Source organism: Pelophylax lessonae, assembly GCF_965119305.1.
Source record: "Pelophylax lessonae genome assembly, chromosome: 2".
NCBI lineage: Eukaryota > Metazoa > Chordata > Amphibia > Anura > Ranidae > Pelophylax > Pelophylax lessonae.
The window spans coordinates 603,842,450-604,404,970 of NC_138769.1; the positions used below are offsets into that span (position 1 = coordinate 603,842,450).

The 562,521-nt window shown below is 43.1% G+C and overlaps 1 protein-coding gene across 4 annotated transcripts; it reads left to right on the forward strand.

Annotated features, from left to right (window-relative positions):
* The first annotated feature begins 254,494 nt into the window (after positions 1 to 254,494).
* RARG (retinoic acid receptor gamma) lies at positions 254,495 to 484,822 on the forward strand. Of its 4 annotated transcripts, none has more exons than XM_082245813.1 (9): positions 254,495 to 254,851; positions 464,630 to 464,778; positions 471,289 to 471,430; positions 476,775 to 476,801; positions 476,928 to 477,091; positions 477,305 to 477,481; positions 481,244 to 481,448; positions 482,540 to 482,698; positions 483,989 to 484,822. In XM_082245813.1, the coding sequence occupies exons 1-9, from the start codon at positions 254,659 to 254,661 to the stop codon at positions 484,177 to 484,179; spliced, it is 1,407 nt and encodes a 468-aa protein (XP_082101939.1). In that variant the 5' UTR covers positions 254,495 to 254,658; the 3' UTR covers positions 484,180 to 484,822. The 4 variants fall into 4 exon arrangements, with proteins under 4 accessions (XP_082101939.1, XP_082101940.1, XP_082101941.1 ...); XM_082245815.1 differs by lacking the exon at positions 254,495 to 254,851 and adding an exon at positions 411,487 to 411,823; XM_082245814.1 differs by lacking the exon at positions 476,775 to 476,801.
* Positions 484,823 to 562,521: the final 77,699 nt, after the last annotated feature.

The window sequence follows — 562,521 nt, forward strand, 5'->3', positions numbered from 1 at the left end:
CATGCATAGTCTTAGCCCCCAAGTGCATAACTTTACATTTATCAACATTAAACCTCATTTGCCACATAGTTGCCCAATGAAACAGTGCATTGAGGTCAGCTTGTAAATTGGAGACATCCTGTAAAGAAGTTATTCCACTGCAAAGCTTGGTGTCATCTACAAAGACTGAAATGGTACTTTTAATCCCAGACCCTATATCATTTATAAAGATATTAAAAAGTAAGGGTCCCAACACTGAACCTTGGGGTACACCACTGATGACTTTAGACCATTCAGAGTAAGAATCACTAACCACTACTCTCTGAATTCTATCTTCAAGCCAATTTTCTAAATTCTATCTTTACGCCAAATTTCTATCCAATTACAGACCGATCTTTCCAAGCCAGTAGACTTTACCTTAAACATTAGCTGTGTGTGGGAAACTGTGTCAAACGCTTTTGCAAAATCCAAGTATACTACGTCCACAGCCACACCTCTGTCCAAGGTTTTACTTAAGCCCCGTACACACGTACTGATCGTCGGCCGAACGATCGGCCGTCTTTTGTCCAGGGCTGTCGTGTCTGTTGAAAACTGCAAAAGACTGCACACTAATTTTGTCGGCCAACAACAGTCGACTGCAGAAGTGATTTCATGTGATGGTTAACTTTCCTTGTCTTTTTTCTTTTCTGAGCATGCCCAGTCTTGCTAATCTGCTGTCTGTCGGCCGAAATCTGTACTGACTGGCGAACAATCGGCCGTTCTGGTGTTGGCCAACAAAAATTTTAATGCCTGCACGACAGATTCTGTTCGGCCGAAAATGCGCTGTCGGCTGTCGGAAGCATCATACTAACAAGCCTACAATCGGCCAATCGGTCGTCGGCCAAATATTTACGGCCAACAATCGGTACGTGTGTACGGGGCTTAACCTCCCCATAAAAAGAAATCAGGTTTGTTTGACAACTTCTGTCTTTCATGAATCCATGCTGTCTGTTGCTTAAAATATTTTTTTCCAGCAAGAACTCATCTATGTGGTCTTTTATTAAACTCTCTAATATCTTCCTGACTATAGAAGTTAAACTAACAGGTCTATAGTTACTTGACAAAGACGTTGATCCCTTTTTAAATATAAGCACCACATTGGCCCTACGCCAATCTAGTGGTACTATTCCAGTCCTTAACGAGTCCCTAAAAATTAGAAACAAAGGCTTATAAATTACAGCGATCAATTCTTTTAGGATGCATGGGTGGATGCCATCTGGTCCAGGCGCTTTATCCACCCTTATGCTGTCTAAATATTTCTGAACCATATCACTTTTGAGCCATTGTGGATCATTTGGGGCTTTGTAAATACTGTCCTCATTATGGTCATGAGCTCCCCCATACTCCTTTGTACAGTGCCTTGTGAAAGTATTCGGCCCCCTTGAACTTTTCGACCTTTTGCCACATTTCAGGCTTCAAACTTAAAGATATAAAACTGTAATTTTTTTGTGAAGAATCAACAACAAGTGGGACACAATCATGAAGTGTAACGAAATTTATTGGATATTTCAAACTTTTTTAACAAATAAAAAACTGAAAAATTGGGCGTGCAAAATTATTCAGCCCCCTTAAGTTAATACTTTGTAGCGCCACCTTTTGCTGCGATTACAGCTGTTAGTCGCTTGGGGTATGTCTCTATCAGTTTTGCACATCGAGAGACTGAAATTTTTGCCCATTCCTCCTTGCAAAACAGCTCAAACTCAGTTAGGTTGGATGGAGAGCGTTTGTGAACAGCAGTTTTCAGTTCTTTCCACAGATTCTCAATTGGATTCAGGTCTGGACTTTGACTTGGCCATTCTAACACCTGGATATGTTTATTTGTGTACCATTCCATTGTAGATTTTGCTTTATGTTTTGGATCATTGTCTTGTTGGAAGACAAATCTCTGTCCCAGTCTCAGGTCTTTTGCAGACTCCATCAGGTTTTCTTCCAGAATGGTCCTGTATTTGGTTCCATCCATCTTCCCATCAATTTTAACCATCTTCCCTGTCCCTGCTGAAGAAAAGCAGGCCCAAACCATGATATTGCCACCACCATGTTTGACAGTGGGGATGGATTGGACTTGATTAGGAAAGCCACACACCTGTCTATATAAGACCTTCCAGATCACAATGCATGTCAGAGCAAATGAGAATCATGAGGTCAAAAGAACTGCCTGAAGAGCTCAGAGACAGAATTGTGGCAAGGCACAGATCTGGCCAAGGTTACAAAAAGATTTCTGCCGCACTTAAGGTTCCTAAGAGCACAGTGGCCTCCATAATCCTCAAATGGAAGACGTTTGGGATGACCAGAACCCTTCCTAGAGCTGGCCGTCCGGCCAAACTGAGCTATCGGGGGAGAAGAGCCTTGGTGAGAGAGGTAAAGAAGAACCCAAAGATCACTGTGGCTGAGCTCCAGAGATGCAGTCAGGAGATGGGAGAAAGTTGTAGAAAGTCAACCATCACTGCAGCCCTCCACCAGTCGGGGCTTTATGGCAGAGTGGCCCGACGGAAGCCTCTCCTCAGTGTAAGACACATGAAAGCCCGCATGGAGTTTGCTAAAAAACACCTGAAGGACTCCAAGATGGTGAGAAATAAGATTCTCTGGTCTGATGAGATCAAAATAGAACTTTTTGGCCTTAATTCTAAGCGGTATGTGTAGAGAAAACCAGGCACTGCTCATTACCTGTCCAATACAGTCCCAACAGTGAAGCATGGTGGTGGCAGCATCATGCTGTGGGGGTGTTTTTCAGCTGCAGGGACAGGACAACTGGTTGCAATCGAGGGAAAGATGAATGCGGCCAAGTACAGGGATATCCTGGACAAAAACCTTCTCCAGAGTGCTCTGGACCTCAGACTGGGCCGAAGGTTTACCTTCCAACAAGACAATGACCCTAAGCACACAGCTAAAATAACGAAGGAGTGGCTTCACAAAAACTCCGTGACTGTTCTTGAATGGCCCAGCCAGAGCCCTGACTTAAACCCAATTGAGCATCTCTGGAGAGACCTAAAAATGGCTGTCCACCAACGTTTACCATCCAACCTGACAGAACTGGAGAGGATCTGCAAGGAGGAATGGCAGAGGATCCCCAAATCCAGGTGTGAAAGACTTGTTGCATCTTTCCCAAAAAGACTCCTGGCTGTATTAGATCAAAAGGGGGCTTCTACTAAATACTGAGCAAAGGGTCTGAATACACCTCCGCTGACACCCGCTGCCATCCGCATCCGATCCTGTGCTGAAATCTGGACGGATGGAAACCCTATTTTTCCATCCGTTCAGTAATCGGAGCGGAGCGGATCTGATGAGAGCGGACAAGCGGTCCGCTCTCCTCCGATCCCCCATAGAGGGCAGCGGGTGCTGAGACACCTCCCTCTCCGCTCTGCAAGCGGAGACGGAGCTGTCATCCGCCCGGCTCAGCGGGGATCGCGGATCGATCCCCGCTGAGCAACACGGATCCGCCTGCGGAGGCGGACCGTGTGAAAAAAGCCTTATATCTTTATGTTTGAAGCCTGAAATGTGGCAAAAGGTCGAAAAGTTCAAGGGGGCCGAATACTTTCGCAAGGCACTGTATATACAGAGCTGAAGAAAGTATTTAATACATTTGCCTTCTCTTTGTCCCCAGTCACCCACTCCTGATTATTTTGTAAACGGCCTACATGCTCAGACCTAACCTTTTTACTGTTAATATATTTGAAGAATTTTTTGGGGTTTGTCTTTTGCAATCTGTCATTCATTTTGGATTTTTGCGTCCCTGATTTCCTTTTTACATATTCTGTTATGTTCTTTGTAACAATTAAACAATAATAGTGTTCCCTCATTTTTATATTTTTTAAAAGCTCTTTTCTTTTTATCTATAGCTTTTTTAACTTTTGCCGTGAGCCACATAGGTTTTATGTTTAGCCTTTTAAACTTATTACCCATGGGAAAAGATGGGGGGAGAGCTATGGCAGAGAATAAAAAGGTTCCCATGTTACAAACAACCATTGGAAATGGTACTATTTGTACCAAATAAAAAAATATGCAAAATAAGTGTGCAAAATGGTACAATTAAATAAAGTGTTTGTTGACCAATGCCAGAAGTCTGCCAAGCAAAATAGGTTAGTTGGAAGCTCTGGTGCACAAGGAGAACAATGATTTAATTGGTATTGCTAAATCTTGGCTTCATTCTTCACATGACTGGGCTAATAATATTTCTGGGTATGCTCTCTTTTGGAAAGACAAGGTAAAACGGAGGGGTGGTGGTGTCTGTTGTGGTGTCTGAGAAGTGATTTCAAAGTGAGTGTGAAAGAGGACCTAGTTGATGGAGAGTGTGATGAGTCTGAAGAAGTATGGGTGGAAATGTACATGGGTGGGCGTAATACAGTGGTTCTCAACCTTCCTAATGCCGCGACCCTTTAATACAGTTCCTCATGTTGTGGTGAACCCCAACCATAAAATTATCTTTGTTGGTACTTCATAACTGTAATTTTGCTACTGTTATGAATCGTAACGTAAATATCTGTTATGCATGATGTAGTTTCATTGTTACAAATGCAGGGGCTGCGGGCATGGTACAGGAGATGCAGGGACTGCGGGCATGGTGCAGGAGATGCAGGGGCCGTGGGCATGGTGCAGGAGATGCAGGGGCCGTGGGCATGGTGCAGGAGATGCAGGGGCCATGGGCACGGTACAGGAGATGCAGAGGCTACAGGCATGATGCAGGGGCTGCGGGCATGGTGCAGGAGATGCAGGGGCTGCAGGAGATGCAGGGGCTGCAGGCATGGTGCAGGAGATGCAGATGCTGTGGGCATGGTGCAGGAGATGCAGGGGCTGCGGGCATGGTGCAGGAGATGCAGGGACCGTGGGAATGGTGCAGGAGATGCAGGGGCTGTGGACATGGTGCAGGAGATGCAGGGGCTGCAGGCATGGTGCTGGAGAGTCAGAGGCTGTGGGCATGATGCAGGTACTGTGGGCATGGTGCAGGAGATGCAGGGGCTGCGGGCATGGTGCAGGAGTTGCAGGGGCCGCGGGCATGGTGCAGGAGATGCAGGGACTGCAGGCATGGTGTAGGGCTGTGGGCATGATGCAGGTCTGTGGGAATGGTACATGCAGAGCTGTGGGCATGGTACAGAAGAGGCACTGCTGCAGGCATAGTACAGGAGATGCAGTGCTGTGGGCATGGTACAGGAGATTCTCCTGGAGAATATCCTGTACCATGCCCGCAGCACTGCATCTCCTGAGGAGATGAAGGAACAGTATCGTTGTTTAATTGTTACCAAGAATATAACAGAATATGTAAAAAGGAAATCAAGGATGCAAAAATTTAAAATGAAGGACAGATAGCAAAAGATAGTAGGACAAACCCCCCAAAATTCTTCAAGTATATTAATAGTAAAAAAAGGACAGGATTGAGCATGTAGGCCCTTTACAAAATAATCAGGAGTGGGTGACTGGGGACAAATAGAAGGCACATTTTTTAAATACTTTCTTCAGCTCTGTGTATACAAAGGAGCATGGGGGAGCTCAAGGCCATAATGAGGATGGTATTGACACAGCCCCAAATGATCCACAATGGCTCAAAAGTGATATGGTCCAGAAATATTTAGACAGAATAAAGGTGGATAAAGCACCTGGACCAGATGGCATCCACCCACGCTTCCTAAAATAATTGAGCGCTGTCATTTCAAAGCCTTTGCTTCTAATTTTTAGGGACTCTTTAAGGACTGAAATAGTACCATTGGATTGGCGCAGGGCCAATGTGGTGCTTATATTTAAAAAGGGATCAAAGTCTTTGCCAAGTAACTATAGACCTGGTATTTTTGCTTCTATAGTCGGGAAGATACTGTAGAGTTTAATGAAAGACCACATAGATGAGTTCTTGCTGGAAAAAAATATTTTAAGCAACAAACAGCATGGATTCATGAGAGACAGAAGATGTCAAACAAACCTGATTTCTTTTATAAGTAAAACCTTGGACAGAGGGGTGGCTGTGGACGTAGTATACTTGGATTTTGCAAAAGCGTTTGACACAGTTCCCCATACATGACTAAGATGTAAGGTAAAGTCTACAGGCTTGGAAAGATCAGTTTGTAAATGGATGAAAAACTGGCTAAAAGATAGAATTCAGAGAGTAGTGGTTAATGATTCTTACTCTGAATGGTCTAAAGGTTATCTGTGTATCTGTGGTGTACCACAAGGTCCAGTGTTGGGACCCTTACTTTTTAATACCTTTATAAATGATATAGGGTCTGGGATTAAAAGTAGCATTTCAGTCTTTGTAGATGACACCAAGCTTTGCAGTGGAATAACTTCCTTACAGGATGTCTCCAATTTACAAGCTGACCTCAATGCACTGTTTCATTGGGCAACTATGTGGCAAATGAGGTTTAATGCTGATAAATGTAAAGTTATGCACTTGGGGGCTAAGAATGTGCATGCATCATACATACTAGGGGGAGTATAACTGGGGGAATCCATAGCGGAGAAGGATCTGGGTATTCTGGTAGATCATAAGCTTAATAATAGCATGCAATGCCAAAGCAAGTAAAGTCCTTTCTTGTATTAACAGAGACATGGACTCCAGAGAGAGAGATATCATTTTCCCTTTTCAAATCATTAGTAAGACCTCATCTGGAATATGCAGTTCAGTTTTAGGCACCAGTTCTTAAAAAGGATATTAGGGAACTGGAGAAGGGCAACCAAACTGATAAGAGGCATGGAGGAGCTCAGCTATGAGAAAAGATTAGAGGAACTGAATTTATTCTCTATTGAGAAGAGGAGATAAAGGGGGGGGGGGTGGGGGGGGGATATGATCAACATGTATAAATACATGTGTGAAAGGAAATAGGTGCGCGAACCTAAAAACAGATGAAAGTGGGGTGAAAGCAGCACTGCAAGACAAATTAAATATGAAAAAATAGTAATGTATGTAACATAAATTACCAAAGTGCGCTAAACAATATAATGAGAACAAAGGTTCATAGGTGATGTCTGTGATGACACCAATTAAACATGTACATTCAATTTCAAAAAGTGCAAAACTGTAAAAAAGTCTTTCAATTCAGAAGATGGGGAGTGAAGGTAAGGGAGTGTTGGGAGGTGGGTGGGGCCTCGTCCCAAAATAGTGATCCAAAGTGATTCTCAATAACTTGTATACACAAGTGAACACCCAGTGATAGGAGTGGACTCTTACCACAATGTGGAGAGATGTGAGCATGTACTGTGTTTGGTCCAGAAGTCCCAACTGATAGGCTGAAAGAGATGGTTCTCGGAATAGACCGGATCAATCAGCTGCTTCCAAAGTGGGGGGGATCTGTAGGCTTCCAATCAGGGGATAATGCCAAAAAGAGATCGTACCCAAAGAAGAGGAGAGGACTATAGTGTATTACCTTCGGTTTATTTATAAATTAGGTGAAGAAACACTTACATAATCCAGACGAAAAAACAGCATATACAGGATGGTCGCGGATGTCTGCAGTACGATCCGGGACCTATGACAGCACGGCTAGCTCCCCCCGACGCGTTTCCACTGGAGCTCCAGTCCCAGAAGCCGACTTATCAGTGGAAACGCGTCGGGGGGAGCTAGCCGTGCTGTCATAGGTCCCGGATCGTACTGCAGACATCCGCGACCATCCTGTATATGCTGTTTTTTCGTCTGGATTATGTAAGTGTTTCTTCACCTAATTTATAAATAAACCGAAGGTAATACACTATAGTCCTCTCCTCTTCTTTGGGTACGATCTCTTGTTGGCATTATCCTCTGATTGGAAGCCTACAGATCCCCCCCACTTTGGAAGCAGCTGATTGATCCGGTCTATTCCGAGAACCATCTCTTTCAGCCATCAGTTGGGACTTCTGGACCAAACACAGTACATGCTCACATCTCTCCACATTGTGGTAAGAGTCCACTCCTATCACTGGGTGTTCACTTGTGTATACAAGTTATTGAGAATCACTTTGGATCACTATTTTGGGACGAGGCCCCACCCACCTCCCAACACTCCCTAACCTTCACTCCATCTTCTGAATTGAAAGACTTTTTTACAGTTTTGCACTTTTTGGAATTGAATGTACATGTTTAATTGGTGTCATCACAGACATCACCTATGAACCTTTGTTCTCATTATATTGTTTAGCGCACTTTGGTAATTTATGTTACATACATTACTATTTTTTCATGTATAAATACATAAGGGGTCCATATGGTGAACTTGGCGTTGAGGTTTTTACTTTAAGGTCATCACAGAAGACAATGGGGCACTCTTTATCTCTAGAGGAAAATAAATGTTGTCTCCAAATACGGAAAGGTTTCTTCACTGTAAGAGCTGTGAAAATGTGAAATAGACTCTCTCCAGAGGTGGTTCTGGCTAGCTCACTAGATTGCTTTAAAAAAGGCCTAGATTCTTTCCTGGGTGTACTTAATATAACTGGGTACTAATATTTATAGGTAAAGTTGATCCAGGGAAAATCTGATTGCCTCTCGGGGGATCAGAAAATAATTTTTTACACCTGCTGTGGCAAATTGGATCATGGTTTGCTGGAGTTTTTCGTCTTCCTCTGGATTAACTGTGGGTATAGGATTGTATGGTTGTGTTTTCTTTAATGTTTTTTGTATTTTATTGGTATAGATTACTGATCCTTTTTTTTTTGTATTGGCTGCAAGTAGGTTTCACAGTCTGTGTACAGTTTTTTTTTCCTGGTATCTTTTGCCCTAATCACTCTCTCTGAGTTTTCAAGTTTCAGTTAACTCTGTTCAAATGTACCTGGCACCCAATTTTTCATGCCCCACAAAAAGTCAAGGACCAAACCATTTAATGTCAGCCCACCAAGCCACTTGGGGGTCTCTAAGTGCCTCTAGGGGGTGAGTGGTTGCTACAACTGTGTTCTTAAGTGTTTCATTTTTATTTATTTTTTTTAAGTCATGTCCAGAGAAGGGCAACTAAACTAATTAGGGGATTGGAGGACCTTAATTATGAAGAGCGTCTACAATCGCTTAATTTATTCTCCCTGGAGAAGAGACGCCTGAGAGGGGACATGATAGCAATTTACAAATACCTCAATGGTGATCTCAGCATAGAAAAAAAACTATTCAGTCGCAAGGATTGCATGAGGACGCGAGGACATACAATGCGATTAGAGGAGATGCGTTTTAACCGCAACGCAGGGGGTTCTTTACTGTTATGGCTACAAGATTGTGGAATTCTCTACCACAAGAGGTAGTTTCTGCAGGAAGTATGGCTACTTTCAAAAGACTCTTAGACGTACATCTTAAGGATCAGAACAGAACATTAGGGGGTATGAGAGATGATTACGGCCACACACATCTACACAGGTTGAACTGGATGGACTATAGTCTTTATTCAACCTCAACTACTATGTAACTATGTAAAGCAAAACGAAACCTTCCTATCCTTTACAGCTGAGAACGTTGCCATCTTAGCAACTAGTTAGCTCTCCAGTCGCCATAGTGCTGAACATGTGATCAGCTATGACACCAGCCACTTGAGGGCTTAAAAGTCTGGTTGAGAGCTGACATAAGCACACTGTCAACCTGACTGTGTGCCTTGCATTTAACTATTTTGGGAAACAGGTAAAATAGCGGGTTTAGTATATGTTTTAAAGGAGAACTAAATGCTGCAAAATACTTATCTCCACTTTCCAGCAAAGCAATGTTTTTGGGTCTCTTGATTGGCCAACGGGGATGGTGCGATCCCACACATGCATGTCAATCCAGCACAGCTGGAGTGTGCCAAAAATGCATGCTAAGCTGTGCACGCACATCTCAGTGTACATTCAAAATAGGAATGCAAGCAGGCAGGTAAGTGTTCCTTTCTGCAGAAGAGGCATGCTATGTCTATTCTGCAATAAAGAGCTGCCTGTTAGTAAGTTTTTACATTTTAGGTCTAGTTCCTCTTTAAAGTGTATCTACGATCAAGGTTTAGAATCATATATTCATTTCTACAATCAATTTACATTTTTTTCTATTCTACTCCAATTTCTCTAAATGATCTTGAAGTTTGAAAACTTTTTTTGGTGAGGAATCCCATTAATTTACTATCTTGAATGCAGTGACATATGTGAATATCCACTGCTGTGTCACACACTGCAGAGCCTGCCTTCTGAACTACAGAAGGTTTAAGAGGCATAGCCAGCACAGGAAACATACCATGTCATATCTGTTTGCTGGCAGCAAGGTACCATGGGCAATGTAATCCTTAGCGATCGAACGTAAACCAAAAGCATGAACAGAGGAGAAAGTGCAAGCATGCAGAGAATCCAGGAAGTTGATGGGCAGCAGACAGGTAGCACTCAAACAATAGAAAAACATTTTTCAGATAGGCTTATAATGGATTGTCAAATACAGTATAACTATTATTTGTATTGCTATTGCAATGCTGATGTTATAAAATGAAAGTGTATGCTGTGACTTCACCTTTAACCAGTTCTGGACCAGAAGGATTTGCTCCCTTAAAGACCAGGCCATTTTTTGCGATTCGGCACTGCGTTACTTTAACGGTAACCAATTGCGTGGTTGTGCAACGCTGTTAAAAAATAAAATTGATGTCCTTTTTTGCCCACAAATAGAGCTTTCTTTTGGTGGTATTTGATCACCTGTGCGATTTTTTTTTTTTTTTTGTGCTATAAACAAAAAATAGCGACAATTCTGAAAAAAAAAAAAAAAAAAAACAATATTTTTCACATTCTGCTATAGGACATTCCCAAATAAAATTAAAAATCTAAATTTTTCATCCTTTTAGGCCAATTTGTATTCTACTGCATATTTTTTGGTAAAAAAAAAATCGCAGTAAGCGTATTTTGATTGGTTTGTGCAAAAGTTATCTCGTCTACAAACTAGGGGAAAGATTTATGTAATTTTTTTTTCTCTTTTAGTAGTAATGGCGGCGATCTGAGATTATTAGCGGGACTGTGACATTGCGGCGGACAGATCGGACCCCTAACTGACATTTTTGACACTTTTGGGGGGACCAGTGACATTACTACAGTAATCAGTGCTAAAAATATACACTGTTACTGTAATAATGACATTGGCAGGGAAGGGGTTAACACAATGGTGAGCAAAGGGTTAAGTGTGAGCCTAGGGTAGTGTTTTCTAACTGTATGGGGGATGGGCTTGTAAAATGACCACATGGACCTGTGATCCTATATAGAAGGAACACAGGCGCTCTATGATCATTTCAGAGAGAACGGTCTGCTGTGTTTACAACAGCTGACCGTCCTTGTCTCTCAGCGGGGATCGATCGCGGGTGCCCAGCGGCAATCGCGGCCGCTGGCCCCGTGCATCTGCATCCCCGCTACCTAGTGGGGGCGGGAGCGCGCGCTCGCCCCCCCAGGACCATGTGTGCGACGGATGTACATAGGTTTGCACAGGAGAGGCTGCCGCCCTTCTCTCTCAGTGGGGAGCGATCTCGGGTGCCTGGCAGCAATCGGTGCTGTGCGCTCTCATCCCCCAGCACCACTACCGTGAACCAACGTACCCATACGCCGATTTACGTAGCCGAGCCAGACTGCTGCAGTATACAGTATATACGGCAGGCGGCCGGCAAGTGGTTAAAGAAGCTGTACTTCTATTGATCACAGGAGTGCAGTCCGTTCTGCACTCCTATGACCCATTGTCACAGACCCAGTCCAGGCTCTGAAAAGATCCCGATCAAATAATCAGGATCCACCCAGATACCTGGCCTGTCAGCTGGCTCAGCCTCTCAGCACCTCGCTGAGAGGCTGAGCCAGCTGCTCCCTCCCCCCTCCACAACCCAGCATGAGCCCTGGAGGGGCAGAGCATAGAGCTGGTGAATAATAGTCACCAGCACTCTGCAGCCTGAAGACTGAGAGCTGAGTGATCACCGGTGTTTGATTACTCAGTCTAGAGCCAGCGGGGGACAGATGCAGCATCAGATGCTGAATCCAGCTAGGTGAGTATTTTTTCTTTTTATTTCACAAATCCTATACTTTTTTTAAAGGAGCATTCAGTTCAATCTTCTATGCCTTCATAGTTATCATACTCTTTTATAAATCTAGAAGATGATAGTGGCATTGGTGAATTGTGGGTAGACGAATGCCTTATTCAGTGCATTATAAACAAATACTATTTTAACACTTTTTTGTCATTCTTTTCTTATCCTCGGTGCTGCGGATTTCCTGCCTTCTCTTTCAGCCACTTCCTGTCTACAGGCACACACTCCAGTATGAGGTTTACATCATGGCTCTGGTCCTAATAGTGACAATGGTGGATCATGCCCACGCAATGTGTTTGTCAAGGCTGCTTGAACACTCATGACAGTGTGACAATGCTGTAACACAATTGGGAGACAGTTGTCACCCTATAATAGACAGTGCCTGAAAATGAATTTCATGGCAAGATTACCAGACATTTTGTTAACGAAAGCTGCATATTTTTACAAAGAGACTGAAAACTGATTTAACGTGAACATATTATAGCTTGTTTTATTTTAGATGGACTTTAAGTTTTCAAATTTTATGTTAAAATGTTAAAATGATGTCAGTGGAATAAGCTGAACCCCCCTCTAGCACCTTGGAAATTTATATTTGGTTTATAACTCCGCTTATAGGTGTTTAATTGGTTTTTACCCCGACTGAACATACTGTAGCACCCCTTTGAACATTTTATAGGTCCTTCTGATGTTGGACTGGCGCTAGTCAAGGGGGTCTATTTTTTCCAGAACATCCTCCCATTTGAGAGCTCTGCTCTGGCTCCAACAGTGTCTGCATGAGTCACAGCGCTGGTACTTGGCTAGCGATTAAAGGAGCATTAGTCCTGCCCATCACACCAGTCTCACCCTCCCAGGCAATAGCAGTCACCAGGAGCCGAACTGCCTCTAGCACCTCTTCACTGGAGGAGAACCAAGCTGAAGGGGAGGGAGGCTAGGAATAAGCATAGCTCTCCTTGCACATAATGGGCAAGATTCATAAAACATTTTAAAAGTTAAATAAACAAAGTACTTATTTAAAACGTTTTCTTCCAAATATTCCGAAGCATTGTCCCTCTGATCTCTGTTTGCTTTTTAGTGCGCACAGCAGGTTGGTTTGTAAACATTAAAATCATTTTGAAATGGAGGAACTGGTTTTGCTTAGGCAGGGACGTTGAGTAATGGCCAGGCAAATAAAGTTTAAGAAGGTTCTTGCTAAAAGCGCTGATTGCCACGGCCTTCCTAACACCTTATGTCTCACCTCGAGCGAATAGAGCATTGGAGGGTAAGAAACACACAGGCGCCATTCAGCTGAAACTAGTTACAGATGTGTCTGCTATGGGGGATTTCCCCACCCGCTCACACAGCAGGAAATCTGAAGGGGGCCTTCTTTAGCTGGAAAATGGTGTACAGAGTATGCCATTATAATAACCCTTTGCTGCCAGAACAGCCTGTGGCAGCAAAGAGGTTAAAATAACATGCCAGACACTAAACACACTGGTAATGTGCAGGTACTAAATCCCCAGTCATAGTGAGCGTAATCTGGTTTATTCATAAATGTGGTGTACACAGCAGCTGTAATAAGCCCTTTTAAAAATCCACATAAATTTCTGTTTGTCTTGCTGAAGAGCTAAGTGTTTTCCTGCATCGTTTTCCAGTGTGCTTTTGGTTATTTTTTTCTATAATGCCTTTTTATGTCTATATAGAGGATGTACCTGGATCTTTATAAAATCTGAAACTTTATGTTAACCATGGCACATGCGGGGCTTTGCTTTCCTGTATCAGAAGATACTTTCAGTTTTCCGTTTTTAGTCATCTAAAGCCGGGTTCATACATGTGCAGCCGCAGGTTCCTGCTTTGGGTCTTGTGCGTGTCTGTTCACCGGTTTAGGTGCAAATCAGATCCAAATTTGTGCCTGAATTCGCACCTGAACCGGACCCAAACATGCACAGGACACTTTTGATATCCGCGGCCGCCCCAGACCTATGTGACCCAGCTCCATTGAAAGCCAGTCACACTCGCATGTCATGAGAAATTGGATGAAAAGAAACCTGCATCCAATTTGCATGTATGTGAACCTAGCCTGAAAGATTCTCAACCCTTATCTTCAATTCAATTATTCCATGAAAGTAGTGTCAGATGTAGGTGTTGTCTTGTGTTCTATGTCACCCCATTTTGCATCTTTTCTGAGAGCGCCGTTCCATGGCTTCTGGGTCTTTTTTTACCCATCACAGTTTTGGGTGTCTGAAATATATTAGTTGTTCCCATATATCTTGGTTCCTTCCTTATAATCTAAAACAGGGGTCTTCAAACCTTCTAATCAAAGGGCCACTCTGGCTAGGTGGAGTAGAAAATGCCCCAACATCACTGCCCCTTAATGGGTATTAATGGAAGACTAGTGCCCAATTGATGGTGTCACTAAGGGGAATGGTGCCCCATCATCGGTGTTAGTTGGTAAAATAGTGCCCCAAGGGCCACATCAATGGGCCACATCTGGACCCTGGGTAGTAGTTTGGAGACCACTGATCTAAAGCAGGGTTTTTAAACCTTTTTTCTGTCAAGGCACCCTTTAGAATTGGGCACAATCCCAGGACACATCAGTCTGAGGGCTCGTTCACACCAAGAGGTGCGTCCGAGTACATGCTTTTTGCGCGTTTTCGCACGTGGCATTTTTTTAAGGCCGCGAACCTTATTGGATTTGCTAGATGCGTAGGTGTGTCATTAAGAAATAATGGCACCCACATGCGACTGCAAAAGGCAGCACATTTTTGTGCGGTACAGAAAAATGTGCGATTTCGCACTTATTATTTCACTGCGCCTGGTGTGAACAAGCCCTATAAAATGTAGTTCAGTGATCTTAGGTTGTAACTCCTCCAAATTCCCCCTTCTAGCACAGATCCCCCACCAAATCCCCCCTCCTAGCAACCCCCCCCCCCCCATTCCTCCTTCTAGCAAAAATCCCCTCAAATCCCCCCATCTAGGACAAATCCCCCACCAAATTCCCCCTCCTAGCACAACCCCTCCCAAATTCCTCCTCCTAGCACAAACCCCCTCCTAACACAACCCCCCAATTCCTCCTCCTAGCATAAACCCCCCAACTATCACAACCCCCACCACCCCCTCTCTAAATCCCCCCTCCTAGCACAAATGTATGCTGTGCTTAACTCCCAAGCAGTGTTTGGGCTGTGTGTGTTAATACCCATGCAGTGTGACTCTTAGAGGAGAGAGAGAACACTGCAGCTATGTGCATTATAGCAGGCAAAGCAGAAACTTGTAGTGTCTTTAAAGAGGTAATAATGTCTCTCTAAAAAAATATATATATATATTTTTGTTTATCTGTAAAGTAAATGCATAATGTGCTAGTATGCAACGTGTTCCGAGTCTGCGACTCCGGCTGTGCTACTGGCCGGAGCCGCATGATGTCACTCCCTCACATGCGCACAGGAGCCACCCGTCACAGCACAGGGCTCTGAAGAAATGGCACGTGCGGCCGTTCCTTCAGAGCGCATGACATCATCGGCTACGTGCAATGTAAATATCTCCTAAACGGTACAAGTTTAGGAGATGTTTACATTACCTATAGGTAAGCCTTATTATAGGCTTACCTATAGGTAGAAATAGTACAGGGGGAGTTACAACCACTTTAAGAACCAAAGACGTCATCGGTTGGTAGGACCCAGGCGGGTGGCCTGCACAAGCTTTCTGCTTTGCCGGCAATAGTACAGGTGGCTGCAGGAAGGAAGAGAGAGCCGTGCAAGCTGTGCTCTCTCTCTATTCGCAGAATCGTACTGCGCGAGAGTTAACACAGAGTAGCGCTCAGGCCGGGATGCACCCCTGAGGACTCTTATCGGCACCCCAGGGTGCTGCGGCACCTGGTTGAAAAACCCTGATCTAAAGTGAACCCATGCTTTGACCATGCAGAAAAAAGTAACAAGTTTATTTAATACCCTCTTCCCCAGAACATACTTACATTTTCTTCATTCCCCTTTCCCTCTATTCACCTGCCAGAAGCAAGAAAAGGGCCCACTATGTAGCTCACATAGGGCTATGGACTGTTCCCATGTGACAGGGCTGGTGCTGGGCACAATGCCGGTACATAAAGTATGTCACATTTCCCTGGAGCCAGGTATTTTTTTGCTCCCAGCAGCTGAGAAACTAGTGGGGAGCAAGGGAAATGTTAGTATGTGCAGCTAGGATCTAGCTAACCTAACTCTGGGCTATTTTTTTTTTTATTGCTTTTTTCATGGTCCCTCTGGAGAATTGAAAAAAAAAAAAAAAAAAAACAGCTCACACACTAGAGTCACTTTCAGTCCGTTTTGGCACATAATGTACTTAGTTTTCCAGGGCTGCTAGGTTTTGGGTCCCTCTAATCAGCCAGGATACATGCATTTTCCAACTTGCATCCATAGACAGAAAACCAGTCCTTGGGTTTGTTTTTATGTTTTATTGAGAACTGGGAAAAAAACCTGGATAGGGAAAATTGATTATTTTCTTCTCTATATACTGTTTGCAGGAAAGAAAAAAATATTCCCAGACTGTAATACCTCTGTAATAATTTCAGTCCTTACAGGATAAGTAGTCAATATTCTAATGGTTTGCAGGAGCTCTATGTTCACAGTTTCAAAGTGTCCCAGACCAAGGGTTTTAGGTAAGCTGTGACACTGTCCCTTTAAAGGCTGGCTGAATATTGCATCCAGCTGCCTTCTCCCTTAGTTGGCTCTGGAGGGTGATAAATAGAGGTACTCACACTGTCCCTTTATCTCCTGCTGCTTTGGCTTAGACTGCTGTGCAGACCTTCTGCTGTACAGGTCCTCCCATGCTAGACAGGGTGTCTTCTGGATTCTGGATTTCCTTCCTTAGCCTCAACCTGGAGGCAGAATTTTCCAGCCCCAGGGTCCCCTCCCAGGCCTCATGATCCTCAGCTCAGTACTCCATCCTCCAACCAGCCACAAGAACAACTCCAACTGGCTAGGCTCTTCAATATTTAAGGGCCATCTCCCTACATTCTGGGCCATCCTTGCCCAGAGATTGGCAGAGATCCCTTTAATATTCAGGCTGCCAACTCCGTACACCCTCCCACTAAGTTCTGGAACTTTACAGAAACTCCCAGAACCCAGGGTGAGATACTAGAGGCTCAGATTGCAGAACCTGCCAGCTGACCTAAATCTGAACCCACAGTAATTACCCAGACTCACTTAAACTACTGCAAGTCTAATAAATTTTTCTACCAACTTTGTACACTAGAGGGTGCTACATATTGATGTAGAGGCTAGTGCTGAGATGAGGATAACCAAGCATGTGATAATGCCAGCCTGAAGACTTTGGAAAAAGGTAAGTATGAAAAAGTTTGGCAAAACATACTGCTGGAGAGCCCTACTAAGGGGAAGGGGGGAAGGGGTGGTTGAGCCTGAGAATAGGCTTTAATGGGAAAACCCCTTTAATGGCTGTAGCAAGGGATCTCAGAGTCAGAGATCGCACCACCGGAGTCCCTGAAACATAGAAGAAAGTGTCTAACCATCTACCAAAACCATAGTATCTGACCCTTTAATTTGCACACCATCAATCAACACCCTGTCTAGTCTATTGTATGAAAATAACAAAAATAAATTCCCTTCTCTGTCCATGTTTGAATACGACAACGGCAAGCTTATACGTGCTCAAGCAGAGAAATGTCTATACAAAAAGATCTGACGTGGATAGATGATAAAAGATTTTACGGAACACTTTTAGGGAAAGATTTGAGGATCTATTAAAAATGTTAGTAAAGGTGACAGATTTCAGATTTTGGTATCTGTCTGTGTGCCCCTTCAGCCAAAAGGGTGGCTCACTTCATGTGACAGCTATGGGCCAATCGGTCCTGTGACATAGGACCTCCATAGTCCTGTGCAAACTACAACTCCAGCAACATGCTTTCCTTTTAAAATCTCTAATGTTTTTAACCCTCCTCTATACCTAAGATACTTAAAAATATTAAAAAAACAAAAAAACTATTCCCACATGTCTATTATACCCTTCTCCCCAAAAAATGTGTATGCTTATTTATAATATACCAAAATTATGCTCATTTAGATCAATAGTCTGTAAAGAAAGTTAGACAATTTCTCAATCTTGCCTCTACGATAAGTCATTACTGACCACAATTATCTTTTCAGCTATCTGTAAAGGGGCCATTACTGACCACCAATGTAAGGGAGCATTCTTCCCCCTGATCACCAATGTAAGGGGCACTCTTCCCACTGACCACTGCTGTAAGGAGTATTCTCTCCACTGACCAACAATGTAAGGGAGCATTCTTCCCACTGACCACCAATGTAAAGGGTATTCTTCCCAATTACCATCAATATAAGGGACATTCTTCCCACTGACTAATAATGTAAGGAACATTCTTCCCACTGACCACCAATGTAAGTGTAGCACTACTCCCTTGGGAGCTGCTGATTACGGGTTCCCCTGGGTTACAATTAGCAACAACATGACAGATTGACATTCTCCCAAGTGTTTTAGCTCAGTCAGGAAACAGTCCAGTAGCTTTGGTTTTTGTGTTTTTATTTGGAACTTGGATAGGAGAAGGGAATGAGTGGGATACTCTAACTTTATACAACTATGCACAATTTGCTGGGACGACTTGAAAATGCTGAGTAACGCTGAGTAACGCTAGTCACGGCTAGGCTGCTGCTTCACTTTGTCACAAGCAGTGACGTAGTATTGTGTAAACTTCATGAGGTAATCTGTACTGTATTACTGAACAACTTCAGAGCCCTTCCTGGCACCCCCTTTGTTCTCAGTCTTCAGGGTCAACTACACGGCACCCCCTTTACTAATAAACTTCCCGTGTGAGCTAGCTCCTTGATCTCTTGACTTCCCTGGAGTGGTCCCCTCTCTTAGGCAGAACCTTAGGCAGAACTCCTGGTACTCACGATACTGTTTTCCCAACAGTCTCTGCCAGCAGCTCCAATTGTCAGCGCTCTGGATCCTCTGCAGCTCAGCTCCACACACTTGGTTCACTAGGCCTGAACCACCTTCCTTACACCTGCAGGAAGAGAGACAGCCATCCACCTCCTCCTGGAACTCTGATTCCTGCCAAAGATGCCCTGTCACATGCTCCCTCTGGATTTATTGCCAATCCCAGGATGCATTACAGCAATGCCCACCCACTGAGATAAAACGTGGTGTGCTACTGGCTAGGTTTCCTCCACTGTCCAACAAGCTCCCTCATTGGATACCAGTGGGGACACTCCCTTAGACCCAGTGAATCACACCTGGAAACATTTGACAGGCAAAACTATCAGACCAAGCTCCCCTGATAAGCAGCAGGAGCAAAAAGATGCTTTTACCTAGCACCTGTCTAGGAGGGTGCTACATAAGGGAGCATTCTTCCCACTGACCAACAATGTAAGGGACATTCTTCCCACTGACCAACAATGTAAGGGACATTCTTCCCACTGACCAACAATGTAAGGGACATTCTTCCCGCTGACCACCAATGTAAAGAGTATTCTTCCCACTGACCACCTCTGTATGGAGCATTCTTTCTGTTGACCACCAATGTAAGTGGGTCTTTTCTTCACAGACTACAAATCTAAGGGGACCATTCTGCACTGACCAAAAATGTAATGGAGCAGGTCATTGACCACCAGTGTAAGGGGACACTTTTCCACTGACCTGCAGTGTGAGGAAATACTACAATTTTCATGGTATATATTGATTTTCTGGCCATTACTAATATTTCACCATTATTAAAAAAAATAATTTTGTTGTATTATAACAACCCTGAGTATGAAATACGCTAAAGCTGGGTACACTATAAGTTATTTTTTAGTTCAACCCAGCAGGCTGTACCAAAAAAAAAAAAAAAACTGAGAGCATATCATACTACCACAAGCAATGTTAGTGCAGTGATCTCACCCACTTGTCTATTGTGTTCTGACCGGGGATGTGTGGGCATGGTACAGGAGATCTCAGAGGCTACGGACATGGTACAGGAGGACATTTCAGAGGCTGCGGGCATGGTACAGGAGATGCAGAGGCTGCAGGCATGGTACAGGAGATGCAGGGGCTCTGGACATGGTACAGGAGATGCAGGGGCTGCGGGCATGGTACAGGAGATGCTGAGGCTGTGGACATGGTACAGGAGATGCAGAGGCTGTGGACATGGTGCAGGGGGGTGCAGGGGCTCCGGGCATTGTGCAGGAGATGCAGGGGCTTTGAACACGGTGCAGGAGATGCAGGGGCTGCGGGCACATTGCAGGAGATGCAGGGGTTGTGGGCATGGTGCAGGAGATGCAGGGGCTGCGGGCATGATACAGGAGAGGGAGAGGCTGTGGGCATAGTACAAGAGATGCAGAGGCTGCTGACATGGTGCAGGAGATGCAGAGGCTGCTGACATGGTGCAGGAGATGCAGAGGCTGCGGGCATGGTACAGGAGATGCAGAGGCTGCAGGCATGGTACAGGAGATGCAGAGGCTGCGGGCATGGTACAGGACATGCAGGGGCTGCGGGCATACTACACAATATGCAGGGGCTGCGGACATGGTACAGGAGATGCAGAGGCTGTGGACATGGTACAGGAGATGCAGAGGCTGCGGACGTGGTGCAGGAGATGCAGGGGCTGCGGGCATTGTGCAGGAGAGGCAGGGGCTGCTGGCATGGTGCTGGAGATGCAGAGGCTGCGGGCATGATGCAAGAGCTGCAGGCATGGTGCAGGAGATGCAGGGGCTGCGGACATGGTGCAAGAGATGTCAGAGGCTGCGGACATGGCACAGGAGATGCAGAGGCTGCTGACATGGTACAGGAGATGCAGAGGCTTCGGGCATGGTACTGGAGATGCAGGGGCTTTGGGCATGGCACAGGAGATGCAGGGGCTGCGGACATGGTACAGGAGATGCAGAGGCTGCGGACATGGTACAGGAGATGCAGAGGCTTCTGACATGGTGCAGGAGATGCAGAGGCTGCATGCATGGTACAGAAGATTCAGAGGCTGCGGGCATGGTACAGGACATGCAGGGACTCTGGACATGGTACAAGAGATGCAGGGGCTGCGGGCAGGGTACAGGATATGCAGGCACTGTGGACATGGTACAGGAGATGCAGAGTCTGTGGACATGGTACAGAAGATGCAAAGGCTGCTGACATGGTACAGGAGATGCAGAGGCTTCGGGCATGGTACTGGAGATGCAGGGGCTTTGGGCATGGCACAGGAGATGCAGGGGCTGCAGGCATGGTACAAGAGAGGGAGAAGCTGCGGGCATAGTACAAGGGATGCAGAGGCTTCTGACATGGTGCAGGAGATGCAGAGGCTGCATGCATGGTACAGGAGATTCAGAGGCTGCGGGCATGGTACAGGACATGCAGGGACTCTGGACATGGTACAAGAGATGCAGGGGCTGCGGGCAGGGTACAGGATATGCAGGCACTGTGGACATGGTACAGGAGATGCAGAGTCTGTGGACATGGTACAGAAGATGCAAAGGCTGCGGACATGGTGCAGGAGATGCAGATGTTGCGGGCATTGTGCAGGAGATGCAGGGGCTGTGGGCATGGTGCAGGAGATGCAGGGGCTGCGGGCTTGGTGGATGCAGGGGCTGCGGGCATGCTGGATTCAGGGGCTGTGGGCATTGTGTATGCAGAGGTTGTTGGCATGGTACAGGAGATGCAGAGGCTGCGGGCATGGAACAGGAGAGGGAGAAGCTGTGGGCATAGTACAAGAAATGCAGAGGCTGCGGACATAGTGCAGGAGATGCAGGGGTTGCAGACATGTTGAAGGAGATGCAGGGGCTGCGGGCATGGTGCAGGAGGTGCAGGGTCTGCAGGCATGATGTTGTGGCTGCAGGCATGGTGCAGGAGATGCATGGGCTGCGAGCATGGTGCAGGAGATGCAGGGGCTGCGGACATGGTACAGGAGATTCAGGGGCTGTGGGCATGATGCAGGGGCTGTGGACATGGTGCAGGAGATGCAGGGGCTGCAGGCATGGTGCAGGAGATGCAGAGGCTGCGGGCATGATGCAGGGGTTGCGGGCATGGTGCAGAAGATGCAGGGGCTGTGGACATGGTGCAGGAGATGCAGGGGCTGCGGGCATGGGGCCAAAGATGCAGAGGCTGCTGGCATGATGCCGGGGCTGTGGGCATGGTGCAGGAGATGCAGGGGCTGCGGGCATGGTACAGGAGATGCAGGGGCTGCAGGCATGATGCAGGGGCTGTGGACATGGTGCAGGAGATGCAGGGGCTGCGGGCATGGTGCAGGAGATGCAGAGGCTGCAGGCATGATGCAGGTGTTGCCGGCATGGTGCAGAAGATGCAGGGGCTGTGGACATGGTGCAGGAGATGCAGGGGCTGTGGGCATGGTGCCGGAGATGCAGAGGCTGCTGGTATGATGCAGGAGCTGTGGGCATGGTGCAGGAGATGCAGGGACTCTGGACATGGTACAAGAGATGCAGGGGCTTCGGGCAGGGTACAGGATATGCAGGCACTGTGGACATGGTACAGAAGATGCAAAGGCTGCGGACATGGTGCAGGAGATGCAGATGCTGCGGACATTGTGCAGGAGATGCAGGGGCTGTGGGCATGGTGCAGGAGATGAAGGGGCTGCGGGCATGGTGGATGCAGGGGCTGCGGGCATGCTGGATTCATGGGCTGTGGGCATTGTGTATGCAGAGGCTGTTGGCATGGTACAGGAGATGCAGAGGCTGTGGGCATGGAACAGGAGAAGGAGAAGCTGTGGGCATAGTACAAGAAACGCAGGGGCTGCGGACATGGTGCAGTGGATGCAGGGGTTGCAGACATGTTAAAGGAGATGCAGGGGCTGCGGGCATGGTGCAGGAGGTGCAGGGTCTGCAGGCATGATGTTGTGGCTGCAGGCATGGTGCAGGAGATGCATGGGCTGCGAGCATGGTGCAGGAGATGCAGGGGCTGCGGACATGGTACAGGAGATGCAGGCACTGTGAACATGGTACAGGAGATGCAGAGTCTGTGGACATGGTACAGAAGATGCAAAGGCTGCTGACATGGTGCAGGAGATGCAGATGCTGCGGGCATTGTGCAGGAGATGCAGGGGCTGTGGGCATGGTGCAGGAGATGCAGGGGCTGCGGGCATGGTGGATGCAGGGGCTGCGGGCATGCTGGATTCAGGGGCTGTGGGCATTGTGTATGCAGAGGCTGTTGGCATGGTACAGGAGATGCAGAGGCTGCGGGCATGGAACAGGAGAGGGAGAAGCTGTGGGCATAGTACAAGAAATGCAGAGGCTGCGGACATAGTGCAGGAGATGCAGGGGTTGCAGACATGTTGAAGGAGATGCAGGGGCTGCGGGCATGGTGCAGGAGGTGCAGGGTCTGCAGGCATGATGTTGTGGCTGCAGGCATGGTGCAGGAGATGCATGGGCTGCGAGCATGGTGCAGGAGATGCAGGGGCTGCGGACATGGTACAGGAGATTCAGGGGCTGTGGGCATGATGCAGGGGCTGTGGACATGGTGCAGGAGATGCAGGGGCTGCAGGCATGGTGCAGGAGATGCAGAGGCTGCGGGCATGATGCAGGGGTTGCGGGCATGGTGCAGAAGATGCAGGGGCTGTGGACATGGTGCAGGAGATGCAGGGGCTGCGGGCATGGGGCCAAAGATGCAGAGGCTGCTGGCATGATGCAGGGGCTGTGGGCATGGTGCAGGAGATGCAGGGGCTGCGGGCATGGTACAGGAGATACAAAAATTCAGCCCAGCGCTCACTCCGAATGGGAAGACTGGCGTGCTGCTCTCCTCAGGCAGGGAACTCCAATACGGGTACATAGAAAAGAAAGAAAGAGGAGGCGCAAACACCTAGTGCATTACCCGTGGTCAATTTGCAAATTGTTTAATAAAAAATGCCAAATGCATACTCACAGACGTAGAGATAAAAACATGTTATAAGAATCCACCATGTGTGAACTGGGACACGTCCTTCAGTCAGGACCGCTAACGCGTTTCGGGGGTCAGGCCCCCTTCCTCAGAGCTGGTCTTACCACATGCAGATCACAAATATATATGAGACAGCTCTAATTGCATCAGTTCAATCCCCCTCCCTCCCTCCTCCACTCAGGGGAAAACTTTTCCCCTGAGGGGAGGAGGGAGGGAGGGGGATTGAACTGATGCAATTAGAGCTGTCTCATATATATTTGTGATCTGCATGTGGTAAGACCAGCTCTGAGGAAGGGGGCCTGACCCCCGAAACGCGTTAGCGGTCCTGACTGAAGGACGTGTCCCAGTTCACACATGGTGGATTCTTATAACATGTTTTTATCTCTACGTCTGTGAGTATGCATTTGGCATTTTTTATTAAACAATTTGCAAATTGACCACGGGTAATGCACTAGGTGATTGCGCCTCCTCTTTCTTTCTTTTCATGGTACAGGAGATGCAGGGGCTGCAGGCATGATGCAGGGGCTGTGGACATGGTGCAGGAGATGCAGGGGCTGCGGGCATGGTGCAGGAGATGCAGAGGCTGCAGGCATGATGCAGGTGTTGCCAGCATGGTGCAGAAGATGCAGGGGCTTTGGACATGGTGCAGGAGATGCAGGGGCTGTTGGCATGGTGCCGGAGATGCAGAGGCTGCTGGTATGATGCAGGAGCTGTGGGCATGGTGCAGGAGATGCAGGGGCTGCGGGCATGGTGCAGGAGATGCAGGGGCTGCGGGCATGGTACAGGAGATGCAGGGGCTGCGGGAATGGTACAGGAGATGCAGGGTCTGTGGGCATGTTACAGGAGATGCAGGAGCTGCGGGAATGGTACAGGAGACGCAGGGGCTGCAAACAAGGTACAGGAGATGCAGGTGCTGTAGGCATGGTACAGGAGATGCAGGGGCTGCAGGCATGTTACAGGGGATGCAGAGGCTATGGGCATGGTATAGGGGAGGGAGAGGCTGTGGGCATAGTACAAGAAATGCAAAGGCTGCAGACATGGTGCAGGAGATGCAGGGGCTGCGGGCATGGTGCAGGAGATGCAGAGGCTGCAGGCATGATGCAGGGGCTGCGGGCATTGTGCAGGAGATGCAGGGACTGAGGGCATGGTGCAGGAGATGCAGAGGCTGCGGGCATGATTCAAGGGCTGTGGGCATAGTGCAGGAGATGCAGGGGCTGCGGACATGATGCAGTAGATGTCAAAGGCTGCGGACATGGTACAAGAGGACATGTCAGAGACTGCGGTTATGGTACAGGAGATGCAGGGGCTGCGGACATTATACAGGAGATGCAGAGGCTCTGGACATGGTATAGGAGATGCAGAGGCTGTGGACATGGTACAAGAGATGCAGAGGCTGCGGGCATCGTGCCGAAGATGCAGGGGCTTTGAACATGGTGCAGGAGATGCAGGGGATGCGGGCACGGTGCAGGAGATGCAGGGGCTGTGGGAATGGTACAGGAGAGGGAGAGGCTGTGGGCATGGTGCAGGAAGTTCAGAGGCTGCATGCATGGTACAGGAGATGCAGAGGCTGCGGGCATGGTACAGAAGATGCAGGGGTTCGGGACATGGTACAGGAGAGGCAGGGGCTGCGGGCAGGGTACAGGATATGCAGGCACTGCAGACATGGTACACAAGATGCAGAGGTTGCGGACATGGTACAGGAGATGCAGAGGCTGCGGACATGGCACAGGAGATGCAGGGGCTGCGGGCATTGTGCAGGAAATGCAGGGGCTGCAGGCATGGTGCAGGAGATGCAGGGGCTGCGGGCATGGTGGATGCAGGGGCGGCGGGCATTGTGGATACAGAGGTTGCGGGCATGGTAAAGGAGATGCAGGGGCTGCGGGCATGGTACAGGAAAGGGAGAAGCCGCGGGCGTAATACAAGAGATGCAGAGGCTGCTGACATGGTGCAGGAGATGTAGAGGCTGCGGGCAGGGTACAGGAGATGCAAAGGCTGCGGGCATGGTACAGGAGAAGGAGAGGCTGCGGGCATATATCGGGGAAAGTGCAGATTGGCCCTCGATGTATCGGCTTTGCCGATAATCAGTCGATCTCTACTGTAACCCCTCACAGTTACTCTTGCTGGGCGCAGGAACGGGCCCTGATACTAAAAATTCCATACCAATTTGAAATTGGCAAAGATCAAGTGTTGTATGTGTTCTTATCAGTGATGTAGTGGGGGCGATGTGCTGTCATCTGACCTGGCCAAAGTTGGGTGGCGGCTATGCAAACCGGCTGGAGTGATGGGGACCTAGAAGGTTAGCATCGGCAGGAACTGAAACTTAAATTGGGCCTTTGGTGTTGGTGGTGCCTGAACACCGTAACCAACCCCTCACAGTTACTCTTGCTGGGCGCAGGAATGGGACCTGCTGGTAAGAATTCCATACAAATTTGAAATCGCATGTACTTGTCATACAGGTACCAAAAATTGGGCCTTTGCTGTTGGTGGTGCCTGAACACCGTAACCAACCCCTCACAGTTACTCTTGCTGGGTGCAGGAATGGGACCTGCTGGTAAGAATTCCATACAAATTTGAAATGCATGTACTTGTCATACAGGTGCCAAAAATTGGGCCTTTGCTGTTGGTGGTGCCTGAACACCGTAACCAACCCCTCACAGTTACTCTTGCTGGGTGCAGGAATGGGACCTGCTGGTAAGGATTCCATACATATTTAAAATCGCATGTACTTGTCATACAGGTGCCATAAATTGGGCCTTTGGTGTTGCTGGTGCCTGAACACCATAACCAACCCCTCACAGTTACTCTTGCTGAGCGCAGGAACGGGACCTGGTGGTAAGAATTCCATACAAATTTGAAATCGCATGTACTTGTCATACAAGTTTCAAAAATTGAGTCTTTGGTGTTGGTGGTGTCTGAACACCGTAACCCCTCACAGTTACTCTTGCTGGGCACAGGGCAAAGGGACAGGGGCTGCTGTTAAAAGTTCCATATGAAATTTAAATTGTATGCAACTGTCATACAAGTGCAGAAAAATTAGGCCTTGGGGGTTGGTAGTGACCTAAACCAAAAACATTGTTGGAATAGGATAGGCAGCATATGCAGTCTTCAAGGGATGGCAGATCCCTAGCAAATTCAATCAGTTACATCAGCATCAGGGGCTTGATAGCTGTTGTTGATCCAGGACTGATTCATTTTGAAAAAAGTCAGCTGGTCAACAGAGTCTATGGACAGACGCACTTTTTTGTCCATCACAAAACCTCCAGCAGCACTGAATGTCCCCTCGGAAATCACGCTGGAAGCAGGACAGGCCAGTAGCTCCATTGCATATTAAGCAAGTTCTGGCCAGTGGTTCATCCTCAAGAACCAGTAACCCAGTGAATGCTCAGCTGGAAAGGTCTCCAAGTCTGCTCTTGCGCCTAGATAATCATGCACCATATGATGGAGGCACTGCCGAAGGTTGCTGAAACCTAACAGCCCTGGGTGCTGCAGAGGACTAAAGAACTGTTTAATGGCATCGGTCAGCCGGCCAACTTCTCCACCGCTCCTCCTTTGGCTGAACGATACCTCAGAAACACGTCCAGAGAATGTTAACTTCTCAGTACCTGGAAAGGTGGTACACAATTTTTTTTCAAGGCCTCCTCGAGATGTTTCATCCTCTGCTCCCTCTGCAAAGGCAGGATGAGCTCTGCAACTTTACCCTTGTAACATTGATCAACAAGGGTTGCCAACCAGTAATTATCCCTCTCCTTGATAGCACGAATCCTTGGGTCCTTTTGCAGGCTTTGCAGAATCAGGGAGCCCATGCAACATAAGTTGGAGGAGGCATGAGCTTCTGAGTCCTCTGGGTCACTAAGGATGACATTGTCAGGCGAACCTCTTCCCAACCAAAAACTTCAAAAACTCCTGGGGTTTCTAAAGAATCAAAACCATCCCTTGAAGACTGCTCTATGCTATACTCTACATCCATGCTGCCGCAATCCTCCTCCTCTTCCTCTTCCTCCTGTGTGTTTTGTGTCTCTGCTAGGATGATATCTGCATAAAGGGGGCCTTGTGAGGAAGGAAGTCCTCATCTCCCTCCTGCTTTTCTGCCTCAAGTGCCTTGTCCTTGATTCCACGAAGCGTGTGCTCCAGCAAGTAGACTAGAGGGATAGTATCACTGATGTATGCATTGTCCCGGCTACCCACCCTTTTGGCCTCCTCAAATGGTGACAGGAGGATGCATGCATCCTTTATCAAAAGCCACTGGCGTGTCGAAAAAAAGCCAAGTTCCCCTGACCCTGTCCTTGTGCAATACTCACACAGGTACTCATTGATCGCCCTCTGCTGCATGTGAAACTGCTGCAGCATTGCCAATGTTGAGTTCCACCTGGTGGGCATGTCACAAATGTGGCAGTTGGTGGGCAGGTTGAATTCCCGTTGAATTCCATGGGGAGTTTGCAGCACCCTGCACCTTTGGACCGCTGTGCTGTGATGCAATAGGTTGGCTACTCCTATGGCGGCCCCTGGAGCACATCCTGCCTCATTGGAGTTGTTCCTCCTCCTCCGCCTCCTCTATCCTGTCAGGCACCTGTCATACTGCCTGTCTTTTGCAGTATGCTGCAGCTGTGGGAACATGACTGCTAGTTTTTTGTCCGTCATTTTCTCCCCCACTCTCCAGGCTCATGTTATTCCCTTCATCAAGCTGCGAACCAACATCACAGCTTTCAAATTGCTGCGCATCCTCCAGCAGCATGTCACTGACACTATGATCAAATAGTTCAGGTGACTCCTCTGTGCATGATGGTGGGGTGACAGAAGCAGCATCTGTGGAGAAGGAGCCTGTGGAATGGGCCCCTTTGGCAGCTGTGTTGGAAGGCAATCTACTGTGAGCGTGGGTATCAGAGGACGAGGTGGATGAGGACGGCCTATTTATCCACTCCACCAACTCTTCCACGTGTTGTGGCTGAATAACACTTGTCGGACTTTCGGAACAAGATGTGGATAGAGATCAATATAGGGTATACGCAACTGACCGATTGATACTTAATGACCTGATATGATCTAATCAATAGCCCTATATATAGATAGAGATCAATATAGGGTATACGCAACTGACTGATAGATACTCAATGGCCTGATATGATCTAATCAATAGCCCTATATATAGATAGAGATCAATATAGGGTATACGCAACTGACCTATAGATGCTCAATGGCCTGATATGATCTAATCGATAGCCCTATATATAGATAGAGATCAATATAGGGTATACGCAACTGACCAATAGATACTCAAACGCCTTATATAATCTAATCAATAGCCCTATATATAGATAGAGATCAATATAGGGTATACGTAACTGACCGATAGATACTCAATGGCCTGATATGATCTAATCAATTGCACTATATATAGAGATCAATGTATGGTATGTGGTCTATGGTATATACTGCACTACTGAATATACTTCACTATCGGATCTCTTAACTTGTAAAAAGCACAAATCTCTCTTCCTGCTAGCAATGTCTCTAATTAGACTACACTGCACTGTCTGAAAAACTGCAAATCACTTTGCTGTCCCTGCCTGAAAAACACGATCCTCTTCCTCCCTAAGTCACTGCTAGCAATGTCTCACTGCACTGTCTGAAAAAGTGCAAATCACTTTGCTCTCCCTGCCTGAAAAACATGATCCTCTCCCTCCCTATGTCACTGCTAGCAATGTCTCACTGCACTTTCTGAAAGACTGAATATCACTTTGCTCTCCCTGCCTGAAAAACACGATCCTCTCCCTCCCTAAGTCACTGCTAGCAATGTCTCACTGCACTGTCTGACAAACTGCAAATTACTATTCTCTCCCTGCCTCAAACATGTTCCTCACCCTGTCTCCTATCTCGCCCACACAATCACATGAGTGTACTTAGCCCCTGAGCCATGATTGGCCAAAGCATGGAGGTCAGGGTGCAGGATTTGGCCAATCATATAACACACTGCACGCGCAGTGCATTATGGGCTCTCAAATTTCTCACGACAAAGCATATTTGTTCGTCATTCGACGAACAAGCGAATGACCGATGTTCGAGTCGAACTTTGCTTCTTCTTAACTCATCCCTAGTGAGGACCATCCCTTCCATGAAAGAGTCAGTGGACAGGTTTCAGTAAAGGTGATGCAAAAGAGTACCCTGAAGATAAAGTAGTTGCATCAAGTCTGCTGCTAGAGAGAGAGCAAGAGGACTTAATTCTTCCATACAATTGGCAGTATGGTTAAAGTAGTGTGACTGCTTCCAGAAATAACCTGGTGAGGCCAAGTAAGAGTTGTCCTTATCTACTGTGAATAGTTCAGTTGGAGTATCCCACTATTTCCCTCTCCCATCCAAGTTCACAATAAATGCAAAAACCAAACACCCTGGACTGTTTATTGAGTAACGAGCATACAGGAGTAATGAGGGATATGTGAAAACCCCCCAGCAACTGTCTGCAGGTAATCAGAGGGAGGCCTGTGAAGTCAACACACAGCAAGCCCTACAGGGACAGTGCTACACTTACAAAGTGAGATGATGTGACCAAGTGATGGACTATCAGCTAAATGATGAACTGCAAACTGAAATAAAACTATTGTGTGACCTAATCCAGAGAGTCTGAGATCACCAAAACTGTGCATGTAAATCATTGGCCATAAATGACCTGAAAATAGCAGAAGATGATTCAGGTTTTGAGCAACACTTGCAATATTCAAACTGTTTCCATGGCAGTATTTATCTTAGTGGTCTGAGGCACTCATTTCTGCACTTGGAAATCTGCCTGTGAGTGGTCCTTATCTGTGCAAAAGACTAAAGTGTTGAAGTACCTTGTGTGTTTTTCCACTTGCCCTGTAACCAGCTGTGCTGTGATTTACTTTTCAGGCCTGATCAGATTTATCCCTTAGCCTGATGGCTGGTTGCTTCTGCCTGTCTCTGGAAGAATATTCTAGCAATAGAGTAGGAGGATTAACTACTGGGTTATGAGTATTTATTTACCCAAAGCCAATTCCTCAGAGGCTGACCCAGAAGCTGTGGGTGGGGAGAGGATAAATGTTTGGGAGAATCTGATCAGACTTCTCTCTTCCGCTATGGGCTCTTCCCTGGGAGGGAGCATATGTGTGCTCCATAGACATTACTGCTGCTAGGCCTAAGCGGGTGTTATGGCTGAGGGCCTGAAGGAAGCTAGAGCTAAGGAAATTTGCTGAAGGAAACCTGTCTGTGGATTCTCAGCTGGGGGAGGTAGGTGCCCTTCGTCTTCCCTTCTGAAAGGGAAGAATTTAAAGAATAAAAAGCAGCAGCACACAAGATAAGCACTAAGATAGGGTGTAGCAATTGATTTTTAAAAATGTAGGGTTGACAGAGGTCTGATTTTGTTTGTCATTTCAACAATATAGAGAAACCTGTAAACAACCAATACGTATAGAAGGTATAAGATATACCTCTAGCAAATTGGACACTTTAAAGGAAGTGGCATCGTCAAGATGAGCACGTACATAAATGTTTTTTAAAAAAGATACATTTTTTATATAAACATAGTACAAATAGTCTACAAATAGACATAAAAACATATATGCAGCTAGAAGGCAGCGCAGCTCAAACTGTAGTACATTGACAGTGATGTCCGGAGGTACATAAAGGTCCAATACTTTCTTCAGTGAACTTGGTTATGTATCAACATTACTGTATATTTCAAAAATAGAAAGCAACATATTATACATCATAACTACTTAACTGTTTAATATTTGAACTTGCCATATATGTAACAAAAAGGGTAAACACATGCTCACCAAAACTTTGCACAATGTAATGTTTATGTTCCCAGACAGCGTGATGTAACCCTGGCTGTATAACGACCAACTGACACCTAGTAGTACACAAGGGTCAGGTTCAAAAGACACTGAACCGTATCTAGCAGGTTCAAATAGGCCACAATTATATCCGGGCAATTGAAATACATATTACTTAAGGGTGTAGCCATACTTGAAGACCTTGAATATCATAGCATAGTTACTGAATCAATTATCATTCTAGATAGTCCCCCACAAATCCCACACTTCAACTAGACTCACACTGATACAGACAACCCGCCCAAACATATCTCACCAGATACACCAATAGCCACTACATGCTCAAACACATATCCCATCATCAAACAAACCCACCACACCATCCATTCAGAGCACCTGAACCACACCTCAAATCCCAAACCTCCCCCACACACATAACGCACATCAACCATACCAACAGGTACCACATTCACCCCACCTAAAGCATATTACCAAATAACCCACTCACAATCCTGCCAAGAACCTCACCCCCCCCCCCCCCCCCCGCGAAAACCAAACAAATAACATCAGCCACCACCAATGTGTCATCCCAATGCACGGACCTCCTAGCATGACTAGTGTCTCCCCATACCTTTGACCACCCAGATAGCAACCACATGGGGCGTCTAGTTCACCTAGCTAGCTAGAGCTCAAGGACCTCCTTTCCACAACAGCTCCACACATTCACCAGCCTCCAGCATATATCCAGATAAAAACAGATATTATCTCAAAATTGGCATTTCCTGATGGGTGATAATATAATCTCTAAATACATACATAACCACCCAGAGGTGGTATTCCGTGGATCCCATTCAGTCAGGGATGAGCTGGTCCATAGCCACTACCTCCCTTTGGAGGATTCTGAGGGAGCTGTGGGAACCCCTCCCTTTCAGTGTGGGGGATATGAATAATGTCCATGGGTCAGAGAGGGAAAAATATTTCCACTCCCTAGGAGGGGTAGTTTCAGATCTAAATCTTTTGTGAATTTCCAAATGGAGGGAGCAGTCTACATGGCTATCTGCATATGTGGATCATTCTATATTGGAAAAATGAAAATTACCTTTGGACGGAGGATACAGGACCACCTATATTATATCGATGTGGGGCTCCTGTGCATGCCCATCGGTAAACATGTTAGGTTAAGACATAGCTATGATCCCAAAGCAATTTCCTTTGTTGTCTTTGAAAAAATCCCTCAAAACCCAAGGGGTAGGGATTTTGATAAATAAACACTCAAACAAGAAGTGAAATAGATTGATAATTTGAGGGCAACTTTCCCTCAAGGGTAAATACAGCTTTGTCTATTAAACTATTTTTATGATACTCGTGACCTTGATTAATGGTAGAGTTAGGGGCTATGTATAATGGGATATTTATGTCATCCAAATGGTTGCTTTTCACATGGGATACCTATGTGACCTAATTTGCTGTTTTTCTTGAAGACAGTTCATTGATGTGGCTCTTTATGTGAAATAATAAATATTGCTACATATTGTATAAGATTATTGATGTATTACGCTTTGATGCTATGTGTCTGGAAACCAGTGGGGTAGCTCTGGCTACTGATGACTGTATTTCATTGATTGACACTTGGGTGCCCAGCCTGGATGGGGGAGGAAATTCTTTCTCCTGGCCATCCATACCAGAACTCCAAATGGAGTTCTTCCTCCAGCTGGATGTGGTGCTGCATGCAGTGGGATGCAGCCTCATCTGGAGGCCTAGTCCTGAGGCTGTGTCGGATATTGCATGCATGCGCACCAATCTTGACGCCCGTGCCGGATATGACATCAGTGGGCTGTGTGCGGCCCTGTCCTTTCCAGCGGGACTGTATTTAGTGTGGGAGCATCGGGATCTAGAGCCGGATGCAGCTGCGGTGGCCTCTCCCATCGCGCCCACAGTGATTGTATACAAGGTGAGGAACTACAGGTTTCAGGTGCATACTTTTGGCCACAATTATCATTATTTTGATTGTTATTATCTGGATATATGCTGGAGGCTGGTAAATGTGTTAGCTGTTGGGGAAAGGAGGTCCTTGAGCTCTAGCTGGCTGGGTGAACTATACGCCCCATGTGGTTGCTGTCTGGATGGTCAGAGGTATGGGGAGACACTAGTCATGCTAGGAGGTCCGTATAGGAGTATGACATGTTGGTGGTGGATGATGTTAGTTGTTTGGTTTTTGCAAGGGGGGGAGTGTGGCTATTGATAGGATTGTGAGTGGGTTATTCGGTAATTTGCTTTAGTTGGGGTGAATGTGGTACCTGTTAGTATGGTTGATGTGTGTAATATTTTGGGGGAGATTTGGGATTTGAGGTGCGGTTCAGGTGCTCTGAATGGATGGTGTGGTGGGTTTGTTTGATGATGGGATATGTGTTTGAACATGTAGTGGCGATTGGTGTATCTGGTGAGATATGTTTGTATCAGTGTGGGTCTAGTTGATGTGTGTTTGGGCATGGGATGTGTGGGGGACTATCTAGGCATGATAATTGATTCAGTAACTATGCTATGATAGGCAAGGTCTTCAAGTATGGTTCCACCCTGCATTTTGAAGTAACGTGTATTTCAGTTGCCCGGATATAATTGTGGCCTATTTGAAGCTGCTAGATAAGGTCCAGGTCTGACCCTGGTATACTACCAGGTGTCAGTTGGTCGTCATACGGCCGGGGTTATGTCACACCGTTTGGAGACGTAAACAATACATTGTGCAAAGTTTTGGTAAACACGGATTTACCCTTTTTGTTACATATATGGCAAGTGCAAATATGAAACAATTAAGTAGTTATGATGTATAATATGTTTCTTTCTATTTTTTGCTTTCTACAATAATGTAGATACATATCCAAGTTCCCTGAAGAAGCAGAGAGAGTGTTCTGCAAAATGCGTTGGACCTTTATGTACCTACGGATATCACTGTCAGTGTTCTACAGTTTGAGCTGCGCTGCCTTCTAGCTGCATATATGTTTTTATGTCTATTTTTAGACTATTTTTACTATGTTTATATAACTAAAATTTCTCTTTTTTAAAAAACATTTATGTACATGCTCATCTTGACGACGCCACTTCCTTCAAAGTACCCAATTTCCTAGAGGTATATCTTATACCTTCTATAGGTTTTGGTTGTTTACAGTGTTATGGGATATGGAGGGGGTTAGTCGTCCCTAGAACTGGTATAATCTATCTAATGTAATATAGAGGAACCTATATTTTGTACAGATTTCTTCTCAGGCAATGCCGTGCTTAACCCTTCCTTCCTTAAATCTGCAGACAAAGGGTTACACACTGTTGGGCCACTTCAGCTGGTGACTCACATAATTTCATAGCATTTCTCAGCCACACTCTCACCACTTCCTGCTCTCTCATGCCAGTGTGCTGCCGGTAGGGTGCAGGGTGGATTCACTCCAATTAGTGACAAGATCTACTGGAAGAAGCATTTGTCTGTCGTGTCAACAACAGACCTAAACATGTGCGGCCCTGCAGCATGCCCGGTCCATCATATTATTTAATTCCATATTTTACAACTACTGCTTGCTACTGTAACCTAAGGAGCTCTCTGGACAGATTTAACTAGAGTATCCCTGGTATTACATGCAGCTCTAATTAGCAGCCAATTAGAAACATACTATTATCAGAGCAGTTAAGCTCATTCCTGTTTGGTTGCTATTCTCTTTAAAGTTTACACTGAAATTACACTTGGCAGGTTTATTTAATAAAGTATATTGAAGCACAGCAATTATATGCACAGCACAATAACCCATAGCAACCAATTTTCAGATTATAATTTTTAGATCATAAAGAGATAAAATAATGGTTGCAGCACAGATAGTGGTCAGCACTTCTGTCCTATGGCACTGGGGTCTTCAGTTGTAATTCAGGCTAAGACCCTACTTCCGAAATGAAAACTGACGTTTTTCAGGCAATATAACCATTTATTTTTAGGGGATATCACCCTGAGATTATGTCAGTATTAGTTACTAAACATAAAGCGGCTAGGATAATTTAGGCTTTTTGGTACAATGAAAGTTCCAAATAAAGACTAACACCTGCGTAATACTCCATAGAATAGATCATAAAACTTGCATAGCCATGCATCCTTGGCTAACATTAAGCACAGTAAAAAAAATTGAATTCGACTTCAAAAGATTGACTTTCTAGTATGAAATAACACTAGACATTTTTAATAAACCATATGCAATATAACCTGATCTCACTTTCACTTGTAATGGTTTTACTAGGATTATTCTCAACTGTTATATCATAATTAAAGTAGATGTTCAGTCAAATCCTAAATTAGCTCCCACTCTCATCCTAAGCCTATTCTGAGGGTGCTCTGGTCTGGTCACATGATCTCTCCAGAGTCCAGCAGCTGGCTTCAGTGTAGAGGAGAGATCTCCTATAATGGCTGCAGAGCCTGGGCAATGATGTCACCTATAGGCCTACTATGGGGCAGCCATTGTCTGTTGTCCCTCCTCTACACTGAAGCCACTGCTGGGAGCCAATTATGTTATAGCATTTGAGCGCCCCCAGCATATTTAAGTGTATGCTAAAAGGAAGGCTCCAGCCAAAACGCATTAACATTTTATGGATATTGAAATTGCTGTTGTGCGCTAATAAAGTTTTCAAACGAAGAAGCTATCGATTTTACGGCTTATGTTTGTTATGGACTTATAGTTAAGTATAGACTTCTTTCCTTTCCAGTGTAGTTTAGAATTGGATAAGAATGGGGGTGGAAGCAGGTTTAGGTATAGCCAGGATTTGTAGATGTAATCCCCTAGACTTTGTTCACACTTGTTAAGCTGTGGGAATGTGCGCAAAATCACGAGCTTTCCCACAGCGCACAAAAACATGCTGCTCTTTCACGGACACAAAGCTGTGCCATTAGTTTCCTAATGGCAGCCCCACGCATCTTGCTAACACGCGCACATTCGCACACAGCAAAATACATGGTACCACAGTACTGCCCCGTGACTTTTAAAATGGTGCAGGCACATTTTTTGTATGTTTGTTACACATAGGGCAGCCCATTGAAATTAATAGACTGCCCTTAATGCAATGCACACAAACGTGCAGAAACACACAAAAAAGCTTTCCGGGTCACACCTCTGTGGCGTGAATGAAGTTTAACTGAATTCCATTTATCTTCCTAAAGCCCTGGGTATCACAAACATTTTGCATTTTTTTTTTCATAAACAACAGTCTTCGCCTTTTCTTCCTTCTGTTTTTTTTTTTTTTATGTTAGTCTTTCTTATCTTCTGCAGTCTGTTTCAGCCACCTCCTGTCCGCATACATGTTCTTCGGCACTTCATTGCTCTACCTAGACTGGCTTTCTGGTAATGAAGAAGTTGGTGATATTTGTAAAATGTTTTTTGGCACACACTCCACTAGGAGGCACGTGTGACAGGGAGACAATTTGGAAGAAGGTTGTCACTACACAACAGGAAGTGTCTGAAAACATCTTCATGGCATGACCACCGAGTAGGCATCAAAGAAAACATATATGTAAAAAAGTTGCGCTAAGTGAAAAATTGAACTAAAAATGTCCAAGAAAGTGTCCAAATGAATGTCCAATTAATCCCAATATAAATGGTGATTTAGATGAAGAATAGTGTCAATCCAGATTCCCCTTAGGTAATATGCTTACCAGAGCATATCATATCAAAGCCCCAGGATCCAAATCAACAATCTTGGTGTTGTAAGTAGATATCCTTTGATGGACTTCCAGGAATTTGGATGTAGGAAATCATGAAAAAAAAACAGGAAAACGCCATAGCGCAAAATCCCACAAACAAATGATGATGTACAAATAACTGTATATCGCCGGTGATGTGTTAAAACGGAAATAATGTGTGTGAAAAAAGAAGATAGATCAATCCGCCACCAACATTAGTACTGCTAACCAGAAATAAATGTGATAATGGCAAATATTGATAGAGAAAAGCCAAAGCCAGGAGGAATAGAGATATTCTTTACCAAAGAGGGAGATGACCACCAGATTTAATCCACCACTGATAGGTCAGTCCCTTACCAGACTGAATGCATAACACTCATGTGTAAATGGATAAAACTCCACCCCAGCAATCCGGTGTACCAGCACCTCCAAGCCTCTTACCAGATAAAACGTTAAGTAAATATTGATGTCCTAGATGGATGGACAATGGAATCCCCACAGGAACACAGGAAAGATAAACCAGACTCCAACTTGATTGAATCAGGAAGGCAGGTAGCAGTGTTGGGGTAGTTACTCAAAAAATGTAACTAGTTACTAGTTACTTCTGTAAATTGTAATGAGATTACTTTACTAGTTACTGCATTTGAAAAGTAACTTCACTACTTATTACTTTACTTTCCTCTTTCTTAATTGACCGTGTAGAAGAAGATACACGACACTCTTTCTGCATAGAGTTTATTGTATAAACACAGGCTTTGGGAAACATGAGAACAAAACCTGAAAAAACAGAACAAAACATAAAGTGCAACAAAAAATCATAAACTTCACCCCTCTCTATTCTTCGAAATAACGATTGTATCGCACGGCTTGGGTAACGCAGGAAAGCGCGTTCCTATAGCCTAGTAAAGTAGTGTAGTTAGTTCCTATAGCCTAGTAAAGTAGTGTAGTTACCAATATTAGTATTGTAACTAGTTACTTTACTTAGTTACCAAAAAAAGTAATGTAGTTACTGTAATTAGTTACTTTGTAACTAGTTACTCCCAACACTGGCAGGTAGTATATCGCCACAGATGCTCAATAGTGATTGGCCCCAGATGAACAAAACATAAAAACCGCCATAGTGTAAAAACTTAACTAAAATGTATTATTAAAAAAGTAGTAAACTCACATGTACACAGATGTTTTCCTGTTTTTTTTCATGATTTCATACATCCAAATTCCTGGAAGTCCATCAAAGGATATCTACTTACAACACCAAGATTGCTGAATTGGATCCTGGGCCTTTGATATTATATGCTCTGGTAAGCATATTACCTAAGGGGAATCTGGATTGACATTATTCTTCATCTAAATCACCATTTATATTGGGATTAATTGGACATTCATTTGGACATTTTCTTGGACATTTCTAGTTCAATTTTTCACTTTTTTACATATATCTAAATTAAGGGTGTAGTCACACTTGAAGTTGCGGCTTTTGTTTGCCTATCACCTTTAGCGCGGTTATTTTTTCTTTTTTTTTCTTTTATTATTTTTTATATATATAAAAAAAAAATATATATATATATAAAAAAAAAGAAATGCTAAACACAAATCTGAGTTGGAAGTAGTCCTCTCAATTTGTGGGGTTCTACATTGCACAGTGAGTGATAGGCAGACTGCTTCTAATTTTTAAGGATTACATCAGCCTAGGAATACACATACATTCACATCTCTCTGGCAAATGTCAGAGCCTACATAGCCAGTCTGGGACTGCTGTCAGCCACAAATAAAGATTGTTAGATATTTTCCATATTTTGTAATAACTACATGTTTACCTGTTTTCAAACAGCCATATAATGATTTCTATAAACATGATTTAACTACACTGCAAATGTACATAAACAACTACTGAAAAGCCCTTTGTATGGCTCACACATACTATACATACATTATGTATTACATATCAGACAGCATGTAATCTTCCCAATCAAATCACTGCTTGTGATAATGTCTGTGTCCAGGGTTTAGGAAGCAATCCCAGGCACAATTACGAATTCTGGAGTTAAGGTAAAAAGTGATTATGCAATTTACTAAAGCCAGAATATACAGGGCACCTCACAGTGTCACTGGGAATGTACCTTCTAAATCCCGTTCCTGTATCAACAATCACTTTACAGGATGAGTCTAGATCTAACTACTGCAGTAAGTTCTGAAATTTTTACCATCGGGCTTCCAGTATCGGTGTGAAGACAATGATCCGTTTGAGTGTGACTTTAGGAGAAACTTTCTTGCATTGCAAGCAAACCTTTGAAGATCAACAGATTACCGATGTAAAACACCATGCAGAATAGCAATGCCTACGTGCTGGTAGGTTATGCTCCCTGTCTTTATCAAAGCTTTATTTGTATTTTAAGTGGCTTAATGTATATAATTGGAATGTGATTAATAACCTTGCTAAAAGGAAACCATTGCTGGCCATACATGGAGTGAATTTCCGTTGGTTCCTGAATGGGTGCCCCTGCCAGCCATCTTCCACCTAACATCACTCAATTGAAAAATCGAAGGAGCCAGGCAGAAACACTTTTTCAGTTGAACAGCACCTGCATCCAATCAGATACATGCACTGCTTTGTTATTTTGATAGCTGGCAGGGCCAACAATGGAAAAGTTGTCCATCCACACAGCATGGATGAAGGATTGCATCATCATGAGATGACGTCTGACGCATTTCGAGGCTCAGCCTCTTCCTCAGAGCCTCGAAACGCGTCAGAGTTCTTCTCATCGGCTTATGGACTTTCATATGGACTATTCCTGACACTAGAGCAACTGAGCTTGTTATGATCATTTTTACACCTGTGTTTGTGAGTAGCCATTTTATATGTTGCATAAATAAAGCCTATTATTGAGGATAATGCGCTAGGTCGGTGCCTTCTTTCTTTGTTGACCTGCCACTTCTTCAATGGATGTCAAATCAGGAGCCCTCTATGATCCACGGAGATTTTCAGTAGCAGAAAAAAAATCTCTATTTTGAATGTAAAAATGGGCATGTGCATCCCGTTGTTACATGTTTCATCCAGGTCGTGCCAGAGCTTAAAGAAGAATGTAACAGCAGAGACTAGTCTTTGCGATCTTGGTGGTAACAAGGTGGGGGGTCATAGTCTCATTCTCTTTCCAAATTTCCATAGGAAGCATCAGAAAATAAAAACCATGACTGATCAGCCTAATTACATATTTTATGGTAAATCCTAGAGCACACTTTGAGATTAAACTTGTATCACTACATACAAAAACGAAAAGAAGATAAAGACTATGTGGTGTTCCAGATATATTATGCTCCATGTATAACCTACAGCACAAAGAAGACAATGAGGAATCCTGGATTCATGGAAAGAATGTAGCTTAAGGTGTCTTTCCTACTGATGCCTTTTAATATATATTTATTATCGACAGCTTGGTGCATAAAGCATGTACAGACAGCTCCCCTATAATACGCTAGAACAGTACATTGTTTCCTGAATACACACTTCAAATTCCTTTTTAATTAAATGCAATATTGATCTCCAAACATATTTCTATGACATGCCTAAGTATTTATTAAATGCATTATGCAAGTGGAAATAATATGTATGCCAAAGAAAATGTATCAAGTAAAATTATTTTGGTTCTTTAGTGTTTGTCATGCTGTCTTTCCGTGCTGGTGTCTTGGGTTCACAGGTCTTGGTTAGCTTAGAATTTGTATGTTCTTTGTGTCCCTGTCTGGATTGGATGTGGAAGTTGCCTCCTGCAGTGAATAAAGGCATAACTAAAATTATATGGGTCCAGTTTAAAGTTTTTATTGCCTCCTCTACTTTCCACCTCATTACTGTTCACCCCTTCCCTGCTGGTTTGAGCTCCACCATCCACCTTATTTCTGGCTTGATCTCTACTGCCCTCCTTTTTACAGTGCACCCCTTCCCTGATGCCTTTATTCCTACCTTCCTCCTCTTTACTGTGTACTCTTTGCCTGCTTGTTTGATCTCTAATATCTTCCTTCTTACTGTGCAAACCTTGTCTGCCAGCTTGATATTTTTACTGTCCTCCTTTTTAGTGTGCATCAATTTCCTGATGCCTGTATTTCTACTGTCCGCTTTAATTTGCACTCCTTGCCTGTTGGCTTGACCTCTAATGGGGTTGATTTACTAAATATGGCGAGTGCAAAATCTGGTGCAGCTGTGCATGGTAGACAATCAGCTTCAAACTTCAACTTGTTCAATTAAGCTTTGACAAAAAAAACGTGGAAGCGGGTTTCTTTGCAGAACTGCACCAGATTTTGCACTATTCAGTTTTAGTAAATCAACCTCAGTGTCTTCCTCTTTAGTGTGCAATCCTTACCTGCTGGTTGAGCTCTACTGTCCTCCTCTTTACTATACATCCCTTGTCTGCTTTCTCCACTTATGTGTGCTGCCATCATTATCTGGATTCCCCCCCCCCCCCTTTACTGCTTCCAAATAAAATTTACAGATTGCAAAGCACACCACTTCTGTTTCAGGCTTCCTCCAGTGCTGTGAGTAATTAAAAATGATGTGGCAGTAAAATAAACGTTTTAAGTAATATAAGTGCGCAACCACTTCAAAATAACACAGAAACACAAAAGCTATAGCGAATGAATTTATTTATTCAGTTTTGATAAAAACTGTGCTCACTCACCCTACTCAATGTTGATATAATCAGTGCTCAACTTATAATTTAACCATGTAAATAATATAATAATGGGGGGCATGCCCGGGATGTGCGTGCGGACTGACGTGTGAAACTGAAGCTCCGATCCTGTATTTTATCTTTGGGCATATCCTGCTACTAAGGTGACACCACTTTTCCAAACACTTGGGCATATCCTACTACCACACTGAGGCCCCTGGGCCAGTCTCGGATGGCACATATTAAGCAGCATAATACCCCACCCAAGCCTTCTTCCTCCCACTCTGCTCCTGCCGCGGCCATCTTGCCCACGGGGTCACCACACAGCATCATGACGGTAGGCACGCAGACCTCCTTGAGAGCACGGGCATCAGCCTCTCCATCTGGCGCGGAAAAACTAGCTGCCATCACCGCCAGTACACAGACGCTTACAGCAAAAATAGATTTCCTTGTCATGGACATCGGTCTGATCCGCAGTGATCTAGACAGATTCCGTTCCCAAATTACAGAAGCAGAAACCCGCATTTTGGCAGTAGAAGACATAGTGCATACGGATTCTAGGAGAATTTGGGCCTTACAACTACAATTTAAAGCCCTGCAGGAGAGAGCGATCGATTCAGAAAATTGGCTTAGGCGCAACAATATCAGAATCTTAAGCCTGCCAGAAAGAGCAGAAGGGAACAAGCCTGCAGAGTTTGCAGAACAGCTCATGGTCACCCTTTTCAATTTGGGAAATATGCCAGCTACATATGTGGTCGAAAGAGCACACAGGGTTCCCCCGACCCCCCCCCCCCCTGCTCCAGAAGACCCACCATGACCATTCCTATTGCGATTGTGGAATTACAGGGACCAGGACCGGATCCTGGCTGCAGCGCGTGTGGCTCCTGACTTACATTATGAGATGGCTAAACTCTTTTTCCCAGATTATTCACAAGAAATTCAACAACGCCGAAGATTATACACGGATGTCCGCAGGAGACTACGGGAAAAGAATATCTGATTCAGTCTTCTCTACCCTAGTAGACTGAGGATCATTGATGGAGAGCGGGCTGTTTTTTTTTTATACCCTCGAGGCAGCTTCGGAATGTCTGGACGGTGGACGCCCATTGAAGCACTTGTCACCCGCTTACTCTGGAAATGGGTCCCCTCTCCTGTTCACTTCATTGCTTTAACTCTTGCAATGCTACTGCAGGTCCATTTCAGCTGTTTCAGTTATGTCTTCTGATGCACTTGTTCAAAATCCACCCCCCCTTCTCCGTCTCCGAATATCTGCCATTGACTACCCTCATAAAGCTCCAATTTTTTTGCTGCTGGATTGCCTAAATTAGATTTATCTTATTGTTTCAAGAAGATACAGTACTTGCTCCTTCATGCCAGTCCTTTTACAAACCTGGATGGTGTCTAAAGGCATTTTACCTTCTTAAACCCCCCAGCCCTTCGTTGTCTCACTTTTCTTTTTCTTTTTAAGTTTATCCCTTTGTGGCACTACTGACTATGAAGCTTGGGTCTTACAAACTGCATTTGGAGACCCATTGAGTGCCTTACTAGACGTGTTTTTTTGACTTACTATCTCCAGTTGTGTTATTCGTTTTGGGTACAAGCCCTTATCCACTTTCTCCCTCGTTTTTGGGAGAATGTTGGATATAGGCAGGGAAAACACTTCGGTGTGGTTTGGGGTTATTTGTATGTTTATTGTATGTTTTATTTGTGTTTTAGACCTTGGGTGCTGCTTTACAGGGGTCTGGCTGCTCATTAGTTGTCACCTTACATTTCGGCTCATCTCGCCATTTTTCATCAAGCAATATTCCCAATATGTCAACACGTGAGATTGCCTGCTTTACTGCTCTGTCATAGAACGTTATGGGCTTAACTCTAAGTTTAAAAGGGCTCTACTTTTTCAATATTTGAAAATCCACTCTCCTCACTTGATTCTCTTGCAGGAAACTCACCTCATGGGCAGCAAGATCCTGGCTTTGAAGAAGCCATGGATACAGAGGGCTTTTCATGCCACCTATTCAGTATATGTCAGGGGAGTGTCAATACTGGTTCACAGGGCATTCCCCTGTCAGATTGATGAGGTAATTACCGATCAACAGGGAAGATTTGTAATATTGGTTTTCACTCTTTGGTCACAGAAATATATTCTGGTCTCTATTTATGTCCCCCCTCCTTTTTCTCCCACAGTTCTCTACACGATTCTTGAGAAGTTCACCCCGCATTGCACAGCGAAAATACTAGTTATGGGGATTTTAATGCCATACTGTCCCCAGAATTAGATAGGCCCACCCCTCCAAAGTGTGTCTTCATGGATCTCTCAAACTGGGCCCAAGCGGCGGGGCAGACTGAGGTCTGGGGATGGAAACATCCTGACATGAGGTCATACTCCTGCTTCTCAGCCTCTCAGAAGACCTCCTCCCATATAGATCTGGCTTTTAACAACCCAGAGTTAATGGCCAATGTCTTAGACGCTACTTATTTACCGAGAGGCCTATCCGATCATAATCCTCTGGCCAGTACTTTGTTCTCCTGCCTCACGTAATGCGGCTATGTGGAGGTTGGGTCCACATTAGATTTCCCATGCAGATCTTATAGAAAAAATACCACCCCTTCTAACTGAGTTCTGGGGACACAATGCGGGGTCCACTGCTCCTGAGAATCTGTGGGATGCCTTAAAGGCATATACCAGAGGGCAAAACATCTCCTCAATTGCTGATATTAAGAAAAAAACAGACAGAGATGACCCTTTCTTATCAACAATTAGTCACTGGCCGCACCAAAGCCTATAATGATGATCTTACTGTTGGTAACTTTGACCTGTTGCTTGCCGCTCAAAGGGAACTACACCTTCATCTGACTGAGGTAACAAGACTTAATGTGTTTAAAGGCAGGCAGTGCTTCTTTGAACAGGGCGATAGAAATGGCAGATTATTGGCCATGATGGCACAACATGATAGACCCACTACACTAGTTTCTGAAATTGTCACCTCTAGGGGGGATTCAGTGACTTCACCTCCGGACATTTTGGAGACCTTCAGCATTTTTTATGCAGATCTATACACCTCAACTCTTTCTCCCGGACTGGATCCTCTGGCGCTTGGCTAACTGTCGGGCAAGGAACGTAAGGGAATAGTGTGACCTTTCACAGCTCAAGAGGTCCTCACTGCAATTCAGTCTTTCCCTTCGGGGAAGGCCCCAGGCCCTGATGGCCTACTGATTGACTTTTAAAAGGTTCACGGGGGAATAGCTGGCACCGATCTTGGCTTCCCTCTACACCCAATGCCTCGCAGATGGGAAACTAACTTCTTCCATGTACCATGCTAACCTGGTTATTTTATACAAACCTCTTAAAGACCCCAAAGCATGTTCTTCTTACAGACCTATAGCCTTACTGAACAGTGATCTAAACATTTTAACAAAAGTACTGGCCCTTCATTTGTACCCACTGCTGTCCTCTATAATTGATTCAGATGAAACGTGGTTTATGCCTCGTAGGGCTACAGATGTTAATCTCCGCAGACTCTTTACCAATATACATGCTCAGCATCTAAATGTTGGGTCACGTGTATTAGCCTCACTCGACATAGAGAAGGCTTTTGACACAGTTGAGTGGCCTTTCTTATGGGAGGTTATGCGCAGGATGGGTTTCCCTCTGGTTTTTATAGATTGGCTAAAGGTGATTTACAAATACCCCACATCCTTGGTTCGGTTGGGAGGTGAACTGTCCGCCCCCTTTAGACTACCTATCCCCGGGTTTATTTGCCATAGCTACTCATCAGGGGCCTTCGTATTGATTGGTTGGAGAAGAGAGTTGCCTTACTGTATATGCGGACGATATGCTCCTTTTTTTAAATGATGCAGGTCCGTCTCTACAGGGTGCCTTACAGCTTTTGAACTATTTTTCTAGAATCACTAGACTAAGGGTGAATCTGTCAAAGTCCCTATTGTTTCCCATAGATCAGGCAGCTAGGACTATTGCAGCTCTAGATATCCTATTACAATGGGTGGATACTTTTAAATACTTGGGTGTGATGATCTCCCGTCAAATTTTCTTCCCCTAAATATGCTCCTGATTCTCCAGGAGGTGAGGACCAAATTGAAGGCATGGGAGAGCTTATAGCTGTCCCTATTGGGATGTATTAACCTGATAAAGATGAAGATTATACCTAAACTTACATATCTTTTCAGACACTCGCCACAGTGGTTGCCGAAGTCTTATTTTACCAAGTTAAATCAACTTTTCTACTCCTTTCTGTGGGGTCCCAGGCCCCCTCGTTATAGGCTGGGCACCTTGATGTGCCCGGTAACATGGGGGGGGGGGGGGGGTTTGGCTTTCAAAAGTATTTTTGGCTGCCTAGCTGGTGATGGTCACCTGGTGATTCCACCCGGATTTATTTAATTTGTCCACGGGTTTGGAGGCCGCAGTTGTTAAATCCCTAGAAGCCCTTAAATTTCTGGTCTTTAGAGATCCGCGGGTACCTTACGAACTGACTCCCTCCATGCTCACCACTTTACGGGTCTGGAGGGTGGGTCTTGCTAGTGAGGGTTAACAGCGGTTTTTTCGTCTGCACCTCTGTTGCTTAATCCCACTCTTCCACAGATTTACAGACTTCCTGACCCATGCGCTTGGATCAGACAAACCAGTCTCCCAAGTGGTGTCGCAGCACTCATTACCTCCCTTATCCCAATTTATTGCTGTCTTTAATATCCCTTCATGTTACCTGTTTAGATAGCTGCAGCTCTCTCATGCTTTCAAAGCTCAATTTCCTCAGTCTTCCTGTATAATCGTTCAATATAAATTGGAGAGAGTAATTCGTAGAGAATGCGGTGAGAAGCCTACTTCACATCTTTACTCTCACTTGTTATCTGTGTCGTTGCCCGCCCTCAAAGGCCTACAGATTAGTTGGCAAAGGGACATCCCCACATTAGACAATGATGACTGGGACGATGTCTGGGATTTCCCCTTCCATCCCCTAGTTTTGATACGTGATCGACTTGTGCAGTTTAAGATTGTTCATAGGCTGTATTTCACCCCCCGTAGACTTCATCTGATGAATTCAGATGTCTCGCCAGAGTGTTGGAGGTGTGGTTTCTCGCCAGGGGATTTGTCCCCCATTTTCTGGCACTGTCCTAAAGTAGTAATTTTTTGGAAAGAAGTTCTGACTTTAATATAATTAGTCACCTCCATTCCCATACAGCCTTCCATGGAAGCTTGTTTGCTTGGCCTTGTAGAAGATCTGGCGCCGACTGTAGCTAGGGGAACGCTGATTAGCCTGTTACTCTTTTATGCAAGGAAGACCATTGCGAAGCAGTGGAAAAAGCCATCTTCCCCATCAGTATCACATTGGAAGCGATTGGTAAATAGTAACCTTCCTTTATATAAAGATACATACATGAATAGAGGATGCCCAAAGAAGTTTGACATATGGCGTTCTTGCTTGGAGGAACCTGCAACTGCCTCAGCCATAGGTCATAGGTCCCATGTGTCATAGGTCAATACGTAAGCCCATAATCAACTTAACATGGTTCTGACGGAGCCTGGCTCAGAGATGGAGTCCTTGTTCAATCTTAGTTTTGACTTATTGTAAGACACTCATGATTTTCCATCTTTATTTAGCACCCATAGGGAAATTAAGTATCAGGATGCAATGGATGCCTATAGGTTGCTAGATAAGATGTATATGCAAAGATTTTATGTCAACTTATTGCACTCCTGACTGTGAAGTTGTAAGTTGTTATTTGTGTCTGTTTAGTTTGTTCTGTGTTTGAATATCTCAATAAACAGAATTTTCAAAAAAAAAAATAACACTGTAAATAACAGTGTCACAAACAAAATGTCTATTCAAAAAACGTTAATCTTCAGATAGAGCTTCAGATAGATGCTTTAATATAGTGCCCCAGTGCTCCACCATAACACAAGTGACCTTTGTGTGTGATCACACAACTTCCTGCTTACCTGGAAGAGAGGACTCCTTAGTTATAGGAGGTTGTCCCCCCAAGGGGCCCAAAAGGGTTAATTTTCCTCCACTGTTCCCCCCTCAGAAATGTCCGCTCTGTCACTCTTAAAGGTTTTGGCTAATCTCAGAACCTTAAGGGTTATTGTTTTTCCTTCCGATTCACAACCATTAGTACTCATAAAAACAAAAGGAAACTCACAGTGTTCACTGAAAATTCTAATTTATTAAAAGGTAAATTAATGCACTTACATATTAAAGCAGAACTCATTGCTCTCATAAGCATTGATTATTCATGTAAACATAGGGGGAACCCCATACCTTCTGTGCTCCTGCAAACAGCTGGCCGGGACAGTGGATCGTCCCTCAAGCGTGATGACGTCATCGCAGAGACTCCGCGTTACGTCTTTAAAAACGTTATCAAAGTCCTATCCCCTCTCACTGGCGCTTTTGTTGGTCAGCTTTGTCTGTATCTAAATGTGGAAAACTAAAATTGATGTGTGTGATAAATCTAAAGAAGTAATATTGTTAAAACTAATACATATTATATAGTTTAATGTACAGATAGCATACAGTTATCTGAATATATTTTATGCAATAGTGATCCTTTATTGCAATGGCAAAAAGAAAAGTTGTTTTAGCATTTCATTCAACATTTGTATATTTAAACACAGAAGGCTTGTTGAAATTGGTAGAGAAATGATGCTCTGCAAAATTCCATAGCAACATAGCCTGACCATTTAGGAGATTTTATATTGCCTGCCAGGGTTCCTATACTTTGGCACCATCATGTGTCTTTTCATTACTTTACAGAACACAAATATGTTTAGATTTATAGTATTGTTATAATGTGAAATAATTGAATAGTGCCTCTAAATGTCCCTTCATTACAACAAAACAACTTTTGCCAGCATGAACTGTTTATATTGTATATAACAGTATATTTGTAGCCTCTGATCCACCTAATAGAATGAAAGCATGACATAAATAGGTAAGTTAGCTAGCATTTGACAACGTAAGTAGTGTGGCTCTACACACAGACAATAGGATTAAATGCAGGATGATTATTCAGGTGTGTCAGTGGAAGTGCCTCCAGGGAAGCATGTGTAGATTAAGAACCATGAGGGCAGAGGTGTGGCAGTCGCCTGCTTGGAACAAAGAATAACATAAATTAGTAAAGAATAAACCCAATTGCACCATACTCTAGGCACAGGTATAGCCAGATACTGTATATGTTCAAGTCTATATTCAATATGTACCAATACTTATCTGGTCATCCCATGTTCAGTTTCAATCATATTTAAGATAATGAAAGCAAATGTAAGATGTTGCAAAAGTCACATATCAGATATACAGTACTAGCATCAGGACAGTGTCACTTACAAGATCCAAAGATATCTGTATAAAGCTGGCTATACAGCAGTGGAATTTCAGGAAATTTTGAAAAATTGTCTGTCAAAGCATTCAATCTTGCCATCATTGTGTCAACAAGTTTAGTTCAAAAGCCCCTAAAATTTTGTCCAAACCTGTTACATGAATGGAATCCCAGACTAACTAAACAGGTTTATTTTGTGCCTAGAGCATGAGCATTACAATAAGTATGATTTTTACCAATTTCATTTGTTCAAGAAAATTGTCCACCCTGCTCATTTTTTGTCACTGTGGTCAAAAACAAATGTTGATTCGATACCAGAAACCACTGGAAAATTAAATGAACATTTTAAAAATTGAGTATGCCCAGCTTTATTTCATTTTATAAGTTTATCAAACTGGTTAAAAGGTAAAAAAGGTAATAAAAATAAATAAAAAGAAAAAAAACACTTGTTAAAAGGTAAAAGACGTATCAATTTTACATAGTTACATAGTTAGCCAGTTTGAAAAAAAGACACAAGTCCATCTGGCTCAACCAATAAAAAACAAAAACAAAAAAAACAGTAGCAGTAAAGAAAACCCAACCATACAATCCCATATACACAATCCTATACCCGCAGTTGATCCAGAATAAGGTGAAAAAACCCCAGCAAAGCATGATCCAATTTGCTACAGTGGGGGGAAAAAAATCCTTCCTGATTCCCCTAGAAGCAATCGGATATTTCCTGGATCAACTTTACCTACAAATATTGGTACCCATTTATTATATGTACACCCAAGAAAGAATCCAGGCCTTTTTTAAAGCAATGTAGTAAGCTAGCCAGAACCACCTCTGGAGGGAGTCTATTCCACATTTTTACTGCTCTTACAGTGAAGAAACCTTTCCGTATTTGGAGACAAAATCTATTTTCCTCTAGACGTAAAGAGTGCCCCCTTGTCCTCTGTGTTGACCTTCAACTGAATAACTCAACACCATGTTCACTATATGGACCCCTAATGTATTTATACATGTTGATCATATCCCCTCTTAATCTCCTCTTCTCAAGAGAGAATACATTCAGTTCCTCTAATCTTTTCTCATAGCTGAGCTCCTCCATGCCTCTTATCAGTTTGGTTGCCCTTCTCTGCACTTTCTCCAGTTCCCCGATATCCTTTTTAACCACTTGCCGCCCGCCCACCATCAAATGACGGCGGGACGGTGCGGCCATTGTTCTGGGCGGACGTCATATGACGTCCGCTCATTCAAGCAGGGCAGGCGCGCGATCGTGTGCGCGCCGCCCTGCACTGCCGGTGTCGGCGTGTCCCCGGGACACAGCCTGTCACCGGCAGGGGGGAATGGGCGTGGCTGTTTCCCACGTGATCGGCTGTGTTCCAATGACACAGCCGATCACAATAGCAAAGCCCGGAAGAAGACCGCGCATGCGCGATCGGGAGCGCGCAGCGCGGTCATGTCGGTGGCTCTGTGTTCCCTAGGAACACAGCTAGTCACCGGCAGTAGTAAACAGTCACTGACAGTGACTGTTTACTATGTGATCGGCTGTGAATCCATTCACAGCCGATCACAAAATGTAAACACAGAGCAGTAACTCACTGTTACTAGCTCTTCTCCCCTCACACAGTTCCACAGTTTCTAGAAACAGCGAGTTACTGCTCTGTACACATTTCACAATGTAAAATCACAAAAATAAAGGTCCCCACACAGTCCTCAGCCCCCCCAATTGCACCTGTCACCCAACAGTCACCTCATCAGTGCCCAGAAATTGACACCCATAACGTTCACATGTGAGGGTGATTCTGCCCGCGATCCGGAAATCATTGCAAATCGCAGGACGCCTGTGCGTTGCCCGTGATTTGCAATAGCACCCCAAATTCTGTGCGATGTTGCCGCGATTTCCGCCTGCCGAATCGCAGTAACATTGCGCAAACAATGCATGATGCCCAAAAAAGGTACAAGAGCTCTTTGGGGCATCATGCGTTGTTTGCGTGATGTTACCTCGATTCGGCAGGTGGAAATCGCAGCAACATCGCACAGCGTTTGGGGTGCTATTGCAAATCACGGGCAACGCACAGGCGCCCCGCGATTTGCAATGATTTCCGGAATGCGGGCAGAATCATAGTGATTCTGCCCTGATCCGCTAAGCCCACATGTGAACGTAGCCTAAAGTGCACCTGTCACAAGAGACTGCCATCAGTACCGCCGTGCACCATCGCCCGTCACCTGTCACCCATCGGTGACCATCGCCCGTCACCTGTCACCCCATCAATCACCTGTCACCCCATCAGTCATCGTCACCTGTCACTCAATCAATCATCGTCACTTGTCACCCCATCAGTGATCGTCACTTGTCACCCCATCAATCATTGTCACTTGTCACCCCATCAGTGATCGTCATCTGTCACCCCATCAATCATCGTCATCTGTCACCCCATCAATCGTCATCTGTCACCCCATCAATCATCGTCACCTGTCACCCCACCACTCATCGTCATCTGTCAACCCATCAGTCATCGTCATCTGTCACCCCATCAGTGACCGTCACCTGCCACCTATCAGTCACCTGCCACCCATCAGTGATCATCCGCAGTCAACCGTCACCAGTCGCACAGCCCATCACAGCCAGCATGTCAAAAAGGATGTACAGCAGCGAGGAGGCCCTTCAGGTCCTCTCCATGACTGATGAGAGCACCGGGGAGCTCTCATCAGCAGTGTTCCCTTTAAGGTGCGCGCGTGCGCGGTCGCGCAGTGGAAATTACGTCCCGCGCAAGCACCTAGTTAGACGGCGCAGCCGCAGACGGAGCGGCCAGGGAGCAGAGCGTGCACCCCGAGAGCACGCCCATCGTGTGACAATAGCGAATGAAAATTCGCTATTGTCATACGGATCCTCCTCCTGGCCAATCAGGGAGCGGGTCCTCCCGCTTCCTGATTGGCCGAAAGGCCAACTTCATGCCATTGGCCGAGGAGGAGGCGCCGGGACTCGGGAGGATGGAGACGCGGGAAGCTGGAAGCCGGGGACTGAAGACAGAGTGCCGTGACCGTCCGTGAGGTAAGTGCACGGGGTCGCGGGGGGGCATTGCTGTGGCACTCTGCAGTTTATTGGGGGCATTGCTGTGGCACTCTGCATTTTATTGGGGGCATTGCTGTGGCACTCTGCATTTTATTGGGGGCATTGCTGTGGCACTCTGCATTTTATTGGGGGCATTGCTGTGGCACTCTGCATTTTATTGGGGGCATTGCTGTGGCACTCTGCATTTTATTGGGGGCATTGCTGTGGCACTCTGCATTTTATTGGGGGCATTGCTGTGGCACTCTGCATTTTATTGGGGGCATTGCTGTGGCACTCTGCATTTTATTGGGGGCATTGCTGTGGCACTCTGCATTTTATTGGGGGCATTGCTGTGGCACTCTGCATTTTATTGGGGGCATTGCTGTGGCACTCTGCATTTTATTGGGGGCAATGCTGTGGCACTCTGCATTTTATTGGGGGCAATGCTGTGGCACTCTGCATTTTATTGGGGGCAATGCTGTGGCACTCTGCATTTTATTGGGGGCAATGCTGTGGCACTCTGCAGTTTATTGGGGGCAATGCTGTGGCACTCTGCAGTTTATTGGGGGCAATGCTGTGGCACTCTGCAGTTTATTGGGGGCAATGCTGTGGCACTCTGCAGTTTATTGGGGGCAATGCTGTGGCACTCTGCAGTTTATTGGGGGCATTGCTGTGGCACTCTGCAATTTATTGGGGGCATTGCTGTGGCACTCTGCAATTTATTGGGGGCAATGCTGTGGCACTCTGCAATTTATTGGGGGCAATGCTGTGGCACTCTGCAATTTATTGGGGGCATTGCTGTGGCACTCTGCATTTTATTGGGGGCATTGCTGTGGCACTCTGCATTTTATTGGGGGCATTGCTGTGGCACTCTGCATTTTATTGGGGGCAATGCTGTGGCACTCTGCATTTTATTGGGGGCAATGCTGTGGCACTCTGCAGTTTATTGGGGGCAATGCTGTGGCACTCTGCAGTTTATTGGGGGCAATGCTGTGGCACTCTGCAGTTTATTGGGGGCAATGCTGTGGCACTCTGCAGTTTATTGGGGGCAATGCTGTGGCACTCTGCAGTTTATTGGGGGCAATGCTGTGGCACTCTGCAGTTTATTGGGGGCAATGCTGTGGCACTCTGCAGTTTATTGGGGGCAATGCTGTGGCACTCTGCAGTTTATTGGGGGCAATGCTGTGGCACTCTGCAGTTTATTGGGGGCAATGCTGTGGCACTCTGCAGTTTATTGGGGGCAATGCTGTGGCACTCTGCAGTTTATTGGGGGCATTGCTGTGGCACTCTGCAGTTTATTGGGGGCAATGCTGTGGCACTCTGCAATGTATTGGGGGCATTGCTGTGGCACTCTGCAATGTATTGGGGGCATTGCTGTGGCACTCTGCAATGTATTGGGGGCATTGCTGTGGCACTCTGCAATGTATTGGGGGCATTGCTGTGGCACTCTGCAGTTTATTGGGGGCATTGCTGTGGCACTCTGCAATGTATTGGGGGCATTGCTGTGGCACTCTGCAATGTATTGGGGGCATTGCTGTGACACTCTGCAATGTATTGGGGGCATTGCTGTGACACTCTGCAATGTATTGGGGGCATTGCTGTGACACTCTGCAATTTATTGGGGGCATTGCTGTGGCACTCTGCAGTTTATTGGGGGCATTGCTGTGGCACTCTGCAGTTGATTGGGGCAAGCTGGTCACTCTGCATTGACGTCCCCCCCCCCCCCCCCCCATTGCTCAATCTAAAGGTTTGCGCTCAGAAATTTTTTTATTTGCTCAGCTCAGTAAAAAATTAGAGGGAACATTGCTCATCAGTATCCGAATCCAATTCTGATCCCCGATTCGGAATTTGAAATTGCTAATAGTAGCGGATCGGAGATGGACTCAGACTATTCCTGTACACTTTCCTTTATACAATGTATTTTGGGGTGCAATTTTTGCTATATACATACAACCACTTACCGACCGCCTAACGACTATATACGTCGGCCATTTAAAGCTAAATACTGGGGTTATGGCAGCAGATAGCTGCCATAACCCCGGTATTTTTTTAAACTGCGAGCGGTCGGCTTTCAGATAAGGGTGGTCCCAGTGGCGGATTCGCCCCCCCCCCTCCCGCCGCGTCCCAGACGTTTTCCCAGCCTACCGGTCCCGCCGGCAGCGGGGAAAACTATCCGGTCCCGGACCCTCAGAGACAGGAAGTCGAGTGAGGGCAAGATGGCCCTCACTCGACTCTATGGTCTTGGAGGACCGGAGCTACGTCAAAAGTCGTTGCCTAGCAACCGGTTTAAAGGGCCGCTTTTTTTTTTTTTTTTTCTTTTTCAACAATTTTTTTTTCTTTTCTAGTGTAGTTGTGAGGTGTGAGGTCTTTTTGACCCCAGTTCTCACAATAAAGAGGACCTGGCATGCCTATTTCTATTACAAGGGATGTTTACATTCCTTGTAATAGGAATAAAAATGATCAAAACATTTTTTTTTAAAACTGTGTAAAAATAAAAAGATAATAAATAAAATAAATAGGAAAAAAAAATAACGCGCCCTGTCCCCGTTAGCTCGCGCGCAGAAGCGAACGCATACGCAAGTCCCGCCCACATATGTAAACGGTGTTCAAACCCCACATGTGAGGTATCGCCGCGATCGTTAGAGCGAGAGCAATAATTTGAGCCCTAGAACTCCTCTGTAACTCTAAGCTGGTAACCTGTAGAAATTTTTAAAATGTTGCCTATGGGGATTTTCAAGTACCAATGTTTGGCGCCATTCTGTGAGCGTGCGCAATTTTGAAGAATGACATGTTGGGTATCTAATTACTCGGCGTAACATTATCTTTCACATTATGGAAAAAAATTGGGCTAAATTTACTGTTTTCTTATTTTTTTATTAAAAAAATGAATTTTTTTCAAAAAAATTGCATTTGGAAGACTGCTGCGCAGATATGGTGTGATAAAAAATATTGCAACGATCTCCATTTTATTCTCTAGGGTCTCTGCTAAAAAAAATATATAATGGTTGGGGGTTCTAAGTAGTTTTCTAGCAAAAAAAAATATTTTAGCTTGTAAACACCAAGTGTCAAAAATAGGCCCAGTCTTAAAGTGGATAAATGGACAACTTTGTGTAAAGTACTACTTGGATGTTAGGCCTCTGTATGTGGCTTGTCTGTGTAAAAGTGTTACACATGTGGTATCGCCATACTCAGGAGGAATAGCAGAATGTATTTTGGGGTGCATGCTATGTGTTGGAAATATTTCATAAATGGACAACTTTGTGTAAAAAAAAAATGCATTTTCATTTTCTTTCCACAGTTTCCAAAAAATTGTGGAAAAAAATCACACGTTCAAAAGACTCATTATGCCTCAAAAATTATACGTTGGGGTGTTTGCTTTCCAAAATGGGGTCATTTTATGGGGGTTTCCATTGTCCTGGTGCTCCAGTGCGATAGGTTGTCAGGAAATTATATATGTAATTTATGCTCCTAGAATGCCGGATGGTGCTACTTGGATGTTAGGCCTCTGTATGTGGCCAGGCTGTGAAAAGTCTCACACATGTGGTATCGCCATACTCAGGAGGAGTAGTAGAATGTGTTTTGGGGTGTAGTTGCAAGTATATATATGATGTGTGAGAGAAATAACCTGTTAATACGTCAATTTGTAAAAAAAAAAAAAAAAATCTTCATTTTGCAAAGAATTGTGGGAAAAAATTACAACTTAAAAAAACTCACCATGCCCCTTATTAAATACATTGGAATGTCTACTTTCCAAAAAGGGGTCATTTGGGGGGTATTTGTACTTTCCTGACTTTTTAGTGTCTGAAGATATGAGATAGGCCTTCAGTACATCAGGTGTGATCAAGTAAGGTCAATTTTCAATAATTAGCGCCATAACTTGTGGACTCTAGAACTTTCACAAAGACCAAATAATATACACTTATTTGGGTTATTTTTACCAAAGATAAGTAGCAGTATAAATTTTGGCCAAAATTTGTGAAGAAAAATGACTAATTTGCAAAATTTTATGACAGAAACAAAGAAAAATACTTTTTTTCACAATATTTTCAGTCTTTTTTTTATTTATAGCACAAAAAATACAAAACCCAGTAGTGAATAAATACCATCAAAGGAAAGCTCTATTTGTGTGATAAAAAAGGACACACATTTTTTATGGGTACAGTGTTGCATGACTGAGTAATTGTCATTCAAAGTGTGAGAGCGCTGAAAGCTGAAAATCGGTCTGGGCACTGAAAGTGCACTGTAGGCAAGTGGTTAAGAACTGGTACCCAAAACTTAACTGCATAATTCAGATAAGGTATTACTAATGATTTGTACAGGGGCAAAATGATATCTCTCTCTCTAGTTATACACCAACTGTAATAGCTGATTTACCCACCTAAGGAACTAATTGTATACCCTTGTATACATGTGTACATGTATAAAAGATCATCCTTTTTTTTTATTTATTTTTTTTAAAGAATGTGAATACAGAAAAAAGAACATCATTAAAAAAAGGAGACAGAAGAATCCCAGGGAAAAGGAGAGGTCTCCCTACATATCATTTCTCCCACTATGTGTCCAGGAACAAAAGTTGGAAGATAAGTATTAGCCTTTCCAAGACTTACACATTTAATGAAATTTAAACAGTGAGTCAGTAGGAATAATTGATGATTTCTAATTAATTATCGTCCAAGCCTAACAAGTTTTATTTATATAAAGTTAAGAAGGGATATTTAGTTATGGTTTGCTTAACTGCTGTTAAGACAAATATACAATGATGAAATTAATATTTCCCAATAATGTTATGCTGTTTTTTTAGATCAATATAGAACAATTCATCTGGTATGACCTTGACTGTAACCCCTTCCTCATCTCCTCATCACCATCAGTATAGTTCCACCAAATATGTTTGAAGCTACCCAACGCAACAGACAGCTTTGTACCTAACATGCATTTCTCGCAGGAACTAAATACTAGTAGATTGAAACTCGATGAGTAAAATCTCATAAAAGCTTGTTGATGTCATTTGAAAAGTTTTTTTTTTTTTAATCTGCAGCTCTCATCAAAAGACTACCTGGTAATCCTGTCATAAAGGTCCTTGTTCAGGCACTCCTTGTTATGAGGGGACCAAGGGGCTCCAATTGTCCTTCTGTGTTGTCATCCTTTTCACATGTTCCCATGTTGAAGACTATGGCATGTTCTACCATAGCAATCATGGGCAGCTGACGCTGAAATGAGTAAATGTGGATAGGAAGTGTCTTAAAGAGATTGAAATGCAAACAAAGATGGGAAAAAGGGTATTTTAACCAGTTCCCACCCAGCCCATGGCCGGATGACACCAGGACCAGCCTCTTGTCAATCTGTGTAGACGTCATATAACGTCCTACTGGATCACGCCCCGCGCAGCCATGGGGCCAAGCAGCGTCGCGATCTGTCACCGGCTGTGTCTACAGGACACAGTCAATGACTAATCACTATACCGGCCCGCTGCCAGTACCATGTGACTGTTGTAACCAATCATAGCAGGTTTACATGACAGTTGTAAACAATGTATGGCTTCCTTTCAAGCCATCTTTCACACATGCTGTCCGTTTGTCCGTTGACGGATGAAAAACGGACATCAATGTATCTCTATGTAAAAACGGATGACAACGGATGATCATCAGTTAGTATCCGTTTTCATCCGCTTCCGTCAATGTCCGTTTTTTTGAACAGATGAATGCCCTATTTTTCATCCATCAAAAAAAACGGATCGGACGAAAAACGGATGACAACGGATGAAAAACGGATGACAAAGGATGAAAACGGATGACAACGGATGAAAAATGGATGACAACTGATGAAAAAACAGATAACAACTGACGAAAAACGGATGACAACTGACGAAAAACGGATGAAAACGGATGAAAAACTGATGGAAAACTGATACATTTTGACGTGACTGAACTGATGAACTGAACGGACTGTATGTGTGAAAGGGGCCATCCATTGTGTAAAATTGTGTTGTTAGCTGTGATCGGTCATAGTGATCACATGGTACAGACTAAGCCAATCACAGCCCATCTGTGCCATGTGATCAGCTGTGGTCAATTACAGCTAATCACAATGAATCGATTTCATTCAGTAAAATGCTTGCATATAGCAATGTAATTCACTGCTAATAAGCAAACATAATATGCAAAAAAAATAATAAAATACTCATTATTTTCCCAGAGTAGTACAATGTTACTATGGTAATATTATATTGCTTAGATTACAGTGTGTTAAAAAAAAAATTGAAAAAAAAAGAAAGAAATATAATAAAACATTTTGTTAAAAAATTGGAAAAAAAATATATATTTTTTTGTACTGTCAAAAGTCAGTTTTCCTGATCACCACCACACCAGTTAATTTCAATATCTTAATTTTCCAAAAAAATATGACAACTTCAAAAAACTCGCCATGCCTTCTACTAAACACCTTGGACTGTCTACATTTACAAAAAGGGTAATTTGGGGGATATCTGTACTCTCCTGACATTTTTGGGCCTCAAGAAAGGCCCAAAAGGCCCAAGGCCTTTTGAGGCCATCAGTACATCAGTATTGATCAACTTTTAGATACCATAGTTTGTGGACTCTATAACTTTCCTACAGACTAAATAATATACACTGATTTTGTTAATTTTCACCAAAGAAATGTAGCAGAATACATTTTGTCCTACACTTATGAAGAAAGATTTTTTATTTGCAAACTGTTATAACAGATACGTAGAAATTTGTTTTTGTCTTTTTAATTTCTTTAACAAAAAGAAAACCCCAGTGGTGATTAAATACCACTAAAAGAAAGCTCTATTTGTGTGAACAAAATGATAAAAATTTAGTTTGGGTCCAGTATTGTATGACGGCACAATTGTCATTCAAAGTGTGACAGCGCTGAAAGCTGAAAATTTGCCTAAGCAGAAGGGGGTAAAAGTGCCTTGTATTAAAGAGGTTGTGGAACTCCAGCCACAGAGCTTTAGGTCATATCTGTTGGGAAAAAGTTATCTTTTTCTGATGTTTATGCTATGTCTGGATTACTTAGGTTTAGTGTAAAGTTCATATTTTCATTCATGCTGGATTGTACATTCTCCCTGTACTTCCATCAGGCTGCAGCATATGATGCCCATACACTAGACAAAAAAATAGTTTGAAAATCTGTCATTTAGAAACTTTGTTTGTTTTTCCACAAGTTATTGGGCACAAATCGTTAATCAGAATTGAGAAGAAAAATGAAGGACAAGTTTGGAAAATTTCTGCCGAACGAAGGCTAATATGAAAGGTTAATGTGTGTCCTGTCCGAACTGTTTTCACTAGGCATATGTGACAAACTGAATGAAAAACAGATTAATTTATGTTCTTTGAATGATTTATCAATCAAAATTTGTTTGTTACATTATGATAAAATCGTTTGTTCTAGCAGCTCCTTGTTCGTTATTTGAAAATGAGTTTGAACTACTTTTTTGTATAGTGTATGGCCAGCATAAGAGCAAGGAAGCATTAGTGTTGTTTACCCCCCCCCCCCCCCCCACCCTTGTCTATTCTCAGAAGAACAGTTGAATATTCTTGTAAATTATGCACTTTTTTCACATTTTGTTAGGTTACAGCCTTATTTCAAAATGGATTAAATTCATTATTTTCCTCAAAATTCTACAAATAATACCCCATAATGATGACGTGAAAGAAGTTTGTTTGAAATCTTTGCACATCTATTAAAAATACAAAACTAAAAAAAAATCACATGTACATAAGTATTCACAGCCTTTGTCATGACACTCAAAATTGAGCTCAGGTGCATCCTGTTTCCACTGATCATCCTTGAGATGTTTCTACAACTTGATTGGAGTCCACCTGTGGGAAATTCAGTTGATTGGACATGATTTGGAAAGGCACACACCTGTCTGTATAAGGTCCCACAGTTAACTGTGAATGTCAGAGCACAAACCAAGCCATGAAGTCCAAGGAATTGTCTGTAGACCCTTGAAACAGGATTGTATCAGATCTGAGGCACAGATCTGGGGAATTGTACAGAAACATTTCTGCAGTATTGAAGGTCCTAATGAGCACAGTGGCTCCCATCATCCGTAAATGGAAGAAGTTTAAAACCACCAGGACTCCTCCTAGAGCAGGCCGTCCGGCCAAACTGAGCGATCGGGGGAGAAGAGCCTTAGTAAGGTAGGTGACCAAGAACCCGATAGTCATTCTGACAGAGCTCCAGTGTTTCTCTGTGGAGAGAGGAGAACCTTCCAGAAAAACATAGACATCTCTGCATTCCACCAATCAGGCCTGTATGGTAGAGTGGCCAGATGGAAGCCACTCCTCGATAAAAGGCACATGACAGCCCGCTTGGAGATTGCCAAAAGGCACCTATAGGCAAGCGTCATGTCTGGAGGAAACCAGGCACCGCTCATCACCTGGCCAATACCATCCCTACAGTAAAGCATGGTGGTTGCAGCATCATGCTGTGGGGAAGTTTTTCAGTGGCAGGAACTAGGTGACTAGTCAGGATCGAGGCAAAGATGAATGCAGCAATGTACAGAGACATCCTTGATAAAAACCTGCTTCATAGCGCTCTGGACCTCAGACTGGGGCGAAGGTTCATCTTCCAACAGGACAACGACCCTAAGCACACAGTCAAAGTAACAAAGGAGTGGCTACGGGACAAATCTGTGAATATCCTTGAGTGGCCCAGCCAGAGCCCAGACTTGAACCCGATTGAATATCTCTGGAGAGATCTGAAAATGGCTGTGCACCGACGCTTCCCATCCAACCTAATGGAGCTTGAGAGGTCCTGCAAAGAAGAATTGGAGAAACTGCCCAAAAATAGGTGTGCCAAGCTTGTAGCATCATATTCAAAAAGACTTGAGGCTGTAATTGGTGCCAAAGGTGCTTCAGCAAAGTATTGAGCAAAGGCTGTATATACTTATGTACATGTGATTTTTTTTTGTTTTTTTATTTCTAATAAATTTGCAAAGATTTCAAACAAACTTCTTTCATGTTGTTATTATGGGATATTGTTTGTAGAATTTTGTGGAAAATATTGAATTTAATCCATTTTGGAAGAAGGCTGTAACATAATGAAATGTGGAAAAAGTGAAACGCTGTGAATACTTTCCGGATGCACTGTACTGTATGTGACCCCACAGATAAACACCCACTTCTGTAAGGCCGCATAAAGACGCAATTCCCTGAGGCCGCATATACGCTCATCCACAAGGGGTTAAAGTGGACAGTTTCACAGTGAGCTCCTAGCACAGAGAACCTGTTCTCACCAAGAGCTGTAGGTCTTCTGTAGGTCTTCTATTAATGATTAGGAGGCCTGGTTCCTGATCACCTGCTTGCAGTGATAGCCTTTGAATAGTGATCAGTCACTGTACAGCCCGCTCCTGGGTTTTCTCCTATTGAATGGAGAAAAAGATCCAATGGAGTGGATTTACAAAAGGCAAATAGACTGTGCACTTTGCAAGTGCAGTTGCACTAATTTTCCCGAGAGCCATTTTCTCCAGAACCGGTATCATGTGATTCGGTTGCACTTTGGTTCTGGTTCCAAAATTAATGCATACACAACTTTGGTGCGATGCGGTGCAATTTGAGCTTATTCAAAATGAATTGGTTCAAATTCCACCGCACTGAAATGCATGTGAATAGAACAGAAATGCGGTGCGGTTAGGCTTAGGGTTTGAGGCAGAGACATTAGGTTCTTCAGGTGTGTCATACAATATTGGTATCTGTTATTGTTCACTGTTATTGCCATTTTATTTTTATTTTTTATTACTGTGTGTTTTGCACAAATAAATATTCCCTCTTAAACCTTGGTGTACGAAGAAGGACGTTGACATCCAGAATTAGAGGACCCAAACATCAGCGGCTCCTTTCCCGGGTAAGTGCTACATGTGTATATCATTTTGGAAGATGAAAGAATGTAAATTATATCAAACTCCTGGCTCAAACGTAGACCTCAAACAAAAGCATGTTGAAACTGTTTGAGTAAGGTAACGTTTAGTTACAGTACATATAAAGTGATCATCAAGTCATCGGGTTGATTGCGGAAACCATCATCAGTCAGTTGGCAGCCTGCACCCTAGTTGCTTCCCCTAAGCTTACCAATATTGAAGGAATATGTAATCATGTAGGACAGATTTCCAGGTGATCACTGTTGTTTCCCTAAGATAAGACCATAGTAAGCAGATGGGATGCTCGGTGAACATGTATGGAGCTAAGAGCATGCATGTCTATATCACAGTCATTCTGAAGAACAGCAGCTCTACAGTTCTTTATAAATGCCATCCCATGTCTATGGACACCGCAAAGTGAAGCTGTACTCCATCTTGCAATTTTACTTGCAAAGTAAATTCTTGCAGATGCCTCAGGATAACTGCTATTACCATTCTTAGCCAGAAAAGTCTATTTTCTGCCTTTGACTAATTTAGTTACTGGGGCCTGACTTTCTACAGCTAATCTCTACCAAATCCCACCCCCTGTACAAAATAACTAACTTATGGCGCTTTTCCACTGCATGGAACCGAACAGTTCGGCTCGCTTTTGTGCTTTTCCACTGCTGGTACCACATGGTATGGTGTAGGAACGGTTCGGTACGGTACGGCGGTGCTTTTCCACTGCATGGAACCGAACGGTACGGCTCTCAAAAACAGTACCACCTCGATTGTGGTTCCAAGAGGTACCATACCGGTACCATATCCCACAATCCTTTGCATGCAGTCACTACTAGCCACTGATTGGTCAGAGAATCATTGTTATCCCACCCACTTAACTTTAGTACTACTTTAGTGGAAAAGCAAACCATACCGTACCGTACCGAACCGTTCCAACACCGTACCATGCAGTACCAGCAGTGGAAAAGCAAACCGGGCCAAGCAGAGCCGAGTAGAGCCGAGCCGGTACTTGCAGTGGAAAAGTGCCATTAGGCATCTTTATTGGACAGTAGTATAAAATCCAGATGATGCCTTGCCATGAAGTAAGGGAAAATCTGAACTAATTCAGTAAGTTTACATATGAAAGACTTATACTGTATTTGGCTTCCAGAAAATAGTCTATGCAGTCAACTGGTCCCAGTTGGTATTAAAATCTATGTAGCTTTGTGAAATGTTCATGCTATTTTTGTCATACCTTTAAAGAGTAAGTAAAGCTTCCTCTCTAACTTGTACCTATAGGTAAGCCTATAATAAGGCTTACCAATAGGTACTGTAAATATCTCCTAAGCATGCACCATTTAGGAGATATTTACTTTGCATGCAGCCAGTGACATCATTGGCACATGCGCTCTGAAGAAACAGCTGCCCGCACCATTCCTTCAGAGCCCTGTGCCGTGAACGCATGCATGCGCGGGAGTGACATCATTGCAGCTCTGGCCAATCAGATGGCCGGAGGATGCGAACCCGGAAGGAAGACCGGGTATAGATGGACACCATGTGAGCGGGCGGCGCTATGGGGGCTTAGTTTTAGGGTAAGTATTTCATAATGAGCTATGCCTTTGTCTTTCAGGTTTTTTTTTTTGGGAGGTTTGCAACCTCTTCAAGTTATTTGAGAACCCTAGAAGCCTAACCCAAAATAACCAGTTAGCAATTCCCACATCCTGCCTTCTTGCTAGGATGTGAAGCTAACTGCCAGCATTACATGAGCAAAAAACAACATTGTTTGCATCCAAGCAACAATGCAGAACACGAGGGATTGCTAACTGGGAGTTTTTCAGCCAGGCTTCCAGCATACCTCCAAACTTTTGAACTTGAGAATGAGGGACATTTAAGGGAGACAGTGACTTGTGGCGCAAAAGGCGGGTGTGGCCAAACATGATATTGGGAGGGGCTGTGATTAAACAAAACCTGGGCTTCCTATGCTTTAAATGCTGTGCCACAAGCTGGAGTCTCAGGGATACATATAAATCTCAACACAATCATTTAGAAAAATCCTTCCAATACATCTGATTTTGTATATACTGAAAATAGACAGAGAGCTTAATATAGAGGATTATGAAAGACCTGAGGAACTCTGGGATGGAGCCAAAAAAATAAGTACTGCAGTACATGTAGTACATAGTGGCAAACGATGGTCATAGTCAAGTTGTACCTATCATTGGGAGTGGCTTAAATAGGGATTATAAAACAGAAGCTGAGCCTAGTTGCTGTATACAGTGCAGCATTGCTTGAACAAATGAACATCAGAAGGAAATCGTATCTCAAATGTCAGAAGTAGGCAACATAACACTTAGGGCTCATTCACACTAACGGTTGTAGGGGTGGTAAAACTGTGGCTCAACCACAGGGTTATAACACCTCGCCAAGTGCTCTCCCTTGAGCTGCAGAGGCAGTATCGGGGGTGTACATATGCTGCAGCCGTGATGCTTTGCTTTGTGGCTTCAGCACAAGTTATATCTCCTGACGTAATGGCGGGCACTCCTGCCTACTGAAAGCGACCCATGCAAGTAAATGGGGGACGCTCTGCAAAGCACTACTTTTTCAAATCATACCACGCTAAACCGCATAGTTCTGCAGTGCCATGTGGTTTGGTGGCTGCAAACACTCTGCCATTAACTATTAATGGCACCCATGTGTGTCTCACAAGGGCAGCATGGTTGCATGCAGTGCGGGAAATGCACACAGAACGCCCCTTTCCTGAACTGTGTTCCAGTGTAAACCCAACCCTGAAGGAGATAGAAAGAGAGGGAAGGATCACTATGGTATATGGCAGAAAGGAAGGAGGGATCACTATGGTACATGGAAGGCAGGAAGTATCGCTATTGTACAGGAAAGGCAGGAAGGAAGAATCACTATGGTACATGAAAGGCAGGAAGGATCACTATGGTATATGGAAGAAAGGAAGGAACGGTCACTATGGTACATGGTGGTATCTCAAATGTCAGAAGTAAGCAACACAACACTTAGGGCTTATTTACACTAACGGTTGTAGGGGTGGTAAAACTGTGGCTAAACCACAGGGCTATACCGCCTAGACAAGTGCTCTCCCTTTAGCTGCAGAAGGAGTATTGGGGTGTACATATGCTGCAGGAAATGCGGGAAATGCACACGAAACGTCCCTTTCCTGCACTGTGTTCCAGTGTAAACCAACCCTGAAGGAGATAGAAAGATCACTATGGTATATGGCAGAAAGGAATGAGGAATAACTATGGTACATGGAAGGCAGGAAGTATCACTATTGTACAGGAAAGGCAGGATGGAAGGATCACTATAGTACATGAAAGGCAGGAAGGATCACTATGGTATATGGAAGAAAGGAAGGAGCGGTCACTATGGTACACGGAAGAAAGGAAGGATCACTATGGTACATGGAAGGGAGCTAGGATCACTATGGTACATGGAAGGCAAGAAGGAAGGATTACTATGGCACATGTAAGGCAGAAAGGATCACTGTGGTACATGGATGGCAGGATGGAAAGATTACTATGACACATGGAAGGCAGGAAGAAACACTATGGAGAAAGAAAGAAAGAAAGAAAGAAAGAAAGAAAGAAAGAAAGAAAGAAAGAAAGAAAGAAAGAAAGAAAGAAAGAAAGAAAGAAAGAAAGAAAGAAAGAAAGAAAGAGAAAGAAAGAAAGATAGAAAGAAAGAAAGAAAGAAAGAAAGAAAGAAAGAAAGAAAGAAAGAAAGAAAGAAAGAAAGAAAGAAAGAAAGAAAGAAAGAAAGAATCATTATGACATATGGAAGCCAGGAAGGAAGGATTACTATAGCATATGGAAGGCAAGAAGAAAGGATCCCTATGGCACATGGAGGGCCAGAAGGATCACTAGGGTATGTGGAAGGCAGGAAGGATCTCTATGGCACATTGAAGGCAGGAAGGATCACTATGTAAAGGCAAAAAATGACCAGCGCTATGGAGTGTGCGGTGAAGCGTGAGAGACTGACAGGTGTAAGCGGCCAACAACCAAAACCCCAAGAGGGGTCAGGATATGTGTAAAGTGCAAAGAGAGGTTGTAAACGGCGCTACCTTTGTGCAATTAAAAGAGATAAAGTGCATACATTTGCTATTAAAGAAATATTATAAAAGGGGTGTCCCATAAAACCAAAAAAAAGGGTTAAATAATATATATGCTGTATATCAAGTGGGTTCAAGTCAGAAAAGATCAAATATCCTGATCTGTGATAAATAAAACCCAGAAAGTGCTGAAGTGCAATAAATAAATTTAATAACATAGACAGTGTTTTTATTGTGATGTACAAATAATGAAAATCAATCCAGTGTAGAAATAAGCTCAAGTGTTAGTGACATTCCTGGCACTGTTTACTGCTGAAAGTGCACCATGCCAGTAGAGAACAAATAAGTGAGGTGGAAGTGATAAGTGTTACCAGGGAAAAATCCCTTGGAATGAAAAAAATAAAAAAATGAAATAAAATGTCAGCTGCAATCACCCGTGTGACCACTAGGTGTCGCGCTGTAAATACAACCTGCCTTGTACGGAAGTTTAGGCAAGAATGGATCTCCAAGGGTCCCCCTCCACAATCAAAGCACCAGTTGGCGTGTTTCCATATGGAGAGAAAGAAGAGGGGAGCCTCATGAAGTATCAAATCGTGTAAATAAAGAAAGAACGTAGCATCCACTCACTGTGTAAAACCGTGATAGCTGCCTCGGATCAGTAGTACTCGCCAGGAAGCTTCCGCGTTCCACGGCGGCGGAATCTCAAAACTGGAAGTGACGCTGTGACGCAATGGACCCGCCCTTCGCGTTTCGTCATCGACGTCTGCTGGAGCGGCCTGTGTCACTATGACACCTAATAGGCAGGAAGGATCACTATGACACCTGAAAGGCAGGAAGGATCACTATGGCACATGGAAGGCAGGAAGGACCACTAGGGCACATGGAAGGCAGGAAGGGTCACTATACATAACACTATACCTCTTCCTCACCTCCAGCTGGGCTCTGCTACCAGACAGGTAAAGAGGTCCTGCCTAGGGATCCCTCTGTGTAATCTTCACTTGGAATTTCAGGTTATTGCTTACCGCTCTATAACTGTACAAATATCCCTCTGTATGACTGGCAGTAACCACCCTTACTCCCAGGAATTAAAGTGTGCCCCATGCTCCCAGCTCTGTGAAATCTCGCCGAAATACAACTTGTCACCACACTCATGCAAAGGAGCCCACGCTATCACCGATCTGATGTAATTCCTCTGCCAGGTGTGACCATATCCCATTGTGTCATGTCATTGGAAGAACACAGGGACAGCTTGTTTCTCCTCATTGCTGATCTGCGCCGTGCTGTTCAGTGTCCGATCCTTGACCAGGCAGGGTAATGATATTGGGTAGGGGAGGTGGGGGGGCTGCGTTGGCTGGCCAGTGGAGTCAACATGTTCCGACACTGGGCTTCGCTGCGGGACTCAGCCCAGATTCGCGGGACGGTCCCAGGAAAACCGGGACAGTTGGGAGGTATGTTCCAGGAGGACCCAAATAGCCTACAGGTATGACAAAAATATTAATGAATTTAACAGTTTTTAATACCTACTGGGGCCCCTTGACAGCATAGGCTTTTTCTTGGAAAAGGTGAGCTTCGCCTTTAACTGTATTTACTTTACATCTGACAGTTCCTGGACTGGCAACTGCCTGATTCCCCATAATAAACACTCAAAAACTGGAAACCATACATGGGGGCATACAGATGACTGGTCAGCAACTGACAGTCTTCTAGTGACTTTTCACCCCCTGACTCACACTGAAAAGGCAGACACAGACTATTTTAATAAAGCTAAATAACTGGACAATTGTAACTATTTCTTGAGTAAGCCTGTACAATTATAATAACTTACGAATGACTGTTCACACTGTTGAATAGACCCAGTTGAGACTATTTCTCTTAAAAAAGGAATGCATGGCATCTTTTTTAATATGCAAATATAATAATTTAGCTTGATGTAACAAAATTGTATTAATGTGTGTTGAAAAGTGATTAGCCTCAGATAATACACAGAGATTAAACATATCCTCCTACATAAATTTTACTTGTATATCTTCAATCTTCTTTTTTCTACATCCCTTCAAAAGTGCAGAATTTAGATAAAATCCTTCTTCATCTGTCAGGAGCACAGAGGAGGGGGCGGAGAGCTGCAGTTAGAGCTCTTATACAGTGTGTGAAAGCTGATTGGAGGAAAGGGACACACCTCTCTTCACACACGGCACAGGAACGAATAGACAAGCTGTGTGCTGAGCTCCCTCCCCGTCACAAATGTATCTCATGTGTCGGGAAAACTTGTCAGAGCAAGGAAGCACCAGAGAATAACAACGCTTTGGAGATAGACTAGTAAACACTACAGATATATGCACTTTGTTAAGATTTCATGACTGAGATTTACAACCACTTTAATATAAAAAAAAATAATGTATATTTTGTAACTATTAGATGGGGCAGCGATATTTGCTTATCACATATGCAGGCTCTGCTTCAAGCTGCACACCGGCTGACCTTTAGTGCATGTTCTTGCATTGTAAGTCATTTGGCTATAGTTATAACTTCACCAAATATTTACTGTGGGTGAATCAATCACTGCAATTTAAAACATATGCACCAGAAAGATTCACCTGTAATGAATGTTTGGTATATGTTACATTCTCTGCTTTACAAAATATGCATCCATGTGTTAGCTGGCTATTTAAAAGTGAGGCTCTCCCTGTGTGACTGACATAGTAACTTTTAACCAATACAAATAATAATAACAACTATTATTATTATTTGTCATCAATTTAATCCTAAAGTGTTTATAAAACCTCTGACATTAAATATGAACAAAGCATATCCCTCTATAGTGTGTTCTTTTATCAGTCGAAAGCACTGTTGTGTCATTTCTGTCTGCTGCCTTGTTCCTCTGTTATCTGTATGAGTCATCTCTGACAAGCTTTCCTGACACCAAGAGATAAAAAGTTGACAGGAGGTAGCGCCAGCACACAACCTGTGATTAACAGCCTCAACTCTATTTCTGTGTGCTGTGTGAAGGTAGGTGTGACCCTTCCCTCCAATCAGCTCTTTAGCTCCCTGCACTCTGCTTTCTGACAGCTCAGACAACCTGTAAAAATGCTGGACTTTGAACGGCTGTAGAGAAAAGAATACTGCAGATAAACAGGTAAAACTTATGTAGGAGGATTTCTTTCATCTCTGTGTATCACCTGATGCCAGACACTTCGCTGGGTATATGTAAGAGTTTACAACCATCTTCATTTCCAATGACCACATGGATAGTGTTTCTTCAAAAGCTCTCACATTTTCTCCAACTCTCATCCCAAATGTGTGCCTCTGAATTTTCACTGAAGGCACAAGTAGGCACACTTCCTGTCTGCAAATGCCTTGTCTCCCACAAGGCCCATTGATTGAGTGTCTTAGACACTCCCTCTAGGCTTCAGGGGGTGCTGCTGCTTCCTATGTGGTGCATACAACTTCCATAAATCCAGTTTCATCTGGGTGAGAAAGAATTATTGTAGAATTCACCCCCTGTGCACACTGAATCCTAAAACCCAGGAACTGCAGCTAACAGTGTAATATAGGTTGTTGTGTTGCTGTTCGATTGCTCACCCCCAAAGAGCTAAACGATTTTTCGGGTCCTATTAGTGTTTCTATTGGTGATCTGATGTACAACTTCCCCTGAACACTCACAGCCCAGCAACGACTGATCAACATCTGCTTTGTCAATCTTTTATCACAGGTTTTTTTTTTTGGTCAGTGTCCAGGGAAGAGAGGATTAGGGGTTACCAGTACTGGACTAAAACCTTGGGGATCCTGTGGCACTTCAAGTTCAGGGGCCCTTCAGCATATAAATTAAATTCTATAACTAATTAAAAAGTGAGCTGAAATAAATGATCAACTGCATTTGTTCTAAAATATATATATAAGTTAGGTTCTAAAGAAGACACTTGTCTAATTTTTTTCTCAATTTTATTGACTGCGAGAATACACATTACATAGGTAATTGGAAGTGGCAAGTCATACACCACAATTTTGCATCACACTACAATATTTTGCATCTGGAAAATCTTTAACTAACTTATCAAACTATATTATTTTGAGGACGCTGCCCTCCACAGCCAGTAGGCACAGAGCACTTAGGCAGGCCATAGATGATACGATTTTCTTTCCTGCAACTACGGTTTGTAGGAAGAAAATTGCTCTATTCCTCCATTAACACAGTCAATGTTGATGGGGGAATCCCTCCCATTAAAAGGGCAGGGGGAGCCTTCCCTGCCAGGAGAACAGTGAAAATTGCCAGCAGCTATAGCCACTGGCAATATTTGCATGTAAAAACCTGACAGATTGGTTGTAGTCAAGATAATCAATGGATCCACTTGGGTACAATTAGCCTGCTCATAGATGGTTGTTATCTCGACTAGTCCCTGCTGAACTAGTCAAGGTTCAAACCATCTATGGCCAGCTTTAGCCTTTCATGGGTCATTGTGGTTCTCAGAAAATTATTTACCAGTGTCGATTTACTTAATGACCTTTCTCCCAAACAACTAGTGACCATTGTGCTCAAATATATTCTACAAGTTATGTTAACTTCTGGAAAGGTATCAACAAACCCTTCATTATGTAATAAACTACCTGTTAAGATGGAGTGTGTCAGGAACGCTCCCTGTGCACACTAAAGTGCTGTCATGAATCTGCCACCTAAGGGTTAACCTAGCTCAGACTAATTTCATTAGTTGGCAATAGGCTGCCTTATTTAAGCACCTCAGAAGCACAGTGTCTTTGCTGTCTGATCTGAAGCTTCTCCTGTGTTCCTGAACCTGAAACCTGTTGTATCCAGTTTGATTCCTGTTTGACCTCCTGGCTTGTCCCTCACCTCGCTTGTCTGCTGCCCGCCCTGACCTCGGCTTGTTTGTGACCACTCTTTTGCCTTATCCTTGTCTGTTTATCTGCCACCAGATCCGGACCTGTTCACCTACTGGCAGGGCAAAGCCGAGGACCGCGACCTGGTGCTATACACGCAGCAAAATCCAACCTCACCATCTGAGGCTCTGGTGAAGACCGGTTGGCACTTAGATTCCGCACCTCGGGTTAGCCTGCATCTACTGCCTGGGTGACTCGTCTGTGCTCCATCCCTCGGTGAGCTAGAGGCTACCCTCTGCACGTCAGGCTCGCCTCCAGAGTCCTGACAGTATCAGACAGCCATGTCGCAGCCTGCAAGAGGAGCCTCACCATTGGATGAGATCTGACAGCATCTCACAACTTTATCTCAAGCCGTAAAGACACTTCAGGAGGGCTACATGCATCTGGAGGAACGGATGCGTTCTGCACCTGGGAACCCCCCTGTGATGACAGATTCTTCTTCCTCGGTACCAGCAGAACCTACTCCAGGTCCCACAGTAGTGATGTTGCCACCTGAACCCCGGGTCCCTACACCCGAAAAATTCTCAGGGGACAGAGGCAAGTTCAGGGCGTTTCGCAACGCATGTGAATTATATTTCTCTCTGCAACCTCTGACTTTTTCCTTGGAGGCTACCAAAGTGGGCTTTGTCATCTCCCTGCTCCTGGATGAACCACAGTCTTGGGCTCATCGGCTTATTGAAGAGCGCAGTCCTCATCTAGAGTACTTATTGTCTTTCTTCAGTGCCATGGCTCAGCTGTATGACGACCCTCAGCGAACCTCCACCACTGAAGCTGCTCTGCATGCGCTTCAGCAGGGTCAAAGAGCTGTGGAAGACTATGTAACAGACTTTAGGCGTTGGAGTTCCGACACCCAGTGGAATGACGCTGCATTACGGTATCAGTTTCGTTTAGGTCTCTCTGAAGAGCTGAAGGATGAGCTAGCCCGGGTTGGGGTTCCTGACGCCCTAGAGACTCTAATAAATCTGGCTATCCAGATAGACCGCCGGCTCAGGGAACGCCGTGCAGAACGTTCCACCCAGCAGCCTCGTCCAGCCTGGATGATGACGCGGCCCCCGGTAAACGTCCCTTCCTTTAATCCGATTCCTACCAGCTCTGCTCCTGCAAACCTTGCTACGGATGTCCCGGAACCCATGCAGCTTGGGGTTAAGAGACCTGCCCTGTCTACTGAAGAAAGGCATCGCCGGTGACAGAACAATCTCTGCCTGTACTGTGGAGAAGCCGGTCACTACGTGCGCTCCTGCCCTGCGAAGCTACGTAAGTGCCTTTCCATCTCCCCATCCAGTGGTCCAGCATCCGCTTCCAGTGCTTCTCACCTAGCCTTCCCTGTCTTATTTCAGCTTCCAGGAGGTAGCATATCAGTAACCGCGATTATTGACTCCGGAGCATGTAGTTGCTTTATCGACCTGTCATTCGCTGTTCAACGGGGTATTCCACTTCAACCCAAGACCCAAGGACTTACCATCTTCCTGGCTGATGGTTCCCACATCAGTTCCGGACCTGTGACCCAGGAGACTCCTCCTCTCCTCATGATCTCCTCTTGTGACCATAAGGAACTAATAAGCCTAGTCCCCCTTGTTTCCAGTCATCTTGGGGCTACCTTGGTTGAAGGCACACAACCCCCAAATCGACTGGATCTCTGGAGTCCTCAAGTTCCCGTCTACCTACTGCTTGAATTCCTGCCTGCCTGACTCTCTCAACTCCTCCAGAACCTTGCTGTGCCTAGAATCTGATCCAGATTTATGCTCTGTTGTGCCTGAGGCTTGTCATAATTTTCTGGACGTTTTCAGCAAACGTGGGGCTGAGACCCTTCCCCCTCATTGTCCTTATGACTGCCCTATAGAGCTGCTTCCAGGGGCCGAGATTCCGTTTAGTCGTATCTACCCACTATCCGAACGGGAGTTGGAGGTTCTTAAGGAATACGTGGACGAAAGCTTGAAGAAGGGTTTCATCCGTCCATCTACTTCACCAGCAGGAGCAGGAATCTTTTTTGTAGAAAAAAAGGATCACTCTCTCCGTCCTTGTGTGGATTACCGAGAGTTGAATAAAGTCACGGTTAAAAACCGATATCCTCTCCCCTTGGTTCCAGAACTCTTTCAGAGATTAAGGTCTGCTGTCTTGTTTACCAAATTAGACTTACGTGGGGCCTACAATTTGGTTTGTATCTGCGAAGGGGACGAGTGGAAAACAGCGTTCCGTACCAGGTTTGGGCATTTAGAGTACCTGGTGATGCCCTTCGGTCTCTGCAACGCCCCGGCTACATTCCAGCATTTTGTAAACGACATCTTCAGAAACTGGCTTGATACCTTCGTAATTGTCTATTTAGACGATATTTTAATCTTTTCTGCATCTCTGGACCAGCATCGGGAGCACGTCAGGAACGTTCTCGGCCGCCTCCGCCAACATGGACTCTATGGTAAGGCCGAGAAATGTGAATTTGAACAGCAAAGCATCCAGTTCTTGGGCCTGATCATATCCACCGAAGGAGTTAGGATGGATCCTCAAAAATTTTCAGCTATCCTGGATTGGCCGGCTCCATCTGACAAAAAGGGGGCGCAGCGCTTTGTTGGATTTGCAAATTTTTACAGGAGATTCATTAAGGGGTTCTCTACCATCATCTTCCCTATCACACAGCTTACCAAGCAGAACATTCGCTTCCATTGGTCCCCTGAAGCCCAGACCGCCTTCTCAGTCCTGAAAAAGCTGTTTACTACTGCTCCCATCCTGAGACACCCTGATCCCACCTTACCTTACCTCCTTGAGGTAGATGCCTCAGAAGTGGCTGTAGGGGCTGTTATCTCCCAAAGACAGGGAGTTAAAGACTTGGTACACCCTGTAGCTTTTTTTTCCCGCAAACTCTCTCCAGCGGAGAGAAACTATGATGTGGGCGATCGTGAACTTTTGGCCATCAAGGTGGCACTCGAGGAGTGGCGATATTTACTCGAAGGGGCAGCACATCCCATCCTTATCTTCACCGACCACAAGAACCTTGAATACTTGAGATCTGCTAAACGGCTGAGACCACGCCAGGCACGGTGGGCTCTGTTCTTTTCAAGGTTCACGTTTCATATTACTTACCGACCTGGTTCCCGGAACGTCAAACCAGACGCACTCTCCCGCATGTTCGATGACCCTAAGGAAATTCCTGTACCTGACACCATCCTGTCTGAAGGTAACTTTCTTCTTCCATTAACTAATCTGATGGCTCATATTAAACGGGCTTCTGTTTGTATTCCCTGCCTTCCTGAAATTTCTCTGGTACCTAAGGACGGTTTGCTATGGTTTGGGGACAAGATCTTCGTTCCAGAAGATGTCCGAATGTCGGTTCTGGGTTCTTGTCATGACCATCCCTTGGCAGGTCACTTTGGAGTCCGTAAGACCCTTGACTTGCTGCAGCGTACATTCTGGTGGCCTGACCTGGAAAAAAGTTGTAGGGACTACATGTCTTCCTGTGCTGTGTGTTCCCGAAGCAAGCCCGCGAGAAGTAAGTCATGGGGTCTCCTTAGACCACTTCCAGTTCCGTTCCTGATAGACCGTGGAAGATGATCGCCATGGATTTTATTGTGGAACTTCCTCCTTCTAAGGGATGCTCTGCCATTTTTGTTGTTGTGGATCGATTGTCTAAAATGGCCCATTTTTTGCCCCTTAGGGGTACTCCCTCCGCCAAGGAAACCGCAGAAGTCTTCATAAAAGAGATTGTTAGGCTTCACGGGGTACCTGCAAATATTGTCTCTGACAGAGGGGTGCAGTTCACCTCACGCTTCTGGAAAGCATTATGCAGTCTGTTGAAAATTGATGTATCCTTGTCTTCTGCTTACCACCCACAGACTAATGGGCAGACCGAGAGGACCAACCAGACCTTGGAACAGTACCTTCGGTGTTTTACCACCTTTGTTCAAGACGATTGGGTGGCCTTGCTGCCATTCGCAGAGTTTGCCTATAATAATGCTAAACATTCTGTTACTGGACAATCTCCATTCTTCTCAATCTACGGCTTCCACCCATCCTTCTTGCCCGATATCCCGTCTGACTCTGGAGTCCCTGCAGTACAGGACACTATTCATTTCTTTGCTCGCAACAGCAAATTACTGCAAGAAGCCATACTTAAGGCACAAACGGCATCTAAGAAGATCTTTGATAGAAGAAGAAGGGGAGAATTAATTCTTCAACCAGGTGACCAGGTTTGGTTGTCCACAACTAACCTCCGTTTAGCCTGTTCATCTAAAAAATTGGCTCCCAGGTTTATTGGACCCTTTCCGGTCAAGAGGAAACTTAATGAAGTTTCCTATGAATTATCTTTACCCAATTCACTCCGCATTCACCCAGTATTTCACGTCTCCTTATTAAAGCCTGCAGTTCCCAATGCCTTCCCTGGTAGGAGTTCAGAGCCACCCGAACCTGTAATCGTTGATGGAGATGTGGAATATGAAGTAGAAGCTATTGTGGACTGCCGGAAGAGAGGAAACCTGTTACAGTACCTTGTCAAGTGGAAGGGTTATGGTCCAGAAGAAAACTCTTGGGGGCCTGAACGAAACATCCACCCTATGGAACTTATCCAGGCTTTCTTTCGCAGTCACCCACAAAAGAGAAACCTATTGGGCACCCGGAGGTTGCCCTTAAGGGGGGGGCAATGTCAGGAACGCTCCCTGTGCACACTAAAGTGCTGTCATGAATCTGCTACCTAAGGGTTAACCTAGCTCAGACTAATTTCATTAGTTGGCAATATGCTGCCTTATTTAAGCACCTCAGAAGCACAGTGTCTTTGCTGTCTGATCTGAAGCTTCTCCTGTGTTCCTGAACCTGAAACCTGTTGTATCCAGTTTGATTCCTGTTTGACCTCCTGGCTTGTCCCTCACCTCGCTTGTCTGCTGCCCGTCCTGACCTCGGCTTGTTTGTGACCACTCTTTTGCCTTATCCTTGTCTGTTTATCTGCCACCAGATCCGGACCTGTTCACCTCCTGGCAGGGCAACCCCGAGGACCGCGACCTGGTGCTATACACGCAGCAAAATCCAACCTCACCATCTGAGGCTCTGGTGAAGACCGGTTGGCACTTAGATTCCGCACCTCGGGTTAGCCTGCGTCTACTGCCTGGGTGACTCGTCTGTGCTCCATCCCTCGGTGAGCTAGAGGCTACCCTCTGCACGTCAGGCTCGCCTCCAGAGTCCTGACAGAGTGAGACAAGACCGGAGCTTTTTCCTCAACAATTTCCTCAACCAACACACTATTTTAGTCTTGTGGGAAAATAAGTTTAATCTTTTTGTAAAGGAAGTCTGGGGGCCCCTTTGGCTGGGGATCCTGGGGGATTGCCCCTTTTTCCCCCTTATAAATACGGCACTGGGGTTTACAGGACTCGCCTGTATGTAAAAAAATCTTATTATGTGTGTTAATATTTAAAAAAATATATATATTTATAGTTTGTAACTATGAAAATGGGGCAGCCACATTTGCCTGTTATGCAGGCTCTGCTTCCTACTGCATAGCAGGTGAGCTTTAGTGCTTCTTCTTACAATGTAAGTATTTTGACCATAGTTATACCTTAACCAAATATTAACTGCAGGTATTGTATTATTGTAGAGTCCATCCCCTGTGCACACCAAATTCTAGAACTCAGGAACGCAACCTAAAAGTGTACTTTAAGTTGTTGTGTCGCCATTCTTTTTTATACTTCATTTTATTGAGTTTGAGTGTAACAGATATACAGACATAGACGTAGTCTCAATACACCAACCCTATAATGAGTATCGTACAGGAAAAAAGAGGATGGAATATGGACAATCGGTATACATGATAAATAATCATCAAGCAGCTTAATGCATTGCAAGTGTATGATTATAGTATGGGAAACAGGGCATGTGACAAAGAAAAACAGTACACAAAGAAACTATAGAACCAATTTACCATATGTGCTGTACCAGTTACCTAATTAAATATGGACAAGAATCAGTGTGTCATGTGGTTATGTTATAAATCAGAAAATGTGGTAGACTAGGGAAGTTCTAAAGAGTGCAATCGTTGACCAGTAAGATTTTTCCACTTGTTCAACTGTGCACTCCAGATAGTATTACATTTCTGAGGGTAACCTCTGGCCCCATATGTCAATCAATACATTTTTTCCGCATAATAATGTTGAGAGGGTTTGTCTGTATCCACTGAAGTGCCGCCGCTTTCCTTAATACAGAAGAATCCGCAGGAAATGTTTTTGTGTGGCATTAATATCCACATCTTCGGAAATACTCAACAGACAGACACCATTTAGGCTGGGTTCACACATGTGCGAATTGGATGCAGCTTTCACTTCATCCAATTCGCATGACATGCGAGTGTGACTGGCACTTGAAGGAGCCGGTTCACACATGTCCGGGACAGCCATGGTGCAAATTCCAAAAGGATCCTGTGAGTTTTTGGGTCTGGTTCAGGTGCAAATTCAGGCAAAAATTCAGACCTGAATCGCACCTGAACCAGTGAACAGAAATGCACCGAACCCCTGGCTGGAAACCGCAGCTGCACATATGTAAACCCGCCCTTTGGGGTACAGATATTGGGCAATTCAAAATTAGCATAAATGCAGTGATTTGGAACCAAAAGGGCCTAATTTTGTCACAATTCCAGACCATATGAAGTAAATCACCAGGTTATATTCTGTGAAAATATCATAGTAGGATGAGTTTATCTCTGGCAGAAATGATTATTTCAAAATATGAATTAAATACTTTTTAACAGTTTTCTTCAGAAATGTTAGGATTGTGATTTCGTGTTGCTATTCTAGTGTTCACCCCTAAAAGAGCTGTTGGACTTTTGGGGTCCTACTAATGTTTCTATTGTTGATCTGGCCTTTAACTGCCTCATAACACTCACTGAACCAGCAGTGAATTGCCAAAATCTATTCTGTTAATCTTTTCTTGCAGGTTTTATTTGCTCAGTGTCTAGGGAAGTGAGGGCTAGGGGTTACAAGATTCCTTTTGCTTGGGAATGCCTTCAGCCCCAGTCGCTGGCTGGTAGTGTGCCGTTAAGTCGAGACTGACAATCTTTAATTGTATGCCCTTAAACCGAGACTGGCAATGGACTGAGCAAGAGTTTTCTGAAGGTGCTTCCCTATAACAGCCACCTTCCTATTTCCTAATCCCTAGAAGAGGCCCACATTCATCCTTGGGCCTTGGCTCTGAAACTGGGGCCTCCTCCACTGGCCAAATGAAAAAAAAAAAACAACTAACAGATTCCTCTACCCACACAAGTGAGGTGAATGGAGGAATTCCTCCCTCTGGAACACTGTGGCTCCTGCTGCTGTCAGGATACTCTGATCAAGAAAATTTTCCCAACTTGTCTGTTCAACAGAAGTTGATCAAACTATCATCTTCTGTCAAACAGAGATGGCCACAAACTGATCACAAATGTTTGCCACAATTACTTGGAAATGAAGACACCTGTCTTGTATTAAGGTGGTTTAACTATGGTGGTTGGTATTGGTACACTAGATACAGCGCATCAATATCAAAAATTTGCAGAGCTATTTGTCCTTTTAGGCTGCATGTACACTGTGTGAATGTGGGTAAAATTTAATATTATTAGGTTATCTTCCCTCTCTGCTGAATAACATTCATTCATACAGCATATAATGAAACTGGAAAATACTGCAATATGGCCACTAGAAGGAGCTGATGATCATAGGAAATAAATACTTATTTACTATAAATGTTAGCTCCATCTAGTGGCCATAACATTAATTTTTTTCCTGAACTGGAAAGAAAATTTCCAAGTAACATCCGATTCACACAGATTAAATGTAAATGCGGTTTTATAGGATGAATAGCTTGACAAATTGTAATAAATACACCCCTAAGTCTCTTTTTCAGGAAACTTTTTAAAAATGTTTTATATAGCAAAAGAATCACTATAAGAAGTCTCACACTTAGAAAAAAACGGCATGCTTCTCAATTCCTGGACACAGCAAAAGTTGCCTTTTATATTATCCCTATCCTTAGTCTGAATCCTGGTGTTTTTGCTTTCTACAAAATGTCTCACTACCATCCTTGTTTTTCAGCCCTGTTGAGGATTAACACTCTATAAAGATGATTTCTCTCATTCCATTCCAGAATATTTCCATTCAGACCCTTTCAGACAATTTTGATTTGCCAGCAGCCTGGCATTCAGAAGCCGCCCTCCGTGTGCAGCTCCAGAGTGCACTACAAACACTAACCCATCATACTGTGCAAATGCCATTTCCCTGCACATACACTGAAACTTCATAACAATAATTATTTCTTGGAAAATAATTTGTCTTCTTCATGGGAAGGATTTGGATTTGTAAGATGATTCATCATCCTCTATACTTCTTTTGACTCATTCTAATTAACTCAGAAAAAACTTTGAACCCTTTGCAAATTATTTTAAAAAGGAAAAAAGGATGTCAACTTTTTTAACTCCTTCATGCCTAAGAGCAAGCACATTTTGCAACTTTGACATGTGTTAGTAAAACCGTACATATACATATAATCACAACTACTTTGTGCATCCAGAGCGATTACACTCTGTTTTTTTTTTTCAGGGGAATTAGGGCTTTCTTTGGTGGTAAATGGTAATAGATATCTCCTGATTTTCTTTTTTTTATCATCAAAGGAAAACATTTTTTATACCACTCTTGATAAAATCTCCAAATACTCTGTGAAGCCTGGACAGCTTTTCAAGGCTCTCAGTCATATCAGGAGCTACAACAGTATACCAATTGATATCTGGTTGCACTTTTGCCAACTTTGGCTTACCTTACTTGAATCTCGCCTTTGGTCTGATATAACTATCCATACTCATCAGAGATGGATGGAGAGGGCAGTTGGTGGTTCCACCCCCCCCCCCCCATTCTTTATCTTTTGTTTGCTTCCTCCCTCTCCCCCCTTCTCCCCCCCCCCCTTTTTTTACTCTCTTTTTTATGAACACTCTGGTGGGTGTGGATGGAAGAGATGGGATTGCTTTGAGATAGCCACCTACTATGCTCATGTTCTTCATGGCCCGTAGACCAACCTTCCCATAAATTACCTATATGCTCCTCACTTTCAAATGGTGGTCATTAACCGGTTGTCTCAGGAAATGCTTCCAGTAGTATGAGTCAATATCAATACCAGTTGTATATCTAGGTATTTTCTTTTTAGGGTGTCTTCCTCGTTTGATACCCTTACCCTTACCTCATGGTGGGATCTGTTGAATTGTTGACTTATTCCACTTTGTTCTTAGTTTGTCATCTTCCATTTACATGATGGTGTAATGTATTTGAAATGTATTTGTTGTATTTTTCCTAAAAATTTAATAAAATGTTTATTCAATATAAAACATGAAAAAAATACATTTTTAAAATGTAGCTGTATGTTCCTTGCTACTACCATAACCTTCGACAAAAGAATAACCCAAATAAAATTATCCTACTCCTGATGATCACAGCGATACCACATATGTGTATGTTAGTTGTTGTTTGTACCCGTAGTACAGCCCAAAAACAATAGTGCGCATTTTGCTTTTTTTTTTTTACCTCAAAAACACTGACACTAACTGACACTAATACAAACGTTAAAAAAAAATCCTGTCTAAAAAAAAATACTGACCCTTACCTTGACACAAACACTAACCCTGACACTGACCTAGATCAAACCTTGATCTAGGTATATTTTTTGTATTTAATTTTTTTATTATTATTAGAGGCTATCACAGCAATCAGGTGACCCAGAATCGGGAGTTCTGGGTCCTGATCGTTAGGCTCAGGAGTGGACTCTCCGTCCCTCTGTGCTGGGAGCGTGCCCTGCGGAAAGCACAAGGTAAACACGCAAATATGCAGCCCTACAGAAAAAAGCCCAGCCCAGGGGGCCGCATATTTGTGTGAGGTTGGCGTGAAGGGGTAATGTAGCCTACTGCCTCTAACTCTTTTGAAAATGAATGGAAAGCCTTCCCTGGTCTTCATTGTAAGGCAACCCATACACTAGTCAGTTTTTTTTTTTTTTCATTCAACCAGTGGTTTGAACAAAAAAAAACTGACCAGCTTCCCCCCACCCAAAACATTTGAGGTGGATGTGGGAATACATGATTAGCGCTGCAGTCAGTAGCATGCAGCGCTGATCAAGTGGGAAAATCCAACAGGACAGTGGTACAGAATTTCATCTACAGAATACATCAATCATGTGCAAATAAAATTTAAAAAAAAAAATGTTTTTTGATAGCACATGATTGGATGATGGAAGTCAGCAGAGGTTCACCTCATCCACTTAGGTAAGGGAACATTTGCTTTCAAAGTAAACACCATATTTGCCCTAGTAAATCAGCCCCAATATAGGTTTGGGTCTTCCAGTCCCAAAGAAACCTGGCTAGAGAGGAGGGTTTGAGCCACTGGAGAACACTGTCACACATTTGAGTTTGGATGCATTTTCTATGATACCTTTAACTGTAAGATTTAGCAGGTTCTTCAAAGTGCCTCTGTGTAGGACTGTAGCCTTTTGACAGCGATTATGTTTTGTGCAACCTCTTTTCTTTTTTAGATCATTTATGTCTTGATAGGGGCTTGCATAGATAGGAGGGACATGAGTAATGAGTACTGGGGTATCTACTCACCTGGTGTTTTCAGATGGTCAGAACTGTGAGCTTGGGTCTCCTTGACCTTCATTGCTGGCTCAGAAATTAGGAGAATTATTCTCGGATCCTGGGAGAAGCACAGTGATTTGGTGGTTAGCACCTCTGCCTTGCAGCGCTAGGGCCATTCTTTTGAATCCCAACTATGATACCCCCTACATGGAGTTTGCATGTTCTCCCTATGCTCGTGTGGGTTTCCTCCATGCACTCTGGTTTCCTCCCCCACGCTGGTAAGTTAATTGGCTACCCTCTAAATTGGCCCTAGTATGTATGTGTGTGATATAGGGACCCTTGATTGTAAGCTGCTTGTGAGCAGGGACTGATATGAATGTACGATATGTAAAGCATTGTGTAAATTTGTTGATACTATATAGATACCTGTAATGAATGAATAATAATCATTTGTTTGCCAAATGTGAACTAGCAGATGGGGCCCTACTGTAATGCTTTTAGCTGCATGATCATTTCTAATGTGTTGCTACTCTAGTCTTAAAAGGAATTTTCTACGTTAGCCGTTGTTCCAGGCCATGGCCTTTTTCTATACTCATCAATCCTTAAAAATGTGCAAATGATAGAGTACTGTCACTTCTGTTGCTCTTGGAATGCTGACCAGAAGCAGCATTCTGAAAAACAGTACTGTCAGTGTTGGTGTCTTGGTTCAGCAAACTGTAAGTTGTTTTGGGAGCCCGTAGGTTGGGTGTTAACTTGATGATAAACTCCAGGCAAACTGCTAAACATACAGTTCATATGCATACTGTACATGTCAACACTTTTCCTTGCCCAAGGGATTTTTAATTCTGCCTTGTAATCCTGACACCTCTGCCGTACAGCCAAGTCCTTAAAATTCACTTCAGAATAAGAGCAGCTTGGTGTAGAGCACATGTGTCAAATGTAAGGCACGCGGGCCGAATCCGGCCCACCAGGCCATTTAATGTGGCCCTCACACTCATGGTTTGTTTCAGCCGGTGTTCTATCAGAATGCCGCTACCCATCAGATTGTGCAACGGAAGTGACGCTCGGACCAAAAAACACTTACTTTGCATGCGCGATGCGTTCCACCATGCGTTCCATACCTCTATGCATTCCAAACACTTCATGATCTAATGTGTAGCGGTACTGAGATAAAACACCCATGCAGAACTTCTTACCTACACCCAGCTGCGTACGATTATTTTTAGCAATAAAGTGAGCGTGTATAAATAAACATATATTGACACTTGGGTATACTGTTTTGATGTTACATTTTTAAAGAAGCTGGATGCCAGCAGTAGGAAGGTGGCGGAGGCCATGTGGGTACACCCCACACTGCTCAGCGCCAACACTTTATGCTTTCAAAATGTAACATCCAAACAGCATCACAGATATCAATAAACCATATTTATTTATATCCACTCACTATTGCTAAAAAAAGTCTGAAATGAAAGACGTAGCTCCAGTCTTCATATTCATTGTGAGCACATATGTTCTGTCTCCGAGCCTGATTGGCTCTTAATGCTACCTTTTCTCTCCCAATTTAAAGAGGAAGTAAAGCCTGGAAAAAAATTATTATTTTTTGGTTACCTGCAAAGTAAATGCCTAATGTGCGGGTATGCAATGCATACTAGCACATTATGTGACACTTACCTGCAAACAAAGCCTGCGTCATCCCCGCTGGAGGCCGCATCCATCTTTGCAATGTCTTCCTTCCGGGTCTGCAGACTCAGGTTGTGCTACTGGCCCGAACTCTGGCTGGCTGTGCTACTGGCCGAACCACGGTCAGCCGTTCCTTCAGAGCGCATGCGCCTATGACATAATCGGCTGCATTTAATGTAAATATCTCCTAAACGGTGCAAGTTTAGGAGATATTTACAGTACCTATAGGTAAGCTTTGTTATAGGCTTACCTATAGGTACAAACACCACAGGAGGGTACACAACCTCTTTAAGTTCTTTCATGAAAGGGATTACTGGAGGCTGATATAAAGACAGATTACATATCTGCAATAGTTCAGGATAGTAAGAATGGGTGTTAACCTCCTTAGCGGTAATCCCGAGCGTGACTCGGGGTTGGTTTTTCATATCAGGAGCGGTAACCCCGAGTCACGCTCGGGGTGGATTGCAGAGAGCGCAGCGGTGTTCTCTTACCTTATCCTGGCGATCCAGCGATGATCTCTCATTGCTGTGACCGCCGGCCGAGAGTCCCGCCGCTCCTCCGTCGGTCTCCGTCGCTCTGATCACTTCCTAGTTCCGTTCCCTGCAGCAGCAATGCTGCATGGGAGCGGAACTAGGGAGGGAAATTAAAAAAAAAAAAAAAAAAAAAAACATTGCACAAAACTCAAAAACACATTTTATATATATATATATATATATATATATGCATATATATATATATATATGCATATATATATATATATATATGCATATATATATATATATATATATATATATATATATGCATATATATATATATATGCATATATGTATATATATATATATATATATGCATGCATATATATATATATATATGCATGCATATATATATATATATATATATATATATATATATATATATATACACCGGTATATATATATATGCATATATATATATATATATATATATATATATATATATGTGTATGCATATATATATATATATATATATATATATATGCACACACACATATATCTATATATAATATATAATGCATGAATTATAATCTAATCAATAATATAATTTTATTATATATATTATATATTAAATAATAAAATAATATTATTGATTCGATTATAATTCACGTGTTTGTGTTTCAAATTTATCACATCTGGGATGTCTACTAGACTCTTGTTTTGGTCAGGTTTAAGTCAGTAATTACTAAGAATTGTAGGCCTATAATACATAACGCCAAATTTCCATGAAAAGAATTGTACCGCTTTTGGTATGTAATTCCTGACATAATCATACCGCCAGGGAGGTTAAGAGAGGAGAAGGAACAGTTTTAAGATTTGCTAGGTGATGTCTAGAATTCTACTTTAAATTGAATATAGGGTTTAAAATTTTATTTCAAAAGTAATTTTATAATTTTTTTAAATCTGCGGCTTGCATTTAAATAATACCTGATGACTGGGCAATGAAGGTCTTTGTTTAGGTACTTCCTGTTAAGGAGTGACAAGGCTCTTAACGGCTGTGTCAACCTATTGTGATTCTGCATTGTCACCCTTTTACATAGTCTTCCAATGGAGGCTACAAGTGGCTGCTTTAACACTAAAGGCATTATTTACTGTTGTCAGCTTAAAGCGATTCTCCATTATCCAAACCTGAAACGGTTCAAAATGTCTTGGTATGCTGATGCCTTAAGGGTTCCCTTCACAGGAACTCACAGGAACAAGCCCAACCCCCGAAGAATAACCCCATACCATAATTCCCCCTCTACCAAATGATTTGGACAATTGCACACAGTATGGTCCATAAAGACATGGATGAGCGAGTTTGAGGTGGAGAAACTTGACTGGCCGGCACAGAGTCCTGACCTTAAGGTGACAGAACACCTTTGGGATGCATTAGAGCGGAGACTGTGAGCCAGGCCTTCTTTAACTCATCAATGCCTGACCCCACAAATGCACTTCTGGAAGAATGGTCAAACATTCCCATAGACACACTCCTAAACCTTGTGGACAGCCTTCTCAGAAGAGTTGAAGCTGTTATAGCTGCAAAGGGTGGGCCAACTCCATATTGAACCCTATGGACTAAGACTGGGATGCCATTAACGTTCATGTGTATGTAAAGGCAAGTGTCCCAATACTTTTGGTAATATAGTGTAGATGTGAATGGAGCCTCATTGTTCTTGTGTAAACAAACTTATTTACTTTCAGGCCCTATTCACACTTAGCAAAGTGCATTTTTGTATGCGTTTTTCCCATGACATGCATAGGGCAGCCCGTTGATTTCAGTGGGTGGTCCTACATGTGGAAAAGTAGCTCAGACATTTTGGCATGTTGCGGGTTGAAAGTTTTTTACTGAGCGGTTTGCTGAGTTTATATAAGTGCACCCCATTAGGGGTGATAGTGATCTGCTGGAAAGGGGAAGGTAAATGAAGGATGTGTGCTATGAGGTCCGCTGGTAAACTCCTTCTTGTGTCACATCCCACAGTCTGTCCAGGAAGTAATGGAGAATTTCTTTTTTTTTTTACAGCTAGCTAGACACTGAGGTAAGGGGTGTGTAAGATAAATAGAAAGCTTTTTTATTTCTGCAAAAGAAATACATAAATGATATATTAGAACATTGGGGAGCTGGAATTTAGAAAAAAAAGGTGACCTTATCCTTTAAGGAAACCCTCCCTGAGAAAAGCCATTAAATGATCTCTGGTTTGCATGCAGGACAGAAGGTAGTCACAAAAAAGATCAGGTGATTATGATACACAATGTTTTAGCAAACTAAATGCCATTAATTTAGGATTTACATCGACTTTATGTCAGGGAACTACCAACATCCTGGCTAATCAGCGAATAGGGCAAACACAGTCAGGAATGTGCGTGCGCCAATGCGCACGTGCGTACGCCGTGCGTAATGGCACTTGTCGCCAAACGGCCTATTTAAAGCCAGCAGCCACAACAACTAGTGACTGGATGATACTGTCACATACCTGATCCGAAGCGGCAGTGCAAAGAGGGCTCCCCTTGCGGCTAGGTGCAGAGCACCCCTGGAAGTGGGACAGGGAGTGCTGTGCCCGAAGTAGCACGGGTTGCCGGCTGGAATGGCCAGAAGGAAGCTGGAGCCAGGAGTAGTATAGTCCAAGGCAGATCTGGAGCACTTGGCAGGCCAGGCAGGTGTGCTACAGGAATAGACGTAAGCTGGGTAATCCACAGGATACTGTTAAAGCGAAGTCAGGAGCCAAGCCGGGTCAAACACTGGAGAATGCAGAAGGGAGTCCAGGAACACGCCAAAGGGTCAGGAGCCAGAAGTTCAAGAGGAATCAAGGTCAAGCAGTCCGGGTCGGCAACAGGAAGTCAAGATCAATAAGCAAAGCAAAGGTCTGCGCTATATAAGTACCTGTAAAAAAATAAATAAAGTTAAGACATATACATTTACCCAAGGGCTGGGATCGATAACAGTTATTTATGTTCTGTGCCGAAACATGTAATATGCTACAGTACTGTTAACAGTATTATCAACATTATTATTGTTAACAATAATATAATAATAAAATTATTATTTTTGAAATACATTAGCAGCTGAATAGCATAAAAAGCTGCTTCATTACAAGCTGTGAAAATTTTTAATAGTCTTCCAAAATAACTATTTCTTGCAGAGTCAGTAGAGTCAAGGGCTGGATGCATTTCTAAATTTACAAAATACAAACGGCTACTAACGTCTATAAGAAAAAACATTCCAGAATGTTGACCCAGCTTGTTATTGGACTGCCTTTGGGGATCAGGAAGGAATGTTCCCTTATTAAAGCAAATTGGACCACTCTTTAAAAGGGTATTTTAATTCACGTACTGAAAGTCCACATACACTATATTGTCAAAAATATTGACGCCTGCCTTTACATGAGCATGAACTTTAATCACATCCCAGTCTTAGTCCGTAGGGTTCAATATTAAGTTGGCCCACCCTTTGCAGCTATAACAGCTTCAACTCCTCTGGGAAGGGTGTCCACAAAGTTTAGGAGTGTGTCTATGGGAATGTTTGACCATTCTTTTCAGAAATGCATTTGTGAGACGAGAATGCCTGGCTCGCAGTTGCCGCTCCAATTCATCCCAAAGGTGTTAAATTGAGTTGAGGTCAGGACCCTGAGCAGGCCAGTCAAGTTCCCCCATCCCAAACTCGCTCATCCATGTCTTTATGGACCTTGCTTTGTGCACTGGTGCGCAGTCATGTTGGAACAGGAAGGGGCCATCCCCAAACTGTTCCCACGAAGTTGGGAGCATTAAATTGTCCGAAATGTCTTGGTGCGCTGACGCCTTATGAGCCTCCTTCACTGGAAATAAAAGGCCAAGCCCAAACCCTGAATACAACCCCACACCATAATCCATCCTCCACAAAATGATTTGGACCAAAGCACAAAGCAAGGTCCATAAAGACATGAATGAACGAGTTTGGGTCGGAGGAACTTGACTGGCCTGCACAGAGTCCTGATCTCAACCTGATAGAACACCTTTGGGATAAATTAGAGCACAGACTGGGAGCCAGACATTTTTGTCCAACATCAGTGCCTGACCCCACAAATGCACTTCTGGAAGAATGGTCAAACATTTCCATAGACACACTCCTAAAGCTTGTGGACAGCCTTCCCAGAAGACTTGAATCTGGTATAGATGCAAAGGGGTGGGCCAACTCAATATTGAACGCTATGGACTAAAAATTGGATGCCATTAAAGTTCATGTGCGTGTAAAGGCAGGTGTCCCAATACTTTTGACAATATAGTGTACATTCTATACACTGTCAAATGAGACTGATGTGAAAGAGAAAATAAAAAAGATGCTTTGAGCAAGTCCTAACGTCTGGTGTGTTGACATACTTTTAAGCAAGATGAGGCTCGGTAAGCTTGCTCTGAAATCACTGCTATATACTATATGGCCAAATTTTCAAGCTCAGATACATTGGGTTATGCCCCGTACACACGTGCAGATTATCTGAAGACTTTTGTCTTCAGATTTACCTTTTCTATGTAGTGCAAGGGCCTGCCGGATTGCATACAAATTGAAAGTGTTTAGGTTTGACCTCATATTATATGGTTTTGGTAAGTCTACAGACAAAAGTCTTCAGATAATCTGCACGTGTGTACGGGGCATTAGGGACCACACTTTTTGATTCCTTGACACAGCAGAGGGGTTTCACCTATAAGAATATATGCAACCAAGAAAATATGCAACCAAAACCTCTGTTTTTAATTTAAATGTTGGAAACCATTTAAGGTCTTTCAGTACGAAAGTTGTACGACTAGCTGGATCAAGTCCCTTGTTATTTACAACCCCGCTATGTTATAAATTAACATAAAAAGGTGAAACAAAGAAATATAATTTACATCAACATGTCCATATTACCACGAGTGTGCTTTGTCTTAAATGTTTAGGCATTGCTAACTCAAAAGCTGCGAAAAGGTGCATTTAATTTCCATGAATGTATGTATCCCTGTGCTGAATCAATAAAACATTAATTATAAACCAATGCAAAAATAACAGTATAATAATGTATTCTATTAAATATCCTTTAACATTTGTTTAAAATTGAGGATATAATAACAGAGATTTGACATGGGGTACACAAAAAATGGCAAATAAAAAAAAACAAATCAGTAATAAAACACCTTAAAATGTAGATGCTGAAAATGTTCGCACAAGTGGGTTGATGTAAATAGGCAATAGTATAGTTTTTACTTACCATTTTCTCGTATGCTAATAAGAAGACATGCCAAATGTAATATGGAATGCTAGGGTTTGTGGCCAAAGGTGTCTAGGAAATCAGGATAAAATCCAGGCACAGATGTTTATGGTACAGGACAGAGTCCAGGCACAACAGCTTAACGATTACAATAAAGGTACAGTTCCTTGCCTAATGCACGCTTCAGGATACCCTATAGTGCAATAATTTAATGGGGTTCTCTGCTGGTAAAGCCAGATGGTTCAAGCAGAGTCACTTACTTAAAGGAGTAGTTAATAGAAGGAATGGAATTAATAGGAAACAAGGCTCAGGTATTATGAGCAACCAAACAGACATTTGGTTATAGTGCCTTATACACTTGGCAGCAGAATCTGAACTCATGTTTACAAGTGACAAATTTAACTTTACGTCCGCTTATTTTTTTCAACAGCTGTGGCAACATTACATAACCTGGGAGCCCTTTCCTCTCTATAGTGCCCTTGGACCACAGGCCTTTGCTTTATGGAACCTCCTCAGATCCTGAATGCTGAAATGAAGACTTCTCACCTGCAGCTGCTAGCCCACACTGGAAACCTATGTGTAGCGTTTACCCCCAGAGAAGCCAGTTGGTAAATCGGATTCTTTGTTCTTATTCCATTACTCTGTGAACAGCCTCGTCCCCTCTGACACACCTGGCTGAGAAAAAGAGGTTGCTGGAACACCTACATAAGCGCACATACCAATATCCTACACTCAGCTATAGTACGTTATCAGGAAATAAACACCACGCTGCTTGAGGCTAGGTTCAAACTGCTGCGATCTGATTGGTGTGAACGTCACCATTGAAAGCAATATGATTTCCATTGTTTTGCAATTCTTTGTGACACAAGTCGCATCTGAAATCGCACTAGAGTGATCAGAGCCTAACTGCAAGTAAAGTATGTATATTGTCCCAAGTTAGAGGGAAAAAAATCATGTATGAATGAGTTAGTCAGTGGAAGAAACCTCGACAGTTGTACCACAAGAGCATAAATCTGATGAAGAAAAATATAAGCAATGAACAGTATCAATAGAAATAGACAAAAGCACAGTAGCTTCTCTGCAGTCAGTAAATGTATCTCTCTCTCTCTCTCTCTCTCTCTCTCTCTCTCTCTATATATATATATATATATATATATATACATACACACAGAAGGGCCCAAAAAATGTATATGTAGCACCCTAAAAGGTAGGTGCTAGGTAAATTATAAGGGAGGCCTTGCCTGTCATGGTTCCCAGTTGTGACTGTTGAGGCTGGGGAGTCTCCCCACTGTAACCCCTATGATGGCTCTTATTGGGCAGTGGAGGAAACCCGGCTAATGGCACACCCAGTCTTGTATCTATCCCAGGAGGGCAGATTATGCAGCACAGCATTCTGGGAGAGGGTATAAGTCTGAGGGGAGCACATGATGCAGCGTCTTTGGCGGGAAGCAGAGAACCAGGAGGGAGGTGACAGCTGTCTCTCCTCCTGTCAGGAAGAATCAGGTGTCCCAGGCGGCTGGTCTGAGTGGACACAGGGCTGAGCTGAGCTGCAGTAAGGATCCAGTTGTGCTGAGGACCAGTGGAGAGTTGGGGTCGAGTTTCAGGAAAGCATTCTGAGTCGTGAGTACTGCAAACTGCCCCTGGGGTGTCTGCCTAGCAGAGGGGACCACTCCCGAGAAGGTCAGAGGGATCCAGGAGCTAGCTAGTCAGTACAGGAATATAGAAAGGGGGTGCAAGAGATTACCCTGAAGAGTAAAGGGGGTGCCAGCGGTTGGGCCCTGAAGTGTAAAGTGTTAAGCGTTGCAGCCTCATTGCTAGTGACTACCTCAGTCAGAGAAGACTACATGGAGCAGTGCACAGGACTTTTGAGCTGTGAGGAAACATCACAAGTCAAGTTTCAGTTAACAGACTGTCAGGTTTACAAGTGCCAGTAAGTGTTGGTTGGCATTCAGCCGGCATTCAGCCGGCGCCAAGACAGCGCTGGGCGGCATTTTTCTCAAGTGTCCCAGATTTGAACCTAGTTGAGCCAGAGAAGTATCCCACTCATTCCCTTCTCCCATCCAAGTTCCTACAATAAAACTAAAACCCAAAGATGCCATACTGTTCATTGTCTCAGATCTCACACTTGGTGTTAACGGTAGCCATGGCAGACCCACATCAGGCCCAATGCCTGGAAATATTGCTACATATACACACTTCAACAGTTGTTTTCCCCTTTTTTAAAACCCTAATTGAATTATAGCAGTAATGTTTAGAATTATGTTTCCCCCCTAGGATGCCAGTAGTCGTATCATTGTTGATGTCATCATGTTACCAACCATTCACGCGGTTTATGCGGATGAGTGATTTTACTTCCAGCAAGATATCGCACTACCTCACTACCACCAAGACGTGAGATTACATTCTGCAAAGATTGTTGGATTGGATGTAGAGGTGCTTTTGAATCCTCTCCATGTTCCCCAGACTCAATACCCCTCATTTTCCACCTGTGGGAAACACTAAAGGATGTAGTGTACCGTAGAAAACCACCTAGACTGATTGCACTACGAGAAGAAATTGAAACATCACGCAGAAGAATTCCTGTGGGCACTCTAGTCAATATTGTTTACGCAGTAGTTGGATGCTAATGGCAACCACTTTTAGCACATAATGTGAATACATAATTCAAACATGACTTACAGCTACCCTTTGATATTTATATAAATCTAGTAATACCATTTTTATGCATAAGTTTTCATGTTAAAGTGTTTTTACATTTTTTGGCCCCCTCTGCATATATCATCTACAACACCTCTTTGCTATTTGGCTCTGAGCACCTCAGTGTATGGTGCCTGTGAAGCAGTCAGTAGACGGTTGGTTCCTGGCTCCCAACTCCTTCGGTGGGGCACAGTCTTTAAGGTGGAGCACATAAGTACTGACATTTTAAAGTTCTGCATGCAGTAATTTGATGCTACCAGGTAGATGGTCAGTCTCTGCTAGCAGTGGTAATTCAAAATCAGCAATTGGCTGGTCACCAGACCCATGCACACAGTGCACCATGATCTGGATACCTGGCTGTCAGCGTTTCCTCAGGATTAAGTCAAATACTCCCCATGGTTTCTCCATCTCTCAGCTATGGGGTTCACAGTTTTTGGCATCAGGTTGCAGTTATCAGTTAGCAAGTGCAGTTGGCAAGTGCACACAGTAGAGCAGAGGTGTGCGCGCTCTGCTCCCCTCGAGGCAAGAGGGAGGCCCTGTCTCCACAGCCCTGGAAAACTGCTCACTCTCTCCTCCTTTAACAGTTTCTCCCTGGAGATTATAGTCCATTGCCCCATTCACTATTATAGCAAGGACCTTTCCCCAAACGATATCTCCCAAAGTCCAGTATGGCCAGCCTCAAAGGATCCATTGGAAAGTTCTGCTCATGGTGCTCAGGTGCAGCTCAGCTTGTCTGAAATGTTTCACACTGAACCAATAGGGAGGCATATTGGACAGTGGGAGGAAACCTGACAATTGAGGGCACAGGCATTGTTACAGCCCTGGTGATTGGCAGAGGAAAGTGCCTTGGTGAATGCTGGGATACTGTTTAAATTCCATGGGCACATGTGCTCGAGGCCCTCGGCTGGAGAGCGGGGTCCCTCTGTAGAAGCTGCCATCGGGTGTTCGACCTGAGGGCCTGAAAGTCATTTAGGAGCTGAACCCAGAGGTCCTGCAGAGCTCACTGGAAGGGAGACACTGGAAAGGACCTGATTCTGCCTACAGTGAGTACAGATCTGTGTCATTGGGCCTGTCATATGAGGGCCATCCCTTCAATGGAAGAGTCAGTGGAGGGGTGTCAGTAAAGGGAATGCTAGAGAGTGTCCTGAAGATAAAGTAGTTGCTTTAAGTTTGCTGCTAGAGAAATCAAGAGGACTTAATTCTTCCATACAAGTGGCAGTATGTTTAAAGCAGTGTGTCCGCTTCCACAAATAACCTGGTGAGGCCAAGTTAGAGTTGTCCTTATCTACTGTGAATAGTTCAGTTGGAGTATCCCACTATTCCCTTCTCCCATCCAAGTTCCACAATAAATACAAAACCAAATACCCTGGACTGATTATTGAGTAACGAGCAAAGGGGAGTAAGAAGGGATATGTGAAAAATCCCCTAGTGACTGTCTGCAGGTAATCGGAGGGAAACCCAAGAAGTCAACACACAACAAGCCCTATGGGGACAGTGCTACACTGGAAAGAGAGTTACACTGGGTGTTTGGAGTTAGACAGGGGTTTCTTAGCTTTACTTTGTTATCAAAATGGCCAGTAACAGAAGCAGACAGAAAATAATACATTGCTCTCTGTAGGGCCTCATACTCACACTCTGCATTACTTACTACTGATGTTAGATATGCGCGCTATATAATGCTGACCCCTGCACTGTGTGCATTCCTTGCTTCTGTAACCTACACTATGTGTTTTACTTACTCCAGACCCCTGCACTGTGTGCTTTACTTACTTCTGAAACCTACATTATGTGTGTTACTGCTGACCCCTGCATTGCGTGTGTTACTTACTACTGGCATGGCACTGTGTATCTTACTTACCCACGACCCCCGCACTGTGTGTGTTACTTACTCCTGACTCCTGCACTCTATATGTTACTTACTTCTGTTCCACACACTCTGTGTGTTACTTACTCCTGACCCCTGCACTGTGTGTGTTACTTACTCGACCCCCTGCATTATGCACTCCTGACCCCTGCACTATGTGTGTGTGTTAAAGTGGTTGTGAACCCTTACATATACTCAGTAAAAAGACTGGCCTCAGGTGATACACAGAGATGAAACAAATCCTCCTACATAAGTTGTACCTGTTTATCTAAAGCCGTCTTTCCCCTACATCCATTAAAAGTGGGGAATTTACACAGGATCTCTCCGCTTTGAAAAGCAAGGGGCGAAGAGCTGAAGTTACATCAGTGAGGCGAGCTCTGAGATCTGACTGAAAGGGGATCTGAAGTGGATTGGAATGGGAAGGGACCCATCCCACCCCCCTTAACACAGCACACAGGAACAGAGCTAAAGGCTGTCAATCTGCAGGAAGTCCCTCCTCTTCTTTGGGTGTCTGGAAAACTGGTCAGAAGTGACTCATGCTGATAGCAGAGGGACAAGGCAGCATACAGAAATTATACTTAGTGCTTTGGATTGAGACATGTACACACTATAGAGGGATATGCTTTTTTCATATTTCATGTCTGAGGTTTACAACCACTTTAAAGTGGAACTCCACCCAAAAGGGGAAGTTCCGCTTTAAGGACTCGTCCCCCGCTCCTCTTGCATAATTTGCACTTTTGAGGAGTATGGGAGGGGGGAGCATTTTGCAGAGCTCGGCAACGGAAGTTCTCCTCCCATCCTTCCCCTGCAGTCTTCTGGGATACTGACATGTCCCAGAAGACTGCATCCACCAATCCAGGATGCGCCACGCGAATCGTGCATGCGCAGGGGGCAGCTGGCTGTGAAGCCGCAAGCTGTCACAGCTGGGTGCCCACAATGAAGATGGCGGCGCCCCTGAGGAAGGACGGAGGATAAAAACGGCTGGGGTGAGCTCAACTCTGGACCGTGGGACAGGTGAGTGGCTGTTTTTTAAAAGTCAGCAGTTACACATTTTGTAGCTGCTGACTTTACTTTTTTTTTATAGGTGCCTGGAGCTTCTCTTTAAGTACTCTTGACCCAGAGCAGAGTAAAGTAGGTTTTATTGAACTAGATATCTTTTAGCCCTCCCAGCATTAGCACAATTTGGCCAAACGCACCCTGCTGCGCATTATGCCTGCCTCTGTTAGCTCAACCAACCTCCTTTAAAAGTGTGCGGTCAGTAGGGTGTCCCAGATTTCACTTTGAAAATCTGGTCTCCCTATTGTACCCACCTGCAAATTAAATTCATCATAAATGCAGTCACCTAGAGGAAACAATCAACAAATGGGGTTTTGAGTGCTGGGTTTGGACTTAGCATGTTTTGTTGAACTTCTAACTACAGATGGTTGTTTAGGAAACATCTACTGTACATGGTGCTATCCTATGGCAAAATGAGCATGGATGTAGCATGGTCTTTGTTGTCATGGTAGCTTTCATTCTTGTCACTGCACCAGGCAGGACACTTTGCACAGGAGAACATTAAAGCGCTCTCCAACACTTGTCTTTTATGTGTAGCAGGTGCTAGGAAAAAGCATAGTTTGCTTTGCCTGCTTCACAGGGGAGCCTGATCAGCAGCTAGGCCTGTTGCATGTGTCCATGTGTGATTCATCTGGTCTGAGGGAGTGTCCCTACTGTATCCAATAGGGGAGCCTGTTGGACCGTGGAGGAAACCCAGCCAGTGACTCACAGGCTTCTATGACTAGCCCAGTGGGTTGGCACAACAGTGGTGCATCCTGAGATATGTTATAAAAGGCAGGGGCACTCTAAAGATCAACCTCTCCAAGTCGGAAAGCCCTCCCGCGGCCCCTCCAGGATCTGCTGACGGTGGACTTTCCTTTCCGGTGGGCCCAGGGAGGGCTTAAATATCTGGGCACTGTGCTCTCGCCCAACCCAGCGGACCTGTTCCGCCTCAATTTTCCTCCTCTCCTGGTGGGTATTCGGACCCTGCTAGCAAAATGGACGAAGGGGCTTCATTCCTGGTTCGGCCGCTGCAACATCCTGAAAATGTCGATCCTCCCCAAGCTGCTGTACCTTTTCCAGACGCTACCGATTTCGATCCCGAGCGCGTTCCTGGGAAGGATCGAGACGGTCTTCACGGAATTTGTGTGGGCGGGCAGGCGACCACGGTTAGCGCGCCGCATACTTGTCTTGCCTAAAAGGCATGGTGGAGTGGCACTCCCGAACCCTAAACTTTATTATCAGGCAGCTATGCTCTCGCGTTGGATCGATTGGTCGCGTCATGCGGACTTGAAGCTCTGGGTCGCACTGGAGGCCTCACTGTTCTCGATCTGCCTGCCGCGGGCCCGCCTGATTCCTTGGGAGGTGCCAGCGGAGGTGAAACGACACCCTACCATCGGGCCAACAATTAAGATTTGCTCTCTGGCCGCCTCGGATAGAGGACTCTCGGAGGGGCGCGGCCCGCTCTACCCGCTGCTGGGGAATCCAGCCTTTGGGCCGGGTTGTGAGAACAACCGGTTTGGTGCTTTACTTCAAGAGGGCGTCTTCCAGGCATCCCACTTTGCGTCAAGCTCGGGATGGCCGTCACTCTCGCAGCTGACTTCCCCTAGTGGGAAATACGGCCTGCCTAGATGGCAGGCCCTACAGCTCCTTCATTTTCTGAGGAACCTGGGTGGCCCCTCGGATTTTGCTCGAGACCTGACTCCTCTCGAGCACCTTTTGAGTACTCAAGGCCACATGCCCCATGCCCTCTCCCAGCTATACGCCCTGATCTCTGATCCTCCCGCGGACTTCATCTTGCCGGGTATCCTTAAATGGGAGGGGGAACTCCACCGGACCTTCTCCGACTCTCAGAGACGTCATATAATTCGGTTTTCCCTCAAGTCATCCATTTGCACGAAGATCCAGGAGTCTAACTATAAAGTCTTGACCCAGTGGTACTTTACGCCGGTCAGGCTTCGCCGTTTTTTTCCGGAGACGTCGGACAAGTGCTGGCGATGTCAGCGGGAGGTTGGAACTATGCTCCACATCTTCTGGTCCTGCCCTAAACTCCAGGATTTTTGGGCCGAAGTGCGCCGCCTTTCCCAATTGATGACAGACTGGGCTGTCCCTGATGACCCGGCCTTCTTCTTACTACATAGCACGGGCATAGCCCCTAAGCGCTACAAGAGCTCGGTGTTGAGACACCTTTCGGACACGGCAAAATCATGTATCAGCCTCTGCTGGAAGAGCCCCTCTCCCCCGAAGGTCCCCCTGTGGTTGCAGAAGGTAAAGGTGATTAATGACTTGGAAGACCTGGTGCTCACCGCACAGGGCAGGAGGGAACAGTACACAAAGACGTGGTCCTGCTGGAATACATTTATATTCTCTGAGGAGGGACTTGCGCTTCAGGGCCTAGGCCCAGACAGGGAGTGTGATCTGCGGTGAGCTCGCCCGCACGGGTAGCAATCCTGGGTGTTCACTTCCTTCCCCCCCCCCTGCTTTTCCTACGTTCCTGTATCTTCTCTCACGGCTAGTTGCCGGACACACCCCTTTCCCCTCTCCATGTCCTGCTCTCTGTTCCCTGCACTTTTATCTTATCTACTTCCCCATGTTGGTTGCCCCTCCCCTCCCGAAATTTCTCCCCTGTCTTTCACTTTAGAATTCTTGCGTGTTTGCAGACTCTTGGTGCACATATGTATGAGCAATGTCCACAAGTGTGTGGAGATGTTCACCGTAATCATATTTATTCAAGTTGTTGGTTTCCTCCCCGACCCTGTCTGTCTAGCACGAATTTACGGTTTACGGAAATGTACGGGTAATTTCTATTCATATCCTGTCTGTTCCTTATCTGACTTACATGTTGGAGGTCTGCGGTTTACGGATCTTTATATTTGTATTTTGATGCACTTTTGTACTTTTCTTTCATGTTCAAATAAATAAAGAATTTGAAAAAAAAAAAGGCAGGGGCACATGTGACAGGGTGTCTTTGGGCAGGAAGCCAGGTCCTAGGAGGAGGGTAACGGCTGTCTCTCCTCCTGTTGCTGGTCACAGGCAGTCGGCCTTGTGGACCAGAAGTGTGGTGCTGAGCCAGGAGGTCCAGTGGATGCTGACAAGGGAGTTGGAGGCAGAGCGACCCAGGAAAAAACAGTGTCCGTGAGTACCGGGAAGCTTGCCAGGAGTCTGCCCAGGAAGGGGACCACTCCGGTAGAGTGTCAGTGGACAGGAGGTCAGCGCACACAGTCAGTAAGAAAGAGGGTGCCAAGTTAGACCCTGAAGAGGAATCTAAACGAGAGTACAGATTATTTTTCTTCACTTCAGTCGCAAGGTGAAGCAGCGGCCTTGCCGCATTCTACAGTCAGTTGTCCTCAGGAATTGTGCATAGTTCAAGTTGGAGTATCCCACTCATCCCTTCTTCCATCCAAGTTCCAATAAAAACACAAAAAAAAAAACAAATCCCCTGGACTGTTCATTGTCTGAGCCGAGAACTTTTAATACTGTGTATCTGCTGCCAGTTGCTAATGGTAACTCAGGGGAACCCAAGAAGCGTAATTCTCAGCAGCTCCCTAGGGGGCAGTGCTACATATGCATAAATGCAGGATACACAATCAGTAATATCACTTGGCTAGCTATTCACTGCTGCCCTCAACTCTACGAAACCTCCAATAACTTATTCTTACAAAATTATCCTTCTTCACTTTCAGATAGTAACTATAATACTTTAAAGTTCTTTTTTTCATGTTTGCACTTTTGCCTGTAATTTTAATACAAAACATGTGCTAGAACTTTGGATCTGACGTGTTACAGCATTGTGTTTAGAAGGTAGCTATCATACATCTCTTTCCTAGAAATCCTTTTCACTCACACTGGCTCCTGCTTGGAAGAACTTGCTTATCTTCCCTTGTAACCATAAATCTTGGTGATGAATCAGATGGGTCATGTAGGAAGCAAACCAGGAAACAACACTGTACATTTGTCATTGTAAGATGTTGCAGATGTATTTTCCTATGTATGATACAGTAAATAACCAGTGCTCGGAATTTGTTGTGGAGCACATGGAAGTATGGTAAGGCTGCATACTGATGTGAGAGCACCGGCTGGTACTCCTAAACACTTGATACAGTGCATTTTCCTTTTTTAATATGACAGGTGCACTTAACCACTTGACCTCCGGAAGATTTAACCCCCTTCCAACCAGGCCATTTTCTGTGATGCGACACTGCATTACTTTAACTGCCAATTGCGCCATCGTGCGACACTGTACCCAAATAAAATGTATGTCCTTTTTTTTCCCCACAAATAGAGCTTTCTTTTGGTGGTATTTGATCACCTTGCGGTTTTTATTTTTTCCAATATAGACAAAAAAATCAGACAATATTTTTACTTTCTGTTTGAAAACACATCCAATAAAAAGTTATAACGTCTTTATACGTTATTTTTATAAATAAAAAAAAAAATGTTTCTTTTTTACTAGTTGGCGACGATCAGCGACTTATAGCAGGACTGCGATATTTTAGCAGACGAATCGGACACTAACTGACACTTTTTGGGGACCAGTGACACTAATACAGTGATCAGTGCTAGAAGATGTGCACTGTCACTGTACTAATGACACTGGTTGGGATGGGGTTAACATCAGGGTTAACTGTGTGCCTAGTCTGTGATTTAGTGAAGTGGGGGAGGTGCTTTGGCAAGTGGAAGGCATGGATCAGTGTTTCTGCTGTACACAGGATCCATGTCTTCTGTACTGACAGAATAGCAATCTGCCTTATTTACATAGGTAGACTGCCGGTGTTCCGTGAGAATTACCTACCCGTGAGAAAAACCTACCCCCGTCACTTCCGGTTCACGGCAGTCTGTGTAACGCGAGCAGTTACATTAAAACAGCTGTGCTGCACTATGAGTCATCTCCGCTCCTGTCCCGGTCACTACGCTGATCTCGGCTACTAAATATAAAAGCGGCGGCGGCTGTATGAAAAGATAAGTCACGGAGCCGCCAGCCGCTTTTATATTTACTAGCCAAGATCAGGGTAGTGACCGGGACAGGAGCGGAGATGACTCATAGTGCAGCACAGTTATTTTATGTCACCGCCGCGTCGGTAGGTTTTTTTAACGGACACCGAGATAGTTTCAGACTAGTGCGCATGCGCACTAGTCTGATCCTCAGCTCTTACATTACGTTTCCCGGGCTGTGAGCATGCGCACTGCTGCGCTGCTCAGCTGTTCCTGGCCGGAAGTGACGAGGGGTAGGTTTTTCTCACGGGGTAGGTAATTCTCACGTTACACCGGTCTGCCTGTATGCCAAAGCATCGGCTGGTGCCAGCGGACATTAAATCTGCCTTACCTGCAGATCAGCTCCCACTGTGTGTTATCACAGCGAGAGCAGGCTGTCGGTGGCGCTCGTGAGCACCCCAGACTCGGGAAGTGTCCGATCGCTTACTACAGGGCTCGACAAACCCCAGACACCAGGTCACTTTGCTGACTGGAATTAGCGGCCTGGCGCCTGGTTTGCCCTGCTGCAGTTGTCTTGTTCCAGACATCCCAAGTCACCTGCGAGATGTGGGAGTCTCCCGCATGCGGGCTGCAGCTCCCTGACACCTGCAAATGCCGTGCCCGCATGCGGGAGACCCCTGCACCTCGCAGGTGACTTGGAATGTCTGGAGACAGAGCGACATCTGACAGCTGTGACAGAACAGAGCCGATGCTTACTGTATAGCTCTGGCTTTGTCCTGTCACAGGCTGAGTGATATCAACTGCACTCCGCCTGTGACAGGAGAGACACAGGAAGCATCGGCTCTGTATGCTTCCCACTGCATCCGCTCCCTGATCTCTGCCAGCATTTCCCACCAGCAGTGCCCACAGCTGTACCTGGAATGAGTATCCACAAGCAGTACCCACAGCAGTATCAGACAGCAGTACCAACAGCAGTACCATCCAGCAGTACCCACAGCAGTACCTGCAAGGAATACCCACAGCTGTACCCACCAATCAAGAGTACCCACAGGAGTACCCACCAGGAGAACCCACAGCAGTACCAGCCAGCAGTACCCACAAGGAGTACCCACAGCAGTACCAGCCAGCAGTACTCGCCAGTAGTATCCACCAGCAGTACCCACAGCAGTACCAGCCAGCAGTACCCGCCAGCAGTACCCACAGTAGTACCCGCCAGCAGTACCCACAGCATTACCCCCAGCAGTACCCACAGCAGTATGAGCAAGCAGTACCCGCCAGCAGTTAGTCACATATGCTAGGAGTGCAACAAGCCCCCATCACATAATTGTAAATATCCCAGCACGTGTTTTTTGACTCCTACCACCATGACCACTTGAAATCACTGAAGTGGTCATGGTGGTTGGATTGGTTCTTTAATATCTCTCAGAAGAAGTAAACAAAGTACACACGGGTCGAATGTCGGACAACATCAGCTGGTTCATTAAAAAGTGGCCGCCATTGGGCCCGTGTGTATGGTAGCCAATCCGACAGAAGCCAGCCATCCTGCATGCATGAAAAAAAACTGGCTCCTAACTTTTTTAGCTGGCTCCTTAGATTTAACTTTTTTAGCTGGCTCCTAGATTTCAAGCAAATTTGTCAAGCCCTGGCATACTAGGTACATGATCTGTCACAGAGCGGCCGCCCTGCTGCAGTATATGTACGGTGGACGGTCCGCAATTGGTTAAACAAAACACTTGCAGTGCCTTAGTGTAGTGGGGGGAAATATGCCAATCAGTAAACAGAGGTCAGTGAACAGGATACAATAAAAAATTATAGGTTAAGGCTGGGTTCACACTATTGTGATGCAGGAACCAGCACGATTCCAGCGCAGGTTCCCTCATCGCATGTCTCTTGCAAGCAGTTCACACTGCTCTATGCTAACCTCTGCGGGTGTCAATTTAAAGTTAAGTACATCCCCAGATTGGTGCACCCAATGCATTTCGAGGGAAGGCATTGATCCATGTTCCTACTTTGCAGGAACACAGGATCCATATCTTCCCTACTAACATGACAGCAATGTGCCTTGTTTTCATAGGCAGGTCGCCATTCTGGCTCTCTGTCTAACGATCAGCAGGCGCCGGTGGACATTGAGTTTGCGGTACCCACAGATCAGATCCTGCTGTGTATAATCACAGCGGGAACAGGCCGCCAGCAGTGCACATGCGTGCTCCATAAAAAGAAGTACAGAATCACATACAAAGCCCAAAAAAGCAAGGGGATTTCCAGTCACAACTTACCAACCAGCCAGCGACCAACCGAACTGACCTGTCTAACAGTATGCGTTAAAAACAAAGCCGTCTTGCCGTTGTATATGTAAGTTATATGGTCACCAAGCGGTTAAGGTAAAAAATGTTTTACTGCTTGTTGTGCTTGCCTCTTCCCTAAACATTTACGTGAGTCTTCTCTCGACCCAGTGCTGGTCTCACAAGAGACTCAGGCAGCAGCTGGAATCATTGGCTTCCACTGCCGTCATTCAAATCCCATGAGATCACGGGTGTGACCAAGCTGCACTGTGTGTGTCTATGGACACACACAGCCTGGCTCGGGAGTACGCCCGCATGTGTGCACACGGCTGGCTTTTTGGGCCACATGCAGGAGAGGAGAAGCAGACGGCACCTGTAGGGGACTCCAATATAACAGGTAAGGGGTCACTCTGTGCAATACCATTGTATAAAACAGTATAAACCTCTATTTTATATTAACCACTTCCATGGCGGGCCTATTCTCTTCTCCTACATGTAAAATTAATTGTTTTTTTGCTTAAAAATTATTCAGAATCTCCAAACATTATATATGTTTTTTTTTAGCAAAGACCTTAGGAAATAAAATGGCGGTCATTGCAACTTTTTATGTAACACAGCATTTGAAAAAAAAAAAAAAAAGTTTTTAATGAATTAAAAAAAAAACACTAAAGTTGGCCCAATTTTTTTTGTATAATTTGAAAGATGATATTACGCCGAGTAAATAGATACCTAACATGTTACACTTTAAAATTGCTCACACTTGTGGAATGGCGCTAGAGTTTGGTACTGAAAAATCTCCATAGGTGACACTAAAAAATTTTACAGGTTACCAGTTTAGATTTACAGAGAAGGACTTCAGTTAGAATTATTGCTCTCGCTCTAATGTTTGTGGCCATACCTCACACGTGTGGTTTGAATGCTGTTTACATATGTGGGTGTGATGTACGTATGCGTTCGCATCTGCGTGCAAGCACATGGGACAGGGGGGGCTTTAACTTTTTTTTTATTGGTTATTTTATTTTTACACTTTCCCTTAATTTTTTTTTTTCATCACTTGTAAACATCCCTTGTTATAGGAATAGGGCATGACAGGTCTTTATGGAGGGATCTGGGGTCTATGAGTCCCCACGTCTCTCCTCCAGGCTGGAAAGACTACACAAAAACCTCTTAATCTTTCCAGCTGAGTACATAGCAGTGTTGAGATCTGCCGGGCCGGATGTGACGTCATAACATCACACCAGGTCCTCAGAAAATCATACAGATGACCGCGGACTGATCGCACAGGCGAGCCAGTAGAAGCACTAGAGGGCGGCGGGAGGGGGTGGCTGAACAGCCGCCATGATTGTTTTTACAGTGTAGGGAATCGCTGTCAGAAAAGAATAATATCTGAATGATGCCTGCAGCTGCACCCATCGTTCAGATATCTCCACTCATAGTCCAGGATGTCATTTGAAGACCTTAGGTGGGAAGTGGTTAATTATTTAAAAGACTTTACAATCACTTTAAAGTGACTCTATGGTCAAAATGTAGGATCATATATTCATTTCCACATAATATTCAATTATTTCCAGCCTTTTTCTATCATTCTGAATGACCTTACTTTGTGAGGATCCTCACACATTTATTTCCTTGAATTTTCTGACACATCTTCCCTGTTAACGTGTTGCCGACCGCCACAAGTACATATACTGCGGCGGTCAGCCCTGGCCAGGCAAAGTGACGTATGGGTACGTCACTTGCCTGTCACTTGCTTATGAGCCAATAGCGGGCGAGCGCGCCCACGTAGGCGCGCGCCCGCCCCGGCTCGTTCCCTAGGAAGTCCGTGCGTGTGACCGGCGGACCCGATGTCCGCCGGTCACTCGACGATCGTCGGTGGAGAGGGAGAAAGGCAGGCGGCTAAACAAGCCGCCTGTCATTCTCCCTTGTGTAGGAATAGTGATCATACGGTTCTACTATGTAGGACCGTTGATCATTGTTCCTACACCAGTAGCCATGTCCAATCACAGTTAGAAGCACGCCCCTAGGGACACACTTAACCCCTCCTTCCCCAATAAAGTTAACCCCTTCCCTGCCAGTGTCATTTTGCAGTAACAGTGCATATATATAGCACTGATTACTGCAGTAATGTCACTGGTAACCCCAAAAGTGTCAAAAATGTCAGTCAAGGGTCCGATCTGTCCGCCGCAATGTCGCAGTACCACAAAAAAAATCGCAGATCGCCGCCATTACGCGTTAAAAAAAAACACCAAAAATGACAAAAATCTTTTCTTTAGTTTGTAAATGCAATAACTTTTGCGCAAACCAATCAAAATACGCTTTTTGCAATTTTTTTTTTACCAAACATATGCAGCATAAAACAAATTGGCCTAAAATGTTAAAAAATTTTGATTTTTAAATTTTTTTTTTGGGAATTTCATATAAAGAAATTTGAAAAATATTGTTATTTTTGCAAAATTGACGCTATTTTTTTGTTTATAGCGCAAAAAGTAAAAATCGCACAGGTGATCAATTACCACCAAAAGAAAGCTCTGTTTGTGGAAAAAAAAGGACGTCAAATTCGTTTAGGTACAGCGTCGCATGACCGCGCAATTGTCCGTTAAAGTCACGCAGTGCCGAATCGCAAAAAAAACCCTGGTCGGAATGGGGGTAAAATCTTCCGGGGCTTAAGTGGTTAATAGGCACTGCTGTGTCACATATTTCATTGGGCCTTCTGTACTACAGAGGTGCTGGGAGGAGATTCGGGAGGCGGAGTCAGTACAGAAATCACTGGTTGCAAGCAGCAGTGTACTGTGGGATATGTAGTCCTTAAAAACTGAAAGTAAACAGCAGGGGAGAAGCTGCAAAGCATGCTGGGAATCCAGGAAGTTGTGGAAGAAGGTGGCCAGCAAGCAGGCAATGCCCACAACATGAAAGGATATTTTCCAAGTGAGCTTATAATGGGTTGTCAGTAATAATTATGGTTTTTATTCTAATACAATGCTGATGTTAGAAAATGAATGTGTATGTTGTTACATGTTTGTAATGAATCTATTGGCAGCTTGTTTGCTGCAAGGCACACATAGGATTTTCATATTCATTTATCTCTGCCATATTAATGTGATGCTATGTTAAATAATCAGGTGTTTAGTGTCTTCCTTTGATACAGGGGATTAAGTTTTGTGATAAATTACGCATGATGTGCAAAATACTGTAATGTGTGTCAACCCAAAATTGGCTGTGAAAGCACAATGCGCTTAGCCTTATTAAATAGGGTTGTGTAGGCTTGTATGAGACAAGGGGCAATGCATACATTGCAGTAAGCCACAGCATCCAGTGATCATCCATCATTGTTATGAATGCTCTAATCTGATGAAACGTGAAATTTAATTGGTTGCCGTGGGTTACAGCATGTGCACATTATCACTGCTGTTTACACAACTTTATTAAATAAGCCTGAAGGTGTTCCTGTCTACATAAAAAAGTAGCAGTAGCACTGTTCCTGGATGATCCATTAATTATAGCCTGACATCGTTGTAGCAAAAAGGTGCAATCAGGTTACGTCAATAAAACAAAACAAGGAAATGAATACAATACTTGTAGCATCCAGTCAGGCTTCTTTCACATAAGAGCTTACTGTACAGCAATGCTTACTGACTTCAGAAAAGCTATCTGCAGTGGATCTCTTTTCAGAGTGCAGTATAGCTGCGGTTCACAGGCACACAGGAGGCGCTACTGCTACCTCCTGAACACCTCTTTTATTTTTGGGGTTTTTTCCTACTCTTTTTTTAAATTGCTGACTGGCAATTTTACATTGCGTGACCGCACTGCAGGTGCGAGCGTTTGTGGTGTGGTCCTATTAAACTCAATAGGAAAATTTGACAGGTGATGCTGCCTGTCAAACCGCACCAAATTAAAAACGCTGTGACTGTGAAGCAAATAATCTCTGCTGCAGCATCTGTACAGCCGTGTCTGGCTGTATAGTTACACAGTTACAATTAGGGTGGGAGGTGGTAAATCTGTGGTTCAGCCACCTGTTGTAACCCCCCCCCCTCCCCCAAAAAAAAAACCCAGGAAGCTTTGGGGGAAAAAAAAAAGGAGGGGAAAAAACATATCACAATTTCTGCGTTCTGGGTATGTTTCTGCATGCGTTTATTTGATGTGCTCTGGTGTGTTTTTGATGCATTCCTGTTTTTTCCCCTCTTTTTTCCTTTATATGAATTGAGGACAATTGCATATTGGTGCATTTTTAAAATGTTTTGCCACATCCCATACAGAAAAATTGTTCTACTTTTTTTGCACTGGAACGCACTGCACAGGTGTGAACTAGAGCCATTGGAATCCATGTTAAACACTCATTTTTGATACAGAATATAAAGTCTCTGGACTGCAGCCTTAAAGAGGAGCTCCGGTCTTCCCAAAAATAATAAAACTCAGCAGCTATAAATACTGTAGCTGCTGACTTTTAATATAAGGACACTTACCTGTCCAGAAATCCAGCATTGTCCTTACTCGAGCCAATTCTTCAATGCATGCAGCTGATGACGTTATCAGTGCATGCGCTCTGAAGGAAAGGCCGCCTGTGCCGTTTCTTCAGAGTCTGTGCCATGGCCGGCGGCTCCCGTGCACATGCGCGGAAGTGACGTCACGCAGGTCTGCCCAGTAGCACAGCCCGAGTCCGCGGACCCGAAAAGGAAGACAGGTGAAGATGGATGCAGCCTCCAGTGGGGACGACGAGGGCTTAGTTTTGAGGTAATTGTCACACAATGTGCTAGTATGTGATGCATACTAGCACATTATGCCTTTACTTTCCAGGTAAGAAAACAAAAATAAAAAAACAATAAACTTCACTTCCTCTTTAATGCAGGTTCTCCATTAGTGGGTTCTCCTTCAGAGTCTACCCAGGAGGAGATCTCGTCCTCAAGCTACAGATTTACTATATTTGGGTAATCTGTTCCCACTACTCCTCTGCCCCAGACTCCTCCTGCTCCATAATATATACCGATGCCCAACTTCACCAATCAGATCCATCCAGTGGAGGGACCACCTCATTAAAAGGGGTGCTAACTAGTGATCGACCGATTTCGGTGCCGATACTGATATTTTGGCCAATGCATATCGGTATCTGCCGATATGCGCCAATATATTTGTACATTTAAAAAAAATGTTTTTTGAATCTTGTTTTCTTGACAGGTACTCTTGTGGAGGGATCTGGGGGGGGGGGGGAGGGGGGTCTAAAAGACCCCCAATCCCCTCCTCTGCACTTAAAAGCATTCAAAACGCCAAATTTGGCTGTCTGGCGCCAGATAGTACCTGGAAGTGATGTCACTCATGACATCACTTCCGGGTTTTTGCATGGAGACCCAATCAGAGCCGAATACAGCTTTGATCGGGTCTTCGGTGGCCATGCAGGCTGGTTGCCCGGGTCTCCCGGTGGCATGGGAGACCCAGCGAGCCGTGGAAGGTGACGGGAGGAGGGGACGTCCCCTCCCGCTCCTTGTAATGACAGCCGAGCAGCTTCTCAAGCCGCATCGGTTGTCATTACAAGACAGCCGACCGTCGGCTATGGACGCCGGTACCGGGGTGACGCCTCTAGCTGCAGGCATCACTCCGGTACAAGTGCTTTCCCTAAATATCGGCAATATCATTAACCTCCGGGCCGATTCCGATATATCGGGAAAAGTGCATATCAGCCCTCGATATATCGGCTTTGCCGATAATCGGTCCATCCCTAGTGCTAACACCTGATTACATGCTGCTATCAGCCCCTGCCCTGAAAAAGTCAAGGAGGTTGATTTACTAAAGGCAAATAGACTGTGGACTTTGAAAGTGCAAAAAGAGGGGAAGCTCTGCGGACGTCCATCATCCAGTTATGTTCATGCAAAAATGCATTTTTTTTTTGTTTTTTTTTTACATTGTCCTTGCATGTGATTGGGTATTTTTTGGCAAAGTGAAGCTTCACCTCATTTATTAAGCTCTGGAGCTTGCAAAGTGCACAGTTTTTTTGCCTTTAGTAAATCAACCCTTTGGAGTCCCTGCCCTTAAGAAGCCTAAAGTCCCTATCTCACAGGTACACATACTAGGCCCAAGTTGGACCGGAGCTAATGAACCTACCAGCATGTCTTTGGAATGTAGGAGGAAACCCACCTAAAGACAGGGAGAACTTTCAAACTCCATGCAGTTTGTATTCTGAAGTGGATAATGAACCAAGGACCCTAGTGCTACAAGACAAAAAAAAATACTAACCACTAAGTTACTTTTTGTACTGTGCTACACTGATTAACCACTTGCCGACCGCTCACATGGAGCGTACTGTGACAAAGAGGTCTACGTCGCTGGACTCCTCCCCTTGTGGGCGGCGCGCCCGCCGTGACGGAGGCTCGCTCCCGCTGTATTCAGTCACAGCGGGAGTCGGGCCAGGGGAGGAGAGGCGGTGATCACTGCCGCTCTTCCCCGATCGCCGGGGATCGAGTGTGGAGATCCGCCCGCTTGTGTAAACAAAGCGGGTGGATCTCCTAAGTGACAGTCAGCGACAGATTACAGGATTCAGCATAGCTGAACCTGCGATCTGTGCCTGTGTCACACAGTCCCCTCCCCCCACACACCTCAGTAAGTACCAGGCATACATTAACCCCTTGATCACCAATAAAAGTTAACCCCTTCCCTGCCAGTGTCATTTTTACAGTAACAGTGCATATTTATAGCACGAATTACTGTAGTAATGTCACTGGTACCCCCAAAAGTGTAAAACATGTCAGTTAGGGGTCCGATCTGTCCGCCGCAATGTCGCAGTCCCGCAAAAAAAAATCGCAGATCGCCACCAGATCGCTGCCAGATCGCCGACATTACTAGTTAAAAAAAAAAACAATAAAAATGACATAAATTTCCCGTAGTTAGTAGCTGCGATAACTTTTGCGCAAACCAATCAAAATACGCTTATTGCAAATTTTTTTTACCAAAAATATGTAGCAGAAAACAAATTGACCTAAAGTGTTAAAACATTTTGATTTTTACATTTTTTTTGGGGAATTTCATATAAAAAAAAAGGGGAAAAATATTATTTTTTCAAAATTGTATTTTTTTGTTTATAGCGCAAAAAGTAATAATCGCACAGGTGATCAAATACCACCAAAAGAAAGCTCAATTTGTGGGGGAAAAACGGACATCAATTTATTTTGGGTACAACATCGCACGTCCGCGCAATCGTCCATTAAAGTAACGCAGTGCCGAATCGCAAAATATGGCCTGGTCAGGAATGCGGTAAAATCTTCCAGTCTTAAAGCGGTTAAAAATATGCTCATTGAGAATTTTTTTGTCAAAGGCATGTAGCTAAATACATTTTGGCCTAAATATATGACAAAAATTTAATATATTGAATATTTTTTAACTGTCAAAGTAGAAAAATATTGTTATTTTTTCAAAATTGTCGCATTTTTTTATTAATATCGCAAAAAATGAAAAGCGCAGAGGTGATCAAATACTACCAAAAGAAAGCTCTGTTTGTGGGAAAAAAAGGACGTAAATTTCGTTTGGGTACGGCATTGCATGATCGCGCAATTGTCAGTTAAAGTCGCACAGTGCCGAATCGCAAAAAGTGGCCTGGACGTAAAGCAGGAAAATCCTCCGGTCCTAAAGTGGTTAATGTACTTTTCCTAATTCAGAATTTCCTAATTCATCTCTATTGCATGGAATGTCTGTGAATATTTTTATTCCATTCTTCACCTTTGTGCATTTGATGCCAAACAGAAGCGATTTCTGGGAAAGTAGCTATGGAGAAACAGAAAGCGTGCCTCTATTCCACCCAGGGTTCACATGAGCCCAGTGGTGCAGATTTTCTAATTACCCTTTTGTTGCTGCAGGAGGAGGAATGTGGGCATACATGAGGATGTTAGGTGTGGCCCTCTGTGGTCTCAGAGAGGATGAACATGCCCTGCACCCTGAGGGTACATAGATGAACCTGAATAATAACTATGATTCACCTGCGCTTGTTCTTAAATGGGAATCCTATGTGTCTGCAAATGTGTGCGACTAGGTGTGCCCAGGCTTGTCTGATCCCTGTCAGAGGAGCAGACAGTTTCCATATAAAGAGCTGACGATCAAAAAAAAGTGTTGAAAGACGCATCGATATGTGCTTTTACCCGGGCTTGTAGCACCACCCTCCTAGCTTAGTGTGAGATTCCCTCTGTCACTGTGAAATCAACTTCTTCTCTGCTCAAATGCTGCTCTTTCAGCTCCTTCCCCTTCTCCTTTCCCCTTCCCAGTTCAAAAAAGGTACTTTTTTAAAGCAACACACGTATTTATTGCATGTCGGGGAATCTCCCTTTAGTGTTGGTTCACACTATAGCGATGTCAGACATCGCATGTGATTCGCAACCCACTGCTCTGCAAATCACATTCGATGTCTGTGCGATTTCAGCCATACAGATTGTATGGCTAAATTTGCATCGAATTTAGACCAAAGTCGCACAGGACCCTTTTTTTGGTCCTCACCAGAATCAGATTGCATGGGTCTTCACACCTTTGCAATCTGATTCCTGTCCGAATTGACAGTTCGCACTGCGATATGCAAACTGATCTGGGGGTGCCATTAACTTTGTATTGACACCCCCAGCGGTTTGCATATGGCAGTGTGAACTGCCTGTGTGTCGGGTGCAGTGGATTCGCAGGGTTCCCGCATCACATATGTGTGAACAGGCACTAAAATTTAATGTTGTCATATTTTTATTTAGGAGCTGTCGGAAAAAGAGCAATTAGGAGTTGGATACAATTTTCTAACCTACATTACCCTGGTTTGAATTTAGCTACGACAGTTTTTGTAAAACCTGCCCTGCCATGTTATTAGGGAATTATATCATTTCATATGGTCTATGGTCTATTTTCTTGGAGTACCATGGGGGAAATGTTCTTGTAGCACATTGCAGCCAACCAGATTATTGATTTCTTTAAGCCCCGTACACACCACTAGTTTTGTTTTTCATTCAACCCAGCAGGTTGAACAAAACAAAACTGAGAGCTCAGGTCGGAGCCACTGTACTAACAATCCAATGTTAGTACAGCGATCTCCCCTGTTGAGCTATTGTGCCCCCCCCCCCCCCCCCCAGCAGAACACTCCACTCAGCGTTCTCAGCTATTGGCTGAGAGCCCTGTTTGGGAGCCAGTCAGCAGACGTTTATCGGTCATGACCCTTCCCAAGAAGCCGACCGAATGGCCAACTTCTGTCGGACCAACTGCCGTACACATGGGCCGATGCCACCCTACATTCGACCCATATGTACTAGGCTTCAGGGCTTATTCACTTGTGAGGTGCTCTCTGAAGAGAGATCTGAGCACTTTCAACAGGCAGCGTTAAATACGTTGTATTTCATCCTCACCGCCAGTTTTAACCTCTTGATCCTCGCACTAGTGCGGCACATCGCACGCGGTGGAGCGGCATTTGCAGAGTGCATTCACTTGAATCGGATGCATTCAACAGGTGCTACACCCAGAGAAAGTGGCATTGGGTATAAATCTTAATGTGTCTGCAATGCTGCCTCTGCAGCTAAAGAGGGTAGTGGTTAAGGAGCGGTAAAAGCGGGTCTCTACCAAAAGTTTTTAACCCCCTCAAGCACATGTTAACGACCCTCAAAGGGTAAATCCACTTTCATTGGAAAAAAAAATTAGTAATTAAAAAACGATAATATAGCATATATAATTGCGACACAAGTCATATTGTAATTTAATGGTATTAAAAACCATCTGCTGACCGCCAGCAGTACATATACTGCGGAAAGTTGGCTCTTTTGCGCGAAACCTTGTACCTGTACGTCGTTTTGTGCGGTGCTTGCGTGCTGATTGGCAAGAGAGGGGAGCCTATCAGCAGGTCCAGGGGACGCGATGTCCGCCGGCCACCCGCGATCGCTCCCCAGAGAGACAAAACAGCGGTCTGTCGATGTAAACAAGGCAGGCCGCGGTTCTGTGAGAGATGAACACAGAAATCTCGTGTTCCTGATATTTAGGAACACGGATCTCTGTGTTCATCTAGTAAGTCAACCCCCCCACACAGTTAGAAAGCATCCAATAGGGACACACTTAAAGTGGTTGTATACCCACTTTAATGACTTTTGCCTATAGGTAAGCCTATATTAAGGCTTACCTATAGGTGCTATAAATATCTCCTAAACATCCACCGTTTAGGAGATATTTACAGTGCATGCAGCCGATGATGTCATTAGCGCATGCGCTCTGATAAAACGGCCGCTCGTGCTGTTTCTTCAGAGCCCTGTGCCGTGACTGGCGGCTCCCGCGCGCGTCCACGGGAGTGATGTCACGCGGCTCTGGGCAGTAATACAGCTGGAGTCTGCAGACCCAGAAGAAGAAGGGTGAAGATGGATGCGCCCGGCAGCAGGGACAATGCGGGCTTTGTTGCAGGTGTCACATAATGTGCTAGTATGCGATGCATACTAGCACATTATGCATTTACTTTGCAGGGGAAAAAAAAAAAGAAAAACGTTTTTCAAGAGTTTACTTCCTCTTTAACCCTCTGATTGCCCCTGGTGTTAACCCCTTCCCTGCCATTGTCATTGGTAGAGTAACAGTGCATATTTTTACCACTGACTACTGTAGTAATGTCACTGGTCCCCCCAAAAGTGTCATTTAGGTGGCTGATCTGTTTGCCGCAATGTTGCAGTCCCGCTAAAAATCGCTGATCGCTGCCAATACTAGTAAAAAACAAAATGAATAAAAATATAAATCTATTCCCTAGTTTGTAGACCCAATAACTTTTGCTCAAACCAATCAAAATATTCTTATTGAGATGTTTTTTTTTTACCAAAAATATGTAGTAGAATAAATATTGGCCTAAAATGATGAAAATGTTTGATTTTTTAATTTTTTTTATTGGCTGTGTTTTATAGCAGAAAATAAAAAATATTGTTTTTTTTTTTTTTCTGTTTTTCTTTCTCAAAATTGTCGCTCTTTTTTTGTTTATAGCACAAAAAAAAAAAGAGGTGATCAAATACCACCAAAGGAAAGCTCTATTTGTGGGGAAAAAAAGGACATCAATTTTATTTGGGTACAGCGTTGCATGACTGCGCAATTGTCAGTTAAAGTAATGCAGTGCCGTATCGCAAAAAATGGCCTGGTCATTAGAGGACAAATCCTTCCGGACCAGAAGTGGTTAAAAATACCTTTACTTTTCAATCTGCATCACTGTAATTCTTTGTAAAATGCAATGCAGAATGGCTATATGGAGGCGTTCTGGACACAGATGGTGTACAGAACGCCCCCAGGTATGTCATTTTCTGCTTGTGTGATTGGTTCACTAATTTTCCCAGAAGTCTGCACTAAAGCCCCGTACACACGTACCGATTGTCGGCCGATCGAAGGCTTGTTAGTATGATGCTTCCGACAGCCGACAGCGCACTTTCGGCCGAAAAGAATCTGTCGTGCAGGCATTAAAATCTTTGTTGTCCAACACCAGAACGGCCGATTGTTCGCCAGTCAGTACAGATTTCGGCCGACAGACAGCCGATTAGCAAGACTGGGCATGCTCAGAAAAGAAAAAAGACAAGGAAAGTTAACCATCACATGACATCACTTCTGCAGTCGTCTGTTGTTGGCCGACAAAATTCGTGTGCAGTCTTTTGCAGTTTTCAACAGACACGACAGCCCTGGACAAAAGACGGCCGATCGTTCGGCCGACGATCGGTACGTGTGTACGGGGCTTAAGATACAAATTTGATTTTGAGCATCCCTTGCAACAAAATGGCATTTTTGGTGAGATATTCCCAATGGGATATCATGTCTAAAGGGATGCAGACCCTGCAGATTTCCTCAGTAGAACTCTGCAGGTGCAGCAGCTGATTGATAATACAAAACCAATCCCATACAGATTCACCGTGCACATGGACACAGACAAACAGCTATTTCTCCAGAGTAACAAAAGGTAGGAATCTGCAACAAAGTTTGTTATAATCCCTGCTATGTACATGGGTCACCCAGAGGGGAATATTTTTTTCTCAACAAAAGTGGAGTTACCCGTCAATCAACATGGTCTATTTCTAGTCCTTATGCTGCTATCATTAGTAACTAGATAGGGAAGTATTTCATATTTACTTGTTGTATTTTGCATTTTTTTCAGTTATTTCCAGGCCTAGGCAAATGCATACATCCCAAGAGTCTTCAGGAGGGAAGGGAGGGTTCTCAGCTCAGTCCATGCCTGAGCTAAGGGTAGATGGATTCCAGGAAGTAAATGCTACACGAATCACCTGCCCTTCCTAAAGATGGCCACAACCAGAGATGCCAGGTGGTGTTTTCTAAAATGATTTCTTAGAAAAATAAAGCATTAAGACATTGATGGATGGGGGAGTTTGCTTTGAATATTAAAAATGAACTATACAGCATTTTTGGTTTGTGGTGCTCAGATGCAGTGCAGTAAAGTATATAACTGGTTGAAATGTCTGCATTACATGCACCTTTCCCCAAAGTTTTGATTCTTTTTTTTTTGCTGCAGGTACAAAAAAATACTTGATAAAAATCCTGTAAGCCCCCAACTTTATGCAGTAAGTCCCTGGTCACACCCGTGCGACTTGTCAATTGATTCGATAGTTTCAAATTGCATGACAAGTCACACCTTATTGTCTGCAATGGAAGCGGTCAAATTAATTTCGGTGCGACTCCGATGGAGTTGGAGTTGTACCGATTTTGAAAGTAGTTCCTGCACTACTTTTTGCAAATTCAAGTGCGACTTGCAAAGACATTTGTGCATTAAAGCCCCGTACACACGTACCGATTGTCGGCCGTAAATATTCGGCGGACGACCGATCGGCCGATTGTAGGCTTGTTAGTATGATGCTTCCGACAGCCGACAGCGCATTTTCGGCCGAACAGAATCTGTCGTGCAGACTTTAAAATATTTGTTGGCCGTCACCAGAACGGCCGATTGTTCGCCAGTCAGTACATAATTCGGCCGACAAACAGCAGATTAGCAAGACTGGGCATGCTCAGAAAAGAAAAAACACACGGAAAGTTAACCATCACATGACATCACTTCTGCAGTCGGCTGTTGTTGGCCGACAAAATTCGTGTGCAGTCTTTAGCACTTTTCAGCCGACAGCACCGGACAAAAGACGGCCGATCGTTCGGCCGACATTCGGTGCGTGTGTACGGGGCTTTAGTCGCACAGATGTCTTCCAAGTCGCACCTGAGGTTGCACTGACATGCAACTTTGAAATAATGCAGCAAGTAAAGTCACACGATTTCAAAGTAAGATTCGGTGTGACCAAAGACTAAGCTGGCCATACACTAGCCGAAAAATCGTTTGAACATCTGTCATTTGGTCCGTTCGTTCATTTTTTGTCCAGTTAATGGGCATGAATAAAAAATCGCTTTTAACTTTTCAGAGCCAAAAAATCAAAGGAACAGTTTGGAAAATTCTGCCGAACGATCGATAAATCGAAAGGTTAATGTGTTTCTCGCCCAAACTGTTTGCACTAGGTATATGTGACAAACTGAACGTAAAACGGATTCATTTATGTCCATTGAACGATTTATCGTTCGAAATTCAGTCATTACATGATGGCACGATCGTCTGCTCTCATGGACGATTTTTCGTGTTTGGAAAATGAGTTTGAACAATTTTTGGGCTAGTGTATGGCCAGCTTAAGATAGCAGCACTGCCTCTGCTACACTGCCAAAGCAGTGTAGTCAGCCCTTTCTTTTTCTTCCTTGCTGGACTACGGAACACCTCCCTCTCCCCTGTTCTTTGTAAGTCCACACAAGTACAGGGAGAACATGCATACTTTATTTAGGTAGTGTTCTGGTTGGGATTTGAACCAAGGACCCTCGTTTTTTGTGAGTGTGGGCGGTGGGGGTGTTGTAGACCAACAGGAAAGAACTCCAGTCAGGACTGAGTCCCGGTTCACACATATGCGATATGGGAACCCTGTGAGTCCACTGCAGGTTCCCGCATCGCACTCAACTCGCAGGCACTTCACACTGCCATATGTGAATCGCTGGGGGTGTCAATACAAAGTTAACGACACCCCCAGATCAGTTCGCATATCGAAGTGCGCACTGTCAGTTCGGATATGGATCAGATCGCATAGGTGTGAACACCCATGGGATCCGATTCTGGTGCGGACCCAAAAAAGGGTTCTGGGTTGAGTTTGGTCCAAATGCTATGTGAATTCAGCCATTACAGAGCAGTGCGCTCCGAATCACATGCGATCTCTGTCATCGCATATGTGTGACCCGGCTCTCACAGGGCTGCTGGAAATTCAGTGCAGCAGAGACAAGGTTGTCAGCTCTCTGCAGGAAGTTACAAGCTTACTGGATTTTTGGCAGGATCAAGACTTTTTTTTTTTGTATTTGCAACTGTTTAAAAGAGAACTAGCACTGTGAAATGTAAACGTATTTCAGAGATGTACAGCATATGCTATTCTGTTCCTTTTTCCATGACATACACTGTAAGGGAGTGAGTGGCTGCTATGGGCAGCAGTATTAGTCCTTGTGTCAGACAGTTTGATGAATGAGGCTGGTTGTGTGGTGGGCAGACAGCTGTGTCGGCTGCAGATGTGCTTGGGGTTGAGTTGCGCCTCTGCTCACACATGTACATGCATGTCACACAAGTACACTGGTATTATTTGCCTCACCCTCTTTCAGCTCCTCACTTTTTTTTCTCACTGGTTAAACCTGTTTGAAGACCTGAGGCTGTTTACCTCTATTTCCAAGCGTTCCTCCAGCAGCTGCTTCTTTCACTTGGGCTCTGCCGTTTTTGTACATGTATATCTATTTTCCTGCAACCAAGAGATCTTAGCTTTTTTTTTTTTTTTAAACACAAAACATATCATTTTATATCAACTAATAGTACTTTTTTAACACAAAACATTTAATTTTATATCAACTAATAGTACTTTTTTTTTTTTAAACACAAAACCTATAATTTTTCATCAACTAATAGTACTTTATAATATTTGTACCCCTAATTTCCTTCTATTTTGTTTAAAGCAAACCATAGGGCAGACTTATGGAATGTCACCAGTGCTGACTCTATTTTAAGGGGGTTTTACCCCCTTCCTGACCAGGCCATTTTTTTGCGATACTGCATTGCGTTCGTTTAACTGGCAATTGCGCGGTCGTGCAACACTGTACGCAAATAAAATTGATGTTCTTTTTTTCCCACAAATAGAGCTTTCTTTTGGTGGTATTTGATCACCTCTGCGGTTTTTATTTTTTGCGCTATAAACAAAAAAATGGCCAATTTTGGAAAAAAAAACAATATTTTTTACTTTCTGCTATAAAACACAACCAATAGAAAAATGTATAAAAAAAAAAAATGGAATTTATTCATCAATTTAGGCCAATATGTATTCTGCTACATATTTTTGGTAAAAAAAAAAATCCCAATAAGCGTATATTGATTGGTTTGCGCAAAAGTTATAGCGTCTACACACTATGGGATAGATTTATGGAATTTTTTTTTTTTTTTACTAGTAATGGCGGCGATCAGCAATTTTTATCAGGACTGCGAAATTGCGGCGGACAATTCTGACACTAAGTGACACTTCTTGGGGACCAGTGACACCAGTACAGTGATCAGTGCTAAAAAAAAAATGCACTGTCACTGTATAAATGACACTGGCAGGGAAGGGGTTAACATCAGGGGTGATCAAAGGGTTAAGTGTGCTCCTAGGGAGTGATTTCTAACTGTGTGGGGGGTGCTTTGACTGGAGGAAAACATAGATCTATGTTTCTGCTTAGCTCCATTTTACTCCCTCACAGAACGGCGATCGGCCTTGTTTACATAGGCAGACCACCGTTCTGCCTCTCTAAATGATCAGCGGGTCCCGGCGCAGTATATAGGCGGTTCAGAAGTGGTTAAAAAGGCGAGCACTACAAAAAATGTCCTGGCTTGTAAACTCAATTTTGTTATTACTGAGCTGGTTCACAAAGACCAGTCTGGGGTTTGTCCCAGGTAAGGGCACTGACATCAACTTTCATAGATTGTTCACATTGTACATCATGATAATATTGGCAGTAGGGCTATTGCTTCTCCAAACTTTCTAAACAAAGGGCCAGTTTACTGTCCTTCAGACTTTAGGGGGCCAGACTGTGACCAGTGGAAGTGGAAAATGGTTTTAGTGGAAGGAATAGTCCCTTATTGTTGGTATCAGTAAGATATCAGCCAATAGGCTGGAATGGTGAGGACGACCTATACGTTATCACTTTACTCAAATAGCTCTATCTTTGTTGTTGGCTGTTGCCATAAATCTAGACACCCTCACATTAACCCTTTGCAAACTATACACATCCTGGCCTAATTGTGTCTCCTGTGGCCACACGGTGCCCTCTCCTCTTTACGTTTTGGACGGTCTGGCTGGCCCACAGTGGTGGTTCCCTGGTCTGTTGACTAGTAGTGGTCTCCAAATCCCCTAAAAGAAGTCAATATTGGCGAAACATGTCGGGATCACACACTACACTACAACCACCTATTCAACACATATTTGTGACCGTATAACTGGCATGTGTAAACAATTTTTAACGACTTTATTTTTACCCATGTACTAAATAAAATATGTGAATTTTTATATTCAAAATTGTTTGCCTTCTGTTGTATGGCACTGCTATAATCCCATCATATACCTGTTGTATATGTAAAAAGGTATTTTTTAATGTTTTGGAAGATATGTGGTATAACCTGTACAAATGTTCAAATGTAATCAACAGGTACAACAAGTGTGGCTGTGAGCCATAGAAAACAGTAACATTTAAGAAGATACATGACTAGGGTAGCTCAGAGGTATCCATATGACTACCACATAACCCCTTACAAGCTCCCCCCCCCCCCCTTTTACCCCATTAAGACACAAGGTGAAGTTAAATGGCCTTCCGGCCTTTTATTAACCACTTTGCCACTGAGTACCGTAGTACTACTGCGGCAAAGTGGCTCGTTATCGTCTGACGACGTAGACTTACGTCGTCAGACACTCCCCCTTGTGGGCGGCGCTGCGCGCCGCCGGAGGCTCGCTCCCGCTGTATTCAGTCACAGCGGGAGTCGGGTCCAGGGGAGGAGCAGCGGCGATCGCCGCTGCTCTGCCCCGATCGTCGGGGATCTAGTGTGGAGATCCGCCTGCCTGTGTAAACACAAGCGGGCGGATCTCCCAAGTGACCGGGAGTGACAGATCGGAGTGTTCAGCATAGCTGAACACTCCGATCTGTCCCTGGCTCACACAGTCACCTCCCTCCCCACACGTCAGTAAGCACCAGGCATACCTTAACACCTCCCTCTCCAATAAAATTAACCCCTTCCCTGCCAGTGTCATTTTTACAGTAACAGTGTATATATATAGCACTGATTACTGCAGTAATGTCACTGGTACCCCCAAAAGTGTCAAAAATGTCAGTCAAGGGTCCGATCTGTCCGCCGCAATGTCACAGTCCTGCAAAAAAAATCGCAGATCGCCGCCATTACGCGTTAAAAAAAAACACCAAAAATGACAGAAATCTTTCCCTTTGTTAGTAAACGCAATAACTTTTGCGCAAACCAATCAAAATACGCTTATTGTGAATTTTTATACCAAACATAGGTAGCAGAAAACAAATTGGCCAAAAATTTAAAAAAATTTTGATTTTTACATTTTTTTGGGGGGAATTTCATATAAAAAAATGTGAAAAATATTGTTTTTTTTTCAAGATTTACGCTCTTTTTTTGTTTATAGCGCAAAAAGTAAAAATCGCACAGGTAATCAAATACCACCAAAAGAAAGCTCTGTTTGTGGGAAAAAAAGGATGTAAATTTCGTTTGGGTATGGCGTCGCACGACCGCGCAATTGTCAGTTAAAGTTGCACAGCGCCGAATCGCAAAAAGTGGCCCAGACGTAAGACAGCAAAATGCTCTAGTGGTAAAGTGGTTAAACAACATAAATAATAAATAACAATAAAATAACAGTAACATAAACCAAAGCTAGATGTCCCCAGCCGCAGAACACCTACTCCAGGACATTACCACTTGTCCCACAGACCTTACAGGTCTAACACTACCTGGTCCCTCTCATTGGACCACACCCGACCAGAGGACACCATACTAACGATGGTTCCCCACTTGTATACCAACAGATATTTGACCCCATCCAAGGGGATCACAACAGCTATCTCCATACCAACCCCTCCAACTGCTTACCCTGTCTCAGGGAGGGAGGGTGGTGCTTTTATCCGATGGCTTCCCACTCTGACTGTTACTGTACCACCCCTTCCTACAATCTTTTCTTCTATGCTCCTATCCATCACCCCATATACTCAGCCAATCACGTAAGTAAGACTCTCACCTCTCTCTTTTGTACAATAACTCTCTGCTGTCTGGTTCCACTTCCACCCTGTCATGCCAGCCCTACGCTTAATTCGTTTCTCCTAGTTCTGGGCCTTCCTGATCAAAAGGTATGGAATAATAGAAGTTACCTTTACAGTAACAATACACATATTATGAGCTACAGGGATAGGTAGGAAAAGGGGGGGTGGAGGGGATGGGGGTCAAACGTGTTATGGCCGTAACCCAGGAGTAACTCTTGGAGTAGATATGAGAGTCAGGCCTTGCACAGAGGATAATCAAGAGACATAGTTGTCAAGGCCTCCCAGAAGAGGGGCCTGAAAGAAGAAAAAGAAAGGGAGAGAGAAATAGAAAAGAATGGAAAGAAGAGGAGAACAAAAGAAGGACGTCATGGACACTCCAGACAGAAACCAAGGGCATTCAGGGACTATAAGAGTGCTTAGCTTTCGGGGGTTGACGTATTGTATCCACGGAAAAAGATTTTTTGGAGCTTCTTCTGTGTATCTAGGAGAATACTAGTAAGCTTTTCGTTAATAAAAAAAAAAAAAGAAAAGTCTATGCGATGATGAACTTCCACAAAGAAAACAAACTGTTGTTTCCAAATTTTTGCAATAGTTTTTTTTGCCGCTAGCAGAACATAGGTGGCCAATTTAAATTGGGATCTTGTTAGATCTGATGGTTTCAAATGGAAAAGGACACAGCAAGGGCAACCCTGTTATGTTTTTATTGCTGTCCATGTGCCCACCAAGGAAATGTACCCTCACTATATGTTCTATGGCCATTACAGGGCCACAACGTGAGGAAAAATCCAATAATTGAGTTGTTGCCAGTGGAAACTGCCAACAGAAATAAAGCAAAAATCTTCCAGTGGGGACACTTGTGTTGACAACTGTCTTGGAGGGGATTTCCCTCACATTGAAGAGTTTCTCTGTCACTTCCTGTAATGTCTACAGGACAAAATGTAAATTCCCCAATAGGACAAAGGCAGCATAAAAAAAAAAAATGTAGCATTTACTTTCTGGAATCCATCTGCCCTTAGCTCAAGCATGCATGCAGGGTTTGCTTAGCTGAGAAAACCCTTCCTCCCCTCCCGAAGACTTGTGGGATGTATGACATCATTTGCCTAGGCAAGAAACCAGTAAGTAACTGAAGAATTGTAGAAAAAAAGTATAAATAAGTAGTATGATATACTTTCCTATCTGTTTACTAATACTAGCAGCATGAGGATTCAAAATAATCTATGTTGATTGGCAGAGTGAGGTTCCACTTTAATAATCATAGGTATTCCTCTGTGATAGCTTCCATACAAGGTTACCAGTCAGCCACGCTATTAATACATACTACTGTAAATAACGAATCAGGGTCATGACACCAATATGCTGTAAATATGAATAACCAATAATGAATGCGATCATTAGTGTTTGGAGTGAGTCAACAGGTATAGAACAAAAACTCCTTGAATCCAAACAAATTTCCGCAGCAACTTGGTTCTTTTTTCCAGAGAGTAGCTTTTATTGGATCCCAAAATAGGTAACAAAGTCCAAAATAGTATTTGCAAAATACCCCAGTCTCTGTCATATCCTAGCAAGCATAGACACTCCACCATCCAGCATATTCTGTATGTCCGATCTGTATTATGCGTCCCGGTGGCTTCCATGCATGCAATAATATATATTACATCCTAGATCACGTGTCAAACACAACGCCCATGGGCCGAATCTGGTCCACCAGGCCATTTCATGTGTCTCTCGCACCTCTCCTGCAGCTAAAGAACCTTCTTTTTCTTTGCCCTCACCTTGTCTCAGCAGTCAGCAGCAGAAAGGAGGAGAGAACTCCTGCTAAATTTTGCGCTTCTCCATGCAGCAATGGAGAGGCTCGTCTCTGCACCCCGTTTCAGCAGTCGGCAGCAGAGAGGAACTTTATTGGGGACTGCTCAGACAGAAAACCATGGTAGAACAATGTTCTGTCTGAGCAGTCTCCAAATAAGTGTCTTGTGGATGATACCAGTTACCACTAGCGGGGGTGCGCAAGCATGCCCATTCACCACAGAGGTAGCCAATCAGCGGGTCCGGCGGCCGCGATTTCCGCCGGGCACCTGCGTTTGCTCCTCGTGGAGACAGAACCGCGGTCTGCAGTTGTAAATATGGCTGACCACTGTTCTGCCAGTTATGAACAAAGGGGTCCTGTTATCCTCTTATTTAGGAACACAGGTCTCTGTGTTCATGCAGAAAGCCCCCCCCCACAGTTAGAAAGCACCCCCCAAAAGTGTCAAAAATGTCAGTTAGGTGTCTGCCCCAATCCCACTAAAAATCACTGATTGCCATCATTACTAGTAAAAAAATAAATAAATAAGTGACATAAATCTTTTCCCTAGTCTGTAGACACGATAACTTTTGCGCACACCAATCAATATACACTCATTGGGATTTTTTTTTACCAAAAATATATGTAGCAGAATACAAATTGGCCTAAAATGATGAAAAAAATAGATTTTTAAATGTTTTTATTGGGAATGTTATATAGCAGGAAGTAAAAAAATATTGTTTTTTCCCAGAATTGTCACTCTTTTTTTGTTTATAGCGCAAAAAAGAAAAATCGCACAGGTGATCAAATACCCCCAAAAGAAAGCTATATTTGTGGGAAAAAAAGGACATTCATTTTATTTGGGTACAGTGTCGCACAACCGCGCAATTGTCAGTTAAATTAACGCAGTGCCGTATCGCAAAAAATGGCCTGGTCATTAACCTCCCTGGCAGTATGATTATGTCAGGAATTATATACCAAAAGCGGTACAATTTTTTTCATGGAAATTTGGCGTTATGTATTATAGGCCTACAATTCTTAGTAATTACTGACTTAAACCTGACCAAAACAAGAGTCTAGTAGACATCCCAGATGGGATAAATTAGAAACACAAACGCATGAATTATAATCTAATCAATAATATAATTTTATTATATAATATATAATATATATAATATAAATGTGTTATGTGTTTGTGTTTTGTGCAACGTTTGAATTTCCCTCCCAGTTCCGCTCCCATGCAGCATTGCTGCTGCAGGGAACGGAACTAGGAAGTCATCACACCGACGGACGAGCGGCGGGGATCTCGACTGGCGGTCACAGCAATGAGAGATCATGAGATATCGCTGGATCGCCAGGAGAAGGTAAGAGACACCGCTGCGCGCTCTGCACATCTACCCCAAGCGTGACTCGGGGATACCGATCCTAACCTAAAAAATCCACCCCGAGTCACGCTCGGGGATACCGCCAGGGAGGTTAAGGGGGTAAATCCTTCCGCTCCAGAAGCGGTTAAAGGCAACCAGAATGCCGATGTGGCCCACAATGAAACTGAGTTTGACACCCCTGTCCTAGATCATTCCTTCCAAAAAATAAAAAAATAAAACTTTTGCAGCAATCAAAAAACCTCTAATATACACTTTCCTTCCCCATCTACTAAGATGTAAAAGCAGCTCATTGGTCAAACACTTTTGATCTTAACATGATCAGCCCTAGCTGAAGTTACTGAAAATTACAATTAAGGCCAGCTGTAGTGGAAACCCTTGTTTCCTGGGATAATTTGGCAATTTGAACAATTAATATTTTCTTGTCACAGAATTAGCCTAGGAAGAGTCTGCCGATACTATCAGTCTTGATGACTTCCCTTTTATTGTGTAAATGGACTGTTACCTATCTATTCCTGTAAATTCAGAAACATACACACACATATATATATTTATATTAGAGATCGACCGATAATCGGCAAAGCCCATATATCGAGGACCAATATGCACTTTCCCCGATATATCGGAATCGGCCACCAAGGTGACCGATATTGCCGATATTTCGGAAAGTGCTTGTAGCGAGTGATGCCTGCAGCTAGAGGCACCACCCTGGTACCGGCGTCAATCGGTTGGCTGTCTTGTAATGACAACCAAAGCGGCTGAGAAGCCACTCGGCTGTCATTACAAGGAGCGGGAGGGGACGCCACTCCCGCAGGTCGCCCGGGTCTCCCGTCCCACCGGAAGACCCGGGCATCCTACCTCCACCGCCGCCGAAGACCCGATCAAAGCCGCATTCGGCTCTGATCGGGTCTCCATGTAAAAAGCTGGAAGTGATGTCATGAGTAACATCACTTCCGAGTACTGTCTGGCGCCAGATTCAAGAAAATGACAGCATTCAAAACAGCCAAACTTGGAGTTTTGAATGCTTTTAAGTGCAGAGGAGGGGTTCGGGGTCTTATGGACCCCCAGATCACTCCACAAGAGTACCTGTCAAAGAAAAAAAAAACTTTTTTGTACGAAAATATCGGCCAATATCGGCCGATACCGATATGCATTGACCAAAATATCGGTATCAGCAATGGAAAACCGATATCGGTCGATCATTAATTTATATATATATATAGATATATATATCTATATATATATATATATACGGTATATATATAAAACGTTGTAAATATACATATCCTACACATGCCATTGCTTTGTAGGAGTAGTAGGCCCAGCAAAGTGTACAGCAAGCAAATTCATTGCTGGCCTATCAGAGGAAAACAGTAGCAGTTGGAAAAAGTTTTCAAACCATCACCCAGAAGTCTAATGATTTGTAAGTAGAGATTTGTTGTCTCATCACCTAGTACCTAGTGTCAAGGGCCATCATCCCGGTAAGTGGAAAAAAGGAAGGTACCCCCAGTTGTTTGGGACTATAAATGCCACTTGACACTGAAAAATGCGACAGAAGAGTAAAATATCAAAGCTTTATTTTGCACAAATAACACAAATTGTCAATACAGCCAATATACAATTGGTAAACAGGACTGGTTAAAATGGCATGCAAGGACAGATCACCCTGTCTGTCCTTGTATGCAATTTTACCCAGTCCTGTTTACCAATTGTATATTGGCTGTATTGACAATTTGTGTTATTTGTGCAAAATAAAGCTTTGATATTTTACTCTTTTGTCGCATTTTTCAGTGTCAAGTGGCATTTATAGTCCCAAACAACTGGGGGTACCTTCCTTTTTTCCAATGATTTGTAAGTATGTTTAGCCAGTCCTGTGACCCAGGTCCCCCTGGCAGGCCAGATTCTCAACTTTCAATGCAGCAACATCACAGATCGGTCCAGGAAACACCAACAGCCTACTTAATAGATAATGAAAGTATCAGCACATTAATAAGGTCAACCATAGCATGTTTCCTATGTTATGCTGACAGCACTGTGTACTGCAGCAGAAATTGATTTTCTCCTGTGTTGATCCTACCTCTGACATTCTAAATGTTGCTACTATGGAGGCTTTAGGTAAGTCGTATTAAAAAGATATAGGTACTTATACTAGCTGTATGTAAAAACAAAAATACTGATATAGCATGCGTTATTCAGTGTGTTTATATCTGCTTGGAGTTCACCTTTAAACAAAGTAGCCTAATCTACCTCCAGTGCTGCTCTAATAGTTAGACCCATATACTGTAAATGTGATGATTTTCCAAAGATGTAGATAAGGGGATTTCCAGGAAACCTAATCATTCATGCTTACGGTTTCACTCCAAGTATAGCCATGCCTTGCTGTATGAGCTACTCTTGTTTTTCAGTGTCATTTGTAATTAGTCTTACTGGATTCAGTATGTGGCTCTTGCGCTGGTTGAGCAGTAGGAATTTAACCCACACTATGGATGGTATATATATATATATATATATATATATATATATATATATACAGTATGTATAAATATATATATATATATATATATATATATATATATATATATACACGTATGCGTGGGTGTGTGTGTGTATGTGCAATCTTTGATTACCTGGAGGTGACCTAAAGCATTGTTCTATATTTACTTTCTTACCTGTTAAAATGACACAGGTAGAACATGGGCAGTGGTTTCCTTAGTACAAATTTACAATTGTCTACATGTGATATCTTTTCCTCTTGAATTCTTTTTTCCCACTAGAAATTAGGTAGGTTTTAATTTTAAAATATGCCGTAAAAAAGATGGTTTCCATTAATGGCAGCAAATTGTATATTGTAAAGGAGGCATGAAAAAATTGTTGTAGGATTTAGGAGTACAATATATATGCCAGGCAGTAAGATGAGATACATAGCTTGGGGTAAGGTTACATGGGAAAAACAATGATCAGAAAAATTGCAAAACCTTTTGTAAACACTGTTAATTTCTCCGATATAAACCAGATCCATAGGTAAATGCAGTACAATTCAACCACCCCCTGGTCAAACTATAGAATAGCTGGCAAAGCTTTTGTATTTTGAACCCTGGTGGCATACACACTTACCAGTTGACCCGTGTGTCCGTACACCCAGTAGCCATCCAGTGCCTATAGGCAGCTTTAGGTACTTATTGTAATTTTTAAGGCTTCCTTTCTAATGGAATATTATCACCCTTAAGGTAAATAAGCATTTGTTCACATCACAATACAACATTACTGTCAACTAGGAACAGCAAATGAAGAGCATGACCTGATATCATCATCAGATCCCAAACTACTAGAATTAAACAAACAGTAAAAAAGAGGGGACTTCGGGAGTGCACAAATACAAACTCATGAACAATAGGAGTATGTACCCAAAGTAAAATATTACAAACACTTCATTGATCCATAAATTAAAAACATATAAAATATAAAAGGTAACCTGCCCATCCCTGGGCAGAGTACTAGTTCCTGCTGGACCCTATTATAATTGTGCATACAATATTGTTAAATAATCATCAATAAAACATTTGCATTCCATTCCCAGTTGTATTAGGTCTCCTGAAGAAGCAATAAATATGTGCGAAACGCGTCAAGACCTACATCAGTGTTCTTGCATAGACCATTCGGTTTTTTGCATGATGATTATGTAACCATATTGTATGTACAGTTATAATATGGTCCAGCAGGAACTAGTGCCTTTTCCAGGAATGAGCAGGATACCTTTTATGTTTTATATGTGTTTAATTGATGGATCAATAAAGTGTTTGTAATATTTTACTTTGGGTACATACTCTTCTTCTGTTCTTGGGTTTGTATCTGTGCACCTCCAAATTACCCTCTTATTTTGCTGTTTGTACATTACAGTCAACTACACAAGTGTCTGCACTCGGATTAGGGCCAAATTCTAGGCTGAACTAGTTGGACCGAGCCATAGCTGTCCAGAGGGTGAACACTTTCCGTTTTCTCATATAAGTGTTACAATTAGCGGAGATATTGGATGACTTCTCCATTGGTAAAATAGAAGTGAAAAAGTTATTTGTACAGTAAAATTGGTCATAGGCATCAGATCTTTTTGTGCTTGGACACAAATTCACGCATGTGCATTTGAATCTTTTTAATGTGCATGTCTATGTATATTACTGAGAGATTGGTCCACATTAATATCTTGAGGATGAGGAAACAAAATGCTTTAGGCTCAGATTCAAACTGCTGCGACTTGGGATCCGACTTGTGAGATCTCAAGTCGCATGACATCCCATTTTAGTCAATGAGAGTTGTCTTAAATCACTACTAAAGTCGCTCCAACTTTAGAAAAGTCTTTTGTACTTCTTCAAGGCAATTTCTATCAGACTTGTGCCTCAAAGTAGTCCCGAAGTTGCCAGGAAGTATCCTGGCAAAGTTTCACTGTAAGTTCCGCGACTTTCAGGTAGCGGCAGTGTGAACCGAGCCTTAAGGTGAAAGCCACTTGAGCAGTAGCATTTTAAATTATGAAATTAAAACATAATAATTGGCCCAAGTACCTCATTAGTCATTACATTTTCTCTGGTAACAGTTAAAGTTATCACAATGGACACAATTGACCTATGTCACCCTTTACTAAAAACCTGCAAATATCACACCATGATTGCCTTATGCCGTAAAGTTTTGATAGGTTTATTGAATTCTTGGTTGACCAAAGCATTCTGTATGAGCTAAGCAGCCATATTACATTTTAGACCCCTATTGCATAAAACCTAACAAAGAAAAGTCTGTTATCACATCCATCTGAGAGATGTCCATACTATTGAAATGTTTCTGTCCATAGTTTTGCAGTATTTTTGTGACGTTGTGATTGAGTGCATGGTTTCCTTTGTTGTAATATAATATTAACCACAAAAGCCACAGAATAATTTAATCATGCACATGTCATGCCTGCGGATGAGACTTCTTTGTCATTTTCATGTTTTTCCCAAGACTGTGTTCACCACGTAGCCCTGCGTGATCTCCAGAAATATCCACTAGCTACCCAAAAGTTGTAAGTATGTGCACATTGATGTGTTTACTAGTGTAATATTGTGTATAGGACATTAACCTGTTGCTGTAATTATAATGGTGACATAAATTTCTTTCAATACAGTATGAAGATCCAGTGATATGGATTGCGAATCTGTGCCAAACCAAACTTTTGTTACAATTCATACTGCACAGGAATCAATATGGTCTCGAGCGGCATTACTAATCAGATCATTACAGGTGCATCTCATAAAATTTAAATATCATCAAAAAGTTAATTTATTTCAGTAATTTAATTCAAAAAGTGAAACTCATATATTTTATATAGATGCGTTACACACAGAGTGATATATTTCAAGCATTTTTCTTTCCATTTTGATGAATATGGCTTATAGCTAGTGAAAACCCAAAATTCTTTATCTCATAAAATTAGAATAATACATAAGACCAATAACAAAAAAAGGTTTTTTAATACAGAAATCTTGGCTTACTAAAAAGTATGTCCATGTACAGTATAGTATGCACTCAATATTTGGTTGGGGCTCCTTTTTCAATAATTACTGCATCAATGCGGCGTGGCATGGAGGCCATCAGCCTGTGGCACTGCTGAGGTGTTATGGAAGCCCAGGTTGCTTTGATAGTGGCTTTCATCTGCATTGTTGGGTCTGGTGTCTCACCTTCCTCTTGACAATACCCCACAGATTCTTCATGGGGTTTAGGTCAGACGAGTTTGCTGGCCTATCAAGCACAGTGATACTATGATCAGTAAACCAGGCATTAGTACTTTTGGCAGTGTGGGCAGGAGCCAAGTCCTGCTGAAAAATGATTTCAGCATCTCCATAAAGCTGAAGGAAGCTTGAAGTGCTCTAGAATTTCCAGGTAGAGGACTATGCTGACTTTGGACTTGATAAAACACAGTGGACCAACACCTGACATGGCTCCCCAAATCATCAAAAAGAGGAACGTGAATATTTGGAGGAAGCTGAGATCAATGAAAGATAGTTTTTTGAGTAAAGCTGGGTTGACATGTACTGAAAGTTGGCCAGATTTTCGGTACATGTGTACAGCCATCTGTTCAAAAGGAGCCAATCTAACGACCGGCTTCTGTCCAACGGTCATGCTTGAAAATCAGCATTTGATCAGCGCTTGCCGCCAATGGTTGCACTGCTGATCAGTGTATTCTGGTGGAATAGCGCAGCAGAAGAGATCCCCACATCACACATCGCTGTCATCTTTCATGGTATGTGTGTACCCAGCTTAAAGAATAAATTCCTGAATAGAATTATTTTTTTTTGACCAGAGTTTAGTGTCAGTTTAAGCACTGTTATAGTGAATAGGGATGATCGAACTTTTGAAAAGTTCGGTTCGACCAGAACACCCGAATTTCCCAAAAGTTCGGTTCAGATTTCAGAACCCCATTGAAATCAATGGGACCCGAACTTCGGTAATCAAAAAACACAATTTTTAGGCCCTAAAACCCAATAAATGCCCCTAAAATGTGCCTAGGGTTCTGGGTCATGCCCCATTAACTATTAATCACACAAAAAAAAGTTAAAAATTGTCATTTTTGATAAAAAAAGCCAATTATTGAAAAAATTAAAAAAAAAGAGAGAGATTTTTTGATTTTTACTTTGGATTTAGTATCTGGGGGGTCTAAAAGGTGTGCATGTGAAGTTTCAGCTCTGTAGCATGTCCAGAACCATGAAAAAAAAAAAAAAGATAATTTTTCAGTAGAACAGGGATGTGGTTCGGGAGCCTCCTTTAACTTTAACACCTATATGATCTTTTTTTCTGGTCCTGGACATGCTACAGAGCTGAAACTTCACAGGTACACCTTTTAGACCCCCCAGACACAGAATCACACAAAAAAGTTCTTAAAAATTGTCATTTTTGATAAAAAAAAGTCAATTATTGAAAAATTAAAAAAAAAAAAAAGAGATTTTTTTGATTTTTACTTTGGATTTAGTATCTGGGGGGTCTAAAAAGTGTACATGTGAAGTTTCAGCTCTGTAGCATGTCCAGAACCATGAAAAAAAAGATTGTTTGTATTAGAAAACTTTCAGCACAGGAGTATGGCTCCGCTGCTGTAACACCTTTCCGGTTTAATAGAAGGCATTTTTTTGGGTTCTTTGCAGTCAGGAAAAACATCTGAACTTGTGTATAGTGGTACTGTGCACAAGTTCTGATGTTTTGCCTGCCTCCAAAAACCCCCAAAAAATGCCAGCAAAAACACACCTGAGCATTTTTCTTTTGACGCTAGCGGTTTTTTTGGCATTTTTTGGGGTTCTTTTGAGGCCGGCAAAACATCTGAACTTGTGTATAGTGGTGTATATACACACATACATATATTTATATACACACCTAGACATATATAGGTGTGATAGTAGCAGAAATATATGCTTGCGCTAATGAAATCATTTTCAGTAATATATTTCTGCTACTATCACACCTATATATGTCTAGGTGTGTATATAAATATATGTATGTGTGTATATATACCACTATATACAAGTTCAGATGTTTTGCCTGCCTCAAAAGAACCCAAAAAAATGCCAAAAAAACGCTAGCGTCAAAAAAAAAAATGCCCAGGTGTGTTTTTACTGGCATTTTTTGGGGGGTTTTGGAGGCAGGCAAAACATCTGAACTTGTGTATAGTGGTGTATATACACACATCCATATATTTATATACACACCTAGACATATATAGGTGTGATAGTAGCAGAAATATATGCTTGCGCTAATGAAATCATTTACAGTAATATATTTCTGCTACTATCACACCTATATATGTCTAGGTGTGTATATAAATATATGTATGTGTGTATATATACCACTATACACAAGTTCAGATGTTTTGCCTGCCTCAAAAGAACCCAAAAAAATGCCAAAAAAACGCTAGCGTCAAAAAAAAAAATTTTAAGACTGAAAGTTAATTAAATTCCCAAAGCATTATATATTTTCTTAAAGCAGAAACCCTGGAAAATAAAATGTTGTCAGTTGTCATTTTTATGTTAAAGATTATTATCACAAATGTTTATCAAACCCATATTTTCAATAAAAATATCCACTGGCCCCCTGCATTCAGAAAATGCCGCTGCACTGCAGTATAGGATCATCTTTTTTGCTAGATTTGAGCTACCTAACATGCTGTGGTAGGAAGCCAGGGAAAGGTAAGTACATTATCTAACTTTACCTCCTCCCCCTTTTCAAGGGTCCACTTTCATGCAGAACTGTACTTCCTGTTGTAGAATGGGGGCACAGGACTCCCCAGTTTAGTTCCCCAGTTCAACCTATAGGTGTGGCCATAGTTACCCTTGTGAGAAAGCTTAGGAACCCCTGTGGCGAGTAAGCAGTGTAGTATTCTAGCTGCTAGGGGCCCTCAGAGTAGTAGTGGGGTAATGAGGTAGTGCCTACTCTTCCCATGCCAGCATGGGCACCTTGGGAAGTAGGGCCTTGGTATAAGTATGGCACTTTTCCACTGCAAGTACCGGCTCGGCTCCACTGCTGGTACCGCATGGTACGGTGTTGGAACGGTTCGGTACGGTACGGTATGGTTTGCTTTTCCACTAAAGTAGTACTAAAATTAAGTGGGTGGGATAACAACGAGGTGGGTGGGATTCTCTGACCAATCAGTGGCTAGTAGTGACTGCATGCAAAGGATTGTGGGATATGGTACCGGGTATGGTACCTCTTGGAACCACAATCAAGGTGGTACTGTTTTTGAGAGCCGCACCGTTCGGTTCCATGCAGTGGAAAAGCGCCGCCGTACCGTACCGAACCGTTCCTACACCATACCATGCGCTACCAGCAGTGGAAAAGCACAAAAGCGTGCCGAACCGTTCGGTTCCATGCAGTGGAAAAGCGCCAATAGTCTAGTGAGAGTCTGCCTGGGTGGTCGTCGTGGGAAATGTCTGGAGGAGAAAGCTACAGCAAGAATGTAAGCCACTGGTGGGCAGCATTCTTGATATGGGGGCCCTAAAATGGAACCTCACTCTCCCAATCAACATTGATTATTTGTAATCCTCATGCCGCTAGCATTAGTAAACAGATAGTAAAGTATATCATATTTACTTGCTTTAAAAAAATGTTTTTAATTTGTTCAGTTACATCCTAGTTGGTTTTATGCCTAGGCAAATTATGTCATACATCCCAGGAGTCTTCAGGGGTTTTCACAGCTAAGAACACACTTTTCTTTTTTTTTTTAAAGATATATTTATTAAGGGTTTACAAAGAAGAGAATAAAATAAATAAAATAAACATAACAACATACAAACATTATTTGGTTGCAGCTGCAAGCAGGCTGTGCCTTCCAGGTTACATGAGTAGTGAACATACTGTAAAAGAACATACAATTATGCCGAATAATCCCTTCGGTCAGTATATGAGTGGCAATGGCATTAATTCACATATACACGTGCAAGAGAAAATGTCTGCAGTATAGGCTAGTCACCTGGGCACGAGGACACTAAAGTAAGAGGGCTGGACACCCATCTGTTCCACAATTTATCAAGAAGGTGGGGTTGTTGTAGGAGTTCAAAAGTGAGCTTATACAGAGGTAATGTATTATTGATTAACTGGAGCCAAGTGTCTATAGAGGGACGGGAAGTCCCCTTCCAACTCAGTAGAATAGTCTTTTTGGCGTAAAAGTATACTGTTTGTACTAATCTTTTAATACGTGCAGGGACTGATAGTGTTCCAAAAATACCCAGTAAACATTTTTTAGGGTGTAAGATGTTAGGGACACCCAAAAGAGTGGACAAGAATGAGCCGACCTCTGACCAAAATGGGGAAACAACTGGTCAAGACCAAAAGCAGCGCATGAAATCGGCTTCACTCCCACAGCCTCTAAAACATTCAGGGGTTTCGTTTAATCTAATCCTGTGCATTCGTGAAGGAGTGATGAAATATTTGAATTTGTATAATTCTATCTCTCGATGCTATGACAGTACTTTTATAAATATCTGTGAATTCAACCCAATCCTCATCAGAAAGTTGTATATCTAGTTTGCACCAGTGGGTTTGTGCAGTTGCAAATTTAGGGTTAGAGTCGGTCATTAGAGTGATGTAGTACACAGAGACCAACTTGGTGGTCTCTGGGTTTCTAAGCAATTTTTCCAATGGGGCTATTCGAAATGAGAGTGAGAGCGAGCCGAACTGTGCCCTCAACTAAGCACACACTTTAATGCATGCATACTTGAGCTAAGAGCAGGAAGTAAATGCTACATGAATCATTTGCCCTTACTCAAGATGGCCACGTCCATTAATGCTAGGGGGGTGTTTTTAAAAGTGATTTCTCACCAAAATAAAGCATGGAGACATGGGAGGATGGGGGAGGTTGCTTTCAATATTAAAAATGAATTAAATAGTGTTTTTGGTTTGTGGTGCTCAGATGAAGTGAAGATCCGCTTAAAATGCAGCCCCCGACATCACCAAAGGACCGCACATAAAATTCAGTGAATATTCATGAGACGGCAGGCAGGAGTTTTCTCAATATTACTCTACTTAAATAAAAAGGCAGACACCGATTACTTTTGGAAAATAATTGGCCGCGGCCATTTATAATTGGTTTTAAAACTTTATTAAATAAATAATCAAACACAACACACTCTTAACAACCCAGCCAATACGGCTCAGGCTGCATAAATAAATATTTTCAGATAAAATTCATAACTTCCAAACTAATAGTCAAGAAAACCGTCCCCCTTTGTTTACCACAAAGGTGACCCACCACATAACAACAGCCGCGACAAGGGAGGGAGGGATGGGGAACACCACAGGTATGCCTTCTGAGGAGAATGAGCCCCGCTGAGACAATCCCCTCTTTTATATAGCCCCAGAGGAGTTCTAGAAGCTTCTCCAGCTGTCACGTGCCCCTGCAGAGCCACGTGACCTCCCACTCCAGCTGATTACCTCAGGATAGTAGCCTTTCCTTCCTGCCCTTTTTCCATGAGGAAAAAAGGAGGAAAACTGACTGACCTAGCCCTGACCTTTCCCGCCACTCTCCCATGAGGAAAATGGGGCATATTCTGCCTTCCCTTTTCCTCTCATTCTCTAAAACAGCAGACACAACAAGATACTTTGGGCATAATACAAGAGATGGACAAAAACTGGGGACATAGTATGAGAGATGGTCCAAGATTGCAGACATAATACCAGAGATGGTCAGAGATTGCAGACATGATACCAGAGATGGTCAGAGATTTCAGACATGATACCAGAGATGATCAGAGATTGCAGACATGATACCAGAGATGGTCAGAGATTGCAGACATGATACCAGAGATGGTCAGAGATTGCAGACATGATACCAGAGATGGTCAGAGATTGCAGACATGATACCAGAGATGATCAGAGATTGCAGACATGATACCAGAGATGGTCCGAGATTGCAGACATGATACCAGAGATGGTCCGAGATTGCAGACATGATACCAGAGATGGTCAGAGATTGCAGACATGATACCAGAGATGGTCAGAGATTGCAGACATGATACCAGAGATGGTCAGAGATGGCAGACATGATACCAGAGATGGTCAGAGATTGCAGACATGATACCAGAGATGGTCAGAGATTGCAGACATGATACCAGAGATGGTCAGAGATTGCAGACATGATACCAGAGATGGTCAGAGATTGCAGACATGATACCAGAGATGGTCAGAGATTGCAGACATGATACCAGAGATGGTCAGAGATTGCAGACATGATACCAGAGATGGTCAGAGATTGCAGACATGATACCAGAGATGGTCAGAGATTGCAGACATGATACCAGAGATGGTCCGAGATTGCAGACATGATACCAGAGATGGTCCGAGATTGCAGACATGATACCAGAGATGGTCCGAGATTGCAGACATGATACCAGAGATGGTCAGAGATTGCAGACATGATACCAGAGATGGTCAGAGATGGCAGACATGATACCAGAGATGGTCAGAGATTGCAGACATGATACCAGAGATGGTCAGAGATTGGCAGACATGATACCAGAGATGGTCAGAGATTGCAGACATGATACCAGAGATGGTCAGAGATTGCAGACATGATACCAGAGATGGTCAGAGATTGCAGACATGATACCAGAGATGGTCAGAGATTGCAGACATGATACCAGAGATGGTCAGAGATTGCAGACATGATACCAGAGATGATCAGAGATTGCAGACATGATACCAGAGATGGTCCGAGATTGCAGACATGATACCAGAGATGGTCCGAGATTGCAGACATGATACCAGAGATGGTCAGAGATTGCAGACATGATACCAGAGATGGTCAGAGATTGCAGACATGATACCAGAGATGGTCAGAGATGGCAGACATGATACCAGAGATGGTCAGAGATTGCAGACATGATACCAGAGATGGTCAGAGATGGCAGACATGATACCAGAGATGGTCAGAGATTGCAGACATGATACCAGAGATGGTCAGAGATTGCAGACATGATACCAGAGATGGTCCGAGATTGCAGACATGATACCAGAGATGGTCAGAGATTGCAGACATGATACCAGAGATGGTCAGAGATTGCAGACATGATACCAGAGATGGTCAGAGATTGCAGACATGATACCAGAGATGGTCCGAGATTGCAGACATGATACCAGAGATGGTCCGAGATTGCAGACATGATACCAGAGATGGTCAGAGATTGCAGACATGATACCAGAGATGGTCAGAGATGGCAGACATGATACCAGAGATGGTCAGAGATTGCAGACATGATACCAGAGATGGTCAGAGATGGCAGACATGATACCAGAGATGGTCAGAGATTGCAGACATGATACCAGAGATGGTCAGAGATTGCAGACATGATACCAGAGATGGTCCGAGATTGCAGACATGATACCAGAGATGGTCAGAGATTGCAGACATGATACCAGAGATGGTCAGAGATTGCAGACATGATACCAGAGATGGTCAGAGATTGCAGACATGATACCAGAGATGGTCAGAGGTGGCAGACATGATACCAGAGAAGGTCAGAGATTGCAGACATGATACCAGAGATGGTCAGAGATTGCAGACATGATACCAGAGATGGTCAGAGATTGCAGACATGATACCAGAGATGGTCAGAGATTGCAGACATGATACCAGAGATGGTCAGAGATTGCAGACATGATACCAGAGATGGTCAGAGATTGCAGACATGATACCAGAGATGGTCAGAGATTGCAGACATGATACCAGAGATGGTCAGACTGTGAACATGCTGCAGGAGATGGTCAGTGACTGAACATGCTATAGGAATTGTTGGAACAAAAATTGAAAATGAGCACCACACCACTGCTAAGAGGTCTAGATATAACTTTATTCCAGTGAAAGTCAGGGGAACAATTCAAATTTGAATTGTCCCCATGACTTTTATTGGAATAAAGGACCACACCAAAAGTGCCAAAGGGCAATATGTGGTCCCTTGGACGCAGGTTAGGCAAAAGTGATGTAAGCTGTCAGGCTCAATCTCTTAGAACTTTTCCTTAGGGGGAAGCAGGGGAGGAAAGGTGTAGAACTATTGTGATTACTCATGTCCCCATAATAAGGGATGCAGGACTCTGTCAAAAACTCCCCAAAAGGTAAGAGCTCCTCAACTTGGTTCTCTTCTTGTTTTTTGTTTCTTTCTCTTTATTGTTTTAAACCTCAAGGAATATGCTCTCACCTCTGGGATGACTGAAGTATGTTAAAATGTAAATCAGTTCTGGTCAGAAAACACTGTTTAAGCAGCTAAAAGGCTTCTGTGGTCTGGACCCTTCCTTCTCCTAACCCCAAGATGGGGTTGTCCCCTGGAAATGAACAGGTACTAGGTGAGGCTGCTAGTGGGGTCCATTGCCTGAGGCCTGGGGAAGGTATGGGACAGAATATTTGTGGGTGGTTGGGCCAGGCTGGGAGCCTCCCAGGATGTGCTCATGTACTGTATGGCAGGTTCCAAGGGGTACCCTGAGGAGGACAGAGTGCCCTGGTGGGTCTAGAGGACCAACTTGTGTCCGGGCAGGAATATGTTCCCCCACTACCTGGTTAGCTGTACATATAAAGGACATGCAGCCCAGCACACAGTTTCTGTTTCACAACACTGTCTAGGTGATAGATTTCAGAACAGTAAGTGGAGGTAAATCTCTTTAGTGTGAATATGGACAGCAGTTAAAACCTGACAGAGATTCTAACACCGACCTATTCTATCAAAATGAAACTTCTGTCTGGAGTCTGGCTGTAAAAAGCAGAGTGTACGCCTTCAAACCAACCGAACGATAATTTGATCTTTAGTACACAAGTTTCGAGAGCCGATCATGACAGTTCATCTAAAACACGAAAATTTTCTCGTATGATTTTTGTTTAAACTGTACAGTTTTCGTCTGAAAAAAATCGTAAAAGCAAGACCATGCATGCTCAGAAACGAAAGAATACATTACAGTACAATACATGACATCACTTCTGAAGTTGTATTCTGTCGTCCAAGAATTTTTGGAAGTTGAGTAACCTCTTCATTTTCCATATGAGACTAGAATGCAAAAAAACCATACGATCATTCATCTGATATTCTTATCGTGTGTTGAAGGTTTAGTTCACACATATGTGATCTCAGGCATCGCATGTGATTCGGAGCGCACTGCTCTGCAACTCACATGCGATGTCTGTTGTTTCAGTAGCGTTTAGGAGCGTTCAACGTTTTTTTCTGCTTGAAAAATGCTCAAAAAAACTGTAAGGGTCCTTACACACGGGCTTTCCACCCGGCGGACTCCGTTTTGCTCAGCGGGGATCTACCTGGTGATCCCTGCTGAGCAGGCGGATGACAGTTACATCTCTGCTTACTGTGCAGAGACAGACCTGTCAGATCCCCGCTCTCCTCTATGGGAAGATCAGATGAAAACGGACCGCCTGTCCGTTTTCATTAGATCTTATCCAATCCTCCAGACAGATGGAAAATAGGGTTTCCATCAGTCTCTATTTCACAGACAGGATCGGATTGGATAGCAGCGGGTGTCAGCAGAGATGTCACCACTGATATCCGCTGCTCCATAGGCGTGCATGGAGCATCCGATCAGGTCCGCCTGAAAAACTGACAGAAGGACCTGATTGGAAAACCCGTGTGAAAGGAGTCCTAGGGCTCTTTCACACGGAGTGGACCGCATTGCGATCCGCTCCGGCACTTTTTTTTTTTTTTTTCACAAGTGTCATCCGCTCCGTATGTCTGCATATCATTCCATCCATTTGCGGATGATATACGGACATAATGTATGTCTATGGGCATTGCAGATGTCAGCGGATGACACCGCTGACATCCGATTTTGCATCCGTTCCGTTTTTTAAACGGAACAAAAATAGGCTTCTGTTCCGTTCCAAAAAACGGAACAGAACTGAAAGGACGAAAATCGGATGTCAGCGGATGGTCATCTGCTGACATCTGCAATGCCATTGACATTCATTATGTCCGTATATCATCCGCAAAGAAAATAGGATGATATAAGGACATGCGGAACGCCCGTGTGAAAGGGCCCTTAGGCTCCATGCACACAAGAGTTTTTTTTAAGCTCCTAGAAGCTGTTATTAGAATTTTATTTCTGCTCCTAGAAGCTAAATAGTTTTATCCTTTGTGTCCATGCACACTACTTTAGACTGTTAGTGTTTTTGGAGTTTCAGCTTCTAGGAACAGAAAAAAATTGTTTTTGTAGAGTTTCTTGGAGCAGAAAAAAGTGCTGAATGCTCCTAACGGCTCCTAACTGCTTCTAAATGCTACTAACAGGTTTTTTTTTACTTTTTTTTTTTTTTTTTTACTTCGTGTACTGCAAAAAACACAAAAAAAATTCTAATGCTCCCAAAAGCTTCTAAATGCTTCTAAAAGCTACTCAAATGTTACTAGAAGCTGGCATAAAAATGCTATTATCAACATTTTTCATCCAGCATTTTTTTTCCAGCTTTTTTTTAGGTTATGAAAAACTCTAATCTGCACGGAGTCTAAAAAACAATTTTTTTTCTGCTCCTAGATTTTGAAACTCAGAAAACGCTAATAGCCTAATGTAGTGTGCATGGACTCATAGGATAACACTATTTAGCTTCTAGGATCAGAAAAAAATGCTAACAGCTTCTAGGAGCTAATAAAAACGCTAGCGTGCATAGAACTCTAATATGTATTTAATTGTTATTTGTTTACGATCATTTTAAATGGTTTATTTTCCTATTTTTCACTGCCTGTTTTCTTTCTGTGAAAAAAGTAAGGTGTTCAACTGCCTTTTTTTACTGCCCCCCAACCTCACGCGTGAATAAGCCCTGACACTAGACACCATACATTTGTGCTAATGTTTATCTGCATACAGTGTAAGGCTGGGATCACACTTGTGCGATCACAGACATGGCATGTGATTCGCACCGCATTACTGTGCAGATCACATGCAATGTCTGTGCGATGCAAATTCAGCCATACAAACTGTTTGGCTGAAATCACATCGCATTCGCACCAAAATGGTGCAGGACCCTTTTTTGGTCTGCACTGGAATTTGGATCGAATGGGTGTTCACACCTATGCGATCCGATTCCTGCACCATTTCACAGTTCACACTGCGATCTGCAAACTGATCTGGGGGTGTCATTAAAGCGAAGTTCCGCAGAGTTCCGCCTCCCCCTCCAAAAATTAAAAGTCAGCAGCTACACATACTATAGCTGCTGACTTTTAATATTAGGACACTTACCTGTCCTGGAGTCCAGCGATGTCGGCACCGCAGCCGAAGTTTCCATCTGCTGTAGGGTGCTGTCGCCGCCATTGCCGGTAAGGGAACCCAGCAGTAAAGCCTTGCTTCTTCACAAAAGCGGGTCCCTACTGCGCACGTGCGAAGCGAGCGCATTCCTATTGGCTCGGCGGTGGGGAAAGGAGAAGGGGGCCAAACATTCAAGGGACGGCGCCATATCCTGGAAGTTGGGAAAGGTACCTGTCAAAAACAGGTACCGTTCCCCCCTCCCCCCTGAAAGGTGCCAAATGTGGCACCGGAGGGGGGGGGGGAGGAAACAAATGAGCGGAAGTTCCACTTTTGGGTGGAACTCCGCTTTAACTTTACATTGACACCCTCAGTGGTTTGCAGATGTCAATGTGAATCAGTGTGAGATTCAGGTGCAATGCGGGAACCGGTGTTCTATTAGAATACTGCTACCTATCAGATTCTGCAACTGGAAGTGACGTTCAGATGAGAACAACTTACTGCGCATGCGCCATGTGTTCCAACATGGCCGCTATGCGTTCCAATAGCTTTCCTAATGTGACAGAACACGAAGCAGCCGCGGACATCTTCTTAAACCTACGCAAGTCTTGAGTTTTACATTTATTTTAGCATTAAACTCACCTTATAGACCGAATAACAGTATTACATTTCTATTATTATTTGAATATAGTAAATATAGTGAGAACCCCACAGGTAGAAGGTGGCAACGTCTATCTTGATTATATAGTGAAATAGACTATTTCACTCGGTCGCTGTGAAATAGTCTATTTCAGTCTATAAGGGGAGTTTACTGCTAAAATAAATGTAAAACTCAAGACTTGCGTGGGTGTAAGAAGATGTCCGCCGCTGCTTCGTGTTCTGTCACATTATGAAACCTATTGGAACGCATAGCGGCCATGTTGTAACGCATGGCACATGCGTAGTAAATTGTTATCGTCCGAACATCACTTGCGGTTGCAGAATCTGATAGGTAGCTGTATGGGATAGTAGGCAGGAGTTCCTACAACCTTCACAATTTAATAAAAACTTGAACCAAATAAATAGATAAATAACTTAAATAAATAAAGCAGACACACAATATTTGGAAATTAATTGGCCACTGCCATTTATTATTGGTTTAAAATTTTATTATCATCAAAATAACCACATTAAAACACTTAGCGCCGGTTCATATACACGCGACGCTACTTCCCGGGGCGACCTCCGAGATCGCGGTGCGAGCAGCGCGCCGCGACCTCGGAGCGGCCTCCACGGACTTCATAACATTGAAGTCTATGGCGGTCGCCTCCTGGTCGCCCCAAAGAAGCTCCGGACCCTTTTTCTAAGTCGGAGCGACTTGTGTAGCTCCTATTAGAACGGGTCCGCAGCTTCCCTATGGGAGGCGACCTGCGAGGCGACCAGGTCGCCTCACAGGTCGCCTTAGTGTGAACGGGGGCTTAAACAACCCAGCCACTACAGCTCAGGCTGTATCAATAAATAAATTAGCGGATTATATAACTCCCAACTAGAATAAACATACCAATTGTCCCCCTTTGCATAACTTACAAAGATGACCCACCACATAATACCAGCCACGACATGCAGGGAAGGAGGGATGGGGAACACCACAGCTTCGAGGCGAATGAGCCCCGCTGAAAACGGAGCCCTCTTATATAGACCCCCCAAGCTATTCTGGAATCTGTGTCCCTGCAGGTGAGTCCAGTCAACTGCCAATACACGTGACCTCCTCAGCCTACACTATACTACCTCAGGCAGCTCTTCCCGCCCTTTTTCCTTGAGGAAAAAGTAAGGGATAAAGCCCGCCTTACTGCGCCAAAGGGAGAACTTGAAAGGGGGCATATAATCTGTTTTCCGCTTTTCCTATCATTCTGATAGAACACCGGCACTAAATCACAGGGTTTCCCGGTGTGAAAAGGAACTAAATCTGAAGGGGGCTGGGAAGTAGGAGCTGCCTGTGTCCTTTAAACCAATAGGGCCAATAGGGTACATTTGCTTTAGGCCCCTTTCACACCTGCGGTCCGTTCAGTTAATCAGTTCAGTCACGTCAAAATGTATCAGTTTTCCATCAGTTTTTCAACCATTTTTCATCCGTTTTTCATCCGTTTTCATATGTTTTTCATCCGTTTTTCATCCATTTTTTATCCGTTTTTCATCCATTTTTCATCCATTTTTTATCAGTTTTTCATCCATTTTTCATCCGTTTTTCATCCATTTTTCATCTGTTTTTTTTACATCCACTAACAATGCAAAAACAGATTAAAAACAAACCGTTTGCCCATTTACATCCGTTTTTTTGACGGATGAAAAATAGGACATTAATCAGTTAAAAAAAAAAAAAACAGACATTGACGGAAGTGGATGAAAACGGATGTTAACGGATGATCATCCGTTTTTACATAGAGATGCATTGATGTCTGTTTTTCATCTGTCAACGGATGGATGAACAACTGACAAACAGACCGTATGTGTGAAAGGGGCCTTAGGCTGGCCATACATGTTAAATTTTCTTGTACAATTTTCTATTAGATTTACCACAAATAATAATAATATGAGGTCAAAACTAAACAACACTTTCAGTTGTATCCATTTAGGCAGGCCTTTGTACTACATAGTTGAAGGTAAATTGTAAGAAAATTGTAAGAAAATTGTATAATGTATGGCCAGCCATCTACGTTGTACGCATGCAAACATTACATACGTTCAGCGTACAGTGAAGATTTCATGTAGGACCTTACTGCCTGCGTAAAATCACGCGCCTGTATGCACGAGACCTAAAAAACCACCTTCCACAACGCTTCCAATCATGTCGCTACAAGGGCGCAATTTCTCAGAAATCCCCTGATTTTTTGCTGAAATTAGTTGGAAATGAAAAGGCACATTTTGGCTGATCCCTGAATTTGGAAGGGTTCATAGTCGGCGGCACTTTCCTGTAGATTTGCAGTGGACACAGAGGCGCGCACACACCAGGACTTGGACGTCTCGCACACATGTGTTTGTGTACACAGGAATGTTCTGCAGGCCTCTCCAGAAGGATGGTCATATAATGACTAAAATTACATTGCCTGGAATGGCACAGCCAGAAGAGGGGGGGGGGGGGAATACATTTTCCGTGCTTTCCACTGAAATTCATTCTGTGGTTTTGCGAGGAGAAAAAAAAAATGTGCTTTATATTTTGTGAGTGGAGTCACATGACCCGGGTTATGAATAGCAGATTGTAATGAGTTGGTAGTGTAAGTAGGAGAGGAGGCGAGAGCACACACACAGATACACACATAGAGTGTCTGCGCTGGGTGAGGCGGCCAGGTACGTGTGGAGGAGACACCGTGTACTGCGGCTGGACAAGGTGAGCGGCCAGTCACTGTGCTGGGGGAAGGACTCCTATTGTTTTCCTTTAGGGGACTTTACAGGGAGGAGGGAAAGTTTCTCATCTCAGGAAGTTACAAGAGTTTTTTTTTTTTCCTTCATTAATTGAACCCGGCTGGTGCCCTGTGCACGTCCCTCTCCTCCCAACTCTTTCCTGCCCCTCTGGTCATCTGTGCCCTGTGACACCGCCAGCCGGGCACACTCTGACACGTTGTCTGACAGAGGGCAGAGGTCACGGCTGTCAGCTCCCTCTCACTCTTTTCCTCTCCGTTCGCTGACTTTACTTTTCTGGATCTTTGTCTCCTTTCTTTCTCTGCAGCTCACATTCCTCTTTTCTTCCCCCCTTTCTTTTCTCTCCGTTTTCAACTTTTTCTCTCTTTTTTATGGAAACTTTCTTTTAAAGTTTGAAGATTTTTTTTGTAATCAACACAAAACCAATAATGAAAAGACGTCGGCTGATAAGATCATCTCCAACGTACTTTTTCTCGAATATGTTCCCTGTGTGGGAAACGACAGTCGTCGTGCATGGATTGTATGCTGGTGACATCTAAAGGTTACCAGGAATCAAGGGACGGGTCCTCTGGTTGGGGGCCTTTGAGATTTAAATATATGACAATATATTACAAATATAAAAAAAAGTAATTTTTATTATTCACGACTGCATGCGATCACGTGTGATTTTTCCTCCATTTTAGCTCAGGCGATCAGACGCTTTCGCGTACAGTTCAAATTTTGTTTCTTTATTTAAAATCTCTTATGATCGCATGCGGAAGCAACTAAAAGCCATTAATTGCTTGTAGCTGGTCAACGGATAAAAAAAAAAAAAAAGTTGCTTTGACGCGACTAATTTGGAGAACTGAGCGACCGGCATTATGATCACATGACTAAATATTGCGCATGAAGCTCTGGCTATTATAAAGCGAGTTCTAAAGCTGTCAATTGATCACTAGTAATTTTAGTCGTGCAATCAAAGATTGTCCTAGTTGCTCTGGCTATGACAAAACGCGTTCCAAAGCTTGCGATTGATTACTGTCATTTTGTTGAGCAATCAAAGATCACCTGTGGTACTCCTCTGTTTTCTACCTTTCCGTGCCCTGAAAGGGACAGCGGTTTTCTTTCGGTGAATGGTGGATTTCTGGCTTGGGTGTCACTTTTTTGGGTAGGCGCCGACAGAAGGGGCCCTTGATCTTTCAAAGCTCACTTTGAATTGGTCAGTCTAGGTGTTTGCACAGAATACAAAGTTGTATAAAATAAAAATGCAAAAAAAGTTTTCTGACTTGAAGGACAAAGTTGTCCTTCAAGTCAGAAAACTTTTTTTGCATTTTTATTTTTTTATTTTCTTACTTCGTCTGCCAAAGTAGCTGGCTTTGATCCTTTCCCCACCTGGAAGGATGCTGATTTTTAATTTCTAATTTTATATATATATTATTGTACAGGATTTATATAGCACCAACAGCTTACGCAGCACTTTACAATAGAAAGGTAGACAGTGCAATTACAATATAGTTCAATACATAAGGAATAGGAGGGCCCTGCTCATGGAGCTTACAATCTAAATTATTCTTATAATGCAGGATTTATGTAGCATCAACAGTTTGCACAGCACTATACAAAATAAAGGTAGACAGTACAATTACAATATAGTTCAATAAATAAGGAATAGGAGGGTCCTGCTCATGGGCTCATGGAGCTTACAATCTAAAGGGTGGGGGGAGTTGTGTATCTTTTCTATTATTATTATTTTTATTATTATTCTTATAATGCAGGATTTATATAGCATCAACAGTTTGCACAGCACCATAAAAAATAAAGGACAGTACAAATACAATGCAATTCAAAGGTTTAAAAGCACCCTGCTCATGACAGCTTACAATCTAAAGTATATGTGTATATATATTTTTAAACATTTTATTTCCTCTTTGGTATTTACCTTAATTATACGTTTAACCATACGATTGTTTGGACGGGTACACATCACGTCTTGTTGCCCAATCTTACAGCTTGCATAACAAAACATTTCTTAACACTTTACCAACCAGAGTCGAATGACAGAGGTGCCAAGGTGTACATCAGTCCCTTCTTTGCCGCTGTTTACTGACTTTATTGGGTTGTACAGTAAGCTATTGTTTGTTAAAAACTCCCTCGCCTACATTAGGTATAGCTTCTGGCAGTTCGTATAATAAATGGGAAAATGCACACCTTTATACTGTCCATACACTATACAATCTGATTGTACAATCTCTGTATAATATTCTTTACCATAACTAAGACATACCTATGCAACCAGTTCAAAGCGGAATCAGGCCCTTGTAGCATAAAGTTGGTGGTAGAACTAAAGTAGATTGTACAATCAGATTGTATAGTGTGTGTATCAGTATTAGGAAAAAAGCAAGAGGCTTGGGTGCTATAACCCTAAGTAGAGAGTCCCAGGCATACTGTGTTTCTAGTGTAAATTTAAGTCTGTTGTCCTATATTGACTATATTGGCTATTGGCAGTGCCTTAGTGGGTAATAGTTGCAGCTGGAATAAAAACGTGAAGACCTGTTATCCATCATAAACAAAAGAAAAATGGAATCCGCACCTATTTTGACAGCTGCACCGTATGTAGTTAGTAAAGAGTTAAACGATCAGAAAAAAAGAGAGCACCATGGAGTAGCCGACTTTTACCTATTAACCTCTGAACTTTTATGCTGCAAGTAAATTGGCGGTGCAGTCCCCTCATTTACCAGCAGGAGTCTTTGGTGCCATTCATTATTTCCCTTCATGCTTTCATATTTTTATGGGGAAGGAGTTTGGAGCGAAGAGTGTGGGGGGAAAGGAGGTGAGATGAGGTGAACGCAGAGGAGGGGTTGGCAGCATGGTAATAAAAACATCACCCTTTTCCTGCGCCGCCTCTTGCCCCCCGGAGCTGTCTCTGACTGCGGCTCTGTGATTTTGTGTGCGGTACCGCGGGAGGATGATGGTAAAGGGAGGGAGTTTGGGGAAGAGCGGAGTAGTGACGCTGTGATGTGGTTAAGTAACCACAGCATTGGTTTCTATGTTGAAGGCACTTAGGTTGTGGGGAGTGTGTGATTGAGTTGCTGGATTGCTCTGTCCTGGGGTGACGCTTCAAAGCAAAAAATTAATAATTTGCGGCTCTGGCTGAACATTATGATTTTTTAAAAACATATAGTACTCACTGCTGACTCATGTTCCATTTGGGTGAACACTATGCTTTCATGTGTATGAAAATAAGGTAGCTTGTGTACACACATATACACTCACCGGCCACTTTATTAGGTACACCTTGCTAGTACTGGGTTGGACCCCCTTTACCTTCAGAGATAGATTCCATGGTCTTGGAAACATTCCTCAGATTTTGGTCCATGTTGACATGATAGAATCACACAGTTGCTGCAGATTTGTCGGCTGCACAACCATGATGAGAATCTCTTTTTCTACCAGATCCCAAAGGTGATCTATTGGATTGAGATCTGGTGACTATGGAAGCAATTGCAGTACAGTAAACTGATTGTCATGTTCAAAAAAACCAGTGGTGAGATGATCTGAGCTTTGTGACATGGTGCATTATCCTGCTGGAAGGAGCCATCAAAAGATGGGTACACTGTAGTCATAAAGGGATGTGTCCCTTGGACACAGCCAATCACAGATCGTGGTAAATGGCCAATCACAGCAGCCATTTACCACGTGATCGGACCATGCAATGAGAGATGATCTCATATGTAAACATATGAGATCATCTCTCATCGCCAGCTCTCCTTCCTCACCCAGAGACTGCATGTGAGGAAGAGCAGAGCTGAAAAACGATTAGGGGACACAGAGACATATAATCAGGGAACTGATCACCAGTGCCCTGATTACAAAAAAGGTAAATAAAATACAATAAATGCCCACCATTAGTGCCCGCAGTGCCCGCCATCAGTGCCCCCATCAGTGCCCACAATCAGTGCCCATAGTGCTGCCAGTCAGTGCCCATCAGTGCCTGCTCATCTAGGCACTGATGGGCACTGACTAGCAGCACTATGGGCACTGAGTGTGGGCACTGATGGTGCTGCCCATCAGTGCTCATCAGTGCCACCCGTCAGTGTCCATCAGTGCCACCCATCAGTGCCCAGCAGTGCCACCTCTCAGTGCCCATCAGTGCCGCCCGTCAGTGCCGCCTCTCAGTGCCCAGCAGTGCCACCTATCAGTGCTCACAGTGCCGCCTATCAGTGCTCATCAGTGCCACCTATCAGTGCTCATCAGTGCGGCATATTAGTACCTCCTCATCAGTGCCACCTCATCAGTGCCCATAAGTGCCACCTCATCAGTGCCCATCAGTGCAGCCTATCAGTGCCCATCAGTGCCGCCTCATCAGCGCACATCAGTGAAGGAGAAAAATGTATTTATTTTCAAAATTTACTCGCAGAAAATAAGAAAAACTTTTTTTTTTTTTCAAAATTTTCTGTCTTTTTTCTTTTTTTTGTGTAAGAAATAAAAAACCCAGAGGTGATTAAATACCAGCAAAAGAAAGCTCTATTTGTGGGAAAAAAATGATAAAAATTTCATATGGGTACAGTGTAGCATGACCGCGCAATTGTCATTCAAAGCGTGAGAGCGCTGAAAGCTGAAAATTGGCCTGGGCAGGAAGGGGGTGAAAGTGCCCGGTAGGCAAGTGGTTCAATTAGGGATTGACCGATCATCCACAAAGTCGATATATCGAGGGCCAATCTGCACTTTCCCCGATATATCGTAATCGGCCACCAAAGTGATCGATATTGATGATATTTCGGGAAAGTGCTTGTACCGGAGTGATGCCTGCAGCTAGAGGCTTCATCCCGGTACCAGTGTCCAATGCCGATGGTCGGCTGTCTTGTAATGACAACTGATGCTGCTGAGAAGCCGCTCGGCTGTCATTACAAGGAGCGGAAGGGGACGCCCCCCCCCCTCCCGTCACCTTCCATGGCTCACCGGGGCTCCCATCCCACCGGGAGACCCGGGCAACCAGCCTGCACAGCCGCCGAAGACCCAATCAAAGCTGCATTTGGCTCTGATTGGGTCTCCATGCAAAAACTGGAAGTGATGTCATGACATCACTTCCGGGTACTGGCGCCAGATTCAAAAAATGACAGCATTCAAAACAGCCAAACTTGGCGTTCTGATTTGAATGCTTTTAAGTGCCAAGGAGGGGTTTGGGGTCTTTTAGACCCCCAGATCCCTCCACAATAGTACCTGTCAAAGAAAAAATTTTTTTTAAATGTTACGAAAATATCGGCCAATATCGGCCGATACCGATATGCATTGACCAAAATATCGGTATCGGTATTGGCAACGAAAAACCGATATTGGTCGATCACTAGTTTAAATGATGCTTAATTGGTATTAAGGGACCCAAAGTGTGCCAAGAAAATATCCCCCACACCATTGCACCACCACCACTAGCCTGAACAGTTGATACAAGGCAGGATGGATCCATACTTTCATGTTGTTTACGCCAAATTCTGACCCTACCATCTGAATTCAGCAGCTGAAATCGAGACTCATCAGACCAGGCAACGTTTTTCCAGTCTTCTGTTGTCCAATTTGCATGAGCCTGTGGGAATAGAAGCCTCAGTTTCCTATTCTTAGCTGACAGAAGTGGCACCTGGTGTGGTCTTCTGCTGCTGTAGCCCATCTGCTTAAAGGTTTGATGTGTTGTGCGTTCAGAGATGGTATTCTGCATACCTTAGTTGTAACGAGTGGGTATTTTCAGTTACTGTTGCCTTTCTATTATCTCAAACTAGTCTGCCCATTCTCCTCTGACCTCCGACATCAACAAGGCATTTTTCCTCCACACAACTGCCGCTCGCTGGATATTTTCTCTTTTTTCGGACCATTCTCTGTAAACCCTAGAGATGGTCGTGCCTGGAAATCCCAGTAGATCAGCAGTTTCTGAAACACTCAGACTAGCTTGTCTGGCACCAAGAAACATGCCACATTCAAAATCACTTAAATCCCCTTTCTTCCCCATTCAGTTTGAATTTCAGCAAGTCATTTTCACCATGTCTAGATGCCTAAATGCATTGAGTTGCTGCCATGTGATTGGCTGACTAGCAATTTGTGTTACCGAGCTATTCAACAGGTGTACCTTTAAAAAGTGGCCGGTGAGTGTATATGTTGTTTACTCCTGATCTTTAGATACTATCAGTGTTGAAGCTTTGTTTGTATCCGTCATTCCAGTTCTCACAACTTTGTCCTACAAATCAAGGAAGTTTTCTTTTTCGTCACTATTTCTGTAGAAGTCTCTGTCTGTACTGGCTTTCTTTGATCTTTTCCTTACCAGGAAGGCTTTCAATTTTCAATTCCTAATTAGGAAAGTGTTGTACCGTGTAAGCCATCGATTATTGCAAAAAGTTCTGAGATTGATACTCTTTATTGGTTAACTTAAAGCTGAACTAAATCTTTTGTTAGACTTTACATAGTTTGTTTGGACCATGCTTTAAGCCAGCCATACTTGGATTTCAAACCATGTATGAGCAGGGAGGTTGTACAGAACTCAATCAACCAATCAACTTCTTTTCAACCAGCCTGGTGGATTTTCCCCGCTCGATCAGTGCTGCAGGCCTATAGCTTGCAATGCTGATCAGTGTGCTTTGACCGCAGGGAAATCTCCCCACTGTTAGAATATAATAGCTCAGGGGGGAGGGGAGGGGGGGATTCCACATCCACATCGGGTGTTTGGATGGGGGAAACAAGTCAGTTTTTTTTTTTTTTCAATATGCTGGTTGAAGGAAAAACAAAACTCATCTATGGGCTCCTTTCAAGTAAAGAATAACCCAAAAACGTTGCCACCCAAAAAAACTCGAAATTTCAATTTTTCTTCATTTTTTGATCCCAGTCATAATGGTCACAAAAGGCAGGGTGAGTCTCCCTAGCTCAGGGGTGTCCAACTATGGCCCGCCAGCTGTTCAGCAACTACAATTCCCATCATGCTTAGTTATGTCTGTGAATGTCAGAGATTTACAATGCCTCATGGGACGTGTAGTCCTGCAACAGATGGAGGGCCGTAGTTTGGACACCCCTGCTAGTAGGACAGCAATTAAAAAAACCTATCTTAGGGGAAAAAAAAACATTTATCTATCCTACCTAATCTACTACCTATCTAATGTCTTCCCTCACTTTTCAAAATGAACTTTTTTTGGTTTTAGTTTCACTATAATTTTGTTTACATTTTTTTATTTTCAAACCCTAAATCCCTGCTGTGCTTATAATTGGGGTCCCCAAAAAGTGTTGATATATAGGGACCCAGAATACGAGAAAACCTCTGATTTGTGGTTTGTTTTCAAGTGTTTGTTCAGCTACTTTTTTCTTTCTTTTGTTGGATACAATTCTTGTTTTATGCTAAGAATGTTGTCTGTTCATCCAAAGCCGTGGTTTAGTTAGGGTGCGTTGTTAGGTAACTGTCCAGCACTCTAAAAATCTTTTTACTTCCTGTACACTCGTACAATGTACAGTTCAATTGGTTCAGTCATAACATTGTATGTGAACGTCAGCCTCTGGCTTATTGCTGAATGTATGGCGGAAAAGTTTGTGAAAACTTCCAGATTCATCGACCAAATTTATCCAAGTTTATCCTGTGCTGGTTTTATCATCTGTGCCTCTTTGGCTGATTTACATCTGTTTGTTTCATGAACTTATTACATGCATTGACATATTGCTGTGCCATTTATTTTGAATATCACCTCAATTATCACATGGTAACTTGTGTTCTGGCAAGAAATTTGTGACATGTCTGATTTTTTTGAATGCACTCAAATATCACACATTAAAGTGGTTGTAAAGGCTCAAGGTTTTTTTTTTACCTTCATGCATTCTATGTATGAAGGATGTGTGCAGCAGCCCCCCAATACTTACCTGAGCCCCATCTTGATCCAGTGATGTGCACAAGAGCAGCAGCTCTCCCAGGTTTCTTCCTTTTTATTAGCTGAGACAGCAGCAGGAGCCATTGGGTCAATCACAGCTAGTGAGCCAATGAGGAGAGAGTGGGTGTGGGTCCGAGCCATGCTTTATGTGTAAATGGACACACAGAGCAGCGGCTCGGGTGCAAGCCTGCTCATGTGCCACCATACCAAGATGCTTGCTATTGGGGGCAGGAGGGAGGGGCCAGGAGTGCTGGTGGGGGACCCCAAGAAGAGGAGGATCGGGGCTGCTCTGTGCAAAACCACTGCACAGAGCAGGTAACTATGATGTTTGTTATTATTTATTTATTTATTTTTTTAACCACTTAAAGCGGAGTTCCACCCTGGATTTTTTTTTTTTTTTTTTTAATACCCCCGAGACAGTCAGGGCTAGTGCATTCCACAATGGCTAGCCTCTGATCTGTCCCGGGTTGCACTTACCTGTTAGGACAAATACTTACCTTGCAAACGTCTTGTCCAGCGCTGCCATCTCAGATGTGGGCAGCTTGAAGCCAGCGCGTCCTCTTCGGCGTCTTCTTCCGCCTTCTTTGGTCCCACGATGCTCTGCGCCGGCCCCGACGTCACTTCCGGGTCGCGCGCGTCATCCCTCCACAGCTTCTGGGCATGCCCAGAAGCTGTTTAGAAGGGGATGACGCGCGCGACCCGGAACTGACGTCGGGGCCGGTGCAGGCGCAATGATTCCTGGGAGCTATGACGTCCAGCTCCCAGGAATCATTGCAGAGCCAGGAAGTGACGACGGGCCGCGGCCGAGGAAGGAGGAAGAAGGAAGTAAGGTAAGTATATTTTCTTCGCTACGAGGTAAGTAAAAAAAAAAAAAATATGCGATTATCCATTTCTTTTTCAGGTGACCCGGAGCGAGAAGATGGAGGTAAGTATAAAAATAGGGTGGAACTCCACTTTAAGCCCCGGAAGATTTTACCCCCTTCCTGACCAGGGCTTTTTTTGCGATTTGGCACTGCCTGACTTTAACGGACAATTGCGCGGTCGTGCGACGCTGTACCTAAACGAATTTGACGTCCTTTTTTTCCCACAAACAGAGCTTTCTTTTGGTGGTATTTGATCACCTGTGCAATTTTTACCTTTTGCGCTATAATTTTGCAAAAATAACAATATTTTTCAAATGTTTTTATATTAAATTCCCCAAAAAAAATGTAAAAATCTAAATTTTTTAACATTTTTGGCCAATTTGTTTTCTGCTACATATGTTTGGTAAAACAAATCGCAAAAAGTGTATTTTGATTGGTTTGCGCAAAAGTTATTGCGTTTACTAACTAAGGCAAAGATTTCTGTCATTTTTGGTGTTTTTTTTAAACGCGTAATGGCGGCGATCTGCGATTTTTTTTGCGGGACTGCGACATTGCGGCAGACAGATCGGACCCTTGACTGACATTTTTGACACTTTTGGGGGTACCAGTGACATTACTGCAGTAATCAGTGCTATACATATGCACTGTTACTGCAAAATGACACTGGCATGGAAGGGGTTGACTTTATTGGGGAAGGAGGGGTTAAGTGTGTCCCTAGGGGCGTGTTTCTTACTGTGATTGGACATGGCTACTGGTGTAGGAACAGTGATCCAACGGTCCTACATAGTAGAACCGTATGATCACCATTCCTACACAGGGGAGAATGACAGGCGGCTTGTTTACATCAGCCGCCTGCCTTTCTCCCTTCAGAGCGGGCGATCGCGCCTGACCGGCGGACATCGGATCCACTGGTCACGCGCACGGGCTTCCCAGGGAACGAGACGGGGCAGGCGCGCGCGCTCGCCCGCTATTGGCTCACAAGGAAGTGACAGTCTAGTGACGTACCGATACGTCACTTTGCCTGGACGGGGCTGACCGCCGCAGTATATGTACTTGCGGCGGTTGGCAACCGGTTAAATATCTGCCTTTATTATCACAGCATTATTGCACAGCAAAAATGTAAATGGAACTTAAAACCCTACAGCAATATAACAAATCTGGCCAGATGCTAGCTTTTAGGAACCATAGGAGACATTTTCAGCAATGCAGTCTGCATATAAATTCACTGTTAGAATTTACAGTAAACAGTAAAATTTTCCTTTTTATTTTTTATTTTCCTTTGTTCACATTGATGCCTATCATCTTTTGCACAACAGATGAAATTTGAAGTGTATATCTATGCAAAATTAGAAAAAAAATCAGAACACAGACATCTGCAATGCATCTACAAATATTGCAAGTACAGAGAATTCTCTCTGATTTGCCAGAAAGCCAGTGTGCTCCTAACTTCCTCTTTGAGCTGACAACATTGTGCCTTCTACTACACTTAAATTTCATTATCATACTCAAATATGCGGCCCCACTGGACTGGGCTTTTTTTTTTCTATGGGGCCGCATACAGTATTTGTGCATCTCTCTTTGTGCTAGGAGTCTCTCCCAGCACAGAGATCATGGTCCCATGGAGAGCCCCGGGCCCCATACTAACACTCAGGACCTCCCGATTCCAGGTCATCTGATCGCTGTGATAGCCTTTCATTTGTATTACAGTGATCAGTGACTGTGAAACTCGCTCCTGTGTTTTCTTTCTCTGTGAATGGAGTAGAGAGATACTTTGTATCTCTCTCTCTCCTTGCAGAGAAAAAAAAAATGTGTGTAAAATAAATAAATAAATAGATAAATAATAATAATAAAATTAAAAAAAATACCTAGATCAAGGTTTGATCTAGGTCAGTGCCAGTAGGGTTAGTGTTTGAGTCAATGGTCAGGGTCAGTGTTTTTTTTTACAGGATTATTTTTTATTTTTTTTATACTAATATCAGTGTAAGTTATGCCTCGTACACACGCATCAATTATTGTCCGGGAATTTTCAGCCAACGTCCGATCGGCCGATTTTCGGCTTGTTAGTATGATGCTTTCGACAACCGACTCCGACTTTTCAGCCGAAAAAAAATCTGGTGTGCAGGCTATAAAATTTTTGTTAGCCATCAACACAACGGCTGATTTTCCGTCAGTCAGTACAGATTTCAGCAGACAAAAACCTGATGAGCAAGACTGGGCATGCTCAGAGAAGAAAAAACACAGGGAAAGTAAACCAGCACATGACATCACTTCTGAAGTAGATTTTTGTTGGCCGAGAAAATTTGTGTGCAGTCTAGGCACATTCCAACCAACAATGCCCCACTCTGGACAAAAGTCGGACGATCGGTCGGCTGATAATCGTTGCGTGTGTACGAGGCTTTAGTGTCAGTGTGTGTTTGGTAGGATTAAAAAAAAAAAAATGGGCACTATGGTTTTTGAGCTGTACTACGGGTACAAAAACCAACTAACATACATACTCTGCCTACCAAAAAGAAAGTCACCACCTGGAATTAACTAAGCAACTAACTAAACTAAGCATGCAGTAAGAATCCTATTGGATAGTTACTGTATGTGCCCAAAGAATGAGGTCAGCTGACTACCTGAATATACTGAATGACCAGGTTATTCCATCAATGGATTTTTTCTTCCCTGATGGCACGGGCATATTCCAAGATGACAATGCCAGGATTCATCGGGCTCAAGTTGTGAGTGGTTGAGGGAGCATGAGACATCATTTTCACACATGGATTGGCCACCACAGAGTCCAGAACTTAACCCCATTGAGAATCTTTGGGATGTGCTGGAGAAGGCTTTGCACAGTGGTCCGACTCTCCCAAGATCTTGGTGAAAAATGAATGCAACACTAGACGGAAATAAATCTTGTGACATCGCAGAAGCTTATCGAAACAATGCCACAGCAAATGCGTGCCGTAATCAAAGCCAACAAAACGTGTGTGACCTTTTTTTTGGTGGCAACTTTTTTTTTGGCCAGGCAGTGTATATGTGGTATCGTTTTTTTTTTTTACTATTTTGGGCCATTTTTCCTTTGATAATAAAAAAAAATCAGGAGATACCCATTACCAGTTACCACCAAAAGAAAGCCCAAAATTGTCCTGAAAAAAAATGCCGTATAACCCACCTGGATGCACAACCTAGTGATACTGATAGTGATGATATGTACAGTTTTACTATAACATAACAAAGATTCAAAATTGTGCTTAGGCATTTGGATTTGTTTTACCCTTAGGTGTAAAGGGATTAACGAGACCGCATAACTATACAGGTTATGGTGAGAAGGGATCAATGCAATCAAAGCAAGCAAATCAGTGCACAGCACAGTAAATAGCCTTTTTATAAGAGAAAGTATTCACGTCATTTAAGACAGTGGGTGGAGACGTACAAATAAAAGCATTATGCTTCATTGGCCAGATGCACATCCCAAACCCCTAGTGTATAGCGCAAATATATAACGTGTGCAAAAAAACTGCCCTTGTTCAAATCACAACATAAAGTAAAGTGCAAAGCAGCAACTCAACAATGAGATACTTAGACCCCATTCAGACTAGCGCGACTTGTCAGGCGACTTGTCAGCCTGACAAGTCGCGGTCGGTCACTCACCATTGAGTAGTACAGGACCCGTTCTAATAGGAGCGACACAAGTTGCTCCAACTTAGAAAAAGGGTCCTGTACTACTTCAGGGCGACCTGGGAGCGACTTGCATAGACTTCCATTATGTGAAGTCCCTGCAAGTCGCGCTGAAGTCGCGGTGCACAGCCAGGTCGCCCCTCGAAGTCGGATCGCCTCAGTGTGAACCGGCTCTTAACACAGTGTGATAAATCAGAAATATTTTTCAGAGCTGCGTTACCCAAAAAGTGATTACAATAAATAAATAAACGAATATTCAATTAATATACAGTATATCCAAAAAGTAAGATATAGTGCAACAAAAAGCATGAAAGTCCACATTGCACAAAGATAGCCTGATATGATAGAGTCATTTATTCAAACTGCGTACAGCCGTTTCAGGCTATTAAAGCGGTAGTATCCCGCTTTTTGACACTTTTACCTACAGGTAAGCCTATAATTAGGCTTACCTGTAGGTACAAATAATATCTCCTAAACCGGCATGGTTTAGGAGATATTTACAGTGCACGCAGCCGCTCTCGCGAGCGGCGCATGCGCTCTGAAGGTCCGGGGGGACCTTCATTAAGTTGCCGGGAGCTTGCCGGAAAAATCACTCCCACGCGCATGCGCGGGAGTGACGTCATCGCGGCTCCGGCCAATCATCGCGCCGGAGCCGTCTCTTCCGGCCAATCACCGCGCCGGAGCCGCCGAACCCGGAAGAGACGGCGAGGGATCATGGCAGCGCCCGCAGCGATGTCCAGGGGGTCCGTGTCGGGGCTTCGTTCTAAGGTAAGTTACACATAATGGGTTAGTATGCGATGCATACTAGCCCATTATGCCTTTGTCTTGCAGGTTTTTTTTTTTTTTTTTTTGTTCTAAGGGCTTACAACCGCTTTAAGTCATCATTAGTGCATTGTATGGTAATCATGGCTTCTATAGAGTACTAAAGTCTTGTCCAGCTCTCTTAGAGTAACTGCCTGTCTCCTGGAATTTCCTCCATGAACTTGAAACTGTGCTCAGAGACACAGCAAACCTTCTGGCAATGGTACATATTGATGTGCCATTCTGGAGGAGTTGGACTGCCTGTGCAACTTCTATAGGGTCCAGGTATCGCCTCATATTACCAGTAGTGACAATGACCCTAGCCAAATGCAAAACTAGTGAAAAACAGTCATAAAAGATGAGTAGGGAAAAAAAATTTCACACACATTTTGGAGATTGTCTCAATGTTGCCCATCTAGTACACCTGTTGGTAATTTCAATAAGACCAACAAAGCCTTCACGGCACTGGGCTCTGAAGGAACAGCACGAGTGGCCGTTCCTATAGAGCGCATGCGCCAATAACGTCATCGGCTGCATGCACTGTAAATATCTTCTAAACGGTGGATGTTTCGGAGATATTTATAGCACTATAGGTAAGCCTTAATATAGGCTTACCTATAGGTAAATGTCAACAAAGTGGGTTTACAACCACTTTAATGGCTGTTTAAGAGTCTTGTTTGTTCTCTCCAAAGTGTGCAGGAGTCCTGCTATGCGCTCATGTGCTTGGCTGTTTTGCCATGTGCAGCTTCTAAATAGCACATGCACCTACTGAAATGCATTGCAAATAATTAGAACATTTAACTACTTCAGCTCTGGAAGGTTCACCCCCCCCCCCCCTTCCTGACCATTAAATTTTTTTGTGATACGGCACTGTGTTGCTATAGCTGACAATTGCGTGGGAATGCGATGCTGTACCCAAATAAAATTGATGTCCCTTTTTCCCCACAAATAGAGCTTTCTTTTTGATGACCTCTGTGGTTTTAAGTTTTTGCACTGTAAACAAAGATAGACAGACAATTTTGAAAAAAAAAAACAAAAACAATTTTTACTTACTGCAATAAAACACATCCAAAAAAAAAAAAAGAAAAATGAAAAATGAAATGTCTTTATCAATTTAGGCCAATATATAGTCTGCTACATGTTTTTGGTAGACACGAATCCCAGTAAGCGTATATTGATTGATTTGAGCAAAAGTTATAGTGTCTACAAACTATGGGATAGATTTATGGACTTTTTATTTTTTTTATTTCACTTTTAAGTGACACTTTTTGGGGACCAGTGATACCAATACAGTGATCAGTGCTAAAAAAAATGCACTATCACTGTACTAATGACACTGGCAGGGAAGGTATTAACATCAGGGGTGATTTGAGGATTAAACAAGCTCCCTGGGAGCGCTTACTAACTGTATGGGGGATGCTTTGACTGGGGGAAGACGGAGATCTGTGTTCCTGCTTAGCAGAAACACAAGATCTCCATCTTCCCCTCTGACAGAATGGCGATCTGCCTTGTTTACATAGGCAGACAGCTGTTATGTCAGCCTCGGGAACAATCGTGGGGTGTTGGCAGACATCGAGTCTTCTGGACCCGCTAATTGGCTCCCACTGTGTCCAATCACAGCATGAGTGGGTCGCCAGCGTCACGTGCGCGCCCCAGACCCGAAGAAAAAAATCACATACAGGTATGTGATTTTGCGCTTAACGTCCCTAGCGGTATTCCCGAGCGTGGCTCGGGGTTAAATTTCAGAGCCAAAAGCGGTAACCCCGAGCCACATATATATACATATACATACTTTAACTTATTTATAGTTTTTTATTATATTATAATTTATGATTTTGTGTTTCAAACTTTATCATACCCGAGATGGTATAAAGAAGAACGCACAGTAAAAAAAAATCATATGTAAATAGATGGTTTTGGCTGCTCATCTAAAATCCGAAAGAATCATACCGCCAGGGAGGTTAAGGGCCACCCTGGTGCAGTGTATGTACATGGGACAGTCCCTAAGTGGTTAAAGTGAATTCAAATTCTGCCATTTTTTTGTTTTGAATATAGTGGGGAAGGATAAGAACCTTTGTCTGGTTTTACCGCTATCTGGGGCTCTGATTTTCCCTCACAGTGACAACAAAAGAAAAAGTGAGGGGAAATCTTCAACAGGGACATTGATGTAAGCTGACAGGGGTTCAAGCCTTTCCCCACTATCCTAAAAACCCCCAAATTTACACTTTAAACCTGAAACAAAGGTGCAACAGATTGAGTTTTAACAAGCCAATCAGTGACACTAGCAGCGCTAAAAAAATATATTGCACTTAAAACGGTTAAAAAATCATTGCACATGAATGGTTAAAATATCAACAACTGAATGTCCATTAGAACTCAAATGCACTCGCTGTAAGGTATGATTAATATTCGGCCAAAGAACAGTCCCATATATCAGTGCAAGTGATAAAATAGGATAGAGGTGCAGCTAATTGTATAGTCCGTGTGCCTCCACCAGCAAGCCGTGATCACCCATCAAAATGGAGACTCACCAGATCTAAGATGAATAAAGGCTTGTAAGCATCACAGCTGACTCTTCCACTAGACAATAGGCACCCACCGCTTGGCCCTCAAATGAAAATCCTTTTCTTACTCGCCCATCAATTCATGTAGGTGTAAGCACAACAAGGGGACACATAGCGTAATTCCGCAATAATTTATTGAAAATAAACACCAGTTCCCCACAAATTGATACTCACAAACAAAGCATGTTAAAAGGCATTGTCGAATGCATAAAAGCAGCGTCCATCCGCCTCTGTCTTCCACCCGACCGCTTTCGGCGCCCAGCGAGCCGGATCAAACAGTATGGCGTGGCATCTTCCGTTGCTAACCCGACCGCGCACTCACGCGTTTCGTCATCAAAGACTTCCACTCTTTAAACCTGTACCTACAGGTGAGCATATTGTATGGCTGACCTACAATGAGTGTCTTCTAAACATGCAGTGTTTAGGAGATATTCACATTGATAATGGCTGATGATGATGCGCATTGATGCTCTGCCTTCAGGCACACAGAGTGTGCTGTGGAATCAAGAGTGCCATGCCGTTATCCCACGCGTGGGAGTGGAGTGATGTCATTGAGCTCTGGCCATGCTAATGGCTGGATTGCGTGAACCCAGAAGGAAGACTGCGTGAAGGTGGAAGTGCCTGCAGCGGTGACTGCGTGCTGCTGGAGGACTTTGTTTGAAAGATACATCTTTCATAATGTGCTAGTATGCAGTTCATACTAGCACATTATGGCATTAGCCTGCAGGGGGACAGGATTTATAAATTTGTTTTAAAGAAGAATTTACTACCGCTTTCATTTCTGTGTGTATGTTGGAAATTTTTCCACACGTCCTAGCTGTGGAAATAGTTTTTCCACGGACAATAAATGAGGGGAAGCTCTGTGACGGAGCCCCAGACAGTAGTAAAGACTGGGGTTCTAATCATTATCCACGCTAACCAAAGCCAGAAAAAAAAAGAGTTGGCTGGACATACAAGGCTGCCTGATGTAAGCAGGAATCAGATTCCTCTTAAACAGCTCCTCAACATGAGAACACATGCAGTTAGACACCCACAAAATGGCCACGGGAGTCTGCGATCTCAAATCGTTCTCTATGCCCTGGTGAACAGTAAAAAGTTATAGACTCTGGCTGCCATTTTGTGAGAGTGTGTATCCTAATTTGTAACGGGTAAGCCATCGACAAAAGTAGAAGTTTGGGTTTAGGGTGACATCATCTATTGGCTAGCTAAATAGGTTGTAGTATAAGCTTTGGAAGCATGCTGGCCTCTTCTGTAGGCAATCAAATGTCTGACTGAAGAAGAGGCCAAAGTGCCTTGAAAGCTTGCTCTACTGTCTATTTCGTTAGCCAATAAATGACACAATAATTCTCATGTAGGACACTCTGAAAGTGCATATTTTCTAAAAGGAGCTCATGGCATCTACATACTTTTTTTTCAGCAGACAAAAGATTATGGCAAGAATAGGCTTCCCAGGAAATAAAATAAAAATATTAAAACAGCAGTTGGATCAGCCTAGTACTACTGCCACAGCTAAACATTTACTTTTTATTTTAAGAAGAGCTCCGGTCTCCCCCCCTGACTTATAATATAAAGGCACCTACCTGCCCTTAGATCCAGCGCTGTCCTCACCCAAGCCGATTCTTTATTGACTTGACTAAGGGCCCTTTCACATGGGCTGTCTAATCAGGTCTGCCTATCAGGGAGACCTGATCGGACCTTAGAGTCTCCTCTATGGAGTGGTGGATGTGAGTGGTAACATGTCTTCTGACATCCGCCGCTATCCCATCCAATCCTGTCTGCAAAAACTGGATTTTTGTCTTACCGTAAAATCCTTTTCTCGAATGAAAATAGGACCACCATCCGCCTAGATTTCTCTGATGTTCATTAGCGGATACAGCTCCATATTTTCTTTGACCCTTGAGTTACGCTGCTCTCCATAGGAGTAGGACAAGGCGGAAACACCTAGGGCAGCCCTAGGGGGAATACCTCCCACTTCCTGCTATAGGACTTCAGATTGTAACAAGCAGTGTCAGAAGAATACATAACCCAACTCAACAGAGGGCTGGGTGCTGTGTTCGTCAATGAACATCAAAGAAAAGGATTTTACGGTAAGACAAAAATTCAGTTTTCTCTTTCGTTCATTGACGAATACAGCTCCATATCTTCCTTGACCCTTGGGACGTCCCAAAGCAGTGTCAACATGAGGGGTGGGAAAAACACAGCAATTCACGATCCAAAAGTTTTTTGTGAGCCGCTAGCGGCACGCTCCCTCCCCCCTCCAGCCCTTCGTTGCAGGAAACCCACAACTTAGAATAGCCTGGCCACCTCGGGGAGGGGGGCTAAGAGGGGTAGGTGAAGTCGACTTGTGCAGGGGGACCCTGCTAGTGAGGGGGGCACCATGGGTGAAGGAAGGGCACATAGGGGGCCTACCAACCCAAAAGAAGGGCCCGCATCCACCCCAACATTTTCCCAAAAGAGAAAGAGAGGGGACACTACTTACCACACCTGGAAACTTAGCAGGCACCACTCCGGGCAGTCCACCGCACCATCTTGGAATGGGTCCTGAACAGGTCGTGACCAGTGTCGTGAGGAGGGCTATGCGTCCTCGCGAGATGTTCCACTCGCCAGCCAGCCCTCGTCCAGTGGGGCTAGGTGGCAGCCATCCTAGCGTGGAGCTAAAGTTGGGTCGTGCTTGCTGGCCAGACTGGGAAGACCGTAAGGATCTAGGATATCCTGTGCATCGCCCAGTCCAGCAGTTGATTGTAGTCCTCACAGGAACAGAAAATAATAAAAGAAGAAAAAAAGGTTCATTTAAAAAGGAAAAAATGCTAGGACCAGAGATCTCAGCAAGGACCTAGGTCCTGACTCCTGACAAGGCAGAAAAAACTGAAGTCCTATAGCAGAAAGTGGGGGGGGGGGGGTATACCCCCTAGGGCTGCCCTAGGGGCGTAGTCAAATTTGTTTCTGCCTAGTCCTACTCCTATGGAGAGTAACATAACCCAAGGGTCAAAGAAGATATGGAGCTGTGTCCAAGAACAAAAGAGAAATATAGGCGGATAGTGGTCCTATTTTCCATCTGTCTGGTGGATCGGATCGGATGACAGGTGGTCTGTTTCTATCCAATTTCCCCATAGAGGAAAACAGGACTGGTTCTGTGTCCGCTCTGCACAGCGGAGCAGACAGGACCTATCATCCGCCTGCTCAACAGGGATCAGTGGAGCGATCCCCTGCTGAGCAAGCAGAATCTCTTCCACGGAGGCAACCGTGTGAAAGGGGCCTTAGGGAAACTCGCAGTGAAGCCTTGCGGCTTCACAGCCAGCTTTCAACTGCATGGATTGGTTCCACAGTCTTCTGGGACCTGTTATGTGTCCCAGAAGGCTGTGGGAGAGGGAGAGGGGGGCAAACTTCCTTTCAGATTGGCATATCGATCTGACCGGAAGTGGGGGGAGGGTGCCCCCCCGGAAAAAAAAAAGACAAACAGCCAAATGTTAAGGAGGAGGGGGGGAGGAGGAGGAAGAGCGGAACGTCCCGTTTTGGGTGACGTTTCACTTTAATAATACATTTATTTTAGGTTGTAAAAAAAAGTCTTTGCCAGCTAGGGTTGACTGAAGCCCACCATTATTGCTAAACTGGTTTGCTGTATGAAGCCTTTTATATTGAAGAATATGAACGTCCAAACCTCTCTTTATGATTGTCCCCCAAAATACTTGCAATCATCCTTTCCTTGGGTTTTCTGGGTTATTAAGCACGCTCATGATATAATGAATGTGTCTCAAATGTTTTTTCATGGTGTAGTATGACTTTAAAAGTTTGGAGGCCATTTTCCCAAAGAAATACCTAGGATACAGTGAGGCTGTGTTCATAATTTAGCAGTTCCCAGTGGTATAATGTAGACATCGACCACAGGAAGGTCACGGCAAGCATAGAATTGCCCAACAGATCAGTCAGGCCTGTTTATATCTTTGTACAGCAGTGCAGTCCGTTATATGGAATATGCAGCCTGTATGAATTACTCCATCAATGAGAGTCCATAGAAATGAATAATAATGAAGGGAAATACAATTGTGATTAGCAGAGAGGGATTTTTTTTTAAGGCAAGAGCATGCAGAAAGACAACAAAACACATTAATGCATGTTAAAACTTGTCAGCACATCAGATTACATGCATTAACCACTTTACCCCCGGAGGATTTTGCTGTCTTACGTCCAGGCCACTTTTTGTGATTCGGCACTGTGCGACTTTAACTGACAATTGCGCGGTCGTGCGACGCCGTACCCAAACGAAATTTACGTCCTTTTTTCCCACAAACAGAGCTTTCTTTTGGTGGTATTTGATCACCTGTGCAATTTTTACTTTTTGCGCTATAAACAAAAAAAGAGCATAAATTTTGAAAAAATAACAATATTTTTCACATTTTTTTATATGAAATTCCCCCCCAAAAAAATGTAAAAATCAAAATTTACAAAAATTACATTTTTGGCCAATTTGTTTTCTGCTACCTATGTTTGGTAAAAAAAATCACAATAAGCGTATTTTGATTGGTTTGCGCAAAAGTTATTGCGTTTACTAACTAAGGGAAAGATTTCTGTCATTTTTGGTGGTTTTTTTTTAACGAGTAATGGCGGCGATCTGCGATTTTTTTTTGCGGGACTGCGACATTGCAGCAGACAGATCGGACCCTTGACTGACATTTTTGACACTTTTGGGGGTACCAGTGACATTACTGCAGTAATCAGTGCTATACATATGCACTGTTACTGTAAAAATGACACTGGCAGGGAAGGGGTTAATTTTATTGGAGAGGGAGGGGTTAATGTATGCCTGGTGCTTACTAACGTGTGTGGGGGGAGGTGACTGAGTGACACAGGGACAGATCGCATGTTCAGCTATGCTGAACCCTGCAATCTGTCACTGTCTGTCACTTAGGAGATCCGCCCGCTTTGTTTACACAAGCAGGCGGATCTCCAAACTCGATTCCCCGACGATCGGGGAAGAGCGGCGGTGATCACCGCCGCTCCTCCCCTGGCCCGACTTTGGCTGTGACTGAATACAGGGGGAGTGAGCCTCCGGTTGCGCGTGCGCCGCCCACAAGGGGAGGAGTCCAGCGACGTAGGTCTACGTCGCTGGACGGGAACGAGCCACTTTGCCGCAGTAGAGCTCCAGTGAGCGGTCGGCAAGTGATTAAAAAAGTACAATGTGTAGTGTATGTGATCCCAGAATCTATTTTTCAGTATGTTTGTCACCATGCCTCACTGTATACAGTTTTCCCAAGTAAATACTTTTTTTGTGAATGTGTTGCAAAGTTTCATACCTGGAGATTCTGCCAGTAAAATACTTCCTTTTAACTACTGTTAAATTGTAGCAGCCGTGTCAGCCTGCCGTTTGGGCTCCTTTACTTGGCTGTTGGGCTGCTTTTTTGATAGGCTTGATATGTAGCCCAACAGCCACATGAAGGGGCTTGCATGGCAGGCTGACAACACTGCTGCTAATGGAGAGGAAGTTGCTCAACGTGGTTAACTTGCAACACGATTCACTGTTATTTGCAGAATCTCCAGGTAAGAAACTTAAAACAAGAATTTGGGTTCACATACAGTAATGAATCCAGCCTGAAAGTCTCAGTTTTTGGGTAAGAACGTTATACAGTAGGTGTGAGGTCATTCAAACAACAGTCCAAACACAAGAACAAACTGGGTGCTGGATTCGGAGCTATTAAAAAGGTCACTGAAATTGTCACTGGGCATACTGGCTCCAGTATAGCAGCACGGAACGAGACCATCCTCAGGCAAAAATGGAAAGGATCCAAAGTTAAAGTGGTTGTAAATCCCAGTCATAAAATCTAAACAAGGCACATATATCTGCAGTGTTTACTTATCTTTCTCCAAAGCTCTTAGTCTTGTTTCTCTCTGGTGCTTCGTTCTGGTCACTTCTGAGAAGTTTTTCCGATACATGAGATAAAATTTGTGTTGGGGAGGGAGATAAGCACGGATCTTGTCTATTAAGAATACAGCTCTGCATGTTCCTTCAATCCGCTGCCTATGTGGAGGGGGTCCCTTTCCGCCAATCAGCTCTCTCACAGTGCTGTAACTGCAGCTCTCCACCCCCTCCTCTGTACTCCTCACAGATGCATAATGATTTCATCACAAATCTGCACTTTTGAAGGGTTTTAGACAAGAGAAGACTGCAGATAAACAAGTAAAACTTATGTTGGAGGATTTGTTTCATCTTTGTGTATCATCTGAGGCTATTCACTTCACTAGGTATATGTGAGCGTTTCCAACCGATTTAACCACTTTAATACAGGGCACTTCCCTCCCTTCCTGCCCAGGTCAATTTTCCCCTTTTAGCGCTGTTGCAATTTGAATGACAATTGCGCGGTCATGCAACACTGTACCTACACCAAATTTATGTCATTTTCCCCCCACAAATAGAGCTTTCTTTTGGTGGTATTTGATCACCTGTGTGATTTTTACTTTTTGCTAAACAAATAAAAAAAGACCGAAAAGTTTGAAAAAAAAAAAGTTTTTTTGTTTATGTTATACAATTTTGTAAATAAATAATTTTTTTCCTGCACTGATGAGCACTGATGAGACTGCACTGACAGGCACTGATGAGGAGGCACTGATGGGGTGGCACTGATGGGGTGGCACTGATGGGGTGGCACTGATGGGGTGGCACTGATAGGCGGCACTGATATGCGGCACTGATAGGCACTGATATGCGGCACTGATAGGTAGCACAGATATGCAGCATTGGTGGGCACTGATAGGCGGCACTGCTGGGCACTGATAGGCGGCATTGATGGACACTGATAGGTGGCACTGACGGGCACTAATGGGCACTGATAGGCGGCACTGGTGGGCACTGATGGGCACTGATGGGTAGCACTGACGGGCGGCACTGATGGGCACTGATGGGCACTGATAGGCAGCACTGGTGGGCAATAATGGGCACTGGTGGGCGACACTAAAGGATAGCAATGATGGGCACTTGTGGGCAGCACTGATAGGGAGGACACTGGTGGGCATCACTGATGGGGAGGGCAATGGGGGGCTCCCTGAGCCCTGATTGCCATCCCTGGTGGCCATAGTGGGCATCCCTGGGGTCATAGTGGGCATCCCTGGGGTCATAGTGGGCATCCCTGGTGGATCTAGTGGCATCCCCCCCCCGAGGGTCTGCACTGGTAATCAATGATCTGATTACCAGTGCCGACCCCCCCCCCTGTCAGGGGAGCCGCCGATCGGCGCTCCTTTACTCGTGCCTGTCAGGCACGAACTAAGGAAAGACGATCAACGGCTGTTCCTATTTACTATGTGACCAGCCGTGATTGGACACGGCTGATCACATGGTAAAGAGCCTCCGTCAGAGGCTCTTTACCGAGATCGGAGATGCAGGGTGTCAGGCTGACACCTCGCATCACCGATCGCCGCTCTGCGCGCCCCCGGGGGGCGCCCAGAGCTGTGTTATCCTGCCGCCGTCATATGATGTCCGGTCAGGATAACACAACCACATTCCCGCCGTCAATTTGTAATAGGGCGGGCGGGAAGTGGTTAAAGTGATTGTAAAGTCTCGTTTTAGAGAGTCCCAGATGGCTGAGGGACTTGTGGACATCGCTGGATAGAGAGAGGGCTCAGGTAAGTAATAGGTGGGTGGAGGGAGGCTGCTACACACAGAAGCCTTTTTATCGTAATGCATAGAATGCATTAGGATGAAAAACCTTCTGCCTTTACTACCCCTTTAAGAGTCCACACACATAAAACCCAATGAAAACACCAAACAAACGTCCAAGAGTCCAAGGCAATTTAATGATAAATTGATTCATAGTAGAATAAAGGCAACATGTTTTCTGGGGGGTCCAACGCACTCCCCCCTCATCAAAACTACAGAACAAGTATAATTACAAAGATTATAAATCTACAAGATGATAATACAAATCAAAAAAGTAATGAATATTAAAGTCAATGGGTACTGTATAAACCCATTTGTATGTACAGTAAAACCTTGGATTGCGAGCATAATTCGTTCTGGAAACATGCTTGTAATCCAAAGCACTCTTATATCAAAGCAAATTTCCCCATAAGAAATAATGGAAACTCAGATGATTCGTTCCACAAGTCCTTCAGTTTATAGTCTATATACAAAGATTATAGCAATGTGATAGGTTGTGTAACCATAAAATGTCCATCCACAATATGCAGCATTCCCAAGGGGATTAGAAGCAAAATCTAGCAGAGCTACAGAATATAAGAGAGATGAGAGGCGCCTCTAAGTGTAGCAATATGGTTACATTTAGAAGGTTCAACATTTAGCAACTCACATGGTTGATGATTAAAATAGGCACACCTAAGTATGCAGGCATCCGGGGTAAAGCTGTCCACATAGACCATCTTCTGAACCACCGGCTCTCACCACTGTCAGTCTGCAATCCTGACCGGGAAGAATAGCCTGCAGCAGAGTGATCTGAAAGTGAGGCTTTGAATCACTCGTGGAGTGCAGCGGAGAAGGGATGATGAAGATGGCTGTGCAGAGGACGGTCTATGTGGACAGCTTTACCCCAGATGCCTACTTAGATGTGCCTGTTTTAATCATCAACCATGTGAGTTGCTAAATATTGAACCTTCATTAAATGTAACCATATTGCTACACTTTAGAGGCTCCTCTCTTCTTTTTTTATACATGACGCTACTTGTATATCAAGACATTGCTTGTATATCAAGTCAAAATTTATTTTAAAAATGTGCTTGTCTTGCAAAGCGCTCTCACACCAAGGTACTCTCAAACCAAGGTTTTACTGTAATTTTTGATTCAAACAGGCTGCACGGACCAAACATTCTGCAGGCAGTGACCATTATCAGTTGTTTCATTTTTTATTTTTTTTTTGTGGAATTTTTTTTTGTCAATTAATTTTACATACCTGTGTTAACATTGATCTGAATTGTTCCAGAGTAGTGATGCCTGTCATTGTTCTAGACAAATGGTAAAACATATAAAAATTTGTAATATTCAGACGTTTATAAAATAGGCTTGCCCATTTTTTTGCATACACCCATGTCTTTTCATAGTGGATTATGTAAGCAGATTCAACTTTGTTTTAAGTATACAGTCTAACATATGGGAATAGTTTATATTGTCCAGAAAGTATGTATTGTCTGCATATTTATATTTCAGCATACATTGTTGCCATGAGACTTCTGCTGGAATAAGTTTGAATGTGTCTGGAATGTATTGGAGGATGGTTGTGCACAGAAGGTGTCCTAAGAAAAATAGGACATGACCACCAGTCAGGTGTAGGCTTCAGCTGTCTAACTTGCTAAAGTTTAACCACTTTACCACTAGAGCATTTTGCTGTTTTACGTCTGGGCCACTTTTTGCGATTCGGCGCTGTGCGACTTTAACTGACAATTGCGCGGTCGTGCGACGCCATACCCAAACGAAATGTACGTCCTTTTTTTCCCACAAACAGAGCTTTCTTTTGGTGGTATTTGATCACCTGTGCGATTTTTACTTTTTGCGCTATAAACAAAAAAAGAGCATAAATTTTGAAAAAACAACAATATTTTTCACGTTTTTTTATATGAAATTCCCCCCAAAAATGTAAAAATAATTTTTTTTTTTAATTTTTGGCCAATTTGTTTTATGCTACCTATGTTTGGTAAAAAAAATCACAATAAGCGTATTTTGATTGGTTTGCGCAAAAGTTATTGCGTTTACTAACAAAGGGAAAGATTTCTGTCATTTTTGGTGTTTTTTTTTTTAACGCGTAATGGCGGCGATCTGCGATTTTTTTTGCGGGACTGCGACATTGCGGCGGACAGATCGGACCCTTGACTGACATTTTTGGGGGTATCAGTGACATTACTGCAGTAATCAGTGCTATATATATGCACTGTTACTGTAAAAATGACACTGGCAGGGAAGGGGTTAATTTTATTGGAGAGGGAGGGGTTAATGTATGCCTGGTGCTTACTGACGTGTGGGGGGGGGGGGGGGGAGGTGACTGTGTGAGCCAGGGACAGATCAGAGTGTTCAGCTATGCTGAACACTCCGATCTGTCACTCCCTGTCACTTGGGAGATCCGCCCGCTTGTGTTTACACAGGCAGGCGGATCTCCACACTAGATCCCTGACGATCGGGGATGAGCGGTGGCGATCGCCGCTGCTCCTCCCCTGGCCCGACTCCCGCTGTGACTGAATACAGCGGGAGCGAGCCTCCGGTGGCGCGCGAGCGCCGCCCACAAGGGGGAGTGTCTGACGACGTAGGTCTACGTCGTCAGACGATAACGAGCCACTTTGCCGCAGTAGTACTACGGTACTCAGTGGCAAAGGGGTTAAAGTGATCGTAAATGCTTGCTTTTTTTTTCTAAATAACAAACAGGTTTATACTTACCTGCTCTGTGCAGTTATCTGTCCATGTACACTGAGACGTTTAAAGTCCTTTAGAGGCAGTTGAGTTTAGTGGTATTTTTTTAAAGCAAAAAAATGCGTTCTGATGGAAGTTTATTGGCATTTAAAACTCCAAATACTTGTAACGACGTGTAAACGCAATAAATCGCGTTTTTTCAATGGGGATACATTTCTGAACGTTTTCCAATGTGAAAATGCTTATAAACGCAAACGCCGCCAAACGTGCATAAACGCGGATAAACGGACGTTTATAACCGTCGGTTACTAGCTGTCAAGTTCCAGCGTGAGAGGTTTTCAAACGTCCCATGTATATGAAGCCTAAGTGTTAATTTTCAGGGTTTCGGTTATATTTCGGGGCTCAGGTAAGACGATATAGTTATGCCTGAAGATCAGTCAAAAGGCAGGTAAAGTTTAGGGATTGGGGGTACGTAGAGTAACTTTATATTTGCAATTGTTCATCACTGAAAATATTGCAACGACAGTTCTCAGTTCCAAAAACCACTGCACTCAGAACGTAATGAACGAATAACAGTGCATTTAGTGGCATCAGTTTTATACTTCCCAGATGGTTCGTAAGTAAGATGTAACTTTTTCCGGCTATAGTATAATGTATTTCAATTAAAGTGAATCATGAAGTCTGCTAACAATCACACTTGGGAATGCAGAAGGCAAACATGATTCACAAGTGATGCTAGCTCTGGGGCAAAGCACACCTATGCAGCACCATGCCCACCATCATTTGCCATCTCTGGAGCTAGCACCAGTCCTGGCTGATCCTCCATTTCTCGGGTCCCTCTTCAGCTCTCCTGGCCCCTCCCTCCTTTTGAGGGCCCCCACAGAAAGCAGCTTGATATAGGGGCACCCGGGCCGAGCTGCAGCTCCATGTATCTATTCAGACACAGAGCTGCCATTCCAACCCGCCCTCTCTCTTTTCTGATTGGGAAACTGGCTTTGATTGACAGCCACGGGAGCCCTTGGTGCTGTGGGGAGAGTCCCATACGGCAGAGGGACTCGTGGACACCAATGGATAGAGATGGGGCTCAGGTAAGTATTATTGAGTAGTATTGAGTGATGAACATTTAATGTCTGTAGTATCATGTGGCATCCCTTTACAAAAATGTATAACTGTCCCCCACATTACAACTTCACCATCAAAACATGGCTGGTTAATGAACCTTGGTAGGGTAGCAGTTTGATGGAGCTGTTTTTTTGTGCTGATATTTCACTTGTTGCTGATATTTGCTCAAACATTCATGTTTATTTGCTTCTGTCTCATTATATCAGTTACTTATTTTCTTGGGTACACCCATTCTTAAGGCTAAACTCCCCCGAACTGCAAAGGTTAAATGCTTGTTAAGTCTAGGGGGTAGAAGAAGAGTTGGTAATGCCTACCTTCTTTCTCACTCTCTTAGACGCCATCTTTGCGGTGCCACATCGATTTGAAAAAGTAGTTTCTACATTACTTTTGGCAATTTCAGGTGCGACTTGCATAGACATCATAAACAAACAAAAAAAAAAAAAGGAGAAAAGTAGGATTTTAAAGGCCACAAAAGGAGGGATGATCATTACATCTAATCAGATGTAATAAAATGAATTATTTTATACAATTGTGATCATCCCTCCCTTTTGTGGCCTTTAAAATCCCACTTTTCTCATTTTTTTTTTGGTTTGTTTATTTTTCAATTATGGATGTTAGCCAATAATTCACGGCTTTTTGTGAGATATATTGCATAGACATCAGTGCATGAAGCCGCACAGATGTCTCCCAAGTCGCACCCGAACATGCACTGACATGCAGCTTTGAAATTGTGCGATTTCAGATTAAGTCGCGTGATTTCAAAGCCACAGTCAGTGTTAACAAGGGCTTAGGCTTCATGTACACACAGCCCACTTTGACCGCCGGAAAACGCAAAAGGTTTTCCAGCGGTCAAAAAGTTTCTATCCTGAACGCGTTCAGAAGAAGGAGGTTGAGGGAGGTTGAACCTCACCTAACCACAGCAGCTCCTAAACTCTGGTAAAAGCCTGTGCACATTGACACATAGGCTTTTATGAAGTTGAGTTTACGAGCTTTGGCAAAAAAACGCCGAAAGCTTCTCAACTCAAGTTGACAAGCTGAAGTGTACATGAAGCCTAAGGCTGCATTCACACCTGGGCATTTTTAATTGTGGGAAGATTTGCTGCAATTCTACCTGCAATTTCAAAATGGCCAGGTGTGAATGACAAATCGCACAACCACATTTCAGATGTTAATCATTTGAATGGCACCTAAAAACGCCATACGGTTCTACCGCGACTGTCCCACACCTTAGAGTGCTTGGTCATAACACCAGTCATGGCAGAATTACATTATATGGGTTGCCATGTCTGGCTCTTCTCCTGAAAGTCCTACTTGCTTGGCCGTGTCTGTCTTTAGTTCTCCTGCATCACAGTTGTGGAAGAAGCTCTTGGTAAAGAAATGCTGATAAATGTTAGCATTCCTTATCTCTTGTCTATACTGCATAGGTGTTTTAACCACTTACGGGCCGCCCGCCGCAGTTTTATGTCGCTACGTTGAAGTTACAGTGCCTTGCGAAAGTATTCGGCCCCCTTGAACTTTTCGACCTTTTGCCACATTTCAGGCTTCAAACGTAAAGATATAAAACTGTAATTTTTTGTGAAGAATCAACAACAAGTGGGACACAATCATGAAGTGGAACGAAATGTATTGGATATTTCAAACTTTGTTAACAAATAAAAAACTGAAAAATTGGGCGTGCAAAATTTTTCAGCCCCTTTACTTTCAGTGCAGCAAACTCTCTCCAGAAGTTCAGTGAGGATCTCTGAATGATCCAATGTTGACTAAATGACTAATGATGATAAATAGAATCCACCTGTGTGTAATCAAGTCTCCATATAAATGCACCTGCACTGTGATAGTCTCAGAGGTCCGTTTAAAGCGCAGAGAGCATCATGAAGAACAAGGAACACACCAGGCAGGTCCGAGATACTGTTGTGGAGAAGTTTAAAGCCAGATTTGGATACAAAAAGATTTCCCAAGCTTTAAACATCCCAAGGAGCACTGTGCAAGTGATAATATTGAAATGGAAGGAGTATCAGACCACTGCAAATCTACAAAGGCCTGGCCGTCCCTCTAAACTTTCAGCTTATACAAGGAGAAGACTGATCAGAGATGCAGCCAAGAGGCCCATGATCACTCTGGATGAACTGCAGAGATCTACAGCTGAGGTGGGAGACTCTGTCCATAGGACAACAATCAGTCGTATACTGCACAAATCTGGCCTTTATGGAAGAGTGGCAAGAAGAAAGCCATTTCTTAAAGATATCCATAAAAAGTGTCATTTAAAGTTTGCCACAAGCCACCTGGGAGACACACCAAACATGTGGAAGAAGGTGCTCTGGTCAGATAAAACCAAAATCTAACTTTTTGGCAACAATGCAAAACTTTATGTTTGGCGTAAAAGCAACACAGCTCATCACCCTGAACACACCATCCCTACTGTCAAACATGGTGGTGGCAGCATCACCTTTTGGGCCTGCTTTTCTTCAGCAGGGACAGGGAAGATGGTTAAAATTGATGGGAAGATGGATGGAGCCAAATACAGGACCATTTGGGAAGAAAACCTGATGGAGTCTGCAAAAGACCTGAGACTGGGACGGAGATTTGTCTTCCAACAAGACAATGATCCAAAACATAAAGCAAAATCTACAATGGAATGGTTCACAAATAAACCTATCTAGGTGTTAGAATGGCCAAGTCAAAGTCCAGACTTGAATCCAATCGAGAATCTGTAGAAAGAACTGAAAACTGCTGTTCACAAACGTTCTCCATCCAACCTCACTGAGCTCGAGCTGTTTTGCAAGGAGGAATGGGATCACTTTTATGGGCGGCAAGAGAGGTGCCCGCCGTTTCCTGGTCATTTTCCCCACTTACTGGAACCGTCGGTAGTGGGGAAAACTATCCGATATGTCCCAGGCAGGGAGTCGAGTGAGGGCAAGACGGCCCCCACTTGACTCTATGACCTTGGAGGACCTGAACAACATCATACTTTGCTTCCTCCCAACGGCCCTAAAGGGCCCGTTTTTTTTTTTCATGCTGACCATCACATGCAAGAAGAGGGTTTTGTAAGTGCGCAATTGGCTTTTATCTGTTTTTTTAATAATAAAAATGGATTTACACTATGGATTTTTCCTGGTTCTATCTCCTTACACTCATATGAGGTTCTACCTGCTGGAGTCACAAAAGAAAGAAAAAAATCATTCTTTGCTCCTGGAGGATTATTTTTGAAATCCAGGCGGTGAGTAAGGGCACATGAGGGGAGCACAATGGCACTTTTTGGAACATATTGGCATTGGAAGAATAAGATAACCAGCACTTTAGAGGACTTATTGTTCATGCACATTTTTTGCACTGATTGCACTTTATCTTTTAATTTTTTACAAGTATTATGTATTGTGATTTAAACATAATGTTTCTGCAGAAATAATGAATAGAGATGCATATTAAGCACTTGGTTAGACAGCAATGGGCACACACATTAAAACAACTGAGAGGAATATACACCTTATATCCCCGCAGCAGTCTTGTAAATACATTCCACACACTACATAGCGTGGGGATCACAATATTTTAATATTTCTTGTCTATACTTGTTTAGGATCAACGATTCAAAATATTGAAGCCAAAATGCCAAGCATGGCAGCCAAACAACTAGTATTTTCAGGAGAGGCCAAGCAATGATAGTCTGCTTATTCCACTTTTCTTGAATAGTGTAATGTATGACTGTTGGTTTTTATTTTGCTCTTATATTTTGGTTTACAAGAAATAGATGTGGTATGTGTGGTATACATTTATCATGGGATTTCATGCTGGGTAAGCAGTTGGTATAACAAACATTTATGTGTGTGGTCAACATTAGATCAGTGCAGTATGCTACAGGGCAGGATGGCTGTCCAGCGGGAGGATTACATGTACAGTAGAAGGAACAAAATGGAGGGCAGAGCAGCATTAACAAAGCAACTAAAAAGGAAAAAGATGTAAAAAACAGAAATGTGTGCAGTATCTATAACCTGCTGGGTCACAGAGGAAATGCAGTGAAACAAGGTCTTATCACGTGTTCTATCCTGTCTAACAGCGTACTATTTTTGGAGTTCTTTTTCAAGTATATTTTGAACTTTTGCCCGTTATACTGTATTGACAAGTAAGAACATATAACAGCATTCACATACCGCAAGCATTATGAAAAGAACTCAGACTTGATGTAGATAAATGATAGATTTCAATTCAGTATTTGTTTTATAGGTTCTTGGAAAAATTAGCAATTTAAACATACAAATGCTTCATTAGAGAAGACCAGTATGAATAGTAGTACTTTTTTTATTTAAAACAATCAATTTTTATTAATATGTAAGGAATAATAATACACAAATTAATAAGCAGTAGTTGATAACATTGGTGTAAAATTTAGCACAAGGAAGGATCAGTAAGTTTTTATATAAATCTTGATATCCCTAAACCATCCTACCCCAGATGGGATCAATCTGTAGGCATGGAGTGGACATCAAGTTAACCAGAGAAAAGCAATTACATGGGATACAACAACAAAACAAAAACAAGGAAAAGAGAAAGCTTTTGGGCATATCTGTAGACCAGCCTTTTTTAACCAGGGTGCCCAGGCACTGGGGTGCCTTGAGGTTTCCTCAGGGGTGCCTTGGCAAAATGCCCAAAAAGTGCCCCAAAATTGTACGCAGGCAGTGGGTGGATGAAACCTGCCTTTTTGTTACACAGTCACAGATTTTCATTGTACACCCCTACAACCTTCTGGCTGTCGGCATCCCAATGACCAATGACATCACCCATTGATAAGGAGGATGTCCGTTGCCTACATTTCAGTTTTGTTTGACCCTCCCTTGCCTCTCTCCATCAGCTTTAGGGTCTCATTAGCTAAGTGATGGAGAGAGGTAGAAGAGGGACATTGGAATACTAGTCAGTACCGGAGTGCAAAAGTGTATTATTTGCTTTGGAAGGATAAATCACCTTTAACGTTGGGTGTCCAACGTGTGTAGATGTTTGCTAAAAATCAAGTGTGTTCCAAACTTCGGGATATAGCTAAGACCCCGTTCACACTGGGGCGACGCTACTTGCCAGGGCGACCTCACAGGTCGCGGTGCGCAGCTCGCACCGCGACCTCGGAGCGGCCGGCACGGACTTCATAACATTGAAGTCAATGCAGGTCGCTCCGGGTTGCCCCAAAGAAGCTCCGGACCCTTTTTCTAAGTCGGAGCGACTTGTGTCGCTCCTATTAGAACAAGTCCACAGCTTCTCTATGGCAGGCGACCTACGGCGACCTGTCAGTCGACCAGGTCGCCTGACAGGTTGCCCCAGTGTGAACGGGCTCTTAGGTTACACTCCTTTAAATTAGCAGAAGCTTTAGGGTGAGAACCAGGTAATCCATTTCTTTTTGAAAGTGGAGGTAGAATAATTCTTATAAGCTAGCATCAATTAAATTTGTGCTCAGGTATTTAGCCTGGAAATGACAGTCGATAGGTTAGGTGCGTCAGATGATTTCCATCGGCTGGCTATGGTGATCCTTGATGCTATTAAAATATAAGACACAATGGGTCTATAGGATGTGGGATACATATCAACATTTATTCCCAATAAAGCTGTGGCAGGGGTATGAATAGTAGTACTTTAAGAATTTGATATTATTCTGATGGGCATTTATACTGTATCACCCCCTATGGTTACCATAGTATGTTCATGTCAATGAATTTTAAAAATGTCTTAGTATTATATTATACTAATGATGGCTCCAATGGGCATTGCCCTATGGCTTAGTAGGACTGTTTTACGCACCCTAGTTCTGCATGCCATGAATCAATACAAATATAACAGGAAGCATTAGAAGGCAAATGTTCAAACTCATAGGATGTCTCCGAGGTACACTTCAATCCTGCATTTCCAACGGGCTTCCTTTTACCCTTTAACCTAAATGTACCAATTTGTACCCAAAGTGGTTATACTATAAACTATGCAAACTATCCAAAATCCCCTTATATTCCTTAGCTGTGTTTACCACCCTTAGAGCAGTTATTGGATCTAATGACTCTTTTATGATGGATCCCTCCTTTGATAAGGGCATCCTGTGGCTTTCTCTGAAAGACTTATCACAAATTGTTTTTCCCATTGCCCATGTTCAGGTTTTGTACTCCTTAAGCCTAGTACAAAAAACGAGATTATCAGATGAATGACCTCTTTTTTTTTTTTTCGTGGTAGTCTCCATTGTTTACTAAAGTACAAAAATTCTCCAATAGAATAAAAATTCAGAAGGGATGTAGTGTATTTGTATTGTATTTTCGGACAAAAACTGTACTGATTAAACGAAAATCGTACAATCTGGTATCGTAGGAGAAATATTTTCGTGTTTGTCCCTTCGGAAAATTTTGGATGAAAGCTGTGTACTAACGATCAGATTATCATACAATTCGAAAGCGTAATTTTTTTGTACGATATTCATATTGTGTGTACGGGGCTTAACACTGGTATATACAGTACATATATGTAAGCTGGCCTGACAAGGGATTCCAAATAGCAGCCCTGAGAATAATGATTTCTTTATGAATCTTGTGACATGCTGTTTTTGTGGAAGCGTGGTCGCAGAGGTGCTGATTCAATTCCCTGATTCCAATTCCCATTTTACCATTTAGGCTACATGTACACGAAACGTTTTAAAAAGTCCTTTGAACACTGGAATTTTACAGCTATGTAAAGGACATTTAAAACGTCCGTTGTGTCGCGTTTGCAGCCGCGTTTCGTGGGCGTTTGCGCTCAGATCTGTTTTTAGAGGTCAAAAAATCATTCCCCTTTAAAATGGAAAAACGCAAGCGCTAAACGCGGGTGATCGCGTTCGGTCGCGTTTTGCGTTTGAAACGCCGGTAAACACACGTTCTGAACATCCTGAACGCAAATAATTGCTTTCCAAAAAACGACACTGAACTCAACTGCCAATAAATGACTGTAAAAACCCTATGTACATGGACAGATAAGATAACATAGAGGAGGGTTCAGGGGCTTCTGAAAAAAATGCCCAGCTGCTCCAAAACGGTCGTTTACAAGTAGCAGTGTACATGAGGCCGTATTCTTATATAATTTGTATCTATCTTGTAACTTTGTATAGAGTCAGAAATCATTAGGTTGCCTATCATGGGTAGATGTACCTTTTCTATTTTTCCTTGTGTCTATTGCTACCACGGCAGAAAGCGTTGAAAATTCCAACATTATACAGCTGTCACCAGAACAAGAAGTGATGGTAAATGTTCCATGACTTCCCTTCACTTTGATTGGTTTAGAACTCTGTTAGATTCTGGGTTTTGAAAAAAAAAAAAACAACTGACACCCCTCTTTTATAACTGACAAAATAGGGCTGGTTCACACTAGTGCAATGCCAGACAAATTGCATGTGATTCACACCGCATTGCTGTGCAGATCACACGCAATGTTTTTGCGATGCAAATTCAGTCATACAAACTGTATGGCTGAATTTGAATCGCATTGGGGTCAAACTCGTGCAGGACCGTTTTTATCCACACAGGAATCAGATTGCATGGGTGTTCACACCCTTGCGATCCGATTCTGCAAATCGCGATGCGTTTTGCAAACTGATGGCGGGTTGTCGTTAACGTTACATACACTCTGCAATGAGTTTGCATCAACAGGATGCGATTTTGATGGGGTGCGGATTTGTAGCGGATTCGCTGTGAATTCGCACTGCAGCTAGTGTGAACCGACCCTTACTGCTGGTTGACTGTCAAAGTGACATAAATCACTTTTGCAGCAGTTAGTTTATAAGCTGAACCAATGAATGCTTTTACCACCTTCAGTAGAAATCGGGGGACAACTAGATGCAGTCCACAACCTGACAAAATGAAAGAGTTTTAGGTTTATCCTAATGGATCAAGTTTAAACATGATAAAGTGTCGCAGACTGCATTGAGTCATGGGAGTTGAACTTATTTTCCTGGTTTAAATCTACGAAGTTGTGACATGCTGAGGATTAGGAGTGGCTACATGCATTAAGAAAACATCAGATGTCTCACTGTTTCCATGCAGCGAGGATTGCCATGTTTTTTTTTTTTTTTTTAAATGTGGCCATTTTAAAGCTAAACTTCAGGAATTCAGTTACTTTGTAAAATGTTCTGGATTACTAAGGGTTAAGTCCAATGAGGTGCATGCCACCTTGTGGATTCATCTCTTTAATTCATAGTTGATATTTCTACTGAGTGCTGGGAACATAGCGATCTCTAAATTTCTTAAGTTCTAATGCTGGATCTTCTGGTCTCAGCTCCAGCAGCTGCAGAGTCGCATGCAGCTGCTGTGCCAGCCTCTCGCCTCCTCCTGCCCAATCACAGAGTGCCTTGTATAATGTGAACCCATTCACAGAATACAAAGCCTTCTGTGAATGAACAGTAGTAGGGAGGAGTGGGCAGATGAGACAGGGACGATTTACTAAGGGCAAGTAGTGCAGTTGCACTCATTTTCCCCAGAGCTTAGTGAATGTTGGGATTGTCGCTGATTTCCAAAATGCTGTTTTTTTTTTTTGTTATTTTCCTTGCACCTTAGTGGGTTTTCTTTATAAAGTGAAGCTGCACCACATTCACTAAGCTCTAAGGAAAATGAGTGCACTTAAAAAGTGCACAGTCTATTTGCCTTTAGTAAGTCAACCCCAGGGTCTCTCCTGTCAGAGCGGCAGGAGTATAGCAATAGCTGTACTCCTGGCGCTCCATAAAATTGTCAGTTTGTAAATAAAATAGATAAATCCATGAGGTGGCGTATACCCCATTGGACTTAACTCACAGTAAGCCAGCACATTGTACAACGTGGCTTAATTCCTGGAGTTCAGCTTTAAATATGAATCAGTATTAGTGGATTGTCATATTACATCAAAGATTCTATAACAACCTTTCATCGGAATAAGAGGAAGTAATCCAGGTCTGGATATGACAATAGGAACTGACCATGATAAAAGTGTTTGAATGATTTTGTTTTTATTGTACCATCATAGATATGCCTCCCGTGCTTTCCTGAGGAAGCAGACAGGATTCTCGGAAACGCGTTGAATAAATCCCACCATAGTTCCACCGTGATTTCTAGCTATTACTAAGCCAATTAAATGTAACATCTGCAAAAGGTATATTATGTTGACTGGGAGTAGTATGTAAGGGTGGCGATATGGGCAGGCTGTATGTACTTGTATGATTAATCTCACATTCTTCTATGACTATACAAAGCACTGTGATACTAAGTGGTTTTATGTGGTTTTTATTATGTTTGTAATAAAATATATTTTTAGTTCTTCAGTTATATATACCAGTTGTGACACCACTGAAATCCTTAATACTGGAACTTGCGTCCTTTGTGTTGTATTTATATTCGTTTTTTGGGAAGTGTTGTCCTTATTTATATCTGGTCCTTAAATTATATACTGTAAAAAAAAAATATATATATATAGTCTTCATTATGATGTGTAATATAGGACAGAGCTGTTTGTTATGTGGCATCATTTGATTAAACAGTACCTTCTGCAGAATACTTTATATCCTAAGTGTATACAATATATATATATCTATATATATTTATATATCTATTCTGCAGAATCATTTATATCTTAATGTATATCTTGTTTGTGTATACAATATATATATATCTATATCTATCTATATATATATATATAGATATCTACCTACATATATATATATATATATATATATATATATATATATATATATATATATAGATAGATATCTACCTATATATATATAGATATATATTTATATATCTATATATATATAGATATATCTATATATATGTATATATATATCTATATATATATGTATATAGATATATCTATATATCTATATATAGATATCTATATCTATATATATATGTAGATCTATCTATCTATCTATCTATCTATCTATCTATCTATCTATCTATCTATCTATCTATCTATCTATCTATCTATCTATCTCTAGGGACAACTCATTTCTACGTATCTGTCACTAAATCAGGCAACACAAAATGACAAGGACTAGGCAAACAAAACTAATTAGACATTTTATATATATATATATATATATATATATATATATATATATATATATATATATATATATATATATATATATATATATATACATATATATATATATATATATATATGTATATATATATATATCTATAAATATAAGTATATATATATATATATATATATATATATATATATATATATATAATGTGTCTAATTAGTTTTGTTTGCCTAGTCCTTGTCATTTTGTGTTGCCTGATTTAGTGACATACGTAGAAATGAGTTGTCCCTAGAGTGCCGTTTGGCTCACCTTTACTTGCCGTGTAGAGGTCACAGAGTCAAGGCATTAGGACTCAGGTCAATGAATAGGGCTCTGTTTTGATGGTAATAGGTTATAATTATAATTTGGACGTTCAGGAAAACATTCCCCACCCTCTTGGTCCATGAATACAGGATGTCTAGCTCTTTGCTTGTAAGTGCAGGACATCCCATCCTCATGACGGTATTTCTAAGTGAATTAAAAAAATATTATACGGACTATTTATGAACTTTCAAAAGCTTCATTCCATTGGTGGTGAGGTTTTATAGATTTCAGGTGTCAGGGGTGACTGATTTGTTCAGGCTAGTCCCTTTCTGACCTTCTCACATTTGTTTTCCAGTGAACTTGATTCCTTTAGTTGTTATTGCTTGTCATTCTCCAGCTGTTTAACTTTTGTCCATAAGTTTTAGCCTCTAGGTACCCACAGAAATAAGATCATGAATGGATTATCATCCAGTACTGGTAAAGTCAGGAGGATTTTGTCCCTATAGAACCTGTATATACAGTATATAACCACAAATGTCACCAGAAAGCCTCAGCTCGCCAGTATGAATTTTTTCTCTCTTTTTTTTGGGGCTGGACCCTTTCCAAGAATATCTCATAGTTCCCCAGAAATAAAAGTAGGAGGGGACGTTACTTGCAAACATCCAACACCTGGCTAATATCTATAGTCACCTTCTTCTGGCTTTTATTATGGACAGTCCTGATATTGTATAGCTCTTTGCCTTGAAGCGTACCTGTAATGGTGCCATACACTCCTTGATAAATGATCAATTTCTTTTCCACTTCACCTCCACTGTTAGGAATAAAACGATTTCTAGTTGAGAACTTATGCAGTCGATATAGCACACACGGGGAAGTGGATTTAGACAGCTAGGAGTTGTTTACTAAAGGCAAATAGACTGTGCACTTTTGAAAGTGCAGTTGCACCCTGCAAGTGCAGTTGCTCTAGAGCTTAGTAAATGAGGAAAGCTTGGAAAGCTTGACTTTACAAAGAACACCCAATAGCAGGCAAGGAAAATAAAAAAAACTGCATTTTTGCTTGAACATGATTGGATGATGGAAGTCATCAGAGCTTCCCCTCATTTACTAAGCTCTGGAGCAACTGCACTTGCAGGGTGCAACTGCACTTTCAAAAGTGCACAGTCTATTTGCCTTTAGTAAATCAACCAATACAGATAAAATTGTAAGTTATCGATCGCATCTCTGTTTTCCCCATGCAGTGTAATGAAATGTCAGGATGGAATGAAATATGATTGAATCCATGACCAAAGCACCTCAGTGCTGCCCGATCAATGCAACATAAGCGATCATTTTCTGCCCAGGCCAATTGATGGATCGATTCTGATATAAACTGAGTCTAAATTGACCAAAAGGGAAGTTATGCCCATTTGATAATTTTGATTAAATCGCACAATTGGGTTTGATTTACAAAAACGGAAGAGTGCAAAATCTGGTGCAGCTCTGCATAGAAACCAATCAGCTTCCTTTTTTTTTTTTGGGCAAAGTCTAATTAAACAAGCAGACGTTAGAAGCTGATTTTCTACCATGTAGAGTTGCACCAGATTTTGCACTCTCCAGTTTTACTAAATCATCCCCATTGACTGGTTAATAAAATAAAGAGTTTGCATGGTCACCATAAGCTGACCATACCCAATCAGACTGCAGCAAGTTTCCTGCAGATTGATAGACGTATATTTATGAGGTCAGGTAACCATTTATGTATTGTTACAGTTTATAAATTCCACACAAACAAACAAGCCATTAGTCCCAGTTCACACTACCGTGACTTGTCAGGCGACTTGTTCGCCTGACAAGTCGCGGTCCATTCAGTGCAATTGGAACCGTTCTAATAGGAGCGACTCAAGTCGCTCCGACTTAGAAAATAGTTCCTGCACTACTTTTGACCGAAGACGGAGCAACTTGCATTGACTTCCATTATGTGAAGTCTGTGCAAGTCGCGTCGAAGTCGCGGTGCAAGGCGACTTCACTAGTCGCCCCCGAAGTCGTGTCGCCATAGTGTGAACCGACTCTAAAAGTGATCCTGTTGTTATACAAAACATACCCAGCGAAGCTCTCCCTATAGAACAAGGGTGTCAAACTTAATTTCATTGCGGGCCGCATCAGGTTTATGGTTGCCCTCAAAGGGCTGGTTGTATCTGTAAGACTATATAAATGTATCTACTGCAAGTCTGAAAAGGAGGGTCGCACACCGCTTGTATCATCCACAAGAAACTTTACTGGAGACTGCTCAGAGAGAACATGGTTCTGCCATGGCGTTCTGTCTGAAGTCTCCAATAAAGTTTCTTGTGGATGATACCAGCGGTGTGCGACCCTCCTTTTTAACTGGCAAAGAATCGTAGTATTCTCATTATACTTAGAAGCAGATGTCTAGAGCACCCCGCCCCCCTTTACATCAAATGTCAAGAGCCCCCCCACCACCAGAAGTCAAGAGTCCTCCACCCTCCCTTACATCAAAGTTCCCTCTCCTTACCTTGTGCTGCTGCTGGGAAGAAGCTGGGGGGCCAAGCTGCAGGAGAGGTGCGAGGGCCACATGAAATGACCTGGAGGGCCGCATTTGGCCCCCGGGTCTTCTGTTTGACACATGTGCTGTAGAAGAAGGAAGTAAATACACAGAACAGGTTATTTGTGAAAATGGTGGTGACTCTCAGACAAACCTTGCAGAGCTTGCTGTGTGTATGATTTACTGCCTATTATCCCTAATGGTGGAGAGAGTGTGAACGAGTTATCTGGAATTAAGTGGATATCTGGCCGACTATTGGAGGGACCCTCAGGAGAGATATAACACGCTGGTTACCCCTGTAGGGGTATTGCCCTCTGGTGAGTGCGGGAGCAATAGGAGGGGAGCACTTATTCCTTCATTGAGCACCCCCACCTTTACAGATTACCCGGGATCCACTTTTTTCCTCACCCTCTCTGGATTTATATTTAATTGGTGTATGGACTCAAATGTGCTAATATTTCTATTTATTGTTGCTGATTTTTAATGGACTTTTTTGGGTTTTGTATCTGAGGCCATCTGATTTACACACGTATTTATATGCTGTTCGAGCACTAATATGCACTTTATGTGAACACATTGTTTTTGATGCACTTTATATGATTATTTAATTCACCTTGAGTGGGTGCCGGATTGATTAATTGGAACACCATATTTATTGTGTATTTTTATATATGTGTATTTTTATGTATTTGATATCACATATCCACATCTATTTATCAATATTATATTGATTACACCCACATATTTATCATTTTAATGATCACTAAATTATTGCTTCTATCGTATGCACATTAATATTGGTTTTAGACCACCAAGAGCACTTTATTTTGCATTGTTTGCACTTAACTTATTCATTGGCCCCAGAATTCAAATATATGTGTATCCGTTACCCATTTTTCTTTATTTAACTTGTTGCAGCGCCACTTACCTCCATACTCATTTTTATACACTTGATATAGCTTTGCTATATTTTGAGGTAGGCTGCAGCCAGCTTCATTAACCATAAGCGCGGAAATTTTTCACTCCTTTAGTAGGCCATTTATGTACCTTATGAAGCCTGCCTGGAAAACTTCTAGGACATTGCTAAGAGGCTCCTAGCTGTTGCTGTTCACCATCACAGGAGCAAGCTCTTTGCTGATTCAAACTCCCTTACATGTGCTTTATCTCCCCTGATCCAGCAGCTCTGAGCTAAGCATTTGAGAGCTCACTCTTGTGAACAGTAACAGCTAGGAGTCTCTTAGCAATATCCTTAAAGTGGTTGTAAAGTCAGAAGGCTATTTATCTTAATGCGATTTATGTGCAGCAGCTCTCATCCCCCTCCCTAATACTTACTTGAGCCCCATCTCGATCCAGCGATGTTGCAGGAGTGTCTCAACATGTCAAGACTCTCTTCTTATCGGCTGAGATGCCTGCATAGCGCCCGCTGCTGTCAATCAAATTCAGTGAGCCAATGGGTGGAGAGGGGGGGCAGAGCCAGGCCGCAGCTCCATGTCTGAATGGACACGGGGAGCTGTGGCTCGGCTCAGTCGCACCTATAGCAAGCTGCTTGTTGTGGGGGTGCTCAACAGGAGGGAGAGGCTATGAGTGCCGAAGAGGGATCCGAGAAGAGGAGGATCTGGGCTGCTCTGTGCAAAACCACTACACAAGTATGACATGTTTGTTAATTTTAACAAAGAAAAAAAAAAAAAAGGAGACTTTACAATTACTGTAACAATGTCCTAGGAGTTTTCCAGTTAGGCTTCATGGGGTACGTAGATGGCTTACAGGGGCAGGGCACTATTTAACTTTGGTCAAAGCTGCACATTTTTTTTTATCTACAGATGTCCGTTACCTGCATAGGCATTTTTTTTTTTTTTTTGGAAAAGGCAAAATCACCCTTTATGGCCCCTTCCACATGAGGTGGATTCCACCAGGAGCCCGCTTGCTCAGTGGGGGATCTGTCCGCTGATCCCCCTGAGCAGGCGGATGACTGGTCTGTGTCCACTCCACTTATGCAGAGTGAACATAGACACAGCCCATTCTCCTCTGTGGGCAATCAGATGTAAATGGACCACCTGTCCATTTTACACCTGAATGCCATCCAATCGGCTAGATGGAAGGGGAACTGTTTTTAGCAGATCAGATTGGATGTAAGCAGACGAACACTTGTCTGTTTAGACCTATCGCTTCATGGAGGAGATTGGAGGGTCTGATCAGGTCTGCCTAAAAAACAGACAGGTGGACTTGATTGGACCACTAGTATGAAAGGGGAAATAACAGCAATAGAACAGGGTTCTCAAATACACCTAAACACCAAGGTCCCTTTCACACGGGTGGTCTGATCAGGCCCACCCGTTAAATTTCCAAGCTTCATGTTAGTCTATGGGCGCAAGATTGATGTGAACATGCATCAGTTTACATTCAATTAACTCTGTCCATCCTGTTCTCCTCTGTGGGCAGTCGGGTGTAAATGGACTGCCTGTCCATTTATACCTGAATGTCATCCAATCAGCTAGACGGAAGGGGAACAGTTTTTAGCAGATCAGATTGGATGTAGGCAGGCGAACACTTGTCCGTTTAGACCTGTTGCTTCATGGAGGAGATTGGAGGGTCCGATCAGGTCCGCTTAAAAAACAGACAGGTGGACCTGATTGGACCACTAGTGTGAAAGGGCAAATAACAGCAATAGAACAGGCTTCTCAAATACACCTAAACACCAAGGTCCCTTTCGCACTGGTGGTCTGATCAGGTCCACCCATTAAATTTTTAAGCTCCATGTTAGTCTATGGATGCCAGATTGATGTGAACATAGGTCAGTTTACATTGAAATAACTCTTAGGCCCCTTTCACACATATGGTCTGTTCAGATCCGCCTGTCAGTTTTTCAGGCGGATCTGAACGGATGCCCCATGCATCTCTATGGGGCGGCGGATGTCAGCGGAGACATGTCCGCTGACATCCGATCCAATCCTGTCTGTGAAATCCAGACGGATGGAAACCCTATTTTCCATCCGTCTGGCGGATCGGATGAGAACGGACAGGCGGTCCGTTCTCATCCGATTCCCCCATAGAGAACAGCGGGGATCTGACACCTCCGTCTCTGCACACAGAGCGTAGAAGGAGCTGTCATCCACCTGCTCAGTGGGGATCGGAGAATCGATCCCTCGCTGAGCAGAATGGCTCCGTCGACAGAACAGAGCCGTGTGAAAGGGGCCATATTCCTTCCAGGTGTGAAAAAAAAAAAATGTAAAAGGCCTGTAGCCTTTTTCATTTTTTTGGACCTAGATATGATGAATCAGAGCTAATCAGATGTAAAAGTCCTTACATCCAGCCTCCCATAGATCTAATGGGGGTCCAGAAAGCTCCGCTTTTTAAATGCAACAAAAATAATACAAATATGTTACAAAAGTGCCATCCTTTCCATTCTGCTATAGCTCAACAAGGGATCTGTTTGCGGATCCCTGCTGATCAGATTGGACACAGTCCCTGACTGACATCATCCTGATTGGGCAACAAATCTCTTATATTTGTGGCCAGCTCTTTAGAAAAAGGCAATACAAAGAGCTGTGACGATGTGCAATGTACAGTAATTCATAGAACCTAATCAGACATCTGGATACTACAAGTAGTAAATGAAAGCTGTTTGGTTACTGTGGGTTACTGCGCTCTGTACATCCCCATAGCTCTGGGCATTTCCTTACGGAATAAATTGGAATCTACTTATGTGTGTACACGTGCAACCGAAAGGCTCAAGTGCGGCTCTGTTTCTGCGGTGTCCTCACTTTCCTCCTTTTACCTTGCTACACACTCTGCCTGTTTGTACAGTTTTTTTTTTTTTCGTTTGCTTTTTCCATTTACTTTTGCCTTGTCTGAAGGTGCCTCTTGCTGCCAAATCCCCCTCCCCACCTTTAATAGCCCTCCTGGAAATCAGGATATGGGACCTCCCTCTCCCTTGCCAGACATCCAGACATGAGCCACTAATGAGCAGCGGGTCTGGACTCGCCTGGAATAAGGAGCATATATCACTTTATTTTATTTGAATAAGCCAAACATTAGAGGGATTGAGAGAGGAGGGCTTCACTGAATAGGTGCCTTGTTCATTCAAGCCCCTGCGTTTATTCAAAGGGGGGATCTTGGACACGGAACTGGAGAAAGTAAAAGAAACCAATTTACCAGTATACATGTATATATTTGTGTTTGTCTGTGCTGGAGAGGAACATACGTTTCTTATTGATGGCATATTGTATATGTTAAGGCATATCCTATTTTACATTATTTTAGGCTATGTTCACATCTAGGCGTTGCTGTTTTTACAGACGTTTTTTCAGGCGTTTTGCAGGCATTTTTGCAGCTTTTTTGTACAGGTTTTTTAGGTTGACAAGTGACCAATGAAAACAAATAAAAACGCCCGTAATCTGCCAAAAGGCTCCATTCACACTTGAGAGTATCGTTTTCAGGCGTTTTTTTGGGGCATTTTTTCGGGCGTCTTTTAGGCATTTTTTCAGGCGTTTGGAGGCAGGCATTGACATCTAACAAAAACGCCTGTAATCTGCCAAAAAAGAAGCTCATGTACTGTTTTCAGCTTCAGGCATTTTGCTTCTAGCAGCAAAATGCTCATATTTGGACAGAGGCCATTGAAATGAATGGGGTTTTGCTTGTTGGGCGTTTTGAGACTTAAGGCTCCATTCGCCTATAGTCGTCTCAGATCGCAGGCAGAATTACTGCGATCCCAAATCATTGCAAGTCGGGGGACGCCCGTGCGATTCTCGTGACTTGCAATGGCACCCTAAACACGCCACGATTGTCGCTCGATGAATCGCTGTAAAATTGCACAAACAGAATAGTTGAATGCCTGTTGCCCAAAAAAGACCTTCTTTTGGGCGACAGGCGTCCCGCAATTCTGTTTGCGTGATTTTGGTACTGGTAGACAACAAGCTTGGCAGTGGCATGCAATGCCAAGCCGCCGCAAGCAAAGCCAACAGAATACTGGGATTATTCTCCCACTCTACAAGACTCTGGTCCGGCCACATCTGGAGTATGCTGTCCAGTTCTGGGCACCGGTCCTCAGGAAGGATGTGCTGGAATTGGAGAAAGTCCAGAGAAGGGCAACAAAAATAATTAGGGGAATGGAGGACATCAGCTATGAGGAAAGACTACAAGCACTGAACTTATTCTCTCTGGAGAAGAGACGATTGAGGGGGGATATGATATCAATGTACAAATACTGTACTGGTGACCCTAGCATAAGGAACAAACTATTCAGAGAAAGGAGATACAATAAGACACGTGGCCACTCACTAAAACTTGAGGAAAGGCGGTTTAACCTTAAAGTGCGTAAGGGGTTCTTCACTGTAAGAGCAGTAAGGATGTGGAATTCTCTTCCACAAGCAGTCGTATCAGCAGGGAGCATCGATAGTTTCAAAAAACTATTAGATGGACACCTTAAAGACCACAACATACAGGGGTATACAATGTACGGTTAAAAGCAAACACACACACGCATCATAGGTTGAACTGGATGGACTGATGTCTTTTTTCAACCTTACTAACTATGTAACTATGTAACTATGTAATTTTACTGCAATTCATCAGGTGACAATCGTGGCAAATTGCGCCACATTTGGGGTGCCATTGCAAGTCATGAGAATCGCATGGGCGTCCCGCGATTTGCAATGATTCGGGATCGTGGGCAGATTCGCAGCGATTCTTCCCACGATCCGAGACACCTATATGTGAATGGAGCCTCAGAGATGAGCGTTTTATGAGCTGAAAAACGCTCAGGTGTGAACAGGGCCAAAAAGAAGCTCATGTACTTTTTTGAGCGACCAGCGTTTTACTTAAGGCGACAGAATGCTCAGATGTGAACAGGGGCCATAGAAATCAATAGGATTTGTCTGGTTGGGCGTTATTAGAGCTGAGCCTTAGAGCAGAAAATCACCCAAAAACGCATAGATGTGAACGGAGCCTAAGAGAATTTGTTAGAAATGAACTCCCATCAGTGCACAATAGATTTACCTTTCTTGTGCTGCAAAATATTGCATTTCATGCTAAAGGAAACCTTCATTTCCAAGTTTTTATTCCCAGGTAGTGTTGGGATGGCTGCTAGATAGAGAGGAATAAATATCAGTGTTCAGGTAACCAATGTGTTTAAAAAATACATCTGGCACCTAATTATACATCTTATGTATTACTGAAAGTGCATACTTACCTCCTCCGTGCAGTTGGTTTTGCACAGGGCCACCCCGATCCGCCTCTTATTGGGTCCCTTGCTGGTGCTCCTGTCCCCTCCTTCCTGCTGAGAGCTTCCGCAGCAAGCAGCAAGAATAGACACACAGCGGCTCTGTGTGTCCATCCAGACATGTTGCCGTGGTTTAGCTCCGCCCCCTCTCTTTCCTCATTGGCTCATTGAATTTCATTGACAGCAGCGGGAGCCCACGGCGTCCTCTGCTGTGTCTCAGCCAATCAGGAGGGAGAGTCCTAGACAGCCGAGTCTCTCCTGCAACATTGTTGGATCGAGATAGGGTTCAGGTAGGTATAAGCTGAGGGGGTTGAGACACAGCAGCAGCACCATTGGCTCCCTCTGCTGTCAAAGTCAGTAAGCCAGTCAGGAGAGAAAGGAGGCGGGCCAAACGGCAGCTCCGTGCCCGAATGGACACACTGAGCTGCAGCTTCTTGCTGTGGGGGCACTCGACAGGAGGGAGGGGCCAGGGGCAGAGACAATGGACCCGAGAAGAGGAGGATCCGGGCCTCTGTGTGCAAAACCAACTGCACAGAGGAGGTAAGTATAACACGTTTGTTATTTTATTTTTTTTTTAAAAAGCATGAGACTTTACAATCACTTTAACCTTCCTAGCGGTATTCCCGAGCGTGACTCAGGGTTAGATTTTAGAGCCAAAAGCGGTAACCCCGAGCCACACTCAGGGTACCGCTAGGAAGATCGCTGGATCCTGGAAGAGGTTTTACTTACCTTTTCTCCGGGATCCAGCGAAGAATGCGGGCGGTATGCGGCGGCGGAGCTTCCTCCCGATCGTCTGTGAGCCCCGACTTCCGTCTCCGGCGACGTGACGTCCGCCGGGGGGTGGAACCGGCGGCAAATTCAAATGTAAAACACACCAAACACACTGATACCATTCAAATTAAAATAAAATCACATTACATTGCCCCCCAGTGCCCTTTCCTGCAGTTTTACTGTACTTTTTATGTAAATATATGTGTATATATATATATATATATACATACATATATATATATATGTATATATATATATACGTATATACATATATATGTATATATATATATATATGTATATATATATATATATATATATATATACGTATATATATATATATATACACACACGTATATATATATATATATATATATATATATATATACGTAATCCTTGTGAATGAGCAGCCCAAACCAACTGTATACATTATATATATATATACGTATATATATATATATATATATATATAATATATGTATACATATATATATATATATATATATATAATATATATAATAAATGTATACAGTTGGTTTGGGCTGCTCATTCACAAGAATTACATGCAAAATAATGGTACCGCTTTCAGCACCTAAAATCCAAAAGAATCATACCGCCAGGGAGGTTAAGATAAAGAAAAACCTTCTGCCTTTAGAACCACTTTAAGGATTGTCCAACCGTAATGCATTGTGGATGGGCGGCCCGCACAGGCAAAGTGACTTACTGGCATGTCACTGCCTGTTTCCGAGTTTAGGATGCGCACATGTGCGTGTAACACAACCAGAGTCTGTCAGCAGGTCCCGGCCAATGATTCATGGCTGGGACCTGCTGATCGGCTGTGTCCAATCACAGCCCAGAGCCCTGTGTTGACAATCAACATAAGGCTCTGTACAGAGGGAACAATCCCTGTTTCTTATCCATGCAAAGCAGGGATAGGAAACAAAGAGATCTTTAGTTAAAAACTGCACACATTACACATAGTTAGGCACACATTTATCCCCTTGGTCGCCCTAGATGTTGACCCCTTCCCAGCCAGTGTCATTAGTACAGTGACAGTGTATAGTACTATCACTGATCACTGTATTAGTATCACTGGTGATGTCAGTGGCAGTTAGTCAGTTCCCCCAGCATTGGTTAGTGTCAGATTGTCTGCTGCACTATCGGAGTCTCATTATACGTAGATCACTGCCAATTGTAATAAATTTGTGTTATTAAAGAAAATAAAAATAGTGTTAAAAAGAATAAAAAAAACAATATATACACCATAGTTTGTAGACACTATAACTTTCACACAAACCAATCAATATACGCTTATTGTTTTTTTTTTTTTTTTTTTTACCAAAGACATGTGTTAGAATACATTTTGCCAAAATGTATAAAGATATATGATTTTTTTTTTAATTGGATGTTGAAAAGTGAAAGTAAAAAATATTGTTTTTTTCCCACAATTTTCAGTCTGTTTTCGTTTCTATAAAAAAAAATTAAAAATCAAATAAAAAAAATCAAATACCACCATAAGAAAGCTCTATTTGTGTGAAAACAAAATGATATAAATTGTACTTGTGTACAGCATTGCATATCCGCGCAACTACCAGTTAGGGTCCTTTCACACGAGCGGTCTGATCAGATCAGCCTGTCAGTTTTTTAGGGGAATCTGATCGGATCCTCCATGCATCTCTATGGGGCAGCGGATGTGAGCGGAGACATGTCCGCTGACACCCGCTGCCATCCGCATCTGATCCTGTCCGTGAAATCCGGATGGAAACCCTATTTTCCATCCGTCCAGGGGATCGGATGAGAGCGGACAGGCGGTCCGTTCTCATCCGATTCCCCCATAGAGAACATACAGGTACGTGATTTTGCGCATGAGGCCCGCCCTGCCGCAGTATATATGTGTGTGGGGCTGTCCAGAAGATGTTTAAGTAGCACAGTGCTGAATAGCAAAAAATCACCTAGTCATAAAGGGGGTAAAACCTTTCAGAGCTGAGGTGGTTAATAGAACAAGCTGAAGTTAGAATCTGATTGGCTACCATGAAGAGCTACACCAGGTTTTTCAATCTCCAGATTTAGTAAATCAACCCCATAGTGCGTACCTACCATCAAATTGACCATTTAATGTATATTCATTTCCACATTGTATTTCAGTTATTTCCAGCCTACTTCTAATAATCTGAGGTTTGTAAACTTATTTTGTGAAGATCCCCACATATTTACTTCTTTGAATTCTGTGACACGTAGTCACTATGTCCTGTGATTGTGCCCTGCTGTGTCACACATTTCACAGAGCCTGCCTTGTGATCTATAGAGGTGCTGAGAGGAGGAGTTTCAGGAGGCGGAGTCAGTACAGGAATCACTGCATGCAGGAAGCAGGATATGAAGTCTCTAGAAAGTGAAAGTAAACAAGAGAGGAGAGGCTGCAAAGCATGCTGGGAATCCAGGAAGTTGTGGACAGAGATGGCTGCAACACTCACAACATGAAAGGAGATTTTTCAAGTAAGCTTCTAGTGGATTGTGAATAATAATCATTGTATTGCTATTACAATGCTGTGACCATAGAACTCTTGTTTGGGTCTCAGAAATAGCTCCTGGGGATAGTAGAGGTGGCACTACCATACATTGCATTGATTCTACCATGGCTCTGAGTCTGCACTGAAAGTGGAATTATACAGTCACATCAGCACCTTTTCTACTCTCATAGAGGCAGATTTGGAGGTAAGTATAAGGCTTCATTCCCACTAATGCAACTCCAAAGTCACACAATTTCAACTGCGACTTTGGAGTGTGACTGATCCAACTTTGCACTTTCTGGATCAAAGTTGCATCAAAAGTCCCAACATCTTGTTATAAGCTTGAGCCTCTGCAGTAATCCCTCTAACATCTTAAAAGGAAGCGAACCAGCAGGATTTCAGGGCACATTTTTTTTTTCATGGGTTAGGACCCATTTTGACCTGTCCATTCCTGTGCATTGCATTAATGCATACATGTTAATGTGTTTTTTCGCATACTGAGTAGGCTACCAGTGCTTCAGAATGGACCCACAATCAGATATGCCCCATTTTTGCCAACAAAGCACACCTTACAGAGGAACTGCAGTCTGCTCACATAATTTGTTATAAAAACATATTTGCCATTCTCTGAAACTTCCCTCCAACCATTTTGCATATTGTTTTATATATACTGTGATTCTGTACTTGCCAAATATGCTGCAGAAATCTCTCGCCACTAAGGCTCCATGTACACGGGACGCTGGAAATGGCCGTTTAGGAGCAGTTGGGCGTTTTTTTCAGAAGCCCCTGAACCCATCTACATTTTATCTTATCTGTCCATGTACACCAGGTCGTTTACAGTCATTTGCAGGCAGTTGCGTTCAGGGACTCTTTTTAGAACGCAATTATTTGCGTTCGAACGTGTGTTTCCCGGCGTTTCAAACGCACAAACGCGTCCGAATGCGTCTGAACGCGATGACCCGCGTTTAGCGTTCGCATTTTTCCATTTTAAAGGGGAATAATTTTTTGACCTCTAGGAACGCTTCTAAACGCAAACGCCCGCGAACGCTGCTAAACGCTGGTACAAACGCGACCGAACGGACGTTTCAAACGTCCTAAAAATTCCAGCATTCAAAGGGACTTTTAACAACGTCCCGTGTACATGGAGCCTAAGTCTGGTTGCAGCCATTTTAACTGTGGGCAGCTGAAGCTGCTGCAAAAGAGGATGTGGGCTGTATAAGGTATTTACTGGCAGAAAAAAATGTTTTACTATCCAAACTTAAAACAACAAGGCCAAAGGATTTAATAGATGTAAAGATGAAAAAATGACTTTACCACACAGTAGTGCGTTGTGGGGCACTGCCATGCATGTGTGTTGGAGGTGCACTGGCATAGTGTGCTGGGATACCAATGTAAAATAAATGGCACCATAGCGTGCTAATGCATGCAGCGTGTGTTAACGTACATTGCAGTAAAACACACGTTACCTTGTGTGCCCCTGCAAAGCACTGGAGAGGTTTGAATGGGCCGGGGGGGTTTGAATGCATTATCAGAGCCTGCTTCCTGCAGTATGTCTTCTCTATGGCGCTTTGATTTCTTTAAAGAATAGCTCCTCTAAGCACAACATACACGTGTCCTCATAACAACAATTTCATTTGCAAGAAATCCCCTTGCAATGTAAATCTAAAGTGTTGTTAATTAATTACAGTTACTTCTATGCTGTTCTTTCATAGAACAAGTTCTACAAATACTATGCATGGTGCACAACGGTACTGGTAGCTCTCTGCTTCCCATTCCAGCTATTTTATGAATGGAATTAAACATTGCAAAATGAAGTCTAATAAACTTCCATTGGATCTGGTATTAGTGTTCATAAAGATAGTGCAGAAATAGAGAGTGCCCAGATAACCGCCTGCCCAGTTTTTGGGGAGCCCCCATTCTTTTCTAAGATAGCAGTGCGCACCATTGGTCTCAACGCTTGATGGCCTTTCCATATGGTTGAATTAAGATTCTACTGCACATGCATGTGTCAGCCAGGAGACTTTACTTGGGAGGGGTTGTATCACGAAGATCTGTGAGGAGTGATGGCTACATAAAGCGCAGCAAGATTGCCATGTCATGAAAAGCGATCTGTGACTGGTTCATTTTTCAAAGGTGATTGATGGGCAATATGAAAGAGATATGCCGCCTCCTTACCACCTGTTTATGCCCCATTTGCTTGAATGGGTTGTGTTCTGCAGTGCTACTGGCTGCAGACTGTGACAAGGGGAATCATTTCTTTGTCAACACCCCTTTCAGCTGCTTTTGCAGGTTAAAGCGAAGTTCCACTCAAAAGTGGAACTTCCGCTTATCTGACTCCTCCTCATTTGGCACCTTTCAGGGGGTAGGGGGGAGCGGGTACTTGCCTCGGCGAGGTCTGTCAGAGGTTCGGCCCCATACTCCTCCCTCTGCTTCCTGGCCAATTACCGAGCGCATGCGCAGTAGCGACCCGGCTGTGAAGCCGCAAAGCTTCACTGCCGGGTTCCCTTACCGGTAATGGCGGCAGCACCCGACAACCGATGCAAACATCGCTGGACTCCAGGACAGTTAAGTGTCCTAATATTAAAAGTCAGCAGCTACAGCACATGTAGCTGCTAACTTTTAATTATTGGGGGGGGGGGAGGGGGCGGAACTCCGCTTAAATGAATGGAATAAAGTTGGGGGCCGTAAAAATGGGAGTTAACTGCATGTATTTACCACCTCCAATTGCAAATCCAAACCCTAATGCTGGATACACACTTTACAACTTTTGTTGGTAGATTTCCATTAGATTTACCTTCAGCTGTGTAGTGCAAGGGCCTGCCTGATTGCATATAAATTTAAAGTGTTTAGGTCTGACCTCATATTATATGGTTTTGGGAAGTCTAAAGGAAAAAAATCTAAATAAAATTGTATAGTGTGTATCCAGCTTAAGGCTAGGTTCACACCGCGGGTCACAGCAGGGGGTCCAGTGCGTCCCTGTTCACCGGTTCAAGTGCGAAACAGGTTAGAATTTTTGCCTGAATTTGCAACTGAATCAGAACCAAAGACGCACAGGACACTTTCCAAATGCGGACCGCAGCCACCCTGGAGGTGTGTGAACCGGCTCCATTGAGAGCCGTACACACTCTACTGTCATGCGAATTGGATGTGGAGAAATCCAGCCTAAAATCTGAGTTGGATGGGTGGTGCTGGGTGAGGGAGAGTGGGGTTATTTGACCAGTTCAGATTGATTTTCAGAGGTGTTTGAGAGGTTGAGGGGAGGTGTTTGTGGCGTGTCCTTTTTCTCTTGATTGGTTTGTGTTCAGCAGTGGTACTGCCCTCCAAGCCCAACAGGAGTGATAATTTGTGCCGCAGGCGCGAAGCAAGTATCGTGACTCTGACATGTAAACACCCATGTCCACTGCCTTTGGGGGGGGGGGTGTTGTTATTTACCCCCCCCCCCCCCAACCGCAAGTCTAACTGAACCTTAAGGTGGCCATAGATTACTCTTCCTTTTTTCCATCAGCTGATGGAGTAAAAAAACAACAGATTTCTCCGTCCACACAAGTGAAGTGGATAGATGACTCATCCCAACTGGGCCATTTATATTCTGACAGCGGGACTCCTCTACTATAAGACTCCACTGATCCGCAGCTGGGACTTCCTCTTCTTCCTTGTCCTGGTGACAGGGGCTCTTTGGGACAGGAGGTGAGGGGACAAGTCTGCAATGGATACACAGACAGCACTTAAAAAGGAAGTAAACCCTCTGAAAAAAAATGTGAAAAAAAAAAAGCTGTAAAGACAAAGGCATAATGAGCTAGTATGCATCGCATACTAGCTCATTATGAAGTACTTACCTAAAAACGAAGCTCCTGCAGTGCCGCCCACTCAGAAACAGGACGGCCAACATGTTCGGCCGTCCTGCTTCCTGGATCGCGTCCTCTGGCCATCTGATTGGCCAGAGGCGCGATTACATCAATCCCGCGCAAGCGCGTGAGCTGCCGTTCACGGCACAGGGCTCTGAAGGAATGGCATGGGTGGCCATTCCTTCAGAGCGCATACGCTGATGACGTCATCGGCTGCATGCACTGTAAATATCTCCTTAATATAGGCTTACCTATAGGTAAAAGTCTTTCAAATGGCTTTACAACCACTTTAAAAGCTTTCCATTAGAAAGCATAGAAATGAAATGTTCTATTGTACGTCATGTACCAATAACAAGCACTAAGCAAAACAGAGGGCTTAGAATACATTTGATGAAAGAAGAAGACCTGCTTTAGAGGATGTGATTTATGTAACCCTTATGTAAACCATGTACAATTTATAGCAAAGCTCAGGAGCCCGGCTAAGTCATCCGTTTGCTGCATTGATGTTGTACAGTGTAATTAGCTATCTCTTTCCTGTATTACCATAAACTATGTTGATTGCACATTGGTCAGGTCATTATCATTGGACCAGCTGGCCTGCTAAAGCACTCATGGATCGGAGGATGTTTTTACTGATATGTCATATGTCCAAAATGCAAGCAATCGTCTCATCATGCTTAGAGGAGCAATTTTGAAAATGAAAGCTTTGTTCCCGGATAATGATTCCAGGCTGTGTGTGTTTCAGGCTGGTAGGTGTGTTCTGCTCGCTGCTCCTATTCTCCCCGGGGAGCCCAGAGCCAATCATGGTGTCTGAAGTCATGACATGTTCATATGGAATTATACTGAACATTTGTTTTTTCTTTGGAACTCACTATAGGGCCCCTCCATTTACTGTCAAAGCTACTTCTGTTTTGGGGTGGCTCTTCCTTTTGGAAAACAACAGCTTACTGTAGTAAAAATTCTCTTCTTATACTCATCAAATGTGTATAACACGCCGAGCCTAGCAATAAACATCAAGGAGCTTATGTATTCAGTGTACAGTAACCCAAAGACGCCACAAGTCTTTTTACAGAATATTATTCTGATTACTTGCAAGGGTTAACTGCAATTTACAAGTTATATTCATAGGTGTGCGCAGCCTTTTGCATTAGGGTGTACACTCCAAAACTTAAACACACACGCCTTTCTCTGCAGCCTCAGCTGCACTAGACAGTGGATGAATGGGAAGTGCTCTGTGCTGAGCGGCTTCTTGTTCATTCACAAACTGAAGCATAGTAAACACAGGTTATTATGCTTCAGTCGTGGTTGAATACAGTGAGCGAGTGTGTTCACTGTGCTCATTTAGAAAAGGAAGGGGCCAGTAAATTACATATTGATTAGCCCCTTCCCCCACTCTCCATCCTGAAACATCCCCCACAGCACCTGGGGGGGGGGGGGCGGGGAGAGGAGGGAAGCCAGCAGCACCGGGGTGGGGGTGCAATATGGGGGGAAGCCCTGGCAGTAGGAGGAATCGGCACCGTACAGAGTGATTAGGGGGGCACGCCTGACACACCCCTTGCGCACGCCTTTGGTGATATTAAAGCTTCGTTTTTTTTGTTTAAATAACAAAATGTTATACTTCCCTTCTCTGTGCAGTGGTTTTGCACAGAGCAGCTCCAATCCTCTTTTTTTTCAGGTCCACTGCCGGTGCTCCTGGCACTTTCTCTCAAGCAGTGCCCCCAGAGAAAGCCGATTTCCCCGGGGGCACTGTTCTATGCCTCCATAAACACATAGAGCCGCGGCTGGGTCCCGCCCCCGCTCTCTCCTGATTGGCTTACTGGCTGTGATTGACAACAATAGGCTCCCTCTGCTGTCTCAGCCAATGAGGAGGGAGAGTCACCATACAGCCGAGGCTATCCTGAACATCGCTGGAATGGAGGGGGCTCAGGTAAGGATTGAGGAGGGGGGGGGGTTGGGGGTTGGGAGCTGCACACAGATGATAAAAAACCTTTAGCCTTTAGAATCACTTTAAATGAAATATGCCTTCTGTGGGCCATCCTGGGGTATAAAGCCTTTGGTTATCCATTCTGCAGGGTTCCTTTTAGTAAACAGTGCTAATATGTTTAGGGCGCAAGTTACCCCAGACATACAATTCTACATGAAAGTGGGTATGTCTGGCTAAATTTGACAAAGTATGTAGCCCATTGCATGAAGCATCTCTGTATAACTCAAGCTGATTAAAGGCTAAATTACAGCAGCTGCTGCAATACAACGCAGTTGGTGCAGTGGGATCATCGTGGCGCATCGCACTGTTAATTTTTTTCTGATAAACTAACTTTATTAACTCAGTCACTCAGTGACATTTCATTATGTTGTAACGCCCACCTTTTCCTGAGAGGCAGTGCACTGCGCTGCGTTAAAAAAGTACCGCCTTCCGTACATTTTTTTTTTTCGTTGGCACACTGCTGGCAGTGAACCGGGCACATAGGAAACAAGGCATTTTGCCTTGTCTTTCGGTGGGACTGCGCTTGGATAGCCGCCCAACACAGTCCCACTGCACCTGGTGTGGATGGACCCTAAAGCTACGTGCACATGTGGGCGTAGGGGATCGCGGGCAGAATCACAGCGATTCTGCCCGCGATCTGGAAAACAAAATCGCGGGATGCATGACGCCCAAAAAACGTACAAGAGCTTCTTTGGGGCATCATGCGTCCCTCGATTTTGTTTGCACGATGTTACTGCGATTCGGCAGGTGGAGATCCCGGCAACATCGCATAGCGTTTGGGGTGCCATTGCAAATCACGGGCAACGCACAGGCGTCCCGCGATTTGCAATGATTTCCGGATCACGGGCAGAATCGCGGTGATTCTGCCTGCGATCCGCTACGCCCACAGGTGAACGTAGCCTTAGGCAGGCCTATGCATACTGAGCATTTAGCCCTGCTGCATAAGGCTCTGGCACATAGGTGCGGCTTGAAGGCAGAGGTTCATTCCAAGCATTTATCTCTTGGTGTATACCGCTCTAAAAGCACCATCCAGCCCTGTCCAGCTGCACCTGGTGTCACCTGTGCTTTCTGCTCAGACCTAAATGCTGAAGCCTCATGCACCATGGCTGAACTACCATTGTTTACGGGGCCTTAAAGTGGTTGTAAACCCTTACATATACCTAGTGAAGTAACTGGCCTCAGATGATACAGAGAGATGAAACAAATCCTCCTACATAAGTTGTACCTGTTTATCTGCGGCTATCTTTCCCCTACATCCATTCAAGATGCAGAATATACACAGGATCTCTCAGCTAGGAAAAGCAGGGGGCAGAGATGTGAAGTTACAGCAGTGAGGAGAGCTCTTAGAGGAAAATAAGGGACATTCTCCCTTCACACAGCACACAGGAACAGAGTTGAAGCTGTCAATCAGCTGGAGGTCCCTCCCCGTCACCATTTTTATCTTGGTGTCAGGAAAACTGGTCAGAAGTGACCTATGCTTATAGCAGAGGAACAAGGCAGCAGACAGAAATCTAACTTAGTGCTCTGGATTGACACATATACACAATATAGAGGGATATGATATATTCATATTTCATGTTTGAGGTTTACAACCACTTTAACCACCTCCTTCCTAAGCCTATTCTGACACTTCGCTCCTACATGTAAAAAAATCTATTTTTTTTGCTAGAAAATTACTTAGAACCCTCAAACATTATATATTTTTTAGCAGAGACCCTATAGAATAAAATGGTGTGTGTTGCAATTTTTTATGTCACACGGTATTTGCGCAGCAGTTTTTCAAGCGCATTTTTTTCAAACACTTTCATGAATTGAAAAAACAAAACAGTAGCCCAATTTTTTTGTATAATGTGAAAGATAATGTTACACTGAAAAAATAGATACCTAACATGTCACACTTTAAAATGGCGTCTGCCCGTGGAATGGCAGCAAACTACGGTGCTTAAAATTCTCCATAGGTGACGCTTTAAACGCTTTTACAGGTTACCTTTTTAGAGTTCTGGTGCTAGAATTATTACTCTCGCTGTGACGTTCGCGACAATATCTCACATGTGTGGTGCGAAAACCATTTACATATGTGTGCGGGAGTAACATATGCGTTCGCATTTATGCGAATTTTATACAAAAAAAAAACTTTTACACTTTTTTTTACTTTTTTTTGTAATAACTTTATTGGTATCACACTATCACAAGGGGTGAACAACATCCCTTGTGACAGCATGGGCCATGACAGGTCCTATTTATGGAGAGATTTGGGGTCTATTAGGCCCCAAATCTCTCCTCTGGCCCCCCTATGCAGTCGATCAGACCGTGATCCGTCCGATCAGCTTTTTCTGTGGTGGCTGGTGGCTGGGTAAACAAAGGGGCTGAACCAGAAGTGACAAATACTCGTCGCTCCCGTTTTTCAGGGTTACAGAAAGAGGGGAACGACATCAGTTCCTTTCTTTCTCTGTATCAGGAAGTCATCGCCGCCGGCTGCATTGCTCCTGGCCTCCGCAATGGGACCAGGGGGTTCGGGAGAGGCGGCGGTGGGAGGGGGGTAGGACCCCCTTCTACCACCCGCAGAAGTGATCGAGTGGCTAATTAGTGAAAAAAGTTGCTGTAATGTTTAATGCATGCTGGGTCCTACAGCTCTGCACAGGCTGTGTACCGTATGGTGATGATGGCACCACTACATTTACCAGATAATATCTGGGTTTGCAAAGGCATTTTGTGCACAAAAAGTAGATTTATATATCTTGTTACTATTGAGGAATACGTTTCAATGACAGGTTTTTGTGCTCAGAGTTCAGCTTTAAACTTATTCTTCTACTTGTAAGGACTCATGAAGTATCTACTGTGCTCAGTAGGAATGTTGAAATGTAGCTTATAGCCAAGGGTGTATTATAGATAGGCATGTGGAATGGTGCGCCTGTGCACATGTTCTGTTCTGCATTGTAAAATAAGACAACTAAATAGTTGCAACAGAATATTTTACTGCAGGCATAAAATAAGAAAATTCACAGTACTTCCAGAGATAATGATTTCACTGTCTTCCATTGTTATTTTATTCTGAATAGCAGAGTTATGCTTTATGTCCACTATATATTTTACTGAGTGATGAGATGTCACACTTACAAAAACACACGGATGTAGGATGACAGTGAATGGATTATAATTTATGATGCAGTGTTGTGTTTTTACACGCGTGTTTGGTTACACTGCAACTTGTATACAGTATGCTGAACTGTTTGTATATGTGAGCTTATACTACTTGTCTAATATGTCAGGTGATGTACTTTAGTTTGTTTATGTGCTATAAGAACAGTCATAATGAAGACAAATGATGTGTAAGATTTTGGGTATTCATAACCATGCACTTGGTACGTTGCTTCTAAAAAGAAGAGTAAATTGTATTTTCTGTGAGTTTATATTGTGAGATATTATCGCAGGGTTTTCCTTAACATATTTTTTCATGTGACTTTTACTTTTTTCTGCCAAGGGCCATTTGGATATTTATAACATAATTCGGGGGCCGTACAAAATTATAAACTTAAAAATTAGCCTGTTTTATTTGGTCAAACATTTAATAACTCACCCCTAATGTGATGTCTGGAACTGTGTCTCTTTGGTGAGGTGTGTGATGTTAGCTGGTATTGATGATGTTGGTACTTGCAACTGGTTTTCCAGGTTTTCGGTCAGTGTGGAGCGTAGTCAACCCTTTGCCGTGGTAAGTTTTGAAAATAACTGCTGTGCTGTGGGTGCTGCTGGCTGGTACTGCTGTGGGTACTGCTGGCTCAGGCTGGCAGTGCTGGCTGGTACTGCTGGCTCAGGCTGGTAGTGCTGGCTGGTACTGCTGTGGGTACTGCTGGCTCAGGCTGGCAGTGCTAGCTGGTACTGCTGTGGGTACTACTTGCTCAGGCTGGTAGTGCTGGCTGGTACTTCTGTGGGTACTGCTGGCTCAGGCTGCCTGTGCTGGCTGGTACTGCTGTGGGTACTGCTGGCTCAGGCTGGTAGTGCTGGCTGGTACTGCTGTGGGTACTGCTGGCTCAGGTTGGTAGTGCTGGCTGGTACTGCTGTGGGTACTGCTGGTGAGAAATTCTGGCTAAAGACTCTGGAGGAAGATAGAGGTTCCTGTATCTCAGTCAGTCTCCTCACAGGCGAAGTGCATTTGATATCACTCTACCTGTGACTCACTCAGACAGAAAGTATCCGAAACTATACAAGAAACATCGGCTCCGTTCTGACAGCTCAGCTGCGACAGACAGACCAAGCGGCACGGGGGGCCGGACCAAATGATTTTCGGGGGCCGCATATGGCCCGTGGGCCGTAGATTCCCCACCCCTGCCTTAGTCCATTGATGAACGGAGAAGGTTTGATCAAGATCCCTTTCCCATTTCTCTATGGCAGAAGTTTTTTGAAAGGAAGTCTTAGAGTTGAGTAAGTTGTAGAACAGGGTTATTCCATTGGTGTGGGTAGACTTCGATTGCCAGTGAGCCCAGGCTTTACCCGGGATCTTCACAGATGTCAGGCTGCACTGTGCGATAAAGGAAGCCAACCTGGCATGCGTGAAGAATTCATTTTTGAGGGACTGTGAACGTTGTTTCACAGTGCTGAAGGGAATCACCTTCCCTCCCACTGTGACATCTTCTAATGTTGAGAGGTTGGCAGCTTCCCATTTCGTGAATGTTATGTTCAGGATTAAATGTGACAAAGCCTCAAGGGGAACAGGTACCCCTGCGTAGTCATTGGTTGTGGTCCCACATTGTAATAAGTACCGCCATGCTATAATGGACGCATTAGTCGTGAAACTGGTGGATTTTAGAATTTTCCCTGGTAGAGCGGCTGCCATGACCAGTGAGTCAAGAGATTTAGGAGTCATCCAGCTTTGTTCTAAACTGTGCCAGTGTTTACCTTGGTTTTGTGGAAACCAAAATTTGATTTGGTCAAGGAGAGTCGACTTTTACATTTTTAACAGCTTGTGCTTCCATATTTTTTGGTATTGAACTAAATATAGAAATTTGTAGATTAGTCACTAGATGGTGCAGTGGTTCAGCCAGAGTGGTGGCACCCTCTGAAAGGGAACCTTCTAAGGCCTGGTTCACACCTATGCGTTTTTTTTTTTGTGCTTTTTGCAGAAACGCACTACAGTCCATTTAACATGGTTTCCTATGGGACTCATTCACATCTATGCTGTTTTTCAGCTGTTGCATTTTTGGAAGGGGACAGGGACTTTTTTTAAATGCAAAACGGTGCATTTTTGATTCAATAGACTTCAATGGAGAAGCTGCAGAAAAGCATGTAGTGTGTTTTTGCCGCAATTTGTGGAGGAAAGTTAAAGAGTAACTCCACTTTTGTTGAGAAAAAAACATTCCCCTCTGGGTGATCCCTGTACATTACAAGGATTATAACAAACTTTGTTGCAGATTCCTACCTTTTGTTATTCTGAAGAATTCATTGTTTGTTCCTCTATGTCTCTGTGCTGAGTGGGTCTAATGGGAGTGGTTTCATAATTATCAATCAGCTGTTCAGCTGCAGAGCTCTAAAGGGGGAAATCTTCTGGGCTTGCATCCCTTTAGACGTGCTCCTATTGGGAGTATCTCACTAAAAATGAAATTTTTGTTGCAGGGGATGCCAGAAATCTGACTTGTATCTTAGTGCAGACTTCTGGGAAAATTGGTGAGCCAATCACACAAGCAGGAACTGTTTCTGGGGTGTGGTCAGGACACTTTCTGTGTACAGAACAGCTCCAGGTAGCCATATTGTATTGCATTTTCAGAAAATTACAAAAGCTGCAGATTAAAAAGGAAAGGTCATTTTTAATTAACATTCAATTACCATATGATTTGTGTCGCAATTGTATACGCTATATTGTTTTTTTTTCATTTGCAGATTTTCTTCCCCACGAAAGTGGAGTTACCCTTTAGGTTAAATGTGGCGGTTCAGCTGGGGAACCACACTAGAAAAGTTGATCTGGCTTGGAATGCATTGTTTTTAATGAGATTGCCAACTCATTGATAGGAATTGCGATAAGAAATAAACTGCAGTCAGAGGCATTTGTAATCAGCAAATATGACTGCATGCATGAAAAGTACATACTGTATAAACTTACAAATTTTTAAAACATTAGCATAATTTTGGTTAGATCAGGAAGGTCTGTATTTCAAGGTATTCTATATTTTTCTATATTTTATAACAATAAGTGCTATTTCTGACCTTCTAAAAATGCTAGCTTCCTGGCCTGTCTCTGGCTGTAATATTTTCACTGACTGAGAACAAGCATGCAGAAACTGAAGTGAGAATTGCTGATATTTGTCCAGCATATTTTTTTACAGGTCATTGACGGAAGCCAATAAGATATTATATTAGTCCAGCAATTAACATTTTTAGAAACTGAGGTCAGCAATGGCAGCTTCCATATTTCTCTACAGGTTTGCTTCAAAGGGAGGACATAATAAAAAGATCCAGTCACAACTGGCCTTTTGCAGGAATCTCAATATTTCGCCTTCTTATATAAGTGCACAAACTTCATCTTTTTCTCTTTTTAGCTCTTTACTTCTTTGTCAGATCCGGACAGTTTAACCCGGAGAGTCAGAGGCTCAGAGGTCTCCTGAAATCTGCTGGAGTTACTTGTTACCTTACTTTGTTTCCTCATCTTTTTGATGGCTGAGAGTATCACGGTGTCCTGAATCTTAGGCCCCTTTTACACTGGCGTACCGCCCGACGGAGACCGTTCTGCTCAGCGGGGGATCGATCTGCCAATCCCCGCTGAGCAGGCGGATGACAGCTCTGTCTCCGCTCTGTGTGCGGAGAGGGAGGTGTCAGAGCCCCGCTGTCCTCTATGGGGGAATTCGGATGAGAACGGACCGCCTGTCCGTTCTCATCCGATCCGCCAGACGGATGGAAAATAGGGTTTCCATCCGTCCGGATTTGAAGGACAGGATCGGATCAGCATTCCGCTGACATGTCTCCGCTGACATCTGATGCCCCATAGAGATGCATGGGGGATCCTTTCAGATCCTCCTAAAAAACTGACAGGCGGATCTGAACGGTCCACATGTGTGAAAGGGGCCTTATGCAGTAAAGTGTGAGGTACTGAGGAGAGCGGTCTCCTCTAAGAATGCCCTCAAATTCAGCAGTGGTAATTCAACAGGCGGTCCGTTCTCATCCGATCCCATCCGATCCTCCAGACGGATGAAAAATAGCGTTTCCATCCACCCGGATTTCATGGATAGGATCAGAAGCGGATAGCAGCGGGTGTCAGCGGAGATGTCACCGCTGCCCCATTGGGATGCATGGGGCATCTGAATTCAGCCGGCCTGAAAAACTGACAAGCAGATCGGATCGCCCGTGTGAAAGTGGCCTAACTGACTTGGATGTGTTTTTGCTTAGCAATACATATGTACTTACATAGCACCCTTGTAGAACTCGGAACAGCTCACACCCAGCTTTGCATCATGAATTGGTAAATGGAGAAGAGTCTAGAGGTTTTTACTGAGGACCAGCATACAAGTCTGAAAATTAACCTTGTGCTTACGCAAAATATACTTATTAACCTTGTGCTTACGCAAAGGAATACTTATTGCTAAATACAAGATTGCGCTCAACTAAAACACTAATGTGAACAATATAGTGCAAAATTGCAAAAAAAAGTGCAAAAATTGCAATAAAGTGCAAATAGTGCAAAACCAATAAACCAAAAATTTAGAGTGAAAAATAACATTCCAAAGTGTCCATAACAAAGTCCATTATATGTTACAATGGATATCCAAATGATAGTAGGCACTTGATATATGTGTTGGGTAGCAATATACACCTCCACCAGATCACCCAGAGTGTATATGTGCTTACCAGAGACTATGGACCCCTTATTATAGGGGGTCGATAGAGCAGATATAATCCCAGACACCAGGCATCAAAGAAAGGCACCGTCTCCCCGTATTCACAGATGATTCCACTTATGCAACCTGGAGATGGGGCTCCCATAAAACATAACCAGGAAAAACAAAGAATGATCTCGATAGTGAAGTACGTTTTAAGCAAGAAAAGTTTATTCAGAGATGGATGCACTTACATTTAGTAGATAAAAGCAGGGCATAAAGGATTAAACACACGGTCTCTGGTTCACGGACTCCTTCCGTGTTCCACAAGCGTGTAACCAGGAGCCGGAAGTAGGTTGGCGCAGTCACAGGTCCTTACGTCCCAACACGTTTCGTCAGTGCGTTAGCTGACGTCATCACTCCACACTAATAATTTTATTTTATTAGGAATTTTTTAGTAATTTTTTCTATTAATAATCTTTTACACACATTTGTTCCTTTACACCTATTTTAATTCATTTGCACAGGTTTTTGGTTCATCACCTTATCCTTCTTCAATTAAAAAAGCGCCAGTTCCCTTGGCAGAAAAAAAAAAGCTTAGTCCCGGTTCACACATATGCAATGCGGGAACCCTGCAAATCCACTGCGGGATCCCGCTTCCCACTCAACTCGCATATGTGAATCGCTGGAGGTGTCAATACAAGGTTGACAACACCCCCAGATCAGTTTGCATATCGCAGTGCGAACTGTCAGTTCGGACATGAATCGGATTGCATAGGTGTGGACACCCATGTGATCCGATTCTGATGGGGACCCAAAAAAGGGTCCTGTGCGAGTTTGGTCCGAATGCAATGGAAATTCAGCCATAATATCTGTATGGGTGAATTTGCATCGCACAGATATTGTATGTGATTTGCAGAGCAGTGCGCTGCGAATCACATGCGATGTCTGTCATCGCACATACAGTATGTGTGAACCGGCTCTTATACAGAACGTTTTTGTACACATGTTTAGGAGTGTTACGCATGTTTTTCTGCCGGAAAGCTCCAGTCCTTTTCCTGCCTCTGAACGCTTAGCTTAAAGTGATACTAAAGTCTTTTCTTTAGTATCAGATTTCAGAGCCAAAAGCGGTAACCCCGAGCCACACTCGGGGTACCGCCAGAAGCATCGCTGGATCCTGAAAGCGGGGTTACTTACCTTGTCATCGGGATCCAGCGGTGTCTAGCGGCGGATCTTCCTCCCGATCCTCTCCGTGCCCCGGCTTCCGTCTCCTGCGACGTGACGTTTGCAGGGGGTTGGAACCGGCGACAAATTCAAAACACACTGATACAATGCAAAATAAAATAAAAATCACATTAGTTTGCCCCCCAGTGCCCTTTCCTGCAGTTTTACTGTACTTTTTATGTATATATATATATATATATATATATATATATATATGTATACATACATACATACTTTAACTTTTTTATAGTTTTTTATTATATCATAATTTATGATTTTGTGTTTCAAACTTTATCATACCCGAGATGTTATATAGAAGAACGCACAGTATAAAAAATACTCATATATAAATAGTTGGTTTGGGCTGCTTATTCTTAAGAATTACATGCCAAATAATGGTACCGCTTTCAGCACCTAAAATCCGAAAGAATCATACTGCCAGGGAGGTTAAGAAGATCTCCTGCTTTCTGCCATTAACATTACACAAGGGGCATGCCAATGAGTGACCAGGCTATGGACTTTCAAGCATTTACATATTTCATCATAAATGTTTCCAGCAGTTTTTTAACATGGAGGAACACTTGAAATAACTTTCTGGTCTCAGGGAACTCTGGTATTGATTTTTATATCAACAACCCACTTTACATTACTGTGATGGTCAATAGAAAGAATGATCGTTACATTTGTGGTCAGTGGAAAGAATTCCCCCTTACATATAGCTAAATAAAATCATTGGTGGTTACTTATCTGGGAATGAGAAATTGCAAATGACTAAAGGAACCTCTTGCAACCTCTGAAGGAACCCTAGGATTCCATGGAACCCTGGTTGATAAAGGCTGCATCCAAAATAAGAAGCCTGGAAGGGGGCAGCTGAGCTACACAAGTCTGTCTGTGGGAGGAATGATACCCCATCATTAGTGTCTGCAAGAGGAATGGTAGCCATCATTAGTGTCTGCGGGAGGAATGGTGGCCATCATTAGTATCTGCGGGAGGAATGGTGGCCATCATTAGTGTCTGCGGGAGGAATGGTACCCCATCATTAGTGTCTGCGGGAGGAATGGTGGCCATCATTAGTGTCTGCGGGAGGAATGGTACCCCATCATTAGTGTCTGCGGGAGGAATGGTGGCCATCATTAGTGTCTGCGGGAGGAATGGTACCCCATCATTAGTGTCTGCGGGAGAATGGTGGCCATCATTGGTGTCTGCGGGAGGAATGGTGGCCATCATTGGTGTCTGCGGGAGGAATGGTACCCCATCATTAGTGTCTGCGGGAGGAATGGTGGCCATCATTAGTGTCTGCGGGAGGAATGATACCCCATCATTAGTGTCTGCAGGATGAATGGTGGCCATCATTAGTGTCTGCGGGAGGAATGGTGGCCATCATTAGTGTCTGCGGGAGGAATGGTGGCCATCATTAGTGTCTGCGGGAGGAATGATACCCCATCATTAGTGTCTGCGGGAGGAATGATACCCCATCATTAGTGTCTGCGGGAGGAATGGTGGCCATCATTAGTGTCTGCGGGAGGAATGGTGGCCATCATTGGTGTCTGCGAGAGGAATGGTGGCCATCATTAGTGTCTGCGGGAGGAATGGTGGCCATCATTGGTGTCAGTTAATGGCATGGTGCCCAAGGGCAAGATAAAGGCAAGCAAAGGGCAACATACGGCCTGTGGGTCATAGTTTGGAGACTGCTGGTCTAGGTGGTAGAGCTGCAAATATGTGGTGGCACCCTAATGCTAGTAAGATTCCTAGGGTTGGTAGTAAATTTGTTGCTGTATTAGATATCAGTAAGTCTAAATTATTGTTGAATGCTGTTGTCCTTCTGTTGAAGACATGTGGGGTTGTTTAAAAGATTTAAACATCTAAATATAAGACCTTCAAAGGTGACATGTTCCGTATTATTGATCTAAAGAGGCTTTATGGTACTATTATAAAAATACCCCTTATTTCTGACAATTAAAATATAGCGGTGCTGGGTGGTAATGCAAATTATATCAGACATTATCAGAGAGCAAAGTCAGTTCAAGCAGTTCTTACCCTATATCGATTGATGTGTAGCTCGTTTGCCGTGATCATTATTGCAGATCTAATGGGACATCTGGTGTCCTTACTTTGGAGTTATAAACTGTGTGGATATCTGATCTCTTTATGACAGTGCAAGAAGGGTAGTGAAGGCAACAACCTTTCCTTTGTGCAGGCCACGGGGTAGCATGAAAGGTTCAGAAAACAACTGATTTACATAGAAACTATTATTGATAGTCACTTATAGTTCAGTTATTGGGCAGGTGGGGATTAGAAATCCACCTTTTGTGAGACTATGAATGATATTTACCCCTGGGAAACATTACTGTGCTGACATGAATACTTCATGAAATGGTTCAGCATACCGCAGTCTCATTTTTTTCTCTTGTCAGTTAAATGGCCGTAAAAATGATGAAATTGCATGGTAGATTTTTAGGTTACACAACAGCTAAACAAAATGGACTTCCATCTGAAAAGTCTTAAAGTGACATTAAACTCTTGTTTAAAAAGAAAAATTCTATAAAAGTATGTATGTTTAATCCCAAAAGTCCCCTCTGTTACTCTCAGCCGCCTCCAAGTTTCTATCTTTTTTGTCTACTGTGATCCAACTTCCTGTTGGAGGGTGGCTACGCTCATTACCCACGGTCCCACTGTATGTAGGAACATAGCCTCTCTCTTGCTCATGAACTAGGGATGTGTGGTGTGCATAGAGCAGTGCACCTTTCTAGACAGTTTCTAGAATAAAGCCTAGAACACATGGCTGAATGTCGAGTGGCATTGGCTGGTTCAATAGAAACCGTCCGACATTCGGCCCATGTGTACTGCAGCCGGTCCGACAGAAGCCAGCCATTCAGCCGGCTTCTGTCGAAGGGACATGAGTGAAAAAGGTCTGCCGATCGACCTGACCGGAGCGTCAGAACACAATAGCACAGCAGGGAAGATTGATGTACTAACATTGCATAGTTAGTACAGCGGCGGAGCTGTCAGGTTTTTTTTTTTGTTCAGCTCTGCTGGGTTGAACGAAAAAAAAAAAAAAAAGGAATAGTGTGTATAAGGCTTAAGGCCCAAAAGGGGGAATTTATTAAAATTGGAGCAGACAGAATCCTGGAGCTGCTGTGCATAGTAACCATTAAGCTTCTATCCTCAGCTTGGAAGATAGATGCTGATTGAATGCCATGCACAACTCCTCCAGATTCTGTCTGCCCCAGTCTTGGTAAATTCCCCTTAAAGTATTATTAGGAGCTAACTGATGAGTCATTGCTTGTATTGGTATATGAAGTAGGCAGTTTACTGGCTTAGTGTCCCAAATTTAAGCTGACAGAAGCTATATGTGTGTTCATCCTTACTGATAATTATTTAAACTAATAATGCAGTTCTAATATTTAGAGATAAGAATCATTCCATAATAGTACATGATTAATGATTATATTATGGTAATATTCTGTTCATTGTTAAGTGTAGTCACAGAATTCTGATTTAAAGTCATACTGTAAATACCCTCAAATTGGACATATCATTCAGAATAGCGTTATCCTTTCCCAGCTAAGTCACCTTGATGGACTTTCTTCAATAATGCCAAATCTGTTAATGGTACATTTCAGTCATAATTGGAAATGAAAAAGAATTAAAGCAGAGTTCCGGCCACAAAATCGACATAATCGATTTTGGGCCATCCGCTTGCTATTGGTAACCTGAAAAAGAAATGGATGTTTTTTTTTTTTGTATACTTACCTTGTTATTGAAGAAAAATATACTCACCTTTCTTCCACTTCCTCCCTCTGCGGCCGCGGCCCGCGCCGTCATTTCCTCTTTGCATTGATTCCTGGGAGCTGAACGTCATCGCTCCCAGGAATCAATGCGCCTGCACCGGCCCCGCTCGTCACTTCCGGTGCGGCGCCTCATTCCCTGCTAAACAGCTTTTGGGCATGCCCAGAAGCTGTGGAGGGATGACGCGCCCACACCGGAAGTGACGAGCGGGGCCGGTGCAGGCGCATTCTGGGAGAAGAGGACACGAAAGAGGACGCAGAAGAGGACACGCTGGCTTCAGCTGCCCACATCCGAGATGGCAGCGCTGGAGAAGAAATTTTAAAGGTAAGTATTTCTTCTAAAAGGTAAGTGCGACCCGGGACAGTACAGAGGCTAGCCATTGTAGAATGTACTAGCCCTGACTGTCCGGGGGGTATTTTTATTGAAAACATTTTTTTGTGGCTGGAACTCCACTTTAACTTCAAAAATAAATCTTACAGGTATAGAGTATGGACACCTGGAGGTTTCTGCTCTCTCCTGCTCCCCCACATTCCTATTGGCTTATTATTTTGATGGACCACTTCTTTGGCAAATAGGTATGTGCGTGAAACTTCCCCTCTTCCAGAATACATGGGGGAGCTTTGCTGAAGCTGGAGTGTGAAAGATCTGGTGCAGTTCCACATAGAAACCAATCAGCTTCCAGGTTTTATTGTCAAAGCTTAACTGAACAAGCTGAAGTTAGAATCTGATTGGCTTCTATGCACAGCTGCACCAGATGCTCTGTGCACCAATTTTAGTAAGAGCCGGTTCACACTGAGGTGACACGACTTCGGGGGGTGACCTGTGAAGTCGCGTGCACCGATGTGCACCGCGACTTCGGCGCGACTTGCAGGGACTTCACATAATGGAAGTCTATGCAAGTCGCTCCGAGGTCGCCCCAAAGTAGTACAGCACCCTTTTTCTAAGTCGGAGCGACTTGTGTCGCTCCTATTAGAACGGGTCCTGTACTACTCAATGGACCGCGACCGACCGCGACTTGTCAGGCTGACAAGTCGCCTGACAAGTCGCGGCAGTGTGAATGGGCTCTAAATCAACCCCATCACTACAATGTATCAGAGTCAAAACCATAAAAGTGTTCAATCTCCAAAGTAGGCAACGTTCGTCATTTTAATTGAAAATGTGACGACAACAGTTTTAAGGGATACGGAATGAGTGATGATGTTGGGTTACATTGCAGATGGTCAAACTATGACATGAGCATACTATGTTAGTCTGCTAGGATAACTTTTCAAGGAAAAACACCAATGTTTTTGGAATTTTTCACCAAGATAATGTCACACACCATGGTCATTCTGTGTTAAGCTGGCCATATATTATACAATTTTCTTGTTCAATTTCCTTTAGATGTATCTTTGATTATGTAGTGCAAAGACCTGCCTGACTGCATACAAATTGAATTTTTAAGGTTTGAATTCATATTATATGGTTTTGGTAAATTTAAAGAAAAATTGTACAAGTTTGCTGTCATTCAACACCTTCACCTGATCTTGACTTCTTAGAGTACCATCTGTTCCCTAATATAAAAGATCTCTGGTGACCATTTTGTGATCTACAAAAGCAATCGTTATGCCAAAGGATCCAATTTTGTCTCAATGAGAGCCTTCATCACTGGTGAAATTAGCATGTAGACCCTTAAGGAGACCTTGTGGAAAATTATTCCTATCATTTTTTCCCAAAACCACCCCTTCATGGCGAGTTTAAGAATTTATGGGGCTGTTCTCATACATGTGGTTCTCAATTTATGACAGGATTGGGTTCCAGAAATGTGCTTGCATTTCAATTTGTGCATAATTAAAAAAAATGTTTTTCCTATTAAAAATAATGAAGACGGTTATAGCAGCATTCCACACTCATAGTTTTGACACCACTTAGATGCTGGGACCTACCATACATTAAACCATATCCACCAGCTCAGGGCAGAGAGCACTGAAAACACCAGCAGTGATTCTTTGTAGATTAATGGATCTCAAAATGTGTTCACACCTGTTACAGCACCTTTTTTAATATAGGGGAACCCTTAAAATTATTTTCATGTCTTGGGGATTATTACATCTCTAGCTCACAGCACATTTGTGTAATTAGTAAGTTGTAAATATAATAATACATTAAAGAATAAACAATGTAAGGGTAGATTTACTAAAATTGATGCACACAGAATCTGGTGCAGCTGTGCATAGCAACCAATCAACTTCTAACTTCAGCTTCGTCAAATAAAGCGGAGTTCCACCCAAAAGTGGAAGTTCCGCTTTAACCACCTTGGCGGTATTCCCGAGCGTGACTCGGGGTGGATTTTTCATTGCAGGAGCGGTAACCCCGAGTCACGCTCGGGGTGGATGTGCAGAGAGCGCAGCGGTGTTCTCTTACCTTCTCCTGTCGATCCAGCGATTATCTCTCATTGCTGAGATCGCCAGCCGAGAGTCCCGCCGCTCCTCCGTTCTCCGTCGGTCTGATCACTTCCTAGTTCCGTTCCCTGCAGCAGCAATGCTGCATGGGAGCGGAACTAGGGAGGGAAATTAAAAAAAAAAAAAAAAAAAAAAAGTTGCACAAAACACAAAAAACATTTTATATTATATATATATATATATGCATATATATATGCATATATATATATATGCGCATATATATATATATACCGGTGTATATATATATATATGCATATATATATATATATATATATATGCATATATATGTATATATATATATATATATATATATATATATATGCACACACACACATATATATATATATAAAATTATATTATTGATTCAATTATAATTCATGCATTATATATTATATATAGCTATATGTGTGTGTGTGTGTGTATATATATTATATATATATATATATATATATGTGTGTATATATATATATATATATATATATATATATATATATATATATATATATACACACACACACACACATATAGCTATATATAATATATAATGCATGAATTATAATCTAATCAATAATATAATTTTATTATATATATTATATATTAAATTATAAAATAATATTATTGATTCGATTATAATTCATGCGTTTGTGTTTCAAATTTATCACATCTGGGATGTCTAGTAGACTCTTGTTTTGGTCAGGTTTAAGTCAGTAATTACTAAGAATTGTAGGCCTATAATACATAACGCCAAATTTCCATGAAAACAATTGTACCGCTTTTGGTATGTAATTCCTGACAGAATCATACCGCCAGGGAGGTTAAGGGCTCCTGACCCCCTGACAGGCCACATTTGGCATGTCATTTTTTTTGGGGGGGGGGGGGCCAGGTACCTAGTTTAGATGGGTACCCAGCTCCCATTTCCGCTCGTGCCGCCTAGGTGGCATTTACCACTGTTTATACGCCCACATGTGTGACTCTATAGTCACATGGGTTGCTCAGATGTGATAGGGAGGAAATTCTCAGCCTAGAAACTCACTGAAAACTGAGCATGTGCAGAGTTGTCACCACTACTGCAAAATCCCTAGCTGAATTGGGGACATGGACAGAAGGCAGAGATAGAGAGCAGGAGGATCAACCAGGTTTTTTGCAGAATATGAGTGAGTATGAACAGCATTTAATACACCAATTATTGATAGTTTTTTATGATGTGGGTTTAGAGACACTTTAATTGAACAAGTTGAAGTTAGAAGCTGATTACTACCATGCACAGCTGCACCAGATTGTGCACTCTCCAGTTTTAGTAAATCAACCCCTTGTGTTACAGTATACCCAGTATAGTAGTTTGAAAGCTTGGTAATCATATGCAAAAGCAACAGAATCATTTATTTTAATTATTTAAAATGAAAAGGCATTGCTTGGAAAACACAGAAACGTACACACTTTAAGGCTACGTTCACATGTGGGCGTAGCGGATCGTGGGCAGAATCACCACGATTCTGCCCCCGATCCGGAAATCATTGCAAATCGAGGGACGCCTGTGCGATTGGCGTGATTTGCAGTGGCACCCCAAACGCTGTGCGATGTTGCCGCAATTTCCGCCTTCTGAATCGCGGTAACATCGCACACATGACGCCCAAAAAAGGTACAAAAGCTTCTTTTGTGCGTCATGCGTCCCGCAATTCTGTTTGCGCAATGTTGCCGCGATTCGGCAGGCAGAAATTGCGGCAACATCGCACAGCGTTTGGGGTGCCATTGCAAATCACGGGCATCGCACAGGTGTCCCACGATTTGCAATGATTTCCAGATCGCGGGCAGAATCGCAAACGTAGCCTTAGGGGTACCTGAGATAAAATTAGACGTCAGTGAATGTTGTTAAATTGAGTACAGGACTCTTTTTGAATAGTAGAGAAAACCTTCCCACCTCGCATGGCACTGCCGCATTCTCAGTGTGCCTGAGTAGTCTTATTTCAGGTCATGCCCTATAATTTAAGCAAAATTACCAGTCTAGCACATGGCATTTTAGATTGTAGCCAAGAAACTTGTCTAAAACAAAGTTTCTCAATCTTTTTTTCATCATGGCACCATTTAAAGGTATGCAAAAGCTTGAGTCATCCAGGTAAATTTACCTTGTTTTTAATTTTAGGATTAGTGCAGCATTTTGTTCTCTTACATCACTATTTATTGTATATAAAAATACTTTTTTTATTTTTTTTACTTGTCGAAGGTATCAAATCTAATCAAATTATCAAGCTGGCTAAAAATACCAAAGTACCAAAAATATATATTTTTTTAAACTTGAGCTATTTATTTTTATGCCATTATCATTATTTGTTGTTTGTAACTGTACATTTGGCAGTTTTTTTTACTACATAAAACACATTGACATTAAACACTTAAAGTATAACACCCCTTTTGTTGAGAAAAAAACATTCCCCTCTGGGTGATCTATGTACATTGCAATGATTTTAACAATCTTTGTTGCAGATTCCTACGTTTTGTTATTCTGAAGAAATCCCTGTGTCTGTGTCCATGTAGAAAGAAAATCTAATGGGAGTGCTTTGATAATTATCAATCCGCTGCTGCATCTGCAGGGCTCTGATGAGGAAAGCTGCAGGGTCTGCATCCCTTAAGATGTGAATTTCTATTGGGAATATCTCACCAAAAATGAAATTTTTGTTGCAGGGAATGCCTGAAATCTGACTTGTATCTTATGCAGACTTCTATAAAAATCAGTGAGCCAATCACACAAGCAGGAAATGACATACCTGGGGGGGGGGGGGGGCATTCTGTACAAATTTTGTGAACAGAACACCTCCAGGTAGCCATATTGCATTGCATTTCACACAAAATTACACAGCTGAAGCTTGAAAAGGAAAGGTACCGTAATTTTTGAAAACATGCGATTACAATATGATTTGTGTTGCAATTGTATACGCTTTATTATTTGTTTTTATTTGCTATTTTTTTCCCCACAAAAGAGGAGTTACCCTTTTAGGAGGAGTTCCAGCCACCTGTGGAAGAAATAAAAGTCAGCAGCTACAAAAACCGTATCTGCTGACTTTAAAAAACAGCCACTAAATTGTCCCAGGATCCAGCGGTGAGCTCACCCCAGGTGGTATTACGGCCGCCGACATCTTCACTATGGGCACCCGGCTGTGACAGCTTGCGGCTTCACAGCCGGGTGCCCGATGCGCATGACTATTCGCGCTGCACATTGTGAGTGGTGGATGCAGTCTTCTGGGACCTGCCAATGTCCCAGAAGGCAGCAGGGGGGAAGGGAGGAAGGAGAACTTCCGATGCCACAGCACTCAGGAACGGAAGTGGGAAGTGGGTACCTGTCAAAGTCGGGTACCCACTCCCCCCCGCTCCACAAAAGTGCCAATTGTTTAAGAGGAACGGGGAAAACGTCCTTAACTACTTGCCGACCGCCGCAAGTACATATACTGCGGCGGTCAGCCCCTCACAGGCAGAGTGACGTATCGGTACGTCACTAACCTTTGAGGCTCTGGGGAGCGAGCGCGCGGACCCCCCGTGCGTGTGACCGGCGGACCCGATGTCCGCCGGTCACTCAGCGATCGTCGGGGGAGAGGGAGAAAGGCAGGCGGCTAGTGTAAACAAGCCACCTGTCATTCTCCCCTGTGTAGAAACAATGATCATACAGTTCTACTATGTAGGACCATTGATCATTGTTCCTACAGCTCAAGCCACAGCCAATCACAGTTAGAATCACGCCCCTAGGGACACACACAGCCCCTCCCTCTCAAATACAGTTAACCCCTTCACTGCCAGTGTAATTTTACAGTAACAGTGCATATGTATAGCACTGATTACTGTAGAAATGTCACTGGTAACCCCAAAAGTGTCAAAAATGTCAGTGAAGGATCCGATCTGTCCGCCCCAATGTCGCAGTACCGCAAAAAAAATCGCAGACCGCCGCCATTACGCGTTAAAAAAAACAACAAAAATGACAAAAATCTTTCCCTTTGTTAGTAAACGCGATAACTTTTGCGCAAACCAATCAAAATACGCTTTTTGCAATTTTTTTTACTAAACATATGTAGCATAAAACAAATTGGCCGAAAATGTTAAAAAATATAGATTTTTACATTTTTTTGGGGGGAATTTCATATAAAAAAATGTGAAAAATATTGTTATTTTTGCAAAATTGACGCTCTTTTTTTTGTTTATAGCGCATGATCAAAAAATTGCACAGGTGATCAAATACCACCAAAAGAAAGCTCTGTTTGTGGGAAAAAAAGGACATCAAATTTGTTTAGATACAGTGTCGCACGACTGCGCAATTGTCCGTTAAAGTCACGCAGTGCCAAATTGCAAAATACCCCCTGGTCTTTCAGCAGCCAAATCCTCCGGGGCTTAAGTGGTTAAAGCAGAACTTCCCCTTTTGGGTGGAATTCCGCTTTGAGCTCCAGAAGATTTTAACCCCTTCATGACCAGGTAATTTTTTTGCCATTCGGCACTGCGATACTTTGCCTGGCAATTGCATGGTCATGCAACATTGTACCCAGATTAAATTTATATATATTTTTTTTTCACACAGACAGAGTTTTCTTTTGGTGGTATGTGATCCCCACTGGGTTTTTATTTTTTATTATATAAACAAAAAAAAAAAACAATATTTTTTACATTCTGCTATAAAACATATCCAATAAAAAAAATAAATAAATAACATTTCTTCATACATTTAGTCCCTTTCTAATTGGGCACATTGACATTTCTCTTTTTTTACAAAGCTGTCTCAACGCATTAGCAATCTAATTGTACAAAAGCTTTCAGATTTACCAACTATGTAGTGTGAATGCCCACTTGATCGGGTAAAGATGGCTGGGTTTACACTTGTGTGATGACAGACATCGCATGTGATTTGCACCACATTGCTATTGAGATCACATGCGATGTTTGTGCAATGCGATTTTACCCATGCAAACTGTAGGGGTGAAATCGCATCACATTTGCATCAAAATGGTGCAGGACACTTTTTTTTGCCTGCACTGAAATCAGATCGCATGCGATCCAATTCCTGCACCATTTGACAGTTTGCACCGAACCAAACTGATCTAGGGGTGTCATTAACTTTACATTGACACCCCCCGTGGTTTGCAGATCTCATTGTGAACCAGAGTGCGATTCAGGTGCGATGCGGGAACCGGCACTGAAAGGCAGGGTTTCTTGTATGTACCGGTGTGAACCATGACTGAAAGGATTGTTGATGTCGGAGATTAAGCTAAATAGATATTGATAAATCTAAAGGCTGTACAGTCAGATTACCGTATGTAGTGTATGGCCAGTTTTAGCATTGGGCTTCCTTGTGCATGGAAAATATGTGTGCCTGACCATCCAATAAATGTTTATTTCAGCTACTTTGTAGATAAAATACAAACTGTGAGAAAGGCTTTAATTTGCACCTAGTCTCTGAGTAAAGCAAGCCATGTGTCATGTTTGGCCTGCAGTACACAAAGACAAACCATCATCAGGATTTAATTTGACAGAGAATTCCATATTAAATTTCTCATTTGCGTTTTTTTCCCCTTAATATAAAAGACAGTTGAAATAATATGTCATACTCCAAAAATGTATGTACAATACGTTTTTGGTTACTTAGCCATTATGATGAGCTGTGTTAAATAAGTGGAGCAATTTATTATCACTTGGCACCAGTGCGAGATCTGGGCAGAAGTTTTATGGGGTTATTTTGCACACATGTTAAAATGAGATGTATCGTTTTCCGTTGTCTCTTTTCATTACCCATCTATAGTGTGCTGGGAGCCAGTGAAATATTTTGGGCCTGAGCCTGAAGTGTGTGCACATCCACAGTCTGTCTTTTCTTCTAGTAATATACAGCAGGACTGATTTATTAAGGTCCAAATAAAGAGGATTGTGTAGTCTGTGGAAACTGTTTAGATTTTTCATTTCACTTTCCAATGTGCGCTAAAAAAGTGACTGTTGGTAACTGATTGGTTAATATGGCCAACAGATCGATCATGTGGTTTTTATGAATATGCATCAATTCAGGACTTAAAGTGGAACTAAACTGTATATGAGCACCACAAACCAAAAATGCTATTTTATAATTTTTAATGTTCAAAGCAAACTCTCCAATCTATCCATTTCTCCATGATTTATTTTGTTGAGAAATCACTTTGAAAAAGAACTGCCCCCTAGCATTTCTAGCCATGGCCATCTTGAGTAAGGGCAGATGATTCATGTAGCATTTACTTCATGGAATCCCCCTGTCCTTAGCTCAGGCATGTAGACAGGAGGGTGTGCTTAGCTGAGAAACCCCCTGAGGTGGCTTTTCCCCGCATAGCTAGTGGCCACACATTTGTTCCATTATCAGTAAAAATAGCAATCTTGTGTAAGGTTATTTACTCGTTATTACAATTTTTTAAGCCTGGCTAAGTGCAATGTTTTGTATAAAATAACCGCTTACCGACCGCCGCACGAGGATTTACGTCGGCAGTCAGCCCCTCACAGGCAAAGCGACGTCGCTTGCCTGTGAGGGTCTAGGGAGCGAGCGCGCGCCGCCGGAGGCACGCTCCCGCGCGGTCACGGACCCCCCCCGCGCGTGTGCCCGGTGGACCCCATGTCCGCCGGGTACTCGCGATCTTCCGTTACACCGGAAGAAAGGCAGGCGGCTAATGCAAACCAGGCCGCCTGTCATTCTTCCCTGTGTAAGAATGGAGATCAAACGGTTCTGCTATGTAGGACCGTTGATCTCTGTTCTTACACTAGTAGCCACAGCCAATCACAGTTAGAAACACGCCCCTAGGGACACACTTAACCCCTCCCGCTCCAATAACTCCTTCATTGCCAGTGTCATTTTTACAGTAACAGTGCAGATGTATAGCACTGATTACTGCAGTAATGTCACTGGTAACCCCAAAAGTGTCAAAAATGTCAGTCAAGGGTCCGATCTGTCCGCCCCAATGTCGCAGTCCCGCAAAAAAAATCGCAGATCGCCGCCATTAGGGTCCATGTACACGGGACGTTGTTAAAAGTCCCTTTGAATGCTGGAATTTTTAGGACGTTTGAAACGTCCGTTCGGTCGCGTTTGTACCTGCGTTTAGCGGGCGTTTGCGGGCGTTTGCGTTTAGAACCGTTCCTAGAGGTCAAAAAAATTATTCCCCTTTAAAATGGAAAAATGCGAACGCCAAACGCGGGTCATCGTGTTCGGTCGCGTTCGGACGCGTTCGGTCGCGTTTTTGCGTTTGAAACGCCAGGAAACACACGTTCGAACGCAAATAATTGCGTTCTAAAAAAGTCCCTGAACGCAACTGCCCGCAAACGACCGCAAACGACCTGGTGTACATGGACAGATAAGATAAAATGTAGGTGGGTTCAGGGGCTTCTAAAAAAAACGCCCAACTGCTCCTAAACGGCCATTTCCAGCGTCCCGTGTACATGGAGCCTAACTCGTTAAAAAAAAAAACAACAAAAATGACAAAAATCTTTCCCTTAGTTAGTAAACACAATAACTTTTGCGCAAACCAATCAAAATACGCTTTTTGCGATTTTTTTTACCAAACATAGGTAACATAAAACAAATTGACCTAAAATGTTAAAAAATTTTGATTTTTACATTTTTTTGGGGAATTTCATATAAAAAAATAAAAAAATGTGAAAAAATATTGTTATTTTTGCAAAATTGATGTTCTTTTTTTGTTTATAGCGCATGATCAAAAAATCGCACAGGTGATCAAATACCACCAAAAGAAAGCTCTGTTTGTGGGGAAAAAAAGTACGTCAAATTAGTTTAGGTACAGCGTCGCACGACCGCGCAATTGTCCTTTAAATTTGAATCGCAAAATAGGCCCTGGTCAGGAAGGGGGTAAAATCTTCCGGGGCTTAAGTGGTTAAAAAGGTGCCAAAAATCATGTGGCTTCAGTGATGATAATCTAGAAGTGTTTATGATTTGTGGCTCACCTGAAGTAGAATTCCAGGATAAACCCAACCAATCCTAACCACTTGCTGACCTGGTGCATATATGCGCCCTATTGACAAGTGGGCTTTAAAGCCGAGGCCGCAGGTAAACACTTTACTGTGCTGGGAGCGAATGGGTCAGGAGCTTTCCAATCATATGACCACTGTGACTGCCAATCGGAATGCTCGCCTCTGCCTCCCGGCATTCAGATTCACTTAAAGGGCTGGGAGGCGACAGTGGGAAAGTGGGAAAGGGTTAAGAGTGCTTCCCCCCAACACCTATGCTAATTAACCTATGTAAGAGAGACGTATTTACTTGCCTATTTTCAGGCCGCTCTGGTCCGGTCACCTGATCCGGCTCCCCCTGCATAGCTTTTGGCCACATCCTGAAACTTGTGTCAGCCAACGGCGGCTGCAGGGGAGAGGAGGGAGCGCCAACAATGGATGGGCCATAGGATAGGAAGCCTATGGGTGGCGTCACTGCACCAGCCATTGTCTCTCCTCTCTCCTGCAGCCGGTGCTGTATGACAGGGGAGATCACGTGACTGAAAAAAGGTAAGTATATACTTCTTTCTTATACAGGTTAGTCATCATAGGTGTTAAGAGGGGGACAGAGCATTTTTTAGATTAGTTAGATTCATCCTTGAATTCTACTTAACTGGGGGTGTGAGAGGGGCATAGTCTTTGTCTACGAAAATTGTGCTAAAAGGTGTCCTTTGTTGTCTCAGAAAGTTGGGGGGTATGGGGGAGCTGTATTGCTGTCTTTCAATGGCCCGACTCCCTAGAAGAATCTACAGAACCTGGCTAGCTTGCTTGGGATTTTTTTGGTTGAAGGCTCCATGTACACAGGCTTAAAAATCGCGGCTTCTACAGGAGCTTTGTGTTTTGCCCATGGAAGAAGCTCGATGTTATCCATTGCGTCCATGCACATTGGGATGATTACAGGCAAATTTTGATCTCAACGTTAGAGGCAGGAAAGAAAGCCCTTCTGGTTTGCGTTTCTGATTGGAGCTTTCTGGCAGAAAAAAACGCAAAACTCTCCTAAACTTTGTACAAAAAAACCTCTATAAATGTTTTTAAGCCCAGTGTTCATGGAACTGAAAGAGGATTTCTGAATGGAGGAAATAAGTCTCCTTTTTCTTTCACACATACATGCTTACTTCATATCAGATCAAAATCATTGTGTATGTCCAAGACTAATCTTATATTGTAGGGCAAGGCCTAGAATTTCTGGACAAACTCTGCACATTATTATTTTGAAGTATCATGTATTGATGAGCCAGCGTTTCTTGCTGGATAATCACCATGATGACAAATAGTTCAGCTCCTGAAACCTTGTGAGAAAATCCTCTTGCTTGGTCCACTGAGAATACGCATGGAGCAGAGCAGTATATACAGTGGCAGCACTGTTAGTTACGTTAATTGCTGGGGTGAAGGAAGCCAGGTCTTTTTTTTTTTAAGATCTGGCCCTCATCTGTGTAACCGAATGGCTCTGTGAACAGTTGTCTCTTGCCCTGTTTTGGCTGGAAAAAAATCAGTTGCCAGTGTTTTTACAGGTGACATATTTCCCGTTACAGTTATGTGTAATTATTCAGGTTTCTGTCAAAGATTTAATCGTGATTATGTTTATTTAATGCACTATTACTAAGATGAGGTTTGGAAAACAGGCTATTTTCTCAGAAAAATCATGGGCACTAATATGTATACATTAGGAAATAAGACATAGTGTCCATTCACATTGATCCGACTTGTCAGCCTGACAAGTCGCGGCCCTAACGCTCCCACTGTGTAGTACAGGAGCCGTTCTAATAGGAGCGACACTAGTCGCTCCGACTTAGAAAAAGGGTCCTATACTACTTTGGGGCGACCTGGAGGCGACTTGCATAGACATTCATGTTATGAAGTCCGTGCAAGTCACACTGAAGTCGCGCTGCGCGCGACCTCACAGGTCGCCCCCTAAGTCGGAGCGACCTAATGTGAACGGAGCCTAAGATACCTGGCATTGCCAGGATGGCAATGTATGGATGACATGATCAAATAAATCTGAATTGATCTGGTTTTATACAGCCATGTAATAGTTACTTGTATACAGTGTTCTATACTTGACTAGGGTAGTTCAGGGGTAACCCCACCCCCCAAACACTCGCATACCCCAAAGCTACACACCTACTTGACAGAAATAAAACACTTAACTCGAGACAGAGTTGAATGGCCGTAACACCTTTTAACAGACAAAATAACAATAAATACCCAAAATAAAAATAAATAACCGATAAATAATAGATTTACATTACAGTTGTAATTTGCCATTAAGTCCTTGAAACACCATAAACCGACTGGTTTGTGTCTGTGGCACTATTTTGCTGATTATATAATGCCTCCAGCCTTAAGACACCTCTTCTGGTACATTCACAATTGCCCTCAGACACTTTACGGGTCTACCAGTACCTGGTCACTATTATTGGACCACAACCAACCATCGGACACCATACCAACAGGTGAGTCCCCAGACAACAAATTGTAAACCCCATTCAAGGACCTCCAACTACCAGAAGACCCACCCAAAACTCCTCTTAATCTACCACCAGTGAGGGGGGGGGGACATTCCTCCAAAGGCTTCCAAACTCCAACTGTTTCAGCCCAGGCCTACACTGCAGTCTAATCTCCTGTGCTCCTTAACAAAAAGCCGATTTCTACCTGTTTTCACAGCACCGCTCGGCCGTCACGTGACTCCCGGCTCTCTCCTTCTTCCCCCCCCCCCGCCTCCCCAACTGACTTCAGAGGAAGTTCTTGGCCCCGCCCCCTGGAGATGTCAGACGGGTTCTTTTTATCTGGTCTGGATCAGCATTGGCCTTAAGTACCATCACGTGTCAAATCTGATCCCTAGCTGTCCTTTTTCAATGACCGCTTGCCTCTCATTCCTATGTAAAAGCTTTTTTTGCAGGGTGTAGTTTCCATTGCTCCTCCTGTGTGTTTCCAAGTGACAAGAAGGGATTTCAATCTGCTCTGTGTGCCCTTCAAATAATGCCCTTTGACCCTATAAGGGATATTTCCCTATCCACTGTAATTCACAAAGGTGTCCTTTCTTGCTGCTATGACCACTGGGAGGCGAGTTTCTGAAGTAGTGGCCTTATAATGCTCAGAGCCCCTCCTAGTGTTACACCAGGATAAGTTTGTTATAGGACATCTTTTTCCTCCCAAGGTGGTTTGCTCCATCCACCTTAACCAGGACATTATTCTTCCCTTTCTCTGTCTTGCTCCTCAGCATCCAAGGAAAATATCTCTTCACTGTCTTGATGTGGTACATGCTGTGTCTACCCTTCGGCGACAGCTTCTTTCAGGCAATCGGATTCCTTCTTGGTCCTTCCTGAAGATTTCTGAAGGGTACACCCTGCTTCTCTATTACCTTGCTGTCTGGCAGATGAGACAAGTCATCTTTCAAGCCTATAGTCTAAAGAAGTGGCCCCCTTAGAGCACTTTTCCTCCCACTGATTCAAGACACTATTCCTCCCACTGACACTAAAAATTAGGCAAAATTTCTGTTGCTGACACCAAGGATGGGGCACTATTCCTCCCACTGACAACAATGATAGGGCACTATTTCCCCAACTGACACCCATGATGGTGCACTATTCCTCCCATTGACACCAACGATGGTGTACTATTCCTCCCACTGACACCAACGATGGTGTACTATTCCTCCCATTGACACCAATGATGGTGTACTATTCCTCCCACTGACACCAACGATACACTGTTTACTCCCACTAACTCCAGGCCAATTTCTACTCCCCATGGCCACAGTCCGGCCCCCCTAAAGTCTGAAGGACAGTAAACTGGCCCTTTGTTTAGAAAGTTTAAAGACCAACGGATAAGGTTCCACCCTTCAGTGTTAAGCCACACTCTACTAAATCTGCGCTTTCAGTTTCAGGCATCTGATTTCCAAATTTTCAAGGCTGCCATCTGGTCTTCTGTACACAGGCTTGTTAAGTTTCCTCTAGGAGATGTTTAGGCCTCTTCTGATGCCATTGTGATGTGCAAGTTGCTTCAGGCTGCTGAGTTTTCAAGCCCTCTGTGTGCCCGTATGTTGTGTGGACCTGTTGACATTTGTCTTCTGTGTTGACTACCCCACAGTTGCATTTCTTTAGGATGTCACATGGCCCAAGATTAAGATCCCGGTTTTTTCCAGATCCAGGATTTTTGACCTACCTGAAAAATCTTCTTTTGGAGTACATTACAGGACACAGGTCACTCCTCACTGTTCTTGTCATTCACACCTTATTGCTTGCTAAAAAACTGAGGCTTGCTGGGAGCAGGAGGGCGTATACTAGGGCTGTACTTTTAGTTTGTTTGCTAGTGTCCAGTCATCTGAAACAACTGAATATAATCCATGGTCCAAGACTAATGCTGGCCATACACTAGATGAAAAATCATTAGAAAATCTGTCATTTGGACAGTTTCATTGTTTTTCAGACAGTTAATGGGCACAAATCAGTAATCGGTTGGGATGTTTTTGAGCCAAAAAAAACAAAGGACAGGTTTGGAAAATTTCTGCTGAATGAATGATAAATTTAAGGCTCCATGTACACGGGACGTTGTTAAAAGTCCCTTGAATGCTTGAATTTTTCTTTTTTTTTAGGACGTTTAAAACGTCCGTTGTGTCGCATTTGCACCCGCGTTTAGTGGGCATTTGCGTCTAAAACCATTCCTAGAGGTAAAAAAAATCATTCCCCTTTAAAATGGAAAAACGCGAGCGCTAAACACGGGTCATCGCGTTCGGCCGCGTTCGGTCGCGTTTTTGCGTTTGAAACGCTGGGAAACACACGTTTGAACGCAAATTATTGCTTTCCAAAAAACGTCCCTGAACTCAACTGCCTGTAAATGATTGTAAACTACCCTGTGTACATGGACAGGCAAGATAACATGGAAATGTGTTCAGGGGCTTCTGAAAAAAATGCCCAACTGCTCCTAAACGGCCATTTACAACGTCCCGTGTACATGGAGCCTATAGGTTAATATGTTTCTCGTCCAAACTGTTTGCACTAGGTATATGTGACAAAACAAACAAAAAACGGATTCACTTATGTTCTTTGAACAATTTATCGATTGAAATTCGGTCATTACATGATGGCAAAATCGTTTGCTCTCACGGCGGAGTGTTCGTTATTCGAAAATAAGTTAGAACTTTTTTTGTATAATGTATGGCAAGCATTAGATTATATGCAATGCAATGTACTCCAAGAAAAGTATTTACAGATAAAAAAAATCCTGTTTTTTTAGTTACCCTATGTAAGTACGAGCATTTAACCCTTTCCGTGCAGGGACAGACCCAAGAGTATTTTTTAATTTACCATTTTGCCATTGTTCCCTAAAGTTCAACTTTAAGGAAACAATGGCAACCTACTATTAAGAGACTTGATTGACTGAAAAACTATTAAAAGACTTGATTGACTTTACAAATTAAAAAAGATTTCATAGATTAAATGAATAATTGCTTTGAAGTGATCTGACATACAGCAATCGGTTTCTTCCACCTCAATCAATCAAGGTTTTTTCAATTAGAATACTCAGTGGTCGAAAATTAGAGCATCATTCATGTTATTCATTTTGATTTAGAGTTGTAGTTGAACAATCAGTTTGCTATGTGTATATCCAGCATTACAGAGGTTAGTGCATGAATGGATGTTTTTTTCATATGATTTGACAGCATTTGTAGAACTGCATCATTCTGGCTGTAAAAATGATTGCTGATAACTGTCAAAAATTTGAGATATCAGACAAAATGATAGCTGAATTTGTCAGTAAATAATTTAAAGTACAAGGCAGTTACAGTCAGAAAAAAATACATCCAAAAAACAAATAATTCGTTGACTGAATTCAAGTGACATCTCTCCAAACATCCAGCTCCCCTTTCCATAATTTATTCTCTGTAAAAAATTTACCAAAATGATATGAAGTGATTGGTAGGCATTGTGCTAGGTTCACATTACTGTGAGTTGGGACATGCACAAAGTCGCATGTGTTCCTGATCTGCAGGCAAACGCGCTGCTCTTTAGTTCCTAAAGACACAACCTAGCATCTGCAAATACAGCGCATTTTTGTGTGTGCCAAACCACATGGTGTCGCAGTACCACATGGCTTGGTCCACCTTTAAAACAAAAAGGGTTGGGGACTTCTTTCCCCACATTCGTCCAGGTATTGCAGCCCATTAAACGCAGAATGTAGCCAGCAAAAGCGTGAAATAAGCTATTTATTTGTGTTCATATCTTGATGATCAGAAAGCACTGCCTATGTTTAATAAAACATATAACATCAAGTTTTCCATGCTCCCTCCCCTATAACCATCAGAGATTCCAGCGCTGGGAGGTCTTCCAATGGGGATTTGAGTTAATAACTTTATCTTGTCTACATGTGTGCAGTCAAAATAAGGCATGGCTGTAACAGTTTTTGCAAAAGCAATCTTTTTGGCTGTCTTTGCTTTGAAAGTGTTAAATATTTCTGGGGCTCCTAACCTGACATTTTTACCCTCTCAAAATACGGCATGTTAAGCCTCAGTTGTAGGAATGTAGCTCTACGAGTTGTGATGTGAATATTATTCTTATTAGTCAGTCCAAGCAACAAGCTACTAGAGAGAGTCATGCCATTAGCCCACTCTCAGAGTTCCGGTCTTGTAGCTTTCACAAAAGGTGTGGTAGAGTACGTTAGAATCGCAAGAACTAATATTTTCACCTGCAGGAAGATATTATTTTGCTTTTTGTATCATGATTTGCTGGTGACTGTTTTAGAATCTCACCTTCTGTTTGACTTTTTGCCAAAAGTCCATTTGACTCTATACCAGGCCCCACATCAGCCACCAGGCCCTGCATCAGCCACTTTCACAGGTGTAGAGAGAAATGGGTGCTGGACATTCTGAGTTTAGACAATGGTGACTGAGATGATGTCTGGGATTACCCTGTTCAATATTTAATTCCTGCAAGGGATGAAGGAATCGGTTTTTACCTCATGCCAATCAAAGTGGGGAAATTTGTGACTAATAGTTCTAGAATTCCGGTTCACATGCAAGTTTCCTTCACACCTTTTGGACTTGCTCAGTGATAGACCAATACTAGTCGTAGGTTCAGATACCCTGGGAACTGGAAATATGTTTGCGGGGTCTTGTAGAACCTTTGATCCATAGGAAGGTTACTAGAATACTCTTCACTTCATTACAGTATTGTACTTCTTTGGTAGTCCACTGCTGCTTCAACTTTATATAGGTGGAATTTGAGTGTTAATTCCTCCCTCCCGTTGTATCAGGCCTCCTAAACAGCCAAGAATGTCCAACCAAATTCAACAAAGTTTTGTCTATTTGGTTAGAGAATTCTGACGCAGCCATCTTATCCTGATGTTTCTATATTTCAATGGGAGCTGACCTGCCAGTTGTCGTGTTTTCAACTCAATCCCCATCTTGCCAATATGCTCCTGCTCTGTGGGTTGCCAATATGCTCCTGCTCTGTGGGTTGCCAATATGCTCCTGCTCCGTGGGTATGGCCTCAGTATTTTCAGGCAAGCTTTTTTTTCTTTTCCTCATTGCTCATCCTCTGTTGTTGTGTTGGTGACACTGTGAGTCAGATCTGGACAATAGTATTCCTGCTTCCATGATTGACCGCATATATGTATGTTCCTCTGAATCCTGTCATTGTACCTCTATTGGCAGCCATGCACTGCAGTACTGTATTGTAATTGTGGAGCTTGCTCCGGTTCCATTTTTTGCTGTCAGTGTTTTTTTTTAAACACTGCCTAATGGTATTGTACTGTATCTTGCACTACTGCTAAAAATTACTAAAACAGAATAAAAAAATAAATAAAAATAAAACAGAAAGTGTTGCTGTTTTTCTAAAACTGTATTGGGGCTTTGCCATTATTCAATTCAGAGGAAAATAGTACTTGTTTAAGGGGGTCATCCACACTGTACTTTGAGTCAGATGTAATATGTAGATAGTACATCGCTGTCCATTTTAAAGAAAAAAGTTCAGTAACGGAAAAACTGGGCTAGATTCAGTACTCTATTCATGATCCTAGATTTTATCATTTATTCTCCATTAGAACCAATCTTTTTGTCATGGCTTTGCCTTATTTCTTTTAGCTATTGAAGGTATTGCACTTTGTTGCTTCATACCCCTTGACATTTTCCACATTTTGTCATATTACAACCAAAAACGTAAATGTATTTTATTGAGATTTTATGTGATAGACCGACACAAAGTGGCACATAATTGTGAAGTGGAAGGAAAATTATAGTTGATGATGAGTCATTACTTTGTAGAACCTTCTTTTACTGAAATTACAGTTGCAATTCTTTTTGGGTATGTCCCTACCAGCTTTGCACATCTAGAGAGTGACATTTTTGCCCATTCTTCTTTTCAAAATGGCTCAAGCTCTGTCATATTGGATGGAGAGCGTCTGTAAACAGCAATTTCCAAGTCTTGCCATAGATTGTCAGTTTGATTTTGGTTTGGACTTTGACTGGTTTATTCTAACACATGAATATGCTTTGATCTATACCATTTCATTGTAGCTCTGGCTGTAAGTTTAGGATTGTTGTTTGGCTGAAAGGTGAACCTCCACCCCAGTCTCAAGTCTTTTGCAGACTCTAACAAGTTTTCTTCTAAGATTGCCCTGTATTTGGCTCCATCCACCTTCCCATCAACTCTGACCAGCTTCCCTGTCCCTGCTGAAGAAAAGCACCCCACAACATGATGCTGCCACCACCATGTTTCACGATGGGGATGGTGTGTTCAGGGTGATGTGCAGTGTTAGTTTTGGGCCACACATAACGTTTGCTTTTACGTCAAAAAGTTACATTTTGGTCTCGTCTGACCAGAGCACCTTCTTCTACATGTTTGCTTTGTTCCCCACATGGCTTCTCACAAACTGCAAACTGGACTTCTTATTGCCTTCTTCTATCAATGGCTTTCTTATTGCCACTCTTCCATAAAAGCCAGATTTATGGAGTGCACGACTAATAGTTGTCCTGTGGACAGATTCTCCCACCTGAGCTGTGGATCTCTGCAGCTCCTCCAGAGTTACCATTGGTCTCTTGGCTGCTTCTTTGATTAATGCTCGCCTTGCCCAGCCTGTCAGGTTAGGTGGACGGCCATGTCGTGGTAAATTTGCAGTTGTGCCATACTCTTTCATTTTTGGATGATGGATTGAACAGTGCTCCATGAAATGTTCAAAGCTTAGGATATTTTTTTATAACCAAACCCTGCTTAAACTTCTCCACAACTTTATCCCTGATCTGGTGTGTTCCTTGGCCTTCATAATGCTGTTTGTTCACTACGGTTCTCTAACAAACCTCTGAGGGCTTCACAGAACAGTTGTAATTAAGATTAAATTACACACAGGTGGACTCTATTTACTAATAAGGTGACTTCTGAAGGTAATTGGTTCCACTAGATCTTAGTTAGGGGTATCGGAGTTGGTCTATCATATAACATCCCAATAAAATACATTTACGTTTTTAGATGTAACATGACAAAATGTGGAAAATTTCAAGGGGTATGAATACTTTTTCAAGGCACTGTATTATTAGAGGAACCTCAGTGCAGCTTTCAGAGCCTTTTGCTGCATGAAGTTTGGCCCTTGGTATACAGAGCACAGCAAGCGAAGCACTCAGCATGAGACAGAGGTAATTGCAGGACTGGAGATATTTGCACAAAAACCTGATAGCTTATGTAGAATGGGACCAGCATTTTTGGTGGTTGGTGTGACTCAAAAAATGTAAGACTAAGCATTATTTTGCTGCAAATTCCATAAATGCCTTGTAAAAGCTTGTTTTGCCTTGAAATCACTCCTGAGAATGCTCTGCAGACCACAGGGAAACTGTACTGAAGGGAAGAAGATTTCTAGACACTTTTAAGCCCGTGTTACAAAAGGTGAACACACGTGTAAGTAGGGATCCTCCAAATACTGTTACTATGCAAGAGAAGGTTAGAAATTGTTTTTTGATTAGTTACATCGTGATGCAGTTTTCTTCCATTAATCCAAAAATGTATATTACTATTTTACAATTCATTGGGCATATTTATAGAACATTATAGTCTTTTTTAATACCTGTATCATAGGATTAGTCAAACCAGAATTGATATTTTAAATATAGATGGCCATAGTATGGCTTCTTTATTCGATTTGACTACTGTAATTTCCAATTCTTTTGCTGTCCACCTTGGAGTTTTTAGTACGCCTTCTCACCTTTGCAAAGTCTCTGCAAGGATATGGTGCTCAGGCACATTTTGTACTGTATTATCTGCCAAGACTCTGTTTAGTGAGCTCCAGAGTTCTATGGCATAGGTGTGATACATAACTTATTGTATGTCTTGTTAGTTGGCTAACTTATGGTAAGTTTGACATAAACGGGTTGGACCAGTCTCTAATGAAACAGTTTAACCGCGTTCTGCTTGAATTTTTGGAAAAATGGTTGTTGTGTGACCCTCTTGCAAGTTGTGTACCTGGAGGCCATGAGCCTGCAGTACGTGTTCTCTGCTAAAATCAGAGACTGTATTGGAATAACAAAATGACCTCCTGTTTCACTGCGGAATTGCTCTAGTGGTAGCTGTATGCTTTTGGATGCTGAAACCCACCCAGCGACTGCAAGCCAGAAAAGTTATAGAAAAAACGGGAAGATATTTGGATTTTCCACCTTCTCCTGTTCTATATCTTCAAGTTCTGAATTAAAACATTGGAAAAACATTTGAGGATTGGACCTCCATTTATTGCATGCTTAAAAGAGGTGTAACTGCCTGCAAGATAAAGAATAAAGTCCTCAATCCATGCTGTTCTGTGTGGATAAATGAATCTCCCACTGTGGCTGTTGTATTTTGATGGCCGACCCTTCCGACTGTCATAGAACCTGAACAGCACCTGCATCTGATTGAATCAAGCCTCTGTTCGACTGACAATTTTCTGGCCAGCTCCTTTGACTCTTCAGTGGAGCCCGGAGGGCTGGGCAGGAGGGTAGCGACAGGGCCACCCATTGATCGAATTTTGGCTGGTTCATCATTTACTAGCCAAAATTCATGCATTGTGTGACTAGCTTAAGTTTGTTTTTAAATGCTATGATAGAAAAAAAACAATTCTTGGCTCTCAAAACTTTTTCCCATGAGATAACCTGCTTTTTGGGTGTTTGTTTAAAAAAAAAATTTTTGCGCAGAAAATTTCTGTGCCAGAAAACATTTCTTAATTAAGCACCAAAAATGCATACTACTTCAGGTAAATGCAAAACCACAAAAAACACTTGCATGGATGCATGGACTGCACCTGGCTGACTTACCTCCCTCTCTTTTTGAGGCACCACAGGAAGAATGCTTTGAGGATAATTTTCCTTTTAGGCTATTATTTCATCAGTGATTAGGGCCAGTGTGCATAAGTAGTGACAGAAATCAGAGAATCCTGCTGCGGCCCTCAGCGGCTAGGTGCGACTGTCGGCCCCGTTCACTATAATGACAGGTTGCTGGCGGCCACAGTGTGCATCCAGCAGCGGTCAGTGCAGGTAATCGTTGGCTGTGTGGACAGAATGGAAAATTTCCCACTCACTCCTGTTTTGAGGACAACTGTAAAAGTTAGAATTTTCCACCATTCTCTATTTCAGTGACAATAGCTAAAAGGACAAATAGAGAGGTTGAACCTTAACTATGGGAACAAAACTTGACACTTGAAACCTGAGGTTTTTATTGCTCTCTGTGTCCTACCAGGAATATTGAACCTTTCTGTATGACTCCCAAATAGAAATTGATGGGAAATGCTAAATTTTAAAGTTGTCCCCCAAAACAGCTGTCTAAGAAGGGAATTCCCCTCACTTTGTAGAGATTTAGGTGTCCCTTTATGAAACCGAGATGAGCTGTGATCCTGATTATTGCAGCTTATCTCAGATCATTAGCTTTTTCTGAAACTGAGGTGATCAGCGGAGAACATATTCTCCGCTGATCATCTCAGCACACAGAGAATCTGTCGTTGACAGAAATAGAAATGGCCAGTTTATGAAGGTGTGATCTCAGCTCCTCACTGGCGATATCTGTAAGAATTTTCCCTCCCAGATTCTCCAGCCCAACCAGATAACCGGAGAAGAGAGAATCGCCAGAGAACTGAGGAGGAAGGTTACTGACGTCCTTCTTCCTCAATAAGAGCCTGCAAGACAGTAAAAGACCCCCCTGCCTTTCACAAACCCCCAAAACCAGTAGAGCAAGTTAGAAACACTTTATATAAATATTATGCGTGTGTAGATATAGTATATATATATATATATATATCCCCACTGTGTCCAAAAGCACACCAGGGCTTGTATCCATCTCAGAAGGCAGAATCTGCCGCAAAGCATCCTGGGATAGGTTATAAGTCTGAGGGGAGAACATGATGCAGTGTCTTTGGCGGGAAGCAGAGTCCCAGGAGGTCTCTCCTATCAGCGCAAGTGAGAGTGTCCTGGGTGGTTGGCCTAGAGGGTGGAGGTTTAGCTGAGCTGCAGAGGAGGGATTCAGAGTGCTGTGGACCGAGTGGAGCTGCTGGGCAGAAGTTTCAGGAAAAACAGTATTGTGAGTACTTGAGACTGCCCAGGGTTCTGCCTGGGAGAGGGGACCACCCCAGAAGGTCAAGGGGATCCAGGAGACAGCTAACCTGTGGAGGTTTAGAGAAAGGGGATGCCAGTGTTTAAGCCCTGAAGATAAGTGAGAGGAAGAGGGTGCCAGTGTGGGCCCAGAAGTGTTTAGCAGCGCAGCAGCAGCACAAGTAGCTACCTCAGCAAGGAACTTCCGCTTTAGGTATTCTAACCCCCTGAAATGCCACATTTGGCATGTCATTTTTTTGGGGGGAGGGCCGCGGCGCCCTGAACGGAAGTTCTCCTCTCCCCCTCCCTCCCTGCAATCTTCTGGGACATGTCAGAGGTCCCAGAAGATTGCCGGCCAATCAAGACGCGCAATGTGACTCGCGCATGCGCAGTGGGTACCCGGCTGTGAAGCCGCAAACTGTCACAGCCGGGTGCCCACAGCAGTGATGCCGGCGCCGAGTGAGAGGATCGAGGCTTCGGGCGGCCGCATCGCTGGACCGTTGGACAGGTGAGTAGAATGGCTGGAACTCCGCTTTAAGGGAGCTATAAAAGGATTTCTTTATGTGAGAAAGCACTCCAAGGTCAGTTTGGAGCTAACAGGCAGCAAGCCAGCGTTAACCAGCATCAACCGGCGTTGACCGGCATCTAGCCAGTGTCAAGTCAGCGCCAAGAAGCGTTTTTAGTTGTCCCTAGCAAATTGTGCATCGTTGAGCCAAAGGAGTATCCCACTCATTCCCCTCTCCCATCCAAGTTCTAAATAAATACAAAAAACCCAAAGATACTCGACTGGTCATTGTCTCAGCGCTCACACTTGGAGGAACATGCACAGGGGTACTTTTGTTGCACCCGGTGGCCCAGGGGGACACATATCCAGCAAAACGGCTGGGAATCCTGAGATATATATATATATATATATATAATTTGTGTAGGGGGACTTTATTATTTTATTAATATTATGCAGTAAAGTGTGAGGTACTGAGGAGAGCGGTCTCCTCTAAGAATGCCCTCAAATTCAGCAGTCGTAATTCCTCGCTGCTTAATAAATGGACACCTCTGTGTTTCACTGATTTTCTGTTGCTATAATCTCGATATGTCTTGAGAGATTACAGTAACAGATGGCGTTTGCCACTGTTTTGAAGCATTGTGATCTAAGCTACTTCATGAACAGGTACTCACTGGAGAAAGATCTCTGACTACCCGAGAACTCAACAGCGGTACTTTAGGAGTTCTTAGTTCCACTTCCCATATTGTCTCCACATCGACAAATGAAGGGAAATCTCCCCAATTGAACACAGCAAAGAATAAACTGACTGGGGTTTTAACCCTTCTCTACTCTATTCAAAACAGAAATAAAGCGGTTTGTGTATACATACACTTGAGGTTTGCAGGTTCTTCCTCTGTGTGGGTTGCGTCTCGGAGTTCAAAATCACAGAAGCCCATTCATGAAAACGAAAGTGGAGTACTTGTCTGATCAGTTTAATTCCCCAGAAAATGAAAAATGAATCCTGATTGGTAGCTGTGGCAAGTTTTTCTTCATTTCTGGCAATCTTACTTTCTCCAGATTTTACATTGACCTCCTCCCCTTCCACGGTGGAAGTTGTTAGATTAGGGGTGGGGAACCTTTTTTCTGCCAAGGGCCATTTGGGTATTTATAAAATCATTTGGGGGCCGTACAAAATTATCAACTTAAAAATGTGCCTGTTATATTTGGTCAAACATTTAATTAACTCAATGTGATGGCTGCAACTGCTTCTCTTTGGTGAGGTGTGTGATGTTAGCTGGTATTGATGATGGTTTTCCAGGTTTGCGTCGGTTAGTCTGGAGTGCAGTCGACTTTGTGGTGATAGATTTTGAAAAGAACTGCTGGTGGGTACAGCTGGCTGGTACTGCTGTGAGTACTGCTGGCTCTGGCTGGTACTGCTGTGAGTACTGCTGGCTCTGGCTGGTACTGCTGTGTGTTTTGCTGGCGGGAAATGCTGGCTAGCAGCAGTGCTGCGCTGGAGGAAGAGGCAATGTTTCTTGTATTGGTCACAGGTGGAGTGCATTTGATATCACTCCACCTGTGACTCACTCAGACTGTCAGAACGGAGTCGAAAACTATACAGGAAGCATCGGCTCCTTTTTTGACAGATCAGCTGAGAGAAACAGACTCAGCTGCACGGGGGGCCGGACCAAATGACTTCAAGGGCCGCATTCGGCCCCCCGGCCATAGGTTCCCCACCCCTGTGTTAGATCCTTAGCTAATTTGGGGGGCAGATGCTGATGTGATTGTCACCATGCTATCACTGATAGTCATCTTTACTATATGATGGTGTTATGTCAGTCAGTAAAAATAAATTACTTGAAAGCCCTATATTGTGCTGCAATAAGAGGAAAGTGCCCTCGCTCTTGTCTAAATATAGGTGGGCCGTACATCTTCAATCATCTTGTACAATTTACCTTTAGATTAACCAACATATAATATGAGGCCAAACCTAACAACTTTCAATTGTATTCAATTAGGCAGGCCCTTGCACTACATAATTTAAGGTAGATCTAAAGGAAATTGGACAAGAAAATTGAACATGTATGGCCAGCCTCTTAGATTGTGCCTGCCAATGCTACACATTCAGAACATTTGTTTACTGCTGTATGGAAATGTAAAGAAACTGCATCCACATTCTCAATGAACACTGTAGAGCAGGGGTGTACACTCACCGGCCACTTTATTAGGTACACCTTGCCAGTAACGGGTTGAACCCCCTTTTACCTTCAGAACTGCCTTCTTTTTTCGTGGCATAGATTCAATAAGGTGTTGGAGACATTCCTCTGAGATTTTGGTCCATATTGACATGATAGCATTACACAGTTGCTGCAGATTTTCCGGCTGCACATTCATGATGTGAATCTCCCATTCCACCACATCCCAAAGGGGCTCTATTGGATGGAGATCTGGTGACTGTGGAGGCCATTGGAGTACACTGAACTCATTGAACCAGTGGTGAGATGATTTGAGCTTTGTGACATGGTGCATTATCCTGCTGAAAGGAGCCATCAGAAGAGGGGTACACTGTAGTCATAAAGGGATGGACATGGTCAGCAACAATACTCTGGTAGGCCGTGGCATGTAAACAATACTCAATTGGTACTAAGGGGCCCAAAGTGTGCCAAGAAAATATCCCCCACACCATTACACCACCACCACCGCCAGCCTGAACCGTTGATACAAGGCAGGATGGATCCATGCTTTCATGTTGTTTACGACAAATTCTGACCCTACCATCTGAATGTAGCAGCTGAAGTCGAGACTCATCAGACCAAGCAACATTTTTCCAATCTATTTCCAATTTTGGTGAGCCTGTGTAAATTGTAGCCTCATTTTTCCATTCTTAGCTGTCTGAAGTGGCACCCGGTGTGGTCTTCTGCTGCTGTAGCCCATCTGCTTTAAGGTTTGATGTGTTGTTCATTCAGAGATGGTATTCTGCATACCTTGGTTGTAACGAGTGGTTATTTCAGTTACTGTTGCCTTTCTATCATCTCAAACTAGTCTGCCCATTCTCCTCTGACCTCCGACATCAACAAGGCATTTTTCCTCCACACAACTGCCGCTCACTGGATATTTTCTCTTTTTCGGACCATTCTCTGTAAGCCCTAGAGATGGTTGTGTGTGAAAATCCCAGTAGATCAGCAGTTTTTGAAATACTCAGACCAGCCCGTCTGGCACCAACAACCATGCCAAAGTCACTCCCCTTTCTTCCCCATTCTGATGTTCGGTTTGCACTTCAGCAAGCTATATTCACCACATCTAGATCCCTAAATGCACAGAGTGCCTGCTCTGTGATTGGCTGATTAGCAATTTGTGTTACCAAGCAATTGAACAGGTGTACCTAATAAAGTGGCCGGTGAGTATATGTAGCGTGGGTATCCGGAACAGTGACCCAGGAAGTAGAGAAGACAATGGTGGGGGGGGGGGGAGATAATGCCAAAATGGAAAAGGAAAATGATATTTTAAATGGCCTTTGGGATTTTGCACATGGTTGATTGGTGAATTCAGTTTGCCAGAACTTCCATATCGCACAGCAGAATCATAAAACGATAGAAAAAAAAAATAGAGAGGAAAACGATTTTACGCTTGAATTTTCATTGGTGACTGTATTACCAAATCTAGGCACAATAAGGAATCATCCCTAGTTCTACCAAGGAGATTCATGATAACTGTGCATGACTGTGTTACTGTTTTCTGTGTACCTGGTATTATTCCTTCGGTGAACTCCTGGCTTGACCTCAGCTTGTCCTCTGGTTCCTGTTTACCTCTTTCTTAATTTGGCTTATCCTGACTCCTGGCTGGTGACCTTCGCTAAATTAAAGCTGAACTCTAGGTCGATATAAACGACACAAATTAATGCAGCTCTGTAATCATTAATACATCATTACCCCTTCCTTCCCACCCATCGTGGCACTATAACTGGGTCTTAAAGCGGAGTTCCACCCTAAAATTAAACTTACCTCCATCTTCTCGCTCCGGGTCACCTGAAAAACAAATGGATAATTGCAATTTTTTTTTTTTTTTTACTTACCTGGTTTAGAAGAAAATATACTCACCTTACTTCTTCTTCCTCCCCTCGGCGGTCACAGTGATTCGTCACTTCCTGGCTTTGCAATGATTCCTGGGAGCTGAACGTCATCGCTCCCAGGAATCAATGCGCCGGCACTGGCCCCGACGTCAGTTCCGGTGCAGGCGCCGTCATACCTTGCTAAACAGCTTCTGGGCATGCCCAGAAGCTGTGCAGGGATGACGCTGCCGCACCGGAAGTGACGGCGGGGCTGGTGCAGTGCATCCTGGGACCGAAGAAGACGGAAGAGGACACAGAAGAGGATCGCGCTGGCTTCAAGCTGCCCACACCTGAGATGGCAGTGCTGGACAATACATTTTCAAGGTAAGTAATTCTTCTTGCAGGTAAGTGCAAGCCGGGACAGATCAGAGGCTAGCCATTGTGGAATGTACTAGCCCTGACTGTCCCGGGGGTATTTTTATAAAAAAAAAAATGTCCCAGGGTGGAACTCCGCTTTAAGGCAGGGGGACGGGATGGAGCTCCTGATCACTGGTTGTCACAGTGGGCACAGGGTCAGGAGCCCATTCTACCAGCTTCCAATCATAACTAGAGATTAGGAGCTGTTGATGACAGCTCGGTCACTGTGCTGTGAGCATGCAAAGAGAAAGCTGTTAGCACAGAAACCTCAGCCATCGTGAGCGCATATGTGCAGCGGGTGGCTGTTATTGGCCGCCTCCTTCAGTGAGCACAATCTCAGCACAGGAACCCCAACATATGGATTCATATGTGCGGCATGTTAGTGTTAGAGCCTAGTCTGCTTGCCACCGCACATATGTAAAACGTTCTGTAAATGGGGAAGCGAATCCTGAGACTGATCAGACGCTGCCTCATTCACAGATTATATTACAGGCAGTGTAATTAGTGAAAGAACCTTTCTCAGTGAAGGAGAGGGCTGGAGGGACGTGTGCCTGTCCGATTATCTTTAGTGCAGCATAGCCCACAGACCCAAAGCTGTTAACCCTCCACAGCGTGGGAAGTTCAGCAGCAGGAAGAGGACAGGCAGCCCTGCAGTGAAGATTCTACAGAATCCAGCAGTCTGCACATCGTTGGACATATTTCATCACAGGCAATGTAAAAGCTGCAGGAAAAAAATGATTTTTAGCTAAACTTCAGCTTTAAACCCTTCCACTCGCTATCCAAAGTGAAATAAAAAAGACGTTTTGTATAAAGATACCCTTTTAGGAGGGTTCAGTACAACCTTTTATACCGGTATAGTTCTCATATAGGTTTTTTATAATTATTTATAATTCTGGAAAATGATAAATGACATTGGAGAATTATGGGTAGAGTAACGCCTTATTCAATGGCAACACACACCTAGTGCTTTGTGGCATCTGCATGTTAAAATAAATTGAAATAAAGTATAACTAAAGGCATAACTTTTTTTTGTTTTCGTTTTGGATACGTTTGAGAGGGATTAGAACCCCTGTCAGGTTTTTATTGTTGTCTGCACCCCCGTTAAGGAGATTCACCCTCTCTTTTTGTCCCGTTTACCATTATCATTGAAAGTTATAGTAAAGAAAATCACAAATTTTGGGTTGTCCCCAGAAAAGTAATAGAGGGGAAATCTTCCAATGGGAACACTAGTTCTGGTGACCTGGGTGTTCCCAAGGGATTCCCTTAATTTGCAGGGGTTTCCTCTCACTTCCTGTTTGGTTATGGGACAGGAAGGGAAATCTCCTAAATGGGGCACAGATGGCAAAAAAATCCGACAGAGGTTATAACCCTTCCTTAAGCCCAGTACACACCGGCTGAATGTTGAGAGACATTGGCTGGTTATAAAAAAAAAAAACAAACAGCCGACATTCAGGCCGGGATGTATGTCAGCCAGTCCGACAGAAGCTGGCTGTTTGGCATGCTGGAAAACCAGCGGCCAACCGCCTCCCAATCAGCCAACGAGTGGGAAGGGGGGGGGGCGCCACCCTGTCAGAACACAACAGCTCAGCGGGGGAGATCACTGTACTAACATCAGATTGTTAGTACAGGGGCTCTGACCGGAGCTGACAGTTTTTTTTTTGTTCAACCCGCTGGGTTGAACGAAAGAAAAAGCTATTGGTGTGTACCAGTCTTTACTCTATAAAAATGAAAACCAAAGTTTTGCCTACACTGTAGTTCTACATAAGGCAACCCATTTTAAATGGGATGCCAAAAAAACTATTGCACATTTTCTAAAAGCAGCACATTACATAGCAGTGATGGTTCCCATCAGTGCATTAAGGCTTGCTCTAACACAATTGTCTTGTGCTGTGCTGCATAGGTGCAATGGAGCACTATTCAAATTTAATGGCACCACAACACCCCACACTGCGTCGTGTTGGAAATGGCCCTAAAAGTAGGCATGCAATGCATGTTCCTGATTCCAGCACCAGCGCTTCCTTCAGGATAAAAAGGGTTTAGGCCTCATGCACACGGCGGCAGAGGGCCATACAGTGCCATGGGCATTTGAGTACATCTGCAGGCAGCAGCCTGTACAAATCAATGGCAGGCTGACAGACACCATGGCTGTACAGACATCTGAGCATTTACATCCATACAGAGAACGATGAGAGACCTTGGAAACAAAATGCCAACTCATGTGCCCCTATATACATACAGCCACTTGGATGTGTGGGAGAATGCATTCATTGGTTAGTACAGGCTGCTGTCTGTGGCTGTATGTAAACACCTAAAATCCCTCTTCTTTGCATGCTGTACTGCCCTTTGCATCCATGTGAAGGGGGCTTTATAAAGTCCTGTAGAATGGCAATGTTTCACCAGCCTAAATCTTAACTGCAGCACCATGCGCAATCCATCAGTTTTTATTGCTCATTTTTAAAGGAAAGACTTTGAAAGGTGTGCAGAGTGCCACCTGATGTATGCACAAGGCCTAAAGCAAGGGTGGGTAAAAATCAATGATTTTTTTTTTTAATCTGATTTTTTTGATTTTTATTAAATTTATTTTAATAAGATGCTTTTGGAGTAAAAATGTATCAAAAGATGGTTTTCTATTTAAGATACATTCATAATTTAGTTTATTCAGCATGAAATGGAGCAGGAGGCTGTATATTCTGCAATATTTACTTTTTTGGTAAACTCATTTAATCAATCCAAGCTCTGCAAGCTCAGATAACATGCACTGCATCGATGCATTCACACATTTTTTACAGTAACCATGAAATAAAACAAAATTCAGGAATATTCATTTATCCTATTGTTTTACAAATCTATGTGCACCACAAACTGTATGATTGAATTGGTTCTGATATCGTTGTTTTACTAACCTGACAGCTTATTATTCTAAATAGAAAACCTTCAATATGTTTGCGAATAGTAAAGATTCTAACTACCAGCAACAGTAAATCCTTACATTTAAAGAGAACCTGTCATTTCAGATCCATCATGGCAGCGCCTGTTAGGGGGCATCCACTCACCTGCTGCCGCCATGTCCCTCACCTTGTTGTGTCATGCCGCATCACCAGCCCTCCCATTAAAGTAAATGGAAATGTCGGTGAGTCAACAGCGGATCAGAGGAGGAGCCTCCGTGGGACAGAGATGACAGTTGCTCTTTAAAAATTATGATTTAACCTCCCTGGCGGTCTGATTATGTACAGATTTCTGTGCTAAAAGCGCAACATTCTTTTGCATGGAAATCTGTTGTTTTACATTTAAACTCACCTTCCCCGCCATTCTCCCCCGCCATCCTCCCCCGCCATCCTACCGCTGTGTGCTCGGTCGATGTCTGCACCTGTCTTCCCTTTCCCTTCCCTGCGAGTGTTGCAACGCAGAGGGGTGGAACCGGCGGCAATTTAAAAAATGTAAGTACACAAAGCACTGGAAAAGCACAGGCAGGGCAATGGAAAAGTCACCAGGTGCAATCCTGTGCTGAAATTAGCTTAGTATGATGTCATTTGTTACATAGTTACATATAGTTACATAGTTACATAGTAGGTGAGGTTGAATAAAGACAATAGTCCATCCAGTTCAACCTGTGTAGGTGTGTGTGGCTGTAATCATCTCACATAGCCCTGAATGTTCTGATCCTTGAGATGTACGTCTAAGAGTCTTTTGAAAGCCACCATACTACCCGCAGAAACCACCTCTTGTGGTAGAGAATTCCACAATCTTGTAGCCCTAACAGTAAAGAACCCCCCACGTTGCCTGAGGTTAAAACGCTTCTCCTCTAATCGCATTGTATGCCCTCGAGTCCTCATGCAACCCCTTCGACTGAACAGCTTTTTTTCTATGCTGAGATCCCCATTGAGATATTTAAAAATTGCTATCATGTCCCCCCTCAGGCATCTCTTCTCCAGGGAGAATAAATCAAGCGTTTGCAGACGCTCTTCATAATTAAGGTCCTCCAATCCCCTAATTAGTTTAGTTGCCCTTCTCTGGACTCTCTCCAGCTCCAACACATCCCTCCTGAGGACTGGCGACCAGAACTGGACAGAATACTCCAGATGCGGTCGGACCAGAGTTTTATAAAGTGGAAGGATTATAGACTTATCTCTGGAATACATCCCTTTCTTTATGCATGCTAATATTCTGCTGGCTTTGGCAGCTGCCGCTTGACATTGCATGCTATTGCCTAATCTATCATCAACCAAGACTCCCAGATCTTTCTCCTTTTTTGATTCCCCCAAGGGTTCCCCTCCTAATGTGTATTGTGCTTTTATGTTTCTAGTCCCCAAGTGCAAAACCTTACACTTCTCCACGTTAAACCTCATTTGCCAAGCCGTTGCCCACTCTGTTATTTTGTCCAGGTCATTCTGTAGGATATCTGCTTCATGCTGTGCAGTTATTGCCCTGCCCAATTTTGTGTCATCTGCAAAAACTGATAACGAACTACTGATCCCGACCTCAATGCTGTTTATGAATAAATTGAACAAGGTTGGTCCCAGGACTGAGCCCTGGGGCACCCCGCTTACTACCTCAGACCAGTCTGAGTATGTGCTATTTATTACCACCCTTTGGACACGCCCTTTTAGCCAGTTCCGTATCCAAGAGCAAACCCTGCTGTCGATACCTGCAGACCTTATTTTATAAATTAAGCGCTTGTGGGGAACTGTATCAAACGCCTTAGCGAAATCTAAGTACACCACATCCACTGGTCTGCCCCTATCTAGCTCACAGCTCACCTCCTCGTAGAATGTTAAGAGATTGGTTTGACAAGAACGCCCATTTGTAAACCCGTGCTGGTTACTGCTGATGATGCTGTTGTCCTTAGCAAACTCTACGATATAGTCCCTTATCATCCCCTCCAGAAGTTTACATACTATCGATGTCAGACTGACAGGCCTATAATTTCCCGGTATATGCCTCTGACCCTTTTTGAATATCGGAATCACGTTTGCTTTCCTCCACTCCCCTGGTACATCTCCTGAGTTAATACTGTCAGCAAAGATCAGGAACAGTGGTCTAGATATAACCATACTGAGTTCCTTGAGCACTCTCGGATGTACGCCATCCGGGCCTGGTGATTTGTTTGTGTTAAGTTTATCCAGCCTTTCCCTGATTTCACCCTCTGTAAGCCATAGTGGCAAGTCCTGTGTATTACTACTAACCATACAGTCATGGTCAGTGTACCCCTCCGTTTCCTGTGTTTACACTTTTGAATTTGCCGCCGGTTCCACCCCCCTGCGTCATAACGTTCGCAGGGAGTGAACCGGAAGGCAAGTGTCGGCAATTGGCCGTGCACAGAGCGGGGAGAGACTGTCAGGATGCCGGGGAGGACGGCGGGAGCGCAGGGAAGGTGAGTAACATTGCGGGGTAATCCTGAGTGTGGCTCGGGGTTATCGCTTTTGGTACTGAAAGTTAACCCCGCAACCACATTTGGGAATACCATGATTTAAATGGACTTGATTCAAAGTGGAACTGCACTGCATTGGAGCACCACAAACCAAAAATGCTATTTAATTATTTTTTAATATTCAAAGCAAACTCCCCCATCCATCCATGTCTCCATGCTTTAGTTTGCTGAGAAATCATTTTGAAAAACACCCGCTGACACTTCTGGAGTAATGGCAGATGATTAATGTATCATTTACTTCCTGAAATCCATTTGGCCCTAGCTCAGGGATAGGCTGAGCTTAGAACCCTCCCTCCCCTTCTGAAGACTGCTGGGATGTATGACATCATTTGCCTAGGCAAAAAATCCAGGAAGTAACTAAAGAAATGTAAAAAAAGTTTAACCACTTCTGGACCCCTTAATGACCAGGCCATTTTTGTCGATACTGCACTGCGTTATTTTAATTGACAATTGCGCGGTCATGCAGCGCTATACCCAAATAAAATTGATATCCTTTTTCTCCCACAAATAGAGCTTTCTTTTGGTGGTATTTGATCACCTGTGCAATTTTTATTTTTTGCGCTATAAATAAAAAAAATGACAATTCTGAAAGAAAAACAATTTACTTTACTTTCTGCTATATAACATTCCCAATAAAAAAACATTTAAGAATCAAATTTTGTCATATTTTAGGCTAATTCATATTTTGCTCCATATTTTTGGTAAAACAAAAATCCCAAAAAGTGTATATTGATTTGTTTGTGCAAAATTTTTTTTTTTTTTACTAGTAATGGCGGCGATCAGCAGTTTTTAGCGGGACTGCGACATTTCGGCGAACAGATCGGACACCTGACATTTTTGACACTTTTGGGGGGACCAGTGACATTACTACAGTAATCAGTGCTACAAATATGCAGTGTTACTGTAATAATGACACTGGCAGGGAAGGGGTTAACACCAGGGGTGATCAAAGGGGTAAATGTGTCCCTAGGGCGTGCTTTCTAACTTTGGGTGGGGGGGGTGGACTTTCTGAATGAACAAAGAGACTTGTGTTCCTAAATAAGAGGAGCACAGAATCCCTGTGTTCATAACTGACAGAACAGCGGTCTGCTGTGTTTATCATGGCAGACTGCTGTTCTGTCTCCACGGGGAGCGATCGCAGGTGTCGGGCCGGAATCGTGGCCGCCAGGCCCGCTGATCAGCTTCCCCTGTGGTAAATGGGCACGCGCCCCCGCTAGCGGTCCTGTGAAGCAATGTACAGGTACATTGTTTCCTGGGACAGAGCCGACCTGCTGCTGTAAAACTTTGGCGGCTGGTCGGCAAGTGGTTAAAACAAGTGAATTTGATATACTTTCCTATCAATTTATTAATGCTAGCAGCATAAGGATTAAAAATAGTTCATGTTAATTGGAAGATTGAAGTCCTACTTTAAATCATATCCCCCCTGCCTAAGGCCTCTTTTACACGGCCGCTCCGTATGTCCGTATATCACCCCATCCGTTTGCGGGTGATATACAGACATAATGCATGTCAATGGGATTGCGGATGTCAGTGGATGACATCCACTGACATCCGATTTGTGTCCTTTCAGTTCTGTTCCGTTTTTTGGAACGGAACAGAACCCTATTTTTCTCCCGTTTAAGAAACGGAACGGATGCAAAATCGGATGTCAGCGGTGTCATCTGCTGAGCTGACATCCGCAATGCCTATAGACCTACATTATGTCCGTATATTATCCGCAAACGGATGGGATGATATGCGGACATACGGAGCGGATGACACAAGTGTCATCCGTGTCCGTGAAAAAAAAAAACAAAGTGCCGGAGCGGAAGAAAAAATCAGAGCGGCCGTGTGAAAGAGGCCTAAAGCTGCAGTCAGACCTAGCGTATTGTAAGTGCGCATTTTTTGTGTGACACGTATTGGGCAGCCTATTGATTGCGACAAATTTGGCCAAGTAGTTCATGGAGCTGTTTGCCGCATTCTGGTTTGTGCATTTTTTACTGTGCTTGTTGCGTGTTTTTGCTAATGGCAAATGCGTGTCTGCTTTCTGTGTTTTGTGTGCCACTAACAATAAATGGCACCACAAGCGCAACATGCGTTTTTCATGCGTTGCGGGAACGCGTGCTTACGCGCAGATTTGAACAGAGTATATAGGACCCAGAATACACCATGGTGTCCTGGGTGAGCAGAGGGAGGAGGGAAGAAGAAATGATCATAAGTACTGTGCTCCTTTTTTTACACATAGACATTTCAGCTCTGTGGCATCCAGAAGGAAAGAAGAAGGACGGAATAGCTATAGAGTAAAAAGTAGAGACTGAGAATAAGGAGGGATGTGGAAAAAAAGTAAGAGCCAGCGAAGGAAATAGCAGGGAGGGGGTGCGGGTGACAGACAGGGTAGGGGGGAGCGTAAGGACGGCACAGGGACAGAGTGAGCCTGTTGTGAGTTAGCAGTGTGGTTTTGAGTTCCATGTGGAATATTTGAGCTCAGTTTCTGCCCTCGGGGTGGTACAGCCAAGGCTGCAGCTCGGTGGGAGCCAAGCCTGCCCCAGCGCTGGCAGTGAGAACATAAGCGCTATTTATCTCACAGCCCAAAAAGACTGCTGATTTAAATCATATGGTGCATGCGGCACACATTTCCACCGAGTCTGGACGCGGCTCAAAAAGGGGAAAAAACACACAGAAAGCAGATCCACACCCTGTTCTCTCATTCAGCTGCCGCCGCTGCCAGGACTTAACCCTTCACAAAGTGCCTCTGTGCGATGGGTTAAATTAGGGTTTTTTTTTTTTTACTTTACGAAGCCACGACTAATGTTTCTGCAAGTTTCTTTCAGCTTCTCCGTAATTAGATTAGAAAGTATAACAAATACTCTAAAATTCACTTTAAGAGTACAGAGTGTACTGCCTAGTGCATTATATTACATTGATCCTTAGGAAAATAATATACTCTTTGTTTTATTTTGTGGATAAAGGCAGGGGGGTAAAAACTGCAGGCTTGTCAATAAAGCATCTCTGTGCATCTCCGGAGGGGGGGTAGTTTGCAGTGTCCAGTCTCTCTTGGTTTGATTTGGGTGAAGATCTTTGAAGAGCAGAAACACAAGGAGCACAGCAGCGGAGATGAACATACCAAGTCCAAATCCCTATCCTCTAAGCAGCCTCCTATGTGAACATGGAAAGTGTGTTCTCATTACTTCTATGAATGTCTTCCATTGGCCAGTCATATGGCACACACATTGCAAGACTTTTTTTTTTACTGTTCCTCAACAGACTAACACGGGGCTGGAGAATTCCCTGGAGCCAGGTAGCCAAGGCTTCTAAAAAATTACAGCTGGCGCCTAACTTCTTTAGTTTTAGTCAAGTCCTATTAGTTTTATAAGTTCTGAACACTAAACAAAGGAAGCAGAAAACATCACACGTTAACTATCGTAATATTCTGTTTGTTGCCATCCTAATTAATAGAAAATTGTATTTTTTATATTTACGTTTTATCGTCTTACAAATAAAATGAAACAAACACGTGTCAAATATCATTACAGCACAGGGGTGTGGAAATGTTTTAACCACCTCAATACTGGACACTTTTACCCCTTTCCTGTCAAGGCCATTTTCAGCTTTCAGTGCAGTCCCACTTTGAATGGAAATTACGCAGTCATGCAACACTGTACCCATTTTAAAATGTTAGTGTTTTTTTTTTTTTTTTTCCAAGACAGATAAAGCTTTCTTTTGGTGCTATTAAGACCCCATTCACACTAGCGCGACTTGTTCGCCTGACAAGTCGCAGTGGGTCGCCTGCCATTGATTAGCACAGGACCCGTTCTAATAGGAGCGACACAAGTCTCTCCAACTTAGAAAAAGGGTCCTGTACTACTTTGGGGCGACCTGGAGGCGACTTGCATTGATTTCAATTATATGAAGTCCGTGCATGTCGCGCCGAGGTCACACAGGTCGCCCCAGCAAGTTGTGTCGCCCCTGTGTGAATGGGCTCTTAATCACCACTGGGTTCTTTATTTTTTGCTAAACAAACAAAAAAAAAAACTGAAAATTTGGGGAAAAAAAACCATTTTCTTTGTGTCTGTTATAACATTTTGCAAATAAATCATTTTTCTTCTCTGATGTGCACTGATGAGGCTGAACTGATGGGCAATAATAGGCTGCACTGATGGGCCCTTATAGGCGGCATTGATGGGCACTGATAGGCTGCATTGATGGGCACTGATGAGGCTGCACTGATGGGTACTGATGAGGCTGTACCGATAGGCACTGATGAGGCTGCACTAATGAAGCTGCACTGCAGTTATGAGTTGGCACTGATGGCCACTGATAAGGTGGCACTGATGGCCACTGATAAGCTGCAGTGATGGGCACTGATGAAGAGGCACAGATGAGGCTGCACTGATAAGGTGATTGTGAAAGGTGAAATGCTGCACTGATGGGCCCTAAAATGCTGCATAGATGGGTACTGATATGCTGCACCGATGGACACTAATTGGCACTGATGGGGCTGCACTGATAATCAGGGCACTGAGGATCAGTGTGAATATTATCAATGTAAATGTCCCCTGTCACAAGAAAGCTGATTATCGGATTTCCTTTCCTCAGACAGTGACAGTGATGAGGAAAGAAAAGGCCATTAACCGGCATTTGTTTACATGTAATCAGTTGTGAATGGATACAGCTGATCTCATGGCAAAGAGCAAACGTCGTTAGCTCTTTACCCTGATCGATGATGCGCTGCAACCAAGACACCTCCAGGGGCGCGCATGCGTGGAAAGAATGGTAGGAGGTCATGTATAATCACACGCAAGAACTATGTAGGCAGCTATGGCATGATCTATCGGGGTCTATATCAACAGACTTTGGGCTTGTGGTAATGGGCAAATGCTTTTGACATCAAATTCAGATGGTTCTGAGATAATTCGGAATTAATTGAGGAGTACATTTGACCTGTAGTTCTGATGGTAAGGCCTCGTGCACACAAACGGTGAGAGGCTGATGGTGTCTAGCATAAAATTACCAGCAGTTTCCCGCTCCTAGTGAGACGCAGTTGTTACGTACAGCCAGCCATAAAAGAGAATTGCTGTATGTAGCTGTATTCAAGGACACTGATTCTTCAGTGCATTGACATTTATCCAAGCATGTGTGCAACATTTCCTGAAGGCAAAACTTCTGCTGACAACTAGTTCTGGGCATTGGCCATTTCCCCCCTGACCACCAATACTGGGAAATGTTTCCTCCCCCTTACCACTGACCCCTGATTTCCTACCCCTAAAACCTTGTACACACAGGCTGAAAATCAGCCAGTTTAGCAGAAACCAGGTGGCTTTCGGTCTGTGTGTACAGCTGTCAAATGGACGTGCTGGAAACCTAGCATCTGACCTACAGCCAATGGCTGCTAGCGCTGATCAGTGTGTGCTGGCAGGGGGAGTTCCACTGTCAGAACTCAGAGGCACAGCCGGGGAGATCGCCGCACTAACATTGGTACGGCGATCTCAGGTTTTTCTCATCTAGCATTGATCACATGTTTGATTTCCCATATTGGTGGAAACAATTTGATCAATTCTTTCAACAAAATAGCCTGGGAGAAGAATTGTTAAGGTTACAACTTTAAATATTTGCCCTGGCAATTTATTGAAGCCCTGGCACACTGTTGTGACCTAATGCAAACTTTCTACCTGAAGTGGCCAACAAATGGAACCCTTTATGATTATCAACACTTTCCTGTTTCCTTTTCTATGGAGATTTTTCCAGCGGTTTGGACAGTCGTTTCATCAAATAATTTCTGTTTAGAATTGCCTATTATCAGTCTGTTGTCAACCTCTACTTAGCCCAGTTTTCAAAAGAAATACTAAAATTGGTTATGATCCCATGAGTACATTTTACTTAAAATGACATTAAAATACCAACTCCTTATGATCACATGTATGTTTCAGTTATAGCCATGAGCAAGTGGTCTTTTATTTTTATAGTATCATGTGGGGAACATAACTTTTTTCATTTTAAAGCTCATATAAAATTGAAATGCCCTTTTGTCATAAGAGGAAGTAAGACTGAACAAGTCTTTGTAATGTGTGGCTGTATTATCTGGTGTCTGGTTCAAACAAGTTAGAAAATGAATGTTGATATATTTAGACATTTTTATTACATTACACTTTTTAAGTATTATTTTTGGTATCTCTTAAAGAAGAAGTGCAGCCAAAGCTCGTTTGGCTGTATTTCTCCTGTGGATCACGAGTACAGTTCGTTTTGCACTCCTGTGACTCGTTTTCAGCAGACAGCGGACTGAAGCCCGCTGTCTTCTGATGTCACAAAGCTGGTCCAGGCTCAGGCAAGATCATGACAATAAAATAAAGAAATATATATAAGACTATTTATATCAAGTTGACTGTGCTCATAAACAACCAATGATTGTGAAAAACAGTGCTCATAAAGTCCCACTAAATAATTCTTTGATGCTAAATAGTGAAATAATAGGCAATCTTCTCTAAAATATATAATAAATGGGGAGGTAATATGGCGCTGCCGGATGTAATGTCACAATCAATAACAAGTGATAAATAAGATGTGTTATATCATATAAGAAATAAATAAATATAGTGAACCGATATCTAAAACCGATATGTACCATAATAAATTGTGAAATCTCAATAATAAATATGAATAAATACATAAAATATATGTGGATGTAGTGAAAAGTGCAGATTAGGGTGACATTTGGTCCTATAAAATTACATAAACTGTATTAGGTGTATGACCATAAATATGAAGTGAAAAATAAATTTCTTCTCCAAAACACTTCAATCCAAAAAACACCCAGGAAGGTAAGAATTCCTTCCTCCACCGACATTCACAGAGTAAAGAGAAGGCGCCACTCAGTGAAGCAATAATAACAAATTTATTAAGCTCTCCCATTTAAGACTTACATAAAAGCAAAAAGTGGAGCGTCATGACCCGGCGTCCTTCCTAATTCACCGTGTGCCCGTTGTGGAAGCTGCCAGCAGCCTAAACCAATCCGGGGGCTGAATCAGAGTGTGGCTGTGGCGAACCGCATACCTCACACAAGGACCGTGCGGTCATAGATGAGGAATGGGCGGTTACCGGTTTCGGAGCATGCTCACAACATTTCCTTCTTCTGACCAAATCATTGGAAGGAATTAGGAAGGACGCCGGGTCATGACGCTCCACTTTTTGCTTTTATGTAAGTCTTGATATGAGCTTAATAAATTTGTTATAACTGCTGCACTGAGTGGCGCCTTCTCTTTACTCTGCTTGTGGGACATGTGGGATCTCGCTTCGGCCCTGTAAGAGCTGCCCTCGATGATAGCACTAACACTCTGCTTTTGGAACATTCACCATCAGTCTGGTTAACATCTCACCTATCAAGACTGTCTGGAACAAAGGACCCATCCCCCAGCAAGAGCGCCCATTCATTTTCCTTTTGCACCTACATTCACAGGCCACTCCCCAGACGCGTTTGTCCTCCACTACTGGTAGTCAAAAACAGCATAAAGATACATCCATAAATGTCCCTGAGTTCATCAGATGAAGTAGTTATTCTCAGATAGGGGGGTATAAGAAAACAGAATGGCCTCTCATTGCGCAGTAATCAAACACGGTTATTTCATAAAGGTTAAAATTCCACTTACAGTGTACAATCTTGTTCTCAGTTCTTTAAAAAGCAGGGGACGCTGTTCCGTGTTCCACCTGTGTCCCACGCAGCGGAAATGATGTGTTATGTATCTATGGATACGCATAGGGATAAGGATACGCAACGCGTCACTTCCGCTGTGTGGTCTCATGCTGCATCCACCTAGGTAAGTATAATTCTGCAAAGAAAAACCCATACTTCTCTTTTAAAGTTCAACTAAACTGAAGATTTATCTTATAGAGAACATCTAGAAATGTAAGTTGTGCCTAAGGCAAGCCATAGATGATTCGTTTTTTTTCTTTCCACCATGGTTGGAAGGAAAGAAAACTGCTGAATCCCTCCTGCATTGCTGATGTGTTTTGCTGGCAGAGAGCCTTCCCGGCTGGCAGAACACAATGAATACTGCTAGCGGCTATAGCTTTTCTGAAAAATAGCAGTCCATTTCTTGAATTGTAATTGTACATATACATTTGTGTATATCTACAGTGTGAGATCTAAGGCATCATGTTGACTTTCCTGGTCACTCAGAGTCTGGTGGGCTTCTCTTTTCCCACCTACTATGGTGTTTGGGATTTTTATATCTACCATGGTTTTTTTTTTTGGGGGGGGCGGTCCTGGCCCCTTTTCAATATTTATTTCCTTCTGTTACATTGTATAAAAAAAATAAAAAATCCAAAAAGAAAAGAGGAGTCCCTTCATACTGGATGCAGCAGCTGTGTGGTCCTGGATAAACATCTTTATCTGGTTGTTCCTGTAAATAACTGAATGGCAAGGATTTCAAATAACTTTGCTGGACATTAAGGGTCCATTCACACTAGCGCGACTTGTCAGGCGACTTAGTCGCCTGACAAGTCGCGGTCGGTCGCTCGCCATTGAATAGTACAGGACCCGTTCTAATAGGAGCGACACAAGTCAAAAAAGAAAAAAAGAAAAAGGGTCCTGTACTACTTTGGGGCGACCTGGAGGCGACTTGCATTGACTTCAATTATATGAAGTCCCTGCAAGTCGCACCGCGACTTCACAGGTCACCCCAGCAAGTCGTGTCGCGCCAGTCTGAATGGGCGCTCACTGTAAATATATACAGTATTTATAGGAAACATGAGAGTGAAAAACAATGAGGCTGCAGTTGCTGAGCCTTTCTTCTAAAATTTCTACTTACCTGCCTGCCAGGTGTACCCTTGTGATGCTGACCCTAAAAACCTGATGAAGGTTCTAGCTTTACTTTACTCTAGTAAAAAGACTTCTGTCACTAATATCTTTATCTCCCTTGAAGATCTCTCCTCATTTCCTGTTCTGGTGATCCATTGTCCCCAGTACAGGAAGTGAAGTAAAAGTTCCCCAACAGGGTCACAGAGATATTTTAAACCCTGTAAACTTTCACTGGCCTGAAAATGAAGAAAACACTTTAAGCTGGAGAAATTCTAAGTTTTAATAATAATTTCATTGTTTTGATGCTAGTATTTATCAACTAGGTTATATGTCTCAGAGACAATATTCATAAGCTAGCTGTAGGTAAATTGCAAGCTTCAGTTGTACGTATTGCACTTTACTTTTAGGATGTTGTATTTGTTCATTTACATATAAGTGAAAGTTTACCGCTTGTGACAAGAGTCACTTTGGTTGCGGGGCCTGTGGGACACAGCTTACCTTAGAGAGGTTGGGAAATCGCTCTGTAATGTCAGTTCAGTAGAAGACGATAGTTTATGGCTTAATAAGCAGGTAAAGACCAATCTCACATTCCTCATTACTTACATTTCACCATAGCCTATATGCTGTCGCCACTGAAATCTAAGCTTGGGCAAGCCTTTGAGATATAGATAAAAACTCACGCTAATTTATTGTGGTTTTTTTTTTTTCAGGAAAATATGTGAGAGACTGCAGTGTACTGCTTGGCCATTAAATCACTCCTCACATGTCCAGAAAAGTGCAGGATGGATTTATCGCAGCGTAACTAGACAAGAAATAACTGCCTGAGGAGGATCTGCTGGACTGAGTGAGCTACTGAGATTCCATATCACCATGGCAAACAGCAGCAAGGAGCGTTTATGTGGATCCGGTCCACCAATCGGTCACGTCAATGGATTTCCCCAGTCTGTCTATCCATTTGCTTTTAGTGGAGGCATCAGGAGTTCCCCGCCATTTGAAATGCTTGCCAATGGAAGCTTCTTTAGAAATTTTCCTACCGATCTGCCTAAAGAAATGGCTTCTCTGTGTGAGTATGCACTTAACACTAGTTTATATATATATATTTACTACAGTATATGCTGACCTATCTAACAGGTGTGGGAAACACATAAAGACCCTTAGTGCTCCTCCAGGTCATACTGTATGTGGCCTGCTAACTGAACTAGAATGTTGTGGTCTTAAATAGGGTAGAATTTATTTAGTCATGTTGCTTTCATGTTCATTAAAGTCAGTTTACATTGTTTTGTAGTTACTAGGTACCAAGAACAGGTCATATCAATTTAAAGTAATTAGTAAAGTTACCAGTTCCATGGGATCCAAACTTTAAAGTAATTAATAAAGGAATAGTACTGTATACCAATGACCTATTGCAACCTACTACAGGTTGTCCCCAAGTTACATACATCTGACTTACATACGATACTTACAAACGGAGGGAGACAACAAGAAGTGAGAGGAAATACACCCCATAGGAAGGGAAATTTACTCCTGTAAGAGTTATCATGGGTAAAAAGTAGGGATGCACCGATTCGATATTAGGATCGGATATCGGCGGCGATAATAATAGCTGGATCGGGGGATCGGTAAAATTAACAGATCCACGGGCCGATCCGGTTTTGCTCTTTACATAGCTGTGAGGGAGCATAGAACAGCTGTCAAAGAAAAAAAAAAAAGAGCCTCCTGCAAATGCCTGTCAGAGCCAGTTCACATAGGAGCAACCCGACTTGCCGGGGCGACCTGTGAAGTCGCGGTGCACAGCGCGCACCGCGACCTCGGAGCGGCATGCACAGACTTCATATCATTGAAGTCAATGCAGGTAGTACAGGACCCTTTTTCTAAGTCGGAGTGACTTGTGTCGCTCCTATTAGAACGGGTCCTGTGCTAATCTATGGCGAGCGACCCACGGCGACTTGTCAGGCGACCAGGTCGCCTGACATGTCGCCCCAGTGTGAACCGGCTCTCAGTCTCCCAGTTAAGTAAACACAATGCATACAATGTATCTTTTCGTTCCGTCTGCCAGGGGAGGGAAGTTTAACCTCTTAAATGTACAATTTTATAAGGTATCTACCGATCCGGAAGTATTATTTTGTTATAAGCTCAGAAAACAGTACTTCCGGATCGGACTCGGGATCGGCGATTTCACAAGCAAAAGATCGGCATCGGGATCGGGACCAAAAAAGTCGGATCGGTGCATCCCTAGTAAAAAGGTGCTTCCACTGAAGCTTTATCACCAATCCTTTTTTCCACGACAACCCAAAATTTTGAAAACCTAATTGTCACAGGGACAGAAAGTGAGGTGAAATCTTCTGAACGGGGCACAGACAGCAAAACAAACACCACAGGGGTGTTAAACCTTCCCTATGCTATCCAAAAAATTACTTTTTTGCCTGACGTTACACTTAAAAATGTACCGGTTCCAACTAACATACGAATTCAACTTAAGAACAAACCTACAGAACCTATCGTGTTTGTAACCCGGGGACTGCCTGTACAGCTAATTCCATTGGCTGCCTCACGATTGCTGGCCTTTGTGAATGTCTTTTGGTTTAGACACAATTTTCCAGACTCTTCTGTGTACAGAGAGGAGTATAATACCACATAGTTATAACACCACTGGTTGGCTGCTAATTGGAATTATAGAAAAAATTCACACATGTAGAAATGTTCCTTTTGTTAGCCTTATAAAAAGAAACAATAAGGGTATATTCTGCATTAACGTACTCTGGTTTTGTGGTCCCAGAGGAACTGAATGACCACGTAGAACAAGACCAGTGGATCTTCATTTTGGTAATTCTTACACTGGTGCTTACACAAAGCCTCATTGGAAATTTCTAGTTCCTAGTGAAGTGGGTTGCAAAACCAATATTCCTCCGACATTTCCTATCTTGAAGCCGATTTTTTATTAATGTAAATAAGTTTCAGTTTTCTTTATGTAGAAATACTAATAAAGACTTCTGCTTTTAGCTGTCTGGATTTCCACCACAGCGCACTTCATGTGACTTATTTCATACAGTTTTCTATAAATGTTAGATTTTTCCCAGGTGTGACATCATTGCTTTTTAAATATACGTAAGTTATTTTGTAAATGGTCTTTTCTCATATGTAAGCAGTCACCAAAGTTATGTGTTTTGACTAGTTTGCTGCAGGCTTGATGTAGATTGGTTCATATATGACTGCAGGTCAAGTCTAGATTGTCTGAGCTCTCTCAATCAATGGCTCATTTATCAACTTGTCATTAGTAAGAACTGTCTGCATTGCTCTGTAAAAGCCAATAACCCTTCAGCTTTCATATTTCACTTTGGTTTGACGATTGCTTGCTGTGGGACATAACTCTCAAATTAAATCAAAAAAGGACAACTGATGTATTGCTATCATTAATAAGTACAGGCATACAGTGCAAAGAGAAGTAACAGTAAAAGTGCAATAAAGGTACAGTGGTTCTAAAGCCTAAACATTTTTTACTGAAATACATTCCTTGCATTAGGGTAAAAAATGTTTAGGCATCAGCATCCCCTTCACTTTTACTTATCTGAGCCCTCATTTGGTCCAGCGCTGTGCATGTTTGCAGCTCTTCTCTCCCCTCACTTTGGGTCTCGCTGGCTTTGCTGGCGTACTGGGAGCCACTTGCTCCCAGTGCTGTCAATCAAAGCCAGTGGGGGGGGGGGGGGTCAGGGGGCAAGGGACAGGGGGCCGGGGGGGGCAGGGAAAGTCTTACTGTCTGTGGCAATGGACGTAACCACAGGGCTCAGGAGCGAGTAAACACAAGTGCCCCCATGGGAGGTGGCTTCCCATAGATAGAGGAATCCACCCTGTTGGGACATTGCATTCTGATAGCAAGACTCTTTGCTGTCAGTATACACTGATCAGCTGCTACAGCTGGAGTTGATCTGAAGATTGACTTCTGAGGAACAGGGATGGCCACACATGGATTGAAATTTGGCCAGTCCCTGCTGAATCTGTCCATCTATGGCCAGCTTTTGTTTTTAAATTGGCCAAAGATTTCTTGACATTCTGTTCATGAGCCCACAGTTCAATATAGCAAATAATCGATTCTCTATGCACGCTAACAAAGTGGATGGATAGAAGTTCACTTCTGCCTATTGCATTCAGGCAGCCGTAGCACCCATGTTTGCCCTTATACCTGAACAGCGACTGTTTGGCTGATAATTGTTGGTGAGCTGGGTGGTGGCTTGAACTTCGGCAGATTTAGCAGGAATCGGACAAAATTCAAACCGTATGTGACAATCTTTGCTTAGAACTTAAAGAATAAGTAGGCTTTAACAGAAAGTGTGCTTTTTCTTTCTACACCCCCCCTTTCCCAAAATACAGTAACCCATCCTACCCTGTCCCCCCTTTCCCAAAATACAGTAACCCATCCTACCCTGGCCCCCCTTTCCCAAAATACAGTAACCCATCCTACCCTGGCCCCCCTTTCCCAAAATACAGTAACCCATCCTTCCCTGCCCCCCCTTTCCCAAAATACAGTAACCCATCCTACCCTGGCCCCCCTTTCCCAAAATACAGTAACCCATACTACCCTGGCCCCCCTTTCCCAAAATACAGTAACCCATCCTTCCCTGCCCCCCCTTTCCCAAAATACAGTAACCCATCCTACCCTGCCCCCCCTTTCCCAAAATACAGTAACCCATCCTACCCTGCTACCCCTTTCCCGAAATACAGTAACCCATCCTTCCCTGCCCCCCCTTTCCCAAAATACAGTAACCCATCCTACCCTGCCCCCCCTTTCCCAAAATACAGTAACCCATCCTACCCTGCTACCCCTTTCCCGAAATACAGTAACCCATCCTTCCCTGCCCCCCCTTTCCCAAAATACAGTAACCCATCCTACCCTGCCCCCCCCCTTTCCCAAAATACAGTAACCCATCCTACCCTGCTACCCCTTTCCCGAAATACAGTAACCCATCCTTCCCTGCCCCCCCTTTCCCAAAATACAGTAACCCATCCTACCCTGGCCCCCCTTTCCCAAAATACAGTAACCCATCCTACCCTGTCCCCCCTTTCCCAAAATACAGTAACCCATCCTACCCTGGCCCCCCTTTCCCAAAATACAGTAACCCATCCTACCCTGGCCCCCCTTTCCCAAAATACAGTAACCCATCCTTCCCTGCCCCCCCCTTTCCCAAAATACAGTAACCCATCCTACCCTGGCCCCCCTTTCCCAAAATACAGTAACCCATCCTACCCTGCCCCCCCCTTTCCCAAAATACAGTAACTCGTCCTACCCTGCCCCCCCTTTCCCAAAATACAGTAACCCATCCTACCCTGCCCCCCCTTTCCCAAAATACAGTAACCCATCCTACCCTGCCCCCCCTTTCCCAAAATTCAGTAACCCATTCTACCCTGGCCCCCCTTTCCCAAAATACAGTAACCCATCCTACCCTGGCCCCCCTTTCCCAAAACCCAGTAACCCATCCTACCCTGGCCCCCCTTTCCCAAAACCCAGTAACCCATCCTACTCTGCCCCAGCTTAATACTTACCTGTATCCTGCAGCCTCAGCCTTCCACAATGCTTACATCTTGTGATTAGGATGCCCCCATTTTGTGGGGACAGAATGGATGTTACATTTTGGACTATTCAAACTGAGCATTTGATGAAAAACACTTTTAGTGAAACTACTTAACATTTCAAGGTCACCTTGGGCTTGGCCCTATCTGCCCTCTGAGATGTGATGGGTAACTTCACTTACCAACAGGAAGACTTAAGAGGCAGAGACAAACTCAATGAAAAATTAAGGTTAGCATATAATTTCAGCTGCCTATGTCTCTGGGTCTACTGGTCATTTTGAAAATGTGGTATTCACTCATGGTAACCTCTGCTTATAAATTATTTACCATATAATACATTTTCATCACGCCAGCAACCAGTCAAATATAAATAACCAGAATAAAGATAGATAGTTGCAAAGCAGTGCTATTTTTGTCAAAGAAATTAACACTATTTTAGTCTAAAATACGAAAAAAAATGAAATGAACAACATTTAAAACTAAATTCAAATTTGACGTAAAATATGAACACTGGTTATAAATCACAACGGCTAAATCTGTGTCTATAGTGCATGTTCAAACCTTAATAGCATGAATAATAACATGTTATTAGATTTTTTGTTTTTACTCCAGGAGTATATAATAAGTTTGGAATTTCTAAAGAAATACTTAAATAATGCATTACAGTACAATTTACCTAAACCCGTTTGCTTTTAGTCGACTAAAATACGACTAAAACTAAAACAATTCATCTAAAACAATTCAGATGACTAAAATACGACTAAAACTAAAACAATTCAACTAAAACAATTCAGATGACTAAAATACGACTAAAACTAAAACAATTCAACTAAAACAATTCAGATGACTAAAATACGACTAAAACTAATATGGCATTTAAGTCAAAAGACTATGACTAAAATGAAATTAAAACTTCAGGTAAAAATGAAGACTGTTACAAAGTTCTATTTACTGGTGTGAGGTCAGTATTAGGTGGCTGTAAATTAAGGGACCCATCCGTAGATCCTCAGGAGGTAATGAAGAGTACATCTGACTTGTCGCTGCCCAACCTGCCCAGTCGTCCCTTTTATCAATGACAAGAGTGAAGGAGAGTGGTGACATTGCGCCAACTCTATGTCGCCGATAAATAATAAAGGCTTGCAGAATGACATTTATGACATTTCCCTAACTTCTTCCAGAATATACTTGAGGCAAGCACCTTAATTACGTTTTAATGTCACAAGCATTGTCACTTCCAGTCGTTTGAGGTCACATTAGACAAATGTCAGTCACAGAACACAAAAGCCCATCTGTCCCCAGATTACTAGGCTGTTTGAGGTAACTAAGAAGAGATGTTCTGTGACAAAGCCTGGGGTTATGCACAACGGTGGCAGTACCTGCGTTTTAGGCACATCTCAGTTAAGTTGGAAAGAAACCGTGCCAAGTTGGTATTTTTACACGAGACAAATTGTTCCATCAGGAGAACCGCACCCATGGGTGCAGTGGCTCATAGTTGTGACTCTTAACATATAATTATTTTTGTTATAATAATAATAATCAAGAATACATTCTCCAGGGCACTCCTGAGGGAGGGGTGCGACGTTCCTGTCTTTTTGTCTGTTTACATCAACCTCCATATTCCTTCACTCATTGTTTACTAGCATCTCCTGCCTCCGTACTTCACATTTTCCAGCTTCCTTTCAGAGATCTCTCAACACAACAAATAATTATGTGTAATTGGCTGCTGTCCTCAGAGAAATATTACTTTCAATGAAAATATTGTGGCTATGTTTCAGAAAAGCTGTTTGTACATGTTGTGTTAGATTGTAGCTGTCATCCTTTTCACATTAATGAAGTTATATTACAATGTGCAATGAGGGTGTCAACCACTTACATTTCAGTTTGCGGTAGCCATGGAAAGATCAATTCCTATTGGCATTCTAATGCCTGTCTTGATTTTCACACTGAATATACACTGATCATCGATAACATTATGACCACCCACCTAATATCGAGTAGGTCCCAGTTTTGCCACCAAAACAGCCCTGACCCTTCAAGGCCTGGACTCCATTAGACCTCTGAAGGTATGCTTTTAAGCCTCCGTTGGCTTGCCTTCTTCCCATATTGCATTCTGATGCCATCTCTTCCCCAGTTAACCTCCCTGGCGGTATGATTCTTTCCGATTTCAGGTGCTGAAAGCGGTACCATTACTTTGCATTTAATTCTTAAGAATGAGCAGCCCAAACCAACTATTTACATATGATTTTTTTTTTACTGTGCGTTCTTCTTTATAACATTTCGGGTATGATAAAATTTGAAACACAAAATCATAAATTATAATGCAATAAATAACTATAAGTATGTATGTATGTATATATGTATATACTATATATATATATATATATATATATATATATATATATATATATATATGTATACATATATTTTATATATATATGTATACATATATTTTATATATATATATATATATATATATATATATATACATATATATATATATACGTGTATATATATATATATATATATACATAAAAAGTACAGTAAAACTGCAGGAAAGGGCACTGGGGGGCAAACTAATGTGAATTTATTTTATTTTGCAATATATCAGTGTGTTTGGTGTTTTACTTTTGAATTTACCGCCGGTTCCACCCCCCTGCAAGCGTCACGTCGCAGGAGACGGAAGGCGGGGCACACAGAGCATCGGGAAGAAGATCCGCCACCGCACACCACTGGGATACATCACTGGATCCCGGGGACAAGGTGAGTACCCTCTCTACCAGGATCCAGCTTACTGCTTTTGGCACTGAAATTTAACCCTGAGCCACATTCGGGAATACCGCTAGGAAGGTTAAGCGACACACATGCATCCAGTCATCCTCATTATGTAAAAGAAAATGTGATTAAATGGACAAGGCCACCTTCTTCTATTGGTTGAGGACACAGGTCAGCATGGGCACCCTGATCGGTCTGCGGCTACACAGACCCATACACAACAAACTGTAATGCACTGGGTCTTTGACACCTTTCTATCAGAACCAGTATTAACTTTATCAGCAGTTTGAGCTATAGTAGCTCCTTTACTAGATTGGACTACACAGGCCTTCTCTTCCCCCCGTGCATCAATGAGCCTTGGCCACTCATAACCCTGTTACTGGTTTTCCTTCCTTGAACCACTTTTGGTAGGTCCTGACCACTGCAGACCAGGAACATCCCACAACAGCTGCAGTTTTGGAGATGCTTTGACCCAATTGTCTACCCATTACAATTTGGTCCTTGTCAAAGTCACTCAAATCCTTCTGCTTGCCCATTCACTCTGCTTTCAACACATCAACTTCTGGGACAACTTGCACACTTGTTGCCTAATACATCCCACCCACTTTCAGGTGCCATTGTAAAGAGATGTTGTTGTTCACTTTACCTGCCAGTGGGCATAATGGTATGGCTGATCGGTGTATGGTCAAAGTTGCTGCCATGCAACATGTGTGGGGTCAGCTTTGGCTAGATGTGCGTCTAGGCCATGTTAAAAATAAAATAAGTGGTTGGACAGTGACTGGGAATCTCAGAAGTCTTACTGCTTGCGCACAGCTTTTGAGAGCGTTGCTGTATATTGATCTTCCCCTAATACTAATATAACTAATATATCCAATTATAAAATCAAACTATTTGAGCTGTCAGTTCTGTCCTATTTTTTGAGTAACTGCACTATACAGCATCATAGAACATTACCAACTATTGGATATACATAGGAGTATATTGTTTTGTTTTTTTATGTTGAATTATGTGTGTGAGAAGTTTTTTGCTTCATTCTAATGAACCTTAATATCTGGTACACACAGGCAGTTTTTTTTTTTTTTTTCAACCCAGTGGGCTGAACAAAAAAAAAAACCGAGGAGTTCACTGTACTAACTATACAATGTTAGTACAGAATTCTCCCCTCTGAACTATTGTGTTTCGACAGGGGAACCAGCACCCCCCTTCCCCACCAGAACACGCCGGTCAGCGCTTGCAGCCATTGCATCAAGTGCAGATTGGCTGCTGACTTTCCAGCATGCCCGTTCGACAGAAGCCAGGCTGCTGTGCACACTGGCCAAATGTCAGCCGGTTTCTGTTAAACCAGCTGAAACCACCCTATATTCGGCCCGCGTGTACCAGCCTTTACATTCCACAAGCAATGAAATTCTCCTGTATATCTACCAACAACTATGTTGTGCACGCACCTGCCTAATTATATACTAAGTGATTGGCTAGTTTAAGTAGGTCCTCATTTTACAAAGTTTTTGATGTGCTAAAGTTGACTGTTCAAAGATTGTACCTTGTTTGATGACCCTAAGTCTGAACTCCATACAGATATGAAAAAAAAACAATAAATGCAGTTAAATGCTTGAATTTGACTGCAGCAGTACTCAGGCTGAAGCTAGCTATACATGGCTCAATTTACAACCAATTCCTGCTGGATTGGCCAAAATGTGAGCCATGGGCAGCCCTGTCAGCACTACCAGGCGTGACAAAAGTTGATTATTGAGCCGGGAAAATTATCAGCTAAACAGTGACTGCATCCAGTGGACTCATGCATTCTGGGTTTAAAAATTGCCGCTTTTGGCATTTTCTTTCAGCCTGTAAAAGAATGTCTATGTGGGGTGGATTTACTGAAGGCAATTAGACTGTGTACTTTGCAGGTCCAGTTGTACTAATTTTCCCCTGAGCACAGTAAATGTGGTAAAGCTCTACTGATTTCCATCATCCAATCCTCTGCAAGCAAAAATACTGTTTTTTTTTTTTTTTAATTTTCCTTTCACTTAATTGGGTATTCTTTACAAAGTGAAGTTTCACCACGTTCACTAAATGAGTGCAACTGTACTTGCAAAGATCACAGTCTATTTGCATTTTGTAAATCCACCCCACTGTGTCCATGCATACACAGTATTAGAAGAGGAGTATTTACAGGCTGAAATAAATCCATGTTCTTGTGAGTAGCTTAAAAGAATAGAAAAGGCTTTGAGAAAAAAAACAAAGACCTTACACTCACGTAGTTGGGGAAGCATCAATCTGATGTTGCATCTGTCCCCTGCCAGCTTTGTAATGAGATCAAACACCACTGATTACTCAGTTCTCCCCCTGCGCTCTGAGCAGACAGCGGGGACTATCAGTCTCCAGCTCTCTGCTCAGCGTTCCCTGGAGTTGGACTGTGGAGGGGGTGGAAATGGCTGGCTCAGGCTCTTGGTCAATCACTAAGATGCTGAGCCGGGTCCCAGTCTAGACTTCTGATCAGGACCTTTTCAGAGCTAAAATACAGGAGTGCAGAACGAACTGCACTCCTGTAATCCATAGAAGTACAACCAAAAAGGCTTTGAATGTACTTCTCCTTTAAATGCAGAAAAATGCTATATGTGTCTAGACGCATCTAAATGCGCATAAACACTAGATGTGTATAGCGTTTGAGCGTTAATGCATTCCAATGGCCAGAATAAATAGATATTCTGGCCAGTAGAATGCATGTATGCTCAAAGGCTATATAGGTCTAAATGCGCATAAATACGCTTAAACAAATGTGCAGTATGCAGTTGTGTATTTTTTAAGCCATATTTTCCTTCCAGCAGTTCTGGTGTTCAGAGGGACTTTTCCAGATGCCCGTGTGTATGAGGCCCAAGATGCAGTTACTGTTCAGGTATTCAGACAGCCACAAGTGCTGTGGGTGTCTGAATGAAATAGCTGCCAGTGGAGATTACTATGGACTAAACAAGAGCAATCTAAAAGTATATGGCTAGTTTAATAGAGAGAAGGGCAGTACTTGAAGCCAGTCAGATATGTATTCGCATGTACTGATACATGCTGGCAAGAAAGCAGAGATATGACCTTATCAGTCTGCTGATCTTTCATTGTCCAATTGCAGGCTGGGGCGCAAAAATGACTTAAAGGGTAACTCCGCTTTTGTGGGGGAAAAAAATAGCAAATAAAGAAAAAATAATATAGCGTATACAATTGCGACACAAATCATATTCAAATTGAATGTTATTACAAATTACCTTTCCCTTTCAATCTGCAGCTGTTGTAATTTTCTGAAAATGCAATGCAATATGGCTACCTGGACCTGTTCTGTACACAGAATGTATACTGACCACACCCCAGAAACATAATTTCCTGCTTGTGTGATTGGCTCACCAATTTTCTCAGAAGTCTGCACTAAGATACAAGTCAGATTTCTGCAACAAAAATGTCATTTTTGGTGAGATACTCCCAATAGGATCACATCTAAAGGGATGCAGACCCACTCAGCACAGACACACAGAGGAACAAACAGGGATTTCTTCAGAATAACAAAAGCTAGATATCTGCAACAAAGTTTGGTAAAATCCTTTTAATGCACATAAATGACCCAGAGGGGAATGTTTTTTTTTCAACAAAAGTGGAGTTACGCTTTAAATACGATGGATCTCAGCTAGTATAGCAGGGAATGGCCCAAGATTCGATCCATCTATGGGCAGGCTGGTTGTACCATCAATGGACCCCATAAAAACTAGCCTGTCAGATTTTTTTAATGCGATTACAATGCCAATGGCAGTGATTAATGTGTCCTGCCAGCAGGGAAGGCTCCCCTCTTGCAGAACACAATAGCACAGTGAGAGGGATTCCCCCATCATCACTGATTGTGTTGATGGGAGAATCAATTAATTTTCTTTTCTTCCACTCATGATGGAAGGAAAGAAAATTGCATAATGTGTGAGCTGGTTAATTTGTGTTATTTGAGTGCAGAAGACAATAGTCAGGCCAGGAGACTGGCTGTGCTAGGTGACAGACAGGGACAGGATGGGCATAAATACAAATCATTTGGCTAGTAAAACTATGCTTCTATAGCTGTTTGCCTGGAGTTCCACTTTGAAGTAGATGAAAACCCTAAATGAAGGATATTTGGATTGTTAAAGTGACGTGTATCTTGAACAATTGCTTTTGTTTTTAGATCAAATACATGCTTTAGCAATTTTTTTAAAATCTTTGTTGCATTAGAATGTTTCTAATCTTCTGCTGCCTCTTTGCAGCCACTTCTTGTCTACATGCTTGTCCTCCAGTGATGGCTGTATGCCATTTCACAGGGTGACAACAACCAATTCCTGTCTACGTGCTTGCACTCCAGTGATGACTGCATGCCATTTCACAGGGTGGCAAAAACCACTTTCTGTCTACATGCTTTCACTCCAGTGATGACTGCATGCCATTTCACAGGGTAACAACAACCACTTCCTGTCTACATGCTTGCACTCCAGTGATGACTGCATGCCATTTCACAGGGTAACAACAACCACTTCCTGTCTACATGCTTGCACTCCAGTGATGACTGCATGCCATTTCACAGGGTAACAACAACCACTTCCTGTCTACATGCTTGCACTCCAGTGATGACTGCATGGCATTTCTCAGGGTGACAGCAACCACTTCCTGTCTACATGCTTGCACTCCAGTGATGGCTGCATGCCATTACCAAGGATGACAACAACCACTTCCTGTCTACATGCATGCACTCCAGTGATGACTTCATGGCATTTCTGAGCGTAACAGTATTTTTATGTGTGTAAAATTGAAACCTGTAGCCTCCATTGAAAGCATGTGTGAGTGATAGGGCAGGAGTTCAATTGGGAGACAGGGACAGTGTGTTGTCACCCTATAAGAGCAAGTGGCAGAACAGGGACTGCAGGATTTTTATTTTAATGAAAGCTTTAGATTTTAAAAAACAAAATGTATTTTTAAAACTACCAGTACGTTCAACTGAAAAACCACAAAAGTAACATATTGCAGGTTACCAGTCCTTAGATGTGGTGGCTGAATTCTTTTTCAGGCTAAGGACATTTTCTGAAAGTACAGAAAAACAGCTGTTGGTCTTGCTAGAAATTCATAGTGTTTGTAATGGAACTGAGATCTCAAAAATGTCATCAGCTCTCACCAGCTTTCTTCAGGTGAACTACAAAATACACACCCCATGTTATAGTGAAAAGGGGAGGTGTTCTGTAGTCCTGCCCTATGGTGACGAAGCTGCTCCTCTCTTGATACAGTACAGTGAGTAAGTTATTGGAGGTGTGTTACTGTCAAAAATCACCAGGTGCAAATAAAGAAAAAAAAAGAATGAAATGAGAAAACAAATGCAGCCACTACATCTGAGGACTGCTAAGCTGCAATATATGAGATAATACCAGCCCCACAAAATAAAGCACATCCTTGCAGGCAATGTCCAAGGCATACCTCCTAACTTTAAAAGCTAGAACAAGTGGGAAACCTTTGGTGTTAAAATATTTTCAGCAAAAGACACTCCTTTGCCCTTCTACCATTTATTTCATATACTGTAGGTAAGAGGAACAACATTCCATCCATCTGACCAATAGTTTTTAAATCTATAAAACACATTCATTTACATGATTGACTGCAACATAACAATATAAAGAAGTCTGACAGTTTAATAGCACATACATTTATTGCAGCTATACATCAGGTTTAAAACAGGGTCAGTTTAGGATAAAAGAAGAATGGCAGCATATGGGACCGAATTGATGGACAGTTGGGAGCCATGCCAAGGAATCATTGGGAGGGCACTTCCTACACTTCCCAAAAGATTCCATAGAGCAACATGGTGCCGCACACAGTGTTTCTCAGGACCAATAGTCCAATAGCTGATTTTATAGATTTCTCTGGGTTTTTTTTTGCTTAAAAATAGCAAAAATATTACACTTACCAGCTCTGTGTATTGGTTTTACACAGAGTGGCCCAGATCCTTCTCTTCTCGGGTCCCTGGCTGAAGCTCCTGGCCCCTCCCTCCTGACGAGTGTCCCCACAGCAAGCAGCTTTCTATGGGGGCACCTGAGCCGAGCTGAAGCTCTGTGTGTCTATTCAGACACGGAGCCCCATCTAGGCCCCTCCCCCTCTCGTTCCTCATCGGCTCACTAACTTTGATTGACAGCAGCGGGAGCAAATGGCGCTCCGCTGCTGTCTCAGCCAATGAGGAGGAGAGTCCTGGGCAACCGAGTCTCTCCTGCAACATCACTGGAAAAAGATGGGCTCAGGTAAGTATTAGGGGAGCTGAGGGGGGCTGTTGCACATAGAAGGTTTTTTATCTGAATACATTAAGAAAAAAAACTTCTGCCTTTGCAATCATTTTAAAGAAGTCCTTTTTCTGATGGTCCAGACATTAAACCCAGCAAGGGAGGTGATGTCAATCACAATGCTGCATAGAGGCACTTAGATTGCTTGTTACTAGATGTATTCAGATTCAAGTGTCAGTCTACCCAAAAGTTATGTTTTTAGATATACAGTGGTGATCGAAAGTTTGGGCACCCCAGGTAAAAATTTGTATTACTGTGCATAAAAAAGCCAAGGAAAGATGGCAAAATCTCCAAAAGGCATCAAATTACAGATTAGACATTCTTATAATATGTCGATAAAAGTTAGATTTTTTTTCCATCATTGACACTTTCAAAATTACAGAAAACAAAAAAATGGCATCTGCAAAGTTTGGGCACCCTGCCGAATTTATAGCATGCACTGCCCCTCCCTATGCAAGGCTGAGACCTGCCAGTGTCATGGATTGTTCTCAATCATCATCTGGGAAGACCAGGTGATGTCAATCTCAAAGGTTTTAAATGCCTAGACTCATCTGACCTTGCCCCAACAATCAGCACCATGGGATCTTCTAAGCAGTTGTCTAGAAAACTGAAACTGAAAATAGTTGACGCTCACAAAGCTGGAAAAGGCTATAAGAAGATAGCAAAGCATTTTCAGATGTCAATATCCTCTGTTTGGAATGTAATTAAGAAATGGCAGTCATCAGGAACAGTGGAAGTTGAAGCAAGATCTGGAAGACAAAGAAAAATATCAGACAGAACAGCAAGCAGAATTGTGAGAAAAACAATTCAAAACCCACGTTTGACTACACGATCCCTCCAGAAAGATCTGGCAGACACTGAAGTTGTGGTACACTATTCCACTATAAAGAGATACTTGTACAAATATGGTCTTCATGGAAGAGTCATCAGAAGAAAACCTCTTCTATGTCCTCACCACAAAAATCTGCGTTTGAACTTTGCAAATGAACATATAGACAAGCCTGATGCATTTTGGAAACAAGTTCTGTGGACCGATGAGGTTAAAATTGAACTTTTTGGCCGGAATGAGCAAAGGTACGTTTGGAGAAGAAGGGGCACAGTATTTAATGAAAAGAACCTCTGTCCAACTGTTAAGCATGGGGGTGGATCAATGATGCTTTGGGGTTGTATTGCAGCCAGTGGCACAGGGAACATCTCATGAGTAGAAGGAAAAATTGATTCAATAAAATTCAGCAAATTTTGGATGGTAACTTTATGCCATCTGTGAAAAAGCTGAAGTTAAAGAGAGGATGGCTTCTACAAATGGATAATGATCCTAAACACACCTCAAAATCCACGGGGGATTACATTGAGAGGCGTAAACTGAAGGTTTTGCCATGGCCTTCACAATCTCCTGACCTCAACATAATTTAAAATCTATGGATAGACCTTAAAAGAGCAGTGCGTGACAGACAGCCCAGAAATCTCAAAGAACTGGAAGACTTTTGTAAGGAAGAATGGGCAAAGATACCTCAAACAAGAATTGAAAGAATCTTGGCTGGCTACAAAAAGCGTTTACAAGCTGTGATACTTGCCAAAGGGGGCAGTACAAGATATTAACTCTGCAGGGTGTCCAAACTTTTGCAGGCACCATTTTTTTGTTTTCTGTAATTTTGAAAGTGTAAATGATGGAAATAAAATCTAAATTTTGTTGACATATTATAAGAATGTCTAATCTGTAATTTGATGCCTTTTGGAGATTTTTCCATCTTTCCTTGGCTTCTTTATGCACATTAATACAAATTTTTACCTGGGGTGCCCAAACTTTCGATCACCACTGTACATAGTTCCTGGTAGGCTGAGCCAGCCCCTGGCTTCTTAACCACTTAAGCCCCGGAGGATTTGGCTGCTAAAAGACCAGGGGGTATTTTGCGATTCGGCACTGCGTGACTTTAACGGACAATTGCACGGTCATGCGATGCAGTACCCAAACGAATTTGACGTCCTTTTTTCCCACAAACAGAGCTTTCTTTTGGTGGTATTTGATCACCTGTGCGATTTTTTGATCATGCGCTATAAAAAAAAAAAGAGTGTCAATTTTGCAAAAATAACAATATTTTTCACATTTTTTATATGAAATTCCCCCCAAAAAAAATGTAAAAATCAAAATTTTTTAACATTTTCGGCCAATTTGTTTTATGTTACATATGTTTGGTAAAAAAAATTGCAAAAAGCGTATTTTGATTGGTTTGCACAAAAGTTATCGCATTTACTAACAAAGGGAAAGATTTTTGTCATTTTTGTTGTTTTTTTTTTTAACGCGTAATGGCGGCGATCTGCGATTTTTATTGCGGTACTGCGACATTGCGGCGGACAGATCGGACCCTTGACTGACATTTTTGACACTTTTGGGGTTACCAGTGACATTTCTACAGTAATCAGTGCTATATATATGCACTGTTACTGTAAAATTACACTGGCAGTGAAGGGGTTAACTTTTTTTGAGAGGGAGGGGCTATGTGTGTCCCTAGGGGCGTGATTCTAACTGTGATTGGCTGTAGCTTCAGATGTATGAACAGTGATCAACGGTTCTACATAGTAGAACCGTATGATCATCATTCATACACCGGGGAGAATGACAGGCGGCTTGTTTACACTAGCCGTCTGACTTTCTCCCTCTCCCCCGACGATCGCCGAGTGACCGAGTGGGGGGGGGTCCGTGACCACTCGGGAGCGGGAGCTCGCCTCCGGGGGCGCGCGCTCGCTCCCTAGACCCTCACAGGCTAGCGACGTAGACCTACGTCACTCTGCCTGTGAGGGGCTGACCGCCGCAGTAAATAGTCGTGCGGCGGTCGGCAAGTGGTTAAGGGGTATATTTACTAAAACTGGTGCAATCAGAAGTTGGTTTAGCTGTGCATGGTCATCAGCTTCTAACTTCAGCTTATTCATATAAACGTTGGCAATAAAACCTGGAAGCTGATTGGTTTCTAAGCAGAGTTACACCAGATTTTGCACTCACCAGATTTAGTAAATAAAGCCCTATGTGTCTTAGATATCCAATAGTGAGATCTCCCTGCTGTATTTACTGACTCTGTTCAAATTCTCATGGGAATGTTGAGGTTCCCACCATCTTTTCATTTTCCAGTTCCTACCGTTCCATGCTCCACAATCTAAATAAGTAAAAAAAAATCTGAGAGTAATATTGGGAAACCCTCATAATGATCACAACAGGTAGGCAGACCCAGGAATCCAAGGCCAAGGAGCACACAATCCTGCTTCTTTCGTCATGTATATATTGTCACCCTTTTCTTGCTGAGTTTTACCCTTTCTGTTATACTCTATTTTTGTGTCTCAGTTGCTTCTCTCTTGGCCTCTTCTCACATCTAGTATTTTTCTTGGTTATGTATGTATAAAATATTCTTTACTTCTGCTATTTATTTCTTGCTCTCTTCTTTTAGCAGTCTCCACCATCTTAACACTTTTTCTGTGTCTTGGCTTTGGTTGGGGTCCTTCTCTGTCGGCATGTCCTTTGATGGGGATTACATGCCAGGACAGGCTTGGGGTGTTGACTGGCACTCTGCCCATTGCAACATACAGATCAGGACAAGTAGACAAAGCTGCCTAGTTTAGGAACTGTCACTCACTCCAAGCTGGCTTCTAGTTCCCTCCCTTCTGATCCCCTCAGAGGGATTAACTGTTTCTAATATAAAGACTCACACCTCTCGTTTCTCTATAATGTAAGGTGGATAGATTCGTAAAACTGATGGTTTTCTATGCTTGGCGAACTTGAGTTGCAATTTTTATTTTTCCACTTTGTATTTTACTGTTCTGTTTTATTGCTGGTGCTTGCTTAACTTTCAAATCAGCGTTTTGTAAAGACTTTATTTCAGCATTCCATTTACATGTGGTATAGCTGTTGCTGCTTACCAACAGACATAAAATGGTAATGTGCACTTTCTTCTAAACTGAACCTGTTTTTGTCCACACTAGACAAATTAACAGGTCCACTACATAGCAGGAACTTTGTTTTCTATGCCTGCCAAATGCCCCCTCTCTGTTAAAGGACCCAGTACACATTTCTGCCTAGGATGGGCATTCGGGCATGCCAGTCTATATGCAGAGCCTGCAAAACATAGGTGCCCTTCAGAATCCAGTGCCCATGTAAATGTAGCCTTAGATAGGATCACTAAGGCTCCATTTACATTCGTATGACTACAAAGACTCTGGACTTTGGAGTACAGCTTTGACGCAACTTTGGAGAGGTCGGATTTGGATGAGACTCGTTGTCCCTCTGCAAAGTTGGACCCACTGTTGCACCACTGTTTCATGTAAAACATTTAGATATAATTGTTATGCAACTTTTTAGGGTTAAAATTAGTGATCGACCGATATCGTTTTTTTAATGCCGATATCGATACCGATATTTTGGTCATCGGATATCGGTATCGGCCGAAATCGGCCAATATTTTCACACATGTAAAGACATTTTTTTTTTTACTTTTTCTTCTACAGGTACTCCTTGTCTAAAAGACCCCCAAACCCCTCCTCTGCACTGAAAAGCACTCAAAACCTCAAGTTTGGCTGTTTTAAATGCTGTCAGTTTTTTTAATTCAGCGCAGAGTACCCGGAAGTGATGTAATGACATCACTTCTGTTTTTTTTACATGGAGACCCGGGTCTTTTCTTTGGCAGCGGGGGCGTTGGTGGAGGTAGGGCCGTGGAAGGTGGCGGGAGGGGGGGAACGTCCCCTCCTTGTAATGACAGCCGAGCGGCTTCTCAGCCGCATCGGTTGTCATTACAAGTCAGCCGACCGTCGGCTATGGACACCGGTACCGGGTGATGCCTCTAGCTGCAGGCATCACTCCGGTACAATCACTTTCCCTAAATATCGGCAATATCGGTAACCTCAGGGACCGATTCCGATATATCGGGGAAAGTGCATATCGGCTCCCGATATATCGGTGTTACTGATAATCGGTCGATCCCTAGTTAAAATTGAAGTCTATTGTTGCTCAATTCCGATTTTAATGTAACTCATTTTCCTAACTTTTCTAACAATTTTATTATTTTGGTTATGGCCTGCTTAGAGTCTGATCCCTTCTGAGGTGAGCTGGTTATGACCAAGAAGTACTATACTGTTCTCTTCCTTTTATTTTGTTATTACTTTACTTGCTTGACTACCACTTTACATTGTATCTGAAGTAATGACTTAACTTGATTTTCCTCTGTAATGTTACACATTATACTTTAATAAAAATGTATTGTTTAGAAAAAAAATTGAAGTCTACTGCCCTCAAGCTGCATGAAAGTCAGATAAAAGTAGTGCATGAACTACTTTAAAGTTGCTGCAACTTTATGTCGCACATATATGAGTGGTTATCATTGGAAAACATTGGGGTACGACTTGTCATGCAACTTTGATGTCCAAAGCCACATGACAAGTCGCACAAGTGTGAATGGGGTGTGAATCTAAAACCAAACATACATTATGAGAGAAAGCTACTTGTAACATTCACAACTATGAGGACAATTCAAAAAGCATAATTTTTTTTATACTGCCAAGTGTTATTTGTTGATTTTAATATTCTGTTATTTCCTATTTTTATCTCACATATCTGCCAGGTTTACAGAGTTTTATCATTTTGCTTACAGTTGTATGGATGTAAATGTGTTTGCTTCTAAAAGTACAACTAGTTCTCGGCACTAACAGTTACTGTGGGGTGTCTACTGTTAAGAAGAGTAAAAGGAACTATTTCAGGTCAAGATCAAATAATGGCATTTTATATAAAAACAAATTCACAAGAAATTAATAGTTAAATGTTCATTTAGGGCTTGTTCACACCTAATTTGACAGGAATGTGCGGGTTTGAAACCTTGCGTTCCCATGTAATTCCCATGAGGTGTGATTTTCGCCACCCATTCATTTGAATGGGCTGCAAATCGCAATGGAACAGAGTAAAAGCAGTGTACGTACTATGTTTAGAAATACACTGCACCACATTGCATGTTACTGCGGTACCATGCGATTTAGTGCCCTCAAACGCACTTGCACTTTGCGATCTGCATTTGGGGTGCCATTAACAAAGTGTTGGCACCCGCAGCAGATCACAAAGGTAGTGCAATTACGTGTGGTGCAGGAAATAGGCACGGAATGCGCCTTTTCTTTACCAAGTTCTGGTGTGAGCCGGCCCTTAAATTGGAATTAAACCCTTTAACACTTAACACCCCTCCAGTGATGTCTGTGGGCTTCCTCACTGGCACCGACATGTTCTCCCCATCTTCTTTGAGGTTCTGGGTCATTTGCCTTGTTTATGCATTCTTTTTTTGTAGAAAGTTTTCACAATTATAATAACCAGAAAAACGTAGAAATATACAAGATACATAGACCTAACCATCCACTTACAAATTCAGAATGGGTACCATTAGGATACCACCATTAGTCTAGGTCTAGAACATTCAACATAGGTACAACAGCATAGCCCAACAGACTTCAATCGATAGCCCGTTATAAAACACAATGCAATGTGGAAGGGTATACAGAATGGACAATAAGAGAAATGTAAAAGAAAAGTAGGAAAGGGAGAGAGAAGAAGAGAAAAAATAAAATGGGGAGGGGGGTGAAGGAAGGGGGCAGGTGAGGCAGCACCACCAGTGGGGAAGGAGTAACAACAGTACACCTATCATCTAAAGAAATTATGCCAGGCAGACAAATGGGGTTCAAGAACATCGAGGGTCGACGATGTAAGTGGAGTGTAGCAGTGCAGGAGAGTATCCCACCAGAATCTTTTTGAATTCATCCATACAGGAAAATTTATCGGCTTTGTTAATTGGTTGCCGTAGGATGAGATAACTCCTGTGCAGGCTCATGGGAGTTGATTTATCCCATCATTGAGGTATGAGGAGAATGTACACTGAGCTGCACATGCGCAGTTTATTGTACATTCTAAAACATCCTGCGAGGAGGAAGGTAGGAAACCTTTATTGCAAAAGACACAGAGGGGTTGATTTACTAAAGGCAAATAGACAGTGCACTTTGGAGAGTGCAGTTGCTCCAGAGCTTAGTAAATGAGGTAAAGCTTCACATTTCACAAAAAATACCAAATCACGTGCAAGAAAAATAAAAAAAAAAACAGCATTTCTCTTACGTCCTCCGACAGTCGCCGCCTCTTCATATTCGTCACATATGGGGTATTAGACTTTGCTCCGAAGGAGTAGCTAGGCAACAGAATATGTTAACAATAAAGCTTTTAACATATCCCACCCTCAAGGGGTGGTCCCCTCAGTCAATACCCTCCTAATTCCTGCAACCATATCTCAGTTTTAATGTCTAGCTTGTCAGGAGTGGCTGGCTTTTTCTGTGCTGGGGCTTTCTGCCCCAGACTCTTTCTTCTTTTTAAAATTTTGTTTGAGTTTTCTCTCTACCTTTACTTAGCTGTTATTTTTGTCAGCATTAGTTAGTTCTTCGGATGAAGAGGATCATGCAGACTGGGTCTCGGGCTGATCCCCCTGATCGCAGGTCGTGAGTCAGTGGCTTCCCAGTCTGCCATCGAGCGTTCAGCCAGGTAACGCTCCTGGCACAGTGAACGACCCATCCCTGTTCGGTGCAGGGATGATTGGTGAGGTGGCTACCTCACTGGACGCTGTGCGGTTTCTTAACCCCCATTTTGTGCGTCTTGAATGCGACTCTCCCTGCCTCATGTGCAGCGGCTTGTTCGCCTGTGCGGGTCCCCCACGCCATGTGAGGTAAGTGTATTTATGTGGGGACCTGTCTGTCTGGGGGGGTGTCAGTCTGGGACTGTGTAACCTGCCTTTAATCACACTGCTTGTCTCTCTATCTCTCGGCTGCATGCTGTGGGCTGCAAGGGGGGGGGGGGGGGGAGATGTGTGACACTGTCTGTGTCAGGCTGATCAGTGTGTGAAGCTGTGTGCTGTGGGGCATGTTTTTTGGCATGTTTGGGCACTATACAGCGATCGCTGCGGCGATCTGACATGTATTCTGATACTGGAATGTAATGTGTGTTTTTTTACTGCACTGTGGAGCGGCGGTTTCGGCGCCAAACGGCGCCATTTTGCCTACACCCGCTCCGGCCGCATGTTTTACATGCATGGCGGCCATTTTCTTGTAGCCTCCATAGGCTTACATAGAGCGCCCTGGCAGCATCACTTCCTCTTTCCAGGAACACCGATCGAGGCAGCAGCAGCGGCGAGGGTCTCCTCAGGTTTTACCCTTCTGTTCTTGCTATCCATTGCCTGTGTTCAGTTTGCATATTCCCTGTGGGGGTCTTATTGTGCTTGAGTGTGGTGCGGTGGGCTGCGCTTGCCGCGCTTGCTTAAAAGGGGCAGTTAACCCTTTGTTGTCTGGCATTACAGGGGCAATGGATTCTCAGGAGGGAAAATTTCCTACAGCCTTGGTGGAAAGCCAGGGGACCGCTGTCTCCCCCCCAGGGGGGGATTTGGCCACTATTGTGGCTGGCCTTGCTGCTCAGGTGCAGATGCTGGTGGCTGCTCAATCTACTAAAAGGCCCAGAGTTGCTCTTTCCTCTGATTCTGAGGGTGAAGGTGATAGGGCTGTTATGGCGGGGGCCTCCTTATCGGGGTCCCGCTCCTCTCTTGATCTAATAGGGTCTGAGGTGGAGGCTGAAGTTGAGGGGGTTGATAATTCTCCCCCTGGCTCGCCTGAAGAGCTTGCAATCATGGATGAGTTGATTGCTTCCATAAAGCAAACGCTGCGTTTGCAGGATGAGGTGTGTCCCCCCGCCGCCTTGGCGGCTTATGGGACGCAGAGAAAACGCAGGACGCCGCAGGTTTTTCCCTGCAATGATGATTTTCAGCGCGCTGTTAAGGAACAATGGCGCAATCTACGCAAACCTTTTGCTGTACCAAGTAGATTCAAGCTGCGTTATCCTTTTTCACCTTCCACTGATGAAAGGTGGTGTGTGCCACCCCCAGTGGATCACGCAATTGCGGTTTTAAACAAAGCCACTGCGATTCCTGCAGAGGATTCCCCTGTGTTCCGTGACGCCACGGATAGGAGACTGGAGTCTCTTACCCGTCATACTTATTCTGTTACGGGTTCTATGCTTAAGGCTCTGTTTGCTTCTCTCATGGCGGCCCAGGCGATCGCAAGTTGGACGCAGATGCTTAGGCGCGTCCTAGTGGCCGATTCGGCCTCACCGGCGACCCTGGATATGGTGGATCAAATCCACCAGGGTGTCATGTATCTGTGTGATGCGGACCTGGACCTGGTTCCGTTGGCTGCACGTGTGCACAGTGTGGCGGTGTTGTCTCGCCGCCTGATTTGGTTAAAATGTTGGTCGGTGGACCAGTCTTCACGTAAGACCTTAGCCAATCTACCTTATGATGGGTCTTGCCTTTTTGGGGAGTCCCTGGATGTGTTGATTAAGGGGATCACCGGGGGTAAGAGCACTCTCTTGCCCCATTTCCCCAAAGCTAAGGGGGCTTCTGGGAAGAAGCATGCTAATTTTCGGCCCCCTCAGGGGTCCTTTCGTGCCTTTCGGCCGCACTACAAGGGCAAGCCGTTCAAAGGTCAAGGCTCTCAGAAGAAGCCCTGGTCTGGTAAACAGAAGTCCGGCCAATCCGGATCTGCAGCCCATAACAGTGCGGCCTGAAGGGGCGCCCTCACCCAGTTTTGGGGTGGGGGGACGCTTGCTCGGTTTTCTTCAGCCCTGGTTGGCCCGTGTGCGGGACAGATGGGTTCAGGAAATCGTTCGATCTGGTTACAAGATCGAGTTTCTCTCTCGGCCGGAGAGCAGATTTTTTCCCTCAAATCTTCAACTGTCTCCAGAGCGTTTGCGAGACCTGCACCTGGCGGTGCGGGACCTGAGGGCTCAGGGAGTGGTGGTTCCGGTGCCTCATCGGGACAGATTTCGGGGGTTTTATTCCAATCTGTTCACCGTGCCCAGGAAGGAGGGCAAGGTTCGTCCAATTCTGGACTTGAAGGCTCTGAACCGCTCTGTGCGGGTTCGCAAGTTCCGCATGGAATCCCTGCGGTCGGTGGTGGCTGCCCTGGTTCCGGGGGAATTCATGGCCTCCATCGATTTGAAGGATGCGTACCTTCACATCCCCATTTTCGAAGGTCACCAGAGGTACCTTCGATTCGCCATTGCGGAGGATCACTACCAGTTCGTGGCGTTGCCTTTTGGTCTCGCCTCGGCTCCGCGGGTCTTCACCAAGGTGCTTGCACCGGTTCTGGCATTGTTGAGGGCCCAGGGCATTTCTGTCCTGGGGTATCTAGACGACATCCTGGTTCGGTCTGCGACCAGCCAGGGTCTGGAGGAGGACCTGTCTGTCACGATGCAAACTCTACAGGAGTTTGGTTGGACGATAAATTTTCCAAAGTCGACGCTGAGTCCGTCGGTTCGTCTTCCCTACCTGGGAATGATTCTGGACTCGGTACAAGCGAAGGTCTTCCTGCCGGAAGACAAACTCAGAACTCTTCAGGAGGAAGTCAGGTCCCTCAGGGACGTTCCGCACTCGTCTTTAAGGACGTGCATGAGATGTCTGGGATTGATGGTCTCGGCCTTCGAGGCGATTCCCTTCGCCCAGTTTCACACGCGGGGTCTCCAAGCGGAGATCCTGTCCAAGTGGGACGGGCTACCTCAATCTCTGGATCTTCAGATCTCGTTGAGTCATCGCACCAGAAGAGACCTTCTGTGGTGGCTCCAGTCCCCGATGGTGTCTGGGGGCAAGTCGTTTCGTCCTATCTCGTGGACGGTGATCACCACGGATGCCAGCCTGTCGGGCTGGGGTGGTGTTCTGGGCGTTCTGTCTGCCCAGGGGACTTGGTCGGAGGGAGAGTCTTCCCTTCCGATCAACATTCTGGAATTACGTGCGATAAATCTCTGTCTTCATCGCTGGACGGACCGGCTGCAGGGCTGCCCGGTTCGGGTGCAGACGGACAATGCCACGGCGGTGGCCTACATCAACCACCAAGGGGGCACCAGGAGTGCCCGGGCGGCTCGAGAAGTGGCCGACATTCTGTCTTGGGCCGAGACTCATGTCCCGGCGATAACGGCAGTTCACATTCCGGGGGTGGAGAACTGGCAGGCGGACTATCTGAGTCGCCAGACCCTGGATCAGGGGGAATGGTCTCTTCACCCGGCTGTCTTCCAGATGTTGTGCGCGAAGTGGGGTCTTCCAGATGTGGACCTGTTCGCGTCTCGTCTCAACAACAAGGTGAGAAGGTTCGTGGCAAGGACGCGCGACCCTCGGGCAGACGCGTCGGACGCGTTAGTGGCCCCGTGGCATCAGTACAGGCTGATGTACGCGTTCCCACCGATTCAGTTGCTGTCCAGGTTCCTTCGCAGGTTACTCTCGGAACGCAGCACGGTGATTCTTGTGGCACCGGACTAGCCTCGCCGGTCCTGGTACGCAGACCTCGTGAATCTGGCGGTCGAAGCCCCTTGGCGTCTACCTCTTCGAGACGATCTACTGTCTCAGGGACCGATTTACCATCCTGCTTTACAGTCGCTGGCTTTGACGGCCTGGCTGTTGAGACAGAGGTCCTGAAGGAGAAGGGTCTCTCTCCAGAGGTCGTTCATACTTTGATCAACGCGAGGAAGTCTTCCTCGGGGAAGGTTTATTACCGTACTTGGAAGGCCTATTTTGCCTGGTGTGAGTCCAGGGGGTTTCCACCCCGCACGTACTCGGTTTCCCGTGTGCTGTCTTTTCTTCAGATGGGTGTTGATCAGCGTTTGGCGCTGGCTACGATAAAGGGTCAGGTGTCTGCGCTGGCCGTTCTGTTTCAACGTCCCGTGGCTTCCAACTCCTTGGTTGGCACTTTTATTCAGGGTGTGCGGCATCTGGTTCCTCCTAGGAGGGATCCTTTGCCCCCTTGGGACTTGAATCTCGTTCTATCTGTGTTACAACGTGCTCCTTTTGAACAGATCAGGGAGATCTCGTTGTCTATGTTGTCCAAAAAGGTCGCCTTTTTGGTGGCGATCACTTCGGCTCGCAGAGTGTCGGAGCTGGCGGCTTTGTCCTGCAAGTCTCCGTACCTGGTTATTCATTTGGATAAGGTGGTCTTGCGACCTAATCCTTCTTTTCTTCCGAAACTAGTTTCGGAATTCCATCTTAATGAGGATATTGTCTTGCCTTCGCTGTGCGCGAAGCCTAAACATCCAAAGGAGGTGAGATTGCATTCTCTGGATGTTGTTCGGGCGATAAGGGTTTACCTTAAATCGACTGAGTCTTTTCGTAAGACTGACTCCTTGTTTGTTCTTCCAGAGGGTCCTCGGAAGGGCATGGCGGCTTCGGCCTCTACCATCGCCAAATGGATCAGGCAGACCATTGAACAGGCCTATGCTTTGCAGGGTAAGGCTCCTCCTGTCCCTGTGAAGGCGCACTCTACTAAATCTTTGAGTACGTCTTGGGCCTGTCGTCATGGGGCTTCTGTAGCCCAGGTGTGTAAGGCGGCGACCTGGTCGACCGTGCACACTTTCACAAAATTCTACAAAGTAGATGTTCAGGCATCGGCGGATGCTTCCTTTGGCCGCAAGGTTCTTAGTGCGGCTGTTCCATAGGGTCCCTTGTTGGGGACTCCTGGCTGTTGGGATAGTTTTTTGTATCCCCTGGTTTTTTGTCTTTTCCTGGGTTGTTGCTCCTGTTGAGCACTTGTTTTTTACTGTTGCCCAGCTGGTTTCCTTCCTTTGGTAAGGTTCCTTTCTTTGATGCGGAGACTGCGTTGCCTTTTCGGCGCGGATGCGTTTCCCACCCCTCATGTTTGCACTGCTTTGGGACGTCCCCATATGTGACGAATATGAAGAGGCGGCGACTGTCGGAGGACGTAAGAGAAAACGGAATTTTTGTAAAATCTTACCTGTAAAATTCCTTTCTCTGAGTCCTCCGACAGTCGCCGCCCCCGCCCCTCTTTTGGGGTTTGGTTGTATACTCTACTGCTATTCCACTAAAACTGAGATATGGTTGCAGGAAGTAGGAGGGTATTGACTGAGGGGACCACCCCTTGAGGGTGGGATATGTTAAAAGCTTTATTGTTAACATATTCTGTTGCCTAGCTACTCCTTCGGAGCAAAGTCTAATACCCCATATGTGACGAATATGAAGAGGCGGCGACTGTCGGAGGACTCAGAGAAAGGAATTTTACAGGTAAGATTTTACAAAAATTCCGTTTTTTGCTTGCACATGATTGGATGATGGAAGGCAGCAGAACTTCTACTCATTTACTAAGCTCTGGAGCAAATGCACTTTGCAAAGTGCACAGTACATTTGCCTTTACTAAATCCACACCAGGGTATGTATCTGCAATAAAATTCCTTCCTGCTCACATTTTTTTTGTTCAGGGCTAAGTTCCACATTAATGCAAAAGTAAAACAGTTCAATACCATTGTGACATTTTTGTGAATAGATGTAACAGTAGCCATTTCTGTATAGAAATGGATTTACATAGCATTAGTTTGGCTTTGTTGAGCAGTTTACAGCTCTGTGTTAGTTAAAGCCAGATCCTAATTACTGGAGCCTATAGGCATGCAACCATTGGCACCCTGGGCAACCCTCTGCCATGATTACCCTTATTACACCAAACCTTTTATTAAGCCTGGCATAGAATAATGTCACATCCTGTGAAAAGTCTTTAATGAGATACTTCTACTGAGTATAGAAAAATACCAACGGTGCCTAAAGCCAACCATACATTTTTCAAAGTATTACTGGATCAGCAGGGACCAGATGAATTTCAGTATAGACAGGGTAGTTGTGCAGAAGTTGATCTACCAATTGACTTCTGCACAGCCATCCTGTCAGTTTTTTTGCCACTTTGTTAGCGCCAGTTGGCAGTGCTGATCATAGTCTCCTTGCTGTTAAAATGCAATATCTCAGCAGGGAGGTTTTTGTTTCCCTGCAAAGCAGGGAATAAATACTAGTACATCTCTTAGTGAAAGCACCTCACAGTAAACACATAAATACTAGTTAGGCACACATTTAACCCTTTGATCGTCCTAGATGTTAACCCCTTCTCAGCCAGTGTCATTAGTACAGTGACAGTGCATATTTTTAGCACAGAGCATTACTGTCACTGGTTCCCACAAAGTGTTACTTAGGGTCAGTTAGTGTCAGACTGACCACCATACTATCACAGTCCCACTATAAGTCACTGATTGCTGCCATTACTAGTGTAAAAAAAATATCCAGTATATATACCATAGTTTGTAGACGCTATAACATTTGCATAAACCAATCAATATATGCTTAATGGGATTTTTTACCTAAAATATGTAGCAGAATACATTTTGGCCTAAGTTTATGAAGAAATTAGATTTTTTATATTTTTTTTATCGGATGTGTTTCATAGCAGAAAGTTAAAAATATTGTTTTTTTTCAAAACTTTCAGTCTTTTGTTATTTATAGTGCAAAAAAATAAAAAACCCAGTGGTGATCAAATACCACCAAAATAAAGCTCTATTTTTGGGGGGGGGGGGGGGGGGGAACATATACATGTAATTTGTGTACAGTGTTGCATGACTGTCTAATTGCCAGTTAAAATAACGCAGTGCCAAAAAGCAAATATGGCCTGGTCATGAAGGGGGGTCAAGTGGTTAACCATGATCCAATTCTATTTGCTTTTAACGTAATCAAGTAACGCCATTGATCGTTTCCAATATTTAGCAATGGTAATCCTCGCTGCCAGAAATATATAGAGAATCGGTTTTGTTGATTTTTTTGGGACCTCCGTAGGCAATTTCTGAAAAACGGCTTCTATATGCCTTTATTTTAAATGGCTTACGTTTTAATATTAAAATGGAACTTTTATATTTTCATCCATAGGGGTTGCTAAAACTTCTTTTATATAAACTAGCTTATAAAATATGTGACTGCAGCAGTAGGTGTATAGCCATATTTTAATCATATCAGTGTTATTTTTGGCATTCCTGACATATTAGGAGAGTACAATGGAAAATATTGTGTACGTTAATGGATTTCTCTCTCCACCGTTGTTTCATTTACTGCTTTTCTTAAAGTTGTCCCCTATTCCCCTCCCCCTCCCCCTATTATTTATTTATTGATTGACTGATTTTTTTAATTGTGTCTTTAAGGAATTTTGCCTTATCAGTTGGACGATACATTTTTCTCTTTGTGTGATATGATGATACTATAAGTATTTACAGACAGTATGCAGTATGAGAAAAGATAAAATCAAAACCTTACAACAATGAAAATCAATTTTCACTGTGTTTTTGTGATTTAGGAACTTCATTTTACTATGTAAAGAGATATGTTTATTTATCTGTAGTGGAACTCTGCCTTTTTTTTTTTCTTTTGTATTTCCCGTGAGGACTAATAATTATCAATGTTGCAACAAGGTCATTAGTGTCAATAATCACTGTGTAGATAAGGTCAAAGCCTTTAAAATTCCCTTCTTGGCCCTTTGTCAGGACTGATGGTTTCCAGTGTGTGAAGGGTACATTTCACCCTCTGGGGACAAACGGGACACATTTCCCGACACCCCCAGGTACAGAATCTTGTCCGGTCCCTAGGACCTCATGACCTCGTCATCAGTGAGGTCAGTAAACGTGCCTTAAGGGGACTTACAATATTCTTATGCCCTAGGCATGTAGAGCATTAACCGTGTATCTAATGATGTGTGTATGATTGTGCACACATATACATGGATTTTATATATATATATATATATATATATATATATATATATACATATACATATACATATATATATATATATATATATATATATATATATATATATATATATATATATATATATATATATATATACAGTGGGTAAAATAAGTATTGAACACATCACCATTTTTCTAGGTAAATATATTTCTAAAAGTGCTATTGACATGAAATTTTCACCACATGTTGGTAGCAATCCATGCAATCCATACATTCAAAGAAATCAAAACCAAGTGTCTTGGTACATTTTTCCATTTATCCTTCCTTCAATGATATGAAGTTTGCCAGTACCATGAAATTCCCACCTCCAAACTTCACTGCTGTTATAGTGTTTTTGGGGTGATGTGCAGTGCCATTTGACCTACAAACATGATGTGTATTATGGCATCCAAAGAGTACAATTTTGGCCTCATCTGACCAGACTATATTCTCCCAGTATTTCACAGGCTTGTCTAAATGTTGTGCAGTAAACTTTAAACATGCTTTTTCTTCAGCAATGGAGTCTTGCGTGGTGAGCATGCATGCAGGCCATAGTGGTTGAGTGCATTACCTATTGTTTTCTTTGAAACAATTGTACCTGCTAATTCCAGATGAGAGCAGGTTCACCCTGAGCACATGTGACAGGCGTGAAAGGGTCTGGAGAAGCCGCAGAGAATGTTATGCTGCCTGTAACATTGTTCAGCACAACCGGTTTGGTGGTGGGTCAGTGATGGTCTGGGGAGGGACCCACAGACCTCTACAGGCTAGACAATGGCACCCTGACTGCCATTAGGAATCAGGATGAAATCCTTGGACCCATTGTCAAAACTTACACTAGTGCAGTGGGTCCTGGGTTCCTCCTGGTGCACGACAATGTCCGGCCTTATGTGGTGAGAGTATGCAGCCAGTTCCTAAAGAGTAAAGGAATTGATACCACTGAATGGTCCCCACGCTTGCCTGACCTAAATTCAATAGAACACCTCTTGGACATTATGTTTCGGTCCAATCCGACGCCGCCAGGTTGCACCTCAGTCTGTTCAGGAGCTCAGTGATGCCCTGGTCCAGACCTGGGAGGAAATACCCCAGACACCATCCGTCGTCTCATTAGGAACATGCCCCTATGTTGTCAGGCATGCATACAAGCACATGGGGGCCATACAAATTACTGAGTACCATTTTGACTTGCTGCAATGAAATATCAGCAAAATGGACTAGTCTGCTGCATCATTTTTTCACTTTGATTTTTGGGGGTGTCTTTGAATTCAGCCCTCTGTAGGTTGATCATTTTCATTTCCATTAAACGATGTGACATCCTTTTGTGCCTAACACATTACCCAGTTCATATCAGTAGAGATATCCAGCATGATAATTTTCCCAATTGAGATCTGATGTGTTTTCAAAGTGTTCCTTAATTTTTTTGAGCATTGTATATATACTGTTGAGGAACCCTTGAAATAGATTTCAGGTCTTGGGGAACTGCCACTAAAAATAATTATGCCTAAAGTTCAGTGGGATCTGTAGGTTCTAGAGAGTTTTAAATAAAGTGAAACCCTTACCCCATTCTATATGGCAAAAATATCTTTAGCAATAATTATGAGATGAAACAAATAATGATTGGCACAAAAGAAGCCCAGAGAGTAAAAATTGTAGTGATTCCTAAATTGGTGGTCAGTGTAGGCAGCAGATCGATCTACCATTGCTTTCACCCAACAGGGGAAGCTCCATTTGTGTGCACCCCCCTTCCAAACTCCACTGCCACTTTTTGCACTTAAGGGGGGGGGGAGACGGGTACCTGATTTTGACAGATACCCGCTCCCATTTCCTGGTCAGATCGCCATGACAATCTATGATGATGTCCAGGCCAGAAGACTGTGGGACCGTTCTAAAAGCACAGCACGACTCATGCATGCGCAGTAGGAACCCGGCTGTGAAGCCAGAAAACTTCACCGCTGGTTTTCTTTACCTGAAATGCCCAGCGCCTGCACCCGAAGACAAAGAATTGGCTTGGGTGCCAACATCGCAGAATCCCTGGACAGGCAAGTGTCCTTATATTAAAAGTCAGCAGCTACAGTATTTGTAGCTGCTGTCTTTTATTTTTTTTATGGGGAGATTGGAGCTCCTCTTTAAAGATGAATTTTAGGTATCGCCATTTTTACATAATTACTGAGTTGGAGCAATGTACAGTCAGGTCCATAAATATTGGGACATCAACACAATTCTAATCTTTTTGGCTCAATACACCACCACAATGGATTTGAAATGAAACAAACAAGATGTGCTTTAACTGCAGACTTTTAGCTTTAATTAGAGGGTGTTTACATCCAAATCAGGTGAAAGGTGTAGGAATTACAACAGTTTGTATATATGCCTCCCACTTCTTAAGGGACCAAAAGTAATGGGACATTTGGCTGCTCAGCTGTTCCATGGCCAGGTGTGTGTTATTCCCTCATTATCCCATTTACAAGGAGCAGAGAAAAGGTCCAGAGTTAATTTCAAGTGTGCTATTTGCATTTGGAATCTGTTGCTGTCAACTCTCAATATGAGATCCAAAGAGCTGTCACTATCAGTGAAGCAAGCCATCATTAGGCTGAAAACACAAAACAAACCCATCAGAGAGATAGCTAAAACATTAGGTGTAGCCAAATCAACTGTTTGGAATATCCTTAAAAAGAAAGAACGCACCGGGGAGCTCAGCAACACCAAAAGAACCGGAAGACCAAGTAACACAACTGTGGTGGATGACCAAAGAATTCTTTCCCTGGTGAAGAAAACACCCTTCACAACAGTTGGCCAGATCAAGAACACTCTCCAGGAGGTAGGTGTATGTGTGTCAAAGTCAACAACCAAGAGAAGACTTCACCAGAGTGAATACAGAGGGTTCACCACAAGATGTAAACCATTGGTGAGCCTCAAAAACAGGAAGGCCAGATTAGAGTTTGCCAAACAACATCTAAAAAGCCTTCACAGTTCTGGAACAACATCCTATGGACAGATGAGACCAAGATCAACTTGTACCAGAGTGATGGGAAGAGAAGAGTATGGAGAAGGAAAGGAACTGCTCATGATCCAAAGCATACCACCTCATCAGTGAAGCATGGTGGTGGTAGTGTCATGGCGTGGGCATGTATGGCTGCCAATGGAACTGGTTCTCTTGTATTTATTGATGATGTGATTGCTGACAAAAGAAGCAGGATGAATTCTGAAGTGTTTCGGGCAATATTATCTACTCATATTCAGCCAAATTCTTCAGAACTCATTGGACGGCGCTTCACAGTGCAGATGGACAATGACCCCAAAGCATACTGCGAAAGCAACCAAAGAGTTTTTTAAGGGAAAGAAGTGGAATGTTATGCAATAGCCAAGTCAATCACCTGACCTGAACCTGATTGAGCATGCATTTCACTTGCTGAAGACAAAACTGAAGGGAAAATGCCCCAAGAACAAGCAGGAACTGAAGACAGTTGCAGTAGAGGCCTGGCAGAGCATCACCAGGGATGAAACCCAGCATCTGGTGATGTCTATGTGTTCCAGACATCAGGCTGTAATTGACTGCAAAGGATTTGCAACCAAGTATTAAAACGTGAAAGTTTGATTTATGATTGTTAATCTGTCCTATTACTTTCGGTCCCTTAAAAAGTGGGAGGCACATATACAATAGGTAATAATTCCTACACCGTTCACCTGATTTGGATGTAAATACCCTCAAATTAAAGCTGAAAGTCTGCAGGTAAAGCACATCTTGTTTGTTTCATTTCAAATCCATTGTGGTGGTGTATAGAGCCAAAAAGATTAGAATTGTGTTGATGTCCCAATATTTATGGACCTGACTGTATGTATATATGTGCCATACCTGTGGGATCCCCATGGAAGTTGGAAATCACGGTTTTAGTCACCACTACTCCCATGATCCCCACCATCTTATGGGTCCCGTGCTGAGCAACTGCCCACCTGCATTTTGAACACAGGAGGTTTCTTGCTCGGCACGGCTCTATAAAAACAAAGCGTTCTCTAATTAGACGAGGTGGAGAGGCGGGGTGTTGACATCACAGTCGCCATCTCATTCAACATTGAGAAAAATGCATTGTTCTCTGAATGGAGCGACCTCTCTAATGACTAAACTCCTGTATTCATGCAGCAGGGCAGTCACCTGGCACAGAATTTGGAAGCAAGCAGAAAGTGTGCCTACTAAAGTGATTTCCAGCTTCCAGGGGGATCCCACAGGTATGGCACTTATATACGTAGGTTGGTGCTCGCTGGACCAATGTAAATATGCCATACAGGAAATAAAGCTTTAAGGAACCCCTAACAACTTCTGGAGGAACCCTGCATATATACAGTAATAATCTACAGAGTCGGTCCTTACATTGTAAAAACAACAGTTTTTATCGTATAGCTTTTGGGAAACCGCAGGAGTCCAAATTTTATAGTATGCATGCATGCAAATCTGTTTTTGATCTAATGTGAGTTTTTATAGCCTGGAATTTTGTATTTCCTTTGTACTTCAGTGCACTATGAACTTTTAGAGTAAACTCCCGCTGTGACTTACAATAGATATATGAACAAGTCTGCAAAACAGAAATAACTTTTCTTCTTTTATTGAACTCATGGAAGCTTTTCAGCAATTTGTAAACTTTGAGCAAGGCCTTATTTATTAATATATGCTTAGTAGGAATTATTTTTGTCCTCTATGGCTATGTAGATTCACCCTTTTACAGCACAATCACCTTTGTGCTTTTTTAAAGGATTTTTTTAGTTGTGGATCATGAGACACAGGATAGTATTCTGAGGCATTAGGGTATATTGCCACCTACAGGAGATTGGAAACTGACAAAACAAAGCTGTAAGGATGGCCCACTATAAGCCCTCCCACTTGCAGAAGGTTTCTTGCTGGTGTCGTTGGGAGAACAAGCGTCTTGTCTTTGCCCTTAGAAAAGCAAAACCTTTTTTAATTTTTCTACTGCAGGGCCACTTAGGCTCATTTTTGCAACAGATCATACCTGCACCTCATCAGGCTCCGCCTACCCTTAAAGTGTTTGTTACCCTAAAAAAAATAATTCCTGTACCTTTAAAGCATGTTGAACAGCACAGTGCTTGTGCTGTGTCATTTGGCTCTTTCTATCACCTGAAATACCTGGCTGATCTTGCCTGGTTCTGCCCTCCCCCTGTAAACTGACCACAGATTATCATGGCTGCTGAGCCCTGACACTGTGGTCAGTTTACTTGCCTCTGTCATCCATATAGCTTCTGTCCTCCTCTGTCCTCTCCCCCCTCCTCTCCCTGCCTGTCAGCTCTGATCCGCTCCCCGGCCCTCCCTTCCTGCTGCTATCATAACTTAGTGTTGGTGCTACAATCCACTCTGTTATAGTAAATGATTTGGTCCAGTGTATGTGTTTTGTAAAAAATACGCCGCTATATACCTTATTTTATAGTGCTGCTCGGCGCTCACGTGACCTGACGTCAGCAGGGGATTCTCAGCCATGCCCGCTTTGCTGTCAGATTAAGAGAGAAGAGAGGCGGCCGGTCACGCGAGCGGCGCTATAAAATATGGTATATAGCGGCATATTTTTTTACACAACAAATACACTAGGGCAAATCATTTCCTATAACAGAGGGGATTGCAGCACAAACACTAAGTGGCTTAACAACCAAAACTCCTTGGCCTTGCACCTTTACAAATGATGCAGTTCAGTTTTGGGCACCAGTTCATAAAAAAGATACAAGGGAACTGGAGAAAGTACAGAGAAGGGCAACCAAACTGATAAGAGGCATGGAGGAGCTCAGCTATCAGGAAAGATTAGAGGAACTGAATTTATTCTCTCTTGAGAAGAGGAGATTGAGGGGGGATATGATCAACATGTATGAATACATAAGGGGTCCATATAGTGAACTTGGTGTTGAGTTATTTACTTTAAGATCATCACAGAGGACAAGGGGGCACTCTTTACGTCTGGAGGAAAAGAGATTTCATCTCCAAATACGGAAAGGCTTCTTCACAGTGATAGCTGTGAAAATGTGGAATAGACTCCCTCAAGAGCTGGTTCTGGCCAGCTCAGTAGATTGTTTTCAGAAAGGCCTGGATTATTTCCTAGATACACATAATATTTTTGGATACTAATATTTATATGTAAAGTTGATCCAGGGAATATCTGATTGCCTCTCATGGGATCAGGAAATCATTTTTTCCCCTGCTGGAGCAAACTGGATCATAAATGAAGTAATGAGGCACTAACACACAAATGCAATCAATAATAAATCATAAAAATCACAACCTCAATAAATATGAAATCACCAAAATGTGCTTAGTAATTAGTGCAAATGGACAAAAAACAATTTAAATATAGGTAATAGTGCAAACTTGTAAACTTGACCAGATGGTGGACAAAAAATAAAGTGCAAGTGCTATATCCTTCTTAAGTAAACCATACAGGTGTTGTGAATGAGTGCACTTAAACTGATAATTATATAAAAATCAATTGCTTCATGCAATAAAAACCTAAAAAAAAAAAACTTGCTCTAATTAGGCCCCTTTCACAACACCGTTTAGATCCGCCTGTCAGTTTTTTTGGTGGATCTGAACGGTCCCCCAATGTATCCCTATGGGGCATCGGATTTCAGCGGAGACATGTCCGCTGACATCCGATCCCCCGCTGAGAAAATTGGAGTCTGTCCGACGGACTTCATGTGTGAAAGAGCCCTAGAATGTGGGTGTAATTCAGGTAGGTGTGAATACATAAAAAACACAGATAATAATATGGAAACCAAAGTGTCACACCGTATAAAATAAGGTAATTAAAAAAATATCATTGGAAAAATATAAATATAAAAAAATAAAAAACAAAGTCCCTATATAGTGAAAAATGAACGTTCCAAATGGGTGGTAATTTCTTAGGTGATTCCTTAAAGTGCTTCTTCTCTCAGTGGGGTGCCAAAGTGACGTAGGGGGTTTCTGATCCTTCACCCAGTGAGCTGAGGTCGCTTACCAGATGCACCCAGGCCTCAAAGGACCTATAGTGCAGGTAGAACTATAACAGATCTTTCCAGCAACACCCTTCTCCTAGGTGAAGATAACAGGGATGGGTTTCTCCTAACTGGATGGCTTAAAATGCTCCTAGGTGGATGGCTCAGATCCAGGTGGCTCATAAATACAGTGAGAAGAACTCACGGTGCAGTATTTGTATTTAACTCTAAAATAAAAGGCAAGAAAGCAACTCAGGCACTTGGAATCAGGCAGTATAAAAGAAACAGGGAACCGCTGCGGACCGTTCCTTACTACCACGTTCCACGCTACTCTTTACCGCAAACCGGACAAGACGTATGCCGTGCTGGACCTCAATGCATTTCGCTACTCAAGCGTCATCAGGAAGTGTGATCAAGCGTCATCAGTCATCCGCAAACTGGATCATGCTTTGCTGGGGGTTTTTTTTGCCTTCCTCTGTATCAACTGTGGGTATGGGATTATATATATATGTTTTTTTTTTCCTTCTATTGGTTGAACTAGGTGGACTTGTGTCTTTTTTTTAACCAGACTACCAATAACTATGTAACTTTGTGACTGTGTGACAGGCACAGTGGCCGGGGTGGTTTTTTTTAGGCCCTGTCCACACCTAAGCGTATTTCAGCTCGTAAAACGCTCATCTTTAAAGTCTCAAAACGCCCAACAAGTAAAATCCTATTAATTTCAATGGCCCTTGTTCACATCTGAACTTTTTGTCGCCTGAAGCAAAAAAGAGCTTCTTTTTTGGCAGATTAAGCCTCGTACGCACGCACCGATTGTTGGCTGTGAATTTTCGTCCGATCGGCCGATTGTCGGCTTGTTAGTATAATGCTTCCGACAACCGACTGCGACTTTTCGGCCAAACAAAATCTGGTGTGCATGCTATAAAATTTTTGTTGGCCGTCAACAGAACGGCCGATTTTTCGTCAGTCAGTACAGATTTCGGCAGATAAAAATCAGATGAGCAAGACTGGGCATGCTCAGAGAAGAAAAAACACACGGAAAGTTAACCATCACATGACATCACTTCTGCAGTTGGTTGTTGTTGGCCGACAAAATTTGTGTGCAGTCTAGAGCACATTTCAACCAACACAACAACACTGGACAAAAGACGGCCGATCGGTCGGCCAACAATCGGTGCGTGTGTACGAGGCATAACAAGTGTTTTTGTTAGATGTCAATGCCTGCCTCCAAACACCTGCAAAAAACGCCTGGAAAAAGCCAGAAAAAATGCCTGAAAATGATACGCTAAGGTGTGAATGGAGCCTTAAAGCTCATCTCATCCGGAAGGAGCAATACCAGAAGCCAATCTGGTTCTGGGGTATGTATGTACTATATGTTGACAGGGAATATGCCGATTAGAGAAGAGAAGTGATAAGGTTCATTTACCAAAACTGTGTAGTCAGAATCTGGTGCAGCTGTGTATGGTAGCCAATCAGCTTCTAACTTCTGCTTGTTTAATTAGGCTCCATGTACACGGGACGTTGTTAAAAGTTCCTTTGAATGATGGAATTTTTAGGACGTTTGAAATGTCCGTTCGGTTGCGTTTGTACCCGCGTTTAGCAAGCGTTTAGGGGCGTTTGCGTTTAGAACCGTTCCTAGAGGTCAAAAAAATTATTCCTCTTTAAAATGGAAAAACGCGAACGCTAAACGTGGGCCATCGCGTTCGGACGCGTTTGTGCGTTTGAAACGCCGGGAAACACGCGTTTGAACGCAAATAATTGCGTTCTAAAAAAAGTCCCTGAACGCAACTGCCTGCAAATGACTGTAAACGACCTGGTGTACATGGACAGATAAGATAAAATGTAGATGGGTTCAGGGACTTCTGAAAAAAACGCCCAACTGCTCCTAAACGGCCATTTCCAGCGTCCCGTGTACATGGAGCCTTAGGCTTCGACAATAAAACCTGAAAGCTGATTGATTTCTATGCAGAGCTGCAACAGATTTTGTACACTACCAGTTTTAGTAATTCCCCCAATGTGTTAGTGCTACCTAATTGTTGTGTTAGCAGGCTGTGGGTGGCAAGGTGACACTATTGTGTTTCCTCCAGGGATCGTTCACATCAGCAGATGTGTTATATTGCAAAATTGGATTGCAGCCATCTTTATGCACTGCAGCACATTGTGATATGGTATAGTGCACTGCAACACGCTGCAAAAAGGACAAGCCCTATGTCTTTCAACGCAGAGGTGTGAACTGAGCTCAAAGGGTTCAAGGCAAATTGCCATTGCCATTTGGGTAAGGTTGTCCAGTGCAGCCATAAGCATAAAGTGTGAATGGGACTTTACTTTAACAGGAAAAGTGGGGTCATCCTTCTGTATTTAAATGCATGTAAACTGAATTGTAGTTTCTATGTTACCTTTGTAATTCCTCATCATTTGGGATCGTAACTAATTACTTCTCAAGCAGGCTTATACCACTGGTGCTACTGAGGTCTCAGAAGGTGAATCAGATGATTACAGTTCATAGCAGCTTGTGGTTTTGTTGCTTGTGATACATGATGAGGTACACGAGGTTTGAATACAAATTTAAAAAAATAGAAAGAGATATCATTCACTGGATGTGGTAAGCAGAAAAGCTTTGTAGTTATTTGCTTGCTTGTGAATTCTTTAAAGTGAACCCATCACTCAAATTGGCTAAAACTTACATTAAGTAAGTTTTCTCTTCGATATTAACAATGGTTTTAAAATTGATAATGATAATTTTAGATTGGGTAAATTATAATTACATTTTGAAACAATTTTAAAATAGTTTTAGCGTATATTGGAATATTTTAAGGTATTTATAATATTTCATCAAAAATATAATTCATAGATAATTTTTGTTTTTATCTGACTGATCCATTAATAAAATTAAAAGTTTTAGTTTTAATTTTAAAATGCTATAATATTCAATTTAGTCACTGAACATATTGTAAACAGCATCCTGTCTTAAATTAATTAATTATATATTTATATAAGAATTGGCATTATTATTCGAATCCAGAATATTTGGACCAAAGTAATTAATCGCATATTGCGGTCAATATAAATGAGCTAATCGCTTGGCCGTAAAGTACGGTTTATGTATATATTCTCTGCCAAAAATGACCTCGGCAGGCATCCTTAGCTAAAGGAATGAACCTATCAATCTGTGATGGAATGGGTGGTTCATGAGCCGGAGGATCGGGATTGGATGCTGTAGCGTTTGTAGTCTCTATATAAAGTGAAGGGAAATGTACGGTCAAATGATCCCCTAATGACGTCAGCACGGCCTGACGAAACGTGCGTCGGGAGCGTGAGAACGTAGACTTCCGGGTTGGCGGAACGCAGGCGTGGAGTGGCGTTCCATTCACCAAACCTATTGGTACTGTGATTGCCATAGAAAGCGTACTGATAAAGCGATATGTAGTAAGTGCAATTTTATCATTAAATTGTTGAGGTACTGGCATACTGCACTATCGGAGTCTTCTTTTTATTTGCATTTGGATGTCCTCTGATCGGAGTCCATAAATACCTGGTCATATTCCTTTGTTGGTGAGAAGACAGTGATAAGGATGGCCTGGAGTGATTGTGGATACTAATGCTGATTGTGACCCCCTATAATCAAGGGGTCATATCCTTCTGGTAAGGAGTATTTGATAAGAGCACTGGGTGAAGGTGTGGAGGTGAAGGTTTCCTATCACTTCTATCAAGTCTACGCTTCTAAACATTGCTGCGATTAACTGTTTAATCACCTTGATTTTAAGCACTAAAGGACTTTATTTATTTATTTATTTATTTATTTATGTATATGAGCTGGTTTTGTGCTTTTATCCATTTTTGTGGTTTTAGCTACTAATGGTTTTAAGCATTGTTGGACTTTTATACCAGTCTTCATTTATTTTATTATATATTTATGCACTTAAGCACTTTTTGTGAATATCATTGTTGAGCGCAATATTTATCCTCATTTCACATTATTTTTACAACTTTTGAAGCTGTGCTAAAAATGTGATTAAAAAAGTACCAGCAGAATGGCTGGTTTCCACATAAACAGACATATTTTCTTTGTATTAATGAACTTTGACAAAGTTAATTCTTGATCACAAGTGACATCATCAAAATGCAAATTGTAACTAGTTTGGATTAGAGTTCAAGGACGATTTCCTTCTCTCCATAGAGAAGAAAGCATTCTGTAAAGTGAGTGTACTTCAGGTTATTTCTTTAGGTAAAAGTCCAACTTAAAGCAGCCCATAGAGTATGCGATTTTGTTTCACAATTCGATTATCACATCAACGCAGTCAATGTTGATGGGGAAATCTGTCCTGCAGCGCTATTGTATTCTGCCAGCAGGGGGAGCCTTCCTGGCTGACAGAACACAATGATTACTGCTAGCAGCTGTAGCTGCTGGCAGTTACATAGTTGGTAAGGCTGAAAAATGACCATACAGTTCAACCTGTGGTGTGTGAGTGTGCTTGTGTTTATGTCAATAGTAATTCATATATCCCTGTATGTTGTGATCGTTAAGGTGCCCATCTTATGTTTTTTTTTTAAACTATCCTTGCTCCCTACTGATACCACTGCTTGTAGAAGAGAATTCCACATCCTTACCACTCTGACAGTAAAGAACCCTCTACGCAGTTTAAGGTTAAATTTCATTGAATGGCCGTGTGTCCTTTTAAATCCCCTTTCACTAAAAAGTTTTTGCCCTAAGCTAAGGTCACCAGTACGGTATTTGTGCATCGATATCATATCCCCTCCCAAGCGTCTTTCTTCTCCAGAGAAAATAATTTCAATGCTTGTAGTCTTTTCCCATAGCTGAGATCCTCTAGTTCCTTTATTAGCTTTGTTGCCCTTCTCTGGACTCTCTCCAGTTCCAGCACCATCCTTCTTGAGGACCGGTGCCCAGAACTGGTTGGCATACTCAAGATGTGGCTGGACCAGAGTCTTGTAGAATTATTGTTTTATCTCTGGAGTGAATCCCTTTTTTAATTTATGCTAATATTCTGTGGGCTTTGCTTGCAGCAGCTTGGCATTGCATGCCATTGCTGGGCCTGGAATCTACTAGGACCCCCCAGGTCCTTTTCCATCCTAGATTCCCCCAAAGGTCCCCCCCCCCCAGCAAGTAATTTGCGGTCGTATTTTTGGCACCTAAATGCAATACTTTACATTTTTCAACATTACACCTCATTTGCCATGTAGTTGCCCACCCCATTATTTAATTTAGGTCTTCTTGTAAGGTTTCCACATCCTGGGCAGAAGTTATTGCTCTGCTTAACTTTGTATCATCCGCAAATATTGAGATTGAGCTATTTATCTCATCGCCAATATCGTTTATGAATAAGTTAAATAGAATTGGACCCAGGACAGATCCTTGGGGGACCCCACTTACCTAACAGGACCATTCCGAGTAGTCCCCATTTATCACCACCCTTTGGACCTGCCCCTGTAGCCAGTTTTTAACCAAGGTACTCACCCTATGGTCCAGGCTGACAGACCTTAGTTTGTAAAGTAAATGTTTGTGGGGAACTGTATCAAATGCCTTTGCAAAATCCAGATACACCACATCCACAGGCCTTCCTTTATCTAGATGGCAGCTCTTCATAGAATGTTAATAGATTGGTCTGGCAAGAACAATCCTTCATGAATCCATGCTGATTACCACTAATGATACTGTTTTTATTACTAAAATCTTGGATATGGTCCCTTATCCCCTTCAATAACTTGCAGACTATTGATGTTAGGTTGACTGGCCTGTAGATCCCAGGGATTTATCTCGGCCCTTTTTAAAATAATGGTACCACATTGACTTTTCTCCAATCAGCTGGTACCATTCCAGTTAGTAAACTGTCCATAAAAATTAGGAACAATGGTCTAGCTATCACCTGACTGAGTTTTTGCATGTAATTGCATGTAAAAAATCCAACCAGCTGGTTGTACCCAAGTCGATCAATGGATTGACTTGGGTACAATCAGCCTGCTCATAGAGAGATTGACATTTGGCCAGTCCCTGCTGAACCAACTGAGATTCCGTCCATCTATGGCTGGTTTAGGCCAAATCTTTTTTTATTTTTTTTAATGATTTCATCAGTTTAAAGGGATTATAAAGTATAAAGGCAGAAGGTCTTTTTATCTTAATGCATTCTATGCATTAAAATAACAAAACCTTCTGTGTAAAGCAGCCCCCCTAATACTTACCTGAGCCCATCTTTAACCAGCGATGTTGCAGATGTTTGTCAGCTGCCCGGGACTCCCCTCCTCATTGGCTGAGAAAGCAGCGAGGTGCGATCAATCAAAGTCAGTCAGCCAATCAGAAGAGAGTGTCTCCGTTTCTGGACACACAGAGTAGTGGTTAGGCTCAAGTTCCCCCATAGCAAGCTGCTATGAGCAGAGCAGCAAGCAAGAGGAGGATCCAGGCCACTCTGTGCAAAACCACTACACAGAGCAGGTAAGTATAAACCAGTAAAATTAGTATTGGTTACTTTACTCTTCCCGTCCTGATATTTTAAAAAAAAAAAACATCATTGGAAGCCAGCTTCTACTTCTTGATTCTTTGCTGACCCACATATGACTTCTCGCCTGATCTTGCGCTTGTGGCCAGTTATGATTAAGCACTGTTATCTGCGTGAAACGCGTTAACATTTTTATCTCCTGGTGCTCGCTGTCCTGTACATGATTTTATTTGTTGATCACCACAATAAAGATTTTGGCATCCTTCCGGAGTGTGCAGCCATGAATCCATTTTCCATGCTTTGGAAGCAACACTAGACTTGCAGCACTTTCTCATCATTGGACTAGCACATAGGGGACATCAGTAAAAAATACAGAATACCGTATAACATAATTAGCTGCCAGGCACACTTTTTTCTGTTTACAGATGGAGGTATAGTTTTCCATTATTAATATTTTAGTATTTTTGTCTGCAGGTGTAAACCTCTATATGGTATGGCTGAGCTCATAGCTAATGGATTAGCTCTGTTTGTGTTTGTCCTTTCTTTTGTTCTGTGTCTTGGTTACCTAATTAAGATGGTATCTCTTTTGCCAGGTAAATGGTATTGTTAGGCATAGTTCTTACGGATGCCTCTCATTGTTCTGTTATGAGATCATATCTCTGTGTATTTAGGTGTTTACACCTTGTGAAAGGCAGTACACAATTTAGGTGGCCATATACAGTATATATATATAGAGAGAGAGAGAGAGGGAGAGGGAGACATTTAGGCTCCATTCACACCAATGCCTTTTTTCATGCTTTTTGCAAAAACGCATGACATCATTTTTAACATGAGATCCTATAGAACGCGTTCACATCAATGCATTTTTGTGCCTCTGTGTTTTTGGAAAAGGTTAGGGACTTTTTTTAAATGCAAAACGGTGGTTTTTTGGTTGAATAGACTTCAATGGAGAAGCTGCAGAAAAGCATTTAGTGCGTTTGTACCGCGTTTTTGCCAGGATTCACATTTTTTAATCTGCCCAACAACAAATTTGCCAAAAAAAGGCATAAAAAATGTAAATTGAGGCAGAAAAAAACCCCACAAAAAGCACTACTGCATTGGTGTGAATGGAGACTAATGCCTCATACACACGTACAGATAATCGTATGAAAAAAATTTCTTTAGACTTGATCACACGATAATCTGATCGTTAGTACACAGCTTTCGACAGCCGATTACGACAGTTCATCCAACAAAATCCGAAGAGACAAACACGAAAACTTCTGTCGTACGATAGCCTAGCGAACGGCAATCGTTTAATCAGTACAGTATGCGTCTGCTAAAAATCGATAGACAAAGACGACGCATGATCAGAAACACGAAAATAACCCGGAAAAAGCCTGGCTGCTATGGTTTTTGTTTTGCACTATCTGATACGTAGCTACGCAACCAGGAAGCTTTTCCAGAATCGTATGAAAAAAATCATACGGTTAGTACGCATTGTTGAATTCGATATTAGTATCATGCAACAAAATGCGATCGATAAGTCGTACGATTATCTGAACGTGTGTACGAGGCATAAAGCTGGATACACACTATACAACTTTTGTTGTTAGATTTCCTTAAGTGTCCATTCACACTGGTACGACTTGTTAGGCGACTTGGTCAGCCTGACAAGTCGTGCACCGTCGCTCCCATAGTGTAGTACAGGAGCCGTTCTAATAGGAGCGACACAAGTCACTCTGACTTAGAAAAAGGGTCCTGTACTACTTCGGGGTGACCTGGAGGCGACTTGCATAGACATTCATGTTATGAAGTCCGTGCAAGTCGCGCCGAAGTTGCGCTGCACGCGACTTCACAGGTCGCCCCCGAAGTCGGAGCGACCTAATGTGAACGGGGGGTTAAATTTACCTTCAACTATGTAGTCCAAGGGCCTGTCGGATTGCATACAAATTGAAAGTGTTTAGATTTGACCTCATATTATATGGTTTTGGTAAATCTAAAGGAAAAAATCTACAGACAATTGTATAGTGTGTATGGCCCATAGGGGTGTCGGATGAGCAAACCAACCATCAAGCAAAATTTGTTTTTTTAGAATAGTCAAAAATTGCACAAGTATGCATGCCTATGTCCTCAGGAAGGCACCCTTAAGGCTCGTACACACTTGACGAAAATCGGACGAAATATCCTCCGATTTTTCTCTCTCATGCTCAGCGGTCATAACCGTTTTTAGTTGACAGTGCAGAATTTTCACGAAATTTCTCATCTGATTTTTTTTTTTTTTGGGACGTTTGTACCTAGACTTCCGGGTCGTCAGCAACTTCAGATCATGCGCGGTTTTTCGTATCCAAATTTTCGCGGACTTACTGCATAAACATTAAACGAAAATTGGTCGTCTGGGGATGCTCGATAAAAATGTTGGTGTTTGTCCCTCCGTTTTTTTTTTTCGTTAAAAATGTCGGCATCAGCTGCTGAAAGTTGTGTACACACTAGCCGAAAATTGTACGATTTTACCTCGGACGGGAAATTTCGGCAGATTTTCTACTAGTGTGTACCCCACTTTAGCCTGTTTGCTTTTGTCACCAATCATTTAATGTCTATGAGTAGCTTATATGAAAAAATTGGGTGAAACCCTCAACCCGCGTAAACTGGACAAATAATAATGTGATCTATAACGTAAATTTGTTTGGAGCAGCCCATTGCGAGGCTAATTTTAGCCTATAAGTAGTGAAAGAATTAAATAATAACCGCGCTCCCTAAATAATACCAAAAAGAGAGCGCGGTTATGGGTAGCTTATAGCTCGCTAAAAGCCACCGATGCTAGTAAACATGAATTCATATACTGAAGAGTTGGGGTGAACAGTCAGAACGTGATGTCCTCTGCAGCTTCTATAGCCATAGACAAATGATAACTCTATGACAATTAAATAAACAAATATTAGGAAGCCTGTGTATAAGAATTGCTTTCTTTGTTTCCTTACCATGTACAGGGAATATAGGGGTTAACAGAGGCTTTGTATTAGGAGGGGTTAGGCAGGTTTCAGCTGTGAATGGAGTGTGACAGCTTTCTTTTTAGTATGAGCTGGCTGAGCACCTGGAAAATATTACCCCATACTGCTGCAGATGTAGCTCTCACCTCCTATATAGACGTTACCTTTCTGCACGCATTCCCCCATATTAGTTTCCCATTCCTTAGTATTCTACTCATTGTTCTGTCCTCCAAAATCAGAAATGTGTGCTTTCTTGTCTAGAGTACTCAAGTGTTTAATGCATGATAGTTATTAAAGGGCAGATGGGCATGCCAGTGATCTGACCGCAGAAAGACCTTTCTTGACCCCTCCACTGTCAAATATACACATTTCATCTAAATATGTGAGGACACACACTTATTTCTGATACCTAGTACCAACCTTTGCTCTCTTAATTGGATGCTAAATGAACTCCACATTTCTAATCTAAAGCCTCGTACACACGCATCGAAAATTGTCAGGGATTTTTCGTCCAACGTCCGATCTGCCGATTTTCGGATTGTTAGTATGATGCTTCCGACAACCGACTCCGACTTTTTGGCCGAAAAAAATCTGGTGTGCAGACTATAAAATTTTTGTTGGCCGTCAAAACACGGCCGATTTTCGTGCAGTCAATACAGATTTCGACAGGGAAAAATCTTATGAGCAAGACTGGGCATGCTCAGATAAGAAAGAACACAAAGAAAGCAAACCAACACACGACGTCACTTCTGAAGTAGAATTTTGTCGAGCGAGAAAATTCGTGTGCAGTCTAGGCACATTCCACCCAACAAAACACAACTCTGGACAAAAGATGGTCGATCGGTCGGCCGATAATCGTTGCGTGTGTACGGGGCTTAAAGCCCCGTACACACGATCAGATTATCGAACGATCTGTTGTCCGTTTTTTGTGGCATGCTAGTCTGATGTGGAAAGTGAAGAGGTTATTTTCATACGAATTTTCCCGTACGACAGAATTCTACTTCAGAAGTGATGTCATGTGTTGGATTGATTTGTATGTGTTCTTTCTCTCTGAGCATGCCTAGTCTTGCTCTTAAGATTTTTTTCTGTTGAAATCTGTACTAATGAGACGAAAATCGGACGTTGTATTACGGACAACAAAAATTTTATAGCCTGCACATCAGGATTTTGTCAGCCGAAAAGTCGGAGTTGGCTGTCGAAAGCACCATACTAACAATCCGAAAATCGGCGGATCGGTCGTCGGACGAATTTTCCCTACAGATTTTCTTATCGTGTGTACTGGCCTTTACTGGCCTGGCCTTTTTATTTATTAGCCTCCTGGTCTCCAGTGACACCATAAAGCCTCGTACACACGTACCGATCGTCAGCCGAACAATCGGCCTTCTTTTGTCCAGGGCTGTCGTGTCTGTTGAAAACTGCAAAAGACTGCACACAAATTTTGTCAGCCAATAACAGCCGACTGCAGAAGTGATGTCATGTGATGGTTAACTTTCCTTGTCTTTTTTCTTTTCTGAGCATGCCCAGTCTTGCTAATCTGCTGTCTGTCGGCCGAAATCTGTACTGACTGAGGAACAATCGGCCGCTCTGGTGTTGGCCAACAAAAATTTTAATGCCTGCATGACAGATTCTGTTTGGCCGAAAATGCGCTGTCGGCTGTCGGAAGCATCATACTAACAATCCTACGATCGGTCGTCGGCCGATTATTTACGGCGGACAATCGGTACGTGTGTACGGGGCTTAAGTAACCTGATTGCTGCACAAACCAAACTCTTGGGCATCACAGAAAGGATATCTAATCATTTTGGTTGTCTGTAGTACAGGGTGTTTTTGTTTTCGCCATAGTGGATCCAACCTCAAGGATTATAGCATGCCTTATTAAATAGCTAGTGTTTCAGAAGTACAAGTTATATTCGTTATATATAAAAATTCTCAATTTTTTAGAACCCATTTACACCTATGTGCGCGCCTTATCATGTGCTTTCAATTCATATTTTGACATGCCATGATGCATGTGTCGATGTGTAGGTTTACATGCGTAAATTAATCCTGATTATCTTTCAGTGGTCCTCTGATGAACATTAACCAGTTTTGGACCGGAACGATTTGCCCCCTTAATGACCAGGCCATTTTTTGCGAATCGGCACTGCGTTATTTTAAGGGACAATTGCGCGGTCGTGCGACACTGTACCCAAATAAAATTGATGTTCTTTTTTTCCACAAATAGAGCTTTCTTTTGGTGGTATTTGATCACCTCTGCAATTTTTATTTTTTGCGCTATAAACAAAAAAAATCGACAATTCTGAAAAACAAAAACAATATTTTTTACTTTCTGCTATATAACATCCCCCCCCCCAAAAAAACTTTAAAAATCAGAATTTTTTAACATTTTAGGCCAGTTTGTTTTCTGCTATATATTTTTGGTAAAAAAAAAATCGCAATAAGCTTATTTTGATTGGTTTGCGCAAGAGTTATCGCATCTACTAACTACGGGAAAGATTTATGTAATTTTTTTTTTATTTTTTTTTTTTTACTAGTAATGATGGTGATCTGTGATTTTTTGCAGGACTGCGACATTGCAGTGGACTGATCAGACCCCTAACTGACATTTTTGACACTTTTGGGGGTACCAGTGACATTACTACAGTAATCAGTGCTAAAAATATGCACTGTTACTGTAATAATGACACTGGCAGGGAAGAGGTTAACCCTGTGGGTGATCAAGGGGTTAAATGTGAGCCTAGGGGAGTGATTCTAACTGTATGGGGGCGGGGCTTTTGAAATGATCACAGAGACCTGTGATCCTATACAGTGCCTATACCTGTGATCCTATATGTAAGTGGCCAAAAGAGGTGCCAGTACTCTATTATAGCCTATAAATTTTGTCGCACCCTCCCCCACATCAGGGTCCCCACAGAGCACCCCCCCTGGCCTGGGCTGGGACTCCGGAGCAGGGGGACTCACTAGTGGTGACTGGTCTGGCTCTGGAGTGGGAAATATTCTTGGGGTGCACGGAGAGGTGGCGGTATGCTCAAGAGCCATATTTGGAAGTGGCGGTACTGAGTACCAGTGCATACCGGCCCACTTAAAGCACTGATCCTATATAGAAGGATCAGAGGCGCTCTGTGATCATTCCCGACAGAAGAACAGTCAGCTGTGTTTACAACAGCTGACCGTTCTTCTCTCTCGGCGGGGAGTGATCTAGGGTAACAGGCAGCAATCGGAGGAACCTGCCCCGTGCATCAGAGCCCCCGCTGCCGGTCAGTCTGTATATGCAGCCTCGAGAGCTATTCCGGCAGAAGGTTGAAGAGGAAAACATCAGTGTATTAAACATCATATACACAAAGATCCATGGGTGCAGCGTAGTGCCATAGACTTCTATTACAGTTTGGGAAAATAACTATTTGATCCCCTGCAGATTTTGTAAGTTTGCTCCCATACAAAGAAATGAAGGGTATAATTTTTTATCATAGGTATATTTTAAATGATAGAGACAGAACATCAATCAAAAGTCCATTCCTGACTCTTCATCAGCCAGCAACAATAGACCCCTCCCTCAACATTAGATCTCTCCCAGCAACAGCTGACCCCCCCAGCAATATTAGATCCACCCCCAGCAACAGTAGGTCCCCCACCAGCAACAATGGACCTCTTCAGCAAAAATTGACCCCCTGCAAAAATAGATCTTCTATAGCTAGAATGGATCCCCCAGCAACGAGCATCAATAGACCCTGCAGAATACCCCAGCAACCCTTGCCATTACATACAGCCAGTCCTGGAGGTGCCAGAACTGTGTTCCTCCGCGTTCCCGCTGGAAAAAGCCCTGGTACTGCATGTGTTGGGCAATCTCTTCATTGCTGCCTGTGTGGTAGTAATCAGGACAGCCAGTTTGTGCTAAGGCTGGCCACAGATGGCTTGAATTTTGGATGAATTCTACCATACTGGCCAAAACGTGAGCCATGGGTGGTCTCTGAGCCAGGTAGAAAATGATCAGATGAACAGTGACAGCATCCTATCAGATACAATCACTGATTGGGACTCCAGGCAGAATACAACGGTCAGCAGAGGAGATTCCTCCATCCTCGCTGGGAGAATCATTTCCTTTTGTCTTTTTCGGTCTGCAGGCGGAATGAGAGAAACCAATCTATGTATGGCCAACCTAACCTTCTTTACAAAATAAGATCAATAGAATGTTAAATGAAAATGTAAACTTTTATCTGACTTCCATTAGAGCTGAGGCTGGCTTTCCATTTTCTTTAATGAAGGTTCACACTCGTGCGGCTGCGGCGATCGCATGTAATATCGGAGCGCACTGCTCCTTCATTACATGCGATCGGCTGTGCGGTGCGAATTCAGCCATACACTTTGTATGGCTAAATTCGCACTGCACCCACACCAAAGTCGCACAGGACCCTTTTCTTCAGCTGCATCAGGATCGGATCGCACAGTGGTTCACACTTGTGCGATCCGATCCTGTGCGAACTGTAAAGATCGCACTGCGATATGCGATCAAACTGGGGGTGTCGTTAACATTTCATTGACACCCCCAGCGTATCGCATATGGCAGTGTGAACTGCCAAGGGTGCTTTGCGATGCGGGAACAGGCTGCGAATTCGCAGCCTTCCCGCATCGCATAAGTGTGAACCTGCACTGAGTCAGGATTGTTGGACTTTGGTACATAAGGACCATTTTTCACAATTACACCAAAATCATTTTTTTAGTGTATGGAGGTATCAACCTGTGTATGAGCAATCTAACAAGTGTCAGATGTAAGACAGGAGGCCAGGTAGTCAGATTCTGGTAAATTCTATGCGTTTATCTGAAGTTTTTATCTCCTGTGCAGGCAGGGCAGAGAGATAAACTCTTATCTCATGCAATTGAATTGTATTTAAGGCCATTATGCTTCATCCATAACCTATTTGTCACACTGAGTGATTTTAGGTGCAGAAACACAAAGGAACGATTCCATCCAGATACTTAGCAGGGAGATTCACTTCCAGTTCTATCTTGCCAAAAAGGCTGCTGGGAAAGGTTCTTCGGTGGACATCACAATGAGCTGTCAGGAGATGTCATGAATAGGGTTGAGCGGACACCTAGATGTCCGTGTTCGACGGGTTCGGCCGAACTTTAAAAAAAAGTCCGGGTCCGTGTCCCGGACTTTTACCGAACTTTTCCCGGACACCGAACCCCATTGAAGTCAATGGGGACCCGAACTTTAAGGCACTAAAATGGCTCTAAAACACCAAAGGAAAGGGCTAGAGTGCTGCAAATGGCAGCAAAACGTAATTAAGAGCATGGCAAGTGCTCTGCAAACAAATGTGGATAGGGAAATAACTTAAAACAACAAAAAAAAACAGAAAAATAAAACAATGTTCTTCTTCATCTCTGAAGGACGAGGCCCATATGGAGTAGGAGGGAGGTTGAGGTGGTGGTGGATGTGGCGGTGACATAGGCGTGCGCACAGGGTGTGCTGGGTGTGCCTGGGCACACCCTAATCACCTAGGGCACATAGCATTGCCAGTGAGGAGATGGGAAAGATCTCCCTGGGACCTGCTCTGCTCTATTTCTCCTTGCCTACAGGTACATGGCCCCGATACATTACTCTCCCTGCTGGCAAACACATGCATGTGTATTTCAACTTTGGGGTGCACACCTTAATGCAATAGGCTGCGCACACCTATGGGCGGTGTAGGTGGAAGCGGCGGTGGAGGAGGACCAGGGCCGGATTAACAGCATCATGGGCTTGGTGCTGAGGATTTTGAAGGGCCTTAAGGGCCGTGCCTTGCCATGCACCCAGAGGAGGAAGGGTGCAGCCATGCATGCCTAATTCAACATGGGATGCTGTCTCTGAAGCCCATAAACACATCCATGCATCGCCAACTGTCCCTCCTTGTCCGGCCTTCACGCTGTGTGGGGAGGTTCTGAGGGTGCTGCCTGGGGAAGCGAGCATAGAAGCCAGACTTCTGTGTTTACAAGTGACAGAAGAGCGGTAACAGTGAATATGGCCAAACCGGGGCCTATATAAAAGGTAGGGGCCTGGAGCTGCAGCTCCAATAGCCCCTACATTAATCTGGCCCTGAGGAGGAGGACGAGGTAGCCAACACTGCTTCTTTTCAAAAATTTTAAATGAGGGTACACCCCAAAAGAGTGAGAAAGAGCAAAAATGGAACAATGGGTGGGTAAGGTCGGTATCCATTGCTATTCTGCATAAGGTACGGAAAAGTCCCGTGGGATCCATGCCTGGTTCATTTTAATGAACGTGAGCTTGTCCACATTGTCTCTGGACAGGCGGCTGCGCTTGTCTGTTATAACGCCCCCAGCCGTGCTAAATACCCGTTCAGATAATACACTGGCTGCAGGGCACGCCAGCACCTCCAAGGCGTAAAGGGCAAGCTCAGGCCATGTGCCCAATTTGGAGACCCAGAAGTTGAAGGGGGCAGACCCGTCATTCACTACATGTAGGCGTGTGCACACATACTGCTCCACCATGTTGGTAAAATGCTGCCTCCTGCTAAGACGTTCCATCTGAGCTGCTGGTGCTGCTGTTTGTTGTGGCGTGCTGACAAAGCTTTTCCACATTTCGGCCATGCTAACCCTGCCTTCTGAGGTGCTGGCGGTGCCCTGGTTGCGTTGGCGACCTCCTCCTCCTCCTCCTCTGCCTTGTGCTTCCACTGTGGCCCCGCTGTCAGATGGGAATGCCAGCAGCATGGCGTCTACCAGCGTGCGCTTGTACTCGCGCATCTTGCGATCGCGCTCCAGTGAGTGAATTAAGGACGGTACGTTGTCCTTGTAACGGGGATCCAGCAGCGTGGCCACCCAGTAATCAGCACAAGTTAGAATGTGGGCAACTCGGCGGTCGTTGTGGAGACACTGCAGCATGTAATCGCTCATGTGTGCCAGGCTGCCCAGAGGCAACGAAAGGCTGTCCTCTGTGGGAGGTGTATCGTCCGTGTCCTCTGTATCCCCCCAGCCACGCAGCAGTGATGGCCATGAGCTGGCCTGGGTGCCACCCTGCTGTGAACATGGTTCCATCTCCTCCTCCAGCTCCTCCTCCTCCTCATCCTCCTCATCCTCCAGAACTGTGCCCCTGCTGGACAATTGCGTCCCTGGCGTTTGCGTGTGCAGGAACCCACCCTCGGAGCCCCTTGCGAATGACTGCCCTGAAAGCCTTGGAAATGTTACCTCTTCATCCTCCTCCTCCTCCTCATCCTGTGCCACATCCTCTTCCATCATCGCCCGAATTGTTTTTTCAAGGAGGCATAGAAGTGGGATAGTTAAGCTGAGAACGGCGTCATTGCCACTGGCCATGTTGGTGGAGTACTCAAAACAGCGCAACAAGGCACACAGGTCTCGCATGGAGGCCCAGTTAAATTAAATAGCGGAATAGAAAATATGATCCAAAAAAAGTGTATGTATATCACACGTACACAACCACACTGGGCCCCAATTACTATTGTTTGTACCCCTAAAAGGCTAGATGAGGAGTAGGGGGAGTATGGAACAGGCAGCACCCTCAAACCTTCAGAAGTATGAGATGAACCCCAACAACTTGGAAAGGTGGATCTCTCTCACACGTACCAACACAGACTATCCCCCAATTTAACTGATCCCCAAAGGTTTTTGATTAAATAGCGGAATAGAAAATATGATCCAAAAAAAGTGTATGTATATCACACGTACACAACCACACTAGGCCCCAATTACTATTGTTTGTACCCCTAAAAGGCTAGATGAGGAGTAGGGGGGGTATGGAACAGGCAGCACCCTCAAACCTTCAGAAGTATGAGATGAACCCCAACAACTTGGAAAGGTGGATCTCTCTCACACGTACCAACACAGACTATCCCCCAATTTAACTGATCCCCAAAGGTTTTTGATTAAATAGCGGAATAGAAAATATGATCCAAAAAAAGTGTATGTATATCACACGTACACAACCACACTGGGCCCCAATTACTATTGTTTGTACCCCTAAAAGGCTAGATGAGGAGTAGGGGGAGTATGGAACAGGCAGCACCCTCAAACCTTCAGAAGTATGAGATGAACCCCAACAACTTGGAAAGGTGGATCTCTCTCACACGTACCAACACAGACTATCCCCCAATTTAACTGATCCCCAAAGGTTTTTGATTAAATAGCGGAATAGAAAATATGATCCAAAAAAAGTGTATGTATATCACACGTACACAACCACACTAGGCCCCAATTACTATTGTTTGTACCCCTAAAAGGCTAGATGAGGAGTAGGAGGGGTATGGAACAGGCAGCACCCTCAAACCTTCAGAAGTATGAGATGAACCCCAACAACTTGGAAAGGTGGATCTCTCTCACACGTACCAACACAGACTATCCCCCAATTTAACTGATCCCCAAAGGTTTTTGATTAAATAGCGGAATAGAAAATATGATCCAAAAAAAGTGTATGTATATCACACGTACACAACCACACTGGGCCCCAATTACTATTGTTTGTACCCCTAAAAGGCTAGATGAGGAGTAGGGGGAGTATGGAACAGGCAGCACCCTCAAACCTTCAGAAGTATGAGATGAACCCCAACAACTTGGAAAGGTGGATCTCTCTCACACGTACCAACACAGACTATCCCCCAATTTAACTGATCCCCAAAGGTTTTTGATTAAATAGCGGAATAGAAAATATGATCCAAAAAAAGTGTATGTATATCACACGTACACAACCACACTGGGCCCCAATTACTATTGTTTGTACCCCTAAAAGGCTAGATGAGGAGTAGGGGGAGTATGGAACAGGCAGCACCCTCAAACCTTCAGAAGTATGAGATGAACCCCAACAACTTGGAAAGGTGGATCTCTCTCACACGTACCAACACAGACTATCCCCCAATTTAACTGATCCCCAAAGGTTTTTGATTAAATAGCGGAATAGAAAATATGATCCAAAAAAAGTGTATGTATATCACACGTACACAACCACACTAGGCCCCAATTACTATTGTTTGTACCCCTAAAAGGCTAGATGAGGAGTAGGGGGGGTATGGAACAGGCAGCACCCTCAAACCTTCAGAAGTATGAGATGAACCCCAACAACTTGGAAAGGTGGATCTCTCTCACACGTACCAACACAGACTATCCCCCAATTTAACTGATCCCCAAAGGTTTTTGATTAAATAGCGGAATAGAAAATATGATCCAAAAAAAGTGTATGTATATCACACGTACACAACCACACTAGGCCCCAATTACTATTGTTTGTACCCCTAAAAGGCTAGATGAGGAGTAGGGGGAGTATGGAACAGGCAGCACCCTCAAATCTTCAGAAGTATGAGATTGTGTTCACTGTACCCCACAAAGATTGAGTTCACTGCACCCCACAATGATTGTGTTCACTGCACCCCACAAAGATTGTGTTCACTGCACCTCACAAAGATTGTGTTCACTGTACCCCCCAAAGATTGTGTTCACTGCACCCCACAAAGATTCTGTTCACTGTACCCCACAAAGATTGTGTTCACTGCACCCTAAAAGGATGTTGTTCACTGCACCCCACAAAGATTGTGTTCACTGCACCCTAAAAGGATGTTGTTCACTGCACCCCAAAAAGATTGTGTTCACTGTACCCCCCCAAAGATTGTGTTCACTGCACCCCACAAAGATTGTGTTCACTGCACCCCAAAAAGATTGTGTTCACTGTACCCCCCAAAGATTGTGTTCACTGCACCCCAAAAAGATTGTGTTCACTGTACCCCCCAAAGATTGTGTTCACTGCACCCCACAAAGATTCTGTTCACTGTACCCCACAAAGATTGTGTTCACTGCACCCCAAAAAGATTGTGTTCACTGTACCCCCCCAAAGATTGTGTTCACTGCACCCCACAAAGATTCTGTTCACTGCACCCCACAAAGGATTTTGTTCACTGCACCCCAAAAAGATTGTGTTCACTGCACCCCAAAAAGGATTTTGATCACTGCACCCCAAAAAGGATGTTGTTCACTGCACCCCAAAAATGATTTTGTTCACTCCACCCCAAAAAGATTGTGTTCACTGCACCCCACAAAGATTGTGTTCACTGCACCCCAAAAAGATTGTGTTCACTGTACCCCCCAAAGATTGTGTTCACTGCACCCCACAAAGATTCTGTTCACTGTACCCCACAAAGATTGTGTTCACTGCACCCCAAAAAGATTGTGTTCACTGCACCCCAAAAAGGATGTTGTTCACTGCACCCCAAAAAGGATGTTGTTCACTCCACCCCAAAAAGATTGTGTTCACTGCACCCCACAAAGATTGTGTTCACTGCACCCCAAAAAGATTGTGTTCACTGCACCCCAAAAATGATTTTGTTCACTGCACCCCAAAAAGGATTTTGTTCACTGCACCCCAAAAAGGATGTTGTTCACTCCACCCCAAAAAGATTGTGTTCACTGCACCCCAAAAAGATTGTGTTCACTGCACCCCACAAAGGATTTTGTTCACTGCACCCCAAAAAGATTGTGTTCACTGCACCCCAAAAAGGATGTTGTTCACTGCACCCCAAAAAGGATTTTGTTCACTGCACCCCAAAAAGATTGTGTTCACTGCACCCCACAAAGGATTTTGTTCACTGCACCCCACAAAGATTGTGTTCACTGCACACCAAAAAGGATTGTGTTCACTGCACCCCAAAAAGATTTTGTTCACTGCACCCCAAAAAGATTGTGTTCACTGCAGCCCAAAAAGATTGTGTTCACTGCAGCCCAAAAAGATTGTGTTCACTGCAGCTCACACACAGAAAAATGGATGTGGATCACTGACACCTGCCTATCTCCAATCCCACACCACACAGCAATATCGATTGTAGTTTGTAGAACACAGTTTCCCTAAAATTCAGCAGACTCTGTCCCTAACAGGATTGAGAAGAGATCGTAGATCAGGATTGAGTGCAGATTCACCCCACCCCCCACACAGCAATATCGATTGTAGTTTGTAGAAGACACTGACCCTATAATTCAGCAGACTCTATCCCTAAAATGCCTACAACTCGCCCTGCCTAAACACTCCGACCTGTCCCTCAATTCTATCCGGACACAAATGGTTTTTTCCTGCCTATCTTTCCCTAATCAGCAGCCAGCACATTGATGTGTGCTCTGTCCCTTAGCTAAGCAGCAGAATGACGCTGCTGCGGCGGCTGCCTCGAACTTATAAAGACTTGGTCACATGCTTCAGACGGCCAATCACAGCTACTAAGACATTTGCAGGCATGGCTGGGATGGCTTAAGGCACACCAGTTAAACGATTGTTGATTGGCTGTTGAAAGCCCGCCATGAAAAGAGCGCCAAAGCATGCAAAACCCGGAAATAAAACGACCGAACACGGATTTTTACCCGAACATACAGTAAAGTGTCCGTGTCCGTGTTCGGGTAAAAAAAATCCAATTATTCGGTACGAACACGAATAATACAGTCCGTGTTCGCTCAACACTAGTCATGAAATACATGTGTGTAGCTTTGATGCAATCCTTGACGTGTGCATTGTAGGCTTATTATAGCTTGGAATGACAAGAAAACAATGTCTTGCACAATTGTTTTGAAAGCTAAGTGCCATGAAATTGTTTTGTCAATGTATTTCCCTTTACAAGATTTTCTTCATTATTACTATTTCATAAACAGTCTAACTACCTGTGATTGCATACTAGTATTCATCTATTAGGAAAATACAAGAACAATAGAAACCATGGTGTTTCCTGTGGTGGTTCACACCGAAAAGCGGTGCCGGTAAGCTGCGCTCTCTTCCCATTTCCAAACGCATAGGATGTGCGATCTGCTGTGGTTGTCAGTAGATTCCTATAGACTTGGGGGGAGCTTTCCGTCCCTATTATATTCCTGCTACTGTATACCAGCGGTTCTGGAATACAAGGGGGGAAACCCTGTGTTGAGAGTGGTGTTACCATTAGTCATTGTATAGTAGTATTGATGGGATTTTAACGTTTATGGTCTATGACCAATAATCCTTTTAGATTTGTTATGTCCAATAAAGTAATTTTCTATGATAAAATTTGTCTAGTTTGAGTTCACTGAAGGGGGTAGTCAACATCTTGAAAGCCCCGTTGTTTTATAGTTTTTTTTTTTTTTTTTTATGTCTTCACTTTTAGGATGTGCTGTTAATAGATTGGCCAAGTTATTTCTCTATTCAATTCCTAACAATGCCCCAAATATCAAAAAAGCAGCGCATTTGGCTGCACCAGATCGCATGGTACTGCAATACCATGCAAACCGGTTGTAGTGCGTTTTTTAAAAGTAGTGCAGCCGAGTGCGATTTCGACTTATATAAATGAAATGGCTAAAAATCGCACTGAGTTGTACCGTGGAGTGCGTTCCTGTGCGATTCCTGTTGTGAACTGACCCTAGGTTCACAGCTATGCATTTTTTAGTGCAGTTTGCAGAAACGCACTACAGTCCATTTAACTTGGTTACCTATGGTACACGTTCACATCTATGCGTTTTTCAGCCAATGCATTTTTGGAAAGTGTCAGGGACTTTCTTTTCCCCCTGTAGCAGATTGCGTGTAATAGACTTCAATGGTCCTGCACCAAGAACGCAAGTATTGCATTTTTACATGCATTTTGCATTTATTTTTGAGCTCCCCTGCCCCATAGCACACTGCCAATGTTGATGGCATATTGCCTGGTATGGTTTGTTTTGGGGGGGGGGGGGTGCTCGCTTGTCCCCTCCTTTTCTTGACCTGGAAAAGGGTCTGGTATTGATTTTGGGGGTAGGACCCCTCGCCATTTTTGTAAAAATATTGGCATGGGGTTCCCCTCAAAATCCATACAAGGCCTAAAGGGCCTGGTATGCATTGGGGGGTGGCACACCATTTTTTTTGCAGATAAGCCAGCAATTCTTGTTTTTACATTCAGCTGTCAATGATTCATCGATTGTCAAGGATGTGGCAGCCGGCTTCACTCCTTAAAGCGGAGTTCCACCCTAGTTATAAATTTTTTTATAAAAATACCTCCGGGACAGTCAGGGCTAGCACATTTCACAATGGCTAGCCTCTGATCTGTCCCGGGTTGCACTTACCTTTCAGGAGAAATACTTACCTTGAAATTGTCTTCTCCAGCGCTGCCATCTCAGGTGTGGGCAGCTTGAAGCCAGCGCGATCCTCTTCCGCGTCCTCTTCGGTCCTCTTCCTCCTTCTTCGGTCCCACGATGCACTGCACCGGCCCCGACGTCACTTCCGGGTCGCGCGCGTCATCCCTCCACAGCTTCTGGGCATGCCCAGAAGCTGTTTAGAAGGGAATGACGCGCGCGCCCCGGAACTGACGTCGGGGCCAGTGCAGGCGCAATGATTCCTGGGAGCGATGACGTTCAGCTCCCAGGAATCATTGCAAAAGCCAGGAAGTGACGAATCGCCGTGGCCGCAGAGGGGAGGAAGAAGGAAGTAAGGTGAGTATATTTTCTCTAAAAGGTAAGTGAAAAAAAAAAAAATTGCGATTATCCATTCGTTTTTCAGGTGACCTGGAGCGAGAAGATGGAGGTAAGTATAAATTTCGGGTGGAACTCCGCTTTAACAACCATCTATACACAGTTTGTTAAAGAGAAGACAAAAACACAAAACACACAAAAAACACATCAAAAATGCACCACAAACTGCGTATGAAAACCGCAAAGATGTCTGCCTAGAGATAATGTGCAACTTTATCTTTTTACCTTCTTTATCAACATATATGAAATAAATGATTGCAAGCTGCTAGCTTCTCCTGTGTTTTTTCTTTGCTCTATATTTATTTTTTATCTATGTTATAGCTGCGAATGAAGCCGCAAACATTGTGGGGTTAGAGTAAACAGGGGAAGTATATACAAACTCCATGTACTTAGATTCCTTGGTGGAAATCAACATCACACTCCAGCTGGCCCTTTCATAGAGGGAACGTACCATACCGTACCTTCCTTACCCGTTTTGAATGTTGAGTCTATGTGAATACTCTGTAAAATTTTAATTTTTTCCATAGACATAAAATATACTTAAAATGCCGACTAAAGTGTAAGGATGTAAGACATCTGAAAAATATTTACAAAGTTAATTAGCTTAGTGTTACAGAGTTACTGTATCACATTTGTGCCAATGCTAAGTAGCTACTTTTTAAAGAGGAGCTCCAGGCACCTACCAAAAAAAAAAGTCAGCCGCTACAAAAAGTGTAGCTGCTGACTGTTATGCCCCGTACACACTATCAGATTATCTGAAGACTTTTGTCTGTAGACTTACCAAAACCATATAATATGAGGTCAAACCTGAACACTTTCAATTTGTATGCAATCCGGCAGGCCCTTGCACTACATAGAAAAGGTAAATCTGAAGACAAAAGTCTTCAGATAATCTGCACGTGTGTACGGGGCATAAGGCTCCATTCACATATAGGCATCTCGGATTGCGGGCAGAAATACTGCGATTCTGCCCGCGATCCCAAACCATTGCTAGTCGTGGGGCACCCGTGTGATTCCCATGACTTGCAATGGCACCCCAAACGAGGCGCGATGTTGGTGCGTTTGTCTCTTGACGAATCGCGGTAAAATCGCACAAACAAAATTCGCAGGACGCCTGTCCCTCAAAAAAAGTACAGGAACTTCTTTTGGGCGACAGGTGTCCAGCAATTCTGTTTGCGCAATTTGATGGCGATTCATTGGGCGACAATTGTGGCAAAACCACGCCATGTTTTGGGTACCATTGCGAGTCACAGGAATCGCACGGGCGTCCCGCGACTTGCAATGGTTCGGGATTGGGAGCCGAATCGCGGCAATTCTGCCCACGGTCCGAGACACCTATATGTGAATGAAGCCTCAGGCCCTGTTCACACCTGAGTGTTTTTCAAGTCGTAAAACGCTTATCTCTGAAGTTCCAAAAAGCCCAACAAGCAAAATCCCATTCATTTCAATGGCCCCTGTTCACATATGAGTATTTTGTCACCTGAAGCAAAACGCATGAAGCTCAAAAAAGTACATGAGCTTCTTTTTTGGCAGATTTTTTATTAGATGTCAATGCCTGCCTCCAAACACCTGCAAAAAAACGCCTGAAAACGACTCGCTCAGGTGTGAATGGAGCCTTAAAAAAACGGTCACTCACCTGTCCCAGGATCCAGCGGTGAGCTCACATCAGCTGTCTTCATCCTCTGTCCTCCCTTGGCGGCCCTGGCATCTTCACTATGGGCACCCGGCTGTGACAGCTTGCGGCTTCACATCCTGAATGGTGGATGCAGTCTTCCGGGACCTCTCAGAACACTCTCAGATGTAGTCCCATAAGACTACAGGGGAGAGGGGGGGGGGAACTTCCATTGCTGAGCGCCGTGGCACTCAGAATGAAAGTGGTAGCAGGTACCTGGCAAAATCAGGTATTTTTTTTTTTTTTTTTTTTTACATTTTCTTTTTTTTTTTTTTTTTAACACTCTGACCAGAGCAAAATAATGTTACCACAGTAATATTGTACTACTCTGGGGAAGTTATCAGGATTTTTTTTTTTTTCACACATTATCATTACTTATAGAGTGAATTTTTTTGCAAAAAGCAAGCATTTTAATGAGTGAAACTGATTAATTCAGTTTGTTTTGTTGTGATTAACTGTGATTGGCCAGAGATAATCACATGGTATAGATGGGCTGTGATTAGCCCTGTATGTGCCATGTGATCACATTGACCAATCACAGCTAGCAACACAATTGTACACAATGGATGGCATGAAAGAAAGCCATTCATTGTTTATAACTTTCATGTGATCTGCTGTGATTGGCCACAGCGGTCACATGGTACCAGCAGCGAGTCGGTACACTGGACACAGCCAGTGACAGATCACACTGCTGCGCCGCCCCTTTTGGGAGGACGTCATATGACATCCACTCAGAAGGAGGAAAGGTGTTAATCCTTGTTCAGCTAGCCTTAGTAAATAGGTAGGAAGGTATGTTATATTTACATTATTTTTTACATTTCTTCAGTTGCTTCCTGGTTTGCGGTCTAGGCCAAAATTATGTCATACATCCCAGGAGTTTTCATGGGCATTTTTGTTCTTTCATCTGAAAGGGGAGGGGGCTTTCTCAGCTAAGCCCACCCTCCTACCTGCATGCCTGAGCTAAGGGCAGATGGATTACAGGAAGTAAATGCTACAGTAATCATCTGTCCTTACTGAAGATTGCAGTAGATATAATGCTAGTGGGTGTTTTTCAAAGTGACTTCTTAAAAAAATAAATCATGGGGACATGGATGGCTGAGTTTGCTTTAAATATTATAAATTAATTAAATAGTGTTTTCAGTTTGTGGTGCTCGGATACAGTTTACTTCTGTGGTGCTCAGATACAGTTTACTTCTGTGGTGCTCAGATACAGTTTACTTCTGTGGTGCTCAGATACAGTTTACTTCTGTGGTGCTCGGACACAGTTTACTTCTGTGGTGCTCGGATACAGTTTACTTCTGTGGTGCTCAGATACAGTTTATTTCTGTGGTGCTCAGATACAGTTTACTTCTGTGGTGCTCGGATACAGTTTACTTCTGTGGTGCTCAGACACAGTTTACTTCTGCTTGTAAGGTAGGTTGTAAACTCGTTTAACTTTTTTTTTTTTTTTTTTACAACCTGAAAGAGAAACACATAATGAGCTAGTATCGCATACTAGCTCATTATGAAATACTTACCTTAGAACGAGCTCCCGCCGTGCCGCCCGCTTACCTGTATGATGGGCGACATGTCCAGTCGCCCATCTTCCGGGATCGCGGCATCCGGCCAACTGATTGGCCGGAGCCGCGGTGATGTCACTCCCGCGCACGCGCACTGGAGCCGACGGTCATGGCACAGGGCTCTGAAGGAACGGCACCAGCGGCCGTTCCTTCAGAGCGCATGCTCAGTGATGTCACTGGCTGCATGTAAGGTAAGTATCTCCTAAACGGTACATGTTGAGGAGATATTTACAGTACCTATAGGTAAGCCTTATCATAGGCTTACCTATAGGTACAACTTGCAGAGGAGGGTTTACTTCCTCTTTAAGAGGCCATCAAGTAAGCTGGCGGTTAGGAAAAGAGTCATCCAAAGTGTATTCTGACATGTTCTCTCAATAATATACAATCTATACATAGTCTCTGACTGCAGCACTGACTCATGTTTGCCCACTAAGTGGCGATCATTGTTTAACAAAAAATTGCAACTGTGCAGATCCTCCTTTTTCTACTTTGTCTTCTGGTTCAGAGTCCTCAACCTATTTATTTGTAAGAGAGGTCACCAAGCTCTCTGATGCTGGACGGGGCTCATCTAATACTGTTGTATATGATTTTTTGTCATTCTTTTTTACCCCCATCTGCAATCCTATATCACTTATTTGCTCTGCTGCCATGTTAAGGAAAAAAAATAAATGTCCCCTTTAATCCCTTTAGATTCCATCACAGCATGACCTGCTGGTCTCAGAGTAGGAGAGTAAAACCCTCTCCAACCTTCTGAACAGAAGTCCCTATTTGTTTTCTTAGGGGAAGCTCGATGACGGCTAATGTAATGACTTTACTGCCTGTTGTTTGAGAGAGACACCAGCCGCTGATTGTATCTGACAGATTAGCTTCCTTAATTGTATTAGAAGATTAATCTTTTTGTTTTCCCCTCAGGACAAAAGGAGAGGATTTTTCAATTAACTTCACCTGTTTAACCCTTTTTTTCTGAAGGAATGCCTTGTGGAGACCATTGGCCCACCCTTTGTCCCTCTTCTTTCAGCTGCCCATACACATAAGAGAAAAATGTGTCACCCATAAACGATTTTCTCATACCGGTCACCCGCATTGACATACAGTATCTCACAAAAGTGAGTACACCCCTCACATTTTTGAAAATATTTTATTATATCTTTTCTCGTGACAACACTGAAGAAATGACACTTTACTACAATGTAAAGTAGTGAGTGCACAGCTTGTATAACAGTGTAAATTTGCTGTCCCCTCAAAAAAACTCAACACACAGCCATTAATGTCTAAACTTCTGGCAAACAAAAGTGAGTACATCTCTAAGTGAAAATGTCCACATTGAGCCCAATTAGCCATTTTCCCTCCCCGGTGTCACGTGACTCGTTAGTGTTACAAAGTCTCAGGTGTGAATGGGGAGCAGGTGTGTTAAATTTGGTTTTATCGCTCTCATTCTCTCATACTGGTCACTGGAAGTTCAACATGGCACCTCATGGCAAAGAACTCTCTGAGGATCTGAAAAAAAGAATTGTTACTCTACATAAAGATGGCCTAGGCCAGGGGTCTTCAAACTACGGCCCTCCAGTTGTTCAGGAACTACAATTCCCATCATGCCCTGGTCATGTCTGTGAATGTCAGAGTTTCACAATGCCTCATTGATTGTGTAGTTCAGCAACAGCTGGAGGGCCGTAGTTTGAGGATCCCTGGCCTAGGCTATAAGAAGATTGCTAAGACCCTGAAACTGAGCTGCAGCATGTTGGCCAAGACCATACAGCGGTTTACCAGGACAGGTTCCACACACAGAACAGGGCTCACCATGGTTTACCAAAGAAGTTGAATGCACGTGCTCAGCGTCATATCCAGAGGTTGTCTTTGAGAAATAGACATAGGAGTGCGGCCAGCATTTCTGCAGAGATTGAAGGGGTGGGGGTCAGCCTGTCAGTGCTCAGACCATACGCCGCACACTGCATCAAATTGGTCTGCACGGCTGTCATCCCAGAAGGAAGCCTCTTCTAAAGATGATGCACAAGAAATCCCGCAAACAGTTTGCTGAAGGCAAGCAGACTAAGGACATGGATTACTGGAACCATGTCCTGTGGTCTGATGAGACCAAGATAAAATTATTTGGTTCAGATGGTGTCAAGCGTGTGTGGCGGCAACCAGGTGAGGAGTACAAAGACAAGTGTGTCTTGCCTACAGTCAAGCATGGTGGTGGGAGTGTCATGGTCTGGGGCTGCATGAGTGCTGCCGGCACAGGGGAGCTACAGTTCATTGAGGGAACCATGAATGCCAACATGTACTGTGACATACTGAAGCATAGCATGATCCTCTCCCTTCGGAGACTGGGTATTCCAACATGATAGTGACCCCAAACACACCTCCAAGACGACTAAAGAAGCTGAGGGTAAAGGTGATGGACTGGCCTAGCATATCCTCAGACCTAAACCCTATTCAGCATCTGTGGGGCATCCTCAAACGGACGGTGGAAGAGTGCAAGGTCTCTAACATCCACCAGCTCTGTGATGTCATCATGGAGGAGTGGAAGAGGACTCCAGTGGCAACTTGTGAAGCTCTGGTGAACTCCATGCCCAAGAGGGTTAAGGTAGTGCTGGAAAATAATGGTGGCCACACAAAATATTGACACTTTGGGCCCAATGTGGACATTTTCATTTAGGGGTGTACTCACTTTTGTTGCCAGCTGTTTAGACATTAATGGCTGTGTGTTGAGGTATTTTGAGGGGACAGAAAATTTACGCTGTTATGCAAGCTGTACACTAACTACTTTACATTGTAGCAAAGTGTCATTTCTTCAGTGTTGTCACATGAAAAGATAAAATAAAATATTTTCAAAAATGTGAGGGTGTACTCACTTTTGTGAGATACTGTACCCATTAGATTGTAAGCTCTTCTGAGCAGGGCCCTCTAAATCCTCTTGTATTTTATAGTGTTGTATATGTACTGTCTCCTTCTAATATTGTAAAGCACTGCGTAAATTGCTGGCGCTATAGAAATCCATAATAATAATAATAATATCATTGATATGCAAATCAGATACTATTATAGCACCATGGTCCCACCGAGTCAAGTATATTAAATATTAGACTGTGCTTGCCAGACTTGGAAAGGATCTTTGGATCAAAGTGATCTTTGCATTAAAGAAAGACCTTTGCTTTCATAGTGCCTATTTTATTTTCCCCAAAAAATGTTTGGTTCATAAAGTATACATGCTACAATAGTGCAATTCACAATCCTCTGTGGAATGTAAATTTACATTCCAGCACACCGCCAATGCACATGCGCAAGAGTGATGTCATCCTGCACTGGCCAATCAAAACGGCTGAGGACCATTGGAACTGAGTTCAGTATGAGTGCTTTTAGATCCACTTTAAGTAATACAGCTGAGTCACCTCTCCACCCCAGTCTGTGATTATACAGTGAAATACCGGCAGTACCTTCCTCCTTTGTCAGTTGGCCTCTTCTTCTTTCAGAGGGCTCCCTGGCAGCACACCTGATTGACTTCTGGTTTTGCCCCAGTCTAGCTTTAGCCTGGATTCACATTGATGCAGTATGGTAACCTGCATGAGTGCAATGGACGCATGCATTATTTTTAGCAATTCAACACCCCCACAACACACAGTATGCATTATTTCTAGCAATTCAAAATCCCCACAACACACACAGTATGCATTTTAATAACACAGTGCACCCCAATGTACAGTAGTGTGTTATTGTTCATTGCAGTGTGCTGCAATGCAGGTACATTGGTAATGTGCTATTCAGAATAAATGCCACCGCAGCTCACCAACGTGCTTTACCCCAAGACAAAAGTGGGAATTCAGCCTTAAAAGGCTAACACCAAGTCATATTACAGCTTCTTAGTTTTTGTTGTTATGTGTTTGTGGATTTAGCATTTGTCTGGAGTTGAGCTTTAGGAAACATAGGGTAAGGTTGGATAGATAGTTTTTGCTGTTGTTCCTTTTCGTTTTCTGTCATTGCTTCAGTCACTTTCCACAACTTTCCAATTATTTATTACTCTGCCTTTATCTTTCAACAAATGGTCTGTCACAAGACAGGTTGTTCATTATAATTTAAGACTCCAATACAAATGTGCCAATTACAATTACTAACAATTCCACCATTGGTGCCATGCTGCTGGCCTAGTGGAGTTGGACCCAGAATTATGCAGGAACTATAAGACGGGTTGTCAATCCGCCCCAGCTCAGGGAACCCCTAACAACCTCTGTAGAAACACTACACAATGGCCACTTTATGGTATTCCAAGTCTACACAGCCATGGAGAAAGTTGGACCCAGATGATGGGAGAATGCTGTGGTAGCAAATGTCGTGCCCATTCACAAGAAAGGTAGTAGGGAGGAATCGAGCAACTATAGACCAGTGAGTCTGACATCAATAGTAGACAAATTAATGGAAACCCTATTAAAGGATAGGATTGTGGAACATCTTAAATCCCATGGATTGCAAGATGAAAAACAACATGGGTTTACTTCAGGGAGATCATGTCAAACAAATCTTATAGATTTTTTTGACTGGGTGACTAAAATAATAGACGGTGGAGGTGCAGTAGACATTGCATGTCTAGATTTTAGTAAGGCTTTTGACGCTGTCCCACATAGAAGACTTATAAATAAACTGCAGTCATTGAGCATGGACTCCCATATTGTTGAGTGGATTAGGCAGTGACAGACAACAGAGGGTTGTAGTCAATGGAGAACATTCAGAACAAGGTCATGTTACCAGTGGGGTACCTCAGGGATCTGTACTGGGACCAATTTTGTTTAATATCTTCATAAGTGATATTGCAAAAGGCCTCGATGGTAAGGTTTGTCTTTTTGCTGATGACACAAAGATATGTAACAGGGTTGATGTTCCTGGAGGGAAATGCCAAATGGAAAAGGATTTAGGAAAACTAGAAGAATGGTCAGAACTCTGGCAACTGAAATTTAATGCGGATAAGTGCAAGATAATGCACCTGGGGCATAAAAACCCAAGGGCAGAATATAGAATATTTGACACAGTCCTGACCTCAGTATCTGAGGAAAGGGATTTAGGAGTAATTATTTCAGAAGACTTAAAGGTGGGAGGACAATGTAATAGAGCAGCACGAAATGCCAGCAGAATGCTTGGATTTATAGGGGGAGGTATAAGCAGTAGAAAGAGAGAAGTGCTTATGCCGCTGTACAGAACACTGGTGAGACCTCACTTGGAGTATTGTGCGCAGTACTGGAGGCCATATCTCCAGAAGGATATAGATACTCTAGAGAGAGTTCAGAGAAGAGCTACTAAACTAGTACATGGATTGCAGGAAAAAACTTACCAGGAAAGGTTAAAGGACCTTAACATGTATAGCTTGGAAGAAAGAAGAGACAGAGGGGATATGATAGAAACTTTTAAATACATAAAGGGAATCAACTCGGTAAAGGAGGAGAGCATATTTAAAAGAAGAAAAACTACCACAAGAGGACACAGTTTTAAATTAGAGGGGCAAAGGGTTAAAAGTAATATGAGGAAGTATTACTTTACTGAGAGAGTAGTGGATGCATGGAATAACCTTCCTGCAAAAGTGGTAGCTGCAAATACAGTGAAGGAGTTTAAGCATGCATGGGATAGGCATAAGGCTATCCTTCATATAAGATAGGGCCAGGGACTATTCATAGGATTCAGATATATTGGGCAGACTAGATGGGTCAAATGGTTCTTATCTGCCGACACATTCTATGTTTCTATGTTACACAATGTCCATAATTAACTATGTGTGCACAAAATAAAAAAAAAAATGAAAGTTATTTTATTCTGTTTCTATGTTTTTCTGTATTTGTAAAGAAAAAAAAAATCTTTAAATTAGATTTTATTAAAAAAAAAAAAAAAAAAGATTGCTACTATCCTATTTACTGGCTTAGGTGATTGCATTTATTAAACCCAGCTCCATCCGAAACGTTTTTTTTTTTTTGTTTATTTTGGACAAAGTACAGAAAAGTTACAAGCTCTGTTGGGTTTTTACTGTTGCCTTTGTCTCTGATTTCCCTCAATTATTCTGGTGACATGATGTCACAACCTGACACACAAAAACGGAGTGAGGATTTTAATGGTATGCTGACAATTCTTCTGCATATGCATATTAATAGATGTATGTTGGCTTAAAAACCTGTAAATGTTTAAAACTTGGAAAGCTTCCAAAATGGCCTCGTGGCCATACATTGCATATCTCTCATTGATTTTAATGAAAGATGATAGATGTGCTGGAGCTGGAACAGTCATTGTGCACCCAGACTGAAATATTTTCTGCCAGCTCATGACATTTTGTCACATGTAGCATTATATCCCTTACTTGTTGTTCTGCTCCCTGTCACATGCAGAGATTGGCCTGCAAGCTATAGATTTCTGTGGCATCGCAGCTCCTGATCTCTCTGCTATCTACCTATGGATCAGTTGCCTCTTTAGTGAAGATTGCTCTTCTTGTTCTTAAATCAGGCGGTAACCCACCATACTCAGTGGCATTTACCACCATGTGTTTCTGGCCTGATATTTATTCGAAGGAACTGGGAAAGCATGCATTCTGAATGACTGTAATGAAAAGAAAGGTTTCAGTTACACGCATTATACCTGGTGGTCCTTCCATTAGGAGGCAGGCCATAGACGGTGCAAATTTATTGCAGGAAAGAAATATGCACGTTTCTCCCATCAACACAGACAATATTGGGGGAATACAGGGAAATCCTTCCTGCCGAGACCATGTCTGCTCCTGGCGAGGGCGGGTGGGAGAAGCCGTTCCTGCAGGGAAAAAAAAGGATTATCGCAAGCAGCTATAGCAGCGGCTTGCGATAATCTCAATCGAATCTGGCGGGCAATCGATCAACTTGGTACATTCAGCCTACCCATTAATGGTTCAAATCACTGCCAGTTCCTGGCCGAGATTCGAACTGTCTATGGCTGGCCTAAGGTCCTTGTTAAGACTCCCATCTCCCAATAGTGCTCCTGTGTTGTCACCAGGTCACATGCACCCCTGCCTGACTCTACAAAACACATTGCACTGACGGGGGACCACCACTGTCACTATCAGAAAGCTGGTCCAGGCCAATGATGTGCAGCCGAACCTAGAGCAAATGTATTTAGACAGAAAGTCGCTGAAAGAAGTTAAAGGAGATGAGAAACCTTAAAACACACATTAAAAAAGGTGAAAATAAGCATTTTATGGGGGGAAAAAAAACCATGCCAGTTGTTTATGACACACACTGCTTGAGTAAATTAATTGTGCCTTAGTCATTACACAAGTGCATAACATTGCAATACTTTTTATCCCAGATGCCATGCTATTTATTTCATATAAGGTGAGCATTCAATCCTTCCTAATAATATCTCCAAGCTTCCCTTGGCACAGGGCCAGAGACCCAGGGATAGCTGAATGGGGATTCCCATGTAACAAGGTGATACCCAGTTATCATGCTGATCTGTGCCTACTGGAGCCAAAGAATAACAATTTGATGCGGAAGGATAATACATTTTAAAATAGAAGCAGAATATTAGCTTTTTTCCTCTTTTAAATTTCTTATCTCCCTAAAGGCATTTACCTTTCCTGCTTCCTTATCTAGATCTATTTCTGATCCCTCTGTCCATTCATACCGACCTCCTTCTTAAACAGACATTTAATCCCTAGCGCTCACCCTCTGTCCATTAGTCCTGTTTATTCTGTAGCTAAAGACGTTTGGGTTTGGGATTAAGACCATCTCTACCCCAGAGACTCATTCTCAGCCTTCCAACACCTTTTGCTTTTAATTAGTAAGGTAAACTCCCCAGAGAATAAAATGTATATTTATGCACATTGGAGCGCGAGACTGGTGGAGCCATGTGGCACTCCACAAGTCTTTTCACTAGTTTAAAAGAAAGCATATTCCATTATAAGACTGTCTACTTTTTCCATACACAGATGCAATGCAATAAGCAATGTAAATAGAAGAGTACCAAGTTCCATCATGCGGTTGTACTTGTTAGCGAACAATTTATTACCTAGGCAGAAGACCTCATCCAGCATGCTGGGAGATTCTGGTTACCGATAACACTGATGGATGCGGACATCAATAACTCACATACATGTTTTATCCATCACACATTATTATTATTGCAAAAAACTGATCTTTTTTAACTGGATCCAATTCTGAACTATGTTTGAAAATGAAGTTCTTCTTACCGTTCCTTTCAAATAGTAGATTTTGTTTTATTGCACAGCTCGATCTTTTGAGCAAAGTCAAGGACTATTCCTATTCTTTAAAACAAACATTTAAGAAGAAGAATATTCCAGGGATTTTATCTTCTTCTTTCCTTCGCAGCTAATCCATATAAATATTGAGATCTCCCATTTCACCATCTTCGTATACAGGGGCATTGACTTGCTGGTATTGAAGTAAAGAAGACAGTTACAACCTTGAAGTTTGTAACTTCAGAAAAAAGAAACCAATGGCAGCGCCCAAATTTTTATTCACATAAGTTCCCTTCAATGGTTTTTAGAATGACAGTTTAGGGTTTAAAGTGGGACTAAAGCCAATCCATTTTTTGTTTTGGAAAGCATGGAGGAGGATTAGAACACCTGTAAGGTTTTTATTGCTGTCTGCGGCTCTGTTAGAACGATTCATCCCCACTGTTTGTCCTAGAGACCATTACAGTAAGAAAATGAAAGACAATGCCAAATTGAGAATTGTGACCAGAGCAGGTATAGAGGAAAATCTTCCACTGGGGACACTAGTTCTGGAAACCCTGGTGGCAACCAGGGATTCCCTTCACTTGTGGCTTTTGGACAGCGAGTGAAGGGAAATCTCCCCATGGGACACAGATGTCAAATAAAAAATTGACAGGGGTTATAACCGTCACTTAACTAATTGCCAACCACCCCATATCAGATTTAGTGCTACAGGGTGGAAGCACTGTGCAGAATCACGTATATATATACATGATTCTGCAATTCTGGGTTTTGGGCACGAGTGTGCGCCGCTGCCAGCTCACTCCCTCTGTGATTTTACACAGCGGGTCCCACTGATCCGATGTCCACCGGGACCCACCGATCGTTCAGTACACTGACAGAATGGCCTATGTAAACAAGACAGACTGCCGTCTTGTCATTACAGAAGGCATTGATCCTGTGTTTCTGTAAAGCAAAAACACCAATCCGTGCCTTCCACTAGTAAAAGCACCTCCCACACTGCACTGAAACATTAGCTAGGCACACAGTTAACCCTTTGATCGCCCCTGATGTAAACCCCTTCCCTGCCAGAGTCATTAGTATAGTAACAGTGCATATTTTTAGCACTGATCATTGTAATAATGTCACTGGTTCCCCAAAAAGTGTCGGTTAGATGTCCAATTTGTCTGCTGCAATATCGCAGTGCCACTATAAGACGCTGATCGCCGTCGTTACTAGTAAAAAAAATAAAATAAAAATGTCCCATAGTTTGTAGACGCTATAAGTTTTGTGCAAACCAATCAACATACGCTTATTGGTACTTTTTTTTTACCAAAAATGTGTAGCAGAAAACATATTGGCCTAAATTGATGAAGAAATTCAATTTTTTTTATTTTTTTTTTTATTGGATTTGTTTTAGAGCAGAAAAAAAAATATTGTTTTGTTTTTTTCAAAATTGTCAGTCGTTCTTTGTTTCTAGCGCAAAAAATAAAAAACGCAGAGGTGATAAAATACCACCAAAAGAAAGCTCTATTTGTGTGAAAAAAAAGGACAATAACTCTTTTTCACTGTCGCACGACCGCACGATTGTCAGTTAAAGTAACCCAGTTCTGTATTGCAAAAAATGGCCTGGTTAGGAAGGGGGGGGGGGGGGAAACCTTTTGGTAGTGAAGTGGTTAAATTGGACACACGGATGAAATGTTGGAGTTTCCTGCTGAATCAGCCTAAATTTACCGGTGGGTGGCCCTGCCATCAGCATCCAACTCAAAAAAAATTAAATCTGGAGATTGAAGAAGTCAGGAATAAAACGGTCAGACGAACAATGACTGCAGCCAGAATACAACAGCCGATAGGGGAGATTCGTCCATCTGCTTTGGTTAGCGTAGATGAAGGAATCTGTTGGTTTTTTTTCACTCAGGCTGAGCAAAAAACAAAATCTATGTGTGTATGGCCAACATTACTCTATCTCAGTGACGGCAAACCTTGGCCCCCCAGATGTTTTGGAACTACATTTCCCATTATGCTCATACACTCTGCATTGTAGTTGAGCATCATGGGAAATGTAGTTCCAAAACATCTGGGGTGCCAAGGTTTGCCGTCACTACAGTCTATCTAAAATAAAATAAAAAAAGTTGATGTTGTAGTTCTATGTTAACATATGATGCATCACATGTAAAACACATTAAAATTGCATTTTTTTTTCTGTATTAAAAATAACTTTTTAAAATATTTTTTCATCACATAGAACACTGAGTGTGAATATAGAAGTTAACAGCAGAGGGTGCCTTGTACATTTACAAGAAAAAGTACTTAATATAGTCCTGTAGAGACGCTGCTATAAAAAAAAATAAAAAATAGAGCATTTTCAGGCAGCTTGTGTATTGCTTCTCTCTAGGAATGATTTTTAAAGACATCTGAGAAGCAAGTATCCCTACACTGGCACACGGCAAAGTCCTGATGTTATACAAAGTAATAGTCCCAAACTTTGGTTGTGTAAGGTTTAAAGGGCTGTCATTCCCCCATCTGACCTGCAGAGGGAGTAAAACACCCAGCCAGTCCAAGACTTAACTCCTTCACTGCTTGCCCAAGTGGCAGAAATCTGCTTTGGGCTCATCAACAGAGGAGGGGTTTTCAACATAGTGTCCTTCCATTGAACCTAGGAGGAGCAGGATGGGAGGGGAGGTGCGGATAGACTTTGCCAGGGAGGTGGGGGTAAAATCTAACTTAGAATAAGCTGTAATACCAGCTTCACCCCCCCCCCCCCTCCTCAACATACATAGCAGCTGTTCCAAAACACACTGTTTTCTTTAGCTGAGACTTCAAATGGAAGAACTGTGTAGGCTACATATAGAATATGCAGTGCCGCAATATTACTTTAATGTCTTCGCCATACACAGCCGTTACCCTGGCCCTCAGCGGTGATTATGTAGCTGTCATGAAGTTACGTGATTATGGTGCTGATCGATCCTCACCTTGTTGGAAAGCAGATGTTTCATTGGCGTTATCCAGCAGACAGCGGTGTATTATCAAAGTGACCGACAAGCATGGCCAGCACTGCTATGACAGTAAACAAATGCATTCTGCCCAGTACAGAAGCTTCCTCCTAAACCACTGCAGATTACTGAGATGTGATTGATGGCAATACTATATTCTTCATGCAGCTATAGTTTATCCCCCGAAGACGCCGGTATCACATTCTCACACATATAGTCTTCAGGAGGTGCTGCGCTGCACCCGGCGAGAGTTTGTCAAGCTGTACTTATTACTTATGGAATGCAGTGCAACCCCCTGGCTCAGACTTGCATCTTTTTTTTCCATCAGCTAAGCAGATTTTTTATTTTTTTTTTCCTTTTGTTAGGGACATGCCTACTTCTCCATGTAACTCACCTCATACCTACCCCACCGAGGACTTTGCTGTTCTTCCACTGACCCCACTACTGGCTCAGCTGCCAGCACCAGCCTTTCCAAAAAATACATTTTTGCAAAAACACAGGAAATTGAAGCAATCTTAAACACATTCAACAATCTGCTTTGTCGTCCAAGTTCTCTTTAGAGACTATAATGAGCATTTCATCAGAACTGGGCTGCAAAGCCAGTAAAGCAAAAAGGAATCTTAGCAGCCATGTTTTCAAGCTGAAACAGGCATGGGACTTATTATGGCACATATCGAGGAATAGGGGGGGATAAAAATCAGGGCCACATGGAAGTGCGATAAGTAGGGATTTGAAAGGCTGAGGCCCTGCATTTGATCCGAATAAAGTAATAAAACTCAGCTGCGGTCTCTTTAATAGCAGTGCAAAGAGAAGGAATAAAATTATGCCTGTGCAGTATTCCCTCTGAGACATGGTGTATTTTTAGTTATTTTTCAATAAAAGAACAGTTATGCTTTGGGAATATATTTGTTGTTTGAAGTGGATCTGAACGTAAAAAGTGAAGGTTTGCTATGGTATAGGGAACATTCAGCAATGGTAACTGTGGCCGGCCATACACAGTTCCAATCTTGGTCGGTTCCTGCTGAACCGGTAATGAGCAGGCTGTATGTAGCAAGTTGATCGATCAATCAACATGGGTACAACCAGCCTGCTGGATTCTCTTGCGATTATCGCTAGCGGTTGCTATAGCCACTAGCAATATTTACTGTCTTCTCCCGGTGGGGTGGCTTCAGCCAGAAAAAGTCAATTGTCTGTGTTGATGGGGAAATTGTGAAAAAAAAATTCTTGTGAGGGTGCCTAGGCACTCCTGTGCCTGTGTCCACTGTGCTTCAGATGGCTAGTCTTAAAGCGGAGTTCCACCCTGGGAAAGTTTTTTTTAATAAAAATGCCCCTAGGACAGTCAGGGCTAGTGCATTCCACAATGGCTAGCCTCTGATCTGTCCCAGGTTGCACTTACCTGCAAGAAGAAATACTTACCTTGAAAATGTATTGTCCAGCGCTGCCATCTCCGGTGTGGGCAGCTTGAAGCCAGCGCGATCCTCTTCTGTGTCCTCTTCCGTCTTCTTCGGTCCCACGATGCACTGCACCGGCCCCGCCGTCACTTCCGGTGCCGCAGCGTCATCCCTGCACAGCTTCTGGGCATGCCCAGAAGCTGTTTAGCAAGGTATGACGGCGCCTGCACCGGAACTGACGTCGGGGCCGGTGCAGGCGCATTGATTCCTGGGAGCGATGATGTTCAGCTCCCAGGAATCATTGCAAGCCAGGAAGTGACGAATCGCCGTGGCCGCCGAGGGGAGGAAGAAGGAAGTAAGGTAAGTATATTTTCTTCTAAACAAGGTAAGTAAAAAAAAAAAAAATGTGATTATCCATTTGTTTTTCAGGTGACCCGGAGCAAGAAGATGGAGGTAAGTATAATTTTAGGGTGGAACTCCGCTTTAAGCTGGACATACATTGATTGAATTTCAATCGGCTGCTGAACCAGCCGATTGAAATTCGGCTGGTTCAGCAGAAATTTCACAAATTTCTATGCATCTTAAAATTTTTGCTTCAATCAGCACATGCAGCCAATTAAATGCAGCGCTGATCAGTGTATTCTGATGGCAGGGTGGTGAGACTTTGAAAAAGCAGAGAGGATTCCTGCAACCACCCCCAGTGTGTGGATGGGGGGGATTGGTTCAGTTCTTTTTAGTTCAGCCAAATGAACCATGTTTTGCCAGCTATAGGAGACTTGGAGTGAGATTTGGTAGTGTCACTACTACATTGCTCATTGTTCTCCTTGTTGGAGGCTCTGATATGAGGAAATATAACCCTGCCTCTACCAAGATGGCTGCCTCTTCACAGAAACACAGTGCAGGGGCAAGGCATGGTACACCAGTGATGGGGGAAATATCAGCAGCATGAAAACCACAGGCAATGCTATCTGCTAGTTCTGTGCCCTCTATATTCCTTTTTGGGCAAAGCTTCCAGAGTTTAGGTCCTCTTTAAGTAAACCAGTAACACAGTTGCTTAAATTGTTTTAGGTTTAAAAACCCTGCCTGTCATCTTTGTTAGACAGAAAAACATCTGTGTGCGTCACTGAAACCTGTTTCACTTTGTGACTTTTAACTTTAGTATGCCTCAATGATCAAATAAGGAACTCATGTTGAATAGGGGGCATTGATGAATTGAATTAATGGGGCATAACCTGGAAATACCCTGCACAAAATTTGGTTGATTTCTGCCGTGTATGGCCTGCCAGCACAACTCCATTCAACAAAAAATGACTGTTCAGTTGACTTTTGTCAAAGGATCCTGTTGGATAATTATTGGTGAAACAGCATCTGCAGCCAATCAGATGCATGCACAGTTCAGGTATTCTAATAGCTGGTAGCGCCAGCTGTTAGAATACAGCAGTTTGGCGGGTGGATTCATCCTGCCAGCGGAGCAAAAGAAATCTCTATGTGTATGGCATAGCCGGTTATTGTTTTTTCATTCAGCTAGCAGGCTGAACAAAAAAAAAAAAAAAATAACAGATTCCTCCATCCAAACAAAATGAGGTGCACGGAGGAATTCCCCCAACGCTCTGCCCTGTCTCCTATTTGTGCTGCTACATGAGCTGCTGGTTGAGTTTAGAAGAGGCTGTGCTGACACAATACCCAGACATGATCCACTTTTTTCTGTCTTTTAAGTCAGCGGAGGTGCAAAACCTAGAACGAAAAAACCCGTAAGTGAACAAAAGACGTACATGTGCAACTCACTCAAAGTGCCTTTAAGGGTGTGCTTTTAGTTCCCCCCCCCCCGAAGGAGTAGGACCTCTACCCTGATCCCTGGGGCGCAAGGCTCCTGACGGGGACATAGGTTTACATGGTTTGCCTAGCCAGAAGGCCTGGCAAACCCCGTTCTTCAAAGCCAGCCGAAGCCGACCATCGAATACTAAGTCAGGGGAGCTCTCCCGAAGAGAGAACCCCCCAGAGGCAGGGGAGGAAGGAACCTGAGGGCCTCATATCCTCCCCCTAGATGTCAGGGTAAGTCCGAGAACTCACACCCTTCATCCAGTGAAAAACACACACAAAAGTGAAGGTGACAAATGTGGGAGAAAAATAAATAGAAAATAATAAAGAGGCCATGCAATAATCTCTAAGCTTGTCCTGAGCAATGATGTGTAGTCAACGCTAGCGCTAATGCATATAGACATAAAGTAGCTGACAAAGGCTGGAAGAAACCACGGTAGGATGTAAAAAAGATGAAAAAGGAGAAAAAATGTTATATGATAAAATAAGTAGCAGTTGTTTATGATACACAGTGCTTTAGCAAAAAAAGTAGGGTTTAGATGTGCTTTAAGCCTTGTAGGCTTTTGTATATCGTGTGTACAGATCCATTACATTTCTCATCATAGCAATACTCAACATCAAACTGGAATAAACACCTTTTGCAGCTCCCTTCTTCTTAATTTACACAAATTATGTTTGCATGCAAAGAAATGTTTACTCCTAATGGAATCTTTCAGCCTCTCAGGATCCAGCTATGCCTTTCTGGTGGTCTACAGGTACAAAGGGCATACCTATGATCATTCAACCTAACCCTGACACTGCGTGAGGTCTATCCCACGTATACTAGCTTATATAGACAGTTCATCAGATAAATCTTGCATGCGAAATAGCCTTTACCTGGAATGTGAAAGCCTTACCTTGTATATGTTATTGACTCACAAATGCTTTATTTTATTTGATATACAAAATGTACAAGTCTGGGAAAAAGTAAGTTTGATGCATCCAGACCCCAGTGTTTTAATATAACATGTTTAAAAAAGGAGGATGAAATGCTTTGCACTATATTTGTCTGTTTTGTCTGTAACCGTCACTCAAAGAGGACCTGCCCAACCTCATCCCTAGTCACCAGTCTTGTCTTTAGCCCCCTGCATCTGATCTTTTTCCCCATTACTGATTTCCCATGCTTTGTTCCACACTGTGTCTCTCTATGGTGGTTGCCATCTTGTTAGAGATGCAGTGCTTTACGTCCTTATGTCAGAGCTGCCCTCTTAATTACTAATCATCTGATCAGCAAGACGAATGGAGTTCAATGGGGATTTTTTTTTTAGCCATGTGATTAGGGCCAAAGGCTTTCACAGGCTAAAAAAAGGGTGGGTCGGGGGGCGCAGAGCAGTGCGCCCAGAGCCCACCCAGTTGTGTGACAATAGCGAATAAAAATTAGCTATTGTCACACGGATCCTCCTCCTGGCCAATCAGGAAGCGGGTTCTGAGACCCGTTTCCCAATTGGCTGAAAGGAGAAGACATGCCATTGGGCATGGAGGAGGAGGGAGGAGACGCAGAAGCCGCTGCCATCACTGTCACCGCCGTCGTCGCTGATGTCCAGGCAGGGTGAGTGATCCTGTCCTGGGGGTCCGGTCCTGTCCTGGGGGTCCTGTCCTGTCCTGGGGTCCTGTCCTGGGGGTCCTATCCTGTCCTGGGAGTCCTGTCCTGGGGATCCTGTCCTGAGGGTCCTGTCCTAAGGGGCCTGTCCTGTCGTGGTCCGGGGGTGTGCGGCCTGGTGTGCTCCGGGGGGGGGGGTTTGTATGGTGCCGTCCAAACGCCCCCCCCCCCCCACCCGGCCCATAGCGCACCAGCCGCCACTGCATCTGATGATTTGGTGGAGAAATATAAAAAAGCAGCAGAAGATGTGAAGGAAGCACAGTACCACAGAATGAATGACGCAGAAGTCATTCACATTGTAAATAACAATTGCTGGTACTACTGGTCCTCAGACAGCTTCTTCTCCAGCAAGGAGAACCGTGAAAAGCTCAGAAGTGACGTAAAAAAATCACACTCCAAATCTTAAGCCCCGTACACACAGGCTGAATGTTGGGAGATATCTGCCAGATCAATAAAAACAGGCCAAAATTAGTCCCGTGTGTATGCCAGCCGGGCTGACAGAAGCCAGCCGTTCGGCTGGCTTCTGTCGAACATGCCTGCTGGAAAACCAGCAGCGACCGGCTCCAGATCAGGGCTCTCTGCCAATGGCTAAGAGCCCTGATCAGAGTGTTCTTGGGACCATCCCCCTGTCAGAACATAACAGCTCAGCGGGGGGAGATCACTGTACTAACATTGTATTGTTAGTACAGCGGCTTTGACTGGGGCTGACATTTATTTTTTTTTTCGTTCAACCCGCTCGGTTGGACAAAAAAACAACTTACAGTGTGTACCAGGCTTGGGATTAACAGTCAGAATGTGGAAGATGATCTCACAATGCAGATATACAACTATGAGGCTCAAGACACAGGAGTGCTTAGGCACTTCTCATTCAGTAACCAATTCTCATTCAGAATATGCCAGTGCAGCACAATTTACATATATTGTAGTGTCATGAGGTGGAAAAAAAGGTTCATGTGCATTTTGAGTGTGTTGTGAAGCTTTAATAATAAATGGGCTGCGTAAAGCAAGTTAAGGTGCACCAAAACATGCATTAATGCATCACAACGGAGCAGATAAAGGTTAATGTGCCCCTAGAAATAATTTGTAAAGAATCCAATATACAGCAAAAGTTGACACGTTTAAGCCCCTGACTGGGCCTGAGGCTGGTTTCACAAATACACGAATTGGATGTGGTTTACACCGCATCCAATTCGCATGACATGTGAATGTGACTGGCTCCCAATGGAGCCTCATCACTCATATCTGGGGCAGACACGGTGCAGTTTCAAAAAGGGTCCTGTGTGTTTTTTGGGTCCAGTTCAGGTGCGAATTCAGGCAAAAATCCTCACCTGAATCTCTCCTGAATCAGTGAACAGAAACGCACTGGACTCCGGACTGCAAACTGCGCATATGTAAATCCGGCCTTAATCGTAACAAATTGTGCACACGTAACAGCCTAATAAGAAAGTTTAAATGTAATTGACATTTTTGTCAATCATTTTATTGTGGGTTGGTATCCTGCCTGGTGGGTAAATTGGGGTGCTTTTTCTACTGGTTGACTGATTGTAGAACATTATAATTACTGATAACGATATTTGTTTGTATATAATCATACAACTTGGACCTTATTAGCACGCTCTGTTGTAGGAACTTTTATCCTGGGTATAAATTTTGGTCAAGAAATAATTAGCATCCCAATCTAGAGTAGGGGCTGGACAGGAGTGCTAACCCCATAAACCGATCTGCTGTTCTGTGAGCACAATTTGTTATGACTAAGGCCCAGTTAGGGGCTGAAACCTGTCAACCTTTTCTATATATTAGATTCCCCCTTGTCTTGATGGATTTGCAATAAAGATTACAAGCATTTTATGCATATGCTGTATGAGGTTGCCAGACCTTCATTGATCTCTACGTTACATGATGTCGAGTGCAGTTATGGTCCAGGCACAGGTATATATTTATCCATGAATGACATTAACAATTCAGATTCAGGTTGCAGCATCAGGTTTGTTTGTTTTTCAAGTTTAGACTTTGGGTAATAGTTCAAGGTTTTAAATGATTCTTTTCCCCTTACGCCAATGACTTTTGGCTAGAGTCATCGATCTTACTGTCTGACAGAGGTGAGAAAACAGCAAATATTGCATTCCATGTAAGTGTCCTGTGTCTAGTATTTACAACAAAGCAAGTTCAATGTGAAGGGGACTTGCATGCAATCCTGTCCAGTGTACTGTGTCTGTCACGCCAGTTGTCACTCAGACTGGGATATGCACATGGAGCATGTCCTTTACCTTATCTATTTCCTCCCTTCCTGACCCCACTACTACATAAATAACACAGCAAGATGGTGGAGCAGGCCACCGAGACAAATAGAATGAAGCGTAAATTATATTATACATACATTTACATTGACTTCTGTTTACAAAGAATTCAAACCTTTGTCTCCAAAGACATAAACAGGAAGGGCATTTATTTCATTCTATATATGTAACAAAACTAAGAGACAATGCAGTGTTAAGCATATTTAAGCGTAAAGTTTATGCGGAAGATATGCCCATATTTTGTGACATTGCCATTTGATGCACTGTACAAAATGATCTTCTAATGTTTGTAGAGCCCTTTAAGGAATATGGGCTAGAAATCTCTTGCAAGGTGCTGCTATTATCTCTAGACATTTGCTTACTCACTTACACTATATTGTCAAAAGTATTGGGGCGCCTTCCTTTACATGCACATGAACTTTAATGGCATCCCAGTCTTAGTCTGAAGGGTTCAATATTGAGTTGGCCCACCCTTTACAGCTATAACAGCTTCATCTCTTCTGGGAAGGCTGTCCACAAGGTTTAGGAGTGTAACTATGGGAATGTTTGACCATTCTTCCAGAAGCGCATTTGTGCAGTATCTGGTTTGCCATTGTCATGTTGGAAAATGCAAGGTCTTCCCTGAAAGAGAGCATTTGTTGTTCTAGAACTTGGATATACCTTTCAGCATTGATGGTGCCTTTCCAGATGTGTAAGCTGCCCATGCCCCACGCACTCATGCAACCCTATACTATCAGAGATGCAGGCTTCTGAGCGCTGATAACAACTTGGGTTGTCCTTGTCCTCTTTAGTCCGGATGACATGGCGTCCCAGTTTTCCAAAAAAGAACTTCAAATTTTGATTCGTCTGACTACAGAACAGTTTTCCTCTTTGCCACAGTCCATTTTAAATGAGCCTTGGCCCAGATAAAACGCTTGCTCTTCTGGATCATGTTTAGATATGGCTTCTTTTTTGGCCTATAGAGTTTTAGCCGGCAACGGTGAATGGCATGGTGGATTGTGTTCACTGACAATGTTTTCTGGAAGTATTCCTGAGCCTATGTTGTGATTTCCATTACAGTAGCATTCCTGTATGTGATGCAGTGCCGTCTAAAGCCCCGTACACACGTACCGATGGTCGGCATACAAATGTTCCTCTTTTCTCCCCGGGATGTCGGTGTCTGCTGAAAAGTGCAAAGACAGCACAAGGACAGCACAAGAATTTTGTCCGCCGACTGCAGAAGTGATGTCATGTAATGGTTAACTTTCCCTGTGTTTTCTATTTTCTGAGCATGCCCAGTCTTGCAAATCTGCGGTCTGTCGGCCGAATTGTGTACTGACAGGCGAACAATCGTCCGTTCTGGTGTCGGCATACAAATATTTTCATGTTTGCAAGAAAGACTTTTGTCCGCGGATTGTGCGCAGATATCTGTCGGAGGCACCATACTAACACGCGTACAATCGGCAGATCCTTCGTCCACCGACGTTTGTATGCCGACGATCGGTACGTGTGTACGGGCCTTAAGGGCCCGAAGATCACGGGCATCCAGTATGGTTTCCGGCCTTGACCCTTACGCACAGAGATTGTTCCAGATTCTCTGAATCTTTGGATGATATTATGCACTGTAGATGATGATAACTTCCAACTCTTTGCAATTTTTCTCTAAGAAACAAGTTTCTGATATTGCTCCACTATTTTTCGCCGCAGCATTGGGGGAATTGGTGATCCTCTGCCCATCTTGACTTCTGAGAGACACTGTCACTCTGAGAGGCTCTTTTTATACCCAATCATGTTGCCAATTGACCGAATAAGTTGCAAATTGGTCCTCCAGCTTTTCCTTAAATGTACATTTAACTTTTCCGGCCTCTTATTGCTACCTGACCCAACTTTTTTGGAATGTGTAGCTCTTGTGAAATCCAAAATGAGCCAATATTTGGCATGACATTTCAAAATGTCTCACTTTCAACATTTGATATGTTATCTATATTATATTGTGAATAAAAAATAAGTTTATGAGATTTGTAAATTAGTCCATTCCTTTTTTACTCACAATTTGTTGTGTCCCAACTTTTTTGAATTGGGTTTGTAGTACCTGCAGGCGTGGGCTGCTGAGGGTTTGTATTTTTGGGATCAGTCGTAATCCACCCATGCAGGTACTGGCTGTCAGAGTACAATAGCCCTTAGCGGGAAAGTCATCCATCTGCGCTGTTAGCATGGATGAAAGAATATGTTAGATTTCTTTTATTTAGCCCATAAAATACACAAAAGAAATCTATATGTGTATGGCCAGCTTTCTCAGATGAATTGGAAATCATAGCTCAGAAGGCATTAAAGCCACTGGATTGGCATGATCATCATAGCTTTTTCAGAAGGCGAAGTCAACAAAAGAAGCCTGGATGACAAAAAACAAATGTTAAAAAGTTAATTTATTAGCAGGTGGTAGGTTGATAAAATGTTTAATTTCACCATTGTAAAACAAGCATTTCATATTTTTTATTAGTGGCATGGGATACTGTCCAGGTCTTTGTTCTTTCAGCAGTTTCTCAGTTCAGTAATGTTATAGAAAGTAGAGCTGCAGCTGCTTCAACCAAATGGCAGCTGAACTTGGTAATAAACCTTGATCCCTTTGAAGGTAAAGAAAAAATGAAGGTGATAATTGTCCACACTCAACTTCTTTCAAAGAGAAGAACACAATTCTTCAAACACTCAAAGACAGATACACGACAGTGCATTATAGACAAAAACAAATTCAAATATTCATCTTCTGTTTTCCTCTAGTATTTTTCAACTCTACTTTACTTTTTATGGCTTATTTTTGTTATCTTGATGAAATAATAGCCAGTGATGTAGATCAGTAACCCCTACATGACACAATAGCTAGTTTGGTGACCCTTCTTTTCCTCACTGAAATTAAATACAGCTTGGTCACCAACCTGCAACCAGCCTGCTGAATGGACAGTGAAAGACTATCACCACTATAATGAGGTTATTATTCCCTTCAGGCGGTTCTTCCCCAATCAGCAGTGTCTTGTAGCTAAACGGGTGTGTCCAGGGAAACACCATTCACTTGTATGGCTGGGTGTATGTGGCGCCATCGCTCCCCATGTAAATGTGTTCATGAAGCCTTTGGCAGTAATAACAACCTGACAGAGGCTCTAACTCTTCCTCATTTTACTGAAATAAAAAAATGTGTTTTTACCATCAGTGCTCCTACTGAATGGATTTCCCATCACTAAAGCTTGCCCTACATGGATGGAATTTCATCCTAATTTGGCTGAATCAGGCCAAACATCATTCTGTGGTGACACTACGACTCTGGTAGTACCTCAGTCTATTTGGGTATGTCTATTGGGTCTGGAAGAGGGCCTAGCCAATACAGTCGCCCATAGAACGTTACTAAGTATACTCCTTTTACGCCTGTAAGTTGATTTTGTTACATTGGAAGAAATCAGCCCCCCTTCCTTTACAATATTAAAAAGGTCTGGTGAACATAGCGTTACCATTTTAAGAAGCCACCTATCTGCGTAGAGGCTGCCCAAAACATTTTGACAAGGTCTGGAGTAGCTGGACATCCACTGAAGCCACAAATGGATAGCTCCTATCTCCTTGTTATCTATTGTATGACCGCTTGTTCTCTCCTATGAGTTCCCTTGACCTGTACATTGGGGAGGCGTTGTTGATATACTTTTGTCCAGGTTCTGTTAATTTGTATCTGATATCATGTTATTAGCTATCCTGAATGGCCTTGCCTAGTCAGTATATGGATGGGCCTAAAGCTGGGACACACTACTAGATTTTTTCTGTCCAAACGAACGAAAAAAGACTTTTAGCTTGGTTAGGAACCGCTGTAATAATTATCCGCCGTTGTGCTCTGAGAGGGGTACGCTTCCCCCCCCCCTTCCGCCAGAACATTCCGATCATCACTCTCTGCCATTTGATCGGGAACCAGTCGGCTGCTGGTTTTCCAGCTTGCTCGTCCGACAAAAGCCAGCCAAACAGGGTGCCATACTCACAGGCCAAATGTCCGCATACGGGGCTTAAATTCCATCAGTAATGATGATTGGTCTGCTATCTGTATGGTAATGCCTCTAACCTTTTGAGATTTTAAGATGGGGGGAGGGGTACACGGAGAGAGGCGGGGGGGGGGGGGTGAATGGGTTTTGTTTACTTGAGTTGTGTTTTAGGAATATTTTGGTCCTGTGCGACCTTAATTTGGCCAATTGTGGCCTTTTCCCATTTTATTTATTTATTTATTTTTTTGCCTTATTTACTGTTGTATTTTGTATGTACTTATAAAGCATTATTAAAAGAATTAGAAAAAAAAAATCATTCTGTGGGTGGCCCTGCCAGTACCGCTCGGCTCAAAAAAAAGTCAATTTGTTATTTAACTTTTGTCGATGGAGTCATGTGGAAAATTCTCAGAGGCACTGTTCAGGTATGCTGAAAGCCGCAGGGGAGATCCCTCCATCTATACAGTTTACCATGGATGAAGAAATCCAGAAATTGCTATTGGCAGGATGACATTGAAGAACATAGTGGGTAGTGTAAACACTTATCTGCCTGTATGTGTTTTGCAGTATTTTCAGCAACAAGGGAAACAACCTCACTTTTCCAGCTGGCCAGGGAAACAACACATATAAAGTACCAATCCTTTTACTGGTGATTTCTCATTACCAATGGGTTTGTTACTGTGACTTGGGCCTAGGCGTTCACTTATTCTCACTATTGGAGCTTTTTTCCATAGCCACTAATCACATTCCAACTTTAGGTTGGGTCTGATACTAATTGGTTCCTGAGAAGTAATGCCTTGTACACACGCAACGATTGTTGGCCGACCGATCGGCCGTCTTTTGTCCAGTGTTGTTGTGTTGGTTGAAATGTGCTCTAGACTGCACACGAATTTTCTCGGCCAACAACAACCAACTTCAGAAGTGATGTCATGTGCTGGTTAACTTTCCGTGTGTTTTTTCTTCTCTGAGCATGCCCAGTCTTGCTCATCTGATTTTTGTCTGCCGAAATCTGTACTGACTGACGGAAAATCGGCCGTTGTTTTGACGGCCAACAAAAATTTTAATGCCTGCACACCAGATTTTGTTCGGCCGAAAAGTCACAGTCGGTTGTCGGAAGCATCATACTAACAAGCCGACAATCGGCCGATCGGACGTTGGCCGAAAATTCACGGCCAACAATCGTTGCATGTGTACGAGGCATAAGTTTATGGTGGCCAAACCAAACTGTTATTATCTGATATATGCGTGATTCAGGAAAACAACTGAATCTGCAAAAAATTATAATGATAGTTTCCCTTCCCGTCGATTTTGACCCAATTAAAATTGGATTCGATCAAACTGAGTCGATCGGCCAGGGAGGAAAATGATTGATTGTTTTGCATCAGTCAACAACAGTGAGATACTTTTTTTATGAAAACAATCGTATTTCAAACAATCAGATTATGAGATTGCGTGGTGGAATCAGAGATATAATTGTTACGATCACAACAATCATATCTTTACTATTAATTTTCCTGTATGTGTCATATCAATCGAAGGGGTTGTTGACCTTAAAGCTGGCCATACACGGTTCGAATCTCAGCCGGTTCAGTAGGTTTCAAACCATTAATGTGCAGGCTTAATGTACCAAGGTGATCGATCCATCAAGTTGAATACATCCAGCCTGCTGGATTCTCTTGCGATTATCCCTGTCTTCTCCTGACGGGGACGGCTTCCCCTGCCAGATGATGACAGTTGCTGATACCACTATCAACACTGTCTGTGTTGATGGGGGAGTTGTGCCAAATTTGCACCGTATATGGCCTGCCTTAGATCGATTATCCATATGGCAAGAGATTGATCGGAAAAAGACAAAGATCATTTATCGAAGCGTGTATGGCCACTATTAGTTCTTAGTAACATATAATTTTGCAACTCATTAAAGAGGAAGTAAACTCCCTTTAAAAAAAAAAAAGAAAAAAAAAAAACCTGTAAAGACAAAGGCATAATGAGCTGGTATGCATCGCATACTAACTCATTATGAAATACTTACCCTAAAACGAAGCCCCCGCAGTGCTGCCCGCTCAGCGACAGGACGGCCTCCTGCTTTCTGGTTCGCGTCCTCCGGCCATCTGATTGGCCAGAGGCGCGACTGCATCACTCCCGAGCATGCGTGCGGGAGCCGCCGTTCACGGCACAGGGCTCTGAAGGAACGGCGCGGGTGGCCGTTCCTTCAAAGTGCATGCACCAATGACATCATCGGCTGCATGCACTGTAAATATCTCCTAAACGGTGCAAGTTTAGGAGATATTTATAGCACCTATAGGTAAGCCTTAATATAGGCTTACCTATAGGTAAAAGTCTTTAAAGTGGGTTTACAACCACTTTAAATAACCGCCATTGTGTAGACATGGAGCTTTATTTTTCCAAAACATTTTAGTACGCGTTATAGTGTACATACAGAAATATTTTAGAGGAGGATTCGATTTTTTCCCCCAAAACAATGAAAATGTTTCCTTTTTACTTTCTGCATAACATTTGGTAAAAGCATAAAAGTGTTATCCTGAAACTTCATACTGTTATGCATTTTTTTTAAATTAGACAGTTGAGTGATGTCTGTACTTTTTTTACTTGCACTAATGGCTGGAATACACGGGCCGAATATCGCCCGATCATTCGACCACCGACTTATGAAAAAGGTCGAAAACGTTGCCAACATACACAGGCCGAATATCGCCCGACCGTTTGACTGCCGACCATCAAAACAGTGCATGCGTGATGATGTTCTACAGATTTTAAATGAACGACCTTAACACCAACGTATAGAATATCGTTCGTTCGCAAACGAGACAACAGAATGTTTCGTTTTTTTCAAACGGGATTTTCCGTTCACAATATCGATATCGGTCACTGATGGCTGGGCATTAACAAGTAGAATATCGGCCGATCCTTCGCTGAACGGAAATTTTCGGCCGATTTTCTTATCGTGTATTCCGGCCATAACAGTTAACTGTGCAAGTGCACTAATATGGCTTCAATCACATGCAATAATTAATTACACAAAAATAATTGTGTTGTGTTATACTGTATATCTTTTTGCTTGCAATGTTTTGCATATAAAGTTTAATACAATTGCTGACTGCCTGAGCTAGGTGGCATTAGTAAGGTTGATTTCTGCAATTCCCACTTTATCAGTAAGCCTGTGTGCCTCCACTTGACCACTGATTATTGATACTCCCAGGACCCCAGCCTCCTGCTTGGTGCTGTCACTGTCTCCCCTTGAACCTCACATCTGACCTGGGATATCTTTCTAGTGCCTCCTTTTGGTCAGCCGGTAATTCACTCTGAACTTTCCTCCCCCCAGCCCCTATTCCCACCGCTATAAATGAGCAGGAAGGACCCCTCCCTCCTTAGACAACTTTATGACTCCAATTCAGGCTACTTTAGTGCCTCCTCTTTAGAAAGCAGGGCTTCCTGTATTTATTGCTGTCTGGGACATTGCAGGCTATTTCAACACAGGTGTCCAGAAAAACTTTGTCCCGAAGTAAGATTAAGCTGATCATAGATCCTGTACAGTAATCATACTCTAGATTTGACCAGAAGGGACAAACCCTTGAAATGACAAAATGCAATTCAACAATCTTGGATTTTCAAATCAGTGTCATATGAATAACAACCTACAACAGATATTAGAATGGAGAGACGTCCACTTGCTCTTGGTGTAACCTTGACATCAGGGGTGTCATATGGTTAATTGCGATTGGACAAATTCCCTTCTCGGTAGTATCTTTTACAAGAACTTATAAAATCACTTGGAAATAATGGTATTCTCTCTCCCTTATATTGGCAGTAACCTTATAGGCAGTAACCCTATTCTTTCAATGGAAACTACTATAAAGAGCTGACTGCCTATATAACATTTGGGGTAATGCTGCATTTGAATGAATTCTATCCCGTCTTTATTTTGAATGGTCTTGTATATATGCTCCATTGAATTTGTCTCTTATAAAATCACAGGGCCTCATCTTTATACGACAAGGTTTGTTGAAAAAAAAAATTCCTTTGTTTAAAGCCAGAACAATCTGTCCTAGGATTTATAGCACTGTTCCAGACTTCTGGCAAATTTGATTGCGTTAGACAGGACAAATTAAAATACCTTTTTTTGTAGAAAGTATTTATTACTTATTTTATTCTTGCATATGTTCTTGAAGTATCCATTGTGCTGTACGGGAAAAGGTAATAATTTCTTGTCGCGGGGGGGGGGGGGGGGGGGTCTTTACACATTAGGGTGGCTTTATTAAAGAGGTATAGACCGTTCACATAGCAAAATAAAGCTTACTAAGGTTAGTAAAAAAGATGTTTTCAACTTACATGTGTGATCATATGCAAGGGAAGTTGAACAGGAATTTTTCTTGCACATAATTGGATTACTGGGGTTGATTTACTAAAACTGGAGGATGCAAAATCTGGTGCAGCTGTGCATAGAAACCAATCAGCTTCCAGCTTTTTGTCAACGCTTAATTGAACAAGCTGAAGTTAGAAGCTGATTGGTTACCCTGCACAGCTGCACCGGATTTTGCACTCCTCAGTTTTAGTAAATCAACCCCACTGTAAACACTACTTCACCTTATTTTTTTAAAAAATTACCATTCACTTTGATAAAGCTGGTCATACACTCGGGCAAATTTCAACCTACTTGACAGAAGTCAATTGTTTGATCTGATTCTAGCAAAGGGACATGTTGGAACATTGTTCTTGCAACCAAGGTGCTGATCAGTGTATTCTAACAGTGATGAGTCTCACTGTCAAAATGCAATGTCTTGGCAGGGGGGATTCCTCCATCCATTTACCTTGTGTTAATGGAGGAATCTGTTAGTTTTTTTTTTTTTAATTCAGCTGATTGGCCAGCTTAAAGTGATTTTAACCACTTAAGCCCCGGAAGATTTTACCCCCTTCCTGACCAGGGGGTATTTTGCGATTCGGCACTGCGTGACTTTAACGGACAATTGCGCGGTCGAGCGACGCTGTACCTAAACGAATTTGATGTCCTTTTTTTCCCACAAACAGAGCTTTCTTTTGGTGGTATTTGATTACCTGTGCGATTTTTTGATCATGCGCTATAAACAAAAAAAGAGAGACAATTTTGCAAAAATAACAATATTTTTCACATTTTTTTATATGAAATTCCCCAAAAAAATGTAAAAATCAAAATTTTTTAAAATTTTTGGCCAATTTGTTTTCTGCTACCTATGTTTGGTAAAAAAAAATCACAATAAGCGTATTTTGATTGGTTTGCGCAAAAGTTATTGCGTTTACTAACTAAGGGAAAGATTTTTGTCATTTTTGTTGTTTTTTCTTTTAACGGCGATCTGCGGTTTTTTTTTGTGGGACTGCGACATTGCGGCGGATAGATTGGACCCTTGACTGACATTTTTGACACTTTTGGGGGTACCAGTGACATTACTACAGTAATCAGTGCTATACATATGCACTGTTACTGTAAAAATGACACTGGCAGGGAAGGGGTTAACTTTATTAGAGAAGGAGGGGTTAAGTGTGTCCCTAGGGGCGTGTTTCTAACTGTGCAGGGATGTGGCTGTGTGTGTAACAGCACAGATCAACGGTCCTACATTGCAGGACCGTTAGATCTGTGCTTTTACACAGGGAAGAATGACAGGCGGCTTTGTTTACATTAGCCGCCTGCCTTTCTCCCTTCACAGGGGACGATTGCGAGTGACCGGCGGAAATTGGGTCCGCCGGTCACACGCACGGAGGTGTCAGTGAACGAGCCGAGGCGGGAGCGCGCCTCCGGCGGCGCGCTCGCCCGCTATTGGCTCCCAGGCTAGTGACGTACCATTACATCACTTTGCCTGGCCGGGGCTGACCGCCGCAGTATATGTACTTGCGGCGGTCGTCAACCGGTTAAAGTCCAGTTTTTTGTCTTTTTTAAAAATAACAAACATGTTATACTTACCTGCTCTGTGCAGTTGGTTTTGCACAGAGCAGCCTGGATCCTTCTCTTCTCATCTCCTGTCGAGTGCCCCCACAGCAAGCAGTTTGCTATGGGGCACCCAAGCCGAGCTGCAGCTCTGTGTGTCCATTCAGACACAGAGCTGCGGTTCGGCCCAGCCCCCCTCTCTCCTGGTTGGCTAACTGAATTTGATTGACAGCCACGGGAGCCAATGGTTCCGCAGCTGTGTCTCAGCCGATCAGGAGGGAGAGTCCCAGATGGCCAAGGGACTCGTGGACATCTCTGGACAGATATGGGGCTCAGGTAAGTATTAAGTGGTGCTGGGGAGGCTGCTTCACACAGAAGGCTTTTTATCTTAATGCATATGCATTAAGATAAAAAATCTTCTGCCTTTACAATTCCTTTAAATTAACAATCTCCCTCATTGACTATTGTGTCTCTGCCTCCTGACTGTAGTCAACTCTTCCTCTTGTTTAGCATAGAACTGCATTTCTATAAACCTTTTCAATAATACAGAGGAAGAAAATAATGACAGGAATAAAAACATTTGTAGTTATCGGACAGTAATCCAGAGCTGGAATCTCATGGATGATCCCAGGACCATTGATAAAAGGGGAGCACTGATGGAGCTACCTTTGGGCCTGCATGAGTGCCCCCATAGCTCCAGCTATGGGGGCACTCAGAAGGGAGGAGTAGCCAGGAGTGCCGGTGGGGGAACCTGAGAAGAGGGGATTCTGGGGCCACACTGTGCAATTCCATTGCACAGAGCAGGTAAGTATAACATGTTTGCTAGTAAAAGGAAAAAAAAGACTTTAAGCTCCATGTACACGGGACGTTAGAAAAAAACTTGCTGCAAAGATAGTTCTGACGCCGGTAAAAAGCAGCTGTTAAACGTGCTTTCAGTAGCTTTTTCCATTGGCATTATTGCACGTTTGGCCACGTTGCTTTTAGCAGCGTTTTTTCTGCCTCGATTCAAAATCAATGGTTCCCTATGGGAGCCTATTGATTTGAATGGAAGTCGCACCGCAAGTTGGATCAGGATGATCCGACTTGCGGTGCGACTTGCGCTGTGAGAATCTTGAGGGGGAACTCCGTGCCAAAAATGGGAAAAAAACTGTGTGGGGGTCCCCCCCAGGTTCCAAACCAGGCCCTTCGGGTCTGGTATGGAATTTGAGGGTAGCCCCACGCCGAAAAAACGGCGTGGGGTTCCCCCCAAAATTCATACCAGACCCTTATCCGAGCACGCAGCCCAGTAGGGCAGGAAGGGGGAGGGGACGAGAGAGCAGCCCCACCCCCCTGGACCATACCAGTCCACATGCCCTCAACATGGGGGGGTGTTGGTGCTTTGGGGCAGGGGGAGCTCTGCACCCCCCACCTCAAAGCACCTTGCCCCCATGTTGATGGGGACAAGGGCCTCATCCCCACAACCCTGGCCGGTGGTTGTGGGGGTTTTCGGGCAGGGGGCTCATCGGAATCTGGAAGCCCCCTTTAACAAGGGTGGCCCCCCAGATCCCGGACCCCCTCCCTATGTGAATGGGTATGGGGTACACTGTACCCCTACCCATTCACCCCATAAAAGGCAGTGTATGGAAATAACGACAGGAGACGTTTTGGAAAGTTTATGAAAAATCTTCATCCGGACTTCTCCGCTCTGGTCTTCTCCCTCTCCGCTCTTCTTCTGCTCTTCTGCTGTCCAATCTTCTGCTCTTTTGCCCTCGGCTCTTCTTCTTCCTCCGGTCCTCCTCCGACGCTGTCCCCGGTGATTATGCCGGTCTCCGGTCTCTGCAGCTTGTTATATAGCCATTAGGGGCGTGGCCTCCCGATGACGTCATCGGGAGGGCGCGCCCCCTCATGTCACAGATGACTCTGATCCGACTTGCGGTGCAACTTCCATTCAAATCAATAGGCTCCCATAGGGAACCATTGATTTTGAATGGAAGAAAAAAAAACGTATAACATGGCTGAACGTACTTCATCACGTTCGGTCGCGTTCGGTCCCGTTTTTGCGCTTGAAACGCCGGGAAACACACGTTCGAACGCAAATAATTGCATTCCAAAAAACGTCCCTGAACTCAACTGCCTGCAAATGACTGTAAACGACCCTGTGTACATGGGCAGATAAGATAACATGCAGGTGGGCTCAGGGGCTTCTGAAAAAAACGCCCAACTGCTCCTAAACGGCCATTTACAACATGGAGCCTTACAATTACTTTAAAAATACAGACAGGGGCAATGTGCAGTTGGTAACAAGGATTACTTTAGAAAGTGTACAGGCATAAAAGATTACTGTAAGCAATGAATATAATTTACAGTGTCAATGATGTCATTGTTCTTGTGTGTGCCGACTGCAGATATTCTTCTACTGAACCTTATAAGAAACTGAACTACCATTTACCATGGGAAAGCTTTGACGGAAGCCGAAGAAAGAAACTAGGACAGGGTCCATCTTTCATTCTCATTCAAAGATTCCCCATGGGTCCATGCAGTTTCTTTTCATATAGGGATTAAGAGCTTCTTCACACCAGCGACCATGTTGTATCGTGGCCACTGGTGTCCGTTGTAAAGGGAGTAATGCCGATACATTGTAATGAGGAATTGCACTGCTTACCCTTTGTATTTCTTCATTGAAATGTCACAAAATTACATTTCAGTCATCCTTAGGTGCTGCAGTATAATGCGTCGCAACAAGCTGTGCAAAAAAAAATTAAAAATACAGCATGTCCTACTGTCTTAAAGCACACACCACTGCAACACAACGGTATGAACAGAACTCATGGGACTCAAGGCAAATTGCCATGTCTGTTCATTGGTACTCCATTGGCCAAGGCTGCTCAGTGCAGCCTGATGCATCTTATATGTCCCTTAGTGAAACTTAAGGCTTCATGTACACCCTGCGTACAATTGTCTCGGGAAAATTTTATTTTGCCGCGTTTTCCCACAACCGGTGGTCAAAATGTTTCTATCCTGAACTCAATTCTTCCACGTTCAGGAGAGGAAGGTTAAGGGAGGTTAAACCTCACTTAACGGCTGCAGCTCCTAAACTCTGCTAAAAAGCGCAATGACTGCTCAAGACGTTGACACATAGGCTTTTATGGAGTTGAGTTCAGGAGCTTTGGCAAAAAAAAAGCCAAAAGCCCCTAAACTCAAGTTTACTTGAAGCCTAACAGTACCTTGGTTCACACTGTCTTGGTAGTTAACATGTCTTTGATCTCACATACCCTGGTAAAGAAAAAAACACCTATGGCTATATATTAATAATACTGTGATGTTCTTCTAGCACTTAAAATTTTGTTTTTGTGAGCTTTTGCACATTTTACCTGTGTATGGTTTTTGACAATCCTTACCCATAGTGAAGCCCACCACACCACTATACTAATTCAAGAGCAGTGACCAAGGCCTCGGTACCTGTTTCTTTGATAGGTTCTTTGATGCAGTTATACCCCTATAGTCTTGCCGTTTTATAGAATAGTATGTCGATCTAAGTTTTGATTTTTTTTTTTATATACGAGACCCCTCTGAGGGCTGTAAAACATCACAGGATGTACATACAGTTGTGGTATATATAATAGCTATTGTAAAAAAGCCTGTTTTGATTTCACTGAGGAAGAATTTCAAACTTTTGAAAGACGCATTGTTTAGAGTATAATAAGCACAATAACTTGTGAATTTCCACCCAAACTTAAAGAATTATGTGCTTAGTCACCGTTTTTTCTGAATCGTGAGAATTTATCATTACTTTTGCTCACATAGCTTAATACAGTAGTATATAAGGGGAACCCCTTGCTTTGCCCATCGAAGGCCCATCAACTGCTTTACCTTCTCAACTTGCTTCACAACTTTTTGTACAATTTTTAAGTCTGGCTGCATGGGCAAATCACGGTTCTACTATAAATGTATGCTTGAAACAGATACAATAAACACAATGCAGTTATACATTCACTAAGGCTACGTTCATATCTTGGCATTGCTATTTACTGGCGTTTTTTAGGCGTTTTTTCAGGCGTTTTTATGGGTGTTTTTTCCAGGTGTTTTACAGGCGTTTTTGTGCAGGCGTTATTAGGTTGACAAGTGACCAATGGAAAAAAATAAAAACGCCTGTAATCTGCCCAAAAAGAAGCTCAAGTACTTTTTTGAGCGTTGGGAATTTTGCTTAAAATGTCAAAACGCTCAGATGTGAACAGGGGCCATTGAAATGAATAGGATTTGTCTTGGGCGTTTTTTTGAGCTGATCCTAGAGCAGAAAAAACGCCCCAAAACGCCTACATGTGAACTTAGCCTAAAAGCATGTTTAAATGTAAGTAATGTATGGAGCTGAATCTATCTTGATATCAGTCATTCATAATTGTTTTAACTGCAAAACTCTGGGGATGGGCAGCACAAGGAGCCAGTCAGGCTCTGCTGTATGCACATGTGCTTAGAAGGATCATACTGATACAAGAGGAGCAAGAGGACCTCAATAGTCTGCTTCCTGTTCCTTAACTGTCCAAGCACAGGCTAGGAGGAGGGAGGTGTCCAAACTGCATAGCTTAACCACAATTCAGAAAACAGCAGTCAACCACCCAGCGCTACTGCGTTAATCTTAGGATCTAATGTACAAAATACTAATACTTTGGCAAATAAAATAGCTCCCATATTTTTTACTATGTATTTAGCTCTTTGACTGGAGTTCATCTTCTTTTACCCTCTCTGAACCTGGACCCCAAATAGAACACATTTTTGGGACTCCATACTTGTTCAGTTGCCAGACACATGCTTATACTGGTGCATGCACACACACAGTAGTATCAATATACATTCACTTACAAACATATGTGATCACACTTTTACACTACCGTGCATATACAAAATAAAACATCCATATACTCAAATGTACTCACATACTTGCGTGCTGTTTTGTTAGAAGCCGACATTTTCAAAAGAGTATGCTTTATTACAGACATTACCATAATAAAGAGCCAAGCTCATCAAAGAGACTTCAATGTTATACAGAATAAAATGTTATTAAAATTTACAGCTAAGTTTACAAGAGGGTGCTGTGTTAAAGTGTCTAGCTAAAGAGACTGTCATTTTAAAGAAACTGCCACACTACAGAGACTTTAATATTAAAGAGTCTAGCACATGGTACATTATACCGGTAGATACATTACACGAGTCGGCCCTTTTTAGGGAGATTGTGATCATGCCAACTAAAGGAGAATGTGATCATGTCAACTGAGGTAAGCATCTGTGTTCGCCTGTTCTGGCCACACCATTCATCTACTGATGCTGTCATGTGATCCATTATGTGCATTCTGGGGCAGCAGGAGATGCATCTCATGAGACCTTTCTCCAGTGCTGGGCAGCGGCCAGTGTAGAAAGATGCTTCACTGTGTATTACCATTGCAAAGTACTACTAACTGTTAAATGTTTATGCAAGCCAACATGGGGTCCTCGTGCAAAGATGTCTGTTAAATACATTATATGGCCAAAGCTATGTGGATACCTCCCAAAAATATTTAAATTTGGGTATTCCAGTAAAAAGTACGGGTAATGCTACAGCATAAAATATAAGTACATTTTAGAGTGTTGTGCACTTACGTGTGGTAATAGTTTGGGGAAGGCCCTTTTTCGTCTTGACTGGGCCCCTGTTCACAAAGCCAGGTTCATAAAGACAGAGTTCGAATAAATTGCTTTAAAGGAGAAGTATAGCCAAAGCTCTTTTGGCCATACTTCTCTTGCAGGTCACAGGAGTCCACTTAGTTCTGCACTCCTGTGATCCAAATTCAGCCGCCTGATGTCACAGGGCCAGTACAGGTTCTGCAGGGATCCCAACAATAATGTCATGATCTGCCCAGATGCTGACTAGCTTCTGGCTCAGCCTCTCAGCGCTCCAGGAGCCTGAGCCAGCTGATCTCACCCCCTCTATAGTCTGGTGTTCCAGTGAGTGCTGGAGAGGCAAAGCACAGATCTGTGACTGGCAGTCACTGTTCTGTGTTTGGAGCGGACCCGATAACTGAGCAATCAGCGGTCTTTGATCATGTAGTTCCCAGTATAGAGCCAGCGGGGGGGACAGCAGCAGAGTTGGATTGATGCTCCCGCCATCTAGGTAAATATGAATGTTTTTTTTACCCACACTTCTCTTTTAAGGGAACTTGAGCGCATCAATGCCAGGTTCCAGGCCTCAATGCTACAGAACCCCTTTAGGATGAATTGGAAAGCTTATTTCAAGCCAGGTTTTTTTTGTCCAGCATCAGCACCTGGCCTTATGAATGATCTTTTAACTAGCACAAATTTTCACAGTTTAGGCCCGTACACACGTACCGATTGTCGGCCGAAAATGTTTTTTTTACTTAAAGTAGTAGCAAACTCCACATTTATTATTTTGGTTTTGCCATCAGATGTCAAACAAGCTTGTATAGGTGTGATGGTCAGGTATCCACAAACTTTTGTCAATGCTGTGTATTGTTAGACTGGGGTGAGATGACTAATGCCTCGTTTCCACTGAGTGGATCGGTTCGGGTCAGTTCGGTACGGTACGCTATTTTCAGTGTTTCCATTATGAAAGTGGCCCATACAAACGAACCAATCCGCACCATTCCTGATCCTCCTTCAGATGTAGGGCCATAGGAAATGGTACGGTACGGTTAGGGCGGAGCTACTGGCGTCACACGATACATTCCACTGATTGGCGGACAGGAAAACCTCAATGCTCACATCAAAAGGCATTTGGTATAAACCAGACATGGCCCCTGGTGGTCCGACTTGCAGTGGAAACGCTTACCTGAATAGGCCGGACCATTCTAACCCTTCCAAACTGTACCAACCCGAACCATTCTGCTCAGTGGAAACGAGGCAATAAGAGACCCTGATCAGAGTTAGCTCACCTTATATTAGCTGTTTACCTGGCATGATTTTCAGGAGGTCCTGAGATATGATTGAATCAATAAATACAATCCACATGATCCAACAAGAAAACCATGTGAATCCCACGCTCCATAAAGCAGAGGTCCGGGTGCTTTGCCCATGCACTGGATGCAACAATAATCATGCAATAGAGTGTTGGTTCCTCTCTTCATGGTCTAGGCTTCTAACTTGTCTAAACCCGGCAGTCTTGCTTAGTAAGCTCAATTCTGTTCAGACAACTCTCAGTTCATAATGTTGTTTTAAAAACTTGTACCACCATAACTGGGGAACCTATCCGCGGTCATTATTGTGAAGTTATGCAGTGCTTCCTGATATTTCCCCTGAGATGATCATTTTCCAGTCTCAGAACATAACCTCCTATTACAATATTTCTCTTTCTGAAATATATTTCTGGCCTTAACCATATCCCTTAGTGCATTTAACAATGTATTATTCAGGTGATTCCAGCGATCTGAGATGAAATAATTTACCTATGACTGAGCCAGCAGTCTGGGGTTTTCACCATTATATACTGATATCGCCTTTTAAACACATACGCAGAGTATATTTTTTACTCCACCCAGGTGACCACCTTTCATTACAGGGAGACCCATGGAGCAAACACCTGGGTTTAGAGTGGAAATATCTTGAAGGGTAATGTTTGACATGATCTTCTGTAGTCCTTATTAAATCCCATACGATTATTGTTCTAAAATAACCCTTTGCAAGGACAACAGGTGTTATTTTGTTAAAAGCACTGCTTAAACATCTCACTCTTTCACTATGGATTCTTAATTTTCATTGCTTAAAATAATTCTGCACTTTTATATATGATATCACTAACTGCTTTCCTTGTATCTCTGGATAGCGCAGCTATATAATCACTGGTGGGCAACCTCACGTGTGGCCCCAAACCTTCCATAAGGCTGGACATTACAGTTTATTATGCAATAGAAAAGGAAATGAAAATGAATAGCAAAAATGCATATCATCTGCATTTGATTTGGGATCTCGACAGGAGCACAGCGAGATTTCATTATGTAACTATGAGCCACCAGGACTGAAGGTTTCCATGCACAAACTTTAGCAGGAACATTCAGTCTCTCTAATGAATTGTTTACTATACATGCCCAGTAACTGGAACCAGAGGTGCGCCAAATGGAAATTTTGGTGCCAAAACCGAAAATGCAGGATGCACTTGGCCGAAAACCGAAAATGCAGGATGCACTTGGCCGAAAACCGAAAATGCAGGATATACTTGGCCGAAAACCAAAACCGAAAAAGACAATTTTTAAAAAATATATATATTTTTATATATAATTGTATTATATTTCACTTTTAAATTAATATCATGAATTTAAACGAAAATTAATTTATTGTCCGCCATCATCGGCACCTTTAGCGCAAGAAAAGCTCAAGAAAAATGCATCCCTTTAAATTCTTTGCATGTCTTCACACTGGTCTGTTGCACTTCAGTTGTGCTGTTAAAAATCTTGCTTGCTGCAATTTTGGACAATTAAAAAAACCGCAGCAAAAACACACCTCCCCATTAAAATGCATTGAAAGCACAGAAAGAACGCATCAATGACACACCTTTGTTATGTTTTTGATGTGGTTATTATCGGCACCTTTTTCTTTATCGGCAAAATGCTATAAGCTGCATTTTCGGCCGATATGTTTTGGCTGCCACAATTTTGGTGCATCTCTAACTGGAATATTTTATTTATTTATTTATTTCAGGTACTTATATAGAGCTGTCAATTTACGCAGCGCTTTACATATACATTGTACATTCACATCAGTATATATATATATATATATATATATATATATATATATATATATATATATATCCAACAGCTGTATATAGAGAATCCTGTAGAGAACAGTGGGATTTGTCCACTGATTTTGAAAATCAAATCAAATAAAGGTTACCTACTGTGATTGTTGTAGGCCAGTAAACGGAGGGATTTCCAAATGGCTCTGATTGTTCAGCAATCTGCATTCGTATGTAAGCAACTTTGGCCTATGCCATGTGTCATTATGAGTCATGTGCTGCAATAGTGATATCTACTACTATGTACAGTTTAGCAGTACTAAACCTTATTGGCTATGGGGCCCATGAGTAAGATAACAGTATAAGTAAGGCCACTAATAAGTCCATAAAGCAGTCATGCACAGTGCCAAACTACTCCCTGCTTAAGACTTCTCTATATAAATGTAGCGGGGTTAAACATGCCTAAAGACACTGTTTGATATGTGGGAAGGAACTAGGCTCCCTCTAGTGGTAGCTGCATGGAATTTCCCGGGCTGTGACTTCCTTTTCACAAGATGAAGAAACTACATCTCCCAGGCTGCTTTGCAAGATCCAGGGTGCACGGCTGCACCGCACGGCACTATGGGGGAGGTTATTTAAAGGAAGAGAGAAGCGCGCGAAGGGGGGGGGGCCTTTCTGCGCTGGACTCTGAGGAACCAGCGAGCGAGAGTGAAGGACTGACACTGGATATTGGGCCAGAGCCTTTTAGCCTGGAGGGACGACGTGGAACCGTCCCATCTCAAGCACGAGGCACATTCCTGGAGGTCATACTGCTGTTTGCCGAGACCGGAAGTCATCCGCCAGAAGGACCCCGCGCGGCTGGCATATAGCCAAAGGACTGAGACCGCAGTGGAAGCGCGCGAAGGAGAAACTTCTGTTGGTGAGAGGGCACATGCCCAATAACTGACTTTATCTGCTGAAGAGACAGTTTTATCTACAGATAGCGGTAGCGCAGCAGGAGGTGATAAAACCCCGGGGTTTATCACCATACTCTCTCAGGAGACTCATAGACAAACAATAAGGTCTGTAAAGGAGTCGCCAGAGGCTTATCTCTCTCGCAGAAGTTATTGCTCAGTTACGCAGACACCCTGCGGTGACAACTAACAGCTCGTTGTTTTTTTCTTTCTTGATCTTTATTCCTAATCTGGATTACAAATGAGCTCTATTCAATAACCTTGCTAGCGAAGATCAACAAGAAAGAAGAGAACTCTGGGGGAGGGACTCAGATAGGCCCACCTACCTGGTACTGTGTCTAGCCTTAATGCAGGAGGAGTGTGGGGGTATTCTTTTACCTTTTTAAAGCTGTTTTAAATAACCTTTTATGGACTTGTATTGTATTGTATTGTATCTCCCCTATTCAATTTGATACATAGTAAACTAAGTTTGGTTAATTACAATCTTGTGCGTTGTTCCATTGTGTCACCCAGAAGGACTACTATTCAAGAAGGTAACAAGGTATTGTTGCATAGTGAAGTATTGTATTCCAACCTGTGTATCTATTTGATAGTCCAGTCCTATTCTGGGTCAGTTGTGCCTGAGGAGGGATCGAGCCAATTTGATTGGGTTGTTAGGCAGGGTGTAGACCCAATAATATAATCAGCAGCTCCTGCGGGGGTGGTGCTACACGTGGGGGCTCGTCCGGGATTTCTACAGTCCTGCAATACAACCCTCTCAGCCATAGAATTCCCTCCCAAGCAGAAATGGATCCTGTCGCTGCTGCTGAGTGGTGCAAGGAAGAGAATGTCATAGTGGAAAATGGCCTGGTGGTTGAAATCAAGGGAGAAGCCTGGACTGAAGAAAAGCTCCTCCCTGTTTTGAGGGCACTATCCACAGACAGGAAATTTTGGGTGATTGACATGAAAACTGACACCACTGTCCCACACACGTATGCACTGTGTGAGTGGAGGAAGGGGGTCCCTGATTATTTCAACGGAAACAGTGTAAAAACTACTGACCAAACAGAACTTTTCCTGATACATCCAGGAGTTCCTATTGCGGGTCCCTCATCCACCACCCCTGGGGTATCCAGCCAAGAAAAAGGTGTCCAAGAAGGGCATCCTGAGTCATCACCTTTGTCGACTTTTAGCTCAGAACTGTGTGCTGTTCTTGGGGAGATTGTGGCAAAATGTAGTAGGGACTCCTCGAGCTATTTGATGACTGGATATAGGAAGCTCCGGACATTCTCTGGGAAACAGCCTGTGCCTTCAGCAGAAGATGGGTTCGAAGAGTGGTTAGATACCGCCACTCAGGCTTTGGAGGAATGGGAGGTACCAGAACAGCACAAGAAGCAGAGAATCACAGAGAGTTTAAGGGGACCTGCATTAGAGGCTGTACGTAATCTAAAGCTTAGCAAGAAGAACTGCACTGCACAGGATTATTTGGACATTCTGCAAGATGTGTTTGGTCGGACGGAGAACGCGGCTGAACTTCTCTACCAGTTGGACCACTGTTATCAAGAAGAGGGGGAGAAGTTGTCCGAATTCATTAAACGTCTGGATAGGATTATCCACCAGATTCTGTTAAAGAAAGGAATAGACCACCGGAAAATAGATGAGACTCGTGCACGACAGGTTCTGAAAGGGGCTCAACCTTTAGATCCCATTGCCATACTGTTACGAACTCGTCGAGATGGCGGCATTCTAGAATACCCCGATCTGATTCGAATGGTCAGAGAGGAAGAGGTTATGTTGGACAACAAGAAGAAAAGTCGGCAGTTTGACTCAACTGCCCGGGTTGGAGTGATAAGTGTGGAAGAGGGTGACTCTCAAGTTGAACTCCTAAAGACCCAAGTGTCTCAGTTGATAGAAATGGTGTCCATCCTGACTGGTCAGGTATCCACTCTACCCAAGGGGAGTATATCGGAGAGGCCAGATGAACCTGTTAGTCTCAGCACAGATCCAGAGCCACGGCCTGCAAGATTGTTAACTTGTTTCAACTGCGGGGGAGTTGGGCATGTTAGAAGGGTATGTCCCAGCTCAGGAAATGCTGCCGCGAAACCTCGCGAGCCAGCGGGAAACTTCAGAGGACACCGGTGAAGGAGTCAACCGGGTGTCCGCCAGTCTTAAGGGACTCCAGAAGTGGTGCAGGATCAGGGAAACTGAGTCAGGGGGTCAGACCCAAATATAATACCCCCAGTTCTAGACTCCGGGTTACTGAGGGAAGGAAAGTCAATGCACACCGGGTTCAGCGGGGGCCCAGATCAAGGAAGAAAAAGGAGAAGAGGGCCAGGGTACAGAGAACTGAATCAGACAACCAGGCTACATCAAGAGAATTCCCAACTAACTTGGTCGGGCCCTCCCCAGTGGTCTCGGTTCAGGTGGAAGGAATTTACACAAGAGCCCTCCTTGACACAGGGGCCCAGGTGACTCTTTTGTATAGAGACTTCTATGATAAATATCTTACCCATCTACCTTTGCAGAAGTTGGAAGATCTGGAGATATGGGGTATTGGGACCCAAAGTTTTCCCTATGACGGGTATCTGCCAATCAAGTTGACCTTTGATCCATCAGTGGCTGGTGAAGCGGAAACCTTCGACACCTTAGCGGTGGTCTGTCCTCGTCCACCAGGGGCCAACAAAAGCTCTCTCATCGTAGGAACAAACACTGACCTGGTAAGGCGCCTTCTGATACAACTGGTCCAGGGACAAGATGCTCAGGCGCCAAGGATCCATCCCATGCTACGGCAGGCCTACCAACGATTAGTGTTGGAGCAAGAGACCCCCGCAGAAGGAGTTGGACGACTCTGGAAGGTGGATAGAGCAGAAAAGGTCTTACAGCCAGGAGAGGTGGCCTGTTTTAAGGCTTCTGTTAAACTCACATGGCAACAGCCGGGTCCCTTCATTATCTTTGAATCAGGTCAAAAGGAGAGACAGAGAGGGATAGAAGTGATCCCTGAGGTGATCCCTTTGAAGGTGTTACAGGAAAACCGTGGAAGGGTTTTAGTGAGTGTCAGAAACACCTCTATTACACCAGTGAAGGTACCGGCCAGAGTGCTCCTGGGCCAAGTCAACCCGGCTACCCCAGTTGCCCCCATTGATTTCAAAGAAAAGGAACAGGGTGAAGCGGTTATAGAGGAGCTTTGCTCTGGAAACGCTGCCCTCCCGCCGGAATGGGTGAAGAGGGCCAAGGCACAACTTGCTCGATGTAGGGAAATATTCTCTAAGGACGAGTTTGACGTGGGATGTGCCAGGAGCGCCACTCATAAGATCCGCCTGAGTGAGGACAAGCCTTTCAGGGAGAGAGTCCGGCGAGTCCCCTTAGGTGACTTAGAAGATCTACGTCAACAGCTGGCAGAGCTCAAAAAGATCGGGATTATCCGAGAATCCAGGAGCCCGTATGCTTCCCCGATAGTGGTAGTCCGGAAGAAAAATGGATCTTTGAGGCTTTGTATCGACTACCGAACGCTGAACAGAAGAACCATCCCAGACCAGTATACCACTCCTCGAATCGAAGATGCCCTACAGAGTCTGTCAGGGGCGAAGTGGTTCAGTGTGATGGACTTAAAGAGTGGGTATTATCAGATCCCCATGCACCCTGAAGATCGGGAGAAAACAGCCTTCATCACCCCTGTGGGGTTCTTTGAGTTCAATCGCATGCCTCAGGGGTTGTCCGGGGCCCCTGCTACCTTCCAAAGGTTGATGGAGAGGACCGTTGGAGATATGAATTTGATAGAGGTACTGGTATACTTGGATGATGTTATCGTGTTTGGCAGAACTTTAGAAGAACATGAGGAGAGGTTGGAAAAGGTCTTGAAGAGGCTACATGAAGAAGGTCTGAAACTTTCTCCTGAGAAGTGCCAATTCTATCAGTCCTCGGTCCATTACCTGGGCCATATCGTGTCTGAAGAAGGGGTGGCCACTGACCCGGACAAGCTGGATGCTGTTGCTTCCTGGCCGAGACCCACAAATGTGACCGAACTCCGGTCATTCTTGGGCTTTTGCTCCTATTACAGGAGGTTTGTGGAGGGGTTCGCCCAGATTGCCCGACCCCTAAATGAGCTCCTGAAGAATGAAGAAGATGATGTCCCTGAGTTGGTAAAGCCGGCGAAGTCCACCATAGGCCCCCGGAAGGCTAAGGAATCCATCCAGGATCAGTGGACCCCGGAATGCGAAGGGGCCTTTGTCCAGCTGAAGGAAACCCTAACCACTGCCCCTGTGTTGGCCTATGCGGACCCCACAAAACCATATGAACTGCATGTTGATGCCAGCCGAGATGGGCTGGGGGGGGTACTTTATCAGGAGCATGAGGGTCATCTGCGACCTGTTGCCTATGTGAGCAGAAGCCTACTGCCTGCTGAAAGGAATTATCCTACTCACAAACTTGAATTCTTGGCCTTGAAGTGGGCAGTGGTTGACAAATTGAAAGACTACCTGTACGGAGCTGAATTCATTGTCAAGACAGATAATAATCCCCTCACCTATCTGTTGACTACGGCCAAGCTGGATGCAACAGGACATCGATGGTTGGCTGCCCTCTCTAGCTTCAATTTTAGCCTGAAGTATCGGCCAGGAATCGGAAATAGGGATGCAGATGCCCTATCCAGAAGGTTGCATGTTCCACAGGAACCTGCGGAAGAATGGACTCATTTGGCTCCAGAAGGGGTGCGTGCCCTATATCAGGGAACTGAATTTCGATCCCGAGGAGGGTCAAGAGCAGAAGAGATTGGGGTTTCGGCTATCGGAGTACCCAAATGCTACTGCCAGGTGACCCAAGTTGAAGGGGAGGGTTTGCCCCGGCTGTCCAAAAGGGACTTGCGGAAGGAGCAGTTGGAAGACCCTTTGGGAAAACTTCTCTTGGAAGCCCTGGAGATCCAGAGCCCTGAGTTGCTTCTAACTGACTCCCCTCAGGGGGCCCGTCTGTTGCATAGAGAGTGGACCCGGTTACAGATCAGAGAAGGAGTGGCCTACCGGAGAGGTCCATCTGAAGATCTGGAGGAGAAGTGGCAACTGTTCTTACCAGCTAAGTACAGAGAGGGAGTTCTGGCCGCTCTTCATGATAATCATGGCCATCTGGGGCCCGAAAGAACCTTTCAGCTTGTCAGGGACAGGTTCTACTGGCCTTGTATGAGGGCCGAAGTTGAAGGATACTGTCATTCTTGTGTCCGGTGTATACAGAGGAAGACTCTGCCACGTCAAGCAGCCCCAATGGGCCATCTACAAAGTCAGGGACCCATGGAGCTGGTGTGCATTGATTTCCTTTGCTTAGAGCCTGATCTGAGTGGCCAGGGGAATGTCCTTGTGGTAACAGACCATTTTACCAGATATGCTCAAGCATTCCCAACAAGGGATCAGAAGGCCTCAACGGTAGCCAAAGTTCTTGTAGAGAAGTTCTTTGTACATTATGGGTTACCACAACGCCTCCATTCTGATCAGGGAAGGGACTTTGAAAGCAGACTGATCAAGAGACTGTTAGATATGTTAGGCATTCAAAAGACTAGAACCACTCCCTACCATCCACAGGGGGATGCCCAGCCTGAACGATTTAACAGGACTCTTTTGGATATGTTGGGGACTTTGAGCTCAGAGAAGAAACAGCATTGGGGCAAGCACGTAGCTGCCATTGTGCATGCCTACAACAGCACTGTCAGTGATGCTACTGGATATTCCCCTTATCGGCTGATGTTTGGAAGGGAGGCTCGGTTGCCAGTGGATTTGGCCTTTGGCATTTCGCCTGATCATACCTCTTCAGCATCGCATAGAGGATATGTGGACCGACTGCGGAAGAGTCTGAAAGCGGCCTATGACAAGGCTCAGGCCACATCTGATCAACGTGGACTGCGGAATAAAAAAAATTTCGACCTAAAAGTTCGGATCCATGACCTGCAACCAGGGGACAGGGTTTTGTTGAGAAACTTGGGTGTCCCGGGAAAACACAAGTTGGCAGACCGCTGGAAGTCCCAACCTTATGTTATCTGCAAGCAACTGCCAAACCTTCCTGTGTACCAAATTCGGCCTGAAGGAAGTGTGGGTCCATTGAAGGCTTGGCATCGGAACCATTTGCTGCCTCTCTCTGAAGCGGTTCGTATGCCCCCTGTGGAAGACTTGTCAGAGGCCCCTTCGACTTCTCGCCGGTCCAGACCAGTTACCAGATCTCAGACGACGCTCCCAGATGAGGGAGAGGGAAGTTCTCCATCTGAAGATTTGGAAGATGAAGAGGAGGTACCCGACTGGTTGTGGTCATCTCAGTTGCCAGAACCCACACCTGCCTCCCTGTCTTCATCTGACTTGGCTGATAGAGGAGCCCTTCGGGCAGAAGCCCCTGAATTCATACCCTTTCATATGCTTCCAGAAGAAGCAGCTGAGGATGAAGATCCTGAGGAGGAGGTTGCACCCTTCTCTGAAGAAGAACTGACCTCTCTTGAACCATCAGGTTCCTCTGTGTTGGAACATGAGGAGGGGGACATTGAAGAATCCTCAGAAGTGCCTGATCCTAGCACCTCTGAGAGCATGCCTCCACGGGAACAGAGGGAAAGGAGAGTCATTCACCCACCTAAGAGACTGACCTATGATCAATTGGGTGAATGTTCGGAAGAAGCTGTTTTTACCTCCAAAAGATCTCCTGACCAGCCTAGTTCCTCCACTGTAGATTTGGTGGGGGACAACCCTAGCTCACCCCCAGGCACAACTGTACAAGCCACCCAAGTTTTGGGGGGTCTGTGAGAGATCATGAGAACAAAGTATTGAAGTAGAAAACGTTTGCATTTAAGTTTGTACATAAGGATATTGGGTTTGGCCATTATAATAAGCACAGTTTTTGATGTTCACAATTTGGTTTACTTTGTGAGTTAATGTTTGCGCACATTTTGTTGCTCTGACCTCACTATATGTTTTTTTCTCTTTCTCACCTTTTGATGTTTTTTTTCAACACAAACTTTAAGATGTAAGTGTTTAAGAAATTGCAAAGGCACATGTGCTTTTTAAAGGAGCACTATATAAAAGCACTAGAAATCAGCACTATATTAACACTGTAGAAATCACTTATTTGTTTATTAATTGCACTTTATCGTTTTACTGTTGCACTGCTATTAGAATACAAAATTGGATGTATTCAGATTGACTTATTTCAGCAAAATGTTAATGTTTTTGTTGTATAATGCCAACCTATGCACTAGGGTACATACTGTTGACCTCTTTGGGGACCAAAGTTTCTCAAGTGGGGGGAGTGTGTAGCGGGGTTAAACATGCCTAAAGACACTGTTTGATATGTGGGAAGGAACTAGGCTCCCTCTAGTGGTAGCTGCATGGAATTTCCCGGGCTGTGACTTCCTTTTCACAAGATGAAGAAACTACATCTCCCAGGCTGCTTTGCAAGATCCAGGGTGCACGGCTGCACCGCACGGCACTATGGGGGAGGTTATTTAAAGGAAGAGAGAAGCGCGCGAAGGGGGGGGGCCTTTCTGCGCTGGACTCTGAGGAACCAGCGAGCGAGAGTGAAGGACTGACACTGGATATTGGGCCAGAGCCTTTTAGCCTGGAGGGACGACGTGGAACCGTCCCATCTCAAGCACGAGGCACATTCCTGGAGGTCATACTGCTGTTTGCCGAGACCGGAAGTCATCCGCCAGAAGGACCCCGCGCGGCTGGCATATAGCCAAAGGACTGAGACCGCAGTGGAAGCGCGCGAAGGAGAAACTTCTGTTGGTGAGAGGGCACATGCCCAATAACTGACTTTATCTGCTGAAGAGACAGTTTTATCTACAGATAGCGGTAGCGCAGCAGGAGGTGATAAAACCCCGGGGTTTATCACCATACTCTCTCAGGAGACTCATAGACAAACAATAAGGTCTGTAAAGGAGTCGCCAGAGGCTTATCTCTCTCGCAGAAGTTATTGCTCAGTTACGCAGACACCCTGCGGTGACAACTAACAGCTCGTTGTTTTTTTCTTTCTTGATCTTTATTCCTAATCTGGATTACAAATGAGCTCTATTCAATAACCTTGCTAGCGAAGATCAACAAGAAAGAAGAGAACTCTGGGGGAGGGACTCAGATAGGCCCACCTACCTGGTACTGTGTCTAGCCTTAATGCAGGAGGAGTGTGGGGGTATTCTTTTACCTTTTTAAAGCTGTTTTAAATAACCTTTTATGGACTTGTATTGTATTGTATTGTATCTCCCCTATTCAATTTGATACATAGTAAACTAAGTTTGGTTAATTACAATCTTGTGCGTTGTTCCATTGTGTCACCCAGAAGGACTACTATTCAAGAAGGTAACAAGGTATTGTTGCATAGTGAAGTATTGTATTCCAACCTGTGTATCTATTTGATAGTCCAGTCCTATTCTGGGTCAGTTGTGCCTGAGGAGGGATCGAGCCAATTTGATTGGGTTGTTAGGCAGGGTGTAGACCCAATAATATAATCAGCAGCTCCTGCGGGGGTGGTGCTACACGAACAAACAATGGTGCCAATTTCAAATAATGTGTGGGCCATTGTTGCAATGAAAAAGCGATATAGCAAGCAGTCAGAGGCACTCATTATTACACAGGAGGTTTTCCAACTTTCCAATGCAGTTGTTCCTTAACTTGTCTATCTATGAGACCCAAAGCACTGTCCTAATAGGATAAACAGTCATGTCTCCACTTGCCTTTTGTGATGAAATATCTGCCCACTTTTATGAAAGCTGTGTTATTTGCCCATTCAAAAAGAACAATTGGCTTCAGTCAGTAGGGATCACTTATGATGTTCAAAAGTGCTTATCAACAAAATACTTACATGGCCTATTACAGAAGATGTTTGAAACCATTGCATTGCTTGCTCTTACTTGGCCAGATGTTGCATTACTTGCTTTTATTTGACTAGATGCGGCCAATCCTAGATACACTATATTATCATTGTGCATTTACATGCACATGAACTTTAATGACATCCCAGTCTTAGTCCGTAGGGTTCAATATTGAGTTGGCCCACCCTTTGCAGCTATAACAGCTTCAACTCTTCTGGCAAGGCTGTCCACAAGGTTTAGGAGTGTGTTTATGGAAATATTTGACCATTCTTCCAGAAGTGCATTTGTGAGGTCAGGCATTGATGTGGACGAGAAGGCCTGGCTAGAAGTCTCTGCTCTAATTCATCCCAAAGGTGTTCTATCAGGTTGAGTTCAGGACTCTGTGCAGGCCAGTCAAGTTCCTTCACCCCAAACTCGCTCATCCATGACCTCATGGACTTTACTTTGTGCACTGATGTGCAGTCATGTTGGAACAGGAAACCCAAACTATTCCCACAAAGTTGGGAGCTTGAAATTGTCCAAAATGTCTTGGTATGCTGATGCCTTAAGAGTTCCCTTCACTGGAACTAAGGGGTCAAGCTAAACCCCTGAAAAACAACCCCACACCATAATCCTCCCTCCACCAAATTTGGACCAGTGCACAAAGCAAGGTCCATAAAGACATGGATGAGCGGGTTTGGGGTGGAGGAACTTAACTGGCCTGCACAGAGCCATGACTTCAACGCGATAGAACACCTTTAGGATGAATTAGAGCAAAGTCTGCGAGCCAGGCCTTCTCATCCAACTTCAGTCCCTGACCTCACAAATGCGCTTCTGGAAGAATGGTCAAACATTCCCATAGACACACTCCTAAACCTTGTGGACAGCCTTCCTAGAAGAGTTGAAGCTGGTATAGCTGCAAAGGGTGGGCCAACTCAATATTGAACAAAGTGTAAATGGTGGCACAAGCAGGGGATGCGTTTAGAATGATATAGTGTCCATAGAATAGTCTTTTAGACTACCAGACTACCAGTTCTGTCCATGAATGGGTGGAGGACAGTCTCTGAGCTCTGGGCCAGCCTAGAGGGGAGCGGAAACAATCTCCAAACATGCGGAAATAACAAAAAGAGAAAACAGGCGCCTCTGAGTATAAACTGTGAATAACTTAATATTAATAAGAAGCAATAAAAACTCACATAAGGAATGTGAAAACAGGCACATGATGGTCTCCGGTGGTCAGAGTCTGCATACTGCCGCCTTCCGGATCGTGTGATGCCGTTTGTTGTACTGTCCTGTCCGCAATGCGTTTTGGAGCATGCACCCTGGCATTGGCTATCAGAGCGTGCTCCTTTTTCAAGCTCCAGTTCACATGCCCCGAAATGCGTCGTGAGCATGTCGGTGACGCCTACGCAGAAGACACTGCAGCTCAACCTGCGGTCCAAGCCTTGGTTCCACCACTTCACACTTCCTTATCCTGCTGGTCAGGACAGTACTACAAGCGGCATCACACGACCTGGAAGGCGGCCCTATGCAGACTCTGACCACCGGAGACCCTCATGTGGCTGTTTTCACATTCCTTATGTGAGTTTTTATTGCTTCTTTTTAATGTTAAATTATTCACAGTTTATACTCAGAGGCGACTGTTTTCTCTTTTTATTACAACTCAATATTGAACTCTACGGACTAAGACTGGGATGCCATTAAAGTTAATGCACATGTAAGGACAGGTGTCCCAATACTTTCGGTAAATATATAGTATTTGATATTGTTACTTCATTGCTTATTTTGCATAGAAAAGAAAATACTATACAAATATGGTAAGATTTATCTCATTCAGCCCTACGGGTTTAATGAAAGAAATCAATAGATTTCCCCATTCACACATAAGGAGCATGAATAGAGGAATCTCCCCTGTCAGAACGTCCTAAAAGTGACCGCATTTAATTGGATGCAGTCAGTTTTCAGCCACAAAATTTCGACCTAGCGCCTTTGATTTTCAAATTGAAGTTTGTTGAGCCGGTTGGTGCTGCTAGGGCCATCCACACGTTGAATTTCATCCAATTGGGCCACTTATGACCATAATAAGCCTTGGGTATAATAACAATCACTTGTGTTCAAACAATGTAAAAAAAAAATAAAAATTATCCAGACCGTGCTAGAGAAGGATTACGGATAAAATCTAAATGTGCTTGAAATGTTGGATTGTTTGCAGGAGTAACAAATACAGTATACACATTTAATAATCATATCCTTTAAATGTATTTTACATGTTATGCTTCCCGAAACAATAGGCGTTTTGGTTTAATAACGTGATCTACACAGCACATTCATACTCTGTTGGCAGAGTTTAATTTCAAAGCAATCAAAATTTAAACCAGATGAAAAATACTTAAAGATGTTAATAGTTAGATAAGAAAGCGGTGAGAGCAATGAGGTAGTGATCTCTAGGCCAAGAAAGAAGTGTACATTACAGAGCAAATTAGGGCTGGTGAATGCTCCAACTCATTGATTTGATTTGTTGGAATGTAAAGTGTGTCTATAGCCAAATTTGGGTTTCAGATACAGTGCGGAAGGATTTGAACCCCTGTCTGGTTTTACTGTTATCTAAGGCTTGGTGAGAGAGGTCCTCTTACTCACAGTCCTACAGACAACCGTTGGAGGTTCAGCCCCCTTACTGCTTGTCCTGCCTACCCTACCCCCACCCACTTACCGGAGCTACCGTTTTTGATGGTCCAGCAAGTGTGCAGATGTGCCATAGGGCTCTGCCTTGCCCTTGGAGCCTGGCAGAGCCCCTTGGCATATCTGTGCTCATGCCGAAAAATTGGAGTGTGCACAGACCAAACAAAAGTCTTGTGCTTCCTCAATTGGGCGGGGTTCATGCTTGTGCGTGTGATCTACCCAAGGTCTCTGCCAGGTCAAACAGAGCCCTTCCACACATCTGCACACACGTGAATCAGGCACAACGCTGTTCTCTCCTAGGTGGCAAAGGAGGAAGTGCTGCCCTGCACAAAAAGTAAAAAACATAAAAAAAAAATATTAAGTTGTGGAAGAGGGAGGAGACTGGAGCCAGATGCAAATAATTTGTTTTTTCGGGGTGAAGGTCTGGGTATAGTAAGTAGGGGAATGTTAGAACCCCTGTCAGCATTTTATTGTTTTCTGCTTTCTTTTTAAAGATTTTGTCTTAAGCCCCGTACACACGTGCAGATTGTCGGCCGAATGATCGGCCGTCTTTTGTCCCCGGGCTGTCGTGTCCGCTGAAAAGTGCAAAAGACTGCACACGAATTTTGTCCGCCGACTGCAGAAGTGATGTCATGTGATGGTTAACTTTCCCTGTGTTTTTTCTTTTCTGAGCATGCCCAGTCTTGCAAATCTGCTGTCTGTCGGCCGAATTCTGTACTGACTGGCGAACAATCGGCCGTTCTGGTGTCGGCATACAAAAATTTTAATGCTTGCACGACAGATTCTGTTCGGCCGAAAGTGCGCTGTCGGCTGTCAGAAGCATCATACTAACAAGCCGAAAATCGGCCGATCGGTCGTCGGCCGAATCTTTTCGGCCGATAATCTGCATGTGTGTACGGGGCTTAACTTCTTGTCTGGTACAATATTGTCCTGAGAACCAAGAAGGAGGGAAAATCTCTATAAGTGGGTCCTGGGAAACTGTAAAAATTTAAGGCGCTGTAACCCTTTTACAATCTATCCACAGTTGGAAAAAAAAATAAAAATAATTAATTTAGTAGAAATTGGCAATAAATAGTGGTGCGATAAAGGTGATTTTTTTTTAATTTTGTGAAGCCGTAAAAAAAAGGATATCTGGAAGATGGAAAAGTCAGCTAAGCAAAGTGGAAATTTACCCCAGTTACCAACTCTTCACTGGACATGCACAATGCTATGTGTTAAAAGCCTTGCAAATATACCTCCCAAAAAGACATAATAATAGGAAAATAGGTGAAAAAAACACATTTCAGATAAATGTACAGATACAAGCATGATAATGATGAGAAACAGAGATCGGACGAACAACAAAGGAGGCTTCGCTGCATGCAGCATTCCCAGTGCCTGGACACCAATATGTGTTTACATGTGAGCAAGTCAACCGGCTGGCTTAGAATGTTCCACTGATTTGTTATTGTAAGTGCAGTCTTTTGAAAAAGTAAGAGGAAAACATGGTAATGTACATCTCAGGGAAACAATCCCAAATGTATTAAAGAAGGTCTTGCCCACACTATAAGCACATGCATATGAATGATAGTATCTTACCATTATGTGTAGTTATGTTTGACTAGAAATTCTAAGTGTTGTTAGGCTATTAGTTGGAAAATCCTACCTTTGTAATATCCATTACCCCAAGATCACACTGTCAAAGGGGTCTGTTGAAGTGTCAGTACCCATATAAAACCCAGCAGTCACGGGACCACATTTGCAGGATAAGATGATGATCACGGGATAGTCTACAGGTACAGGTTGTGTTAAGAATAGTGTTGGGCGAACGGTTCGGCTCGAGCATGAGTTCAGGTAACACCCAAATTTGCAGGGCGTTCGGCGGGTGTTCGCCCCAATGAACTCCCTGCAATGCACTGCGTGCTTCACAATGCATTCTGCGCCCTGCTTGGGCAAACCCTTGCCCATTCAGGGTGCAGTAAAAGCTGGTTGTTAAGAAGCGGGGCTAAGGAAGCCGGCCGCGGCATTCCTAACAACCAACGAGTCGTCAGCTGGCAATGGGCTTCCCCGCTGACAGCTGACAAAAAATAAATAAAAACCATTTGCCAGTAAAAACATAGTATAAAAAAACCCAGTATGGGGTTCCCCAAAATTCCACATCCTTATCCGAGCATGCAGCCTGGCAGGTCAGTAAAGAGGGGAAGAGGGGGGGACAAGCAAGCGCCCTCCTGAACCATACCAGGCCACATGCCCTCAACATAAGGGGGGGGGGCTTTGTGGCAGGGGGGCTCTATTGATGGGGACAAGGGTCTGTTCCCCACAACCCTGGGCTGTGGATGCGGGGGTCTACTGGCGGGGGGCTTATCAGAATGTAGAATCCCCCTTTAAGATCCTGGCCCCCCACCCTATGTGAATGAGTATGGGGTACATAGTACCCCTACCCATACACCAAAAAAATGTCAAAAAGTTCTAAAAACACAGAGACAATTTTTGACTATTCCTTTATTAAAAAATAAAAAAACAGTGTCCCCAATGTAAATCCATCATCAATCACGACGCCTGCTGCACCTGAAAAAGAAAAAAAAACGCTTTGCACTCAATTGACGGCTGACCGTCGAATACCTCCTCTGCTGTTTGACAGTACTTATATAGGTAAGCGCGGGGCCACCTGGCGATGTCTCCTGGTGGCACTGCCCCTTGTGACGCCACGGACCCAGCATGCACCAGTCCGTGACATTACAAGGGGGCAGTGCCACCAGGTGACATCGCCAAGTGGCCTGTCCTTACCTATATAAGAACTGTAAGATGGCGGAGGAGGGTTCGGCCCATCTCTAGTAAAGAATTACCAAAAGCTCCTTTGCATGGTTCAATTTAAACAATTTTCATTATGTAGATCTATGTATGACCACAAGTTCAATGAAAGCAGCGTTGTGATTATCTCAGTCAGGCATAGTTTGCAGTTTTTTGCGACTGTGTAGAGAGCTTCCAACAAACTGGCTAATTTAGTGTCAATCCAAAAGAGAGAAGAAATGTTTTACTGTGTGTGCGCAACATTTTAATCAGTCTAATTGGGGAGGAGATTATTCCAGGTTCTAGTGTCGAATAATTTGTTTATTAACAGGTAGACACTTTTTGTAAAACGTCTTTCTATGGTAAAATATTATAAAGCAATGGGAACTGCACCCCTTAAAAGTATACTGGTGGGATCACATAAACCATCCAAACATTGCAAACACAGCTCATCAGACAAGCAACAATCAAATATAGATCAAATTACCATAATAACATTTATTTAGTCATGAAAGAACACCCTATCAAACTGGCCAAAATTGCCCCAGTAATTTAACTGTACCCTGGACAGGATGCACCTTTCTGGACTTTGCTAGACATGCTGGATGTTCAGCCTGTCCCCCTCCCTTCGTGCATTATACCCGAGACCTCTCAACCCAGTATTGAGGACTTATTCATTTCTCATTTCATATTCTGTTAGTGCTCTACAGGCCTTTTCTCCCCTCACCTTCAAGTCCTCCACCTTCTTAATTGTCAAGGAAAAAGAAACAAAAAGGGCGCACCGACCTAGCGCATTATCCTCAATAATATGGTGCGCCCTTTCTGTTTCTTTTTGCTTGTAGTACTGTTGGACTACCCCAGTCCTTTTGGGGCAGCAAGACTCTAGCCATCCGAGACGCCTTATGTGAGTCCCGTGGGAAGTGTGGTCGGGGAGCTTGGATTCTAAGCGCAGGAGAGAGGTGGTATCACCATATCGTTTTGGACCTTCTTAATTGTCCCCTGTTTCCTCCTAGTCTGGAGGATCCCTATAGCTATCGTTGGTGGAGCTCACATGATTTCATTATCTTTACTCTCACCTAGATATGCAAGAATCACAAACTTTCCAACAACTTTTTTCAAGTAAGACCTGAAGCTGTATGTGGTCTCTTCTTGGCTGTCTTGATGACTATACCTCTCAACTTTCTGATATTGGAAAGAGGGACACATTACATCATAAAGTATGTAGACATTTAATCAAGTCTGTTGATTGTTCTGGTTTATACACTTTGAACATCAATAAACTTTACCTCTCATTTAAAAAAAAAAAACCTCTTTCGTAATGCCTAACAGAGAAAAATACTAACAGTTGACACTGCTGACACCTTGTTAACTCCCTATACAAAACTGAGATTTAACTGTCCTTGAATCAATATGTTAGTTAAATCCTATGATGAAGGGAGAGGTCTCCCTTTTGTGTTCTGCTATTGGGACATTCTTCCAAGTGTCCAAATGGTAATCGGGTCTTAACAGATTCCTTCTCCCTGAGATTTGGTTGGCACTTTTTAAAAGCTCCTGTAATGTACAGGCCTTGAAAAATTCCAACAAGGTATTGCCCCGCTGGAATTATACCCCAAGTTTTCCCCGGCTTCTTCTGAGTGCTGGTCTGCAGCTATCTTGTTCAAGCACTACCTTTTATGATAACAACACCCTGTCTCTGTTTCTCAGTTGTGCTCCTGTCTTGTTAAGTTGACACGCATTGCGCAGGCATGGTCCACCCATGTCACTGTCAGGACAGAGGTCCACAGTAGAGAAGTGCTCGGGATTGAGTTTCCTCCGACCCCATCTATAGCTGAGCTCTGAACTGATGCTTTTTTTTTTTACGAGCTGAGGGCTGGGTGTTTAACACCCCACAACACATATAAACAAAGCATAAATAATGACGCATCTTATTCAGGTAAAAAAAAAAAAAAAGAGCATAAGTTCAGAGTTCAGCTATGCCCAAGCTCATCTCTACGCCACAGAAATGATGTTCAGCAAACTGTGGTGCCAGTGCTTGTAGATGGGAAATGGGTAAAGAAGCTGGAGGAGATCAGCAAAAATGGATGAAAAAAACTGTATTTTATGAGTAAGGCTTCTTTCACACGGCCGCTCCGGTTTTTTGCTCGTGACTTGTGTCATCCACTCCGTATGTCCGCATATCATCCCATCCGTTTGCGGATGATATACGAACATAATGTAAGTCTATGGCATTGCGTATGTCAGCGGATGACACCGCTGACATCCGATTTTGCTTCCTTTCCGTTTTTTGAACGGAGGAAAAAATAGGGTTCTGTTCCGTTCCAAAAAACGGAACAGAACTGAAAGGAAGAAAATCGGATGTCAGCGGATGGTATTCCGCTGACATCCGCAATGCCATAGACTTACATTATGTCCGTAAATCATCCGCAAAAAAATAGGATTATTTGCGGACATACGGAGCGCCCATGTGAAAGGGCCCTTTCACACAGGTGGACCGATTGGGTCCCACATCAGTTTTTCAGACCCTGCAGTCTAATCTATAGAGTGACAGTGTCAACGGACATGTGTCCATTGACACACACTGACATCCGATCCGCTAAAACGATTGGGAATCCATTCCCCATCCGTGTGGCAAATCAGATGGCAGTCGGGTGTAAACAGACAGGTGGTCCGTTTACATCTGACCGTCCATAGAGGAGAGCTGGCTGTGTCTTTGTCTGCTCTGCATAAGCGAAGCAGACACAGACCAGCCATCTACCTGCTCAATGGGGATCAGCGGGCAGATCCACCGCTGAGCAGAGGGGCATCTGCCTGCTCAATAGGGATCAGCGGGCAGATCCACCGCTGAGCAGAGGGGCATCTGCCTGCTCAATGGGGATCAGCGGACAGATCCACCACTGAGCAGAGGGGCATCTGCCTGCTCAATGGGGATCAACGGACAGATCCACCGCTGAGCAGAGGGGCATCTGCCTGCTCAATGGGGATCAGCAGACAGATCCACCACTGAGCAGAGGGACATCTAACGGTGCCTGCCCCAAGTGTAAGGGCCCAAAAAAAACTAAGTTATAATTGTTTATGATATAAAGTGATTTTAGCAAATGAAATGCCATACAGTTGTGTTTTATGTCTACATCGCATATCAAGAACTTTAATCTGAACTGGGGAATTACAACAGTCATTAACAACAGCCCAGCTTATACAGAAGCAGGATAATTGCAGCAACTGTGCTGTGGTCCTAGTCCAATATGGGTTTGTTCAGTACAGGAAACCTGAATTTTCTTTCTCACTCTGGGCAGGGTGTGTCAGCAGACAGCATGTTCACATTCTGTTCTAAAGCTTGCATTTGTGGGACTCAGCTAAGCTTCTGGTGTTATTAGAGTCAAATATCTTGATCTCCAGCTCTGTATTTAACACCGATACTTGGCTTATTCCAGCAATTTTCTGTTACGAGGGGGGATACCTTCGTTTTGAACTCGTTAATAGGCTGGGGTCTGCCGAATATATGTTGTACCCTCATTGTTGAGCCCTCTTGTCTTGCCAAGAGATTTTCTAAATAGTTATTTGAGCTAACATGTCTTTAACAGTTCATTTTTTGTTCTTGATCTTCAGTTTCAGTCTGGGAGGCAGAGCTACAGGGCATTTCTTCGCAGTGTCTGAGTCTCGCTTGACAGGATGTGACGTCTTCCCAGATGTGGGACCAGGGAGTGAGGGAATGTCTAGATGTGTCCATAAAGGCATGAGTGTCAGAAGGAGAGGACTGCAGAACCATGTTACCTTCACACTCAGTGTGGACCTTTCTTCAGCCCCTTCTGCTTCCAATTACCAGACTCAGCTGCTCCAGGGTACCCTCGACCTTTTGGCAGCCCTTAACCCCTTCATCCCTGCCAGTTACTTTGTGCTTAACCTGAAATGACAGGGTGTTTGTTTTCACATTAATCTGTGGGTGTTCTCCATATGTGCATTGCTAAGTATTTGTTTGTGTCAGTGCTTGTGTAGTGCCTTTTATACACTCATCAGCAAGGGATGACTATAGAAAGGAGTATCGGCCGATATAAAGTGTATATAAAGTGTGTAAGATAAAAATACACATTTTATGGATCTGTACAATTACGACTTACACAAGATGATTTTTTATTTATTAATTGTTTTAATTTATTTTTTGCTTGCCTTTATTTAGCACTGTAATGGGCTATAAACTCACACTTGCCCTGCTTGACAAACATTACTAGGAGCTTTAGCTATACTTCCCCCTATGCAGAGTGTCACGACACATCAAATTTAAAACTCCTTCCAGATGCTAATGATTTTTTTACAGATTTCACCCCAAGGTGCCAAAAAGTCATCTCCAGACTTTAACTGGTTCCATGTGTGTGACCAGAGACAGTAACTGGAACTAGCAGGGGCGCGGCAAGCCCTGGGCGTAGAACCACTGATGGAAATACCAACTTCTGCTTTTGTGGGTGTTTACGCTATTCGAATAACCTGCATTGGCAAATTTGTCTTCCTTTCAACACTTTACTTGCTGTGCACTTAATAAGCTGAGATGATTAGAAATGCCTCTTACAGGGGTAACCTTCAGCAGGAATATTATTTTACAGCTAGTTACTATACATTAAATTATCCTCTACTGTATATTAGAGATCTCAAGACACTCTCTTTAGCTCAGATATTGCTCCTGAACCTGTTTGGAGATGTACTTCAACAGCGCTTATTTTTTTCCACATTGTGCACTATCATGTTGAACTAGTCCTAAAAATACATTTCAAAATGTTGCAATGTTAAAATGTATATTTAAATTACAAGCTTGTTAGACCGGGGTTCTGCTCCTGTACAGGCGGTCCCCGAGTTACAAACATCCGACTTACAAATGACTCCTACTTACAAACGAAGGGAGACAACAGGAAGTGAGGAGAAATCTCCCCACAGGAAAGGAAGGGAAATTCACTCCTGTAATGAGAAAAAGGTGTTACCACTGAAACTTTATCACGAATCCTTGTTTCCACAACAACCCAAAATTTTCAAAATTCAATTGTCATGAGTACAGAACGTGAGGGGAAATCTTCTGAACAGGGGTACAAAAAGCAAAACAAATAGTAGAGGGGTATTACCCTTCCCTATGCTATCCAAAAAACGTAAAAATGATTATTTTGGCTGGAGCTAAACTTAAAAAATGTACCTGTTCCGACAAACAAATTCAACTTAAGAACAAACCTACAGTCTCTATCTTGTTCGTAACCCGGGGACGGCCTGTATAAAATTTTTTCAGCACTGTGAAAGATGTTGGTGCTAGATAAGAATTATACCTCTGTTGGTAAATCAAGAATAATACCTCTGTAACAGCAGATGATCTTTGCATTGTGTGTACAGTTGTGCATCTGAGTATGAGCTGTTCTCTTATCAGCCCTTTCATAAACTATGAGACTCCCCACAGTGATCTTCTCTTGATCCAAAGACAGAAAGACAGACAGGACAGAATCTTCCCCTTCCAGGATTCCAGGATCACCTGTATTGCTGGTACTAGAGAAATATGGAGGCTGTCTTTGCTGACCTCTCCCTATAAAAATGTAAGCCAGGTAGCCAAGTGGAATCGGAATTTTCTTATCGCTGTTTTGGAATAGGAGTTCTGATTTACTCCTGTTCTAGATTCTTAATTATGATCACGGATTCAAGAAATATTAAAGCCAGATAACTAGCTAGCAAACGGATGTTAGCAGCGGAAGCCTCAGTATTTTCCTTCAAGGGCAATAGAATAAATGCTAAAAAATATTCAGTGACTTTTGTACTTGAGAACCTCATATAACAGCTTCTTGATTACCTGGAACAAGATTACAACCAGGTCTGGCCACACTGCACTGAAAACATTTACTTCATGGACCATTTTGGATCACTCCACTGCTTGATTGGGAAATCCCCCTGCCCTTTCCTTCAAGACTGATAGTTTGGTTTAGTACTAAGGATTTTATGTTGAGACTATCTGGAGTTTCAACACTGCATAGAATGTATGAAGGTAAAAAAACCTTCAGCCTTTTGAACCACTTTAAATTGTAAGCTCCTTGAGGGCAGGGACTGATGTGAATGTACAGTATTTTAAGTGCTGTGTAAAATATTTGGCGCCATAAAGACACCTGGAATTTATTGGCAATATTAGATTGTAAAAATGTGCATGCTATATAAAGTGGAGAACATTCATTTGTGTGGGGACTGACAAAAAAATTGGACTGATGTCTCTTTTTAGTATATACAATATATATATATATATATATATATATATATATATATATAAAACTTTTATAAACATCAATTTCCCCCATGTATCTGGAATGTTTAGACTGCATCCATACCTCTGCATGGAAAACAATAGTGCTTGCTGTTTTTTTTGGTGCGATTTCTACTTCACATCTATACTGTTTTGGTTGATGCGTTTCTCAGGCACAATTTGTAGTGCGTTTTGCGTTTTAAAACCGCATTTTTATTGCTTTTTTGTGTGCAGTTTTAATGCATTTTGCGTTTTGTTTTACGTTTTTTTTTTCCCCCCTTTAAAAACACTGTATATAGCTGGTTGCTAAGGAGCGGGCCAGAAAGCCGGCTGCTGCATTTTTATTGCTTTTTTGTGTGCAGTTTTAATGCATTTTGCGTTTTGTTTTACGTTTTTTTTTCCCCCCTTTAAAAACACTGTATATAGCTGGTTGCTAAGGAGCGGGCCAGAAAGCCAGCTGCCACATCCTTAACAACTGATGAGTCGCCAGCTGGACCCAAAAAAAAAAAATCTCAGCACACTTTAAAGGCTAACTGCTGACTGCCCGCTTCTCTGTCTGACAGTTGTAAAATAGGTAAGGGGAAGGACCACCTGGTGAAATCACCTGGAGGCCCTGTCCCTTGTGACATCACCACCTGGCGCATGCAGTTGAGGGCATGGGGCCTGGTATGGTTCAGGAGGGGGTGGGGGGCACTTGCTTGTCCCTTCCCTTTTCTGACCTGCCAGGCTGCATGCTCGAAAAAGGGTCTGGTATGGATTTGGGAAGGGGGCCCTGTGCCATTTTCTCTTTTTAATTTTGGCGTGGGGTTTCCCTCCAAATACATACCAGACCCAAAAGGGCCTGGTATGGATCGGGGGGGGGGACCCCATTCCATTTTCTTCACAAATTTTTTTGCTAGCAATTATTTTTTTTCCTTTAACTGTCAGAGGGGAACTCTGCTGACAGCTGATGACTCATCAGTGTTTAAGGATGCAGCGGCCGGCTTCCCAGCCTGCTCCTTAGCAACCCGCTATTTACAGTGTTTTTTAAAGGTACAAAAAACACAAAGCACATTAAAAATCACATAAAAATTGCAATACTCGCGTTTCTAGTGTGACTCCATTGAAGTCTATTGCACGCAAAACGCAATCTACTGCGTGAAAAAAAATGCAAAACACACCAAAAAGTGCATAGATGTGAACGTAGGGTAAAGCATGCCTTTCGTAACATGAACAGCAAGTAAAAGGTATGTAGAGCGCAATGAGCTGCAACTACACTAAAAAACATATAAGTGTTTATGTAGCCTTTTGTTTTTTTCTTTTTTACAAAATACCCTGCTCTTCAGCTCTGCTTTTTTTTTTACGCATGTGTTATCTTTGAACTCTATGTAAATTGTATTTTGCTGGAGTCAGCATCAAAGATGCAACAAGCGGGACAATATAATGCACTGCACCCGCAACACACTTTAAAATGTTGTGATGTGAACAGAGCCTAATGCCTCGTACACACGTTCAGATAATCGTACGAAAAAAACATTTTCGACTTGATCGCACGATAATCTGATCGTTAGTACACAGCTTTCGACAACCGATCACGACAGTTTGTTCAACAAAATCCGAAGGGTCAAACACGAAAACTTATGTTGTACGATAGCCTAGCGAACGACAATCGTTTAATCAGTACAGTATGCATCCACTAAAAATCGATAGACAAAGACCATGCATGATCAGAAACACAAAAATAACCCGGAAAAAGCCTGGCTGCCATTGATTTTGTTTTGAACTATCTGAAACGTAGCTACGCAACCAGGAAGCTTTTCCAGAATTGTACGAAAAAAATCATACGCTAAGTACGCATTGTTGAATTCGATATTAGTATCATGCAACAAAATGCAAACGATAAGTCGTATGATTATCTGAACGTGCATACGAGGCATTAGGTATAAGATGCCTAATTGTAGGCCAGTGATATGTAAAGTTCTTTGGTCTAGGGACCACTTTTCACAGATGAAATGAAGTACCTACTGTATGCGCCTGTCTACTTCTTACTCTGTAAAATTGTAACCTGAAGACATATCACACGTAGTTGTGGTCTTTTTCTGCCCTTCTCTCACTTACTTGACACCTTGTTGCCACTTTCCTATGGTGTCTCTGATTCTTTCACTCAGTGTGATCTGATTTTTATGGCCCCCGTTCTTTTACTGCTTCTCACACCCGTTTTACTTCTTTATCCTAAAGCAGAGTGTAAGACGATGGCTTCAGAGAACCTGGCACATGCCTGCTAACCACCACCGGTCCATGGATCACAATTTGAGAAACAATGGACTACTGCCTACTTTGATGTGCCAATAGCTTTCTTTTTCATATGTGAAAGCTGACTTGTCTACATCAAAAATCTGTTTATTACATTGGGTTGTATTTATGTAGAACTTAAAGTGTATCTAAAGCCAATTGTTTTCTTGATATTATAGGTAAGGAGTTTTTTGCTCTCTGTATCCCCAATGGAGAGATTTATCCTCTCTATTTCTCCGAATTACTATTGCCACAGGGACTGAAAGTGACAGAACAACTAACATTTTGGGGTTTATTTACTAAAGCTGGAGAGTGCTAAAATCAGGCTCACTTGTGCATAGAAACCAATCAGCTTCCAGGTTTTATTGGGAAAACTTAATTGAACAAGCTGAAGTTAAAAGCTGAGTGGCTACAATGAACAGCTGCACCAGAGTCTGACTGTACCAGTTTTAGTAAATCTCCTTCAGAAAAAGAAAGGAGCCAAAATATTCTAATAGGACACTTATTACAGTGGCAAATGTCTAACAGAGGACTTTCTTTTTTTGGAGGGGTTTCCATTTACTTCCTGTTGTGCTTTAAGACAGGAAATTAAGGAAAATCTTCTTAATTGTACACAGACAAAAAATAAAAATAACAGGGGTTTTACCTCTTCCATAGTTTTTCTAAAAAAAACAAACAGTTTTGGCATTACATATCATTTAAAGGAAAAATGTATTGAGAGATTCATGGGGGCTGCCATTACCAACCATTCCTTCCAAAAATGCTAGTTTCCTAGCCATCATGTTAGTGCATTGGCCCTAATGCTTCCAACCGAGTCGTTGACTTGGAACAAGTCAGTTAAAGAATTTTAACAGTTTCATGATAATCTTTTAGGCCGTGGATCAAAATTGGCTGGTTCAGCGGGATGATTCATTCGATCCATGTATAGACAGGCTGATTGTACCCTAGTCGATCCATCCAGGGTACAACCAGCCTGCCAGATTTTTTACATTCAGTTACTGCCGGGGGTTATAGCAGTAGTCATTTTCTGCGGGCCAGGAAGGCTCCCCATGCCACTTCACCAGCGGAACACAATAGTGCCGCGGGAGGCATTCCCCCATCACTGACCCGTGATGGAAGGAATGGAAATCGAGTCATCTATAGGCTGCCTTACTGCATGCATTTTCCAGGCTCATGAATGAAATGTGTTGACACCAGACACAGCCAGACAACAAGCCTTTTTTTTTAAAGAAGACCAGCAATGACAGCCTTAGTGCTGGGACAAGACCCTTTAGTACCCTAGGCAAAAAGACCAATGTGCACCCCCGACTCTCATGAGTTGTTATTGACTTCAGAAGCAAAGGTTCAAATTCTGCCCTTTTTGCACCCACTCCTGCTGAAGCGTCTAAGGCTGTCACCTCTTCTGCCTACCCCTCCGCCTAACCTGGGCACTGTCATACTTTTCTCCTGGCACTGGGCTTTATTTACGATAGGCAAATCCACTGTGGTACTGTGCACTACAAGTGCACTTGGCAGTGCAGTCATTGTAGATCTGAGGGGAAGGTCTGAAATGCGGGGAAGCGCTGCTGATTTCTGTCATCCAATCATGTGTAAGCAAAAATGCAGTTTTTATTTTCCTTGCATGTTCCCCTCAGATCTACAGCGACTGCACTTCCAAATGCACTTCCAAGTGCACTTATAGTACACATGTAGTGCAAAGTGGATTTGCCTTTAATAAACCCCAATGTCACATTAATTGAAAAAGTATTTTAACATAGTAGACTTTAGATCTAAATAAAGAATACCACCTTGGTGATAGGTCTGAATTAGTTACCAAATTCCATGTTTTCCCACTGCTGAATATAGTATATAACAAATATAGTGCAGAACAGGTAGGGACAGGGCTTTTTTTTCAGCGGGAATGTGGGAAACGCAGTTTCGGCACCTCTAGTACTGAATGTACTGTATGTAATGACAAGGGGTGCTGGGGTGTGCTGGAGGAGCTATCGATTCTCACTGGTGTGGGTTCTATTGTTGCTGGAGGGTATATTTTTTTGCATGTTGATTAGAGCTGCACGATTAATCGTATGAAAATCGCGATCTCGATTCACCCCCCCGACGATCTAAACCTGACATATTCTCGATTCTTTGCATAGCTGAGGGAGCAGAGAAAACAGCTGTGGAAAACTCCCAGTAACTATAAACAAAATGATTACATTGTATCTTTCCTCCCGCAAACGCCTATCAGCATTAAGTCTCCCAGTAACTATAAACAAAATGATTACATTGTATCTTTTCCTTCCCTCTGCCAGGGAGAAAGGAAATTTAACCTCTTAAAGACTAGACCTTTTTATGACACTTGTTGCTTGCAAGTTTAAAATCATTTTTTTTTGCTAGAAAAGTACTTAGAACCCCCAAACATTTTATATATTTTTTTAGCAGAGACCCTACAGAATAAAATGGCGATTGTTGTAATATTTTATGTCACACTGTATTTGCGCAGCAGTCTTTCAAACGCAATTAATAAACTTTAATGAATAAAAAAAAAACGTAACAGTAAAGTTATCCCAATTTTTTTTGTTACACAGAGAATCGTGAGAGAATCGTGATCTTTATTCCAAGCTAAAAAATCGTGATTCTCATTTTGGCCAGAATCGTGCAGCTCTAATGTTGATCTATTGTTGCTGAGTTGCTGAGGACGTCTGTTGTTTCTGTTTGCTGGGGGGGTGCTTATGTTGCTGGAGGAGGGGTCTTTTGCTGTTGAGGGAGTGGTATATTGATGCTTGCTGCTGGGAGATCTGTTGTATGGTGCTCAAGGTCTATTGGGCTGGGGTGGTATTTTTTTGCAGGGGTCCATTATTGCTGGGGGACATCTATTGTTGCTGGGGGGGGGGTCTATTGTTGCCATACAAATTACTTAGCACCACAAAATGGTACTTGGCTCTGTATTCTCTAAAAGGGGCGGTACTGAGAGGTGCATGGGGAGGGTGGAATCAAGAAACAGTGCTTGGAGGTGGGTAGGGGGCATAGACAAGAATTGACTCAGAAAGGGGGAGTTCCGGCACCTATTCTCTGAGAAAAAAAGCCCTGGGTAGGGATAAACATAGATTGTATAGAAAGACTGAGGAAGAGTAAAGAGAGAGACACACAGCTTGAGATACAGATACGAGAGAGATTGAAGAGAATATAGCTGGCCATACATGCATAGATTTCTGAAATTTAATTGAACAGATTCTTCCATCCATGCTACACAACACAGATGGGTAAAACCCCCCTGTCTGCTATTATATTGTGACAGCTGGCACCCGCAGCTGTCAGAACATCCAAACAGTGACTGCATCTGATTGCATGCAGTCACTGTTCAGCCAAGAATTTTTTACCCAGCTCCTTTAAAAAGCTGATTGAATAATCCACTTTTGTTGATTCAGGTGGTGCTGACAGGACACTCCCGGCTCGAATTTCAGCCAAAATCTGAGCCATGTATAGCAGCCTAAGCTGGATATACACCAGTAGATTACTGTTTCAATTGTTCTGTATTAAGAATGTTTGTTCAGTTTTCTATTAGTTAGTTAAGTCAAATCAACATTCGTTTTCAATCACAGTGACCACAAAATTCAAAAGAGCAGGATGAATATTTTTTCTCAAGCAAATTAATTTCTAATAGTGTATGTGGTTCTCATTTGGTAAAGTCCATTCATTCCAAAATCGAAGGTTAAAAGCAAACAAACTTTTGAACTACTTTCAAATAAAATTCTTCAAGCCATCAAATGTGCTGAGAAAGTTTGTAGGAATGTTCATTTGAAAATCTACTAGTGAATATACCTAGCCTTAGGCAGGCCATACACGGTTCGAATCTCGGCCACCCGGTTCGGCAGGAATCGACTGAGACCTAAACCGTGTAAGGCAAGGCTGAATGTACCTAGTTGATTAATCTATCAGCTTGGGTACAACCAGCATGCCAAGCTTTACCTGCGATTAGCCGCTAGCAATAATCACTGTTTTTTCCCGGCGGGAAGGCTGCCCCTACCAGGAGCAGTCAGTAGCTCAGCAGGAGGGATTTCCACATCAACACTGTCTGTGTTGATAGGAGAAACAAGTGGATTTCTTTCCTGCAACCTGTGGTTGCAGGAAAGAAGTTTGCTCTGTGTATGGCCCACTATAGTCAAAAACTAACAATGGCAGTTATGTCCCAAGTTGATGAGAGAAAGTTAGCAATGGCAGTTTTTCACACGTTGAGAAAAAAGTTAACAATGGCAGTCATGTCACACATTAATGCGAGAAAGTTAAAAACGGCAGTTATGTCACACGTTGATGCGATAAAGTTAAAAAACGGCAGTTATGTCACATGTTGGTGAGAGAAAGTTAACAACGGCAGTAATGTCACACTTTGACGAGAGAACGTTAACAAATGCAGTTATGTCACACGTTGATGAGAGAGTTAACAATGGCAGTTATGTCACAAGTTAATGAGAGACAGTTAACAATGCCAGTTATGTCACGTGTTGATGAGAGAAAGTTAACAATGGCAGTTATGTCACAAGTTAATGAGAAAAAGTTAACAATGGCAGTTATGTCACATGTTGATGAGAGAAAGTTAACAACAGCAGTTTTGTCACGTGTTGATGAGAGAAAGTTAACAATGGCAGTTATGTCACGTGTTGATGAGAGAAAGTTAACAATGTCACGTGTTGATGAGAGAAAGTTAACAATGGCAGTTATGTCACATGTTGATGAGAGAAATTTAACAATGGCAGTTATGTTACAAGTTGATGAGAGAAAGTTAACAATGGCAGTTTTGTCATGTGTTGATGAGAGAAAGTTAACAATGGCAGTTTTGTCACGTGTTGATGAGAGAAAGTTAACAATGGCAGTTATGTCATGTGTTGATGAGAGAAAGTTAACAATGGCAGTTATGTCACATGTTGACGAGAGAAAGTTAACAACAGCAGTTTTGTCACGTGTTGATGAGAGAAGGTTAACAATGGCAGTTATGTCACGTGTTGATGAGAGAAAGTTAACAATGGCAGTTATGTCACGTGTTGATGAGAGAAAGTTAACAATAGCAGTTATATCATGCGTTGATGAGAGAAATTTAACAATGGCAGTTATGTTACAAGTTGATGAGAGAAAGTTAACAATGGCAGTTATGTCACATGTTGATGAGAGAAAGTTAACAATGGCAGTTATGTCACATGTTGATGAGACAAAGTTAACATTGGCAGTTATGTCACATGTTGATGAGACAAAGTTAACAATGGCAGTTATGTCACATGTTGATGTGACAAAGTTAACAATGGCAGTTATGTCAAGTTATTTATATCCATTAAGACTTAGAAGGAGTTGAAGAACATTGCAGATAACAGGAAAAGTGTGAGAAGAAAAAAAATCTAGCGGTGTAACTGTAGAAAAAGGGAAATGGTTTATGAGAAAGAAAAGTAAGAGTGTTTAAAAAAAAAAACGAAGCTATTCTGAGATGGAAAAATATGGAGAAGGCACCAAGAGAAATAAAACCAGGCAATGGAGGAGGGGAGAAGGAGGAAAGGGGGAGACGGGATGAAGAAAGGGTGAACGAAAGGAGAAAGTAATAGGGACCAGGAGAGGGAGAGAGAGGGCAGGCGTGTAATAGTATCAGTGCCTTGGAAAATTGTGTAGCAGGCAGAGAAGGAAGGACTGACACAGGGCTGGGTCACATGGAGGTTACTGCACCCAAAGGGGGTTCTGGCAGGGTTCATACAGAGCTGGCTGCCTGCATCTTACTGACAGGGAGGGGAAAGAGAGGAAAGGAGGGGGAGATGGATTCCCTCTCACAGGCGACTCATATTGAAAGGAAAATGCAGAGTTTCACGCCACAGGAATGTACCACTACATCCTGACCTAAGGGGAGAAAGGGAGCCAGAAAGACTGAAATGGATTGACAGAGAGGGAGAGAAGTGGGCACCATAGGTGTGACTGTACATGTGTGGAGGTTTTTAGTTGTCAAAGACTAAAAAAACAATTGTGAGCAGAGAAAAGGTCAGAACATAAAGAAAAAGCCAATACACACAATGCATACCAACAAACTTTGTAGACGTACATATTTCTGTATATACATATACACAGGCACTTGCTGCAAGAGCTTTTTCACACTTCAGCTTTTATCACCACTTAGCACATCTGCTGCAACAAAAAAAAAAAAAGAAAGAAATATGGCCTCAAGGCTGTAGATATGTATCAAGATGATGAAATCTGCCACATACAGTAGTACTTAAGAAACATATTTTACTCTTTCCAGTGCTTGCTTGAAACATGATATGTACCTCTTTTTTTTATCTGACTCTAAGCTCCTGTTTATGGGGGCTGCTGCTAAGTTCAGGCTAAGAAAGTTAAGGGGAAGTCAGTGGACTGCATAGACCGAAGGTGCACAGCCTAGGGGTTTGGAATCTACGTGGGTCACACTGCCTGTTTTAAACTACTCAGATTGCCAGTTTTACAATAGTTAGAATGTGTAACTATATCATTTTTAGTCCAAGAGCAGTGAGAAAACTGATACTTGACACGGCAAAGACCATAATAAAGTGTCCCCCTATCTTTTATTAGCTGTGGGTTATCATTAGAGACTTTGCTGTGACCTAGGTTAAGCTGGCCATACACATAAAGCGGTTAAAAAAGTCTACACACCCCGGTTAAAATGTCAGGTTTCTGTAATGTAAACAATGAGACAAAGATAAATTATTTAAAAAATTTTCCACCTTTAATGTGACCTATAAACTGTACAATTCAATTGAAAAACAAACTATAATCTTTTAGGGATGAAATAAAAATAAAAACTAAACTAATGTGGTTGCATAAGTGTGCACACCCTCTTATAACTGGGGATGTAGCTGTGTTCAGAAATAGGCAGTCACATTCTAATTCATGTTAAATAGGAGTTAGTACACACCTGCCATCATATAATGTGCCTCTTAGTTACATAGTTACATAGTAGATGAGGTTGAATAAAGACAATAGTCCATCCAGTTCAACCTGTGTAGGTGTGTGTGGCTGTAATCATCTCACATAGCCCTGAATGTTCTGATCCTTGAGATGTACGTCTAAGAGTCTTTTGAAAGCCACCATACTTCCCGCAGAAACCACCTCTTGTGGTAGAGAATTCCACAATCTTGTAGCCCTCACAGTAAAGAACCCCCCCACGTTGCCTGAGGTTAAAACGCTTCTCCTCTTATCGCATTGTATGCCCTCGAGTCCTCGTGCAATCCCTTCGACTGAACAGCTTTTTTTCTAAGCTGAGATCCCCATTGAGATATTTGTAAATTGCTATCATGTCCCTCCTCAGGCGTCTCTTCTCCAGGGAGAATAAATCAAGCGATTGCAGACGCTCTTCATAATTAAGGTCCTCCAATCCCCTAATCAGTTTAGTTACTTCTCTGGACTCTCTCCAGCTCCAACACATCCCTCCTGAGGACTGGCGACCAGAACTGGACAGAATACTCCAGATGCGGTCGGACCAGAGTTTTATAAAGTGGAAGGATTATAGTCTTATCTCTGGAATACATCCCCTTCTGATTAACCCAAAATAAAGTTCAGCTGTTCTAGTAGGTCTTTCCTGACATTTTCTTAGTTGTGTCCAACAGCAAAAGCCATGATCCGCAGAGAGCTTACAAAGCATCAGAGGGATCTCCTTGTTAAAAGGTATCAGTCAGGAGAAGGATACAAAAAAAATTCAAAGCATTAGCTATACCAGTGAAGACAGTCATCATCAAGTGGAGAAAATATGGCACAACAGTGACATTACCAAGAACTGGACGTCCCTTCAAAATAGATGAAAAGACGAGAGGAAAACTTGTCAGGGAGGCTGCCAAGAGGCCTACAGCAACATTAAAGAAGCTCCAGGAATATCTGGCAAGTACTGACTGTGTGGTACATGTGGCAACAAGACAGAAGCCTCTTCTTACGAACAAAAAACATCCAAGCCCAGCTAAATTTAGCAAAAACACTTCTGAAGTCTCCCAAAAGCATGTGGGAAAATGTGTTATGGTCTGACGAAACCAAGGTTGAACTTTATGGCCATAATTCCAAAAGACATTTTTGGTGCACACTGCACATCACCAAAAGAACCCCCTACCCACAGTGAAGCATGGTGGCGGCTGCATCATGCTTTGGGGCTGTTTTTCTTCAGCTGGAACAGGAGCCTTAGTCAAGGTAGAGGGAATTATTTACAGTTCCAATTACCAGTCAATATTGGCACAAATCTTCAGGCTTCTGCTAGAAAGCTGAGCATGACAATGACCCAAAGAATACATCCAAATCAATAAAGGAATGGCTTCACCAGAAGAAGTATAACGTTTTGGAATGGCCCAGCTAGAGCCCAGACCCGAATACGATTGAAAATCTGTGGGGTGATCTGAAGTGCACTGTGCACGGGAGATGCCAGCTGGAAAGATGATTGCTTTTATTGTCTACACATTATATGTAAAATAATACAACAATAATTAAACACATAACGACCACCCGCCGCAGTTTTACTGCGGCAGACAGCCGCTTCTGGGCAAAGCGACATAGTACTACGTCGCTCGGTCAGGAGACTCCAGGTGGCACGCTCCCGCCCCCCACTCGTTCCCTGGGGAGCCAGTGCGTGTGACCGGTGGCTCCGATGGCCGCCGGGCACTCACGATCTCTCGCAACAGAGGGAGAAAGACAGACGGCTGATGTAAACACAGCCATCTGTCATTCTCACTGAAGTATTCACAGAGGCTATGTAATTCAGCTGTATAGGATCGCATGTCTCTGTGATTACTTCACAAGCCACGCCCCCTGACAGTTATAATCACGCCCCTAGGGACAAAATTAATCCCTTGATCACCAGTAATGTTAACCCCTTCCCTGCCAGTGTCATTTTTACACTAACAGTGCATATTTTTAGCACTGATTACTGTAGTAATGTCACTGGTACCCCCAAAAGTGTCAAAAATGTCAGTCAGGGGTCCGATCTGTCCGCCGCAATGTCGCAGTCCCGCAAAAAAAAATTGCGGATCGCCGCCATTACTAGTTAAGAAAAAAAAACAATAAAAATGACATAAATCTTTCCCGTAGTTAGTAAACGCAATACATTTTGCGCAAACCAATCAAAATACGCTTATTGCTATTTTTTTTACCAAATATATGTAGCAGAAAACAAATTGGCCTAAAATGTTAAAAAATTTTGATTTTTAAATTTTTTTTGAGAATTTCATATAAAAAATGTGAAAAATATTGTTATTTTTTTCAAAATTGTCACTGTTTTTTTTGTTTATAGCTAAAAAAAAAAAAATCACACAGGTGATCAAAAAAAGGACGTCAGTTTCGTTTGGATATAGCGTTGCACGACCGCGCAATTGTCCGTTAAAGTCACGCAGTGCCGAATCGCAAAATAGGGCCTGGTCTTTGAGCAGCCAAATCCTCCGGGGTTAAAGTGGTTAAGGAGGATTTTATGAAACGTGTAAAGAATGTGTCATGGAAGTCCATTTTTTGGACTCTTTCTGCTGTATCAATGCCACACTATTTAGTGAACCCAGGACCCTGAGTGATACCATCTTTTGGAATATTGCTCACTGTATGATATTGACCTTCAAATTATAGGCAGGTCAAAATGCGACTATTATCCATCCATGGCATCCCGGAATCAGTCTTCCTCTCCTCCTCGTTAAAACAGCTCCATATACTGACTTAAATGTTATGGTCCTCCAAAGATTAAAAAAAGGCTCACAATAGTGAAATTATCATCATTTAAAATGTATTATTGTATAAAACATTGGGGTTCACTCAGGGCCGTCTTTAATATTGATTGGACCCTGGGCAAATATTTTCTTTGGCCCTCCAAAATCCACTTATTACCTATTTGCAGGCAGTGCGGGCTCAAAGGGCAGCTGCTTTGGGCCCCACAGCAATGACTGGGCCCAGGGCAGTTCCCCCTTTTGCCCCGTGTTAAAGACGACCCTGGGTTCACTTACGAAAACCGGAGAGTGCAAAATCGGGTGCAGCTGTGCATTTTAGCCAATCAGCTTCTAACTTCAGCTTGTTCAATTAAGCTTTGACAGGAAAAACCTGGAACCTGATTGGTTTTTATGCAGAGCTGCACCGGATTTTGCACTCTCTAACTTTAATAATATTTCTCACATATTTCTAGTGCACCACAGCACTATATTCAGTGTTTCAAGAAAATTGTTCCAATTGGACAAACTTCACATACAAGCTGGATTACAGCAAAAGAGCTGCCGACAGGGTTTTGCTGCAATCCAGTGACATGTTTTGTCATTGAACTTCCTCAGGTACTAAGGAAAAACTGTAGAAAAATTTTAACTTCATTTCATATTTCAATGTATTTCATATGGACCAGAAAAAAAAATAGTGCCTTGTATTCATAGGCAGCTTTACTTCGGCTCTTGTGGGGCATTTGTAACTTAAAGAAGTACAGCCAAAGCTTGTTTTCTCTACTTCTAGGAGTGCAGCTCATTCTGCACTTCTGTGACCCGTTTTCAGCAGAGAAGTCAGTCCAGGCTCCGCATCATCACGACCATGGAGTCGGGATCCGCCAGATCCCTGGATCGACACTCGGCTCAGCCTCTCAGCGAGCCACTGAGAGCCTGAGCCGGCTGCTCCCCACCCCTCCACAGCTCAGGGCTCCAGTGAGAGAGGAGGGGGCAGAGCAGCTCTCTGCTCGTGGAGCCCTGAAAACTGAGCGATCAGCAGTGTTCGATCGCTCGGTTCTCAGTGTAGAGGCGCTGGAGGACAGATGCAGCATCGGACCGATACTGCATCCACCTAGGTAAGTATGAATCAACAAAAGAGCAGAAACCCCATACTTCTCTATTAAGCATTCGATCACCTAAACTGCTGCATGGAGCAGTTTGTAAGCCAACCACGGTGCTATTTCTTTAAGATATATGTTGTTTTATTCAACATTTGGCTGCAGCTGAGATTTATTTTCTCGAGCCTAAAAATTCAAAGTAAAATGTTCAGATGTGAATGGGCTTTTAATGTTATTCTATACAAAATGTATGCTACTGACATGGATGGAAGAAGGAACATGACTATGCCTGACTGTCCGGTAATGTAATCCCCAGTGTCAGCCAGTGGCAGCTGCAGAGGAATAGAGAGAGCAGCTGACAACGACTGTGAAAGCCAGGAGCGATAAAGTCCCCCATAGGCTCCTATGGTGAAGCTCTTGTCGGTATTTCCTCTTCTCCCCTGCAGCCGCCACTGGGTTACATGATGGGATCTGAGCGGGCTGAAAATAGGTAAGTAAATAGATCTTTTTTACACAGGTTAGTTAGTATTAGTGTTAGGAGGGGGAGAGAGAATGTTTAATACTAGTTAAGTTTTATATGGAATTCTACTCTAATGGTTGTGGGATTGCACAATCCTTAATTTGCATGTGTTCTTTGTTACATACATATTAAGAAAAGGAAGATATTTACCACAACTTAATTGAAGTCATGATTTATCCCCACTAATTTCTTCACTCTTGCTGCATCAGACAATATAACCACAACTAACACACTAGTCTGTATCAGCATTCCAAACTAAAGCGTTAGTTTATAATTATTGACTATCCTGTGCATTGTTGTTCCTCCAGGGTTTTCTTTTATGCTGTATGACATATAAGTAACTATGCAGAGAAGGTGCTGGGTATTATGACAGCCTGTCATTCAGTCACTAAATGGCTAGCATGCCTGCCTTTCAGCCTGGGGTTCCCGAGTTCAATTCCAACCTTTGCATGTGTTTGCTGGGTCACCAATATACAGTACAGTATTTAGCACATAACTTTGGCTGCATTTGTATTTATTAAAATTCACCTTTTTTGAGAGGAAAAACACAGGACTTTCGCTTGCAGAAAGAGAATGATTGAACGGAGCACAGCTTCATCCTATTTACTGTGGTAAGAGAAGATTGATCATTTTACACTCCTGTAAGGTACATTTACACCAGCCTATGTGTTACAGCGCAGCAGCTGGTATGCAGTGGGATGACAGCAGTGCCGGTGCGCTGATCGCAGCTTATCACACTGTTCACTTTTTTTTTTTTTAGTAAACTGCAGTATATTAAAATGTCACTTCATGATATTTAATAAAAGGAGAAGTGTAGCCAAAGCAATTTTGGCTATACTTATTCTGTAGGTCACAGGAGTGCAGTTCGTTCTGCACTCCTGTTACCCATTTTCATCTGACAGCGGGCTAAAGTCCGCTGTCGGCTGACGTCACTCAGACAGTCCAGGCTCTGAAAGGATCCTGACCACTCAGAACCCTGGATCGGCAGCTGGCTCAGCCTCTCGGTGATCCGCCCAGAGCCTAAGCCAGCCATTCCTGCCTTCTTCACGCTCAGCGCTCCAGTGAGCGCTGGGGGGGGCAGAGCAGAGAGCCAGAGACTGACAGTCCTGGCTCTCTGCTCAGAGAGGAGGGGAGAACTGAGCGATCAGTGGTGTTTGGTTGCTCAGTTCTCACTGCAGTCGGCTGGGGACAGATGCAGCATCGTATTGATGCTGCATTCACCTAGGTCAGTATGTATATATATATATATATATATATATATATATATATATATATACATACACAGTATATATATATTTTTTTAAAGTCTATGATTCTCTTTTAAAGTGGTTCTGAAATCCAAAGGTTTTTTTACCTTAATACTTTTCTTTGCATTACGGTATTACGTTGAAAAAACTTCCAGTTGCTGTTCCTCCCCCTTCCCCAGTTAAACACTCACCTGAATCCTACATCATTCCAGCGCTGTGCCCATCTGCAGGTCTTTTCTCTCCACTCCCTGCTCTCACAAGCTTGGCTTTTCAGTGAGGAGAGAACAGGTGTTGGGTCCAAGCCGTGTTGTTTGTAACTATGGATGCACACAGCTTGGGAGCATGCCCACATGTAGTGGGTGGCTTCTTTTAGGGGCACATGGAGAGGAGGCAGAGCAGAGAGCACCTATGGGGAACTCCAAAAGAGGAGGTACGGGATCACTTTGTGCTATACCCTTACACAAAGAAGGTAAGTATAACATCTTTTTTATTTTAGTGAAAAAAATTGACTTTACTACATCTATGGGCCACCGCACGGTGCAAGGTGGTGGCTTGCCTTGCACCACACAGTCCTGGAAAAAAGTAGTGCATGCAGTACTTTTTTTTTTCAGCGCAAACCACTGCAACACAGCTGTGTGCACCGGCCAGGTAGAAAACAACGCACTTTGCCTTGTCTTGCGGTGGGACTGCACTGCAGTAGCCACCCAATGCAGTCCTACCGTACCTGGTGTGAATCTACCATTATGCAGGCCATGCATGGGTCTAAATCCGAACCAATCTTCTTTACAAAATCAGAAATGTTGTGCTTTTAGTAATCCGATGATGCCACGATTGATTTCGAAATTCAACCAACCAAGTCTTTAATTTTACCTTATGTTGCTACAGAAAATTTTTTTTGTGGCTAGGAATCTTCGTTTCTTTCTAAGAATTTTCTTTACTTGTGCTCATGCACATTTCCTTTTCGATTATATTTCTTGCACGATTTTCCCATCATTGATAAGAAAATTGTTCATTTTGCAAAATATTTCCAACATGCCTGATCGCTCAAACTTATTGGCCGCATGAAAAACCACCATTGCTGCAGCCCACTAATGGTGTGAAATTTGAATGAAAACTTTTAGTTAAGATTTTCATACGGAAATTATTGCAGAATTCGACCCATGTATGACTGGCTAGTAAATCAACTCCAATTCATCTTTAATAGGTTCTGTCTTCATACCTCCCAGCATTCTCAAATGATAAAGAGGAACACCTTTTAGCATACTATATGTAGGCAAAGGACACGTCCCTGTCACAGCTCCAGTTACATGGTCCACAAAGACCTAATATGTATTTTTCCTTTTCTTTGGCTTTAAAAGAAAATGCAATAATATAGAGGTTGGATAAAACATTTTAGTGCAGCATAACACTTTTTTTTATTAAAATAGTACATTTTCTATCAAGATGTACACATAAGACCAAAAAGAAGGACAGAGTAGAAAGATGGTCCGCACACCGGTAGTTGCTCTTAATAAATCTTCATCTTTATTCAGGAACCACAGAACACAACTGCTGATGAGATCACTTGACGCGTTTCAGCCTATAAGGCCTGAGTCATAACGAGGGACAGAGAAATTTGGTCTTAAAATAATGGTTAATTGGAAGATATGCTGTCTGTAATACTTCAGAGCAACCAAACGGGTGAAAATCTGTCCTGCCTGTTTAAGAATTTTTTGTGACTTTCCCTGGCCGCTGTGGGGGAAGTAGAGAGACTGACAATCGAGGTCCTTTTTGGTGCATCAACCCCATATTTGTGTTCAGCAGATTAGTGTAACCTAACAGTAAAATAATAGTACAGTTTATATGGATTTGGAAAAGTGTAATAAACTTGGGAGTTTAATAATAATATTAATAATAAAGTTATCATTTGTAATATTTGTTAGTGGCGACTGATGTTCTATATATTCTAGAGTCTGTACAGTAAACACCAAAAGGTCTAATGTTCAGTACATGGTGGCTTTGCACTGATTCAGACAAACATACATTTTCCCATGAAGTGTCAACATTATGTTTCCAGTCTGTGATCTTCTTACACCCTCTGTGCAATCTCACATAGCACTGAGCATCAACTTACACTTGTGTTCATGGAAAAAAAGTTTTCATGTAATTCCAACATGTACACATGATATATTGAGGCACTATGTCAAAACGTGTTTACAGAGCTAGCCAGCAGAACAAGTCACTTACAATTGAAATACTATTCATCTTCACACTGAGTAACATGATATCATTATGAGTTTTACATACAGTCTAGTTTTTCTATTATGAAAAAGGTCAGTCTGCCTATGACTGATATTTCTATATCTATCAATGTGGTTTATGTACTGAAGGAGTAGAATGCTGCCGAATATCCCTCACCAGCAGGGGTGGCTCATCCCGCCAACCGTGTCATCCCACCAGCACCATGAAAACAGATGAGTTTTTCTCTGCCCTGTGTAGCAAGGCAACAACAAGCCAGGTAATAAAAAATGAAAACCATGCAAAATTATGCACAAAAATACAGTGAGCAGCAAACACGAGGATATCCTCTCTAATGAATCACAATTTTAAAAAAGTGTTGCACTATAATAAACATAAACTGATAAAGGTGACCAGAAATAGTGATAAAAAATAAAGTAAACATGAGCAACTCAACAGAAATAGTGATTAAAAAATAAAATATAGTGATTAAAAAATAAAATAAACATGAGCTATTCAACAGAAATAGTGATTAAAAAATAAAATAAACATGAGCAATTCAACAGAAATAGTGATGAAAACAAATTTGCCTTAAAAGTTAAAACATTTTGATTTTTGATTTTTTTTTTGGGAATGTTATATAGCAGAATATGAAAAATATTGTTTTTTTTTTTTTGTTATTTTTCAAAATTGTAGCTCTTTTTTGTTTATGGCGCAAAAAATTAAAATCGCACAGGTGATCAAATACCACCAAAATAAAGCTCTATTTATGGGGAAAAAAAGGAAGTCAATTTTATTTAGGTACAGCATCGCACGACGTTAAAGTAATGCAGTGCCGAATCGTAAAATAGGGCCTGGTCATTAAGGGGGAAAATCCTCCGGTCTGAAAGTGGTTAAAGAGATTTCTTGCCAAAATAAAGCATAGAGACAGGGATGGATGGGGGAGTTTGCTTTGAATATTAAAAAATGATTTAAATAGCGTTTTTGGTTTGTGGTGCTTAGATGCAGTGAAGATCCGCTTTAAATGCTTTTCCACTCAGATCACAATGCTGTTCCTCTACACCGCTCCACAGATAGATAGAAAGGGAACATAAGCAAGTAGGAACATGTGAAAGCAAGCCAACAAACACTCCTCATAGTGCAGATGTCAACAGTACCATTGATTTATCCCAAAACTGCACTTAAGAGTATAAAAAAAATGCACATATTAAAATATTCACCAAGCTGGCAATAATCACAGCAACTTTTGGGTCCTGTACACAATGACGTCACAGGGGAAGCTCCTCCCTATGCGTTTCGTCTTAAACAGACGTCAACATGCCGGAGGCAGGATCAAAAGTGTGCTGCTGGCCTTAGTAAATGAGCCCCAATATGTCAGATGACATGATTTCTACACAAAGACAACTTTTACCAATGTCAGTAAATGTTTCTTGCTGTCTCCTTTGTAGATACCCTTTATGAGTCGAAAAGCGTGGATTTCTTTAGTTTACATTATAGGGAAGGCAGAAGGAGGCTAACAGAGAGATCTCACCACCGTAGTCCCTGAGAGATGAACTTGGTTGTTCAGCTTTCTACTGTCTATCCAAAGTTAGAATATCAGTTTCAAGTTGACTGACTATTTTGGAAAATGTGTTGAAAAGACTTTTCAAAACCTCTTTAGGGTTTATGTATGAAAAGTTTTGTAGTGGGAAAATATACTTATGTCCCTAGCAACCAATCAAATCTTTATTTTTTTTTTAAATTGTAATGCAAAAATAACAGTAGGTTGGTTTCTACCAGCAAAAGTTTCCATACACAAGCCTAACTTCATATAGCTGACTTGTTTGCTAAGGGTTGTAAGTTTTTTTTTTTCTTTTTTTTTATTTCACTTTCTGCCCTAAAATAGAACAACTGAACAATTAAGGATTTCTCGATTGTCATTCAGTGATCTCATATGTGTTTAGAAATGTTTCACTTTAGTCACATTTCCATTTTCTTGTGCTATACAGAAACATGTTTAGGACATTGACACCCATAATCATTACAGCAGTGCTGAAAATAAAGAACTATGAAGTGGAGAGTGCTATGTGATTTGGTGATGTCAATAGCCAGTGGATGGGTAAATAAATAAAGGTGGCCTTGTCTAGGGCATAAACACTATCCAAATGAAGTGACACTGTGCAAAAGGTAATTCATGACTAATAATATAAACAGTCCATAAATGGTGCAAGACAGGTGATAAATCTTCATGCGATGATCCCCATGGTATGCTCGTGGTGGGTACAGTGGTGGGGTGCTAGTGATCCCTCAAGTAAATAGCACACTCACCAGAAACGCTGCTGAGGACGTCGAACGATAAAACACATACGGCGCCGTCACATCACGTCCAGTTCTCGGTGGAACGCATAGCGTTCCTGGATACACATTGCTTTTATCTCATTTGGATATTGTGAGTACCCATTTTTTTGATTTTTGAATAAAACCAATTATACAGTATCACACTATTGGTCCTCCCCTTTACTTCCTATGGTAGACCATTTGGGTTAGGACACCAATTCATCCAGCGTGGATCCACTTACCAGGCCATAGGAGCCCCAGTGGGATACCCAGGACCACCTACAAGGAGCCTTAGAGGGCCATAGAAGTCCCAGAGGGATACCCAGGACCAACTACCAGGAACCTTAGAGGGTGACCAGGACCAGCCAGAGGGATTGTATACCCCCTATTATAACCCCGCCCAATACCCCAGTGCGGGGTGGGTATTTCTGGTGAGTGTGCTATTTACTTGAGGTGCACAGTGTCACTTCATTTGGATAGTGTTTATACCCTAGACAGGGCCACCTTTATTTATTTATTTACCAATCAGCTCTCAGAGCCCTCCTCACTGAGCTCTGCTTCACACAGCTCACAGGAACAGAGCTGGGACTGTCATTTGGCTGGAGGTCCCTCCCCGTCACCTTTTTTTCTCTTGGTGTCAAGAAAAATTGGCAGAAGTGGTTCATGCTGATAGTAGAGGAACAAAGCAGCAGACAGACATGACACTTAGTGCTCTTAATTGAGACAAGTACAGGCTTTAGAGGGATATGTTTAATTCATATTTCATATCTGATGTTTACAACCACTTTAACCATGGTTGAGAAAGACCGTTTTATGGATTCATCAGACCAGTGATTGAAAATAACTGATCAGTTTGGTTTCAACTTTATCTTTACATTGTAACATGATGTAAAGGAAGCATCTCACTAACTACTACTGAAGGATTTTCCGAAATGGTCTGTTTGCTTCCATTAGTGGGTACCCGGTCTGGAAGAGCCATTACTATGAGGGGAAGTGTGGCCTTGTTTAATCTACTGCGGGTTGTCCACATCTATCAATCATCTATAGCCTTATTTTGCCCACTTGTGATGGAAACTAACAGAAACCTTACCCGCTACGAGTAATGTGCCAAGTGAACACCTCTAAAATAATCATAAAATACTTTTTTTTTTTTTTTTTTTATGCAATTACTTGTGAAGCTATCCATACACCAAAAAAGATCTTGGAAACAACCACTAGACCCTGGAAATTTCCTGTACATACAGTTACTGATGCTATGTATAGACAACAGCTTGCTGACTTTTGCCAGATTCCTTCACTGAAAGCTGATAGCTAGTAAATATACAGTAAAAAAACAAGTTGTGATCTATGACAAAATATCCTCCTTTTCAGCAGAAAAGATTGGTCTATACCTCAATTGTTTTTTAAAGACTGACATGTATCTGATCTAAAAGTCTTCTTGCAAAGATTTTAGCCTTGTATAAGAGCCATTTTTAGGACCACTTTGTGTTTTTAGTGGATTTTTGTACTAGAACTGGCCTTGTAATGCAATTAATAGCAGTCTTTTTGTTCTTTTCAATGCCACCGGAGGAAGTTATCTAACAGGTGCAATGACTGTAAAGTGTCACAATTGCCTTTATGACTTTTTACACCAGTTTACTCTTGTGCATGTCCCCCCACTGTGTTTGTAATGTACCACTGATGACTGGCTTCACTCAGTCATTATTAGTTATCCAGTACTACTTGGCGTCCTCCAGCACCGCTAAATTAACATTGCTGTCTCATGCATACCTTATTGCACTGTAATAATGCTATTGCATTTAATATTGCCTCTGTTACATCTGTAATTGTAAACAGGCAAAAAAAATTATATAGGATGATAGCATTTGTACAGTAAGGCTACATTTGTGTCCCAGCATTATACACATGTATGCTGTGGTTGTAGCACTGCATTTTACATGTCTTACATTTGTCTCTATATGAGCATTGCTGGAAACAATACTAAAGATTTACAAAGCTGGATTTTGGTTAACACACCACCAGAGCTGCTGTTAGAAATCACGGGGAGGGGGGGGGGGGGCGTACAGCCTACCTGGCAGCCCCCCCCCATATGTCAAGACACTATTGTCAATAAAAATACACCAAAATCAGTAGCATAACAGAGAACCTGTGTGAATTAGCTGTTTTTAATTGTTTTTTTACATTTCTTAACCACTTGCCGACCGCCCGCCACCTTTTTACTGCCGCAGGGCGGCTCTGCTGCGTCCAGTCACGTAGTACTACATGACTAAGTGCATGTGGTTTCGGCGGCGTGCACGTGCCACCGGTGCCGCCCTCCCGCTGTGTTTAGACACAGCGGGAGGCTGGCCGCGAGAGTAGCGGTGGCGATTGCCGCTGCCCTACAGTCTGAGAAACCGAGAGAAGACCCGCCTGCTTATGTAAACAAAGCAGGCGGATCTTCTCTCAGACAGACAGGGACAGATCAACAGTTTCAGCTAAGCTCTCTTTTTCTGTTAGAATTGATAGCAGACACAATCAGGCACCTAGCGTTCTGTAATGAAGGTAACAATGACAGCTTCCACACTTCTCTCCTGACATGAATTTTAAAGTATACTTTTATTGAGAGAAATATAGAGGCTGCCTTTACTGGCTAGTGCCCTAGCTTTCAAGTTGATCCAATAACTGCAATTACTATCTCAGAAGGAGTATGCAGATCAAGTGCCCCGACAACACTTGCTACCTGCTTGTTCTTGATAAGTGTCAGGCCATCAATGGTAGCACACATAATTCTCTCAGTACATGTTCCCATACTGTGCTTTTCTTTAATTTTTACAGATAAAACTACTACAGTATTTTTATTTTTATTAGCATGTGAGACTAGAAATGGGGCCTCTTCTTTCAGCAATACTCCAGTCTATGTGTGTTCCATAGTACATTTTGTGTGCTTCATTTTTTTGTTGCACATTTGTTATGCCCTAAATATTACTACTGTTATTATTCTGTTATGTCTGTATTAAAAAAAAAAAAAAAAAAAAGAATTGCCAAGTTCCTGTTTAAAGGAGTTGTAAAGTCAGAAGGTTTTTTATCTTACGGCATTCTATGCATTAAGATAAAAACCTTCTGTGTGGAGAAGACCCCCCAGCACCCCCAAATACTCACCTGAACCCGATCTCTGTCCACAAGGCCTCGGCTGTCTGGGACTCTTTCTTCTGATTGGCTGAGACACAGCAGCGGCGCCATTGGCTCCCGCAGCTGTCAATCAAAGTCAGTCAGCCAACTGGGAGAAAGAGGGGGCGGGCCCGAATGGTAGCTCTGTGTCTGAATGGACAGACAGAGCTGCATCTCTGCTCGGGTGTTCCCATAGCAAGCTACTTGCTGTGGAGGCACTCGATAGGAGGGAGGGACCAGGAGCTGCAAAGAGGGAACTGAGAACAGGAGGATCCAGAGGATCCAGGCTGCTCTGTGCAAATCCACTGCAACAGAGCAGGTGAGTATAGAATGTTTGTTGTTTAAAAAAAAAAAAAGACTTTACAATCACTTTAACCTTTACATATTTACATAGTTGGGTTAGGTTAAATAAACCTTTATGTGTGTCTGTTTGTGTCCCTATGTCTCTACCATTTTCCATACCCCTGTACATTGTGTTTGCTAAGAAACACATCCAAAAGTTTCTTGACTTACCTACACTTCCTGTTGACACCACCAACTGTGAAAGGGAGTTCCACATTCTTACCGTTCTAACAGTAAAGAACTCCTTACACAGTTACGATTCTATGGGGAGAGATATGGCACAGAAGTGTTTGTGACAAACACACTGGATGGAAATGTCTTCGGGGGTCCGGGTGAGGTGGTGGAGTGATTCCAGAACACTGTAGTGCAGCACCTCTCAAGAGACTGAAGATTATCTACAGTAATAGATAAGAACAGCAGAGGGGGCATCTGAGTAGCAGTATAAAAACAAATTTAATTACGCAACAATTGGCAACCTACAAGACAATGAAGTAATATCAGGCATATACATGTGGAAATGTCATTCAGGGTCAGTTTCCAGAGATGGACCTTCGCAGAACAGGATGAGCTTCCTTGGGAAGGATTTCAGCACCTGTGAAGAAGTAAAGCATTAAGAGCCTTATAATATGTGGGTCTTCTGCTTCACGTGGGTCTGATCATCCATTAATTGTGCAGATGTAGGAGAGTCGAACGGGGTTCAGGTGTCACTGGTGCCTGTGGATGTGGATGGGTGCCCTGGAGAGCACTGGGTGACCACAAGATGGCCAACGGTGGAGAGCACGTGGCTCAGGAAGTGATGTCACTTGCATGTACTTGGTATTTCAAGGCAGGGCTGACTCTTTCTCAAACCAACTATTGGTTTGACCACACTGTCTCCTACAGTCTGGCCACTCACTAATAGATTTTTTTTGCTCAGCCTACTACCTGAATAGCAGAAATCGAAAAGATTCCTCCTTCCACACTAAATGGATAACTACCCCGCTGAGGCTATTGTATTCTGACAGCTGACTCTGGTGGCTGTCAGAATATAGTGGGCCATGCCAAACAGTGATTGCGGCTAATTGGCTATAGTCACTGTTCAGACTAGATTTACCTTTCCAGCTCCTTCAACTTTCAGATTATAGAATGTTGGGCAGGTGGGTGCCAATAGGGCTACTTATTACTTGACTTTCATCTGGATTGTCAGAAAGTAGATAAAATTTGATCAGTCTACTGCCAGCTTTATTCACTTGCGTATAGCACATAGAAAGTTCCATCCACTTACTGAGCAGCATTAGCCTAGAAAACCTATAGCACAGTATGCATTGTGCCAGCATGTCGATTTTATATCAGCAGGCTCCTTTCTGTGAAAAAAAAAAATGTGTCTAGAGGAGCCTTTCCCAGGCAACTGCATTTGTGAGAATGAAGCTTGTACGGTGCACCCCGGTGTGAGCTCATACTGTTCGTGTGTCAGCAATGAGCATATGCTCACTGATGACCACTGGGTAATGGTAGTGTCTTTTATTTGCTGCTCTTACTATTAGCATCAGATTCACACTGTGCAGAGAGAACTCATCTCCATATTCCAACTGGGGATTTTGTCTCATGTGGAAATCGCATCCTTCTAGCTGAAGAAGAGCACCGCCGCTAGACAGTAATACTGTCTGCAACTACATGCTGAATTTTTATACTATTTTTCTGAGGTTTTCTTTTTTTACTTTGCCTCTGTTCATATAGCACCAGTATCCTGTGTGTCACCGTTTATATTTGCCCCAACCCTGTCAAATTTAAATTGTATCCTTAGGGCTCTTTCACATGGAGGCACTCTGTCCAGGAGAGGATCCCTGATCAGATCCCTTGCTGAATTAGAACTGAATGGGACAGATGTCAGTTTTTTTTACAACTGTGCCCGTTCAGTTTGTGTCCGGCACACACGGGCAGACCAGTGATGGTTCTTTGGGCAGCTGGATGTAAACGTACTTGTGCCGTTTACATCAGGCTACTTTCAAACCATCACATTGTAAATTTTAAACAATCACCCATTCAGTTTAAAATAGAAATGAAATGCAAAACATTTTTGTATAGATATTAAACAAAAAATAAAAATCTAAATAACTTTTTTTACCTTTTTATAATTGATCACATTCCCTCTGTTCTCAGCTGCATAAGAGCTGGGTGAGGAGAAGTAGCAGAACACTGAGCTTCCCAGTGAATGGCTGTGCAGCAGGGGTGTGTCAGGACAGGTGTGTTCTTCTGCTTATTGTGGTCAGTTTTTATTAGGAAGGCAGAGGGACTGACAGGAACACCAGGGATTTCACACAAAGGAAGCAATACAAAGAGAAGAGGACACTTTTTCATACAAGTAGATGGTACAGCAGGCACATATCAGGAATATGAAGTGTTGGGGTAACAAACACTCTAGGTCCTGAAAAACGGAAAGGACACAGTGGGTGGGTGTCAACAGACACAGCTCATTTTATATCAGCCTGCCCAAAAAGCCACATGGAGCTTCTGATCAGTTCCATCTGAAAAACTGGCAGGTAGACCTGATCAGAAAGCCTGTGTGAGAGGACCCTAAGTAAATAATTTTTTTGGAATAAAGCAGAAAATAGTAAAACTCAAGCTGAACATTTTTTACTATCAGTGTCCCATTGGGACCATTTACTTCCTGTTTCAGAGACACGACAGGAAGTGAGAAGAAATCTCTGCAAACTGAGGAGAAGTCCCCCCTTTGTCAGAGATCAACAAACCAGATGACCCCATTGGAAGATATATAAAAACGCTGTTTCTGTTCTGGTGATAACTGCAACATTTTGGTTTTCCCATCACTTTCTGTTCCAGCAAATAGTGTTTACCAGGACTAATAGAGAGGGTGAATCTCCCCAGTGGGCTGCAGACAGCAATAAAATCCTGACAAACCTTTGGGACCAATTCACACTGCAACGCAGGGCGGCTGTTGATGGCTCTGCATTACCGGCTGCTCTAGGGAGCAGTGTGGTGCGCGATTCACCACACTGCTCCTTTTTTTTTTTTTATGAGCTTTATTTGAAGTATACAAAACGTACACTTCATTCACTGCAATGTCCGGCAGCGTGCTGTGCGGCGCTGCCTGACGTGTCAGTGCGATTTGAGCCTGTGCGCTGCGATAAGATGCAGCACGTCTAAATTTTATCGCAGTGCACAGGAGCGCAGCCCTTGGCTGCATTGCAGTGTGAATGGGAAACATAGGAAACAATTGTTTCCCTGCAGTGACAACCCTTTTACCATGCAGTAAAATGTCTAACATCCCACAGTAGGGCTGATTTACTAAAACTGGAGAGCGCAAAATCTGGTGCAGCTGTGCATGGTAGCCAATCAACTTCTAACTTCAGCTTGTTCAATTAAGCTTTGACAATAAGCCTAAAAGCTGATTGGTTTCTATGCAGAGCTGCACCAGATTTTGCAGGCTACACTTTTGGTAAATCAACCCCATAGTGTGAATTGGCCCTTAACCTTCCTAGCGGTATTCCCGAGTGTGGCTCGGGGGTAAATTTCAGTGCAGTAACCCCGAGCCACACTCAGGGTACCGCTAGGAAGATTGCTGGATCCTGGTAGAGGGGTTATCACCGGGATCCAGCGATGTAACCCGGCGGTGTGCGGCGGCGGATCTTTCTCCCGATGCTCTGTGTGCCCCGGCTTCCGTCTCCTGCGACGTGATGGGGTGGAACCGGTGGCAAATTCAAAAGTAAAACACACCAAACACACTGATACATTGCAAAATAAAATAAATTCACATTAGTTTGCCCCCCAGTGCCCTTTCCTGCAGTTTTACTGTACTTTTTATATATATATATATATATATATATATATATATGTATATATATATATATATATATATATATATATACGTGTATGTATATATATATATGATATATGATATATGTGTACATATATATATATATATATATATATATGTATACTTTAACTTATTTATTGTTATTTATTATATTATAATTTATGATTTTGTATTTCAAACTTTATCATACCCGAGATGTTATAAAGAAGAACACACAGTAAAAAAAAAAAAACATATGTAAAAAGTTGGTTTGGGCTGCTCATTCTTAAGAATTACATGGAAAATAATGGTACCGCTTTCAGCACCTAAAATCCGAAAGAATCATACCGCCAGGGAGGTTAACACTTTCGCTTTGCATCCTAAAATAAAATTTAAAAAAAAACCTTGTGCTCTATGAAGGTATAGAATTGAGAGACATATGTAGGCAATGTTTGCTTATCTTTGCTTCTGAAAATGCTAGATGCCTGGCCTTTCATACAGACATTTTTTGATTCAGTGACCTAGAGCAGTGGTCCTCAACTCCGGTCCTCAGGGCCCACTAACAGGCCAGATTTTAAGTATTACCTTGGGGAGATGCAGACTAGAGTACTGCAATCACTAAGCAGCAAATGATATCACCTGGGATGTATTTCAGTTATCTTGCAAATCTGGCCTGTTAGTGGGCCCTGTAGGCCAGGGTTGAGGACCACTGACCTAGAGGACACAGCCAGCCAATTCGAATTTTCAGAAGGGGAAAATGGCAACCTTTTGTATTTCAAATACAGCTTGTATACAAACACGGCCATATGGCTAACTAACAGAAAAGCTAGCAGATTTAGCACTACGCTTGGCAGATCTTTTAACGATAAATGGGGAGGGGGGAGTAGGGGGGGTCTGCCGCCAGGATTGCTCCGAGGGGACAAAAAATCTTTTCTTTCTGTAAACACATGATGAAAAATTCTATGACTTGTAAGCAATAAAACCAGACACTTTATAGAAAGCTAACCCTAATCCTAGGTATCACATCTTTTACCCCATTATAAAAGATCTGCCTGTGTAAGGGCAAAAGGCTTACAGAAAAAAGACAATCCATGTAAGCACAACACATGTGCAGAAATGGGAATGACTGCCGATGGCTTGCACAAAGTGTTGGAAAATCTCTATAATAATGGGAACTTTTGACACTTGTGCTTATTATCATTCACAAGGGGGCCCTAAACTCTGATGGGATCCCTTACTCGCTAAACATTCCTGGACAGTGCAGATTCAATAAACATTCACTAAGCACTGATGACATTTATTGAATTACAGTTTTCTCAAAATACAGAATTCCATCCTAGAATTGTACAAATCCCTTGGCTTGGTACGTTCATATTGATAAAAAAGGAAGATGAAGCCCTGACGGCGTTTTGCTAGATTGTGGAAGTGAAGATGTGATTCATTTACAGTCGAATGCAGTCTATGATCTGAAATAGAATTACAAAATGTCTTTCTTCATACATGTATGTGCTCATACAGATACGTCTGTAAACCTGACTCACATACCCGGTGGGGAAACATACAGTGCCCAGAAACCATCTCTTCGCCACCTAGAAATACGTATATTCATTAACTTGTTGTGTATAGAAAAATATTGGCTTTCAATCCTCTGCCTGTCACACCAAAATACCTGCGGAGAAGTGATTAGCCTTTGTAAAGAATAGAGAGGCACAGCAGTCTGCTGGTCTTATGTAAATGCGCTTAAACTTTACACTTTTCCTAATGGGAATGCGCTGAGCTAAGGACTTTCTTCATCCTTTATATGGAATCCCCAAGTTTGGAGAAAGGTTTATGCTGAGATCCTACTAGTAGACTGGCTATTGGTGTTGGAAGTCATGTGTCAAATCATTATCACTTTTTGGTGCTAAAGTACACTAATCATTGCCCTTGATTGTTTAACTCACTAACAATTAATTTGCACTGGGATATATTCCATGTTTATCTAATCCATTACGGCGACAAACCAATGAAGCAATAATGTGACATCTGTAGTGTATATCTAAAGCCAACACTTTTTTCATTTTGGATAGAGTAGGGAATAATTAAAGCCCTTGGGGAAATTTCCAATATTTTAATAATTACAGGCATTTATATAGCACCAACAATTTACACAGAGCTTTACGTACTTTACCTTCACATCAGTCTCTGAACTCAAGGAGCTAATGCCCCGTACACACGCGTCGATAGTTGGCCGTGAATTTTCGGCCAACGTCCGATCGGCCGATTTTCGGCTTGTTAGTATGATGCTTTCGACAACCGTCTCTGACTTTTCGGCCGAATAAAATCTGGTGTGCAGGCTATAAAATTTTTGTTGGCTGTCAACACAACGGCCGAATTTCCGTCAGTCAGTACAGATTTCGGGAGACAAAAATCTGATGAGCAAGACTGGGCATGCTCAGAGATGAAAAAACACACGGAAAGTAAACCATCACATGACATCACTTCTGCAGTAGATTTTTGTTGGCCGAGAAAATTCGTGTGCAGTCTAGAGCACATTTCAACCAACACAACAACACTGGACAAAAGTCGGCCGATCGGTCGGCCGATAATCGTTGCGTGTGTACGAGGCATTACATTCTAAGGTCCCTAGCTCACATGCATACACACATATATTAAGGCCAATATAGACAGGAGCCAAATAACTTACCAGCATATCTTTGAAATCTAAAGACACAACAGGAAGTGAGAGCAAATCTCTACAGAGAATGAGCAATGCCCTCTTGTACAATTGTCACTGGAAGAAGTATCTCCATTGCTGTCCTGGTGACATCTTCAAATTTTGGATTTCTTCTCATTTTCAGTCCCAGTGACAATCGTTCCCAGAACATATGGTGAAGGTTTATCTTCCCAGCTGGAAAAGAGATACCAGAGAGATCATTAGGGTGACTAAATACAAGGTAATAGTTGCAGGTTTTAGTGCAAAGGGTAGACAATTTTCATATGGATTCAGGAGATTGTAGCAGATATACCCTTAATAGTTCTAAGGCCCTGTTCACACCTGAGTGTTTTTCAACTCGTAAAATGCTCATCTCTGAAGTTTCAAAACGCCCAACAAGCAAAATCCCATTAATTTCAATGGCCCCTGTTCACATATGAATGTTTTGTCCCCTGAAGCAAAATGCCTGAAGCTCAAAGAAGTACATGAGCTTCTTTTTTTGGCAAATTACAAGCGTTTTTGTTATATGTCAATGCCTGCCTCCAAACATCTGACCTGCAAAAAACGCCTGAAAACGCCAAAACAAATGCCTGAAAATGATACACTCAGGTGTGAATGGAGCCTAAGGGGCATTTTTTTTCACAGTCATAGCCATTCCCACCAAAGTCATAAAGGAGTAAGGATATTTTTTAGTTTGTTCAGTGCCACCATTCCTTGCACAAACATTTTTATTGGAGAGAGGACTTTATATATAGAACTGAGTCATCAAAATATCTGCATAAAACATATCAGACTGGATGAAATTTCAATGATACAGATCAATAAGACCATTTTTATGTGTATACATTGATTTGCCCAAAAGACGAAACACGTTGACCAACCTAAACATGAGTTTACTACTAATACAATGTATTATTTAAAACATATTTCTTATGCTGTGGTGGACAGAAATTGTAAAAAGCCCTGGAAAACTGTATGCTGAGAAGTATTACAGTATTAAAGAAGTTCCAGAACTAATCTACGTACCAGATTTTATATGTTGGTACTTTGAATAAATGTTCCAGTGATATCCAAGTACAGTACATAGGTTGTGTTCTTTTTTTGTCATTATTGCATAGTGTACAGCCTTTGTTACTTAGCTGGGTCACATTTGTTTTTGTTTAATTTTATTACCTTTTATTTTTATTAAAAATATTGGTGTGCACATTGTTTGAGGTGCCCTGAAGGAAAAAGAGGCACAAAAGCAGTATTGTTTGGAAGTTTAATGCACACGTCAAACAAGGACTGCACCCTACATTATAAATATCAGTGGATGGACGATTTACTTAGTGGGTTTAGGGATCACAATTTTTTTTTTTTTTTTTTTTAGCCCGTGGTGTGTGAACACACTCAAAAGACTTACACCAGGTGCATAAAAAGTGCACACACGCAAACGTGAGAAACACAAAAACTGCACAGGGTGTGCGAATGGTCTGACCTCCGAAGAGGTTGGACATATACCTTAATCTCCCGGGGAGCAAGACTCCTGACAGGAACTGAGGTACTTCCAAATGGTTTGCCTGGCCGAAACCTGGCAAACCCCGTTCTCTAGGGGGACTGCCGAAACAGCCCACCCCAAGTACTAGGTGGGGCTCCCCCGAAGGGAGACCCCATGAGAGAGGGCAAACTAAGCCAAAAGGCCATGTCCACCCCCTCCCAAGACGTTCAAGGTAGGCCCGAAGACCCACACTGTACTTGTCGTGCAGGAAGAAAAAGAGTGATAGTGAAGTGACACACGCCAAATAAAACACACACAAACAAAAAGGTGGGGGAAGGGAAGTGGAGAAAGTGCTAAGGTGCCAATGTGAAGTACAAAGGCAGGCCTTTCAGCCGGAATAAAAAATTCCTCTGGTCTAAGCCAAAAGGCCTGGCCCAAGAGGCAGGTGCAGAAAAAGTGTGTGTGGTGCAGTGACCAAGGTGCCGAAAAACTCAAGGCGAGCTGCCCCTCACCAGTGAGAATTAAGGCACCCCTGGGCTACCACCCCAGGGGCACGTACACCACAGGCTTTTTCAGTCTCGGCCCCCGGCCAGACCCAGTGTAATCCATCCTACCAGGAGGCATCAGAACTTTAGACAGCTTAGGGAGAACCTTCCTTCAACTGGGGACAAGCCTTTTGCAAGGCCAGATTCAACCCAGGAGGAAAAGCTCTCCCACCACCATCCGCCGTTCCTTACCAATCACATCCAGGAGCAGTACTAACCGGTGGAACTACGCCGGCTTTCTCGCTCCCTTCAAACTGATAGGGGCAGACCCATTCAAATCAGAAGGCGGCGGACCCATCCGGGTTTCTCCTTCCTACTACCCGGTGCCTACTTCCCGGTCCTCCAGTTATGCCCAGAGCGCCCCGGTTCGTTTCAGCCCCTGCCGATACTAACCATCAAGGTCCATACCAACTGATAAGAACAGATACTACACTTGATCTTAGCCAAAAGGCCGAGAAGCTGTGGTGCAGAAGAGGATGAAATACCAAGAGCACCTAACCTGCACGAAAGTTCATTAGTAAATCCTACTGTAGGAAAGGAGCCATCACACAGCTATACTGCCAATTCTGAGGTCTGATTTCCAATCCTATACGGATCAGCTGCACAGACAGGGATTGGTTTACTAACGCTGGAGATTGAAATATCTGGTGCAACTCTGCACAGAAACCAATCAGCTTCCATTTTTTATTTTTTTTGTCAAAGCCTAACTTGACAAGTTAAAAGCTGATTGGCTACCATGCAGAGCTGCACTAGATTTTGAACTCTCCAGTTTTAGTAAATCAACCCCTAATTTGTACGCCATCCTAAACCTTTGTTTAGCCACCTTTTAGTTTTGGAGACATCTACTGGATTGTGTTTGTGGACTGACTTAACAGCAACAATTTCATTGTATGGATTGCACTGAACCTGAAACAATACTGCTTGCTTTCTCAGCCAAGCAATTAAATACCAAAAACTGTCCAATTGTGTGTTGTATTTTGTATGTGTACTTAACACAAACAATGCACTGTATGTTTGCTACTGTTGCTATGTTTAAGCCTAAACCCCCTTTACTGTTCAGAGTCTCCACTTTGGGGTCTCTATAAACCAGCCATTCTCAACCAGGGTTCCTGCAGAGTTTGCTAGTGGTTCCTTGAGCGTTGGCTGATTTACCTCCCATTAAGACTTGGCTCACTCCTACAGGTGCAACCAAGTGCAGCCACGTTTCCGTGCCTATTCACTTCAATAGGCTGCCCTACATGCAAGAAACGCAAACAAGAAGTCCTCTTTTTCAGAAAGATGTTGCACTGAACCACGAGGTGTTGCAGCATCATGCAGTTTGATGCGCGCACATGCATGGGGTTTCTATTAAGTGTTGGTGAAGGGCAGCGTGTCTCTGTGTGTTGCAGGAAAGCACGTGTTCCTGATATGCATAGATGTGAACCTAGCCCTCATACTGCCTGCATAGTTCCAGAGGGAATGCCCCTTTGAAACATGTGAAAGCCATGTGGCGGTGGCTAAGGGTCCATTCACGTGACTGCACGAACAGAGCTGCTGTGTCCCAATATGACATTCAGGTGCGTTCGGGTCCCTGAACTAACCCTGTGTGCGTTCTGGCCTCACACCCTCACACACCCACATGTCATATTGTGGCTCTGTCTGTACAGCCACTTGTCCCAATAGACTTCTGTGGACTTCTGGCACAGGGATGCCATGCAACACCTGTGCATCTCTGTGCTTGAAAAACACAGACCTGCACGGGGCACACAGTCAAGTACCCCATGTGAATGGACCCCACATGGGAACAGGTAACACCCCTCTTTGCTTTTAGTATTTTGTTTATATTAAAGTAATCAGCAGTTACAACAGAACAAAGTTTTCTCCAATATCATCTTCAAGCAGTTAGGCACTATTAGTAATAGTACCATGCAAGAATGCTGGGCTTACATACAGGAGGTTGTGTGAGCTGTGCTTCCTTAAACGTTCTTCAAACAGGCATTCTTGTGGCAAGGGTATTCCAGAAGAGGGCACTGTTCTAATCCTACCCCCATGCATGTTGACCTTCAGTGTTCCAGTACATTGGTTATAGGATCTGGAGCCTCTCCTTCTTTCTGCTGTTCTATCAGAGACCACCTGTCTAGAGCCTGGGCTATCACTTCTCAACTGGATCTGGTTCCTACCTTAGGCTATGTTCACATATATGCAGCTCCAGTTTTGGTGCAGAGTCAGATGTGGTTTCCATTTACCGGTTCAGGTGCGAATTTGACACTGAAATCACACCTGAACCTGACTTAAAAACGCACAGGACCCTTTTAAAATTTGCACCGCAACTGGCCTTCATATATAAGAACGGGCTCCATTGAAAGCCAGCCCGGTTCACATGTTATGAGTCCCTGCTCTGCTTCTTCTTGCATAGGCCAGTGACCCACTGCTGGTAGATGAAAGCCTTCACCATATCGTGCCCAGCACTATAGGAAGACTTTGCCTGAAAGGGGACCTAACACCCACTTACATAATTTCCTATTACCACACGATTTTGGGACAGAGCCACCTAGTGGCAAACTAGCTAACTGCACCTGCTAATACACTTAAATGGGCTGCCTGCATGCAGCACCTTCCGCACAAACACATGGCCCATTCACAGACTATGAGCTTCAGCGCTTGTGTGAATGAGGCCTTATGCGTACCAGATCCCTTTTTTCCTGTGTTTAGATGTGCCTGCTTTACAGCAGGTTTAGGTGTGTTTAGACACGTTTACATGCATATAGAGTGTCTAATCAAATCCTGGATGCACAGAATTCTAAATGCAGCTAAACTGCTTTAAATGGGGCTGCATCCTTCAGCTAATCGCCGGGAACCCCTGCTGGGGTTCGTGCATGTAATTGGCATTGGGTGCATTCACACCCTTACCCTTGCACGTGTGTAGTGCACTTCCTAAATGTGTACAATTTGTGCTTGGAAAATACAATGGATGCACATGTGCAGGTGAATGCTAATGCAAAAAAAGTAACAGCATTTACAAGAGCACAGCTACATACAGATATTCACTCATATGGCAGGCTATACTGTATGTAATGCCCAGCATTTTTTAATTCAGACTGGTGGAATTAAACATTGCGATCCATGTGTTGCCAATGTGGTTGAACAGAAGTAAAAATACTGATCGACTAGCTGCCAGAATACAATGACTCAGTGGAGAAGATTCCTCCATACACTCGAATGTGTGAATGGGGGAATCAAGTCAGTTTTTTTTGTTCAACCCATTAATTGAACAAAAAAATCTGACCCATGTATGGCTAACATTAGGAGAGCTTTGTTCGTGAGAGCTTACAATTTAAGGCTAGGTTCTCACTTAGTATCTCGTGAACGTGCGTTGTTGCACTCGTTTCTCACACATTTTTGCTCTACACACATAAGGCAAACCATCCGCTTCTACGGGCTACCCCATATGCAACAAACATGCCAAAGGAAAAAGGAAAAACTCACACACTAAAGGCCCAAAAGATGTTATGAATAAAGCTGCTAGCACAATACCCAGGCAAAGTATCTCAGTATAAAGACAAAAATAAGTGTGGCGATTGTGAATCAAAGTCATATAAGACAATGCGTAAAACAGTGCGGATAAGTGCAAATAAATATATATATATATATTTATTTATTTCAGGTTCTTATATAGCGCTGTCAATTTACACAGCGCTTTACATATACATTGTACATTCACATCAGTCCCTGTCCTCAAGGAGCTTACAATCTAAGGTCCCTAACTCACATACATACACAGTAGGGCCATTTTTTTTTTTTTTTTTTTTTTATACAGGATCCAATTAACCTACCAGCAGGTCTTTGGAGTGTGGGAGGAATCTGGAGTACCCGGAGGAAACCCACGCAGGCACAGGGAGAACATGCAAACTCCAGGCCGGTAGTGTCGTGGTTGGGATTCGAACCAGCAACCCTCTTGCTGCTAGGCGAAAGTGCTAACCATTACACCACTATATATGTATCTCACGTATGTCTATAAATAGATACAAATATATATATATATATATATATGTATATATATATATATATATATATATATATATATATATCTCACATGATGTAACCCTCCCAATCAAAGGAAATAATAATATACCCAATAAAGTGCCCATGCATAAATATATTTTTCAGTTCGTGTATGAAAATAAAAAATATCAAACACGTAAGAATTATGCCAAAGTAGCTCATGTACATTTTTGCGCATTAAGCTCTGCGTGTTATTTTGATCACATATTTTGATGTATTTGTCATGTTTTGACGGGCGCAAAATAGTGCATCTGCTTGCCGCATTTGGGCTGCCATTAACAATGAATGACATCATAAGCGTGACATGCGTTTTCAGCATGTTTTTGCACATGCTCATGAAATGCTTAGGTGTGAAGTCAATGTAAATGTCTGCATACAAAGAGGGAATGCACCCTTCTGGGAATACTTTGCAGAGTAGTTAAATCAATGTCTTCTTATAATGTAATGCTAAAAGGGATTGAAATCTCTGTTCCTCTTACACTGAGTTTGTATCTTTTTGCTCTTGCAGAGGACAGCTGACGTAGGGGGGTAGGTATCAGGATACAGTGGGATTGCTTTGCATTGTTAGGCAGATTTTGGAACAGGTAAAGAATGAAGTTAGTTGTGGAGGAAGCAGAGAGTTGAAAGGCTGTTGTGAAAGGCGGCCCGTCCCATCTCAGCCTCTAGTCACTCCCACAGCCCCAAGGCAGTTTGGCTATTTGCAAAAGGTATGCCACAAAGCAGGCTGTGCTAGAGGAGGAGGGAGAGAGAGAGACACGGGGAGAGAGGGACAGGGAAAGCACAGGTCAAGAGGTGGCAATCTCTGCTCATAGCATTGCCCATTGTGCCAGTCCTGATCAGCTCCAGTAAGTGTCCTGTGCACTCCTCAACCCCATAGACACAATGTATGACTGCGTGGAAGCCTTCCCTCTCATGCCTCGGCCACTCTATGACATGAGTCCCCAAGGTGCCTGCATGCTGCGGAAAGCTGGCTGCTTCGGGGGACTGGACCCTTTCGGATGGATGCAGAACCACACCTTACAATGTAGGTAACTCTTTATGTGTCTGTCTGTGAATTGGATCTGTCTGGGGACACTACAAAGCTTGAATTCTATTTAGAATTATACAGGACAAGTGTTTGTAGTGTCTACTGCAACTAAACAAAGTCCTTCTGACATTTTTATTGTTGCTACTTAAGCTGCAACTCCTGCTATTTACTAACATGCCAATTTTTTGTTGTTGACAGTTGAATTCTTTATGATGTACTGTATTGATATTTTGTTATGTGTTACGGTTGGTGTGATTGCAGATGATCAGGGTTGTGGGATGCAGCTCCTGCTCTGTGAGATCCATCACATCCCCTCCTGCATACCATGGTGGGATACACAGAGAGGTGACTGCAATGCCTTATTATTTTTGCATATCAGTACCATATGTGTAGTATAAACATCCATGCTGTGTCCAGGGACTCTCGTAGGTGGATGTGAACCCGACTTGGAGATTTGTCAATCTCTTCCTACATACACGTAAATAGTTGCTGGGATCGGTAACTTTTTATTTGTAAAGACTTCTCTGCACTCCCACGGTGTGTGCAAAGTCTCCCTGCCAAACTTTGATGCATAAGTAGGCACTGTGTTGTGACAGACAGGTTCCCATGCCTAGGGCGAGGGTCAACTTGGGCATCACAGGGCAGATCCAGGCCACCCCGGAGAGTGAAGAGTTAAAGTGCTCTTTACGGGCGAAGCATCTCTGGAAGTGCACACAATGAAGTGGGCTTTCCCAAGGGATGAAGTGTGTGGGTGAAGAAGTTACACTAGAACACTGAGTCAAGTACTGTGATTGTGCTTGTGAATGCACAGCAGTGGTTCAGTGTCAGTCCTGTGGGTGTGAAGGTTGCTCTAGGTATGATTGTGTGGATATTGTTTTGACTGTCAGATTGTGAGAGTGTTCAGTGTGTGGTGGAGGGAGGAGTACCAGTCGGAATGTAGATTTTCTTTCACGCTTGTTGGGCGGGTGATTTTTTTTTTTTTTTTTTTTAATATGGAAATTTGGCCAAGTGCCACTAGACAGACAAACAGGATGACAATCAGAAAAGGGCAAAGACACACTGAGCTCCACACCAAGGGTGAAGGATTGTGTCCGTGTGGGTTGTGCCTGTAAATGCAGGCTCTCTTCCAGCTATATATGCCTCTCCCGATGTTCAGATATGTCACAATTTATGGAATCATTACATCCATCACTTTTATATTGTTGCTAAGCTGTCTGGCGGTAGAGTACAGTTGCAAAAAGTATTCCAGCCATGGTTTAGTCATTTTAGGGTGTAATATAAACCACATGTGTGTGATTTGCCTAGAAACTAGTGATATAATAGTGGCACAAAGCACTATGATGTCACCAGTTTATAGAGATTAGTAGTGGATTAGCCAAAATATCTTCCTTTCCTGTATTTCTATGACAGGTTTGCTTACAGTGGTCATAACATCTTGACAATTGTCAATGTTGATTTTAGTTAGACCCCATATTATACATGAGGTACTATGACGTAAAATCCTGAACTGAACTTATCTTACCATAATTCTGTCTTTAGCTTTATACTGCATTCCAAATCAATTCTTACTTTCAGACATCTGTAAATTTTATCAAGTGTACCACTGATCATAAGCATAATGCCAAATTGGAGCTAGGTACCAACCCAATGCCAAACTGGTACTTGGTACCAACCCAATGCCAAACTTGTACTTGGTACCAACCCAATGCCAAACTAGAGCTTGGTACCAACTCAATACCAAACTGGAGCTAGGTACCAAATCCAATGCCAAACTGGAGCTTAGTTGACTCCCAACCCAATGCCAAACTGGAGGTTGGTACCAACCAACCCAATTCCAAACTGGTGCTAAGTGCCAAACGCAATGCCAAACTGGAGCTAGGTACCAACCCAATGCCAAACTGGAGCTTAGTCCCAACCCAATGCCAAACTGGGGCATGGTACCCACCCAATTCCAAACTGGAGCTAGGTACCAAACGCAATGCTAAACTTGAGCTAGGTACCAACCAAATGCCAGACTGTAGCTAGGTACCAACCCAATGAATGGAGTTAGGTACCAAACCCAATGCCAAACTAGAGCTAGGTACCAACCCAATGCCAAACTGGAGCTAGGTGTCAACCCAAGGCCAAACTAGAGCTAGGTACTTAACCCAGTTCCAAACCAAAGCTTGTTATCAACCCAGTGCCAAACTGGAGCTAGGTACCTTACCCAATTTCAAACTGAATCTAGGTACCAACTCAATGCCAAACTGGAGCTTGGTATCAACCCATTGCCAAACTTGAGCTAGGTACTAACCCTGCCATATAAAGAGCTCTAGTTCAGATTCTGTATTTGTTAAAAACTTCTTAGGCCTAATAAAGGGTAAATAAATGCCACCCATCTCTGCTGACTTAATTTAGAAATATATATTTACAATTAGGCCTCGTGCACACTGGACTTTTTACAGCTGCTGTTTTTGGCGTCAGAATTTTTTTCTGCAGCTAATAAACCCCCCAGCAAGTTTCCTATGTGTCCGTGCACACATAGGCTGTTATCAGCAGTTTTTGGCAGGGGTATTTTCTGTCTGGAAAAAAAACCCCAGAACTAGTGGGTTCTAAGAGGCGTTTTCAGCTGTAAAAATGTTCTAACTCTTATAAAAGCTTTAAAACGCTGAAAAACTTGACTATTCAGCGTTTATCAAAATTTTTGAGCCATAAGCTTTTGTGGGAGTATAGTTTTGCTAAAAAAAGCTAAAAAAAGGCTACAGCTGAAAAAAGCTACTGCAAAAAAGCTGAAAAACTCCTTCCACAGCTACAGCTATCTACTGACGTTTTGATAACATCCAGTGTAGATGAGGCCTTATAGTGTATTTTCTAAAATATTGAAAACCTATTTTTTAATATGGTATATGGAGCTGTCCAAGAATGACCAATCCATATGGGTTCATATCAGCCCTAACACACTTTCAGATACACCAGCACTTTGCTAGAGTTGTCCTGCTTCCAGTTCTGGCTTGGGTGGCTGTCCGGTGTTGTGTTGTGATCCTCCTGTTGGAGAGGAATGATAATATTACCATGCACACTTGTATTGCTTGGTTATTCATATTATTTCAGTGTAGCACAACCTTAGTGCCTGCCTTATCTCAAAAGATACTAGAGTGATCAACAATGAAAATTCACCATCTCTAGATGATTATTCTGCTCAAGAAAGAACAGCCAAGTCTATCCAATGGATACTCATATATATATCAGTTGTTTTGTGTCTGGTCCAGCTAAACTTGGACCTCAAAAAAGTTGATTGAATAGCAGTGTGTGCTTCCCTCCAAGCAACCAGTGTCTTTGTTTTCTAACATTCTAATGTTCTAACTAACTTATCCTACCTAGCACCAGGAAAGTGGGAAGCTCATTGATTGTTATCAGTGTCTCTGTTTTCTAATGGCACTTTTCCACTGCTAGTACCGGCTCGGCTCCACTCGGCCCTGCTTGGCTCAGTTTGGTTTTCCACTGCATGGTACTGCATGGTACAGTGTTGGAACGGTTCGGTACGGTTTGGTACAGTTTGCTTTTCCACTAAAGTAGTAAGCTGGTGGGATAACAACGATTCTCTGACCAATCAGTGGCTAGTAATGACAAACAGTCAAGGCTGCATGCAAAGGATTGTGGGATATGGTACCGGTACGGCCCTCTTGGAACCACAACCGAGGTGGTACTGTTTAAGCAAGCCATACCGTTCGGTTCCATGTAGTGGAAAAGCGGCGCCGCACCGTACCGTACCGAACAGTTCCAACACCGTACCATGCGGTACCATGCAGTGGAAAAGCGCAAAAGCGAGCCAAACCGCTCGATTCCATGCAGTGGAAAAGTGCCAGGAATGGGGAAAGTTCATTGGTTACTAGCAGGGTTCTACAATAAGAAAGAAGTCAGATATGTTACTGATTAAATATTAGGTATTTCAGTTGGTTATATTGTTATGGTTAAATAAAGAAGTCTATTGGACATAACTTTGATAATTGTATTATCATGTGACTTTGTAGTTTTGATAGAACAATTTCTTTAGTGGCATTAGTAGTCTGGCAGTTTCTTACAGTTGTAAATACAGCTTTGGAGTGCTTTGTCTTAGGTGTTAAATGTACACTGGGACATAGTGGGCTATGTTAAGTAATAAATAAATAAACTTGAAAGTAAGAGCCGGTCCACACTAGCGCGACTTGTCAGGCGACTTGTCAGCCTGACAAGTCGCGCTCCCTCGCGGTCCATTGACCGCTACAGGACCCGTTCTAATAGGAGCGACACAAGTCGCTCCGACTTAGAAAAAGGGTCCTGTACTACTTCGGGGCGACCTCGGAGTGACTTGCATAGACTTCCATTATGTGAAGTCCCTGCAAGTCGCTCCAAAGTCGTGGTGGATGGTAATGCACAAGTCGCCCCCCGAAGTAGTAAGGAGTTGTGTCGCCTTAGTGTGAACCGACTCTAAAGGTATCCATATACAAGACATAACAGTGAAACTGCTCAGATAGGGTAACAGTGTCTAGCCTATGGGAACAAACAAACTTCCAAAGGCTGACCACCCTCAAGGGGCATATGGGAACATTCATGTCTTAGTAGGCACCATTATTTTCCTGGCCAACACTCTGAAGTCTAGAGAATGGTAGGTGGTAAATTTGAATGGCCAGGATGAATTTTCCAAACCAATCACTTTGGTTTCGGATTAGACAGGCCAGCAGTTACATGATTCCCACTTTACTCTTCTATATGCCCAAACATACAAGTTCATTGAATGTGAACTTGAATGTTCATGGAACAATCTTTTGTTGTAAACATTTTTTGGCTGCCAAGTCTCCCGTGCACATCTGTCCACCATCTAAAATTTTTAGAACAGTTAAAAAACTGCAAGGGCTTGAAACATAACAGTGTGTGTTTGGGTTTATGTGTTAGTCAATGGAGAGGGGATAGTTTCCTTTGAAAGCAATAGACAGGAGATTGTATCCAGTTAGGCCGATTGGGCATTGCCGTAGATTTCTGTTTGGAACACAACTGACTTAGGGCATTTGTATTGTGCATACAGGTCTGACTGCCCTAAAAGGTAGGTAGGAACCCCACTATGTCTTGTCTCTTGTTGGAAAATATAGAGTTTTCCTGGAGCATCGAGTAGCCATTCCAGCCTACATTCTCCCATGAGTGTGACTTTTTTTTGCAAAGGTTAAAACAAGTCAGGATGGGAGTAGGTTGGTGCTTGACAAGTTAAACTGCAAACTACAGTAAAATTGTTGCTGTTGGGTGAAAGGGCGGTGAAACGGAAATGGACAAGCTGAGAATATTATGGGTTTGTGGGTTCTGCTGGAAGGCTTTAAACCTGTCCCGCACATGCAGCACTGACAAAAGACTTCTTATGCTGCTTCTTCACAAGTTACCAGGATTCCAGTATTAGGGACAAATGGCTCTTAATGGCCCGGCTAGGTTGTAAACATTTTATGACTGTTATAAATGTTTCTACTTTGAAGTTCAGCCCATGGACAAAGAATTTCCTCAATTTTAGAAATTTGGGGTGGAAAACACTGTCATTTTTTTTCTCTCATTCCTGTCCCAGCATTTTTAGTGCTTGATTTTTTATGATGGCAGAGGTGAGAGCTGGGTGAAGGGGCCTGGTTGCCTCATTTTTTTCCTCTCCCCTTGATCTGTTGATACCAGTCTGGGGCCCTCGTAAAAGTTCCTTTAAACTTCTCAAATACTCAACTCCATCCCCCCTGCCCCTGCACGGCCATAATCCTTTTGTACGTGGTATATGCTGCTTTGTACATGAGCAAATGTTTGATAACTTTATTAGCTGTGTTAACAGCTTCTAAATCACACTGCATTCTAATTCATAGTTTAGCACATCTGATGCAATGGCTCTTTTTTTGTCCTAAAGAATCTTATAAGTTCCTGAACTCTGAGCACTGTAGGAATTTTTAACTTGCATTTTTTTTTTCACACATTTCACAAAATTGGAAATAGTAGCTAGAGAGAGTCCAGAGAAGGGCAACTAAACTGATTAGGGGATTGGAGGACCTTAATTATGAAGAGCGGCTTCAATCGCTCGATTTATTCTCCCTGGAGAAGAGACGCCTGAGGGGGGACATGATAGCAATTTATAAATATCTCAATGGGGATCTCAGCTTAGAAAAAAAGCTGTTCATTCGAAGGGATTGCATGAGGACTCGAGGGCATACAATGCGATTAGAGGAGAAGCGTTTTAACCTCAGGCAACGTGGGGGGTTCTTTACTGTTAGGGCTACAAGATTGTGGAATTCTCTACCACAAGAGGTGGTTTCTGCGGGTAGTATGGTGGCTTTCAAAAGAATCTTAGACTTACATCTCAAGGATCAGAACATTCAGGGGTATGTGAGATGATTACAGCCACACACACCTACACAGGTTGAACTGGATGGACTATTGTCTTTATTCAACCTCACCTACTATGTAACTATGGAACTATGGTAGCACAGAAATTTCAGCTAGTGCCATAAATAATCAATAGACCTATCTAAAAGAATAAAATTCCAAGAAAATATCAATAATCACTTTGTTTCTTCAATGATGATATCCAGTTGTAGCACTGGGAATACAACAGGAGTACAAAGCCAAAGGTTAAGAGTGCAAAATAAAATTATTTTGCTAAGTCAACAAATATACAGCCAACGTGTTTCGGGGGCCACAAGCTCTCCCTTCATCAGGGAAGCTAAATGTGTATTCAATTGTATATCAAACATTTACAACAGTCTGAAGTTTTGCCCGTGTTAACGGCTGTATGCTCTCAGCCACTTCTAGACAGTTATGTTGCACTTAAGACTGAGTGACTTTAGTGGTTTATTGCAAGTTCCTACATTGCATCATCTTGCATTGTTCCGTGCAAACGGCATTGACATTGGATTGCAGATTGTATTCTCCCGACAGTTTGCTCCACCCACAAACGTGCAAACGGCATTGACATTGGATTGCAGATTGTATTCTCCCGACAGTTTGCTCCACCCACAAACGTGCAAACGGCATTGACATTGGATTGCAGATTGTATTCTACCGACAGTTTGCTCCACCCACAAAATGATGTCCATTGATAAAAGTTATTTAGCAGGTACTGTATCTGTATCTATTGAGGAACACCCTTTTCACCCTAGAACAGGAAGTATGTTAGGACTACAGAACATCTCTCCCTCTCCTTTACCAAATAGCAGAAGTGAGAGGTGTTACATAGTCCACAATTGATAGCTGGGAAAACTGATACCATTGCTTGAGACTTCAATTCAGTGCCCAAGAAGTTAACAGGGTATTCGATTTCTGGCAGGATCAGCGGGAATTTTTCTAAGCTTGAAATCTGCTTAGCATGAAAACAGAAAATTAGTGCAGCCACCCCATTGGACTGGTAAACTGTATTAAGATATTTGCTTTTTTAGATATGCTTGAAAGTAAAATTCCAGACAAACTCTAACTGCTCTTAAAAATGGTCCTCCTAACACCTCCTATTCCGACTAACCTGCGTAAGAAAAGATCTGTATACTTACCTATTTTCAGGCCGCTCAGGTCTGGTCACGTGATCTCCCATGTGTCAGCCAGCGATGGCTGTAGGGCAAAGGAGAGAGCACTCAACAACTGCTGGCAATGCTTGGGAGTGGTGATATCTCCCATAGGCTTCCTATGGTCCATCCACTGTCGGCACTCCCTCTTCTCCCCTGCAGCCGGCGCTGACTTACAGAAGAAAGCTGTATCACGTGACAAGACTGGAGCGGGCCGAAAATAGGTAAGTATACAGAACCTTTCTTACCTAGGTTAGACAGAATAGGTGTTTAGGAGTGTGTGTGTGTGTGTGTGTGTGTGTGTGTGTGCGTGAGGGGTGCGGAGTTAAAGTGGTTTTATCCTCAAAAGACAAAGGCATTATGAGCTAGCATTGCATACTAGCTCATTATGAAATACTTACCTTTGAACGAAGCCCCAACACGGTCGCTCGGACACCGCTGAGACAGCTGACATTTTCCCTTGGAGTCTCTTCCGGGTTCGGAGGCTCCGGCGCTGTGAGTGGCCGGAGCGGCGATGACATCACTTTCCGGCAAGGAACTGACAAGGAGCTTTGAAGGTCCGCCGGACCACATGCGCGGCTGGTGTCAGCGGCTGCATGCAGGGTGAATATCTCCTAAACCATGGGTGTCCAACCTTTCGGCTTCTCTGTGCCACACTCTGTGCCACACTGAGTGTAGAGAAATGTTCTCGAGCCGCATATAAAATATATACTATAGTAAGGTATATAAGTAATAAAACGCTGCCGCGCCCCCCCCCCCCCCCAGCACTAATTTAAACCCAACTAGTGGATGATCCCCTCCTTGGCAGCCTCTGTGGCCGTGCCCCCGACTCAAATTCCTTCCTCCCCAGCAAAAAAAAAAAAAAATTGTCAGGGGGCAGTGGGCCACATTGCCTGCGGTTCCGGGCCGCAGGTTGGACATGCCTGTCCTAAACTGTGCAGGTTTAGGAGATATTAATTTTACCTACAGGTAAGCCTTATTACAGGCTTAGCTGTAGGTAAAAGTTAAAAAGCGGAGTATACTACTGCTTAAAGTTTTGCCTGGAATTCTACTTTAAGATCAAAATTGCAAGAAAAGGCAAAGTTAATAAAATCCTCTATGAAATCTTTACTTTCTGCTTGTGATTTCCAATCTTCCAACAAGTGCAATCTATAGATAGGCATGAGCCTATAGAATGAGCTTATTCATATGGAAACACAGGGTTCCCCTAAGCAATGCGTTCACATTTGAATTGAGCACTGCAGACTCTACTGATTTAGCGTTAGCATTTCCCCCCAGGGGTTTTGGTTTTCCCCCATTTCTAATGTTTTTTCTCTATAGCCTCATTCTCTCCCTCAGCTACCCCTCCCTTTGAAATGTCACTTCCTCTCCTTTCTCACGTTGGCATAGCTGAGTCAAAAAAGTTGTCAGAGCCTGCGTCAGGCAGTGGCATACGTGCGTGATGGTATTTGTTGCAATATTGGTGCCTGGTTGAAGAAGGAAGTGAGGCAGACACTTTGATGCTGACATAACACAATACACTTACACGAAAAGCTGCATGAATTGTCACATACTGCTGTGGTGTAGGGCTTAGTCTTCCTTTTTAAACTTGACCTTTTATTTTCTTTTAAGCTTAACCAGTGTTAGCACAGCACTAACTATATTAGAAATGCATCATGTATGCTAATTTCATACCATGGAATACCTCTTTAACCATTGTCAAGGTTAAAGTGTATGTATACCCTAAACTGTTTTTTTTTTTTTTTTTTTTTTTTAATTTGGGTAAAGTAGGGAAAGGTTGGAACCCCTGTCATGTTTTTATTGCTGTCTGTCCCACTGGGGAGATTCAACCCAGTGTTAATTTCGTCGACTAAAACCGACTAAAACGTTTTCGTCGATTAAATTAACACAATTTTAGTCGACTGAAATACAACTAAAACTAAAACAATTCGGATGACTAAAATACGAATAAAACTAAAATGGCATTTTAGTCTTAAGACTAAAATACGACTAAAACTAAAATGGCATTTTAGTCAAAAGGCTATAACTAAAACTAAATCGAAATTCGCTGCCAAAATTAACACTGGTGCATGCTCAAAGCTTAATACCATAAATAATAACATATTCGATTTTTCACTCCAGGACCAGCAGTAGTATATAATGAGTTTGGAAATTGTAGAGAAATGCTTAAATAATGCATTACAAATTACAATTGAACTACACCCATTCGATTATAGATGACTAAAATGAGTTATAGTCGACTAAAATGTAGGACGTTTTAGTTGACTAAAATGTACTGGAGTTTTAGTCAACTAAATACGACTAAAACTAAAACACTTGCAGAAGACTAAAATGGGACTAAAACTAAAATGCCATTTTAGTCCTAAGACTAAGACTAAAACTAAATCGAAATTTGCTGCCAAAATTAACACTTAGCCCCCGTTCACACTGGGGCGATCCGACTTGCCGGGGCGACCTCACAGGTCGCGGCGCGCTGCTCGCCCCGCGACCTCGGAGCGGCCGGCACGGACTTCATAACATTGAAGTCTATGCAGGTCGCTCCGGGTCGCCCCAAAGAAGCTCCGGACCCTTTTTCTAAGTCGGAGCGACTTGTGTCGCTCCTATTAGAACGGGTCCATAGCTTCTGTATGGCGGGCGACCTGTCAGGCGACCAGGTCGCCCCAGTGTGAACGGGGGCTGATTCAACCTCACTATATGTCCTGCTAACTATTGTGATCAAAACATTAAAAAATAGGAAATCCAAAATGTTACAGTTATCCCAGAACAGGAACAGAGGGGACTTCTTCCAATGGAGAAGAGATGAATTTCCCTCACTTTATAGAGATTTACTCTTACTTCCTGTTCCACCTCTATGTCAGGAAATGAAGGAAATATCCCCAACTGGACACAGACAACACTGACAAAGTTAAACTGACTGGGGATTTAACCGCTTACTTCTTTTTGCAAAACTTAAAGAGTAACTCCACTTTTGTTGAGAAAAAAAGCTATCCCCCTCTGGGTGATCCCTGTACATTACAAGGATTATAACAAACTTGGTTGCAGATTCCTACCTTTTGTTATTCTGAATAATTCATTGTTTGTTCCTCTGTGCCGAGTGGGTCAAATGGGAGTTGTTTCATAATTATCTATCAGCTGTGGCAGCTGCAGAGCTCTGCTGAGCCTGCATCCCTTTAGATGTGTTCCTATTGGGAGTATCCCACCAAAAATGACATTTTTGTTGCAGGGGATGCCAGAAATCTGACTTGTATCTTAGGCAGAATTCTGGGAAATATAGTGAGCCAATCACACAAGCAGGAAGTGATGTCTCTGGGGTGTGGTCAGTACACATTCTGTGTACAGAACAGCTCCAGGTAGCCATATTGCATTGCATTTTCAGAAAATGAATCCTCCATACATCCCTATGGGGCAGCGGATGTCAGCGGAGAAATGTCCGCTGACACCCGCTGCCATCCACATCCTGTCCATGAAATCCGGAGGGATGGAAACCCTATTTTCCATCCGTCCAGGCTATCGGATCGGATGAGAACGGACAGGCAGTCCGTTCTCATCCGATTCCCCCATAGAGAGCAGCGGGGCTCTGACACCTCCCTCTCTACACACAGAGCAGAGAGGGAGCTGTCATCCGGCGGATCGGCGGATTGATCCCCCGCTGAGCAGCACGGAGTCCGCCGATGGAGGCAGACTGTGTGAAAGAGCTCTTACCCTTTACAATAAAAAGTTTTGGTTATACAGGTCAGATCCTAAGTGAGATAGACATCGTCAGATCCTGGGTGAGACTGAGTTCAGTATATCTGTATGTTTATAATGCAGAAATGACAGATAACGTTAAATCACTTTGTGTGAGAGATGTTTCATTTCTATGTGATGGCCAACTGACATTCTATGTTTAAATCAGACAGTTAATTCATCCAAAGTGAGGAGAATCTTCTCTTTGCTGTCACTGGAACAAGTATCCGTATTAGATGCATGTCACTCTATTCCTTTTACAGTAACAACTCAAAATTGTAGATTTTCTCTCACTTTCAGTCCCGCTGATAGTGGTCATCAGGACAAATACAGAGGAAAAATCTCCCCAACAGACATTTATATCAGCCTGGCAGGGGTTCTAACCCTTCCACACTCTTTAAAAAATGTTGTGGCTTTAGATAAACTTTAATCCGTTCCCACTCAGCCAATCTGTTGAGAATAAGCCCTGGTTCACATAGAATGCGATTTTAAAATTGTGCAACTTCACTCCAAATTGCACGATTTCAAAGCCGCATGTCAGTACAACTTCAGGTGCGACTTGGCAGACATTTCTGCGATTTTATGCACAGATGTCTATGCAAGTTGCACCTGAAATCAGCAAAAATAGTGCAGGAACTGATTTTTCAAATCGATGCGACACCATAAAGTTGGCATCGCCGATTCAAACAGTTCCCTTACTGGAAATGGGGTGTGACTTGTCATGCAATTAGGACCTGTCAAATCACATGACAAGTCGCAACCTATTGCCAGCAATGGAACTGTTCATGGAATAGTTGTCGACAATGGAACTTGTCATGCGATTTGGACATATCAAATCATATGACAAGTCGTACAGATGTGATTGGGTGCTAAAAGTGTGTGATTTGTTGTCTTTGTTAACCTTCAGAACTTTTGTGCGCAGTCACTTATTGAGTCAGCAAAGAGCGAGACTTGAACATCTGGGGTGGAGCAATAATTGGGATATATATATATATTTACATGAGCATGAACTTTAATGGCATCCCAGTCCTAGTCTGTAGGGTTCAATATTGAGTTGGCTCACCCTTTGCAGCTATAATAGCTTCAACTCTTCTGCAAAGGCTGTCCACAATGGTGCGCAGTCATGTTGAAACAGGAAGGGACCATCCCCAAACTGTTCCTACAAAGTTGTGAGCATGAAATTATCCAACATGTCTTAAGCCCCGTACACACGTACCGATCGTCGGCCGAACGATCGGCCGTCTTTTGTCCAGGGCTGTCGGTGTCTGTTGAAAAGTGCAAAAGACTGCACAAGAATTTTGTCTGCCGACTATAGCCGACTGCAGAAGTGATGTCATGTAATGGTTAACTTTCCCTGTGTCTTTCCTTCTCTGAGCATGCCCAGTCTTGCAAATCTGCGGTCTGTCGGCCGAATTCTGTACTGACTGGCGAACAATCGGCCGCTCTGGTGTCGGCATACAAAAATTTTAATGCTTGCATGACAGATTCTTTTCGGCCGAATGTGCGCTGTCGGCTGTCAGAGGCATCTTACTAACAAGCCTACAATCGGCAGATCGGTCGTCGGCCGAAGCTTTTCGGCCGACGATCGGTACGTGTGTACGGGCCTTAAGTATGCTGACACTTTAAGAGTTCCCCTTCACTGGAACTAAGGGGCCAAGCCCAACCCCTGAAAAACAACCCCACGCCATAATCCCCCCTCCACCAAATGATTTTTGTATCAGTGCACAAAGCAAGGTCCATAAAGACATGGATGAGCGAGTTTGGGGTGGAGGAACTTGACTGGCCTGCACAGAGTCCTGACCTCAACCTGATAGAACACTTTTGGGATGAATTAGAGCAGAGACTGCGAGCCAGGCGTTCTCATCCAACTTCAGTCCCTAACCTCACAAATGCACTTCTGGAAGAATGGTCAAACATTCCCAATATTTTGGCTAGTGTATGGCCAGCATTAGACTGGGATGCCATTAAAGTTCATGTGTGTGTAAATAGGACTTACACCAACACAGGGTGGTACGGTGGGTGCATAGTGTGTGCTAATAAGTGCCACAACCTATTGACTGGAATATATAAAAAATTGGAAAAACATGGACTTTTTAGGTACAAATTATAAAATGTTGCCCCAGTGATGACGTTCATTACGAAAGGTATGTCAGGTTAGTGGTAGCGGTGACGTCTTATCATCTGTAAGGACGCCAGACGCTGTGTGTAACCGATTTGCCTATAATATTCTTCTTTCTTGTAAGTACATGTCTATACCAATAAATAGTTTTTTATGGATGTCTGTGCAATGAGTTGTTTCCTCCTTTTTCATGTGTGACACACTGAGCTGGAGTGTGGATTACTAGCACAGCTTGATATTAATGAGATACAGTTTATCCATCCATACTGAGACTGGATTTGCTAAGAAAGTGTCATCCCATAGATGAGGCGCTCTTTGCTTGCATTGAAAAAGCTGCAAAAAGGCTGTGTGAGACCTGCAAAGGTAAATCCATCTGGTAAGCGGCAAATCCTCTTTTGTGTGCAGTGGAGCACGGTGTATTTAAATAGGTTCACAATTTTATACAGGAAGAATTACCTCTGAATGGTTGTTGGGAATCTACATCTGATCACACTATCTTGTGCATGGGGCATGGGACTGATCTATTTAACCATGGACTCACTTTTGGTTTCATTATTTCACTTTGTTTTGAAACAACACCCTTTTTTAATTGATGCTTTTAGTGCCGGTGACACGTCGGATAATGCCTTCCGTCGAAGAGTGCATCCGACGGACTGCGCATGCGCGGTAAATGACGTCACTCCAGCTGACTGCTCCGCTCAGCTGGGGTTGACGTCATTATTGCGCATGCGCAGTCCGTCGGATGCACTCTTCGACGGGAGGCTGCAGGAAGAATCGTCGCGATCTGCGCATGCGCCCCCATAGAGAGCAGAGGAGGGAGAGAATCTATTGTCAGATTCTGCCTCGCACTCTGCACATCTATCGGGACGGATCGGAATACAGTGCAGTGTATTCTTATGTCAGAAATGGCGGGAATATTGTCTGATAACAGCTGTGTTTGTGTTCTCTATCAGACAATATTCCCGCCATTTCTGACATAAGAATACACTGCACTGTAATCCGATGCGTCCCGATAGATGTGCAGAGAGCGAGGCAGAATCTGACAATAGATTCTCTCCCCTCCTCCGCTCTCTGTCTACTGTCGGATAGTGCATCCGACAAACTGCGCATGTCAGTGTCGTCATCGCCAGCACAGCTGATCTGAGCAGTCAGCTGGAGTGACGTCAGTCCGTCGGATGCACTATCCGACGGAAGACATTATCCGACACGACACCGGTTCACATATATGCAATGCGGAAACCCTGCGAATCCACTGCTGTTTCCGTGTCCCATGCAGCTCGCAGGCAGTTCACACGGCCATATGCGAACCGCTGGGGGTGTCAATACAAAGTTAACGACATCCCCAGATCAGTTCGCATATCGCTGTGCGAGCTGTCAATTCAGACATGAATTGGATCGCATTGGTGTGAACACCCATGCGATCTGATTCTGATGCGTACCCAAAAAAGGGTCCTGTGCGAGTTGTGTCCGAATGCAATGCAAATTCAACCATACAATCTGTATGGCTGAATTCGCATCGCACAGACATCGCATGTGATTTGCAGAGCAGTGCGCTTCGAATTACATGTGATCTCTGTCATCGCACATATTTGAAGCGGAACTTAGTGATTTTTTTAGCACTGTTGTTTTGGATAAGCGCATTTATTTTTTATATATGGTATTTTCTATTGTTATGTGAAGTATCTGTGCTGCTATTCTCATATTTGTTTGAATTCACATATAGGTACACATTTGGTTTTGATGATTGACACCTTGTTATATCACATATAAGTTAAATACTAGCGCAGATATTACATTTTTTAGAAAAATTTATAAAATCAAGAAAGTTTATTCAAAACAAAACAATATGCACATCATATTCTAAAACCATAAAAAAGTCAAGCTAGTGTAATTGAATATCTGACCAAACCAAATGCTGACACTTAACCAGGGCCAGCTGACAGACCAGAACCCTGTGGTAGCAGCCAGCACAGTGGGGGTTGGTCAGCATCATGATAGAGGCTCTGTAAAAGGGAGACTATCTCTATAAGTTTATTTAAAGTGAAAGCACCACGTCCCAAATGAATATTGTACTATAGAAAAACTTTGGGCGCCAAAATTAGAGGACTTTTCAATTAGGGTGCTAGGTAGCTACCTAGCACCCTAATTGAAAAGTCCCCTAATTTTGGCGCCCAAAGTTTTTCTATAGTACAATGATAGAGGCTCAACGTATTTTTCGCGATACATCGCTTCTTCAGGAGCTCATTTGATAATTCCTAAACATCTCTATTGGTAGTAAATAGTGGTGGACATGGGTAGCCCTTCCTCATAATGGCGACATTGCATGTGGAATAACTCAATCAAATTTACGTGACAGAAGTATTATGCCATCTCAAATGATGTAATTAGATAAGGGGTAGCCAGGGTTTGAGTGTTGATTAGATGGTATTACTGTAGACAGTTAAGGTAAACCAGTGTTCAGCTAAGGCAGTATTAATCGTTGCATCAGAATTGAAGCAATTGTATAACACTACAGTCCCATGAGGCTTTCCCAAGATATAAAGATGAAAGTAGCTGAGGGACGCTGCACGCCAGCCTTACACACATGGATCATTGGTGGTGTCTAACGCTTGGACACCACCAACGATCCACATTAGACACCACCAACGATCCAGGTGGGTAGAGCTGGCATGCAGCGTCCCTCGGCTACTTTGATCTTTATATCCTATTATATATATAATTTATTTTTTGCAATAAAAATACATATACAATTTTATATTTCACCATCCTCTTGCCAGAGCTTGGCTATGTGTAAAATATCCTACAATATTTACATTATCCCTAATGATGTCTCATAGGCCCCTTTCACACGGAGCGGACCGTATTGTGATCCGCTCCGCCACTTTTTTTTTTTTTTCACGGACACGGATGACATTTGTGTTATCCGGTCCGTATGTCCGCATATCATCCCATCCGTTTGCGGATGATATACGGACATAATGTATGTCTATGGGATTGCGGATGTCAGCGGATGACAGCGCTGACATCCGATTTTGCGTCCTTTCCGTTTTTTAAACGGAAGAAAAAATAGGGTTCTGTTCCGTTCCAAAAAACGGAACAGAACTGAAAGGACACAAATCGGATGTCAGCGGATGGTCATCCGCTGACATCCGCATTCCCATTGACATGCATTATGTCTGTATATCACCCGCAAACGGATGGGGTGATATATACGGACATACGGAGCGCCGTGTGAAAGGGGCCATAGAGTGTGATTACTACCTTATAGCTTCTATCTATATAGATGCTGATAGGAATCAAAAACAATGTCAAAGGCTCTAACCATTTTCCATTTTTCTGGAAAAAAAGTGTTTTGTTTCCCCACTGGAGATATTCCAGAAGGAAGTTAAGGATTGCCCCATTGGGGAAGAAGACCACAACAAATAATGACAGAGGTTATCTCTTCCCTACAATGCCCAAAATAATGCTAAGATTATAACCAGCTATACATGCATAGATTTCGGCCCATGGCCTGAATGAGGAAAATCCAGTAGATTACCCCATTTATGCTAAACAGGATGAATGGAGGACTTTCTCTTTCCAGCTATTGGATTCAGAAAGTCGTTGACATCTGACATCAGAACACCCGAACAGTGACTGCATCTGATTTCTCCCCGACTTCTATCCTTTGGTTTTTCAGTTGAAGTTTCTTGAGCCGAGTGGTGTTGTAAGGACCACTAATTTTGGCCGGTTTGGCAGGAATTGGCTGAAATTCTAGCTGTGCATGGACAAGGGTGTGTGTGTGTGTGTGTGTAGCCTTTATCACCATCACTGGCATCAAGTTAAAGAGGAGCCCCCTCTTCTCCTAAAGGGATAATTGTTTGTTTTGTTGTGTTCAGAAGCTATTAAGCAGGATTAGTCCCTGGCCTGTAATGAGATCTGCCCAGGAAATGGAAGGACTGATAACCAGCTTTTCCAACAGAAGGGATTCTTATGGAAATGTAAAAGACAGCTTCTGAAGCCTTCGCTGGGCTGGCACTGTTTGTTGGCTTATTGTCATTCTTCATTTTTAATTGCTCAAGAGATTAGACTGTAATTAGGGCAGGATTTACTTATCCTCTGAAAACTGAAGTGCATTGGTGCTGTTTGCATGCCTGTGCTTGTCACACCATTGTTGTATCTCCCTGGGACATTGTATCAGTGTAACAGTAAGCAGAAAGGCCGATGTGAGAGTCCTCGGGAAAGTGCCGCTTTCAAAGCTGGAAAGTGCTTTGCATGACTTTTGGAGAAGATGGTTTTTATAACCCGGGCAGACGGCACCCCACCCTACCACTGGGAGAGACAGCATCACTTCATGAAGCGGTTCCCAGCTACACAGCATCTCTCCATTACATCTCTTCATAAATCACAGCCATGGCTCTCTCCAGTCCTACCGAACACGTTACATAATTGCCTCTCATCTTCCAGGGATGTGCTGTGCTTTGAATGTGTGAATCTCAGCTCATGTTGGCTCTGACCATTCTGACTGCATTTTCTGCTGGCCACACACGGGAAGACTTTTTAGAGCGTGCAGATTTTTTTTTTCACTAACAATACTGAATATTTTAGACCAGGCATGTCCAACCTGCGGCCCAAGGGCCACATACGGCCCGGGACCGCAGGCAATGCGGCCCACTGCCCCCTGACAATTTTTTTTTTGCTTGGGAGGAAGGAAGTCGGTTTGGAGGCATGGCCACAGCAACTTCCAACTAACGGTGTTCCTTTATTATCTCTCAGAAGAAGTAAGCCACTGTATACTGATTACATTTCATTTGATCATCCTCTAGTTGTGTTAAATTAGTGCAGGGTGCGCGGGAAGGGCGCGGCGGCATTTTATTACTTGTATACCTTAACTATAGTATTTATTTTATATGCGGCCCGAGAAAATTTCTCTACACTCAATGTGGCCCAGAGAAGCCAAAAGGTTGGACACCCATGTTTTAGACGATACCTTCAACTGCTTTAGAGCTTTCAGTATATTCAACCAATGCCGCCTACTATAGCCTCACCCCATGATGCACTGGAATGTGGCAGAACACATCCAGACCATGGATGATGATCTCTGGTCACGGTTGACAGTCACTGCAGGTAGTATGCAAATCACTTTAAGCATTCCTGATCTCATACTAGCCTACAATATCTACAGATCTAATGGCAGATTATTTTTTAACTCTGTCTGATTCTCTCAAGGGATGGCCCAGGCATAGTCATATTGGCCAAACGTGTCTAGATGAAGAAGTGCAGATGTCACTGTCAGCCGCCATGAACCATAAGGCATCATGCAGCCTGCTCAACAAAAGAGCCAAATAATGCTGCCTCCTAATAAATACAGGCCATTGTGTGTGCGCGTATTTCTGAATTTCTGGGAGTATTTGTACTTCTGACTGATGGGACACATAAAAATACATAGTCAGCAAAGCCATACAGAGCCAAGGAGGAATGGGGCAAGGCAAGTCTTTTGTAATGGATCCCTCATTGTCATGGGAAGAGGATTACCATGTGTGCTCAGGGCCTTTTTTTTTGTGATCCCGTTAAACTTTAATGATGTCAAGTGCATGTCGTGTGTAAAAAGGGGGTGGTCAGCCAAGGGAATTATCTGAAGAATTTGCTGAAATCTCGCCTTCCTTTATACCTTGAGACAGGACCAAAAACAACAAGAGACTCCATGTTGTTCCATTATTTAGCTGTATGAAGAATTACTAAGGGGTGTTGTGTTTTTGTAATGCAGTTAGGCTTAACATGTAATGCTGTAAAAATCCCAAAGAGACTGTACATATTGTTATATTGTATCTTTATGAAATGATAGATGAAGATTGTTAGCTTTTTGCCTTAGTGTTTTTCCTTTTACCTTTAGGAAATTGTAGAAACACAGCGCTGCCTATTAGGATTTACGCACATTACATATAATATAACCAGCTTATCGCTTTTGGTACGAATTGTGTACATTCTGTATTGCACAACATAGTATATTTACCCGCAATTTTTAAAACATTTTTTTATATTTCACTAGTGCTATAAAAAAACTTTTATTTTTACAGTTTTGGAAGCTCTTTCGTTCATTGATGGACACAACTCCTGATCTTCTTAACCATTGGGTTATATTGCCTCCTACAGGAGTAGAACACTAGGCAGAAAAAATATCTGGCTTCGCCTATGGACAGTCCCAGGGGGTATACTCCCTCTCTCTGCTATAAGTACTCCGTTTTTTTTCTGCCTAGTCAGGAGTAAAGACCTAGTTCCTTGCTGGGATCTCTGGTCCTGGCAATTTTTTTTTCTTTTTAGATAGATTTTTTTCTCATGGTTTTTCCTGTGAGATCTACAATCAACTGCCGGATCACCAGCGCTTCCTCTGCTTTTCCGTGGGAGAGGAGCATTATCAGTTTGAGGCGTTACACTTTGGTCTCGCCTCTGCTCCTCAGTCTTCATGAAAGTGTTGGCCCCGGGGCTAGCACTGTTATGCCAATGGGGGATCGCGGTACTGGACTACTTGGATGACCTCCTTCTGTGAGCAGAGTCTCCTACTGCTCTAGTGGAAAACCTGGAAATCACCATAGGAACTTTGGGAGAGTTTGGCTGGATTCTGAATTTTCAGAGGTCTGCTCTGGTTCCGTCCACAAAGCTAGACTATCTGGGTCTTACTCTGGACTCAGCCTTAGCCAGAATGCTCCTTACTCTGGACAAAATCCAGAAACTGCAGGCTGCAATTTGTCTCCTGCTGTCCAGCAGATAGTCATCCCTCCGGACTTGCATGCAGGTGCTCGGCCTGAAGGTGTCTACCTTCGAGGCAGTTCTATTTTCACAATTCCATACGAGGTCCCTGCAAGGGAGATTCTGGCCAAATGGGACATGAATCCGCAGTCTCTGGACAATTGGATCCGGCTGAGCTGGGAAACAAAAGAGTCCCTAAAATGATGGCTTCGTTCTTTGGCGTTTCGCCTGGGCAAATCCTTCCTCCCCTTGTATTGGACAGCGGTCACCATGTATGCCAGCCTGTCCGGCTGGGGAGGCGTCCTCGGCAAAAAATCTGCTCAATGTGCCTGGAACTTTGGATGGATCGTCTTCAGGGATGTCCAGTGCGCATTCAATCAGACAATGCCACGGCCGTGAATTATGTCAATCACCAGGAGGGCACAAGAAGTGTCCTGGTGGCTCTGGAGGTAGCCGGCATTCTAAGGTGGGCAGAACGGTTTGTTCCTGCCCTCTCTGCCGTACACATTCCAGGGGTGGAAAACTGACAGGAGAATTACCTCAGTCAGCAGACGTTGGACCAAGGGGAATGGTCCCTTCATTCAGAGGTGTTTCATTGGTTGTGTCTCGGATGAAGCATCCCGAGGTAGATCTGTTGGTGTCTTGGCTTAAAAGAAAGGTGCAGAGGTTTGTGGCTTGGTCACGGGATCCTCTGGTGGACTCCACAGATGCGCTGGGGGCCCCGTGGGGTCAGTATCATCTGACTTATGCCTTCCCTCTTTTCAAGCTTCTGCCAAGACTTCTACGCAGAATTGAGGCAGAAGGGATTCCAGTCATCTTAGTTGCCCCGGACTGGCCTCGCCGAGCTTGGTACGCCGATCTGGTGCGGCTGGTTGCCATCATTCTTTGTAAGCTTGCTTTCAGGGAGGATCTGCTGTCTCAGAGACTAATCTTCCATCCTCTTTACAGTCACTGGCTTTGACGGCTTGGCTGTTGAACGCCAGGTGCTGATGGATAGAGGTTTTGTTTGAGTCGGTGATTTCAACGCTGTTAAAAGCTAGGAAATCTACTTCTAGAAAGATCCATCATCATATGCGGAAGACGTACATTGCGTGGTGTGAGTCTCTTGTGGTTCATCCTCGTTCTTTTTCGGTGGCTCAGATCTTGCCCTTCCTTCAATGATGGGTTGAGCAGAAACTGGCCTTGAGTGCTATCAAGGGTCAGGTGTCGGCCTTAGTGGTCTTCTTTTAAAGGCCCTTGGCCACATACTCCCTGGTACGTACTTTTCTTCAGGGAGTTGGGCACTTGACCCCTCCAGTGTGGTCTCTGTTGCCACCTTGGGACCTCAATTAGGTGCTCTCAATCTTCCAGAAGCCTCCTTTTGAGAATCTTCAGTAGATTCCCCTGCTTATGCTGTCCTAGCGTAATCTAATGATCAGCTTCTTTCGAACTGCCTTGTTGGAAAACCTTCCTATGATCAGCACTGTAGCCAATTGGCTGCAGCACTGATCAGTGTATTCTGACAGCAGAAGAGCCCCTGTTGTCAGGATAAAATAACACAGAGGGGAGCATTCCCTCATCTACCTTGCCAGTGTGGATGGGGGAATTCATTCAGTTTTTTGTGATCAGCTATGTTTGGCCAGCCTTAATTAAAATTGAAGCTCCCAATGCTATGTTAGACAGAGCCAACTGACCATTTTTGAGAAAAAAATGTCCTGTAGCTGATATTGTTTCCACCTTTATAAAAAAAGAAGTATTCACGCTTCGGAGGTCTGATGGTACAATGAGATATTTCAGTAGATTGTGCCCGTTGGTCTGGCTGCCTTTTAATACCTGTGGTCATCCTAATTGCTTGCCATTCCAGCCATGGCATGTAGTTGCAGATGTCCCTGATATTAAATGATACTCTTCATAGTCTGTACTATGGAATATCTACCACGCTGCTTAGAAATGGTCATGTGATCACCTCATGAGGAAATTGGCCCTGTGGGGGGAATTTCTTGTTTATCGTGTGTGGGTTTTGTGCAGCTACCAATCTTATCTCAGCAGTGTTTTTTCTTTTTGATTCTTCTCTAAGATATAATTAATATTTTCCCGCGCTGAGCATATTTATCTGTCACATTTGGTCATGATTGTGGATGTCTAAATCTACCGCGGCCAGCAAAGAGATGTGTTAGTCAAATGTGCCTTTTTACAGCTTGTTTCAAAACAACATAAATGTGTATCTGAACTAAAAAAAAAAAGTAACGATTTTCTATCTTATACAGAAAATATAGTGAAACCTTTGCTTGTGGCTTGTAAACTTGTGGCTATGTAGTACACTGAACTATGTACTCTTTGCCTTGAATTCCACCTGAAACAGCAGTACTCATTCTGACGTTACTTTGTCCAGGCAGTCCTGTGCCTTTGACCTAATAGCTGTATATCTACAGTATGAGATCATCTAAGGGACTGCTGCCTCTGACTGCTAGTCTTATAAGATTTGATTTTGTTACTACTGTACTACTCTCTGTTCTTCCTGCTGGAGAGGAAGCTGTACCTGAGAGCCTGTAGTGCAAGCACCTCCCTGCATCTGCTTTATTCATTCTATAGATCTGTGCTTTCTGCACCTCTCCTGCTGCTTCTGGATCATTACCCTGCCAATCATTAAAGTGGTTTTGAAGGTAAAAAGTTTTTTTATCCTAAAGCATTTTCTTCATTAAGGTAAAAATTATTTCAGACCCCCCCCCCCCATCCCCTTAAACACTTACCCTATCCCGATCCAGTGCTGTCCTGTCTGCAGCTGCTCTTCTCTGTTCTCCCCTGTCTCACAGGCTTGGCTGAGGGCAGCAGGAGCCATTGGCTTTTGCTGCTGTCAGTCTAATCATGTGAGGAGTGAGCGGGGAGGGGCATAGTCACCCCTTGTGTGTCTATAGACACTCACAGCCCAGATAAGGATCAATCCCGTGTGCCCCCAAATCAAGCGGTTTGCTATGGGGCACGGAAAAGAGGAGGAGGCAAGATTGCCAGTGAGGGACCCCAGAAAAGAGATTCAGGGCACTTCTGTGCAAAACCATTGCACAGAGTAGGGGTAAGTATAACATGTTTGTTTTTGTTTTTTTCTTTTAAATCACCAATCATGAGGGTCTCAGCTCTAATATGAGGAGATAAAGCCCTGTTGCTCTACTAAGGTGGCTGCCTTCTCACAATGGCAGTGGCGAACAAGGCATGGAAACTCAGTTTGGGCAAAACAACAGTTGCAATGAACCTACAGGCGATACTGGGGAATCGTTCTTTGTCCTCCTCTTGCCTAGTACATAAAGGGGGAACATTTTGGTGATTCAGTAAGTTTATTTTGCTGCAGGACATTGATGAATAGAGCACCCTGTCACACTTTCTTTGCCAGCCCTTACTGGTAAAACCAAGGGTGGCCCCAGGAGGAAGACTTGTCCCTTTGGCAACCATCCACTGCAGTTTTATAAAGTAATTTATATTTACAGATGATCTGGGTGTTGCACTCCAAATCTTGTTTGAAGCCAAGTTTACTAATGGTGGCCCCCAGGGCTGACACATATTGCCACAATATTTTATCCCAGATTAGGATCCGTAGAACAAGACGTAATCCTAGTAAAAGCGTATACCCTTCGCAGCCAAAGGCTCCAATGATAGAAATTTGACCCAGGTGGTACCATAAAAATTATAATTTGCTAATGCTAATAGCTCCTCTATGGGAAGTCATATCTTGTATTTTTTACTGTGCTATGTAATATAGTTTTCCAATGAGATATTTCATTGTTCAAAGAGCCCTTACATTTTGGTATTTTTTCAATCTGTACTGAAAGCCTCCATCCTGACAGCATATCAAGCCAGAACACAGCATGCAGTCAGCACACTAGGCTTGTGCTCTTCACATTCCAGAAATAATTCTGTATATTAGATCCACTTATGGCAACATACATAAGAACCCCCTATGTGCTTGTGACGGGGCATGTAATACTCATTTCACTGATCTACAAGGAAATAAATTAGACTTTTTATGCCACGCTGATTCTGCCAGTGTGACCAAGTAATTGAATCATCAGATCAGATGTTTTACAGCCTGAACGTTCCTCTGTGCATTCTTAGATTTTTTAGGAGAAGCCATTTTTACCTAAAATAAAGATTTGTCTGCAGAAAGCGGGCTACGTATGAAGCATACCTGGCCAAACCATTTGTGTTGTCTCCATGTTCATGTCGGGTTGTGTAGTAAATTCACAGCTATAAAAGTTAATGAAATCAGTAAGATGTTAGTGACCCAAGCTAACCTCATAAGTGTCACATCATAGAAGTGCCACGCGTGTTTTATTCAAGGTCACTGCAGATGAATGTAATTATGTTGTTTATGCAATGGAGCCGCACAATGGATATGTTATGTAACGCGCCTCCTCTGAAAATTGAAACCGATTTATTTATTCAGCCCATATCCCAAAAGTCTGCTTTCTTCAGGATCTACCAGTCATCTACTACATATGCAGTGATTAACTTTGTATGCTTTTATTGAGCTTAATTATAACATAGTGTAAAGACAAACCATTAAGAACTCAGCTTTCATTGGCGCATTCACATTAACTTTTGGATAATGCAAGTGTAGCTTTGGTACATCCATACTCATTTTAAGGAACCACTGATAAATTACTTTAATAAATGCCCCACAGGGTTTAAAATTATGCATGCAGGGTTTTTTCTTTAAAGTGTGTTGATCTGATACAAAAAAAGCTGTGCAGAGGGAAAAAAATGTCGGCTGCCATTGCTGACTACTTCTATAGGTGCTTCTTTTCTGGCTTAAAAACTTGAGGACATTGAGCTGGAACTGGCATGCAGCTAGATAAGTCAGAAACCAAGATCTGCATTCTTGTTCCTGGTCAATGATTCTGACAGTTCTGAAGCAAATGGATCAGCATGACAGCCAGGCTACTGGCATTTTCAGAAGGAGAGGTTAGAAATGTCAGTCCCTGTTTTTTACCAGATTTCCTCTAGTGTGAACTAGCCTTATTGCCCTCAATGAAATTACAGTCATCATTCACATGATCGTGTAACCTGTATTGCGTACCTAATAACTGGCATGACTTTTTGTAATATTTGTGAGTCATGCACCATTAAGTGTTGTATGTAATAGTCATGAGCTGGCCTTCCAGGTCTCGAATTTTGGGCACTATCTAAAAATCAGCCAAAATTCAAGCTTTTGGTGGCTCTGTGTGTACCATCTGACTCTGTTGGCCGAATCCTATGTTGGCGGAATCCATTGTTTTGGGTATTCAGACAGATTCCTCCTTCCAAGCTGTTTAGCATGGATAGGCAAAAGCAATTGATTTCTCTCATTTAAAAATCTACATGGTTTTGGTGTTCACGTGACCTGTCTTAAAGGCATAGTTCACCTTTACGAAGCAAACTGCCGATACAGATAAGGGGAGTCTGTAGGTAAAACAAACTGTGCACCTTTGACCAAAGTTGAGTAATGTCCTTTGCCATATGTTTAGACCAGGGTTTCTCAACTCCGGTCCTCAGGGCACACTAACAGGCCAGGTTTGCAAGAAAACTGAAATACATCACAGGTGATATAATTTGCTGCTCAGTGATTGCAGTATTCTAGTCTGCATCTCCCCAAGGTAAAACTTAAAATCTGGCCTGTTAGTGTGCCATGAGGACCGGACTTGAGAAACACTGGTTTAGACCATTTACAAACCTCTTGAAACCTGACTGAAAAACTCCCAGGACTTGCTAAGGATGTAGCTAAGGAAGCCCAAGCTGTTACTGTTCACCATCACAGGAATTAACTATTTTTCTCCCCTGGTGTAGTAGCTCAGAGTTCAGCATTTGAGAGCTCTCTCTTTTGATAGGGAAGGCAAACAGTAACAGCTGGACGTGTCTTAGCAATATCCTGGGGGTTCTTCAGTCAGGCATCACAGGATACGTGAAGGAAAAAGTAACTGCTCCATTGATTGAGAGGTGGTATTGTGACAGATGGAGTCTGAAGGTCCACTACCACAGGCACCACGTGGGCTGTGCTGCCACTCTCAGCAGGTCAGGGGGAACCCAAATGGCACGCTGGAAAGAAAAAGTAAAGATGGCACACCCGCCTAGCGCATTACCTTTGCAAAAAAGTTTTATTTAACCGGTTGCCGACCGCCGCACGACTATATACTGCGGCGGTCAGCCCCGGCCAGGCAGAGTGACGTATCGGTACGTCACTCGCCTGTCACTGACTTGCGAGCCTATCGCGGGCGGCTCGTTCACAGGCAAGTCAGTGCGTGTGACCGGCGGACTCGATGTCCGCCAGTCACACTGCGATCGCTCCTGTGAAGGGAGAAAGACAGAGCAGCTTGTGTAAACAAGCTGCCTGTCAGTTCTCCCTGTGTAAAAGTGAAGATCTGTCCGTTCTACTATGTAGAACGGTTGATCTTTGCTTTTACACCAATAGGAATGTCCCTACACAGTTAGAATCACGCCCCTAGGACACACTTAACCCCTCCCTGTCCAATAAAGTTAACCCCTTCCCTGCCAGTGTCATTTTTGCAGTAACAGTGCATATGTATAGCACTGATTACTGCAGTAATGTCACTGGTAACCCCAAAAGTGTCAAAAATGTCAGTCAAGGGTCCGATCTGTCCGCCGCAATGTCGCAGTACCGAAAAAAAAATCGCAGATCGCCGCCATTACGCGTTAAAAAAAAAAAAACCAAAAATGACAAAAATCTTTCCCTTTGTTAGTAAACGCGATAACTTTTGCGCAAACCAATCAAAATACGCTTTTTGCGATTTTTTTTACCAAACATAGGTAGCATAAAACAAATTGGCCGAAAAATGTTAAAAAATTTTGATTTTTACTTTTTTTTTTGGGGAATTTCATATAAAAAAATGTGAAAAATATTGTTATTTTTGCAAAATTTACGCTCTTTTTTTGTTTATAGCGCGTGATCAAAAAATCACACAGGTGATCAAATACCACCAAAAGAAAGCTCTGTTTGTGGGAAAAAAAGGACGTCAAATTCGTTTAGGTACAGCGTCGCACGACCGCGCAATTGTCCGTTAAAGTCACACAGTAAAAAAGCGCAAAAAAAACCCTGGTCCTTTAGCAGCCAAATCCTCCGGGGCTTAAGTGGTTAAAATATATCCACATCATACTCACAAATGAGGAAGACAATTTAAGCAGATAAAGGTATAGATAAACCCAGATTACCACCTAGCATAGCCTGCTAGTCAACGACGGTTAACGACAGTCATGGAATTAATATCTCCATAGGAATCTGACGAGTTTCGAGGGGTATCCCCTCTTCCTCAGAGCTGGATCACAGTATACGTAAATGGGCTACATCTATAGCAAGGGAATTATTCAACATTAGTCAAAGCTGCACAGTTTGTTTTTCTCTACAGGCACCCCTTATCTTCATTGGCAGTTTTTTGGTAAAGGTAAACTAGTCTTTTAAACTGGCCAAAATTTTTTTTTTTTTTTTAATACAGCCAAAAAGCTGTACATAAAAAAATAAACAGATTCCTCCATCGACAAGTGTAGTGGATGGAAGAATCCCTTTCCCCTTCCCACTTGGACATTGTATTCTAAATTGGCGACTCTCCACTGTCAGAGTGCACTGATCAGTGGCTGTAACCCCTGATCGAAAGAAGTTTTCCAGCATTTTCATTGTATCAGTTGACTTTTGTCGAACAGGAACGGCTACACAGGCATGGAAATTCAGCCGCTCCCTGCTGCACCTGCCAAATTTTGATCCATCTATGGCCAACTTTAGTTTCAGTTTCCGGTGGCCTGAAATCTGGCATATTTATATACCCACAGCGATGGGCAAACCTCACTGATTCCATGATCTGCTAATACATGCAGCTCCTTATGATTGTATCAGCCATTCAAGATGCCTTTGAATAATTGCTGCCCTTCTGGGGGCAGATCTAAAGCTCCCTAATTTACCATTTCATTTTTTACATGCAAGAACGTGTAAGTCCAGCACAATGTAGACACATTTGAATGCCCAGGAGCCTTCCTTGAGCTTGTTTGTTAATGCTTTTCTGTCTCAGTTGTTAGCTGCATACACTGTCCGCAGAAATGGTGTAGTTTAGCTATCAGTGGCATCTACCAGGAAGCCTTATTATAAGTAAAGTCACTTCCTTCCTTTACAAGAAATTGCTTTTAATCAAAGTGAGCATTTTCAAGGGCATTGGTGCCCTGGTTAGACTGGAAAGTTTTGACTAATCAGGGCAAACCGAGCATGTGCCACAAATGTGTGTTTGTCATCTGAATCATCCTCTCTAATACTGAGTGATTTATGATCATTTTACTTATGGAAAGCATGAGTCAAATTTATACTGGCTGTCACTGAGAGCAGACGTTCTCAGCAATGGTATGTGAACCCCCTGGAAGGACTATTACAACACCTGCGTGTCATGATTTAAAAATCTGCTTCCTTTATTTGCCAGTAGAATCACAATGCACATACATAGTCCATCCTGAATGTAAAATGCATATATGGTAACACAAACATACAGATAGTTCACAGCTTTGGAAAGAATGCTCTATGACCACTTCTAACTGCCAGCCACTGGTGTTTTCTTTGGGTACTGTGACAAACCTCCAGGTAAGTAACACACAATCTAAAATGAAGATTTTTTAAATACAAATTTTGTGTGCATGCTGGAAATGTTTGATCTTTCAAGAGGCTGTAATAAATAATACAATCAAGGGTTGTTACCCAGATTTCTTTTATATTAAAATTGATAACTGTTTTTGGCTGACCATATATTCTACACATGTGAGTAAGGCTGCCCTTTAACATGCTGAATTTGTCATTGGAAAATGCCTTTGTAGAGTTTCGTCGAGGGACTGCAACACCATCCCAGTGATGTCACCAAGGGGGGCCGAGTATTAGAATGCTAATTTTCAATACTTGCCAAATGTTCCAATTTGGTGTAACTGTGTTTAGGAACACCCTCTTGGCCAGTCCACAAAGCCAGCTCAAATATTTACACTATATGCAATTGCTCTCCTGGCAGTTTAATGTCCAATAAGAATGCATAGGCCGCTGTACTAGTGGCTCATGAGGTTTATTTATTTAGGCCTCTTTCACACGGAGCGGACCGTATTGTGATCCGCTCCGGCACTTTTTTTTTTTTTTACGGACATGGATGACACTTGTGTCATCTGGTCCGTATGTCCGCATATCATCCCATCCGTTTGCGGATGATATACGGAAATAGTGTATGTCTATGGGATTGCGGATGTCAGCGGATGACACCGCTGACATCCAATTTTGCATCCGTTTAAACGGAAGAAAAAATAGGGTTCTGTTCCGTTCCAAAAAACGGAACAGAACTGAAAGGACGCAAATCGGACGTCAGCGGATGGTCATCCGCTGACATCCGCAATCCCATTGACATGCATTATGTCCGTATATCACCCGCAAACGGATGGGGTGATATACGGACATATGGAACGCCCGTGTGAAAGAGGCCTTACTTTTTTTTTTTCATTAGAATTTTACATCAGTCGAAGGAGCACAATTTTTTTTTACTTAAGTCACACACACTGGCCAGTTTTGGGTGGGAGCCATTTAAGCTCCCTTTATCTTGCGAGATTGTTGGGGGAAGCAACAGCATACATACAGATAAGGGGGAATCATGGTGTATTTATGGAAACTGAGCCCAGGAACCCAACACTGTAAAGACTTGTACACACTTGACGAAAATCGGACAAAATATTCTCCGCTTTTTCTCTCTCATGCTCAGCGGTCATAACCGTTTTTAGTTGACAGTGCATCATGTTCACAAAATTTCTCGTCTGTTTTTTTTTTTGGGACATTTGTTCCTAGACTTCTGGGTCGTCAGCAACTTCAGATCATGTGCGGTCTTTCGTGTCCGATTTTTCGCGGACGTACTGCATACACATTAAACTATAAACTTAAAAATTTTGGTGTTTGTCCCTCCGTTTTTTTTTCGTTGAAAATGTCGGCATCAGCTGCTGAAAGTTGTGTACACACTAGCCAAAAAATCGTACGATTTTACCTCGGATGGGAATTTTCCGGCAGATTTTCTACTAGTGTTTACCCCACTTAAGGCAAAATGAAGGGCTGGGTTTTACTTTTTTCCCCTAGGCTATTTTCTTGTACTGACCTCCCTCTAGTTTCAGTATTACACCAACAAGCTTAGCCATCCTAGCAACACAAGACTTGCCAAAGCTAGGTGCGGAGGAGCTAAAAAAACAGTTTTCGTACTCTGCATCAGTACAGCTTTAAATGAAGACTAGAAAAGTAGGGCAACCCTATCAGTACGTAGCTCACTACTCAACTTACAAAACTGTGCAACCTGTGTAGAGGAAGCAGCAGTATGGAACCTTTCATTTACATGAGAATATATATGGTAGCCTTCTGCCCTCGGCCACAGCCTATGTTAGCTAAGCCCAAATTCAGCCTAGGAAAGAGTTCTAATCAATAAGCCACCATACTGCTCCTTGTTAGCCTTCACTCTCTTTACCATTCGTAATAGCTATTCTTTACATACTGCCAAGATCTGTGTGATAAAAAATGATATGGAACAAGATTGTAGGCCTGGCAGACATTGTATCTTTTGTTGTGTAGGAAAAAAGGCCTTGCCATGTATGGCCAACTTATAGTCATTCATCAGTTGCAGGTATCGCTTTCCAGGAGTCTGCTACAATGAAGCATGGCCATCCCCAGCCCCCCTTCTATGCCATTACAATGCAAAACCTCACAGATTGAATGCACAATGGCCACAAAGCAGAGTGATTTTCACCTCTTTAAGATAAGACAATGGCTAATATTCTAAATCAACATTCCTCCCCCACCATAAACATTGCTCTGACTTGCTGCATTTGAATTTCTCAGCAGGAAAAAGGGACCCCCTGCCATTCTTCACTCCTTTCTATACATACAAAAGGATGTGAAGAGAGATTTGCTGATTAGGATCTTCATTTACTTGTGGAAGATGGTAGAGGTGAGCCATAAAGGAGATAAGCTCAGGTCCCCCCTCCTCTCCAATTTCCAGCCAGCTCAGGTGGGTATTTGTAGCTCACTGAGGTCCCACCTGACCTAATAAACTCACTGGATTGATTAGCTGTCAGGGATTTTATTTCAGTAATCACAAGGTGAATCGCATTATCATTGACTGATCTCACTCTATACAGAGAAACAACAGAAGATATTTCACACCTGCCATTTTCTTTTTTTAATTGAGAACTGGGTAAGTGGGTCATACAGTCAAAAGAGGTTACGATAGTACATACTAGTTTGCAAAGCCTATATAGGTAGTGGTATAGGGATGAAGAACACCTGAAACTATTTTATCTCCACTTCTTCCACCGCAATGAGAAACTACAGTTCAATAAAAATAAGTCATGCTGACAAATTTGGTCATTATATGATCAGAATTTATACACTGTACCAGGGCCGCTGATAAGGCAGTATAGCCAGCCCTCCTGTACTGGGTCTAGGCCCCATCAGTTCAAAAGGGGGGTCCAGGCACCTGCTGTACTGTTATATTGCAGACACTGATCCTCTTCTTCCTCCCCCTGCAGCGCTGTCAGTTTCTCTTCCTCTTTCTTCCTCCGACTTCACTGCTGGGGGATTGGTTCTAGCAGCACTGTGTGCCCCTTTTCCCCGCAGCACTGCCAGCTTCCTTTCTCTCTTCTCCTGCCGGAAGCTGCTACGGGCACACTGGGGGATGTTTCAGGATGGGGAAGGTGCCGGTAAATATGTAATTTATTGGCCCCCTTCCTTTCCTGAATGAACACAGTGAGTAATCGGTACCAATCACTCCTGTGCCTATTCATCACTGTGAATGAGCAATAAGCCTCAGAGCGCTTCCAATTCATTCATCTATGCAGCTGGGGCTGGAGAGAAGTGGACTGATAAATCTATGTCTTCAGTCACTTCCGGCCGGGAGCCCATTTCAGGTAGCTTGTATGGGGCCCGTTATTTCTAACAGCAGCCCTGAACTGTACATTATATCAGAGAGGATAGATGGTAATATTCCTTGTTTGCCATATGCAAGCCAGTTACCAGTAGATAAGATATAATTTTACTTGGTATGCAAGCAAATTAGATCACATGTTAGCACCTTAAAGTGTATGCCAGGGAAAAATAACAAAAAACAAAAAATAAAATACAGTACATCTTAGCTATGCATGCATATTTCCCCATATTTTTTTCCTTTGAAAACCCTACAAGTAAAGAAAAATATGTGTTGGTCTGCCACAGATGTGCTCAGCTGCTAAGTTCCTTTTGTGGAATGACACCATGTGCCTTTTTGTGGACTGAAATTGTAAGAACTGTCTGTCAGTAAACAACTGAATCGCTTCCATTCTCCTCATCTCCACAGCATAGGAGATAATTTAATACAAGATAAGAACTGGGAGGGCTCTTTGAGATAACACATGATGTATGCACGGGACAAAGAGCTGCTCTACATTTGAAATAATCCAAAAATTTTATTTTTTATTTTTGCATTTAATAAACAGATACAGCAACATTTTATCAGTGGTATATTTGACCGACCAATAGGCAGCGAATAAGAAAAGTTCATTGTCAAGGTATACAAACACTGTAACCATTATATGAAGGAGAGCCAAATTTCTTATAAACTGGCCAAAATTAGAATGGTGGGTGGCCCTGTCAGCACCACTCCACCTGACATCCTTTGATCCCAAAATCAAAGAAGCTGGGCAGAATATTGTCAGGCAGACAGTGACTGTCACAGAAGTCAGCTGTCAGAAGACAATTGCTGACTGCTGGACATTTGCCCATTCATAGTGGCTGGTGTAGATAGGGAAATCAATAGATTTTTTCTGTTCTGTGCATTGCAAGCCTTAAGCCAGCCATACATGCATCAAAATTTGGCCGATTCAACAGGGGCTGCAGGAATTTTCATCCATGTGTGGCCAGGCTTATTGTACCTAAGTCAATCCATTGATTGACTTGGGTACAACCAGTCCGTCTTAATTTTTACACACGATTACTGCTGGCGGCTAAGGGACTTTATATAGACGCCCTTCTGCATCCAGTGCCAATGTATATATAGGCCAAGGCCGATGTTTTTTATTATTTGCATTCCTGGCCATTTATGACAGATATGTGCCTAGGGATCGAACACTTATATTGAGTGAGAGGCAACATATGAGGTCCCACAATACCTGCTGTCTTGCTCTAGTGTGGCCTTGCATTACTGCATTGCCCATCTCAGCCATTCAATATGTATTAAATATTTGTCTTAAATTTTGGAGTCAGCCCATTCAAAGGCCATTAAAAAGTGAAGAAGATTCTCCCTTATGTGGACATATTTATAGATGACTATTTGAGGTCAGCTTCCTATGGATTTTGGATTGTGTTCAGAAAGTGGATTTACATGATTCTCCCCGTATAATGAACTGATTGAAGTGGCTTAACAGCCTTGGTCTTCTAGATTTTGAAAAAAGGAGAGGTGACATTTGAGACCGCATCAGTGCCCATCCCAAAACTTCAATTCACTCAAATGTTATGCTGAGTGGCAAGGATTTTGCTGGGCACAAAGATCAACATTTGTATGAAAAATGTAACTAACTTTATTGAATAAAGATTAAAAACATTCCATCTGATTCATGATGATGGCATCAAGCCACACATATTGTCTGTATATACAGTACAGCCACATTTTATGAACCTTCCTATCGTGAACAAATAAGAGGACTATGTACAATGTCTGTATATAATCAAGTTGAGTCCAAATGGCCGACGCGTTTCAAGGTTCATACTCTTCCTTTAGAGAGAATATAAACTAAAGAGCAAATAAACTAAAACCCATAATCAAAACATTGACATAAACCAGGAAACATGAAGATGGTTACTTACAATACCTGAGGGTGTAGACCAGTGTTTCTCAACCTTTTTTCAGTCAAGGTTACACTTTAAAATGATCTCGAGGCACCCTTTAAAATTACGGACAGTCTTGAGGCACCCCATCCTAAAATGTGAAAACTAACGAATAGTTTTAAATATTGCAGCAACAGCCCCAGACTTAGGACACCCAACGTTAGAGTTGCAAGTTGGTACTGACTAGTATTCCAATGTTTCTCTTCTTCTTCAGTTTTCTCCATCACTCTGCTAATGTGACTCCAAAACTGATAGAGAGAGGCAGGGGAGGGTCAGATAAGCATACTATGCAGGAGACTGACATCTTCCTTATTAACTGATGATGTCATTGGTCGTTAGCAGGTTGGCGGCTAGAAGGTTGTAATGGTGCACAATGAAAACACATGGCTTTGTGCAGCTAAAAGGCAGGATTCATCCACCCGCTGCCTTGAATATAATTTTTGGGCAATTTTTAGGCATTTTACTGAGGCACCCCTGAAGAAACCTCAAGGCACTCCTGAGTGCCTGGGCACCCTGGTTGAAAAAGGCTGGTGTAGACAGAGTACCATGCGGAGATGTGGCTTGTAGTTTTATGTTAAATACAACTTATTGCAACAACTGTGAGAGTGCTCAATGGGGTGGAATGGACTAGGGAGCTAGCAAGTGAAACCGCTCAGCGCATGCAGAGATCCCAAATGGACTGCAGCAAAAAACAGCGTATGTAAAAATCCAAAAATACCAAAAAAAAAGCCTTGTAGACTTTACAGAGTATTATAAGCAAGGTGAAATGCCTCACATAAGGTGGTCCATTTCTATTATGTAACACCGGTGATTAGGTTTGTTTTTTAACATCAACATACCAGGTCCTTATAATTGGCCTGGCTGTAGTATCAGTATCAGCAAGGATGTGTCCTGGAGTGGAGATAGCACAAGACACGGTGTTATCTCACGCCAGGAATGAGTTAATGGCTGCTCGTACCTGAGGGACCGGTTATGTCAGTTCTCAGTTTGGCAGGATCAGGAGAGGGGTGTTTGCATTAGTGGGGGAAGAACTCTCCCCCAGGTGTTGAAAAGCTTTTCAGCTTAGCTTTGCTAGAGCATTTCATCTATTGTGACAGAGAGGAGCAATTGCGGCTATAACATTCCTAAAACACACACCCAAAAACACACAAGTAAGCACACACTCATACAGGAAAATACATGCACATATGCCTCTTGCTCCATGACTTCATCCACACACACACAGCCAGACTGACACAGGCACATGTATAAAATTCATACCATCACATGCATCTCATGAACAGAGCACCCATTGTACCACTATTGTAGAGGATACCCTTCAAAAGTGACTGATTTATAATGATGGATTGGGGCTATATATCATTAGACCAACTTTCCAGTGATGTTTTCTAATGTTTACTGCATTTCCACAAGTTCCAGTCATACCTCTTCTATCCTGCTGCACTAAGGCCCCTTTCACACAGGCGGACCGTTCAGATCCGCCTGTTCGTTTTTTTGGCGGATCTGAACAGTCCCCCCATGCATTCCTATGGGGCATCGGATGTCAGCGGAGACATGTCCACTGACATCTGACCCGATCCGTAAAATCTGGACGATTGGAAACCCAATTTTCCATCCGTCCAGCGGATCGGATTGGGATCGGATGAGAACGGACCGACGGTCAGTTCCCATCCGATTTCCCCCATAGAGATGCATGGGGAACTGACAGCTGTGTCTCCACACACAGCGCGGAGACACAGCTGTCCTCCTCCTGCTCAGCGGGGGATTGGCGGATCGATCCCCCGCTGAGCAAAGCGGAGTCCGTTTGACGGACTACAAGTGTGAAAGAGCCCTTAGGCTTTGTTCACACCTGAACGTTTTTCAGCTCGTAAAAAACGCTTATCTCTGAAGTCTCAAAACGGCCAACAAGCAAAATCCCATTCAGTTCAATGGCCCCTTTTCACATATGAGCGTTTTTTCACCTGAAGCTCAAAAAAGTACATGAGCTTCTTTTTTGGTAGATTACAAGCGTTTTTGTTAGATGTCAATGCCTGCCTCCAAACACCTGCAAAAAACGCCTGAAAAACTCCCAAAAAAACGCTTGAAAACGTTTGTCCAGAGTGGTGTTTTGTTGGTTGGAATGTGCCTAGACTGCACACGAATTTTGTCGGCCAACAAAAATCAACTTCAGAAGTGATGTCATGTGCTGGTTTACTTTCCGTGTGTTTTTTCTTCTCTGAGCATGCCCAGTCTTGCTCATCGGATTTTTGTCTGCCGAAATCTGTACTGACTGACGGAAAATCGCCCGTTGTGTTGACGGCCAACAAAAATTTTATAGCCTGCACACCAGATTTTTTTCGGCCAAAAAGTCGGAGTCGGTTGTCGAAAGCATCATACTAACAAGCCGAAAATCGGCCGATCGGACGTTGGCCGAAAATTCCTGGCCAATAATCGATGCGTGTGTACAAGGCATTAGGCTGCCCATATGCATTAAAATGGGGCTATCTGTCTCCAAGAAATAGGATTCCCAAGGATCCCGATCTTCACATAAATGGGCAGCCTTCGTGTAGGGGACTACAGCTCATAGGCTTCAGGGACCATTGAAGTGATTGTATAAGGGCAGCAGATGATTGCTACCATGCTAATGACATGATAGCATTGATATATTTTATCTCAGCTGGTTCATATTCAACTTGATGTGTCTAGACCTTAAAATCAGGGACTGCCCCTGCACAGTGTACAACACCCTTTCTCTAGAGATTATGTGTACATGTAGAGGTTCTACTAGGGAATTTAAACACTGACTAATTTCCAATTAACAATAACATAAGAAGAAAGATATGCCAAAAAAGAGATGTGCATGCATCATTAGCAGACATATGGCAACCTTTGTTCCAGGGCAAAACGTTGGCTGAACAAGAGAAGTCTATGCATGTTTGACTAACTTTTCCATTGCTGTGGTTTGCCAGCAGAATAGTAAGAAACCAAGCTGCACAGAGATTACAAAGAGCTGTTGCATTCAGTGGTGCAATGTTCAACTTCGTCTTTCCATGGGACCTGTTTGATTGCTTTTGGCGTCGCTCAAAGTGGAGTTGAAAGCATATCCCTATGTCCAAGGACATGGAGTGCAGGCTTGTCCTAATACCAATCCAGGGGGGTTAGAATATGTAAAAAAGAAAGGTTAGCTGCTACTTCCTATAAGCCAAGGTGGTTAAATGATAAAAAGCGACTTCAACCTACATCTCTTCACCAAACCATACACCCTGATTCATTCCACCCTCCCACCCCACCCCCTGTGGCTTAAAGAGGAGCTCCAGGCTTCCCCCAAAAAATTTAAAGTCAGCAGCTACAAATACTGAACTTAATTTAAGGACACTTACCTGTCCAGGGATCCAGCGATGTCCTCACCTGAGCTGATTCTTCAATCCGCTTTGGGTGAAGGTGCCGGCATAGCAGGTAAGGGAAACAGGAAGTGAAGCCTTTGCGGCTTCACAGTTGGTTTCCTAATGTGCATGTTCAAGTCACCCGGTGCCTTGTGAATGGTCCTGTAGTCTTCTGGGTTCTAGGACCTGTGATGTGTCCCAACAGACTACGGGAGGGACGGCGGAACATCTGGCTCAGATCGCCGTGTCGATCTGAGCCAAAAGTGGGATCGGTACCTGTCAAAACCAGGTACCTGCCCCCACCCAAACAAGCGGAACTTCCCCTTTTAGGTGGAGCTCTGCTTTAATCATAGGGTTGGGTGGTCGGGAGTAGCTGCAATCCTTTCCTCTTTGCGCTTTTCTATAGGTTGCAGTATAGAAAAATGCAGTTTGCAGCTTTTTCCCCCTCAGCTTTCAAAAGTTGCATGCTCATTGTATCAATGGCCCAGTATTCAAACCGGAAGCCAATTACATGTATGCATACAACCACAGCAATGGATATGGGCCCTAGGGGTGACTGTCACATCCTGATATAGTAAAAAGGATAGCTGCATTCCATGTGCAGAAAAGAGAAGCTTTCCATGAGAAATGCCGGGACTCCATCATGGTATGAAAATTCCTGCCAGTTGTAAACACACGCTGCATGCGTGTTGTCACCTGCAATGTTATACACGTTGTATGGAGGTTTCAGCCTGCTTCTGTTCTTGTGAAGATCTAAGTGTGTGTGGCCCCTCTCAGTCAGGGCATCTGCATATATCTGGGCAAATGGAACAAAAGGTCTTTTGTCCATTACAATCGTTCACGCACACAAAGCAGCAAATCCTGCAGTGTTCTTTTTTTGTGCATGTGTATGTAGTAAATTGTTCCCTGTTTTATGGGGGAAGAAATCCAGCAAGGAGTAATTGCATTAATATTAGTCACATCACATATCCTCTGTGTAATTTCAGGAATACAACAACCCTTTCTGTGCAAGTGATAAAAACCAAGTTTTGTGGCCATTCTTCCTTAGCCTGTCATTGGTGGGGACATAACCCAAACATGGCTTCCACTGGCTCCCATCAACCAGTACATCTAGATATGTGTAATTTTCGAGGTCAGCTTATTTGCGTCTCTTCCAGCTGTAATAAATGATTATTATGCTACATTTAGAGATTTAAATTGTTGCGCATTTAGAAAGTGTAAAGCCTTTGTTTAGACCGGAGTTCTGCTTTAATAGGCCTGCAGAGATTTTATGGCAAGCTTAGACACTGAAGCTTTTCATTTTAACCATGCACTCATTATCACTTGTTTGTTAACCCTGAGTGTCTGATCATTGCTTATTCAAAACGCAATATTCCCCACGCACACATGCAAGAAAACCAGCTCTTCAGTATTGCTGGGTGCTGCAATGACCATAGGCTGGAAACCATGGATGCTCAAAGTAAAGAAATGTCATCAGAACACCAAGGATTCCTCGGAAGGGTCCAAAGATTTATTACATAGTCACATGGTAAATATACAGAAACGTTTCAGAGCCTCGCAGGACCTCTTCGTCAGGCATTTTGCCTGACAAAGGGGCCCTGGGAGGGCCTGAAACGTTGCTGTAAATTTACCATGTGACTATGTAATAAATCTTTGGACCCTTCCGAGGAATCCTTGGTGTTCTGATGACATTTCTTTACTTTGATTATTGCTTATGACACACCGAGCAAGACATGGGTGGAGAATGCTGGGTCTGATTCCATACTCTATTACACCACTGTATATATGACTGGAGTCATGCTGTGGACCCGGAGTTACCATTCATACTGACTAATTGATCAGTGTACTCTGTAATGTGGAAGTGTTCTATTTAATTATGAACCATGTCTGATTACTAATAATCCAAATGGAAGGGGCACTTATACAGCCCAATTTAGCCAATAGGAAACTTGTTCTATAATCTCTGTGTTTATACATGCTAACAATGACTTTCCTTTATTTGCTTCCTTTTGGTCTGTTGAAGATACAATGCTTTATTATATCTTTTTAATAAGTGCAAAAATACCTGCTGATCCTGCCAGAAATCCAATGAGCTCAAAACTTCTTGTGGACTTTGCTGTGTTCTTTCAAGCAAATCTTACAAGTTACAAATGTGCAAGAGACATCTGTGGACTATAAAATAGACCTCCATACCAATATTATTATAATACAGGATTTAAATAGTGCCAACAGTTTGTATACCCGTTTACAAAGTAAAAGTAGACAATATTGATACAACATAATTCAATACAGGAGGGATAGGAGGGCCCTGCTCTTGAGAGCTTACAATCTAAAAGGCGGTAGACGTTCTGTAGTTCACAGAAGTAGCATGTAACCAGTTTTTGTCATAGAGTGAGAGTGTTCTTCATAGATACAGTACAGTGAGTGAGCGTTGTCACCTTTAAGGGATTGTAAAGGCAGAAGGTTTTTTTATCCTAACGCATTTTGTGCATTAAGATAAAAAAACCTTCTGTGTGCAGCAGCCCCCCTAATACTTACCTGAGCCTGTCTTTATCCAGGGATGTGGCAGGAGTGTCTAAGCTGCCTGGGACTCCCCTCCTCATTGCCTGAGACAGCAGCATGGCATGATTGGCTCCCACTGCTGTCAATCAAAATCATTCATCCAATCAGGAGAGAGAGGGGGGCAGGGCCTTGTCACGCAGCTCCATGTCTGAATGGACACAGAGAACTGTGACTCAATCTGGCTTGAGTGCCCCCATAGCAAGCTGCTTGCTGTGGGGGCCCCCAACAGGAGGGAGGGGCCAGAGGAGCAGAAGAGGGACCTGAGAAGAGGAGGATCCAGGCTGCCCTGTGCAAAACCAACTACATAGAGTAGGGAAGTATAACATGTTTGTTTTTTTTAAAACAAGACTTTACAATCACATAAAGACTGCCCATGCTCATGCACTCATACAATCTGATTTTTAATCCTTTTTGAATCTACCATCAACTATGTAGTACAGGGCCTGCCTGATTTGATACAAATGTAATGGATTGTTTTGATAAATCTAAGGCAGTGTTTCTCAAACTTTTTTTCAGTCAAGGCACCCTTTAAAATTATGAACAATCTCGAGGCACCCTCCAAAATTATGGACAGTCTTGAGGCACCCCATTCTAAAATGTAAAAAAACTATTCAGATTGTTTTACATAATGCAACAACATCAATACACGTAGGACTCCCAATGGTGATTTATTCTCCTAAAGAAAATATACTTATGCAAACTGGTACTGACTAGTATTCCAATGTTTCTCTTCTTCCTTAGTTTTTCTTCATCACTTAGCTAATGAGACCCCAAAGCTGATGGAGAGAGGCAAGGGAGGATCAAACAAGGATGATACGCAGGCAATTGACATCCTCCTTATCAACTGATGAGGTCATCGGTCATTGGCAGCTAGAAGGTTGTAATGGTGTACAATAAAAAGCTGAGGTTTTCTGTAACTAAAAGGCAGGTTTCATCCACCCACCAGCTTGTTTACATTTTTTGGGGCAATTTTTAGGCATTTTGCCAAGGCACCATTGAAGAAACCTCAGGGCACCCCAGGGTGCGTGGGCACAGTGGTTGAAAAAGGCTGATCTAAGGTATATTGTACAGCAAATGTACAATCAGATTGTATAGCGTGTGGCCAGCTTAAGACAGGAAGTGTGCTGCTAGCAGGTTCACCAGGTGAAAATAAAGAGAAAATAGCCAGAAAAAAAAGAAAACAAATGCATCCACCAGATCTGCAGTTTCATACATTTTTGTCTTGGGTTCCAATATACTTTAAGTCATACAATATCCCTGTTTTGCAAGCAAGAAACAGCATGCAGGTATACTAAGGCTCGGTTCACACTGCCGCGACCTGAAAGTCGTGCGACTTTCAGTTCGACTTTGCCAGGCGACTTGAGTATTACTTTGATGAAAGTATAGAATAGAAGAGAATAAAAGTTGGATAGAAGTCTCCTTGACGTAGTACAGGAAACTTTTCTGAAGTCGGAGCGACTTCAGTAGTGTTAATTACGACAGCTTTCATTGACTAACATGGGATTTTACTTGTCACGCGACTTGGGCTCTCACAAGTCGGATCCCAAGTCGTGGCAGTGTGAACCGAGCCTAAGGTTAAAAAAGGTATACTGATCCTTTCCCTGCTTCTGCCCCCCCCCCCCCTTCACCTGCCTCACTTCACCCTACTTTTCCTTTTCCTAATTCCTTACAACTTTCCCACCTATACCTTCTCTTGTGCAATAACAAAATCAAACAGCGATTTTTGGGAAGCATCAACTACACAATACCACACAGACCTACAATCAATGTTTAGTGCTCAGTTGCCAATAGCTCCATTATTGTAAGATGTTTGGAATGGCGAGGATCTTACAAGAAGGGCAATCCAGGTACATTTCAATTTTCAGTACACAATGCTGAGAAGTTTATTCGGAAAACATGGACTTTATCGGCACAGATGTATAAAAAATAAACATTTATTATTGTAAAGTTAAAAACAGAGACAAAGCCTATATAGCAAAAATATGCCAGCAATGCTGTAAAAGGTAGATTGCAGTTGTGCGTTAAGGGCCGTACACATTTGACGAAAATCGGACGAAATATCCTCAGATTTTTCTCTGTCTTCTCAGCGTTCATTACCATTTTTAGTCGACAGTGCTTAAATGTTCACGAAATTTCTCGTCCGATTTTTCTTTTTTTTTGGCACATTTGTTCCTAGACTTCCGGGTTGTCAGCAACTTCAGATCACGCTCGGTCTTTCGTATCCGATTTTTCACGGACGTACTGCATATACATTAAACGAAAATTGGTCGTCTGGGGACGGACGAAAACAATTTTGGTGTTTGCCCCTCCGTTTTTTTTTCGTTGAAAATGTCGGCATCGGCTGCTGAAAGTTGTGTACACACTAGGTGAAAATCGGACGATTTCACATCGGGCGGGAATTTTCGGCAGATTTTCTACTAGTGTGTACCCTGCTTTAGTTTATCATTTATTTGTGCTCTTTTTGTTTTTTGTTGCCTTCTGCCATTTACAATATTGCCGGCATATTGTTGCCATATAGGCTTTGTCTCTGTTTTTAACTTTACAATAATAAATGTTTATTTTTTATACATCTGTGCCAATAAAGTCCATGTTTTCCGAATAAGCTTCTCATTCTTATGTTAGGATGTGGCACTTTTTTACAATATATATGCACTCAGAAGACCGCCATCTGGTAGTGCATCCTTTTTCCATTCATTTCAGTACACAATGTTAAATGAAGTATTGTGGAGTGGGACATATCTTTATTTAATGTATTAGGAACAGAATGCACATTTTGAGACAGAAAATATAGAATGAAAAAAAAAAAAGGGAGTTTGTATTGGTGGTGGCATGATAGTGGTGGCAGATTAGATCACACAACCACATGGGAGGGGAAGTGGGCAATTGTTGTTTTCATAGTTCGGGCAGAAAACCATCTGCCAGGCTGTATTTTGTTGCAGATGGAAATAAGACATACTACATATTAGAGTAAGGGGTCTCCAAACCTTTTAAACAAAGGGCCAGTTTCTTGTCCTTCAGACTTTAGGGGACTGGCTTGTGGCCAGTGGGAGTGGAAATTTTCCTGGCATCAGTGGGAGTAAACATTACATTTGTCCCATCATTGGTACCATTGGGAGGAACAGAGTCCCATTGTTGGTGTCAACGGGAGAAATGGTGCCCCATTGTTGGTGTCAACAGGAGAAATGGTGCCCCATTGTTGGTGTCAATGGAAGAATGGTGCCCCATTGTTGGTGTCAACGGGAGAAATGGTGACCCATTGTTGGTGTCAATGGAAGAAATGGTGCCCCATTGTTGGTGTCAATGGAAGAAATGGTGCCCCATTGCCACTGTCAGTTGACAGAATAGTGTCTTGTATCAGTAGGAGGAATAGTGCTTCAAGGGCCAGATAAAGGCAAGCAAAGGGCCACATCCGACCCCTGGGCCACAGTTTGGAGACCACTGTGTAAGCCCCATACTCACGGGCCGAATGTCGGGCAGCATTGGCCAGTTCAATATAAACCGTCCGACTTTCGGCCCGTGTGTACTGCAGCCAGTCTGTTCGGCCAGCTTCTGTGAAAGGGGCATGACTGAACAAGGTCTGCCAACCGCCTCCTCGTCAGCACTCTCAGCCAATAGCTGAGAGCACTGATTGGAGTGTTTTGGCGGGCGGCCATCCCCCTGTCAGAACACAATAGAACAGCAGGGGAGATCGCTGTACTATCATCGGATTGTTGGTACAGCTGCTCCAACCTGAGCTGTCAGTTTTTTATTGTTCAGCTCCCTGGGTTCAATGAAAAAAAAAAACTAGCAGTGTGTACTAGGCTTTAGAGAACAATATTTTTGCCATTTACAACCTTTTTCACATCACATATGCTGTACATTATTACATCATAATTCAGCTCATCAATGACAAACAATCTGTGAGCTTCCAGAGAAGCTGTGATTGTGCAATATACGTGTCTATTTTACTATATGAGTAAGAGGAAATGTAGTAATGTGTTCAAAATCCCAAAAAATCAAAAAACAAACGACATATATATATACATAAATGTGTATTTTCCTTTAAACTTCACTTAATAAGCAATATTTAGAAGGTTTTGTGAAGTCACTGTGTGTCTGCATGCTGTGTTTGTGTATGAAGTGAAGGCAGGGCTGGGAAACTCCAGTAAGCCGGAGGAGTCGTGGTCACTACAGTATTTCTCTTGGCTCACATTTGTGTATTTTATATCGATCACTATGGCTGCCGACAGCCTCTGGCTCCTGATGATGTTTGCTGGAAAATGCTTTCCTGATAGTTCTATGAAGAGCTTACGGTAGTATTAGAGTATGCCACACAACAGAGTCAATTTCATTGGCCCAGATTTTAGAGATTTTTTAAAATGATCTTGGGCTTTATTATTATTTTATTTCCAATATCTTTTTTTATTATTTTATTATTGTTTATAGTCCTATCACCCTGCGTATGTTAGTGGGTCCAGAGTTTAAAACTTTTTATTTTAATTACCTTGATTTTGAACATTGTTCGACTTCACATAAACAGATTATATTGTGAAGTCGAACAATGTTTTTTACTGTCATTTTAATTATTTCACTATTCATATTTTTTACAGTTTTCTTAAAAGTAATTGCTGGTACGACTTTAGTAAAGGTTCCCCCTAGTGGTCATCTGTATATCATGAAATAAGATTATCATCCTTGCATAATGACTGGTGAGATAAGCTTGATAAAAGCAAACAATGGTCTCTGTTTGAGGCATTACTTGTGATTATCAGGCCGTGTCTTCTCTCCTTTAGGGCAGTGAGTCCCCAAGGCAGTCAGAAGTGCTTGGCATTTTACAGGAATATTTTCAAGCTTGACGGGAAATCTTCTTCTAACGGCTGCCAAACGCAGCTTTAATTTTGGCCAACTCATGCTATATCAGTCAAAATTTGAGCCGTGGGTACCCCCTCATCAGCACTGTCAGTTGATTTCTCAATTGGCTTTTGTCGAAGCTTCCAGGTGGAAAATTGTCAGCCAAAAAAGTGACTGCATGCAATCAGATGCAGCCATTGGTTGTTAGAATACAATAACTGGCAGGAGAGGGTCCTCCGCCCGTGATTTTTTAGCAAGAATAGAGCATGTGTGTTGGATTTCTTTCATCCAGCCTGCAGGCTGAATTTAAAATGTCAATGGATATGGCCAGCGTTATCGAAACCCAAAAACAAAAATTGATATTAATGCAGCTTACCAGTCCTTGGATGTGATGGCTGCATTGGTTTTTTAACACTTTTTTCCTTTATTTTACCTTGGTAATCCTGCTATTATTGTCTCAGGGTGACAACTATACTGGGCAGCGTTGTCTCCCTAGGACCGGGAGTGTGTTAGGACTCCATAACACCTCCCTCTCTTCTCCATAACAGGGGAAATGTTTTGTAGTCCATGGAGATAGCAGGGAACAATGCTGACTGATAACAGTCCAGAGGCAGAGAGTACGGGACTTTTTCAGCTCACAAGATATCTAGCTAAATAAACAGCTATTTTTTGCATTTGTTAAACAAATATAATAAAATATGTTCAATGGTATATTTAACAGAACAAAAGTGAGCAAATAAGAGACATGTATTATTAAACAGGCCATAGATAGAATGAAGGTTGGCCGGTTCACCAGAAACTGGCCAAATTTTGATCCATCTATAGCAGTGATGGCAAACCTTGGCACCCCAGATGTTTCGGAACTACATTTCCCATGGTGCTCATGCACTCCGCAGTGTGGTTGAGCATCATGGGAAATGTAGTTCCAAAACATCTAGGGTGCCAAGGTTCGCTGTCACTGATCTATAGTCATTCCTGTTGGAGAGGAATTGATTTAGTGATTAACTTCTTCCAAACGGGCCTGTTGGAAAATTTATGTTTGATCAGCACATGTAGCCAATCACTTTGGAAATCATTTTAAAGTGCAGGCAGATAGCACATAAAAATGGTTAATAAATAAACGGATACAACTCCAGACAAATTTGCAATACCTAATTTTAATCACTCATCTACGTTCTTATTGGCAAATATTTTCTGTTATTTTCGAGGTTAATAATTCTAATCTCCTCTCCACTTCCTTTATGTGGCGGGCCCAGGACTGTACAGTCCCCTTCAGGGTAGAGAATGAAGATGACACGCCATAATTGGGTCTGAAAAGTGACAGGCCTTGGAGCTGATGAAATAGTGGCGGGGAATGTGCAGGCAGATGGGATTATGACACCTGTAAGACTCAGCTTGTCTAGAAGTGCCCAGCCATAAAGCAGATTATTGCCGGTGGCAGTGTGCGCTCCTCCCAGCCACGCCGCCGTTTTCAGAGCATTGCCGGGATTCTTCGCTTGCTCACGTTTCAGCATCACGCGTTTTGCACCTCTCACTCATTCTATTTATACATTCTTGTAAGGGGACAGTTTGTGTGCTCTGTCCTCCCACTAAACTCGGAGCTCATTCTTCCTCTGTAATGAACACCTTCCCTCAATCCCAAACCACTCCGTCTCTGTCACCCTGTTGTATGGGGATGAAAGCAAAGAAAGAGGACACTGTGTCTTGATGGATGGCCTGCTAAATGGCACTTGTAACCCAGATGACTGCTTGGAGAAGATTAGCAGCTAATTGTCGGATATGTAGGGGTTAAGTGATTTAAAGGAAGCATTGTAATTGCTGCCATTTTGCGGGGAAGATATCACATATATATATATGAACTAATTCCCGAAAGCCATGAACATCTTCATCTTCTTGCGACTTGAAGTTCTGATCATGCAATGATATTGATGCACAAACTGGATTCAAACGTTTTACCTTTTCTATTGAAATCAATGGAAGTGCATCAAAGCGCATGTCAGCGCACGTTAAAGCAGATCTTCACTGCATCTGAGCACCACAAATCCAAAACACTGTTTATTTTTATTATTCAAAGCAAAATCCCCTATCCATCCTTGTCTTCATGCTTTACGCTGTTAAGAAAATCACTTTAAAATACACCCCCTAGCTTTTCTGGCCGTGGCCATCTTGAGTAAGAGCAAATGATTCATATAGTATTTACTTCCTGGAATCCATCTGCCCTTAGCTCAAGCGTGCATGCAGAAAGGTGTGCTTAGCTGAGAAACCCCCTCCTCTTCTCCTCTTCTCCCCTCCTGAGGACTCCTGGAATGCATGACTTTATTTGCCTAGGCAAGAAACCTGAAAGTAACTGAAGACGTAGCTTACAGTAACGCTGATATATTTGGATGTAACAGTAAACCAGACAGAGGGGTCCCAGGATTGAAATAGCAAGGAAATTCCAAACTTCCGGTTTCGGCCGTACACCGGAAATTATGTCACCCGGCTCCTCCCAACGTGTTGCGTCACAATCATGTGACTTTTTCAAGGGCCTTGGTTTGCTGTTACATCTATACATATCTGCATTACTGTAAGTTACTATTTATCTTATTAAAGTCATTACCTTACTTACTATTCAATGGAGACCCTGTTTTATTTTATATGATCGGAGAATTATCTACAATGGAGTGAATCCCCTTAACCAACGATTGTTTCATGTGAACACGCTATGATATTTTGCCTTAAGATGAGCGGCCATTGCACTTAATGTTGGATATCGGTTGTTGGGAGACTGCACCATTGTCACTACAATTTTTGGATCACTTTATTCACGGAGTAAATGGACTCTTTCCATCACTATTGTGTGGACATTTGTTTACACTTTTTTTGGTTTTACAATAGATATTTTTTTGGGACTACGATTTATCATTTCACTTGTCAGATAGTGTGCATTATTTATCATGTATTTTTTGCACATTCGCTTTTTAGATTTTCTTACATGTTTCAATATGATTGTTTGCACATGCACTTATATGAGTTGACACACTACAGTAGAGCACTTTGCCTATTATACACGTATTGCTCTATTTAACTTAATGTTTTTGACACTGTTATAGCGCTGTTCCATATTGTTTTAATATTATTCTTATTGTATGTGGTGACACTACATGGATTGGCTGCTATATTATATAATATAGTGTTTATTATTTATTTATTATTTGCCTTACCTTCATTGTAATTTGGTATCGCATTGGTTTATTGGCTTAAGGCCTCTTTCACACGGAGCGGACCGTATTTCGATCCGTTCCGGCACTTTTTTTTTTTCTCCGTATGTCCGCATATCATCCCATCCGTTTGCGGATGATATACGGACATAATGTATGTCTATGTGATTGCGGATGTCAGCGAATGACATCCGATTTTGCATCTATTCCATTTTTTAAACGGAAGAAAAATAGGGTTCTGTTCCGGCCAAAAAAACAGAACAGAACTGAAAGGACGAAAATCGGATGTCAGCGGATGGTCATCCACTGACATCCGCAATCCCATTGACATGCATTATGTCCGTATATAACCCGCAAACGGATGGGGTGATATACGGACATACGGAACGCCCTTGTGAAAGAGGCCTTAGGCATTTATGGCAACACTGTCCGCTGGCAAGGTGCATCGGAATGCCATTTATAATGAATTGCACTGCATCACACCCATGCATATAACATACATGCAGTAGTGTGAACAGGCCCTTAGTGACTTGCAAACATGATTTCTCAGACTTCAAAATGAACACACAATGCACAACCTGCGCTGTTTTAGTAAATTGACCTCAGTGTTATTAGGTCCTAGGTGATTGCTCTGCTGAATATTACTGAATAAGAACACGAACAATACAAAAATACCACACATTCCCTGTAATGCTGTGCGTTGAGAGACATCTATCGTGTCTGCTATGGTGTGAAGCACCAGCCACGATACAGAGTGAAGTAATTAGAATTGTATTTATATGACAATGAAAGACAACTGAGGTAGCATCAGCCTGCACTGAGGTACTCAGGAGGTGGTCTTCTTGGGGTTCTCTTCTGTTCTCTGGGGACACGGGCCTTCAAGAAGCCTGTCTCCTCTAACCTGGCAAGGCTGGAATGTGCTTCTCAGGGCAATGTAACAGGAAATTCTATGTGTGTTGAAAGCTAGGATAAAAAGCATCTGCAGAGCTGCCCCGAGGGATGTACTCAGCCTGAGGGGGCTGTGAAGGCTGGGTTACATTAGGGTTAAGGCTGCCTCCTTTCCCCCTCTTCTGGTTATTTTGGGCTGCACTAAATTAGTAGCACATGTCATTGTGATACTCGCATTCAACTTCCTTTAGTCAAAGACCCAGCCTAATAACAGGAGAAGGAGTAATGAAATCCCTCTGTATTAAAAGGTCTCATATGAGCATATTAACATCCATCTTTACTTTCTTTCAAGAACTTCTCACAAGTTGCATATTGACGGTGTACTTTGAAGTGTACCTGTCTCCCCCACATATGAAGAGATACCATTTTTAGACATGGCTGTCAACCTACTTTAGTATGCCATAACTATGAGACCCCGAATGTTGTGTCCAGTATAATGCTACAATTTTCTTACAATCTAGGACCCCAAAAAACTGATCTGAGGTTGCTAAGCCATGCGTTGCACACCATTTGTGTATATCAGTGTTAACAAGTTAGCAGCCTTTTGGTTCAAAGGGAACCATTGCTGTGGTCTATTAAAGTTCAGCCAACAACGAGATAGCTGAAACACATAATAAAGGTTCTTTTGAATGCCAAAAGATGTGTAAAGTGATGTCGGTAATCATCGGATCTAGCCATCCTTGCTATGGTGCATAGTTACACACTGGGGTTGATTTACTAAAACTGGAGAGTGTAAAATCTGATGCAGCTATGCATAGAAACCAATCAGCTTCCAGGTTTTATCGTCAAAGCTTAATTAAACAAGCTGATGTTAGAAATGATTGGCTACCATGCATTTTAAATTCATGAAATTTAATACCCCCATCAACACAGTGTGGAAATTCCTCCTGCCAGGTCATTATCATCTCCCGGCGGGGGGAGAGTGGGGGAAGCCAGATAAGACAGAGATTATTGCTAGCGGCTATAACAGCCGCTAGCGACAATCGCAGGTAAAATCTGGCAAGCTGGTTGATCGATTAATTTGGCCCATTTAGCCTGCCCATGCACGGTTCAAATCCCGGACGGTTCAGCAGGAAACGTCCAAGATTCGAACCGTGTATGGCCTGCCTAAGTTGTCTGACACTAATGACACCTCTATGACTCTATCCCACTACCCCCCTCCATTTCTAACTCACATTGGTAACATCCCTCAGCTCCCATTCCTGACGTTCAGTGCACATAGCTAGTGTTGCAAGGCTGATTTAACCACTTTACGACCGCCTACCGCAGTTATACTGCAGCAGGCAGCCGCTCCTGCGCAAACCGCTGTAGCTATACGTCGGTCATGCGCAGGCAGCTAGGAGGCGAGTACGCGACGCCAGTGGAGAAGAAGCCGATGCACGGGCCAGGCGGCTCCGATTGCCGCCTGACACCCGCGATCGTTCCCCTCTGAGCGAGAAGGACGGTAAGCTGTTGTAAACACAGCTGACCGTTCTTCTCCCTTCTATATAGGAACACAGGTCTCTGTGATCATTTCACAAGCCATGCCCCCCCCCCCCCACAGTTAGAAACACACCCCTAGGTACAAATTGAACCCCTTATCACCCACACTGTTAACCTCTTCCCTGCCAGTGTCATTATTACAGTAACGGTGCATATTTTTAGCACTGATTAATGTAGTAATGTCACTGGTACCCACAAAAATGTCAGTTAGGGGTCCGATCTGTCTGTCGCAATGTCGCAGTCCCACAAAAAATTGCAGATCGCTGCCATTACTAGTAAAAAAAAAAAAAAAATTACATAAATCTTTCCCGTAGTTAGTAGACACAATAACTTTTGCACAAACCAATCAAAATACGCTTATTGCAATTTTTTTTTTACCAAAAATGTGTAGCAGAAAGCAAATTGGCCTAAAATGTTAAATTTAGATTTTTAATGAGTTTTTTTGGGAATGTAATATAGCAGAATGTGAAAAATATTGTTTTTTTTTTTTAGAATTGTCGCAATTTTTTTGTTTATAGCGCGAAAAATAAAAATCGCACAGGTGATAAAATACCACTAAAAGAAAGCTCTATTTGTGGGAAAAAAAGGACATAAATTTTAGTTAGGTATAGCGTCGCACGACCATGCAATTGTCCGTTAAACTTACACAGTGCCGAATAGCAAAATATAGCCTGGTCATTAACCACTTCCCGCCCGCCCTATAGGCAAATGACGGCGGGAAAGTGGTTGCATTATCCTGACCGAACGTCATATGACGGCGGCAGGATAATGCGCTCTGCGCATGCCCCCCCAGGCTCTTTCCATCTGACCAGCTGTGTCCAATTACAGCTGGTCACATAGTACACAGGAAGAGCCGTTGATCGGCTTTCCTCAGTTCGTGCCTGACAGACACGAGGAGAGGAGATCTGTGGCTCTCCTGACAGGGGGGGGGGGGGTCTGCACTGGTAATCAGAGCGTTGATTAACAGTGCAGACCCTTGGGGGGGTGCCACTAGAGCCACCAGGAATGCCCATCACATGACCCCAGGGATGCCCACCCATGACCCCAGGGATGCCCACCATGGCCACCAGGGATGGCAATCAGGGCTCAGGGAGCCCGCCAGTGCCCTCCCCATCAGTGCTGCCCGCCAGTGCCCTCCCCATCAGTGCTGCCCATCATTGCCATCTATCAGTGCCGCCCACCAGTGCCCATTATTGCTCATCAGTGCCACCCATCAGTGCCGATCGGTGCCGCCTATCAGTGCCCATCAGTGCCACCTATCTGTACCCATCAGTGCTGCCTATCAGTGCCCATTAGTGCCACCTATCAGTGCCCATCAATGCCGCCTATCAGTGCCCAGCAGTGTCGCCTATCAGTGCCCACCAATGCTGCATATCAGTGCTACCTATCAGTGCCCATCAGTGCTGCCTATCAGTGCCACCCCATCAGTGCCTCTCAGTGCGGGCTCATCAGTGCAGGAAAAAACGTATCTATTTACAAAATTGTATAACATAAACAAAAAAACTTTTTTTTTTTTTCAAACTTTTCGGGCTTTTTTTATTTGTTTAGCAAAAAAGAAAAAAACCTTGCGGTGATCAAATACCGCCAAAAGAAATCTCTATTTGTGGGAAAAAAAATGACATAAATTTGGTTTAGGTACAGTGTTGCATGACCCCGCAATTGTCATTCAAAATGCAACAGCGCTAAAAGCTGAAAATTGGCCTGGGCAGGAAGGGGGTGAAAGTGCCCGGTATTGAAGTGGTTAAGGGGGCAAATCCTTCCGGTCCAGAAGTGGTTAAACTTTCAGCTGATGGTGGGGACAAAATAAAAGGCAAGTTTCTGGGAATTACACTTAGCTGAAGATAAGAAATTTATTTTGAAATAAAATATAAACTGTATCTCTCGCTCTCTTTCTATATATAAATTTATATCTATGTATTCGCTAGAACTGGATGACATGGGTGAAATGCAAGTTAACCACAATTAATGTAACTTCACACCCCACATGTGAACTTGCACCAATGAACGTGCAAGACATAAAGGGAACTACTGATCAAACCACAAAAATATCCCTTACGGTAACTCTGCTCTGCACCACTTTAAATGATATCAATAAAAAGCATATGCAATATAGAAAATAATTTCATTACAATAAATGGCAAAAATGATTTTGCAAAAGCACAAAAAAAATATATGTTTTGTGTTGATAAATATAAATGCTATATATGTTTACATGTTATTACTGACCTTTCGGCCTTCCGCATCTCCTTGAATTAGTGGAGTGTTTCTATAAAAAACCTCGGAGGAGAAAAAGGAAAAGGGAAAAGGTTCATGGAGATGTCACAAGCATTCACAACAAACCCCAAACCTTTTTTTTCAGCAGTTATTACATCAACAAATAAAAGTCGTACCTGCCATGTATTGGGTATTAGATATACAGTATAGCAGAATTTCTAACCAATTGTTTTTCTGGTTTTTTATGCAGCCGTTGAAACCCAGAGCACCAGCTCAGAGGAGATGGTCCCCAGCTCCCCGTCACCTCCTCCTCCTCCACGTGTTTACAAGCCCTGCTTTGTGTGCAATGACAAGTCCTCTGGCTATCACTATGGAGTCAGCTCCTGCGAAGGCTGCAAGGTGAGACATCACTGCCAGTTATCTATGTCTATTTATTACTAATGGTTGGTGATGGAACATAGTTGGTGAAGCCTCTGCCACAAAAAATGATTGGCATTCTTTAGTGCTCCACTGACTTTTAGGCCTCGGTCACACAGGCGTACTTCAGCGTACGCTCGTGTGAGGGCCATGTTTGCCCGCAAGGGAATGCACAGGTATTAACTGCATCCGGCTGCAGGCAGTCCCATTCATTTGGGAAGCAGCTCCTGCACAGACACAGCTCCCAATTTGACAGCCCCATGGATTCAGGTGAACGGCTGTCTGCGCTCAGGGGACGTGCATGGCTGTCTGCGCTCAGGGGATGTGCACGGCTGTCTGCGCTCAGGGGACGAGCACGGCTGTCTGCGCTCAGGGGACGTGCACGGCTGTCTGCGCTCAGGGGACGTGCACGGCTGTCTGCGCTCAGGGGATGTGCACAGCTGTCTGCGCTCAGGGGACGAGCACGGCTGTCTGCGCTCAGGGGACGTGCACGGCTGTCTGCGCTCAGGGGATGTGCACGGCTGTCTGCGCTCAGGGGACGTGCATGGCTGTCTGCGCTCAGGGGATGTGCACGGCTGTCTGCGCTCAGGGGACGAGCACGGCTGTCTGCGCTCAGGGGACGTGCACGGCTGTCTGCGCTCAGGGGACAAGCACGGCTGTCTGCGCTCAGGGGACGCGCACGGCTGTCTGCGCTCAGGGGACGTGCACGTGCACGGCTCTCAAATTGGGAGAAGTGGCTGGGTCCATGTAGCTGCTGTGTCCCAATGGAAATGAATGGGACTACCTTCACTGGGTGGCATGGAATGCCTGTGCATCCATCCCTGTGTGGGCAAACATGGCCCCCCTCACAGGCATACACTATAGCAGTGATGGTGAACCTTGGCACTCCAGATGTTTTGGAACTACATTTCCCATGATGCTCTTGCAATCTGCAGTATAGGTGAGCATCATGGGAAATGTAGTTCCAAAACATCTGGAGTGCCGAGGTTCGCCATCACTGCACTATAGTATGCCTATGTAAACAAGGCCGTACAAACTTTTGAGACATGGGCAAAATCATTTTGTCAAAAAAAAAAAAAAGTGTTTTAAACATTATACTTCGCCATAAGTTAAGCCGCACCATGTACACCTATCAGGCACCCCTTTCTTTTTTGGCAGGTATTAGACATGCTCAGCATCTTATAGCAGAATCCTATGGCTGTAAATCACACCACAGTAATTCACCACTTCTGAAACATCTGAAACACCGATTAGCTTGCAGATTCTGAAGATCTTATATAAATCTTTATTTTAGCTGTGAAGAATTATTGTTATGTATATGTTGCCAAAAAACAAAGGAAATAAGGCTTTATCTTATACTTCATTGCCCAACCACACTTTAAGGGCTTATACTAATGAGCTCCAATTTTGTAACATACTTTGTGTTCTCATATTTAAATCTCCAATGTCAGAACGCAGTTCTTACTTCTTGGTGGGTCCTGGTTAGCAGAGCCATTGCAAACAGCTAGTACTGCAGAGTCATAGCCTGCATGATACTACACATACCATTACTATACACATAAACTGTATTAGAAAGCATTTGTATTTGTTGGATTTCTTGGCTGAATATCCCCATACAGCGGAATACAGAAGAAGTCAGGAACTTTTGCTTGGTCACTCTTTTGACATCCTTTTGGGCTTTTATATATGATATGTGAACATTATTTGCTGGTTCCATTGTAAATATTGGTAGAAACAGAAAATTATAGTCTAACTTAATAAAACTGATTTTAATCTGTCTATTTTTCCACCTTCCCTGATTCCTCCCTTCACTCCTTCATCAACATTTTTAAATACTTTTAGACTTAGTGATGTCATCATGCAATGCATGCACATCATGACTGGTGGGAGGGGCCAGCAGGGTGCTGCACGTAGTTTCCTGAAAAACGCTATAGCACCCTTCCTCTATACAGTCGACCTCGAAATTCGCAGGGTTACATTCCTAGAGCACCCGCAAATTGTGAAAAACCACAAATTTTGGATGTGGTAAAAAAAATGCCTATAAATGCCTATTTTTATAGTTTAAACCCTAAATATGCCCCCAAATATGCTCCCAAAACTTTTTATTTCAGTTTAAACTCACCTTAATACATTACCCTTAAAAAAAAGAAGGTGAGGGCTCTTTCACACGAGCGCTCCGATCAGATCCGCCTGTCTGATGATCCATGCAGCTCTATGGGGCAGCTGATGTCAGCGGAGACATGTCCACTGACACCCGCTGCCAACCGCATCCGATCCTGTCCATGAAATCCGGACGGATGGAAACCCTATTTTCCATCCGTCCAGGGGATCGGATGAGAGTGGCCAGGCGGTCCGCTCTCATCTGATTCCCCCATAGAGATGCATGGGGCTCTGACATCTCCCTCTCCACACACAGAGTGGAGAGAGAGCTGTCACCTTCCTGCTCAGCGGGGATCTGTGTTTACGATCCCCTGCTGAGCAGCACAGATCCGTGTGAAAGAGCCCTAAAGGTAAACCCGTATACTGTACAGTACTGTACTGCTATGTCTCCCACAGTGCTAGAATGTAAAATACTGATGTTACCCCTAGATGTACTGTAATTCATGCAAGCGCATTTCTTTGGTATGTGGTCGTTTTCTTTGGTATAAGTGGGGGTAAAAAAAAAATACACAAACGACTGCCCTGATGCAAGCAGTTTTGAGTGCCGAGTAGAGTTATCCAAAGATCGAAAAACCTTCATGGCCGGGTTTCAGTCTGGAGGAATGAGGAAATAGGGAGATTTTTTTACATGCAGATCACCCTAAGGCCCTGTTCACACCTGAGCGTTTTTCAGCTCGTAAAACGCTCATCTCTGAAGTCCCAAAATGCCCAACAAGCAAAATCCCATTTATTTCAATGGCCGCTGTTCACATATGAGCATTTTGTCACCTGAAGCAAAACACCTGAATCTCATAAAAGAACACAAGCTTCTTTTTTGGCAGATTACAAGCGCTTTTGTTAGATATCAATACAAGAGAAATGGCCGCACACCAAACGATGGCTCACGATGAAAGGCTTAATTTAACAAGGATGCAAGGTACAGCAAAATGGATGGTAGACATGTTTCACACGACTCACTATGGTATGGTGCACTACTATGGTAGTGAACAAGCACACTGTGAGACGTGTGAAACATGTCTACCATCCATTTTGCTGTACCTTGCATCCTCGTTAAATAAAGCCTTTCATCGTGAGCCATCGCTTGGAATGCGGCCATTTCTCTTGTATCCTGTTTGCGGTGGCGATCTGAGGTCCCGAACCCATAGCTGGCTATGAAGCTGCAACTGCCTGAGCGGTGTACATCTCTTTCCCTGTGTTAGATATCAATGCCTGTCTCCAAACACCTGCAAAAAACACCTGAAAAACACCCAAAAAAAAGCCTGAAAAATGCCCGAAAAAACGTCTGAAAACAATACGCTCAGTGTGAATGGAGCCTAAGTAACTCCCACATTTAATGTAGAGCCTCTATAATTGAAAGAACTGAAATCCAATGAATAAAAGGTACGGGACAGGAACAGGGGAGGAAAGGGCTAGATTATGCTGGTAGTTCTCCAGCCATAGAGGCAGGCTGTATGTGACTTGCTGCATCTTATAATGCACACTGTGAGAAGCTCAAAGTGTACAGTGAAATTAGAGTAAGTGGTTTTGGTACAGGAGTGTGCATCTGTACAAGACTGAAGGTAAGGGCAGAGTTCAGCTTTAATATTTATGTTACATATACATCACGGCTGAGCCAATATTCATTAGCATTTAGCGTGTGTATTGATGGGGTGCAGCTGTTGTTTATAAGTTACCATGTACTGCAAGTAATGAAAAGGACTTAGTGCCTATAGGCTTGCAGAACGTACTTTGTAATGGGGGCTATCACTTGTTCATAGTAGAGTTATCTGTTTTGTGGGGCAAACCTATATCCAGCCTATCCATTCATGAGGCTCCAGATAATAGTGCCTTAGGACATGATAGACTGCTTTCTCCGAAATATTACTTCAATGTCTCTGTTCAGTCTGCAAGACAAGTCTTACTTTCTTTTATTTCTGCTGCAGATCTCTGACCAACTCTCTCTGACCCTCTTTTTCTCTGCCATTGTCTAGTATCTCCATCTGCTAGAGTTTACTCTCCCTCCTCTCATTTGTCCCCCTCTCTGCATGCCATCAAGCATTCATCATCTGTGTCTATTTAAAATAATCAATGATTTCAACTCTTTGCTGCATTCCCAGATCCCTTACTAACAAGCTCAACAGAGGGGGTTCACAATCTAACCGAAAGAAATGGGGGCTGCTTTAGTTCTGTTCAGTCTTATTTATAGTATGTATCATAATAATACATATAATTGTGTATACCTATGTATGTATATAATATAATATGTAGCTTCCTTTTAGATTTTCTTCTACATGTTTGGATGCCACATTATCTAATTGAGGCTAATTCAATAAACATTTGGGGAGGACATATAGCTACTGCACAATGACCGTATGACAAGGGAATCTGAATATTAAAGAAGAACTAAACTCTCTCAATCAACATTAACTGTTTTTATCTTTTTGCTGCTAGAATTAGTAAATAGACGGGAAGGTATATTATGTTTACTTGTTTAAAACTTTTTTGCTTTTCCATTTCTTCAGTTGCTTCCTGGTTTCTGGCCTAGGCCAAAATGATGTCAAACATCCCAGGAGTCTTCATGAGTAGGCCCAAATGCCAGGCCTGCACACCAGATCACTATTTGTTGTCTGCTACTGTATTAGAGCCGGTTCACACTGAGGCGATCCGACTTCGAGGGGTGACCTGTGAAGTCGCTGTGCACAGCGTGCACCGAGACTTTGGCGTGACTTGCAGGGACTTCACATAATGGAAGTCAATGCAAGTCACTCCGAGGTCACCCCAAAGTAGTACAGGACCCTTTTTCTAAGTCGGAGCGACTTGTGTCGCTCCTATTAGAACGGGTCCTGTGCTAATCAATGGCGAGCGACTGAGCGCGACTTGTCAGGCTGACAAGTCGCCTGACAAGTCGCGCTAGTCTGAATGGGGACTTAGTCGCTTGCAGCAACAGTTACAGTGATAGTAAACCAGTTAAGTAAGAAAATCTTTAGCACTGACCAAAGAAATCTTTCAGCGTGCAGGATCATTTTATCATCCAGTCTCTGGAAGACACTCTGGAGGTTCTGCATGTAAAGAGTGTTCAGTTGAAACTTTTAGTTCACAATTCTTAGTTAAAAGGTTAAGTGCCGGTTCACATTTCTGCGAATGACAGAGATCGCATGTGATTCGGAGCGCACTGCTCCTAAAATTACATGCGATGTCTGTGCGGTGCAAATTCAGCCCGTCCAAATTCGCACCGCAATCGCACCGAACACGCACAGGGCCCTTTTTTTGGTCCGCAGCAGAATCAGATCGCATGGTGGTTCACACTAGTGCAATCCGATTCTGTGCGAACTGTCAGATCGCACTGCGATATGCGATCTGATCTGGGGGTGTCGTTAACTTTTAATTGACACCCCCAGCGTATCGCATATGGCAGTGTGAACTGCCAGGGGTGCAGATGCAATGCGGGAACACGCTTTATATTCACAGCGTTCCTGCATCCCAGAAATGTAAACCGGCACTAAAGTTTATTTAAAAAGAGAAGTTTCTACAATGGTATTAGTGCCGGTTCCCACTAATACGACTTGTCAGGCAACTTGGTCAGCCTGGCAAGTCGTGCATCGTCGCGGTCATTGAGTAGTACAGGACCGGTTCTAATAGGAGCGACACAAGTCGCTCCGACTTAGAAAAAGGGTCCTGTACTACTTCGGGGCGACCTGTAGGCGACTTGCATTGACATTCATTTTATGAAGTCCGTGCAAGTCGCGCTGCACGCAACTTCACAGGTCGCCCCCTGAGTTGGAGCGACCTAGTGTGAACCGGCACTTAGAGTTTGTTTTTTATTTTGTAGCTCTTTGTGATATTTTTCTGCTGAAAAACCAATAAAAAACAATTGAAACACAAAAGGAAAAGAAAAGTGTCTAGGCAGAAAACCACGCATTGAGAATTGCCACAGGGTACAGTTGGCTCTGGCATGCTTTTTTTTTTGAAAAAATGGCCAAACACCAAATTTTTTGTCAAAATAACCGGAATTCAACCCAGATCTGGCCACCTAACTTCTATTTCTGTGCCACTGCTTCCTTCTGTTTGGTAGTCCCTCAAACACAGTCTGATGTATGTTACCACTATCATGTTTTCCAGTAAGGCAAAGAGAACAAATGTAACTACCCATAACAACCAATCAGAGCAGTCTTTTGATGTGCCAGACTGTAAGCTGCATTCTGATTGGTTGATTTTGGCTACAGTATTGTTATGAAGCCTCTTTGCAGTGCTTTATTGAATAAGCTTGTATGTGGATTTTATTATGTCCATCATTTCTTTTGTCTTACTCTCATTCCATCCAGTCACCTCAACCCCCTTCCCTCTCTCTGGCAGGGTTTCTTCCGTCGCAGCATACAGAAGAACATGGTCTACACTTGTCATCGTGATAAGAACTGCCAAATCAACAAGGTGACACGGAATCGCTGCCAGTTTTGCCGACTACAAAAATGTTTCCAGGTTGGCATGTCAAAAGAAGGTGAGTCATGGCCGTGTTCAATCATACACTGCATGGGGTGTAGAAAGAAAATAGATCTTTCCAGCAAAAGAGGGGTCAGGCCTTTCACACCGGGCTTTCAGCTAGTTAAAGCTGTGGACTCCGCATTCCTTGTAATCCCAACACCTCATTCTGTCCCTTGGGTGCTCATGTAAATAGATACTTTACAAAGAGAGGCTCCTCGATTCTGGATTCCACAAGGATAAACATATACTCAAGTAACAATCCTGCCCCACTCCTATCATCAAAGTGAGAAACTCTTTATTCCTATTTCCAATAGGGAAAGACTAAAAGAAGACGACAGTGTGTCAACCCTGTCACTTCTATAATGGCAGATATAGGAAAAAGTACAACGTAGAACAGAATATAGGAGAACGTGCGCTATGGAACATATCAATTAAACAGCATGGAAGATATCAGAGATTGGAGCTAAATAATTCATTTTCTTTAGATTTTACTTTGAGTATTCCTTACCTGCTCTCTCCTGTTCTATCCTCATATTAGTGAGTTGTAGGCTCACCCTCCCTCACTAGAGGCACATCCATCATCCTCTCCTTGGAGCCATACTAGACAGTGTAATGGCAGACAGGGAGTCTGTATTTGTATTATTGGCATTCACTCTTAGGTCTTTACATACGTTGTACATGTTCTTTTGTTCAAGTGACCTCACTGTTATATCTGCACACAATTCTTATTTATTGTTCCTATCTATTTCCTTCTGGTAATCCTACTCCCGACCATCTTCCTCGTTAGCCTGCAGGTCGTCTCCAGTTAGCTCTTCTCTTTTCTAACCATTGTCAGCGTTAAATTTACATTTTATTTGCTCAGCCTTTTTCTTTTCTTTCTAGGCCGAGCCATAGACGGTTCAAATCCCAGCTGCTTTAGCAGGAACTGGCCGAGATCCGAACCATTAATGGGCAGGCTGAATGTATCAAGTTAAACAATCGATCAACTTGGATACAACCAGCCTGCCGGATTCGCTTGCGATTATCGCAAGCAGCTGCTATAGCCACTAGCAATTATCACAGCTCCCCCTGCTGGTAGAAGACAATTGATCAGCACTCAGCAGGAGGGATTCCCCTGTCAGCACGGACTGTGTTGAAATTTGCTCTATCTATGGCTGGCCTTAACCTGCTACTTCATTCTACTTCATTAATCAGACTATCTTTTCTATATCGCCTCTCTGCACCTTATTTTTTCTTTTGTTTTTTCTTTTTATTTCTTACTTCCTATTACTCTGCTCATCTGTTTCCTATTTTTCCCTCCCCATTAGTCATTATTTTTCACTCCCTTCTTTCATTTCTCCACTTCCCTCAGCGCCCCCCCCCCCCCCCCACAAAAAAAAATGTTGGCTCCCTCTTTCTCTTTTTTTTCTATCTCACTCCCACTCAACCTCTCTCTCTGTCTTTCTTTTTGTGTCCCACTCTCTACCTTTCACTCTCTCTTTGTTTCTCACTCATTATCCCTCTGTCTCTTCCTCCGTGTGTCTTTACTTCTCCATCTGTCTCTTCCTCCGTGTGTCTTTACCTTTTTCTCCGTGTCTCACTCTCTACCTATCTTTCTCTCTCTCTCTGTCTGTCACTGTCGTATTCTCTACCTTTCTCTCTGCTTTTGTTTCACTCTCTCTCTTTCTCATTCAGTCTCTCTCATTCTCTACCTAACTCCCTCCTTCTCTCCACCTTTCTCTTCCTCTCTCTCTCACTCACTCTATTATCTTTCTCTCTCTCTCTCTCTCTCTCCCTCCCTCTCTCTTTCTCTAACTTACTTTCTACTTCTCTCTTCCTCCCTCTCACTCTTTACCTTGTTCTCTCTCTCTCAATCACTCCCGCTCTTTCTCTCTCTCACTCTCTACCTCGCTTTCTTCTTCTCTCTACTTTTTTCTTTATCTCTCTAAATCACTCTCTTTCTTTCTTTCTTTCTTTCTTTCTTTCTTTCTTTCTTTCTTTCTTTCTTTCTTTCTTTCTTTCTTTCTTTCTTTCTTTCTTTCTTTCTTTCTTTCTTTCTTTCTTTCTTTCTTTCTTTCTTTCTTTCTCGCTCCCTTACTTTCTTCTTCTCTCTACTTTTCTCTTCCTCCCTCCCACTCACTCTCTACCTTTCTCTCTCTCTCCCTTACTTTCTTCTTCTCTTTATTTTTCTATTACTCTCTATCTTTCTCTTTCTCTTTCTTCCTTACTCTCTTCTTCTCTCTACCTTTCTCTTCCACCCTCTCTTTCACTGTCTACCTTTCTCTCTCACTCTCTAGCTTACTCCCTCATTCTATCCACCTTTCTCTTCCTCTCTCTCCCTCACTCTCGTTTTTTTCTCTCTCTCTCTCTCTTTTTCTTTACCTTACTTACTTACTTCTCTCTACTTCTCTCTTCGCTCTCACTCACTCTCTACCTTGTTCTCTCTCTCACTCACTCACTCACTCACCGCCCCCCCCCCTCTCTCTCACTACCTCACTTTCTTCTTATCTCTACTTTTTTCTTTCTTTCTTTCTTTCTTTCTTTCTTTCTTTCTTTCTTTCTTTCTTTCTTTCTTTCTTTCTTTCTTTCTTTCTTTCTTTCTTTCTTTCTTTCTTTCTTTCTTTCTTTCTTTCTTTCTTTCTTTTTTTCTTTTTCTCTCTACCTTTCTCTTCCTCCCTACCTCTCACTGTCTACCTTTTTTTCTCTGTCTTTCTCTACCTTACCTGCTTCTCTCTACTTTGCTCTCCCTTTCTCTTTCTACCTTACTCTCTTCTTCTCTCTACCTTTCTCTTCCAACCCCTCTTTCTCTCACTGCCTCTCTCTCTTCTCTCGCTCTCACTCTGTACCTTTATTAATCCCTCTGTTTCTATGCCCAGCACTTTCTAATTCTCTCTTGTGCTTATTCCCAATGTCTCTCTCCCTGTCCACCTTTCTGTCTGCCTCTGTGTCTATATCTAGCACTTCCTAATTCTCTATCCTATTCTCATTCTCTTTCTCTCTGTCTAGGTCTCTCGTTCTCATTTTCGCCCTCTCTAGCCCCTATCTTCTCTCGGCTCCGTCTGTGTGCCCTTCTCATGCTATAAGTGGGTTTCCGGCGCCTGGCTTCCTGTTGTTAGGGTCCTGCACACTTTATCCCGAGGTGAAAAGGAAGTTCACAAGGAAACGTGTGAGGAGAGTCAGGACACAGGGGAGTAGGGTGAGAGAGAGCAGCACTGTGACATGTACAGTAGGGAGAAATGCAAGTAAGGTCCTCTCCCTAAAGGTAAACTTTACTTAACAACAGAAATAAGGCACATTTTACTATTGAAAAGCAATGTCAGCATTAATCTGCCTTAGTATGCTTTTTATATGTGCGCTTTCATTTCTATATATCGCTTCTGTAGTAGCATCAGTTCTGGTACATATCCTAGGCTGCTGGAATAAAGAGGCGGCAGTATATCTTAATATCCAGTTACTTACTTCCCTCGTCATGTAATGTGTTTATTTAAGGACTTCTCTGAGAAGTTAATAAGCTTGTTACGGGGCTCCTTGCCTGTAATATTTTCTCTGAATTTGATTTGTCGCTTGTCTTTGTCTTGGTGATTTTGAAGAATGTTCAATTTGTCTTGCTTCTCCGTAAATGTATACAGTGGTTGGTTTTTAGAAAGATATATGGCAGAAAGAACTTAGAAGAGAACAGGGATTTAAAAGAGCAGTCAGGTCATCCATCTCTATCCCCTGCGGTGCTTCAAACCTACCACCTGCAGGCACGGACAAAGGTCACATTTCAGGGGCAAAGTTCAGGCCAGGAGATATTTAGTATTGATGCTCAGACAGCAGACACAAGTCTACTAAGCTCTTCCCCCGAAAATCCAGTGTTGCCTCTAGCAGAGATTGATTGTGACGCTTCCAAAAAGAGGCATGTGACCTTAATGGGTACAATATGATCATCGTACACTTTAATTACATTCCTCTAGCTTTTCATAATCTTTTATCCACTTAAAAAGCATTTTCCTATTAAAGTGGCTTTCAAAATTCATTAATAGTGAATATAGTGAAAATCTAGTAGTACTTGCAAAAGTAAGTCTCCAATTTTTAGGAAAGCTTGCACATTTCTCCAGATCTTTTTATCAAAGAAAGGTTAGGTTCTCAACAACTAGTTGAAGGGGGTTTCCACTTGAAACAGAAAGTAGACCTCTGCTCCCTGCATTGACAGAGAGAGGTCTTGTTCTCCTAAGCAACTGCCATTCTCCTGCCACCTTGTGTTTGTATTGGCTTGGAGAGCCACGGCCACTATTGGCGCTTTTCCACTGCATGGAACCGAACGGTTCGGCTCGCTTTTGTGCTTTTCCACCGCATGGTACGGTGTTGGAACGGTTCGCTACGGCGGCGCTTTTCCACTACATGGAACCGAACGGTACGGCTCGCTTAAACAGTACCACCTTGGTTGTGGTTCCAAGAGGGCCGTAGCGGTACCATATCCCACAATCCTTTGCATGCAGCCTTGACTGTTTGTCACTACTAGCCACTGATTGGTCAGAGAATCTTTGTTATCCCACCCACTTTACTTTAGTGGAAAAGCAAACCGTACCGAACCGTTCCAACACCATACCATGCGGTACCATGCAGTGGAAAACCAAACAGAGCCAAGCAGGGCCGAGTGGAGCCGAGCCGGTACTTGCAGTGGAAAAGTGCCATATTAAAGCTAGCTCAACAATCTGCAATTCCTGCTTTCATGCTGCTGGTGAAATGTGGACCTTGCCAGAGGTGAGAGTATTCCCAAGTTTAGAGGTTTGAAAGGGTTCACTTCGGGATAAGGAAAAAAAAAACCTTTAAAACAGCACACAGCTTTGTACCCTTTGAAAGCGAAGAAACGCTGTAATAATATACAAGTAGTCACACTAGTCATGTCAACAAGCATTCGCATTGTTTTTTTTTTTGAAGGCCACACACACAAAAGTAAGGTTAACACAATTGTCCCTCTATTAATTCAACCACAAGTTTTAAATTGTATTGTAATTACTGCTGGCAATGCATGCTGTGAAGTACAGCTGTAAACAGCGGCACCAGTTAGAGGTCAGCAGAGTCTCTATCATGCCAAATTAATGGGGACATAGAGGGCGTTCAGTGGAAGGGAACACCATAGCTCCTTACTGCTGTCAATTTTGGAAGCAAATCCCTCTTAACACCTAAGTTGTCCCTCTTTTGAGTCTGATGCACAGACCACATATAAAAATGTACTGTTTAACTACCAAAAGTGTCATACTACACAAATCTTTTTGTCCAAGCTCTAAATTATTGCATTTGCTATTTAATAAAGCCAGTATAAAAGAAAAGTAAAAAATGAAAATAAAAGCACCTGCAGGTGTAAGCAATCATTTTTGGCGTTTTACTTCTTCTAGGTCCATGCAACTGGGGGAGTGGTATAGGTATGTCCTTTGCCTTAATACTTTGTGCAAAAATGTGTCCCTCTTTCTCATGTTAGCAAGTTGGGAGGTTGGGGTAACATAAGGATATCTGTTCATTTTCTTACCCTTGTACTTTGTTTTCTGCAGCGGTGCGAAATGATAGAAACAAAAAGAAGAAAGAGGTGAAAGAAGAAGTGGTGGTATCAGACAACTATGAAATGCCTCCTGAGATGGAAGAGCTTATTCAGAAAGTCAGCAAAGCTCACCAGGAAACCTTCCCTTCTCTCTGCCAGCTTGGCAAATACACTACGGTAAGACCGGTGGGCTGTGAATAACTAGGCTGCATAGCGATGCCTGACTCAATAAAATCCTCCATTTCCGACATGAGATTACAGAGAGAACAGCAAAAATCTCAGCTATTTCACTACTGTAGTAGAAGGTAGTCCTAAAAATAATAGCATGGTACAAACGTGGGAATGTGTTGGTTGCATGAGCAGCGATGACCGTTTTTTGTTTTCCTGCAGAATTCCAGTGCTGATCACCGGGTACAACTGGACCTTGGTCTGTGGGATAAGTTCAGTGAACTCGCCACTAAATGCATCATCAAGATAGTGGAATTTGCCAAACGCTTGCCGGGCTTCACCACGCTAAGCATTGCTGACCAAATTACCTTATTAAAGGCAGCATGCCTTGACATCCTGGTGAGTATTTAGTACATGGTAGAACAATCGCTGGTATACTCCTATATCTCTCTACTCAGCCTTTGTTTTTTGTAATTTTTTTTTTCTTAATGGTTCTGATTCAGCATTACCTGCAATTCTCAGCAAACAGTGCGCCATTTCCTGACCTAGCCTTCACACCATTGCAGCTCACCAAGCCTCATCATTTAGATAATATCACCATCTTATCTGCCTTTTAGTTCTTTTCTGCTGCAACTTCCTATAAGTAGCAGTATACCTGCTAAAATCTTTGAGCTTAGGCTTCTTACAAAAACAGAAGTGCCCAGCACTTTTTGGGGGTCTTATTCTGGTTACTGAGCCAACACTGTCCTGTTCGGTAGGTCAATTAGGGAAAGTGGTGTTAGTAAATAGGTATGCAACCCCTCTATCCCACATCATTCAATCATCAAAGTGAAGCAAATGCTTTAATTAGCTGCTTGTGTGTACTGAGTCAAAGAGAAAAAAGACAGTACAAACTATCAGGTCATAAAATAATGGGCCAAGAAGGACCCAAAAAATGTACATTAAAATGCTATTCTTTAAAAGGAAGGTGTTTACATAACCACAAATCAAAATGAAAGTGGCTCATACAGCGGACCTTCCTAGCTCTCATCAGGCCAAGATAAGAATTCCTGAAGAATTTTATGGAAGCATTTTTGGTTTCCCTTGACCCAAATCACTACATCCTTAATGGTCAACTTGTGGCTTCTGAAGCCCTACTTCCTATAAACAATGGGTTCCTTATTCTGCACTGATGAATGCTAAAAGGCTTGAAACTGTTGTCTTCAAGTTAGATATGCATATGGTTTCTCTATACATTTTCTTGTACCTGCTCTGTTAACCAGCTGACCTACAGGTTACAAAGAAATAATTTGCATTGCCCAACTTACTAGTTTTAAATCAGTAAAAAAAATCTTTATTTATGGCTTTGTGACGACGTGTAAATGCTGTAGCTGTGGCTCTAAAAGGGTAATGTGGAAATTAATCAAGAAATACCTGTTTGGGTTGCACAGCTTGACTTACATTACAGCACTATTCACACCTTTTTAACAGATCAGAATAATTGAGATTCTTAGTTTCAAATATTTCCATTGATCACATAGTAATAACTATCACATATTAGTTAGTAATCAACAACACATCTAATATGGGAAGTAAAAGCAGGAAAATCTTATTTTTTTCTTTCTAGTATTCAGTCTTAATTTGTAAAATACATATAGCAACCCAAACCGTGCCATTTTAAAGGGTATTAAACCCTCTTCCACACTATAATGTTCAGTAATCACTCCAAAAATATGCAATTGCAGGAGAGGGGGAAGGCCACCTCTTACCTCTCTGACCTACAGATATTACATAATACGCACTATGGAGTTAGGCAGGCCATAGATGAGTTGAAAAACAAACAGAATTTGTGTCGATCGTGGAATCATTCATTCTTCGCATCATTAGTGTGCCAGATGCGACATTACATTGTGACATTTTCGTGCTGCAATTGAAAGTGCCTTATCCAACATGCTGTTTTTTTTAGAAAATCAAAACAATTGATGGCACAATTGTATGAGCTATTTTCATTTTTCGATCGACAGAACTTTCGTTTTTGGACTTTTCATCTATGATCTTCTTTAGCGGAGGTGGTTAACAATAGTGGACACAAGCCTTACATATGACACCACTTTAAAAAAAACTGTCACAGAAACCTTAATGTTGCTATGGCTCACCCCTCTTTTTAAAAGCCTTAGTTGCCTGGCTCTCATGCTAAGGCTAGGTTCACAACTAACTACTGAGTGGCATTGCATTAAAGTACAAATGGTTTTCGCAGATTAAGGCCTAGTACACATTATGGGGTTGATTAGGCAAAAAGATTGTGCACTTTGCAAAGTGCAGTTGCATGCTGCAAGTGCAGTTGCTCCAGAGCTTAGTAAATTAGGTAAGGCTTTACTTTGCAAAGAGTAACCAATCACATGCAAGGAAAATAAAAATAACAGCATTTTGTTTGCACATGATTGGATGATGGAAGTCAGCAGAGCTTCTGCTGATTTATTAAGCTCTGGAGCAACTGCACTTTCCAAAATGCACAGTCTTTTTACCTTTAGTAAATCAACCCCTGTGAGTTGTTTTTTTTTCGTTCAACCCTGATTGGTTAAAAAAAAGCAAACTGTCAGCTGCAGTCGGAGCCGCTGTAGTAACAATCCAATATTAGTACAGCGATCTCCCCCGCTGAGTTGTTGTGTTCTGACAGGGAGACGGCCCACCACCCCCTGCGGCCAGAACACTCTGATCAGTGCTCTCAGCCAATGGCCGGGAGCTGGTTCGGCTGCCGGTTTTCCAGCATGCACATCCAACAGAAGTCGGCCAAATGGCCAGCTTCTGTCAGACAGGGTGGCATACACACGGGCCGAGACTCCAGACACTCGGCCCATGTGCATGGGGCTTAAAGAGGAAGTAAACCCCCCTCTGTAACTTTTACCTATAGGTAAGCCTATATTAAGGCTTACCTATAGGTACTGTAAATATCTCCTAAACATGCACCGTTTAGGAGATATTTACCTTACATGCAGCCAGTGATGTCACTGGCGCATGCGCTCTGAAGGAACGGCAGCTGGTGCCGTTCCTTCCGAGTCCCGTGCCGTGACCGTCCGCTCCCGCGCGCGTGCGCGGGAGTGACGTCACCGCAGCTCCGGCCAATCAGATGGCCGGATGCCGCGATCCCGGAAGACAGGCGACTGAACATGTCGCCCGTCATACAGGTTAGTGAGCGGCACGGCGGGGGCTCGTTGTAAGGTATTTCATAATGAGCTAGTATGCGATGCATACTAGCTCATTATGTGTTTGTCTTTCAGGTTGTAAAAAAAAAAAAGTTAAACGAGTTTACAACCTCTTTAACATGCACTGCATTAGGCAGCCTGTTTAAAACGAATGGGCTGTCACACAACTCAAATGGCCCAGCAATCAGACCTGCACCTTTTTTGGACAGCGCAGTGACTGCAACACATGGTGTTGTGCTGCCTGTTTCAGTAATGTACACAAGGACGCAATAATGTGAATGGGTCCTAAGCCTCTCTCTACAATGCTTTGCGTCACTGACCTGCAACAAATAGGCAGCTAAGAACTTTTGACTTTTCTTTGCATACTTGTTTCATATCAGAGACTCAAAGTGCTGTTAGTTAGTGGGACAGCATAACTAGCTTTTCAGAAGGAGGTCAGCAATGGTAATTCTTGTATTTTTCTTATGAGTGGTTTGTATTCAAATGTATGTCAAAGCAAAGTTAGAAAAAAAAAACATATTCAGTTCATCTCTTCTATACATACACATTTGTTTATCCCCTAAAAACACTGCAAGTACAGAAAAATACTTGGTGAGCTGCAGGAAATCCAGTGTGCTCCTAACTTCCTGTTAAGGCTGACAACACAGTGCCCTTGCTGCACTGAAATCCCAGCCAGTTGTGAATACTCTCATTCTTCTTGCTGGCATTCAGAACTCCACCTATCCCCTACCCCTCTGTGACCCTTTCTACACCCATACATTGATTTATTTCCCTGCAAAATAATGCTGTTTTGTTGCTATATGAACATTTCAAAAGGAAAACAATTAGTGCTTGGAAATGCTCTAGTGGGGGAAAAAGGATTGGGATTAAATTTGGTAATGCCTGGACATACCCTGTAAGTCTGCTTGATGACACTTTGCTTTGTCAGTAGCACTTATATGAATGAATGTAATGTGGCTGTTTTATTGTTTAATAACAGATGCTGCGAATTTGCACACGTTACACACCAGAACAAGACACCATGACCTTTTCAGATGGACTGACCTTGAACCGGACTCAGATGCACAATGCTGGTTTTGGTCCCCTTACAGACTTGGTGTTTGCCTTTGCTGGTCAGCTGCTCCCATTGGAAATGGATGACACAGAGACAGGACTCTTGAGCGCCATCTGCCTAATCTGTGGAGGTATGACACTCATTATGAAACCTATATTTAGTGCATATATATAACTTTTAGTGAAGGAGTATGTTTTGCCACAAGGGAGAAAAGTTTACATGAACAAAGAGGAAATTAAATCAATAAACTATATAGTTTCAGTAACACTGAAAAAAGAAAAGATTAGGCCTACAGCTAGTTGTCAAAAATCTGTCATTAGATCCTAAACAACAGAAGTTATAAGTTACATTTTTGTTTTTGATTTACAATGGGACTTTACCCAAAAGGGGAAGCGGAAGTTCCACTTGTCTGCTTCATCCCCCCCCCTTCCTCTTTAAGTTTTGGCAGTTTATTTATTTTTGAGGGCAGCGGGTACCTGGTTTTGGCAGATACCCGTTCTCACTTCCGATCGGATCACCGCAGCGATACGAGCGGAGGTTCGGCACCCTACTCCTTCCCCCTACACCTTCAGGAACACATTACAGGTCCCACAAAGCTGAGGGACCATTCACAAAGCACAGCAGGAGCCGTCTGTGAATCCGCAAGCAGTCACAGCTGGCTTCCCAAAATAATCATGCTGGCGCCTAGACCCAAAGATGGCTAAAGAGCCGGCTCGGGTGAGGACCATGCTGAATCCCTGAACAGGTATATGTCCAATTATTAAAAGTCAGCAGCTACAGTAATTGTAGCTGCTGACTTTTAATTTTTGGTTTCTAGGGTGAAGAGCCACTTTAAGTATCCAGGTACATATACAGTTCTAGCCCCAGATAAAAACAGTGCTAAAAAAAGAACATGCGGCAGGTTTTTTAGTGCTAATTTATGTAAATGTAATTGTTTATAGTTTTACAGTGCCCCTTGCATTTTATAAAGACTTATCACTACGAGATATACTGGAATAAGTATTATTATTCATATTGAAATATATGAGATTAGCTAACTTACTGTTGTCCAGTTAGGGTTTACATATACTTAAGGGTCAAAGCATTACTGCAGCCAGAAACAACTGTTCACATGTGGCCACCACAAATACCGTAACTAGGGGAACATAGAGAAATGTAAAAGCTTATTTAACACATTAAGTGACATGATATGCAGCATTGATTTGGATTTATTTCCTGTAGATCGGATGGACTTGGAAGAGCCAGAAAAGGTAGAAAAGCTTCAGGAGCCATTACTGGAGGCGCTTAAATTTTATGCTCGAAGACGACGACCTAACAAACCCTACATGTTCCCACGCATGCTTATGAAGATCACTGACCTGCGTGGTATCAGTACCAAAGGTAATACCCAACAAAATGAAGACAGATGTATTCTGTGTGTTAATAACTAGGTGTGTACAGAGATGCGGTTGATATTTTTACAGAAAGTTTAGCACTGCATTTTCAGTGTCCAGATAAGGGTCAATGGGAGAAACCACTAACACCTTTGTACATTCACAATCTGCTCAATCTGTCTTAGCTAAAGTGATGATTACAGAATTCTTTTGCTATAGGTTGCTGTAAGGATTTCAAAAATAATTCATACTTGAAAATAAAACCAGTAGCTAAAATTTACAAAGTTCTATACCCAGTGATTTTTTTACTAATTGCATTGGACGTTTCATGTGTAGTGTGCATATTTTTCTTTGCTATCTGAATCTTATGTGCTTCATTTGTGGATTTATTTTTAAAAGTGGATTTATTTCATGTTTCCATTTTGATTGATAGTTTTGTGGTGTGTTAGCTCTTGCATTGGACACATAGATAAAACAAGGTCCAATATTCTAGAGCAGGGGTGTCAAACTAAATTTCCTTGCGGGCCGCATCAGCATTATGGTTGCCCTCAAGGGGCCGGTTATATATGTAAAATTAGATGCCCAGAGCACCCCATGCCCCCTTACATGAGATGTCAAGAGCCCCCCACCATCATAAGTCAAGAATCACCCACCCTTCCTTGCATCTCAATGCACCCCTTTACCTTGTGTTACTATCAGGAAGAAAATGCGGATGGATCTGGGAAGAAAGTGCAAGGTCTGGAGGAGGACCACAGGAGGGCTGGAGTCAGCTTACAGAGTCTTCTGAATGCTGAGACCAGGGGAGGCAGAGACAAGGTGGTGTTGTGTCTGCACAGAGAGGTGAAGGATCTGTAGGAGGATGTCTGCTTTCCTCTCTGCTGCAGACTGCTGAGAAGGGGAGGGGGGGCAAAGACGCACAGAGAAGCACAGGATCTGGCAAAGGAGTTCTGTCCTCTCTTTTGACTACTGAGACAAGGTGAGAGCAGAGACAAGGGGGGTGCAGCAGCTGCAGGAGAGGTGTGAGGGCCACATGAAATGGCCTGGGGGGCCGCATTCGGCCCGCGGGCCTTGTGTTTGACACCTGTGTTCTAGAGCATCATTTACCATGGATTCTGTGTTATATATTAATGATAAGCATAAGTGAAAAATCCAGGCATATTTAGCAAGAATGTGTTTTGTACAATTCTGTGTACAGAGTTTCTGTGAAAAAACCATGTCAGTTTTTTCTATGCAAGTGAAAAGGTGCGTAAAGACTTGTAAAGAATTGTTTCATCAATCTCCCATTATTTTATGACAGGTGCAGAGCGGGCAATCACATTAAAGATGGAGATTCCAGGACCAATGCCTCCGCTGATCCGTGAGATGCTGGAGAACCCTGAGGCCTTTGAAGATGGTGCTGACACTCCTAAAGCCATTGAACCTCCGTCCAGCAATAGCAGTGAGGGCAGTCCTACGGAGGAAGACAGCAGTGGTTCCAAGACCCCTTAGCCATGCTACACAGGCAGGGGAGGATGCCCTGCACCTTGAACTTTCTCCAAGAGCCATTTTGGCTTCACCCTCTGTTATATGAGGCATTCCAGGGTGAGCCAGTCAAGCAGGGTGACCTGCCTTGCTTGGTGCTCAATACTGCTCTTATTTACTGATGCAAAAAGCCTTACTCACTGAGAGGATTGGGATGGGACTTCTAATACAATCAGTAATGCTCCCAACACATCATAGGGGACTTCAGATACGGGCACTGCAATTTCTCCCCAAATAAACAATATGTAATGGAGCGAATGATGCTTGAAAGTCAACTGGAATGTTTCCAGGAGCCCACTCTGCTCGCTCAGTATTTTGCCAAAGATTCTTATGACCATTGACCCTATGCAGAAGAGACTGTGAGACCGGAGTGCAAGCTGGGGTGTTCAGCATTATCAGCACAAGAGAGAACAACTTTCCTCCATGGGTCAGAAGCACATTGCTCTGTGTGTACATATGCATATACTTATATATACAAGCACACATATATATACATATATGGATGTGCATCATTAAATATATTTGCTATTGCAATGTTTTTATGCTTACATTTTTTTCATTGGCTAAACGAGGTCATATGACTACAAATAAAGCCTGTTATACATATAAATCAGTGTATGTGAGTTAAGATATAAGATCAGTTGTATGGTATCATCTCTGTATTCTATTCATAACTGGATTAGTCCTGATGCTGAATTTTTAGGGAAGAAATGTATTTTACAGAAACATTCAACTGCATCTAGATCCAAAAACAAAAATGTAATATATAACAGCCTACCTTTCTTTGGATGTGGCTTTTTCCCCTTTTCTTTCACCTGGTGATCCTGCCAGTAACATACTTCCTGTCCTATGGTGACTAACACTCATTCACGGGAGGAGCAGCGTTGTCACCCTAGGAAGTTAGAAACTCACTGGATTTCCAGCAGGATGAACAGGTATAACAAAATGTTTTCAATGTTATGTTTGCCAGCTCAATAACTTTAGGTCTACTGATGCACACTGATTCTAATTTATCTGTAAGGCTTATGGAAGTGATATATACATAATAACCTGAACATATATCCATTAAATCAATTAGTGAAGCTAGTCAAGTTATTTTTCTACTCACACAGCAAAGTAAACAATTGGAGTATTTCGAAAACATGGTGAAACCACATCAGAAGAAAGCTGGATTGCATACCGGACTCTAGAGGTGCTTGTTACATACAGGTGACTGTTTAAAGTGACTCTATTGCTAAACCTAAAATGCTAAATCATTTTTTTTTTTTTTTTCATTTTTTCAGTAGGGCAGTGGATGGTGTAAGTGGAGCAATTGACAGTGCCAGTGTTTTTTATTTTTATTATTTTGTACAGGTTTTATTTTTTAAATTATTTTTGTATTATTTTTTTCACAATGATTAGGGGGGAGGTAGTGGACAGTGTCAGTAGGGCATAGACAGTGTCAGTAGGGCATAGACAGTGTCAGTAGTTTTTTGTTTTTATTATCTATTACTTATTTACATTTTTTTTATTATTATTATTATTTTTTTAATTATTTTTTTCTGGGGAAGAGGGTGGGCGTGGGAGGGGGGGGGGGTAGGAGGTTGTGGGGATAGTGGCAGTAGGGATATGGACAGTGTCAGTAGAGCAGTGAATGGTGTCAGTAGTTACTTTATTGTATTTCGGGGGGGGGTTAGGGCAATGGACAGTGTCGATTGGGGGGGGATGGTGTCAGTAGGTTTTTATTTTATTTTTTTACAATTGTTTTTTTACCATTTTTTTTACAATTTCCTTTATAATATTAATTGATTTTTTTTTTTTTTTTTTTTTTATCAGCCCTGTCGGTGGGCTTTGGTGAGATATCGGGAGTCTAAACAGACCCCTGACATCTCCCCTTTGAGACAGAGAAAGGTACTAAGGACAGAGATTCCCCAGTCCCTTTCTGAGCAGCCTCAGCATTAAAAATGAGTGATCAGGAGAAAGAAGGTCCTGTTCATTCATAAACTGAAGCAGAGTAAACACAGTTTTTATCAAAGAATACAGGAGCAATCGGTAGCAATCCCTCACTGTATCAAATTCAGAAAAGGAAGGAGCCTGTAAAAGACATATTTACTAGCCCCTTCTCCGCTCTCTATGCTGACATCCCCCACAGCAGCTGGTGGGAGAGGAGAGGAGGGAAGCCGGCGGAGGAGGACACAGAGAGGTGCCAGGAGAGGAGGAGGACATGGAGGGGGGGTGGGAGTGGGAGGACACAGCGGCCATAGGAGAATAAGGGGGCTGGAGGAGGACACGGTTGCTAGAGGAGGAGGAGGACACGGGACAGTCAGGGATGATTGGTGCGGCGGTGGGGACAGTTGCAAGCACCAATCTCCCTTTATGAGTTTTCAGCTGACACCTGCGGAAGGGAGAGGTGGGGAAGTGGCTGTCAGCTGAAAAGTCATACAGGGAGATTGGTGCTAGCTACTGTTGCACCGATCATCCTTGACTGCATGGGTGTGCGCAGCCCATTGCATTCGGGTGTGCACCCCAAAGCTCAAGCACACAATAAATTGTCAAAAGCCTTTACACGCACATTAACTTTTATGGCATACAGTCTTAGACCGTAGGGTTCAATATTAAGTTGGCCCACCCTTTGCAACTATAACTGCTACAACTCTTCTGGGAAGGCTGTCCACAAGGTTTAGGAGTGTGTCTATGGGAATGTTTGACCATTCTTTCAGAGGCACATTTGTGAGGGCAGGCACTGATGTTGGACGAGAAGACCTGGCTCACAGTCTCCACTGTAATTCATCCCAAAGGTGCTCTATCTGGTTGAGGTCAGGACAGTCAAGTTCCTCCACCCCAAACTCTCTCATCCATGTCTTTATGGCCCTTGCTTTGTGCACTGGTCCAAATCATTTGGTGGAGGGGGGATTATAGTGTTGGGTTGTTTTTCAGTGAAGGGAACTCTTAAGTGGTCAGCATACCAAGACATTTTAGACAATTTCACCCTTCCAACTCCCAACCCCTTTTCTGTTTCAAAATGACTGTGCACCAGTGCACAAAGCTAGGTCCATAAAGACATGGACTTAGTGGGGGTGGTAGGAAATTAACTTCAACTGCAACAATTCATATTATAATAGTAACATAAAAAATTAAGTGTAGCAATCTAAAAAATACAAATTCCAAAGTGCTATAATGGTATAAACCTTACAAAATAAAAGGTTGCTGCACTTGAGGTTAACTTGTATGGCACATATCTGTAGAGGGGGTTCCACCATACCTGCTAAGATGTATGCCTTTTTTCCCTTTTGATGTGTATTACATGTGAAATTTACTTTCCATACAGAAAGTTATTCTGTATGGAAAATATCTATAGGAGGAGTTTCCACAATCATTGTTTATGTCTTGTTTTCAGTTTGATGTGTGTTATATGCGAAGGTACATATCACAGAGACCAGTATTGTGATAATATTAAAGTTCATTGAGATTTCCATACATTAGAGGGTTCCACCAGTATTGTTAAGTTATTGATTGATAATTTAGTGCTGCATTTTTTTTTTGTTTTTTTTTTATGTGGTGTGGTAACAGTGCTTAGCAGCAAGCCTTTTACTGACACTTTCTTATTTTACCTCCAGTAGTTTATTGTAGTAGTAGTGTGATGATTACCTATTATACTAAAGATCGGCATGTGGCATTAATAAATATAGACAGATTTCAGTTGTGCCCAGGCGAGCCCCCCCCCCCCCCCCCCCCCCCCATGGACAATGTGCCTGGCTGCTGAATTTATCTCCCCATCCCTGCATTCAGTGCAGTGATTATCAGCACTGATGGGCATTGATAGGCAACACTGTTGGGCACTGGTTGGCAGCACTGATGGGCACTGGTTGGCAGCACCAATGAGGCTGCACTGATGGGCAGCACTGATAGGCACTGGTTGGCAGCACTGATAGGCAATACTGATGGCTACTGATTAGCAGCATTGATGGGCACTGATATGCAGCACTGATGGACATTGATTGGTACAGATAGGAGGCACTGATGAGGCAGCACTGGTGGTTATTGATAGGTGGCACTGTTTGGTACTGATTGGCAGCACTCATGGACAGGGGAGAGGGGAAGTTTCACATTCAGCAGATAGTGTGTGTGACTCTGTCAGTTAATGTAACTGCTTGCAGGCAGAAAGACCAGCTGTCAAAACTCAGCCAATAATTGGGCTGCTTAAGAAAGGGGCAGGGCCACATAAATGTAGCGGCCCACCCCGACCCCATCCCATTGGCTGGTGTTTGGTAGCTGTTCAGTCCCGTACACCCCCGACATAACCGCTGAGTTTTGACAGCTGGTCATTCTCCCTGCAAGTTGTTACATTACCTGACAGTGTCACACACACACTGAGTGTCAATTGCAAGCCTCACTATCTGCTGAATGTGAAACTGTTTTACAGGCAGCACAGGTTACACACTCCTTAGATGCAGCATTTCACAGCAGCCCAGCGGGCAGCCCGGGAGAGGGGGGGGATCATCCTTGGGGGCCTGTGTGTAGTGAACGCCCTGCACACATGGATGATACGCCACTGGCCTCACTGGAAGTTAGGGCACAGGAGAGATTCACACTCCTTAGTTGTGGAGAACTCATACCAGACGAACCAGGTCTGTCTGAACCTCTTATGTGTGTCTCCGTTGAAGGTTATAAGGTCCTTCATGTGTTTGATTTAATTTACCTGTGCTAACCATGATGTTACACTTTAGTAAGAGGAGTCGGAGCAAAAAAAGCCCAGTGGTAGTTCGATTGGGAGGGCTTAAAGTGCCGGCTTGAGCCGTCTGCTTTAGTAAAACACCCAATTACTTTATTTCACCTAATAAAACTCGTTTTGTGGCTTTAAATTGCCACTTTCTGAGTTCAAGGTGATAAAATTGGTGTCTAGTATCAGCTGCAGTAGTAGTGTGCTCCACTTGGGAAATATTCTTTATCAGCCACTAGGTGGCGTGTAGAGTTTGTAGCAATGATGTAATCTAGGTGGATCACCTGTAGCCTACCAGAACACATGCAGGATATCTCCAGGTACTGCTCCACATCTCTCGCATGCTCATTAGAAACATACCCATGGTATTCAATATCAATGAGTGAGAATTTATAAGCTGGTTTCTTGATATTTTGTACAATGATTTTATTTTGTTGTTTATGAGTTAATTTTATGTGTAGGTCATGTTACCAGTTTGTAATGTATGGGAGGATATAGTCTTTACACGGTAAAATTACCAAATTATATGCCAGAGAAACTGTGGGGTGTATTTACTAAAACTGGAGAGTGCAAAATCTGGGTCAGCGGTGCATAAAAACCAATTAGCTTCCAGGTTTTGTTATCAAAGCTTAATTGAACAATCTGAAGCTTTTTGGCAACCATGCACAGCCACACCAGATTCTGAGTGCACCAGTTTTAGTATATCTCCCCCTATATGTCTAAGGGGACCTGAATGTGTACATATTTTTTAAACCACCTAAGAGGCCTATTTTTGCTTTTTGGGTCCCATTGCAGAGATTTCCCTTTACTTCCTCTCTGGGAGATATATCAGAAAGTGGGAGGAAATTCCCTCAAAGTGAGGACTATTCCCTAATTAGGCTAGCCATAGACGGTGCAAATTTCTTTCCTGGAACCACAGGAATTTCGCTTGGTTTCCCCCATTAACACAGACAATGCTGACAGGGGAATCCCTCCCACTGAGCCATTGTGTTCTACTGTCAGGGGAGTAGGGAAAGCTGTCCCCGCCGGGAGATGAGCCGCTAGCAATAATAGCATGTAAAATCTGACAGGCTGGTTGTACCCAAGCTGATCAATCAACTTGTACATTCAGCCTGGCCATACATGGTTCAAATCAGCAGGAACCGGCTAAGTTTTGAACTGTCTATGGCTGGCTTTAGACAATTGTCAGGTGCCCCTATTAGATAGTTTACCCTTACCTATTTTTTCAGTGGCTACTCCAAACTTTCGGATCACATTCTGTTCCATTCAAAATAGGGTGAATCATCCCAACAGGGACAAAAACAAAAATTTGACAAAACTAGAAAAAAGTTTTAGCTTTACCTACACTTACACAAGTTATACAAAACATCACAATGAAGAAGACCAATTGGTAGAACATAACCATGTTGTGTGGGGACAGAATGTGGTAATTTACTCAGAACAGCAATGAGAAAAGGTACTGTACACAGTATAGTAACCAGTATCAACCATCTGATACAATCTTATTTAGGAAAGCACTGCAGAATGTATTACTGATATGCAGAGCGCAGTAATTCAAAGCATCCAATCATTTGCATTTAACTAGTTGAATTTTTTACATTTGCTGATTGGTAAGATTGCTCCACTAGTGGGGTCCTGGCAAGGGGATGAATGTTCCCAAACTGCACACATAAGCAAAAAATGACCCAGGCAAGTGTGGTGGCCTCATCCCCAGAAGTAAATGTGAACTGACCACAGGACTTTAGCTGGGAATGCGTAGGATTAGCCATAATTATTCAGAGTCACTATGAAGACAAAGGTCAAGGTAGGTGGCTTTCAAGATACAGTTGTAACGCAAGCTTGGATCTGGACGGGCATTAGGCGGCCAAGCAACATATGACAGGGCACAGTCATAACTGGAGAGAAACAAAAATGAGTGCAAAGGCCACATAAAGCATTTAGGAAGTTCAGGTCCAAGTGCTATCAGCAGACACCAGCATAAACCTACAGTGTGCCTTAATTTAATATTCTGTAGATGCATGTGTGCCTGCCTGTAGAAAGAATGTCTGGTCAGAAGAAGGAAGATTACGTAGAGTGGCAAGCAATAACATCAGCTAAGTGGTTTTTAAAAAATATCTCATAATACATAAACCTATTAGGTTGGCGTTACATCCATGTGCTTCCATTTTCATACATTCTTCATGTAATTTTCAATGTGCATTTTCGGTTTTTTTTTGTACAGTAAATTCTCTTGCATTTTCTCCAATTATGTACTCAGCATCTAGGGAGGTATAGGAAAGTCTGCTATTTCCCAAATGTGCTAGGCCAAGTGTACACAGCCTGTTGTCAGGGCAGTGCAATAAACACACGTTTTCATGCATTCCTATTGACTTCTATAGACCCTTCAATGCACATCAACATATTAAAAAACATACCTGAACTATTTTCCACAACACACTGCAATGAATATGCTGTAAGTAAACCCAACCCATTAAAAAGAACAGCATGGCAGGTAACGTGTTTTGATAGATTGCAAAGTGCGCGTTGTGATGCATAGGTGTGCACTGACCCTAACTGATACCATAGTCACACCGTTCTGACTGTCCACTTAGCCACAAGCAGACAGCTCACATATGGCACTTTTCCACTGCAAGTACCGGCTCGGCTCTACTCGGCCCTGCTTGGCCCGGTTTGCTTTTCCACTGCTGGTACCGCATGGTACGGTGTTGGAACGGTTCGGTACGGTACGGTATAGGTTTGCTTTTCCACTAAAGTAGTACTAAAGTTAAGTGGGTGGGATAACAACGGGGTGGGTGGGATTCTCTGACCAATCAGTGGCTAGTAGTGACTGCATACAAAGGATTGTGGGATATGGTACCAGTTTGGTACCTGTTGGAACCACAATCGAGTAGGTACTGTTTTTTCAGAGCCGTACCGTACCGTTCGGTTCCATGCAGTGGAAAAGCGCCGCCGTACCGTACTGAACCGTTCAGACACTATACCATGCGGTACCAGCAGTGGAAAAGCACAAAAGCGTGCCGAACCGTTCGGTTCCATGCAGTGGAAAAGCGCCATAATGTACTTGCTAACACTTTGCTTTACCTTCTTAATTACTGTAAAGCTAATGCAGGAGATATCTTTTAAAAAGAGCAATGCTAAGATACAGTAACTGCATTCGGAACAACCTTGCTTCCCCTGCAGTTCGAGGAATTAAAGACATCTAACCTGGGTGGCTACTCCATCTCAGCATGCCAAAGCTAAGCAGGTCTGAATCGGGAACAAAAAAAGACAGCTTTGCCCTCATGCAACAGTAAGAGTTGCTATTCATGTGGTCCATGCATCAGTCAAGAGGAAGCAATGTTAGGCACAGCAAGATACACCTTGCATCTTTCTGACTTTCACCCAACAGGACGGGCACTGACATCAAATCATTTTCTCTAGATTGGATTGGTGAACTTGCATATGAGCAGCCCACCATCTCCTGGAAAATATGTTCGCATGTTCGATTTAGGTATCTAATAAGCTCTACTTTTCACTTTCAGCATAATGTATAGAATTGATTATTATCAGTCAAGACGAAGCAATGTTAGGCACAGCAAGATACACCTTGCATCTTTCTGACTTTCACCCAACAGGACGGGCACTGACATCAAATCATTTTCTCTAGATTGGATTGGTGAACTTGCATTTGAGCAGCCCGCCATCTCCTGAAAAATATGTTCGCATGTTTGATTTAGGTATCTAATAAGCTCTACTTTTCACTTTCAGCATAATGTATATAATTGATTATATATTTTGAATGTGTATATACAGTATACAGTGCCTTGAAAAAGTATTAATACCCCTTGAAGTTTTGCACATTTTGTCATGTTACAACCAAAAACCTAAATGTATTTTATTGGGATTTTATGTGATAGACCAACACAAAGTGGCACAAAAAAATAAATATTTGAAAAGTGTGGCGTGCATTTATATTTAGCCCTCCTGAGTCATTACTTTGTAGAGCCACCTTTTGCTGCAATTACAGCTGCAAGTCTTTTTGGGTATGTCTCTACAAGCTTTGCACATCTAGAGAGTGAAATGTTTGCCCATTCTTTGCAAAATATCTCAAGGGCTGTCAGATTGGATGGACAGCGTCTGTGAACAGCATGTTTCAAGTCTTGCCACATATTCTCAATTGGATTTAGGTCTGGGCTTTGACTGGGCCATTGAAACACAGGAATATGCTTTGATCTGAACCATTCCTGTGTAGCTCTGGCTGTATGTTTAGGGCCCTTGTCCTGCTGGAAGGATAATCTCCTCCCCAGTCTCAAGTCTTTTGCAGACTCTAACAGGTTTTTTCTAAGATTGCCCTGTGTTTGGCTCCATCCGTTTTCCTATCAACTCTGACCAGCGTTCCTGTCCCTGCTGAAGAAAAGCATCCCCACAACATGATGCTACCAGCACCATGTTTCACGGTGGGGATGGTGTGTTCAGGGTGATGTGCAGTGTTAGTTTTCCACCACACATAGCATTTTGCTTTTAGACCAAAAAGTAAAATTTTGATCTCAACTGATCAGAGCACCTTCTTCCACGTGTTTGCTGTGTCCCCACATGGCTTCTTGCAAATTGCAAACTGGACTTCTTATGGCTTTCTTTCAACAATGGATTTCTTCTTGCCACTCTTCCATAAAAGCCAGATTTGTGGAGTGCACGACTAATAGTTGTCCTGTGGACAGATTCTCCCACCTGAGCTGTGGATCTTGGCTGCTTCTTTGATTTTTGCTCTCCTTGCCTGGCCTGTCAGTTTAAGTGGACGGCCATGTCTTGCTAGGTTTGCAGTTATGCCAGTTTTTTCATAACCTAACTCTGCTTTAAACCTCTCCACAACTTTATCCCTGATCTGTCTGGTGTGATCTTTGGCCTTCATAATGCTGTTTATTCACTAAGGTTCTCTAACAAACCTCTGAGAGCTTCACAGAACACTTGTATTTATACTGAGAATAAAGTACACACAGGGGGGCTCTATTTACTAATTAGGTGACTTCTGAAGGCAATCGGTTCCTCTAGATTTTAGTTAGGGGTACCAGAGTAAAGGAGGCTGAATACAAATACATGCCATACTTTTCAGATATTTATTTGTAAAATAAGGTCTTCCCACTTCACAATTATGTGCCACTTTGTGTTGCTCTATCATATAAAATACCAATAAAATACATTTATGTGCCAGATCATGGAGATCACCAACCATCCTGTTTGATCTAGTGAAACACAAATTAACATGGATCATGATTAATGACCGCCTCTCGGCAACCCTCTTGGACAAAAGAGCCCAGTTTGACAAGACCTGGGAACCCTGTAATAACTACCTGTCCGATCCATTGTTGCCCAATCCTTATGATGGATCTAGCAACACAGATGTACAGAGCGCACTCATCTCCTTTTCGGATAATTTTTCTTCTTCCTCTACTATCCCTTTCTGGTAACTTTTCTTTTCATACTGTTTTTCTCCCTTGTCCTTCTTTCTCTCCTCATTGTTTTGCTAATGTTATGATTGGAGGGGATGTTGAACCCCTCCGATATTTTGTACCGCGGTGCCCCCTTCCTTCTTCCGGACCTTGTTTGGTTCTCTCGGTTCGGAGGAAGGGAAGGGATCCGTGCCATTCCAGGGCACCTGGGCGTTAACTGACAGAAAGATCACGGGGCGCATCTGGCACCTGAATACATACGGCCACTTGATTGGCAACTATGGTATCTATGTGTGAATGCCGAATGTTCCTTTCACCACGCTTACTTGTCATGCAACTTTGGTAGTTTATGTTATCTGAATATCATGCCTTGTTTTATTTGTTCTTGTTCAAAACTTAAAACCCAATAAAAATCATTGAAAATAAAAATACATTTATGTTTTTGGTTGTAACGTGACAAAATGTAGAAAATTTCAAGGGGTATAAATACTTTCTCAAGGCACTGTTTATACAGTATTATATCTTACTGCATCAAAAATGCCTGCAGCTTGTGTATCCAAAACTACAAATCTAGCTAAGCTGTTGGAAAAATACCGTATGTATAAGATTTATTTAGTAAGACAAATGGTAAAGGATAGAGTGTAGAAATCCACAGATACTAATAAGGATTTATCTCTAACTGGTTTTAAAGTGCCACAAAACAGTATCCTTATTCTCCAAAAATAATCCATACACATCCACTATCTAATGGTCTTGTAATTTATGCATTTATTACTTATGAAGTGCTGTCAATTTATGCAGCCTTTTACATATATATATTGTACATTTACATCAGTCCCTTCCCTCAAGAAGCTTACAATCTAAGGTCCCTAACTCACATTCCTGCATACACATACTAGGGCCAATTTAGACAGGAGCCAATTCACCTACCAGCATGTCTTTGGCGTGTAGAAGGAAACCGGAGTATCTGGAGGAAACTCACGTAGGCACAGGGAGAACATGCAAACTCCAGGCATGTGATGCCATGGTTGGGATTTGAACTGATAACCCTAGTGCTTCTACATGGAAGTGCCAATCTAGTTTTCATGTAATTTTTCTTACTGTGTGTTACTGTCGCCATGTAAAATCCTCTGTGAACTCCCAAAACCCCCCCCCCCCCCATATATTTGGAATGAGCAGTTCACATTAGCTAAATCGAAAGAACAAGACTATCCTCCACTGCAGGGGTTGGTAAGGTGTCCGTGAGCAGTCCTTGCCGGGTCTGCCTGCTCTAAAGGGGGATCTATATTGGGGATCCTCACCCTGGCCTGGCCTGCTCTAAAGGGGGATCTGTGGGGGACCTGCCTGCGCTAAAGGGGGATCTATGGGGGACCTACCCTGGCCTGCGCTAAAGGGGGATCTATGGGGGACCTGCCCTGGCCTGCTCTAAAGGGGGATGTATACGGGGGACCATGGTCTGGGCTGTTCTAAAGAGGGATCTCTGGAGGAACCTGCCCTGGCCTTCTCTAAAGGGGCATCTATATGGGGTACCCTGGCCTGGTCTGCTTTAAAGGGGGATCAATGGTGGGGGACCCTGGCTTGGACTGCTCTAAAGAGGGATCTATGGGGAGCCTGGTCTGCTTTAAAGGGGATCTATGAGGGACCCTGGCCTGGCCTGCTCTAAAGAGGGATCTATGGGGACCCTGGCCTGCTCTAAAGGGGGTAATGTTGGCTAAATATATTATTTTCAGGGAAAGCCTGGAGTACCTGGTGGTGCATGAAAACCTGGTAGCAGGAGGAATATAGGTGAAAAGTTAAAACTAAAGGGGGTTCTATTGGGACCCTGGTTTGCTCTAAAGGAGGATCTATGGGGGATCCTGGCCTGGCCTGCTTCAAAGGGGAATCTATGGGGACCCTGCTCTAAAGGGGATCTATGGGGACCCTGGCCTGCTCTAAAGGGGGTAATGTTGGCTAAATATATTATTTTCAGGGAAAGCCTGGAGTACCTGGTGGTGCATGAAAACCTGGTAGCAGGAGGAATATAGGTGAAAAGTTAAAACTAAAGGGGGTTCTATTGGGACCCTGGTTTGCTCTAAAGGAGGATCTATGGGGGATCCTGGCCTGGCCTGCTTCAAAGGGGGATCTACGGGGACCCTGCTCTAAAGGGGTTCTATGGGGGACCCTGGCCTGGCCTGCTTTAAAGGGGAATCTATGGGGACCCTGCTCTAAAGGGGATCTATGGTGGACCATGGCCTGCTCTAAAGAGGGATCTATGGGGACCCTGGCCTGCTCTAACGGAGGTCATGTTGGCTAAATATATATATTCTTTGCAGGGAGAGCCTGAAGTACCTGGAGGGCCAGAAAGTAGACAGAGTGTTTTTTGATGGTTTTATTTGAAATTTACCTTGGTGTCCTTCACTAAGGTCTGTACTTTGGAAAATGTCTGCCACAGGCTTGGTCCATGCCTATCCCTGCTCCACAGAAGTCCCTCTGGTAGGTTTACTGTTTATAACTGACTATAGACACATTACCTGTCCTTATGCCATGCCCCTGTGACATCAAAGGAGTGAACATGAGGGGGCGTGGCGCAGAGCTCTGTAATGGCCACATAGGTACAGAGCTCCGCCGGACCGCCGGGATATACCGCAATACGGAGGACACCCAGACTCACAAAACCCCCCAAAAAACAGTGAGGAGACTTCCGATACCCTTGGGAATGTTGCAAAGGCGAAAAAACAACCAGGCTATGCCTCATAAGCTCCCCACCTTCCACATTGCGGCCCCTCAGCGCTGGTCTCAAAATGGCGGCGGCCCGCGAATAGAGGGCTATAATGAGGCCTATCCACAAGCGGCTTCCCCAGAAGCTAATGAGCCCCCCAGACCACTAAAGGATGATAGCCCACCCTCAGGGACCAACACTCCATCCACCTGGAGCCCTGCAAGATCCCACCAGCGTACAGACTCTAAAGGGGGAGATCCCTGGAACCGAGACATGGAGGCTAGTGAAACTTTACCTCAGAAACAACAGGCGGCCATTACCACAGACCCGATAGCTGGATTTCCCACTACAGGCCAGCCGGTCTTGGACATTGTCCTTAAAGATATGTTAATGTCCCTGAGAGATTCAATCCACAATGACCTTATGATTTCTGTCACACGTTGCCGAAAAGAGATTTATGAATTAGGAAACAGGATGGACCAGATGGAGCAGGCCATGGATGAATATTCCACTTCCTATAATGCATTGATTGATACATATAGCACACAGTCTGAGGATATTCTGTGGATTAAAGATAAATTAGCAGATCTTGAAGATCGTTCACGCAGAAATAACTTAAAACTCAGAGGAGTCCCTGAAACAATTCTGCAGGCTTACCTTCCTCAGTATGTTCATGACATGTTCTGTGCAATTGCCCCTTCATTAACAGAACCAGAACTTACTGTGGACAGGGTACATAGGATCCCCAAACCCTCTTTTCTGGCCGAAGATATTCCCAGAGATGTCCTCCTAAGGTTACACTATTATAAGTCCAAGGAAACAATTCTGGAACATTTTCGTAAACTAGACCAGAGACCCCCAGCCTACACCTCAATACAGATCTTACCGCATCTTTCCTGCCACACCAATCAACGTCGCCGAAACTTGGCTACCATTACCAAAGCCCTATGGAATCATCAAATCCCCCATAAGTGGAGATATCCGGCAACCTTGTTCATTACTCACAATGGTGTAACAGTATCTATTTCCACACTTGAAGAAGGTATGTCCCTCTTACGTCAATGGGACATTGTACCTGAATCCTCTCCACCTCCAGGCCATCATCCTCAACTCCAACGAAATCCATCACAGTACGATTGGGAAGTGGTAACCCGCAGACATCCTTCTCATAGAATGAGACATGATGCTGGTCCTTCATCCACCTCTCGATCTTCTAAATAATCCCGGCGGTCCACATTGGTTTTTCCACTATTCCCCATGTATTTAAGGGCACTCTTTATGCCCCTGGTGCTATTTATACAGTAGTTCCTATTTTTAGCACTTACTTTTCTGTTCTGTTTTGGTTTTTGTTTTTGTCACAGGATACTCCACTAAGAATTACATGGAAATTTCCTGGACAACACTCCTCCACTACAGTCTGCTCCATACCGACAAGCCATTTGCTAATCCAATCTGCTGCATTGGCCTCCTCCATATCTCTGCTCTCTGGGTCACGTAAGTCAGTTTTGACCTCTGCATACCTTTATTATCCACTGAAGGGCTTGATCATCCGACCAAACGCCGTTCACTATGGCAAGAAGCCCTCACCCACAAGGTGGACATCTTATGCGCCCAAGAGACTCACTTTGAAACATCTAAGAGTCCCAAATGTTCACACTCTAATTTCCCACACATGTTCCTGTCTTGCGCAAGCAATAAGACGAAGGGAGTCCTGATTGCTGTCAAAGACTCAATCAATTTCCACCTTAAAAGCTCGATTTTAGACGACAATGGAAGATTTATCATAATAACATGCAACATTGATTTCAATCCTTACACTATTGTGTCCTTATATGCTCCCAACGTACACCAGCTACGGTTTTTAAACAAGCTTTTCAAAAAGTAAAATACGGAAGAGTCCTCATCTGTGGAGACTTTAACGCAGTATTCAACCCAATCCTGGACACTTCTAGAGGTTCTCCTAAGGGACGCCAAGAGCTTAGTGGTATACTCCACAGAGAAGATTTATACGATGTATGGCGCTGCCAACACTCCAATGAAAGGGATTACACATTCCACTCCCTCAGACATAATTCCTATTCCCGAATCGACCTGTTCCTTACGGATAAATGGTTACTCCAAAAGATTTCAGAGTCGCACATCTTTGACATTTCATGGTCCGACCACCTATATTGATCAAAATATTGGATGGCACAACATCCCAGACCTCTACTCCAGTCTGGCGATGCAATCTCAAAATTCTACAAGACCAAGAATGTGCTAAAATTATATCCTCCAACCTTTCTGAATTTTTCCATTTTAATGCTCCCTCTACTTCTGATGCTTTTCTGCTCTGGAATGCCCATAAGGCATTCGTTAGAGAGATATTGATACAACAAGGGGCCAGATTAAAGAGACGCTATGACTCCCGGCTTGACTCACTCCTGGGAGACATTCACACCTTTGATCAACTAAATAAATCATCACCATCTATCGAGCGATCACATGCTCTGCAAAAACTCAGGGAGGAGCTCAGACTTCACCAGATGCAGAGATATGATTGGCACCTTAGACGGTTGAAACTCCAAACATACGCTAATGCCAACAGGGCTGGTAAATACTTGGCTAACCGCCTAAAATCTGCCAGAACGAAAAATAAAATAGCATACCTTATTCACCCCTCCTCCAAACACAAAATTCTCAATCCCCAGGATATTGCGAACTACTTCACAGATTATTATGGTGCCTTGTATAACTTAAAAAATGATGACACCATAGCCCAACCTACTGAATCTCAAATTGCTGATTTTCTAAATAACCTCAACCTTCCATCCCTGACTGAATCCCAGTTGCAGTCCTTGAATGCCCCTATATCTGAACAGGGTATATACAGAGTCATAGCGTCTCTTCCACAGGGCAAGTCCCCTGGCCCCGATGGACTACCTAACGAGTACTATAAGTCTTTCTCCACAATCCTTGTTTCTTATAAGTCTTTTGTATTTGATCGAGCGGTTGCCTCCTCTTTATTCCCTGAAGAAATGCTACAGGCATATGTGGTCACTATTCCCAAACCTGGGAAAGATCCTACTACACCGGCTAATTTCCATCCCATATCCCCCCTCAATTCAGATATTAAAATTTATGCAAAAATACTTGCTCTCAGATTATCTGACATTATGTCACTTCCAGTCAGAAATTATCAACAGGGGTTTATAAAGGGAAGGCAATCCTCAGATGCGACTCGACGAATCTTGAATGTGATCCACTACGCTGAGATCCACCGAACGCTAAATCTTTGATCCTCGACCTAGGAATTAACCCACAAGATAGATCTAAACTGCAATCAACCCATCCATTCGCATGGGCAAAGGATGGTATTCCATATTTAGGGATTACACTCACCCCACAACTACGTCTTATGGCTCGCACTAACTACGAACCCTTAATAAACAATATACAAACACAATTGAATAACATGACAAAGACTAATATTTCCTGGGTAGGCAGAGTGGCAGCCTACAAAATGTCTATCCTCCCACAAATTTTGTACTATTTTAGGGTTCCTCCTTTACCTATTCCAAAAAAATATATTACAGCCCTGACGAAATCATTATCACAGTTCATTTGGCTTCATAAAAAACCCAGATGCGCAACCCAGATGACCCTTGTGTCATCACCGTGCACACTCTCTGTTGGTTTAGACACAGATGTAGGGGCCTGAGATAGTACGGGGGCCTGTAATTTATCTATGAGGGCCCTAAACGAGCTAAAAGTTGAGGTTAGCTCATCCCTTACTGAAGTCAACATTCTCTAGGTGGATACAGTAGGGTCATCTTTATCAAGATTGTCAATACATGTGCGGCACACTGTTTTGCTCCATGTGGAACTTAGCTTGGTTCCGCAAACTGCACATTTCTTTTTGGGGGGCTGCGTTTAGATCTTGTCCTGAGCCTTGGTCTATAACAACAAAAAACATAATTAGTTATGACTCCCCATTTTCACCCTCCCACACAGTGTGTACAAGAAATAGCGCCCCCTTCTACCGACCCGATATTGCTACTGAAAGGGAAGGGAAAGGAAAAAGACCACCACAGGTATATGCTGAAAGGGAAAACTCCCTTCGCTTTCCTGGGAGGTCCTGGTGCCAGAGCCTGCCTCTACCGCCTGAGCGGATGCTGCTGTGGAATCCATCCTGCTCTGTTTGGTGGTCCACAGCTAGTGCTGGGTCTTCACCACACACCAGCGGCCCAGATAACTCCTGTTCGCGCCATGGAATCGGAACTACTGCTTTGGGTGGATGTACGTCACTGTGCCGGAAATGACCCGGTCACTTCCTTGGGCCAGAGTGGAACGCAGGAGTTCCGCCCTCTCTGTTCGTGGCGCCAAATTCAAACTTGCAGGCCACTCTCCCTGCTTGAAATGGCGGCGTCACGGGTACACAGCCTGTACTGCTCCAAGGACACTGACAGGAATGGAAGAGGACTCCCCCTGTGATCCACTGACGACATCCACGGTCCTGCCCTCTCTGGAACTCGAGAACAGGAGACAGCGGTCAGGCCCTATTGCAACACCAAGGGGTACCACACTTGGGCAGGAGAAGATGCATCTTTAATCCCGATCTTCAAGGACAGTCTGTACCCATTTGGGGTGCGGATGGAGGGGAGATATCGGTGACCAGACAGTAGCCTTTCCGCGTCATCTAATGCTTTATACTTATTATATATACATATATTTATGATAGTATGTTACATATATTTGTCCATGCATTATTTTGTGCTGAGTAACGAATATGGTTGTCCTAACACAATAGCTATTTCTTTTTCTTTTTTTTTTTTTATCCTGTGTATTAATGTTTATTCGGTGCATGTTGCACTGCAATGGTTTATTTATCATTTGTTTGTATCCTGTAAAATTCAATAAAAATTATTGGAAAAAAAAAAAGGAGTGAACATTAGTTACAAATCCTATAGTCCATCTTGGGAGTGGGCAATAGAGGGTGGTTACATTCTTACATACATTGGGATCATGGAGAATGAACATGGCCACCCTCTAACAGCCAAAGAAAACACATTTGGAGGAGACTGAGTTCAATAGAAGGTACTTTTTTAAGTTAAGAATAAATACTAGAATAGTTATTTTTAATCAGGTTATTGTCACACTCACCTTCAGGCTTCCTCCTTTTTGCTTGTGGGAGTTCTGAGTCAAATAATGTTCTAAGCTCCATATTGTTGGGCATTTCCAAGGGGTCCAACAGATCAACAGAGTGGCAGGGGAGTGCAAGAAAAGCATCTATAAGCGTGGAGGTGAGGTGACATTAAGAGAACACATTCAATGACAGATTCTGTATAAAACTCTTCTAAACCCCCCCCCCCCCCCCCCCCCCCAAAAAAAAAGAAAGTAATATATTTCGACTTATCAGGCCACTGTTTGTTGCATTTGTTTTATTTTTTATTTTATTTTCACCTGGAAATCATGTGAATAACATACTTCGAGGAGGTAGAGAGGGAGTCATGGTTGTCAACCAGGCCGGACTTCAAACATGTCTGCCTTTGTTCATCTCCATTAAAATGAAGGATGATGGGATAGTTTTTACATAAGAAAGATAGTTTTGCTTTCAGTGCAGCTCACTGTAAGTGATAAGGACACTGCATTAATGGCAAAATCAACAGGTATATTCTGTACTTGCTGAAAATGTTCTTACCCTGAAAAAAGGAAACAAATGCAGCTACCATATCTAAGGACTGGAATATATTACCAGAGATGTATAGTAACTAAGTAGAACTACTTCACTACTGTACTTAAGTACCGAAAGGCGGTATCTGTACTTTCCTGGAGTAGAATTTTTTTCTCCTACTTCCACTTTTACTTCACTACATTTTTTCGATTAATTCAATACTTCTACTCCGATATTCTTTTTTGTGCTGCATAGTTACTCATTACAATTATAAAAATTACCACTGCCAGAACAGTAGATGGCAGGTTTCATGAAGCTCAAAACATGTGTATTATCAGCGCATACGAAAATAAATGCTACTGTATGTATAAATAAAAGCTGCATTTGAAATAATAAAAAACAATATGATGTTCAAACTTTTGACTTCTTTCTTTAATAACTACATAACACAGTACTTGTACTTTTCCTTTCAGTACTTGAGTAGCAATTTTTTTTTTCAAAACTACTGGTACTTTTACTTTCAGTACTTGAGTAGCAACATTTTTAAAAAAACTACTTGCAATACTTAAGTACAAAAAATGTTGAATACTTTAGTACTTCTACTCAAGTCACTTTTTGATCGAGCACTTCCACTTCTACTCAAGTCACTTTTTGATCGAGCACTTGTACTTTTACTCAAGTATGGGTTTCGAGTACTTTATACAACTCTGTATATTACATGTTGTCTTATTAGGCTTAGCTATCCTTTAACCAGTTATGAACCACCCCCATGAAGGTATACTGCCACCCTCCTGCACAAAATCATGTACCTGTACGTGATTTCATGCACTGGGTCTGGGGCGTACACCCACTGGCCTGAGACAATCCGCGGATCCAGCGGACGTGATGTCTGCCGGGACACACTGATCGTGATTCTCAGGAGAGGCAGAAAGGCGGTCTCCCTATGTAAACGAGGCAGACCGCCGTTCTGTGAGAGGGAAAGATGGAGATCTTGTGTTCCTGCTAAGCAATGATTTTTTTTCCTGCTAAGCCGGAACCCAGTCAAGGCATCCCCCACACAGTTAGAAAGCACTCCCTGGAAGCACATTTAACCCTTTGATTGCCCCTGATGTTAACCCCTTCCCTGCCAGTGCCATTAGCACAGTGCATTTTTGTTTAGCGTTGATCACTGTATTAGTATCAATGATCCCCAAAAAGTATCATTTAGTGTCAGATTTGTCAGCCGCAATGGTGCACTCCCGCTAAAAATCGCTGATCGCCACCATTACTAGTAAAAAAATAAATAAATTTAAAAAATGAAAAAACATATATCCCATAGTTTGTAGACACTATAACTTTTGCGCAAACCAATTAATATACTCCTATTGGAATTTTTTTTTTTTAACAAAAACATGTGGCAGAATATATATTGGCCTAAATTAATGAAGAAATAAGATTTTTTACATTTTTATAGCAGAAAGTAAAAAATATTGTTTTTTTTTTTAAATTGTCGTTATTTTTTTGTTTATAGTGCAAAAATAAAAAAAACGCAGAGGTGATCAAATATCACCAAAAGAAAGCTCTGTTTGTGGGAAAAAAAGGACATCAATTTTATTTGGGTACAGTGAAGCACGACCGCGCAATTGTCAGTTAAACTAACGTAGTGCTGAATAGCAAAAAAATGGCCTGGTCATGAACCTTATTTAAAAATGGTAAAATAAGGTGAAATTTTACTTTTTTTAGATGGTTTACCACACTTAACAAATCAAAATTGCTCTGCACCCTTATAACGTTTAAATGCATTGAGCTTAATATTAATAATTCATAACAAATGTACTAAAATGTAATGAATTTGAAATGTAAAATTAAAATGAATTGAAATAGTTTGAATTTATGCACAGTTTGAAAAAAATATAAGGCAAGAAAATGTTCCTGTGTGCTCAAGTCCAGTTTTTCAGGTAATAACATAAGCAATAACGTGTTTAGTTTTGGATTCTTTCAACAAAATGTCACTTGGGTTTCACTGCAGTCAATGGCTCATACCAGAGGAACTGTTAGTGCAGGCACACTGACAGACTGATCTGTGTTTAGATAACCAATTTAATTACGACACCCTTGACATGGGTGTCACATTGGATTATGGGAGAGGTTTTCTTTAGCAAATTGCAGTTTGTTCTGTGATGAGTCACAGTTTTACAAAGGTTACTGAAATAACCATGCCACTCGCAAAATATGCCTGCTGCGTACACATAGGGAAAGCTCCCATGGTAGTGATCAGTCATAGAAGGAGCATGCCATTGTATGTGCAGCTAAGCAGCGCCATTGATTTTCTGACATGGGAAGAATAAAACATAAAATATTTCTCTATTTATTTGAATCTTCTGTAAATTACATTGCTTTGGAGCTAATCCTTAATTTAGATGGATAGATTAGGGCAGCGTATATTTTGAACCTGCTAGCAAAATTAGGCCAGCAGAGCTTACCTATTTCTAGTGTCCACTTTCATTAAATAAAAATAAATTCTGAAGGTTGGTAAGATGCTATACATTAGTAAAGAGCGTACAAAGGTCACCAACCATAGGTAGCAGATAGACATTTATGTCAGATAGTGATGTACCTTCCTTCTATAATAATATACAGTAAAACCTTGGTTTGAGAGTGTTTTGCAAGACAAGCAAATTTTTTTTTTATATTTTGACTTCATAAACAAGCGATGTCTTGATATACAAGTAGCATCATGTCACAACTGAGTATAAAAGAAGAGAGGCGCCTCTAAGTGTAGCAATATGGTTACATTTAATGAAGGTACAACACTAGCAACTCACGTGGTTGAAGATTAAACAGGGACATCTATTTATGTAGGCATCTGGGGTAAAGCTGTCCACATAGACCACAGGTGTCAAACACAAGGCCCGCGGGCCGAATGCGGCCCCCCAGGCCGTTTAATGTGGCCCTCGCACCTCTCTGCAGCACCCCCTTGTCTCAGTAGCCGGCAGCAGAGAGGACAGAACTCCTTACCAGATCCTGTGCTTCTCTATACTGCTGCAGAAAGGCTCATCTTTGCCCCCCCTCCCAGAAGTCCAAAGCAGAGAGGAGGGCAGAACTCCTCCTACAGATCCTGCACCTCTCTGTGCAGCCGCAACACCACCTTGTCTCTACCTCCCCTGGTCTCAGCATTCAGCAGGCTCTGTAAGCTGACTCCAGCTCTCTCCGATGGTCCTCCTCCAGACCTTGCTATTTCTTCTTCCCAGATCCACCCACATCTTCTTCCTGGCAGTAGCACAAGGTAAGGGGGTGCATTGTGATGTCAGGAAGGGTGGGTGATTCTTGATTTATGATGGTGGAGGGGCTCTTGACATCTCATGTAAGGGTGTAAGGGGGTGGGGGGTGCTCTGGACATCTAATCTTACAGGTTTAACCGGCCCTTTGAGGGCAACCATAATGCTGATGTGGCCCGCGATAAAATCGAGTTTGACACCCCTGACATAGACCGTCCTCCGCACAGCCATCAACGTCATCCCTTCCACACTGCGATCCACGAACGCTTCAACCCTCGCTTTCAAATTGCTCTACTGGTGATAGTCTTCCCGGTCACGATTGCAGACTGATGGCGGTGGGAACCAGCAGTGCGGAGGATGGTCTATGTGGACAGCTTTACCCCAGATGCCTGCATACTTAGATGTGCCTCTTTTAACCACTTAAGCCCCGGAAGATGTTACCCCCTTCCTGACCAGGGCCTATTTTGCGATTCGGCACTGCGTGACGTTAACGGACAATTGCGCGGTTGTGCGATGCTATACCCAAACTAATTTGACGTCCTTTTTTTCTCCCACAAACAGAGCTTTCTTTTGGTGGTATTTGATCACCTGTGCGATTTTTTGATCATGCGCTATAAACAAAAAAAGAGCATCAATTTTGCAAAAATAACAATATTTTTCACATTTTTTTATATGAAATTCCCCCCAAAAAAATGTAAAAATCAAAATTTTTTAACATTTTAGGCCAATTTGTTTTCTGCTACATAAGTTTGGTAAAAAAAATTGCAAAAAGCGTATTTTGATTGGTTTGCGCATAAGTTATTGCGTCTACTAACTAAGGGAAAGATTTTTGTCATTTTTAGTTTTTTTTTTTAACAAGTAATGGCGGCGATCTGCGATTTTTTTTACGGGACTGCGACATTGCGGCGGACAGATCGGACCCTTGACTGACATTTCTGACACTTTTGGGGGTACCAGTGACATTACTACAGTAATCAGTGCTATACATATGCACTGTTACTGTAAAAATTACACTGGGATGGAAGGGGTTAACTTTATTGGAGAGGGAGGGGTTAAGTGTGTCCCTAGGGGCGTGCTTCTAACTGTGATTGGATGTGGCTGTGTGTGTAACAGCAGAGATCAACGGTCCTACATAGCAGGACCGTATGATCTGTGCTTTTACACAGGGGAGAATGACAGGCGGCTTTGTTTACACTAGCCGCCTGCCTTTCTCCCTCTCCACCCGATGATTGCTAGTGACCGGCGGACATCGGGTCCGCCGGTCACACGCGCGGGCTGCATAGGGAACGAGCGGGGGCAGTAGCGCGCCTCCGGCGGCGCGCGCTCGCCCCCTATTGACTCCCAGGCTTGTGACGTACCGGTACGTCACTTTGCCTGGGAGGGGCTGACCGCCGCCGTATATAGTCGAGCGGCGGTCGGCAAGTGGTTAAACATCATTTATGTAAGTTGCTAAATGTTGAACCTTTATTAAATGTAACCATATTGCTACACTTAGAGGCGCCTCTCTTCTCTTTTATACTCTGTAGCTCCTGCTGGATTTTGCTTCTAATCCCCTTGTGGAGGCTGCCATTTGTGGATGGACATTTTATGGTTACACAACCTATCACATTGCTATAAACTTTTATATGGACTATAAACGGAAGGATTTATGAATAAATGGGTGTGGAACAAATTATCTGAGTTTCCATTATTTCTTATGGGGAAATTCGCTTTGATATACGAGTGCTTTAGATTATAATCATGTTTCCGAAACAAATTATGCTCGCAATGTAAGGTTTTACTCTTGCAATTTATAATAATAATAATATGGTGCAATTGATGCCACAGAATCATGGTCAAGTTTGTGCATGATGTTTAGGGCTGGTTCACGCCATGAATCGCACAAGAACTCGCTGTGTGTTCCTGTGCAATTCATATGTGATCCGGGTGCAGTACGATTTTCAGCTGAAATTGAGGCAGACTGCACCAAAAGAAGTACATGCACTTCTTCATAAAGCGCACAGCAACTGGATCACATGGTACTACTGCACGCTTTTTTCTCCAAAGCATCTATAGAAGGAGCCATAGTTGTCATGCAGGCTGGACTTGTGCAGACTGGACATCTCTACTTTTTTAATCTAGTGATCTGGGTTTAATTTGAAGGCAGGTTCAGCAAACATGACTAGAGTTTGGGCACCGAATCCTAACTTCATTGAAGTCAATGCTGGGTACTGCCTTGGGGACATGCATCAAAGCAAGAAAAAAGTTTTCAAAATAGTATTTGGTGGGTAGCAGTGATTTTAGTAATTACTTAAAGTGAAACGTAAAAATGCAAAATTGCATTAAATAACATGCCGGGGCATACTGATAGGCCTATGTTTGGTGGATAATTATCTAAAGGAGCCCTGGTGCAGAGAAAACATAATTACCACCCTGGTCATCCATGTTTATCTCAGTGAACAGGGTCATACATACAACCCAGACCAAGCTTACCTGCTTGCCGATCACATCACTTAGATGTATAGCGGAAGAGCGGCTCTTCTATGCCAGATCATGTACCTAAAACGTTATCTGGCACTTCTGGAAAGGGGGCGGGTGTGCATGCGCACTGCCAGAGACCGTTCTCTGCTGTTTTTAGACACACACAAGCCCATCAGCGGGTGCCGGCCAATGGATGCACCCACTAATCAGTGAGGAGAGGAACAGGACAGAGCTCTGCCTATGTAAACAAGGCAGAGCTCTGTCCTGTCAGCGGGGAAGTGATCGATTTTTATTCCCAGCAAAGCAGGGAATAAAATCCATCACTTCCCATAGTGAAAGCACAACACATAGTGTACACAAACACTGGCTAGGCACAGGCCCTTTGATTGCCCTGGCTTTTTAACCACTTCCCAACCAGTGTCATTAGTGCAGTAACAGTGCATATTTTTTAGCACTGATTAGTGTCATTCTTTCCCACAAAGCGTCAAAAGTCTCAGAATGTGCGCTGTAATATCGCAGTCCCGCTCGCTATAAGTCACTGATTGCTGCCACAAAAATAAAAAGATAAAAATTCCAGTATATAGCCCATAGTTTGTAGACGCTATAAATTTTGTGTTAACCAATTAATATACGCTTATTGGGATTTTTTATACCAAAAATATGTAGCAGAATACATATTGCCCTAAATATATGAAGAAATTTGAGAAAGTAAAAAATATTGTTTTTTTTTTATCAAAATAATGACTTTTTTTTTGTTGTTTTTAGCAAAAAAAAAAAACGCAGTGGTGATCAAATACCACCAAAAGAAATTACATCACTTTTATTTGGGTACAGCGTCGCAATTGTCAATTAAAGCAATGCAGCGCCGTTTTGCAAAAAATGGCCTGGTCATGAAGGGGGTAAATCTTCCAGAGGTCAAGTGGATAAAGTATATTATATACTGTATTTTATTTTGGTTTATTGTCCTTTCATGAAGTAAAATGTATTCTGATGCTGTGAGGCACTAAGTAAAACCCACAGCAGATTTATAGGCTCCATCAGTGAAGAACTGTTGCCATGAAATCCCCCAAATGTTTTTCTAGGTAGGCATTTGAAATTCAGAAACAGGCCCTTTTTGCATCTAAGGGGAATTTCTGCAGTTGATTTATATCTATGGATTGTGAAAACGTGTATTTTACCTCAACGTGCGGCAACGCATGTTACATGCGTTGATGCACTGCAGTACCATTCTGCCCGTGTAACACGTGTGTGCGCAGGGTGCAAAGTGATGTGGCCAGTACGCACATTAATTATTTAATTACTGAGATCAGCAGCGCTGTATTTTTGTATGTATTTTATTGTTTTGTATGTGCAGGGGTACACACAGAGTCCACATCGGGCAATAAAGCTCTATTGTAGAAAAGGTTCAAACACAACTTATTCAGGCACGGCATTTAGGCACACCCGTCCGCAGCCACTTACGAACAGCGACGGAGGTCTGAAGACTTGAAAATGCCAACAGCGTCTGCAATGAGGAGCGGAATGTGGCCTGGCTGGTCCACACCCAAAGGGAAGGCTTCCTGGAGAGAGGTAGATGTAGTCCCTACACTGTCTCTACTCCTCTGGAACCTTTCCCTACCTCAAAGCACTGTCCCTGCCAGGGGGGGTTCCTGTCCCTATGCTAGCCACTTGCAAAAAGCACACAAACCCAGGAGCCGGAGTCTTAAATAGACTCTGCCTGACCCAAGATGGCCACTGGAGTCAGACGGGGTGCCAGCATCCAATCGGACAGCTTTTGGTGACTGCAGGAAGTTATAGAGGAACCAAGTTCCTCATAACTTCCTTCCCCTTCTGCATTGCCGCTTTGGGCGAATGCCACCTGCAGTAGGGAGTACAGACTGCACCTGCCAACACATGCATTTTCTGAGATATTTTGTAGTGTCAGAAGCTCATTGATTTCAATGTTATGCTTCATACTCTGGCATGTTTCCAAAAGTGGCTTTACTGCCCCTCAATAATGTAAATGGTACACCTCTGACCTCAAGGTTGGTCAAAGTCTCCTGACCTCCTGAATCTCCCCAACAGGAGCAACCATGCACCATACAAATGGCAACCAATAAATATCCTGATGCACACGGGATTCCCTTCCTTTTGCCTTGACATCCCAATGCTTTTTCCTGGCTCCAACCATATGACTTCTGGTGGTGTTAATGCCGTAATGAAGACACAATTGTATTGAACATAGCTTATTTTTAATTTGCCCTTGTGTTCGTTTCAAAAAATGTTGACTAGTGGGTCATTTTTGTTAAGATACATTGCTTAAAGCATAACATTACCAAAATATTTTTTTAGTTTTGAAAAGAGTAGGAAAGAATTAAAGCCTAGGCAGATCCAAAAGACTCAAATCAATGAAGCTTTGTAAACATTAACACATCATGAATTGTATTTTTAAATGCAAAGCAGTTTGTAGAGAGAAGAATGACCAGTGCTTTTTTGGTCATACCTCTTTTCTGGGTCACAGGAGTGCACTTACTTTTGCTTTCTGTTAACCCAGAATCAGCTGAGAATGGGCTATTGCCAAGCTTTGGTGGCAGAGCTGCTCCAGGCTCTGGAAATGTTCTGGATCCACCCAGGTGCTTGATTGACAGCTGGCTCCACCTCTCAGCATGCAGCCAAGAGATGGAGCCAACTGCACCACCCCCTCTAAAGGAAGCGAAGAGTGGTGACTGAAAGTTACTGCTCCGCTCAGTTCTTGCGGTTGGAGACAATGTGGGACAGTTGGAGCATCTCACGACGAATATATATTCTTATTTATTTATTAACCCAAACTTCTCTTTTGAATACCTGAATTTGACCTGGTTTTAGCCTAATGCAGCTCCTGAACTGCAGAGCTGAAGTGTGAGAAGAAGAAGCAGCAGAAGGAACCAATCAGTTCATGTACTGACAAAAGGGCATGCAGGACAAAGGGGCATGCAGGACAAAGGAGCATGCAGGACAAAGGAGCATGCAGGACAAAGGAGCATGCAAGACAAAGGGGCATTCAGGACAAAGGGGCATGCAGGAGAAAGGAGCATGCAGGACAAAGGGGCATGCAGGACAAAGGGGCATGCAGGACAAAGGGGCATGCATAACAAAGGGGCATGCATAACAAAGGGGCATGCAGGACAAAGGGGTATGAAGGACAAAGGAGCATGCAGGACAAAGGGGCATGCATAACAAAGGGGAATGCAGGACAAAAGGGCATGCAGGACAAAGGAGCATGCAGGACAAAAGGGCATGCAGGACAAAAGGGGCATGCAGGACAAAAGGGCATGCAGGACAAAAGGGCATGCAGGACAAAGGCACATGCAGGACAAAGGGGCATGCAGGACAAAGGGGCATGCAGGACAAAGGAGCATGCAGGACAAAGGGACATGCAGGACAAAAGGGCATGCAGGACAAAGGGGCATGCAGGACAAAGGAGCGTGCAGGACAAAGGGACATGCAGGACAAAGGGGCATGCAGGACAAAGGCACATGCATAACAAAGGGGCATGCATAACAAAGGGGCATGCAGGACAAAAGGGCATGCAGGACAAAGGGGTATGAAGGACAAAGGAGCATGCAGGACAAAAGGGCATGCAGGACAAAGGAGCATGCAGGACAAAAGGGCATGCAGGACAAAAGGGGCATGCAGGACAAAAGGGCATGCAGGACAAAGGCACATGCAGGACAAAGGGGCATGCAGGACAAAGGGGCATGCAGGACAAAGGAGCATGCAGGACAAAGGGACATGCAGGACAAAAGGGCATTCAGGACAAAAGGGCATGCAGGACAAAGGAGCATGCAGAAGCAGAAAGCAGAGTGACACAGACATGAGCTCATCTCTGTGCTGCTTCTTCTTTCACTGTCCAGTAACATTCTGGGGTGGGTCCAGATTGACCTGGGCTCAGAAGAAATGGGATGAATGATGGTGTCCAGCAGATCAAGGACATCTAGTATAAAGAGAAATTTCTGGATTGAAGGTAAACATTACAGGGAAAGCTGGCTTTGTCATTTCATCTTTTAATGGGCTATTTATTTTTATCTTGTTTTTGGCTGGAGTTCTTTTGTAAAATTTGTTAGGCTTTTATCGCTTTTTGTGACCCCAGTGGGGAGATATTCTCTCGTTTCCCAACCTCCACTATACCTGTACAAGAAATATTGAGTGCTGCTTAAGAAAACCATGGTTGCAAAAAACAAATCCAAAAATCAATCCTTTCTTACTCTGCTAAATGTTTTTTTGTGATTTCTTATCACTTCCTTTTTTGTTCATGAACACTGCATGATTTTGCCCAAACTGCTAAACTTAAAGTATAACTAAGTGCCGGTTCACAAATATGCGATGCGGGAACCCTGCAAATTCACTGCGGGTTCCCCCATTGCATTCAAATCGCAGGCAGTTTACACTGCCATATGCAAATTGCTGGGGGTGTCAATACAAAGTTAACGTCATCCCCAGATCAGTTCCCATATTGCAGTGCGAACTGTCAGTTCAGACATAATTCAGATCGCATAAGTGTGAACCACAATGTGATCCGATTCTGCTGTGGACCCAAAAAAGGGTCCTGTGCGAGTTGTGTCCGAATCTGATGCAAATTCAGCCATACAATCTGTATGTCTGAATTCGCATCGCACAGACATTGCATGTGATTTTCAGAGCAGTGCGCTCCGAATCACATGCTATGTCTGTCATCGCACTGATGTAAACCGGGCTAAAGGCAAAACTTTTTTTTTATTTTGGATAGAGTGGAGGGAATTTTTATTGCTTTCTGTGCCTCTCTTAAAGCGGAGTTCCGGCCTCAAAATCAATTTTACCCCATCCGCTTGCTGTAATGTAGCTGAAAAAGAATTGGATCATTTCAATTTTTTTTTTTTTATTTACTTACCTTGTTATTAAAGAAAATATACTTACCTTCCTTCCTCTTCCTCCCTCTGCGGCCGCGGCCTGCGTCGTCTCTTCCTGCTTGCATTGATTTCTGGGAGATGAGCGTCATCGCTCCCAAGAATCAATGCGCCTGCACCGGCCCCGCTCGCCACTTCCGGTGCAGGCGCGTCATTCCCTGCTAAACAGCTTCTGGGCATGCCCAGAAGCTGTGCAGGGATTACGCGCCTGCACAGGAAGTGATGAGCAGGGCCGGTGCAGGGCATTCTGGGACTCCGACGTCACCGAAGAGGACGCTCTGGCTTCAGCTGCCCACACCTGTGATGGCAGCGCAGGACAAGACATTTTCAAGGTAAGTATTTCTTCTAAAACGTAAGTGAAACTGGGGACAGTTCAGAGGCTATCGTTGCTGAAATGCACTAGCCCTGACTGTCCCGGGGTATTTTTATCTAAATTTTTTTTTGGAGGCCGGAACTCCGCTTTAAGAAGATTCACCAATCTGGAAGACATACACAAACCAATATGTAGCTTTAAAGTATAACTAAAGGCAAAACATTTTAGGACAGAGTGGGGAAAGGTTAGAACACCTGTTAGGTTTTTATTTGCTGTCTTTGCTGTCTGTGCCCCTGTTAGGGAGATTCACCCTCTCTATTTGTTCTGTTTACCATTATCATTGAAAGTGAAAGTAAAAGAAAATCCCAAATTTTGGGTTGTCTTCAGACAATAGATGGGAAATCTTCCAATGGGTACACTAGTTCTGGTGACCTGAGGGGTCTCCAAGGAATTCCCTTCATTTACAGGGATTTCTCCTCACTTCCTGTTTGGCTATGGGACAGGAAGTGAAGAGAAATATCCGAAATGGGACACAGATGGCGAAAAAAGATCTGACAGGGATAATAACCCTCCCTTACTCTGTCCGAAATGGCATATACCTTTAGTTCTACTTTAACTCCATAAAAGCCTATGTGTCCATATACACATAGGTTTTTAGCAGAGTTTAGGATCTGCCGAGTTTAGGTGAGTTTAAACCTTCCTCTCCTGAACGTGGAAGAATCGTGTTCAGGATAGGAAAGTTTTGATCGTCAGCCATAGGGAAATACAAATCGTGGCAAAATCGCTGCATAAAACAAGGTTTGCCACGTTTTGTGTTTTCCCACAGCCGCATTCAGGGTAGGCATGTAGCCTTACCCTTTCGATGCAACTGACGTCAGATTTACATCAACAGCAGTTGCAGCAGCAGCATTTACACACACTCCTGGCGGCTATTGTATTTGGGAGCATGTTTACATTTCATCACCTGGTAGTCAGTTTTCTTATTGAAATGAATACTATATGCAGGTTTTTTCTTGTAGAAGCTATCACTTCCACGGATGCAGTAACATAATGACCCAAATAAGATCTTTTAAATCCCTCCCCACAAACCTATTGTCCATGCACATAAGAATGTAAAAGCAAGCTTTGGGTCTACCTATGTACCAAAACGATAATTGCGCTACACATATTAGGTATAGACACGCACACCTGAGGGAGATCGATCATTTTAGAATCCTCATTAATGGATAATTCTAAACTGATCACCTGTCAAAGCTTTTAAAGTGCCAGCCATGGACAATTTTGGGGTACAGTTTGCCACTGTTTTACGGGCACACACAATTTTTAGTTTCAATAATTTTTTTATTTAGAAGAATTTTTCAAAGTAAAAATCAACAAAGAGGATCAAAGGTATCAATTTTGTACAATATACAGAAAAAAGTTCAGCAAAAGGCTATAAGAATAAAGTATAACCACATAATGGGTTCCGTGGTGAGCAATCAACGCCTTAAAATATAGTCCCACCATTTAAAATCCAACTGATATGCAGTCATGTAAGCTTTAACTAGTCATACAATCAGTATACTGTATAGATGGACCTTGGTTAATAGTTCAGGCCCTACCATAGGACATTGAAAAGAGAACTGCTAAGAAAGGCCAGATGCTAAAAAAATATGGAAAAAAGTAAAAGAGAGGTGGAAGGGAAGGGGAGGTAAACATGGGGCAGAGTAAAGCTGGATAAACACTATCCAACATTTGTGGTTAGATTTCCTTCAGATTTACCTTTTCTATGTAGTGCAAGGGCCTGCCAGATTGCATACAAATTGAAAGTGTTTAGGTTTGACCTCATATTATATGGTTTTGGTAAATCTAAAGGAAAAAGTCTTCAGAAAATCTTACAGTGTGTATGGCCCATAAAGCTGGATACACACTATACAATTTTCTTTAGATTTTTTCCTTTAGATTTACCAAAACCATATAATATGAGGTCCAACCCAAACACTTTTAATTTGTATGCAATCAGGCAGGCCCTGCACTACATAGTTGAAGGTAAATCTAACAACAAAAGTTGTATAGTGTGGATCCAGATTTAGGGAAGGGAAGGAGCAAGATAAGTCAGAACACCATCACCCTCTGAGCCACATCCTCGCTGTCTTAGTGGACATTAAATGGTTCACAGGAAATCATAAAACTCACATTAGAAATAATGTGACAAGGGGGCCATGACGTTATGAAATATGGCGACCAGTTTTCCATTCACTAAATACCTTACAGTTTTATTTTTAACTTGTGTGACTGTTGGATCGCTGAAACACTGAAAGTACTGGACCACCAGGGTTTGCTTAGCCCATATAAAGATAATATGATATAAGTCAATATTGATTAGCGGTATACCCTATTGGTTTAAAGGGGTATTAAACCCAACAACAAAAATTTAAGGAGGATCCTCAGTCCCCTCCAAAAAAATGTAAAAGTCAGCAGCTACAAATCCTGTAGCTGATGACTTTTAATAAAAGGACACTTACTTGTTCAGGGATCCAGCTCCATCCACACCAGGGCTGGTTCTTTGCTGTTATCTGGTTTCTCAGTTCCAGCATGTTTACTTAGGGAATCCGGCTGTGACTCCTCGGGCTTTTACAGCTGGCATCTCACGCATGCTTTGCGAGTAGCCCCGCTGCCTTCTGGGATCTGTGACATGTCCCAGAAGTTCACAAGCAAAGGAGGGGGGGGAGCAGCACTTCTGCAAAACTAGGTAACCCCCCCCCCCCCCCCCCCAGTAAAAATGTATTCAAAAGTGGGAGAGGAGGAGGGTAGCAGGCAGAAAAGCGAAACTTCCTCTTTTGGGTAAAGTATCACTTTAACATATTGAAAGTTGAGAAAAAAACACAGATTTACTGGCTGGATCAACAGGTGAAAATAAAGGGGAGAAAAAAAATAAAAAAACGAAAATGAGGAAACGAATGCAGCCACCACATCTAAGAATTAGTAAACTGCAATATTTACATTTTTTGTTTTTGGGATTAATACCACTTTAGGGCTTTATAGAAATTTTTAGGGATGCTATGGTCCAAAAAAGCATATATTAATTTACAGGCTGTAGTCCAAAATTAATTAATTGAATTCTGGAACAATCCTACCAAATGTGAATTAGTGCACCTACTGCTTGCAATCCCTAAAACAAAGGTTCAAGGAGGAGCATGCAATTTTGGGTGTTATGCCCCATACACACGTGCAGATTATCTGCAGACTTTTGTCTGCAGACTTACCAAAACCATATAATATGAGGTCAAACCTAAACACTTTCAATTTGTATGCAATCCGGCAGGCCCTTGCACTACATAGAAAAGGTAAATCTGAAGACAAAAGTCTGCAGATAATCTGCACGTGTGTATGGGGCATTAGGTGTCTGTTAGGTGTCTGTTTACTCAATGCAACCTCAACGTTTCTATTTCTCAAAAATGTACCAAAATTGGGCACTATAACGTGTTTATGCGCACTTTAACCACTTCTGGACCGGAAGGTTTTGCCCCCTTAATGACCAGCCATTTTTTTGCGATTCGGAACTGCATTACTTTAACAGACAATTGAGCTATTGTGCGACGCTGTACCCAAATAAAGTTGATGTCCTTTTTTTCCCACAAATAGAGCTTTCTTTTGGTGGTATTTGATCACATCTGCGATTTTTATTTTTTGCGCTATAAACAAAACATGTTATATAACGTTCCCAAAAAAAAATCCAATTTTTTTAACTTTTTAGGCTAATTTGTTTTCAGCTACATATTTTTGGTAAAAAAAATCGCAATAAGCGTATTTTGATTGGTTTGCGCAAAAGTTATCGCGTTTACTAACCACTGGAAACATTTATGCCATTATTATAGTTTTTTTTTTTCTAGTAATGGCAGCGATCTGCGATTCTTAGCAGTACTGTGACATTGCGGCGGACAGATCGGACCCCTGACTGACATTTTTAACACTTTTGGGGGGACCACTGACATTACTACAGTAATCAGTGCTAAAAATATGTAAAACTGTAATAATGACAGTGGCAGGGGAGGGGTTAACACTGTGGGTGATCACGTGGTTAAATGTGAGCCTAGGGGAGTGATTCTAACTGTATGGGGCGGGGCTTGTGAAATGATCAGAGACCTGTGATCCTACATAGAAGGATCACACGCACTCTGTGATCATTCTAGAGAAAAGAATGGGCAGCTGTGTTTACAACAGCTGACCGTTCTTCTCTCTCAGTGGGGAGCGATCGCGGGTGGCAGGTGGCAATCGGAGCCCCCTGGCCCGTGTATCGGAGTCCCCGTTGACGAGTGGGGACGGGAGCATGCCCCCTAGCTGAAGGCACGCGACCGACGTAGACCTACGTCGGTTCGCACAGGAGGGGGCTGCCTGCCACAGTAAAACAGTTAATTACATAATGTATTATTTACTGAAAATATTAGTTGCACTAAAATTATGTGACATCACAAATTGCAAATTCCACCATTTTATTCCCCAGGGTCTCTACTTTCTGACAATATATAATGTTTGTGGACTCTAACTAATCTTTATGTGTGCAAAACAAATAAAAGTCAAGGTGGTAAATGTAATACAGTAATCCCCCGCTCCATCGCGGTTCAGTTTTTGCGGTCCCGGTAATTCGCGTTTTTTTTTTTTTTTTATGTTATTTTACTATATAAATCATTAAAAATGAAATATTTTTGTGTTTTCCATAGCTCTTGCTCTGTCTCTTAGTATCTTTTATGTGTTTAAATGAGTTTCTATTGTTTTAAAAGTGTGTTTAAAGACCTTAACCACTTGCCGACTGCGCACAGTATATTTACTGCGGCAGTCGGCCCCGGCCAGGCAGAGTGACGTAGGTCTACGTCGCTACTTCCTGCCGGTCCTGTGCGCGCTCCCGCGCGTGCCCGCCGACACCGATGGCTCGATTGGGTTCAGAACCGATCAGTCATCAGGTCCAGGCCAATCATTTTTGGTCTGGACCTGTTGATCGGTCCTGCCCAATCAGATCTCCCTCTAAGCCTGTGAAATGTAAACACAGGCTTAGAGGAGATGTGCCCTCCCCCCACAACGGTCTTTTTGGATCCAGCGTGAGAGGAGAGCACATCTTACTGTGAGTACTGCACCAAGCACACCCACACACAGTTAGATAGGCACATTTCACCCCCGATCGCCCCCCCGATTAACCCCTACAGCACCTGACACAACACACACTATATACAGCATATAGCATATACCTATATACCTGTATAAGTGTGATTTGTGAACAGGTGTAACACTTGCGACCCCCCCTTTTCCACTTGAATTACCCCCCACCCCCCCCTAATAAAGATTTGAGCCCCTGATCTCCCCTGACCCCCCCCTGATCACCGCTAGTTAACCCCTACACCCTCTGTCACATCAGCACTAATACAAACGCAATATACGGTGTTATTGTATTTTTGTATTAGTGTGATTGTGATCAGAATTAGCGCAGGCGACTAAGTTTCTGTCCCAAGAAGGTTTAGGGTCCCCGCCACCCGCCCAATAAAGATTTAAGCCCCTGACCCCCCCCTGATCACCCCTACACCCCCTGCCATAACACACACCGTATACAGTATATAGCATTTTGCTATATACCCGTATAAGTGTGATTTGTGGTCAGGTCTAGCGCTTGCGACCCCCCTTTTTCCACTTGAATTACCCACCACCCCCCCCTAATAAAGATTTAAGCCCCTGATCCCCCCTGATCCCCTCCTGATCACCGCTAGTTAACCCCTACACCCTCTGTCACATCAGCACTAATACAAACGTAATATACAGTGTTTTTGTATTTTTGTATTAGTGTAAATGTGATCAGAATTAGCGCAGGCGACTAAGTTTGTGTCCCAAGGAGGTTTAGGGTCCCCGCCACCCGCCCAATAAAGATTTAATCCCCTGATCCCCCCCTGATCACCCCTACACCCCCTGCCATAACACACACTGTATACAGTATATAGCATTTTCTATATACCTGTATAAGTGTGACTTGTGACCAGGTTTAGCGCTTGCCACCGTTCCTTTTATCCTTAGGATACCCGCCAGCCCCTTCCAATAAAGATTTAAACCCCTGATCCCCCCCTGATCACATCCCGTTAACCCCTACACCCTCTGTCACATTAGCACTAATACACACATAATATACTGTTTTTACTGTATTTTGTATTGGTGTCATTGTGACTTGAGGTTGCGCTAGCTAGCTAGTTTCTTTCCCAAAGGAGGTTTAGGGTCCCCGCCACCCCCCCCAGATCCCCAGCGCATAGTTTAGAAGTAACCCCTTGATTGCCACACACGCACGCACGCACGCACCTACACTTCCCTTTCTAGTATAGTGTTTGAACAGATCAATATCTGATCTGATCAGAACTATACTAGCGCCCCCATAGTTTAGGGTTCCCAAAACGCGGTGTTTGCACGATCAGTACTGATTCCGGCCAGCACCTGCGTTTAACCCTTTCACCCAGGCAAGTGTAGTAATCAATAGATTACTGTCACTTGCAAAAAAACACAAGACACAAAACCGCTGTGTTAGCAGAGTCAGGCCTGATCCCTGCTAGCATTAGCAGTTTTTTTTGTAGCGCTTGAAATAATCTTCGACAACCAGGTGCTTTTATTACCTGTGAGTCGCATCACTGTACGAGTAAATTTAGTTGCCAAAATGACCAAACGTTCGTACAGGGATGAAGAGCTTCTCAGTTATATGCTGACCGAGTCATCTGATAGCGAAGGGGAAGCTACAATGACCGAATTAGTGTCAGTATATGAACCTGATGACGGCAGCGGCTCCCTGACAGATAGCTCCGACGACAGATGGGTCCCTGTTAGACCCAGGCGTACCCGACCCCATTCTGAAGTTGTTGAGATGCAGGAATCGCAGGGTGCTCGTATGGAGCAGAGTGTGGGTACTAGTGCCGCTCATTTTTCTGGCGACCTGGCAAGCGCCAGCGGCCTAGTACAACCTGGACCTAGTACAACCAGCACTGCAGTAAGACCTGGTGACGTGGCGAGTCCCCTAAGTGCAGTTGAAGCTGGTGCGGTGGCTAGCACAAGTAGTGGCCCGCAGCCACCGCGTATTCGTAGACAGGCCCGTAGAGCCCATAGTGCCCTCCCTGATGCGCTGGCATATCCTAATTGGCAACCCACCGATACTACAGCGCCAGTACTTCCCCCATTCACCGCCCAACCTGGAATCCACGTGGAGACAGCTGGTTTTACGCCCCTAAACTTTTATGAGCTGTTCTTCACGGAAGATCTTTACAGATCGATTGTGGATCAATCAAATTTGTATGCACAACAGTTCATCGCCGCCAACCCAAATTCACACCTTGCCAGACAATTCGGCTGGAAACCTATAACGGTTTCCGAATTTAAGATCTTTCTGGGCCTTTCCCTCCACATGGGCATAACTAAACAGAGTGAATTGCGGCTATATTGGTCCACTAGCCCAGTTCACCATATGCGCATGTACTCTGCCTCCATGTCCAGGGGGAGATACGAGCAAATTCTGCGATTCATGCATTTCAGCGACAATGAAATCTGTCGTCCTCGGGGAGACCCTGAATACGATCGGCTCCACAAAATTCGGCCCCTCATAGACCACTTCAATCAGCGGTTTGCAGCCTTGTTTACCCCCGAACAAGTTGTCTGCGTTGACGAGTCCCTGATTAAATTTACTTGCCGCCTTGCTATGAAACAGTACCTCCCCAGCAAGCGTGCCAAGTACGGGGTCAAACTGTATAAATTGTGTGACAGGGCCACAGGCTATACAGTTAGTTTCCGGGTCTATGAGGGAAAAGATAGCTGTGTGGAGCCCCCCAACTGCCCAGACTACATAGGGAGCAGCGGTAAGATCGTTTGGGACTTGGTGTCACCCTTATCCGGAAAGGGGTACCATTTGTACGTGGACAACTTTTATACAAGCGTGCCACTATTTAGTCACCTTCTCGATTTACAAATTGGCGCATGTGGCACCGTGCGACCTAATCGCCGGGGCTTCCCCCAACGGCTTGTAAATTCCCGTCTTAGTCGGGGGGCGAGAGCCTGCTTGAAAACGGACAAATTGCTTGCGGTGAAGTGGAAGGATACACGGGATGTTTATGTTCTGTCCTCCCTTCACGCAGACACGACGATCCAAATCACTACGGCAACTGGCGTTGTGGAGAAACCCCTCTGTGTCCACGAATATAACCTTAACATGGGAGGGGTGGACCTTAACGACCAGCTTTTGGCGCCGTATTTAGTTGCCCGTAAAGCCAGACGCTGGTACAAAAAAGTGTCTGTTTACCTTTACCAATTGGCTATGCTGAACGCCTTTGTCCTATACAGGGCGTCAGGACGAACTGGATCTTTCCGGGAATTCCAGGAAGAGATCATCCTTGCCTACCTGTACCCAGGAGGCATGCCTGCCCAACTTCCCCTTCCAGATGCAGTGAGCCGGCTGCATGAGAGGCATTTTCCTTATGTCCTCCCGAGTACCCCTACCCAAAGATACCCCCAAAAAAGATGTCGTGTCTGTAGCAGGCGCGGATTTAGGCGTGACACCCGTTATTATTGTCCCAAATGTCCTGACCAACCTGGTCTCTGCATCGGGGAATGTTTCGAGCGCTACCATACACTAGTGGAGTATTAGCGTAGGGTACAGCACGACACAGTGTAGGGCACATAAACACAGGGTCTCGAAAGATGTTGGATGTCCATCGACATTTTGAGAGACCCAAGCTGGAAGAGAAGATCGCAGAAGATCGCAGTCCCAAATCAAGAAACAGTTAGAAAAATAAAAGGATCCAAAAACTGTTGTGTCAGTAATTTTATATGTCCTTCTCCTTCCTACTGTACTTTTTTCAATGTCCTTAGTTTGTTTTTTCATTCTTTTGTGACCTGTTTCTCTTGCAGGTCCCTCGTCGGCTACCACGCATTGATTTTATATATTCTGACACAAACAGCGTTTGCGCTCAGCATATATGGATACCTTTGCTGATAGCAGCTGTGGTGATTTTCTGATTTCAGCACTGCAGTTAAAATCCTATTTTGGTATACGTGGATAGCGCCGTGTATACCCATCATTAAATTCAGTGGGTGGTTGTTTGGGCGGTTAATGATGAGAATCCAAAAACTTTTGTTGTGTCAGTCATTTTATATGTCCTACTCTTCCTACTGTACTTTTTTTTAATGTCCTTTGTTTTTTCATTCTTTTGTGACCTGTTTCTCTTGCAGGTCCCTCGTCGGCTACCACGCATTGATTTTATATATTCTGACACAAACAGTGTTTGCGCTCAGCATATATGGATACCTTTGCTGATAGCAGCTGTGGTGATTTTCTGATTTCAGCACTGCAGTTAAAATCCTATTTTGGTATACGTGGATAGCGCCGTGTATACCCATCATTAAATTCAGTGGGTGGTTGTTTGGGCGGTTAATGATGAGAATCCAAAAACTTTTGTTGTGTCAGTCATTTTATATGTCCTACTCTTCCTACTGTACTTTTTTTTAATGTCCTTTGTTTTTTCATTCTTTTGTGACCTGTTTCTCTAGCAGGTACTCGTCGGCTACCACGCATTGATTTTATATATTCTGACACAAACAGTGTTTGCGCTCAGCATATATGGATACCTTTGCTGATAGCAGCTGTGGTGATTTTCTGATTTCAGCACTGCAGTTAAAATCCTATTTTGGTATACGTGGATAGTGTCGTGTATACCCATCATTAAATTCAGTGGGTGGTTGTTTGGGCGGTTAATGATGAGTAATACTACGCATTATTCCTGTGCTGATTTCTGATAGGTTCTCTTTTTTTCCGTTCAGCCCACAGGCTGCATGAAAAAAAAAAAAACCTATATGCCAAACAAGGACCAGCAATGTACTGGTACGTTGCTGGACTTTGAGTGGTTATACCAGGATGATGCCTGCAGATTTAGGCATCATCTTGGTATCGTTTTTTACAGCCAGCGGTCGGCTTACATGTAAAAGCAATCCTAGCAGGTAATTGGCCGCTAGACTGCTTTTACATGCAGTGGGAGGGGCCTCCCCCCCCCCACCGCCGCCTTCCGCAGCCTTCCGTGGTTTTTCTCGGGCTCTCCTGTCCCACCGGTTAACCCGAGAGTGCAGCCGGTGGTTCAATTGTCTAACCATAGAGCTAATTGGAGATGAGAATGGCTCCAATCATCTCTATGGCCTAAGATGCCGGAGGCTACGAGCATTTCATGACTTCTGTTTCGCCAGAAATAAGCAGGGCCATTGGGAAATTGGGAAAGTATTTTATCACACCAATTTTGGTGTGGTCAGATGCGTTAAGGTCAGAGGAGAGATCTAGAGTCTAAAAGACCCCAATTTTTTTAAAAAAGAGTACCTGTCACCACAGATTGCTATCATGGGGGATATTTAAATTCACTGTGATAACAATAAAAATGATTTAAAAAAAAAAAAATGAAAGGAAAGGTGTCAAAATAACATAAAAAAGCAAAAGAAAAAAGAAAAAAAAAAAAAAAAAATTGAGCCCCCCCCCTTTCCCCCGGTGCTTGCGCGCAATGGCGCACACAAGCGGTGGTCTAGTGTCATATGTAAACCGCAATTGCAGCATGCATGTGAGGTATCGCCGCGATCGCCAGATCGAGTGCAGTAATTCTTGCAGTAGACCTCCTCTGTAAGTCTAACGTGGTAACCTGTAGAGACTTTTAAAGGTTTTTAAAAATGTACGTATGTTTTTGCCGCTGCGCAGGCATGCGCAATTTTTAAAGCATGTCATGTTAGGTGTCTATGAACTCGGCATAAGATCATCTTTTAAATTTTACCAAAAAAATTGGAATTATATAGTGTATTTGTGCAATAAATTAAAAAAAAATGTATTTTTTTCACAAAAATTGCGTTTGGAAAATCTGTGCGCAAATACCGTGTGACAAAAAAATTTGCAACATCCACCATTTTATTCTATAGGGCCTCTGCTTTAAAAAAATATATAATGTTTGGGGGTTCAAAGTAATTTTCTAGTAAAAAAAAAATATTTTTTCATGTAAACAAAAAGGCACAGAAAAGGCTTGATTTTCAAGTGGTTAGAAGAGTGGGTGATGTGTGGCTAAGATTGAGCATAAAATGCCGGGACAGTTCAAACACCCCCCAAATGACCCCTTTTTGAAAAGTAGACACCCAAAGCTTTTTTCTGAGAGGCATGGTGAGTCCATGGAGTATTTTATATTTTGCCACAAGTTTCGGGAAAATTATTATTATTTTTTTTGTTGTTGTTTTTTTACAGAAAGTTGTCACTAAATGATATATTGCTCATGCATGCCATGGGAATATGTGAAATGACACCCCAAAATACATTCTTTTGCTTCTCCTGAGTACAGGGATACCCCATGTGTGAGACTTTTTGGGAGCCTAGCTGTGTACGCGACCCCGACAACCAGTCCACATCTTCAGGTTTTCTAATGGCGTAAATTGCTGATTTTACCCCTGACTACCTGTCAGAGTTTCAGAGGCCCTGAAATTTCAAGATAGCACAAAACCCCCCCAAATGACCCCATTTTGCAAAGTAGACACTCCAAGCTACTGGCTGAGAAGCATGGTGAGTCCATGGAATAGTTTATATTTTGCCACAAGTTTCGGGAAAAAAATTTTTTTTTATTTTTTTATTTTTTTTTACACAAAGTTGTCAGTAAATGATATATTGCTCACACATGCCATGGGTTTATGTGAAATGACACCCCAAAATACATTCTGCTGCTTCTCCTGAGTACAATGATACCCCATGTGTGAGACTTTTTGCCAGTCTAGCCGCGTACAGGACCCGGAAAACCAATGCGCACCTTTTGGCTTTCCAAGGGCGTAAATTGTTGATCTCACTCCTTACTACCTATCACACTTTTGAAGTCCATAAAAAGCCAAGATGGCACAAAACCCCCCCAAATTACCCCATTTTGCAAAGTAGACACTCCAATCTATTTGCTGAGAGGCATGGTGAGTATTTTGCAGCTCTAATTTTTTTTGGAAAATGAAGAAAAAACAGAAAAATGCATTTTTTTTCCTCTTTTTTCAATTTCCAAAGCTTTGTGACAAAAAGTGAGATCTGCAAAATACTCAACATGCCTCTCTGCAAATAGCTCAGGTTGTCTACTTTCCGAAAAGGGGTCATTTGGGGGGGGGTTGTGCTGTCTTGGCATTTCATGGCCTCCAAAACTGTGATAGGTAGTCAGGAGTGAAATCAACAATTTACGCCCTTGGAAAGCCTGAAAGTGGAGGTTGGTTTTCGGGGTCCTGTACTCGGCTAGACGGCAAAAAAGTCTCACACATGGGGTATCCCTGTACTCAGGAGAAGCAGCAGAATGTATTTTGGGGTGTCATTTCACATATACCCATGGCATGTGTGAGCAATATATCATTTACTGACAACTTTGTGTAAAAAAAACAAAAAAAAAATAATAATAATATATTTCCCGGAACTTGTGGCAAAATATAAAATATTCCATGGACTCACCATGCCTCTCAGCAAATAGCTTGGGGTGTCTACTTTCCAAAATGGGGTCATTTGGGGGGGTTTTGTGCTATCTTGGAATTTTAGGGCCTCCGAAACTGTGATAGGTAGTCAGGAGTGAAATCAACAATTTACGCCCTTGGAAAGCCTGAAAGTGGAGGTTGGTTTTCGGGGTCCTGTACTCGGCTAGACGGCAAAAAAGTCTCACACATGGGGTATCCCTGTACTCAGGAGAAGCAGCAGAATGTATTTTGGGGTGTCATTTCACATATACCCATGGCATGTGTGAGCAATATATCATTTACTGACAACTTTGTGTAAAAAAAACAAAAAAAAAATAATAATAATATATTTCCCGGAACTTGTTGCAAAATATAAAATATTCCATGGACTCACCATGCCTCTCAGCAAATAGCTTGGGGTGTCTACTTTCCAAAATGGGGTCATTTGGGGGGGTTTTGTGCTATCTTGGAATTTTAGGGCCTCCGAAACTGTGATAGGTAGTCAGGAGTGAAATCAACAATTTACGCCCTTGGAAAGCCTGAAAGTGGAGGTTGGTTTTCGGGGTCCTGTACTCGGCTAGACTGCAAAAAAGTCTCACACATGGGGTATCCCTGTACTCAGGAGAAGCAGCAGAATGTATTTTGGGGTGTCAGTTCACATATACCCATGGCATGTGTGAGCAATATATCATTTACTGACAACTTTGTGTAAAAAAAAAAAATATATATATATATATATATATTTCCCGGAACTTGTGGCAAAATATAAAATATTCCATGGACTCACCATGCCTCTCAGCAAATAGCTTGGGGTGTCTACTTTCCAAAATGGGGTCATTTGGGGGGGTTTTGTGCTATCTTGGAATTTTAGGGCCTCCGAAACTGTGATAGGTAGTCAGGAGTGAAATCAACAATTTACGCCCTTGGAAAGCCTGAAAGTGGAGGTTGGTTTTCGGGGTCCTGTACTCGGCTAGACTGCAAAAAAGTCTCACACATGGGGTATCCCTGTACTCAGGAGAAGCAGCAGAATGTATTTTGGGGTGTCAGTTCACATATACCCATGGCATGTGTGAGCAATATATCATTTACTGACAACTTTGTGTAAAAAAAAAAAAAAAATATATATATATATATATTTCCCGGAACTTGTGGCAAAATATAAAATATTCCATGGACTCACCATGCCTCTCAGCAAATAGCTTGGGGTGTCTACTTTCCAAAATGGGGTCATTTGGGGGGGTTTTGTGCTATCTTGGAATTTTAGGGCCTGCGAAACTGTGACAGGTAGTGCAGAGATGACATGAACAATTTACGCCATTAGAAAACCTGAGAGTGTTGATTGGCTTTTGCGGTCCTGTACACAGCTAGGCTCCCAAAAAGTCTCACACATGGGGTATCCCCATACTCAGGAGAAGCAGCAGAATGTATTTTGGGGTGTCATTCCACATATACACATGTCATGTGTGAGAAATTTATCTTTTAGTGACAACGTTGTGTAAAAAAAAAAAATTAAAAAAAAAAATTGTAATTTTCACAAAACTTGTGGCAAAATATAAAATATTCCATGGACTCACCATGCCTCTCAGCAAACAGCTTGGGGTGTCTACTTTCCAAAATGGGGTCATTTGGGGGGGTTTTGTGGTATCTTGACATTTCAGGGCCTCCTAAACCGTTAGAGGTAGTGAGAAAATGCAATGAAAAATGTACGCCCTTTGAAATTCTGATGGTGGTGATTTGTTTTTGGGGACCCCTACACAGCTAGGCTCCCAAAAAGTCCCACATATGTGGTATCCCTGTACTCAGGAGAAGCAGCAGAATATATTTTGGGGTGTAATTACACATATACCCATGGCATGTGTGAGCAATATATCATTTCAATGACAACTTTGTGTAAAAAAAAAAAAAAAATTTTTTTTAGTCATTTTTCAAACACCTGTGACAAAAAAATGAAATATTCAATGAGCTCAACATGCCTGTCAGGACATTCCTTAGGATGTCTACTTTCCAAAAAGTGGTAGTTTGGGGGGGTTTTGTACTGCCCCGCCATTTTAGCACTTCATGAAATGAGATTGGCAGTCAGAAATTAAAGCTGCGTAAATTTCACTATTTACACCATAGTTTGTAGACGCTATAACTTTTGCGCAAACCAATAAAAATACGCTCATTGATTTTTTTTTTGTCAAAGACATGTAGCTAAATATATTTTGGCAAAAAAAAATGACATAAATTGAGTATATTGGATATTTTTTAAAAGACAAAGTTGAAAATGTCATTTTTTTGCAAAATTTTCGCTCTTTTTTTATTAATATCGCAAAAAATAAAAAGCGCAGAGGCGATCAAATACCACCAAAAGAAAGCTCTGTTTGTGAGAAAAAAAGGACGTAAATTTCGTTTAGGTACAGCATTGCATGACCGAGCAATTATCAGTTAAAGTCACGAAGTGCCAAGTTGAAAAAAGGGGTCTGGTCTTTAAGCTGCAAAATCCTCCGGTGGGAAAGTGGTTAAAATGCTTTTACACGTACAGTGACAGTAAAAAAACGTGCCTACAATGCATTTTAATAGGGTTTTTCTATTTCGCGGATTTTCACTTTTCGCGGCTGGGTCCGGAACGTAACCCCCGCAATGGAGGGGGGTTTACTGTAACCCATAACACCCCTGATTCCTACTGTATTAGAGTGTATGGTAGTTGTACTGTCTACCCTCAAGTTGTTGTAAAGCACTGCATAAACTGTCAGTGCTATATAAATCCTGTATAATAATAATAATAACAGACAGTTATAGGTCAATGTATTGTAATGTTACAAAAATGTAAATTGAAGTGCCACACCACTGCTAAGAGGTCCAGATACAACTTTATTTTGATAAAAGTTAAAAGACAATCCAAAAAGTAGCCAATGTGGTAACCAGATCATTTACCTCGACATCTGTACTTTAAAATAGCAATACCAGTGAGCTAATCATATTTTTTTCCTTTCCTCAACAGTAGGTCAAAATACACTGCCTGGCCCAAAAAAAAAAGTCGCCACCCAAAAAAAAAAGGTCACACAGTCTAATGTTTTGTTGGCTTTGATTACGGCACGCATTCGCTGTGGCATTGTTTCGATAAGCTTCTGCAATGTCACAAGATTTATTTCCATCCAGGGTTGCATTCATTGTCTTGTATTGATGATGGGAGAGTCGGACCACTGCGCAAAGCCTTCTCTCACATCCCAAAGATTCTCAATGGGGTTAGGTTCTGGACTCTCCATGTGGCCAATCCATGTGTGAAAATGATGTCTCATGCTCCCTGAACCACTCTTTCACAATTTGAGCCCGATGAATCCTGGCATTGTCATCTTGGAATATGCCCGTGCCATCAGGGAAGAAAAAATCCATTGATGGAATAACGCGGTCATTCAGTATATTCAGGTAGTCAGCTGACCTCATTCTTTGGGCACATGCAGTAACTAGCCAATAGGATTCTTACTGCACGCTTAGTTTTTTTAGTTGCTTAGTTAATTCCAGGTGGCGACTTTTTTTTTTTGTCCAGGCAGAGTATGACCGCCTATGCTACATTGCTGAAGACTCAATATGCAATATGGTAATCACCAATTATGGTACTATGGTAAACATATGCATATGGCATGATCAGTAATACGGTAATCATCACGACACTACATTAAAGTGGAGTTCCGGGCACAAAAACGATTTTTTTTTTGTGCCCCTCCGCTAGGTAGAGCTCATCTGAAAAGGAATTGGATAGTTATTTTTATTTTTTTTGTTTACTCACCTTTTTATTGAAGATCGTAAATACTCACCTCTGACTGCTTCCTCCCTCGGAGCCGCGGCTCACCCCGTCACTTCCTGCCTCGCGATGATTCCTGGGAGCTAAACGTCATAGCTCCCAGGAATCAATGCGACGGCACCGGCCCCGACGTCATTTCCGGGCGACGCCGCATTCCCCTGCTAAACAGTTTCTGGGCATGCCCAGAAGCTGTTTAGGAATGCGGCGCCGCACCGGAAGTGACGAGAGGGGCCGGTGCAGTGCATTCTGGGACACGAAGACGCGGAAGAAGACAGAGAAGAGGACCGCGCCGGCTTCAGCTGCCCACAACAGAGATGGAAACGCTGTGGAAGAAATTTTCTAAGTAAGTATTTCTTCTAAAAGGTAAGTGCTAACCGGGACAGATCAGAGGCTAGCCATTGTGGAATGTGCTAGCCCTGACTGTCCCGGGGGTATGTTCAGCAAAAAATCATTTCTGTGCCCGGAACTCTGCTTTAACAAATAAAGTAATTCTAATTTTCCTTTATGCTAATCTATTCGAATTAGTACATTGTTAAGAACTGCACGATGCCCATTGTACAGGTAGTCATATTATGCCTCTATTACTGGATTATTTTTAAGACATTTCTCAGTCCCTGGTTATATTTAGAAATGTATTTGCTGAGATCAGTTGTGTGTACTGACACTGTGACTTGTGAAAGACAAGAATTTTGCAAGAACGTGCAGCAGGGAAGTGGTTAACCAGAGGTCCCTCCCGTCATCACATATGCACACATTTCCCGTGATCATTTTGTGCCAGTTCTGCTGGGTGGGGGGGAACCATTCCCTAATCAGTTGCAGGCACAGGAAAGAACTTGATTTGTCGTCTTTACTTTTGGTTAACCAACTTTCTTTCAGTTTGTCTCAAGATGCCTAAGCAAAGCAAAGATGAAATGATCTTTGATAAGAACCCATATAATACCAACCGGTGTGCATTAATAGCGCTTGTGGAAAAAGCGTTACTTAATAAATTCCCCCTCCCACTGTGTCGTGGCACTTGAATTATTATAAATAATGTCTTACCACTGTAGCTCTCCGTGGTCACCATATAAATTCAGTACATGGAACTAATTATATTTCTAATTCTGTCCATGTCGTAAAGTTTCTAATATCTCATGCAAAAAAACAAAAAAAACTAGTAATATACAAATTATAAGAATAAAACAGTCATGTAGCATTTCATCTCTGCAATAGTAATAACAACTAAGCTCAGAGGGGCTATAACAGCAAGGTGATTTCATTTTTTGGGACGTGGCCATAGGGAAGAATTAAAGGAAACCTCCACTACGATACATATAAAGGTTGCTCTGGCTTCTCAAAATACAAATTACTTGGCTTTTCTTGTTTCAACACTTTCTGGGATTTTGACCCAGAGCAAGTAGACCACATAGTAATTCCGTCCTCATCAACACAGCGTTAATTTTGACATCACATTTCAATTTGGTATTAAGCTTTTGACTAAAATGCCATTTAAGTTTTAGGCATGTTTTAGTCATCTGAATGGTTTTCGTTTTAGTTGTATTTTAGTTGTATTTTAATCTACTAAAATCTCCAGCATATTTTAGTCAACTGAAATCGAATGGGTTTAGTTAAATTGTAATGCATTATTTAACCACTTAAAGACCAGGCCTATTTTTGACATTTGTTGTTTACAAGTTAAAATCAGTATTTTTTTGCTAGAAAATTACTTAGAACCCCCAAACATTATATATATATATATATATTAGCAGAGACTCTGGAGAATAAAATGGTGGTCATTGCACTATTTTATGTCACACCGTATTTGCACAGTGATCTTTCAAACTCAATTTTTTGGGAAAAAAATACACTTCACTGAATTTTAAAAAACTAAACTAAAGTTCGCCCAATTTTTTTGTATATTCTGAAAGATGATGTTACACGGAGTAAATAGATACTGAGCATGTCATGCTTTAAAATTGCACGCACTCAACAAATTACAGTACCTAAAAATCTCCACGCTTTAAAATGTTTTAATGGTTACCAGTTTGGAGTTACAGAGGAAGTCTTTTACTAGAATTTTTGCTCTTGCTCTGATGATCGCGGCGATACCTCACATACCTTTGAACACTGTTTACATTTGCGGGCGCGACTTACGTATGTGTTTTCTTTTTCGCATGGGGATGGGGGCACTTTAAACATTTTTTTGTTTAATTATTTTTAGTTTTACAATGTCCTTTTAAAAGAAATGTGATCACTTTTATTGCTGCCACAAGGAAAGTTAACATCCCCTGTGACAGGTACTCTTTATGGAGGGACTCCAAACCCCTCCTCTGCACTTCAAAGTATTCAAAACGCCAAAATCAGCATTTTGTAATACTTCAGATTTTTTAAATTGGTGCCGTTGGCTGCCGAGTAAACTAGAAGTGACGTCGCTTCTGGGTTACTATATCAGGGACCTGATCAAAGCTGATTCCGGCTTCGTTCGGGACTCCGGCCAGCTGGTCGCTCGGATGATAACGGCTGAGCGGCTGCTGACAGTCCGCTCTGAAAAACAGTACCAGTTGCAGTCACCCCCCCCCCCCCACTACAAACACTTTCTCAAATGATGTACAGGTACGGTATCTCACAAAAGTGAGTACACCTCTCACATTTTTGTAAATATTTTATTATATCTTTTCATGTGACCATACTGAAGAAATGACACTTTGCTACAATATAAAGTAGTGAATGTACAGTTTGTATAACAGTGTACATTTGCTGTCCCCTCAAAATAACTCAACACGCAGCCATTAATGTCTAAACCGCTGGCAACAAAACTGAGTACACCCCTAAGTTAAAATGTCCAAATTGGGCCCAAAGTGTCATTATTTTGTGTGGCCACCATTATTTTCCAGCACTGCCTTTACCCTCTTGGGCATGGAGTTCACCAGAGCTTCACAGGTTGCTACTGGAGTCCTCTTCCCCTCCTCCATGATGACATCACGGAACTGGTGGATGTTAGAGACCTTGCGCTCTTCCACCTTCCATTTGAGGATGCCCCACAGATGCTCAATAGGGTTTAGGTCTGGAGACATGCTTTGCTAGTCCATCACCTTTACCCTCAGCTTCTTTAGCAAGGCAGCGGTCATCTTGGAGGTGTATTTGAGGTCATTATCATGTTGGAATACTGCCCTGCAGCCCAGTCTCCGAAGGGAGGGGATCATGCTCTGCTTCAGTATGTCACAGTACATGTTGGCATTAATGGTTCCCTCAATGAACTGTAGCTCCCCAGTGCCGGCAGTACTCATGCAGCCCCAGACCATGACATTCCCACCCCCATGCTTGACACACTTGTCTTTGTACTCCTCACTTGGTTGCCGCCACACACGCTTGACACCATCTGAACAAAATAAGTTTATCTTGGTCTCATCAGACCACAGGACATGGTTCCAGTAATCCGTGTCCTTAGTCTACTTGTCTTCAGCAAACTGTTTGCGGGCTTTCTTGTGCATCATCATTAGAAGAGACTTCCTTCTGGGACGACAGCCATGCAGACCAATTTGATGCTGTGTGCGGCCTATGGTCTGGGAAGTGACAGGCTGACCCTCCCACCCCTTCAACCTCTGCAGCAATGCTGGCAGCACTCATACGTCTACATTCACTGGGGTTTTAATTTTTTGCTATACAAATAAAAAAAAGACAGAAAATTTTGAAAAAAAACTCCCAAAAAACTGTTTTTATAGTTTGGTATAAAATTTTGCAAACAGGTAATTTTTCTCCATCATTAATGTTCACTGATGAGGTGGCACTGCTGGGCACTGATAAGGTGGCACTGGTGGCACTGATGGGTGGCACCGATGGGCACTGATGGGCAGCACTGAAGGGCACTAATAGGTGGAACTGATAGGTGGCACTCATGGGCACTAGTAGGTGGCACTGATGGGCACTGATAGGTGGCACTGATGGGCAATGATAGGCACTGGTAGGTGACACTGATAGGCAGCACTGATTGACACTGATAGGTGCCACTGGTCAGCATTGATATGTGGCACTGGTGGGCACTGATAGGTGGCACTGGTCGGCACTGGTAGGTGGCACTGACCTGCACTGGTAGGTGGCGCTGGTGGGCACTGGTCTGGTGGACATGATGTTTGCCAGCACCTCGTGATCGTTTGTGAGAGAGGCAGAACAGTGGTCTGCCTATGTAAACAATTCAGACCGCAGTTCTGTGAGAGGGGAAGATGGAGATCTTGTGTTTCTGCTAAGCAGGAATGCGGATCTCTGTCTTCCCCCAGTCATAGCCCCCTTACAGTTAGAAAGCACTATCAGGGAACACATTTAACCATTTGATTGTCCCTGGTGTTAACCCCTTCCCTGCCATTGTCATTAGTATAGTCACAGTGCATATTTTTAGCACTGATCACTGTATTGGAGTCACTGGTTCCCAAAAAAGTGTCAAAAGTGTCAGTTAGGGGTCCGATTTGTCCGCCGCAATGTTGAAATCTCGCTAAAATTCGCTGATCGCCACTGTTACTAGTAAAAAATATAAAATAAATAAAAAATCCATAAAAATATCCCATAGTTTGTAGACATTATAACTTTTGTGCAAACCAATCAATATACTCTTATTGGGATTTTTTTTTTTACCAAAAATATGTACCAGAATACATATTGGCTTAAATTGATTAAGAAATTAGATTTTTTACATTTTTTTATTGGGTGTGTTTTATAGCAGAAAGTAAAAAAGTACAGTAAAAAAAAGTAAAAAATATGTATTTTTTTGTTTATAGCACAAAAAATAAAAACCGCAGAGGTGATCAATTACCAACAAAAGAAAGCTCTATTTGTGTGAAAAAAGGACTTCAATTTTATTTGGGTACAGCGTTGCACGACTGCGCAATTGTCAGTTAAAGTAATGCAGTTTTGTATCTCAAAAAATGGCCTGGCCATGAAGGGAGGTAAACCTTACCTGAAGTTGTTAAAGGGTAACACCACTTTCGTGGGGAAAAAACAGCAAATAAAAAAAATAATATAGCATATACAATTGCGACACAAATTATATTGTAATTGACTGTTATTAAAAATTACCTTTCCTATTCAATCTGCAGCTCTGTAATTTTCTGTAACATGCAATGCAATATGGCTAAATGGAGGTTTTCTATACACAGAATGTGTACAGAACACCCCCCAGAAACATAATTTACTGCTTATGTGATTGGCTCACTGATTTTCCCAGAAGTTTTCATTCAGATACAAGTCAGATTTTTGGCATCCCCTGCAACAAAAATGTAATTTTTTGCAAGATACTCCCAATAGGAAATAATGTCTAAAGGGATGCAGACCCAGCAGCTTTCCTCATTAGAGTCCTGATTCTGCAGCAGTTGGTTGAAAATTATGAAACCACTCCCATTAGACTCACTTAGAACAGGGGCACAGAGGAACAAACAGTGTTTTCTTCAGTATAACAAAAGGTAGGAATCTGCAACAAAGTTTGTTAAAATCCTTGCAATGTACATAGACCACCCAGAGGAGAATGTTTTTTTCTTAACAAAAGTGGAGCTACGCTTTAAAGGAAAACTCCAAGATACCTACAATACAAAAGGAACTGATAACCTCATCAGAAATGTTCCCTATTTGATGACAAAAATTGTTAATCGGGCATTGCTAGAAGTTAGCACTAAGTATACAGTGATTTTGTGTAACATATAGATAGACATATAGATATCATTATGTTCTGATCAATTTCGAGTGTTGGGAAGAAAGTGTGTTAAAAGCTTCTGGTTTGACACAAGCCTAGGTTGACACCAGTACATTTTTCATGTTTTCATGCTTCATACCTTCTTTTGTAGGAGAACGAGACTGGTTCTTACACAAAAAATCCTGCCAAAAATGCATGTATATGCTTTATCATGTGCTTTTCATGTGTTCCTATTGATGTCTACAGGGCAAAAAAAGCACCTGCACCTTTTCAAAAATCACATGCAATTCATGTTGCACTGATGTAAACGACACCATGGAGAATAACGTGGTTTCCAATGTCCTGCAGGATAATGGCAGACATGGGAAATCGCACTAGTGTGAATAGGGCCTAATGGCCAAAAAGCATGAAGATAGACTTTACCTAGGAATGAGAAAAGCTTAAGGTATTATGGGGGAGTAAGTGACGCTGATAGGAAATTAGTAGGGAGAGAGTGAAAAGAGGTAAAAGAGAAGAGATAGTGAAAACAAAAAACGTACAAGCCCTGACACCTCGGCTCCACTTGGCCCTGCTTGGCCCGGTTTAGTTTTCCACTACATGGTACCGCATGGTACGGTGTTGGAACAGTTCGGTACGGTTTGGTATGGTTTGCTTTTCCACTAAAGTAGTACTAAAGTAAGTGGGTGGGATAACAACGATTCTCTGACCAATCAGTGGCTAGTTGTGACAAACAGTCAAGGCTGCATGCAAAAGATTGTGGGATATGGTACCGGTACGGCCCTCTTGGGACCACAACTGAGGTGGTACTGTTTAAGCGAGCCGTACCGTTCGGTTCCATGTAGTGGAAAAGCGCCACCGTACCGTACCGTACCGAACCGTTCCTACACCGTACCATGCGGTACCATGCAGTGGAAAAGCACAAAAGCGAGCCGAACCGTTCGGTTCCATGTAGTGGAAAAGCGCCACCGTACCGTACCGTACCGAACCGTTCCTACACCGTACCATGCGGTACCATGCAGTGGAAAAGCACAAAAGCGAGCCGAACCGTTCGGTTCCATGCAGAAGGTAGAAGTTAGAACAGTGCCAGGGCTAGAATGAGGGCTTCTGTAGTGCATTTACTCACCATACTCAGATGCAGGTGCAGGCCCCTTTAACTCCATGTCCCACAACTTCTTGGGCTCCTGGACACATCCAGTGAGTACAAATTCCTTAGCTTCCCACTGTCAGCAGCTCAGAGAGCCTACACCTGATGAGGCAGAGGTAGCTAGGCAGGTAATCTGCAGAAAGGTGAGAGGCCCTGCACTGTCAGAACCAGGGTGCAGGCAGCTGGGCCAGAGCCTTCTATCATGCCATTTAAAAAAAAAAAAACAACTTCTGTAGGTATTTCCTCCTAAATTGCTACCAGAGTACTGCAATTCCAGTGGGGAGACCCTATATCCTCTGGTCTGGGATCCCTCCAGCTGTCCACCTGTGTTACCAGATCTACCCTAGACTTCAATGTTAGGGACACTGTTTATGAGGATAATCACAAGAGCTGTGTTCTGTACTGTATTATTAATAAACTTTGTCATTACAGAGTCTTTTAGAGACTATGCTATGCAACCATATGTTACCCTGACTGAGCCCCAGAGACATTGCTGTGAAGAGCTCATGCTTGTGCAACTTTCATATATTTGTACAGCTTTCATTATTCTGCAGTAACAGTGCATGCATGTTTTTTGCCATTCTGATCCTGTTTTGCATTAATGATTGTAACATTGCACCTGTTTAGTAAACTGCAAGTATTAGTAACTTTCTGTCAGATCAATAGGGCAATTACCTATTCTGTTAAAGTTTTTTTTTAACAGGTTCTTCTCCCTAATTCTTCCCCTTGACTTCTCCCTGCTACCAGGTCTTTCGCTGTCCAGATTGACCGGTGAGGAATGACATAATGATGCGTGCAGGAGTTCATTCATTCCAGAACCTAAAAAAGATTGCAAACAGATACGGTTGTTTTTTTGCAGAAGAAATATAGCCTATCTCTTCAGCAATAAAAAGCCTGCCTGCTCACAGTTTTACTTTTATTACTTTAGTTTTGCTTTAAAGCTGAACATTAGTGAATATTTTTTTAACCGCTTAGGACGTATCTGTACATATTTGGGTTGAAGTGGCTGTACTGGGATTATGGCTGCAGCTCTAATCCCAGTACCAAAATTTGTAGGCAGCAATGGGCTTTCTTGTAGAAGTGATCCAAGTGGATCTATAGCCACCTAATCCCTTCTATAGGGCACAAAATGGCCTCCCACACCTCCACCTACCACCTTTACCAGGCTTTCCTGTCCCACTGGGGAGCCGGAAACTGCCACCGCTTGGTGTTCTGAGAAGAGGAGAGGTGATGAAGGTACACCTGTACCCATCCCCCCTTTGTGATGTAAGAAACAGGAAGCAATGAGGCTTTCGACATTTCCTGTTTTAGTTTGTTGTTTACAAGCCGTTACTGATCATGCCTTATTTTTATTAAATGCTTTTCGGGGCAAAGGAGAGATATGGGGTCTGATAGACCCCAGATCTCTCAGTAAAGAGTACCTGTTACTGCCCCTGCTATCACAAGAGATGTTGTTCATAAAAAATAAATAAATAAATAAAAAACAAATTAAAGAGACTGTAAAAAAAGTTTGAAATTAAATAAATTTCATGATGCACCTCATACATTCTGTATTTCTTCCAGAGATTTATGATTGATATTATACATAATGGTAACTAGTTAATCTTCATATCCATGTAAATCTAAAGCATTATGCTTTACTGTATTGGATCTATCAAGTCTTTTGTTCCATGCAGTCAATTTTGATATGTCTCGTGCTTTGAGAAAAATACTTAACACTGCAATCAGTAAGTTACGTAGATTGGAAAAAACATCTGCTGTTTTTGGTAAACTGGTATTCTGTGGTATTTGTGTTTGTCTCCCCACTATCAAATGTCATTAGGTGATATAGTAAAGCAAAGAATGGAAATGGGCCTGATTATCCTCATCAATGACCATACATCTCTAAAAATATGAAACATGCTTTTAAACTGAAATGTTCATTTATTCAGCTTGGTTTACTCACTGTGCTAAAATGTTTAGCAGACATAGCTTAGAGAGGAAAGGTTACATTAAAACACAGATATGAAAGGACCTTCAGAAACCAAAACTACTAGTGGATATGAAGAGCTGAGTGGAAATAAATGTTTAAAGAAACAGTGTAAAAAAAGATTTAAATAAAAAAAATAATAATAACAAAAAAAAGCAGGTGACCTGAGGAAGAAGGCCATGCCTCCGAAGCACGTTGTCATGGCAACTGTGTGACATCCACACTCTCTTCCCCCCTCTATCCTGCTCGTGTGTTTGTGTGTCCTGGGAGAGCAGCGCCGGCTGGACCAGGCGCATGCGCAATAGGATTTGCATGTTGAGCATGGTGGAGGATCGCCTCGGATGTGCTGCCAGGATCTGGGCAGCTAGGTTGAACATCCACGGCTCCCCCTTCCCCTGTCGGGTTCTTTAGGTGAATTTAGGAGTGTGGCCACCGTGGAATCCTTATGCAGTATCTATCTTCACACAATGTGAGTTTGACCATTGTAGTGTTTTTAACTTTACCATATTAAAGACGAGTTACACTAGGGTGGCTTTGCGCTCTTTTCTTTTGTGTTTTTTGTCTAGATGTGTTCCTGCCACCCAGAGGATCCATAGAGAGCAGCAGCCCCCTGTGACTTGTCTAATTATGACCAATAGCCAGCTGGAGGACTATACTAAACTGTTGATCAGCACACCTGCTAGTTTTTTCTTTTGTGGAGATATAAACACAGTCTAAACTATATAGCTTTATAGAGTTGCCCCTGGATGACGTCAATGTATGACGAAACACATAGGGCGGAGCAAAGCGCTGACGTCCCTATTACCCTCGAGTCCCTATAGGACAAGTTTTTTGTATGTGTGCCGGCCGACACATATAATTTAAGGGGATTTTAAACAACATTTATGTAAGTGCAATTTTATTACATGTGAATTACATTTTTTTACGATCTTACACTATGTGGAGCATTTTATGTTTTGGGGAACTCCTGTGATAAACCTTATCAGGAAGAGTGGTGCATCAATGGTGAAAAGTCTCTGGAATCGATAAAGGCTATTGCTGGATATATAGCCACAAGCGCTAGTGACCTCCTGTAGTGGTGAGGTCTATGTGAGCTGGCAAGCAAGCTTTTCAGCCTTTGGTGGTAGTATTGATGCACTGATCACGTTTCAAGGTGGTGGATGGTGGAGATATACACCAGGAATAACTATCACCTCACTTGTGGACAAGTGATCAATAACTGCTGTGCATTTATAGGTATATTCCAATGAAGCTTAAGACTTTTGCATAAAATGCAATCCATCTTGGCATTGATATAGCACAGCAGGGAAACCTGAGAATTAAAAGCCTCTTGTTGTTTTTTGGTAACCCAGAGGTTCAGGAGCCTTATTCCCAACCTGATATTCTGCAGGCCAGAGATTGTAAACATCACTCTTCAAAGTCTCTGCAGTCTGAATACAGTATGTACACCACAATGGGAAAAGAAAGGAGCATACTGTCCCTATTGCAGACTCCTAAACATATTGCACGTAGAGGGCTTTAGTTCAAATGTAGAGAGGTTGCATAGAACAATATGACCACCAATGACTTTCTGAAAACTGGCACAGTCTGGCCATAGGACAATATAAAGAAATTATATTTTTTTCAGAATAGACCTTCAGACATCAGCACATTGGCAGGTTTCCTTGCATTACCCTAGAAAAGTAAAAATGTAGGTGATATCTTTCATGTGGTTAACTGAATATATTTTGAAGAAAGAAACTGTTTTTATTTTTTTTGATTATAAACTTTTATTGAAAAATATATTCAATACAAACAGTATAGTAAATGTAAAATTTACATAAAGGTGTTTCATCAATAAAATATTTTAAGTAATAGGCATGTGAAAAAAAACATACAAACGATAAAAAAGAAACAATAATTAAACAAAATATAAAATGTATATCCGTTCTTGATGGTAATATAGCGTTGTAAGAATGATAAAATATCCAAGAGTAGAGTGAGCAAGTTAACAGAATACGTGGGAAATCGTCAATATGTAGATTACCTCTTTCGCCTCAGTGAGAGGCGTCCAACTAACATAAACCATGGGCATGGTGTGGTGGAAAACAGAGACATCAAGTAATTGTACAGACAACATATGTTGATTGGTTAAGTTGATGTGATATTCATGTGGTTAGGGAACATTTGTATATGTACCAAGGAGTCCATTTTTGATCAAATTTGATCTTAGTGTTTGTGATGGTGTGATGGTATTGTTCCATTAGTCTTATATCTTCTATTCTACTGATGACCTGATCAAAGGGTATGAAAGTTTCTTTCCAGTGTTTGGAGATAACCCATAGCATTGCGATGCAAATGGTATGTGTTAGGCGTGTGAGGTCTGTGGTAATTTCTGGAATATTTTTGAAAAGTAGACATTGCAGGTGCAAGAGTGGAAATTTACATCCTGTAACTCTCTCTATTAGATTGAATACTTCCTGCCAGACATTTTTAATTTTGGGGCATTCCCAGAAAATATGTATCAGAGAGCCCACTTCATTACAACCTCTGAAACAATTTGGGGAGATCTCGGGGTAGAATTTATTCAATTTTTTGGGGGTATAATACCATCTCGTGAATATTTTAATAGCCGTTTCCCTCACTCCTAGGGATTTGGTTGTCTTACACATATTTATCCACATGTCTCGCCAGTCGGCTATTGATATAGCAGTCTGTAGTTCCGACTCCCATTTAACCATGTAACCAAGTTTTGTATCTGGATCACAATTGTTAAGTGAGGAATATATTGTAGAGATATGTCCCCTACTTGAGAGATCTTTTAGACAAATATGTTCATGAAACTGTTTTTATTTTAAGCTTGTACCTCTAAAAATATTCAGTTAGCCACATGAAAGTTATCATCTACATTTTTACTTTCCTATTACTACCCATGACTAACATGGTGCAACATTTTACTTCATTCAATATGTTATGTGTGTATATGCATGCTACTTAATTAATGTTATAGCTGTTTAACATGTCTGAGGGCCAAAGAACTGTAAAATGATTTTTTGGTGGGGCTCTATCACCTGTGTCTCTGCACAAGTGCCTTTCATTAAATGATTTTCAGCATGGGATATAGTCATAGAAGGCTGATGTGGGCTTGGATGTATGAAACCATTGCTCTGTATTGTCAAGATCTGAAAAAAAGGCTATGAAAGATTGCTATATGCTGTTCCATTTCTCACTTACATAGTGGGTTCAGGGAAGGGTGATCACCACACTGACATTTTTGAAATGCAGACAGGAGCAAAACGTGTGACGCGATGCTAATCAGTTACAGGCACAGGAAAGAAGCTGATTTGTCATCTTTACTTCTCGTTGAACATTTTCCACTGAACCTTGGGAACCAGAATCAAAAGCTTTCCGCTATTTAATAGGATAGACCTCATACATTCTGTATTTCTTCCAGAGTTCCAGAGATTTTTGATTGATACCATACGTAATGTTAACTAGTTAATCTTGATATCTTCCATGTAAATCTGATGCACTATGCTTTACTGTATTGAATCTATCAAGTCTTTTGTACCATGCAGTCAATTTTCATAAATCTTGTGCTTTGAGAAAAATACATAACACTGCAATCAGTAAGTTACATAGATTGGAAAAAAACATCTGCTGTTTTTGGTAAACTGGTATTCTGTGGTATTTGCGTTTGTACCCCCACTACCAAATGCCATTAGATGATATAGTAAAGCAAAGACTGGAAATAAGCCTGATGGCATTCATCAAAGGCCAGCCATCTCTGAGAATGGGAAACATGCTTTTAAACTGGTACCTGTAAATACGAAATTGCGCTGTAAAGAATAAAAGCAGCTGGAGCAACAATAGCTATATTTGTGCATAAATAAATAGTAAACAACGTCAGAAGTGGCGAAACGCATAGGGCGAAGCTATTGCTCGAGACGTCATCATGCTTTTCGTAAGCAGGAAGTGATTAGTTTATCTCCCAGGATTGCTTGTTTCTTTAATCGCTTTTATCTTCTGAATTTGTAAGTACTACGTAAATTATTTTAATACATATTATATACAGTTTTACGCTATGTGGTTTCCCTGGGTTCTTTGCATGTTGACATGGGGTATCTCCTGTTGCGGATGTGACGCCTATAAGGACATGGTGGTGGCTCAGAAAATGTCTATCTTCCATGCCAATTGCCATTGAGACTCATGTGCCTTTTCGACTCTTTCATGTTTAAAGATTCCACTAGCTCTGGTAAGAGTTTTTATTGTAAATTGATGTGGTGGTGTCAGAAACATCAACTGATTGTGTGGATCAAGATTCCTTTTACTGATTCACTTTTCACTTTGGGACTACTTAGATCACCAATATTTCTCTGTTGGACTACTGTATATAGGTATTATTTTTTACTTTATTGCGTATTACCACTGGATTTATTTCCCATACAGGTGCATCTCAGAAAATTAGAATATCATCAAAAAGTTAAAATATTTTAGTAATTAAATTCAAAAAGTGAAACTCATATATCATACACTGTAGATTCATGGGAGAAGTCTGCTGACTTGACAGTTGTCCAGAAGACAGCCTTTGATACCCTCCAGAAGGAGGGTAAGTCACAGAAGGTCATCACTAAAGAAGCTGGCTGTTCACAGAGTGCTGTATACAAGCATAATAATGAGAAGTTGAGTGGAAACAAAAAGTGTGGTAGAAAAAGGTGCACAAGCAACAGGGATAACCTCAGCCTTGAGAGGATTGTGAAACAAAGGGCATTCAAGAATTTGGGGGTGATTCACCAGTGGACTACGGCTGGTGTCAGTGCTTCAAGAGCCACCACACACAGACGTATCCAGGAAATGGGCTACAACTGTCGCATTCCTTGTGTCAAGCCACTCCTGAACCAGAGACAATGTGAAAAGTGTCTTACCTAGGCTATGGAGAAAAAGGACTGGACTGTTACTCAGTGGTCCAAAGTCCTCTTTTCCGATGAAACTAAATTTTGCATTTTCATTTGGAAAGCAAGGTCCCAGAGTCTGAAGGAAGAGTGGAGAGGCACAGAATCCAAGTTGCATGAGGTCCAGTGGGAAGTTTTCACAGTCAGTGATGATTTGGGGAGCCATGTCATCTGCTGGTGTCGGTCCATATGTAGCACTGCCCCCTTGAGGATTGCTGGTCTTAACACTTTTCGGATTCCCCTGGGTTACCCGTAGCAACTGCATGCAGAAATCTTATACTTTACTTTCTTGGCTCAGTCAATGATCAGTCTAGGGGTAGATGTTTTTGTTGTTTTTATTTTTTGTTGTGATGGGAGAAGGGATGAGTGGGATACTCCAACCTTGAACTATTCACAATTCTGAGGACTCCAAACTTGAGAATGCGGCAAGGGCGCTACTTCTTCCTGCCACTGGATAAATATGAGGTAAAATGTTCCTGTTTGAATTTCTCTTCAGGGTACTCCCCCAGTACCCACTCTCTCTATACCAGCTAACACCCTGTAATGTTCTGGTACCTTTGGGTACCCTAATTACTCTTTCATAAGTGTATGCGCCCCACCATTCTCTTTTGGTAAGGTGCGCATACACCTTTAAGACTGATGCTGTCATCACTGAGCGCCGGACTGGATGGCTATTTAGATCGCCGGCTCTCACTCACATGTGTTCGTTCAAACTGCTTTGTGCCTTGATGCTAACCTGTCTTGAAGCTCACATGCTTGCAAGCATACCTCGCTGTCGGAACCACGCTGCGCTGATCCCTGTATCCCGCTACCGGATCATCCGCTCTTGCCGAACCTCTCCTCTGCTACATTGCTATTAGTGATAAGTACCCCACAGGGGAAACCTCTATAACCTTTATACTAAAGCTTACACTATCTAGCTCTGCATACTAAGGACTATTACTACATCTGCATTATCTAAGATTGCTAGCTCTTGAGCCTACTACCACCTGTTCTTGCACTGGGTTGATCTCTCTTGTATGTCCACCTGCTACTCTGTCATCTACTACCATACATGATTGCTAAACCTATCTGCATCCCATCTGCTACTATCTTACTTTCAAGAACATTTCCTTTCAAGTGTCTGTCATCTACCATCTCTACCCAACCTGTCTCTTCAGCCTATCATCACTGTGTTACTATATACATAAGTCACTCTAGGAAACATCTTATTGAGTGTGTGTATTTACTTGCTGAATTGAGATCATCCACACATGATGAGTCATTGAGAGTTGGGAATGGTGTCTCAGCGTTTCTCTACATGACTACTGAAGTGGAATATTTCTGCAGCTGAAAATCCACATCATACGTAAAACGCAGGAGCGTTACAGATTGAACGAACCACAAATGGATTCAGCAGAAATAACCACTCAGATGACACAATTAAAACAGCAAGTAACTGCGTTAATACACGCACTTGCTGAATTAAAAGAAGACAATCAGGCTCTGTCGCAGCAGGTAATTAGACTGACACAACTTACCTCTGCTCAGTCCCCTGAACCCAAAATAAATCCTCCTTTGGTATTTACAGGCGATCGCAAAAAATTTTGCGAATTTAAAAACGCATGTGAGTTACTTTTCTTGCTAAAACCCCGTACCTACCTTACTGATCACATTAAGGTTTGTACTATTATTTCTTACCTAACAGGCGATCCTCGGGCCTGGGCAGACTCTCTTTTTGAGAAAAATGACCAGCTTCTCAACTCCTATGCCTTGTTCCTAGCAGAACTCACTAGCCTATATGATGATCCCAATAGGCAGAGTACTGCCGATCTTCAATTAAGATCCTTGAAACAAGGTAGGAGACCTGTAGAAGACTTTGTCGCAGAATTCAAGAGATGGACCCTTGATTCAGAATGGAATGATGCATCTCTGAAAACCCAATTTAGGCTTGGCCTATCAGAGGCCGTTAAAGACGAGCTCGCCCGAGCGGATCTGCCAAAAACCCTGGATGCATTGATACAACTCAGTATCACCATAGATAGAAGACTACGAGAAAGAAAGGCTGAGAAAATGGGAATGCCATTATCCAGTTCTTCTCGGATTTCGGCCGTTGACCCCGTTCCTATGGAGGTAGGAACCATACGCCCACCTCTATCAACTATGGAAAGAGCCAAAAGACGATCTGGTAATCTCTGCTTGTACTGTGCATCCCCGGATCACAAGATAAACGTCTGTCCCCTAGTCTACAAAAAGAAGGGTGAGTGTTCACATGTCCTCCTAGGGGGATTGACAACTTCAATCACTAACCCTTACCTTTCTGTTTGCTTAACATTACAGTGGGACCAGAACAGGATTACTACTAAGGCCATGATTGACACAGGATCTTGTGGAAATTATATTGACATACGTTTTGCTGCTTTAAATAAAGTTCCTATTATTTCTAAACTTAAACCTGTCTCAGTAAGTCTTATTAACGGTGTTCCTTTATCCTCTGGTCCGATCACTGATCAGACACAGGCACTCCTAGTCACTACTAACGGGTCTCATATGGAGACCACTACCTTCGATCTAATACCTTCACCCCACTTTCCCATTGTGTTGGGACTTCCCTGGTTGCACACACATCAACCAACCATAGATTGGAAGGAACGGACCCTGGCCTTCCTCTCTTGCTATTGCGAGGGTACGTGTAACCTCCCGTCTTTCGGGAAGATCCTGTCTGTGGTGACAGATGAGATTGCACCACTATGTTATCAGGATCTCTCTGAGGTTTTTCTTGAGAAAAATGCTCAAGCACTACCTCCCCATCGAGACTATGATTGTAGCATTGATCTACTCCCAAATAGCAAATTGCCGTTCGGTCATGTTTATCCTCTTTCACAGGATGAACTTTCCCATCTCAAAGACTATTTGGATGAGAATTTGGAAAAAGGTTTTATTAGACCTTCCACTTCTTCCACAGCAGCAGGACTCTTTTTTGTCCGCAATAAGGACTCAAGTCTCAGGCCTATCATCGACTATAGGCAATTGAATGCTATTACAATAAAAGATCGCTATCCTCTACCGCTTATCCCTGAGCTCATTGAGCAGGTGCGTGGAGCTACCTATTTTTCAAAATTGGACCTGAAAGGAGCATACAATCTCATTCGAATCCGTGATGGACACGAGTGGAAGACTGCATTCAGAACCAGATACGGATTGTTCGAATATCTTGTAATGCCATTCGGGCTATGCAACGCCCCTGCAGTTTTTCAACGATTTATAAACGATATTTTCAGAGACTTACTAGATGTCTGTGTTGTGGTATATCTGGACGATATACTTATATATTCACGATCCCTGTCTGAACACATAAGACATGTAAGACTAGTATTATCGAGATTGCTTGCACACAACCTTTATGTGAAACTGAAAAAATGCTTGTTTCATAAAGAAGAGGTACTCTTTCTAGGCTACATCATATCCAAAACAGGAATCGAGATGGACATGAGTAAGATATCCTGCATTCAGGATTGGCCTACACCAACCACACGCAAGGCGCTACAGCGATTCCTTGGATTTTCAAATTTCTACAGGAAGTTCATTAGAAACTTCTCTGCCATTGTGAGACCCCTCACACAGCTCACTAGCATTAAAAAACCATTCAAATGGTCAGATGAAGCAAATAAAGCCTTTCACCTGTTAAAGACAAGGTTTACTTCTGCTCCCATATTACGCCATCCAGACCCATCCCTCCAATACATTCTGGAAGTAGATGCGTCAAACATGGCAGTAGGAGCAATACTCTCCCAACGACCAACTCACACTTCACCACTTCATCCAGTCGCCTTTTTTTCTAAATCCCTAAGCGGTGCCGAGATAAATTACCCCGTGGGTGAAAAGGAACTGCTTGCTATAAAATTGGCTCTGGAGAATTGGCGACATCTACTCGAAGGCACCCAATTACCAATACTTATATACACGGACCATAAAAATCTCCAATATCTTCAGACTAACAAAACTCTCTCGCACCGACAGGTACGATGGTCACTATTCTTTTTAAGGTTTAACTTCCTAGTGACCTACACACCTGCAGATAAGAACAAAAAGGCGGATGCACTATCACGACTAACTGAAGAAAACTACTTCGAAATCCCTTCCGTTCCTATAATACCTCACAAACGCATTATTGGAGTTGTCCGTTCCTTGAAGGAAGAGGTTTTGCATGGTATAAGTTTGGATTCACCCCCACCACAACTAAATACTGATGCAGAAGGCTTCCTCTACTACAACGACAAACTTTACATACCACCTACCATACGCACCAAGATCTTGGAATTATCGCATGATGTGCCTATGGCAGGACATATGGGTATGACAAAGACTCTTAATCTGATTACCAGGCAATTCTGGTGGCCTGACATGAAAACATCTAAACAAAAATTCGTCTCTTCATGCAATGTCTGTGCCAGGTCCAAAATTGACACTACGAGACCATCCGGTCTACTATGCAGTCTACCAATACCCCAAACTCCATGGGAAGTTGTGTCCTTGGACTTTATAGTGGAATTGCCTCCTTCCAAAGGATTTAATACCATCTTAGTGTCAGTGGACCATCTGACAAAAATGGCACATTTCATTGCTATTCGCAGACTACCTCGTCCAAACAAACGGCAGAACTCCTGATGAAACATGTCTTTAAGTTACATGGTATCCCAAAAACTCTTCTGTCTGACCGTGGATCACAATTTATTTCCAAGTTCTGGCAAGAACTATGTCACATACTACGGATCGAGCGGAAGCTCACTTCTCCTTTCCATCCGCAGACCAACGGACAGACTGAAAGAGTCAACCAATGCATCGAGCAATATTTACGTTGTTACACTTCTTACCAACAGGATGATTGGGTGGATCTTCTCCCTCTGGCAGAATTTGCCTACAACAACGCAACCCACAGTACGACCAAGCAGAGTCCGTTCTACTTGAACTATGAGTTTCATCCCTCTATTCTTCCACCACGCATCCTTCCTTCAAATAACCCAGTAGCTTCAGACTATCTTACCCAAATAAAGGACTCTCTGGGTTTGCTTAATACTACCATTGCACACGCTCATAGTCAACAAAAGAAGTACTATGATCTTCGCAGAAGACCTTCTCCTCAGTACGCTATCGGGGACCTCGTTTGGCTCTCAACAAAAAATTTAAGACTGAAAATCCCTAGCAAAAAGCTTGGACCTCTGTTCTTGGGACCTTTCCCAATCAAGAAACTTATTGGAAAAGCTGCAGTACAGCTTACATTGCCAATAGACCTCAAAATACATCCCATTTTCCATGTGTCACTACTGAAGCCCCATGTTCCTGACCAAGGAATAAGGCCTACTATCCCACCTCCTCCTCCTGTACAAGTTGAAGGTGGAGAAGAATACGAGATAAAAGAGATTCTGGATTCTCGTATCCACAGAGGAAGACTTCAGTACTTGGTTCGATGGAAGAACTATGGGCCCCAAGACGACACCTGGCTAAACACCTCTGACATACATGCCTCTAGATTAATCCACAATTTTCATGCGAAGTACCCAGACAAACCAGCTCCAGAGGCCTTCAGGAGCCGGCCTTAAGGGGGGGGGTACTGTAATGTTCTGGTACCTTTGGGTACCCTAATTACTCTTTCATAAGTGTATGCGCCCCACCATTCTCTTTTGGTAAGGTGCGCATACATCTTTAAGACTGATGCTGTCATCACTGAGCGCCGGACTGGATGGCTATTTAGATCGCCGGCTCTCACTCACATGTGTTCGTTCAAACTGCTTTGTGCCTTGATGCTAACCTGTCTTGAAGCTCACATGCTTGCAAGCATACTTCGCTGTCGGAACCACGCTGCGCTGATCCCTGTATCCCGCTACCGGATCATCCGCTCTTGCCGAACCTCTCCTCTGCTACATTGCTATTAGTGATAGGTACCCCACAGGGGAAACCTCTATAACCTTTATACTAAAGCTTACACTATCTAGCTCTGCATACTAAGGACTATTACTACATCTGCATTATCTAAGATTGCTATCTCTTGAGCCTACTACCACCTGTTCTTGCACTGGGTTGATCTCTCTTGTATGTCCACCTGCTACTCTGTCATCTACTACCATACATGATTGCTAAACCTATCTGCATCCCATCTGCTACTATCTTACTTTCAAGAACATTTCCTTTCAAGTGTCTGTCATCTACCATCTCTACCCAACCTGTCTCTTCAGCCTATCATCACTGTGTTACTATATACATAAGTCACTCTAGGAAACATCTTATTGAGTGTGTGTATTTACTTGCTGAATTGAGATCATCCACCAATGATGAGTCATTGAGAGTTCGGAATGGTGTCTCAGCGTTTCTCTACATGACTACTGAAGTGGAATATTTCTGCAGCTGAAAATCCACATCATACGTAAAACGCAGGAGCGTTACACACCCGTCCACTGACTACACTCTCCAGAGTGGTCCCCTTCCTGGGCAGACCCCTGGGCAAGATCCTCTGTACTCATGATACTTCTTTTCAGATTCTCGCAGTGTCCCAACCCCTCCAGTCTGCTCTCCTGGACCCCTGGGATCAGCTCCACACTGTGGGTTCACCAGGTCGACTGCCTGTGACCATCACCAACTGCTGCAGAAGAGGAGGCAGCCGCCACCCTCCTTCTGGGACTGTAACAAAGCCTGTGTGTCATTGGCCGGTTTCCTCCACTATCCAATGTGCCTCCGCATTGGATCAGCTGGGGACACTCCCTCAAACCAGATGAATCACACACTGGGCACACTGAGCAGACCTAACTTACAGATCCTGCTCTCTGTTAAGCAGAGAGAATATAGAATTTACCTGCTGCTCCTCTGATAGGCAGACAGAGCCAAAACTATACTCACTCTCTAGCACCTATCTAGGAGGGTGCTACTTGTGTGTTACATTAGCTGCAACAAAACAGGCCATAATGTGAAGACACAACACACAGCCAATTAGCACTGCAGTCCTCAGGTATAGGTCGGTATCAAATTGCACCAAAGTTTGATGGTAGCACAAACAGGTCTAAGTGCCGGGTCACACTTGTGCGATGCGGGAAGGCTGCGAATTCACAGCCTGTTCCCGCATCGCAAACGCACATCTGGCAGTTCACACTGCCATATGCGATACACTGGGGATGTCAATGAAATGTTAACGACACCCCCAGTTTGATCGCATATCGCAGTGGGATCTGACAGTTCGCACAGGATCGGATCGCACAAGTGTGAACCACTGTGCGATCCGATCCTGATGCGGCTGAAAAAATGCCTCATGTGCGACTTTTGTGCGGGTGCAGTGCGAATTTAGCCATACAAAGTGTATGGCTGAATTCGCACTGCACATCCGATCGCATGTAATGAAGGAGCAGTGCGCTCTGATATTACATGCGATCGCCGCACACGCGGAAGTGTGAACCGGCACTAAAAACAAAAACACAAGTCACATGGGGTTTCATAATTTTGTATTTACTGTAAAATCTGGTGCTTGAAATTCAATGAAGTACAGTAAGTACAAAAATCCTGTTTTCTTTCTTGTTTGTTAACCACTTTAGTACTAGTCTGCCTTACCCCTTCATTACAAGGTGATTCGTAGGTTGTCAGAACTGAGATAGTTTAACTGACAATTACTTATTCATGCACCACTGTACCAAATAAACTTACTTTCTCTTATATAAAATAAAATATGTAGATAAAAATGCAAGGACAGTACTAAAACCTCAAAAATGACCCCTCTTTAAAAAGGTGATCTCACCTGCCACAATTTTAGGGAAATGAAGAAAAATGCTGGTATTGAGGGGGCTAAAACATAGAACTTGGTAATGATGCCCTATATATTTTAATAGTACAGGTCATACACAATTGAGGAGGCAGTAAGAGGGTTAATCTACAGGTCACATACAGTGGGAGGATAGAGATTAAGGGATTAATATTCAGATATGCAGGATAAGGGAAGTAAAGGGGTTGGTATTCAGTCACTGCAGAAACATGGATCTAAAAAATAACACAATGATCACGTGGTACAGAGTCACACGGATTGGCTCGGTACAGGGTGTTTGTGAACTGAGCTGTCCTCGAGTAGATCTGTTCACAGACATTAATGTAGCACCCTCCTAGGTAGGTGCTAGGAAAAGTATATATTGGCCCTGTCTGCTTATCAGGGGGGCCTGATCATTCAGTTAGGCTGTCATATGTTTCCAGGTGTGGTCTGTTGAGTCTGGGGAGTCTCCCCACTGTATCCAATGAGGGCTCTTATTGGACAGTGGAGGAAACCTGGCCAATAGCGCACCAGGGCTTGTAGCTGTCTCAGTGGGCGGAGTTTGCCGCAATGCACCCTGGGATCGGATATAAGTCTGAGGGAGCATGTGACAGAGGGTGTTTGGTGGGAAGCAGAGTCCCAGGTGGAGGCTGACGGCTGTCTCTCCTCCTGTCAGAGCAAGTGAGGGTGTCCTGGGCAGTCGGCCTAGAGGTTGAGATGGGCTGCAGGAAGAGGATCCAGAGTGTTGCTGACCGAGTGGAGCTGCTGGGCAGAAGTTTCCAGGAAAAAAAGTGTTGTGAGTACTCAAACCTACCCAGGGGTCTGCATAGGAGAGGGAGCCACTCTAGAAGGTCAAAGGGATTCGGGAGCCAGCTAACCTGTAGAGGAGGCTTAGGAAAGGGGGTGCCAGTGTCTATGCCCTGAAGATAATTGAGAGAAAGGGGGCGCCGGTGCAGGCCCTGAAGTGTTCAGCAGTGCAGCGGTATACAAGTAGCTACCTCAGCGAGAGTGCTTAAGGGAGCTCAAAGAGGACTTCTTTAGTGAGAAAGCAGTCACAAGTCAGTTTAGCGTTAACGGGCAACAGCGTTAACCAGCGTCAAGCCAGCATTGATAGGCATTCAGCCAGCGTCAAGTCAGCGCCAAATAGCGTTTTTCAAGTGTCCCCGCCAAATTGTGCATAGTTCAGTTCAAGGAGTATCCCACTCATCCCTTCTCCTATCCAAGTTACAAAATAAATACAAAAACTCAAAATTACTGGACTGGTCATTGTCTCACTGCTCACACTTGGAGAAACATGCTAAAATGTGATGTTGTTGCTAGCGGTAACCCAGGGGGACCCATATCCAGCAAAACGGCTGGGAATTATGCTACATTAACAAACACAGCGGCCACCTGACAGTGCTTTATCCAGTGCCATTTATAAAATGCACTAGGTAACCAACCATCTTGGAAAAGATACCACTTTTTTTAAGGAGTCGAGTAACATACTGTATGTAGCACCCTCCTAGGTAGGTTGCTATGATGTACATATATATATATATATATGTACTATATCTGTTTTGATTCACCTATATCCAGGCAGTTTTGGAAATTGCTGGATGGACAGGAGTGACTCATGCAGATTAGTAGCATGAATACGAATGCCATCCCTGCCAATTACAGACATAGGGGACCCTATGCATGCTGGGAAGGGTATTTATATTCAGTGAGACAAAAAGGAAGGGGTCTTTTGCCCAGAGAGGAGAGTGCAGCTGAGGAGGGGGAGCTTTGCCCTCCAAGTTGGAGAGCTGACCCAGGGCTACCTTTATATATGAATTGGACCCTGAGCAAACATTTTCTTGGGCCCCCCGCCCCTGCAATCATAGTACACCTTATCACATCACAGCGTCCCATTACATTACAGCCATTTTCACATCATAGTGCCCATTTAGACATCACAGTGCCCCTTTTCACATCATGGTGCCCCTTATCACAGTGCCCAGTTAAACATCACACTGCTCCTTTAGGTCCCGTTGACATCTAGGTGCCACGATTCTGCCCGTGATACAGAATCTCCGCAAATTGTGGGAGGCTCTTACGATCCCCGTCACTTCCAATGGCACCCCAATCGCAATGCGATTTTTCCGCGATTGTCACCCGGCGAATCACAGTAAAATCACGCAAACAGAATTGCAGTATGCCTGTATCCCAAAAGAAGTTCTGTTTGCGTGATTTTACTGTGATTCATTGGGCGACAATCGTGGAAAAATAGCGCCATTTCAAGTGACAGGGATCACAAGGACATCCGGCGATTTACGACCATTTGGTTCCATCCACAATTCGGGACGCCTAGATGTGATCGTGTCGCAATCAGGGTGCCATTTCAAGTGACGGGGATCACAAGGGCGTCCAGCGATTTACGACCATTTGATTCCGCCCGCGATTCGGGACGCCTAGATGTGAACGAAGCCTTATAAATTACACTTATGACAAAGCCCCTTTATACATTACAGTGCCCCTTATGACAAAGCCCCTTTATACATTACAGTGCCCCTTATCACAAAGCCCCTTTATACATTACAGTGCCCCTTATCAAAGTGCCCCATTGCTCATTACAGTGCCCCTTGCAGTCATCCCCCCCCCCCTCACATTACTGTCCTCCTTTATTTTCAGTCTTGGTCCTACCAGGGCCCTAATCAGCCTGGCTGTGCAGGGGAGTGGACACATAACTGCTAAGTGGCACGGTTCGGACAGAATTGTCGCTCAGTCTGTCATTTAATGATCCCTGGTATATACCATAGTTTGTGGACTCTATAACTTTCCTAAAGACTAAATAACATACACGTGGGTTATTTTCTAAAAAGAAATTTAGAAGAATAAATTTTGGCATAAATTTATGAAGAAAGATTATTTATTTGCAAATTTTATAACAGAAACAAATAAAAATGCATTTTTTTTCAAAGTTTCCAGTCTTTTTGTTTATTTAGCATGATATAAAAAAAGGCGGTGATTTAATACCGCTGAAAGAAAGCTCTATTTGTGTGGCCAAAATGATAAAAATTGTTATTCAAAGTATGACAGCACTGAAAATTGCCCTTGGCAGGAAGGGGGTAAAAGTGCCTGGTACTGAAGTGGTTATAACAGAAGAGACCCTAGTGGTGTCTTCTGTTATAAATGTTCCCCCCTGCCTGCCAGCGATAATGGGATTTGAGTCGCGCATGCGCAGCTCACATAACATTTAGAGAACGCTCTGTCACCCCCGTGCACATGTGCAGGAGTGATGTCACTGCAGCCTGTCCATTCAAGCGGTCAAAGATTGAGAACCCAGAAAGAAGACTGAGGGAAGAGGGATGTGTCAAGGACCAGTGGGCGCCATGAAGGGCTCAGTTTGCAGGTAAGTCTGTCATAATCTGCTAGTAATCAGTACATACTAGTGCATTATGACTTAAACATGCAGGGAGACCAGTGTTTTCATTTTTAAAAAAGACTTTACTACTGCTTTAGGCCCGGTTCACATGTTTGCGAGTTGGCAGCCCGCATTTGCACAGGCACAGCAGCCATTTGAATGGGCTGCCATGCCTGCATTTCCTGCAGAAAAAAAGGTGCATGCAGCATTTTAAAAATGCAGTGGCCTTCGAAATTGCTGCTTTTGCACCATGCGACTTACCTGCGGTTCCTGCACACACAAATGCACTGTTTTTGAATGCGTGGCCCACGCATCTGAAAACGCAGCATGTTTGCCGGTACAGGAAGTGTAGGGAAATCGCACGGTACAAAAGCAGCGATTTTAAGGCCACTGCATTTTTAAAATGCTGCATGCACCTTTTTACTGCAGGAAACGCAGGCATGGCAGTCCATTCAATTGAATGGGCTGCTGTGTCTGCGCCAACCCACATACATGTGAACCAGGCCTAAATGAAGCCTATCAAGCAGTGAAACAGCACTGTCTATGTGTGGAAGATATCAGCACATGCTCTCTAATAAATATAGCAACAGCCAGGTGAGGGTTTTGAAGCTCACTACATAATATGGGAAGCCAGGGGAGGAGAAAGACCTACCTGGTCCTAGCCAGCTGAGCTCTGATCACCATCCGCGGGCTGCCAGGCTCACACCTGTGCTGTTGGCTGCCACTAGCACTCTGACTTCGGCTCCATTACGCGGCCCTATCCCGAGCCTTCTGATGTACAGTCAGGCAGCATGCATGGCAAAGGGCGGGGTCAGAGCTTCAGTGGAGCTCCTCCTTGCTCGAGAATTTTGCATCACAGTGCACTGATGCCATCTGTCCCTGAGTGCACAGTGGATGGAGTGTCACCAGTGGATTTGCAGCGTTGATATGGCTCCCGATTTGCGGGCAGCGCAGGCTTATGGGGCAGCTATTTGGGCCCCAAAACAGTGACAGGGCCCTGGGCAGCTGCCCCTTTTGCCCCGCGTTAAAGACGGTCCTGAGCTGACCCATGTGTTCTGAGGAGCTGACTGAGGGGAGCCGTGCCTAAGAGGATCTGTTTGAGAGTACAGACTGTAGAGATCTAGGGGCCTGGTTCTTTAGGCTACCCCTCTGTGCTAGGAAAGTTAGCAACTGGGTTCATCAGAATGGAGATACTGGCTAGTGTCCTTTAGGAGCAACAGTGCAATATTCCTTACAGAAGACTTGCTCAAGAGTGCACGGTGCATCAAGTAGAACTTCCACAGTTCAGTAAAGAAGTTGTCCTCAATGTAATTAGTTGAATCTGGAGTATCTCACCACCTTCCCTTTCCTATCCAAGTTCTCAATAACACTTAAAAAACAACCTAATCCCCTAGAATGATTATTGAAGAAACTAGCACAAATGTTTGCCTGGCTGTGGAAAATGGTGTGTGCCTGGCTGAGGAGCTGAAACAAGACAGGATACTAGCAGCTCCTAGGGGGATGACGCTACACAAAGAATCAGTAGTAATCGTGAGACAATTTGGATGTCCAAAAGCAATCAAACTGAGGGATGGACAACTCAGCAACAAAATACTAACAAGTCTACCTAACACGAAGAGTAAAAACTGGGGGCTGCCTGCTGCTCAAAGAGCCACCTGAAGGACCTTACACCCAAAGATGACCTGAACATCCACTTGGTAAAACGCAGAGAACGTGTAAACAGAGGACAAGGTGACAGTCGTTGAAATCTGGGAAACAAACATCTGATGTCAAAAAGCCCAGGAAGAACTTACAGTCCTAAAAAAGTGTGCCTCGACAGGAAAGGGTGAAACTGTATCTTTTAGTATGTAGGCTAGGCTTTGGAGGGAGAAACTGGCTGCACTTTGCAAGGAACATCAGGAATGATAAAAAAAATCAGTCTTTATGATGAAGGCAGTGGTTGAGAAATAGACAGCCCAAACCAAACCACATCCAGACAATGGAAGTAAATCTGCTTCTGATTAACTATTGCTGGACAGAGGGTCAGGGGAACAATGTCCTGGTTGGGGTGAAAGGCCAAGACCCCCTTAGGTTAGCTCACAGAGGTAATGGCAAGTCACGACCAGTGGAAATCCACCCTTACTAGAGAACATTCAGGACAACAGCACAGACCTCCGACCTAGTTGGTAATGCTTTTTTGGGTGTAGACTGGTATTCCACTAAGCAGCACTCCATCACATAAATTTTCCCTTAGTTTCAAGCTACCCCTAGGTCACCTGACAGGTACTTTTGAAACCAGAATTGGGTTCATACCTGAGCAAAAGAGGGAACTGTGCAGAGTAGGAGCTCGGTAGTGCTGGTAGTAGGAAAGGTAGCAAACCTAAACTGGAAGCTAAACAGACAATGAGCTACACTAGTAGGAGTGCATTGGGCAATGGACTGTGTGCAAACTAGACAGTAGATGACTGGACTAGACAGCACTGTGGCAGACTAGGATGAACTGTAGCAGACTTTACTGGATTGTAGTGGACTGGACTGTAGCAGACTGGACTGCATAAAGGGAGAGAAATAAAAGCTCAAACTCCTGTAAAACTGTTTTTTTTTTTAGTTTCAGTGTGCATGATCCCTTAGACTGGAGTGTAGCAGACTGTCACAAAAAAAGGCAAACAGAAGACAATCTATCTAGAACGGACCATATACCTGAATCTCCAGGGCATAAATAGACCTATTGCAAAGACAAGACATTAAATGCTGAAAATGTGAAAATCTTTATTAGGTGACAGAAAAATCAAAAAGAATAAATTAAAAAGCAAACAAACCACCTTCCACAACCATAAAAAGACAACGTAGCCTTTATAACAAATGACACATCTAGACATCATACTCACATCCATACAGTCTATTCATGTCTGCATATCAAGGCATAGAAAATCAGTATATAAGACTGTATGTGTCCTCCAACTAAATATGTCTTATAAATGATCAAGATCAAGGCAGCCCATATAAATAAATGAGCTGGAGGTGTGTAACCACATTCCTGTACAATGCACTTGGCAACCTACAACATTTGTGTATGTTCTAGGTTTACCACAGAGCCCCACTGTGTACACGATCAGTGAGTGGGCGAAAATTGTAGCGGACTGGACTGTAGCAGGCTGGACTGGAACCGAATGGACTGCAAAAGAGTGAACTGGACAGTAGCATTCTGTAGGAGACTGGACTGTTGTGCTGGAGCAAACTGAAGCAGATTGGACTGGAACAGACTAAAGCATACTGTACTAGGGAGCACATGGTAGCAAAGAGATAAGGCTTTGCCACTGGCCTAAAGTGCTTGCAAAGCTTCTTTTTTTTCTGAAAATGATAAACATGTTATACTTACCTGTTCTGTGCAAGTGTTTTGCACAGAGCGGCCCTGAACATCCTCTTCTGGACTGACCACTCTGTCGATTTTGGCTCCTCCTTTCCTATGAATGCTCCCATAGCAAGCCACAAGCTCGATCTATAGACACACACAGTGCAGCTCAAGCCTGTCCTCTGCTCCCTCTTCTCAGGATTTGGTTGACAGCAGCAGGAGCCAATGGCTTCCGCTGCTGCCGAGTCTCCTGTGAGAAGGGAGAGAGGGGGGAAGAGCTGCTGCAGATGGGCACAGCGCTGGATCCTGATTGGACTCAGATACTGTAAGTGTTTAAAGGATGAATTCACTTTTAGAACATGTGACATGTTCCAGCATCTGTAGTTCTTCCCATCCCTGTGACAGCGGGCTGGGGTTCCTCTCCCCATATCTGCTGTCACTAATTGACAAACGACCACTTCATTCATTCACAGTTTCCTTGTAGCTTTCAATAAGCTGAAGGGAGCTGGTGAGCATCCTCATAGTCCATTGATCTTCCTGCTCTCAGGCAACTCCCTGCCTGTACGAGGTATGAGCAGATAGCTTTCCTGAGAGTCTTCAGGAGCTGGACGTTACACCCATGGTCTGCTGATCGCGGGTGCAATGCTTTGAAAAAAAAAAACAATAAATGCACATTTTTTTACCTTTTTTTTTTTTTTTAAAGGTGAACTTATCCTTTCAGGGTAGGCTGGGGGAGCAGCTTTTGAAAGGTTTTTACCTTAATGAATTAAATGCATTAAAATAAAAAAACCTTATGACTTTATAAACACTTTAATGCTTGAGCAGTGACAGCTAGCCCTGCTTGAGTTTATAGCGATACTAAAGCTTGAACTTTCTTTATTAAAATAAAAAAGATATTATACCTACCTGCTCTGTGCAATGATATTGCACAGAGCAGTCTCCTGCCATCGCTCTCTGCTCATCCTTCCGTCAGGTGCCTCCTCAGCAAGCTGGGTGCCAAGGGTACACCCATGTGCGCTCCCCCAAGCTGGGCTTTATGTGTCCATAGACACACACAGTGCCGTTGAGTAACGATCCCACTCGTGCTTTTATGCCTCACAAAAATGTTTCCACATTTTGGGAAATTTCTTGAATCAGTGAAAGAATCTTCCCTTTATTTCTAAATAAAGGGATTAATACATTCATTTTGGTACCCAGAAAAATCTTCCATAGGACTGGGTGTATAGTTATGTGGGGTGGCTTTCTCCTATCCTGTAGATGTTTAAAGCGGAGTTCCACCCAAAAGTGGAACTTCCACTCTTTTGTTTCCTCCTGTTTTTGACAGGTACCCTTCCCCAATTCTGGGATACGGCGCCGCGGCGCCATCCCTCAGAAGTTCGGCCCCCTCCTCCCTCCTCCACCGCTGAGCCAATAGGAATGCGCAGCATGCTTCGCGCATGCGCAGTAGGGACCCACCCGTGAAGCCGCAAGGCTTTAATGCCGGGTTCCCTTACCGGCAATGGCGACGGCAGTATCCGGCAGCTGATGTAAACATTGGCTGCTGTGCCAACATCGCTTGACTCCAGGACAGGTAAGTGTCCTAATATTAAAAGTCAGCAGCTACAGTATGTATAGCTACTGACTTTTAATTTTTGGAGGGGGTGGAGGGGGAGGCAGAACTACGCTTTAAGAGGTCTTCCAATATAGCCTAATAACTAAACTCAGGACCAGTTCTTACACTGGGCTACAATTACCTAAAATGTACATCCATTTTATCAAAATATATCACATTTTCTTGGCAAACAAAACCTGTTAGACACACCACTGAGTGTATTTCTTTGTATTAGTGGCACATATGTTTATTTCTGATCACCACATCCTTACCTAGCCTGACCAAGGCTGTCACAAGGCAGCGCGGAAATCAAGATATAAAACTTAAATGTGGTCAACAGATTCAAGAGACTTGAAGGCGGCAGGCTTGTTGGGTGCTTAAATTAATATTGATAATAAATAAGGGCAATGTTGCAAAACAGGAAATATATACAGGAAGCTCATCGCAAAGATCATTTAGAGAATTTGGCTTTTTACAGTGGAAAATTATCAATCTCTAAGTATTATGGGGCATATTCAAAACATATACTGAATTTACCGGAGTACAATCTGTTCAATCAGAGAACAGATTTGTGAAATATAGTATAGACATTTAGATGTTCAAACATTTAAGACATGCAAAACACCAGGGGGTCTATGTATAAAAGGTTCACTGAGCAAATGTGACACACATTTACACAGCTCCAGGAAAATATTAGATATTCTGTGGTACAAAACTCATATAACAATCTCAAATGATCATTATTGCCATCTGGTAGCCAAAATTCCTTTTTTTTCCTGATTGTGGTATTCGAAAACAGTTATCAGATTATGGCCACTAGATGGTGCTAACAATCATATGAGATATTACATGACACAGAATATAGCAATTTGTAGAAGCTCTGCGAATGTTTGTCACATTTGTTCAGCAAACTTTTTATACTGGACCCTTAGGAGTATGTCGGCGAGGCCACTCATCCTGCACATGAGAGCACCTTTTGCTGTGCACGCGCTCATCCATGCCTGGGACCAGGGGGGGGACTGAGGTCATGTGAGAATCAAACATTAGGGCAGTTCCCTAAATTAGAGATAAACCATGCCACTTTGTGCAGTAAAAAAGGAACCGCGTTCCACTGAAAAGTACTGTCCAGTGTCACTACAGACTGTTGCTTGACGTGTGATGCTCTCTCCACCAGTCCAGTGTACCTTTGTTACCTCACCCCCAGTAACAGAATGGGGTACCACCATGCACATAGCACAGACCTCATGGGTGCACTTGTTAACTCTTTCCTTTCAGTACTATGTGACCAGGCTTTGGGTCTCTGTAATGCGGGTTCGGTCCTGGTTGCTACGCGAGGCTAGCCGCTGAGGAGGGAGCCAGAACACTGCCCCCCTTTGTTACTGGAGGACCCTTCACCTGTCCCAGGTACCACGCTTTATGACTGGCTGCAATGTACCTTGCACTAGTCCTTGATTCTTCTGTTACTCCATGTCTACCATGCACCCCTTGATTAACTTCAGATTAGGCTTAGAACGTTTCAAAACTTTACTGTAAGCTTTTCAGGGGAATGTCCACAGCAGTACAACATGTTTATTGCAATACAGCTCATCCCTGTCTGTCTAAACTAATGCTGCCCAGGCATACCCTGACAAAGGTGAAAGTCCAGTATTGGCATCTTCCATGTCTTGGCAGTTCTCCAATCTTCCAGTGCATTCTTGATGGACTACAGGGCGCAGCAGCCTTACTTTAGCATTCCATGCTGGAGGCAACAAGTGTGGGAGCTCTCTTGGAACCTGGTCTTCCCCTATTTATATATGATAGGGTGGACAGGAAGGGCCCAAAAATACTCAGAAAGGAGCCTAGAGCTGGTTAACCCCTTCCCTAACTGTGCAGAATAACTCACTTACCATAACAAGACCTACACCTGTAGGGAACCTGCCTACAGGGTAAATTGGCTAAAATGACTCCAACTATAGTTAAAATATTATTTTTGAGTGAGCTGACCCTATAATTGAAGAGGGTTGCTTGAAATTGTAAATTGCAGCACATTACATTACATCACTCATTGAAAAAAACGTAATTATGATTTGCTTCTAACCATGCCAAGTTCTTAGTTCTTGTAAACCTACTGGCTGATAAACCACTGAGGCAGCAGTCCCCTAGATTTAGGTTGAATGCATTCTTTAACTCTTTTGGTTTACAGCGCATGTCATCTCCTACTCAGGTTGCAGTTGCCTCATGTTTATTTCTTCTTTTCATTTTCCTGGAGTCACAGTATGATATGAGTTTTGTATCATCTTTGCAACTAGTCTCTGATTGTTGTCATCCATTTGTTACCATGGGTCCTGAATTGAAAATTGTCAGCTGGACAGTGCACATTGGAGAGGCGTTGCAATTGTTGCAGTAGGACTAGCAGTGTTCATGCTTTAAAATCTAACTGAGAGCAAATCAACAGGTTTGCTTTAAAGCCACACCTACAAATAGCGGTATATGCTTACCATGTATTTGCTTACTCGCTCTTAAGTGGGGCCTCAGACAAGGTAACCTGCTCGGGGGGGGGGGGGGGGACCACACACACAGGGCCTTAAGCACTGTAGATTTTATAATAATCATATAATTTTATAATAATATAATTATATAATCAGAGTTTAAGCAATAAAAATGGGAGAACATAATGGTGAACAAAGCACTTTCAACACATCTCTCTGTAGTTGAATTGATGGTAATATTACTGGAGGATGGCCTCTGCTGGAGTAATGGCAGTATCTTGTATACTCACTCTGCACTGGTTCACCAGAAGGAATCCCCAAATGGCTCTTTAGCACCAGATAATGTCCCCCACCTTTTCCCTACTTGCCAGGAACCTTTTCCTGCACTAAGCACTGTCCCTAACCAGCGGGTTCCT

Coding starts and splice junctions, on each gene's coding strand:
- RARG (XM_082245813.1), top strand. CDS start 254,659: ATGGCAAACAGCAGCAAGGAGCGTTTATGTGGATCCGGTCCACCAATC. Junction 254,852..464,629: donor TAAAGAAATGGCTTCTCTGT/GTGAGTATGCAC, acceptor TTTTTTATGCAG/CCGTTGAAACCCAGAGCACC. Junction 482,699..483,988: donor GCGTGGTATCAGTACCAAAG/GTAATACCCAAC, acceptor ATTTTATGACAG/GTGCAGAGCGGGCAATCACA.